This window comes from Homo sapiens, chromosome X (assembly GCF_000001405.40).
Source record: "Homo sapiens chromosome X, GRCh38.p14 Primary Assembly".
Lineage (NCBI taxonomy): Eukaryota > Metazoa > Chordata > Mammalia > Primates > Hominidae > Homo > Homo sapiens.
The window spans coordinates 128,234,392-128,811,107 of record NC_000023.11 but is presented as its reverse complement, the minus strand read 5'-3'; the positions used below and the strand labels follow the sequence as shown (position 1 = coordinate 128,811,107).

Here is a 576,716-nt window from a genome sequence, read left to right as displayed (position 1 = left end):
CAACATGGAATCAACTTGAATGCCCATCAAGAATAGACTACATAAAGAAAATGTGGTACATATACACCATGAAATATTACACAGCTATAAAAACAACAAGATTGTGTCCTTTGCAGCAACATGGATGGAGCTGGAGCCATTATACTTAGTAAACTAACACAGAAACAGAAAACCAAATACTTCATGTTCTCACTTGTAAGTGGGAGCTAAATTATGAGAACACATGGACACAAAGAGGAGAACTACAAACACTGGGGCCTACCAGAGGGTGGAGGGTGGGAGAAAGGTGAGGATTGAAAAACTGTCGGGTGCTAGTTGTACCTATCAGGTGCTACACATTACCTGGGTGATGAAATAATCTGTACACCAAACCTCTGTGACACGCAATTTACCTGTATAACAAACCTGCACATGTATCCTTGAACCTAAAATAAAAGTTAAAAAACAGAAACAAAAACAAAACAAAACACAACCCAGCTTGAGTTCTCAGCTTCTTTTTAGGCCGTGGTTTGTTCACAGTGAACATCTCACCAACTCAACCAGGGTAAAATATCATGTAAGCACAGGAAACACACACAAATTCACATTAAAGCAGCATGAGCAAAAATGCATATGAAACCCTATGCAAGAAATTATGTTGCTGAACTCAGATGCTATCTCAGTGGTACACCCATCAAATGCACTTTTTAGGAGGAAAATCAAACTGAAAGGTATGACTGAAATGTAGGCAAAACTGTAGATATGTCACTGCCTCTTCTTTATTTTGGCATTTCCTGGAGTCGGTACTTACAACCAAAGAAGAACTAACTGCTTTGGCCTTCTCTTCTTTGTCCCTTAATCTTTGGGTGTAAGCCCCTCCTTACCCTACCCCATACTAGAACCTTATAGCATGTTTTATTTTTTGAGCCTCCTATTGTTAGGAGTAGAGTAGATACCGGGCTCATTGCACTTACCCAAGGCTTTTACAGATTTCTAGGCCTTGCTCCAGATCATACATTGTACTTGAAACAGCATGAGTCATGTGAATGCAAGAGGATAGTCTCATCAGGACTGAAGATCTCTGCATTTTAGTAGTGCTCTGATTGCCCCAGAGGCCATGATGGTTTCTGTTTGCATCCCCAGGGACACTTCTATCAAGAAAACTTCCAGCAATGCTTCTCTATTATTTGAAGGCTGCTAATTAAAAATAAAAATACCTAAGGTTTTATAAGGCATATGAAACAGTTTGCTTTGCAATCTTATGATAGAAATGTCTTGGTGCACAGCTTCTCTTTTTGCATTCCCCACTACCTAATACAATCCTAATACAATCCTCCCCTTTAGCTGAAGGATACATTATGATATGGCGCAACTAGAAATGTGTCCATCTGGACCATTCTTTTTTCACTCAGAGGTAGACTTACCACCCCATAGGGTCCCTCTGCCATTTTACTGGATAACCAACTTGCTCCCTTATCCAAATAGGAAAGGAACTGGATGTCATTCTTTAGAATCTGGGATTGAGAAATTTACCTACTCCAAAATGTTCCCTTGACTATAGACATTTGCTTTTTAATTCCACAATGAGTTTTTCCATGTATAAAGGGATTTCAGGCCTCAGCAAGAAGATATGGAGATTTTGAAGGGATCAAGGGTCCCGTAAAATCTCAATAGGCTTATCAGTGCTGTGAAACAAAAGGCAAATCTTAGACCTTTTGAGGTTACAGGGGAGACCAGAAAAATAGCCTGGGATTGATCCTGATCTATCTGCCCCATGCAACTCCACTTCATTTCATTCCCTGGAGCACTACTATTCTATGAAAGATAAGCCCATTGTTGGTGCTGCTGAGGTTATTAGAGGTCTGGTCTTGATAGAAGACAAGAGTAGGAGGAATATTCTATTCTCCCTGATTTTCTCCAAGATCAGAAGCTCAATATGTCCCAATAGAAGACTGTCAGAGCATCTCTTCCCGACTGCTCCCTGCCAGAGCACTAAACTTAACCCACTTCTTAACATTTGTACATATTTTCTGGCACCAGTTTTATTTCTCATTTATTGCTTTTTAAAATTTCTGACTGTGAGAGATGCACATTATACCTCTTTTTGCTATTCTACCTTTGGTGTGTATTGTTGACAAGAAAGGCCTTTTCTCTTTGGTAATCCTTATTTTATTCCATGCATATGTCCCGAATGCTTGATGGCAGATTACTAGCCTCAGTAGGCTTCCTATTAGATTGTTAGCTTTTGCTAAACCCATTTTCCAGGGGAAGAGGGTTTTCCTAAAAGCTTAAGGAGTTCTTTTTAAATATTGTTTTTGTATAACTTACTCCGCATCAGTTACTATACTAGTGCTTTACTTTATATCACTTAATCTTCACAGTAACCCTATGAGATTAGTTTGGTTACTAACATCCTGTTGTTACTTTAAAGGAATTCAGAAGAGCAAAGGATTATGCTCAAGGTCATGCAGAAAAGTTGATTCCTGACACTAGTATGACTGGACATATGTAGAAGAAGATGTAAGAAATACTTGGACTTAATTATTGAAATAATGATTTAAAACAGATGTATCTATGGCCCAGAGAAAATTTAATTAATGGTAACAGGATGTGTTGTATGCAGTGAGGTGAGGCTAGGACTTTGAGCAGTGTTTTGCCCAGTAGCCAGGGATGGGTTGCACCTCTCATCTGCTCCCTCTGGTTGGGAGCTTTTTCAATTTTCTCTCAGCTGATGTTTTCAAGTTTCTGCCTGCCTCAGTATTTTATGTAATCCTGACAGTGCAAAAACTCAGTGTGCATGTGGTAAGCCCATTCTCATGCCCACTGACCTCAGCTGCTCCTACTTTCTCCAGGTGTACTCAATCTGCAGACCTCATGATTCCTGTCTAGTTGATGGCATAAACTGGAAAGCACTACCTAGCCATATTAATGTGCTGCTTGAAAGTCAGAGGAAGAAGGGAGAGCTGAGTACCCCACTAGCACTCACCTTCCCTAATTCCATCTTACCTTGTGACCCTTATCTCCTGCCTCCCTAGCCCATATGTTAGCTCTATTCTCTTGGGAGCTGAAACCTGTCACTCAACTCCTAGGTTTTGTGAAATCTTTTCTTCAAACTGTCTGGAACCATAATTCCTTATACTACATCTTTAATTGTGGGTATTGCCATTACCTGGAGATTTCTGATGTTGTACCCTATTCTGTGGACTTGACTTCCCATCGTTTCCAAGATGGCAACTCCTGCCCAAATCGAGCTGAAGTTTGAAAGTTTATTAGACTAGTGAGCATCCCCCTACTCTACAACCACCATTTATAAGCCAAACCACATAGCCAAGTGTCAGGTTCCAGCCTAAGCTGAGGTCCGAGGGGAGTGGGTGGGCAAGTGGTGGGTAACTGGAAAAACACTCTATGAATCATAGGCAGTTTTGACATGGCTTTATTCTCTCTCTGGGTGGAAGCAAGCCATGTGTACAGTGTCAGCAGGGTAGTTATACTTTTTGCAGACAATAGTGGCTCCGAGCCAACCATGAGCTCACGTGAGTGGTTACCTATGCGTCTCATGTGGCATGGTTACATAATGTGTGAGGTTGTGCACCTGCACTCCAAACCTGCTGAGTCATGCTGCACTGGAAGGCTGCCTTGGCCTACTCCTGACTAAAGCACAGCCTTCTCCCTTACACCAAGTCATTTCCCTTGTCCTCAAACTTCCCCTGTCCCAGTCTTCTCTGCTTTCTTCCTAAGATCCTGGCATGCCTGATGGTCAAGATTCCTGACATGGACACTTTTGGTTGAACTCAAACACTTACTTCTTTTTCACTGTGCTCTAAACAACCTATGCAAAGGGCAAGACTTCCCTGCGTCAATAATAATGGAGACTGTGAAGCAAAACAATTCATCTCATAAAGCTCAACTGTCATGTTTCTACTGCAAGCGCAGCAAAGGGTAGAAAAATAACTCAGTTTTCTCTGCTTCTTCTGACTTTCAAGCAGCACATTAATATGGCTAGTTAGTGCTTTCCAGTATATGCCATCAACATTGTAAATTCAGTAGCTTAAGTCTCACAGTGGTTTTGGTATAAGCCTTTAATCTTAGTAATGATTCCTTGATCAGCTGTGTCCCTTCCAATTCAGAGGTCATTAGAGGTCCCTGCTGAGAACTCCCCAGCTGTTTCAGTTCAGTTCATGTATATTTATTTACATGGTTTTTGAACCACATTTGGGTATGCAGGAGCACAGCTCCTTTTAGAGGCTGGTGTTCCAGATCGTTTCCTGAAAGTGCAGCAGAGCTGGGAGAAAAATCAAACCCAAGGCACAGTGCATCTGTGATGCTTGAGATGCTCCTGGCATCCTGCTTTTAACTACTTCAGGGTTAATGACAGGCCTGCCAGAGCCTCTTTGTTGCTTTCAAAAAGGTCAATTGGAAACAAAAAGCCATTTTCCAGGTAGGATATCATTGTATTGGCAAAGACAAGACATTTAGACAAGGAAGTCAAAATGATCTGCTGAAAAGTGAAAACTTCAGTCAAAATGTTCATTTGGCTGTACTGAGACTATAACAAAATGTGCTAGCTTAAAATATCAGGACAAAGGGTTTGCATGTGTAGATTTCATGGTGATCAGTTTTACATCATAGCTGATCGATGCAGCAAAATATAACCCATTTTGGAAAAACTTGTAAAAGACTTGTGGCAGCAAAAGGCACCTAAGTGGATTTTAAAGATTAATGTGCTTCTCTTAGGAATGTGAAAGCATATATAGCAATGAACTTCCAGAGGAAAAAAATGACATTAGATATTACCTGAATCAATCTCCTAAATTTACAGATGACAGAACTAAGAGAACTAGAGAAACAAAGCTGTTTGCCAAAATTCACACAGCAAGTTAGTACAGAGTAAAGACTAAACTCCAGGCAGTGATTATAGCATTTCATTTAGATATCCCTCCCCCATTTTACAACTATAGATAAAGTGACAGCAAATTTCACCTTGCTACACCAAACTAGAGAGGTAGTGGAATATATGAAAGAGCAAACCTTTGAAGTCAAACAGGCTTCTGTGGGATGGTAGCCCTGTCCTACTGCTAAGTAGCCACATGAGCTTTGTCAAATTACTTAATCTCTGGGAGACCCAGTTTCTGCGCTTGTGAAATGTGGATAAAGACACCTAACTCAAAAAAAAAAAAAAAAACTCCTGGGATTAAATGTGATAACACAGGTAACCTGCCCAAAGTGATGCATAGGCAGTGATCAGCAAAATGACAGCTGCAGTTGTTGACATTGTTGTTATTTCTAAAAGAGTCCTCCAAAATATCAGGGTCTCTTGTGCTGGAAGCCTTTGTTTTCACAGCATTAACTATTGGACTGGGAATCAGAAGCAGACACAAATCTTCAAGCCTCTATTAGTTGAGGCTAGAGCCCAAATGAGGATAAAGTTGCTCTGTAATTGTATTGTGCTGCAAGGAGGAAATATAATTTGATTTACAAAAATACAGTTGAGGGAACTGTTCTTGAACCTACCTGCATAAAGCAAGGCACATAGGCACAGCAGTAATAGCACATACAGGCACTTCTGCTAAAAAAAAAAAAAAAAAAAAAAAAAAAAGCATTTCCTAGTAAAGTGAAAAGAATGTACACAGTCTTAGCCTCCAGCTGGGTAGCAAATTTCAGAATACTTCCTGAACAAAGGCTAGTAAGCATGAGGTGTGTCATGTTTGATCATTAGGTAGTTCAGCTGGAAAAAAGATAACATGCACCAAGACAGCAAGGGCTGTCAGATATTCCGTGCAGTGCTTGCAGAAATGGGGTTCTTTTATTTGCCTTCTCAGATTCTCACCTGAACTTCCTTCAGTTATCCACAGAATGACCTCAGGGACGCCCAGCTGGATTTTATCTCATCTCTTTCCATTAGCTCCCCCATCCTGCCACCAGCTTTTCTTTGCTTTAGTGATCAATAGTGAGATCTCTTTCTGTGAAAAATAAAGCCCTCAGCATTGCCATTCTTCTAGTGGCTGTGGTGGGATGGTGGCATCAGCCCCAGGCCAGGAAGCCAGAGTTGTGGTTATCGATTTGATTACAGCTCTGGGAAGAAAGAGGGTAGGAAAGCTTCTGTACAGCTGTTAGATTAGGAACTAGTGCCATGACTAACCTTGATCCGGAGTAGAAACCTGAATAATTGATAGAGTATACAGGAATTGAGATACTTGTGAAGAATTAAAAAAAGGTCAGATTCATGTGTCATATCCAGTGACTCCTCTGATGCTAACTAAGCAGTTCATTAAGGTTTGACTTAAGTATGCCATGATTATTTTTCTTTGGAAATAAAAGTGAAACTAGACAGCCAGACAGTTTCAAACGTCTTTTTTTTTTTTTGAGACGGAGTCTCACACTGTCACCCAGGCTGGAATGCAGTGGCGTGATCTCGGCTCACTGCAAGCTCCGCCTCCCGGGTTCACGCCATTCTCCTGCCTCAGCCTTGCGGGTAGCTGGGACTACTGGCGCCTGCCACCACACCCGGTTAATTTTTTTTTTTTTTTTTTTTTTTGTATTTTTAGTAGAGACGGGGTTTCACCGTGTTGGCAAGGATAGTTCACCGTATTGGCCAGGATGGTCTCAATCTCCTGACCTCGTGATCTGCCCACCTCGGCCTCCCAAAGTGCTGGGATTACAGGCGTGAACCACCGTGCCGGCTTCAAATGTCTTCTTTTCTTTTCTTTTTTTTTTTTTTTTGACGGAGTCTTGCTCTGTCGCCCAGGCTGGAGTGCAGTGGCGATCTCGGCTCACTGCAAGCTCCGCCTCCCGGTTTCACGCCATTCTCCTGCCTCAGCCTCCCAAGTAGCTGGGACTACAGGCGCCAGCCACCACGCCCGGCTAATTTGTTCTAGTTTTTAGTAGAGACGGAGTTTCGCCGTGTTAGCCAGGATGATCTCCATCTCCTGACCTCGTGATCCGCCCGCCTCGGCCTCCCAAAGTGCTGAGATTACAGGCATGAGCCACCGCGCCCGGCCAAATGTCTTAAGACCACTAGTCTAGCCAGTGGAGAACATGGCCAGAGAGTCCACTGTTGATTGGCTGGAGCACTAGGGCGCTAGAGACAGAGGAGCTGTGCTCCCTTGAGTTGCACATGGTTCTGTTGGGAAGGTTAAAATTGGGACAAGTCTGTTCCCCATCCAACTCCAATAGGATATTCAGGAGGACATTACTATAGCAGCGTCTCAACAAAGGGGCAAGTCCAGAGAGCACCGTCCAAATCTCATGTCCAAGGGCCAAGAAAATTCAAGTGGGAACAATCTTTGAGGGTTTCAGGGAACTAGTTAATTTGGGTCTGAGTTTTCAGACAAGGAAAAAATTCCTATCTGGGCCTCTAGCTCATCATCTATACATGAGGTGGATAAGATGATCCCCAAGGTTTTGACTAATTCTAACGTTGTATCCATCCTATTATAGTAGCTATCACTTACCGAGTGATTATTATGTGCTAGACAGTACATTAAGCACTTTGCATACCCAATCTCATTGAATCCTTAAACAACTCAATGAAGAAGCTAGTATTACCTTCCATTCCCACTTAAAAATGAGGAAACTTCAGCTCAGAGAAGAAATTTACCTTCACAGCTGGTAGATGGCAAAGCTGTGACTTGAACTCATTCCTCCCTGAGGCAGACCCAGTTCCTGGCTTCATAGAGTTCTCAGTCTAGTGTATCTGATTTGCAAAACCATTAGATCATCTCTTCGTTTCTGGCCTGATAGTCCTTACTAAATGCCAACAGTACTGTTACAGATATGAGACTTCCTAAGCTCTGTCCTCATCCAGATTCCCTTATCTCTAAGAGGGCTGGCATTCACTAACCCATTAACAGCTATTACATGAGATTCTGGGTTACTTGATAAAAAATTATCAGGTCACAGAGAGCAGAGTCCTGATAGAATGGGACTGGGAGCACACATACTTTGATTAGAAGATGTAGGGGTGGGGGGTGGGTCAGGCTTTGTTGGAGATCTCTAATAGAATTCCTTGAGCAGTGGGACAAAGGTTAAATCTGAGACATCAGGAAGGTATATAAGCCAACTTATGGTAATTGCTATAAGAAACAATTCCAACTTCTCACTGGCATAACACATCAAAAGTATGTCTTTTTTATGTCATTCTCCAGTGCAGAACTGTAGGAGAGCTCTGCTCCACTCAGTCATCAGGGTTTCAACCACCTCCATCTAGTGACTTTTGCATCTTCTGGGGCCTCAGTATCTTCCATTACATCCTTCTGGCAACTTAAGAAACACAGAAGACGTATCCACTCTTAAGCTGTTTAACCCAGGGGGTGACCCAAGTCACTTTTCCTCATTGCAGAGAATTAGTTACATGGTCCATCTAGATGCAAGGGCCTTGCAAAGAATAGTCCAGTGATGTATTCAGGAAGAAAAAAAGAACATAGATTTTGGTGGGCACATAGCATTGCCTTTGCCAGCAGAGAAAACAGAAGGTAGGGAGAAGGCATAATGAAGAAGGTGGCAAAAAGCTTCACATAGTGACTATTAATTCCCTTTTGTTCTCAGATCAAGGTCTGGGAGAACATAAGCAATAGTAGGATGGCAGTGTCATCCGAATTCAGGTGTCACCATTCACATTGTAGCCTTTACAAATGGCATCTTCTGGAACACAAGCGTATGTCTTTGTCTTTAAAAAATGATTTGGGGTTGCTTGTGATTTTGGGGGAATATGGATGCTCAACATACAATTTTGGGGCTTCTTCAGAGACTAAATCAGAAAGCAGAATACAAAGAGGCAGACAGCACTAGTAGTACAGTGACAGGATTTGATTAAGACCAGTGAGACAGATGGTGGTATGTTTTTTTAGAAGCAAACCAGGAAACAACAGATTTGCAAACAAATTTTAACTGCCATAATTCTTCTAATGCCCCACATGAGCAACACAAGTCACTGTGAAAAAATGTTTCTTTAAGGCAGCTGTACCTCAAATGTTCTCCTTCCTACCTCTTTAGAAAGAAGAGAGACCCATGGCAATGTTAATAAAATAATCTCACCCCTAATATTATTGAAACTCTGACCTTTTCTCTGGTCTCTGAGCAACCGGAATTGGTGACATCTATAAGAGAAGAGCATGAGGACAGCACAGGAAAATGTGTAAATAAGTTTGTTTTACTTTCTGGGGAGAATGAGGATGGTTTCTGGCCTGGATCCTCATTCTGAAATGTAAGAATGAGCAAATTGAAGCATATGTGCATATTAGAGAAATATTTTCTCCCTTGGAATGGCTTTAATTCCAGTGGAATATTTGAAATGTCTGCTCACTTTAGAACAAGAAAAGAAACAGCTCACAAGTCATTTGCTGCTTCTTTCTTGTTAGCCTGTACTCTGGTGAACCATCTAAAGCCTACCATCACAGTCTCATTTTCGCCCATGGGGATTATGGACATCCAGTTTTCGTGGAATACATTTCAGTGATTTTACTGGCTACAGTAGTGAGGAAGATTTTTTTATATATATATTTAGGTTTGGAACTTGAATGATCAACTCATACCCACCTCCTGTTTACCCAGCAGAATCTTTAGGGAATAGAGCAGAGAGTGAGAAAGCTGTTGGTGGGAGCAGGTGAAGGTCAGGGTACTTGTGAAAGATCCCCAAGGACAGATTTTACTTATCACAAACTCTGGTCATATATTATCATTTTATTTTCCATTGTAACAGCTTCCCAAATATTCTCACTGCCTTTAAACTCTCCTTTTCAATCCATTCTGCAAAATAATGCCAGATTACCTTTTTAAAAGAACAGTATGACTCCTGTCATTCCTCTGCTCTAAATTATTAAATCATCCAAAATTTCTAAAATAATAAAACCAAATTTGCTAGCTATATATTTAAGTTTCTCCATGTTTGGGTCTCTAATTACCTTTTTAGTTTACTTATCTGCCCCCCCGCCCCCACCAAATAACCAACTGAAGTCTTGTCAGAATATTCTCTGGAATATCTTACCTTCAGGCCTTCGCTCTCACTGCTCTCTTCTGAATGCTCTTCTTTCTTTCACCTCTCCCTAATCATTGTGAAATCTACTCATTCTTCAAGTCTCAGCCCAACTTGTATTTGATCTTTGAGGTTTCCTTGACTCTCCAAGTGAAAAGGAATTACTTCTATGTGTGCCTATAGCATATTGCTGGCACCAATATTTGACATTTATGTTATTCTGCCTCAAGTGTTAGTTTGTTATTTACAAGTCTGTCACTAGTCTGTAAGGAACCCTCAAAGACAAGGGCTGTGTCTTTTTCATCTGTAAATCTTCCACAGGACACCACACAGTGACTGGCCGAGATGAGGTACGTGATGAATGCTTGGTGACTTGAACTGATAGATTCCTCAGTTTTCCCTTGTGATACAAGTGGTGATGGCTTGCCTATTGTGGCCACCAACTATATTTCTGCCAGTGAGGTCACAGGCAGAGGGTCAAGATATTTCCTTCCTGTATGGAGCAATCAGGCTGAAAAACCCAAGTTGTTGAACACTTATTAACGTTTCTCTGTGAAGACATCAGGCACCATTTATTAGAAAGTTATTACAAGAACAGCTTAGTGTGTTGAAAAGGGAGGTTTGCAGAAAACTTGAGTCAAAGTATATGTCCATCACTGCTGGGAGAAAGGCCCAGAATAGGCAATAGGAGCCTGCAGATCTAGCCAATGAGGTTTTTATGATGTAAATTCACCTTGTCACCTGCCAAGTTTCGTTTTGTTTCTATCTTCATTATTACCTATCTCAGGATCGAACATATATTCCATGCTTTCTAACTGTCCTGTAGGTGGTGCTGTTACTTCTGTCTAGTTGGGGGGACAGACTATGCACCTAGAAAGATAGATACCATAACATATAGCATAATCTTTAAGATAAAAAGACTCTGGAACCAGACTGGCTGGCTTTGAATCATCCCTGCACCATGTCCTAGCTGGGTGATCCTGGAAATGTTGTTTTACCTCTCTGGGATTCAAAATGCTCATATGCAAAAGGGAATAACAACAATAGTAGTTATCTTAAAGGGTTATCATAAGGGTTAAATGAGTTACTACACATAGAGTGCTTAGTTAGTGCTTACAAATGGTATTATCACATAAAAAATATAAAATAAGATAGTGTGGCCTAGTGTAATGAACAAAAGCTGGGGAGTCAGAAGACTTGGGTTGTATCCTGACTGCTACTCATTCACCTTGGCCAACACATATAGCCTCTCAGATTCTTGCTTTCCTAACTATAAAATGAAGTGTGGAACTAAATAATATATGGTGTTCCTTCCAGCTCTAAAATGCTAGTGTTCAATATTGAATACAAGCTTCTTCCCCAGTAAGAGATGGTTTATTAAAAAAAGAGAGAGAGAGAGAAAGAGAAAAGAATGTAATTCATATCTGCCAAGAGAGATTTTTCTTCTCCTTTTATCATTGGTTTCTGATAATCAGAAAATAATCAAATGTGTTCATTTTTATGCTTCATCCCTTGACTTTTGATCTGTCTTCCAATTGCCATTTCACCACTGTTAAAGAAAATGAAAGCCCTCAAAAACAAGAATTCTTAAAAGCCACTGGTTGCAAAACAGCAGAGGTGACTGTCTAGTGCAGAGATTCAGCTCAGTGCAACTTTACTTGGAGATCATTTCATGTAATTAAAAATGCAGTCTATCCAAAGAGGAATCTTCTTTTTGGAGGGGAAGGTTTTATTAACTAACTTGTTAATTGATGTGAAGCTTTAAAATCACTTTCTTTTTAAGACCTGTAAAACAAGATTGAAGTGAGCTTGAATGCAGTTACCATTTACAAGAATTTAATAACATCCGGTTATTAGCCCTGATGAAAGAGACATGCACATCTCAATGATTCCCAGGTTATATTTTCAATTTAGTTAAAACTCTGACAACTCTCTCTCCTTCTACAATCCCCACCCACCACAGCAAAAATAAAGTGAAAGGAGGTATATATTTCCCCAGTTTTTACCTCTCCTTGGCTTTTAAAACTTGATTGCTTCACTTGTGAATCCCTCCTAAGGACCCATAAAGGCTGATCAACAGTCACTGCAGCTTGGCATATGTCCAACTTCTCTGTTTAAGGTGTTAGGACAATTCAGAGTGACAAGACTCGAAGTTAAGGAAGTAACTTTTCATTGAAAGCATATTTCACCTTAAAGGTAATGTGGTGGGAAGCTATTAGGATGCTGTTTTTATAGGTAAAAATGGTCAGATATTGACAATTTTATATGAGTTTACCTAATAACAGTTAGGCCTGGGTCCAGATGCACACCACTGGCTACTTGGCAGGGAAATGTTCATTCATGGCACTGGTCACTATTCTTTGGTACAATGGACAGGGTCTTGAATGGCAGGTTCAGTGAACTGTTTTTTTTTTTTTTTCATTTCAACTTGTATTTTAGGTTTAAGTGGTACATGTGCAGGTTTGTTACATGGGTGAATCATGTGTCATGAGGGTTTGGTTTACAGATAATTTTGTCACCTATGTAATCAGCATAATACTCAACAGGTAGTTTTTCAATCTTCACCCTCTTCCTACCCTCCACCCTCAGGTGGGCCCTGATGTCTATTGTTCCCTTTTTGTGTCCATGTGTACTCCAAGTTTGGTTCTCATTTATAAGTGAGAACATGCAATATTTGGTTTTCTGTTCCTGCATTAGTTAGCATAGGATGATGGCCTCCAGCGCCATCCATGTTGCTGCAAGGGCCATGATTTCTTTCTTTTTTATGGCTGTGAATTGTGTAACACATTTTCTTTATGTAGTATGCCATGGATGGAGATCTAGGTTGATTGTATGTCTTTACTATTGTGAATAGCACTGTGATGAACATATGCGTACACGTGTCTTTATGGTAGAATGATTTGTATACCTTTGGGTATATACCCAGTAATGAGATTGCTGGGTTGAATGGTAGTTCTATTTTCAGTTCTTTGGGAAATCCTCAAACTGCTTTCCACAGTGTCTGGACTCATTTACATTCCCACTAACAGTATATAAGTGTTCCTTTTTCTCCACAGTCTCACCAATATTTATTGTTTCTTGACTTTTTAATTTAATAATAATAATTCTGACTGGTGTGATATGGTATTGCATTGCAGTTTTGATTTGCATTTCCCTAACGATTAGTGATATTGAGCATCTTTCCATATGTTTGTTGGCCACATGGAGGTCTTATTTTGAGAAGTGTCTGTTTATGTCCATTGCCCATTTCTTAATGGGGCTGTTGGTTTTTTTGCTTGTTGATTTTTCTAAGTTCCTTGTGGACCCTAAATATTACACCTTTGTGGATCCATAGCTTGCAAATATTTTCTCTCATTCTGTAGGTTGTCTCTTTACTCAGTTGATAGTTTCTTTTGCTTTGTAGAAGCTCTTTAGTTTAATTAGGTCTCATTTGTCAATTTTGGTTTTTGGTTTTTTTTTTTTTTTGGAATTGTTTTTTGGCATGTTTGTCATGAAATCTTTGTCAGGTCTTATGTTCACAATGGTATTTCCTAGGTTTTCTTTCAAGGTTTTATAGTTTTAGGTTTTACATTTAAGTATTCCATCTTGAATTGATTGTTGTACATGGTGTAAGGAAGGAGTCCATTTTCAGTCATCTCCATATGACTAGCCAGTTATCCCAGAACCATTTATTGAATAGAGAGTCATTTTCCCATTGCTTGTTATTGTCAGCCATGTCAGAGATCAGATAGTTCTGGGCGTATAGCTTTATTTTGGGGTTTGCTAACTTGTTCCATTGGTTTATGTGTCTATTTTTGCACCAGTACTGTGCTGTTTGGGTTACTGTAGCTTTGTAGCATAGTTTGAAGTCAGGTGATGGGATGCCTCTAGCCTTGTTCTTTTTGCTTAGGATTGCCTTGGCTATTTGGACCCATTTTTGGTTCCATATTAATTTTAAAATAGTTATTTCTTGTTCTGAGAAGAATGTCAGTAGTAGTTTAATAGGAACAGCATCAAATCTGTAAATTACTTTGGGCAGTATGGCCATTTTAACAATATTAATTCTTTTTATTCATGAAAATGGTCTGTTTTTCCATTTGTGTTATCTCTGATTTCTTTGAGCAGCATTTTATAATTCTCGTTGTAGAGATATTTCACTTTCCTGGTTAGCTGTATTCCTAGGTATTTTATTCTTTTTGTGGCTATTGTGAATGGAATTGTGTTCTTGATTTGGTTCCAAGCTTGGACGTTGTTGGTGTATAGGAATGCTACTAATTTTTGTACATTGACTTTTGTATCCTGAAACTTTGCTGAAGTGGTTACCAAATCAAGGAGTTTTAGACAGAGACTCTGGGGTTTTCTAAGTAAAGATTCATGTCATCTGCAAACAGGGATAGTTTGACTTCCTCTCTTCCTATTTGAATACCCTTTATTATTTTTTATTTCTTATTTTATTTTTTTAAATTTTACTTTAAGTTCTGGGATACAAGTACAGAATGTGTAGGTTTGTTACATAGGTATACTTGCACCGTGGTGGTTTCCTGCACCTATGAACCTGTCATCTAGGTTTTAAGCACTGCATGTATTAGCTCTTTGTTCTAATGCTCTCCCTCCCCTTACACCTCACGCCCTGTCTGGCCCCAGTGTGTGTTGTTCCCCTTGCTCTGTCCATGTGTTCTCATTGTTCAACTCCCACTTATGAGTGAGAACATGTGGTTTTTGGTTTTCTGTTCTTGTGTTAGTTTGCTGAGGATAATTGCTTCCAGCTTCATCCATGTTCCTGCAAAGGACATGATCTCATTCCTTTTTATGGCTGCATCGTATTCCATGGTTTATATGTACCACATTTTCTTTATCCAGTCTATCATTGATGGGCATTTGGGTTGGTACCATGTCTTTGCTATTGTAAGTAGTGCTGCAGTAAACATTTGTGTGCATGTGTCTTCAAAGTAGAATGATTTATATTCCTTTGGGTATATACCCAGTAATGGGGTTGCTGGGTAAAATGGTATTTCTGGTTCTAGATCCTTGAGGAATCACCACCCTGTCTTCCACAATGGTTGAACTATTTACATTCCTGCCAACAGTGTAAGAGCATTTCTATTTCTCCACAGCCTCCTAAGCATCTATTGTTTCTTGACTTTTTAATAATTGCCATTCTGATGGGCATGACATGGTTTCTCATTGTGGTTTTGATATGCATTTCTCTAATGATCAGTGATGTTGAGCTTTTTTTCGTGTGTGCTGGCTGCATAAATGTCTTCTTTTGAGAAGTATCTGTTCATATCCTTTGCCCATTTTTTGATTGTTTTTTCCTTGTAAATTTGTTTAAGTTCATTGTAGATTCTGGACATTAGACCTTTGTCAGATGGATAGATTGCAAAAATTTTCTCCCATTCTGTAGGTTGCCTGTTTACTCTGATGAAAGTTTCTTTTGCTGTGCAGAAACTCTTTAGTATAATTAGATCCCATTTGTCAATTTTGGCTTTTGTTGCAATTGCTTTTGGCATTTTCATCATGAAGTCCTTGCTCATGCCTGTGTCCTGAATGGTATTGCCTAGGTTTTCTTCTAGGGTGTTTGTGGGTTTGGGTTTTACATTTAAGTCTTTAATCTATCTTGAGTTAATTTTTCTATAATGTGTAAGGAAGAGATCCAGTTTCAGTTTTCTGCACATGGCTAGCCAGTTTTCCCAGCACCCTTTATTAAATAGGAAATCCTTTCCCCATTGCTTGTTTTTGTCTGATTTGTCGAAGAGCCGATGGTTGTAGATGTGTGGTGTTATTTCTGAGGTCTCTGTTCTGTTCCCTTGGTCTATATGTCTGTTTTGGTACCAGTACCATGCTGTTTTGGTTATTGTAGCCTTGAGGTATAGTCTGAAGTCAGGTAGTGTGATACCTCTAGCTTTGTTCTATCTGCTTAGGATTGTCTTGGCCATACAGGCTCTTTTCTGGCTCCAATTTAAAGTATTTTTTTCTAATTCTGTGAAGAAAGTCAATGGTAGTTTGATGGGAATAGCACTGAATCTATAAATTACTTTCAGCAGTATGGCCATTTTCACGATATTGATTCTTCCTATGCATGAGGATGGAATGCTTTTCCATTTGTTTGTGTCCTCTTTTATTTCCATGAGCAGTGGTTTCTAGTTCTCCTTGAAGAGGTCCTTCATATCCCTTGTTAGCTGTATTCCTAGGTATTTTATTCTCTTTGTAACAATTGTGAATGGGAGTTGATTCATAATTTGGCTCTCTGTTTGTCTATTGTTGGTGTATAGGAATGCTTGTAAGTTTTGCACATTGATTTTGTATCCTGAGACCTTGCTGAAGTTGCTTATCAACTTAAGGAGCTTTTGGCCTGAGATGATGGGGTTTTCTAAATATGGAGTCATGTTGTCTGAAAACAGAGACAATTTGACTTTCTCCCCTTCTATTTGAATACGCCTTATTTCTTTCCCTTGCCTGATTGCCCTGGCCAGAACTTCCAATAATATGTTGAATAGGAGTGGTGAGAGAGGGCATCCTTGTCTTGTGCCAGTTTTCAAAGGGAATGCTTCCAGCTTTTGCCCATTCAGTATTATATTGGCCATGGGTTTGTCATAAATAGCTCTTATATGTCCCATCAATACCTGTATTATTGAGAGCTTTTAAAATGAAGGGATGTTGAATTTTATCAAAGGCCTTTTCTGCATCTATTGAGATGATCATGCGGTATTGGTCACTGGTTCTGTTTATGTGATGGATTACGTTTTTTGATTTGTATATGTTGACCAGCCTTGCATCCCAGGGATGAAGCCAACTTGATTGTAGTGGATAAGCTTTTTGATGTGATGCTGGATTTGGTTTGCCAGTATTTTATTGAGGATTTTTGCATTGATGTTCATCAGGGATATTGGTCTGAAGTTTTCTTCTTTTTTTTTTTTTTAATTGTGTCCCTTTTTTTTTAAATTTGGTATCAGGATGATGCTGACCTCTTAAAATGAGTTAGGGAGGAGTCCTTCCTTTTTAGTTGTTTGGAACAGTTTCAGAGGAGTACTGGCTCCTCTTTATATCTCTGGTAGAATTCAGCCATGAATCCATCTTGTCTGGGGCTTTTTTTTTTTTTTTTTTTTTTTGCTTGGTAGGTTTTAATTACTGCCTCAATTTCAGAACTTGTTATTGATCTATTCAGGGATTTGACTTCTTCCTGGTATAGTCTTGGGAGGGTGTATGTGTCCAGAAATTTATTCATTTCGTCTAGATTTTCTAGTTTATTTGCATATAGGTGTTTATAATATTCTCTTGGTAGTTTGTATTTCTGTGGGGTTAGTGGTGACATCCCCTTTATCATTTTTTATTGTGTCTATTTGATTCTTCTCTCTTTTATTCTTTGTTATTCTAGCTAGTGGTCTATTTTGTTAATTATTCAAAAAACCAACTCCTGGATTCTTGTTTGTTTGTTTTTTTTTGAGACGGAGCTCACCTCTTTTGCCCAGGCTGGAGTGCAGTGGTGCTATCTCAGCTCACTGCAAGCTCTGCCTTCAGGTTTCATGCCATTCTCCTGCCTCAGCCTCCCGAGTAGCTGGGACTACATGTGCCTGCCACCGCGCCTGGCTAATTTTTTGTATTTTTAGTAGAGATGGGGTTTCACCGTGTTAGCCAGGATGGTCTCGATCTCCTGACATCGTGATCCGCCCACGTCGGCCTCCCAAAGTGGGATTCTTGATTCTTTGAAGGTGTTTTGTGTCTCTATCTCCTTCAGTTCTGCTCTGATCTTAATTATTTCTTGCCTTCTGCTAGGCTTTGGATTTGTTTTCTCTTGCTTCTGTACCTCTTTTAATTTGATGTTAGGGTGTCGAGTTGAGATCTTTGTAGCTTTCTGATGTGGGCATTCAGTGCTATAAATTTCCCTCTTAACACTGCTTTCGCTGTGTCCCAGAGATTCTGGTACACTGTCTCTTTGTTCTCATTGGTTTCAAAACACTTCTTGATTTCTGCCTTGATTTCATTATGTACCCAGGAGTCATTCAGGAGCACGTTGTTAAATTTCCATGTAGTTGTGTGGTTTTAAGTGAGTTTCTTAATCCTGAGATCTAATTTGATTGCACTGTGGTCTGAGAGGCTGTTTGGTATGATTTCACATATTTTGCATTTGTTGAGGAGTGTTTTACTTCCAATTATGTGGTTGATTTTAGAATAAGTGCCTTGTGGCACTGAGAAGCATATATATTCTGTTGATTTGGATTAGAGAGTTCTGTGGATGTCTATTAGTTCCACTTACTCCAGAGCTGAGTTCAATCCTGAATATCCTTATTAATTTTCTGTCTCATTGATCTGTCTAATATTGACAAAGGAGTGTTAATGTCTCCCACTCTTATTGTGTGGGAGTCGAAGTCTCTTTGTAGTCTCTAAGAACTTGTTTTATGGATCCGGGTGCTCCTATATTGAGTGCATGTATATTTAGGACAGTTAGCTCTTCTTGTTGAATTGATCCCTTTACCATTATGTAATGCCCTTCTTTGTCTTTTTGATCTTTGTTGATTTAAAGTCTGTTTTGTCAGAGACTACGATTGCAACACCTCTTTTTTTGTTGTCCATTTTCTTGGTAAATTTTCCTCCATACCTTTATTTTGAGCCTATGTGTGTCTTTGCATATGAGATAGGTCTCCTGATTATAGCACACTGATGGGTCTTTATCCAGATTGCCAGTCTGTGTCTTCTAATTGGGACATTTAACCCATTTACATTTAAGGTTAACATTGTTATGTGTGAATTTGATCCTGTCATCATGATGCTATCTGGTTATTTTGCACTTTAGTTGATGCAGTTTCTTCATAGTGTCATTGGCCTTTTTTTTTCTTTCCTTTTTTATTATACTTTAAGTTCTGGGATACATGTGCAGAATGTGCAGGTTTGTTACATAGGTATACATGTGCCATGGTGGTTCGCTGCACCCATCAACCTGTCATCTACATGAGGTATTTCTCCTAATGCTATCCCTCCCCTAGCCCCCTATCCCCCGACAGGCCCCAGTGTGTGATGTTCCCCTCCCTGTGTCCATGTGTTCTCATTGTTGAACTCCCACTTATGAGTGAGAACATGCGGTGTTTGGTTTTCTGTTCTTGTGTTAGTTTGCTGAGAATGATGGTTTCCAGCTTCATCCATGTCCCTGCAAAGGACATGAACTTATTTTTTTATGGCTTCATAGTATTCCATGGTGTATATGTGTCACATTTTTTTATCCAGTCTGTCATTGAGCGGCATTTGGGTTGGTTCCAAGTCTTTGCTATTGTGAACAGGGCCACAATAAACATACATGTGCATGTGTCTTTATAGTAGAATGATTTGTAATCCTTTGGGTATGTACCCAGTAATGGGATTGCTGGGTCAAATGGTATTTCTAGTTCTAGATCCTTGAGGAATCGCCGCACTGTCTTCTACAATGGTTGAACTAATTTACACTTCCACCAACAGTGTAAAAGCGTTCCTATTTCTCCACATCCTCTCCAGCATCTGTTGTTTCCTGACTTTTTAATGATCACCACTCTAACTGATGTGACATGCTATCTCATTGTGGTTTTGATTTGCATTTCTCTAATGACCAGTGATGACGAGCATTTTTTCATATGTTTGTTGGCTGCATAAATGTCTTCTTTTCAGAAGTGTCTGTTCATATCCTTTGCCCACTTTTTGATGGGGTCAGAACAGAGGCCTCAGAAATAACAACACACATCTACAGCCATCTGATCTTTGACAAACCTGACAAAAACAAGCAATGGGGGAAGGATTCCCTATTTAATAAATGGTCTTGGGAAAACTGGCTAGCCATATGCAAAAAGCTGAAACTGGATCCCTTCCTTACACCTTATACAACAATTAACTCAAGATGGATTAAACACTTAAACATAAGACCTAAAACCATAAAAACCCTAGTAGAAAACCTAGGCAATACTATTCAGGACATATGCATGGGCCAAGTCTTCATGACTAAAACACCAAAAGCAATGCAACAAAAGTGAAAATAGACAAATGGGATCTATTTAAACTAAAGAGCTTCTGCACAGAAAAAGAAACTATCATCAGAGTGAACAGGCAACCTACAGGATGGGAGAAAATTTTTGCAATCTATTCATCTGACAAAGGGCCAATATCCAGAATCTACAAATAACTTAAACAAATTTACAAGTATCATTGGTCTTTATATTTTGGCGTGTTTCTGCTGTGGCTGGTACCAGTTTTTCCTTTTTATATTTAGTGCTTCCTTCAAGAGCTCTTGTAAGGGAGGCCTGGTGGTGACAAAATCCCTGAACATTTGCCTGTCTGGAAAGGATTTTATTTCTCCTTCACTTATGAAGCTTTAGTTTGGCTGGATATGAAATTGTGGGTTGAAAACTCTTTTGTTTAATCATATTGAATATTGCCCCCCACTCTCTTCTGGCTTTTAGGTTTTCTGCTGAGAGATCCACTGTTAGTCTGATGGGCTTCCCTTTGTAGGTGTCTTGGTTTTTCTTTCTGGCTGCCCCTAACATTTTTTCCTTCATTTCAACCTCGGAGAATCTGATGATTATGTGTCTTTGGGTTGATCTTTTCATGGAGCATCTTAGTGGTATCCTCTGTATTTCCTGAATTTGAATGTTGACCTGTCTTGCTAAGTTGGGGAAGTTCTCTGCGATAATATCCTGAAATGTGTTTTCTGACTTGGTTCCATTCTCCCTGTCTCAGGGACTCCAAACAATTATAGGTTCAGTCTTTTTGCATAGTCCCATATTTCTCGGAGGTTTGTTCATTCCTTTTCATTCTTTTTTCTCTAATCTTCTCTGCATGCCTTATTTCAGCAAGATGGTCTTCAAACTCTGATATCCTTTCTTCTGCTTCATCAATTTGGCTATTGATACTTGTGTATGCTTCATGAAGTTCTTGTGTTGTGTTTTTCAGCTCCAAGTAGCTCCTCTAACCTTTTATCAAGGTTCTTAGCTTCTTTGCATTTGGTTAGAACATGCTCCTTTAGCTCAGCGCAGTTTGTTATTACCCACCTTCTGAAGTCTACTTCTGTCAATTCATCCATCTCATCCTCCATCCAGTTCTGCATCCTTGCTGGAGAAGCATTACGATCATTTGGAGGAGAAGAGGCACTCTGGCCTTTTGGGTTTTCAAGCGTTTTTGTTGTTGTTGTTGTTGTTCATTCTTTCTCAGATTCATGAGTTTGTCTAGTATCAATCTTTGAGGCTGCTGACCCTTGGATGGGGTTTTTATGGTGGTCAGTAATGGTATTTAATTTTCATGTTTAGCATTCCCTTAAGGACCTCCTATAAGACAGTTCTGGTGGTAATAAATTCTCTTAGTATTTGCTTGTCTGAAAAGGATTTTGTTTCTCCTTCACTTATGAAGCTTAGTTTGGCTAGATATAAAATTATTGGATGGAACTTCTCTTCTTTCAGGATTCTGAATATAGGCCCCCCAGTTTTCTGGCTTGTAGGGTTTCCGCTGAAAGGTCTACTGTTAGCCTGATGGGATTCCCTTTGTAGGTGACCTGTCACTTCTCTCTAGCTGCCTTTAATTTTTTTCTTTCACATTGATCTTGAAGAATCTGATGACTATGTATCTTGGGGATGGTCATCTTGTATTGTATCATGAAGGGGTTCTCTGAATTTCCTGGGTTTGAATGTTGACCTCTTTATTGTGGTTGGGGAAACTTATGTGGAAAATATCCTCAAATGTGTTTTCCAAGTTGCTTGCTTTCTCTCCCTCTCTTTCAGGGACACAAATTAGTTGTAGATTTGGTTACTTTACCTAATCTCATATTTCTTGGAGGTTTTATTCATTCTTCTTTAATCATTTTTCTTTATTTTTGTCTGACTCAGTTAATTTGAAGAACCTGTCTTCAAGCTTTGAAATTCTTTCCTCAGCTTGGTCTATTCTGCTGTTAATACTTCTGATTGTGTTTGTTATAAAATTCGTGAAGTGAGTGTTTCAACTCTATCAGTTCAGATTGGCTCTTTCTTTTTTTTTTTTTTCTTTTTTTTTTTTTTGGAGCTCCTGCCCACCCAGATTTTTTTTTAATAAAACATCTATTAAACCAGAATTATAGTTGGGAAATACTGCCATATACATAAATATTCTTGGAAAAGCCCAGTCGTTTTTTTAGTTGCTGCTTTGAGCCTTCCACTAAAGATACATTATACTCATAATAATAATTCTCCTATTTGCCCATGATAATGAATAAAATTCTTGTTTAGACAACCACCTTTAGGCCATCTTTTTTGTTCTTTTTATCCCCCTTCAACTTTTAAATTTAGGGGAACATATGCAGGATGCGTAGGTTTGTTACATAGGTAAACGTGTGCCATGGTGGTTTGCTGCACAGATCACCCCATCACATAGGTATTAAGCCCAGGGTCCATTAGCTATTCTTCCTGATGCTCTCCCTCCCCCAATACCCTCCTTGACAAGCCCCAATGTGTGTTTTTCCCCCACATTTATCCATGTGTTCCCATCATTCAGTTCCTACTTTATTTTATTTATTTATTTATTTTAAATTTATTATTCTTATACTTTAAGTTTTAGGGTACATGTGCACAATGTGCAGGTTAGTTACATATGCATACATGTGCCGTGCTGGTGCGCTGCACCCACTAACTCGTCATCTAGCATTAGGTATATCTCCCAATGCTATCCCTCCCCCCTCCCCACACCCCACAACAGTCTCCAGAGTGTGATGTTCCCCTCCCTGTGTCCATGTGTTCTCATTGTTCAATTCCCACCTATGAGTGAGAATATGCGGTGTTTGGTTTTTTGTTCTTGCAATAGTTTACTGAGAATGATGATTTCCAATTTCATCCATGTCCCTACAAAGGACATGAACTCATCATTTTTTATGGCTGCATAGTATTCCATGGTGTCTATGTGCCACATTTTCTTAATCCAGTCTATCATTGTTGGACATTTGGGTTGGTTCCAAGTCTTTGCTATTGTGAATAATACCGCAATAAACATACGTGTGCATGTGTCTTTATAGCAGCATGATTTATAGTCCTTTGGGTATATACCCAGTAATGGGATGGCTGGGTCAAATGGTATTTCTAGTTCTAGATCCCTGAGGAATCGTCACACTGACTTCCACAATGGTTGAACTAGTTTACAGTCCCACCAACAGTGTAAAAGTGTTCCTATTTCTCCACATCCTCTCCAGCACCTGTTGTTTCCTGACTTTTTAATGATTGCCATTCTAACTGGTGTGAGATGGTATCTCATTGTGGTTTTGATTTGCATTTCTCTGATGGCCAGTGATGATGAGCATTTTTTCATGTGTTTTTTGGCTGCATAAAGGTCTTCTTTTGAGAAGTGTCTGTTCATGTCCTTCGCCCACTTTTTGATTGGGTTGTTTGTTTTTTTCTTGTAAATTTGTTGGAGTTCATTGTAGATTCTGGATATTAGCCCTTTGTCAGATGAATAGGTTGTGAAAATTTTCTCCCATTTTGTAGGTTGCCTGTTCACTCTGATGGTAGTTTCTTTTGCTGTGCAGAAGCTCTTTAGTTTAATTAGATCCCATTTGTCAATTTTGGCTTTGGTTGCCATTGCTTTTGGTGTTTTAGACATGAAGTCCTTGCCCATGCCTATGTCCTGAATGGTAATGCCTAGGTTTTCTTCTAGGGTTTTTATGGTTTTAGGTCTAACATTTAAGTCTTTAATCCATCTTGAATTGATTTTTGTATAAGGTGTAAGGAAGGGATCCAGTTTCAGCTTTCTACATATGGCTAGCCAGTTTTCCCAGCACCATTTATTAAATAGGGAATCCTTTCCCCATTGCTTGTTTTTCTCAGGTTTGTCAAAGATCAGATAGTTGTAGATATGCGGCGTTATTTCTGAGGGCTCTGTTCTGTTCCATTGATCTATATCTCTGTTTTGGTATCAGTACCATGCTGTTTTGGTTGCTGTAGTCTTGTAGTATAGTTTGAAGTCAGGTAGTGTGATGCCTCCAGCTTTTTCTTTTGGCTTAGGATTGACTTGGTGATGCGGGCTCTTTTTTGGTTCCATATGAACTTTAAAGTAGTTTTTTCCAAATCTGTGAAGAAAGGCATTGGTAGCTTGATGGGGATGGCATTGAATCTGTAAATTACCTTGGGCAGTATGGCCATTTTCACGATATTGATTCTTCCTACCCATGAGCGTGGAGTGTTCTTCCATTTGTTTGTATCCTCTTTTATTTCCTTGGGCAGTGGTTTGTAGTTCTCCTTGAAGAGGTCCTTCACATCCCTTGTAGGTTGGATTCCTAGGTATTTTATTCTCTTTGAAGCAATTGTGAATGGGAGTTCACTCATGATTTGGCTGTTTGTCTGTGGTTGGTGTATAAGAATGCGTGTGATTTTTGTACATTGATTTTGTATGCTGAGACTTTGCTGAAGTTGCTTATCAGCTTAAGGAGATTTTGGGCTGAGACAATGGGGTTTTCTAGATATACAATCATGTCATCTGCAAACAGGGACAATTTGACTTCCTCTTTTCCTAATTGAATACCCTTTATTTCCTTCTCCTGCCTAATTGCCCTGGCCAGAACTTCCAACACTATGTTGAATAGGAGTGGTGAGAGAGGGCATCCCTGTCTTGTGCCAGTTTTCAAAGGGAATGCTTCCAGTTTTTGCCCATTCAGTATGATATTGGCTGTGGGTTTGTCATAGATAGCTCGTATTATTTTGAAATACGTCCCATCAATACCTAATTTATTGAGAGTTTTTAGCATGAAGTGTTGTTGAATTTTGTCAAAGGCCTTTTCTGCATCTATTGAGATAATCATGTGGTTTTTGTCTTTGGTTCTGTTTATATGCTGGATTACATTTATTGATTTGCATATATTGAACCAGCCTTGCATCCCAGGGATGAAGCCCACTTGATCATGGTGGATAAGCTTTTTGATGTGCTGCTGGATTCAGTTTGCCAGTATTTTATTGAGGATTTTTGCATCAATGTTCATCAAGGATATTGGTCTAAAATTCTCTTTTTTGGTTGTGTCTCTGCCCGGCTTTGGTATCACGATGATGCTGGCCTCATAAAATGAGTTAGGGAGGATTCCCTCTTTTTCTATTGATTGGAATAGTTTCAGAAGGAATGGTACCAGTTCCTCCTTGTACCTCTGGTAGAATTCGGCTGTGAATCCATCTGGTCCTGGACTCTTTTTGGTTGGTAAGCTATTGATTATTGCCACAATTTCAGATCCTGTTATTGGTCTATTCAGAGATTCAACTTCTTCCTGGTTTAGTCTTGGGAGAGTGTATGTGTCGAGGAATTTATCCATTTCTTCTAGATTTTCTAGTTTATTTGCATAGAGGTGTTTGTAGTATTCCCTGATGGTAGTTTGTATTTCTGTGGGATCGGTGGTGATATCCCCTGTATCATTTTTTATTGTGTCTATTTGATTCTTCTCTCTTTTTTTCTTTATTAGTCTTGCTAGCGGTCTATCAATTTTGTTGATCCTTTCAAAAAACCAGCTCCTGGATTCATTAATTTTTTGGAGGGTTTTTTGTGTCTCTATTTCCTTCAGTTCTGCTCTGCTTTTAGTTATTTCTTGCCTTCTGCTAGCTTTTGAATGTGTTTGCTCTTGCTTTTCTAGTTCTTTTAATTGTGATGTTAGGGTGTCAATTTTGGATCTTTCCTGCTTTCTCCTGTGGGCATTTAGTACTATAAATTTCCCTCTACACATTGCTTTGAATGCATCCCAGAGATTCTGGTATGTTGTGTCTTTGTTCTCGTTGGTTTCAAAGAAGATCTTTATTTCTGCCTTCATTTTGTTATGTACTCAGTAGTCATTCAGGAGCAGGTTGTTCAGTTTCCATGCAGTTGAGCGGTTTTGAGTGAGATTCTTAATCCTGAGTTCTAGTTTGATTGCACTGTGGTCTGAGAGATAGTTTGTTATAATTTCTGTTCTTTTACATTTGCTGAGGAGAGCTTTACTTCCAAGTATGTGGTCAATTTTGGAATAGGTGTGGTGTGGTGCTGAAAAAAATGTATATTCTGTTGATTTGGGGTGGAGAGTTCTGTAGATGTCTATTAGGTCCGCTTGGTGCAGAGCTGAGTTCAATTCCTGGGTATCCTTGTTGACTTTCTGTCTCATTGATCTGTCTAATGTTGACAGTGGGCTGTTAAAGTCTCCCATTATTATTGTGTGGGAGTCTAAGTCTCTTTGTAGGTCACTCAGGACTTACCTCATGAATCTGGGTGCTCCTGTATTGGGTGCATATATATTTAGGATAATTAGCTCTTCTTGTTGAATTGATCCCTTTACCATTATGTAATGGCCTTCTTTGTCTCTTTTGATCTTTGGTGGTTTAAAATCTGGTTTATCAGAGACTAGGATTGCAACCCCTACCTTTTTTTGTTTTCCATTTGCTTGGTAGATCTTCCTCCATCCTTTTATTTTGAGCCTATTTGTGTCTCTGCACATGAGATGGGTTTCCTGAATACAGCACACTGATGGGTCTTGACTCTTTATCCAATTTGCCAGTCTGTGTCTTTTAATTGGAGCATTTAGTCCATTTACATTTAAAGTTAATATTGTTATGTGTGAATTTGATCCTGTTATTATGACGTTAGCTGGTTATTTTGCTCGTTAGTTGATGCAGTTTCTTCCTAGTCTCGATGGTCTTTACATTTTGGCATGATTTTGCAGCAGCTGGTACTGGTTGTTCCTTTCCATGTTTAGCACTTCCTTCAGGAGCTCTTTTAGGGCAGGCCTGGTGGTGACAAAATCTCTCAGCATTTGCTTGTCTGTAAAGTATTTTATTTCTCCTTCACTTATGAAGCTTAGTTTGGCTGGATATGAAATTCTGGGTTGAAAATTCTTTTCTTTAAGAATGTTGAATATTGGCCCCCACTCTCTTCTGGCTTGTAGAGTTTCTGCCGAGAGATCCGCTGTTAGTCTGACTGGCTTCCCTTTGTGGGTAACCCGACCTTTCTCTCTGGCTGCCCTTAACATTTTTTCCTTCATTTCAACTTTGGTGAATCTGACAATTATGTGTCTTGGAGTTGCTCTTCTCGAGGAGTATCTTTGTGGTGTTCTCTGTATTTCCTGAATCTGAATGTTGGCCTGCCTTGCTAGACTGGGGAAGTTCTCCTGGATAATATCCTGCAGAGTGTTTTCCAACTTGGTTCCATTCTCCCCGTCACTTTCAGGTACACCAATCAGACGCAGATTTGGTTTTTTCACATAGTCCCATATTTCTTGGAGGCTTTGCTCGTTTCTTTTTATTCTTTTTTCTCTAAACTTCCCTTCTCGCTTCATTTCATTCACTTCATCTTCCATCACTGTTACCCTTTCTTCCAGTTGATCGCATCGGCTCCTGAGGCTTCTGCATTCTTCACGTAGTTCTCGAGCCTTGGCTTTCAGCTCCATCAGCTCCTTTAAGCACTTCTCTGTATTGGTTATTCTAGTTATACATTCTTCTAAACTTTTTTCAAAGTTTTCAACTTCTTTGCCTTTGAATTTCCTCCCGTAGCTCAGAGTAATTTGATCATCTGAAGCCTTCTTCTCACAGCTCGTCAAAGTCATTCTCCGTCCAGCTTTGTTCCGTTGCTGGTGAGGAACTGTGTTCCTTTGGAGGAGGAGAGGTGCTCTGCTTTTTAGAGTTTCCAGTTTTTCTGCTCTGTTTTTTCCCCATCTTTGTGGTTTTGTCTGGTCTTTGATGATGGTGATGTACAGATGTGTTTTTGGTGTGGATGTCCTTTCTGTTTGTTAGTTTTCCTTCTAACAGACAGGACCCTCAGCTGCAGGTCTGTTGGAGTACCCGGCCGTGTGAGGTGTCAGTCTGCCCCTGCTGCGAGGTGCCTCCCAGTTAGGCTGCTTGGGGGTCAGGGTTCAGTGTCCCACTTGAGGAGGCAGTCTGCCGGTCCTCAGATCTGCAGCTGTGTGCTGGGAGAACCACTGCTCTCTTCAAAGCTGTCAAACAGCGACATTTAAGTCTGCAGAGGTTACTGCTGTCTTTTTGTTTGTCTGTGCCCTGCCCCCAGAGGTGGAGCCTACAGAGGCAGGCAGGCAGGCCTCCTTGAGCTGTGGTGGGCTCCACCCAGTTCGAGCTTCCTGGCTGCTTTGTTTACCTAAGCAAGCCTGGGCAATGGCAGGCGCCCCTCCCCCAGCCTGGCTGCCGCCTTGCAGTTTGATCTCAGACTGCTGTGCTAGCAATCAGCGAGACTCCGTGGGCGTAGGACCCTCCGAGCCAGGTGCGGGTTACAATCTCTTGGTGCGCCGTTTTTTAAGCCCGTCGGAAAAGCGCAGTATTCAGGTGGGAGTGACCCGATTTTCCAGGTGCTGTCTGTCACCCCTTTCTTTGACTAGGAAAGGGAACTCCCTGACCCCTTGCGCTTCCCGAGTGAGGCAATGCCTCGCCCTGCTTCGGCTCGCGCACGGTGCGCGCAGCCACTGACCTGCGCCCACTGTCTGACTCTCCCTAGTGAGATGAACCTGGTACCTCAGATGGAAATGCAGAAATCACCCGTCTTCTGCGTCGCTCACGCTGGGAGCTGTAGACTGGAGCTGTTCCTATTCGGCCATCTTGGCTCCTCCCCTTGGCTCTTTCTTAAAAATGGCTATTTCATCTTTCATCTCTTGAATCATTTTACCGAATTCATTAGATTCCTTGGAATGGACTTCAACTTTCTCCTGAATCTTGATGGTCTTCATTGCCATGTAGATTCTGAATTCTATGTCTGTGATTTCAGCCATTTCATTCTGGTTAAGAAGCATTGCTGGGAGTCAATGTGGTCATTTGGAGATAAGGAGACACTTTAGCTTTTAGGGTTGCCAGTGTTCTTGCACTGGTTATTTCTCATCTGTGCTGGCTAATGTTCCTTTAATTCTGGTGTAATTTGAGTATAATCAGTTGGCTTCATTTGTGGATGTTTTCAGAGGGGCGATGCTTTGTACATGATCTTTATTTGTGGCTGAATTTTTCTCCTTGTCTTCACAGGAGGGTATATTAGCAAAGTATTTTTGGTGTTGAAGCTTGGGCCGCAACCCAGTAGATGGCGCGGAAGGATAATGGCTTGTAGTTGGGCTCTTAGCCACATGGCTCCTCAGCGTTTTCTTGTGTTTCCACTCATGTTCTCTCTCTTTGCCCTGAGAATGTGAGCTCCTCTCATACTCAAGTGCTGGCCACAGATCTCAGCCTGGCACTCCTAGGCTGCACACTGAAGCCCTGGGGCTAACTCAGGCTTATTGTTCCCTTCAAGCTTGGGGAAAGCCAGGGCAAGGACCTTGGCAGTGACCATGGCAGAGGGCTTCTTACTTGTCCCTTGAGACCCCCACCCTATAGAAATGAGGAGCCACTGCCAATCAGAAAAATTATCTTGGTGTAGGGTGGCTGCATTATGGGCCCAAGCCAGGGGCCCTGCCTGGTGATTAGCAGTGGGGGCAGGGAGCTCACAGGGAAGACAGTTTGGTCTCTTCTCCATAGGGTGTCTGTGGCATGCTGGAGATGTGAGTAAAGTTCTGAGGCTTTTTGTTTCTTCCCCCACCAGGTGGCAGCAATGGCTGATACCACTGCATTGACAGTGGCAGATGGGCTGTCATTTGCCTCTGTGAACTCCAAACCAGAGAGACACAAAGCCACTGCCAATGGGTATGTTCAGCCTGTAATGGGGCAGTTGCATTGTGGGCCCAAGTCAGCGGGCCTGCTTGGTGAAGATCAGGGGATTGGGGTCTCACAGAGAAGAGAGACTAGGCTCCTCTCCATTTGGCAGTTGTGGCATGCTGGGGGTGCCAGCAAAGTAATCAGGGTCTTTATTCTTTCTCCATCCTGAGGGCAGCAAGGGTGATACCACTGCAGTGGCAATGGCAGAGAGCCTGTGTTGTTTCTGGAATTTCATCCCCAGAGAAACACAGAGCTGCCACTGACTGAAGTACTCAGGTGAGGGGAAAGTGTCTTTGCTGGTGGCCCAGATCAGGAGGCCCTGCCCAGTAAGGAGTAGCAGGGGCAGGGATCCATGTGGAAAACAGTCTGGCTGCTTTTCCACAAGGCAGCTGCGATATACTGGAGGCCTGTGATAGTTCTTGGGCTCTTCTCTCCCTCCCCAGCCTGAGGGCAGTAGGGGCGGGGGCTGAGGCAGTGGCAAAAGCTGCAGGCCTTTTGGTTACCTCTGGGAGCTCTGTCCCAGAGAAATGCAGAGCTACTACTAGCTTGAGTGTTCACGCGGGTGTGGGGTGTCTGTGCCGGGGTTCCAGGCCAGTGGGCTTTGCCTGGTGAGGAGTAACAGAGGTGAGGAAGTGAGGTTTGTGGTTCATCTGCTCCTCAGCGCCATGGGGACATGTGAGAGAACCTGGCTTTCCTTGTTGGCTGAGCTATGGCAGCTGGTGCTGCGGTGCTCAGGGATCCATGACCCTTAGGGCTACACGTAGGCCTGAGAGGTGACTCTGCCCACACTACATACACCTCTCCATGTCAGCTTGGAGGCCCCAGGGGGAGGGGACTGGGGGCTCTCCTGTGCCCAGGATTGAAACAAGCCATGGCAAAAGTGTAGGTCTCCTGGGGTTCTCACTGACTCAACTCACCATTTCCCCGCTGCGGGGAGCCTCTCTTGCCTCTGTGACAATCCCAGGTGGGCAACTGTCTTGCCTCACTCTTCTCTGCTCTCTGTGGGTCACATTGCTTACTTGGTGAATCCCAACATGTCCTCCTGGGAAAATCTCATTGAAGAACTTGTGTTTACTGGCCACCCTATCTCCTGTCCGTGAAAGTGGCATGCACTAGTTGCTTCTAGTCAGCCATCTTGGCACCTTCAGCAGTGAAATCTTTTCTAGTGTTTGTGCATTACAGTATCCTCTATAATATAACCTGTCTCCCTTTCACCATTTTGTTCTTTATGTTTTATTTTTTTCTTTCACTTTCGCTTTTGTTTCTCTTCTTTTTCTCTATTCTGCTGCTCTCCTTTTGTGCTGCTTCTCACACTCTTGCTCTTGCTTTCTCAAGCTAAATAGTTAAGAATGGAAATTGGAATCCTGCATTCACCACTCACATTTATATGACCCTGGACAGCACAATCTCTTTCTGCTGCAGATTTTTCATCTGTGAACTTGGACAGTCATACAAACTTCATCCGGTTGTTGAAAAGATTAAATGAGATAATGCAAGGGCAGAGCAAGATAGCAGAATAGAAGCCTACACCATTTGTACTCCCTGAAGGGGAGAGAAAAGCGCCATCACAATATCTAAAAATCAGGTGAGCAATCACAGTATCTGCTTTTAACTTCATATCGCCAAAAGTGGCATTGAGAAAGGTTAGAGAAACAGTCTTGAATCACTAATGACACCCCTCCCTCATCCCCCAGCAGCAGCCTTGCAGTGAAAAGTATCTGTGCACTTAGGGGAGGGAGAGCACAGTGACTGGGGGACATTATATTGAATTCAGTGCTACCTTGTCACAGTGGAGAGCAAAGTCACCCTGGGCTCAGCCAGCATCCAAACATGGAGGGAGTATTTGGACCATCCTATCTAGTGGGGAATTACCTATCCCATAAAGTTTCTCAGCAATCCTCACCATCACGGGCCAAAGTACTCTGGGGTGGTAGGTAAACTTGAAAGGCAGTCTAGGACACAAAGAGTGCAATTCCTGGACAGCTCCTAGTGCAGGACAGGGCTCAGAAGGAGAGGACTAGGGTGGCTCATGACCTAAGGAGACACCAACCAAGATAGCTAAAGATGTGCTTGTCCTACCACTCCCCCAGCCCCAGGCAACGCAGCTCATAGCAATAACAGTATCTCCTTCCTTCTGCTTAAGGAGAGGAGAACAAAGAGTATAGAGGACTTCACCTTGTATCATGAAAAACACAGCTCAGCCACAGTAGGATTAGGCACCAGGCAGAATCATGAGGCCCCCAGTCTAGGCCCTAGCTCCTGGATGACATTTCTAGATACACTCTGGTCCAAAATGGATCTCATTACCTTGAATCAAAGAAGCCAGTCCTGGCAGGATCAATCACCTACTGACGAAAGAGCCCTTGGGCCCTGAGTAACCAGCAGCAATACCCAGGTAGTATACTGTGACCCTTGGGCTCTGAGATTTGCTTACTTCAGATGTGATCCAGCACATTCTCAGCTGTGATGGTGATGGTGAAAGACTCTGTCTGTTTGAAAAAAGCAGAGGAAAAGTAAATTGGACTTTGCTTTGTACCTTAGGTACCAACGTGCCCACAGTAGGGTGGAGCAACAAGCAGGCACTTGGGGTCCCCAAAACTAGGCCTAGGCTCTCAGGCAGCATTTCTAGACCTGCCTTGAGCCACAGGGGAGCCCACTGTCCTGAAGAGTGATTCCCAGGCCTGGCAGCATTCACCACAAACTGACTGAGAAGCCCTTAGTTCTTAAGTGAACACCAACAGTGGCCTGGCAGAACACTCCTGGTGGGGTGGTGGTGATGTCCACAGGGAGGGGCTCCTTTGCCTTTGGAAAGAAGAGGAAAGAGTGGGAAGAACTTTATATTGTGATTTGAATGCCAGCATATCCACAGTAGAATAGAATATCAGGCAAATTTCTAAGGTCTTTGATTCCAATCTCTGGCTCCCAGAAAGCATCTCAGGACCCACCTGGGGCCCGGGGGAGCTCTCCACCCTGAAGAGAAGAACACAAACCTTGCTGGATTTGCTATCAGTAGATTGTAGAGCCCTAGAGCCTTGAGTAATAATAGTTGTTAGCCAGTAGTGGTTACAGCAGGCCTTGGACAAGACGCAGTGATGTGCTGGCTTCAGGTCTGACCCAGCTCTAGGAGTGGCCAGAGGGGTTCATGCATAATCAAACCCCCAGTTCCAGGCAACTCAGCACAAATAAACTGTTGATTTGGGAGAAAATAAGGGTAAAGAACAAGAGTCTCTGCCTTGTAATCTAGAGAATTCTTCCAGATCTTAACCAACACCACCAAGATGGTACCTCTATGAATCTGCAAAAACCACAACAATATTGGGCTTGGGGACCAAGTCCATTCAAATTCCTAGAACACCTTCCAAGAAGGATGGGCATAAACAAGCCCAAACTGCAAAGACTACAATAAATACCTAACTATTCAATACCCAGACACCAACAAACATGCACAAGTATCAAGATCATCCAAGAAAACATGACCTCACCAAATGAACTAAATAAGGCATTGGGGACCAATCATGGAGAAACAGAGACATGTGACCTTTCAAACAGATGATTCAAAATTGCTATTTTGAGGAAATTCAAAGAAATTAAAGATATCACAAAGAAGGAATTAAGAATTCTTTCAGAGAATTGTAACCCAGAAGTTGAAATAACTAAAGAGTAGAGCAGAAATTCTGGAGTTGGAAAATGCAATTGACATACTGAAGAATGCATCAGAGTCACTTAATAGCAGAATTTGTCTATCACTAGAAATAGTGAGCTTGAAGACAGGCTGAAATTACACAATCGGAGGAGACAAAATAAAAAAAGAATAAAAAACAATGAATCATGCCTGCAAGCTCTAGAAAAAAAAAGGCTCAAAAGGGCAAATCTAAGAGTTATTGGCCTTAAAGAAGAGGTAGAGAAAGAGATAAGGGTAAAAAGTTTATCCAAAGAGATAATATCAGAGAACTTCCCAAACCTAGAGAAAGATATCAATATTCAAGTACAGGAATGTTTAGAACACCAAGCAGATTTAACCCAAGGAAGACTACCACAAGGCACCTAATAATCAAACTCCCAAAGGTCAAGGGTAATGAAAGGATCCTAAAAGCACCAAGAGAAAAGAAACAAATAACATACAATGGAGCTCCAATACATCTGGCAGCAGACTTTTCAGTGGAAGCCTTACAGGCCAGGAGAGAGTGGCATGATATATTTAAGGTGCTGAAGGAAAAAATCTTTTACCCCAGAATAGTACATCCAGCAAAAATATCCTGCAGGCATAAAGGACAAATAAAGACCTTCCCAGAGAAACAAAAGCTGAGGGATTTTATCAACATCAGACTTGTTCTAAACAAATGCTAAAGGGAGTTCTTCAATTTGAAAGAAGAGGATGTTAATGAGCAAGAAAAAAATCATCTGAAGGTACAAAACTCACTGGTAATAATAAGTACACAAAAAAAACCCAGAATATTGTAACACTGTAATTTTGGTGTGTAAACTATGCTTAAGTAGAAAGACTAAATGCTGAACTGATAAAAAATAATAACTACAAGAACAGTTCACGACACAGATAGTACTATAAGACATAAAGAGAAACAAAAAAAAATTTAAAAATGAGTGGATGGAGATGGAGTTAAAGTTCAGAGTTGTTATTAGTTTTCTTTGTGTGTATGTGTTTGTTTGTTTGTGTCTACAATCAATGTTAAGTTGTCATCTGTTTAGAATAATGGCTTATAAGATAGTATTTGCAAGCTTCACGGTAACTTCAAATCAAAAACCATGCAATAGATACATAAAAAAAACAAAAAGCAAGAAATTACATCATACCCCCAGAGAAAATCAACTTCACTAAAATGAAGACAGGAAGGAAGAAAAAAATGGAAGAGAAGACCACAAAACAACCAGAAAACAAATAACAAAATGGCAGGAGTAAGTTGCTACTTATCGATAATAACATTTGATATAAATAGACTAAACTCCCCCATCAAAGACATAGAGTGGCTGAATGGATGAAGAAACAGGGCCCCATGATCTCCTGCCTGCAAGAAACACACTTCACCTATAAACATATGCATAGACTGAAAATAAAGGACTGGAATAAAGTATTCCATGACAATGGAAACCAAAAAAGAGCAGAAGTAGCTCTACTTATATCAGACACAATAGATTTCAAGAGAAAAACTGTTAGAAGAGACAAAGAAGGCCATTTATATATAATATAAATATATTTATATTTATATGTAATGACAAAGGGGTCAATCCAGCAACATGATATAATGATTGTAAATATATAATCACCCAACACTGGAGCACACATATATATAAAGCAAATATTATTAGAGCTAAAGAGGAGATATAGACCTCCATACAATAATAGCTGGAGACTTCAGCACCCTACTTTCAGCATTGGATATATCTCCCAGATAAAAACACAACAAAGAAACATCAAACATAATCTGCACTATAGAACAAATGAACCTAATAGATATTTACAGAACATTTCATCCAAAGACTGTGCAATACACATTCTTCTCAGCATGCGGATCATTATCAATGATATACCATATGTTAGGTCACAAAACAAGTCTTAAAATATTTAAAAAAATTGAAAGCGTATTAAGCATCTTCTTTGACCATAATGGAATAAAACTAGAAATCAGCATCAGGAAGAATTTTGGAAATTATACAAATACATAAAAATTAAACAATATGCTTCTGAATGATAAGTGAGTCAAAAAAATCAGAAGAAAATTGTCAAACTTTTTAGAAGAAATTATAATGGAAACACAACATACCAAAACCTCTGTGATTCAGTGAAATCAGTACTAAGAGGGAAATTTTTCGCTATAAGTGCCTACATGCAAAAAGAAGAAAAACTTCAAATAGATAACATAGTGATACATGTTAAAGAACTAGAAAAGCAAGAGGAAACCAAACTCAAAGTTAGCAGAAAAAAATAAATAGTCGCAATCAGAACAGCAATAAATGAATTTGAAATGGTGAAAACAACACAAAAGATCAATGAAACAAAAAGTTGGTTTTTTGAAAAGACAAAATTGACAAAACTTTAGCCAGACTAATGAAAATAAAAGTGAGAAGACACAAATAAATAAAATCAGAGATGAAAAAGGAGATATTACAACTGATACAACAGAAATTCAAAGGATCATTAGTGGCTACTATGAGCAACTATATGCCAATAAAATGGACAATCTAGAAGAAATGGACAAATTCCTAGACATGTACAACCTACCAAGCTTGAACAAGGAAGAAATCCAAAACCTAAACAGACCAATAATAGGTAATGAGATCGAAGCCATAATAAAATGTCTTTCAGCAAAGAAAAGCCTGGGAGCCCATGGCTTCACTGCTGGATTCTATGAGATATTTAAAGAAGAATACCAATCCTATCCAAACTATTCCAAAAGATAGTGAAAGAGAGAATATTTCTAAACTCATTTTATGAGGCCAATATCATCCTGATACCAAAACCAGACAAAAACGCAGAAGGAAAGAAAGAAAAGAAAAGCCACAGACCAATATCTCTCATGAATATTGATTCAAAAATCCTCAACAGAATACTAGCAAACTGATTTGAACAACACATTAAAAAGATAATTCATCATGATGAAGCGGAAATTACCCCAAGGATGCGAGGATGTTTCAACATACCCAAAACAATCAATGTGCTACATCATATCAACAGAATGAAGGACAAAAACCATATGATCGTTTCAAATGATGTTGAAAAAGCATTGATAAAATTTAACATCTCTTCATGAAAAATATCTTTAAAAACTGGTCATAGAAGGAACATCCCTCAACAAATTAACATACATGACAGAACCATAGCTAGTATCATACTAAATAGGGAAATGCTGAAAGCCTTTTTTTCTAAGATGTGGAACAAGACAAGGATGCTCACTTTCATCACTGTTATTCAACATTGTACTGGAAGTTCTAGCTAGAGCAATCAGACAAGAGAAAGAAACAAAGGACATCCAAATTGGAAAGGAAGAAGTCAAACTATCTTTGTTTGCTGATGATATAATTTTTTATTTGGAGAAACCTAAAGACTCCACCAAAAAACTATTAAAACTGATCAATTCAGTTCAGTTTCAGGATACAAAATCAACGTAAAAATTAGTAGCATTTCTATATGACAACAGTGTACAATATGAAAAAGGAATAAAGTAATCTCATTTACAATAGCCACAAATAAAATTAAATACCTAGGAATTACCTTAACCAAGGAAGTAAAAGATCTCTACAATGAATACTATGAAACACTTATGAAATAAATTGAAGAGGACACCAAAACATGGAAAGATATTGCATGTTTATGGATTGGTAGAATCAATATTGTTAAAATGTCCATATGACCCAAAGCAATCTACAGATTCAATGCAATCCCTATCAAAATACCAAAGACATTCTTTATAGAAATAGAAAAAATTATCCTAAAATTTATATGGAACCGCAAAAGACCCAGAATAGCCAAAGCTATCCTGAGCAAAAAGAACAAAACTGGAGGAATCATATTCCCTGACTTCAAATTATACTTACAGAGAACCACAAAAGACCCAGAATAGCCAAAGCTATCCTGAGCAAAAAGAACAAAACTGGAGGAATCATATTCCCTGACTTCAAATTATACTTACAGAGTTATAGTAACCAAAACAGCATGGTAATGTCATAAAAACAGACACATCGACCAATAAAACAAAATAGAGAACCTAGAAGAAAATCCACACACCTTTAGTGAACTCATTTTTGACAAAGGTGCCAAGAACACATACACTGGGGAAAGGACAGTCTCTTCAATAAATGGTGCTGGGAAAACTGGATACCCCATATGCAGAAGAATAAAACTAGACCCCTATACAAAAATCAAATCAAAATGGATTAAATACCTAAATCTAAGACCTCAAACTATGAAACTACTACAAGAAAACATTGGGGAAAATCTCCAGGACATTTGTCTGGGCAAACATTTGATCAATACCCCACAAGCTCAGGAAACCAAAGCAAAAATGGACAAATGGGATCACATCAAGTTAAAAACCTCCTGCACAGCAAAGGATATAATCCACAAAGTGAAGAGACAACCCACAGAATGGGAGAAAATATTTTCAAACTATTCATCTGACAGAATGTATAAGGAGTTCAAACAACTCTATAGGAAAAAAATCTAATAATTTGATCAAAAAACTGGGCAAAAGATTTGAATAGACATTTCTCAAAAGAAGGTAAACAAATGGCATACAGGCATACGAATAAGTACTCAACATCATTGATCATCAGACAGCTGCAATCCAGAACTGCAATTAGATATCATCCCACCCTAGTTAAAATGGCTTTTATCCAAAAGACAGGCAGTAAAAAATGCTGGCGAGGATATGCAGAGAGAACCCTCATAAACTGTTGGTGGGAATGTAAATTAGTACAACCACTATGGAGAACAGTTTGGAGGTTCCTCAAACAAATAAAAATAGAGCAAATCCAGCAATCCCACTGCTGGGTACATACCCTAAAAAAGAGAAATCAGTATATCGAAGAGATATTTCTCTCCCATGATTGCTGCAGCACTGTTCACAATAGCCAAGATTGGAAAGCAACCTAAGTTTCCATCAACAGATGAATGAGTAAAGAAAAATGTGATACTTAGATGCAATGGAGTACCATTCAGCCCTAAAAAGGAATAGGATTCTTTTATTTGCAACAACATGGTTGGAATTGGAGGCCATTATATTAAGTGAAATAAGCCACGTGCAGAAAGAAAAATTGCATGTTCTCACTTATGTGTGGGATGTAAAAATCCAAACAATTGAACGCATGGAGATAGAGAGCAGAAGGACGGTTACTAGAAGTTGGGAAGGGTAGTGGGTGGGGGGTGGGTTGAGAGAAGGTGGGGATGTTTAATGGGTTCAAAAAATAGAATGAATAATACCTAGTACTTGACAGCATAACAGGTGACTCTAGTAAAAATAATTTAACTGTACATTTTAAAATAATGAAAATATTATAACTAAATGGTTTGTAACACTGAGGATAAATGCATGAGGAGATGGATAACCCATTTTCTATGTTGTAATTATTATACATTGCATGCCTATACCAAAATATGCCATGCACCTCATATACACCTACTATGTACCCACAAAAATTAAAAATAAAAAATTTAAAAACAAATTTTAAAATTGAGATAATGTGCATAAAATATTTAGTGCTGTACCTGTTACATAATAAACAATTATGTTTAACATTCACATTCTTTTCTCTTTTTCTTCTTTCTTTCATATTTTGTTTCTCTTTTATGTGTTGTTATTTTTCCCTGCCTCTTATTCTCATCAGTATTAAACTCCACTCTTCAGCACTCTTAGTTTGTCTCAGCAACTGGATAGCTCTGTGCAGGTACTTGACAACTTGGGCTCTGCTGACACATCCTTTAATCTCTTTCCCTTAGCCTTTCCTCCGTCTGGAAGTCATAGTGATTTTTTACTAAATTGCAAATATTGCCATATAATTGTCTGCTCACAACCCTACCTATAGTATATAATCCTACATCCTCATCATAGAATACAAGGCTTTCCATAATATTGCCCCTAGCATCATATTCAAACTTCATCTCTGCCACTGAAATAGCTCATAAAATAGGATTACATACACATAGGTGTGCTTTTTCCTCAAACACACCACATTCTGGTTCCTCTGAACCATGGTGCGTCTTCTTCCACTTTACCTGGTGAACCATCAAAATCCAGCCATAAATTCTTTCCCAACTCTGTTTTCCATATTTGATTCTTCTTTCCTTTTTGCTCCCACAGAAGTTTATGCAAATCACTATGGCAATGCCTATCACAATGTTAGTATGGATATACCCAAGTAGATTCTGAGCCCCTAAGATCAAAGATATGTTTTGCTTCTCTTCATTATTTCTGGGTCCTATAACTGAGCCTGTAACTCAACAAATAAACATATTGTATTTCTAAAATTAGTTTTCACCAGTCTGGATAAGATTTATATTTAGGATTTATGTCTACATAGCTGATATGATTTAAGTCAACTTTGATGTCTTTGCTCAATTGCAGACAACCCCAGAGAAAAGTTGCATAATGGCCCTTTCTGTGTATCTTTGAAAATGGGCAAATAATCCTAAAATATATAGGAACAAATTGTGTAAAGATCAGGAGATGGACAAGGGTCACACTTCAAGTCCCCTCTCAGCCGTAGGGTTCTATTTTAACAAGCCATAGGCCTAGTATATCTTGGGAAGTACTTGACAATTATGATAAATTATTATTTTTATTACCTTTCTATCTAAAGGTTTCAGATAACAGAGTAAAGATCAATAATCTTCTTTTGTGTTTCTCCTGGGGGAGAGGGGATAGGTGAAGGATAGTATTTTGTTTTCCAGTTTTGCTGACATATTGGCCTCCTTCCCACTTCTGAAGATCTGCCCTTTTTACTCTTTGGTTTTACAACTGGACTGTTTCCTGTCTGGCTTGCAAGCCATTTGCAATGGAAATTAGATATAATCTCTTCCATATAGGAATTTAGGAAAGAATTCTAAGAAAAAGTTAGTTGAAAACCTTTGGATCAACAAATTTCAAAGCTTGTAGACACAAAAATCTCTAGATGCTGAAGAAAGAGTGGAATCTAGGTGTAGGGTTGGTGGCTTTCACTGGTGTAAGCAGAAGGTGATAAATTGGAATGGGTTTCTTTAAGAAATGATGAAGAAAATAGATGTGAGCAGGAAGAAAGACTTAACCATGTATCAGAGAGAGATTACACAATGTTCCTGGAAGCCGGAACACTGAAGCAGATAGCTAAAGGTGATGGGAGACAAAATGAGGGGAAAGTAAATTGACTTGTTTATTTGCTAACCAAGGAACAACAAAAGGGAAGAAAGGAGAAATAAGGAAATGAACATGTAGGGGTGAAAAAGGCAAGTTGTCTGACTCAGACTCTCTCCAAGAATCTTAACATAAACAAGAACCTGGTCATCCTTAAGGATGCATTCATCCCGAGAACAAGTCAATACAGCTGACTAATTTCAAATGAGAGCCCATCTTATCTGGGCAACTGCTCCAAACAGACCAAGAAAATGTATGCTGAAATGAGAAACATGAGAATCATAAGATCCAGTACAGAGTCTTGGCAGCCCTATCAACAAGCAGCTGTGTGGCCTTGGACAAGTCACTTCCTCTCTCTATTTTTTTATTCTGTTCTCTGAAATGAAGACAATTAAATTCTGCCCTCAATACCTCATAATTGGCTGTGAAAATCAAATGAGCTGGCACTGAAAACTTTGATTATGGGGGCTTCTGTCAGGTTTTTATCTTTTTTTTTTTTCCAGAAAGATACTAGAGGACTGTTGCATATAGACCCAGTAGTCATGTCTTCAATTCTTTTATTTTCATAGTCTTGCCCAGGTCTAGAACTTGTTGGGCAGGCTGGCAGCAACATTACCAATAGATTGTATAATAATTTTTAAAGCTTTAGAAATGATAAATCCATGCACTTCCTGTGGCATTGATTATAAAAGTAAAATAAAAGCTCAGCGATCAGGATTGTGTTCTGTGTGTACATTCTGCATGGTTCCAGGGGAAATAAAACAGACATAAACCAACTCAGTAGCCTTAAAGCTGTGCTAATCCCAAGAGCCAAGGTCTTTACGAGCAGAGAGAACAGATTGAGCTTCTAGAAGTAAGGAGAGATGTGGGATGTTTACATTTTGCTGAACGAAGAAAAGAATGGGCCAACTGTCCTTTGTATTAAAAAAATGACATACTTTGGACCCAATAGCTGTCTTCTTTTAGTTTTTCTTCAGTAGTCAGGGTGGATTTGTACTGAGCCATCCTCATAATCTTACTTAAGCCAAAGTCTCCCTTAGTGTGGTGACTCACTGAACTGAGGTTAGGACTTAGTCAGTGGCCTGAGCTAGAGCAGCAGCTATAGCTGCTTAAACAGTTTTTCTCTGTATATGTCAACCTTCTACATTAGCTTTGTTAATATTGGTTTCTAACCAAACAAACTGTCTGTCCCAGCTCAAATGACACAGTGTTGTTTGCAAATTTTTATTCGTAGATACCTAAACATATATTAAGAGGCATATTGGTACAATTATTCAATGCACATGGCCACACCCATGTGTGTCTGTGTGTGTGTGTGTGTGTGTGTGTGTGTGTGTGTATGTGTGTATGGTTTATGTGTTCATTGGTACAATGCTTAGTGCCACTCATGATGTTAGTAGAATCGTTAGCTATGGAAGGGAATTAGCTAAGTATATCCATTCTATCATGTGGCTTTTCCATCCATCTACAAGGGCCTCTGAGTCTTCTAACAGATCATCTGGCCTCTGCTGGCAATTATGGGAAGAAAGAATGGAGGATACATGGGAGGATTTTGTGGTTCAGGGCTAGAAGTAGTTCATGTTAATTCTACCCACATTTCAATGTCCAGACTATCACACTGCAAGTAAGTGTCTTAGAAATATAGTGGAGCTTGTTTTATTAAAGGAAAGGAAACAGATTTTGGTGAACACATTGCAGTCTCTGCCATGCCAGTTTGTCTGAAAATGGAGTTTGGAATTTTTTTTGTTTCATTTTTATTTTATATGATTTCTAAAAGGAGAAATAGCAAGATATTGAAATAATGTTTCCTCGATGTACATATTAAAAGCCTATAGAATAATGGATAACAGAATGAACTTTGATGTCAGAAAGACTTAGATTCAAGTTCCAGTCCTTGTACCTCTAGCTGTGTGACTTTAAGCCAGTTGTGTAATGGGGGCCTCAAAATGTTGTTGTGAAGAGTCAATGAAAACGTTAGTGTAAACTTCTTTATCTTGGAGCTGGCAGTATTATGATTAGTAATAATAGTAGCAGCATATTGGCAAGCAAAACATAGATTGGTCCGTGAGGAGTCAGAGGCATGAGAAGTAGATACAGTTAAGACCCATGTGGGCTGAGATATGCAAGGGCACGTTCAGATTAGCAATTACAGAGGATAATGGCTTTCAGTAAACCTTTAGGATATTGGCCAGTATAGTAGGTTTTCTTTTAGCCTTGGGGGTGGTGTAGTTATCTCATGCAATCTTGTTTAGGCCTTACTGTTGAGCTTTAAGTTCTAGAAAATCTCTAGAATTGCTGCTGTTTGATGCTGGGCCCTGTCTCTACCTATGCCACTCCATGAGATCTCTCTGGGCAGTAATATTTTCAATTCAACGTTTTTTTCCTACCTGATCAATACGTATCAAGTCACATACTATTAACTATCATACCATCATACCGTATCCCTTCCCTTCTCAACCTCTGTCCATGGAGTCATATCTCCAAGAAACCTGTCTTAATTAGTTCCATGCTTATTCTTCTTTCTCATTGGCTCATAAAATATTGTTCAGTTGACTTTGTAATTATATATTTTTCAGCTCTTTGAGAGGGTCAGTAAACTTTTGTCTTGCATTTATGTGTTTGGACAATAATTAGATGGTCAGATTCTGAGAAGTATGGACAAAAAAGCTTTCCATATTTTCTTCATGTCCCCTCTAAAGTACCTAAAATTGACTTTTCACACAGCAGTCATTCAGGGAAAGTTGAATGATTAACTGCCATTTCGTTATATCCCTAGTGTACTGCCAGATTCTTCAAGTAAAGCTGCAAAAACAGTCCTTGTACTTTCTGCTGCCTCTCTAGAGAAGGGAGAACTGATAACAGCTGAGAGTTTGCTGGAGAATTTCTCAGGCCCCTAGAAAATAGTGCCTGTTTTGAACACATGGCTGAATAGTGCTTTGGAAGATGGACAGATTTTTGGGGGGTACCAGAGGGCTTTGCAAATGAGCAACATTGTATATGTGTGACGTCACTGTCTGGGCCAGGATCCACAAGGGGTCATAGGAAATATTGAGAATTGGCTTCCATAGCAGTAAACCAATTCTGTTCTGCTTGAGTTGTTCTAAGAAATAGAGCAATAGGACTTGGCATTCGTGTAAGTGGAAGGATTTGAAAGCCACGAGGCAGTAAGTGATTGAGGTTAAAGCCATTAGAGGAATGGTGTTTAACACATTGTTAATTGGGTAATGGGGAAGAAGGTAACTGGGCAGTCCAGAGAGACACAATGCTTTGAACAGAAGGAAGGAATTTGGCCTGCACTAAGTTGTGTGGTAAAAAGCTGTATATTTCTCTTTTGTGCAATGCATCATCTCTCACTAAATAGATTGACAAGTAGTCATCTTGGATCTATTCAGGCCAGCAGAGCAGTAGAGAGGTTCTTGGAGAAGTGTCACTGTAGATAAAAGAGAAACCCTATGTATTGTCCTTTGCAAACTAAGTTGCCATTCTTTACCACTGTAACTGCCATTCAGCAGACATTTACTGAGGAAATGCTGATTCTATACTATGCTCTGTTTGAGGTGATGAGAATTCAGCAGTGAAAAAAGGCAGTGGCTTCTGACCCCTAAAAAGAAGACACATAAATGGCTGACCACCACATATCACAGTATGAGATGTTTCTCTTGAAGGGAGGAGAGTTTGTGGCACTAAGAGGTACTGTCTCCCTTATGATCATCAGTAAACTTTGTACTTTGTAAAATCACATTATTTTTATCTCTAAAAGTGACAAAAGCTAAAAATGTGGATAATATAAAAATATAGCAAAGGGAATTATTTATAATCCCACAAGAAATAATTAATTTTTTATTATTTCATTCATTTTCATTTGTATTACATAGATGTACGTAAACATTAGTTGACGCACTGTATATATTTCAATCCTGTATTTTTATAGTAAATTAAATAATTTTTATATTATTAAAACACCACAAATATTTTAATGGCTGAGTAGCATTCCATTGTGGATACATCATATTTTACTCAACCATTCTCCAATTAACAAAGATTTCAAACAGTAAACATTTTTGAAATGTTTAGGATAGACAAACAATTGAGTTTGCATCTATTAATTAGTTTATTTAAAAGACTTATTGACTGCAAGAAAAACAGAGGGAGAAAGGGAGGAAGGCAGAAATGAAAAGAAAGGGGGAGGGAGAGAGGAAGGAAAGGAAATAGAGAGAGAAAAAGAGAGAGACACTAGATCTGGTTATATCTGATTCTGTTATGTAATGCTGAGAATAATATCCCCAAGATTCCCTTTGGTGATCACTTGTCTATCAGTTTCTCGGCATAACTATATTGTGACCTCAACATTAGGACCTCATGGATATTAATGGTCGATATAAGGGCATGGACTTTCCCCTTTGGTCTTCATAGTATTTGAGAGTTTGCCTTTGGTGGGATTTGGAAGAACATGGAATCAAAGTTTGGCATTGAGAAACCCTGGAAATTTTAATAAGAAGGCAGGGGAAGCTAAAAGAAGATATTTTTCCTTTTCTTGGCTAGGAGACTAGGGTACTGCAGAGTTTGAGGCAACACAGTTCTTAAAACCACACTCAGGTGCAATGTTTAAGGACTCACAGAACTTACCGAAAGCTGTTATATCCATGGTTATGAATTATTACAGCAAAGGGATACAGATTAAAATCATTCAAGAGAAGATATGCATAAGGCAGAGTCAAGAAAAGTTGCAAATATAGAGCTTCTAGTTGTCCTTTCTTAAGGAGTTATGGGCAGCATTATTTTTATCAGTATCAGTGTGTGACAATATGCAGTGTATTACCAACTGGAAAAGCTCATCTGAGCCTTGGTGTCCAGAGTTTTTATTACAGCTCCATGGTTGACTACCTATATGACTGATCCTTAGTTTCCATACTCTCTAGTGGTAGAGCTGTTACCATGTGGCTGGCCTATAGTCTCCATTTCTTTAAAGTGGAGTGAACTTTGCATGGCCCAAAGCCCTTGTCATAAATTGTATTGTCTTACTGTCTCGAGTCAAGGCCGCCTAGTAAACAAATACACTTTGTATCAGGCATGACATGCCAAAGCCTTAGCTATTACTTCCCAGAAGCCAAGATCAAAGGCCAGCCCTTTTTCTGGGCAAAGTAAATTCTTTACTATACAGATACCCTGTTCAGTGGAGACCTTCCCTTGATGATTCTCTTCTAGCATGTGGCATGCTGTGAAAGAAACCACTGAGGAAGCTGATACTATGATTTATGTTTTAGAAGGGAGGTAGTGACTTAAGCCCATAGAACACTGTTCGGTGTTCTATGACACTTTGCTTGGCCTACTCTTCTTTTTCTGCTGGGCTGTCCAGGTCTAAGTACGAATAGAATAGGTAGTTATGTGCTGTGACATGAGATATAAGAAAAAAATTTCCTAACATCAAACCTATTTTCTTACACCTTGGGGGGCCACAGAACACCCGAACCAAATAATCCCTTAAAGATCATCTAGTTTGGGGGTTGGCACATTACGGCCTGGGGGCCAAACCTGGCTCTCTGCCTGTTTTTGTAAATAAAGTTTTATTGGAACAGAGTCATGCTTATTCATTTATATATTGTCTATGGCTGCTTTCATGTTACAATGGAGAGTTCAGTAGTTGTGACAGAGAATATACCTGCAAAAACACTATCTGGCCCTTTACAGAAATATGTTTGCTGACCATTAGACTAGTTCAATTATATTATTACACAGATAGAGAAATTGAAGCCCAAATTAGAGAAATTCTATTAAGCTAGGCAAATATCTATTGAATCCCTACTCTGTGCTGGGCACTATTAAAGACACTTGATGTACATTAGTGAACAAAACAGATTACAAAATGTTATACTAATTATACTAACAATTATACTGACATTATACTAATGTTAGCAATTGATAGTGCCACAGAAAGAGACAAACAAAAGGATAGTGGATTAAAGGAAAGTAAGGAGTGTGGAATAAGTAGAGGAGTTGAATTTAAATAGGCTGATAAGAGTAGGTTTCACTGAGAAGTCAAGCTTTGAGAAAAGACTTGAAGAAAGTGAGGGTGAACCTTGGAGACAACTGGGGGTAGACCTTGCTAGGCAGAAGAAAATGTTTATGTGAAGGCCTGAGGCAGATACATTCCAAGAACGGCAAGAAGGCCAGTTTGTTTGGAGTAAAGTGAGTGACAAGAAGGGCAGTAGTAGATGAAGGAAGAAAGGTAATGGGGGTACCAGATGTCATAGGACTTGTAAAGTCATTGGGAAGGCTATGAATGAAATGGGGAGCCACTGTAGATTTTGAGCAGAGGAGTGACATGATCTGACAGATTTTTTAAAGGATATTTATAGCTCTACTATTTTTTATTTTTTTGAGACAGAGTCTCTCTCTGTCGCCCAGGCTGGAGTGCAGTGGTGAGATCTAGGCTCACTGCAAGCTCCGCCGCCCAGGTTCATGCCATTCTCCTGCCTCAGCCTCCTGAGTAGCTGGGACTACAGGCGCCCACCACCACGCCCAGGTAATTTTTTTGTATTTTTATTAGAGACGGAGTTTCACCGTGTTAGCCAGGATGGTCTTGATCTCCCGACTTCATGATCCACCTGCCTCAGCCTCCCAAAGTGCTGGGATTACAGGCATGAGCCACCTCATCTGGCCAGCTCTACTATTAAAAATAGACTGTTAGGGGGATGAGGGTGAAAGCAGGGGACCAGTTAGGAAGCTATGCTAGTAATCTAGCCTAACAATGATGTTGACTTTGACCATCTTGGTAGCAGTGGAAGAGGTGAGAAGTGATCAAATTCCAGATTTACTTTGAAGGTGCAACTAACAGGATTTGTTAAAGATTTGGATATTGGGTATAAGAGAAAGTGGGGAATCCAGGCTTTTAGCCTGAGTAACTGAAAAGATGGAGTTGTCAAAGTCATACAGGAAGTTGGTGGAAGAGCAAGGTCTTGAAACCAGGCTCCCCTAATTCCCAATCTAGTGTTCTTTCACTAATATGACTGGGCTTCCTGGGGATGCTGATATGACTCTTAGACAATGGAAGCTGGCCTAAAGCATGTGCAGCAGTAGCAGTATACAAATGATAAACGCCGTCTCAGAGCTATGGCTTTTACAGAGTATCACTATTTTCAGGTTTATTTCCAGGTTTATCTCTCTGAGTGCAGGGAAGGAAAAATTTCCTTAATATTTAGCTCAAGCTCATTAAAAAGTCTCCCCTTGACCAGCTTTGATAAAGAGAAGAAAACAAACATAATGGCCCTGCTTGAATCTCACAAGATAATAAATATTCCTAGTGAACATAATTGTTTTTAACCTTTATGCCAGGTACAATAAATGTCAAAGGGAAAGATAACCCAGCACTCTCCTGAAATGGCTTAAATAATAGGCCCCAGTTTGCTTTAATGGGAATTTACCCAGTAGACACACTCATATAACAAATGAGAAATCCCTAATGAGAGTTGTATTATTTCTATTGGCTTTTATGCCATCCTTAATTGATTGCCATCATGCACAGCTAATTAAGAGTGTGATAATCTGAATGAGGTATTTTCAGCCAGCGCAATGGTGCCTGCTTTAAAACAATGACTTCCGGAAGCCCATGTCAAGGTGGCTGGCAGGTTACTCTATAGCTGGGGACTACCCCATTAGAAAGCACTAGTGTGCGCTAACTCATCTAGTCTGGCACCATCCTGGGGAATGATTGCTCTAACTGGGTGGGAGCATTGAGAGCATCCCTCAATGATGCCAAAACCCCCCCTAAGGAATGGCCTTCTTGGCCTGAGCACTCCCATTTAACTTCCTGCACCTAAGGGCCCATTCCTATATCTCTATGCCTCCATATCAGGGATTCTTATCCTGAATTTCTTTCACAGACCTCTTTTCAGGATGTTGGGGAGGTGCACTGAAAAGAGGACAAATTTGCATTATTATTCTCAGCTCAGGGACAAACTGGCTATATGACCTAGAATATATCACTTCTGCTCTGTAATCTTCTAGTTTCTCCACTAGAAAGTGAAGGATTGAGAGAGGTAAATTTCAAGGTTGCTTTTAGTTTTGCCTTTTGGTTATTTTGTGACCCCAGCATTGTCAAAAGTCAATGGTGTTATTGAGGAAGGTTTGCTAAATGCAGACTTTCCATGGTCTCTTCTGTGAGTTTGGGATAAGAAAATTTGTCTAGCCACCTTCAAGCACTCCTTTTTGCAAGAATCTAAATGAATGTAAAAATATCTTAAAATTTTCGAGTGCAGACCTATGGTCAGTGTCATTTTTCTGTAATAAAATTCATTAAGCCCGTTCAGCAAACACAGAATTTATTCCTTCCCGCTTGTGGGTGTTTGTGAAGAATGCCCCACGGAGTTTCTCAGGGACCTTAAAGTTTTGTGCCTCTGAGATTATACATGTTTTATTGAGGTGCTAAGTTGGCTTCTTTGGAAATGAATTTGCAACATGGAAATGCAAATTAAGACCACAAGGAGATATCATTTTGCAAAAATCAAATGGGGAAGAAAGTAAAAATCTGTTAATACCAAGTGTTAGTGAGGATATAATATAATGGGAATACTTATCTACTGCTGTTGGGAGTGTGGATTGGTATAATCTATATACCGAGTAAAGATAAACATGTGCATGTACTTGAATGTTCATGGCAGGATTGTTTTTAAGGGGAAAAACTACAAATAACATGAATTTATACATATAAAATATGTATAAGTATATTGGGGAATATCGTGCAATGAATGAAAATGAAGAAACCATAACTATAAACATCAACATAGGTAAATTTAAAAATAAAAACATGACATTTACCCAAAAATATCATGTCATAGATAAATACAAATAATATGATTTCAGTTTTACAAAGTTTTAAAAAAGTAGATAAAACCAAACAATACATTGCTTAGTGATATGGGTATAGGTGGAACAGCTACTTTCAAAAAGCTAGAGAATTGGCCGGGCTCAGTGGCTCATGCCTGTAATCCCAGCACTTTGGGAAGCTGAGGTGAGAGGATCACCTGAGGTCAGGAGTTTGAGACCAGCCTGGCTAACATGGCAGAACTGCGTCTCTACTTAAAAAAAACAAATACAAAAATTAGCCAGACATGGTGGCGGGCACCTGTAATCCCAGCTACTTGGGAGTCTGAGGCAGGAGAATCCTTGAATCTGGGAGATAGAGGTTGCAATGAGCTAAAATCATGCCACTGCTCTCCAGCCTAGGCGACAGAATGAAACTCCATCTCAATAATAATAATAATAATAATAATAATAATAATAATAATAAAATAATAAAAGCTAGAGAATGGTTAATAAAATTTTAAGGATAGTGAATATCTTTGATGAAAGAATAGGGAGGCAATTCAGAAGGTAGGGACATAAAGGGTGCTTCAAATATTGTCAGTGTACTCTTTCGTTTTGGAAATTTAAAAACTCACATTAAAGAAATATATGCCTATCAAAAACACTCAAACAATATATAATAATATAAGATAAAAATGTCAACTTTCCCTTTTCCTCTGGTCTACAATTTTACTTGAGAAGAAAAGAACACTGTCACAATAACTTGGGGTAAATCCTTCTATAACAGTTGTTCTAAAAGTTTTGTTCCTTGGGCCAGTACCATGGACATCACCTGGGAACTTGTTAGAAAAGCAAATTATGTGGCCCTGCCCCAGACCTACTGATTTAGAAACTCTGGAGATGAGGCTGTGCAATCTGTGTTTTCACAAGCCCTCTGGGTGGTTATCAACCCTAGCCAAATAACAATGGAATCACCAGTGGAACTCTGAAAAAATACGAGAGCACAGGTCCTACCTCCAGAGATAAAGCTCCTCCAGCAATTATAATATGTAGCCAAGCTGAGTGAGAGACACTGGTCTAGGCTTTCTAATATATAGATACATAATATATACATGTAATATATATTATTAGTGAAAAGCACAAGATGTAGAAGATATAGACTTTTGTCTCAGATATATATGAAAGAATCTTCTGTATCTTGCAAATTTCACTTATATTGACAAGCATACATCTATTTTATTTTTAGAGCAGTGGTTCTCAATCAGGGGTAATTTGGCACTACAGGAGACATTTGGCAATATTTGAAGCCTTTTTGGTTGTCATAACTGGGAAAGATGGTACTAGCAATTATTGGATAGAGGTCAGGGATACTGTTACATATCCTGCAATGTACAGGACAGTTTCTTTAACAATGAATTATCTGGCCCCAAACGACAATAGCACTGAGGTTAAGAAACCCTAATGAAGGACACAGAGTGTTACATTCTAAGACAGTATTACATCTTATCAAATCTATTCAATGTGCTTTGATAATTTCAGTTAATATCCATGAGTTATGAAGGGCTTGAAAACATGGTTTACATGGGTATGTCTTATCTCTCTACATTTTTTTCTAAAACTCAGTTAAGTAAGGGGTATGATTTTTGCTTCTTTTGTGTTCCTACTGCAATCAACACATTCCTGTACATGTAAAAGATATTGAAGAAAAGCCTGTTGAACTGAATCATCCCCAATCCCTACAATATAGTGGGATTCTGTCGTATTTGTTTCTGGTTTCTGGTAAACCCCAGAAATGAGGGCTGGTTGAAATTATTTCTGTCAATAACAAATGGAATTAACCGTAGAGTCTCGGATGTATTGCAGAGTGAATGATTAAAAACCATTGGCAAATAGTAAGCTGTCAGCTGTGACCTTTCAGCACTTGGTATTTTGACTGACAGTCCCCTCTTTACAGTTTAGTGAAGATGTAAACAGAGAGATATGAAACCCATTGATGGGCCAGGCAGTCAAATACCAAATATGAAAAGGTCAGCATCAAACTCTGCTTGCGGATATGACTCAGGTTAGCTTAGACTGGGTGGGCCTGTGACATTGTGGTATTGAGCTGTTGACTTAAAGGGAAGATGACAAATGGTTTCTTAGCAAATAGAATGGGAAAATCTTTAGTCTGAATCCTATTGGAGTACTGAAACCCAACTTTGGCTGAAACTTGTGTCTGGCTAAGGCTATCAATATTTCAAGTGGATAATGCCTTGGGGCTGGCTGCTTTGAAGGTTTTGTCTAGGTTGTTGTTCCCCTTTTCTTCTATCTTCTTCCAAGAAGATTTTTAGTATTTTGCTGCTACTTAACCTCTCTCTCTTTTTCTCTCTCTTTCTCTCTCCCCTCTGTCTCTCTCTCATTCTCCCTTCATCCCTCCCTCCCTTCCTTCCTCCCTTCCTTCCTTCCTTCCTTCCTTCCTTCCTTCCTTCCTTCCTTCCTTCCTTCCTTCTCTCTCTCTCTCTCTCTCAATAGGGATCTCCGTACCATGCTATTATATGTAGACCCACTCTGACAGGTATGTAATGATATCACATTGTGGTTTTAATTTGCATTTCCTTAGTGGCTAAGAACACTGAATATATTTTCATTTTCTTATTGGCCTGCTGTATCTCCTCTTCAGTGAAATGTCTCCTCATGGCTTTTGCCCATTTTCTAATTTGATTTTTTTTGTTTTTACTGTTCAGTTTTGGGATTTCTTCACATGTCTCTATATATTTGCTCTTTATTTGATATGTGGTTTGCAAATATCTTTTCCCAATCTGTAGCTTAACCTTTCATCCCGTTAACAGAGTCTGACACATAGCAAAAGTTTTGGTTCTTGATACACACCTATCAGAATGACTAGAATAAAAACAACCAAGTGTTAGTGAGGATGTGGAGAAATAAAATCATTCATACATTGCAGTGGGAATGTAAAATGACACATCCACTCAAAAACAGTTTGGCATTTTCTTATAAAACTAAAAATGAAACGGACATATTCCTCAGCAGTTGCATTCTTGGCATTTATCTCAGAGAAATTAAAATTATGCTCATGCAAAATCCTGTACACAAATGTTCATAGCATGTTTATTTGTAATAGCCAAAAACTAGAAACAACCCACATATCCTTCAGTGGGTGAATTCTTAAACAAATTGTTCTATATCCACACCATGTAATATTACTTAGAAATTAAAAAACAACAACAAACTATTGATATATCCAATAACTAAACTAATATATCAGTCTTTGGGGAGGTATGCTAAGTGAAAAAAGCCAATACCAAAAGAATACATACTGCATGATTCTATTCATATCACTTTCCTTTCTTGCTTGTCCTTCCTTCCTTCCTTCCTTCCTTCCTTTTTTGGTAAAGGGATTTGTATTTATTACCCCAGCTAGTGAAATTCTGTCAGTACAAAGAGTGTCTTTTCATATCAGTGTAGGAGGAAATTCATTACCCATTAATTTCTTTTTTAAAAAATTTTACTTTAAGTTCTGGGATACATGTGTAGAACGTGCAGGTTTGTTACATAGGTATACATGTGCCATGGTGGTTTGCTGCACCTATCAACTCATCATCTAGGTTTTAAGCCCCGCATGCATTAAGTATTTGTCCTAATGCTCTCCCTCCCCTTGCCCCCAACCCACTGACAGGCCCTGGTATGTGTTGTTCCTCTCCCCGTGTCCATGTGTTCTCATTGTTCAACTCCCACTTATGACTGAGAACATGTGGTGTTTGGTTTTCTGTTCCAGTGTTAGTTTGCTGAGGATGATGGTTTCCAGCTTCATCCACATCACTGCAAAGGACATGAACTCATTCTTTTTTACGGCTGCATAGTATTCCATGGTGTATATGTGCCACATTTTCTTTATTCAGTCTATCATTGATGGGCATTTGGGTTGGTTCCAAGTCTTTGCTATTGTAAATAGTGCTGCAACAAACATACATGTGCATGTGTCTTTATAGTAGAATGATTTATAATCCTTTGTGTATGTACCCGGTAATGGGATTGCTGAGTCAAATGGTATTTCTAGTTCTAGATCCTTAAGGAATGGCCACACTGTCTTCCACAATGGTTGAACTAATTTACACTCCCACCAACAGTGTAAAAGCATTCCTATTTCTCCACAGTCTCGCCAGCATCTGTTGTTATATACATCTGTTGTGTGTATATATATATATATATATATATAACAGATTATATATATAACAGATTATATATATATATAACAGATCATATATACATATATATATAACAGATTAGATAGATAGATAAATAGATATTCCTTGGAGAGATAATCTTTGGAGAGAAAGGAAATCAGTATATCAAAGTCATATGTGCACTCCCATGTTTATTTCAGCAGTATTCACAATAGCCAAAATTTGTAGGCAACCTGAGTGTCCATCAGCATATGACTGGCTAAAGAAAATGTGGTTCATATACACAATGGAGTAGTATTAAGCCATAAAAAAGAATGAGATCCTGTCATTTGCAACCAGGTGGTTAGAACTGGAAGTCATTATGTTAAATGAAATAAGCCAGGCACAGAAAGACACACTTCACATGTTCTCACTTATTTGTGGGAGTCAAAAATTAAAACAATTGAACTCATGGAGAAGGAGAATAGAATGATGGTTACCAGAGGCTGGGAAGGGTAGTGGGGGTGCAGCAGGGAAAGTGGGGATGATTAATGGGTACATAAAATAGAAAGAATATATAAGACCTATTTGATGGCACAAAAGGATGACGACAGTCAATAATAATTTAATTATACATTTAAAAATAACTAAAAGAGTATAATTGGATTGTTTGTAACACAAAGAAGAAATGCTTGAAGGGATGGATACCTCATTTACCCTGATGTGTTTATTACAAATTGTATGTCTGTAAAAAACAAAATAAAAGAAAATAACTAAAAGAGTATAATGGACTTGTTTGTAACACAAAGAAAAAATAAATGCCTTAGGTGATGGACATCCCATTTACCCTAATGTGATTATTATGAACTGTCTGTCTGTATTAAAATATCTCATGCAACTCACATATATATATATATATATATATACATACACTATATATATACCTTATATATATACACACACCTATATATATATACACACACACACCGATATATAGGTGTGTATATATACATGGACTCACCAATATATAGAGATATACATACAGAAACCATATATATATATACCTACTAAATACATACAAAAATTAAAAAATAATAACAAATAAAATGAGATTGAAAAAACAATATATGGCAGCTAGGCATGTGGCTCACGCCTGTAATTCCAGCACTTTGGGAGGCCAAGGTGGGCAGATCACCTGAGGTCAGGAGTTCGAGACCAGCCTGGCCAACATGGTGAAACCCCGTCTCTACTAAAAATACAAAAATTAGCCAGGTGTGGTGGCGGGCGCCTATAGTCCCAGCTACTCAGGAGACTGAGGCAGGGGAATGGTGTGAACACGGGAGGCAGAGGTTTCAGTAAACCAAGTCGTGCCACTGCACTCCAGCCTGGGCGACAGAGCGAGACTCCATCTCAAACACAAACAAACAAACAAAAAAAATTAGCCGGGCGTGGTGGCAAGTATCTGTAATCCCAGCTACTCGGGAGGCTGAGGCAGGAGAATCGCTTGAACCCGGGAGGTGGAGGTTGCAGTGAGCCGAGATCATGCCATTGCACTCCAGCCTGGGGGACAAGAGCGAGACTTTGTCTCAAAAAAAAAAAAAAAAAAAAAAAAAGCATCTCTGTTATTTCTTTTGATTGCTCGTGGATCTATAATTACCTCAAAATAAAAAATATAATTAAAAAATACAAATAAATTAATAAAATTAGATCCTTCATCTTTTTCAGACCTAGCTCTCTGCTTTCTCCTTCACATATTTCTTATTTTTAATTTTTGTGTCTACTATTTCTTCTCTTCTTCCTATATCCTTAAGATGCTCTTGCTCCATGAAATACTTAAATTCTTTCCTTTCTCCGGCCTTGAGGTGTAGTAAGTCTCTCACAACAGGAGGTATTTAAGCATTTATTTTTTCTTTCATCAAACATTGAGTGCCTAATATTTGTCAGGCCCTGTGTAAGTCTGCACAGTGTAGTGTCTGGTTTCTGCTGTCTGAATATATTGAGTATAATCTGATTATATTGAGTATAACCAGAGAAATGCAACTGCTTTATTAAACACTGTTAATTCAGTGGGGTTACAAACGTGAATTACTTTTACTTGTTCCTAACCATTACCTTCAAATATGTGCTATTCAATTCCCATTCTTGTTCTCTTATTACATCTTAGATATATCCCACATCTTTCTGATTATGTTCCATCTGTTAAAGTACAGTCCACTTATTAGGATGGCTAAAGGAAAAAACTTGATAATTGCAGGTGTTGGTGAGGATGTGAAATAACTGAAATGCACCTACATTGGTAGTATGAGGGTACATTAGGACAACTATTTTGGAAAACCTTTTGCAGTTTTTACCAATTTGAACATATGTATATCCTATGACCCAGCAATTCTACTCCTAGGTATATCCACAACAGAAATGTGAACATGTTTATCAAAATAAACGTACTAGAATGTTTGCAGCAGCACTATGGATAATAAGCAAAGGCTGGAAACTTCCCAAATATACATCAACAGTACGACGGATAAATACATTGCAGTATATTCACAAAATAAAATACTATACAGTGGAGATGAACTAACTACATGAAAAAACATGGATACTTTCACAAGGTTTTGTAATATGAATTATTATAGTATCTTTTAAAAATATTCTGGGAGCACAGCATGGACAATAGATTTGAGGTAAATAAGTAATCATGGGTAATTTCCTGGAAAAAGTTACACTTGACTATTTAAAGAGGAGATAACTATAAAAATAGTTAAGTATGTAGAACATTGGAAGAACTGACAGAGGGGATTGCCTAGTGGTATAAAACAGCATAAAACATTTAGGAAACATCATGAGGTAGGTGTTGGAAATATCCATGTTTCAAGCTAGAGGGAGCAAGCCTCAGAGAGATTAAGCATCTTTCCCTAAGTCACACATGTAGTAAATTCTGGAGATAGAATTTGGGTCCAGCTCTGCTTATCTTCAAAATTGATATTTTTAACTTCTAAGTTATACTACTTTTTTTTGAAAGAATTGGTAATAGACATAAGCATGAAGTTTATATTAATGTATATAAGGTGACAATCATTTACTTGTAGAAGAGGAAGATCAGGTGAATCAGGACAATCACTTTCAGAAAGAGGAGATTACATTTGAGTTAGTTGGGCATTCAGGTAGAGACAATGGCCAGGCAAAAAAAAAAAAAAAAAAAAAAAAAAAAAAAAAAAGCAAAGACATGGATATTTAAGGGCATAAATCCCTGTTTTGTGAAACCTTATTGTATCACCAATAATTTCCAAGATATATATACAATGTTTAACAACTTCTCCCAGTTTGAGCAGCCTCACAAAAGTAAACAGCTGTTGCAATTTCCACAAATTGGGAAAATCAATAATGGACCCTTCTCTTGGCTTTTTTTTCACACACACTTATTGACAGTCTTTCACAAATTGAATTGTTGGCAACATTCTAGCTTAAACATACATTAAGTGGCACTGTTCTCAAAGGCAGCATGCTGTTTTGTTGCCCTTTGAATATATGCAAACATGCTGCCTCATTCTTTGAATTCCCAATTGAAGTTCAGTAGCCCTTTTAACTCCTGGTGAAACCCAAGTTTAGCTTTGTTCCCAGCATCATTTATGGAATGCTTTTCCACTGAGCAATATTACATAGTTACCACAGTATGGGTAACTTGTCTCTGTATCATATCACTATTATTTTGATTCTTAGCTGAAATCTTACCTTCCATTTTAAAATATGGAATGGTTAGAAAATCACGAGGATTAACTACAAAATGTATAATCTGTAATAGAAACACTTTCTTTTTCCAAAATAGGCACATAGGGCATGTTGCTTGGTTGCTATCAGTGCTTTTCCCTTCGTAGTATTATATTACAGCTGTGGGGTAGAGTCTTGGTAGTGTTCCTTCTGTTGTTTTCTGGTTTTAACTTTCACCCCACACTGAGAGAGGTAAACAAAATAGAACTAGTATCATCTTTTTCTTTCTGTAGAGATAAATTACGCCTAATATTGTTAGTCAATATTTTAACTGTCAATGATATTTCAGTTTTTAGTGTGCTTGTTTTGTTTTACTATCAGGATAGGAATGTAAAGCATTCTTGGCATACCAGTTATTCCATAAAGGTGAATCTTCCAGGCAATTGAAATTTACCCGAGAGATTTTGTTGACAGCAGGTGAAATTCTGGCTAATGACAATTGAGGACTAGTATCTCTATAGATACCAGCTGAGCTTATCTTTTTTCCCCAACCTAATTGCATGTTTATTGAAGCAATAAACACCATGAGGGCTCTGCTTTTTAGTCAGGGATGTTAATGTATTACTAAATGACTGATAAATTGTAACTCTGCTGCTTCGTTTGTTCCCAAGTCTAAGATTTAACACTGTTTTAGAAACAGAAAACTGTACATCATCATGATGTTCTGACTTTGTATTTCTGACTGGAGTTTAGCTGTATATACACATTATAAAAAGTAGTCCAGTGGACTGATAAAGCTAAAGTTCTTTATAAAGTACATAATATAAACATTTTTTCTTTTCATATGGGATGCAATTTTATTATGTGTAACATCAGCTGGATTCATATCAATTACATATGCCATCTTGAAGAGTTACACCCTTTAGAAAGTTATATTAACTAGTTTTGATTATTAGATTAGCAAATATATTACCCCTAGCAAACAACACAGGAACACAAAACCAAATACTGCATGTTTTCACTTATAAGTGAGAGCTAAATGGTAAGATCTTATGAACACACAAAAGGAAACAACAGACACTGGGGTCTACTTGAGGAGGGAGGGCGGGAGGAGGGAGATGAACAGTAAAGATAACTATTGAGTACTGGGCTTAATACCTGGGTGATTAAATAATATGTACAACAACCCCCTATGAAATGTGTTTATGTATGTAACAAACCTTCATATGTATCCCCAAACCTAAAATAAAAGTTTTAAAAAAATTGGCAAATAATATCCTAAAGTTAGTATATTAAAGGCAATAGTCTCCATATTGGGTGTTCCTCTCCCACTCTTTCCTACTGACAATCTATTTTTCACATGGCAGCTTGAGTAATGCATTTTAAAAATACAAAACTGATCTTATACCCCTTCTTATAACATCTTAATGGTTTCCCATTGTAACTTACATAATAAACCTATGTACCTGTGGCATAAATGACTGCATGATCTGACTTATAACCAGCTCTCTGTTCTCCTCTAGTCCCACTCTTCCCTTTGCTCACCACATCCATTCACATTGGCCATCTTTTTTTTTATTTGGTTCTCTGTAATTCTCCAAGTTTCTTCTTACCTCTGGAAGAGGTTATCTTTATGGTTGCTGTTTTTTATGGTTGCCTTTTTCTCTGCCAGGAACAACCTTTGTTCTTCCTCCAAAATTTTAAAATGGCTGGTTCTTCCTTACCATTTTGATGTCAGCCAAATGTTATCTTTTTAGAGAAGTTTTTTCTGATACCCCACCCTCAGCGTAGAGTAGCCCCCAGTCACTCCCCACCAATTACTGCATTTTACCTCCTTCACAGCATAGCATTATCTGTCTCCTGTTACTAGAATGTAACCTTTATGAAGGCAGGGTCTTTGTCCTATCACACTATCCCCAGAATGTAACACAATGTCTGGCACTTATATTGTGGTCATTAAATATTTGTTGAATAACATGAATTAATAAAGAGTAAGAGCTGGAAGGACTTGTGACATCAGAGGTTATCAAGTTCAACTTTCATTTAGAGGTGAAGAAACTGGAGACAGAGGTGACATGTTTTAGCCAACAGAGTACAGTAATTTAATGGTGGAAATGGGACAAGAACCAGGTCTTGCTACCACTAGTTTGGGGATTTTTATGCTAAGAAGTTAGAATTTACTAAGCTATTATAAGAAATCCTCTATGGAGAGAGCTATGCTTAACCCAAATTCATGCCATGTTAATAACAGAATTTTAGTCTTCTTGCACCTGCATGAAAAAGTTTCTCCAGATACTTTTAAATCATAATCCCACCTGTATCAAACAATTAAGTCAATCCTATAGCTCTACTTGTCTTTGGTGTTATATCACATTGGTTATTAACATAAACATTGGAACCAGACATATATGGCTTTGAATACTAGCTTTGTTACTTAAAACCTATGTGGTCTTACTTTTGTGTTTTGTTGATTTTTCTTTTAGTAAATTGTAGGCTGTGTATCCAGTATACCTGTTAAACAGCTACGTTGAGATATATTATAATTCACATTCCATAAATCTAGCTATTTAAAATGTAAATTCAATAGCTTTTAGTAATTCACAGAGCTGTGCAACTACATCATAACATCATAATCTAGTTTAAGAACACTTTCATCAACTAAAAAAGATACTCCATACAAATTAACAGTTACTCTTCATTTTATTCCACTCTTCTCCCTAGCCTTTGGCAACCACTAATCTATTTTCTGTCGGCATACATTTGCTATTCTGAACATTTCACATAAATGGAATTATAAATTATGTGGTCCTTTGTGGTTGGCTTCTTTAACTTAGAATAATGTTCTTGAAGTGCATCCTTGTGGTAGCATGTAACAGTACTTCATTTCTTTTAATTCCTTTTAATTGCTGATTAATATTCCATTGTATATATATACCACAATTTGGCTATCCATTAATCAGCTGATAAACATTTGGGTTGTTTTCACTTTTTAGCTGTTATGAATAATGCTGCTATGAACATTCACATACAAGTTTTTGTGTAGATATATGCTTTTAATTCTCTTCGGTGTATACCTAGGAGTGGAATTGCTGGGTCATATGGTAAATGCATGTTTAATTTCTGAGGAACTTGGATACATTTTTCAAAGCAGTTCCTAATTTTTCATTCCCAATAACAGTGTATGAAATTTCCAATGTCTTCACACCAACACTTGTTATTATCTGTCCTTTTTAATAATGGTATGTTATTGTGATTTTGTTTTGCATTTCTCTAATGGCTAATGATGTTGAACATCTTTTCATGTGTGTATTGGTCACTTCCATTTCTTCTTACAAGAAATGTCTATTCAGATTATCTGCCCATTTTATTTTTTTGGTCTTTTTATTGAGTTTTAAGCATTCTTTATAGATTCTAGGTACAAATCCCTTGTCAGACACATGATTTGCAAATATTTTGTGCAATTCTGTGAGTTATCTTTTTATGTTCTTAATGACATGCTTTGAAACACGAATGACTTAATTTTTATGAAGTTCATTTATTCGCCCTCTGGTCATTTGTGCTTCTGGTGTCATATCTAAGAAGACTTTTACTAATGCGAATTCAGGAAGATTTACTCCTTTATTTTTTTTCAAAGGGTTTTATAGTTTTAGCTCTTACATTTAGGCCTCTCATGCATTTTGAGTTACTGTTTTCTTATGGTGTGAAATAAGATTTCAAATTCAATTTTTTTTTTTGCATGTGTATATTCAGTTGTACCAGCACCATTTGTTGAAGGAACTATTATTTTCTTCATTGAATTATCCTGCCCTTCTTGTCAAAAACAAATTGACCATAAATGTAGGAGTTTATTTCTGGACTCTCAATAATACAACATGGAAACTCTGGGAATTAGATTTCCCCTCATCCCAAGGTTTATTATTGTTGATGATTGTTGCTTATTTAGTTACTTTTCTGAGCTAAAAGTCTGTTTTCTTTGTTCTGAGTGGCTGCTGAAGTCTCTGCTCAGTTAGCTTACTGGTCAGCTAATGATTAGACACAGATTTCCTTATATGCCTGGAACCAATAAGACTCCCAGTCTTTGCTGAGTGGCCTTGTATGCTTGCTGGGGTGCATCTTTAATATATAAACAGCCAGGCAGTTTATAACTCTGACTAGTGTCCACTTTTTGCTTATGTAGAGCCTCATGGTCAGCAAGAGATGATGACTTAGGACCTTCTCAGGCCTTTCCTGAGCACGTGTGCAATCTGGAGCATGTACACAGGCTTACACATGATCATGGCCTCATAGATTTCTGGAACTATGTAGGAGCTTTTCAAAGTCTCCATGGATATCTAATTCCCTAGCTTTTACTTTTAAACTTTTTGGCTAGGCTACCATTCACCCAACTGTTAACCACTGCACCAGGAAGCTTCAGTGTTAAACAATGCTAATAAAGTTTTTAACAAATCTCCTTCATGAAAAGGCATTTACTGAGTGATCACTAAGTCGGGTCAACTAAAGATAAGAGTTGCAAGTGAGATATTCCAGGAAATCACTGAACTGGTCAAATAATGATTTTTCCCTGGGAATGGGGCTTTGAAGGAGGTCCAGCCCCATTCTGTCCCCTCTAGTGACTGTTAGGCTGCTGGTTCTCATTATGATTGCATACAATTGGGTTTCAAGGGTGCTGTGAAGCTGGGAAAAGAGGATGGAAATAAGTCAACTTAAAATGCCACAGTCATTATACGAAAAAGATGCTTGCACGCGCATATTTATAGCAGCACAATTTGCAATTGCAAAAATGTGGAACCACCCAAATGCCCATCAATCAATAAGTGGATAAAGAAACTGTGATATATATATATATCCACAACAAGTGGATAAAGAAACTGTGATATATATATATGAATATATATTATATATATGAATATATATAACATGTGAATATATATTATATATATGAATATATATAACATATGTGAATATGTATTATATATGAATATATATAACATGTGAATATGTATTATATATATGAATATATATAACATATGTGAATATGTATTATATATATGAATATATATAACATATGTGAATATGTATTATATATATGAATATATATAACATATGTGAATATGTATTATATATATGAATATATATAACATATGTGAATATGTATTATATATATGAATATATATAACATATGTGAATATGTATTATATATATGAATATATATAACATATGTGAATATGTATTATATATATGAATATATATAACATATGTGAATATGTATTATATATATGAATATATATAACATATGTGAATATGTATTATATATATGAATATATATAACATATGTGAATATGTATTATATATGAATATATATAACATATGTGAATATGTATTATATATGAATATATATAACATATGTGAATATGTATTATATATGAATATATATAACATATGTGAATATGTATTATATATGAATATATATAACATATGTGAATATGTATTATATATGAATATATATAGCATATGTGAATATGTATTATATATGAATATATATAGCATATGTGAATATGTATTATATATATATGATAGAACACCATTCAGCCATAAAAAGGAATGAATTAATGGCATTTGCAGCGACCTGGATGAGATTAGAGACTATTACTTTAGGTGAAATAACTCAGGAATGGAAAACCAAACATTGTATGTTCTCACTCATAATGGGGAGCTAAGCTATGAAGATGCAAAGGCATAAGAATGACACAATGTACTTTGGGGACTCGGGGAAAGGGTGGGAAAGCGTTGAGGGATAAAAGACTACAAATAAGGTGCAACGTATTCTGCTTGGGTGATGGGTGCGCCAAAATCTCACAAATCACCACTAAAGAACTTACTCATGTAACCAAACACCACCTGTTCCCCAAAAACCTGTGGAAATTCTAAAAAAAAGTCACAAAGCTTGCTGCTGTTACCAATATTTAACTATTTTTCTTAAGTAAATGCTCAGCAGATGGTTACTGTCATTATTAATTTACAGACTTCTGAAAGAAAGTCTATTCTTACAATTTTTGCCAATGCTCTCATTACTTTTGTGGAAGAAAAGATGTTTAAAGTTATTTATTTTGCAATTCCTGCTGATGTCATCTGTTTGTTTTGTCATTCCGCTTATCTGGTCCAGTCTATATATAGTTTCTAGTTTATGTAGCATGGTTACTGCTCAAAATATTTTTTAAAATACATGACTGAAAACTGATTGCAAGTGAAAGTTGCATGTGGAAGAGGGTCAGGACATAAGATATGATAAGTAAATGTACAATCATGAAAGCACAAGACTCACAGAATAAATCTGCCTAAAATTTTTTTCTCAAAAATAGACGTGAAGGACATCAAGGCAAATGAGTAAAAGATAAGGAAGAAAACATATTGAAAAAAAAAGTAGCTACCTCCAAAACAGCTCACATCATCTAAATATACAGTTTCTCAGAACTGTAAAAAGGCCAGAGATCAGTCAAGGCAGAAGTTAGAACATTACAGGATGAAATGCAAAAGATGATCAAAGAGGATGGTAAAATTATTGAAGTATTAAATGAATTTCTTAATGGATTTACATGGAAGTATACTAGGCAAATGCCAGCTTTCATTTGCTATTTACATATCATCATATTGGACTTCAAAGTCAGCATTTCAGGGGGGCTTAAGCAAGCCATGGAAATCCAAAACCAACAATCTCCCCAACCAGATGGTGTTAATCTTAGGTATCTGGCTCTGACCAGAGTCACCTTTTTCAGTGACCATGGGCAATACTGGGAGGAAAAAGCCTGCCAGCCTAAGCTGCTGCTGAGACAGTTTGAGTTAATGTGGTACTCCTCTCTATGCCTTGTCTTGAGACTGTCTTCTGGAAAGAGCTGCCCAATTTGATGGAGTTTCAAAACAATGGATACAAATCACTCTTCATTGAAGTAGAGCCATTTGTGTGATAGATTTAGAACCTTGTCAGAGGGTGAAGCAATGATTCCCAGTATTTTTGAAATGGATGTCCTAACATAATTCATAATTTAAAAATTAAAAAAATTATAACCAGATTCAATCTCCTCCTAAAGTAACATACATGATGTTTCCCTTCTATTTGTTTCTTTCCATTTCCATTTAAATCTCTTTTTATTGTGAAGTAGAACTCACACAGAGAAAGGCACAAAACATGAATGTACAACTCAATAAATTATCAAACACCCAGGTAACCATTACCCAAGTCAAACATAGAACATTGACAACACCCCGGAAGCCCTCCTTCAATTTTCCTTTTAAGGAGTCCATTGAGATTAATTTTTTTAGTGATTTTGTGACAATTCTAGAAATAAAAAAATTGTTGAGAAAGGGGGATGTTTCTAAACAAGATTTAGAAAATAGTATATTATAGAAGTAGGTTTCAGGGACTTAACTTGGAAACTTAAATCTGGTGGCAGAGGAAAATTTCGTATATTATTGAATGCTGAACTTTCTCCTTCTCCCTCACCCCCCAATACAATGACAAAGGCTCAGTTGTACACTGTAAAAACCTCAGTAGAAATGTGACAGACCAACAGAAAGTAACACTTTCTTAGCTCAGAGACATAAGCTAATTAGATTTTACTGATATATGCTGAAGTACAAGACATGTGCTTGGCCTTCACAAACTCACATCAAATATCTCTAACAATGCTATGTCTGTCCGGTCCTCACAAGTGATCTCAGTTTCAAACAATTGACCAATCATAATCATAATTAATGCTTATGGCATTTGCTATGTGCCAGGCACTGTTTGAAGCATTTTGCACATATTAACTATTGTATTATTTAATCATCATAACCCTTTAAGAAAAGTGGGGAAACTAAATCACAAAGTAACTCTGGTAGGAGGTGGCAAAGCTGGAAATCAAACTCAGACCTGCTGGTAGTAGAACCCAACTACTAAGCTCTTCTGCCTCTACTTAAGGAATTTAAAATGGTTGTTCCTTGGTTGGACTTTTTTGTCATTATCCATAGGATGTATACATGTTAATAGCTTAATTATGAGGAATAATTCTGTTATCATCATTGTGACTATTAATTGTTCTTTGATATACACGTCAATACAGAGAAGATTGTATCTGAGATTACTGTTGTGACATGAAAGATGCATGAAAATGAAACATTCTTGACAAACTCAGAAACATTTTTTATGGGCATACATAGTTTGAAGATAAATGTATATTTTGAAAAGAAAAGTGTATTGATGAACTCGTATAGGTATTACTTATTATTAGCATTATAGACAACTCATACTCGATATAGTACAAATATAGTTTTGTGCCACTCCCATAATTCATGCTAAAGGGCCAGTAGTTTTGCCACCATTGGTTTTGCACAATAAGTAAAAAATGGCAGCCCAGAGAAAAAGACAAGGACTGTCTTAGTATTACTATGAAGATAGTCTTGATTTTGGAGACTCCATAAAAGGATCTCAGGTACCACCAGTTGTCCATGGACCACACTTTGAAAACTGCTGAAAATAAAAATTAACAATTACACTTTTCTAAAATCTCAGCTCTCACCTATGTCCCAGATCATGATTGATCTGTTGCCACCTGACTCCCTTACTTACAAATTTACAAATTTGGTTCACTAGGATGCCTGTGCCCACATCCAGATACCATTCGCATTTCCCAAAACAAAACAAAACATAACAACAACAACAACAACAACAAAACAGAGCCGTCAAAGTCCCCAAGATATGCTGATATGCTCTTTCTGATTCAAGGTTAAGTTTATCCCATGATTTCTTACAACGTGAATTCCTTCTTATGACCTCTGATGACCTCTGTATTCCTGACTCAGCCTGGTGGGGCTTGTAGTTATCTGCTTATAAAACTATTTTCTTCACTTAAAGTTTGCCAAGCAAATTAGGTGAATGGTCAGGGATTGCTAGGGGGAAGAAATAAGAATGAAGTTTAATAAAATAGAAGATAATAAGGATACCTTCTGGATCACTTATAAGGAAGAAAATTCTCCAGTCAGGCTGCTGTCCCATTCTTATATAAAGGTGAATGGAATCATTCCTAAATACTTGACAATCAATAGTAATCTCCAATGACTTTCAGATACTGGGAGTATTTAGTCATTCTTAGTGGCTCATACAAATAATGGAAGAAAACAAATGAAAGAGAGAGGCTGGTCTTTCCTCCTTCCTCTGGCAAGATTTGTGGTAGATAGCTTACTATGACACAAAAATTCAAAGCTGACATTTCTGTTCCATTTCTTATGGCTCCTTGCTCTGGCTATACAAGTTCCTTAGGAGAAGTTTCCTGTTAAGTAATACTAAGGTACTAGATTTTGTAGGGAATCCAACTCAGTTAATTCTGACAGGAAAGAGAGCATGCTAGAATTTTAAGTTACAGCAAGCAAAGGGTCTAGGTGGAAAGGAAATCTGTATCTGGAAAGATGAGAGAAGATCTTTAGCCATCATCCATGAGCATTTACATTTATTTTTAAAAACATGTTGTCTTCTTCTTCCTCCTTATAAAAAATGGCAATGATTTGAAAACTGACAAAATTTGAATTTTGGATTACAGGAACTCCCAACTCCTCCAAACATGTTCAAATTACAGCAAAGGCATTTACAGTGCTTTTACCTGATTCTTATTTACTATAGTGACAAAACATTTTTATTTAAACAAATATTAATTAAGTACTTGCTAGGTGCAAAAATCTACTGGGACTGTGGGAAGTTGAAGAAATAATTAATATGTGCTGTCTTGGTTCATTTTGTGTTGCTGTAACAGAATCCTACAGACTGAGTAATTTATAAACAACAGAAGTTTATTTGGCTCATGGTTTGGAGACTAGGAAGTCCGAGGTCAAGGGGCTGCAGCTGGTGAGGGCCTTCATGCTCATTATCCCAAGGCAAAAGGCAGAAGGGCAAGAGAATGTGAGAGAGCCAAACTTGCTTTTATAACAAAGCCACACTTTTGATAACTAATCCACTCCTGTAATAAGGACATTAGTTGATTTATGAGGGCAGAACCTTCATGACCTAATCTCCATTTATGAGGCCCAGCCTCCCAACACTGCTGCATTGGAAGTCAAGTTTACAACATATAAACTTTTGGGGACACATTCAAATTATAACATATGCTCTCTCTCCAAAAAAAAGAAAAAAAATCTTTAACTGGGGTGAGTGGTAGAAAATAGAGAGACAGACATTAATTATTATTATTATTTTTTTTTTGAGACGGAGTCTCGCTCTTTCGCCCAGGCTGGAGTTCAGTGGCGCTATCTTGGCTCACTGCAAGCTCCGCCTCCTGGGTTCACACCATTCTCCTGCCTCAGCCTCCCAAGTAGCTGGGACTACAGGTGCCCGCCACCGTGCCCGGCTAATTTTTTGTATTTTTAGTAGAGACGGGTTTCACCGTGTTAGCCAGGATGGTCTCGATCTCCTGACCTCGTGATCCACCCACCTTGGCCTCCCAAAGTGCTGGGATTACAGGCGTGAGCCACCGCGCCCGGCCATTAATTATTTATAATATAAATGAGTTAATTATTTATAATATAAGTGAGTGAATGAAGGAGGTAGGATATAGACCCACCATTGTACCAGTCTACCCCAGGGTTTTAACTATAATGTTGGTGGCAGATAGGAACCTGTACCAGGTGCATAATATTATCCTAATGAGTCCTCACTAGGCATTCAGACACAAGGGCTGGTGGTTGGTGGAGAGCCTACTTTTCAAGCACTGCCTCAGGTTGAGGGTGGCCATTGTCAATGACTAGCATTTAGACTCTGGATGTAGGCATGGTCAATTTATGGAGATCATTTTTATTCTTCCTCCAGCTGCCATCCCCACCAATGCACTGCTCTTGGAAGTCTTGAGTCCCATCTGGGATGGAGCTACTTATCTTTTCTTGGGCAACACCACTGAAACATCATTGCAAAAGGACTGGTTGACATTTGCTAGTTTTTAAGGAAAGGTCCCCAAATCTCATAGTAATCAAGCTGTGATCATTAATACCAAGCAATTTGCTCAAAAATTTATTTTTGACTTTTTTCCAGTTGGGTAATTAATATCATAAAGTGAGATAGGGATCAAAGAGTCTGGAGTGTCTCTTCCCTGTAGGAGATAAGAGGCAAGGTCAAAAAATCAAACAGAAATTCATCTTCTATCCACTCAGCTTTGATTTGGAAAGGAGGTAGTTAAGTTACAACATGAAGAAAGTGGCAGTTATAAAGCTTGCCTTCTATTGCACGCTTTTGCAGCAGCAATTACTTCAGCTACAAATCTCATTTTCAGAACTCTTTGAAAGTGCTATCTGGGCGATGGCAGAATACACTGGAAATCAATGGAGGGTGATTTCATTCCCAAATTGAAGTTACCATTTAATCGTCAGGGAAAAAATACACAAGCATACCCCAACCTCCTTCCTACTCATTAATAGATTCCTCAGTAGCAATTATGAGGCTCAACTTTCACAAATTCAATACTACTCAAAAAATATGAATTATAAACACTCTTTACCAATTGAAATGCAATAGCATCCCAGCTTTCAGAAGGAAAATAGACAGGAACTGTTGGGAATGTTCCTAATCATGATGCTAATAAGTAACGGCCCAGTATGCATAGGCTGCAAAACAGCCCACCACCTGCCTTTCTGCAACTACCATTATGTGATATTTAATTTCTTGATTTACATATAGCATCCTAGCAGCCACCAAGCATGTTAGTGCTAATGGATCTAAAAATGATTGCACTGGGAAATCTGTTCCGAAAGGCCTCATGCTCCAGGGAGGGATACTTTCTCCTTGGAGGACATGTCAATAGCCAAATAGATATGTGGGGATTGGAGTTACTTTCTTTTCCCTGAGATTTTATTGCCCTTCCTGATCCTGTATATTCAGAGGGCCTATAATCCAGGTTTAATCTAAATAGATGGCAGTGCTGCCAACAGATCCTAATTCCACATGAATATTCAATAGCACAACAGAGGAGCCTGGAGATGTTGCCTACTGGAGATGACCTTCAACCTAGCAAAACTGGACACTGACAATAGCCCTAAATTTCATGTTATTTACTATTCATTGATTTAAGACAGAAAGGGCACTGTCAAAACGTTCATGCAACCCAGGATTAGTGAGGCTTTAAGCCGTTCTCTGCCACTCTCATTTTACTGTTAATTAGATTAGTTATCAGCCCAGTTAGGCCTTGTGATAAAGGTTGGTTCCTTTTTCATGTAGAAAAAGACAGATTTAGAACCAAGCATAGGGCCCAAGAGCTGGAGAAAAGCCAGATTTAAAAAAAAAAAAAAGCTAGAGAGATCCTCTCTTCTTAATTCTGGCCTGGGTTCTCCAAAATCAGCTATCAGATGCTATCAGGGACTTTTCCAGATAGGCCCTGTATGATGCGGTAGACTAGGAGAAGGTATAGGAAATCCACTGTAAAGCTGAAAGGCCCATTAGTTTCATAATGTTGTCAGGGAAGACTTTAGTGAAGGAAGACAATGCTAAGTAATTAAAGATTCTTTCCATTTTGTTCCTGAACTCATTTCCCCAACTCCATATTCCCTTCATCTCAACCATAATGTACCTTGATCCATGATACTAAATTCTGATCCTCCTCTTTAACCATTGGCTCCCTACCCCTTACCTTCCACTGAATGTTCTATTTTTGGTCCCATCATCACCTCCAAACTCTTAATTAGTTCCAATTTTCTAGCCCATTGCCTCCCACTATGGTTTGCCTCCATACTCACTGGGCTCTATGGGCGGCCATTTTGATTATATGCTCACTAATACCCTGGGATTCTTTAGCCCCTTGAAAACTCTGTCAAATTTTTTGCTTTGCCATTGCAAGCCCTGCATAACTTCTTCTAACAAATCCGTTTGCTTACCAGGTGCTAAGTGTTTCTAAGGAAAACTATAAAATTATGATTATTTGATTCCTTATAGCCATGATAGCTAATTTCAGCTGGGCCTTCTAGGATGTTCATTTACATGTCTTTTCATCACTTGTTGGCTTTCTTTGCCATTCATTCATTCTTTTGACAAACTTTTGTTTGCCAATTATTACAATTATTATACAATGAGTACAATTATTATACAATTAGTACAATTATTATACATGCCAACTATGGCCAAAGCACTGAGGATAAAATGGTGATGAAGATTGACAAGGTCTCTTCCCTCATGGACTGTATCACTTAGCGAAGGAAGGTGGAAAACAAACGTGTTTTTAAAAAGGCAGTTTCATATTGAGATAAGTTCCAAGCAAAAGAGTGCATGCAAATGTTCTGAGATAAGAATAATCTCAAGGGGTTCAAGGGATAGAATGAAGGTCAGTGTAGGTGAGCCAGAAAGGGAGAGAAAGAGTGATAAGATGTAAGGTCACAGAAATAGGCAAGGGATCATGAAAAAGCTGTAGGGTATTATTCCACTACTAATGGAAAGCATTTTGAAAGTTTTAAGCAGGGTACTCACAATATCTAATTTATGCTTTGAAATGATCACTGTAGCTGCTGTGCAATGGATATAAGAGACAAAAATGGAAACAAAGAAACCAGTCAGTAAACTGATGAAAGATCCAGATGAGGGATGATCATGACTTGGATTAGGTTTGTAGCAGTAGAGATGGTGAAAAGTGCTTGAGTTCCAGTGAGAAAGCTGAAGGCTAAATAATGAAGTGCTGTGCCCAGGGCCTAATGAAATGACAACGGTTACTTTAGAAGTCATATTTGAATTGTCATTTTGCTTCACCTGAAGGAGAGAAAGTATGTTTTATCTTCTGCCCACCCCTCTACCCCACTTCGACTTTAGCTCTGGTGTAATTGTTTAATAAAAAAGCCATCAGTATCTCTTTTCTCCTTAAGTACCCTCTGCCTGTCCCTTTCTTGGGCTTGTTCTTACTAAAGCCCTGCATACGTTTTTCTTCTTCTTCCCATCATTCAAACTCCCTATGTCTTGCCTCCTCTGTCCAGAGAGGTGACTCCAAGGTGAGAATGTCAGTGACCTTGCAAAATTGTAAGGGCAGGCTGTAGAGCAGGGTTAGGGGCTAAGAGTATCTCTGGAATCCCTCACAATAACCATGTGGGAACCACTTTGCTACTAAACATAGGAATAATCTCAGTGGCTACTACTGAGCTAGGTTTCTGAGAATGTCTTTTTAAACTATCCTTTTATGGTCAGACATATAAATGCCAGACTTCTTGAAAAAGGTTTTCAAAGTAACTAGCAGACCCCATCATGTTACTTCATATTTGCAGAGCACTGGAAATGTTTGGAAGGAAATAGAAAACTGATCCTGATATGTGCATTTACTCTGGACTTATGCCATCTCTTATTTAACAAGCTGAAAGCAGTGCCAATGTTAATGTTTTATTACCTTACTAATCTCAACATCACAGCGGTGAGGCCAAATCAGTAGTCAGATTTGTCATTTTCTAGATCAAGCAATCATCACAGATATTTTCCAAAGCATGTACTACTTTGAGCAGCCATGGCCTAAGTTTTGGCCTAAATGTAATTCATGATTCCTGTATCAGGGACATAAACTGAATGTAGAAGAAACAATTCAGACAAGAGCAGCAATTAATCACATGACAACCTGGATAATATATACTCTAATTTTGGCATGAATTCTAACACGGAAGCATTAATTTTTATATAATGTTCACCTGTAGACTTTTAGACCTGGGAAGGAACTTCGAGTCTTATCTACTCATTTCATAAATATCTAATATCTGATACCCAGAGAGATAAAGTAAACTGGCCACAGTCACAGAATAGTCAGTGGCAGAGTCAGGACAGGGACCCAGGTGGTCTCTGACTTTTAGCCCAGTGTTGTTTATGTTATAAAAAACTTCCCCATCAGTCACATTCTCATTGTGCTTCTGTGTTGCTGCATTTTATTGACCATTTGACTATGAAGCTATTAATGCAAGAGGAACACCTGCAGTTTCTTTTTTTTTTTTTTTGCATTTATCCAACAAATGTTTATTGGACGCACAATGCCAGACACTGTCCCAGATGTTGATAATATGGCAAAAACAACAAAATAAAAATTATATTCTACTGTGAAGAGACAAATATAATAAATTTAAAAATACATAATGTGGCAGGTGATGATAAAGGCTATGAAGAAAAAATAAAGTCAGATAAGAAGAGAGGGGAGTGCCGAGGAGTTAAAATGCTATTTTTTTATATTATTATTATTATACTTTAAGTTTTAGGGTACATGTGCACAATGTGCAGGTTAGTTACATATGTATACATGTACCATGCTGGTGTGCTGCACCCATTAACTCGTCATTTAGCATTAGGTATATCTCCTAATGCTATCCCTCCCCCACTCCACCCACCCCACAACAGTCCCCAGAGTGTGATGTTCCCCTTCCTGTGTCCATGTGTTCTCATTGTTCAATTATCATCTATAAGTGAGAACATGCAGTGTTTGGTTTTTTGTCCTTGTGATAGTTTACTGAGAATGATGATTTCCAATTTCATCCATGTCCCTACAAAAGACATGAACTCATCATTTTTTATGGCTGCATAGTATTCCATGGTGTCTATGTGCCACATTTTCTTAATCCAGTCTATCATTGTTGGACATTTGGGTTGGTTCCAAGTCTTTGCTATTGTGAATAGTGCCGCAATAAACATACGTGTGCATGTGTCTTTATAGCAGCATGATTTATAGTCCTTTGGGTGTATACCCAGTAATGGGATGGCTGGGTCAAATGGTATTTCTAGTTTTAGATCCCTGAGGAATCGCCACACTGACTTCTACAATGGTTGAACTAGTTTACAGTCCCACCAACAGTGTAAAAGTATTCCTATTTCTCCACGTCCTCTCCAGCACCTGTTGTTTCCTGACTTTTTAATGATTGCCATTCTAACTGTTATGAGATGGTATCTCATTGTGGTTTTGATTTGCATTTCTCTGATGGCCAGTGATGATGAGCATTTTTTCATGTGTCTTTTGGCTGCATAAAGGTCTTCTTTTGAGAAGTGTCTGTTCATATCCTTTGCCCACTTTTTGATGGGGTTGTTTTTTTCTTGTAAATTTGTTTGAGTTCATTGTAGATTCTGGATATTAGCCCTTTGTCAGATGAGTAGGTTGCGAAAATTTTCTCCCATTTTGTAGGTTCCCTGTTCACTCTGATGGTAGTTTCTTTTGCTGTGCAGAAGCTCTTTAGTTTAATTCGATCCCATTTGTCAATTTTGTCTTTTGTTGCCATTGCTTTTGGTGTTTTAGATATGAAGTCCTTGCCCATGCCTATGTCCTGAATGGTAATGCCTAGGTTTTTTTCTAAGGTTTTTATGGTTTTAGGTCTAATGTTTAAGTCTTTAATCCATCTTGAATTAATTTTTGTATAAGGTGTAAGGAAGGGATCCAGTTTCAGCTTTCTACATATGGCTAGCCAGTTTTCCCAGCACCATTTATTAAATAGGGAATCCTTTCCCCATTGCTTGTTTTTCTCAGGTTTGTCAAAGATCAGATAGTTGTAGATATGCGGCGTTATTTCTGAGGGCTCTGTTCTGTTCCATTGATCTATATCTCTGTTTTGGTACCAGTACCATGCTGTTTTGGTTACTATAGCCTTGTAGTATAGTTTGAAGTCAGGTAGCATGATGCCTCCAGCTTTGTTCTTTTGGCTTAGGGTTGACTTGGCGATGAGGGCTCTTTTTTGGTTCCATATGAACTTTAAAGTAGTTTTTTCCAATTCTGTGAAGAAAGTCATTGGTAGCTTGATGGGGATGGCATTGAATCTGTAAATTACCTTGGGCAGTATGGCCATTTTCGCGATATTGATTCTTCCTACCCATGAGCATGGAATGTTCTTCCATTTGTTTGTATCCTCTTTTATTTCATTGAGCAGTGGTTTCTAGTTCTCCTTGAAGAGGTCCTTCACATCCCTTGTAAGTTGGATTCCTAAGTATTTTATTCTCTTTGAAGCAATTGTGAATGGGAGTTCATTCATGATTTGGCTCTCTGTTTGTCTGTTATTGGTGTATAAGAATGCTTGTGATTTTTGTACATTGATTTTGTATCCTGAGACTTTGCTGAAGTTGCTTATCAGCTTAAGGAGATTTTAGGCTGAAATAATGGGGTTTTCTAGATATACAATCATGTCGTCTGCAAAGAGGGACAATTTGACTTCCTCTTTTCCTAATTGAATACCCTTTATTTCCTTCTCCTTCCTGATTGCCCTGGCCAGAATTTCCAACACTATGTTGAATAGGAGTGGTGAGAGAGGGCATCCCTGTCTTGTGCCAGTTTTCAAAAGGAATGCTTCCAGGTTTTGCCCATTCAGTATGATATTGGCTGTGGGTTTGTCATAGATAGCTCTTATTATTTTGACATACGTCCCATCAATACCTAATTTATTCAGAGTTTTTAGCATGAAGGGTTGTTGAATTTTGTCAAAGGCCTTTTCTGCATCTATTGAGATAATCATGTGGTTTTTGTCGTTGGTTCTGTTTATATGCTGGATTACATTTATTGATTTGTGTATATTGAACCAGCCTTGCATCCCAGGGATGAAGCCCAATTGATCATGGTGGATAAGCTTTTTGATGTGCTGATGGATTCAGTTTGCCAGTATTTTATTGAGGATTTTTGCATCAATGTTCACCATGGATATTGGTCTAAAATTCTCTTTTTTGGTTGTGTCTCTGTCAGGCTTTGGAATCAGGATGATGCTGGCCTCATAAAATGAGTTAGGGAGGATTCCCTCTTTTTCTATTGATTGGAATAGTTTCAAAAGGAATGGTACCAGTTCCTCCTTGTACCTCTGGTAGAATTTGGCTGTGAATCCATCTGGTCCTGGACTCTTTTTGGTTGGTAAGCTATTGATTATTGCCACAATTTCAGATCCTGTTATTGGTCTATTCAGAGATTCAACTTCTTCCTGGTTTAATCTTGGGAGAGTGTATGTGTCGAGGAATTTATCCATTTCTTCTAGATTTTCTAGTTTATTTGCGTAGAGGTGTTTGTAGTATTCTCTGATGGTAGTTTGTATTTCTGTGGGATCGGTGGTGATATCCCCTGTATCATTTTTTATTGTGTCTATTTGATTCTTCTCTCTTTTTTTCTTTATTAGTCTTGCTAGTGGTCTATCAATTTTGTTGATCCTTTCAAAAAACCAGCTCCTGGATTCATTAATTTTTTGAAGGGTTTTTTGTGTCTCTATTTCCTTCAGTTCTGGTCTGATTTTAGTTATTTCTTGCCTTCTGTTAGCTTTTGAATGTGTTCACTCTTGCTTTTCTAGATCTTTTAATTGTGATGTTAGGGTGTCAATTTTGGATCTTTCCTGCTTTCTCTTGTGGACATTTAGTGCTATAAATTTCCCTCTACACACTGCTTTGAATGTGTCCCAGAGATTCTGGTATGTTGTGTCTTTGTTCTCGTTGGTTTCAAAGAACATCTTTATTTCTGCCTTCATTTCATTATGTACCCAGTAGTCATTCAGGAGCAGGTTGTTCAGTTTCCATGTAGTTGAGCAGTTTTGAGTGAGATTCTTAATCCTGAGTTCTAGTTTGATTGCACTGTGGTCTGAGAGATAGTTTGTTATAATTTCTGTTCTTTTACATTTGCTGAGGAGAGCTTTACTTCCAACTATGTGGTCAATTTTGGAATAAGTGTGGTGTGGTGCTGAAAAAAATGTACATTCTGTTGATTTGGGGTGGAGAGTTCTGTAGATGTCTATTAGGTCTGCTTGGTGCAGAGCTGAGTTCAATTCCTGGGTATCCTTGTTAACTTTCTGTCTCGTTGATCTGTCTAATGTTGACAGTGGGGTGTTAAAGTCTCCCATTATTATTGTGTGGGAGTCTAAGTCTCTTTGTAGGTCACTAAGGACTTGCTTTATGAATCTGGGTGCTCCTGTATTGGGTGCATATATATTTAAGATAGTTAGCTCTTCTTGTTGAATTGATCCCTTTACCATTATGTAATGGCCTTCTTTGTCTCTTTTGATCTTTGTTGGTTTAAAGTCTGTTTTATCTGAGACTAGGATTGCAACCCCTGCTTTTTTTTGTTTTCCATTTGCTTGGTAGATCTTCCTCCATCCTTTTATTTTGAGCCTATGTGTGTCTCTGCACATGAGATGGGTTTCCTGAATACAGCACACTGATGTATCTTGACTCTTTATCCAATTTGCCAGTCTGTGTCTTTTAATTGGAGCATTTAGTCCATTTACATTTAAAGTTAATATTGTTATGTGTGAATCTGATCCTGTCATTATGATGTTAGCTGGTTATTTTGCTCGTTAGTTGATGCAGTTTCTTCCTAGTCTCGATGGTCTTTACATTTTGGCATGATTTTGCAGCAGCTGGTATCGGTTGTTCCTTTCCATGTTTATGGCTTCCTTCAGGAGCTCTTTTAGGGCAGGCCTGGTGGTGACAAAATCTCTCAGCATTTGCTTGTCTGTAAAGTATTTTATTTCTCCTTCACTTATGAAGCTTAGTTTGGCTGGATATGAAATTCTGGGTTGAAAATTCTTTTCTTTAAGAATGTTGAATATTGGCCCCCACTCTCTTCTGGCTTGTAGAGTTTCTGCCGAGAGATCTGCTGTTAGTCTGACTGGCTTCCCTTTGTGGGTAACCCGACCTTTCTCTCTGGCTGCCCTTAACATTTTTTCCTTCATTTCAACTTTGGTGAATCTGACAATTATGTGTCTTGGAGTTGCTCTTCTCGAGGAGTATCTTTGTGGTGTTCTCTGTATTTCCTGAATCTGAATGTTGGCCTGCCTTGCTAGATTGGGGAAGTTCTCCTGGATAATATCCTGCAGAGTGTTTTCCGACTTGGTTCCATTCTCCCCGTCACTTTCAGGTACACCAATGAGACGCAGATTTGGTCTTTTCACATAGTCCCATATTTCTTGGAGGCTTTGCTCATTTCTTTTCATTCTTTTTTCTCTAAACTTCCCTTCTTGCTTCATTTCATTCAGTTCATCTTCCATCACTGATACCCTTTCTTCCAGTTGATTGCATCGGCTCCTGAGGCTTTTGCATTCTTCATGTAGTTCTCGAGCCTTGGCTTTCAGCTCCATCAGCTCCTTTAAGCACTTCTCTGTATTGGTTATTCTAGTTATACATTCGTCTAAATTTTTTTCAAAGTTTTCAACTTCTTTGCCTTTGGTTTGAATTTCCTCCTGTAGCTCGGAGTAGTTTGATCATCTGAAGCCTTCTTCTCTCAACTCGTGAAAGTCATTCTCCGTCCAGCTTTGTTCCGTTGCTGGTGAGGTACTGTGTTCCTTTGGAGGAGGAGAGGCGCTCTGCCTTTTAGAGTTTCCAGTTTTTCTGCTCTGTTTTTTCCCCATCTTTGTGGTTTTATCTACTCTTGGTCTTTGATGATGGTGATGAACAGATGGGCTTTTGTTGTGGATGTCCTTTCTGTTTGTTAGTTTTCCTTCTAACAGACAGGACCCTCAGCTGCAGGTCTGTTGGAGTTTGCTAGAGGTCCACTCCAGACGCTGTTTGCCTGGGTATCAGCAGCGGTGTCTGCAGAACCGCGGATTTTCGTGAACTGGGAATGCTGCTGTCTGATCGTTCCTCTGGAAGTTTTGTCTCAGGGGAGTACCCTGCTGTGTGAGGTGTCAGTCTGCCCCTACTGGGGGGTGCCTCCCAGTTAGGCTGCTCGGGGGTCAGGGGTCAGGGACCCACTTGAGGAGGCAGTCTGCCCGTTCTGAGATCTCCAGCTGCGTGCTGGGAGAACCACTGCTCTCTTCAAAGCTGTCAGACAGGGACGTTTAAGTCTGCAGAGGTTACTGCTGTCTTTTTGTTTGTCTGTGCCCTGCCCCCAGAGGTGGAGCCTACAGAGGCAGGCAGGCCTCCTTGAGCTGTGGTGGGCTCCACCCAGTTCGAGCTTCCTGGCTGCTTTGTTTACCTAAGCGAGACTGGGCAATGGCGGGCCCCCCTCCCCCAGCCTCGCAGCCACCTTGCAGTTTGATCTCAGACTACTGTGCTAGCAATCAGCCAGACTCCGTGGGCATAGGACCCTCTGAGCCATGTGCGGGATATAATCTCCTGGTGCGCCATTTCCTAAGCCCATTGGAAAAGCGCAGTATTCGGGTGGGAGTGACCCAATTATCCAGGTGCCCTCTGTCACCCCTTTCCTTGACCAGGAAAGGGAACTCCCTGACCCCTTGCGCTTCCTGAGTGAGGCAATGCCTCGCCCTGCTTCGGCTCGTGCAGGGTGCACTGCACCCACTGTCCTGCACCCAGTGTCTGGCACCCCCTAGTGAGATGAACCCGGTACCTTAGATGGAAATGCAGAAATCACCTGTCTTCTGTGTTGCTCACGCTGGGAGCTGTAGACCGGGGCTGTTCCTATTCTGCCATCTTGGCTCCTCCCCAACATCTGTAGTTTCTTTAGCCATTTAAGCACCTCAGGAATGGTTTATTATGGATATTCTAAATCTAGGGGCCAACGTTGTGTGAAACAGTTCTGTGAGCTAAATATTCAGCTGCTCTTAGCATCTATTAGTAAACTCCAGGCTCTGCTCTATGCTCACATAATTAATCAATAAGGAATTGACAGTCAGCAACATTTGTGGGTAAGACTTGGAGCTGGATTGGAGAAAACTTTGTCTTGGTTTGCCAGGAAAGCTCTGTCTAATGGGGAAGATATACATGTTACTCATGACGTGAGTCTTACTGTAATAGCAATATAATACTTGATCTTGAAAAGTTTCTAGCTTGATTTAAGAAAAAGGAAAACCAGAAAACATAAGCATATATTAGAAAAACACACACAGAGACACATATATCACAGTTACATACACATATATCAAATTGTCACATATATACAGCAAAGAACTGCAATGAGTAAATCCATGAATTGGGGCTTTATATTGCTATTTTTAAAAGTATTTCATGAACGCATAAACCCTGGTTAAATGAGGAAGCTAGATGCACTTGAGTTTCTCTTACATAATGCAGTCTGTACTGAACTTCAAATATTATTATTATCTGATGTGGACTTTGATAATTTTGATGATGACAGATTACTTCACTTACAACAAATGTTCAGTTCACAGTAGTGGTGCAAAGTGAATCTTATTCTTGAATTTCCTCCGTATGGTATTATTATTTATTATTTAACATTGGCACAAGGAGAAGACTAGGGGCAAGAGGTAAAGAAACTGGTCTTTATTGAGTCCCTACTGTATACCATACACTTTGTAGAAATTATCCTTTGAACGATCTTGTGAGATGTGTATTATCTCAATATTAACAATGAGATAACTGAGGCTGATACAGGATTGGAAATCAGATTTGACTCAGAACCCCATGCTTCTAACATATCACAGTATGTAGCCACATTGAAATATTTAGGTTCTGACCATTGAGAGTGGGGTGTGACCACTGGAGCTTTCCAAACACATTGGGCAAAAAAAAAGGCTCAATTATTTTAAAAACTATTTTGATATATGACAAGTATTACAAACAATGAGTAAAGTTTGAGGAGAGCAATATATTTAAGCTAAGTCAGGATTTGCTTTGAATGAACTTTTCCTACCTAGGTCTTTGGTTATTTCTGATTAAAGAGTTAAATTTTTGCAGTGAAATTTTTGCTTCATTAGTATTCATCAGAGAGCGGGTTTTTGTTGTTGTTGTTTGTTTGTTTGTTTTTGCTGGATTTAAACCTCATTGGTTGAGTACATGTAATTACTGGACCTTTACTCAAACCAAAAGTTTGGATTAAGGTAAGAGTAAAGGAGGGGGGCACATAAAGTATATATGAACTGTGAACTAGGAGAGAATTTCTGATTAGTTTCAAGAAATTAGAGTTCCAGACAAAGAGTTAAAATTTAAGTGTGTGGGGCAGGGGTATATTTTAGCTTTTATGAAAAGCAGCTATAGAGTGTTGACATATTCATCACAAATTCTCTTTTGGTAATGCAGTCTCTAGAGTAGTAATGTGAGAGACATCAAATCTCCATGAACATTTGCATTATAGCATTTTAAATCTTTTCCTAATAGACGTCTTTTCAGTAAATCCTCACTTATCTGCCTTATTGTAGTAAACTAAAGTACAAAATTACCCTTTCAGAAAGTTCTGATGTTAAGGGAGTGATGAGACTAATCAAAGAGCAATGTTACTCTACTCCCCTCCTTACAAGTGTCTAGTGGGGACATTGGCTTCTGATAGGACTTCTTTTTAACCATATTTTTCTTGGTAAGTAAATAATATTACCAGTTGAAATTCAAATATGTTACATTAATAGTAACTTAACTAAGCTATATTCTAGTAAAGTCCCAATTACATTAAAGTTAATTAACTTGGACTCTTAGTTATATTGAATTATGGCTTGTTGTTGTTGCCTGTCTCTTCCTGAAGAAAAAATAAGTAAAAATGATGTCATATCAGGTATTTAGTAAAACAAAAATATCTCCATAGGACCCCCTCAATTCAATACAATTGCAACTATATCTCTTGGAATTATTTTCATAAGGTCCTGGGCAGTAAATAATTAAGAACAGTGTTCCTTTAAGAGCCTGAGGCAACAAGAAATTATTCAGTTTTATCATTTAGATTCTAGTTTCTAAAGCAGAGATGTATACTGAAATATTATGGAAAGATTTTTTAACTAAAATAAAAGATGAAATTATAAAGGATTTTCACATGTATGACAGAATCTTAGAAGGCTAGAACAATGGACTGAAACTAACAAGATAATATAATAAGTACAGTAATAAGTATAAAAATAATATAATATGTATAATAAGGACTAATGAAAAGTTCTGTACTCAACTCCTCCCTACCCCCACATCAAAAAGCCCAGGTGAGGAAGCCAAGGTTTAAATTATTGCTTCTGAAAAAGCACAAGGGTTTTAGTTGACTATAATGGCAAAACTAGTCAACACTATGTTGCAACCAAAAAAGTAATGTAATCTCAGGGTAAATTGTATATTTTCTAGAAGGTTATAGTCCCACTATTCTCTGTGCTGATCAGTCACTTACATAACACGGTGGTGTTTTCTTTGAGGGGGAGGGAGCATTGGAGAATATTGACAAATGGCTGTGATAAGTAAAGATGACCAGAAGTTTTTAGTTTCTATAAGCAATGTTTAAAGGAACTGAAGGTATGAAAGCTCAGTTGAGGGTAGAGGGCTTAACAGCTGTTATATAACTTACAACCTGTTGACATGTAGAAGACAACAGATTTATTTTGTATAGCTTTGGGGGCTCTTACTATAATCGATAGACTTTAAAAGATAGAAACATGTATGTGTTCTATGAGCTGATTCCTGCACTTTGTAGGGAGTTGTATTAGATGACCTTGATCCCTTTAAGTTACAACAATCAACCTTCTGAAATGTATCCAGCTGATTGTTAATCCTTTCGTCATCTTCAGGCTCACTATACAAAATTCATTTGGCTGGAAGAGAACAAAAATCACACCAAGTTAGCTTGATCTGTATTCCTTCACACAAAATATAGACATTTCTGCATTTTTCAGGTAACTGTGTTGCTTTGTCTTCATCTGTTTGATTGTTCTCTATATTTTCGTCTGCCGCTCTTTCCTTCTCCCATGATTTTTAAATCATTTTTTGAAGATGCTATTATTCAAACTCAGCAAGTCTTAAATTACAATACGGTTATATAGTATTAAGACCATCTCCAGTGTTGTGGGCTATGAAAATATGTTTTTTTGAACTGTGGATTTTAAAATGTCTACTCCCCTTTCTTCTTGACTGAAAACTAAAGTTTAAAGTCTTGGAAGGAGGAATGGTAATTTTTAGGTAGATTTTTAAGAAATTTAAAAATAGAACAATTCTGAGTCCTGAGAAAGGAATGGCTTATGAAAAAAGACCATTATTTGGCAGTTTTTAAAGGCACTTGTAGCAGCAACAGTAGCAGCAAATAGAGTCCTTCCCTTGGGTAAACATAGTAACCATGGCAAGAGGTTGCTTGACAGAAGGGCATTAGGCCATCCCATAATTCCTGTTAGCTCTGCCCTGCCCATTCCAAAAGCACTTCAGGCTAATAGTGTCTCAGCTTAATTGGTGGAAGAAATGTGTAGTCTACCACTATAAAAATAGATCAACCTTACTAAGCACATGAAAAAGATGTTCACTGTCACTAGTCGTCAGTTAAATGCAAATAAAAACCATAGTGAGATACCACTACACACCCACCAGAATGGCTAAAATTAAATAAACTGACAAGACCAAGTATTTTTGAGTATGTCAAGCAAGTGAGATCCTTGTACTTTGTTGGCAAAAATATAAAATATTGCAACTACTTTGGAAAACTGTTAGGTGTTTCCTTCTGATTAAACATACACCTACCCTGTGGCCCAGCATTTGACTCCTACTAAATCTTCCCAGGAGAAATGAAAACATATGTGCACAAAAAATACTTGTGCAAGAATGTTTAAAGCCACTTTATTTATAATACCCCCAAGATGGAAACAACTCAAATATCCCTCAACAGGAGAATGAAAAAGTTATGCTATGTTCTCAGCAAAAAGAATGAATTTCTGATACATGCTACAGCAAACATCAATTTTATACATACATTTTTGAGTAAAAGAAATCAGACACAAAATAGTGCATACTGTATAACTTCATTTAAATACATCTCAATAATAGACAAAACAATCAAAATGGTGGTTGTCTGGGCCAAGGGTTGTGATGAGGGGTTGACTAAGGAGGAATACCAGGGGGACTTTCTTCTGAGATGACAGAAATATTATATATCTCAATTTGGGTGTTGGTTACAGGGATGTGCACATTTGTCAAAAGTCATTACATTGTACCCTTAATCATGTGCATTTCTCTATGGATAAATTTTACCTCGATAAAAACAAAATTTAAAAAAATAGACCAATCATTAACAAATAAAACCTTTAATGTATAATCAAAGCAACAACAATGTGCTCAGCTTTATATGGAGATGCAGCTTCAAGATAGTTTTCCTAGGTAAGTTCTCAACCGGATCACCTAACCTCCTTCACCACACGGAAACACTGGAGTTTCCACTGGCTTGATTCCAATGGAAATTAGCGGGAGAACATGCTCTTCAGAGGCCAAGAGATCCCTGCATAGTCTGGCCTTACTTGGCTATTGAAATATGCACCTATCTAAAAGAGATTCTAAGGAATAGAAGAAAGTCTCAAATGAAAATGTAATGGGTAGGGAGAGATCAAAGCCTTCCATGTGGATTTTCATGGAAGCCATTAGTTAGTAAGAAAAGATTATGGCTTTGGAACCAGACAGGTCCTCATTATAATTCATGCCTCTTCAGGTACTTAGTCCTTCATCTGTGAAATGGAGCTCATACAAGCTCCAATAAGGAATTGAAGTGAGGATTATCGATAATAGATATAAATCATCCAGTTCTGTGGGAAACAACCAGTTCAGTGACTTGTATGTGAGTAAACTGGAGCTAATACTATAACATTCCATCACATTCGGCTATTGCCAGCAGAACAGCCCCTACACTTACATATTTCTGTCCCTGCTCATACTATCAATCCTCATGCAGTGAAAACTCTCCTTTTCCGTTCAGTATTCCAATATATACATATCCTTCAGGCTTTGATTCCTTTGAACTTAACAGAGAATTACTCTTCCCTGTTAAGCCTAGCAGATTCCCTGCAAAGACCTCTCCCTCTCTCTGCTTAGGGCTAAAGATATCTGCCTTGTCTTATAGATAGAAAGTAGTGCAAATTAGATATACTTTGAAATTGAACAGACTTTGATTCAAATCCTGGTTCTTCCACTTAATAACTGTGATTTTTGGAAGGTAATAGGCTCACTGAGATTCAGTTTTCTCATCTATAAAGCGAAGAGAATAATAGTACCTACCTCACAAGAATAAATTATATAATATATGTATAAAGGGCTTAGTATGGTGTCTGGCTCATGGTAGATATCCACTAGATGGCACTTGGTATTATTAGGATCAAAGATATTAATCTGGTCTACCTGTAGGTAGACCCATTTGTTTGCCTTGTTCTCCTTTTAAAGGGAGTATCCATCTTCCTGTTTTACTTTATTTTTTGTTGCCTTGTGCCCAGTTTGAACTAATCACTCCATATACACTCACACTATGCTACACCTGAGCCCTTGACTTGTCCCAGCTTAGATATCATAGCTGATCTGTTCCTTCTTGTTTAAATTCACAGCTGGTAGAATGATATATGCTTTTTCCTCTTGGTCAACCTATAGTCTCTTGACCTTGCCTCCTGGCCCTCAGGCTGTAACCTTGTATCTATGTGCCATAAACCTAACATGAACCATCTGAAGCTTGGCTCAGTGCCCTGATTTCTCTTGGCCTGCCTTGTCCTAGTTTCACCCTCAATTCAACAGCAACATTTAAATATTATTTACTTTCCCTATGTCTTATATTTCTGACTATGTCCTATTAGGAAGTAAAGGTCATGCTCTTATGTATTTGTTGTTCTTCTTAGTGGCAAGTAGATAGATGTTCACTCAAAATCCATTTTCTGATCATACAGAAAAGACACTGCCAATATACTGCACTGTACAATATAATAGTCACTGCCATATCTGGCTACTAAAATTAAAATTAATTAAAATTAAATAATGTTATAGATTTGGTTGCTCAGTTACCCTACCCATATTTTAAGAGCTCAGTAGCCACAAGTGGCTGAGTGGCTGCTACATAGGATAGCTCAAATATGGGGTCTAGACTAGGATATTATAAGATCTCTTTAATTATAGCAGCTGAAGTTTGCTGAGGAGAGGATGGAATGGCAGATAAATTTTATCTTTGGCCTTATAGTCCAAAGGGTACAAGTACAAAAAGTGGTTAAGGGCATGAACTTGAAAGCCAGGTAACCTGGGTTAAAATCACACCTCTGACATTTACTAGCTACATGACTTAGGGTAAGTTGCTTTTTTGTGTGTGCCTGTTTCTCTATAAGTAAAGTTTGGGTGATAGGAGTGCTTGACTTATAGGTAAATCTCATTAGAGGATTAGATGAGATTGCATATATGATTTAAAGCAGTGCCTGGTACATAGTACGTCCTATATATCTGTTTGTTGTCACTGTTATGAAATAGAGAGATAGTGTTTTAGAAACTGGATTTTAGGGCAATTGTCCACCAGCAATGCAGTTTTTATAAATTATGAGTAGCAGAAACAGTGGTTTAAGAGATACTGATTTGATGATAATTCGAATACCTGTGATATGTTAGAGAAAAGAACCAAAAATCAGATTGCATGTCTTACACTTGGGACTGTGTCTAGTTTTCCTGCAGAGAGGAAAAAAAATGGTATGTTTTATTTCCATGCTGAGTTTCAAATCCTGGGGAGATGTCCTAAGTGAGTGTGGAGCAAAATAAGAGAGTCAGGAATGGTCAGAGGGGAGTATTAGGCTGGAAAATTAGATTGAAAAGTAATCTCTGTAAAGACAGCAGTTGCAGCAGGTGGGGAAGACTCATTGAAGGATATGTTGAAGAAACAAGCTGAGTTGTAGTAAAGGGGATGAACTTGAGAAAGTGTTAGGTAATGAGGAGCTTAAAGAAACACATGAAAAGTACCTACAAAGAGGCATTTGAATCCCTTGCTTTTCTCCCTCTCAGATTCATTGGTAGAACACAACTCATAAAGACAAGGGGCCCAACTCATGTTGTAATGAAGGTTAAAAATTTTGAGCCTCAAAATCTTTCTCTTGCTGACCTAACTCTGGATTTGGATTCTTTACCATAGAATAATTTATTTGGATTAAAGTATTGAGTAAGTGTACTACAAAAATGTTTAAGTAACTCAAGCCCAATTTAGTCTAGTTTTTTTTTTTTTTTTTTTTTTTTTTTTTTTTTTTTTTTTTTTAGCTGGGCTGGACGACCTCCTGGGCAGACATGTTGCCCTTGGTTCCCTTCCTCACCTCAAGCCTATCTATTCCACCATTCCCTACCCCAACAAAAACACATCTGACTAATTTAGTCATTTTCTTGTAGCTGTAAGTGGTGATGGGCCAGACTGATAAAAATACAGATGAACTGTGCTCAGGAAGAAAATCAAATAATATATCTGGATACCCTGGTGTGGCCACAAGTAGTATAGAGTCACTTACTGTAAAATTACTTTCATTGAATATTTGAAAATACTCAGTTACAGCAAACAGTCTCTGTAAAGATATGGAGAAAAGCAAGAGAGCAGTATGTATTTAGTGAAATGTAATTAAATTGTTATGATTCAGGCATAGAAAGTGGCAAGAAGGTTAGATATTGTCAAAAGTGATAAAATGACACTACAGGGGAAGCCAAGGGCTGAAACATGAAAAGCAAAGCATGTTGTACCACATTTAGAACAGAGTTGGAAACACAATAAATGTTGGGTAAATAAATGAGAATTGGGTGGCTGTGATAAGGACTTTGGATTTCATATTGTTGGTAGCAAACGATTAGTGGTGAGTCGGAGAGAAAGATAACATTTTAAGAGATAACTAGGAGGGAATGTTGATAAGATTTGCTTGTGTTGAAGGGATGATAATAATGGAGGAATTAAGAATGACTCCCACATTTCTGACATAAACAATTGTATAGACAGTGGTGCCATTCACTGGGAGCACTGGAGGAGGAGTATATTTGAGGTGATGGTAGATGATAAGTCTAGTTTTGGAAATGTTGACTATGAGTTACCTGTGCATCATCTAAGTGGAAATTTTCAGTAGAAAGGCAGATAATGAATCTAGAGCTCAGGAAACATAATGGGGCAGAAGATATCAACTTGGAAAATGACTAGCAAAAGGCAGAAGAGTAGATATTTCCCAGGATGATTTTAAGAAAAAGCACCAAAGAATAAACCTAGAATATATCAATATTTAAGTGACAGATGAGATAAAATGAGCCAGTGAAGGAGAATGAAGAGAAACGATATTACAAATGTGATGAGATCCAAGAAAAACATGATGTTACAAACATTACTAGAAGAATTACAAACACTTGGTAGTCAGTGGAAATATAAATAGTCAATGGCACACAGAAATCAAAGATTTTGCATTTAGAGGTAATTGCTGAGTTTAGTGAGATAATTTCAATAGCAAGAATATTTCAGTAGCTAGATTATACTGAGTCAAGATAGGAAAAGTAGAGCCAATGAATGTAGATTACTCATTGAAGATGCTAATCTATAAAGAGGTGAAGAAAGGGGATAATAGCTAGAGGGAGATAGAAAATTGAGAGTGTGGTACCTTTTTTGTTTTTTGACTTAAAAAAATATATATGTATAAGACTTGAACATGTTTGGCCGAGGGAAGGAGTCTGTTGCTTGGGAGAAGTTTAGAAAATGAGGTTGTGACATCCCTTTCTTTATAGAAAGGACATAGAAATGAAATTTTAACTGAGGTCACAAAAGCTACAGCACTATTGGAGTAAGCTGTACCTGAAAATCTCATCTGGTGCATGAGTGATCATTAATTACCTCATGTATTGAGCATTAATGAGAAGGCGGTGGTAATCATTAATTAGGAGATGTTTGCAAGATGAGAAAAAAGTGTTCACTCGAAAAATTCAATGGATGACATTAAAGGACAGTGACTCCTAACAGAATTAAAGAGGGAGGATTAATGACATGAAAATTTGCATTAAAAGATGTCACGAAATGGCAGCCAGGCAGGTAGAAGAGATCAGAAAACTCCCATTTTGAAGTGGCCACTAAATCTGTGTCTAAACAAGCAAAGGGAAATGGAGAGTTGACGTAATTGTTTTAACATCTCAAGGTCTCCAACCCCATTATGGATAAAGATAAATGTGTAAGAACAGTTAGGACTTCCCAAAGGTATACGAGGCTCAAGGTTCATTTCTGGAGTTTGTGAAGCCTAGGAAGAATCACAGCACTATCTACCTATCATATATTACTGATCTCCCTCTCCCAATTTATACAAAAGGAACCAGATTGAAAACAGCATTAAAGAAAACTTAAAAGGAAAACAAAATCAAATCTTTATAAAAGGCCATTCCTGTGGGTGTAGCTCCAGGGAGTTGGAGCAGTCCCTTCACTTTACTTGGATGATGAGTTTTTGTTGTTGTTGTTGTTGATGAGACAGAGTCTCGCTCTGTCATCCAGGCTGGAGTGCAGTGGCGTGATCTCGGCTCATTGCAACCTCCGCCTCCCAGGTTCAAGCGATTCTTCTACCTCAGCCTCCCAAGTAGCTGGGACCACAGGCGCCCGCCACCACGCCCCGCTAATTTTTTGTATTTTTTTAGTAGAGATGGGGTTTCACCATTTTAGCCAGGATGGTCTTGATCTCCTGACCTCGTGATCTGCCCGCCTCGGCCTCCCAAAGTGCTGGGATTACAGACATGAGCCAACGCGCCCAGCCGGATGATGAGCTTTAAAAGCCTATTTTATGTCTGTGAGCTTCTGACTTGGTTTTCTTTATTTTAGCATAAGGTGGAATCTATCTTCTCCCCTAAGCTATATCATTAAGATATATCTCCCCTAAGGTGTACCCCTTTTTCCTTGAAGCGTGCCTTGCCTGATATTTTGGATATTGAGGGAACATAATTAAAGATCATATACTGCCCATTTAGAATCAGACAGGTGAATCTTCAAGGCTTGCTGCTTTAGGTAGCTTTTTCAGCAGTTCCTTCTAGAACTGGAGGAGGTCAATTCATATTTTTAGTTTATTCATTTGTTCAGTAAATATTTATTAAGATGTAGCTATGTTCCAGTTCCAGGCACTATGTTAGGTAGAAGGGATACAGTAGTGAACAAGACTGGCAAAAACCTTTAGGAGGCCATATACTATTGGAAATTTTGGCTTCAGAGGTTTCTTATGTCTTCACCCCTTAGCCCAGCATCTGATGTTGCCACACCCTATGTTGGACAAAGAACCTGACCACTTTGCCCTGCCCTGTGACTTTCCTTCAGACTGACCCACTCAGCCTGTTTGGTCACTGGCTTGCCTCATCCTGGCATTTAAGCCTCCTGGGTCCCAGACATGGGCCTTGAGACATGGGCCACTTTGCTACTGCTGCTTTGCAGACCTGCAGGAGGCACTAGTACAAGAAAGTTATTTTGCATCAACCTTGGTTGTGCAGACTGCATTGCCAAATTTGGGAAAGAAAACAAAGAATTAGGAAATTCAAGAAAATACAGGCCGACGTGCTAGCTGTTGGCTCCATTGCCCTTGGTAAAATTTGAGACACTGGACAAGTGAATGCAGTCTATCCCTTGCAACTTCATTTGCACAATAAAGGAGTTGAACTAGATAAGTGGTTCTCATTATATTCAATTATGAAGAACCCTTATTATTATCAAAGAGTTTTACAGCTATGATAATGTATGCTTAATGTATCTGTGAGTTGAATACCTACTTAAAAATACTAAGACTATAAAATTAATATATTTAATAATTACATCATCTGCATGGTTTGAAAAGCATAATACTTCGTTCATTCATTCAGTTATTTATTTACCCATTTTTTACTAGCATCTAAGATGTGGCAGGAGCCTTGCTAAGTGGTAGGGATATAAAGATGAATGAGCCGGGCCGGGCGTGGTGGCTCACGCCTGTAATCCCAGCACTTTGGGAGGCTAAGGCGGGCGGATCACCTGAGGTCGGGAGTTCAAGACCAGCCTGACCAACATGGAGAAACCCCGTCTCTACTAAAAATACAAAATTAGCCGGGTGTGGTGGCACATGCCTGTAATCCCAACTACTCGGGAGGCTGAGGCAGGAGAATCGCTCGAATCCGGGAGGCAGAGATTGAGTGAGCCGAGATTGCGCCATTGCACTCCAGCATGGGCAACAAGAGCAAAACTCTGTCTCAAAAAAAAAAAAACAAAGATGAATGAGCCAATGTCTCTGTTTAAGACTCATGGTCTGCAGAGGAGACAAGAAAGTTATCAGATCATTGTAGGGTGATAGGTATTATGGCCGGGGAAGTGCAAGGTGCTCTGGCAGCTAAGAGGAGAAACACTTAATGCAGCCTGGGGTTATCAGAGAGGGCTTTCCGTTGGAGGTCATTTCTTAGCTAAGGCCCAAAGCATTAGGAAGGGTTAGCCAGGAAAGAGTGGGATAAAGGCATTTCAGGCTGAGGAGACAGCAAGTTATGTTATTTATCGTGACTACAAATGACCCTGGTGCATACAGATTCCTGTGACAGCAACCTACCTAAGGGTTTTTAACACATAATATGGGAAATGCTAGGCTAAATATATATTAAGATTCCCCCTAATTCTTATAATTGATGATTAATCTATGGCCATTTGGAAAATGTAAAAAAAAATTCCAAAAAAAACCAAGGGAACACAACCAATAATTCCAGACAATGACATTTCCTTTGCTTGATTAAATTATGGGGACTTTGAGACCTCCATCTGCCTAGGTCCTCTCAAAAGTGTCCCCACTTATGTTGTTGTGGGTATGGTGAAAAGTGAATGCTTATATACTACTGGTGGGAATGTAAATTAGTATGGAAATATGTTAAGAAACTGAAAATAGAGGCCGGGTGCTGTAGCTCACACCTGTAATCCCAGCATTCTGGGAGGCCGAGGCGGGTGGATCACCTGAGGTCAGGAGTTCAAGACCAGCCTGGCCAACATGGCAAAACCCCGTCTCTACTAAAAATACAAAAATTAGCTGGGCGTGGTGGCGGGCACCTGTAATCCCGGCTACTTGGGAGGCTGATGCAGGAGAATCGCTTGAACCCAGGAGGTGGAGGTTGCAGTGAGTCGAGATCATGCCACTGCACTCCAGCCTGGGTGACAGAGTGAGACTCTGTCTCAGAAACAAAAAAAGACCACTAAAAATAGATCCATCATTTGATCTAGCAATCCCACTACTGGTTATCTACCCAAAGGAAAAGAAGTCATTATATCTAAAAGACACCTGCACGTGCATGTTTACTGCAGCACAATTGCAAAAATATGGAATCAACATAAATGCCTATCAGCTAATGAGTGGATAAAGAAAATGTGGCATATATATACCATGGACTACTACTCAGCCATAAAAAGAACAAAATAATGTTTTTTGCAGCAACTTGGATATAGTTGGAGGCCATTATTCTAAGTGAAGTAACTCAGGAATGAAAAATTAAATACCGTATGTTCTCACTTATATGTATTAGCTAAGCTATGGGTACACAAAGGTACACAGAGTGGTATAATGGACTATGGAGACTCAGAAGGAGGATGGTAGGAGGGGGAACAAGGGATAAAAACCTAAATAGTGGGTGCAATGTACACTACTCTAGTGACAGGTGCACCAAAATCTCAGACTTTACTGCTGTATAATTTATCCATGTAACCAAAAACCTCTTGTACCCCAAAAGCTATTGAAATAACAAAATTAAAACAGAACAAAAAATGTGTCCCCACTTCATGAGAATTTTCAAAGTTGCTCTAAAGTTGTCATTGTAGGATTTTTCCGCTCATATCCACCTTTGCTACCACTACTCCAACCATGGAGTGAAGACTCTGAGAGATGACTCTGTGCTTTACGGCTGATAAAAGGCTGAAACCTTTGAGCAGGCCTGGCTGTATAATTTGTGGGACACATCGCAAAAATAAAATATGAGCCCATTTTTAAAAACTTATTATGAATTTCAAGGTGGAGATCACAGAATATTAAAGCATTCATTGTTCCTTGTAAATTCTGGATATTAGACCTTTGTCAGATGGGTAGCTTGCAAATATTTTCTCCCATTCTGTAGGTTGCCTGTTCATTCTGATGATAGTTTCTTTTGCTGTGCAGAAGCTCTTTAGTTTAATTGTATCCCATTTGTCAACTTTGGCTTTTGTTGCAATTGTTTTTGGCGTTTTTGTCATGAAGTCTTTGCCCATGCCTATGTCCTGAATGGTATTGCCTTGATTTTCTTCTAGGGTTTTTATGTAAATGTAAATTATTTCAACCATTGTAGAAGACTTTATGGTGATTCCTCAAGGATCTAGAACCAGAAATACCATTTAACCCAGCAATCCCATTACTGGGTATATAACCAAAGGAATATAAATCATTCTACTATAAAGACACATACACACGTATGTTTACCGCAGCACTGTTTACAATAGCAAAGACATAGAACAAACCCAAATGTCCATCAATGATAGACTGGATAAAGAAACTGTGGTACATATACACCATGGAATACTATGCATCCATAAGAAGGAATGAGATCATGTCCTTTGCAGGGGCGCGGATGAAGCTGGAAGCCATCATCCTCAGCAAACTTAACACAGGAACAGAAAACCAAACACCGCATGTTCTCACTCATAAGTGAGAGCTGAACAATGAGAACACATGGACACAGAGAAGGGAACATCACACACCAGGGCCTGTTGGGGGGTGGAGGGGTGAGGGGAGGGAACTTAGAGGATGGGTCAATAGGTGCGGCAAACCACCATGGCACTCGTATACCTATGTAACAAACCTGCACGTTCTGCACATGTATTTTATTTTATTTTTTAGAATAAATTTTAAAAAGAGAGAAAAAAACCATTCCTAGGGACCCTATTAAGGGTGGAACCCTGTGCAGCTGCACATGTTGCATACCCATGAAGCCAACCCTTCCTTTCAGAACACTTTACTGACAGTTTGGGGATCATGGAAGGGAAATACAACATTGAGGATATTTTGTCATCACCACTAGTAGTATATGTGGCTACTCTTAGAGCTCATAGGGACAAATCCATAATGAGGATTTCATAAAATGCATTTCTCTGCCTACCTCTTGGCTTGCTTCTGTGTGGCCTGGAGCTAGCTAACTGCTACTCTCTGCCCCACCCAACAAATTTTGTGAGTATATTTACACAATAGGTTCCAGATCAAGCTCCGGCTCCTTTCATGCCCTGAGAGAGGAAAAGTTTTTCCTTGCTCCTGTAAATTAAAAATAAACTCCTAACTAAGCCTTCCTTCAGACTAAAAGAACCCCCTCTTGGCCAAGAGGATTACATAAAAACCTAAAAATCAAATTCCCAACCACGATGGGGTGGGAAGTTGGACATAACCCCTTCCTTTTGTGGTTTAGATACAACTGACCAGCATTAATGTTAACATAGAGACCATATGACTGACAGAACAGACTCTTTGTGGCCATAAGATCATAAATTATAAACAGGACTTAGAGTCATGCCAGGCAAAAGTTAAGTTACACACCCCTATAATTAAAGAATAAACTATGTCCTAACTGCCACAAGGTTTTTCTTTTTCTCTAGCAGCTAAACAAGCAATGGCCTCAAGATAAGCAATGTTAAACCAATTACAATTCATCCAGCTCACAGACACTGACTAACTGAACTCTTGTTCCACCAGCCGTAACCACACACACAGCTTTAATTGGATTAATTGGACAACAGATTGATTTCAGTGACTTTATCTTGATAAGAAGACCACTGACCATGGACTGGTTCTGGCTGGTTTACAGAAGCTGTGCACTTGAGTGCCTTTGTATCCTGAAAAGACTTTTTGATGTATAGGGCCTAATTAAAATACATTTAAATGTTAAGTCTCCGCTCCAAGGTGAACATAGGTCATATGTTACATGCATGTTTGTTCAATATGCATGCGTCAGGACTACCTTCATGATTTTTTTGTTAGCTCATCCAGTAATCTGTTGAATACATATACTTAGCCAACCTCTTCAGCATAAAGCTCCTACTCTAACCCCTCTTCCTTTGAAATGTCTGTCTTCGGTCTTTGCCGGAGGCACACTTCCCAGCCTGTGGGATGGCCACCTTGCAGGCTGTAATCCTTTACAAGAAATAAAATCTTCTTTTCTAAATTTATAAATTGCATTTTTTTAAGTTAACACTCCCAAATGAGGACCAATTCCCATGTTCTTATTTTTACACCCAGGCCCTGTCATTTTTAAGGATTATTGCTAATGAGAATGTCAACCCTTCTGAGACAACAACTTCCACACCCTCTACATTGTAGCCTTATTGAATTGTACTCTTTAGCCCTAAAGATAGTAACATCGGAAGGTGATTTATTCAGCAGCAGTGTATTTTTCAAAGTTTCAGTCATTTGGTTTCAAATTAAAAAGTACAATGTAAAGAACACTACCATGCTAGTCAAATTTAAACCATGTAAACCTATTGTGGTTTGCCTTTGTAAGAAAGTTATACAGCAGATGTAGATCATACCTTTGTATCTTTCTGTAGTTCTCTAGGTCTCAGCTAAAACTATCCGGTGAGAAATTGCTAAAACCTCCCACAACTCCAAGTGAATAAGCGACAGTCCCAGCACAGTGTAGTCTAAATTCATAGAAAGCCATCACTCCACCACTCCAAAGCAATAAAGTCTGCAGATAGAGCCCTGACTCAATCATATACAGCAATTTACATTACCAAAGAGAACAGTTATTTTTGAGACTAAAACATCTACATTCAGAGTACTATATAGTTTCCTCGAAGAATAATAGATTTTTTTAAATTTATGTAACAAGGGCCATTCAAGGCACTTTCTCCAAAACTGAAGAACAGGTTGCCCCAAAGGTGATTCAAGTTCTTACCACTTGAAAGAAAGAAAATGGCTTGCAGCATTTACATGACAGTTTTTCCCTCTTGTGTCCATCAAGGTTTCTAAAATCATAAAGCCAATTTACAGTCAGGATAAGGGGTATCTTATTTCAAGAAGAAAAAGAAATAAATGTTACTCATAATTCTGACATTACTAAAAACTTTTGGAGTGTGTTTATCTAACCTTGTGTCTTTTAAAAATATATATTTTTAATTGCATATGAAAATCACAAATACATTATAGCCATGAATCTTTAATAAAGAATAGAAAAATAAAAGTCCCTTTTGACCCCAGCTGTCTCACTTCCACTCCTTTATCCTAGAGATAGAGATGGCCATTGAAAAGAGGATGGTTTGTATCCTCACTGATCTTATTTTATACATTTACCTGCATAGGTGAATATATGCACACATATAACTAGGAAAACACCTAGAATATGAATCCTAGGTCAGAGAATATATATGTGTGTGTGTGCATATATATATATATATCTCCAATGATCTCTGAACTTTTTATTATTTTTTTATTTTACTTTAAGTTTTGGGATACTTGTGTTAAACGTGCAGGTTTGTTACATAGGTATACATCTGCCATGGTGGTTTGCTGCACCCATCAACCCATCATCTAGGTTTTAAGCCCCTCACGCATTAGGTATTTGTCCTAATGCTCTCCCTCCCCTTTCCCCCCACCCCCCGACAGGCCCCAGTGTGTGATGTTCCCCTCCCTGTGTCCATGTGTTCTCATTGCTCAACTCCCACTTAGGAGTGAGAACATGCGGTATTTAGTATTCTGATCCTGTGTTAGTTTGCTGATGGTGTCCTGCTCCCCAAAGGATACCCTGCTTCTGCTGGCTCAATGTCTCAGAACTTTGGTTTCATTGGTTTCGGACACCACTTTGTGGTCCACTATCCTGCGGGTGGTGGTCTTTTGGATGGTTTGCATGAAGTTGCTGCTGTACAGGGCATCACCAAGATTGAAGTCCTTCCTTCTTCCCCCAGGTAGTGGTAGGTGGTGATCTCAGCCTCCAGCTTGACCTTGATGTTCAGCAGGGCCTCGTACTCCTGGGCCTGGTGCTGCCCCTCTGCCCGTGTCTGTGCTAGCTCAGACTCCAGGTGCAGCAGGACCCCACTGAGTTGCTTCATCTGCATGGTGTAGTGGGCCTCTGCTTCCCTCAGGCTGTTCTCCAAGCTGGCCTTCAGATTTCTCATCGAGTCCAGGTTAATCTCCAAGGACTGGACTGTATGTCTCAGCTCTGTGAGTATCATCTCAGCAACTCCGATCTCAGCAGCCTGCTTGGTGACCACTGTGGTGCTCTCCTCAATCTGCTGGGACCAGTACATGTCCAGCTCTTCTGGGTTCTTCTGAGCCAGCTTGTCGTATTGGGCCCAGGTGTCTGTCTGATCTTGCAGAGGTCCTGAGATTTGGGGGCATTTAACTCCATGGTCAACCCAGAACTGGTAATCTGGGCTTTTAGGCCTTTTACTTCCTCTTCATGGTTCTTCGTGAAGAGCAGCTCCTCCTTGAGAGCCTCGATCTCTGTCTCCAGCTGCAGCCAAGTGACACTGGTATCATCAGTGAGCTTGCGGAGCCCATGGATGTCGCTCTCCACAGACTGGTGCATGGCCAGCTCTATGTCATACTTGACTCTAAAGTCATCAACAGCAAGATGGGCATTGTCAATCTGCAGAATGACGTGGGTATTGTCCACAGAATTTGCAAAGATTTGGGCTTTCAGGTCCTCCAGGGTCTTGAAGTAATGTCCCCAGTCTGTGACCTAGGATCCCTTCTCCAGGTGATCCCGGATTTTGCTCTCCTGCTTCTGATTCTCTGACTCCAGGCCCCTCACTCTGTCCAGGTAGGAGGCCAGGTGGTTGTTCAGGTCTTGCATGGTCTCCTTCTCGTTGTGGATGCCCCCCATTCCTACCAGACCCTTAGCCATCCCCGTGGCCAGGCAACTAGACTGCAAGCCGCCCCGGAAGCTGGTGGAGTGGGACACGGAGATCTGGGAACCCGAGGCCCCAGCACCTGCATAGACACTGGCTGTGCTGCTGACTGGCAGGGCGCCGCAGCTGGGCAGCTGGACTGAGCCCAGGGACAGGTAAATGATGGAGTAGGTGGTGGAGTGAGTGGTGAAGCTCACCCTGTCCGGGGAGGAGAGTGAGAGGAGAGGACTCAGGTTTTGCTGACCCAGAGGATATATTTCTAATGGTTATAAACACTGCCAAATTTTCTTCAAAAACACCATGACCAGTTTGTTCAATGTTGTTTAGAAGTGCCCATTGCTCTGCATCATTACCAGTATTGGACATTATTATTTTACATTTTCCAATCTGTTTTCTACTCTCCCCATTAATACTATAATAGGTTTTGTATAACATAACTAGTTTTGATGTCTGGTAGAGCATGTCTTCCTTTTGTATGCTTTCTCACTTGCAGGATGAGACTAATAGCGGTATCTTCACAGGGCTGTTATAAAATTTAGAAAGGTAAACAGGAGTCAGATCATGTGCTGTCTGACAGGGTTTGGTAAGGAGTTTGGATTTTATTCTGAGTGAGACAGGAATTCAAGGAAGGGTTTTAAACATGAGAATGGTGTGATTTGCTATATGATTTAAAAGATGGCTCTGACTAGGAATTTTGGTGCTGATAAAGTTCAAAAGAGGCCCCAAGTACTGGTTTGATGCCCCTTCTCTCAGAGTCTTTATACAGTGAAATCTCTGCTGGGGTTATCACAAAGAAAAATGGTAGGGAGTAAAGTTGGGTGATTTAACAAATAAAAATACAGGATGCCCAGTTAAATTTCAATTTCATATAAATAGTGATTTTTTAAGTATAAATTCTCCCAAATAATACATGTGGCGCACTTTAACTAAAAAACAATTGTTCACCAGAAATTCAAATTTGACTGGGCACTCTGTGTTTTACCTGGCAAGTGGTTATTACATATACTATCATGGTTCCTTTTTTCTTCTTCATTTTAAACACAGATTCCATCATCTCTTTCTATTCTGAATTATTATGGGCTTTTCTCTCTTTCTCAGCGTACTCCTTGAAGGCAAGGCTCATATCTAATTCATTCACTGCATTGCCGAACACAATGCCTGCATGTAGTAGTTACTCAGTAAATATTTGTTGAGTAAAAATTAAGATCTTTAGAAATAAGAGGCAAGGATGACTTCAATAGCCAGTGTTTCAGTTTCCCTTCTGTATTTCAGTGTCACAGTAATCTGCAGAGAATCTACTGAGAGATGATTTTAATTAGGGCATTTGGCAATCTGTAGAACTTGGGATATTAAGAGGAACTGGTCCCCATTGATTAAACTTCCAGCAGGAGGATGACACCTATTAGCTTAAGAGCTCTATTAGTGAGGCTTCTCAGGCTGTGTGGGCTATTCCCTTCTCTGCAGCAGCACCATTTACTCCCTGCTTGCCTCATTCTACTCTGCTTTTGTTTCCAGAGGGAGACAAAATCAAGTCTTTTGAGTATTGGACATCCAGCCTCTCAGTTCTTCACAGTTATTCGTCCAAACAGTTTCACCCAGAAGGGTAAAAGGAAACTTGCTGGAATCCGATTTTGTGGGTGTGTGTGTGAGGTGTTAAATTATTTTCCAGTAGATTTTTTTCTTTTTTTTTTTTAAATAATCTCTGGGTCTTTGCCCTATTTTTTAAAAAAAATCTTTTATTTTTACTTCACATGTAATAATTGTACATATTTATGGGATACAGAGTAATGTTTCCACTTGTGCACACAATGTATCATTCATGGCAACATAGATTAACCTGGAGGACATTATGTAAAGTGAAATAACTCAAGTACAGAAAGATACACAGCACATGTTCTCGCTCATCTGTGGGAGCTAAGAAACAATTTTGAGCTCATGGAAATAGAAAGTACAATTGTGAATATTAGAGAATGGGAATGGTAGAGAGGAGATGAGGATGACGAGAGGTTGCTTATCAATGGTTTTATTGTTCAAGTGGAGTAAAAAAAGTCGATTCTAATAACAGTGGCTGAACTATATTGGGAGGGAGCAAAATGAAAGTGATTTTTTTTCCCCAGGAAAAGCAGTTAATGCTAAATTTCTTGCCTTTAAACCTGATGTCAGGGAGGAATGTGGCTGGAATATGGGGTTTTTATCTGCCATTCTCATGCATCGTAACATGTATGGCACATGACACCTGAGGGGGTAATGTTGACGGGGAAAGAAAGTCAAAGGTTCAGGTCAAGTAAGAAGGGGTAAGGATTTATGGGTCAATTGTGTGTGTGTGTGTGCATGTGCATGTGTGTGCATGTGTGTGTGTGTGTGTGTGTGTACCAGCATCAGCACTAGCCAGAGTTTCATCTTCATATCCTTAGTTCCTCCATGAATTTTGGAACGTGCCCTTTAAAATTGGCTGTCTCTCTTTGGGATGAGCAGCTTGTACTTAATTTGAGACTGCCAGTAGCTAAATGTATCATCAAAACTGGGGTGCCTGATGTTTGAGCTGATGTCTTGACACGCACGTGCAGAAGGCATTCTATCTTTATTTTATGGAAATCACCAATCACTCTGGTTATTTTGGTCCTTATGTATTTTTAGATTTCTACATTGGTATCACCTTGGTCTTCCTGGTTTAGTTTTCCTCTATTTTTATCTCTTGGATTGTTGGTAGCACCTTAAAAGAGAGGATGATCCTTATTTGAAGTAGTACTGACTAAATACTGTGGAGTTTACTTTCAGTTTGGGTCCTGAATTTTCACAGCTAGTGATGCAGATAGAGACTTCTCTTTATGGTTTGTGGGTAACTGCTAAAAGACCCTGAATTGCCCACTTAGACCACCCCCGCTCTCTAATATGAGCTTTGACATTTCACCTGAATCAATAAATTTCAAATAACACTGTAACTAGGCAAGGTGCTATCCCAAGTGTGAATCTCAGGTGTGATTGTTCTGGATTCTATGGATTAGGTGTCCCCTTCTGGATCGCCTGTAAAAAGGGAGCAAATAGAGAAGAATAAAGTAAATCTTTCAGGAATACTAGGAGAAATTTACCGCTGCACCATCACAGCAAGAAAATCTTATATACCTCCCCAAGTAAACAATAAATCAATCAGATAAAACTCAGTAAGGATACAGAAGATTTGAATAACAAAATTAATAAGCTTAATTTAGTGGACATATATAATTAGAATACTGTTCCCAACTAACAGAGAATAGAGATTCTTTTCAAGCATACAGCAAATGGATCATGTCTTATTCCATAAAACAAATTTTAACAAATATCTAAGAGTCAGTATCATACAGATTATATTCTCTAACCAAAATACATTTAGATAAGAAATAAGTAACAAAAATGTAAATTCCCTTATATTTTGAAATTTAAAGCACATTGCTATTTAACTCATGAGTCAAAGAAGAAATTATACAAATGAAAGTGCATCTAGCACTTAATGAAAAATTAGTGCATGTCTATGTATAGTGGGGGATTATAGATAAAGTGATAAAAATAAGTATATAGTAAAAATGCTTATAATACAAATTCTTAAAAGGCTGAAAACTAATAAGTTAAATATCCAAATTAATAATTTTTAAAAAACATTATAACAAAAGCAAATATAGGATATGTAGAGAACAAATAAATGTACGAGTGAAAATACAAATATTTAGGCCTCATCCCAGGCCATTACATCAGAACTTCTATGTATATGCCTTAACACATGGCTATTTTTATACTTTAAGCTCTAGGTTACATGTGTACAACGTGTAGGTTTGTTACATATGCATACATGTGCCATGTTGGTGTGCTGCACCCATTAACTCGTCATTTATATTAGGTATATCTCCTAATGCTATCCCTCCCCCCTTTCCCCACCCCATGACAGGCCCCGGTGTGCGATGTTCCCTATCCTGTGTCCAAGTGTTCTCATTGTCCAATTCCCACCTATGAGTGAGAACATGCAGTGTTTGGTTTTCTGTCCTTGCAATAGTTTGCTCCGAATGATGGTTTCCAGCTTCATCCATGTCCCTACAAAGGACATGAACTCATCATTTTTTATGGCTGCATAGTATTCCATGGTGTATATGTGCCACATTTTCTTGACATTTGGGTTGGTTCCAAGTCTTTGCTATTGTGAATAGTGCCACAATAAATATACGTGTGCTTGTGTTTTTATAGCAGCATGATTTATAATCCTTTGGGTATATACCCAGTAATTTAAAAAGCTTCCTAAGTTGATTCTAGTGTATAGGAATGGTTGAGAACAACTGAATAAAGAGAATAAACTGAGACTATGGTATTTTTAAAAGGACTAACGTGGTAATTTCAAAAGGACTAAAAATATTGACAGATTTTTGCCAATATTGATTAAAAACAAAGACAGAAGGTACAGAATGCAGTAAAAATACAGAAAAACTAGAGAAAACCACAGATTCAGTATATATTGAAATGAAATTGAATAATATTGTGAATGACCTCATGACAATGAATTTGAAATGTGGATGAAAAGCAGAATTTTCTATAAAAATAAAACTTATCAAAAAGGCTCAGGTAGTAATAGAAAGTCTGAATTATTAAAGTCTTCCTCAAAAGAAAACACACATACCCACATAACTTAAAATTGTAAACTATGAAATATCTAAGCACCATATAATTGCAATCTCTCACAGAAAATAGAAGAATAAGGAATATCCCAAACTCATTTATGAGGCTATTCATAACCTCATCAGGAAAAGAGATAAGGATAATATAAGGAAGAGGCACTACAGATTGTATCACTCATTAACATAGATATAAAAATAAAAAACAAAACATCAGTAAATTTAATTAAGCAATGTATAAAAAGAATAATACATCATAAGAACCTTAAGTTTTTTTCTAGGAATTCAATGATAGTTTTTTTAATGCAATTTACCACTATCAGTTTTAAGAATTAAAGCCACATGATCAAAGAATTAGACTAAATTTAATTTCCATTTATAATAAAAGCTCAATATAAATAACTCTTAGCAAACCAGGAATATAAAGATACTTTCTCCACCTGATAATGAGTATCTGCAAAATACCTTTAGCAAAACTTGTAATTAATCATGAACCATTAGAAGCATTTTTTTTCTTTTTTTTTGAGACAGAGTCTCGCTCTGTCACCCAGGCTGGAGTGCATTGGCGCTATCTCGGCTCACTGCAAGCTCCGCCTCCGGAGTTCACGCCATTCTCCTGCCTCAGCCTCCCGAGTAGCTGGGACTACAGGCGCCAGCCACCACGCCTGGCTAATTTTTTGTATTTTTAATAGAGAGGGGGTTTCTCCGTGTTAGCCAGGATGGTCTCGATCTCCTGACCTCGTGATCCACCCGCCTCGGTCTCCCAAAGTCCTGGGATTACAGGCGTGAGCCACCGCGCCCGGCCTAGAAGCATTCTTTTAAAATCAGAATAAAAGATAAATGATGCCCATGATCACCACTTTTAATCAATTATACAGGTGATCCTACCCAGTGCAATAAAGCATATAAATAAAGTTATATGGATTAGAAAGATTAAAAGAAGAATGTCATTATTGGCAGGTAAAATGATTATCTATTTAATTCTTTGAAAAAGAAGAATATATTTATCAGAATTAACAAGAAGTTAGCCAGGTTGTTGAACACGAGATCAATGTACAAAAATCGAGACACCTGCACTTCCAGACACCAACAACAAACAATTAGGAAATGTGATTAATTAAAATAAATCTACAATTTAAAATGGTGACTTTTATTTAAAATTTTGTATTGAATCTAATTAAAAATGTGTAATATATTTACAACAAATTTAGGATTTGCTTTAGTCATTAAATTGAGCGATTTATCTTCTTGTTGATGGAAAGGAAATCTCAGTTTTGTACACATTTCACTTCTTTCCAAAGTGATCAATCCCAATAAAAACCCAGGAAAAAAATCACAAGATGTTTTTATGGAACCTAAAATGCTGAGTATACATTTATATGGAATAATATATTATGGGAAATGATATGGAAAAAGTTATATGAATATTCAAGACACATTTGAACAAGAAGGAAAAGAAAGTGGAGATTATACTCCTACCCAGGCATCAAGATTTGTATTATAAAAAGTGTATTAATTAGACCTTTTGGTAGCAGTACAGGGTAATCACATAGACCAATAGAACAGAACTGAGGATCCAGAAATATACCCGGATTCATATGATCTTGATCTATGGCAAAGCTGCATTATACTCACATTGGTGAGTAAAAGTGGGAGGGTACTCACATAATGGTGCTAGAACATTTGAATCTTTACATGGAAAAAAATAAATTATATCCTTTACATAATTCACACACAAAAAAACCTAGTTATATTAAAGACTTAAATGGGTAAAGAAAACTTTAAAACTCCCAGAAGAATATATAGATTTTGTTTACTTTGGCATAGGGAAGGATTTTTTTAAACATGACACAAAAAACACAAATCATAAAGAAGATTGATACATTTGGTGACATTAAAATAAGAACTTTGGATCACTGAATTAATGTTAGCTAGCTGAGTAGGAGTTTCCAGTGCTAATTTCTTCATAATAACATCAATTAGAACAACCAACCACATAGGAAAATCTTCACAAGCACTAAAGAATCCAGATGAAATATTACAAGCACCTGGATAAAGCATAGAAATAAGAAAAAATGCATTAAAAATAATTGGGAGAACATTTTTACGTTAACCACATCATCCTCTTCCCAAGCCTGGGCAACGCAGAGAGAGATACCCTTTTTGTGGGTGAAACAGAGCACAGTGAGTACCGAACTTCTCCAAAGATCCCAGCACCAGGCCCATTTCAATGAACCCCACTGCCAGGCCCCCCTGCTGCAGACCCAGCCTGCAGGGCTACCTTAGCACCAGGCTGGACTTGGAAAAGGAAGAAAGAAACAAATGTACTACAAAATAGAAAACAATTAGCAAAATAACAGTAATAAGTCCTTTCCTATTAATAATTAAATGTAAACAGATTAAATTCTTCAATCACAAAACATAAAGTGTTTGAATAGTTAAATAAACATGATGCAAGTATATATAACCTAAGAGAGACTCACTTTAAAGACATAGGCTGAACGAAAAAGGTATTCCATGCAAATGGTAACCAAGTAAGAAATACACTTTAAGTTAAAATCTGTCATAAGAGTAAAAGAAGGTCATTATATAATGATAAAGGGTTCAATTCATCAACAAGATATAACATTTGTAAATATATATACACCCAATATTAGAGCACCTAAATATATAAAGCAAATATTAACACATGTAAGGGAGAAATAGACATCAATACAATAATGGTAGGAAACTTCAATACTACACTTTCAAAAATGGATAGAACATCAAGACAGAAAATCAATATGGAAACAGTGTACTTGAACAGCATTATAGACCAAATAGACCTAACACACATATATAGAGTATTCAATTTAACACAGCAAAATACACATTCTTTTCAAGCACATACAGGACACTATCCAGGATAGATCATGTTTCAGGCCACAAAACAAGTCTTTACAAATTTATGAAGATTGAAATCATACCAAGTATCTTTTCAGACCACAATGGTGTGAAATTAGAAATCAATAGCAGAAGGAAATTGGAAAATTCACAAATAAGTGAAAAGTAAACAACACACTCTTGAACAACCTATGGGTCAAAGAAGAAGTCAAAAGAGAAATTTAAAAATACTTTGAGAGAAACAAAACAGAAACACAGCATACCATAATTTATGGGACGCAGCAAAAACAGTTCTAAGAGATAAGTCCATAGTGATAAATGGTTCTATTAAGAGAAAAAAGAGAAAGGTTTCAAACAAACAATCTAATTTTACACATTAAGGAACCATACAAAAGCAAATTAAGCCCAAAGTAAGCAGAGGAAAGGGATAAAGATCAGAGCAGAAATAAATGAAAGAGAAAAATAAACAATAGAAAAATATCAATAAGATTGAGTTGGCTTTTTTGAGAACACAAGCAAAATGGCCAAACCTTTAGCTAGACAAACTAAGAAAAAAAGAAAAGACTCAAATAAATAAAATCATAAAAGAAAGAGAAGACATTACAATTGATACTGCAGAATAATACACACACACACACACACACACACACACAATGGAGTATTTTTCAGTCTTACAAAATAAAAATAAAATTCTGTGTTTTAAAACAACATGGATGAACCTGGAGGATGTTATGCTAAGTGAAATAAGCCAGACACAAAAAGACAAATACTGCATGATCTCACTTATATGTGAAATCTTAAAAAGTTCAACTAATAGAAGCAGAGAGTAGAATGGTGGTGACTAAAGATTAGCGGGTGGGAGAAATGGGGAGGTGTTAGTCAAAGGGTACAAAGTTTCAGTTTTGCAGGATGAATAAGTACTGGGGACTTAATAAATATTGATGTAACTGTAGTTAACAATACTGTATTGTATATTTGAAATCTGTTAAGAGAGTAGATCTTTTTTAAAAAAAGTTTTATTGACACATAATGAGTACACATTTATGGGGTACATGTGATATTTTGGTACATACATATAATGTGTAATGATCTAATTAGACTATTTAAAATATCCATTGCCTTGAACATTTATAATTTCTTTGTGTTGGGAATATTTCAAATCTTCTCTTCTAGCTACTTTGAAATATACAATAAATTGTTAACTATAGTCAGCCTACTGTTCTATGAAAACAGTATGGAGGTTTCTCAAAAAAACGAAACATAGAACTACCATATGATCCAGCAATCACACTACTGGGCATTTATCCAAAGGAAAGGAAATTGTTATATCAAAGGGAAACCTGCACCCCTATGTTTATTGCAGCTCTATTCACAATAGCCAAGCTAGGGAATCAACCCAAGTGCCCATCAATGGATGAATGGACAAAGAAAATGTGGTATATATACACAATGGAATACCATTTAGTCATACAAAATAATGAAATCCTCTCATTTTCAGCAACATGGATGGAACTGGAAGTCATTATATTAAATCAAGTAAGCCAGGCACAGAAAGATGAATACAACATGTTCTCATGTTCTCACTTATGTGTAGGAGTTATAAAATTTGATCTCATGGAGGTAGACAGTAGAATGGTAGTTAGCTGAGGCTGGGGAGGGTTGGGGGAATGAAGAGAGATGGTTAATGGGTACAAACATACAGTTAGATAGAAGAAATAAGTTCTAGTGTCTTCAAGTGCTTTTAGATAGTTATTTTATTTTTTTCCCCAGAGTTTATAATTGCTAGCTATGGGAGGTTTGGTTCAATGTGACTTACTTTGCCATTACTGGAAGTAAAACAGGTACTATGTCTTTAATTATGAAAAGAATGAGCCACTGACTTTCTTGCCTGAAGAAGTTGAATGCAATTTAATTGTGAAAGTGAGGGCTGTCTACTTCAGTCAACATAGATAATACAAATAGGGATGAATTCTTTAGTTACCATAGGCAAAACATGTTTCATATGTAGATCTATACATTTAGAAAAGTGAAACATTAAATAAATCATGTTCTTACCAGAATGCCTTGATTCGAAATATGTGAGCTCTTATAACAAATTATTGGAATTGACTTTCCTCCACAGCATACAGTGTCTTAAACCATAGCATGTTCCCTTCAGCTACAGTCTCAGCTGAAATAACTTTGCATGTGTGTGTATACACACATATGTTTGTGTGAGGTATGCACATATAATATATAGAGATACATTTTCAAAGGAAAAGGTAATCTTATAACATCTCTTTGCAACATGCCTTTTTCATATAACAGCATATTTTCCAAGGAATAGAACACATTTCTAACATGTAATTTTTTTTATTATACTTTAAGTTCTGGGATACATGTGCAGAACGTGCAGGTTTGTTATATAATTATACACGTGCCATGGTGGTTTGCTGCACCCATCAACCTGTCATCTACATTAGGTATTTCTCCTAATGCTATCCCTCCCCTAGCCTCCCACCCCCCAACAGGCCCCGTTGTGTGATGTTCCCCTCCCTGTGTCCATGTGTTCTCATTGTTCGACTCCCACTTATGAGTGAGAACATGTGGTGTTTGGTTTTCTGTTCCTGTGTCAGTTTGCTGAGAATGATGATTTCCAGCTTCATCCTTGACCCTGCAAAGGACATGAACTCATTCTTTTTTATGGCTGCATAGTATTCCACAGTGTATATGTGCCACATTTTCTTTATCTAGTCTATCATTGATGGGCGTTTAGGTTGGTTCCAAGTCTTTGCTATTGTGAATAGGGCTGCAATAAACATACATGTGCAGGTGTCTTTATAGCAGAATGATTTATAATCCTGTGGGTATATACCCAGTAATGGGATTGCTGGGTCAAATGGTATTTCTTGTTCTAGATCCTTGAGGAATCGCCACACTGTCTTCCACAATGGCTAAACTAATTTACACTCCCACCAAGAGTGTAAATGTGTTCCTATTTCTTCACACATTCTCCAGCATCTGTTCTTTCCTGACTTTTTAATGATCGCCATTCTAACTGGCGTGAGATGGTATCTCACTGTGGTTTTGATTTGCATTTCTCTAATGACCAGTGATGATTAGCTTTTTTTCAAACATTTGTTGGCCACATAAATGTCTTCTTTTGAGAAGTTCATAACCTTTGCCCACTTTTTGATGGGGATGTTTGATTTTTTCTTGTAAATTTGTTTAAGTTCCTTGTAGATTCTTGATATTAGCCCTTTGTCAGATGGATAGATTGCAGAGTAGATCTTAAATGTTCTCACCACTTGCAAAAAAAAGTGTTACTTTGTGAGGTGATAGATATGTTAATTAGCTTGTTTGTGGTAATTATTTCACAATGTATATGCATATTAAAACATTTTATGAAGTATGTTGTATACTTACTTTAAACATATACAGTTTTTGTTTGTCCATTATACGTCAATAAAACTGGGGAAAAATCACTGTTGATCATCAAAAGACATCTTCATGAAAATAAAATAATAAGCCCTAAACCGGAGAATATATTTGCAACACACTACACTGACAAAATATGAGACGCCAGAAATATAAATAATTGTCCCGAATTAAGAAAGAAAAGGACAAACATTTCAATAGAAAAATGGGCTAAAGAGTTAGGGAGACACATCACAGGATAGGAAAAACAAAAGTCAAATAAAGATATGAAGAAACCACAATAAGATACCAGTTCACAATGAGATACAACCCTCTGAAATGCCTAAAATGAAAAAGTCTGACACCATAAAATGTTGGCAAGACTTTGGAGCTACTGTAACTCATACATTGCTGGTAAGAGTGTGAAGTATAAAATGACTTTAGAAACTTTTTTGGCAGATTTTACTCCCTCAGCCAGCAGTTACACTACTAGGTACTTATGCAAGAGAAATAAAAACATTTGTCCACACCAAGCTCTGTATAAGAATGGTCCTAGCAGTTGTCTTAGCCCTTTTGGGCTTTTATAAAAAATTACCACAGACTGGTTGGCTTAAACATAAAATATTAATTTCTTATAATTCTGGAGTCTGGAAATCAGAGATCACAGTGCCAGCATGATCAGATTCTGATGAGGACTCTTCTCTGTTGCACACTTCTGACTTCTTACTGTATCCTCACATAGCCAAAAGGAAGCTAAACAGCTTCCTTGGGCATGTTTTTATGAGGACACTAATGCCAATCATGAAGGCTCCACCCTCATGACCCAACTACCTCCTCCAAATCTCACCTCCTAATATTACCACATGGAGGGTTAAAATTCCAACATATGAATTTTGAGGGGACACAAATATTCAGTCCATAACAGCAGATTAATTAATAAAAACATCAAACTAGAAATAGTCCAGATATCCATTAATAGGAGAATAGACAAACTGTCTTCATACAATGGAATACTACTCATCACTAAAAAGTAAAGTATCAATGATATATACAAGACACAGATAAATCTCAAAAATATAGTGAGTAAAAAAATGGCAGACATGAGAGCGTATATACTGTACGATATGAGAGCATATATACTGTACGATTTTATTCACACTAAGTTCTACAATAGGCGAAACTAATCTATTGTAACTAATCTATTGTAATAGATCAGTGGTTACTTCTGGCACTGGGTGCAGGGACTGGGGAGAGGATTCAAAAGGGACAAAAGGAAACTTTCAGAGGCAATAGACTGTTTTATATCTGGATAGGGATCTGGGTCACACAGCTGTAAGCATTTGTCAAAAATGAAAGTACTTTACACTTAAGGGTCTGTGCATTTTACTGCATGTAAATTATTCCCCAATTTTAAAGTCTTATAAATGCTGAAAGTGATTATGTTGCAGAAATAAAAAAAAATCAAAAAGTTACTTGAGGCTTAGGATAAAAATTTCAGTGAAAGCATCATGCACAGATTTTTAAAAAACTGGATCTTAAACAACTTAGAAGAAAATATAATGTGACTCAAAAAATGGCTTGGTTTTGGTAAAAAAAAATATGCCAATGACGTGAAGAGTTGAAATAAAATTATTTCATGAAAAAATGAATAAAAGCTCAGTCTCATTAGTCATCAGAAAAATAAAAACTATGTCCTCAATTAGACATCATTTTAAATCTACAGATTGGCAAACATATTTAAGTCTGATAATGTCACTGTTGGTGAAGTTGTATAGCTATGAGTATCTTTTATATACTCATAAATATAGAAGTGTATATTGCTATGGTTTTATTTGATAATAATTTGGTATTCATTAGTGATGTTGAAGATATGTGTACCCTGTCATCCAATAATTCTACCATATATATTCTAGAAATACTGCCACATATATTCTAGAAATACTGCCACATATATTCTAGAAATACATGTTTAGTAGTTTTTCACCTCTCCCAGAATAAAAGCCCAAATTCTAACAATTACCTAAAAGGTTCTACAGAATCTATTCTGCCCACCTTCTCATTACCTGTCTGACTTCATGTCCTTTAACTCTCTTCTTTGCTTACTCGGCTCCAACCTCAGGACCTTCCCTGCTGTTTTCTTAACACTCCAGAAATGCTTCTATCTTAGGACTTGTGCATTTGTTGCTAATCTCTGAAACACTCTTCACCAAGAGGAGAATTACTTGCTCCCTCATCTACTTCAGGATTTTACTCAAATATCACTTTCTCAGTAAGCCTTACCCTGACCACTCTCTTTTAAAATTATACCCTGCCAATACTGCCTAACCCCTTTTCCCGCTCTAAATTTATCCATAGCACTTAGCACCATCTAATATGCTGTTTTCCCCCACTGCAATATAAACTCCTTGAAGCCAGACATTTTTGTCTGCTGCTTTACTACTGAAATCCATGGGCCCAGACTAGTTTCTGGTCCATTGTAAGAGCTCAATGACTCTCTACTGAATGAATGCTTGTATAACGGTATTGCTTTTTTAATAATCTTTATTTTTAGAGCAGTTTTAGGTTCACAGAAAAACTGAACAGAAAGTACAGAGTTCCCATACACTCTGTCTCCACACATGCATAGCCTCTCCCACCACTAACATCCCTCACCAGAATGGTACACTTGTTACCATCGACAAGCCTGCATTGACACATCATTATCACCCAAAGTCCATAGTTTACATTAGGATTTGCCCTTGATATTGTACATTCTATGGGTTTCAATACTGTATAATGACATGTATCCTTCATTGTAGTATTATACAGAATTGTTTCACTGCCTTATAATTCCTCAATGCTCTATTTATCCTTCCCTCCTCCAACAACATTGTTTTATTAGCAAACATCTGGGAACAACCCAAATGTCCATTGACAGGAGAATGGTAAATAAAACATGGTGTATTCACACAGTAAAATACTATACAGTTGTAAAAAAAAAAAAAAGGATCAACTATGACAATACATATCAGCATGAATGAATCTTACAAATATAAGTAAAAAAAGTCACATAAGAATGCATATGTGATTACATTTACATAAATTAAAACCTGTAAAACTTGAAATGTATTTTTAGGGCTGCATATGAATTTAGTAAAATTTTAAAGGAATGAAATGATGATCGACAAATTTTAGGATACTGGCTACCTCAGTGCGGGGGTGGGGGGTCAGAGAGGTCAAAAACCTTCTGTTATTGTGATCCCTGGAACTAACTGGGTTCCTGTTCCTTTAGGTTCTGGCTTTTTAACTGTTCCTTCCATTCCATAATACACTATTTCAAGAAATTCTATTTCTTGCTTTAAATTAATCCTCACATTTGACATATATATTCTGCCTTTACATTTGCTACACAACCGGTATGGTGCAGTATTATCTGCTTCTGTATGTAAGATCTCAGAAAGAAAGGAAATACTCACTAAGGCATAAATCCTTTAATTTGTCTTTTAGTGGCCATTATGAATGGTAAAATTATTTGAAGTGAGATGGTTTTATCATATTTTCCCTTTATTTTTGGTCAATGAAACCATCCTACACCACTGCTTGAGTCCCCGGGGCAGTGCTAATAATTCAGGCTAGTCTTTCAGTTAATTTAGTCTAATTTTGCAGGTGCTGTTAGAAAAAACCAGCTGGCTTGGATAAAATTGCCCTGTAGATGCTAGCTAGCCGTGATGTTATCAGCTTTTTGAGGGTTTTCAGAATAACAGATGAGATAATAGTAGGTTTTTAAAATCCCAGTTTAGATCTAATTTTGCTGTATTTGACTCCAGTGATTTTGCAGAAGCTGTTATGACTCAGCTGTCTCTTAAAAACTCCCCTCCCTTCTTCTCTTCCTCCATTTTCTCAGCAAATGAAATCTCTTTCCCTCCTTCTTTCTCTCCCCTTCTTTCTCTCTCACACAGAAGAAGAGAAAAGCCAAAACATCATCATATATATAGGGAACATATCTCAAGCCATCTTTGGTGCAAGAGAAGAGCTCAACTTCCAGCCAATTGATGGCAGATTGTAGAAACACATGGCGGGCCTTTGTATTAACCCAGGGGACATTATGCTAGGTGAAATAAGCCAGACACAGAAAGATGAATGGTATGTGATCTCACTTATATGTGGAATCTAAAAAAGGTAAATTTATGAAAGCATAGAGTAGATTGGTGGTTACTAGGGGTAAAGGGGGCCAGGGTGGAGGTAGGGAATGGGAAGATGTTGGTCAAAAGATACAAGTTTCAGTTAGTAGAATGAATAACTTCTAGAAAACTAAAGTATGACATGAGGTCTATAGTTAATAATACTGTATTGTATAGTTGAAATTGCTAAGAGACCAAATCTTAAGTGTCCTTGCCACAAAAAGAAAGATAGCTATGTAAAGGGATAGATATGTTAATCATCTTGATTATCATAATCAACTCTAACTACCTCATTTCACAGATAAGGAAACTAAGATATAAACAGATTTAGAGTTTACCCAAGGTCATATAGCTAGATAATAGCTATAATCTCATGATCTTGGGTCTGCACATGCTGTTCCTATTTTCCAAAAATACTCTTTTTGGGTATCTTTTCTTGGCTCCCTCAGATGTATACTTCTGGAGCAGAGGTGGTCAAACTATGGCCCATGAACCAAATTCAGATAGCAGGCTGTTTTTGTAAATAAAGTTTTATTGGAACACAGCCATGGCCATTCATTTCTTATTGTCTATGGCTGTTTTTGCACTACAGTAGCAAAGTTGAGTAATTGTGACAGAGACCATATGGTCTGCAAAGCATAAACTATTTACTACTTGGCTGTTTACAGAAAAAGTTTGCCAACCACTGACCTGGAGCCTAGAGTCTGTTCTAACTTAGCCAAACTGAGACAGTCTATGCCTTCTCTTACCTCTAACCACTAACTGCATGGAATCAGAAGAAACAAAAAAGTGAGGAAAGTGAGGGTGATGACATGTTTTGTGACTTCCTGCCAGCACAGTGAATCCTTGAAATGGCCCTTTTCCAATTAGCCCTTTCCTTGCTTGCCAACTTCCAAGTCACTCCAGGCTGCTAACACCTCCCCCTACCTACCATTTGCCAGGCCATCTGCATACAATCAGTCTCCTTAGTAATAATTCTAGCAAGATTTCTGTTCACTCTTAGCCTAGCTTCTGATTTTTTAAAGCCTCCTCGTCCTTTTTTTTTTTTTATCACAAGACATTTAAAAAACACAGATATTCAAAATGTCACAATATTTATTTTAATGGAGAAGAGAAGGTGATTCTTCACAGAAAGCCAGCCTCCAGATAACGAACTGCCTCATTTGCCTTGTGTCCTGTGGGATATTTTGCACTAAGTGCAGAGGTAGGCCTGATGACACTGATCAGTATCCCAAAGCCTCTGAAAGCTCAAGGGAATATTCCTGTACGTTTTGCAAGCAGTTGTTTAGTCCTGGTCCCTGACTAGGGAAGGACTTTGGGAGAGGAGTGGGTAAGGATTTAAAGGGCTACATTTAAGTGATAAATGTGTTTTATTCAGGGCCTGTGGCATTCTTTTAGGGATATATAATAAACCTTAACAATACTTTTCAATATTGTTAGCTAATATTAATTGAGCACTTACTGTCTGCCAAATTATTTGCTACATATTTACCATGGAGAATAGGGATTATTTTCCTCCACATTTTGTAGGTGATAAAATTGAGACTCAGAAAAATCAGGTGACTTCCCCAAGGTCACACAAGTAATAAGTGATGGAGTCAGAATTTATACCTAGATTTGTCCGATTCCATTGTCTTTTAACTACTTCAGTAGCTGCCTTTTTAATGGGAAATATTTCAAAACTTTTAAGACTAACATGCAAAAGCAAAAAACAATCTTTCTCTGAGGCCAGATGAGTAGCTCCAGGAGGAGTAGTGTGTGTGTGTGTAAAGTCTATGCCAAAATCTTTAACTGGCTGGTCTTCTACACATAAGATATTCAGATTATAGGCAGAGGTGGGTTGCATTTACAATAGCTGTGATAAATCAATTCAATCACCATATTCAGACCATCTATTATGCGCCAGGAACTGTGTCCTAGTCATCTAGAGATGTTAAAAATACCGTTGTTTTTCTTAAGGAGTTTACAGATTGTCTTAGAAGAACAGCTATTGATAATTAACAAATATTTGTTGAATAAAGGAATGAAGCGTTGTGACTATTATACTGTCTGAGAAAGACATTTACCTAGCCTCCTAAATCTCCTAGTCCAGTTGGTGAGGAAACCTAGAATGTGCGAATTCACAAAGATCTGAGATAGCCTGATGTGTTAAGGGATTTATAGGTAGTTCCATACTTCGAGGGTGAAAGAGGTGACAAAGAATGTACCTGGACACATTGAGAAAACAGAGAGTGATTTTTTTCATATAACCAGAATTAATAAATTTCTGCAGGGCCCTGAAGTGTGATATGTGGGAGGCATGAGAAATAGAAGAAATTGCTGTGGAACCCTACTCTCAAGGTGATAGTCTGCTTCTGGAGAGAAAAACAACTAAGGCATATAAATAATAATATGCATGTGTGGCCCAAACTGAAAGTTTGAGTCCTGAAGATGTATGAGTAAGGGTGTGATCAGTAGAAAAGGTAATTTTGCAATTGCACATTGAAAGGAAAAGGCTGTTCCAATTAGAAAATGCCCAGTGGTTTCCAACGTGTAAGCCATAGACATCTTGGGAAGAGGAAAAGCATTGCATTATTGCAAGGGACCAAGGATGTATTTGAGGACCAAGCACTGTCTGTGGACTGAATAAGTAACATATATGGTTACTTTATGTGCTACCATTGATTAAATAAATTCATGTCGCTTCTGTGATTAATAAAGTACAAGTTGATGGGAAAGTATTATTCAGTTCAATCGCTATTTATTAGCATAGATTTTCTCAATTAAATGGTATTCAGCAGAGAATAGTTTCACAAATGTGTTGTTAAAGGTCTTTAGATTTCTAAAACATTGGAAACCACAGGTTTTAGGGAAGCAGAAGAGTAATGTTTTCTCCATGTTACTGCTCTGTGTGGCTCTGGCTGGGTACTGGCCTGATAATGAGATATGGCAAAGAGACAATTGTTGGAATACTGTTTATTATAGCAGCATAGATGACATGTCACAGTAAATATCTCAGAGGAAAGAGCTTTCATGACCAAGTTAATCATAAGCAAACATGAAAGGGAGAATAGCATGATTTTTTTTTCTTATAAAAGGTAATATTTTCTCTTCAAGTTGAAGAAAGTGATTCAGAACTCTTTCAAGAACTAAAGAGAAGGTGAAACTCCATGCAGAGAAGAATGAGATGGTAATTTGGAGAGGCAATGATAGGCTGATACCAAGCCTTAGATGTTTTCAAGGGTAAGTTATTTTTTTTCCAAGATTTCCTCCAATTTCCACTCCCAAAGGGAAATCCTCAGAGGGAAAAATAATGGAGAACCCTAAGCTCCCTTCTTCTCCAAATTGCAAATTGGGTGATAAAGGGAATTAGGATAAGCCATGCTTTCTCAGGACTTTGGACTTTCTAAGTTACGCTTTGGGTGAGGAGAAAAGTTCATTTGTAAAATGGGCTTTCCTTACTTGAATAGAAATTTACCCATACCTTACTCTTTCCCTTCTGTTCCTAGTCTCCTACTTACCTCATTTTATGTCATAACACTTATTTTTTTTTGTTGTTTTTATTCCTATCTTTTCTCCCCTTCTACTTTTGTTTCCTCCTTCATCTTCCTCTTCCTTTTCTCCACTTTTTTTCTAGGAGTGTTAAGAAAGTCTTTCTTTTTCTCTGTCTCTTCCTTTGTCTCTGTCTCTCTGTGTAAGGGCTAACGACTTGGAAGAAGACTTAGGAAGAAGAGAGGGATCTTTTCAGTTATTTTTCATTTCAACCTCAGACAGAAAGCTATCACAGTCCCCTCGTGTGCCAAATAGAAGCATTTTGGACCTAAGTCTTAAGTTGCAGTTTTTGAAATTTAGATAATGTTATATCCGAAGCCTAGCCCATATTCTGTTGGAAGTTCATTGCCCTCCCATTTTATTTCCTGGAAATTAAAAGGGACTCACATTTTATTATTTCTTTCAGTTCTGATGTTTTGCGTCTAATGAGTTTTCATTCTTACTGGCCTCTTTCTCCTTCCCTTGTTCTTTTCTTTCCTTTGTTCCACGCCAGCCCAGAATTGGGGGCTTAGCCACATTTCATTGATTTTCACAACACATACACACCCATATGAGCTTTTTGTGTTTGGGGAATTGAAGGAGGCTTATTTCACAGCATCACAAATGTCCTTTTACCTCTCTCCCTTACCACAAACTCTTATTAAATTTTTATGCAGGAAAGTTAAACTTGCTCTATTTTAAGCTTTTTCTTTCTAATGCAGGTTCTCCTGATCTCACCTTTTATGCCCAATCGACTATCAAGTTATTTTGTAACAAATATTATTGCTTCTTCTCTGAGAAATTCTGTCCAGTTATTAAAATAACATTTTCTCCCTGATATAATAATAGTTAAAAGGATACCTTTTACCTAGGAGTTCTGCAAAGCCCCCCCGAAGAGCCACTAAGGGACTGGGGAGGAGAGGGAGGCTCAGGCAGCAGGGCTCCACACATCCACAGCCCTGCTTCAACCAGACTAGCTTCACTTTGATCTGTCTTACATATTTGATTTCATGACCATTTGGGGTAAAAAGAAAAGCTTCCATTCCTAAAATAAAATGTGAAAACCACTGCTTTAATAGATGAAACTTGTTAGCCCTAAAAGATAGCATGAACTGGATGTATATAAATATGTTTCAAAAGAAGAAAAAGAACATCAAGGGTGTCATATCTACAATATTCATTGGAAAATGATTCAAAGAAAATTAAAATGTTTAGGGGTTATGGCAATTCCCCAAGGTTGACAAAAAGGAAGATAATCAGATCCTATGATGGCTAAATTCTTGTTAATTTAGACTCCAGGGCATGATGGCATTTCTGGGAAGAGAAGCCCTTTCTGTTTGTGGCTGACTTTGGAGTACTGGTATATAGTGTTTGCATGGGACAGGAAGCCTTGCCAAGCGGGCAATTAAAGATAGAGCTATACTTCAGAAACTCAGCTCTTAGTTTCCTATATTTATTTTCCCCTGGATGTGAATGATGAACAGTTTGGCTTTTGAGTATAGGATGATTTTAGTATTTGATGCCATGCTACATTTTTCCCATGCTTCATATACTCCCCTGATCTTGACTGTGCCTGACAATGTGAGAAAGGACTCCAGCTGCCTCTCAGATGGGTGGGTTTGATATATACTGCTGTCATTTAAGAAAAATAAAATTTTATGAATTATGCATTTCTTCTTCTGATTAACTGTTGTGATTAATTTTAAAACAACTGGTGAATTTCATAGGACTTACCAGAAATCTGTGGCATTTTGACTTGTTCTTCACATTGAGGTCATTTGTGCACATCTTACATCATTTATGAACTGTTTTTCCCTTTAAAGTAGGAGTTCTAATGGTATATTACTAAGGGTGTGATCAATAAGGAAGGTAATTTTGCAACTCCATATTGAAAGGAAAAGGCTGTTCCGGTTAACACAAAGGTCCTGTTTGATTCATGTTTGTGTCCTCCACAGTACTGGCAGGTACTAAATGTGCAGAAATAATGTATTTAATTTAATTGGTGGCAAATTGGACCTTAGCCCATTATGGCATTTCATGTTTTAAGAAAGGTATCTTGTTGAAAATAAGTTCAGACTGGTAGGAAATAAAGAGGAAGGGAATTGACAATTTTATAAATTAACAATATGCTACACGTGGTCCTCAGAATCCTGTCCAAATCATCTCATTTATTGTGCTTATATACCAATGTCTTAGGTTTCATGATAGGCATTTGTGTCTTAGGTATTTGGCAAAGAAGACATAGTGTTGGATTCCTGTTCATTCTAACATGTAGACTCTATGATTCAAAAAGTTTCATTTTGTCTTTGCTGCTATGATGTTATCAGGGTTTCTTTATGGGCTGTGGCCAGAGGGATACAACTTCAACTCCGTCCTCAGTAGTGAGTTTATATACCATATTTTCTGACTATTTTCACTGGATTTGAGATCTCATTTGCTATAGGTATGTTGTTATTATAGGTCATAGAGTGTTAAAGAGACAACAAACATACAAATAACCTTGGTTCTATAGGTGTGAAATAGCCTTGAAAGATAGCCTCTTTCAGACTCACATCTTTCCCTTCATGCATCTCTAACAAGTCTCCACTTCCTAGTTCCTCTGTGATCATATCCCAGATCAGATTAGAGATTTCTCTAAGTTTACCTTGCCATTGAAGGGACTGGTGACTCTATCCTGCAGGTAATTCCTTCTCCAGCTTATGAAAAACAATATCTGAAGCTTAGGGCTCTTGAGCTTCATAGCTCTATCTCTTTACGGTTCTCAGCGTTGTACACATCTTCTTTTGGTGGTAGCCTCCTCCTTTTTACTTTGTTTTCCTTCTATACAGAAGCCCAAGCCCCTTTTATCTTTTGTCTTGCTAGCTACTGGCAGCCCTTCAATCCAATCAGTCTAGTTAAACATGCAGCACTACTTGTTTACTTCTCTAAATTGCTCCATATAAATCATAGAATTGTGAGAAGGCCACATATTGAAAGAAGGCTAGCAAAGAGGACCTAGACAATGGGGAGAACATTTCTCCCCAGCAGGTGAATTCAGATATGAAAATCTGGATTTATGCAACAATAAATCAAGGGAATTGTTTTCACTTTACAGAAGGATTCACCATAGGGTTCCTTTAAATAGCTGGTTCCCTTAGTGTATGTTACAATGGTATTGTATTATTAAAAAAATCAAATCTAAGTGGAAGTTTTTAGAAAATAGGCGATTATTATGATGCCTGGTAAATGTTATAGATTTTTCTTTTCCTAGAAAATAAATTTTAAAAATAGATCCAGAGTTAATATATATGGCATGGTAATATAATAATCCTGAGGGGAGTTAGGATGTTCAGTTTGATCAGTATTCCTCCCCATAAGCCACTTGCAGCAGAAACACCTGTGATGCTTTTAAAATGTAGACTCTTGATGAGAAAGGCCTAAGAATTTGTATTTTAACAAAGTCTTCCAGGTAATTTTAATTTACACTAAAGTTTTCAAGAACTACTGGACTAGATATTTTTCTGTTTGAATCTTTCTTGCCTGTCTTTCCTGGGCTTTAAGGTCATGTATTATAGCTTGTGACCTAAACTGTTTTAATTGTTTTATCAGTGAGGAAATAGAGATACTAACATTGAGATACTAAAGAAGGGAATATTAGGAGCAGGGATGGTGATGGTGATAAACTTATGTTAGTGTGTATTTATGTGCGTAGGCAAATGTCTAAAAACATATAAGGAAAAAGCTGGAGAATAATCTTATGTACATGGTTTTTACTTCTGTTATATCTGATTATATGTGGTAGGTGCATAGATATGCAATGGGAATGGCTGTTCCAAGTTTTGGCTTCTTGTGCTTTTTGACAATGTGGTTCCTAAATAGTCTGGTATTGAAGGATACCCCATTTTTCATATCCCTACGTTTTTCCTTATTATCTCTCTCTGCCCGCCCCACAGACACACCTAGTTCTTTTTCATGTCAATAAAATATTAGTCACCCTTTGAATTGTTAAGCTTTGTGCAAGTGAGCTTACAACAGAGATATGGGCATGGTAGTGAGAGGGCTGAGTCAACCAAGAAGCCATTAAAAGTTCCAATGTAATATGAAGTGGCATTCATGACCCAGACTTAAACATGACAGTGAACGACCACAGAGTGACACACCTGTTATAATTATTACACAAGTCAATAAAGAACATTACAAGGCCGGGCACAGTGGCTCACGCCTGTAATCCCAGCACTTTGGGATGCTGAGGCGGGTGGATCACCTGAAGTCAGGAGTTCGAGACCAGCCTGGCCAACATGGTGAAGCCCCGTCTCTACTAAAAATACAAAAATTAGCCGGGCTTGGTGGCAGGCACCTGTAGTCTCATCTACTCGGGAGGCTGAAGCAGGAGAATCCCTTGAACCCAGGGGGCGGAGGTTGCAGTGAGCCAAGATCGTGCCACAGCACTCCAGCCTGGATGATAGTGCGAGACTCTGTCTCAAAAAAAATAAATAAACAAAGAAAGAACATTATAAGTCCCCCAAGCCCCACTTTACTTCCTGTATTCATTATCCCTATCGGCTTCCCCAGAGGTAACCACTATCCTGATATCTAACAACATAGATTAGACTTGCATATTTTGAATTTTATAAAATTTGTGTCATCTAGTCTGTACACTCTTTTATATGGATTATTTCATTCAACGTAATGTTGATAATATTCTTAATTTGTATATGTACCCTTTGTCAGTTATATATGGCAAAAGCCATTTTGTGGCTTGTATTTTCACTTTCTTTGTAGTATCTCTTTTTAAACAGAAGTTATTTAAATTTGGTAAACTCCCATTCATCATATTTTTTTTCAGGTTAGAACTGGCTAGCCATATGTAGAAAGCTGAAACTGGATCCCTTCCTTACACCTTATACAAAAATTAATTCCAGATGGATTAAATACTTAAACGTTAGACCTAAAACCATAAAAACCCTAGAAGAAAACCTAGGCATTACCATTCAGGACATAGGCATGGGCAAGGACTTCATGTCTAAAACACCAAAAGCAATGGCAACAAAAGCCAAAATTGACAAATGGGATCTAATTAAACTATAGAGCTTCTGCACAGCAAAAGAAACTACCATCAGAGTGAACAGGCAACCTACAAAATGGGAGAAAATTTTCACAACCTACTCATCTGACAAAGGGCTAGTATCCAGAATCTACAATGAACTCCAGCAAATTTACAAGAAAAAAACAAACAACCCAATCAAAAAGTGGGCGAAGGACATGAACAGACACTTCTCAAAAGAAGACATTTATGCAGCCAAAAAAACACATGAAAAAATGCTCACCATCACTGGCCATCAGAGAAATGCAAATCAAAAGCACAATGACATACCATCTCACACCAGTTAGAATGGCAATCATTAAAAAGTCAGGAAACAACAGGTGCTGGAGAGGATGTGGAGAAATAGGAACACTTTTACACTGTTGGTGGGACTGTAAACTAGTTCAACCAATGTGGAAGTCAGTGTGGCGATTCCTCAGGGATCTAGAACTAGAAATACCATTTGACCCAGCCATCCCCTTATTGGGTATATACCCAAAGGACTATAAATCATGCTGTTATAAAGACACATGCACACGTATGTTTATTGCAGCACTATACACAATAGCAAAGACTTGGAACCAACCCAAATGTCCAACAATGATAGACTGGATTAAGAAAATGTGGCACATATACACCATGGAATACTATGCAGCCATAAAAAATGATGAGTTCATGTCCTTTGTAGGGACATGGATGAAATTGGAAATCATCATTCTCAGTAAACTATCGCAAGGACAAAAAACCAAACACCCCATGTTCTCACTCATAGGTGGGAATTGAACAATGAGAACACATGGACACAGGAAGGGGAACATCACACTCTGGGGACTGTTGTGGGATGGGGGGAGGGGGGAGGGATAGCTGTAGGAGATATACCTAATACTAAATGATGAGTTAATGGGTTCAGCACAGCAGCATGGCACATGTATACATATGTAACTAACCTGCACATTGTGCACATGTACCCTAAAACTTAAAGTATAATAATAATTAAAATAAAAAGAATTATTCAAGATCTCAAAAATATTGTTCTATATTATTAATACAGCTTTGCAGTTTTATCTTTCACATATTGATCTATAATCCATCCTGAAATTATTTTTGTGCATGGTGTAAGTATCATGTTTCACTATTTCCCAATGTATATACAAGTAATCCAGAACTTCATTCCATGGCATTCCAGACCTATTTGTCATTAATCAAGTATCCACATATGTATTGTTCTGTATCTAGACTTCATATTATGTTTTATTGATCTCTTTATCTATATCTGTCCCAATAACACACTGTCTTAAGTAATGTGGCTTCATAATAAGTAGTGATTATCTGGTAGTATAAGTGCTCCAATACTGTTCTCTGTTTTCAAGATTGCCTTGACCATTCTTGATGTTTTATGTTTTCAATTAAATGTTGGATTTATGTTACTAATATCCACCAAAATATTATAATTTTAACTGGAATTATGATAAATCTGTAGCCAGATCAATTTGGGAAAATCAACATTTTAAAAATATTGACTCTCCTAATCCATGACTTAATTTCTCCATTTCAGTCTTATTTAATTTCTACCAATAATGCTTTAGAGTTTTTTAAAATAGAACACCTTTCATTAGGTTTATTCCTAGGTATTTAGTCTTTTTCTTTTCTCTTTCTTTGTGCTTTTATACATATTAGCTTTAAAAGTCTGTATTTTTATTATTTGTGGATAGTATGTAGAAATACAATCAATCTGTGTATATTGACATATGTAATCACCTTGCTAAATTCATTATAATTTACTTTTAATTATTTTATATTTACTAAATATATAATTATTTCATGTGAAGATATTGAGAGGTTTTTTTCTTCCTTTTAGTCCTTCAACTTTTGTTGTTTTTTTCCTTGATCTCTTGCTCCAGTGAGTTTCTTGAGTATAATGCTGAATCTGAGCAGTGATGAGGGGCATTCTTGACTTGTTCCTGATCTCAGGAAGAGAGCTTTCATCATTTCACCTTAAAGTATACATATGTAACAAACCTGCACGTTGTGCACCTGTACCCTAGAACTTAAAGTGTAATAAAAAATAAAAAATAAATAATAAATAAAGTATTATGTTTGCTATAAACTCTATGTAGATGTATTCTGTTAAAATAACAATGTTCCTTTTTACTATTAGTTGGCAAAGTGTTTTTAAAATTATAAATGGATGCTAAATTTTATAAAATGCTTTATCTGCCTCATTTGAGATTATTTTTTTTTCTTGATTCTGTTTATATATTGAAATACAATGATTTGGTTTTGTTTTTTATGGATTCTTCATTTGACATATGACTAGATTCAGTTGGGTAAGATTTTGTTGAGGAATTTTGGAATTTTATGTCTATATTCATGGGTGATTGGATTATGGATTTCTTTTCCTGTAATGTAATTATCAAGTTTTGTTATCAAGGTCATGCTTGCCACCAGAAAAAAAAAAAAACTATTGGAAATTATATCTTCTCTTATTCTCTGGAAGAATTTGTGTGAGATTGGAATTATTGCTCTCTTAAATGTTTGTGTAATTAATCAGCAAAGCCATCTGGACCTGAAAGGTTTTAAAGACTCTATGTTTTTAATGGGTAGAGAAGAATTCAGATATTATTTTTCTTCTTGGGTCAGTTTTTATAATTTTTTTAAGGAATTTTTCATTTCATCTAAATTTTCTAACTTAATGGCAAAAAGTTGTTCATGATATTTTATTTCTTTGCAAATGTCTGAAATATTTGTGATCACATTCTCTTTTCCACTCCCGGTAGTCTCTCTTTTTTTCTGGTTCTGTTTTGTAATGAGGCTTATCGATTTTATTAGTCTTAAAAAAACAACTCTTGGCCTTGGTAAGGATGTTTTCTGTTTTTGCTTTTATCTTTGCCATTTTGTCCTTCAGGTTTCTTCTGGTTTTCATGTTTCTTTTAATGTATTGTGATATATGCCAAAATAATAGATTTTTGGGCCTCTCTTCTAATATGTGCACTGAAAAGTACTTGTCTTTCTAAGCATGGCTTTAGTTGCATTCCACTTTTTGCCTCTACATGCTTTGGACAGGTCTGTATATTACCTACCTTAATGTCTTCTGTGTTGTCTAATTTGCTTTTAAACTCAGGGATTTAGTCCTTAATTTGATAAATTATATTTTTTACTTCTAGAATTTTAATTTTATTTTAGAATTTCCAGCTATTTACCATAATTCTCCATCTTTTTGTTTAAACCCATAAACATATTAGTCATAATTACTTTGATTCTCAGCCTGATATCTTCAATATCTGGATCCCCTATAAATCTCTTTCAATTTTCTTTTCTTAGCTTTTGGGTAGTTCTTATCCTTTAGAGTTAATGGTTATGTTTCGATTAAATATCACACTTCATGTATGAATAATTATAAAGATAGTCAAAATTCTGAATACTGTTATTCTTCCTCTAGAGATAATTTGTTTTTTGTTTCTGCCATGCAGTTAGGCTAGGGGCAGATTACTTTAAAGGGATTCAAAGCTGGGCTTTAGCCATTTGAGGTTTCAGCTGTTTCTGCTTCACCCTCATTGTTAGGGTATAGCCATTTGAAGATACCAATTGAAAAATCTGCTGCATATCTACAACTATCTGATCTTTGACAAACCTGACAAAAACAAGCAATGGGGAAAGCATTCCCTATTTAATAAATGGTGCTGGGAAAACTGGCTAGCCATATGTAGAAAGCTGAAACTGGATCCCTTCCTTACACCTTATACAAAAATCAATTCAAGATGGATTAAAGACTTAAACGTTAGACCTAAAACCGTAAAAATCCTAGAAGAAAACCTAGGCATTACCATTCAGGACATAGGCATGGGCAAGGACTTCATGTCTAAAACACCAAAAGCAATGGCAACAAAAGCCAAAATTGACAAATGGGATCTAATTAAACTAAAGAGCTTCTGCACAGCAAAAGAAACTACCATCAGAGTGAACAGGCAACCTACAAAATGGGAGAAAATTTTCACAACCTACTCATCTGACATATCCAGAATCTACAATGAACTCCAGCAAATTTACAAGAAAAAAACAAACAACCCAATCAAAAAGTAGGCGAAGGACATGAACAGACACTTCTCAAAAGAAGACATTTATGCAGCCAAAAAACACATGAAAAAATGCTCACCATCACTGGCCATCAGAGAAATGCAAATCAAAACCACAATGAGATACCATCTCACACCAGTTAGAATGGCAATCATTAAAAAGTCAGGAAACAACAGGTGCTGGAGAGGATGTGGAGGAATAGGAACACGTTTACACTGTTGGTGGGACTGTAAACTAGTTCAACCAATGTGGAAGTCAGTGTGGCGATTCCTCAGGGATCTAGAACTAGAAATACCATTTGACCCAGCCATCCCATTACTGGGTATATACCCAAAGGACTATAAATCATGCTGTTATAAAGACACATGCACACGTATGTTTATTGCGGCAGTATTCACAATAGCAAAGACTTGGAACCAACCCAAATGTCCAACAATGATAGACTGGATTAAGAAAATGTGGCACATATACACCATGGAATACTATGCAGCCATAAAAAATGATGAGTTCACATCCTTTGTAGGGACATGGATGAAATTGGAAATCATCATTCTCAGTAAACTATCACAAGAACAAAAAACCAAACACCGCATATTCTCACTCATAGGTGGGAATTGAACAATGAGAACACATGGACACAGGAAGGGGAACATCACACTCTGGAGACAGTTGTGGGGTGGGGGGAGGGGGGAGAGATAGCATTGGGAGATATACCTAATGCTAGATGACGAGTTAGTGGGTGCAGAGCACCAGCATGGCACATGTATACATATGTAACTAACCTGCACATTGTGCACATGTACCCTAAAATTTAAAGTATAATAATAATAATAAAAAAAGAAAATCTGCAACATTTAACAGAAAACCTTGGCAGAATCTAAATTTCAATTTATATTCATTCCAGCCCTGTGAGACTCTAGTGCACTTTTCTTAGCTTCTGAGCGACAAACTGCTGCATTTTCTTTCACAATTAACAATTGTCTTGAGGGAAAGAGGAACCCCAAATGCTAGGCTCACCTCTTCTGCCTTCTGCCTTCTTTCCAATCTTGGCCCTGAATATTCTCCCTTGGTATTGTTTCGGTGTCTTTACATAGCTTTTGCTTTGTTTGTTTTTGTCCCCTTTTTCTAATTGCTCTCAATGAACAACATAGTGAAATAACATAATCAACCATTAATGAAAGTGAGTCAAATTCTTGGACCACACCCCATGATAATCCAATTCAGTAGGTTTGACATTAAGCCTAACAATCTACATTAAAAAAAAAAAAGAGATACAAAGTGTGTATGACCTAGGTGTCCACAGAATGTTCAGGCAGAGAACCTTAGAGAAACCTGTCTTAGACATGCATATAGCATGGACTGTCAAGGAAAATACACTATGGCCCTTAAGATTTATTCTAGCCCAGAGTCTCTGGGAATTCAGTAAGCAAGCCTCGTAAGTCTGTGATTCCACTGTCATAAAATAAATCTGAGTAAGGTCAGACTTCAGGTCAGCAATTTTCCTCCAGCTCCATGGCAGCTGTTCTATCAGTGTATTTAACAGTCCTCTGAACCCCAGTATTAACATCTTGCCGTACCCTGCTCCATACTCATCGCAATAGGAAAGGTCACATTTGTCTGGATAAGAGGAAGCAGGAGAGGAAGGTTTTTGTAAAGAAGATTACATTTGAGGTGAGCCTTGAAGCACATGCGGAATTTCTAAACAGGTTTGGAGAAATTGTATCCCAGAAAGAGGCAAAAGTAGGAGCAAAAACATGAAAAACATAGGACAGTGGTTCTCAAACTTTATTGTGAATCAGAATCACTTGGATAACTTTTGAAAGATGCAAGTAACAAGCTTCTACCCTCAGAGATTTTCACTTAGTAGGTCTGGGTTGAGGTCCAAGAATATGCTGCTTTTATAGGCTCATACAGTGATTCTGAAGCAGGTAGTCTATGGACCACACTGGGTGAAAGACTGGTTGAGATGAAAAAGAAAAAAAAAACGAACGAACAATGATTCTCTACGAAATAATAAGAAACGAGTTCAAATGCTAAGTTATTTGGTTCATTGATACATAAATTTCAAGGACATAACATATGAAAAAAATGGTTTGCAGGGAGGAAGTCATTTATGATATTGGGGAGAGTAAATAAAGTAGAAACAAAATGAAAAAAAATTGATTTTAAGGAAACAAGGTGTTCTTTGCCCACAAAAAGATTAAGCTATCAAAGCTACGATATACACATTTCAGAAGCTTTCCTCCACTTTTCGAAGAAAGTAAGAATTGTGGACCAATGTGATATGATTCACCTTACTCTAGAAGCCTCTATATGACCTACCCCCTGCCTATGTCTCCTATCATATTATTTCTGCTTTATTATTCCAAAAATTTAAGTCAGATTATGTCACCCTTTTGTTGAAAACCCTCCAAAGGCTTCCCATTAGAATTAAGTCCAAATGCTCTATTATATTATCTGGCCCCAGTCCCCGCTCTAATCTCATCTCCTATCACTCCGCTCCCAGTTTCCTATAATTCAGCCACATGACTTTTCTTTCTGTTCATTTAAAATACCAAATTAATTCCCCTTACATGGCCTTTGACCTTGCTGCGTTCCTTGTCTGGAATGGTTTCCATCATAATTCAGACTTCTGTCTGGCAGATTCCATTCTCATCATTCAAATCTCAAGTCGAATGTCATGACCTCAAATAAATCATCTCTTACCATACTAAATAAATATTCAATCACTCTCATGCCTGTTACCCCTTATCCCATCACTCTGCTAAATAAATTCCCTTCATATTGCTCACATAATCTAAAATTATATTTTCTTGGTTATTTTTTTCCTATAGGATGTAAACTCCCTAAGTGCAGGAACCTTATCTTATTTTTATTGCTAAAGTTCCAAGGTCTAAGAAAGAATTAACACATAGTGTCAATATATATTTGCTGAAAAACAACCAAATAAATTTAATAGGCATTACCAAAGGTCTCTTTTAGTCTAATCTCTTCATATCTCTCTGTCTATCAAAATTCTCTGAATTTTTTTTTCTCTCAGAGAAACATTTTCCTAGGTTAAAGCATTACCATGTTCTTAGAGGTTTTAAAAATGGAATATATCCCTGGGAAGTGCAATGCCTTAAGCTTTGACCAGGCTTGTATATCCCAGGTCAGATATTGAGGAAGTAGAATTTTGTTTTGGGAGAAAGATAGGAGGGAGCTGTGTGGGTGGGGCTGAGGGGGGTGTGGGGTGGCATTTTGGGGAAAGGATCATTTCTAGAGAAGATGGGCCTAGCTGGGGTGCCACAAGAGCCAATCCCTACATTGGGTACACTGAGAGAGTAGAAGGAACCCTCTAAAGATAAATTGTGTGGACCTCCAACTTGGCCAAGTGTCAAATCCGGAATGAAGAAACTCTGTCTTTCAATTTGTGAACAGTTTTCATTTCACTTCCAGGTTTACCACCTGCCCTCTCTTCAGAAAACTGTCTTTTGAAATTCGTGGGACTTATTTATCATTTTCTTACATGCCACAACCAGTTGTGTCTGTTTTTGCATTGTCCTATTGATATACCTATTGATATAACATAATTTACCATGACACATGCAACTATAGTATCTTAGTGATTCTCAAATGGGAGATGACAGAGGGTTGGATTCTGGAGAAGTGTGATGGCACGTGCCTTTGCTGACAGAATCTTAATGACCAGATGTGGTTTCATGCCCTAATTTGTGGGATGAAGCATTAGTGGATGGATTTAGGCTTTTAGTGGGGATAGTAAGGTTAGAAACACAGACTGAGAACATGCTGTTATCTAAAATCAGTCACCATTGGGAACTGTGAGCCAAGCCCTCAAGATGTTATGAAAATACTACTAAAAGTAGCTAATATTTACATGGCACTTACTCTGTGCCAGGCACCATTTGTAAGTATTTCACATATGTTAGCTCACTTAATCTTCACAATCCTGTGAGGCAGGCACGGCTATTATAAAATTACAGAGGAAACTGAGGTACAGAGGAGATAAACAAATTACCCAAAGGCACAAAGGAGTGGTAGGGAACATATTGAAACTCAAGTGTGGCTGCCAAACCTGAGCTCTTAATAATCACTATCCTATCCTACACTCTATTGGTAATCCTGAAGATAACTGAGTAACAGTAATAGGTGGTAATGATAATAACTACAATAACTACCAGTGTTTTGTGCTAAGTATTAAATACTTTACATGATCTTATTTAACCCTCACAGTACTTCTGTGAAATAAGTGCCATTAGAATCCTTGTGTTGTAGATGGGAAATGTGAGGCTCAGAGTGTACATTCTCTTGCCTAAGATCTTGTAGCTAGGAAGTAGGACAGCCAGGACTTGAACCCAGGTTTCTCTGAACCTGGTTCCTAAAAAAAGTCAAATGGTTATGCCATAGGGTCATGCTAAAGTTAGCCCGTAAGGCCAACATGCAAAGAATTCCTTTGTCTTACAATGAGGCTCCCTGATAAGTGGGAAAGATCAGTAACTCACTCTCCCTTTGCTGTGTTATAAAGGTGGAGCCTCAGAGTATACACGTTGGACATTGCATTCCACAATCCTGCCAATAAGTCAAAAGTGGCCGTCAGCCTAACACTTGGGCCCTGTAGAAGAAACTTCTGTCCAAAGGTAACTGAGGCAAGACTTCTTTTTCCTTTATACAACCCCAGTTTGTTATTTGCTGTTTTTCATATACAAAGATAATGCAACCCGCCCACTGCCCCTAAATGTTACTTTGAATTGTTTCTCTTTCTGTAGGGATAAAGCAAACAGATGCCTTCTATTTTATGGGGTCCCTGTTGTGATTTTAAAAACAGCTGGTCAAGATTAGGTGCTCAGGCTGTGGTCAGGGTTAAGTATCCCTGCCTTGTCCAAGGTGAAGGTCTGTGGCAGTGATGAGGATAAGAGCAAAACTCATTGACTCACTGGGGGACTATACCTTTATCTTAATTGTCCTGCCCTTTAGCCAGTTCCTGGCGAGGCAGCAGAAACTTCAATTTTCTAGTCTTAGTGTCATTTGCAATGCAATTCAAATTGCTCAATATGGTCTTTCCTGCTCCCACCTGCTGCCATATATGTGAGTTCCTTGCCACTTCTACCCCTCAGTGAAGTGTGCAGTGAAATGAATCTGTTTTATTTCCCTCACACACAGCAGTCAGCGACTCCCTGTTGGTGCAGTGAGACAAGGCAAGTGTAGGGCATCCCAGACACTTGACTATTAGTATCTATCTTATATAAATCCTCTGACCACTGCTCTGGGTCCTCACCCAAGTGACCTGGTAACATTTACAAAGGAGTGGTAGGGCACATTTTGAAACTCAAGTGTGGCTGCCAAACCTGAGCTCTTAATAGTCACTATCCTATCCTACACTCTATTGGTAATCCTGAAGATAACTGAGTAACAGTAATAGGTGGTAATGATAATAACTACAATAACTACCAGTATTTTGTGCTAAGTATTAAATACTTTACATGATCAAAGTTATATCATTATCAAAGTTAGAGACCAACCCCCTTTTCCACCCCCAACAGAACTATTGCCCAATCTATCACGAGGGGATCTTAGCTGAGCTCAGTTGGAAACTGCTCTTTGCATGCCCCCAGCTGCTATTTCCAATGTCTTTCCTTTGACATTAGGAAAGCTGTACTTCGCTGTCAGTGGACCCCTTAACCCACTGAGGATGGGCTGAGATCAGCATGCTGTCTTGGTTTTATGAAGCAGCAGCAGCGTATTCTTTTAGTCACTATAACATTAAGGCCAGGGCTTTCAGAGAGAAAAAAAAGTTTTTCAGGCGTTAAAAATGGCATCAAATCTCCTTCATGATAGCCTCTGCCATAGCAGTACATAGTACCTCAGGTCCGGAGTACTGATGGCAGAAGGAAAAGTGTTGTGAAGAAGGCGATCCCAGGAAGACAAGTGAGGGGGATGACGAGTTTGCCCTCATAGGAAATGTTTCATTGTCTACTTCTACTATTTATAAAGAAACAACATTCTCTTCACTTCGAGTGTTTGTCCTGCTTTATATTCTGCACCCTGCACCCTGTGTGGTGTTTTCTGTCTAGGCCAGTGAGTTTCAAGAAATGGAGAAGTTTGTTGCTGTGTGTGTGTTTGGGGGATGGACGGGAAGGGGTGTGGTGTGAGGACAAGACTATATCAAAATAGGGCAAGGGGTATGTATACTTTAGAAAAAAATTCCATATTATGATGAAAGTAAAGATTGATAAGCTTTTCTTGCCTGATGGAAATCAGTATTACACACACTAGCTTCCTTATATCAGTGAGTCTCAAATGGTCAGGTGGCAAGACCCCCTGAGAGGATTTATCACAACAAAGGGAAAAGTTATGCTTTGTGTTTATCAGAAGGAGCCAAGAGTTAAAAGCAGACAGAAAATATCAGCTTTATGTCTCATGCATTTTCCGTCTCACTAGTGGTGCTTTGAATTTACCCATGTTCTGCACAGGAGAATGAAGGAAGAGTGCCTTGTCTGACAGCACCTTGCCTTTTTTAACAAGCTGAGCTCAGGGTTTATTTATTCATAAGGTGTTTGCTTTTTCCCCTTGCCTTTTTGCTCTCTCCCTTTTTTGAGCTTTAATTCTGCCTTGTTTAATATTCTTGTCGTTGATTCTGTTACCCTGCATTTGGTGACTTCAGATTACCTCTTTCAGTGTCTTGTCTCCGTGCGTGCCTGCTTGTCTCTGTATTTTTTTATTTATTTTTGAGACAGGGTCTTGCTCTGTTGCCCAAGCTGGAGTGCAGTGGTGCAATCTTGGCTCACTGCAACCTCGACCTCCTGGTCTCAAGTGATCCTCCCACCTCAGCCTCCTGAGTACCTGGGACCACAATTTTGTGCCACTACACTCAGCTAATTTTTGTATTTTTTGTAGAGATAGGGTTTTTCCATGTTGCCCAGGCTGGTATTGAACTCTTGGGCTGAAGCCATCTGCCTGCCTTGGCCTCCCAAAGTTCTCAGATTACAAGCATGTGCCACTATTCTGGCCTCTGCGTTTCTCTTTATTGGGGTCTGTCTCTTTCCTTGGTGTGTTAACCTCATCTGTCTCTCATTTCTTCAAATCATTGTCTTTCTCTGGGTCTTTTATTTATGTCTCTATCACTCTTCTATACACAACCTCATGTAAAAATCTCCTCTCCGACCCTCCAAGCTTCTTAGTTACTTCAGATACTTTATGGGGTAAGAGAGGGAACTGTGATGTTTCACTTGTCTGTGGTACCTACTCACTCCTTTGCCTTCCCCAAACATAAGATCTCTTAATCCAAGGTTTGGCAAACTGAGACCTGCATGCCAAATCCGGCCCTGTTTTTGTAAATATAATTTTGTAAAATATTTACTATCTGGCCCTTTACAGAAATCTTTGCTGCTTCCCTTCTTAACCAATGCTTTAGTGGGCATCAGAATTGCATGGGTGTAGGGTAAATGCAGCTGATAGCAATAACTTCAGCATACCCTGAGAATGACACTATACGGCAGACTCACCTGAGAGTGTGTTCTGAGCTAGGGAACCTGGGAGTAGCCAACCCAGAGAAGCATTCCCTGTCTATGAGGAACATCTAAATCTATGGCCTATCCAGTGGAAAACTGGCTGTACAGGGGATCAAAGCCCTGAATTTTGGGTTGAATGAAGCTTGCCAGGTGGAGGTTGTTAGGGAGAAGGTACTAAGTAAAAATGCTATATAAACTACATGTTTTCTTTTCAAGCGGTTGCAGTTCTGCCCAGCCTGCCATCACCGGGCCGTGTGGTTATCCTGCCCAGACCTCCACAACTGGTCTCTTTTCCCTGTATGTAAGCCCCCACTAAAACCCTAGGTCTCATTTGCTGGATCTGGGTCTCTTCTTTGGCCTCTTGAACCTGGTGCCATCCACATTGGAGTTGATAGGGGTTTGCCACAGCAGTGGGGAGAGTATTGAAATGCAGCCTTCTAGAACCCATCACCAAAGATACCCATTCAGTTTCTCTAGAGTGTGAACACTAATCTGCATTTTCAACAAGCAGGTTCTTGTGATGAGGCAAATTAGGAAAATGCTGAAAATGCGCCCATTGCACAGATCAGGAATTTAAATCCAGAGATTCCTAGCTGACCATATGTGCATACAAACATAGAAAATGACCCTATTTTAAACAAGACTATAACTTTCTATTTGCCTTTTTGTCCAAAACTAGGAAAGAGTATGTTGTGCCTGTGTAAGCCTCTCTTTTGTCTGAGAGCTGCTGCTGTGACTTAGGACCTTGCTATTCAATGTTTGGTCCACAGACTAGCTACCAACCACATAGGCATCATTAGGGAGCCCATTAGAAATGTAGAAGCTCAGGCTCCACTCTGCACCTAGTGAATCAGAATCTGCACTTTTACAAAATCCACAGGTGATTCACATGTACATTGATGTTTGAGAAACACTGGTCTTGGGGAAAGAACACTGGTTCTGCCCCTAAGTATACCCACCTGGGAGGTACTGTGTAGTGCTGAGATGAGTATGTGTTTTGAAATGAAATGGTGCTGTGTTAAAACCCCTGAAGTGCTCCTTATTAGCTATGTGACTTTGACCATGGCACTTCCCCTCTCAGTATTGTTTTCACATCTGTAATGGAGAAAGAATAACACCTGCCTGCCAGTGATGATAGGAATTTCTGTGGGATAATTCATGTAAAATGTCTGGCAGATATTAGTTGTACAATAAACACTCATGCTCCTTCCTTGCCTCGGTTTCCTCAAGTGTAAAATGAGGGGAAGGATAACAACACCCACACAGCCTCTACCACAAAGTTATCATGAGGAATGTCTACATGAAAATGATCTGCAAACCACTATCCTTATACAAATGTAAGGTGACATCACTACTAGTTCTGAAAGTGTATAAAGTCCCCAACAGTTATTCATGAGAACCAGAAAATACCAGAGTAATCCTCCTGACAGGCTCTACAAAACATGTTTTGATTTGTTGAGAGTGTGGAATACAGACAGTCAATACCAGTGACATTCGTGAACCAGCATGTTTGAAAAAGTGTGTGTGTGAAAGTCAACTTTGTTATAACCCTCTCACTTGCTAGTTATTCCAGTTACTACCTGGCATTAGCTAGATTTTTGCCTGATGTTAGTTAGCTTTTGCATTTTGGCCAAAGTCGATCTGGATACAGAATACAGAGAAAATGATGCCACTTTCCAAGAGGCTCAGTCTTACCATCAGAGATAGAAGAATAAAGAGGCAGCACCTGGGAAGAAGAGAAGGCGATAGAAATAAAAGCCTCCAGCAGCTGGCAATAATAATAAAAACACTACCTGAGGTATTTATATATACTTAGCATCAGTACACAATTCCCAGCCCACCTTCCTCTATCACCAAGGCAACGTGGACGGGACAGAGGTAAGTCTGCTTCTCTTTTTTCTTACGGACACGATCTCCTCATATGCTATGGCTTGTGGCATATAGGTATAGAGATGATTTATTGTGTAGAGAACTCACTGTGTGCCAAGCATTGTGTTATATTCTTTACATTAACCTCATTTAATCCTCAGAATAATCCTGTAGAAGACAAAATTATTGTCATTCGCAACGTACAGATCTGAAAACTGAGGCTCAGAGGAATTGCATTCCCTTCCTAAGGTCTGACAGTTTCCCCATGGTAGTGCCTGGATTCAGATCCAGGTCTTTTTTATTTCATCTCACGTGCTCATTGGTTTTGCCTCACTGACCCCTGCGTTCCTAGGTTTATTGACTCCATTTTCTTCATATTTCAGAGTTCCAGGGGTCTGTGGAAAGGGCTTATTTTCCCAGAATCTATCCTCAGTCAGAGTATCTTCTTTTCTATGGAATGTACTGCAACTTCTTTTCTGGGTAGCTAGTATACCAATTTAGCCTTGTATGTGAGGCAAAGACCTGAGTTTGATGAAATCCACCCGGCCCACTTGCACTGCGTGTGTAATAAATAGGTAAGGGACAGAAAACAAAGGATTTGAGGGAGGGTCAGAAAATGTGCAGGACTTAGTGTAATTGCCAAAAATAACTGCTTTTAGGAGCGAGCATAATGGGGAGGTGTACCACCAGTGCACTTCTTATTCTTTGCCTGTGGTCCCATCCAAAGATACTAGAGAGTTTTGTGGTTATAGACTATGAATCATATCCTCTCCCTGCCTCCAACTCTCTCCTGAGGCTCCCCCATGTAAAAATCTCATGCTACTGTCCATCTACCCGTGAATCTGTCCATTATTGATTGTCCACTATGTGTGCAGACAATCACACATTGTACACTGAAGTTCGTCTTTCTGATTGTTGCTTTTACTAATGCACTGAAGGTGGTGATATTAGGATAGGGAACTAATCTCTACAAAAGTAGGGCTTTTTATATATTTAATGATATATTTAGTGTAATATATGCAACTTTTGCCAACTTCTTTGGTTTTTTTTTTTTTTTTTTTTTTTTTTGCCAAGTTTTGACCACCATTGCCTAGGCTACTTATTATTATTCTTCAGCAGGGTAAATAATGTCTGCCTTTTCAGATAGTTTAATTTCCATTTTTTTTCCTGAATTTTCTGAATTAAAACTCTTTTTCCATTTACTTCTCAAAGAGTGGTCATGAAACCACTGCATCAGGATCACCTACAATTATTGTTAAAATGCAGATTCCTATGTTCCATCTCAAACTTATGGAACTGAAATCTCCTAAACATTGAGCCTCGCAATCTGCAGATTTATCACACTGATGTTAAAGAACCCTTGCTCTAATTGTTTTTTTCCTCCATTTCAGACACCTGAGTCCTCTTTGATCTTTCTGCTTCCTATTTCCAGAGCAGCTTAGTGTCTCCAGGAAATGCTTGAGAGGATCTTTTATGTACCCAGGAGTTAACTGCTAGTCATTTAAGAGTAATATTCTGAAGCCATCAAGGTAATTAAAGCAACTGTATTTCACCCATGCCCTGAGGGGTGCAAGGTACTTAAGAGGAAAATGTGTGGATGTTGCCTCCAGCATGCACAGGACGGCCTTATAAGTAGATCTGAATGCCAGCCTATAACCCATTCACTAACAGAAACTCTCTCATTTCAGCCTCAAGTGCATAGGCTTGTCAGTGGGATGGTTTTCTACATCCTAGTTCATCAGCTCCATTGAACTGTGGAGACACTTTTACTTCCAAAATAACCTTACAAACACCTGGCCCTGAAGGCACAGTTTGGAAAGGGAAATTGATTTCAATTTTCAAGTGTAATGGCTAAAGGTTGTCAATGTACTGTAAGGGTGCAGGATGATGTCATTTTGGGACACACCCTGGCTTCCAGGGCCATGTGCAAAGCATGCTTAATTGGATGCTGCAAATAATATTCTACTACAGGAGAGGTTCCAAATTGTAGAGGTGTCCTGAAGACATTTAATGCAGTTTTGTATACTGAAAAATTATCACTCACTTTCATTTGAAGCAACTGGGCTTGAAAATGTCTAGTCATGGTTGAGGGGCAAGATGGCCGAACAGGAACAGCTCTGGTCTGCAGCTCCCAGTGAGACCAATGCAGAAGGCAGGTGATTTCTGCATTTCCAACTAAGGTACCCGGTTCATCTCACTGGGACTGGTTAGACAGTGGGTGCAGCCCACGGAGGGTGAGCAGAAGCAGGGAGGGGTGTCACCTCACCTAGGAAGTACAAGGGGGTGGGGAATTCCCTCCCCTAGCCAAGGGAAGCAGTGAAGGACCATGCCATGAGGGACCATGCAGTGAGGGACAGTGCTATCTGGCCCAGATTCTACACTTTTCCCCTGGTCTTCGCAACCCACAGACCAGGAGGTTCCCTCAGGTGCCTATACCACAAGGCCCCTGGGTTTGAAGCACAAAACTGGGTGGCCATTTGGTCAGACACGAGCTAGCTGCAGGAGTTTTTTTTTTTTTTTTTCCCCGTACCCCAGTGGCACCTGGAATGCCAGCAAGACACAACCATTCACTTCCCTGGAAAGGGGGCTAAAGCCAGGGAGTCAAGTGAAGTGGTCTTGCTCAGCAGATCCCACCCCCCATGGAGCCCAGCAAGCTAAGATCCACTGGCTTGAAATTGTCACTGCTAGCAGAGCAGTCTGAGGTCAACCTGGAATGCTCGAGCTTGGTGGGGGGAGGGGCGTCTGCCATTACTGAGGCTTGAGTAGGCAGTTTTCCCCTCACAGTGTAAACAGAGCCACTGGGAAGTTCGAACTGGGCAGAGCCCACAACAGCTCAGCAAAGCTGCTGTAGCCAGACTGCCTCTCTAGATTCCTCCTCTCTGGGCAGGGCATCTCTGAAAGAAAGGCAGCAGCCCCAGTCAGGGGCTTATAGATAAAACTCCAGTCTCCCTGGGACAGGGCACCTGGGGGAAGGGGTGGCTGTGGGCACAGCCCACATTGAAGTCAGCAGACTTCAATGTTCCTGCCTGCTGGCTCTGAGGAGACCAGCGAATCTCCCATCACAGCGCTCAAGCTCTGCCAAGGGACAGACTGCCTCCTCAAGTGGGTCGCTGACCCCTGTGCCTCCCGACTGGGAGACACCTCCCAGCAGGGGTCAACAGATACCTCATACAGGAGAGCTCCAGCTGGCATCTGGCGGGTGCCCCTCTGGGATGAAGCTTCCAGGGGCAGGAACAGGCAGCAATCTTTTCAGTTCTGCAGCCTCTGCTGGAGCTACCCAGGAAAACAGGGTCTGTAGTGGACCTCCAGCAAAGTCCAGCAGACCTGCAGCAGAGGGACTTGACTGTTAGAAGGAAAACTAACAAACAGAAAGGAATAGCATCAACATCAACAAAAAGGACGTTCACACAAAAGCCCCATCTGAAGGTCATCAACATCAAAGACCAAAAGTAGATACATCCACGAAGGTGAGGAAAACCCAGCACAAAAAGGCTGAAAAATCCAAAAACAAGAATGCCTTTTCTCTTCCAAAGAATCACAACTCCTCACTAGCAAGGGAACAAAACTGGAGAGAGATTGAGTTTGATGATTTGACACAAGTAGGCTTCAGATGGTGGGTAATAATAAACTCCCTCAAGCTACAGGAGCATGTTCTAACCCAATGCAAAAAAGCTAAGAACCTTGAAAAAAGGTTAGAGGAATTGCTAACTAGAATAACCAGTTTAGAGAAGAACATAAATGACCTGATGAAGCTGAAAAACACAGCACGAGAACTGAGTGAAGCATACACAAGTATCAATAGCCAAATTGATCAAGCAGAAGAAAAAATATCAGAGATTGAAGATAAACTTAATGAAATACAACATGCAGACAAGATTAGAGTAAAAAGAATGAAAAGAAACAAAGCCTCTAAGAAATATGGGACTATGTGAAAATATCAAACCTATGTTTGATTGGTATACATGAAAGTGACTTGGAGAATGGAACCAAGTTAGAAAACACTCTTCAGGATATTATCCAGGAGAACTTCCCCAACCTAGCAAAACAGGCCAACATTCAAACTCAGGAAATACAGAGAACATCACAAAGACACTCCTCGAGAAGAGCAACTCAAGGACACATAATCGACAGATCCACCAAGGTTGAAATGAAGGAAGAAATGTTAAAGGCAGTGAGAGAGAAAGGTTGGGTTACCCACAAAGGGAAGCCCATCAGACTAACAGCAGACCTTTGCAGAAACCCTACAAGCCAGAAGAGAGTGGGTGCCAATATTCAACATTCTTAAAGAAAAGAATTTTCAACCCAGAATTTCATATCCAGCCAAACTAAGCTTCATAATCAAAGGAGAAATAAAATCTTTTACAGACAAGCAAATGCTGAGAGATTTTGTCACCACCAGGCCTGCCTTACAAGAGCTCCTGAAGGAAGCACTAAATATGGAAAGGAAAAACCAGTACCAGGCACTGCAACAACATACCAAATTGTAAAGACCACCGACACTATGAATAAACTGCATCAACTAATGGGCAAAATAACCAGCTAGCATCATAATGACAGGATCAAATTCACACGTAACAATATTACCCTTAAATGTAAACGGGGCTAAATGCCCCAATTAAAAGACACAGACTGGCAAATCAGATAAAGAGTCAAGACCCATCGGTGTGCAGTATTCAGGAGACCCATCTCACATGCAAAGACACACATAGGCTCAAAATAAAGGGATGGCGGAAGATTTACCAAGCAAATGGAAAGCAAAAAAAAGCAGGGGTTACAATCCTAGTCTCTGATAAAACGGACTTTAAACCAACAAAGATCAAAAAAGATAAAGAAGGGCATTACATAATGGTAAAGGGATCAATACAACAAGAAGAGCTAACTACCCTAAATATATATGCACCCAATACAGGAGCACCCAGATTCATAAAGCAAGTCCTTAGTGACCTACAAAGAGACTTAGACTCCCACACAATAGTAGTGGGAGACTTTAACACCCCACTGTCAATACTAGATCAATCAGACAGAAAATTAACAAGTATATCCAGGACTTGAACTCAGCTCTGGGCCAAGTGGACAAAAGAGACATCTACATAACTCCCCACCCCAAATCAACAGAATATACATTCTTCTCAGCACCACATTGCACTTATTTTAAAATTGACCACATAATTGGAAGTAAAACACTCCTCAGCAAATGAATGCAAAAGAACAGAAATCACAACAGTCTGTCACACCACAGTGCAATCAAATTAGAACTCAGGATCAAGAAACTCACTCAAAACTGCACAACTACATGGAAACTGAACAACCTGCTCCTGAATGACTACTGGGTAAATAACAAAATTAAAGCAGAAATAAATAAGTTCTTTGCAACCAAAGAGAACAAAGACACAACATGCCAGAATCTCTGGGACACAGCTAAAGCAGTGTTTACAGGGAAATTTATAGCACTAAATGCCCACAGGAGAAAGCAGGAAAGATCTAAAATTGACACCCTAACATCACAATTAAAAGAACTAGAGAAGCAAGAGCAAACAAATTTGAAAACGAGCAGAAGGCAAGAAATAACTAAGATCAGAACATAACTGAAGGAGACAGAGACACAAAAAAAAACCTTCAAAAAATCAATGAATCCAGGAGCTGGTTTTTTGAAAAGATCAACAAAATAGATCTCTAGCCAGACTAATAAGAAAAGAGAGAAGAATCAAATAGACACAATAAAAAATGATAAAGGGGATATCAGCATTTGATCCCACAGAAATACAAACTACCATCAGAGAATACTATAAACACCTCTATGCAAATAAACTAGAAAATCTAGAAGAAATTGATAAATTCCTGGACACATACACCCTCTCAAGACTAAACCAAGGAGCAGTCGAATCCCTGAATAGACCAATGACAAGTTCTGCAGTTGAGGCAGTAATTAATAGTCTATCAACAAAAAAAAAGCCCAGGACCAGATGGATTCACAGCTGAATTCTACCTGAGGTACAAAGAGGAGCTGGTACCATTCTTTCTGAAACTATTCCAACAATAGAAATAGAGGGACTCCTCCCTAACTCATGTTATGAGGCCAGCATCATCCTGATATGAAAAACCTGACAGAGACACAACAAAAAAAGAAAATTACAGGCCAATATCCCTAATGAACATCGATGCGAAAATCCTCAATCAAATACTGGCAAACCCAATCCAGCAGCACATCAAAAAGCTTATCCACCACGATCAAGTTGGCTTCATCCCTGGGATGCAAGGCTGGTTCAAAATACACAAATCAATAAACATAATCCATCACATAAACAGAACCAATGACAAAAACCACATGATTATCTCAATAGATGCAGAAAAGGCCTTCTGTAAAATTCAACACCCTTCATGCTAAAAACTCTCAGTAAACTAGGTATTGATGGAACATATCTCAAAATAATAAGAGCTACTTATGACAAACCCACAGCCAATATCATACTGAATGGGCAAAATCTGGAAGCATTCCCTTTGAAAACTGGCACAAAACAAGGATGCCCTCTGTCACCACTCCTCTTCAACATAATATTGGAAGTTCTGACCAGGGCAATAAGGCAAGAGAAAGAAAAAAGGATATTCAAATAGGAAGAGAGGAAGTAAAACTGTCTCTGTTTGCAGATGACATGATTGCATGTTTAGAAAACCCCAGAGTCTCAGCCCAAAAACTCCTTAAGCTGATAAGCAACTTCAGCAAAGTATCAGGATACAAAATCAATGTGCAAAAATCACAAGCATTTTTATATACCTATAATAGGGAGCCAAATCATGAGTGAACTCCCATTCACAATTGCTACCAAGAGAATAAAATATCTAGGAATAAAACTTACAAGAAATGTGAAGGACCTCTTTAAGAAAAATTACAAATCACTTCTCAGGGAAATAAGAGAGGACATAAACAAATGGAAAAAACATTCCATGCTCATGAATAGGAAGAATTAATATAGTGAAAATGGCCGTACTGCCCAAAGTAATTTATAGATTCAATGCTATCCCCATCAAGCTACCACTGACTTTCTTCACACAATTAGAAAAAACTACTTTAAATTTCATATGGAACCAAAAAAGAGCCCATATAGCCAAGACAATCCTAAGCAAAAAGAACAAAGCTGGAGGCATCATGCTATCTGACTTCAAACTATACTAAAAGGCTGCAGTAACCAAAACAGCATGGTACTGGTACCAAAACGGATATATAGACCAATGGAACAGAACAGAGGCCTCAGAAATAATGCTACACATCTACAACCATCTGATCTTCAACAAACCTGACAAAAACAAGCAATGGGGAAAGGATTCCCTATTTAATAAATGGTGTTGGGAAAACTGGCTAGCCATATGCAGAAAACTGAAACTGGACCCCTTCCTTACACAAAAATTAACTCAAGATGGATTGAAAACATAAACATAAGACCTAAAACCACAAAAACCCTAGAAGAAAACCTAGGCAATACTATTCAGGACATAGGCATGGGGAAAGATTTCATGACTAAAACACCAAAAGCAATGGCAACAAAAGCCAAAATTGACAAATGGGATCTAATTAAACTAAAGAGCTTCTGCACAGCAAAAGAAACTATCAACAGAGTGTACAGGCAACCCACAGAATAGGAGAAAATTTTTGCAATCTATCCATCTGACAAAGGGCTAATATCTAGAATCTACAAAGAACTTACACAGATTTACAAGAAAAAACCAACCCCATCAAAAAGTGGGTGAGGGATATGAACGGACACTTTTCAAAAGAAGATATTTATGCGGCCAACAAACATATGTAAAAAAGCTCGTCATCACTGGTCATTAGAGAAATTCAAATCAAAACCACAATGAGATACCCTCTCATGCCAGTTAGAATGGCAATCACTAAAAAGTCAGGAAACAACAGATGCTGGAGAGGATGTGGAGAAATAGGAACACTTTTACACTGTTGGTGGAGTGTAAATTAGTTTAGCCATTGTGGAAGACAGTGTGGCGATTCCTCAAGGATCTGGAACTAGAAATATTATTTGACCCAGCAATCCCATTACTGGGTATATGCCTAAAGGATTATAAATCATTCTACTATAAAGACACATGCACGAGTATGATTTTTGCAGCACTATTCACAATATCAAAGACTTGGAACCAACCCAAATGCTCATCAGTGATAGTCTGGATAAAGAAAATGTGGCACATATACACCGTGGAATACTATGCAGCCATCAAAAAGATGAGTTCATGTCCTTTGCAGGGACATGGATGAAGCTGGAAACCATCATTCTCAGTAAACTAACACAGGAACAGAAAACCAAACACTGCATGTTCTCACTCATAAGTGGGAGTTCAACAATGAGAACACATGGACACAGGGAGGGGAACATCACACACCGCGGTCTGTGGGAGCATGAGGGGGGCAAGGGGAGGGATAGCATTAGGAGAAATACCTAATGTAGATGATGGGTTGATGGGTGCAGCAAAGCAACATGGCACATGTATGCCTATGTAACAAGCCTGCACATTCTGCACATGTATCCCAGAACTTAATGTATAATATATATAAAAAAGGAAAATGTCTAGTAGTGGATACACAGACGGAAATCCAAACATTAATTAAGTTAGAACAACCCCAAAACAGTTGATTCAACAAATCCTTTTATCTCAGGTAACCGTATTATGCATAGTTCAAACTCTGATAATTTGGGGAGTGAAAGGGGGCACTATTAATCAAGTCAAGACAGTAGACATAAACTGGTATGTAAGCAAACCTTATTTCCATGCCATTTAATCTTAACAAGCACACTCTGCCATATAGTCTCCTTTGCTATTGCAGGGAACGATACCAGTAAGTATTTTGGGATGCAGAAACACATAGATTTGAGGAGAAGATGACTAGAAAGTCAGCTTTCCCACCCTTCTTTCTGAAGTATGAGACAGCTTTTTCTGTGTTTTCAATCAAATGTGAATATTTGGAATATATATGATGCCAGGCAACTGGATGATACATGTACCATGGCAACAGTCAGTGGTTCTTTAGCTGATAACAGCCAAGTATTAGGTTATACATACATACATATATATATAAAAATATATATTTTTATATAATATATAATATATATATATTTTTATATATTATAATATATTATATATTATAAATATATAATATATTATATAATATATAAAAATATATTAGTATATATTAATATATTATTTATATTAATATATTAGTATATATTAACATATTATTTATATTAATATATTAGTATATATTAACATATTATTTATATTAATATATTAGTATATATTAACATATTATTTATATTAATATATTAGTATATATTAACATATTATTTATATTAATATATTAGTATATATTATTTATATTAATATATTAGTATATATTATTTATATTAATATATTAGTATATATTATTTATATTAATATATTAGTATATATTATTTATATTAATATATTAGTATATATTATTTATATTAATATATTAGTATATATTAATATATTATATGAAAATATATATAATATAATATATATCATATATAATATATATGATATATAATATATATTATAATATACATTATATATTATATTATATATTATATAATATATGATTTATATGCAACGTATAACATACATCGATATATGATTTATATGCAACGTATAACATACATCGATATATGATTTATATGCAACGTATAACATACATCGATATATGATTTATATGCAACGTATAACATACATCGATATATGATTTATATGCAACGTATAACATACATCGATATATGATTTATATGCAACGTATAACATACATCGATATATGATTTATATGCAACGTATAACATACATCGATATATGATTTATATGCAACGTATAACATACATCGATATATGATTTATATGCAACGTATAACATACATCGATATATGATTTATATGCAACGTATAACATACATCGATATATGATTTATATGCAACGTATAACATACATCGATATATGATTTATATGCAACGTATAACATACATCGATATATGATTTATATGCAACGTATAACATACATCGATATATGATTTATATGCAATGTATAACATACATCGATATATGATTAATTATATATAATAAATATGTATATATTACTCTGAGACAATCTGCTAAGCAATAAGCTTAGAATGCATATGGGACACTTTAGCATGAAGTTTGGCTTCAGGATTTGGAAGATTTAAAGCCAAATTAATCTCAGGGAGACTCCTTAAGCGTCAATTATTTTCCTATTTTGTTTCACACACATTCACACGTGCTCTCCCAAGCACAACAGCTCACACCTACATGGATATAGACATGCAAATACACAAAACCTGTTTAACATCTAGTGGCCAAACTTAGCCTGATGGGGATATCAGGACCTAGTGACAAGAGTGTGTGCCCAGTGTCAGATCTATAGCACAGAGGAATATCCTCCTGTGCCTCTCTGCTGCAGTCTACCAGCTGCTTGGGATAAAAATCTGTATTCCTGGAGGAATGAGGGAGGCATCTAATATGAACCATCTTACTAATTCAACCTTTTCCTTATTCTCCATTGCCTTTTCAACTTTCTTCCCTACAGATCTGATCTTAACTTTCACCAAGCTGACTTAATAGTTCTCCAGCAAATGAGTACCTCTCACAAAGGATGTAGCTGAAGTGGTTATTGTATGCAAATTGAGGGTTAGGGACCCCTCATAGAGCCACAATGCCACACTGTAAAAATCTTCTATAGCTCCTATGCTTTGACGTACATGGGTCCCTTGAGGATCCTTCAGCCTCTGTGTCACCAAGCTACGTGAAGGTTGCCCAAGATTTAGCTGCCTTTTGTAGAGAATCATTTTCAGAAGTTGATAGTGAACTTTCAAGAGTTGATGTGCAAAGGTATTTAAAATTGATTTCCTGTCTGCACTATTGGTCTCCAGGGCTTAGGCTGCTCTGAAGACATGAACTAAGATTTTGCAGATGTTTTGTAACTCCTAATTACCCCTTTCTTTCCCATGGCCCTCTCAAGGTTGCTAGGTGACCAGGTTATTGCTTTGTCTTTTCTTTACAATCCAAAGGCCAGTCAGCATTATTTCTTACTCTCCTGGTAGGCTCTGGAAAACTCAAAAGTTATGTCACAGGACCATAATATATTGGAGACTGAATACATTAAAGAGATCAGCTTATCTACCCCCTCATTCTGTAGGTGAGATACCCTGCAGTTGGCACACTTCTCCTCATAGGCTCAAGTTTGGTGATGGAACTGAAGCCAAATAATAAATAGTATAGGAAAATGGTTCAAGCTAAATTAATCTCAGGAATATCTTATCTCCTTTAACTCCTTTTTTCTATTAATCACTGTAGTACTTCTCTTTATTTTTGCCATCTCTCCCACAACCAGCCACAGGCCCCATATTCAGTGCCACACTCCTATTGGGATTTTGATCAGAGAGTGGCTTCCTCTTGCTTGCTTCTATTTTCCACAGCCACAATTGGGAGTGTCATAGCCCTTCTCTTTCCCAAAATTAGATCAAACAAAGAGTCCTACTTGTATTTCTCTACAAATTCATACTAGTATCTGCAGAAGTAGAAAGCATAGGCTCTCTCTGAGTCACAAGGGGCCTAAAAGGTTAGACTCTACCAAGGATAGAGAAACACTAGTTTCTATGCATCTCAAATTCACACTGACATGAAAAGACTACTACTCAGTTCTTTATTTTTCCCAACAAGAAATCACCCTCCCTCAGTACTCAGAGTACTTTCTTTGAGTTCTGTTTAGCAGAAATCTCATTATACCTTATATCACTATACCTGTCTTTCTCCTCCATTGGATTGTTGGGTCCTTGAAGGGAGGCCAATTACCTAGTCATCTCTAGGTCTCTAAACCTCCCAATATTGTCTGATACACAGAGGTATCCAAAAGCATTTGTGGAAATTAAATGTAAGACATTATTCAAATGGCCTGTCTATTGCAGACCAGCATAATGCTAGATACAGCAATGACTTCAAAAACAGCATGTCCTTGATTTTGAATTCATTCTTCAATTAAAAAATATATCGAATGCCTGCAATGTTCCAGGCATTAAGGAAGTAGCAGGGTTTTTTTTAAAATCATTTTGATGTGGAGCCATATAACGCATGTAATATAGATGCTACATCGTATTCTGGACCTAGAAAATTTTATTTTGTTGTTGGTTTACCCCCTAGTTTATACTTGCATAGCAATGTCAACTCAAATGATCAAAACTCCAAGTGCAAACCTGTGATTCTTCCCTCTAAGTCTGCCATTTTCTAGAGCCTCCAGCATTCCTTTATAGCCCAGCTCTGATATCTCCCCATATCTTCCACCACACAAGAATAGTAGAGGACTCATCTACCTATCTTGGGTGGAAAACATGGAATGAAAAAGGCTTTCTGGAAAGAGATATCAGTAAGAACAAAGACATAATAGTGTATGGAAAAGGTTCACCAAATTTATTTTGAATTGATATTAATGGTATGAAAACAAATTCCTGAAATCCCTCTACATCTCCAGAGATTTTGATTATGGAAGGGGAAGAGGAAGATTAAAAAAAAAATCATCACAAATCTCTTCTACTCCCCGGGCCAACTTTTAGTTTACCATCTCAGTGCCTTTTTCCATACTTTCCTGATAATAGGCTGTCCATTTCCTTTCCCTCTCCCTAACAAGGGCCAGACGCATTGATGGAAGCGCAGTGCAATTCTCATCTTTTTCCAAAAGCTCTTTATGACTGAAGCTGGAAGAGTGTGCCCTTCTCTTGTTCTGAACTCTGATCTAAAGCACTGACTAGCCCTACCAGGCATCTGGAGATGAGTCTTCTCAGCAACTAATGTTAGACAGTGAGAACTATAGGTTGAGGAAAATCCTATCTTCTTTAAGTTTTGCACACCACATTGCACAGTGTCCTACATATAGTACACACTCAGTAAATGTTTGTTAAATTGATTTGGCTAAGATAGCAGACTGACTTTAACCAATACATTACTGTTGGTTGCAATGGGGAGTTTTGGGTCCTGAGTAGATGTGCAATTATAATGAAAATTCAACATGGTAAAAAGGGAATGAATAAAAGCAGACTCTCTTACAGACTTTCTGGCTTGAATCAGGGCCTGAAGTTTACGATGGATTTAAAACCTTTTTAAGAAAGGCTTTTTGGCAAGGAGAAATCACCCATCTCTGTAATATCAATTTTCCCATTTTTCCCTATTTGAGTTGTTAAAGCCAAAAAGCCATGCCAAATATGTAGGGGTGTGTGTGTTTGTATGTGTGTGTGCACATATGCTTGCCTTTCCATATTGAAAGCACTGCTAAAGAAAGTGCACTCTTTATCTTGCACTGTTAATTTCCTGCACTTTTAACAAAATTCACACCCAGAAGCTCAAATCTTGCATTTTAATATTTTGTTTGATATGAACTTTGAGGGTGAGAGAAGTTGCTTTGTCCTTTCTGAAATTTTATATTTATTCTTCTTTTTTGGGAGGTGTGGATGTTTATTCAAGGAAAAGAAAGGATCATGGAAAAGAAAGGATTCTGGATCAGAGTTTCCAGTTGCTGTGGGAAATACATAGTGTTGCTTTTAATTTTTCACTTATGGCCAGAAACTAGAACACATTTTATATCATTCTGTTTCTGAATCACGATCTCCTTTGAAGCTTAAGAGTTGTTTTTAGAACTAAGGGCATGTTTTATTCACCAATGTCAGAGTTTCTAGACATCTTTGTTTTGGTTCAGGTAAGTGTCTGTGTTCATAAAGAAACCCTTTACCTAACCCTGATGGTATGGGACAAGTGAAACATGTTTCTGCCTTTTTGTAATGCAGAATATGAATTTGGACTCAGAGAAGAGACTTTCCAGCCTCTCAAAAATCCCTACAGAAACAAAATTGCATTGCATGTTGATGTTTTCTATATCCATTAAACTTATGTGATAGGATTTATCCTAAAGACCTCATAATTCTTATTTCACACAAGACTGAAATTGTGAGTTACGTTCTATTTTACAGCGTATGCCCAAAGCCAAAATGATTCAGTTTCCCATTTCAGTGAATCTATAGATGATATTGAACTTGTGTGATGACAGCAGTATTGAACTTGGCACTTTTGGGGGAGAAACATTAGAACAACATCCATACCTTTGTATCTGCCTCAAGCCAAATTCACCCTTAGTCTGGGTTGTCTCCTCAGTAGCAGATTTTGACATTATGATTTGAGTACAGATGGTTTATTTAGGCAGTGATATTAGGATACACATATAGAAGAATAGGAACTTGAGACAGGAAAGGGAAGGAGGTCAATACAGAAGCCATCTAGAGGACTGAGAGAAAACCTCAGGTGAAGAATTGCAGAGGCTTGTAGTAATACACCATTTGTGGGTACCAGATGCATTCTGAGAGGATTTGGGTGGGGAGCTGACCATTTCTGTTAAAAAGTTTTATACCAACTGGTTTGGGAATCAATAGTTAAATGTGTCCAACATTTTAAAAGCAACCTAAGCACCAAATTGTGCTTGCTATTTAGAGAAGATTTTTAGTTCAGGTCTGCTGTCTAGAAACTGTGAGAGAGCATATGGAGCCTCTATTTCCCCATCCGCAAAATGGTGGTGATCATGTTTACCTCATGGGCACTTGCCAAGATTAAATCAGACAGTATTACTGTGCTACTATTTATGCCTTACATATTGAAGATATAAGTGTTATGAAGATAGACTAGAGATCTGTGTCGACCAGGAAGGTTGAGAAATTTTATTAGACAAAGCAAGATTTGACTTGAGCCTGGGAGAATGAGTAAAATCTACATGGCTTAACAGTTATACCTGTCCTCCAGGATGCAGCAGGACTTGGAAACATATTTGATGGCTAGGAAAACACCATATGTACAAAGACTCAGTACTTAGTTATCTCTCAAGGTGAAACAGAGCAAAATATTCGGGGGTATTTTTATTGACCAATGATTTTTTTTTTTTACTGTCATTAAAGTAATTATTGTGGTAGTATTTACTGCTCTTCTTCAGTATCTGGTTTCCCTCTTTTGAGCACATGGAAAGAGGGTGCTTTCATTCTCCTTGACATTAGGCATCACCATGTACCTTTCTTTCTTTTTTTAAAATATATATATATATATATATATATATATATTTATTTATTATACTTTAAGTTCTAGGGTACATGTGCACAACGTGCAAGTCTGTTACATATGTATACATGTGCCATGTTGGTGTGCTGCACCCATTAACTCATCATTTCTGGATGAAGCTGGAAAGCATCATTCTCAGCAAACTATCGTGTACCTTTCTTTAGGCAATGAAATGTAAGCAGATGTGATATGTGTCACTTCAGCATAATTGTATTTAGTTGCTGGCACTTGACTCTCCAACTCTGTTTTCCACTGCTAACAAGATTGTGGAATCAAGTGTTAATATAGAAGTCCAATAATAAGCCATCACATGACAACAGATGCCCTAGAGAGTCACCTGGATCTATTGTGCATTTTGCATGAATGCAATATAAATAAACCATTGTTGTTAGAAGCAACTAAGAGTTGGTGGTTATTTGTTATTGCAGCATTGCCTAGATTATCCTATCATAAACACCAAAGAAATACTGTTTCTGCCCCGACAGAAATCACTTTCAGCCAGAGAACCTGAGTTATTTCTTTCAGCTTTACTGGTTTACACATTTAATCTCTTAATGGCATAAATTGCAAATGGCCAACAAAAGTCATCTTCCTTAATACACTAATTGTATCCTGCATTTAAATAAATACTTTGCTGAGCTGTGTGCATCTGATTCTGAAGTGAGGTAAAAGGATACATTTCTCTGAATTCATTCCTACTATACCTGGCACATAGTAGGCATTCAAGAAATATCTGCTCAACTCAGAAACTATGAAAAAGTCCCAGATTTAAGGAATCTGGCTATACCAGATTAGGTTAATCCTTAGAAGAATTATGTCAACAATAAAATTTGTAACACTGCAGTAATGACATCAGCAAGATTGTGGAAGTCCTAATCCTTGTCCTCCTACAGAAACATCAATAGAATAATGATATTTGGGCCAAAATAACTTAATGAAGACTCTTAAGTCCAGTTAATATGTTGTAGCACCTCAGATGAACACAAAACTGATTAAAAAAAAAACACTTTGAAATGGGAAAGAACAATAATTTCACTTTGTCTATGTCAGTCCCTCCCCTAAGCTGGCATACAACACAGCATTGAAAGAGATCCATTTCATCCATTTCTCCCTTGGGATAAGGAATGAGTGAAGCATGCACCTGACATTTCCACACTTTCATAGCACTGTCTGAAAGATCTACTGTCTCACCTCACTCAGACTGCTGAGGCAACCAGCATAGTAAAAATGCCCGCAGGCAGCCAAGAATAAAGAAAAAAGTCAGGGGTTTTCAGAAGCTTACACAGTATTTCAGGACTGAGAAAAAGTGTACAACTCTAAGAGTTCTCCTTCGCAAGGAAGGAAGAAAACTGGAACTTCATCCAACCTCCTGGCATTGCAGTCCACTCCTCTACGGCAAAGGGACAGATGACTTTCAGCAGCCAGCATGGCACTGCAGAATTGAACAAAAGTACACAATCCTGAGACTTTTTTTTTCAGGGAGAAGGGAGAGAAGTATAACTTGCACCCCGACTATCAGCATTCCAGTAACTCCACTAGGGAAAAGGAGCAGATAGCTCTCAACAGCCTGCGAGGCCTTGTGAGATTGAGAAAAGGCACACAACCCTGAGACTTCTCCTTCAGGAGGAAGGGAGAGAAGTGGAGCTTGCTTTCAGCATCCTGACATTTCAGTGCACTGCCCTAGAGAAATGGGGTGAAAGGTATATCGTGGCCTGCATGGCTGTGTGTGATTGAGAGGAATTTAAAAAATAATAATAAAATAAATAATAAAGCCAAACCTGAGACCTTTACCCCGAGAGGGAAGCAGAGAAATAAAGTGGGCACAACCACAAAAAATGTTTGAGAGGCTCCCAGAATCTTTTGCAGGGCTGATTATTGAAGGTATTTCCATGCTGAAACCAATCCATAAAGACTTCTTTTATGCACTTCTTCAAATGCTCAGACACCATTGCAAAGGTACAAGGAACATGAAGAATCAAAGAACTATCCTACCATAAAAGGAACAAAAGAAATATCCAGTAACTTACCCCAAATAAATGGACACCTATAAATTTCTTGACAAAGAATGCAAAATAATCATCTTAAGTGAGCTAAAAAAAAAAAAAAAAAGACAACTGGGCCAGGCGCGGTGGCTCATGCCTGTAATCCAAGCACTTTGGGAGGCCGAGGCAGGGGAATCACCAGGTCAGGAGATTGAGACCATCCTGGCTAACATGGTGAAACCCCATCTCTACTAAAAATGCAAAAAAATTAGCCAGGCGTGGTGGCACGTGCCTGTAGTCCCAGCTACTCAGGAGGCTGAAGCAGGAGAATGGCGTGAACCTGGGAGGTGGAGCTTGCAGTGAGCCGACATTGCACCACTGCACTCCAGCCTGGGCGAAAGAGTGAGACTCTATCTCAAAAAGGAAAAAAAAAAAAGACAGCTGGACAAAATCGATAAAATGATACACAAATAACATGAAAATATCAAGAAAGAGATAAAAATCATAAAAAGAACCAAAGAGAAATTTTGGATATGAAGAATATGATAAATTGAATAATTCAATAGAACTTCAACAGCAGTCTTGATCAAGCAGAAGAATCAGAAAATTTGAAAACAAGTCATTTGAAATTATCTAGCCAGAGAAGCAAAAAGAAAAAAGAGAATAAAAAAGAGTGAAAAACACCTGTGGGACTAATAGGACCCAATCAAGTGAACCAGCATACACACCAAAGGAATCTCAGAAGGAGAAGAGATAAAGGTTTATAAAGGTTATTTAAAGAAATAGTGGCTGATAACTTCTCAAACCTGGAAGAAAAATGGACATCCAGGTTCATGAAACACAAAGGCCCAAATAAGAAGAATCTAAAGAAGTCCTCACTGAGACATAGTGTAATCAAAATTTCAAAGTCAATTACAAAGAGGTTTGAAAATTGGGCTGGGCACAGTGGCTCACGCCTGTAATCCCAGCACTTTGGGAGGCTGAGGTGGGTGGATCACGAGGTCAGGAGTTCAAGACCAGCCTGTCCAAGATGGTGAAACCCTGTCTCTACTAAAAATACAAAAAAATTAGCTGGGTGTGGTGGCAGGTGCCTGTAATCCCAGCTACTCAGGAGGCTGAGGCAGGAGAATCACTTGAATCTGGGTGGCAGAGGTTGCAGTGAGCCAAGATCACACCATTGCACCCCAGCCTAGGCAACAGAGTGAGACTCTGTCTCAAGAAAACAAAAACCAAACAAAAACAAAAAACCAACAACAAAAAAACAGCAAGAGAAGAAAATGACTCACTATGTACAAGAGAGCTACAGTAAGACTATCAGCAAATTTGTCAGCAGAAACTTGGGAGGCCAGAGGGATAGAAATAATATATTCAAAGTGTTGGGGAAAAAAAAAGAAAAAAAAAAACCTACTAACCTAGAAAACTACACCAATCAAAACTGTCTTCCAAAAATGAAAGAGAAATAAAGACTTTCCCAGACAAACAAAATCTGAGGGAGGCCATCACCACCAGATCTGATTGAGAAGAAATGCTGATGTGAATTCTTCAAGTTGAAACAAAAAGGATGGTAAATAGCAAAATGAGAGCATGTGAAAGTATAAAGCTCACTAGTAAAAGTAAATATATAAACAAGCATAGAGTACTGTAATACTGTAATATTGGTATATAAATAAATGACTTTAATATGACCTATGTTTTCACTGTTTTTCATGTATTTATCACTCCTGTCTCATGAAAGATGACAAAGACCTCTCTTCTTTTTTGACCAAATTGAGTTAGGCTCCTCTGAACCGTCATTCTAACTAGTCCCCTGACATTGGCCAGTTTGGTCTAGTTGAAGCAAGAATGCTAATTAGTAAGTTTAGTGAAAATCCCCCACCATTGCTATTTGATTATATTCCTCATCACCAACTCCTGGTATCTGACCACCTTTGCTTGCCTTCAGCAAAAATCCTGTGAAGTCTGTTTAACAGGATACTTACCTCTAATGTTTCATTTTAGTAATTTTCCATTTGTCCCTCCCCCCAACTCCCGCTGCTCCTTAGCAACAAACTCCTTCATTTTTATTCGGAGTTGAGCTGGATCTCTCTCGTAACTGCAGTTAGCCCCTTTAGAATAAAGTCTGCCTTTTCATCCATTTTAACAAGTGTTTGAATAATTTTTTCTTTAACAGGTGTTAGAACAGGACATACCACCCACTTCCCAATTCCCATGCACCCTGCAGCTACAGTCCCTGAATCACAAGAAACACAACTGAATGACAAGGCTTGAGTATCTCACAAGGCTAGGGAGAGATGGGTGGGAGGGTGTGAGAGCTAAGGATCACCTTGCAGGTAGGCAAGTCTTGAATAGGGTGTTCTCTGCAGCCCACATAACCTACCTCCCTCACAAATGTGGAAGGATTCTGCACCCTTACTCTGGACTGCGTGGAGCTTGTTTTGCTTTTATCTTTCCTTCTCTCTCCATTACTTTGTGGGTTAACTTAGCATCCCCCTCAGGCTAATAGCTGGACTCTCTACTATACCCCCACATTGTCCTCTCCTTCTCTGGTCCTGCTGCTCCTACCCATTCTCTGAATTGTGGATCACCGTGCATCCACATGGGACTCAGAAGCTCAAGGTTTCGGGGCTGGGGGAGGAGCAAAGAAGTGAGAATTTGAATTCACCCCAGCTTACTCTGGACACCGAGGCATCCATGCCTCCCTACTCTGACAACAGACCTGATACCTGAGTTGATTCCCCATGGCCTGTTTCCCCATTTACAAGAGAAAGGGATCCCCCAAGGCCCTTCTAGTATAAGCCTGACAGAGAGCTGTCACTGCCAGTCACAGCCAGAAACTACTGGTTGCAGCTGGTCTCTGCTGGTGTTGGCCAGTTGTGGCCAGTCTCAAATGATTGCAGTTGGTCATGGCTGGTCACTGCCAGTTATGTCCAGTTGCAGCTAGTCTCTACCAGTATTGGCCAGTCTCAGCTGATTACCATCATCTCGGCCTGTTACAACTAGTCATGGCTGGTCTTGGACAATTGTGGCTGACTGTGGCCAGTCTTTGCCTATTACAACCTGTTTCAGCTGTTCTTCACCAGTCATTGCTGGTCTTGGCCTGTTACAACCAATCATGCCTGGTGTGTGTTGGTCTTGGCTGGTTGCAGCTGGTGTCAGCTGGTCTGCACTGGGCACCACTAGTTTTGGCCTATTACAACTGGTCACAGCTGGTCTCTGCTGATCTCAGCCCATTGCAGCCAGTCTTGACTGGTCTCCACTGCTTTTGGCCAATCTTGGCCAGTCTCTGCTGTTCACACTGGCCTTGGCCTGTCACGACAGATCTTTGTTGATTACAGCCACTCACAGTCTATCTCTGCCAATCACTGCCTATTATGGCCGGTCTCTGCCAGTCACAGCCAGTCTTGGTCTGTTATGGCCAGTAATTGCTGGTCTCCACCAGTCACAGCTGGTCACAGTCAGTCTCAGCTCATCATGGCCAATATCCACTGTCTGAGTCAGTTGCCAGTCATGGCTGATCACAGCCAGTCATCCCTGGTTTCAGCCAGTCTTGGCTGGTCACCATACTCTTGGCCATACATTACTGGATATAACTGGTCAACATAGGTCATGACAAATCATCACCAGTCACACTGCTGGGTTCCTTCCAATGATGGAACCTTAAAAGGATGGAACTTCTAACGTTCCAAGGACTAAATGCAGCTGACATGCCCTTTAGTCTATAGTTAAGTGTTTCCAGCAAACAAACACTATCATTTAGACAGTACAGGTGTACAGCATATAATTGAACAGAACACCACAGTATATATTTACCTCCCTCTCAAATGCTTTAACATTTATCATTTATAATTTAAAACAACTTTCAGCAATCTGTACATCTCTAAATATAAGTGAAATGTTTATTTTGACTATTTGAGGCAATTTATTACAGAAAGGCCCCATAGAAATTTTGATCTGAATCATTTATAGGTGGCTGATGCCAAAAAGCCTTTGTAATTCTAAATATAGCACACCAGCTTCATCCAAACACACATAGCCATTCAATTGCTAGTTTAATAAGTGTGGGGAAACTAAAGGCCATTCTAGGTACTTTTCTTTTTAGCCTAGCATGAGGGAATTCTGGAACAACCAGAATTTGGTGTCTGGTAGCAAAACTAGTGAGGAAGACTAAATCAAAAAGTTATCAATTCAAATGTTCAGCTTTTAGTTTTTTAAAGGAATAAACTACGTGACTCTGGTCAAGAGCTTTGCCTTCCTTGGTCCTCTGCTTCTGGGAGGGCTTAGGTGAAGTTAAGGACATCAAAGATAGGCCATTTTTCTCCTGGGCAGCGGCTGGCCAAATATTGGAATAAATCAACCCAGTAATAGTAGTTCTGTTATCACAAACCTAGCCTTAGGCATGGTCATTTGCAGAGCTCTGTCACCTCAAAGTGTGCAAAGTCCCTTTTCCTTTGATAAAGATGGGCCAGGGTAGCTGTTTTAGAGAGGCTTGCTTCACAATTTTTCTCCACTAATATTTCCTGCAGCTGACCATAAGTAGGGACTAAATTCCTCTAAGAGACATGAATTTTATTCTTAGCAATCAGTGTTGTTGCCAAAGTCTAGAGTCCAACTCTGGGGTCCAATGAAGCCTAGATTCTGAGCCCTCAATCACATTTAAGTTTCTGGCCTCAGTTGCCCATTGATTGTAGGCATTTTTTTTTTCCACACTGACTTCTGTGCAAATGAAAAGTCCCCAGGAAATAAAAGGAAAAGTCCTCAGTGGTTGATTATGGAAAGCCACACAACAGCATCAGGAAGTACACAATTTTCTCTTTTTAGTCTACATGCAAATTATACCTAGGTCTTGGAATGTGGTACTTAACTCCCATTTTGTACGTTAATGTGACAGTATCCTTAAGGGTCTCACGACCTGACTTCCAGCTGTGTAGGTCAACATACAATTTGCCAGTGGCTTCCAGATGTGGTTCTTAGGGTACAACACTGGTTTACTCACCGACATTGATACATCTCTGGAAACATTTTCTCGTGTTTATGTAACCCTTTCCCAGACCTTTATCACTCATTTGGGAAGAACAGCTACAGAGTCTCTCTGTGATTTCTCATTATTCAGCCAGGTACATTAAAGCTTGCAACTCAGAGTCAATAGCAGTGTATAGAGTGACAAAAAAAAAATGTAACAGAAACACTCAAATCTCTAACACTGAGCATGTAGTATAATTGCCACCTAGCTCTTGCCATGCTGAATGTCCTTTGGTCCCCAGATGTAGCAAAATCCATGTGTCACCTATTTGAAAAGAAGCACTAGTGCTAACAACTCCACTTGAGTTCCTAGTTTTCCTGAATACTTTTCAAAGGAAAAAGCCACATTCAGGGACAGTGTTGGGACAGTCACATTATGGGAAGAAAGCAGCAAGCCATTTTGCTTCTGGCAGCACACCGTCTTCTTCAACATTTCTAATATATCTGATCTGAGAGAGCTGGTTAAGCTGCCCCATTAAAACAAAGCAATAGCACAGGAAGTTTCTGTCATGCATTCAAAATTGTGTGGGTTTCCATATTTCTGAGCAGATGAGGTGGACCTGGCATAAAATGAGGTTTTGTGATGGCTGGGGGCCTCCCATTCTCCCTGGCATGGTTACCTCAGCCACAGACTCAACTGAAAAGCTGCTTGGGGCTGGTACCGGGGACAGAACTAATTATGATGAATGTTACTTACCCAGCTCTCAATTACAACCTGGATATGTCACCTGGCAAACTCTATTTTATTTCTGGAAAAAGTTGAAACATGAGACAGAAACTTTCTTTAGCTTTTTGGGAAAAATTCCTCATTCATTTCAACTTGACCTGTTACTTCCAATGTTCCACAAACAAGGAATTTAGATTGTAAAAGCCAGCTGGTAATTGAACCTATACACACTCTGACATGGGCTCACAACTTGGAGAGGTGAGATACACAAGGAGGAGAGAAGTTCCCCACTTTCTGAATTTGAGAAATGCCTCCAGCTCATCATTCTCAGCCGTCCTGAGAACTATAAAAGCTAACAAGCAAGTTGCTAACTCCAGACACCCAGCCCTTTTTGAACGGGGGTAATATAGGGTGATATGATCAATTTGCGTCACTTTGCCCAATATTTTCTTCTACCCCAAGAATGGGGTGATATTTTTAACACAACCCGCTTGGCTATTATGATAAACACATTTACATGAAGGAGTTAATGGCTGATAATAACAGTTCATTCCTATTCTCAGGTATTTTTCTACCTTTTTGTTGGGACTTCCATGCCTTAACATAGAAAAGTAAGAAATTTGGAAATTTCTAGTCAGTGCAGTAAGGTCTGGGAATGGCAGTATTCTGGAACAAAGGATTTTTCACTGTCTTCTCTAGCTACTCAAGAGTCAATTATTTAAGACGTTCTCTAGTTACCACGCCTCCTGTGTCACACCACATTCTTTAACCCCCCACTCACCACCCCCTCCGCAAAGCACCGTCAAGTATAAAATGAATGAAAGATTAACCCAGAGTTTAACTCTGCAGGTTGCACTAACCAAAGCCTTCAAATTCAGATTTAAGAAAGAGTTAAACATTTTTATAGCCTGGTGCTTCCTACTCCCAGTTCCTTCCTTGATATTTAAACAGAGACTTGACATTTCTAATTAGGAAGTTTTACATCCAGGCAAGCGGAATTTACCCCCAGCTGGGAAAACACGGCTTAGTAAGAGTTTGACATCAGCCCTCATTGATCTGAAGATTATCTCCCATTTGAGACTGAAGAGCTTCTGGGAGACTGAGGAGGGGAAACAAATGTGGGAAAGTGTGTGGAAATGCATTCTTTGACTTTGGGGTTAGGTGGATAAAGGCTGGCAAGCAGAGACTTGGGGACTGAAATCATTTTCTTTCTTCCCTTTACTGCAGCCTTCCTCTCCCAGCTTTCCTTGTCAATATTTCAGAATCTGAACTTGCTAAAGGAGGGCAAAGAACTTGTTGATCAGATTTTTGCATTGTTTTAACTTCACCAACAAAATGGCTTATTGCTTTGTGGTTTTCAGAGACTTGGTAAGGGATGTTTGATGTTTGAATTAGATTGGGAAAACATTCAGGAAAGCGAATGACCTTGTCTTAGTCCATTTGGGCCACTGTAACAAAATGTCTGAGACTGGGTATCTTACAAAGAACAGAAATTTATTTTTCACAGTTCTGGAGGCTGGGATGCTCATGAGCAAGGTGCTGGCCGGTTTGGTTTCTGGTAAGGGCTTGCTCTCTGCTTCCAAGTTGGTGCCTTGAGAACTGTGTCCTCATATGTTGGATGAGATGGAAGGACAAAAGGGCCTAGCTAGTCCCCTCAAGCCCTTTTATAATCCCGGCTGGGCACGGTAGCTCACGCCTGTAATCCCAGCACTTTGGAAGGCCGAGGCGGGCGGATCACGAGGTCAGGAGATCGAGACCATCCTGGCCAACATGGTGAAACCCCGTCTCTACTAAAAAATAAAATAAAATACAAAAAATTAGCCGGGTGTGGTGGTGGGTGCCTGTAGTCCCAGCTACTCGGGAGGCTGAGGCAGGAGAATGGCTTCAACCCGGGAGGCGGAGCTTATGGTGAGCGGAGATTACCCCATTGTACTCCAGCCTGGGTGGCAGAGCGAGACTCCGTCTCAAAAAAAAAAAAAAAATTGCTAACCTCATTGATGAGGGTAGAGCCTTCATCACTTAATTACCTCCTAGAGGCCCCACTTCTTAATACTTTTATGTTGGTGATTAAATTTTAACATGTGGGTTTTGGGGAATACATTAAGAACATAGCAGATGTAGATTTCCCTTCCAGGACCTAATGTGTTAGCAGTTCTACTAAAATGATTGCCATAAGAAAGCCTATCTCCAAATTGGGAACTATATATAGGCTCTATTCTTTATATTTTACTTTGTTTCTTCCTTTGGTACCTTTTACATACCAGGATTTCTGATTACACTATGTCTTTCCTCTGTGGCTTAGAGACTTCATGCCATGCTGTTTATGTCCATAGTGAGTTCCTTTGGCTTGGCTCACTCCCTTTACCCGTTGCCTGGTATAAAGGTGTAGCTTCTCTGCAGTGGAATGTCCTCTTTACTGAAGAGAGACCTGGTCCTCAAACTCTCTAGCCTAAGCAATCATGGCAATTCAGAAGTACTGTCAATTCTTCTCATGTCAGAACTGTCTGGAGGCCACTCTAGTCTCCCTTGGGACCACCCTGCTATTTTCATGACCCTGCTATTACTGTGGATGGTGACATAGACAGTTAAATTTGTGTTGAGCTCTACTGTACATTTGTTCTTCAATGGGCTATACATCTTTAACTGCTAGAAGTTATAAGGCTTCTCAACTCTCATACCTTAACATTGTCTTGAGACTTGTCAGGGACACCACTCAGGGCTCTGCTGAGCTCTCCCAAGAGAGTTTGACTGAATTGAGACAGGATTTATGAGGGACAGATCTCACTTTGCCTGGGATGAGTTCTTATATGGCCTTAGAAGTTATAGTATTCCTTTGGTTACCTCCTTCTCGGGAATTATCTCAACTTTGATGTAAGAGGTATAACAAGATTACCATTCACAAGTCTCATAAATCCTGAGATACTTGCATAAATTGACTTAATGTCCTACAATTCTAGAAAAATATATAAAACTGATCATGATGAGGACCCAGGATTAAAATGATAAACAGATTAATGGAACAGAGCCTTGCTACAGTAGTGTGCCTTATAAGTAAATTATACTTTCACAGAGATAATATTCTTGCCTTTAAGTTATAGCTAAAAAACTGGCTAAGATAGTGGGGATTTTTGTACAGAAGAGAATAACACTGAGGGAATAAGCTGAGGAAATATTTATAGGTTTTTAAGACCTTAGAAGTTTCTTGAACTTTAAATATGTAGTTAACTGCATTCCCTATACATAGGATTGCTTTAGACCTAAAGAAAAAAAAATGCCTGAGGATAAAACAAATGAGAGAAGTGGTAGAAGAAGATTGAGTGCACCAAGACAGGAACCCAGCAGTTCTTTCTTAGGGTTGTCATGGTCAAGTAGGTATCAGTTAGCACAAACTGCAGGTCAGAATCAGGTGAAAAAGTCAGTGTTGGAATAGGTATGGTAAGTGAAGAGTTGGGCAAGTTGTGAGCTGGAAGTGACCTAGACAAGTACACGGTAATAGAACCATCAGAGATCTAAATAAAGTGGTAGGCTCATACCCTGGGCAGATTGGATAGTAGGTAATCTCCAGGAGTTGGAAAAACAGAGGAAAGCAGATGGTGAAACGTTAGCCAAGCAGTTAGGAGTCAGAAATAAGAGGCAGCCAAACAGTGAGTCAGGTAGAGGAAGACTCAGTTCAAAGCACCAGTGCCATGAGATGGAGAATTGAGTCAGCCTAAGAACTTTCATATGTTTTCTATGAAGACTGAGCCCATTTTCTAAGTCTAGGTGTTGAGGTAGAAATAATCAAAAGCTGCTGACAGGAGTGGAGAGTGAGAAGCTGGAGTGACAGGCAGTTCCTGATAGAGCTGAAAATGGCAGAGAATGTGCTGAGGCAGTGGCAAGTGGAGTTAAAGTAGGATCCATAAAAAGCAGCAGGGTATTGAGAAGTTTGATTTGCAGAGGGCACTTCAGGAATATGGCTATATTGTAAAATATGATGTACATGTGGAAACAGCATTTTGGGTCATGTTTTGAAGGAATTTAGATCACCTTATAATGATAACTATATCTTAACAATTTCCCTTAGTGGCAAACAGCATAAATTGCAATTTGGAAGATCCAAGGGATGTGGATTCAAGTTGGGACTAAGTTATCAGTCTAAGATATGCATGTGTTTGCCCATTTGGGGTGGCAGCCAAACTTGGTACACCACTTTTTTTCTCTCTCTCTGTTGAAGTGAAGATAAGCCAAGCTGGAGGGGAGAGGTGGCAAAATTGTGCAGTCTGCCAAGTTTTCTTGGAATCTTCATCCTTCCCTTTCCGTTCCCTTTGCCACTTGAAGTGTACTTATCTTTCAAGTTCTTAATGCCCTGCTGCTTTTTACCTGCCTCCCTTAATTAACAGAAAATAATTTGATCACTTTACATTCACTACAGTTCTGTGATGGGGATTTTTCTGCCAGGTGTTGTTTGCACTTCATTTCAAATCAATGGCTGCAGAGCATCTACTGCATACAAGGCACTGACTGAGCTAGATGTGGCAGATATAAAGGCTAATGGCTCATAGTCCCATTCTCAAAAAATTACAACTTAATATTTAAATGAAACATATGAAAGACAAACTCTAGGATAACTCAGAAACAAAACTGTAAAAAATGCCATAAATAAAATCCAGACAAAATATAATAGAAGTATCATATATGAGAAGTGGACTGTTCTTAGAAGATTTCTTAGAAGTAGGTTGTTCTTACATTGAGACTTGAAAGTTGATTACTCAGCAAATGGGGATGTTGGAGAAGGGCATTCTGGGGAGAAAAAAAGCAAAGGAAAGATACACTAAAATCAAAGTGCAGGACATGTTTCAAGAACAGTGAGAGTTTCATGTGGCTAGAACGTAGAGTATGTGAAAAGTGTACTATGAGGGATGATACTAAGAAACTTGGATGATTAGGAATAATGGTTTAAATTTTATTCCTTTTGGAACAGAAATCCATTGATAATTTTTGAAGAGAGGAGCTTTAATTTAAGAAGGCACATCTAAGAATGTTGGGTTGAAGTAAGAGAAGCTGAAGGATGAGAAACAGTTAAGAAATTACCGTAATTATTTAGGTCATATGTGATGATGCTCTAAACCATTCTAATAGCAGAGAAAGAGAATGGCTGCAACAGGTAAAAGATAGGGAGAAGAAAATCTACAGAATTTTATCAACTTGTTAGAGGTGATAGAAGGGAGGAGGCCTTAAAGATGATATGATGTGAATTCTGGTCAACTGGGACAATGTTAGCTCATAAATCAAAGTCAAAATCACTGGAGCAATTTGTTAGATGAGACAGGTGATGAAATCAGGCTGCAACATATTGAGCTCAATTGTTATTTGAATATTCAGCTAGATGTAAGCAACAGGCAGCTGGAAATGCATGCAGTGTGATCCTCAGGAGGAAAGTCAGTGAAGAACATGGATTTGGGAGATACTGTCATAGGTGTGACCAATTACTCTATGGGATTAGTGGCATTGTGGGGAGTGGATGTCTTGTATGAAAAGACTGAGCACATTTCCTTGTGAAACTCTTATTTATATTCAGGAAATATGAGGAGGGAGAAGAGCTCATAAAAGATATCAAGCAAGAGTAATCAAAAAGATTTAATAATCAGATAAGTGCATACTCACTAGTCCATATGTTCCTTGAGGTTAGAAGCTTTTCTGTATTCATTATTTTATCTCAGCATAGTAATTGCCCAAGAAGTATTTGTGAAATAAGTGGATGAATGTCACAGAAGCCAATAGGGAAGACTTTACTTGCCACAGGGATAAATGCTGTAAAATGTGGTCTGAAGTTTAATAGAATTACACCTGGGAATGGCGCTGGAAGTGATGATAAAGAAGACATTCATTGTTCATATAATAACTTATTTTCCTCTGGGTAGATAGCCAGTAGTGGGATTGCTGAATCAAATGGTAGTTCCACTTTTAGTTCTTTAAGAAATCTCCATACTGCTTTCCATAGTGGTTGTACTAGTATACATTCCCGCCAGCAGTGCAAGTGTTCCCTTTTCACCACATCCATGCATGTTTATAGAAGCACAATTCACAATTGCAAAAATATGGAGCCAGCGTAAATGCCCATCAACCAACGAGTGCATAAAGAAAATGTGGGATATATGTACCATGGAATACTACTCAGCCATAAAAAGAAACCTATAATGGCATTCGCAGCAATATGAATGGAGTTGAGACCATTCTTCTAAGTAAAGTAACTCAGGAATGGAAAACCAAACATTTTATATTCTCATTTATAAGTGGGAGCTAAGCTATGAGGACACAAAGGCGTAAGAATGATATAATGGACTTTGGGTACTCGAGGGGAAAGATGAGAGGGGGTGAGTACAGTGTACATTGCTCAGATGATGGGTGCACCAAAATCTCAGAAATCACCAAGAAAGAACTTTTCCATGAGCATGGGATGTGTTTCCATTTGTGTCGTCTATGATTTCTTCCAGCAGTGTTTTGTAGTTTTCCTTGCAGAGGTCTTTGACATCCTTGGATAGGTATATTCCTAAGTATTTTATCTTTTTTACAGCTATTGCAAAAGTGGTTGAGTTCTTGATTTGATTCTCATCTTGGTCACTGTTGGTGTATAGCAGTGCTACTGATTTGTGTACATTAATTTTGTATCCTGAAACTTTACTGAATTCACTTATCAGTTCTAGGAGCTTTTTGGATGAGTCTTTAGTGTTTTCTAGATATACAGTCATATCATCAGCAAACAGCAACAGGTTGACTTCCTCTTTACCAATTTGGATGCCCTTTATTTCCTTCTCTTTTCTGATTGCTCTGGCTAGGACTTCCAGTACTATGTTGAATAGGAGCAATGGGCATGGCATTCTTATTGTGTTCCAGTTCTCAGGGGGAATGCTTTCAAATTTTCCCCGTTCAGTATAATGTTGGCTGTGAGTCTGTCATAGATGGCTTTTATTATCTTGAGGTATGTCCCTTCTATGCAGATTTTGCTGAGGTTTTCAATCATAAAGGGATGCTGGAGTTTGTCCAATGCCTTTTCTGTGTTTATTGAGATGATCATGTGATTTTTGTTTTTAATTCTGTTTATGTGGTGTATCATATTTATTTACTTGCATATGTTAAACCATCCCTGCCTCCCTGGTATGATACCTACTTGATCATAGTGGATTATCTTTTTGATATGCTGTTTGTTTTGGTTAGCTAGTAATTTGTTTAGGAATTTTATATCTATGCTCATCAGTGATATTGGTCTATAGTTCTCTTTTTTTTGTTATGTCCTCTCCTAGTTTTGGTATTTGGATGATACTGGCTTCATAGAATTATTTAGGGAAGATTACCTCATTCTCTATCTTTTGGAATAGTGTCAACTGGATTGGTATAAGTTCTTTGAATGTCTGATAGGATTCAGCTGTGAATCCACCTGGCCCTGGACTTTTTTTTTTTTGGCAATTTTTAAAATTACCATTTCAATCTTGCTACTTGTCACTGGTCTGTTCATAGTTCCTATTTCTTCCTGGTTTAATACAGGAAAGTTGTATATTTCCAGGAATTTATCCATCTCCTCTAGATTTTCTAGTTTGTACACATAAAGATGTTCATAGTAGCCTGGAATGATCTTTTCTATGTATGTGGTATCAGTTGTAATATCTCCTATTTAATTTCTAATGAGCTTATTTGGATCTTCTCTCTTCTTGGTTAACCTTGCTAATGGTCCATATATTTTGTTTATCTTTTCAAGGAACCAGCTTTTTGTTTCATTTATCTTTTGTATTTTTTTGTTTCAATTCCATTTAGTTCTTCTCTGATCTTTGTTATTTCCTGTTTCTCTAGTTCCTTGAGGTGTGACCTTATGTTGTCTATTTGTGCTCTGTCAGACTTTTTGATGTAGGCATTCAGTACTATGAACTTTCCTCTTAGCACCACTCTTGCTGTATTCCAGAGGTTTTGATATGTTCTATCACTATTATTGTTCAGTTCAAATAATGTTTTAATTTCCATTTTGATTCCATTGTTGACCCAATGATCATACAGGAGCAGGTTATTTAATTTCCATGTATTTGTATGGTTTTCAATATTGTAAAAATGACCATACTGCCAAAAGCAATCTACAGATTCAATGGGATTCCTATCAAAATACCATCATCATTCTTTGCAGAACTAGAGAAAAAAAATCCTGAAATTCATATGGAACCAAAAAGGAGCCCCATAGCCAAAGCAAGACCAAGCAAAAAGAGCAAATCTGGAGGCTCCACATTACCTGACTTCAAACAGTACTCTAAGGCTATAGTCACCAAAACAGCATGGTACTGAATATAAATAGGCACATAGACCAATGGAACAGAATAGAGAACCCAGAAATAAACCCAAATACTTACAGCCAACTGATATTAGACACAGCAAACAAAAGCATAACTTGGGGAAAGGATACCCTAGTCAACAAATTGAGTGCTAGGATAAGCCATATGTAAAATAATGAAACTGGATCCTCATCTCTCATCTTATATAAAAATCAACTCAAGATGGATCAAAGACTTAAATCTAAGACGTAAAACCATAAAAATTCTAGAGGATAACATAGGAAAAGCCCTTCTAGACATTGGCTTAGGCAAAGACTTCATGACCAAGAGCCCAAAAGCAAATGCAACAAAAACAAATAGATGGGACTTAATTAAAGTAAAAAGCTTCTGCACAGCAGAAGAAATAATCAGGAGAGTACACAGACAACCCAAAGAGTGGGAGAAAAATCTTCACAATCTATGTGTCCAACAAAATACTAATATCTAGAATCTGCTGGGAACTCAAACAAATAAGCAAGAAAGAAACAAACAGTCCCGTCAAAAAGTGGGCCAAGGACATGAAAAGACATTTCTCAAAACAAGATATGCAAATGGCCAACAAGCATATGGAAAAACGCTCAACATCACTGATTATCAGGGAAATGCAAATCAAAACAACAATGCAATACCACCTTATTCCTGCACGAATAGCCATAATAAAAAAAATCAAAAATATAATAGATGTTGGCATGGATGTGGTAAAAAAGGGAGCACTTTCACACTGCTGGTGGGAATGTAAACTATTACAACCACTGTGGAAAACAGTGTGAAGTTTCCTTAAAGAACTAAAAGTAAATCTACCATTTGATCCAGAAATGCCACTACTGGATATCTACCCAGAGGAAAAAATATATATATACCATGGAATACTACTCAGCCATAAAAAGGAACAAAATAATGGCATTTACAGCAACCTGCATGGAATTGGAGACCATTATTCTAAGTAAAGTCACTCAGGAATGGAAAACCAAACATCATATGTTCTCACTCATAAGTGAGAGCTAAGCTATGAGGACGCAAAAGCATGAGAATGATACAGTGGACTTCAAGAACTTGGGGGAAGGGTGGGGGGGGGTGATGGATAAAAGACTACACATTGGGTACAGTGTACACTGCTTGGGTGAGGGGTGCACCAAAATCTCAGAAATCATCACTATAGAACTTATCCATGTAACAAAACACCACCTGTTCCCCCAAAACTTATTGAAATATTAATAAAAATGTAAAACTTTTCCATGCAACTAAACACCACCTGTTTCCCCAACAATATTCAAATAAAAATTAAGAAGAGGTCATTTGTTGATAATCTAATCTAGTCTGAGCAATATCTATGGGGAAGTGAGGATAGAAACCAGACTACACTAATTTGAGTAGGGAATTGGAATTGGACGTGAGAAAGCAGAGCTGAATATAAACTACTCCTTCAACACCTATTTGGAGTGAAGAGAACAATGTTTTTTGTTTGTTTGTTTGTTTGTTTTTCCTTTTGGGACGGAGTCTCGCTCTGTCGCCAGGCTGGAATGCAGTGACACGGTCTTGGCTCACTGCAACCTCCGCCTCCCGGGTTCAAGCAATTCTCCTGCCTCAGCCTCCAGAGTAGCTGGGATTATAGGTGTGTGTCACCATGCCTGGCTAATTTTTTGTATTTTTAGTAGAGATGGGGTTTCATAATGCTGGTCAGTCTGGTGTCGAACTCGTGACCTCGTGATCTGCCCACCTCGGCCTCCCAAAGTGTTGGGATTACAGGCGTGAGCCACCATGCGCGGCTGAGAACAATTTTTTATATAGAATTTTTTTCCACAGAATAGATTTTTCACAAGAAGATTTGTACATATAATATATATCAATTGATTGTCTACCATTTCCTACACGCTTTGCTGGATGCTAAAATTTTAGTTAATTAAAAGAAGATTTGAACAGGTTTGCAGGCCAAAGAAAGGGAAGTGATGTAAAGAAAAAAAACTGAAAATATAAGAGGCAGAAGGGCTGCAGTGACAAAGTAAAATATTGATGACAACCAGAAGGCTGAAGGGGCAGAAGAAATTCAGAGATTAGTCTTAGAAGAAGTGGACAATTCTTTCTCTGAAACAAGAAGAATGCAAGGAAAGAAAAGTAAAAATATAAAAAAACTTTTGAAGTGGAATCACTCAGAGTTGAAAGAGTTTATATGAAATGGCTTTTTCCTCCTCAGAGACGGGGATAGAAAAGGTTATCTGCTACAGTTTAAGGCTTGGAGGCTTTGAGAAACATGAATTATCTTTGGTATGTGACCTTGAGAACGTCCCCAAGTGGTCTAAACTGGTAAAAGTAAAAGCATTGTCAATCAACTTGTAAGGCCCAGTTGAATAAAATTGCACCTGGAAATGGCACTGGAAGAGATGATAAAGAGGTCATTCATTGGTAATCTGGTTAGAGCAGTATCTGCAAAAAGGCTGAACAATAAGGATTCATGTAAAAAATTGAGCATAGTATTCACATAACTTTCCCCTGCAATGCTTAGCTTCCCAGGAGTAAGAAAAAAGTAAATGTGCTTTTGAATTATCTTAGTAAACAATTTAATTTTGGATATTGGTAGAAACAACATACTTGAAAAATGAAGGAGTGAGGAAATCAAGGGTACTGGTGGTAGAGAACATGATTGAATATACTTTTCCAGATTGTTGAGCATCTTCTAGGCCAAACTCACTGCAATAGATGCTTTTTTTCATCTTCTAATAATTTAAATATCATGATATACCAGGAAGATGAGGTTGTTATTATGGCATCCAGTTTACAGGTAATGAAGCCTTGGCTCAGAAAAGTTTCTGGAAGTTTCACAGCTAGTTTGAAGGGGAGCTGAGATTGAAACCCTTGTCTGACTATCTCTTACTTTAAGTCTTTAGGAGCAGAATGAGGCATATTGTCTTCCTTACTGTTAAAGGGATATTAGGTGAGAGTAGGGTGAGGGAATGAGGGTATTTGGGGGCTGGAGAGACTTCTCATTTGTCCCTTTTTGATATCCCTGGTGGTAGCTTCTTTATGCTTAGGAGCTCGGATCAAAGAAGGAATAAAACAGTTCCTACAGTTTTCTTTCTTTCACTTGTTAGAGTGTTATGTTTTAGAGTGCTTCAAATTCAAAGTCAGAAAGCCTGAGTTTGAATCTTGCTACCTACTGCTTGTGAAACCTTGAGTGACTTATATAACCTGTCAGGGCCTTAGTATCCTTTTCTGTGAAGTGGAGATGATATGTACCTTACAGGGTTATCCAAGATGATATCTATCAATCTCCTAGCAGAGTGTTACACATATATAAGCTCACTGAATGCCATTATACAAATCTGTCATCATTACTGTTCTTTTCCCTAACTGTATTAACACTGATCTTACCCTTTATATTGCTCTGTTTCAGGATGCTTCCATGTTGAGGACCATTCCTCCCAGAATTAGGTTCATACCCTTTTACAAACCCCAGACCAGGAAAGCAATTCAAAAATCTTATGGTCCAGAGCATCAGGTACATCAGGACATCCTGCATCTAGGTTATTTGACTGAGGTCTTCCAGGTTTGGGGATAGGGTATGAGGGAAGCCAGGCACTTTGGCTGTTAGTTTCTGTTAGTAGGTGAAGCACGGGGAAATTTGGTTCTGGAACAAGGCAGGGAAGTACAGTTGGGTGCAGGGTAACTTCAAATGCCAGGGACTAAAATCTGAGATCTGTTTCCACTTGTTTGTATAGTGAGAATGACAATGAAATGGGGTCAATATAAGATGTCCACAATAATGCTAAAGAACTAAAATTGCAAAGGGAAAATGATAAAGTCATTGCGAGTACTCTCTGCTTTTGAGCCTTTTGCTGATCTGCTATTCCCTCATTTCCCAGCCTTTTCTTTGCTTCATACTTTATAATCCAGCAGAGATAAGTTGTTTGCCTTTTCTTTGCACACAGTCCACAAAGTTTTTGCTGCTACTACATCTTTGCTCACGAGGTCTGTTTGTACTGACTGCAGTCCCATCCTTTTCTTAGTGCACTTCTAACTCCTTTAAGAATCAAGTCATGTATCACTTCTTCCAAAGAGATTGACCTGCTTTCTACTCCCTATCCTCAAGACCAAATTGGGCTCTCAAAACATATTGCACATATTTGTACCACTGTACTTGTAAATCATTTGATCAGTTTGGCTTCTTTCTTCATACTTCAAGCTCCTGGAGGACCAGGATGGTGTCTTATTTATCTTTGTACTCATAATACTCAGCATGATGTTTAGCACAGAGTTAATACTCAGTAAATATGATTTAAAAACATGAGTTTGCATGTTGCAAACTCATGTTGTAGTAATTATTATGTAGGCCATTGGATGTACATTGGATAACAGCCTTGCTGAAAGTTTCACTGGATTGCAGCAATGATATCTCTATCAGTTTGCTCAGTCTTCATAGTTTGTTGCTGATGTAGCATGGCTGTCTGCTTACAACTTAAACAAATTACTGGGAACACTGCTGTAAGCACACATTTTTCTTTAATAGCCCTTTGTTCTTTAGCCTCTGGAGATTTCTGAATTATTGTATGCTATCTAGTTTGAAACAAAATCTCAAAGAATGCAGCCTCCTGCAAAACGGTATAAATAAATATATAATATTTCAGTAGCCATATTTCATTGTATAAACAAAAGCCGATTTACTTGGCCTCCTATCATTAATAATTCCCCATTAACTGGTCCCTTTCCACAGTAACTATACAAAGAGAACTGATGTTCATAACATGAGCCCTGGGACCCTGTGGCTTTATGAAGTGACTGCTGAATCATCAAAAGAAAGTTCAAGCTCTATTCAGTCTTCTTTCAGTATAGAATATATTTTCTCTTGTTCGTTTTTGAAAGTTGTCTCATGTAGAATAGTAATTATCAAGGAGAATCTTAGATTAACCCTGTCCCTTGACCATGCCAGAAAACAGATTTCTTTAAACAGGTCTGATGACAGTAATAGGATTATTGTGTAAAATTTAAATAGCATGCCATGTATGATTTCAGTCCTTAAAGTTAGAAACCTAGATACTGTTTCTTTTCTTTCAGAGGGAATTATTTTAAGGATAATTAAATGATACTTGAATCACACCTCTGCCTCTCTGAGAAAGGTGCCAGATAAGTGCAATGCCACCAAGTGATCAGGTGCCACTTTCTCCTTCTAGTCAACATTGAAAAACTCTTACAGCTTTCATCTATGTGTTACAGATATTTTTTCTTTTATAGTTCAAGTTGATCATCTCTTACTTCAATTGGATATAAAATTTTGAAAAGTGTCTTACAATGTATATTAAGCTCTGTGAATGACATAATATGCTGTTTCTTGATATGAAATAGATACTTCTTACTTAAATGAGCATAACTCCAGATAATAGGTTAAGGCCACTTTTGGGGAGATTAGTTATTTTTTCTAGGCAATATGCTTTTGCATGGTAACTATAACATTAAATGTTATAATGTGTTTCTGGACTCAAGTGTCCATTTCTTGTTCAACCAGCTGAGCCCAGGAGATAGTAAAAATTGAGATGTAGCTCTTCACCTCTGGGAGAGAAGATTTTAGAGAATAGGGTACGGTCTAGGCTGACACCCCACATGGTATCTACTAGAGTGTTCATAGTAGAGGCAGAATAAGTTAAAAAAATCCTTGTTTTTGAGAAATTGAAATCAGGACAAGAGATTGCAACTGGTCTCTTTGCACACTCAAACTGGGGGTCATATGTGGCTGGGAGTGTGGTGGCTTTGTTTTGGCTATGTGCACATGGTATGTGAAAAGCTGGGAGGGAGGGAGAGAGTGAGGCAGAGAAAAAAAGAGAGAAGCAGAGAAACAGAGAGATTAAGAGACAAGATATCAAGCAAAAGAGATAGAAAATAGAAGTGGCTGTCTTTGCTTTGACCAGCATTGCAGTTCGTAATTCCAGATCCTCAGAATATGTTTCCCAACCTAGGATCTGTGACATAATACCATGTTCTTCCAATGCATTCCACCACCACTTTTTTTTTTTTTTTGGTCTCAGCTAGCTTAATTAACTTCTTGCTCCCTGCTCCATACTCCCAGAAGAACTCTAAATAAGATAGCCACTTGATTTTCATCTTGGTTTGTATGGAAAAAACAAAAGATAAAATGAATATTGGAACACTTGGATGGGTATTTTATACTGAAAATTTGCTTAGTGTTTACAAGGTTAGGATGATATAAGTAACTGAACTTAATGCATGACCATTTTGTAAAAACTATTAAAAACAAAATATATGTGCAGTTTACTTTTGTACCTTAATGTTATTGAGAATTATGTTGATTTTTCTACATTTCATGGGATCAGTGCATCTTCAGTCTAACTGTTGTAGGGTAGTACATTTTAGATATGTATGTGTGTATATGTACACACATATGTGTATGTGTCTGTAAACACACACTTACACAATCACTCATGCAATTTTCCCCATTTACATCATCCTTAGGGAAGATATTTAAAGGTCATGTTGCCTTTATGATTTTAGCATACTGTTGCTAGAGACTGCTGATCTTTAATTAAAAGGTCAGATCTCTCATCTTCCTCCAGTGACTTATGATTATTTTCATTACCAATGAGCTGAATTTGTATTATTTAATAAAGCTGGAATGAAATAATTATTTAATCTCTAGAGCTGTGGAAAGATTTATTAATTGTGAAGGCTAAATCCAACGTAGATATTCTCTTTTGTTCTTATAGGCCCTCCATTAACTAGTATTGTTAGAAATATCCAAGAAATATTTTGATCCATACCTTTGCTCTCTACCCCTTGGTCCTCTTGAAAGCCATATTATCTTAAACGTCTTGGTCCCAAGAACTAAGGCTGAGGCTACATTTGGCTTTGGTGCCCAACTCATTCTCTAGGGGTAGCATTTTACTTCCCAGGCCCATCTCAAGAATCTAATGCCTTCAAGCTCCTTCTAGCTAATGCTGGTGTTGTCTTTTCTAAGCTCTCTCTTCTTCTCAGTTCCCAATATTTACCACTTGCACTCCATAGACCCAGGCAAAATGGTAGTGGCTGAAGTCTCATCCCATTAGAGCTCTGTTTTGTCTGCTGTGCTTCGGTGATACATCGAGACTCATGATAGTGTGCAAAACTGTAGATGATTGGAAAGGTTCTCTATTCTGGTAAAATTGAAATTGAAGTTGGAATTGGAAATTCTGCCTCATTGTTATATAATAATTTAACCTATATAAGTAAATAATAATGAAAGCTGGGAGGTTTGGGGTATGAAAAGGGCCAAGGTGGGTTTATATGGAATTTCCCACTTCATATGATAGGAAACTATCTCCCCTTTTGAATCCTAGTGTGGACTCTGGGAGACAAAGATAGACATAGTAGTAAAGGAATAAGAATAGAGATGGAATGGCTGGAAATATTCTCTTGCTCTCCTCTGATACTCTAGTGAGGTCTTTGTTCTGTGTTTTAATTTAATTTGCTCATTCATTAATTTATTTTTTCATTCACTAAATCATTACTGAGCATCTACCTTATACTTCTAGGCATAGTGCTAGCTGCTTTGCTTATATTGATGTATTGATGACTAAAATACACACTTGTCCCTCAAGGAGTATGAAGCTAGGAAAGGAGAGAGAAAAAATAAATAAACATTATGATATCATGTCATGTTATCCTTTCTTTTGATAGGAAAAACATAGAAGAGGAATATCAAATTTAGGCCTGGATATTCAGGAAAGGCTTCTGAACAAACTCTCTTCTAAGAGATGTTCTCAGATTGAGTAGGAGTGAGCCAGGTTGAGGGACAGAGAGAGAGTGAGAGTGAGAGAGTGTGTGTGTGTGTGTGTGTGTGTGTGTCAGAGAGAAAGGTGTTTCAAACAACAGGAAGACAATGTACAGAGGCCTTGAGCTCTTTTAGGGAACAGAAATTAATTTGGTATGGCTAAAGCATAGACTACAAGGGTAGGCACAGGCAATAAAATAAGCTGAAAAGGAAATTAGGGCCCAGAATATGGAAGGATTTGTATGCCATGCTAATGGGTCTGAATATTATCCTGAAGATAATGGGGATCCTTTGAAGGACTTTAAAGTAAGAAAGTGACATGATCATTTTATTTTAGAAAAGGCACTTTGGGTGCTGGGTATGGAAGAGATTTGGCTGGGGCAAGGGAAGAGGCTGGAAAATAAGATGGATTTTAATTGTCCAACTGATGGCAGTGGCAGTGAGGATGCAGATAAATGGACTGATTTATGATATATCAGAGCTAAGGTATAGATTTTGAAACTGTCTCCATCCAATATCTACAAAAATAAGTGGCACAGAGTAGATATTCAACAAATAATTAATGAGTGAATGAGTCAAGGTATTCACTAAAGCTTGTGTAGGAATAAGTATATAGAGAGAAGGATACAGGACCTAGGACTGAGCCTAGGGCTTTACACATGTTTACAGATAGAAAAAGCTGATTAAAAAGCTGAGAAAGAAATGACAAAGAAGTAGGATGAGAACTATGGAGAAGAACAAAGCAATTGGGGTTGAGGAAGTAGAGGCAGCAAGTATAGCTTTCCCTTTCAAGATGTTTGATGGTTTGAGTATATAAGAAATAGGACCCAAGGAATATAATGTCAGAAAGAAGGGTTATTTTTAATGAGTGAAGACATGAACATTTTCATATTCATATTCAAAAATCAAGAAGAAATAAGAGGCAAGGGAAGAAAGGATTATATGGCAGAAACATATTAGATAAAAAGGGGCCACAAGTACTGTGGTGGCAGAATAATGACCCCCTCAGATGTCCACACCCTAGTCCCTGGAACCTGTGAATATGTTACTTTATCTGGTTCTATGGTCTGAATGTTTGTGTTCCCACCAAATTCATATGCTGAAATTCTGTCTACCAAGGTGATGGTATTAAAAGGTAGGAGCTTCTGGGAGGTGATTAAATCATGAGACCAGAGCCTTCATTAATAGCATTAGTGCCCTTAAAATACAGGCCCAAGGGAAGCTCATTCACCCCTTTCGCCATGTGAGGACACAGCAAGAAGGCACCACCTGTGGACAAAAAATCAGGCCCTCAACCAACACCAAGTTTATTGGTACCTCCATCTTGAACTATCCAGCCTCCGTAACTGTGAGAAATCAATTTCTGTTGTTTATAAGCTATCCAGTTTATACTATTTTGTTATAGCAGCTCAAATGGAGTAAGAAACCTGGAAGAAAAGATTTTGCAGATGTGATTAAATTAAGGACCATGACATAAGATTAGCCTGGACTACCTGGGTGACCCCAGTATGTTCACAAGGAGATGTAAAAGAGTGAGAGGTGAAGATGTGATGAGAAAAGCAGTGTCAAAGTCAGAGAGATATTTGAAGATGCTATTCCACTGGCTTTGAAAATGGAGGAAGGGGGCCATGAGCCAAGGCATGCATATAGCTTCTAGGAACTGGAAAAGACAAGGAAACAGATTTTTCCCTGAAGCCTTTAGAATGGAGTACAGCCCTGCTGACACCTTGATTTCAAACCAGTGAGCCCTGTGTTGGACTTCCCCAGAACAATAAGATAATAACTTAGTACTGCTTAAGCCACTAAGTCATAGTAAATAGTTGCAGTAATGATAGGAAATAAATACAGGCACCAATGGAGTTGTGTGCCTTGAAAAGGAGGACTGTATCTTCTTGTGAATCTAAAGGAAACATAGAAAGTGAATAGTGCAACAGGGAAATTTAAATGTGCAGTGAGAGTTTGTGTGTGTTCAGATTCAGACAGGCTCTTTGGGAAATATAGGAGGGTGTACCTATAGCCTCAATAACCTCAGCCCACTGAATACATCAGAACTAGTTAACACAGACCCAAATGTCAAAAGCCCATCATTGGTTGTGATTATTTTAGTGTAGCTAGACTCTACTCTAACTAAACATATTATACAATGATTGAAACATCCCAAATAGGCATTCATACTGCTCAGAAGGATTTTTTAACATGTCAATTTCCCGCTATATTTTAAACACCACAAGGGTAGGGCATACATATGTCTTTTTTCACTGTTAATTTCCCATGCCTTGAACAGTGCCTGGCATATCACAGGCACCCAATGAGTATTTGCTAAATAAACAAGTAAAAAGAATTGCTCCACCATAAGGAGTCTCCTAAGAATTAAGGAATATTTAAAACATATTATTTACAAACAGTTTTCATGAAGACAGATTTTGTGTAATGAAAGACATACCTGCAATTGGATTTATCATTCATTCAACATATCTAGCATTTTTTGGCTTTTACACTCTGTTCTAGGGAAGGAGACATAGTAGTCAACAAAACCAAGCCCCTTCTTTCATGCAATGGTGTAATATTTTTAGGGGAGACAGAAAAGAAAAATGTACACTATGAATTCACAAGCAGTTTTGTACTTCTTTCAATGAAATGGCATAGTTTATCCCATATTAACAGGATTTGAGCGTTGTGTGATATTCCTAGTAAATGAGTTTGTAGTGAGCCATCCATGTTCTTATCTAGTCCCCCTGATATGGTTTGGCTCTGTATTCCCACCAAAACCTCATCTTCTAGCTCCCATAATTTCCACATGTTGTGAGAGGGGCCATGTGGGAGATGATTGAATCATGTGGGTGGGTCTTTCTCGTGCTGTTCTCGTAATAGTGAATGGGTCTCATGAGATCTGATGGTTTTAAAAATGGGAGTTTCCCTGCACGAGCTCTTTTGTTGCCTGCTGCCATCCACATAATAAGTGAGTTGCTCCTCCTTGTCTTCCACCATGATTGTGAGGCCTTCTCAGCTATGTGGAACTGTAAGTCTAATAAACCTCTTTCTTTTATAAATTACCCAGTCTCAGGTATGTCTTTATCAGCAGTGTGAAAATGGACTAATACAGTAACTTGGTACCAGTAGAGGGACTAATACACCCTCTTTCTATTAGATTCTGCCTGGGGGTGGTTTGTTGATAGAATAAAGGAGGAAAACCAGCATTTGTTGAATGAATTCTATGTTCCAAGCACTGTACTGGGCCGGCGTACCTTCCTTCCTTCCTTCCTTCTTTCCTTCCTTCCTTTTTCCCACTTCCCTTCCCTTTTCTTCCCTTCCCTTCCTCATTATCTATCTACCTAAAATGTATGCAGCATTTACAATTTAATGATAGTTACATGCATTATTTTCTATCATTATCCTTATTTTACACATAAAGAAACAGGCTCAGAGATGCATAGGAAGTGCTCAAGACCACACAGCTAGTAAATGGTGGAGACAGGAATTGAGAGCTTGCTTAGCTCCAGACCTCATTACACAAAAACTGTTATGCCACTGTGTCTGGCCCAGTTGACATTGAATACATGACCAAAACGTCTTTTTCTCTACATTTTAATAAGCTATGGTAAAAGACTCCTGAGCTGTCAATTTGAATTGGAATGCTAACAGGCCACTATCTAACATAATACTGCTATGGACAAAGGCCTAGTCTCCCTAAGCCTAATGTTTTGAGGAAGTTACTGATGTTGGAAACAGGAAGCACTGGGCTGTTGAAGCACAGTCTGCCAATGTGCTAACTAGTGTGTGAATCTGGAGGCTGTTTTACCAGGTTCCCTCAGAGTGCTATACCTTTCTGTGGACTCCCTTCCTCTGCCACAAACTTTACCTTTGCTTTTACTCACTGGCTTTCTGCATTTCACAATCTCATTAATTGCCTGGCCCAGGTCCCTGATGCAGTGCTGTGATTGGAGAAGCACTACAAGCTGTACCTGGTTATGAAGACGGGCTGGGACTAGAGTGTGGGAGACAATAAACTGCTTTTAATTAGCTGCAGCTGATTTCCCGTAACTGGGATGCAGTTCTGGAGTGCTGCAGCTCAGATTATTTGAATAACAGGCAGCATTGACTGAGAGCTCCCATACCCTGATGGGAGTCTGTCTAGTTTGAGCTGAAGAAGCTGATGTGATTAAGTGTGGGGTTTTTGATTAGGTGGACTTTGACAAAGCTTATTTGATTGTGTCAGGCTGGAGTTTCTTGAGGAATTGCTTGTGTCTCAAAATTGAACCACAACTTGACATGTCTGGGAACTTGGGATTTCCAGGCTGTGAGGCTGAAGGAATTAATTTTAATTGGCTAAAAGTAAAGACTGAGGAATTCAGAATATCACACAAGCCCCTATTATCTCATTCAACCATTTGTTTTCCTATCATGGACCCTGATTTAAATGACATCCACAGGCTCTGGAGATCATTTTATAATCTTTGCACTGGGCCTGAGAGTTACAAATGTACCCCGCCAGATATGTTTCTTGGCCTCACACTGCAGGACTTATACCTGGGCCATGTTTCACTCAAGCAACCATAATAGAGCCTCTAGGCAGGTCATCTGCAACAAGGCAATGGAGGGAGTAGGGGAGGTTAGGAGTAGGCATGATGTATACCTCATGTGTAACTAATTATTTATTTTACTAAACACTGTAACATTATGTGCTTTCTGGATAGAGGAAATCTATGGGACCTGCCATAAAGATGGAGATCAGTTGTTCCTTAATCACTGTAAGGCTGTATCTTACTGGCAACTCAAAAGAATTCCTGGGCCACATCCTCCATGAAACTAAGGAGAGACTCTTAACATTGTGAGGGTTGTAGCTTATGTATGTACTTACTTCTTGTGTTTGGGGGTTGCTGACCATTTAGCTTTATATAAGAATGTGGTGAATGTTACATCAAAACATATATCAAAACATGACATTGAATACCTTGAATATATACAATTTATATTTGTCAATAAAAATTTACTGTACTCCAATAAAGCTGGGGAAAAATTTTGCCTGAACAATTCAGCTTGGACAATCCAGCTCAGTGGATTTTCCAGCAGGCCTCTGACAGGGCCCTTGGAATAGTTTGTAAAAGAGTGGTGCTCTCCGAGTTAAGAGAAATTGATCTCATGTTGTAGGCACCTCTGTGTTGAGCAATGAGTTATTAATGCCCACTTCAAAGCTCCTAAACAGACTCAGCTTTCCATAGAGCTAACTCCACAGTAGTTTCCATCACCAGTAGTGTCTTGCTAATGACATAGAACCTTGAACATGATTTTTAAAAAGAGCATGAATATCTATTGAATGAGAACTGTTTCTGAAGGCGGACCGATGTGATATCCAATCTTAATTCCCTGGGTGATTCTGTAGCAATTGTGTGCCAGATCTATGTGCTTGCCTCTCCTCTGCTACAAGTTTATAAAAGGCAAACATTTTAAGTAACACAAAAGCTGCAACGACCCATCCAGCCTAGGATTCTACCAGTAACGGTGTCAGCAAAGGATAGATTCTGAGGACACACGGCTACTTGTGTGATGTCCTCTTAGTGCCTCCTGAAAGTTGGGAGAAACAGACAGGCAGACACACACACTATTCCATGCTTCCCTTGCCAAAGCATCTTCCTTATAAATAAAAATTAAGAAAGATTAATTAGTTTGCTGCTGTAGAGCATGTGGAAGATGGCTGTTCCCATGATGCATGTAGAGAGGGTGCTATAGGCCTACGATTCATTGCTCTGTCAGCAGTGTGAGATACACTGTATGAAAATGCCATATAAATGCAAATACAAATACAAACATCACATTTCCCTGTTGGCTAGTGATAAGGTGCTCATCCAGATGAGACATTAAGATTTAAATGCAGAAAAGTAATAGCTGGGAAGCGAAAAAATGCCACAATTACTCCTCAAACAAAGTTTCCTTTTTAAGAAAGCCATTAAAGTGCTTCCTGTAACCCTTCCCCCTCCAATGACAGTTATTTACACAGCCTAAATGGGTAGGCTATAGTAAAAAATGATGCATTTGTGATTAATTCAATTAGGAAGAGGACAAATTTTGATGTCCAAAGGAAGGTGTCTTCCCTGGAGTTGAGTAGCTCCTGACCAAGTTGCCTCTGATATGGACTTTAGTTATTGATTTAATAATGATTTTGGATCCTGACTTTATATAATCCCTTACATTCCTCAAGTGCTTTAGATGGAAGGGAAAAAGCAACAGAGTAGCCCTGTGAAGGCTTAGCCAACTGCCTGGCACTTCCTTCCTAAGAAAGAGGAGTGTGCAGAGAGCCATTTTCTCAGTTGTGCTTCCTGATTGTGTTTCAGCCTGATGGCTTACTATTGATATAAGAAATCCCTTAAAATGAATGTGAAAAGAGAATGAATAATGGAACCATTGAATTTTAAAGCTGAAATGGGCCTCAGAAGATTTTCACATTGTTCCAGAACTGAAAATTTAGCCAGACTATGAGCAGTGAAGCTTTTCAATCCAATCAGTATTCTTGTATAAGAACATAAAAATTCTCACTTGGGTTTCAACCAGTCTAAAATTACAAAAACTGGGACCCAAAACCAAAGGATATTTTGCAGGTAGACCTGCTTGTCCTTCCTGACATCATCCACAAGGTTTAAGGACCTCCTAAACAACCTGTTTCCCTTTATAACCCATCTGAGAGCTGACGCTCTGAATTACTGAAACTCTTCTTGAACCAGTTTGCATTATCCACCTGCCTCCTAGATTGGAAAACTGTCTATTCTAACTCCAGTTTATTGGTCCCTAGGCTATCTTCCTCAAGTTTCAAGTTTGGAATGTGGTAAGGAAGCTCAGATTTAAACTTCTGGGAATATTTGTATCTTTTCCTTCTGACTAATGAGCAGGAATGAATAGCAATAATATCCATTCAGACTATCTCAGGGTGTCACTTCTCTCTGCTTAACACTTAGGATAAATAGCTTCTCGTTGTCTATTGTATCTAAGTAGTATGGGCCAACTTGACATAGGGGATCTGCCATTAACTTAATCATTGATCATCTATATCAGAAGTAAGCACACTATCTATGGCACATGGTCTGGTTGCCTTGTTTGGTACAGTTATATTGAACACAGTGTGCTCATTTGTTTATATTTACCATCTATAGCTGCTTTCACACTATAAGAGCGTAATTGAGTGGTTGGAATGGAGATTGTGGCTCACAGAGCCAAAAATATTTACTATCTGGCCCTTTACAGAAAAAGGTTGATGACATCTGGTCTATAACACTGGTTTTTTGAGCTATGTAATGCAACCGCAGAAGAAGCATTTTCAGAATACAGATTGCTAGGCCCTATCTTGGTCCTATTAAATAAGAACACTTGGGGGTGGTCCTTGGGCTTGGTGTTATGAAAAAAAAGGTACGGGATGGATGATACTAATATACCTTCATTAGGAAGCACTGTTCTCTAGGGACATTTTGACTTAGAACCATAGCTTATGGGTACAATTTGAGTCACATTAAAAATAGCAACACATTTAACTAATTCTTCCCTAATTGCTGACCTAGGATCTACATATCCCCTCCAAAGTCACATCTAAGTTATTGTTGGGAGTTCTCAGGGGTTTTTAATGTTTATTCTTGAATTAGTTTGCCATTGCTAATTACTACTTGCCACCCATTATCAATAAATATGCAGTATGTATCCTCTTGCCCATCAAGTACCATCTCTTCCACTGGACATCTACCAGGTATGGCCTTATCTGCCAGGCACCACTGTCTTCTGCAAAAACTGATAAACCAGAGCCCTCAAAATGTCAAATCTACACTGCTTTTCATTGGCAAGTAGGAACAGATTCTTCCTGTCCCCTTTGTATTCCCCTGTATTAGAGGTATATTCCCCTGTATTAGAGGTATATCCACATATTGATGCTTATGCCCAGGATCTTACAGCGATCTTACCAAAACATTTTAGTTTTTACATGTTCTCTGTAAGCCTCAAATGTGAATTCAATATGGACTGGGGAAGGACACAAATCCTTTGTACTTAGATTCATCCATTCTTTGTTTTCAATTTAAGTTTGTTGTGTCTGGTTACTCCTTAGCTTAGGAAAAATTATCTCCTAGACGGTTTCTCAGACCCTCAAGTAAGTAGGTCTACTCCACCAGTTCCCCAGGCATGACAAAGTGAATGTCAGAATCCCATTTTAGGTTCATACTATAAAACTATTTGCTCCCCTGGCCTCTAGCTCTTACCTCACAACCCTCGGAAGACTTCTTGGCAAACATTTCAAATTTATAATCAGCGCTAAGTTGAAAGACATAGAATGTTTAAGTGTATATTTCTTCCCATCAGGATATGGGTCACAAAGTCCTGAGGGAAAGAATTACTTCGGTAGATATTCTCTTTTCTTTAAATGGACAAATACAACAAAATAAACTATATGTTGAGAGATATTGCTAAAGTTGAAAGTGTCTAGAGAGGGCTAATAAGGACATTTAACAGTTTTTTTTTTTTAAAAAAAAACATTTTAATTGAGGGAATGTGAATATTTAACCTCAAGAAAAGGAGACAAAAGGAAGATATAATAGATGTCTTCAAATATTTAAAAGGATGCTGATAGAAAGATGTAACTTACTTTTATATCTGAGTTGGACAGAACTAGAACTAATGAATGAAAACCAGAATGAAATAGAGTTCAATTTAATCTAAAAAAAATGACTGTATGACATTACAACAGATGATTGTAAGAATCAGTAAGTTCACCTTTACTGTACATATCCTAGTTAAAAACCAGGATGGCCAACTTTCCAGGATATAGTACATGTGATTCCTGTACTAGATGAAAGATTTACCATCTTCAGTAGGTTTCAAACTGAGCTTTGAGAGGCCCTAAGGTGTTCCACACAAAAGCATCAGAAGCAGCTAGCTAGATAAGGAGTGGGGAAGGTAGGTCAAAAAGATAAAAGTAAGTTTACAATAAATCTGAGAAGGCAAAATAATACTGTAATGTCATTCTTGACCACCATCGCATCTTTAGTCCTCAGGACACCACCTGGCACATACTAGGTGCTTGATAATTAGTGAACAATTGAGCAAAGGAATGAATGAGGGGAAATATATCATTACCAATAACAATAAGAGCAAAGTAATAGAATACAAGAAAGATAAAGGAATGCAAGCATTGTGTGTGTGTGTGTGTGTGTGTGTGTGTGTGTGTGTGTGTGTGTGTGGTGTGAGGGTGGGGTTATAGGGGGCAGGGGCGGAAGAGCAGTGAATCTATCACTGAAGATTCCTGGGGTAGGGAAAAGTGACTTTTGAGGTGAGTTTGAGTTTTGAAGGGGGTGAAAAATATAGGATGGCAGAAGGTGAAGTAAGAGAAGGCAGAATAATAATCTAAGTTTCCTAAGGGCAGGTACCTTATCTGTTTTGTTTACACCCACATGTTCAGTACATGGCACAGTTTATTGCATGCAGTAGTGCAACATAATTTGTTAAATCAATACATGTATGCATATGTGGTAAAGGAAATGAATAATGTACAGAGCATAATAGGTTGATCTTATAATTTCAACGTCGGAAGGTACAAATAGTTCGAACTTGTTTCCTTCAAACTTACATCTTCAAATAATATTCTAGAATTTCCTTCTTCTGGATAAACATCTCTAGTGTCTCCAGCCATTCTTTATGTCATATTTTGTTTATGCCACTTGCTAGCTGTGTGTCCTTGGTTAGGTTCCAAACCACTGCAAGTTTCTGTTTTCTTACCTGTGAAATATAGATTGTAAAAATGATACCTTATACAGCTGTTATGAGGATTCAACGAGATAATCTGTGTAAAGTGTTGGCATGTGATAAATGATCTTTTCTCTCTTAAAAGTCCAACATAGTACAGTAGAATCGTCAAGACATTGGTCCAAATTTTGGCACCACCTCTTATTTACTGTTTGAACTTAGACATGTTACTGAATACCTCTGAGCCTCAGAGAGTAGCCATGCTCTTTTTGTGAGTACTAAGTGAGCTTATACATGTAAAGCATTAAGCATATTACATGATAAGTGCTTAATAAGTAGTAATTATTACCATTATGATTATCTGGCAAGATCTCAATTGCTTCTGTCCTGATCCCCCTCTTCCGAACACTTTCCCAGTTGGTGCACATCCTTATAAAGGAGTGGTGGCCAGAAGTCAATACAATACCTCAAGTATAGTTTGACCAGAGGATAATGAACCAGCTTTATTATCTTCCTTAAATACCATACATTTAATACCATATTTTAGATTGCATTAGCTTTTCTTGGTAGCCCATGATCAATGCTGACTCATATTGAGCTTAATGGGAGGAGTGTCATACAGGGTGATAAGTCATACCTTCTTTTGTTTTTGTACATGTGGTTATTTATTTATTTATTTATTTATTTATTTATTTAGAGTCAGAGTCTCACTCTGTCACCCAGGCTGGAGTGCAGTGGCACAGTGGCTCAATCTCAGCTCACTGCAACCTCCACCTCCCGGGTTCAAGCAATTCCCCTGCCTCAGCCTCCTGAGTAGCTGGGATTACAGGCACCCGCCACCACGCCCAGCTAATTTTTTAGTAGAGACGGGGTTTCACTGTATTAGCCAGGATGGTCTCGATCTCCTGACCTTGTGATCTGCCTGCTTTGGTCTCCCAAAGTGCTGGGATTACAGGTGTGAGCCACCGCACCCGGCCACGTGGTTTCTTAGATATTCATTCAAGATTTCTTTGGGAGATGGGTCTCCTCTATTTAATTCCTAGCTATGGACAAGCCAGTTAACTCTAGAAAATTCAGCTTACTAGTTGTAGAATGGGTGCAGTAAGTTACCCACAGCAAGTTGTCTAGAGGGTTGATACATTTAAAGAATCCTTAGAGATTTCCTATAGGATGTGAGGTAAGTCTCCTACATGAAGTAGTAATGTTTCTTCCAGAATAGTTAGTTGTGTTTCATTGCTTTCTCTAAATATACATTGGAACAATTCTGATGTTTCCAAAGGGCATTATTTATTCAACATGCCATTAGGCTTGCCCTGGCTGGTTGTACTGATAACACTTGATCTTGCACCCTGAAAAATGCATTAGTAAGAGGTCAATGAAACTCATGACAATGGCAATAAAAAGTTGAGCTTCCAATTGAAAATATTTTAATAAAATAGTGGGCAATAGTAAATTATTTCCATCCTCATGTGTGCCTGTATAAGTAGTGAAGTGTGAACAATAATAAACATATCATAGAGTTTAACAACATGGATTCTGAAGTCAGACCACTTGGATTTAAATTCCAGCTCTACCATATATTAGCTGTATCACCTTAGGTGGATTACTTCTTTGTGCTTCAGTTTACTTATCCATAAATTGGTATAAAAACAGTACCTACCTCATAGAGTTATTATAAGGATTAAATGAGTTTAATCACTTAGAATGATGCCTGGCTGGCAGTAAGTGCTATGTGTTAGCTATAATTCTTATTCTAGTATTACTATAATTCTAGCTATAATTCCAATACTACTCTCCTGCTGTGTTTTACGGATACATTAATGAATATGAGGTCCCTAATTCACATTCCAACCCATTTAGAAAACCTGTTGGCTCTATCTTTAAAATATATCCAGAATTTACCTACTTCTCTTTAGTTCCACTTCTACTATACTGGTGCAAATGACTATTGTCCCTTTTCTTGATTATTGAAATAGCCTTCAAATAATTCCTACATTCACCTTTTCTCCTGCTCCAACTGTTCTTAAAACAACAACCAGAGAGTCTGCTTGTCAAACCTTGGTTGGATCATGACTTTCCAGTGTTGAACACACACTAATGACTTTCATTTCAGAGTAAACCCTGAAGTCCTTACATGGCCTAAAATGATCTTCATGATCAAGCCCCCATAACCTCTTTTACCTCCCCTCCTTAGTGTCTCTCTTAATCTTTCCACTCCAGTTATATTGGTATTCTTGCTTTTTCGCAAATACATCAGGCACACTTGTCAGGGCCTTTGCATATGCTGTTTTCTCAGCCTGGAAACTCTTCCTCCCGATATCCACATGGTTCACTCTCTCATCTCCTTCAGGTCTTTGCTCAAATCTCATTTTTTCAGTGAAGCCTTTCCTGACCTTATTTTTAAAACTGCACCCCCTCCAAATCAGCATCCCACTCTCCTGCCCCTGTGAATTTTTTCTATGTAGCATTGAATATCATCAGCTAAAACAAGTGATTTAATTTATTTGAATATAGCTGCCTCCATCCTTCCTCATTAGAATATAAGTTCTTTGAGGTCAGGTACTTTGTTTTGTCCAGTGATACAGTAGATCAGAGCTTGGCCATGTAGGTACTCAGTAAATGCTTATTGAATGAATGGTGTTTAAGCTATTTTCTGGATGTTGCCTGAAAGCATGTCATAGTACTTAGAACTATTAGATACTTAACATCTTAGACCTCAATATTTTCAGTAATGATACTTACTTTTTTCTATTTTCAGAAGAAAACGTTTTATCAGTCATAGTTAATGGAAGACGATCTGAATATCTCATCAAAATCTAGAGCGTGAATTAAAGGAAGAGTAGCTTGGATGCCCTAGTGGCAGTATATCAGGTTAGAGGAGTTAGAAATCCTAAAATAATAGAATTCTTAAATTGAAAAAAGCCTGGAATATTTTAGAGAACACATTTAGTTATTTAAGACATGGGCAAATTAAGATGCAAAAGTTCCTATGTTTTGTTAGCAGCACATTGAACTTCAGATTCTTATGTAGACATCAAGTTCCATGCCATTTTTACTGTATGCGATCTTTATCTAAGTAGGGGCCAGTGTACCATCTGGTTAAGTACATTCAACATACAGAAATAAAACAACTTGAGACCAGCCTGAAAACTAAATGTAGTGAAGGCAAAATAACTTTATAAAATCTGGATCCTTAAAGGAGAGGAAGAATTCTGGTCAGAATGGGTATGGGTTAATATGGAATGCTTCTTTAAAACAATGCATTTTGATGGATTTTTGAAAGAGGTAAAAGGCTTGAACTAAAAGAGAAAATAGTTTATATTTTGGATAAGGAAAAGAAATAGACTTCTCAAGATCTTAGAGCAGGAATTAATGAGTTATATTTTATGTTTTTTTTTCCCCCGTAGGAGTCAAGGTTACTGCAAAAATAACCTTGGCTACAGCAAAATGACCAGTTCTTTGCAAAATGAGGCTTATTTCACTAAAAACAAGTTATTCTCCTTAGACTCACCAGGCTCATAGTTGAATGCCAAATAATCAATGCAAGATTTGCTATTTGTTAAGCAATCTGCAAATGGCTATGTGAAAGCAAGGTTAGTGGTTTGCGGGTGCTGAGAGAGGTCAGGAATTGGCTGGGTTGTTTTGTATTTGTGGTGGTATAGTCTGTGCAAGTAGATGCTAAAAGGGGAAAGGGCTTAGGATATTAGGAAGTGAGGGCTAATTTCTGGAAGAAACAGAAAAAGAAGCAATAAAGACATTTGAGCATCATTCTCTACCTCATTCACATTTTGCTTTCTACCTGGTCATGATAGAGATGCAATTAATATTTTTGTCTTTAAATCCATATGCCAGACAACTCGTTACTTATTAGATGTGTGACATTGAGTGAGGTGCTTAACATCTCTGAGCCTGTGTCCTTATCTCTAAAACAGGTGATAACTCTAGCCACCTCTTAAATTGACTGTGGTGACTAAATTAGATGGTGCATGTAAAGCATCTAATATACTGCCTGGTACATAGTAGTCAGTCAGCCATGTGTATCCTTTGGTTTATATTACAAGGCTTCATATTTGTATTATACTTTGCCAAATGTAATGCACAATAATATAAATTCTTATGTGCTCCTTGCGTATACCTGGTGAGGTAAATGCCATTTTTATGATGATTGTTATTGTCAGTAATTTTATTTTTAAAAAGGGCTATGTGCTTGTAATTATAACTACTTAAAAGCAATTTCTGCCTGGGTGCAGTGGCTAATGCCTGTAGTCCCAATGCTTTGGGAAGCTGAGGTGGGTGGATCATTTGAGGCCAGGAGTTTGAGACCAGAGACCAGACTGGCCAACATGGTGAAACCCTATCCCTACTAAAAATACAAAAATTAGCTGTGCGTGGTGGCATGCACCTGTAATACCAGCTACTCTGGAGGCTGAGGCAGAATAATTGCTTGAACCCTGGAGGTGGGGGTTGCAGTGAGCTGAGATCATGCCACTGCACTCCAGCCTGGGTGACAGAGTGACAATCTGTCCCAAAAAAAAAAAAAAAAAAGAAAAAAGAAAAGAAAAGAAAAAAGAAAAACAAAAGCAATTGCTAGCCTGTATATAAATGTTGTTTTATTTTCTGTTGCGTTTTCTATGTAAAATCATTCTCTTTACTACACTGCTTCAAAATCTGGGGCCAGTGCCTACATCTTTCTAAATGATTATTTCTTCAACCACTTATTCCTTCATTGGAGCAAACAGATGTGGGGCGTTTGTTAAGAGGAGCTCTTTAAAGGGCACTATTAGGTTTCTGCTTTTAGAGATGGGCTTTTCTGACCTTTTAGAAGGTAAGATCTTTTATCTGGAAGGAAGATAATGTCTGTTTATGTTGACGAGTGTCTATTTGGATGTTATAGAGAGTTGCTGATGTTGACATACCATGTGCTGAGTTTAGGCTGGCTTATAACTTATATCAGGGTTCTGGAGGCCACAGTTGTAAAATAGCTAAAGACGTATGTTCCTTGGGCAATATCCATCAGGAGATTAGCTTGCCCACTATGTGTAATTGATGTCAGTGACAGCCATATGGAGCAGCCACTGCCATGATACCAGCTGCAGTGGGGGAGTTGTGGCCAGGGCTGTGTGCTCCATGGAGCCAGCAGGAGCCAGGAGCAGGCAGGAGCCCTGCCCTCCTAGGCACAGCTGCAGCCACCCAAGTTGTGGCTGTGGACCCAGGACTCCCTATGTTTTGGGGGCTGGGAGCAGGCAGGAGCCCTGTCCTCCCAGGCACAGCTGCAGCCACCCAAGCCATGGCTACAGACCTGGGCATCTCTGCACTCTTGGGGGCCTGGGAAGGCCCACCCTGCCTCTGCAGGCTCAGAGGTGTCTGCTCCTGCTGCCTGGCCACTCCCAGCTCCTGGTGCCCACTCCAATTTCAGAGCCAGGTTGGGGCCAAGCCATGCTGTTGCAGCCTGGCCAGCTGTGTGTAAACTCAGGGCAGTGCTGACACACCAGGCCCTTGCTGCCTTGGTGTCCTCCAGACTTCGGGCATGGAGGAGCATGGGAGGGAGGCTGAGTGGAGGTTGAGGGCAGTTCAGCACTGGCCTGCAGGTGCCTTTTGGCATAAACAGCCTGGGTGCCATGAATGATGGCAGGAGGCAGACAGGCTTCTTGGCGGAAGGGGGTGGGACCTGGTGAAGCCCCACCTTTAAGCCAGGGAGGGCCTAAATCCTGAGGGATGGGTTGCCAGTTCCCTGGACTGGAGTGTGAACTTTTGGTGTTTTTTCCAGGCCTTCCTAGGCCCACATATGGATCAATTAACACGCACTTCCTCCACTCTGAGACCCATAGAAACTCCAGACTCAGCCAGACTCAAGCAGACCACTGGGTGGCCAGCTGCAGAGAGGAGCTATCCACTCCAGGGTCTCCTCTCTGCTGAGAGCTGAACAGACAATGGGATGGCCAGCTGTGGAGAGGAGCTACCTACTCCAGGGTCTTCTTTCTGCTGAGAGCTGAACACTTGTCAGAACACCCTGCCTGCGGAGAGGAGCTACCCAATGTGGGCCTCCTCTGAGCTGTTCTGTTGCTCAATAAAGCTCCTTCTCATCTTGCTTACTCTCCACTTGTCCACGTACCTCATTCGTTCTGGACGCAGGACAAGAACTCGGGTCCCACCGAATTCTGGGGCTAAAAGAGTTGTAACACAAGCAGGGCTGAAACACATCCTTTGCTCATCACATTGTGGGCAACAAGAAGGAGAGAAGAAAGAAGGGGAGAAGAGCTGCAGCCTTTTGGTGGAGGGCCAGACCTAGGAGCATCCTGAGCCAGAACTGTGACATCCTCTTTGGATCTCTGTGTTTCATGGCATCTCCAAGCTTCCGAGGACCACTGTGTTTCCTGGTGCCAGCTGTAGAAGCTGCTTGCAGTATGCCTGGTCCAGCTGCAGCCTTGCAGGGAGCTGGCCCACTGCCAGTGCCTGGATCTGCCCACCCTGCCGCAGAAGGCATTCCTGGCTGTGTGTGGTGGCTGTTCCTCATACTCACTCACACAACCCTCTCTGCTCTGCACCTGGCTCACCCTTGGCAGGCATGGGATCCAGGCCAGTAGTGTGGCTGAGTGCAGCCTGCCAGGTCAAGTGGGTGGAGTGAGCCCAGAGGGCCCAAGCAAAACTCAGGTAAAGGTGCCACTGGCCACAGAGGTTTGCAGCTGGTGAAGCAACACCCCAAGAATCCCATGACACAAACAAGGTTCTAGGCAAAAGAAACAGATGGGAGAGTGAACAGCAAGGTGAAGAAATTGAATCAGTCAGTCTCTGAACACTATTGGAGCTCAATTTCTCAGATACTTAACTCCCAGCAATACTCCTGCATTTTTTGAATTACAGTCTAAATAAAGGATACAGAATATTTTTAAAAAAGAAAATGTGCTTGAGGGAAAGACAGAAACAAAGAGAAAAGAAGCACACTTGTACAACCCCCTCCCCACAAAAAAAGACAGTCAAATTAAGAGAGACAGATTGAGGAAAACATAAACAGAGAGAGATGAACAACAGAGAAATGCCTTATTCTCTTTATTAATGTAGAAGTATGCTCTGGCTGGAGTTCAGAGTGAGACCAACAATCTTCTATGGGGACTGCTTATATAACGAGGAGCATAACATCTACTGGAAAATGTCATTGTTCTGCTCAGAGACACTGGAGCCACTTGGGACATGTTGGGAAATCTATCACCTAGCAAGTACATAATGGGAGGTGGGAATGGGAATGTCTAAGTAGCTATAGAATGTGCAATGCCTCTGGAGTCACCAACATAATAAGATTTCAGTGATCAAGGCTCCCATTCTGTGTCTAGGAGGACGGAGGCCAGACAAAGCCTACTAGGTAAAATCACACCCACACCTGGAAAGAAATAATTTTTTTCTACTCAAAATAGATAGAATGGTGGGGAGATAATAAAATGATGATGTTCAAAGTGTTAGAGGTAGGCATGTAGGTCAAAATGGGAGAAGGGGAGTGATACAGAAAACATGGATAGAAATGATCTAAAATATGATAGGTATAACTGAGTTTATATCCTAGCAATAATTTAGAAAATATAGTAGGCAACCTAAGATGGAGAGTAAGAAAATAAAAGAGAATGTCAATATTAATATCTTGATGAGTGATTACTCATTCAACAGATGATTGATCTATTAGATTGTGAACTGAGGAATATGTTAATTATCTTGAAAGCAACTACTTTCAGTCATGAATACTGGGCCTAATAATCCCATCCAGGCTTCAGATGGGAAACTTCAGGGTAATAACTTCTGACAGGAGTCCTCTGAGTAGAAGACAGATGTCTTGTTTTTGTTTTTTTTTGTTTTTTCTTTTTTTGAGATGGGGTCTTGCTCTGTCGCCCAGGCTGGAGTGCAGTGGCATGATCTCAGCTCACTACAAGCTCCGCCTCCCAGGTTCATGCCATTCTCCTGCCTCAGCCTCCCAGGTAGCTGGGACTACAGACACACACCACCACGTCCGGCTAATTTTTTGTATTTTTAGTAGAGATGGGGTTTCACCGTGTTAGCCAGGATGGTCTCGATCTCCTGACCTTGTGATCTGCCCGCCTCGTCCTCCCAAAGTGCTGGGATTACAGGCATGAGCCACCATGCCCGGCCGACAGATTTCTTTTATAATAAGAACAGTATTTGTAATTTTTAACAATTTTAGAGTTAAAACTATATAAGTAAATTATGATCATCACACACAGAAAAATATATGAAATAGACATATAAAATAAAAAGTAATTAAGACCACCCCTACTCTCGTTGTTCAGAACTGAACACTGTTCATATTTTGGTATCTGTTCATTCAGCCTTTTTTCTCTATCCCTAGATGATACTCATATATATTTAAAAATATAAATAATAGCATACTATATACACCTCTCTGTTATCATTTCCCCACAATATATTATATATGCTTTTCCATATCAATTCATACAGTTTTAGGAAGTATCTACATTATAATTTGTTATGAATACACAGTATTCTATTGTATGGATGAACCACATTTTATTTAACTAGAATTTGAACTCAGGCCTAACACCAAAGATTATGTCTTTCCCCAAAAAGGATGAAACAAGATATAACTAAAAGTGTACAAATTACTTGTAAAATGGGAAGGGTCTGACTATAATGAAAGCAAACTAAGGTTCCTTGTATTGTTCTTAGGGATAACATAAAGATAATGATTCATTTTATTTTAAGTCAAGTATGCATGTTAAAATATCAATGCTGACTTCTAAAACAAAACAAACACAAAAACAACTTTTTTATCCATTCTCCATGTAGTAGCTTGAAAGATAACTTGGTTACGAATATACATTGTTTTAGAGAACCCATACAGTGCAGTGAAAAGAGCACTGGAATAGGAATTTGAAGAACAATATACCTCCTTTAACTGAACTGGTTACTAACTGTATGACCCAGTAGACATATTCACTCAACAGAGATAGATCTGAAGAAAAGGAGAGGTAAAGGTTTTGGTTTACTTTGTTTTCTACCTTGTTAGAGGTAAGAACAATTTATATTTTGTCATTTTATTCTATTTGTATTTGAGTATCTCTTATAAGTGAGTACCAGAGCAATTGCTCAGCTGGCCTTTCTCTTAATCTGATTCTGTCTGCTCCCTTACATGTGCCTCAGAGTACAGACTCTATGGCTGATGAAAGATTTCTTTAGCTATGCCACCCAGCAAACTCATTGCTTTGGAATAGCTTCCTTGTCAACATTTTTCTGGTTCTGCCTTCGGAGGGCAGTGTGGCAGGGGGAAAGTGGTGGTGGGAGATGTGGGGGTAGAAAACCATGCATACTGACAGAGGTGGTTTTCATGATGGCAGTAATCTCCGTAAGCATAGAAATTGTGTCTATTCATATCACCAATGATCCTCCTGCAAAACCCATTCGAATGAACTCCAAAATTACACAGATATAAAGAGAAGAGCCAAATCTTTGTTCTGTCCTTAATAAGCTCTTGCTGTGCTCCCTTTTCCATGCTGTTCTGCTCAGTGCCACTGCCCTTTATCATATCCTGTCTCCCTTCTCACTTTCTGTGTATGCCTAGATCACAGCTTCAGGCCCAAAGCCCACTTAACGTTTTTCTGCTATCAAAGTACACTGTACCCACAGCATTGTATCCAAAGAATAATTGGTATGTCCAGAGAGTATGCAAGCCTACAGCCTATTCTCCTATTAGTCTTTGATATTGGTACTAAACCAGGATGGCTAGTTAATGAGCCAATTATTTTAGGACAGGCCAGTAGATCTGGACACATAGCTCTATAGCTTTGAGGTTTTATTTTACTTAAGGCCTCTTTTCTTCAGGGCTTGCCTTTCACCTGGGGAAGCTCTTCATGAGAGTCAGAGGCCAGCACTGCAGGTACCTAACTTCAAGCAATGTGATATGTGAATATTTTGAGTCCTCAAAAGATAAAACAGGAAACTTTAAAGAGGGATTTACTTCTCTCTCTCTTTCTTTCTTCATATATGTGTGTGCGTGTCTGTGTGTATATATGTATACATACACTATAATTTTACATTATAGTTTGCTTTAATATGATATAAAAGCCTTGACAATGTACATATGCTTTGCCTGTTGGATTCTACTTTGAGGAATTTATGCTAATGAAATAATCATGGCTATGTGGACAAAATTCAGTTGAAAGAATATTCATTTAAGCATTGTTTATAACTGAAAAATCTCAAAAATTATAAATATCCAATAATAGGGGCCTCATGTAAAGTAATATGAAACCATTAAAAATAATGTTAAAATGGGAAAGATATTCAAACGTAGGGTTAAGCGAAAATATAGGCTACAAGCATCGTATAGTGTGAACGTATGTGTGTGTGTGTGTGTGTGTGTGTGTGTGTGTCTAGTGACTGGATCGATATATGCCAAAATATTTGAAGTTATTTTCTTTGGGCATTGAAACTACTGGAAAATTTAATTTTTCCAAATTTTTAAGAAGTTAAAAACTATACCATCTATCTTTGTATAAGCCCCTAAAACTTACAATTATTAACATTATTTTACTTTATTTCAAATCCTTTTCGTAAATAACAGAAATAAAACATTGCTGATAATATCAGTATCACTATTTTTCTTCCACCTCTCTTATCCTGAAGCATACAAAATAATAAATTTCTTATATTTCTTTCCAATCACTATGTAGTATTTATTTTCTTTTTGTCTTTATTTTCTCATTTGTTACAATAAAATAATATTTCTTTGGTTATGAGGAAAAGTTATTAAATTTTCTCCCCTGATGCATTTACATTTTGATTTAATTTGCAAGTACATTGAGTATAAATGATCTCTTCTCAGCATGAAATTACATGAAGTAAAGTATAAGCTGTAGAGTTTGATCTCAGTATAGCTAGGTATATCTCATTACTTGACACTGTCACCTGTAAACTGTGGACTTTCGGAGAAATTATTCATCCTCTTTGTCCTTAATGTGAAATGGGGATAGCAATACTTTCCACAAAGTAGGGTAATTGTGTAGGGTAAATGAGATAATAAATGTAAAGCACCTAGATTATGTCTAAAACATAGAAGTTTTTCTATACAAGGTAGCTGTTATTATTATCACCATTTTTACAAATCTGAAAATAGTGAAATGGATTATATAGGATGGTAAAGCATGGCTTCACCTTGAGAGGTTGAATCTAGCTTCCCTCTCCTTGAATCTATTAGTGAGTGCTTAAAGAAGAGCAAGGAAAATGTTATTGGAAGCTAGAGGAAAGGAGATGTTTTGTATGTAGTGGCAGAAAGTTTAACATAATTGTCACCTTGTAGCAATAAGAAAAAAAGAAAACGTACCTGAAGTGATGGGCCTGGCTAAATAGATTTCTATGAAGAATGTTGAAGGCATCAATGGTTTCTTTTAGTTATATATTGTACAGGGTGGATAGAGATGAACTAAAGAAAGATGATGTGGTTTGGATGTGCGTCCCCTCCAAATCTCATGTTGAAATGTGATTTCCAACATTGGAGGTGGGGCCTGGTGTGAGGTAATTAGATCATGGTGGCGGATCCCTCATTAATGGCTTAGCACCATTCCCTTGATGATAAGTGAGATCTCACTCAGTTCACGTGAGATATGGTTGTTTAAGAGTCTGGGACCTCCCCCTCCCCTTGCTCCCACTCTTGCCATGTGATATGCTGGCTCCCCTTCCCCTTCCACCATGATTGTAAGTTTCCTGAGGCCTCCCCAGCCATGCAGCACTATGAGTCAATTAAACCTCTTTTGTTTATGAATTACCAGTCTCAGGTACTTTCTTTACAGCAGTGTGAAAACAGACTAATACACCCTGGAATGGCAAACTTCTATGATCTGGAAATAGGCTGAGAAGGATGACTCAGAGGACATGATCAAGAGATCATGGAGTGGAGCCAAGATCCAGGGAGTAAAACTGAGTCCTAATAAAGAAAGTGTCTGGAAATTTTGAATTTCAAAATTGTCCTGGACCCCCGACTGCTATGTGTTTCCTGCCTTCCTCTTTAAATTTGAGTTCCTATTATTTTGTTATGTCTGTCCACAGTTGTATGTTGAGTGGAAGATAATTTGTCTCTTACATCACAAACTTTTCGATTGAAAGGTCTCATACCGTAGGAATTGTATCCATGGAGCCTTATCTTCACTTGAACCTGATAAAGATAACAAAGTCCTGTCTGAAAAGTAAAGAATATTGTTATTAAGCCCCCTTATTAAGACAATAACAGGCTCAGATTTCAGATCCTGAGCCTGATGCCCCAATTAGATAAAACTCTTGGTCAGTATTGAGATGGATTGAGTGTATTTGGCATATGTAAGGAATATAGTTTCTGTCCACTGACTGCACTGTGGTTGCTTTACAAAATGGTTTCAGATTCTTAGATATTTGGCCAGGCACGGTGGCTCACGCCTGTAATCCCAGCACTTTGGGAGGCCAAGGTGGGTTGATCATGAGGCCAGGAGATCGAGACCATCCTGGCTAACACGGTGAAACCCCGTCTCTACTAAAAATACAAAAAATTAGCCGGGCATGGTGGCGGGTGCCTGTAGTCCCAGCTATTCCGGAGGCTGCGGCAGGAGAATAGCGTGAACCCGGGAGGCGGAGCTTGCAGTGAGTGGAGATGGCACCACTGCACTCCAGCCTGTGTGACAAAGCAAGAGTCTGTCTCAAAAAAAAAAAAAAAGAAAAAAAACTGGTTTCAGATTCTTTGATATTCCTCTCATGGAGAGTCAAGGTCTGTGTCTCCTGTTGAGTCCAGTGGGCTTATGACTTCAACCAATTGCATCTGATTAAGGTGACTCTATATGACCTCTGAGGCTAAATCTTAAGGGGCAATGCAGCTTCCTCATGCTTATCTTGGGAAATTCACTCTAGAGTAAGGCAGCTGGCATGTAAGACGTTCCACCACCCTTAGGCCACAATGTTGGAGATGCCTTGTCAGTTCCAGCTAAGCATGCCCTCCACACTCTGCCCAAATGCGAGATATGTGAGTGAAGTCATCTTTGTTCCTCTAAAAAACCTCATCCTCTGGCTGAATACCACTGAGTTACCTCAGTTGGTGCTGCATGGAATAAAGAATCATCCAGTCAACTGAAATCCTGATGTACAGAATTAATGAGATATAATAAAATATATGTTTTATGCTGTTAAGTTTTGAGATAGTGGGTTATGGAGCAATACCAACTGAAACATATAGTTTTACTGTAACCCACTATAAGGAAAATGTTTCATATATGAGAGAAACAAAAAAGTGATACCTAGGCATATTCTCAATATTTACCCTTAAAATGACTCTTGCTATGACCAACAGACAATTGACATCCTTTGATGCCTATTGTATGGAAGCCAGAGGTCTTTACAGGAATCATCTTTGCCCAAGGCACACCTTTGGGCTATGATAGGGGATGCCATAAAATATTTCTAGCTCCAAGATATCTTCCAACAAGTCTGCCTTATTGTCTTGAAACTCCTTTTATCTGAATCATTGCTTTGGCACAAAACATCCTCCATATAGGGGGCCTGGAGCAGTGAAGAAACTAATGCAAATGGGATGGGGATCTATTATTAGTCGTTGGCCACTCAGAACAGATATCTGTGTAAGATACTTTTCCATAGCCTTTGGAAAGCAGAAAGGTACTAGAGAAGAGGGCCTAAATAGAAAGGTTCATGAATGAGAGATAAATCCCAAGTGTTAGGGACAAGTAATTGAGAAAGTCAGCCCAAGGTGGTGATCTCAGGGATAATTCTTAGCAGTTGAAAATAGCCAAGTAATACTGGTTGTCTAAGAGTGGGTTTGCAAAAAGCAAGATTAACTTACTCATTATTATGTCTCAAGGACCAGCCCTACATATTTTGTGGTAACTCCTCTTTACAAGTAGTTGCTTTAGAAAATTTTGGATGTTATTGTCTTAATAACAGTACATCTTCACATTTGTATAGTGTCCCACAGTTTATAAAGCACATATGCACGCTGGAAAGGAACTAAAGATTACATTTCCTTTTTATTTTCACATGAGGAAACAGATCTTCAGAAAGGTGAAATGACTTATCCAAAATCACAGACTATGTTAAGTTGGAAAGATTATTCTCAAACTCCATGACCCTTGACTATTTCCGCCACACATTTTTTGAGATTCAAAATTGTTTCTACTTTGTACATGTCAACGTGCATTCATACAGAATGCCTACCAAGAACAATAAATACTCTGTGTATAGGCACTGCTAGTGCATTTTGTTTCCTTGGTAATTCAAACTGAAACGTTAATTGTCTTAGTACATTTTCTGTTGCCTATAACAGAATACCAGAGACTGGGTAATTTATAAAGAATAAATATTTATTTCTTACAGTTATGGAGGCAGAGAAGTCCAAAGTTGAGAAGCTGCATCTGCTGAAAGCATTCTTGCTGGTGGGGATTCCCTGCAGAAGCCAGATATGGTGCAGGGCATCACATGGCAAAGCTTAGAGTGCTAGTTTAGGTCTCTCTTCCTCTTCCTGTAAAGCTGCCAGTCCCACTTTCATTTTAAACCATTAATTAATTAACCCATTAATCCATTAATCCATGAGTGGATTAATCCATTCATAAGGGCAGAGCCTCATGACCTCACCTCTTAAAGTCCCCATCTCTAAATACTGCCATACTGGGGATTAAATTTCAACATGACTTTTGAAGGGGCAAACACTCAAACCATAGCACTCATTATATGTCATTATAACAAACTCCAGATGATTGTCCAGATTGAATTTAGAGCCTGGAATGCAGAAATTTTGAAGCATTATATGGAGGCTTTTTAATTATAGCAGAAATTCACTTTCATTTTTGATGGAATGATATTTGTCATAGGAAACAAGATTTGTAGTGCAGGTCAAATGGAATTAATTAAAACAAGGTGATTGTGAAAAACACTTCTATTGTTTTTAGACTGCCATAGTATATGAATACAGATAACATTCAAAGAAGGATTCATTGCAAAATAAATTTCCCCCAGGTTGAAACCACTGGGTGACTCACCAGGACACAGTTTGGGGCACAGTGAGTGGGAAACAGTATGGCAGGATGGTGAAACATATGTTGCCCCATGAGGCAAGAATCCTTGTTTATAAGTCTCTTTCATTTGACTGGCTGTTCAGCTTAAGCCGGTGATTTTTTGTTTCAGTTGCCTCATCAGCAAAGTGGGGATTTATTTTAGCTGGACCAGATACTCTCCTGAGGTTCCCTTCCCAATTTATGGTCTAAGATTGTAATCTTTCCTCTTTGGTTTCCTTTTTCCCTCCACAGACCTTTCATTCATGAATTTATCTATGCCCTTTTGTAACTGATTTATATTTTGGCCTTCAGGGTAATGAGTTCCACTGAAGTTCTAATTCCTTTTTCTTAAAACTCACTCTTTCAAGCACCACAGGGCTGTGGAGTGAGACTACTATTCCAGGAATTGGTCCAATCTGCCCAGTTCCTTGGTGACACTAAGTGCCAGGCTGACTTGAGCACCAGAATTGCAAAAACAAAAAAACAAAAAAACAAAAAAAAAAGCTGCAAGTAAAAGAAAAAATAAATCTAAACCCTGTCTTCATTTCTTTCCTAAATCACCTGCATTTACAATACATGAAGCATTTTCTTTGTGAATTTAAAACTGACTCCTCCAATCTTTAGCTTAATAAAAATTAATTTATTTTCTTTGTCATCAAATAACTTGCATTTCTCAAGGCTGGATATTCATTATGATTCTTAATTACGTTATAAATTTCTATGATCATCACAAAAGAAATAACAATTGTATTATATAATACAAAAGAGTGGACCTAAATCATAGTGGTGGAAGATAATATAGAGTAAAATATACTCATAGTCCAAGAAAATAGAACTTGCTCACAGAAAATATTAATTATGGGAACAATCGCCTGAGCAACATCACTTATTGCAGGTTCAGGAAATAACTCTGAATCTCATGCCAGTATAGTTTTACAAACCAAATGATATTTGTTTTGAGTCAGAAGATATGTGATTTTTAAATTGAATTATCTTTTTATATTTAATTTTATTTCAAATTTTAATAAGTCAGGACCATGGATAACTCTATATTAAGGGATCTTCAAATATATTTCTATAGCTAACATAAAGTCACCTGAAGTCCTAGGTGGAGTTTTCAAATTAGAATTTCAATGCGTGCTCTATCTTGTGTGAAGAAAAAGCCAACCAACCAGTGCTTGTTCTTTTATTTATTCAGCAAATATTTTTAAACCACTTTCTTTGGGGTAAACAGTGTACTAAGCACTAGAGATATCATGGTAAACAAGCCAGGTATGATTTCAGTAGTATACTTGCTTCTAAGTCTATTTTCTTTCAGCCTTTGGATACTGGTTTAAATCTCTTGTGGGATTTTAAGTTTGGTAGGAAGACAGTCATGGGTCAAATAAATACACATGCTTTTAGAATTACTACAGACAAGTTCGAGATGAGTTTTAAGCCCAGGCCACATGTCAGCTTTGTGTACTTAGATAAGCTACCTTCTTAGAACCTCAGGGTTTTTTTTGTTTCATTCCTAATAAAGAAATAACAAATACTGCCTCACAGACTAGTTGTGATAAAATAAGATATTTGATAGAAAAATGTTTTTTAAAATGCAAAGTATTCCATATATATTAGCTGCTGCTGCTTCTGTTCTTTACATGCACCTATATATTTGAGATGCTGGTAGGAATACTTAGGCCATTACATTCAGAGCCTTCTTACTTGTCCCTTTATTCCTATGCCTCATCATTTATCCTCAACTTCCTTAATTCTTCATTTTTTTTTGTAGTCACTGTACTCTCCTTCCTACCGCTCCTCAAAGGCTTCTTGAGTAGGTTAAAACTAAGAGTTTCAGAGTATTAGTAGCCTTACTACTTGTTAGCATGTCCCATAGGTTGCTACCTCATATATTTCTCATCTCTTGTCATAATTGACTTATTCTCTTAGCTCAGTAGGTAATGAAGATTTTTCAAGGATGTGGCATTGCCATTCTTTCCAGTAGTATAGTTGGTCCCAAGTCTACTTTCTTTCAGCCTTTGGATACTGGTTAAAGTTCTTTTAATATAAACTTACAGAACATTTAGATTATGTTCTTGGAAAGCAGTAACTTACATTGAAGACTGCTTATTCGAATGCAAGTGAATCTGAAATAGGACCAAGCTTATGTGAAGGCACAATGAAAAGACTACTATGAGAGTTAGGGTCAATCTCAAAATCTCACTCTCATTTTCCTTGCCAATAAGTGTGTAATTCCCCACTATTAGTCACTAAGTAGAGCCAAGGCATTGAAACTAAGTTCACAGAAATTGCTTTTTAAAGAAAGAGGATTTGCAATAGGGCTTCAAAGTTAAACAGAATTGCCTGTTTTAATGAGAAATGAGGTAACGAAGTTTTTGAAAGGCAGAGTAATTTAATGAAAATGGAAGTCTAGGACATGTTAGATAGTCGATGTAACACACGATGTTCTTGACTAGGGGTTTGTGCCAGAGAAGCATGGTGAAATGGTAAAGAACTTGATTGAAAGTTAGGAAAAGGCCGGGCGCGGTGGCTCACGCCTGTAATCCCAGCACTTTGGGAGGCCGAGGCGGGCGGATCACGAGGTCAGGAGATCGAGACCATCCCGGCTAAAACGGTGAAACCCCGTCTCTACTAAAAATACAAAAAATTAGCCGGGCGTAGTGGCGGGCGCCTGTAGTCCCAGCTACTCGGGAGGCTGAGGCAGGAGAATGGCGTGAACCCGGGAGGCGGAGCTTGCAGTGAGCCGAGATTGCGCCACTGCAGTCCGCAGTCCGACCTGGGCGACAGAGCGAGACTCCGTCTCAAAAAAAAAAAAAAAAAAGAAAAGTAGATGAGAGGGAAGAGTCAAAGCTGTCTTAAAAGTGTCCGATCTGATTAGGCAAATGATATTGACAACAACAGAAATGGGGGAATAGAGAGAAAACTAAGTGAAGAGGATGAATTGTCAGTGAAATGGAAGAACAATGAAGATGATACAATACTCTGTTGGGACATGAACATTTTTAGAAGAGAGTGGACAACCATGCTGAGATTATTGTAAACTGAGACAAGCTTAAACAAAAGGATGCAGTATTTAGACGGTGAAGTCATTAAAAACATATAAACACATGTAGACATATATGTACCAGGTATTTTCTTCTCCATTATGTCCAATATTATCTCTGGATGAATGGAGGACTCAAGACATCATGATCCACATAGGAACTCTTTGGTATACCTTTTATTGTGTACATACACTAGCTGGGAAACAGTGATACACTGAAGATCAGAATCGTTGAGACAAAGTACAAATGAAAGGACCTCCTGTAAGCGCCCCCCCACCCACCCTCCACCCTCCACCCTCCACCATCCATCTTATGTTCTAAATACTTTTGAGTTCAAAATACTCTTTCACGGTCAGTGAGAAATTCTGCTTTCTACTTCTTTTGATTTGTCTGTAAACACAGAAATCCAAGAGCTTCTTGGTAATTATCTGCCTTTTGTTTTTTCTTTTCCCCCTGTCATGTTTAATTTCAAAATGATTTTTCTGAAAATGAGGTTGGATAAAGCTGAGATGTGTTGTGCCTCATCTGTCACAACATATTGGAAGGAACTCACAATTGTGTACAGATTGTATAACACCTTTTGATGAATCTTATTTCCTTCCCTTAGATGGTGCTAATAGGGTATGAAAGAAAAACATGATTATATACGATGATTATTATGGTATTATATAAAGGCCTGGAGCCGCTTGAATGATTTAGAGCTAAAAATAAATATCTTATCTTAGTCCGTATTACTCTCATAGAGGTGTGACAACTTATTTCTTTTATCAGCTAGAGTCAGTCCTAAGACATTTACCATTTTTTCTCCTTCCCTTCTTTATACTAAAGACTTCTCAAATCTCTCTAAAACAATTGTAGTGCAAGTCAATAAAGAGAAGCCTTATCTAGTACAAGTATTAGAAAAGATTAGTTTCCCTCTCAGATAAAAATTGTCTTGCCATCTATTTGTGTGGCTTGAGTGTCAATAACACATTTGTGAAAAGGGTAGCATACCCTGTTTTGGAAAACCATTATTAAGGCCTTTTTGTTTTTATTTATTTATTTATTTATTGAGATGGAGTCTCGCTCTGTCACCCAGGGTGGAGTGCAGTGGCACAATTTTGGCTCACTGCAACCTCCGCCTCCCGAGTTCAAGCGATTCTCCTGCTTCAGCCTCCCCAGCACCTGGGATTACAGGTGCCCACCACCATGCCTGGCTGATTTTTGTATTTTTTTTTTTTTTTTTTTTAGTAGACACGGGATTTCACCATGTTGGCCAGGCTGGTATCAAACTCCTGACCTCAAGTGATCTGCCTGCTTCAGCCTCCCAAATTGCTGGGATTACATGCGTGAGCCACCGTGCATGGCCTGTTAAGGCCTTTTTGTGTCAGGTATATTGTGTAACTGCCACCAACCCAATACTCCTATAGAGTTTTTTTCTTGGAAAAACAGAAACTGACCCTTCCGGTCCTAAAGCTTGAAACTTCCTTTTTTTTTTTTTTTTTTTTTTAGAGACCGAGTCTCACTCTGTCGCTAGGCTGGAGTACAGTGACACGATCTTGGCTCACTGCAACCTCCACCTCCCAGCGATTCTCCTGCACGTGCCACCATGCCCAGCTAATTTTTGTATTTTTAGTGGAGACGGGGTTTCACCATGTTGGCCAGGATAATCTTGATCTCTTGACCTCGTGATCTGCCTGCCTCGCAATCCGCCTGCCTTGGCCTCCCAAAGTGCTGGGATTACAGGCATGAGCCACTGCGCCCTGCTGAAACTTAAATTTGTTTTATCTGAGTTCCTTCCTCAAGAAAGGACCCCCAGGCCTCTCAAAAAGTATCAAGAAACTGAAACTCACCAGGCCACCACATCTAGACAATGAGATTCCAGGCCCCTCATTCATCATGATTGCTCTCTTGCCCCTCCCAAGTTCCTGTTTTCCCACACGTAGTTACATTTGTTCCCTGCCATATAAACTTCTAATTTCAGTTGGTCAGAGAGATGGATTTGAGACTGATCTTTCATCTCCTAGGCTGCAGCAACCAATTAAAGACTTCTCTGGCAATACTTGTCTCAGCGATTGGCTGGCTGTGTGACCAGCAGGACCTAGACCAAATACCTGGCATTTTGGTAACATAACTAGTCTGTTACTCTGGGAACCGGAACTTTGACTAATTATCAAGTGTCGTTGATCTGTCCCAGATCACTTTCAATAAAAAATGTCACAGGGTCTCTTTAAACATATAACTTCATGGAGACAACAAAAATATTAACTTGGAATTACTGAAGAAACACTATAGAATGACAGTTTTCTAAATTGTTAAGCATATATGCATACACATACTGCAAATTTTTAGTGCTCTGATACTAATATTTAATTTTCCTGCAGAAAGTGGTGTGTGTGTGCACGCGTGTGTTTTAAAAGCTTTAACCACTTGAGGAAAAGAACATTTCTATGGTCCTATCTGATCCACATTTCTTTAATTTGGGTTTAATTTGGGTTTAATTTGAGTTGTCCAAGTTCTTCTGAACCTTGTTAAAGTGGCCTGAGCTGTTCTTGCCCTGTGCTGCTCTGCCCTAGGGGTATTCTATACTAGGTCCCATTATTTCAGCCCCTCTGATTAAATACTTGCTCAAAAATCATTTTCAGTTTGGAATATTATCAGTTTTATTCCTAAAGAATTATGGATTCTCTCGGAAACATCTGCTGTGCGTTACTTATTACGTTGGGAATATTTTCCATGTTTCTTCGGCCCTTTAGCTTTCTAATTCTCTTTCTTGTGAATGTATTTTCTACCTAGCAGCCTCTGTCCACACTGTGTAGAAACAGTGTTTTAAATACCACATATCCTGGTGGAGAAATTAACTTCCAGATTGAATCTAAGTTGTAATGTCTGAAGCTTGCATGCTATAGCATTTCCTATTTAACACTATTAAACATTCCCCTCTGGCTACACCAGTTCAGGATTTTATTTTTATCCTCTGATGTGAACTAAGCTTGATTGTAGTGCCACACAAAACTAGACATGACTTTGCCTTCCTGAGCTATAACTCCAGATTGACAGACAGACTTGGAGCTGGAGGAAAGGATGAGATACTGTGTCCGGAATTGGTGGGTTCTTGGTCTCACTGACTTCAAGAATGAAGCCGCGTACCCTCTCGGTGAGTGTTAAAATTCTTAAAGGCGGCGTGTCAGGAGTTTGTTCCTTCTGATGTTCGGATGTGTTCGGAGTTTCTTCCTTCTGGTGGGTTCGTGGTCTTGCTGGCTTCAGGAGTGAAGCTGCAGACCTTTGCGGTGAGTGTTACAGCTCTTAAGGCGGCGCGTCTAGAGTTGTTCATTCCTCCCGGTGGGTTCCTGGTCTCACCGGCTTCAGCAGTGAAGCTGAAGACCTTCGCAGTGAATGTCACAGCTCATAAAGGCAGTATGGACCCAAACAGTGAGCAGCAGCAAGATTTATTGCAAACAGTGAAAGAACAAAGCTTCCACAGTGTGTAATGGGACCCGAGCAAGCAGTTGCCACTGCTTACTCAGGCAGCCTTTTAGTCTCTTATCTGGCCCCACCCACATCCTGCTGATTCGTCCATTTTACAGAGAGCCGATTGGTCTGTTTTACAGAGAGCTGATTGGTCCGTTTTGATAGGGTGCTGATTGGTGCGTTTACAATCCCTGAGCTAGACATAAAGATTCTCCAAGTCCCCACCAGATTAGCTAGATACAGAGTGCCAATTGGTGCATGCACAAACCCCGAGCTAGACACAGGGTGCTGATTGGTGTGTTTACAATCCCTTAGCTAGACATAAAGGTTCTCCAAGTCCCCACTAGACTCAAGAGCCCAGCTGGCTTCACCCAGTGGATCCCGCACCACGGCCACAGGTGGAGCTGCCCGCCAGTCCCGTGCGGTGCGCACGCACTCCTCAGCCCTTGGGTGGTAGGTGGGGCCCAGCGCCTGGAGCAGGGGGCAGCGCTTGTCAGGGAGGCTCAGGCCGCACAGGAGCCCACGCGGGAGGGGGAGGGGAGGGGGGATAGGTAGGGGAGGCTCAGGCATGGCAGGCTGCAGGTCCCGAGCCCTGCCCTGCAGGAGGCAGCTAAGGCCCGGCGAGAAATCGAGCGTAGCGCGGTGGGCCGGCACCGCTGGGAGACCGGGCGCACCCTCCGCAGCTGCTGGCCCCGGGTGCTAAGCCCCTCACTGTCCAGGGCTGGCGGGCCCGCCGGCCGCTCCGAGTGCGGGGCCCGCCAAGCCCACGCCCACCCGGAACTCTCGCTGGCCCGCAAGCGCCGCGGGAAGCCCCGGTTCCCTCCCGCGCCTCTCCCTCCACACCTCCCCGCAGGCTGAGGGAGCCGGCTCCGGCCTCGGCCGTCCCAGGAAGGGGCTCCCACAGTGCAGCGGCGGGCTGAAGGGCCCCTCAAGCGCGGCCAGAGTGGGCACGGAGGCCTAGGAGGCGCCAAGAGCGAGCCAGGGCTGCCAGCATGCTGTCACCTCTCAATAAGAGAGGCGACACTCTTATTAATAGACCTCTCAATAAGAGAGCTGTCACTTCTTATAAGAAGTAAGAAGTTTTCTCCTTAGATATGCTTCTTAAATATCTGGACTTCAGTTATTACATTTTTTGCATATTTCCTTGGACTGATTTAGTGGTCATGCTAGTTACTGCTTAGGCAAAGGATCAGTACTATGTTTGAGAGTGTTTATGTCACTAGAAAAAGATATTTTCATGGAACATTTCCTTAAAACATCAAACTAGAGTCCAATTAATTGTATTCTTCAATTAATTGGGGTTTTTAAGTGATGCTTTACTTTGAGGGGAAAAATGTAGATAATCAGAAACAATTCCACATCAAGCATCTATTGAATGACTTATTTATTCATTCATTTATTCAACACTAGGTACTGAGTATAGTGACAAGGGACATAGTTATTGCATTCAAATAGAAACATAAATGGATACATGAATGATTTCAATTAAATATTATGTGTACACATAAGCACAGGATGTTTTAGAATTCATAGGATAGACAATTAGGGAGATAACAAGGAAGGGTTCCTGAGGAGGTGACATATGATGTTAATTTCAAAGGACGACTAGAAGTAGGCCAAGTGAAATGGTAGTAAAAGGGAAAATAACTGTAAGTAAAAGAACTACTTTGCACTCCAGGCAAAAGAAGAAACATAAGGGAAGAAGGCATATAGTAAGAACTGTAAATAGTTCAGAGTATGGCTGCAACACACAGTAAAACATGGAATGTGGCAGAAAAACTGAACTGGTTGGCAGAAGCCAGATCATTAAGGAACTTGTATATCAGGTTAAAACATTTAGATTGAATGTTGAAGGCAATAGAGAATCATTGAAGAATTTTCAGATGCAAAGGGTTATGGCTGTGTTTGCAGTTTAGAGAGCTACCTCTGGTGCAGGGTGGAGGCTGGATTGGAGAAGTTAAGACAGGAGGCAAAAACAATTAGTAAGCAATTAGTGGTAAGTTGTATTAGACCAGATAAGCAATGAGGAGGTAATAGTGGGAATTGAAAGGAGAAGGTATATTTTAAATAGTGAAAAAGATTTATGAAGTTGAATGGACAAGACACAGTGAATTTTTAGAGTTCGGAGTTGAGGGAGAGGGAGGTATCTAGGATGATAAGAGAACTAGCAGGACAGGACATGAGGAAAAAGATAAATTAATTTTTGTACATGATGAAAATACTTGGAGCTGAAGACCACATTTCCTCAGGACTTGGGCTTTGACCAATGACATTTAGAATGACTCTAAGATTTTGCACCAGCCACACTTAGCAAAGAAACATTCAAGTATGTTCACTAGACCAGATTGATTAAAGAAGCTTCCAGATAAAGCTTCACTTGCACAGCAATTTAATTAGCCTGAACCTACCATTCCCTGAGTAGCTCCCTTATTGAGGCTTTGTTGTACTTAAAAGATAAATCTATCCAGGAGTCAGATATTCGATGATATTACTGTTGCTTTGGCCTTCATTATTTTAAAAATGCATCACGTTTCCCTCATCACTGCCAAGGTGACAAGAAGCAATCCTCCACTTTACAATTGATCAAATTCTCTTTAGTTTGATTTTCACATTCTCTGTTACCCCCGGAGTGGATCTGTTATTTTTATCATGACCCTTCACTCATATTCATTATTGATTTTTTTTCTGAAGGATGCCAAAGCAATTACTGCCTACCTCTTACTTCCTCCATGAAGGTATCTCAAATGGCTTCTTAAGGCCCTACAAAATCAAGGCTTGTTTACCCCAATCACACATCTCACTGCTTTTTCTCAGCTTTTCAAGATAAAAGTTTAATGTGTCTCCTGATTAAAGTGCTTCTGTGATTGTTGCCCTGCACCAAGTTCTATACTTCCCTGTTTTTTCCTGAGAGCTTCTTTTCACAATCCAGGAAGCAACTTGGTGGGGGACAGCCTGGGGTAAACAAAATGATGAGGGAGGGAGGCGTTCATATTGGTGGAATTTTCTAGTTACTTTTCCAAAAACTATTAGAAAGTTATTTATTTCTGTTCTTTTTACTGAAAATCTTGTTTAGATTATATGAATATACATTATTGTCAAAGCATGTCTGCACTAGTGAATCAAATTGAATTGCCCTTTGATGTTTCTTTTGATGAATGGTGTTTTCAAAACTTGGTGCCATTATTCGGAGCTTTATTGATCATTGTCAGTTGAAGATTATAGAATATGTTAGCAGGATCAGACAAAGGTAGGTTTGACTCTTGATTCCATCACTTACTAACTGTGTGACCTTAGCTAAGTCACTTAATTTTTTGGAGGTCTCCGTTTCCTTATCGATGAACGTATACAATTATACACATTCTGCTTTTCTCTTGAGCTTGATGTGGTTTTCAAATCAGGAATGTATTTTATCAATTTCCAAACATTATACACATATATTTGGTAGTTTGGGCACATATTTAGAAGGTATAAAGGAAAAAAATGTGAAAGGTTTTGCTGCTATTCTCTGAAAGACATAATAAATAATGTTTGGTGACCTGGCAGGATTTAGGTATTAAATTAAAGATATTTACAGAAAGTTAGCTTATATTAAAAGAGAAATATGAGAGCTAACAGTAATTTGGTGCTTACTGTATGCCAAACACCATTTTATGTGTTTTATTTTATTTGATAGTCACAACATTAAGTATTATCATTAGATAAATTTTACAGATGACAAGACTTGCTTTAGAACAACCAGATAGTGAGCAGAAGAGGGATAGATTTTAAATTTGGGCTTAATGAAAACCTCATGATTTTAACCACAATGTGATTGGGCCTCATAATCTTGATCTAAGCTTGTTTAATTTTGATGTTTTAGTTTATCTTACAGCTATCTGCAGATGAACAATCATAGTTAACTGGGCTTTACTGTGTGTAGGAAAAGGGGTAAAAAGATCTGGTGGGGGTGCTGGTTCTTAAATCTTAGGAATCACCTTGTTCCCTAGTTTCTGTGTTAACTATAGGAGAAGATTTAACAAAGTAAAAAACAGATACTCAGAGAGAAAACTCTTGAAACAACTTTCGCTCACTTGACTTTAAAATCTTAGAAGTCAGAGAACATATGCATGGTAAAGAGGCTAGCACATAGTTGGTATCCTGTGAGTGTTTGTTGAATTGGACTGAGTTCTTCTCTTTTATTTCTCAGCAGAGTTTTATTTACCCTCAACCCCTGTTGACTGTGGCTAACAGTATAATTAAGCATCTCTGCAGACAGCAGCATAAAATGAGAGTCAAATGTAATGTTTATGTCTACCAAGCAATTCTTGAAAGTTTCTGTACACAAGAGGAATTATATCTGATCCATTGTGAAGCATGATCAAGATATATAATTTACTTTGAAAAAAATCTGTGGTTGATAGATGTTTAGGAAATATAAAGTGGATCAAATTGAAATGAAATTTAGATTAAATTATCTTAGACAGAATGATTTAGAGTAAAACAAGTGGAAGGAATCTTAACAATTCACGTAGGCATCCCCTATAACCTTACCTTTGAATAGCACTGTGCCTAAACTTTAGAAAAATCTCTGATGAGTTACATGATCATTAAGACTAGTTGGGAAGAAATTATATTAGTCTTATTATTAAAGCATTTCCATGTGTACCTACCTTTATTAGTAATGATTTGCAAATGTAATCAAGAATAGAATAACCTAACAGAGCAGTTCTCAATTTTTTTTAATCCCTTTATGCTCTTAAAAATTATAAAGAATCCCAAAGAGTTTTTTCTTACATGGGTTATATCCATCAATATTTACTATATTCGAAATTAAAATGAGAAATTAAAATACGCATTTATTAACTTATTTTAAAATAACAACAAATCCATTATATAATTACCTAAATAACATAATTTTAGGAAAACTAATCTTATTTTCCAAAACAAAAGTATGTCATGAAAAGGATGGGATTGTTTTAGATTTTTTCCAATCTCTTTATCATCTGGCATAACAGAAGGCAGCTATATTATCACATATATTTTTCTGCATTCAATCTGTTGCAATATGTTGTTTCATTTGAAGTACAGGAAGAAAATCCAGTCTCACTCAGATATGTAGTTGGAAAGGGAAGAGATATTTTAATAGCCTTTTCAGATAATAGTGGATATTCTTCTCTGATACTACACTAAAATTCAACAAGTAGTGGTTGTTTAAAGGTTTGTTGCAATATTGCATTGGAAACAAAACCACATTAACTAACTTTTCATACTAATTTTCATTCTTTTCATACTTATTTTCATTAACAAGCATTGGTCTATCTTGCACTCTGAATGGATTTTTAAATAATAACTTATTTGGAAAATTCTAATTCACTGAGTTATACAGATTTTTGAAATGTTGCCTTTTTAAAATCCAATACAAAAATCATACTCAATATCAATGCTGATCTTATCAGAAAAATATTTAATGGTAGAAAACTGTCATGCTTATGATCGCAGATACCAATTTTCCAAAATTTGAATTTTCTCTTGAAAGCTTGAGTTTTACCAGTGTCAGCAAATACGGTCAGTTGTTTTCCTTTAAGTGACAAGCTCACTTCATTAATTTCTCAAGAACATGTCAAGAAATATCTAAGTCTGAATAACCATAGTTTATTAGTTGTTCTTTTAAGTGAAAATAGTGTTCCATGAGAAAAACATCTTTCAGCTTGAACTCTAACAGTAACACAGTGCTTTTTCTTAAAACAACCATCATACTTGAGAATGTGTCAGAAGTGCTTTATGCAGATTTTGCGTTTGTCACACAGAAAATTAACGAAACACATCCTCATGGGTTAAGACATAAAATTAATAATTTTAATGCTTCACCAAGGACATTTTAAAGTTAAACTGGCCTTGTTGTTATTCATTTACTACAAATTAATGGTGGTAAAGAATACAACGACAATAGTAATATGTGTTGCCCCAGCTTTGATTAATGCTAGGCCATTGGCAGTATTATGCTTTATTGCTTTTGCACCATCAAAGCAAATATCAGCACAGCGATAAAAGCAAATAGCAATTATTATTAGAATGATTTTAACTCATGGAACTCCCTGAACCAGTTAACCCCTGGGCTCTGCAGACCATACTTTCAGAATTCCTTACCTAGAGAATGTCTTAAAAGTGCAGATTTTGGGGGGTGAGGGTGGGCAAACTTCCAAGAATTCCAATTCAAGAGTTCAGAAAAGGAATCTAGTAATGTGTATTTTACTAGCACCCCAGGATATTTTGAGAAAGTTGGCCTATGTAACACATTTTGATTAATACAGCACAATAGAAGAGATGCTTTCATTTTGGCTGTGGTTATGTGAAACTGAAATTTATACCTGCTTAAAACAACCAATTATTTAATAAAGTTAGTAACCCTCACTTCTTGTTAAGTATATTTTGTTCGTTCTCTCCAAATTGATAGCCCTTTCTTTGTGTACAATCATTTTCCATCTCTCATCTTCCTTATCTACTTCCTTGTCATTTTCTCTATTTAAACCTGTTTAGACTGTATTTCTCTTTGCTAGGTTGTGAAAGTCAAAATTGGACAGTCATGCCATCCTCTGGTCATGCTTACAGGAAGTCCCTGCTATGTTTTCACATCATAAAATAATCAGGCTGCTCATCCCCTAAGTTCTCCCTTCTCCCTGTTAGCTTTCTAGCCCTGTATCTGCCTCCAGAATTCTGATCATGGCTGCCGTGCCTGGTGTCAAGCCAAAGAATATAAATGAGTCTTGTCCAGGACTTTATAGTTGAATACCCTGGGTTCCTTTCCTTAGGGATGGTACACTGGGGTATGTCTGATAAAGAGGAAAAGAGTAAGCGTGAGTAAGAGAGAAAGCTTGGGCATGAGTACGAGCATTCCTCATGTAATTGGCCTGCTTCTTTTCCCTTTTCTAACAATGAAACCTTGAAAACTAGGACTCAGCCACTCCTTTGATCTGTCTTCATTTTTCCCTTTTCAGCTACCCTATAGTTGGCTGCCTGGCTTCAGAGCTTTTTTTGAACTTGGAAGACTTCAAGCCCCAACTGAGGAATCCTTGATGCTCTGTTGTTTTGTCTTGCTAAAATGTACAAGAAACTTGCACAGCTCTGTCCTTCAGGCTTAAAATCATCCCAGGTGAGAACAAACTGCCTTGGTCTTATTTGCATTTCTGGTTGACCTGTTTACTTTACCCTTTGGGCATTTTCTTCTATTTGAAGGGCTCAGGTTTTATCACCTCCAATACAATTATGCATACCTATTGGTTTCTATGACAGCTGGGTAGTTTTAAGCAAAATTTACTACTCTAAATGTTCACATGGGCAGTATGACACATCAGTGAAACAGACTTTCAGTTGTGGAGTTGGTTTGGTTTAAATCTTGCCTAGGGGTCATAATTTGTGTGATGGTGTTATTAGCATAATTTAGCGAAAAGACTGTTGTGTGTGTGTGTGATAAAAATTGTTACAAGAGCTGCCTTTATCATAGTTGAACAATTTAAAGGGGTATAATTGTAATGTTCAAAATATGTTAAGTCATGAGTGTGAGATCCTGAGATATAATCTGACTTATAAATGTAAATATCCCTGCCATATTCACTGACCCCATTTCATGCATAGATATGTATATATGTACACAGCTGTTTAAACTTTAAAGATCAAACACTAGTGCATGCAAGAAATCCACAGCAAATACTCCTGATTACACTTCTATTTCTAAAACTAATTATATGTCTGTGCAACTAATACCTTTAGAATTTATCAGGTGTCAGCAAATACACATATTTGTCAAGCTTGACCTCTTTGATATGAAATTTAAATCTATTTGTGGCAAAGCAAGCAGTTTTTATAGTAATTATTCCAATCAAGACAGGATCTTTCTTACTTAAACCAACAACAATAATAAAAACCACTTTGGGGACAGAAGCATAAGCTAAAGCATAACTCATGAATTTGCAAATATTTTTTCCATGTAACAGACATTAAACTGAGTTCTATTTTTGTCTGTGACTTCTGCTGACTTTTATGTGACAGAATAATTTATTGTGATATTCATTTCTATATTATTCTCACTGGAGTGGACATATCTTTTTCCTTCTCCATCTAGAAAAAGTAGCTAAAACATTTTGTATCTCTGCTATGGCAGAGGCAGAAGTGGAAGACTTAAATTTTGATTCACCAAAGCAGTAGTTTCCAGAAATCCAGAAGGTGACCCCATCCAGGCCTTTTGATTTTTAAAAACATAGTCTTTTGGAAGGATTATTCACAAAGAGGAGAGTTCTAAGATATGGAAGAGGTGGAATAAGGCAACCTGGAGATTGGAGTATTTGGGGAAGGCTTTCCTGAGTCTTTTTTTTTAAGGTTTCCTGGAGAACAGAAAAATGGAAACTCACTTACAAGGCTCCAGATGGGGAATTACTAAGGAATGCCTGTAGGAGCTTGACCATATGTATCATGGACTTGAGAGAATAATGGTAAGGCTCCTTGTGAATGAATCTTGGGCCAGTTAGGCAAACCATTTTAAGAGGCATTCTGAATCCCATTAGAGTGGAATGACTAAATGAACTTGAAGGATCTGCTTGATAGAATAATAATACTGTCTAAAAAACCCTTAAAATACAATAACCATCATATAATAAGGACTTGCATCACTCCTCAATTTTGAGTACCACTTAAGCCTGTGATTCTGGTATAATCCTCTGGAGGGTAGGGGAGATGTCTCTAAAATGACTAGCATCCTGGTGGGTACAGAGTTTGGGCAGATTTCACAATCTGGAAATGTAATAGAGTAAGATATTAAATCCAAATGTTGTGGAATAAAAATCACACACACACACACACACACACACACACACACACACACACACACACACTTCATCTATAAAAACTATAATCAATGAGTGGTGGCATAATTCTTATTAGTCTTTTGATTTCCCCAATTTATGGTAGCTTGCTTATTATTATTATTATTATTTTTGAGACAGAGTCTCGCTCTCTAGCCCAGGCTGGAGTGCAGTGGCATGATCTTGGCTCACTGCAAGCTCCACCTTCCGGGTTCATGCCATTCTCCTGCCTCAGCCTCCCAAATAGCTGGGACTACAGGCGCCCACCAACACGTCTGGCTAATTTTTTGTAGTTTTAGTAGAGACGGGGTTTCACCATGCTAGCCAGGATGGTCTCGATCTCCTGACTTCGTGTTGCGCCTGCCTTGGCCTCCCAAAATGTTGGGATTACAGGCGTGAGCCACAACGCCCGGCCTGGTAGCTTGCTTATTATTAAAGTAAAACACTAATGATCATTATGTGCAATCCTGCTACTGAAAAAAAGTACTTCTGGCCTATTTGTAATACTGTGATGGCATTTTCATTCGTTTTTATTTTCTGAGCATCTATTGAATGATACAGGTAAGCAAATTAAAGTCCTTGCAAAAGATCGGTGGGTGTTGAGGACTGACTAGGCAGCTGGCATGACTACGTAGAAGAAGGAAGAGCAGGGTGGTGTGGCAGCCACCTGAAAGCCACACAGGACAGGGGAGCCCCCACTCCCAGTCAAGGTGGCCAGTGAGTGAGCATGCTACCCAGCCTGGGGAACTGTGCTTTTCCACGGAACTATGCAACCCATAGATCGCAAGATCCCACTTGTGAGCCCACACCACTAGGGCCTTGGGTCCCAACCGCAGAGCCACGCTGATTCTCAACAGATTCTCAACAGCCACTCTGCTGGAATATGCCTAAGCCTGCTGAGCTACCAGGCGGAGAGGTGGCCATCACCACTGCTGCCACTGACTGTTGTCTAAGCCATCTGAGCTCCCTGGGGGAGGGGCAGCAACCAACACTGCAGCTTCTAGCTACCTAAGAAACGAAGCTCCTGGCGGGGAAGGCAAGGGGAAGGGAAGGTCGGCAGCCATTACTATAGCCCCAGGTCCTGCTTTTTGCCTGCTGGAGCCAGGGCCAGACTGCTTGGTCACAAGAGGTATTCCCCACAGTGCAGCACACAGGCTGTGGCCAGATAGCCTCTTCAGGCCTGACCCTGACCCATCCCTCCCTCCTAACTTGGCAGGGCCTCCCTGCAGAAACTCCAACAACTCCAGACAGGGGCTCAGGGAAAGAACTCTGATCTTCCTGGGCCTGAGCCCCTAGGGGGAGGGGTGGCCATAGTCTCCGCGGACAAGCAGACATAGTCTTTCCTCCTGCTAGCTCTGAGGAATCTGGGCATCCCAGATGAGTGGGTTACCCCACAGCACAGCACACCCCCTCCACCAAAGGACAGCTAAAGTACTTCATTAAATGGGTCCTGGTTCCCATGCCCCCTAACTGGGTGAGACACCCCAACAGGGGTCACCAGACACCCTGTACAGGAGCATTCCTACTGGCTTTAGGTGGGAGCCCCTCAAGGTCAGAGATCCCAGAGAGCAGGCACCCAACTTTGCTCTTCTCCAGCCTCCTTAAGTGACATCTCCAGCTGCGGGAGTGAACCAGATGAGTAGGGCCCCAGCAAACTGCAGCAGCCCTACAGAACAGGGACCAGACTATTGAGAGAAAAACAAACAGAAAGTAACAACAGCATCAACAACAAAAAAATCCCTACAAAAACCTCATCCAAGGGTCAGCAGCCTCAAAGACTGAAACTAGACAAACTCATGAAGATGAAAAAATCAATGAAAAAAATGCTGAAAACCCAAAAGGCCAGAGTGCCTTTTCTCTTCCAAATGATCACAACATCTCTCAAGCAAGGACACAGAACTGGACGGAGGATGAGATGGATGAATTGACAGAAGTAGGCTTCAGAATGTGGGTAATAACAAACTTGGCTGAGATAAAGGAGCACGTTCTAACCCAATGCAAAGAAGCTAAGAACCGTGATAAAAAGTTACAGGAGCTACTGTCTAGAAAAACCAGTTTAGAGAGGAACATAAATGACCTGATGGAGCTGAAAAACACAGCACGATAACTTTATGAAGCATACACAAATATCAATAGCTGAATCAATCAAGCAGAAGAAAGAATATCAGAGATTGAAGACTATCTTGCTGAAATAAGGCAGGCAGACAAGATTAGAGAAGAAAGAATGAAAAGAAATGAAACAAACCTCCAAGAACCATAGGACTATGTAAAAAGACCAAACCTGCGACTGATTATAGTACCTGAAAGAGACAGGGAGAATGGAACCAGGTTGGATAACACACCTAGGATATCATCCAGGAGAAATTCCCCAACCTAGCAAGACAGGGCAGCATGCAAATTCAGGAAATACAGAGAACCACGTAAGATACTCCGCGAGAAGATAAACCCAAGACACATAATTATCAGATTCTCCAAGGTCGAAATGCAGAAAAAAATGTTAAGGGCAGCCAGAGAGAAAGGCCAGGGGACCTACAAAGGGAAGCCCATCAGACTAACAGTGGATCTCTCAGCAGAAACCCTACAAGCCAGAAGAGAGTGGGGGCCAATATTCAACATTCTTAAAAGAATTTTCAACTCAGAATTTCATATATGGTCAAACGAAGCTTCATAAGTGAAGGATAAATAAAATCCTTTTCGGACAAGCAAATGCTGAGGGAATTTGTCACCACCAGGCCTGCCTTGAAAGAGCTCCTGAAGGAAACATTAAATATGGAAAGGAAAAACCAGTACCAGCCACTGCAAAAACATACCAAAATGCAAAGACCAATGACACTATGAAGAAACTGCACCAACTAGTGTGCCAAATAAGCAGCTAGCATCAAGATGACAGGATCAAATTAACACATAACAATGTTAACCTTAAATGCAAGTGGGCTAAATTCCCCAATTAGAGACACAGACTGACAAATTGGATAGAGTCAAGACCCACCTGTGTAGTGTATTCAAGAGACCCATCTCACGTGCAAGGACACACACAGTTTCAAAATAAAGGGATGGAAGAAAATTTACCAAGCAAATAGCAGAAAAAAGCAGGGGTTGCAATCTTAGTCTCTGACAAAACAGACTTTAAACCAACAAAAATCCAAAAAGACAAAGAAGGGCATTACATAATAGCAAAGGAATCAATTCAACAAAAAAAGCTAACTATCCTAAATATATATATGTACCCAATACAGGAACACCCAGATTCATAAAACAAATTATTAGAGACCTACAAAGAGACTTAGAATCCCACACAATAATAGTGGGAGACATTAACACCCCACTGTCAATATTAGATCAATGAGACAGAAAATTAACAAGGATATTCAGGACTTGAACTCAGGTCTGGATCAAGTGGACCTAATAGATATCTACAGAACTCTTCACCCCCAAACAACAGACTATATATTCTCATAACCACATGGCACTTACTCTAAAATTGACCACATAATTGATAGTAAAATACTCCTCAGCAAAGGCAAAAGATCTGAAATCATAAAAGTCTCTCAGACCACAGTGGAATCAAATTAGAACTCAGGGTTAAGAAACTCACTCAAAACCATACAATTACATGGAAATTGAACAACCTGCTCCTGAATGACTCCTGGGTAAATAATGAAAATAAGACAGAAATCAAGAAATTCTTTGAAACCAATGAGAACAAAGAGACAACATACCAGAATCTCGGGGATGCAGCTAAAGCAGTGTTAAGAGAGAAATTTATAGCACTGAATGCCCACATCAGAAAGCTAGGAATATCTCAAATCAACACCCTAACATCACAACTAAAAGAACTAGAGAAGCAAGAGGAAGCAAATCCAAAAGCTGACAGAAGACAGGAAATAACTAAGATCAGAGTGGAACTGAAGGAGATAGAGACAAAAAAAAAACAAATAAATAATAAAACCTTTAAAAAAATCAATGAAATGGTTTTTTGAATATATTAATAAAATAGCAAGATAGACTAATAAAGAAGTAAAGAGAGGCCGGGCGCGGTGGCTCACGCCTGTAATCCCAGCACTTTGGGAGGCTGAGGTGGGCAGATCACGCGGTCAGGAGATCAAGACCATCCTGGCTAACACGGTGAAACCCTGTCTCCACTAAAAATACAAAAAATTAGCCGGGCGTGGTGGCGGGCGCCTGTAGTTCCCAGCTACTGGAGAGGCTGAGGCAGGAGAATGGCGAGAACCCGGGAGGCAGAGCTTGCAGTGAGCCGAGATTGTGCCACTGAACTCCAGCCTGGGAGACAGCGAAACTCTGTCTCAAAAAAAGGAAGTAAAGAGAGGAGAATCAAATAGACACAATAAAAAATGATAAAGGGGATATCACCACTGACCCCACAGGAATACAAACTATCATCAGAGAATACTATAAGCACCTCTACACAAATAAACTAGAAAATCTAGAAGAAATGTATAAATTTCTGGAAACATACACCCTCCCAAGACTAGACCAGAAAGAAGTCGAACACTTGAATAGAACAATAACAAGTTCTGAAGTTGAGGCAGTACTGAATAGACTACTAGCCCAAAAAAGCCCAGGACTAGACAGATTCACAGCCAAATTCTACGAAAGGTACAAAAAAGAGCTGCTGCCATTCCTTCTGAAACTGTTCCAAACAACTAAAAAGGAGGGACTCCTCCCTAACTCATTTTATGAGGCCAGCATCATCCTAATACCAAAACCTGGCAAATATGACATAAAAATAGAAAACTTTAGGCCAATATCCCTGATGGACATCAATGCAGAAATCCTCAATAAAATACTGGCAAACCAAATGCAGCAGCACATCAAAAAGCTTGTCCACCACTAACAAGTTGGCTTCATCCCTGGGATGCAAGGCTTGTTCAACATATGCAAATCAATAAACGTAATCCATCACATAAACAGAACCAATGACAAACACCACGTGATCATCTCAATAGATGCAGAAAAGGCCTTTGATAAAAATTCAACATCCTTTCCTGTTAAAAACTCCTATAAACTAGGTATTGATGGAACATATCTCAAAATAATAAGAGCTATTTATTACAAACCCACAACCAATATCATACTGAATGGGCATAAGCTGGAAGCATTCCCTTTGAAAACTGTCACAAGACAACGATGTTCTCTCTCACCGCTCCTATTCAACATAGTATTGGAAGTTCTGGCCAGGGCAATCAGCAAGAGAGAGAAATAAAGGATATTCAAATAGGAAGACAGGAAGTCAAATTGTCTGTTTGCAGACAACATGATTCTATATTTAGGAAACTTCATCGTCTCAGCCCAAAAGCTCCTTAAGCTGATAAGCAACTTCAGCAAAGTCTCAGGATACAAAATCAATGTACAAAAATCACAAGCGGGCTGGGTGCGGTGGCTCACGCCTGTAATCCCAGCACGTTGGGAGGCCGAAGTGGGTGGATCACTAGGTCAGAAGTTCGAGACCAGCCTGGCCAACATGGTGAAACCCTGTCTCTTCTAAAGATACAAAAAATTAGCTGGGTGTGGTGGTGGGCACCTGTAATCCCAGCTACTTGGGAGACTGAGGCAAGAGAATTGCTTGAACCCAGGAGTCATAGGTTGCAGTGAGCTGAGATTGTGCCATTGCACTCCAGCCTGGGCAACAGGGCGAGACTCTGTCTCACAAAAAAAAAAAAAAAAAAAATCACAAGCATTCATATACACCAACAAGAGACAAGCAGAGAGCCAAATCATGAATCAACTCCCATTCACAATTGCTAGAAAAAGAACAAAATACTTAGGAATACAGCTAACAAGGGACATGGAGGACCTCTTCAAGGAGAAACTACAAACCACTGCTCAAGGAAATAAGAGAGGACACAAACAAATGGAAAAACAGTCCATCCTCATGGATAGGAAGAGTCAATATTGTGAAAATGGCTATACTCCCCAAAGTAATTTAAAGATTCAATGCTATTCCCATCAAACTACCATTGACATTCTTCACTGAATTAGAAAAAATCAGTTTAAATTTTATATGGAATCAAAGAAGACCCCGTTTAGTCAAGACAATCCTAACCAAAAAGAACAAAGCTGGAGGCATCATGCTACCTGACTTCAAACTATGCTACAATGCTATAGTAACCAAAACAGCATGGTAGTGGTGCCAAAACAGATATATAGACCAATGGAACAGAACAGAGACCTCAGAGATAACACCACACATCTACAACCATCGGATCTTCCACAAACCTGACAAAAACAAGCAATGGGGGAAAGGCTCTCCTATTCAATAAATGGTGCTGGGAAAACTGGCTAGCCATATGCAGAAAACTGAAACTGGAACCCTTCCTTACATCTTATACAAAAATTAACTCAAGATGGATTAAAGACGTAAATGTAAAACCCCAAACCATAAAAACCCTAGAAGAAAACCTAATCAGTACTATCCAGGACATAGGCATGGGCAAAAATTTTATGATGAAATTGCCAAAAGCAATTGCAACAAAAGGTAAAATTGACAATGGGATCTAATTAAACGAAGAGCTTCTGCACAGCAAAAGAAACTATCATCAGGGTGAACAGGCAACCTGCAGAATGGGAAAAAATTTTTGCAATCGAATTTACATGGAACTTAAATGAATGTACAAGAAAAAATCAAAGAACCCTATCAAAAAAGTGGGCAAAAGAAATGAACAGACACCTCTCAAAAGAAGACATTTATGTGGCCAACAAACATACGAAAAAAGTTCATCATCACTGAGCATTAGAGAAATGCAAATAGAAACCACAATGAGATATGATCTTACACCAGTCAGAATGGCAATTATTAAAAAGTCAAAAAACAACTGATGCTGGCAAGGCTGTGGAGAAATAGAAACATTTTTACACTGTTGATGGGAATGTAAATTAGTTCAACCATTGTAGAAGACAGTGTGGCTATTCCTCAGACATCTAGAACCAGAAATACCATTTGATTCAGCAATCCCATTACTAGGTATATACCCAAAGGAATATACATCATTCTATTATAAAGATACATGCACACGTATGTTTATTGCAGCACTATTCACATAGCAAAGACATGGAACCAACCTAAATACCCACCAATGATAGGCTAGATAAAGAAAATGTGGTGCATATACACCATGAAATATTATGTAGTCATTAAAAGGAATAAGATCATGTCCTTTGCAGGAACTTGGATGAAGCTGGAAGCCATCATCCTCAGCAAACTTACACAGGAACAGAAACACCGCATGTTTTCACTCGTAAGTGGGTGCTGAATAATGATGAACACATGGACACAGGGAGGAGAACAATACACGCCAGGGCCTGTCGGGGGAGTTGAGGGGAGGGGGAGCTTCAGGACCAATAGCTAATGCACACGGGGCTTAATACCTAGATGACAGGTTGATAGGTGCAGCAAACCACCATGGCACATGATTACCTATATAACAAACCTGCATGTTCTGCAAATGTATCCCGGAACTTAAAATAAAAGAGAAAAGAAAAGAAAAAAGATTGGTGTTAAGGAGGATAGTTATCTTGTACATTAAATATTTATTATGATTTAGATTTTGTGGAGAATAGAATTACAGAAATCTGAGACTAAAAAGCAAATGGGGCTGTAATTTATATCCCATACTGTTGTCCAAAGGTGTACTTGTTCTGATATTTCCTGAGATAATAAGGTGACTTTTATATTCTATCCTTTTCGTCTATGGCTTATGGGATTGGTCACTACATACTGTAAAATTTGTGGTGTGTGTAGATAGAAAACTGGCCACCTGGAAAACCTATTTGAACTTAGTAGAAAATCGCTCAGTTCATAACATGGATATAGGAAGCTCTAAGGAAAAGATTCCCCATCTAGTGTAGTTTATTTTGTAGACTGTTACTTGCCTTTCACATAATAAACCCAAAGCTGAATACTTTGAGTGTCTACATTTCCATGATTAGGCCATGTAGTAAGTGGTAAATTATATATTTTCTATACACATGCATCTCCAATTCAGGTAAAAAATAACAGGAGATAGAGGTCATACCTCTTTCCACCTCTTTGCCCATGTTCAAATTATCAGACATTGATTCAGGAAAGGCAAAACAACAAAACCAATAATGGGTGATTTAATTCCTAGTAGAGGACTAATAGTAGAAAAATAGAATTAAATAATGAAAGATCTTGAATTCTGACTCAGGAGTTTATATTTAGTCTTTTTAGGCACTGGGGAGACACCAGAGTTTATTGAGATGAGGTGTGACAAAATGGAAATGGTACTGTAGGGAATAATCCGGAAGCAGTGTGTAGGATATATTGGAACGTGAAAGATATGGTAGTATAGGAAGACTAATTGGAAGTTACTACTAAAATCCAGTTTAAAAATTATTATTTGTCTGGATAATTTTTTTTTTTTGAGACAGAGTCTCTCTCTGTTGCCCAGACTGGAGTGCAGTGGCGCAGTCTCAGCTCACTGCAAGCTCTGCCTCCTGGGTTCACACCATTCTCCTGCCTCAGCCTCCTCAGTAGCTGGGACTATAGGCGCTCGCCACCACACCTGGCTAATTTTTTTGTATTTTCAGTAGAGACGGGGTTTCACCGTGTTAGCCAGGATGGTCTTGATCTCCTGACCTCGTGATCCGCCCGCCTCGGCCTCCCAAAGTGCTGGGATTACAGGCGTGAGCCACCGCACCCGGCCTGCCTTGTCTGGATAATTTATAACTTGTAATACTGAATTAAAATACATACCACTGTTTGCTGCTCAATTATTTGTCCCTCTCAATTATAAGTTTTAAATATGTTTTACTTTTATACAATTACCTGAATGCGTGACTTCCCATGTCAAAACACTCACAATAACAGATGATAAACAAAGAACATGCTATAATTATTCATTTAAAAAAGCATTTGAACTAAAGTGTGTTTCATTAATAAAGAAAAATTCCCTTGCAATCAAACATAAATTTAAAAAATTATCTAATACAATAAATTAGATTTGAGTGAGAGGTAGACTACATTAATTCCATGTAACAATAAATGGAGTTGATAGAATGTCACCCTCAGATATTAGAAGTGAAATTTTTAATTTTGATTTTAGATTTAGCCTGAACCAGGGATGCTTGGAATTTGATGTCAGGAGGTCAGTATTCTAAGCCCAGTTCCATTACTAGCGTACTATGAAGTTACACGGTAAGCACAGAAATAACGTGATTTCCAAAGGCATTAATTTTGGCATTTAGAAAAAAATATTAAGGAGTAAATTGTTATATCCAAGATAACAGAACTAATAACTCTTGTTTAGCTTTGGCATGTTTGTTTGGGTCACTTTCATCTCCAATTCACACCTAGAATGGGTCGGATAAATACTTACTGAATGAATAAATAAAAATGAAACAATAGCATAATTGTAAGCTTCATGAGAGCAGGGACCATATCTAGTTTATTCACTCCTGTATCCTCAGCACTAAGCATAGTGTTCTGTACCTTGTAGAAGACTTAATCAATCATAAATCCCTTTGAAGAAAATCAGCAAATTAGTACCTTTAAAAAAATTAAATTCAAGATTATATCTCACTTGTGGGATATCTTTTTAATGAGATTGACTTTTTCAAGTCGATTATTTCTTTTTCATCAGTAACCAAACTGAAATCGCTAAGACAGATTGGTCATTGCAGGGTATTCAGGAGCAATAGGCTGCTATATAGATCGGTGACTTGTGACATTAGAAGACATATAAGAGCTCCTGAAAGTTAATAGGCTACCTAACTGTTCTAGTTTTCATCTGTAATATTGTTCTAAAAGCCCTATTGGGAGTTATGGATTTGGGCTTGAGGACTCAGCGATTTTTGGATTTAGAGCTGTACAACTCTAGTTATTTTCAAGACTACTTGTGGGAATAAGGGATTGTCTTAGTCATTTCAGACTGCTGTAACAAACTACCACAGACTTAAACAAAGAACATTTATTTATCATACTTCTAGAGGCTGGGGAGTCCGTGACCAAGGCCCTAGCATAATTGGTATTTGGTTCAGTTCCTGGTTCACAGGTGGCCATCTTCTTGCTGTGATGGGGGTGAGAACTCTCTGATCTCTCTAATGTCTCTCTCACTCTCTCTCTTTGTTTGTGGTTTTGTTTGTTTGTTTGTTTTTTGTTTTTTGTTTTGAGACAGAGTCTGGCTCTATCACCCAGGCTGGAATGCAATGGTGCTATCTTGGCTCACTGCAACCTTCGTCCCTGGGGCTGAAGTGATCCTTCCACTTCAGCCTCCCGACTAGATAGGACCATGGGCATACACCACCATGCCTGGCTAATTTTTGTTTTCTTTTTTGTAGAGACAGAGTGTCACCATGTTGCCCAGGCTGGTCTCAAACTCCTGGGCTCAAGTAATCTGCCCACTTCAGTTTCCCAAAGTGCTGGGGTTACAGGTGTGAGGCACCTCGCTCGGCCTGAGGTCTCTTTTATAAGAACACTAATCCAATTCATGAGAGCTCTGCCCTTAAGATCTAATTACCCCCCAAAGTCCCCACCTCCTAATAGCATCACATTAGGAGTTAGGATTTCAACATATGAATTTGGAAGGGACACAAACATTCAGTCTATAGCAGGAATGGAGTGACTACTGTCTCTAAGAGATAAATATCTTGGAGCTTAGGTGTGTTTTGGGGATCCTCTGTTTTCAAACCAGGGTATACCACATCGAAAATGTGTGCTAGGCAAAGCACCCACAACAATTCATACTAAGACACGCAAATATTTCAGGAATTTTATAGTAATGATCATGACGAATTGTCACAGTAGGTATAGAAGTAGGAGGAAGGGGGCTGGGCACAGTGGCTCACGCCTGTAATCCCAGCACTTTAGGAGGCCGAGGTGGACGGATCAGGAGGTCAGGAGATCGAGACCATCCTGGCCAACATGGTGAAACCCCATCTCTACTAAAAATACAAAAATTAGTTGGGCATGATGGCGTGGGCCTGTAGTCCCAGCTATTCAGGAAGCTGAGGCAGAAGAACCACTTGAACCCAGGGGGCAGAGGCTGCAGTGAGCCGAGATCGCACCACTGCACTCCTGCACTCCAGCCTGGGTGACAGAGCGAGACTCTGTCTTAAAAAAAAAAAAGGAGGAGGAAGGGGAAGAAGAGGAGGAGGAGTAACAGCAGCTGGCATTTTTAAAATGCCCATAATGTGCCAAATACTGTTACATGTTTTGCATTTAATCCTTACAATCACCATCTGACATGGTAGTTATTATTACAATCACTCTGCCATGGACGAATAAACTAAAGCAAAAAGATATTTAGTAATGTGCCTAAGATTTTAGACAGAAAATGAAGGAGTTGTGCTGTCAATCTGGGCAGTCTAGATTCAAACTTAATTCTGTTCTAAACTGCCTCCTAATTGGATACTTTTTGGACACAATTTTCTTGAAATATAAAAACCACAATTTTATATAGAAAGTCAGCTTGCCAAAGTTTATGCTTTCCAGATTCTCTACCTCAGGAAACTAAAATTCTACCTAAAGTCTTTCTTCCATGCATTTCAGAAATAGCTATATAATCACTTATTTTACCACCATTGCTTCCTTGAGGTCATAATTGGAATCACTGCTTCTGTTGAGATTCAGTGTCTTCCCTTTTCTTCAGCCCAGATTACCTTGCTCAATCCTAAATTCTGGAAACTTGGATCAAGCTTCTGCCTGGTAAAAAGGGAGCACTATGTATTTTGCTATAGATATTGTTAAGAAAGTAGTCTTGGAGCTGAGGAAATTTTCAGTCTACTTGTCCTTTTTGTTTAATCATTGTGAGTTTCACTTTAAACCATTGAAATAAAACTGCAAACAACTCTAGTTGCTGTGTGTTTGTCTTTAGCGATTTTATATAAATTTATTATTAATAGTTTATTAAAAAGAAATATTGTTCCCTACAAATATTCTGTAGTCAAAAAATAATGTGCTGTTTTTAAAAGGAGTAATTTGGTCATGGTTGGAATGAAATTATTTTCCAATTAAGCATGTAATCAATTTTACAATGAAAATCAATGAAAAATAAGGTTCTCTATCTAGAATTGTGCCTTGTGGGCAACTTACAGGACATAAATCTACTCCAAAGAGGGAGAAACTTTTACATTTGCTACATTTCCACCACTGTGGCAAATCCTAGTGCCCTCAAACCTTTGCTTAATTTTACCTTTTGTGGGCAGTACTTTTTTGTGGATGTGATCTTTAGTCAGTGATATTGAGGCCAGATAAGAAGTAGAGTTAGGTAGGCAGAGAACTTTGATGTGATCATGAATTCTTCTCAAAGAAATTCTGGGGTGGTGTTCCTCTCTGAAACTGGTAATACTTGTTTGTGAACCAAATTTGAAATGATCCAGGCTCTGCTGCACTTTTAGGAAAATAAGAAAGAACATAGAAAACTGACCATTGTCTACTCCTTCAAATTGGGAGAAAGAATCCTGGTACCTTATTTATCATGCTTGATTTTTTTTTTCAGCTCGGAAATAGCAGGCACAACAAGCTTTTTCATAGAAGTCTTCTGGTTGGCCAAAGACAAATTCACAGATTTCTATCAGAAATGAGCTTTGGAACAATCACTTCTGAAAGTTCCCTCAAGAGACTAGACTAGGGGTCAGCAAACATTTTCTGTAAAAGGCGAGATAATAAGGATTAGGCTTTCTGGGCCATCATCTAGTTTTAAATGTAATTCTAAATATTTTTTACTCTCATACAATTACTTGAATGCATGACTTCCCAAGTGTCAAAACACTCACAATAACTGTTGAGAAACAAAGGAAAACATGCTATAATAACATAATTATTCATTTTTAAAAGAGCATGTGAACTAAAGTGTGCCTCATTAATAATGGAATAGAGAAAAATTCCCTTGAAGTCAAACCTAAATTTAAGAAAAAAAAAATCAATTTATCTAATAGAATGAATTAGATTTGAATGACAGGTAGACTATCTACATTAATTCCAGATACTTATTTCTGCCATTATAGCATGAATGCAGTGATAATACATACATGAATGTGTGGTTCTATTATAATGAAAATTTATGGACAATAAAATTTGAATTTCATATAATAGTTTATGTCATTAAATACTATTCTTATTTTGATTGTTCAACCATTTGATAATATGAAAACAATTTCTAGCTTGCACACCAAAGATAAAGAAGTGGCAGGCCAAATTTGGTCCATGGGTCACAGTTTGCAAAACCCTGGAATAGACCAAATGAATTTTTACTATAATCTTTTCATTAATTATCTTTCATGCCTCATTCCACTTTCTATTAAATGAAATCAAAACTGCCTAGTCTTGTCTGAACATAAATATGAAAACTATTGGATGACCCATAGGTGTGTTCCAATGGATCTAATGACTCTCTTATGTCAAGAGATGACATCGAGAGTACCATTATTATAACAGAAGGAGGTCAAATGAAGGGCATGGATCAAAGAATCAGAGACTGGAATGTACAGGGCATCTTCTCCAGGATTTATGTCCATATAGGTCCAGCAATTGGAATTTATGGATCAGGGCATAATTATGGCTATTCTTTTGGGAAAAAAATGTACTCTATTGCTAAAATTGTAGGACCATAGATCATGAATAATTAGAATTCCATATATGTTAGTTGAAGACTTGGATCTTTATTAAATTATCTTGTTAGGAGATATGATCAGGCCATTTTTGTGTGGGTACAAAGGAAAACAATTAAGATCTAGTTCTTTTTTCTATGGTTAAAACTATCTTCTAAAATCAACTTATTCATTTAATCACTTTTAAAATTTTTTTTTTTTTTTTTTTTTGAGACAGAGTCTTGCACTGTTGCCCAGGCTGGAGTGCAGTAGTGCGATCTTGGCTCACTGCAAGCTCCATCTCCTGGGTTCACGCCATTCTCCTGCCTCAGCCTCCCTAGTAGCTGGGACTACAGGCGCCCGCCACTACGCCTGGCTAATTTTTTGTGCTTTTAGTAGAGATGGGGTTTCACTGTGTTAGCCAGGATGGTCTCGATCTCCTGACCTCATGATCCGCCCGCCTCGGCCTCCCAGAGTGCTGGGATTACAGGCCTGAGCCACCACGCCCAGCCCACTTTTTAATTTAATAAATATTTATTGTGTGCCACACACTGTTCTAACCCATTTGATACAGATTTCATTGAATTGCTTGCATCAATTATCACTTTTCCAATGAATAAAATAAAATTCATAAAAGTTAAATGACTTGGCCAAGGTCACATAGATGATATATGGTAGAACTACAATTCAAATTACTAGTTTGTTGCCTGAAGATTTTGAGATATCCCAGAAGTACTGTGCTAAGTCCAGTACAGGGCAGTATCCTGTACAAGAAGATATATAGGAGGTTTGGAGATCAGGCTGATCTTAAGTGAAGAAAGAATTGGATTAAAGGCTAAAAAAGCTCAGTTTATTGTCAAGTGGAAGTTCCATCCCATTTTAAGCTTTCCTCCTTCCTCCTCCTCCTCCTCCTCCTTTTTCTCTCTGTCTCTCTCTCTCTCTCTGTATGTAGAGGTATAAATTTTGTTTGGCTGGTAAAACATTTCTGATATTTAATCTTAACCTCTCTTACTTGATCCCTCTCCTCCATCTTCTTCAATTCCAAATCTGTCACTCTTAGGAAGACTTGAAGATGTCCCTTTTGGGAATGCAGATACTTGAAACAGTTCACTTCCCTTGAAGATTGTCAATGTGAGCTCTAAGTGTTCGAATTGTTCCAAAAATGTAGTTACAGTTAATTTTCTGATACGTAGCACACCTTATGAGCCCCTGACAAGTAGGTAGTAGTCCTTGGGCAAAGAGATGCCATGTTCCATGTTCCACTGTATAATATCAAGGTTAGAATGAGTCTGTCTTTACTCTATCTAGAAGAGTCAGTGTTTTTATTTGATTCTTCTATTGCCCCATATAGAAGTTGCACCATCCGATTTGCTGACAAACTATGCAGGGTCCTTCGGCATGAATCTGCATATTCCCAGGATGGTGAGATGTGGAAAGCAGGCACGTAAGTTAAGAGAAATAAATCCATAATTTGATATTTGATTTGTGAGGCAGTTTAGCATAGTGCTTAGGATCAGAGAACTGTGGAACTTGATTGCCTTGGTTCAAATTGTAGCTCTGCTATAAGCTAATTGACCTTGGTAAATTTACTTAACCTGTCTATGCCTTAGTTTCCACTCCAATAAAATTGGAATAAATAATAGTTTCTACCTCATACGAGTTTAATGAAGATTGAGCTAACATTTGTAATGTACTTAGACTAGTACTAAGCTTAGAATAAGACCTACATGAGGATTATCTATTATTCTTTCTATTACTACATAAGTTATGTCATTGGCATGATCTAAAGGAAACTCTCAGGCTTCCCCTGCTCAGAAAGTATTGTAGATATTGTAGATATACTTTGGCCTAGAAGCCAGGATGCCCCTGTTTGAGTCCTGGCTGTGCCATTGTAACATGTATGGCTTTAGGGAAAGAAGCTCTGACATGATGGTCAGAAGAATGAATTAGTATCAAGATGAAGAAGCATCAGGCATCGTCTTGGTCTATAATGCCAAAATATATTGGCATTATAGACATCTGTCTTCAAACCTTAGCTCTAATACATTTTAGTGAAGTGACATTTTGGGCAACTAGCTTATCCTCTCATACCTACAGAACATTATAAATAGTGCCTGCCTCACAGGATCATTGCCAGAATTAGAAGAATTAACGCCTATGAAACAATGAGAACAAATGGTTTCTCACACTTAACAAGGGCTTAATAAATGCTATTACTATCATCATCATCACCATCATCATCATCATATTTGGGAATTCATGTTAAAGATGAGGATACTAAAGCCCAGGAGAAGTGACTTTCCCAAAGTCACAGAACTAATTAATGACTTGAATACGGATCTCCTGACACCTAAGTCACTAGTCTTTCTGTCACAGTGTTGCAGTCTTGTTTTCTATGGTATTATCTGGAGTTCTTGTCTCACAACCAAGAAAATTGGGGATCATGGACACAAAGGGTGAGGCTGGACCAAATGTTTAATAAGCAAAAGAAGAAAGCTCTCCACCAAGGAGAGGGGACCTGAGAAGGTTGCCAGCTATGAGGCTGAGTCTGGCATTTTTATGGACTGGAAGGGGGGGAATGTGCTGACTAGCTTGTAGGCTGTCTTGGAGAAAGCACCATTAAGAGAGAGGTATGATATTGTAAAAAAAAAAAAAAAAAAAGCATTTAGGGATAGAGGTGAAGGCTTGGCCCAGGAACTTGGCCCTGGACCAATCGGGCTGATGTGAAAGCTTGGCCCGGGACCTTGGGCAGAGACCAATCGGGGCTGAAATGATGATTCACCCCGAATGAAGACTTCATTCGCCCGAGTGAATGAAGACTTGGCCTGCAGCCAATCACAGAAAGGTAGGCATATGTAAAATAGGTGAAAAGTAAGAACCAGAAGAGGAATAGAATTTGTTCATCTTGTTTCACAGAGTAGGTGTTTCCATTCAGGGATGTGGGCTCTTTCTTATCTGGGGCCTGCAGTTTGATTTTCAGGCTGTCCTCTGTTTGAAGGAGTTTTACCAAGGACCCACCCTAACCGCCTATTTGAGTGATTTCTTCCTTCCCGGGCTTTCAAATGCAAACTGCCTCCTTATTTCCTGGGTAAATACAGCTTGGTAATTTTTGTAAAATATACAGAATATTCAAGAGGAGCAGAACTCTTTTAAAGGATGATTCTTGCTAATAGGAAATGCAGTCTCATTTTCCTTTCTTTCATGCCTGTGGATGGGTGTGCTCCTCTGCCACTGCTAGTCCATGGACCTATGCATAAGTTGTTAATTACTGTTGGTGACTGTGCTCAATAATCTACATGGAGTTTGATGCTATCTCAGTCTTCAGAGCTCCTGCAAGATTTTCATCCAATGGCTACATCCTTCTCCAAGTACTTCATGCTCCACCAATCTCCCTCAGACCAAATTACAAACTAGATAGTCGAAGTTTCTTGATGAAGTATAGAGTAGCTCTTAGAACAATAGTATAGTTTGGAGGAACAGAGATTGGAACTCTAATCTAGTAGTTCCTTGTGCCAAACGGGGAAGTTCTATCTAGGTTTGGGCTTTTGAAGAGGAAAATGTTCCTGTTTTACCTTCCTCTCTACTCATTACTCACCTATCCTTTCATTCCACACAGCCCCCTCTTCCAAGTTGCCTAGATTTTTGTCCTGTCCCCCCGCCCTCACAAAATCCAACCTTCTTCACAGGAGAACAAATATTTTGTCTCTCAGGTCCTTACTGTGTTTTGCAAACTTAGATTTTCAGGCTTTGGCCAAATAATTGAGAGTCTGCTCTGCTTTACAGGGTCCTGTGGTGAATGTGAGGGGACTGCTTCTAGTTCAGTCAAGTCTCTCTGACTTCAGTTCAGACTTCCTAGCTGGAGCTTATTTTCTTACTAGATGCTTTAATAATTAGAGACAATTTAATCCAATATGATGCCTAGAAATGTTATTTCTCCTAGTAGTAGGCCTTTGCCCTGGCTTCTTATTTTCTTATTTAATTTTTTTTTTTGAGGCTGAGTCTCACTCTGTTGCACAGACTGGAGTGCAGTGGCATGATCTCGGCTCACTGCAACCTCTGCCTCCCAGGTTCAAACGATTCTCCTGCCTCAGCCTCCTGAGTAGCTGGTACTACAGGCATGCGCCACCACACCTGGCTAATTTTTTCTTTGTATTTTTAGTAGAGATAGGATTTCACTATGTTGGCCAGGCTGGTCTCAAACTCCTGACCTCAGGAGATCCACCCATCTCGGCCTCCCAAAGTGCTGAGATTACAGGCATGAGCCACCACGCCCAGCTGCCTTGGCTTCCTAAGTAAAAGTAAATGAGCCTGAGCGTTCACCACTTTTCTAAGTCTACCTTGCACTACAAGAACCACTGTCTCAAGTATTTCTGAAGATGAAGGCCATTTAACTGGACAACTCTGTAAGCTAAAATTGCCTCTCCCAGTAAAATGTTTAGGTAGATATCTCTGGAGTATTTGGACACTGACATCAAGAATGTGGCGCTCCTCTTAAATCATCCAGACCTGTGTGCCATGAAGTATTTGAGGTAAATTCTACAAAAGCTTATTGAAGAAGGAGTATAGATTTAATCTGGATAATTCATCATTTTATAGCTAGTTGGATTAATCAGACCAGTTCTACACTAGCAAAATGAAAGTGATGAACCAAGTTAATTATCTAGACCATCCAAATCAATAAATTTCAATCATTTCTATTTCCTGCACATTTCAGGTGAAACCATATTTTGGCTTGAATTATTTGGATAAATTCTTCAGTTTAACATTTATCTCTGACAATGGAGCCCTTGAGGCTTTGAATCTAGTAAGCATTACATCTGTCACAGGCATAATGGAAAAAATGCTTATATGCCTTGGTGCCACATTGCTTTTACAAGCTTCCTTGTAGTGCCATGTTGAAACCTCTTAATGTTGAAATGTAGCACCATTTCCTTAGAAAAGAAGAATGAGACTTATAATAAAGATGATGGTTGCACATAAAAATACGAGCGGAGAGAAAACCACTCTTTTCTTTGGGTGAGAATAAGGGGCAGTGATTTTACTGGCCTTAATAGCTCTCAACAGGGATAAATTGATTTGCTTCTTTCTTTATTTTGTAAGTTGCAGTGAATAGATTAAGATATATGTACAAAACAAGCAGAGCCCATTGCAGAGAACACGAATAAATAGAAGTGTGCTTTGAGTGCTGTGCCCCTTTCCCTTGTTTTGCTTTCCCCAATGCCTTTCTGAACATCTAAGAGTACTTCACTTAGCTGTACTGTGCCTCCTGTCACACCTGCCCAGGGTATCATCACCCTAAGGCCTGATTCTTCTTGAATATATTTGAGATAAGGTTGTTGATAACCCATAATCACTCAATGTAATAGTCTTTCCAAAAACTACATTTACACTGTCCACTCATGGGAGTGAGTCAAGTGGGTTTTTCAGTCACTGTGGTAGAGCTGGTGGGAAGGAAACTTGCAGTCAGGAATATCTTTCTAGAATTCATCAACTCATCCCATAGTGGTAGCTGCCTAATCTACTTAGGCATAATGATGAATCCATAGGCTAAGCTCAGCATATAGCAAAACACAGAGAAAGAACACGAAGCATCTAGTTAGATATCTGGGTATATATCTTCCTATACTGTTTCTTGGTGTTTGGACCTGTATTTGTAAAACCACATTTAAACCTTAACCAGAAGACCTTTTCAGATAGAGTCAAGGAATTCGTGCTTCTAAAATTTGAATCACCTGGAGTATCTTGTTAAAATGTAAATGTAGACTCTGTTAGTCTGGGATAGGGCCTGAGATTCTATATTTCTAACAAGCTCCTAGGTTATGCAGATACCACTGGTTTGTGGAACACACTGTATTGGAAAAGTCTTCTGTAGAAGGTGTGCTCAAACTGGAATCCATGGATCCAAAGATTCTGTGACGGTGCCTTAAGGGTTGACTCAATGGGGTGAATGTGTAGCCAAGAACATGAAACTCTGAGCAGTTCTTCCCTCATTCTTTTTTTTAAAAAAATATGCTCTACTTCTATATTCTTTTTTTTTTTTTTTTTTGAGACAGAGTCTCGCTCTGTCGCCCAGGCTGGAGTGTAGTGGCGCAATCTCGGCTCATTGCAAGCTCCGCCTCCCGGGTTCATGCCATTCTCCTGCCTTAGCCTCGCGAGTAGCTGGGATTACTGGTGCCCGCCAGCATGCCCAGCTAATTTTTTTGTATTTTTAGTAGAGACAGGGTTTCACCGTGTTAGCCAGGATGGTCTTAATCTCCTGACCTCGTGATCCGCCCGCCTTGGCCTCCCAAAGTGCTGGGATTACAGGCATGAGCCACCGTGCCCAGCGCATACTTCTATATTCTTAATATAGTGGGGTCCTGTATAAGTTCTTTTAGAGGAAAAAATAGGTTTTGGTTACTAAAAACACAAAAACGCGAATAAAAATCCAGTATTACTCAAGATGAAGATCATTCAATTGGGCCAATTTTAAAAATAAAATTGCCTTTGGCAATGAAACATTCAGGTAGATACTTTGACATATTTAGATACTAATATGAGTATTCCTTGATTAACTTCCAAATTTCCTAGTGTAGTGGGTCTATCTACATGAAGAAGGAGGTTCTAAAAATGGGAAATATGATTTGGCTATAGTTTACTAATAGCCACTTTGCTGTTATAAGGCTAAATAGATAAAATTAGGTGTCAGGAGATCTACCTTTCAGTTATGGCTCTGATATTAATATATGGCTGACCTTCGGTGAGTTCTCACCTCTATATGTGTGTCTTCTTGTTAGTAAAAGAAGGGAATGATCAATACCCTAAATACTCCACAAGTTTATTTGAAGATGGAAATAACGTAGTGGGTAGAGTGATACAGGGCCAACGCAGAAGCAGAGAGAACTATTAGGAGACTACTGCAATAATACAGAGGAGAGATGATGATGGCTTGGCTACTATGGTAAAGATGGAGGTGGTGATAGGTCATATTCTGATTCAAGGAAAAACTAAAAAGATCTGTTGATGAATTAGATGTGGGATGTAAGAGAAGGAGAGAATATGTAATTCATCAGGGTACTTTAGACTTAGGAAATTTTTTAAAGCCTTACTAGGAAATAAAGCATTGAAAATGAAAAGTTTTTGTCACATAGATGTAAAAAGCTGGATTTATTTCCAGGGAAGCAAGAAATGTTCACTGTGCAGCAAAGCCACAGAGATACCCATTGACTCATTTGATGTTTTACCAGACACACATTGCTTTCTATTTATCTTCTGTTCCTTTTCCTGATTTGAGGTTTGTTTTCTAGAATAATAATATAACTTTTAATGAGGGAACCATTACGCCTTATGAAAAATTGATAGATCATTAATCCAGAATGAGGATTCACTTCTTGGATGTTTTTGAAAAAAGAACTGAAATGAACTATACTATTTTTTTTGGAGGGGGGCGGAATGCAGTTATGTCTATCTTCTCTCAGCTCTATGTGAGCACTCTGCATTCAGTTACCTAGTAAATGCCTTTTCAAGGCTGTTGAATTCTTGATGATAAAACTCAGTGAAGGCTAATTCTCCTCTCAGATGTACTTCACTTTACACAACTGTCGTGTTGCTGAAGCCTGGGTTATGGGGAAAAGATTGTATTTATCTTGATTTCCTTATAAATCAATTCATATTTTAACCATTTTTCTGTGTTTCCAAAAACCATTTACTGAGTTCCTAGTGTATGTTAAGCACTTTACCAAAAGCCCAATATTCCTACAGTGTTTGCCTGTAGAAATATATAGTCTAGTCTAGCATATGGCACAATATATCAGCACAAATAATATGGTGTTAAATTATTTAATAAAGATACGTATAAGATGTTATGGAAACACAGAGGAGGGACATCTAACCCTGACTGGAGGTTCAGATATGGGTTCCTGGAGACAGTAATTTATGAGCTGAGTTTTAAAGGAGCAGTAGGAGTTAACATTAGCCAGGTGAAGAAGGAGTAGAGGGAGATCATTCTTCTAGGCAGACAGGGCAGCATGTGCAGTGAAGCCCTGGCTGAAAGGCAGATCTCTTGACAACTGGGTGTAAGAACATGGCATGTTCAGAGAACAGCCAGTAGTTGAGTATGGCTGGGATTGAGTGTCTGTGAGGTATGCAGTAATATGAGACTTGAGAGGAAAGCAGAAGTTATATAGTGAATGTTGTTTTTTGCTCAGCTAAGAAGTTTGGGTTTTATAAGCAATGATAGCGGTATTTATTGAGACTTGGTATTGCTAGGTAGTATTATGTACACTTTATATGCATTATATAATTTAATCCTCACAACCACACAACACAATATTATTATCACTATCTTCAGACAGAGAAACTGAAACACAGAAAGATTACATAGTTGCCAAAGATTACTAAGTGACAGATCTGGGATTCAAATACAATCAGTTTATTTTAGAGCTCTTGCTCTTAACCAATAAGCTCGATAGGCTCCATTAATCCTGAAATATAAAGAACCCACAGATGAAAGATGGCCACAGATTGAGACTCCTCCTATTGAGAGATTCAGTCTATGCCTTCTCAGGAACCTCAACCAGCACTGCAACTGGTTTAACCAAAAGAATATGGGAAAAAGGGATGTTGTACCAGTTTCTTTTTTTAAATTATTATTATTATACTTTAAGTTTTAGGGTACATGTGCACAATGTGCAGGTTTGTTACATATGTATACATGTGCCATGTTGGTGTGCTGCACACATTAACTCGTCATTTACATTAGGTATATCTCCTAATGTTATCCCTGCCCCCTCCCCCCACCCCACAACAGTCCCCCGAGTGTGATGTTCCCCTTCCTGTGTCCATGTGTTCTCATTGTTCAATTCCCACCTATGAGTGAGAACATGTGGTGTTTGGTTTTTTGTCTTTGCGATAGTTTGCTGAGAATGGTGGTTTCCAGTTTCATCCATGTCCCTACAAAGGACATGAACTCTTCATTTTTTATGGCTGCATAGTATTCCATGGTGTATATGTGCCACATTTTCTTAATCCAGTCTATCGTTGTTGGACATTTGGGTTGGTTCCAAGTCTTTGCTATTGTGAATAGTGCCGCAATAAACATACGTGTGCATGTGTCTTTATAGCAGCGTGATTTATAATCCTTTGGGTATATACCCAGTAATGGGATAGCTGGGTCAAATGGTATTTCTAGTTCTAGATCCCTGAGGAATTGCCACACTGACTTCCACAATGGCTGAACTGGTTTACAGTCCCACCAACAGTGTAAAAGTGTTCCTATTTCTCCACATCCTCTCCAGCACCTGTTGTTTCCTGACTTTTTAATGATTGCCATTCTAACTGGTGTGAGATGGTATCTCATTGTGGTTTTGATTTGCATTTCTCTGATGGCCAGTGATGATGAGCATTTTTTCATGTGTTTTTTGGCTGCATAAATGTCTTCTTTTGAGAAGTGTCTGTTCATGTCCTTCACTCACTTTTTGATGGGGTGTTTGTTTTTTTCTTGTAAATTTGTTTGAGTACATTGTAGATTCTGTGTATTAGCCCTTTGTCAGATGAGTAGGTTGTGAAAATTTTCTCCCATTTTGTAGGTTGCCTGTTCACTCTGATGGTAGTTTCTTTTGCTGTGCAGAAGCTCTTTAGTTTAATTAGATCCCATTTGTCAATTTTGGCTTTTGTTGCCATAGCTTTTGGTGTTTTAGACATGAAGTCCTTGCCCATGCCTGTGTCCTGAATGGTAATGCCTAGGTTTTCTTCTAGGGTTTTTAAGGTTTTAGGTCTAACGTTTAAGTCTTTAATCCATCTTGAATTAATTTTTGTATAAGGTGTAAGGAAGGGATCCAGTTTTGGCTTTCTACATATGGCTAGCCAGTTTTCCCAGCACCATTTATTAAATAGGGAATGCTTTCCCCATTGCTTGTTTTTGTCAGGTTTGTCAAAGATCAGATGGTTGTAGATATGCGGCATTATTTCTGAGCCTAGACCACAAGACACTGGCAGTTTTCACTTCTGTGTCTTGAAAGACTCTCTCTGGAAACCCTGGGCCACCGTGTACATGGTACATCTACTTTGAGGTTTCCATGTTGGAGACTCCAGTTGTAGAAGCTTCAGTTGATAGTTTCAACCGAGTTCAACCTTCCAGTCATTCATGACGAGGTACCGTCTGTACAAGTAAAGCCATTTTGGACCATCCAGAGCAATCTATCCATCTGGTAAACACCATTAAATGACCTTAGTTGGCACCATGTGGAGGAGAGAAGTCATCCAGCCTAACCCTGCCTGAGTTCCTTACCCACAATATCATAAGATGTAATATAACGGTTGTTGTTTTAAGCCAGAAAATGTTGGCACAATTTGTTGTGAAGCAATACGTAATTACAGCCACACCAATGAAAGATACCTGTTAAATTTATAAGTAAATGAAAACAGGCCAGATACCTGTTAAATTTCCAAGTGGTGTTTATCCAAACTAAAATACCTGGAAAAGGGTAGGTATGTAATAAATGAATGAATGAATGAACCCAATATGTATATTAACAATTTATAATTTATAACTTATGATTTTGTGTGTGTATATGAAACCAGGTACCCAGTAGAGGTTGTTATGCTGGAGAAAAACTAGTACTGGATAGTCTGAGAAGATTCATATCTCCACAATCCCTTGGGGCCTGCCCTTTTCTTACTGGTCACATTTGTAGGTAATTTTACAAGAAGGAACTATTTTTTGAGCTAGTTTAGTGACCAGCATCTCACTCTTTACAGGTAAATTCCTGCTTCCCTTCCATACTTGGCATGTGTTTTGGGTGGATTATTTCCTGTGTACTTTCTTCCAGCTTTTTGATAGAGCAGAGGGAATCAGGAGTTAAGAAAAGTGAAGCATTTCCCTATGTACACAAGTTATTTTCAACCAAATATCAGTTTTAGCAGGTGAAGTAAACTATGAAAGGCAACATCTGAGTACCTGGTGAATGTTCAAATCCCCAAATGCTCATTGCAACTTGGAATATGAGGCATGAGGGCATATCTGGTTGGATATAATCTCTTTTTCCCGTGAAAAATCTCCAAATACAGATTTACATCCACTGTTAGAATACGCATTTTAAAAGACCCCAAATACATATTAATAAACCATAAAATGTACTTTAAAATGTCAAGAGTCTGGTTTTAAAATGTACAACATTTAATTTGGAGAGGAATCCTGGAACTCCTAAATTGTAGGAGGAACACAAAAGTGTCGGTGATACACTTCGTGTCTGCTTGTTTTGAAATCTCTCACGTCTTCTTGTAGGTATAAGATAGCTTTTACTTCTGAAAAAGACCCCATCCCTTCCTGCTAAAATGACAACTTTCTTTCTTTTGTCCTTCCTTCTCTTTTTATTCTTCATAGATTCTTTCCTTTCCTTTTTTCCTTCCTTCCTTCCCTTTCTTTCTTCTTTTTTTCTCTTCTGATCTGTCTCAGAAGAATGAAGATTTATATTCTTTATTAATCATTCACTTTTCACTAGCTCAAAGGTGTATTTTGCTGGGAGAGGTTTCATCCTTTCCTGCCACTGAGATAAAGAAAGTAATGTCACTCTACTTCCTGGGGTGAAAGTAAAGAGATTCATCTAAAGTGTCAAGTAGGAGTGGGTAGAAATGGACACAGCCTCCACTTTTGCTTATCTTGCCAGCCCCAGGTAGTGAAGCAGATCCCCATGCCCTCTGATACAGAAAAGGAAGAGAATCTGTGAAGGTAGAGAAAGAGACACTTTTTGAGGAAGGATTAGAAAACAGCAATATTAACTATCATAGCCTAGCAGAAGCTGTGCTGTCAAAGCTGCTATTTTGGGTCCCTGACCCTAAACTGGTTCAGTGGGAACATTTGTGGATAATGGAATACAAAGTGTTCTGAGACTAAGTAAGTAGCTTTGGAGTAAGTGTGACCTTGGTCAAGTCACTTTACTCTTCTAAGCCCCAGTTTCTTCTTCAATAAAATGGTGATATTTTCTTTGTGATTTACACAGATGTTCATGTTTTATGAATGACAGTAACCAATTTGTCTGAATTCAATCTCTTCCTCCCTGTTCAAGTTGTTTTATTCATACATATCCAGACTGCAAGGACACGGGATGAGAGATGTTCTCCCTTTTTTATTACTCACCAAACATTGCTGATGGTTTCTCTTGAATATTTGTAATCTTTCAAGTAGATAAAACAGTTTAGTAATCCATTCTTTCCCAAATCTTGTTAACATTCTTCTGACTCCTTTAATATCCTCTTGAATGGAGCTTACTTGTTTATAACTCCGTATAACCTCTCTAACCCTCAATTTTCATGTAAAATAGAGATAAAGTATGTCGTGTATAGGTTTAGGGGGAAGAATTAAGAGATGAAAGAATCTAGAACAGAGCCTGGTACATAGCACGTACTCAGTGAACTTTAGTTTCTATTTCCTTTCTTTGGTAGTTCCTTTTGAAGTAAAAATGTATCATTCTTTATGTATGAAGATATGCTCTTTCTGTCATTGTGAAAATGAATCACTCTGGGTCTAGGACACTTTGAACTTAGCATTATGTAAAGCTGAGACATCTGGTCAGGATCTGAGTAGAGCTTGAGAATAAGATTTAAAACTGTGAGTATCTGGCCCATAGAAGACCAAACCTATGACCTTGGCTTTTTATTCACCTTTTTATTACCATGTAGGAAAAGTCAGTAAGTCAGTGCTTTAAAGTGAGCACATGCATGATAGGTACGTTAGAATTAACCCTATTTGTTTATGATGGCAGTCAAGCACTTGCCCATTTCTCCTTCTTGAAGGTTAGTGTCAGATTCTTTCAAGTCTGGCTGGAAATAAAGGTGCAGCATCTTTAATCAGGCTTGAAATCTTGAGATAGCTGCTAAGGTCAAAGAAGAGGAAGAGAGGAGTGTCCAGGCCTGACTGACTTTCTAAAAATTTGTTCAGCTTCTTATAGGACCTTTTGATTCAAAAATGAGTGATTCCAGTAGAAAAGAGTAGAGGTTACCAATGTGTTGGCAAGCTAAAATGCTGGCCAAGCTGATGACTTTTGAAAGTTTGTCATGAAATATCAGCCACTCAGTGCTGGGTAAGCTTATGTCTTGCTCTGAGGTTAACAGTTTTTTGGAAAGGTGTTGGAAGAACACCAGAAAAGGACATAATACCTAACTCCTGAAATTCTAGGCTTTTTCTGAAATGCAATGGAAATAGAGTTGGTTTTCTGTGATGGGAAGGAACCAAAAAAATTCCTGGCATGCTATCCAAATAGTCGAGGTTGATGACCTCTCTTTTCTTGCCCCTCTGTCCCTTCCTTATGCTGTGCTGGAACAGAGAGGAAAGAAAGAAAGATGTTTTCTTTTAAAGGGCTCATTTGAATAGTTCACACTACTTCAGTGAGAAGGTGAAAATCATCACCTGAGGCTATTTTCTGAGCTCGCTGGGGGTTCCAGATGAATTTAGCAACTCAGTCTAATATGTTCTAGGAATATATCAAGGTCTGAACTTGTGGCATTCTGTTGATACAAGCATCTTTTACTTCAGTAAGTGGGCTCATTTTTCTTCATCCTTTTCCTAACCCATGCACTCTAGCACTTAATTATCAGTGGTCTACTGTTCACATTAGGCAATGCTTACATTTCCCTTCTTCATTCATTCATTTATTCGACATCCATTTATTAAATGCCTATTTTGCCACAATCTATTATCTGGGCATTGGGGATACAGATATGTGTAAGATTTGGTTCCCGTCCTCAAGCTCACAGTCGAATATTTCAATTATTCTATAAGGTATTCTAGGACTGAAACTATGACTTCTATTTTTTAATACCTACATAAAACTAAAGACACAAGGCATGGTAAGTTAAGATTTATCGAGTTAAATTTGATTGAATTTAATCTGAAAAATATAGTTTTACGGTTGGCTCATTAATAGGCAAACAACGCATGAGAAAATGCAAGTATTCCAAGATTGGTTCAAGTTTTAGTGCTTGATGAAGCATCCCAAACAACTTCAAATACAGATGGATGTGGGATGAATTTTTCTATTGGTAGAAAGTATCAACTATGTCTATACCAAATGTCTCCTGGGCAACTTTTACCCCATCATCAGTGGCTCAATTTTCTTATGTTTAAATGTATTTATACGTATTTGTGTACACAACACACTTTCTTTGTGTGTAAAGGCTCAGAGAGGCATAACTAGTGTTCCCTATTGCATTTTGTTCTGATCTGAACTGTGCTGTCTCCACAGAAGAGTGGGCAGTCATATAGGTATTCTCATTTCCCACCCTTTACTTGCCTAGTGATAAATGAAATGGTTTTTTGTTATGGGATTTGTGGCAATTCATCATTTGCAAACTCTCCACAGCATAGTGTAACTTTCCAGAGCCATAATTATTCAGCAAACCAACTGGTCAAGGCAAGAGTTCATAACTGGTAAAACCGATAGTTCATTCTTTTGACTTTTGCCAAATTGAAGATTCTAAGGAAAACAGAGCAATGTGGGGATTCGGAAGTAGTGTATTTTTAGCCAAGATGAAATGGGTCACATAAAATCTACCTACTACCTAAATAAGTGAGTCCATTCCTAACAATTGGAGTCTTTCATGAATTTTCCTACAACATTCTGACTTGCCTTTTTCCCTCTTTCTAAGCTCTCTGGCTGAGGTGATAAACCAATGAGTGAAGCAGCAGTTTAATTCCAACCATTAGGAAAGGACTGAGCCCATATCTAATACAAGCAGGACTGCCGCACTAATGTGTGTGATGTTATTCTTTCTTTCTTCAGGTATCTGACCATATGGGCTATTTACCCTCAATTTTCCTGTAAAATAGAAACAAAGTATGTTGTGTATAGGTTTTGGGGAAGATTAAGATAAGAGATGAAAGCATCTAGAACAGAGGCTGGTACATAGTATTTTGAGTCATCTTGGCAAGTTTTCAAATGCTTGATTTGAGTTGATGGGCTTGAACTGTAGCAATTTGTTATATTGACACTTCTCTTTGCACACCTAAAAAGAGATAGCTTTTTGCAGATACACTGTCTTCCTCTTCTCTGAGGAATGGCTTTTCTCTTGGTATTTTTCAAATGAGATGAGAAGAATAGAAAAATTTAGGCCTGAACTGAAGGTCAAAATTGATTGATTGGCTGAAAACTAGCCTTGGATGTACATATTTGGTGGTAGATCTCTTTGAAAATTTCATTTCTCTCTCTCTCACACACACACACACACACACACACACACACACACACTAGGAGACACAAATTTCTAGGGCAATGTTTTTTTTAAATGGAATGTAAAATTTTATTTTGTACTTTTGTAATAGAGACACTTCAAAGCATGTATTTGTAGATCTCTTTTCCAAAATCATCTTGTTTGGTTAGCGTAGTAGAGTACCTTAACACTGAGTTGGAAATTATTGCTTTGATACCCAGGCAATATTGTAAGAAACTTATAGTTATGATTATGAAAAAATTATATGTGTGTACAGGTACATATATATGTATGTATGTGTTTATAAAATTTTGTGTGTATATGATTATATACACACATGTACATATACATGTATTTACATGTATGTGCATATATATGTGTGTATAGTATAAAAAGGCATGTACAATATATATCACTAAACCTATTCAATTCAGTCTATGTAAGTAACAGTAATTGACTGCAAAATTTCCTGTGTGACTAAGAATTAGACAATAATGTTGATAATTGTATCCTGAAGCAGCTAATTCAAATTGCCTTTGGGAGGAAAAAAGCAAGCAAACAAAACTGAATGAGGTCATTTAATCTGATATAACCTTGTAGTTATTTTGGATCTCAAGTGGGAAAAATAAGGTATAATTCAGCATTGGCAAAACCTATGTTTGCTGAAATCAATGTGAAAATGATTATATTCGTTTAACAGCCTGATGTAATTTTGTGATGTGACTCTCTTGTTGGAGTGCTTCAGTGTCTGCAGGTCAGTCAACTCAAGGGGAAGCTCATCCTTGTCACCAAAAAAGATGATGATGACAATCCAATATGGATCATCTGAATAGGAAACCTCAACCTTCAGGCAACCAAAAGTGAAAGTGAACTGGGCTTAAATTGATTAGGCTGTCATGACTTCGTGATGATAGATGGAAGTCTACTAAGTATACCATGAGGCAAAAAATAATAATGGTTATTTGTACTGCCAAGTGTAGAGGATATTTCTGGGCAACTGGGTGCCCTCCCAATCTTGAAGATACTTTATCCTCATCTTTTAAACCCCTCTTCTTTTTCCCTGCCTAAAAGATATTTTTTTGTGAACTTCACTGATTATTCTGAAAATGTGCAGTCTCACAAAGAGCTTGTGGTTGAAATGATTATTTGTTTGTTTTAACAGTATATACCTTCTCACAGAGAGGAAGTAGCTACTGAATACATTGAAGAAAATTAGAAATTCATGATATCCAAACCATGCCTTCTAGTATGGTAATGTGTGCATCAGACATCTCTCATCACTCCATTTGTACAATAGTGCTCATGTACATTTATTTTACATGACATTGTGTATTTTATTTATAGTCTTATACTAGTTGTTTTTCTTGTTCATATTTGTTCTCCTTATTTAGATTTTAAAGTCCTTGAATTCAATGAATACATTTTCTACTTCTCCTGAATGTCTTAATAGGATTAAATCAGAAAAGGGAAGGAAGAAGAGGGAAATGGAAGAGAGGGAGAAACTTACTGCTGAATCACAATGTGTCAGGCAAAGCAAGGGGTAGGGACGCAGTGTGTGGAGAAATGGTATTAAAATGTACATTTACTGGAAGCTGTGAAGTTTAGTATGTCTGATTCAGTTTTTATCCGGGCAGAGTTCAACTAAATTGATTTTTTTTTCTGGCAATGATGGCCAGTTACGGACTCAAGGCTCCTGATACCTGTTAGGAAGTATAAAATAGGGCAGAGAACAAATCATCTTTGTATTAGGGTTAAAGTTCAAATCTGCCTACTGATGCTGATTTTGTTGACTTCTACAGTCTTCTCAACTCTGAATCTTGTCTGGTTACTGAGCCATTTAATGTCCTGCCTGCCATTTTGCACCTTAGCAAACTTACCTGGACATAGGCCTTTTCTTACCTGCTTAGACTTATGGATCTCCCACTTACTTAATGGAAATTATAGTGCTAGTACCTCCTGACCAGCCACGTTTTTGTCGCCCATACCTCAAGTAGCAGAAGCTGAAAAGGTCAATTGCATATGTTGAGTTAATCCATCCAAAGGAATATTAAATACTGGTTTGGGAATTAGCAATGTAGATCTGGTGGGGGGGGTATCATGATTACAATAATATTTACATCAAGAGTGATATGACTATTGAAAGAGTAGCTCTATACATAGTTCTTTGCACATCATAATAAATGCATAATGTTATTTTATTGTTGGTCTTTTTTTCTTAAAAATCAGAAGATTAGAAACACTCTAAAATACTCTGATATACACACATACATGTCACACACACACACTACTTTGAAGATCCCTTTCCTTTCTCATATTTGCATAACTAAAGTCTGCTGTAATGGTCAGAGCTGAAAGGTCAGTGTCCTGATTCTTAAACATCAGACCATTTGAGAAATTGCCTCTTATATATCATTTAGGCTGTATGGCTGTTGGCTAATGCTGTAGTTAGTTTCCACAAAGGTGGTGTCAAAGCCATAATGACTGAGTGCAAGGTAGCTCATTGTTTTCTCTTTTCATCAATTATTCAGTGAAATCTCAGTCTTGGTAATATGTAACAAATGAATGAAGTGCTCTTGAAATGGATGAGCTACAACAGGATGAACCTTGTAGATCAGAACTGATGTTCCAAGAAGTCATTTTTGATATCCGGTGGTCATTTTTTATATTGAAAATTGAGCAAAGAAGGAGCACAATGGCTGGACAAAATAGAGCTTCCCATCTGTAACTTATGACTATTGTCACTTAAATGGTCTATATATTATGCCAACCTGTTACAGACCCATGGCATGTAATGCAAAGAAGATGTCATGCAAATAATTTACAGCCTATTGTATAGGTGATAAAGTGTTCATGCTCTTTCCAACTTGCAAATTAAAATAGAAGCTTTCAGAGCCAAAGTTTCCATTCATTTACCCACCAATACAGGCCAACATTTTTCAGTTAGTTGGGTAAATTTCATATGTACCCAAAATATGGATAAAATCTTGATCTGTTTGATTAATTTTGGAAAACTCTTTTAACATTGCGACTATATTTGTTAATCTTACTAACATTTTATACCAATCTCAGATATTCAAAAAAGGATTTCAGTTGATATGGTTTTAGCATAATATTAAGGTGGAAATCCTCTCAGACTACTATCTATATTAAACAAGCAAAATGAGAAGTGCCTAACTGCTCTTCTTCTTGTTGAATTCAGGATGTATCTCTGATGGAAATACCCAGGAATGGTTTAAAGAGAAGTAGAATGGTCATTCTCCTATATTTTGAAACATCAGACAGCTAGGCTGTCCCTCTGTCCTAACCTCCATCAGTGATCAATAGTTCTACTGTACACAAATTTTTCAAAGCACTTCTTCAACTTTTTATGCTTTTAATGTGCACCATATGTCCATTCCCTGTTATATAAACTAAAAAGGCAGCTATATATTATGGAGACTGAACAAATACCTTTATGTACAGGGAGGAACTGTAATCAGCTCCTTATGGTATACCCTTTGGATTCTATTTGTGCAGTCTAAGGGATGTGGGCATCTGCCAGTTAGCTGTGATTTTGATCAGTGTGGGCAGCTGAACCAGATCGTTCATCTAAATCCAGGTTACCTTTTGCAGCTAGCAAATAAAGGAGGATTGGGAATGATTCTTGAAGCATATAGCATAGGGCACAGTTCATCCTAAGGATAGAAGTTGCAAAAGAGTTGACAAAAAAAAGATAGAGGCAGAGTGTTCATTTGCGCATTGGGATACATATTCAGGCACTTGGACAATACCACCAGAGATACAAGCACAATTAGGTTGTCAAGGTCAGATAATGCAACAATAAGGACAACCTTTAGAGTTAGAGTGGAAAGTGAGATATGTTGGAAATAATTCTCTTAAGAATATAACCTCAAGATTCATTTAGAAGTCCTAGCCTGGGCTTTGCACCCTAGCGTCTGTTCACCATATTCACACAAATAACAAGGTGTTATTTGAGAAACCAACTAAAATACGACCATCATTGGATAGAACCTATGTTCAACTATATTCCTTCTAAATTTCTGCATTGAAGTGATTTCATATACTACATCTCACTTTATATGTAAAAAAATGTGTTTTCCTACAATGAGATAGTATAATCCTAACAGTCAATATCAATCTAAGTATTTATTTATGAAAATGCATTTTTTAGGCCAGGTGTGGTGGCTCACGCTTGTAATCCCAGCACTTTGGGGGGCCGAAGCAGGTGGATCACCTGTGGTCGGGAGTTCGAGACCAGCCTGACCAACATGGAGAAACCCCATCTCTACTAAAAATACAAAATTAGCTGTGTGTAATCCCAGCTAGTTGGGAGGCTGATGCAGGAGAATCACTTGAACCCGGGAGGCGGAGGTTGTGGTGAGCCAAGATCGCACCATTGCACTCCAGCCTGGGCAACAAGAGTGAAACACCGTCTCAAAAAAAAAAAAAAAAAAAAGTGCATTTTTAGGAGTAAAATTCCCCTTTGGAGTCAACTCTACCTTTTGGCAATAATGATTATCTCTTCCCTGACAACATACAATGATCTTCTGAGTATACATGTTCCAGTGAGATGCAGCAGGTTCTATATTCTTATTTGATTTGGGGCTCAATCATGAAAATACAGAGGTAAATATATAAAGAATAGGTTCTTCTCACATACGGAATTTAGGGTTCTATGAAGGGACTTCTCTTCAAGCTGGGACCTGGGTAGAGAATCAACTGGAATGGGTAATGATATATTTAGACAGGGTCATCCTTTATACTCATTATTTTACCTCCCAGGATGCCACGTTTTTCTGAAAGATCTGTATAATTTGGAAGACTTCTTCTTTAGCATGTACCCTCCTCCTTATTCTGGAAAAAGAGTGACCAAAATGTACTTGCCCTAGCAAGGTTTTGTATCTAATATAGCTTATTTCATATGTGGTGCTGGGCCCAACTCCAGCACGACTTATACTATAAACAGTATTAATAATGATTGCACTATTCATTCGAGTGCCACAGAGTGGAAAACAGTCTCAGATTCAGGAACCATAACTGCACTGGTACCACCTACACCTCCAAAATGTCGTATGAATGTAAGTTTATCACAACTTTTCCAGAGATCCACTTTCTTTATCCTAAAATGGGGAGTGGGAATATTGGTCCAGATTAGTGATTTTCTAGGTGATGTGTTTGTGTGTGTGTGTGTGTGTGTGTGTGTGTAACTTTCTTTTTAAAAATTTTATTTCAATAGGTTTTAGGGAATAGGTGGTTTTTGGTTATAGGGATAAGTTATTCTGTTCTGTGGTGATTTCTGAGATTTTCATGCACCCGTCACCCGAGCAGTGTACACTGTACCCAATATGTGCTATTTTATCCCTCACCCGCCTCCCACCCTTTCCCCCAAGTCCCCGAAGTCCATTATATCATTCTTATGCCTTTGTATCCTCATAGCAAGAGCAGATTACTTAACTTTCATGTATTTGTATAGTTTTGAGGGTTCCTTTTGGGAGCTAATTTCCAATTTTATTCCACTGTGGTCTCAGAAGATATGATTTTGATTTTCTTAAATTTATTGAGACTTGTTTTGTGGCCTATGATATAGTCTATCGTGGAGAATGTTTCATGTGCTAATGAAAAGAATGTATATTCTGCAGTTGTTGGGTAGAATGTTCTGTAAATATCTGTTAAGTCCATCTGCTCTAGGGTATAGTTCAAGTCCATTGTTTCTTTGTTGACTTTCTGTCTTGATGACCTGTCTAGTGCTGTTAGTGGAGTATTGAAGTCCCCCATTATTATTGTGCTGCTTCTATCTCATTTCTTAGCTCTAGTAGTAATTGTGTTATGAATTTGGGATCTCCAGTGTTATGTGCATATATATTTAGGATTGTATCTTCCGGTTAAACTAATTTTTTTTTTTTTTGAGACGGAGTCTCGCTCTGTCACCCAGGCTGGAGTGCAGTGGCATGATCTTGGCTTACTGCAGCCTCTGCCCCCTGGGTTCAAACGATTTTAATGCCTCAGTCTTCAGAGTAGCTGAGATTACAGGCACCTGCCACCACACCTGGCTAATTTTTTTTTTTTTTTGTATTTTTAGTAGAGATATGGTTTCGCCATGTTGGCCAGGCTGGTCTTGAACTCCTGACCTCAGGTGATCTGCCTACCTTAGCCTCTCGATCTCTCGATTACACAGACTAATCCTTTATTCATGTCCTTTTTTGTCAATTTGTCATTCATGTCCTTTTTGTCATTTTCACTGTTGTTGCTTTAAAGTCTGTTTTATCTAAGAATAGCTACTCCTGCTTGCTTTTGGTTTCCATTTGCATGAAATATCTTTTTTTCACCCCCTTTACGTTAAGTTTATGTGAGTTTTTATGGGCTAGGTGAGTCTCTTGAAGACAGAAGTTACGTGCTTGGTAGATTTTTATTCACTCCACCATTCTGTATCTTTTAAGTGGAGTGTTTAGGCAATTTACATTCAATGTTAGTATTGAGATGTGAGGTACCGTTCTATTCATCATGTTAGTTGTTGCCTAAATACCTTGTTATTTTCATTGCATTAATGTTTATGGGCCCTGTGAGATTCATACATTAAGGAGGTTCTACTTTGGTGTATTTTGAGGTTTTGTTTCAATATTTAGAACTTCTTTTAGCATTTTTAGTGCTGGTTTGGTAGTGGCAAATTTTATCAGCATTTGTTTGGCTGAAGAAGACTTTATCTCTTCATTATGAAGCTTAGTTTTGCTAGATACAAGACTTTTGGCTACAATTATTTTGTTTAAGGAGGCTAAGCATAGGATCCCAATCCCTTCTGGCTTGTAAGGTTTCTGCTGAGAAATCTGCTGTTGATCTGATAGGTTTCCTTTATAGGTTACTTGATGCTGTTGCTTCACAGCCCTTAAGATCGTTTCCTTCATTTTGACTTTAGATAACCTGATGACTTTGTGATGATATTTTTGTGATAAATTTCCCAGGAGTTATTTGAGCTTCTTGTATTTGAATGTCTAGATCTCTAGCAAGGCCAGGGAAATTTTCCTCAATCATTCCCTCAAATAAATTTTCCAAACTTTTAGATTTCTCTTCTTCCTCAGGAATACCAATTATTCTTAGTTTTGGCCATTTAAAATAATCCTGTACTTCTTGGAGACTTTATTCATTTTTTAAATTCTTTTTTGTTGGACTTTGTCAGATTGGGTTAATTCAAAAGCCTTGCCTTTGAGCTCTGAGATTTTTTCTTCTGCTTGTTCTAATCTATGGTTGAAACTTTCCACTGCATTTTGTATTTGTATAAGTGTCCCTTTCATTTCCAGAAGTTGTAATTGTTTTTCTTTATTATATCTATTTCTCTAGAAAATTTTTCATCCTCATCTGGTATTGTTTTTTTAAATTTCTTTAAGTTAGTTCTCACCTTCTCTAGTATCTTCTTGAGTAGCTTAATAATCAACCGTCTGAATTTCTTTATCCAGCAACTCAGAGATTTCTTCTTGGTTTGAACCTATTTCTGGGGAGCTAGTGTGATCTTTTGGGGGTATTATGGATCCCTGTTTTGTCATATTACCAGAATTACTCTTCTAGTTCCTTCTCATTTGGGTAAACTATTTTTTTTTCAAATTGTTCTTGAATATATTTTTGATTGGACTGTGTGTTTTTTAAAATTTCTTATTTTTTTCCCTGTTAAGGGTTGGGCTTTAATGTTTATTTTAGCCTAATTTGATTCTTGGTGCTTCTAGGGGTGAAGTTTCTATGAGATCCTTACTTATAGAGTTTCTGTGTGCTGGCTTTCCCCGATGCTAGTTGCAGTAGTTATATTCTTCCTGTATGGGTGTGTTTACTGTCTTCCATGGAGCTGGAATGGCAGGGATCTCTTGAAACTTATTTTGTGATTTTGTGGTGTACACTTTATTTGTTTATTTAATTTCTCCCCAGTATTTTCTTTAATTAGTTGGTGTTTCAGACTTCAGGCCAATAGAGGAAGTATCCCTGGGTAAGCACTGGTTGTAGCTAAGGCAGGTGGGTAGATATAATATCCGACCATGGGTCAAGGTCACAGCCTTGACAAGGGTGGCCCGGGGGAGCTCTCAATTAGATGTGCTGAGTGTGAGCTACCTCAGCTGCCCTGCCACGACAGCAGGAAATGTATTCACCACAAAGCCTCACTCCTGTCCTAGTGTTTTGGCTGTTCAGACAGACACCTCTTTTCATCTATAGAAATGTTGAAATGTTGATGTTCCAAGTATGGAGGAATTGTGACTCTGTAACTTGTGCAAGCCTGATTCTGGGGGGTAACTGCTCCTGTGGGGCTGCGCTCATCTGGATTGTTCCAGGAAGGCTGTCTATAGGTGCCTCCACACTGCATTCCTGTGGAGGAAGCTCCAGCTGTGTCTGCAGTGGAGTGCCGGGAAGACAAGGACTCCTTATCCAAGGCCTGTCATGATCACAGAGGCAGCCAGCCTGTTAGGGTAGAGGTACAGACTTTCCGTACTGCAGTCAGCACTGCAGTTGTGTCTCTGCTGTGAGAAACTTCCCAGAGTAGAAAGATCTGGAAGTGAAGTCCTGCTGTTCAGATTCTTTTGTCCCACGTGGTGATCCCTTGATGTGGTGCTCTCCCTTTTCCCCTAGGAATGGGGCTTCCTAAGGGCCAGACTGCAGTGATTGTTACTGCTCTTCTGAGTCTAGCCACCAAGTGGGGCTACCAGGCTCTGGGCTGGTGCTGGGGAATATCTGCAAAGAGTCCAGTGATGTGACTGGTCTTTGGGTCTCCTAGCCATGGATACCAGCACTTGCTCTGATGGAGGTGGCAGGGGAGTGATGTAGACTCTGTGAGATTCCTTGGTCATGGATAGGCTTAGTGTGCTGGCTTTCTGGAATGCTGGTTTTGCTAGCAATGAAGTTGTCACGTGAACAGACTCAGGAACTCTGGTTAGCCAGGGTGTTGCAGGCTGTGGTGTTAGGTGTTGTTTTCTTCTACCTGGGAACAGTATTATTCTGCCAAGAGTTGCTCTAATGGCCTGAGTTGGTTGGCCTCTAGCCAGGAGGTGGTGCTTGCAAGACAGCAAAAGCTGCCGTGGTAGTAGTGTGATTTGAGCTTGCACTAAATTGTCCAGGGGAAGTAGTCTGGTTTCTCAAATGATGGGCAGGGCAATAAAGCTCCCAAGGGTTTATGTCTTTTGTGTTCAGCTACCAGAGTAGAGAAATACTATCAGGTCGGGGCAGGGTTAGGCGGGTCTGAGCTCAGATTCTCCCTGCGAGGGGCTTGCCTTGGTCTTTGTTGGGGGTGAAGGGTGGTTCTCAGACCAATAGGGTAATGTTCCAGAGGGGAGTATGGCTGCCTCTGCTGTGCAGGAAAGTTTGCAGAGAGTAGGAGATAGCTGGTAGCAAAAGGCCTCGCCCAGCTCCCACACATTTGGCGAGGCTGGTCTCGCTCTCACAGTGCCCCACTAATAGTGCTGAGTTTAATTCCAGGCAACCTGTACACAGAACTTGGACTTATCCCAGGCCGTAAGCTTCCCCACAAGAAAGCAAGAACCACGTTCAGGCCACACCCCTCCCCATTTGCCAGCAATGCTAGGTCCCCAGCTCCTGTGCTCCTATCTGCTGCAGTTCCCATTTGCACCCAGATTCTGTTCAAGGGAGTTCGTGCCCACTCAAAATTATCGCAAAATTCAGTTGGGAGCTTCTTTCACCCTGCAGCCCTTCCCGAAGTTGATTGGCTACCTTCCCCATGGGGACCCTGTAAGATATAGTCAGGGATGGCTTTTCTGGGTTCAAGCTGGAGACTGGGAATGCCTATAAGGCTCTTCTCGCTGCTGCTTCTACTTTTATATTTTGCACCACTCCCTTAATCTGTTCTAGTTCTAGGTAAGTTTAAAGTCTTCTATGATCTGGATTTTTAGATTCCCCAGTGGGGATGTGTATTCGAAGACAGACTCTCCCCTTCTCCCACTCTGGAAACTCAGTTTTTCAGCCGTCCCATGGAGTTTGCTGTGGTGTGCCACTTCTTTCAAAGAATCTGTGAATTATTTAGGTTTTCCTGGTAAGTTCCTGCAATGGTTCTTGGAACAGAATTTCACAGTGTGAATCTCTACACACTGTTTTGTTCTTCAAGTGGGAGAGGCAAGCTAGCACTACCTCCTATCTGCCCTATTGAAAAACAGATACATGTGTGTGTTTATGTATGTATTTTCTCAGCATAATTTTTATTCCAATAAAATCTTATATAAACTTCCACATTTAGAACAGAATAAAATAGAACTATTCTGAAACTACTTCCATTTCATCAAACTTGTTTCAATCACATGCCAGCCATTACATTCACTGGAACACAGATTAAAAATCACTAGTCAGGATTTAAGGCCCGTCATCACTCTGATCTTCCATGATTCCTTGACTTTGCAATGTTGAGTCAACAGGTCCAAATGACCCAATTACGGTGAACCTTATCTTTATTCACCACTATAGGAGAAATCATGGACTTATTTACCAGTGGCTAACACAGGGAAGATTCATCCAAAGTATTTATTGCCTACCACAATAAACACTCAGTGTTAGATGTGGTGAATTAATTGTTGCAGTCCTATTTTTTTTTAAAAAGATCAAATATCTGTGTTTAATCAGCCATGCACTATGCTAAAAATGAATTTGTCCCATTAAGAAGGGACATCAAGAAATAAAGCCTATCAGGGAGGAAGACAGCTGGAAAAGTTACTGAATTACTGGTGTATGTGTATAATATGTGGTTGTGGAGATGTTTGAAGTTTTTACTGCAGTGAGTTTGCAGTGACTGCATTACTTATAAGTGGCAGCACTATGCGTGAGTTATGCCAGTCTTCCCAAGTAAGTGGCAATAAAAACTTTATAGCATATCACACCGTACCCACATATTTTATTTAAACCACTTATTTTCTTTGGATTGTGTCTCTTTTAAATACATCTCTATTTTTTCCTTCTCACTTATGTTACTCAACATAGAAATATGGCCTCTTTGGAGAGGGTGGGGCCAAGAGCATTTGAAAAGGACAAGGAGGAATCAGTTTATGTTTCAGTTAGAAATGAACGCGTTGGAAAGAAAAAAGAAATGTATGCATTGGTATGGAAAGCCTATAGCATATTTGCTGGTGGTTGTGGTCAAATATGGATTCAGAAGGATAAATTATAGATCATAATTTACAGGAACAAATGGGAAAGACATTTGGAATGCTGGAATGGGAATAAAACCATTAAGTATTGTTGACTGTTTCCACTACCTCTGCCATGGGTTTTTGCCATGTTGGGCAGGCTGGTCTCGAATTCCTGACCTCAGGTGATCCACCCCCCTCAGCCTCCCAAAGTGCTGGGGTTACGGGCATGAGCCACCGCGGCCGGCCCAATCCTTATCTTTAAAAGAGGAATGCATATTTTAGCCTCCATTGCTGGGTAGGGAATTTTTTTTTATCTAATATTTGCTTCAATCTTTACTAAGCACCTTCTAAATCTATTAACTTAAAAAATTTTGAGGTTAGTAACTCAGGAGACATGGAAGAATAGAACATTTGAGTCTGGATGGCAGTAAAATGTACTAGAATGAAGAGGTATGATACTTAGCCACCAGACACTTCCATTTGTGTAGTCTAGATGCTTGAGGAGACATTGTTTTCCATGATGGAATAAACCTTAGTTAGTATCTGACAGTGTCATGAAAGGTAGTGAGCAACACTCCAAGAAGGCAATTGGTATCAAAGGAGGTAACTGTATAAGAAAAACAAATGAAAAAACAACAACAGCAACAACAAAAAAATTGAGATGAATAGCAGGTAGTTTCTATCCTATGGTCATTAATTTATTTATTTTCAATTACATATTTTTGAATACTACTACATATACAGAAATATTTGTGCTCAGTAGAGCCTCTGTCCCAAATTCTCTGGACGTTTACTTTATACAAGATTGGACCTTTAATATTTCTAGCTTTATCTGAATTTCCAATTTTAACATATCACCTACTCTGATTTTAAAGGTTTGTGCTACTTTCTAGCTAATCTAAATCCTTTGAACTTTGTTCATCTATTTGATTAGCCAAAAACATTATTGAATGATGTATTACTAGGCACTGAGACTGTAGTGATCAGAAAGGCAGACATAGCCTCAACTATCCTAGAGCCTACAATGATTTCTTTCCTATTCCCCATACCTAGGTATGAAACCCTGTTATGGTTACTTTCTCATGTAAAAGTGCTGTCCATAAATTTTAATGATGTGTTTATATTTACTGAGAATGCATTTTCTTCAATTTTCTCAGGATTTACTTGCTTTGTTTGGCATAAGCTAACTCAATGAGGAAAGAAGAGTTCGATGATTAATTTTGCATGTCAACTGGAGTGGACCACAAGATGCCCAGATATTTGGTCAAACATTTGCTATGAGTGTTTCTGAGAGAGTGTTTTGGGATGAGAGTAACATTTAAATGTATAGACCAATAAAGCAGGTGACCTTCCATAATATGGGTCGGTCTTATCTAGTCAGTTGAAGGCCAGAATAGAACAAAAAGGCTGAACCCCAAGTAAGACAGAATTCTTCTTGCCCAAGAGCCTTCAAACTGGGATATCACCTCTTTTTTCATGCCTTTAAATTTGAAATGAGCCATTGGCTCTTCCTGGGTCTTGAGTCTGCCAACCTTCAGACTGGAACTATATTATCAGTTTTTCTGGTTCTCAGTCTTTTGGAATTGGACTGAAGCTAAACCATCAGCTCCTCTGGGGTCTCCAGCTTGCTGACTCACCCTGAAGATCTTGAGATTTTACTCACTTTGTTTCTTACCAAATTAGATATTTTCCCTAACTAATTAAATTAGATTGCTCACGTGAGCTAAGTGTGCCTCCCATCACATGTAACATTTATACCATAAATTAGGCTTCCAAATAAATCATTTTGAGGCATTAAAATGTGGATAATTTCAGTACCAAAGCAATTCAGTGTGAAAGGTTCTTGTTGGCCTAAATGCCTTTCCCATAAATCATCATATGAGTAGAGCTGTCCCTGTTGACCACTGATACCACCAGCCAATCTGTTAGACATTGAACATACCTTTAATATATAGCAAATAATAATAATATCGTGCATGTATATTTGTGTTGAAGGCAATGTGTAATTAAGAGCAGGGAATTTCAGCATTAGTAAGGTCGTTCTTTCGTTTTTATTTCTGTTTTGGTCTGGATAGAAACCAACTCATTTTTCTTTTATTTGACATTTTATTTTAAGTTCAAGGGTATAAGCGCAGGTTTGTTCCATAGGTAAATTTGTGTCATGGAGGTTTGTTGCACAGATCATTTCATCACACAGGTATTCGGCCTACTACCCATTTGTTATTTCTCCTGATCCTCTCCTTCCTTCCACCCTCCACCCTCTGAAAGGCCCCACTGTCTCTGGTTCCCCTCCTTGTGTCCATGTGTTCACATCACTTAGCTCCAACTTATAAGGGAGAACATGTGGTATTTGGTTTTCTGTTTATGTGTTAGTTTGCTAAGGATGATGGCCTCCAGCTCCATCCATGTGCCTGCAAAGTGCATACTCTTTGGTATGGTTTGGCTATGTCCCCACCCAAATCTCAACTTGAATTGTAGTTCCCATAATGTCCATGTGTCATGGGAGGAACCCAGTGGGATGTAATTGAATTATGGGGACTGTTACCCCATGCTGTTCTTGTGATAGTGAGTGAGCTCTCACAAGATCTGATGGTTTTATAAGGGACTTCCCCCCAACCTTGTTCAGCACTTCTCTCTTCTGCCTCCATGTGAAGAAGGATGCATTTCCTTTCCCTTCAGCCATGATGGTAAGTTTCCTGCGGCCTCCCCAGCCATGCTGAATGATGAGTCAATTAAACCTCTTTCCTTTATAAATTACCCAGTTTCAGGCAGTTCTTTATAGCAGTGTAAGAATGGACTAATACAATCTTGCTCTTTTTTATGGCTCCATAGTTCCAGTACCACATTTCTTTATCCAGTCAATAATTGATGGGCATTTAGACTGATTCTATGTCTTCACTATTTTTAATAGTGCTACAATGAGCATACACATGTATGTTTCTTGGTAATATTAAATAGAATGACTTATATTCCTTTGGGTATATACCCGGTGATGGGATTGCTGGGTTGAATGGTAGTTCTGTCTTTAAGTCTTTGAATTGCCACACTGTCTTCCACAATGGCTGAACTAATTTACACTCCCACTAACAGTGTATAAGTGTTCTTTTCCTCCACAATCTCGCCAGCATCAGTTATATTTGACATTTTAATAAAAGCCTTTTCTGCCTGGTGTGAGATGGTATTTCATTGTGGTTTTGATTTTCATTTCTCTAATGATTGGTAGTTTTTATATTTTTTGACCACATGTATGTCTTCTTTTGAAAAGTGTCTGTTCATGTCCTTTGTCCACTTTTATATGGGGTTGTTTGTTTTCTTGTAAATTTTGTTTACGTTCCCTATAGATGTTGGATTTTAGACCTTTGTCACATGCATAGTTTGCAAAAATTTCTCCCATTCTGTAGATTGTTTGTTTACTCTGTTGACAGTTTCTTTTGTTGTGCAGAAGCTCCTTAGTTTAATTGGATCCCATTTGTCAAGTTTTGCTTTTGTTATAATTGCTTTTGGCATCTTTGTTATGAAATCTTTGCCCATGCCTATGTCCTGAATGTTATTGCCTAGGTTGCCTTCTAGGCTTTTTAGTTTTGGGTTTTACATTTAAGCCTCGAATCCATCTTGATTTAATTTTTGTATATGGTGTATGGAAGGGCTCCAGGTTTAATCTTTTACATATGGCTAGCCAGTTGTCACAGCACCATTTATTGAATAGTGAATCCTTTCCCCTTTGCTTGTTTTTGTCAGGTTTGTTGAAGATCAGATGGTTGTAGATGTGCAGTCTTATTTCAGAGTTCTCTATTCTGTTCTGTTCGTCTACATGTCTGATTTTGTATCAGTACCATGCTGTTTTGGTTACTGTAGCTCTGTAGTATAGTTTGAAGTTGGCTAGCATGATGCCTCCAGCCTCCAGCTTTTTTTTTTTTTTTTTTTCTTTGCTTAGAATTGTCTTGGCTATTTGGGCTCTTTTTTGGTTCCATATGAATTTTAAAATAGTTTTCTCTAGTTTGTGAAGAATGTCAATGGTAATTTAATAGGAATAACATTGAATCTATAAATTGCTTTGGGCAGTGTGGCCATTTTAATGATATTGATTCTTCTTATCCATGGGTATGGAATGTTTTTTCACTTGTTTGTGTCATGTCTGATTTCTTTGAGCAGTGGTTTATAGTTCTCCTTTTAGAGATCTGTCACCTCTCTAGTAAGCTGTATTTCTGCATATTTTATTATTTTATGGCAATTGTGAATGGAACGTCATTCCTTATTTGGCTCTGGGGTTGACTGTTATTGGTATATAGGAATACTAATGATTTTTTGCACATTGATTTTATATCTTGAGACTTGGCTGAAGTTGTTTATCAGCTTAAGAAGCTATTGGGCTGAGACTATGGGGTTTCTGTATAAAGTATCGTGTCATCTGCAAACAGGGATAGTCTGACTTCCTCTTTTCCTATTTGGATGCCCCTTATTTCTTGCTCTTGCCTGATTGCCCTGGCCAGAAATTCTAATACTGTGTTGAATAGAGGTGCTGAGAGAAGGCATCCTTGTTTTGTGCCCATTTTCAAGGGGAATGGTTCCAGATTTTGTCCATTCAGTATGATGGAGAACAACACATTTTTCATGCTGCCATCTAACCAGGAAACAGCAGGATTATCAGGTAATAAAATCCATAAAAGATTACTTCTACAAACAGTGTCTATTAGGATATATTTAGCCAAGTTCATGAAAACATGACTGATACCTAATGTGAATATTTAAAATATGCTGAGCCTGTGATATCCCCTTTTTATCTCCTCTATCCCCACTTTTCTGCTGCCAAAAGAAGTAATTTTCCCTGGGTCATGATGACTTATTTAAAAATGATCGTACTAAGAAGATGTTAAACTGGCCACAAAAGTGATAACATTAGCTCTTCCAGGCTATTGCACATCTCATTTATACTTTTAATGATTCGTATGTTTTCCAAACCTTTATACAATTAATACTACTTAATAGGTATGGAAATATTCTTAGGACATTCATCCAAGGAGATAACATATTTTTTAATGGCTGCAATATAAAGCTTTAAGCAAATGAGTTTCTCAGATGATACTGTTCTGTGTGTCAAAGTAGATATTTTCAAATTGTGCACATTAAAATTTTGACTGCAGATATCCCCTTTAATGTATGCTTTCCTGGCTGCAGGGGTGGGGTGGGGTAGAAAAAATCATTACTAATTGATATGCCTTAATGACCTGAGAGCTTTCAGAGTTGGGTGAACCTAAGAGAAATGGTAAGAGGTATATATTTGATTCTAATTATGCATGGCACATGCTGAAAGTAGACCCATTGTGACAGTTATATCATTGTCAAATTGCTAGACCTCACATTTTCTACTAATTTGACACTATTACCAAACACTGCCTCACTGAATTCATGAAAAGTGAAATAATGGATGAGGGCAGGAAAAAAGTAGAACTTTGTGATCTGTACTTGCTGTGGAGATTACTATATTAAAAGGAAAAGGGTAAGAACATTCCAAATTTGCTCTTCTAGCTATTTTGAAATATACAATATATTATTGTTAACTAGAGTCACCCTACTGTGCAATGGAACACTCAAACTTATTTCTCATATCTAACTGTAACTTTGTACCCATTGATCAACCTCTCCTCATCTCCCTTCCCCATTACCCTCCCCAGCCCATGGTAATTGCTATTCTTCTCTGTATTTCTATAAGGCCAACGTTTTTAGATTCCACATATGAGTAAAATCGTGTAGTATTTGTCTTTCTGTGTCTGGCTTATTTCACTTAACATAATGACCTCCAGGCTCATCCGTGTTGCTGTACCCCATAAATATGTGCAATTGCTATGTTCAGCCCACATAAAAAGAAAAGTGGGCTGAAAAGAAACCAAACTTGTTTTGGTAAATTACTTTAACGGACTTTGCTTTTTTTTTCCTTATGGCTTTCTCATCATAAATTTGAAAACCAGGGCAGCAGAGACCTAAACATTTATTTGGATTATTTATTGACAAGCTTCAAGTCAAGAATTGGGTCTGTTGAGCACTTCCTGGGTAATTAGGTTCCTTTGATAACTAGTGGTGGAATTTGGGTTAATATTTGCTTTTCCAAAACTGAAAACCAACAGTAGCACTTGTCTGGATGCATTTTCTCTAAGCTTACAGGCTTTTATGTTGGTTAATTTATTTTAACATAGCAAACTTTGTTAACCTTCCCTCACTTTTTTGGGAAGTAGGGAAAATTAAATATGATTTGGGAGAAAATGAAAAGCTAGATATTAAGTTTACCTATCTTATGAAAGCCATTTGATTGCTTCCTAAACGTATCATGTATTGGGCAGAGGGGTTCTGCTCCTGGACTTTCTCCTGGTATAATTTTGTTTCTGGAAGAAATACATGGGGTTATTTCAGGTTCATCATCTGAGTCAGCTAAAGGTACAGAGTCAAATTAGAGCTTGAAGAAGAAAGTGTATCACTCTCAGATCTGTTTCTCATGATCAACAAGTATGAGAACTCAAAGGGACCCAATTAACATCCTAATCCAACCTTCAAGCAGTGGACAAGTTATGTTGGATCTGTAATTGGTCATAATTAAGATTCTGAAGGACATCTAGGATCAGCATTAGTTTAATAATGAGTAATCATTGGCCTTCAAAAGAAAAAGCTTTCAGTATTTTAAGACTTAGAACTCTATTAATAAACATCAGATTCTCTACTGTTTATCAACTTAATAAACACATATTGAACCATATGAAAGACACTTTTTCTACGTATGTGTATTATATACAAATATACACATATGTGTATTATATACATATATACACATATATGTGTATTATATACATATATACACATATATGTGTATTATATACATATATACACATATGTGTATGTATATATACACATATATGTGTATATATACATATATGTGTATGTATACATACACATATGTGTATGTGTATACATATATACACACATACACATACACATATGTATATATACACACATACATATATGTATATATACACATGCACCTACATATATGTTTGCATTTTATGTGTGCATATATATACACATACACACGTGCATATATATAAAAGATATGGTTTGTCTTCTCGAAGAGGGTTACAACATAGTATGGGGAATAAAATATATACACATAAATCTACAAATAAAACAGAATATGGTGAATGCCACAGTAATGTAAGTATGATAGTCATATACTGTCTAAACTGTATGATACTGTCTAAACTGGAATGCTTTTGAGAGTGAAAGGAGGACTATTAATAAATAAAACAGGTAATAGCATCACTGACCCAAGACAATGAGGATGTACATGAATTTTATATATGAATGATATTTTCAAAATGCTGAATTCACAGATGGTCAAGAGCTCTTCAAGCTAGAATGATTAGGGAATTCTTTATGGAAGGGATAGCATTTGAGCCATACTGTGAAAGATGAATACAATCTTAATAGGTAGCTGGAGGAGGAGTCATTGTAAAAGGTGAGATTATAATGAACAAAATCCTGGAGGTAGGAACAGGAGAGGTCTGCTTGAGGAGCAGCAAGAAGTACACCTTAAATTAAGATAAAACAAGGAGTATTTAGAAGATGAAACTGGAGCAGTTGGTTAGGAACAGCACACGTGGGGCTCCATAGCTTTGAATTTTATGCTAAGGAATTTAGATTTTATTTCAGTAGGCATTATGGCTCATTGAAAATGCAGTTGTATTATTTGAGAGGACAGTGATCATCATTGCCTTAATTATTTAGGATTAGATGTATTTTCAAATTATATTTAGCAGAAACCAAAGTGTGAGATAGGCCAATGAGTGGTGTAGTTGTAATATTCAGAGCAAAGTTCATCACCAGAATGTGGAGAGGCTGGATAGACTCTGCTGTGGAACTGCACTGCATGTTTGTAGGGACGAATGTACAAAAGTGTATGTCATTATCTATTGATGTTATTGTTTCTGTTTTCTTGTTGGCTAGCTGAACAAGGATCTTTTCATTGTGTATCTTATTTGGCTTTTACAGATTTATGTCCTGTATTTTGTTGAATCAAGGTTTTCCTTTTCTTTTTCTCAAAATTGACTTTTGTTTGGTATAGGCAAACGTGGCCTTATCTTTTCAATAAGTCCACATTTATTTCCTATAATAGGCTTTATTTTACCATATTTTATAAAGGTATTTCTGATTATTCTTCATCTTCCTTTTTATGCTTAATATATTTAGTCAGTTTTCAAAAAGGAATACACAATAATCAAAATAGAAGACTCACAGGAAATGTAGCTTTCTGTCTTAACAACATGCAATTATTTTTGAATATTTGCACTGAAAACACTTGGATGAGAAGTTCATGAAGTCTATATATATATATACACACACATATATATACACACACATATGTGTATATATATGCACATATAAATGTATGTGTATATATATGCACATAAATGTATGTGTGTATATATTATATATATATTTTATATATATACTATATAGTATATATATATTTTATATATACTATATAGTATATATTTTATATATATACTATATAGTATATATATTTTATATATATACTATATAGTATATATTTTATATATATAATATAGTATATATTTTATATATATACTATATAGTATATATTTTATATATATACTATATAGTATATATATTGTATATATATACTATATAGTATATATATTGTATATATATACTATATATACTATATAGTATATATATTGTATTAGTATATATATTGTATATATATACAATATATATACTATATAGTATATATACTATATAGTATATATATTTTATATATATATACTATATAGTATATATATTTTATATATATATACTATATATATTTTATATATATAGTATATATATTTTATATATATACTATATATATACTGTATATATACTATATATAGTATATATACTATATATAGTATATATAGTATATATATATATTTTATAGGCTGAGTCTCACTCTTGTCACCCAGGCTGGAGTGCATTGGTGTGATCTCAGCTCACTGCAACCTCCGTCTCCTGGGTCCAAGGGATTCTCCTGCCTCAGCCTCTCTAGTAACTGGGACTACAGGTGCCCGCCACCATGCCCAACTAATTTTTGTATTTTTAGTAGAGATGGGGTTTCACCATGTTGGCCAGGCTGGTCTTGAACCCCTGACCTCAAGTGATCTGCCCGCCTCGGCCTCCCAAAGTGCTGGGATTACAGGCGTGAGTCACCGTACCTGGCCAATGTCTTTATACTAAAGCTTGTTTGAATTCTCCCATTCAACCTTATGCTGCTGATGTGTGAGGCTGTAATATTGGGGTTACTTTCCAGTCCAGGCTAACCAGAATCATAGTTGTTTCAACTTGACACCTATTATACTGTGGTAAACTAGAAGATTGTAAAACATAAAAGAAGAAAGGAACTAGATTAGATTCTGCTTAATTTGACACTTATATATGAATTTCAGAAGCTTTTATTTTGTTACCCCATAATTTGAACTCTGACTGTAGTACACAATGGCTCCTAGCATGTTTCACTGGATCATGTCAACAGACTTTATTCAAATTCTACCAGAAAAAGGCAGAGAAGATGGCAAAATAGGAGGCTCAATTATTCCTCTTCCCCACAAGCACACCAATTTAATGACTATCTACACACTCAAAACAACTTCATTAGAACCAAAACTCAGGTGAGCCCTCATAGTACCTGGTTTTAAATTTATATCACTGAAAGAGGCACTAAAGAGATAGAAAAAATAGTCCTGAATCCCTAAAGCCACCTCCTTCCCCTGAGACTGCTCCCTTCCTAGCAGCGGCAGCATGGTGTAGAGAGCAAACCTGGGTGCTGGGGGAGGGAGAACACCACAATTGTGAAGCATTGAACTTAGTGATTTCCTGTTAGGGCAGAAAGGAAAACTGGACCAAACTCAGCTAACACCCACCAATGCAGGACGCATTTAAACCAGCCCTAGCCATCCAAAATTGAGTTACCACAAACCTGGACTCCATGGGCTATAGTGCTCTGGGCCTCTAAGAAAACTTGAAAGGCAGTCTAGGCCATAAGCACTGCCATTCTTAAGTGAGTCCTAGTGCTGATTTAGGCCTACAGACAGTGGACTGGGTTGGGACACATGATATACTGAGACACCCGCTGGGGCAACCAAGGGGATACTGGCATCTCCCCTCCTCTAACCCCAGACTGCACAGCTCACAGCTCCAAAAACTGTCTCCTCAAACCCCTTCCTTCTGCTTGAGTAGAGAAGAGGGAAGACTGGGGAGGACATTCTCTTGCATGTTGGATACCAGCTCAGCCACAACAAGATACGACACCAATCAGAGTCATGAAGCCCCCGTGCTAGGCCCTAGCTCCTAGATGACAATTCTAGACATACCCTTGGACAGAAGGGAACCTACTACCTTAAAGGGAAAGACCCAGTCCTGGCAGGATTCATCACCTGCTAACTGAAGAACCCTTGGGCCCTGAATAATCAGCAGTGATACCCAGGTACTGTGTCGAGGGCCTTGGTTGAGACTCTGAGATTTGCCAACTTGAGGTGAAACTCAGCATATCCCCACTTGTGGTAGCTAAGGGCAAGACTTCTTCAGCTTGAGAAAAGCAGAGGGAAAAGTAAAGGGAACTTTGTCTTGTACCTTAGGTACCAGCTGTGCCACAGAGGGGTAGTGCACCAAGCAGGCTCTTGGGGTCTCCGATTCCAGAACATGGCTTCTGGATGACATTTCTGGACCTGCCCTGGGCCAGAGGGGAGTGCACCGCCCTGAAGGGTGAGTCCCAGGACAGGCAGCATTCATCACAAACTGACTATAGAGCCTTTGGGCCTTAAGGGAATATTGAAGGTCATCTGGCAGTAATCCTCCTGGGTCTGTGAAGTACTGGCTACAGGGTGGGGCTCCTCTGCCTTTGGAAAGAAGAACTGCATCTTGTAGTTTGAGTGCCAGTTCAGCCCCAGTACAATTGAATACCAGGTAGACTTCTAAGGTTTTGAATCTAGTTCCTGTCTCCTGAACAGCACCTCTGGGCTCGCCTAGGGCATGGGGGAACTTGCTGCCCCAAAAAGGAAGGACACAAGCCTGGATGGCTTTGTCACTTGCTGATTGTAGAGCCCCAGAACCTTGAGCAAACAAAACAGGCAGTAACCAGAGTGTGGCTACAGCAGGCCTTGGGTGAGACCCAGTGCTGTCCTGGCTTCAGGTCTGACTCAGCACCGTCATAGTGGTGGTGGCCAAAGGGGTGCTTCGGTCACATCACCCCCAGCTTTAGGAGCCTCAGCACAGAGATAGAGAGACTCCATTTGTTTCAGAGAAAGTAAAGGAAGAGAACAAGAATCCCTGCCTGGTAATCTAGAGAATTCTTCTGGATCTTTTCCAAGGCCATGAAGGCAGTACCTTTATGAATCTGCAAGAACTAAAGTGTTCCTGGGCTTGAAGTGCCCCCTAAAACAGATACAGCTTAGATTAAAACACCCAAGTCCTTTCGAATAACCACAAAGCCTTCCTAAGAAGGACGAGTGCAAACAACCCCACACAGTGAAGACTACAATATATATGTAACTGTCCAATGCCCAGACAAAAAAGAACGTCTAAAAAAGTATTAAGACAATCCAGAAAAACATAACCTCACCAAATGAACTAAATAAGGCACCAGAGACCAATCCTAGAGAAACAGAGATATGTGACCTTTTAGACAGAGAATTCAAATAGCAGCTTTGAGAAGACTCAAAGTAATTCAAGATAACACAGAAGGGATTCAGAATAATATCAGATAAACTTAACAAAGATATTGAAATAATTAAAAAGAATCAAGCAGAAATTCTGGAGCCAAAAATTGCATTTGGCATACTGAGGAATGCATCAGTGTTTTAGTACCAGAATTGGTCAAGCAGAAGGAGGAATTCGTGAGCTTGAAGACAGGCTATTTGAAAATACACATTCAGAGGAGACAAAAGAAAAAGGAAAAAGAAAACAATGAAACATGCCTACTAGATCTAGAAAATAGCCTCAGAAGGGCAAATCTAAGAGTTATTTGCCTTAAGGATGAGGTAGAGAAAGAGATAAGGGTAGAAAGTTTATTGAAAAAGATAATAACAGATAAATTCCCAGATCTAGTGGAAGAGATCAATGTCCAAGAGGAAGAAGATTATAAAATACCCAGCAGATTTAATCCAAAGAAGACTACCTCAGTGCATTTAACAATCAAACTCCCAGAGGTCAAGGATAAAGAAAAGATCCTAAAAGCAGCAAGATAAAAGGAAAAAAAAATACAATGGAACTCCAATATGTCTGGCAACACATTTTTCAGTGGAAACCTTACAGGCCAGGAGGGAATGGTGTGACATATTTAAAGTACTGAAGGAAAAGGCTTTTACCCTAAAATAGTATATCTGGTAAAAATGTCCTTCAAATGTAAAGGAGAAATAAAGACTTTATCAGACAAACAAAAGCTGAGGGATTTTATCAATACCAGATCTGTCCTACAAGAAATGCAAAAAAGGAGTACTTCAATCAGAAAGTAAAGCATGTTAATGATCAATTAAAAATCATCTGAAGTTACAAAACTCAGTAGTAATAGTAAGTACTCAGAAAAAGCCAGAATGCTATAACACTGGAATTGTGATGTGTAAACTACTCTTGTCCTAAGTAGAAAGAATAAATGATGAAGCAATGAAAAATAATAATACAACAACTTTTTAAGACATGGACAGTACAGTAAGACATAAATAGAAACAACAAAAAGTTAAAAAGCAGGGGGACAAAGTTCAGACATAGAGTGTTTATTTTTCTCTTTGCTTGTTTATGTGTTTATGCAAACCGTTAAGTTGTCATAAGTTTAAGATAATGGATTATGAGAGAGTATTTGCAAGCCTCATGGTAATGTTTAACCAAATGCATACATTGGATACACACACACAAAAAAATTAAAAAAACAAGAAACTAAGTCATATCACCAGAGAAAACCATCTTCACTAAAGGAAGACAGGAAGGAAGAAAAAATGAGGAGAAGACCAAAAAACAACCAGAAAGGAAATAAAATCTGAAGGGTAAATCCTTATCTATCAATAAAACCACTGAATGTAAATGGACTAAACTCTCCAAACAAAAGACATGGAGTGGCTGAATGGATTAAAAAAATAAGACCTGTTGATTAGTTACCGGCAAGAAAAAACACATCACCTATTAAAAACACACATAGATTGAAAATAAAGGGATGGAAAAAAGATATTCCATGCGAATCGAAATCATAAAAGAGCAGGAGTAGCCATACTTACATCAGAAAAGATAGATTTTAAGACATAAACTATAAGAAGCGACAAAGAAGGTCACTATATACTGATAAAGGAGTTAATTCAGCCAGAGGATATAACAATTTTAAATATATAGACACCCAACATTGGAACACTCAGATATATAAGGCAAATATTATTATAGCTAAGGAAAGAGATAGACCCCAATAAGATAATAGCTGGAGAATTCAACACCCCCTTTCAGCATTGTATAGATCTTTCACATAGAAAATTAACAGTCATCAGATTAAGTCTGATAGACCTTAATCATTGACCAAAGGGAATGCAATAGATATTTACAGAATATTTAATCAAAGACTGCAGAATACACATTATTCCCCTCAGCACATGGATCATTCTGAAGAATAGACCACATGTTAGGTAACAAAACAAGTTTAAAACATTCAAAAAATTGAAATAACATCAAGCATTGCCTCTCACCACAATGGAATAAAACTGGAAATTAATAACAGAAGGAATTTTGGAAACTACACAAATATATGGAAATTAAACATTATGCTTTTGAATGATGAGTGGGTCAATGAAGAAATTAAGAAGGAAATTGAAAAATTTCTTGAAACAAATAACAATGGAAACACAACTATCAAAACCTATGGGATATAGCAAAAGCAGTACTAAGAGGGAAGTTTATAGTTACAAGTGCCTACATCAAAAAAGAGGAAAAACTTCAAATAAAGAATCTAATGATGCATCTTAACTAGAAAAGCAAGATCAAACCAAAGCCCAAATGAATAGAAGTGAAATATTAAAGATCAGGACAGAAATAAATAAAATGGAAATGGAGAAAACAATACAAATGTCAGTGAAACAAAATTATTTTGAAAAGTTAAACCCAATTGACAAACCTTTAGCCAGACTCACTGAGAAGAAAGAATATACAAGTAAACAATTTGAGAAATGAAAAAGGAGACATTAAAACAGATACTGCAGAAAATCAAAGGATCATTAGTGGCTACTATGAGCAACTATACTCTAGCAAAATGAGTGATCTAGAAGAAATGGACAAATTCCTAGACACATACAACCTACCCAGATTGAACTAGGACAAAATCTAAGATCTAAACAGACTAATAACAAATGAGATCAGAACCTTAATAAAGGTTTTCCCAGTAAAGAAGACCCAGAGACTGGCTGACTTCATTGCTGAATTCTACAAAACATTTAAATAAGAAACGATACCAATCCTACTAAACTATTCAAAAAAATAGAGGAGGAAAGAATACCTCCATATTCATTCTATGAGGCTGGTATTACCCTGATAGCAAAACCAGAGAAAGATACATCAAAAAAGAAAACTACAGGCTAGTATCTCTGGTGAATATTGATTCAAAAATCCTCAGCAAAGTAAACTGGGGCGGGGCCAAGATGCCTGACTAGAAAGGGTGGTGTTCGGAGGCTCCCATTGAAAAAAAAAAATAATGTTTGAATCCTTCACCAGCAACCAAGGTTTCCAGGTTCTCTCATCAGGACTGACTAGGAGGCTGGCGTGACCCATGAAGAGAAGGAAGAACAGTATGGTGAGGCGGCCCACTTGAGAGCCACATGGAGCAGGGGAGCCCCCTTCCCCTAGCCAAGGGAGGTGGTGAGTAGGCTACCCAGTCGGGGAAACTGTGCTTTTTCCATAGAACTGTGCAACCCATGGATCGCAGGATTCCATTGGTGAGCCCATGCCACCGGGGCCTAGCGTCCCAACCCAGGAATGTACACATTCTCAACAGTCTCTCAGCTGGTATCTGCTTAAGCTTAGGGAACTCCCAGGGGAAGGGGTGACCAGCACCACAGCTGCAGCTGCCTGTTGTCTAAGCCATTTGAACTCCTTGGCTGGGGGGGCAACAGCCAGCAGTGGGACTCACAACTGCCTAACATGCTAAGTGCCCTGGGCAAAGGAAGGGTGGCATCCACCTCTAGAGCTCCAGGCTGCACTTTTCCCCTGCTGCAGCCAGGGAGGCTGGACGGCTTGGTTCCAAAACTTGTCCCCCAAGCCCAACACACTTGCTGTGGCAGTCTGTGGCCAGAATGCCTTTTCAGGCCTGACCTTGGCCCATCCTTCCTCATTGGGCAGGGTTTCCCTGCAGGAGCTCCAATAACTCTAGCCAGAGGCTCAGGGACAGAACCTGTATCTCCCGGGGCCGGAGCCGCTAGGGGGAGGGTTGACTCAGTCTCTGTGGGCCAGCAGACTTAGCCTTTCCTTTGGTAGTTCTGAGGAATCCGGGCAGCCCAGAAAAGTGGGTTTCCCCCCAGCAAGGCACATCCCCTGCACCAAGGGACAAAGTGCTTCTTTAAACAGGTCCTGTTCCCCATGCCATCCAACTGGATGAGACCTTCCAACAGGAGTTGTCAAACACCCTATACAGGGAACGATCCTACTGGCATCAGGGTGGTGCCCCTCAAGGTCAGAAGTCCCAGAAGAAGGAACAGGCACCTATCTTTTGCTGTTCTCCAGCCTCCTTGACTGACATCTCCAGGTGTGGGAGTGAATCAGATGAATATGGCCTGAAGTGAACCCCCAGCAAACTGCAGCAGCCCTACAGAAGAGAGACCTTACCATTGAAAGGAAAACAAATAAGTAGAAAGCATCAACAACATCAACAACAGCGACAACAACAAAGCCCCCACAAAAACCACATCCAAGCATCAGCAGCCTCAAAGACCGAAACTAGACAAACTGATGAATATGAGAAAGAATCAATGAAGAAATGCTGAATACCCAAAAAGCCAGAGTGCCTCTTCTCCTCCAAATGATTGCAATGTCTCTCCATCGATGGCACAGAACTGGATGGAGGATCAGATGGACGAATTGACAGAAGTAGGTTTCAGGGCTGGGCGCAGTGGCTCACGCCTGTAATCCCAGCACTTTGGGAGGCCAAGACAGGCAGATCACGAGGTCAAGAGATCGAGACCATCCTGGCCAACATGGTGAAACCCTGTCTCTAGTAAAAATACAAAAATTAGCTAGGTGTGGTGCCACGTGACTGTAGTCCCAGCTACTCGGGAGGCTGAGGCAGGAGAATTGCTTGAGCCCGAGAGGCAGAGGTTGCAGTGAGCTGAGATCACGCCACGGCACTCCAGCTTCAGCCTGGCGACACAGCGACACTCCAAAAACAAACAAAAAAAAAGAAGTAGGCTTCAGAAGATGGGTAATAAAAATCTACGCTGAGGTAAAAAAGCATGTTCTAACCCAATGCACAGTAGCTAAGAATCTTGATAAAGGTTAGAGGAATTGCAAACTAGAATAACCAGTTTAAAGAGGAACATAAAATGACTTGATGGAGCTGAAAAACACAGCACGAGAACTTCCTGAAGCATACACAAGTATCAACAGCCAAATTGACCATGTGGAAGAAAGGATATCGAAGCTTGAAGACCACCTTGCTGAAATGAAGTATGCAGACAAGACTAGAGAAAAAAAGAATGAAAAGGAATAAACAAAGCCTCCAATAAAATTTGGACTTTATAAAAAGACCAAATCTATGATTGGTTGGAGTACCAGAAAAAGATGGGGAAAATGGAAACAAGCTGGAAAACACACTTCATATTATCCAGAAATTCCCTAACCTAGCAAGACAGGCCAACATGCAAATTCAGGAAATACAGAAAATAACATTAAGATACTCCATGAGAAGATCAACCCCAAGACACATAATCATCAGATTCTCCAATGTCAAAATAAAGGAAAAACTGTTAAGGGTGGCCAGATAGAAAGGCCAGGTCACCTATCAAGGGAAGCCCATCAGACTAACAGCAAAACTCACAGCAGAAACTCTACAAGCTAGAAGAGATTGGGGGCCAATATTCAACATTCCTAAAGAAAATAACTTTCAAATCAGAATTTCATGTCCAGCCAAACTAAGCTTCACACATGAAGGAGAAATAAAATCCTTTCCAGATGAGCAAATGCTGAGGGATTTTGTTACCACAAGGCCTGGCCTGCAAGAGCTGCAGAAGGAAGCACTAAATATGGAAAGGAAAAACCAGTACCAGCCACTGCAAAAACACACTAAAATACAAAGACCAATGACACTATGAAGAAACTACATCAACTAGTATGCACAATAACCAAATAGCAGCATGATGACAGGATCAAATTCACACATAACAGTACTAACCTTAAATGTAAATGGGCTAAATGCCCCAAATTAAAAGACACAGACTGGCAAATTGGATAAAGAGTCAAGACGCATCAGTGTGCTGTATTCAAGAGACCCATCTCAGATGAAAAGACACACATAAGCTCAAAATAAAGGGATGGAGGAAGATTTACCAAGCCAATGGAAAGCAAAAAAATAAATAAAAATAAAAATAAAAATAAAAAAAAGCAGGAGTTGCAATTCTAGTCTCTGAGAAAACAGAGTTTAAACCAACAAAGATCAAAAAAGACAAAGAAGTGCATTACATAATGGTAAAGGAACAATTCAACAAGAAGAGCTAACTATCCTAAATATATATGCACTTAATACAAGAGTACCCAGATTCATAAAACAAGTTCATAGAGACCTACAAGGAGACTTAGACTTCCACAAAACAGTAGTGGGAGACTTTTACACCCCACTGTCAGTATGAGACAGATCAACGAGACAGAAAGTTAAGGATATTCAGGACTTGAATTCAGTTCTGGATCAAGTGGACATGGTAGACATTTATGGAACTCTCTACCCCAAATCAACAGAATATATATTCTCAGTGCCACATGGCACTTATCCTAAAATTGACCACATAATTGGAAGTAAATGCAGCAAATGCAAAAGAACTGAAATCATAAAAACAGTCTCTCAGACCACTGTGCAATCAAATTAGAACTCAAGATTAAGAAACTCAAGCAAAACCACACAATTACATGGAAACTGAACAACCTGCTCCCAAAAGGCTCCAGCATAAATAATGAATTAAGGCAGAAATCAAGAAGTTCTTTGAAACCAATGAGAACAAAGAGACAACATACCATAATCTCTGGGACACAGCTGAAACAGTGTTTAGAGGGAAATTTATAGCACTAAATGCCCACAGGAGAAAGCAGGAAAGATCGAAAACCAACACCCTAACATCACAATTAAAAGAACTAGAGAAGCAAGAGAAAAAAAAATTCAAAAGCCAGCAGAAGACAAGAAATAACCAAGATCAGAGCAGAACTGAAGGAGATAGAGACACAAGAAACCCTCCAAAAAAGCAATGAATCCAGGAGCTGGCTTTTGAAGAAATTAACAAAATAGATTGCTAGTTAGACTAATAAAAAAGAAAAGAGAAGAGACTCAAATAGACACAATAAAAAATGATAAAGGGAATATCACCACTGACCCCACAGAAATACAAATTACCATCAGAGAATACTATAAACACATCTATGCAAATAAACTAGAAAATCTAGAAGACATGGATAAATTCCTGGACACATACACCCTCCCGCGACCAAACCAGGAAGAAGTCGAATCCCTGAATACACCAATAAAAAGTTCTGAAATTGAGTCAGTAATTAATAGCCTACCAACAAAAAAAAAGCCCAGGACCAGACAGATTCAAGGCCGAATTCTACCAGAGATACAAAGAGGAGCTGGTGCCATTCCTTCTGAAATTCTTCCCAACAGTTGAAAAGGAGGGACTCCTCCCTAATTCATTTTATGAGGCTAGCATCGTCCTGACACCAAAACATGGCTGAGATATAACAGAAAAAGAGAACTTCAGGCCAATATTCCTGATGAACATTGATGCAAAAATCCTCAATATAATACTGGCAAACCAAATCCAGCAGCATATCAGAAAGCTTATCTACCACTAACAAGTCAGCTTCATCCCTGGGATGCAAGGCTGGTTTAACTTAACCAAATTAATAAACGTAATCCATGACATAAATAGAACCAATGACAAGTACCACATGATCATCTCAATAGATGCAGAAAAGGCCTTTGATAAAATTCAACATCCCTTCCTGTTAGAAACTCTCAATAAATTAGGTACTAATGGAACATATCTCAAAATAATAAGAGCTATTTATGACAAACTCACAGCCAATATCATACCAAATGGGCATAAGCTGGAAGCATTCCCTTTGAAAACCGACACGAGACCTCTCTCACTACTCCTATTCAACATAGTATTGGAAGTTCTGGCCAGGGTAATAAGGCCAGAGAGAGAAATAAAGGGTATTCAAATACAAAGAGAGGAAGTCAAATTGTCTTTGTTTGCAGGCAACATGATTTTATATTTAGAAAACCCCATCATCTCAGCCCAAAAAGTCTTTAAACTGATGAGTAACTTCAGCAAAGTATGAGGATGCAAAATCAATGTGCAAAAATCACAAGCATTCCTGTACATCAACAATATACAAGCAGAGAGCAAAATCATGAATGAACTCCCATGCACTATCGCTACAAAGAGAATAAAATACCTTGTAATGCAGCTAACAAGGGAATGTGAAGGACCTCTTCAAGGAGAACTACAAATCATTGCTCAAGGAAATAAAAGAGGACACAAACAAATGGGAAAACATTCCATCCTCATGGATAGGAAGAATCAATATTGTGAAAATGGCCATACTGCCCAAAGTAATTTATAGATTCAATGCTGTTCCCATCGAACTACCATTGACATTCTTCACAGAATTAGAAAATATAGTTTAAATTTCACATGAAATCAAAGAAAACCCCGTATAGCCAAGACAATCCTAAGCAAAAAGAACAAAGCTGAAGACATCATGCTACCTGACTTCAAATTATACTACCAGGCTACAGTAACCAAAACAGCATGGTACTGGTACCAAAACAGATATATAGACCAATGGAGCAGAATAGAGACCTCAGAAATAACACCACACATCTACAACCAGCTGATCTTTGACAAACCTCACAAAAACAAGCAATGGGAAGGGTTCTCCTATTCAATAAATGGTGCTTTGAAAACTGGCTAGCCATATGCAGAAAACTGAAACTGGAACCCTGCCTTACACCTTGTACAAAAATTAACTCAAGATGCATTAAAGACTTAAATGCAAAACCCCAAACTATAAAAACTGTAAAATAAAACCTAGTCAACACCATTCAGGACACAGGCATGAGCAAAGGCTTCATGACGAAAATGGCAAAGGAATTGCAACAAAAGCTAAAATTGACAAATGAGATCTAATTAAACTAAAGAGCTTCTGCACAGCAAAAGAAACTATCATCAGAGTGAACAGGCAACCTACAGAATCGGAGAAAACTTTTGCAATCCACCCATCTGACAAAGGTCTAATATCCAGAATTTACAAGGAATTTAAACAAATGTACAAGAAAAAAGAAACAACTCCATCAAAAAGTGGGCAAAAGTATACGAAATGACACTTCTCAAAAGAAGACATTTATATTACCAATAAACATGAAAAAAAGCTCAACATCACTGATCATTAGATAAATGCAAATCAAAACCACAATGAGATACCATCTCACGCCAGTCAGAATGGCGATTATTGAAAAGTCAAGAAACAATAGATGCTGGCAAGGCTGTGGAGAAATAGGAATGCTTTTACACTGTTGGTGGGAATGGGAATGTAAATTAGTTCAACCATTGTGGAAGACAGTATGGTGATTCCTCAAGTATCTAGAACCAGAAATGCCATTTGACCCATCAATCCCATTACTGGGTGTATACCCAAAGGAATAGAAATCATTCTTCTATAAAGACACATGCACTTGTATGTTTATTGCAGCACTATTTACAGTCACATAGTCATGGAACCAACCCTAATGCCCATCAGTGATAGACTGGATAAAGATAACATGGTACATATACACCATAGAATACTATGCAGCCATAAAATAAATTCAGTAATGTCCTTTGCAGCCATATGGATGAAGCTGGAAATCATCATCATCAGCAAACTAACACAGGGACAGAAAACGATAAGTGGGAATTGAACAATATATACACATGCACACGGGTGGGAACAGCACACACCGGGGCATATTGAGGATTTGGGGGTGAGTGGGGGGAACCTAGAGCACGGGTCAATAGGTGCAGCAAACCACCATGGCAGATGTATACCTATGTAACAAACTAGCATGTTCTGAACATATATTCCGGAAATTAAAATTAAAAAATTCCCACCCCTTTTCAGCTCTCTTCTCAAAACTTCCTTGTCCAAACATGTTTCCTCTTCCTTCTCTTCCTTCTCTGGCATAATGGCTCCATTTTGGGAAAACCCTGTGTCCAGTGGAGGAGACCTGCCTTGGCTTATTAATGTGGTCAAAAGAAGAACTTAACAGCATAATTAAAGAATTATCGGATCCTCTCCAGAGCCCTAATGGATTTGCTAAAGAACTCAAATTAAACATTTTATCTTGTGACCCTAGATGCTCTGCTTTATATCAATTGGTTCACAAGTTAGTGTTAGAAAGCCAAAGATTGTATAGCAAAGGCAAACTGGTTGAATCCTTTCGAAGACTTCCATAAATTTTCTGAAGCAGATCATGAAGGAACCCGTGATATTGCCAAAGATGTACAAAATGCTATCCTCTTTGTTTTCTAAAGAGTAGTTTATTGAAATAAGGTATAACAATGCTAACAAAATCTTGCTGAGCCTATATTGTCATACTATGAAAGATTTTTAAAAATGTTTAAATGATATTCAGGCCTGTCAGCAGACAGTTGTGCCAATCAGCAACATGACATTATAACTCAAACTATATAAATGCCTTACATGAAGAATTGGCAATTATTATAAAGAAACAACACCCCAGTTGGGCTACCTCTCAAACTTATGATCTAATTAATTTTGGTAATCAAATGTCTTGTACCCTAAGCAAGGAGGTAAAGGAAAGGAAAATTGAGATTATGAGTTTACAACTAATAATGATTGTCCACACAATTTGTAATTCCTAGATAACCTAATAAGTTTGAAAACAGGCCCAATTCTCCACTTTGCAATTACTGCAAAAATCTTGGACATTTTTAAAAGATTTTAGAAAATTAAAATGGGTAGAATAGCAGCAGGTCAGAGAAAAAGAAAAATAGGGGTGCTGCAAAAAAATCAAAGGGACATTTTTTTTCCTTCTCACTAATGCCCTAAGGGAAATTGAAGTTAAATGGAGAACTAATACAAGTTCTTATACATACTACAGCTGCATTATCAGTGAGAAATTTCACCTTATTACAAGGTCCTACTCTTTTGAGTCAAAAAAATATACAAATGATGAGTGAAACACATACCCTTATATCAGTGTATAAATCTCAGTCTATTGTTTTTCAGTTAGATCCCCCACATGGATCACATATTTTCGTCGAGTTCCTCAGCCTCCATCCATTTGATAAGGGAGATTTTTTAGAATCATACAATACTTCTATCTCTTTCTTTGGAAAGGGGAATTGTACTTAGAATTAAAATAAAATTGAGTTCAAAAATTTTTCAAAATCTGATTCTTTTAATTCACATATTGCAATTCATATTGTCATGCAGGAAACTAAATTGTTAAATAATGAATAATTACAAGAGCTATTAAATATAGTACCTGATCAATTGTGGTCAAAATCCTCCACTAACAATAATTTTGGAGAAAATATCTCAAAATAATAATTTAACTACTAATTAAAATATCTCAATAAATTTGAGATAATTTTCAGAAAATTATCTCATTTGTTCCAATGAAAATTCAAATATATCAATCGAAAGCTTTTCTAAAATTTAAATAATATCAGAGGCCTTGAGAAGTATATGACCTATAGTTTTGAATTATGTAAAAGAGGCTTCATTATTCCTGTACAAGCCCATGTAACATTCCAGTTCTCTTCATGAGAAAACCAAACCCAAAAGATGGAGCTTGGTACAGGATCTGAGAGCAATGAATAACATAGTCATTCCTCAACATCCAGTGACCAAACCCCCATATGTTGTTGACTGCCATCTCAACTGAAAGTGAATTATTACTGTAATAGACCTACATAGTGCATTCTTTAGCTTTCTTGTGGGTAAATATAGTCAATTTCTCTTCATCTTCATTTGGGAAGACAGATAATATGTGGACAGTATACTGAGAGCCTAAATTATTTTTAACAAATACTAAATTCAGACCTTTCAGATATCAAGTTCCTTAAGAAATCCGCCCCGATACAGCATGTAGATAACTTACTTCTTTGCTCAGAGGATAAGCAAACCTGTATAGATGCTGGAATTTATTTATTGCAACAATTAGGTTCAAATGGAAACAAGGTCTCAAAAGAAAGACTTTAGTTCCGCCAGAAATAAATAAGATATTTAGGTCACCTGAGATCAAAGAAGGACCTTTTTATCAACCTGGGTAAAATAAAAGGAATATTGTCCTTCCCTACTCCTAAAGCTAAGAAATAACTGAGAGGGTTTTTAAGGTTAGCAGGATACTGTAGAAATTGGATTCCGAACTTCTCTTTAAAAATTCAACTTTTATATAATCTTTGAAAACAAAATAAGTGAGACATTCTGGAATGGACAAGGAAAAATCAGTTGACATTAGAAACAATTAAAAAGAGTCTTAAAGATGCCTCAGTGTTAGGACATCCAAATTATAATCTTTCATCTTGTTTATGAAAATCGGGGAAACACTTTTGGCATTCTGACTTAAAAACATGGAGATCAAATAGACCTGTAGGATACTATAGTCAATGACTGGACCCTGTTGCTAAAGGATTGCCGCTTTGTGTGAGAGCAAAAATTGCTACCACCATGTTAATAAAAGTTGTAACTTTTACAATAAATCTAGAAGCACTTCTAAACTCGCACCACACTCAATATTATTCAGTTAGTAGATTGGCTTCTTATGAAGTTCTTCTCTTTGCTCCCCATATTACCATCTCCATATGTAATAATCTATATCCTGCTATACTTCTTCCTCTGCCTTCAGATAAAATGATACATGATTGCATAATCTTAACTAACCAGCTTCTCTGTCCTAGAATAGACCTGCAAGAAACCTCCCTTACTAATACTGATGTTATATACTTTACAGATGGATCTTACTTAAAGAATGAATCTGGAATTTATCATGCAGATTGTGCTATAGCATCTTTGACTGAAGAGATGGAAAGTGCTGATTTTTTCAGCAGCAACCTCAGCTCAGTAAGCAGAGTTAATTGCATGAATTAAAGCCTTTCAATTGGCAAAATAATAAGTACTAATATTTATACAGATAGAAGATACGCTTTTGTAGTATCTCATGTCTTTAGGATGCTATAGAAACAGGATATTTAACCTCTTCCGGTCAGTCCATAAAAAAATGGGTAGCTTGTCTTAGGTTATTAGAAGTAAAAATATTGCCAAGGTCGTTAACCATTATCAATATTCCAGCCTATTCAAAGCCAGACACTCCAGAAAGCAAGGGAAACCAATGAGCACATAATATAGCAAAAAGGGCCACCCTAAATGCACCTGTACAAGAAAATCAACCCATTTTAGCTTTTAAGAAAGCACTTGATTATGATATAAAATTAGCTCAATCTAAAGCTCTGAAAACAGAACAAGAAAATTGGGAAATAAAAGTGGGACCACACTTCTCAAAGACTGGGCTGTGGTATGGAACAAATGATCTACCCATACTTCCAACTAAATTACAGTCATCTTTCTTAATTTATGCCCAAGGTATAACTCTCTGGAGCCCAGATAAGATAGTTGATTGGGAAATACAATATTATTGGAAACCTTTAGATAGTTCTCAAGGTATTTTCCTTTACTAGAAGTCCCTTTTAAGGTATGGCAACTAGATTTTATTCAGCTACAACCACCACAAGGATACAAGTATATTTTAGTGATGGTTTGTATGTTTTCTCATTGAGCAGAAGCATTTCCATTCAGAAGAGCAACAACCTTAGCAGTAAGTAAAATTCTCATAGAGAAAATTATTCTGACTTGAGGAGTTCCTCTAGAACTTCTGAGCAACAGAGGTAATCATTTTACTGAACAAATAATACAGTCAGTATGCAAAATCTGACCCATTCTCCAACATTTCAATTGTGCCTATCGTTCCCAGACATCTGAGTTATTGGAATGTACGAACAGAATAATCAAAACTCAATTGGCAAAATTAACTGAGGTTTTTAAAAATGCCTTGGCCAAAAGTTCTTCCATTGGTCTTGCTTAACCTAAGATCGTCCCCTTTTGGTAAGCACCAACTGTCTCTGTTTGAAATTATAATGAGCAGACCTATGAAATTGTCTTCAGGAAATCTGGAATCTATGATATTAAAATTAAATATGTTTTATTATTGCAGTGGCTTTATAAAGCAGCTAACTAAAAACTAATTTAGTAAAAGACTGTTTCTACGGTGGGCTCCCGGGAGACAAAAACTCAGACCATGGACTTTAGGAGATATTGTCTATTGGAAATGACATTTTTAAAAAGACTCTCTCCAGCCAAGGTGACAGGGACCTTATTTAGGTGCTCTTAAGCAACCCGTGTGTCACCAAGCTAAAAGGAATTGATTCCTGCATACATATCACTCATTTAAAGAAATCTACCTTGCCAATTTGACTTCATCTCAAACTAGTGATCTAAAATTGAAATCCTCAAGAATCAACAAGGGTGAGAAGAAGATGACATCTGAAGTAGTCAGCTTTCCCAAGTCACCAGACCAGGCCTGTATCTAAATGAATGCTTCATATTAATAATGGGTAATAAATGGGAAGGTATTATAAGTTCTCATTAAATTTCTTTCTTTTCATACCTAGCTCTTATGTTTTGTTGATACTACTACCAGCTTTTCCCCATGAAACAAACCTGTTCTTACAATAGGCTCAGGATTATGCCAACAGGTTACATAAAAATACTTGTTGGGTATGCAACTTCATGCCCTTTTCCAGTGGCTTTAGCCTCCATAGTGGGCATCTCCTCTCCAAGAACAAGATTGTATAACATATCAGAAACATATCTATGCTTTTCAAGAAAAGTCAAGTGCTTAACACTGGTATGACTAAGGATGATATACATCTTTGACTTATTAATAATATTTTGCAAAGCAAAGAGTGTGGGAAGAGCTTTTCAGTAAAAGAAACAAATTCATTAACCTTCACTCTGGCATTGCCACAATTGAGAGATAAGATAACTCAATTCGGTGCTTGTATAATACAAATATGGTATGGTTTTATCTGGCTTACTCCCTCTTTTGGTCAGCTTAGTCAGCAGGCCCCTTTATGTTGAAAACAGAAGAATCACACAAAAGATACATGGCCCAATAACACTAAAGATATGTAGCAGATATCCAAAGAACTATGTATCCACACCATTATGTTACAATGTACTAATTGGCATGCCACTGAATGGGAACAGTGACCAGGTGTTTGTTGGCTATCTCCAAATGGAACAGCTTGGTTGTGCTGCACGAATCTATTGCTGTGGTTACCTCAGCATGGTTAGGATGGTGTTCTTTAGGTTGTGCCCAGGCACAAGGTCAAAAATCTTCCAAAGCCTGAAAATCTTCTTTATGTACAGTCTTATTGGGTTTCTTCTGTATTTTGTTAGTATGATAATTTAGCTTCCATCTTTTTGCCACAACTGGGTATTGAGGATGTTGTTTGTCATGTAAAAGTCCTAATCAATTATACGAAACAGCCCTAAATGACAGCTGCGTGAGTTTCTTGTATTAACCTCTTTTAATTTTGGTATTTATTTGTTTTTATTGCCATCCAAGGAAGTTCAACATTTTTATTATTTCCAAATCTCAAAATGCAGTAGTGTCCTACTAATCGTTCTATTCAGACCCCATTTTCTTCCATTACTTGGTCTTTGACTATTATTAATTGCTATATTCATTAGTGCAGCAGTTCTCAAAGTATGTTCTATGGACTTCTCGGGTGCCAGTGACCAATTTCAGGAGGATAACAAGATAAAAATTATTAAGAAAATAATTTATTAGGTATATTAAGAAAATATTAAGCATCATAATACTACTTATACACAGTACTTATAATAATACCTTTAATAAGAGTATTATAATGTTAAAATACAATGCTGTCTTAAAGAAAATAATTCTGACCTGGTTACTGTTAATAATACTAAGTATTGGTCTTTTATCACAGTATCAGCATTTATGCAAATGGTACAGGAGGCAGTAGTGGTTAAATTGGCAGAGACTTGGCATGAATCATGATGGTGGTACCTGACTTTACAAGCTTCTGTTCTTCAATGATATGCATTCATGGGAAAATCAGGAGTTTTATTTAGGATAATAATTAAATTAAATATTTTCCCCCGAAGGACATGTCTTTTTAGTATTGTGTGTGATAAAATGGGAGACACTTTTTAGTTTCATATTTAATTTTTGATTCAAGGGTACATGTGCAGCTTTGTTACAAAGGTACATGGTGTGATGCTGAGGTTTGGGGTATGATTAAACTCATCACCCAGGTAGTAAGGATAGTACCTGATAGGTAGTTTTTCAACTCTTACCCCTTCCTTCCCCCGCTTTTCTTGTACTCTCCAGTGTCTGTTCTCATCTTTATGTCCATGTGTACCCGATGTTTAGCTCCCACTTATAAGTGAGAACATGTGGTCTTTTATTTTCTTTTTCTGTGTTAGTTCACTTAGGATAATGGCCTCCAACAACATCTATGTTGCTGCAAAAAACATGATTTTATTCTTCTTATAGCTGTGTACTATTTCATGGTGTATATATGCCACATTTTCTTTATCCAACCCACCATTGATGGGCACTTAGCTTGATTCCATGCCTTTGCTATTGTGAGTAGTGCTGCAATGAATATATGCACACATGAGTCTTTTTGATAGAAAAGTTTATTTCCTTTGGGTATATATCCAGTAATGGGATTGCTGGGTTGAAGGGTAGTTCTGTTTTAAGTTCTTTGAGAAATCTCCAAACTGCTTTCCACAGTGGATGAACTAATTTATATTCCCAATAACAGTGTATAAGCATGCCCTATTTTCCGTAGACCTGCAAACATCTGTTTCTTTTTCTTTTTTTTTGTTTTTGTTTTTGTTTTGTTTTTTCTGCTTGTTGATGATAGCCATTCTGACTGGTGTAACATGGTGGTATCTTATTAGGGTATTGATTTGCATTTCTCTGATAATTAGTGACGATGAGCATTTTCTTCATGTTTGTTAACTGCTTGTATGTTCTCTTTTGAGAAGTGTCTGTTCATGTCCTTTGCCCACTTTTTAATGGGGTTATTTGTTTATTGCTTGTTGATTTAAGGTCCTTATAGATTCTGGATATTAGATCTTTATTGGATGCATAGTTTGTGAATATTTTCTCCCATCTATAAGTGATCTGTTTACCCTGATGATGGTTTCTTTTGCTGTGCAGAAGCTCTTTAGTTTAATTAGATCCCACTTGTCAATTTTTATTTTTATTGCAATTGCTTTTGAGGACTTAGCCATAAATTTATTGCCAAGGTCAGTGTGGAGAAGCATATTTATTAAGTTTTCTTCTAGGATTTTTCTAGTTTAAGGTCTTACATTTACGTATTTAATCCACCTTGAGTTAATTTTTGTATATGGTGATAGGTAGAGGTCCAGTTTCATTGTTCTGCCTATAGCTAGCCAGTTATCTCAGCTCCATTTATTGAAAAGAAAGTCCTTTCCCCATTGCTTGTTATTATCGACTTTGATGAAAAGCAGATGGTTGTAGGTGTGCTGCTTTATTTCTGGTTTCTATAATGTGTTTCACTGGTCTATGTGTCTTTTTTTTTCTACCAAATACCATGCTGTTTTGGTTACTATAGCTTTGTAGTACACTTTAAAGTCAGGTAATATGATGACTCTAGCTTTTTTTCTAAATGTAAGATTGCTTTGGCTATTTGGGCTCTTTTATAGTTCCATACAAATTTTAGGGTTTTTTTTTCTAATTCTGTGAAAAATGACTTTGGTATTTTGATTTGAATTGCATTGAATGTATAGATTGCTTTAGGCAGTATGGCCTTCTTAATGATCTGGACCTTCCAATCCATTAGCATGAAAATGAAATCCATTAGCATGAAACAAGACCTTTGTGTCTTTTCTGATTTCTTTCAGCAATATTTTGTAGTTATCCTTATAAAGATCATTTACCTCCTTGGTTAGCTGTATTCCTAAGGTTTCCTTGGTTATCATAAATGGGATTGCATTCCATTCTTGATCTGGCTCTTGACTTAAATGTTAATGATGTATAGAAATAATACTGATTTTTATACATTAATTTTGTATCCTGAAACTTTACTGAAGTTATCAATTCTAGGAAGCATTTCGTGAACTCTTTAGGTTTTTCTAGCTATACAGTCATATAGTCAGAAAAGAGATAGTTTGACTTCTTTTCATATGTGTATCCTTTTTATTTCTTTCTCTTTCCTAATTTCTCTGGTTAGGACTTCTGGTATTATCTTGAATAGGAGTGGGGAGAGTGGACAGACATCCTTGTGTCTTGTTGCAGTTCTCAAGGGGAAAGTTTTTAGCTTTTGCCTATTCAGTATGATGTTGGCTGTGAGTTTGTCATAGATGGCTCTTGTTATTTTGAGGTATGCTTTGTGATGCCTAGTTTGTTGAAGGTTTTTATTATGATGGGATATTGGATTTTATAAAAGCTTTTTCTGCATCTGTTGAGATGATCTTTTTTTGTTTTTAATTCTGTTTATGTGGTGAATCACATTTATTGATTTGCATATATTGAACCAACTTTGCATCCCAGGAATAAAACCTACTTGATTTTCATGAATTTACTTTTTGATATGCTGCTGGACTTAGTTTGCGAGCATTTTGTTGAGGATTTTTGTATCTATGTTCTTCAAGGATATTGGTGTGTGTGTGTGTGTGTGTGTGTGTGTGTGTGTGTGTGTGTGTGTGTGTTTGTGTGTGTTTTCATGTGTCTGCCAGATTTTGGTGTCATGATAATGCTGGCTTTGTAGAATGAGTTGTGGTAGAATCCTCCCTTCTTCATTTTTGGAATAATTTCAGTAGGATTGGTACCAACTCTTTTTTTAGGTCTAGTAGGATTCACATGTGAATCCATCTGGTCCAGGCCTTTTTTCTTACTGGTAGGTTTTTTATTACCGATTCAATTTTGTAACTCGTTGTTCTGTTCAGGGCTTAATTTCTTCCTGGTTCAATCTTGGGTGGTCATATGATTTCAGGAATTTATACATTTCCTGTGGATTTTCTAGGTTGTGTGTGTAGAAATATTTGTAGTAGTCTCTAAGGATATTTTCTATTTCTGTGGAATCAATTGTGTTGTCATCTTTTGTCATTTCTGATTATGCTTACTTGGATCTTCTTTCTTTTTTTCTTTGCTAATCTAGCTAGTGGTCTGTTGATATTGCTTCTTTCAAAGAAACAACTTTTTTGTTGTTGATCCTTTGCTTTTTGCAGGGATCTCAATTTTGTTAATTTCTCATCTGATTTTAGTAATTTCTTTTCCTCTGCTAGCTCTGCGGTTAGTTTATAGTTTTCTAGCTCTTCTAGGTACAATTTAGAATGTTTATTGAGACCTTTCTAATTTCTCAATGTAGGCATTTAGTGCTCTAAACTTTTCTCTTACCACTGCTTTTGCTGCATCCCACAGATTTTAATATGTTGCACCACTGTTTTCATTAATTTCAAATAATGTTTTGAATTCAGCCTTAATGTTGCTGTCTATCCAAAGACATTCAGAAACAAGTTGTTTAGTTTCCATGTATTTTTGTGATTTTGAGATATCTTCTTGGTATTGATTTCTATTTTTACTCTACTGTTCTCTGCAAGTATGCTTGATATAATTTCTGTTTTAAAAAGATTATTGAGACTTGCTCTATGGATGAACATGTGGCCAGTTTTAGAATACAAGATGAGAAGGAAGTGTATTCTGTGGTTCATGGGTAAAGTATTCTGTAGATGAGTACTAGGTCCAATTGGTCAAGTATGAAATTAAGTCCAGAATTTATTTGTGAGTTTTCTGCCCTGATAATCTTTCTAACACTGCCAGTGGAGTACTGAAGTCCCCCACTATTGTGTGGCTGTCTTGTTGTCGGTCTAGATATTCTTGTTTTCTGAATCTAGTTGCTCCACTATTGGTTGTGTGTACGTGTGTGTGTGTGTGTGTGTGTGTGTGTGTGTGTATGTTTATTTATTTATATTATATATTTTATTATATATAAATAAATATATAGTATATATTATATAATATAGTCTATATTATTAATATAGACTATATTATATAATACAGACTCTCTATATATAATATAGAGTCTATATTATATAATATACTCTATATTATATAATATAGTCTATATTATATAATATAGAGTATATTATATAATATAGAGTATATTATATAATATAGTCTATATTATATAATATAGTCTATATTATATATATTTATATATAATATATTATCTGTGGGATCTAAGATAATATATATAAAATATATATTTTATATATAAGATAATATATATATTTTATATATAATATATATTTTATATATATTTTATATATATTTTATATATACTATATTATATATTATATATTTTATATATTATATAGAATTATATATAATATAAATGTATATATGTATATATATTTATGTAATATATATTTAAGCCTTCTTGTTGAATCAAATCCTTTATCAGTGTGTAATGACTTTCTTTGTCCTTTTTAACAGTTGTTAGTTTAACATCTGCTTTACCTTATATAAGAATAGGGATCCCTGCTCTTTTTGTTTTTCATTTGCATGATAGATCTTTCTCCATCCATTTGTTTTGAGTCTGTGGCTATCATTACTTGTGAGATGGGTGTCTTGAAGACAGTAGAAGCTTAGGTCTTATCTTTTTTATCCAAATTGTCACTGTGCTTTTTAAGTGGGACATTCAGAAGAGCTTATTTTAAAGATTAATATTGATATATGACATTTTGTTCCTTTCATTGTGTTGTTAGCTGGTTGCTTTGTAGTCTCGATTGTGTAGTTGCCTTATGGGGACCGTGGGCTATGTACATAAGTGTGTTTTTGTGGTAGCAGGTATCATTCTTTTGTTTCCAAGTTTAGAACTCCTTTAAGAAACTCTTGAAAGACTGGTCTAGTGATAACAAATTTCCTTAGTCTTTGCTTGTCTAGAAAATATTTTATTTCTCATTTGCTTATGAAGCTTAGTTTGGCTGGACATGAAATTATTGGTTGGAATTTCTTTTCCTTAAGGATGCTAAAAATATGACCCCAATCTCTTTTGCCTTGTAAGGTTTCTGCAGAGAAGTCTTCTGTGAGCGTGCCATGGTTTCCTTCGTAAGTGATATGACCCTTTTCTCTAGCTGGGTTTAAAATTTTCTTTTGCATTCACTTTGGAAAGTCTGATGATTGTGTGTATTAGTGTTAGGGATGGTCATTTTCTATAGTATCTCACAGGGATTTTCTGAGTTTCTTAAATGTATGTGTCAACCTATAGTAATATTGGGGAATTCTTGTGGACTATATCCTCAAATATATTTTCCAAAATGTTTACTTTCTCCTTCTCTCTCAGGAATGCTGATGTGTTATAGGTTTGCTCTCTTATTTCCTGGAGGCTTTGTTTATGTTTCAAACTCTTTTTTGTTGTTATTGTCTGACTGGATTTATTCAAAGGACAAATCTTTGAGCTCTGAAATTATTTTCTTAGCTTGTTCTAATCTGTTTTTTCTTAATTTTTGCATTTTTGTGGGTATATAGGTGTATATATTTATGCTGTATAGGAGATGTTTTGATACATGCATGCAATGTGAAATAATGACATCATGGAGAATAGGGTATCCATCCCTCAAGCATTTATCCTTTGTGGTATAAACATTCCAATTATACTCTTAAAGTTATTTCTGAATGTACAATGAAATGATTATTGACTACAGTTACCCTGTTGTGCTATCAAATAGTAGGTTTTATTCATTCTTTCTAACATTGTTTTGGTACATATTACCTATATTCACCTCCCCCCATCCCCTCAATACTCTTCCCAGCCTCTGGTAACCATCCTTCTACTCTCTATCTCCATGAGCTCAATTGTTTTGATTCTTAGATCCCACAGATAAGTGAGAACATGTGATGTTTGTCTTTCTGCATCTGGCTTATTTCACTTAACATCATGATCCCCAGTTCCATCCATGTTTTTGCAATTGACAGAATCTCATTCTTTCTTTTATGGCTGAATAGTATTCCATTGTATATATATACATCACATTTTCTTTATCCATTAATCTTTCGGTGGACACTTAGGTTGTCTAAAAATCTTGGCTATAATAAACAGTGCTGCAAAACATGACAGTGCAGATATCCCTTTGATATACTGATTTCTTTTCTTTTGGGACTACACCTAGGAGTAAGATAGCTGGATCATATGGTAGCACTACTTTTAATTTATTAAGGAATCTCCAAACTGTTCTCCATAGTGGTTGTACTAATTTACATTCCAAAAAAACATGATGTATGAGGGTTCTCTTTTCTCCACAGCCTCAAACAGCATTTGTTATTGCCTGTCTTTTGGATATAAGCCATTTTAGCTGGGATGAGATGATATCTCATTGTAGTCTTGTTTTGCCTCTCTCTGATCATAATGATGTTGAGAAGCTGTTCACATGCCTGCTTGCCATTTGTATGTCTTCTTTTGAGAAATGTCTATTCAAATCTTTTGCCCATTTTTTTGACCAGATTATTAGTTTCTTTCAATAGAGTTGTTTGAGCTCCTTATATATAATGGTTATTAATCTTTTGGCAGATGAGTAGTTTGCAAATATTTTCTCTCATTCTGTGGGTTGTGTCATCACTTGTTGATTGTATCTTTGAAGTGCAGAAGCTTCTTAACTTGATGTGATCGCATTTGTCCATTTTTGTCTTGGTTGACTGTGACTGTGGCATATTGCTCAAGAAATTTTTGCCCAGGCACATGTCCTGGAGATTTTTTTTTCTAATGTTTTCCTATGGTAGCTTCATAGTTTGAGGTCTTACATTTAAGTCTTTAATCCATTTTTATTTGATTTTTGTATATGGCAAGAGATATGTGTCTATATTCATTCTTCTGCATATGGATATCCTGTTTTGCCAGCACCATTTATTGAAGAGAATATCTTTTCCCCTGTGTATGTTCTTGGCACCTTAGTTAAAAATGAGTTCATTGTAGGTATGCAGATTTGTTTCTGGGTTCTCTATTCTGTCCCATTCATCTATGTGTCTGTTTTTATGCCAGTACCATGTTACATTGGTTACTATAGCTCTGTAGAATAAAAGTCAGATAAAATTAGTTTGGATGTTTTTCCTACTCTTCTATATTTTGGTATAGTTTGAATAGGATTGGTGTTAGTTCCTCTTTAAATGTTTAGTAGAATTCAGCCGTGAAGCCATCAGGTCCTGGGCTTTTCTTTACTGGGAGACTTTTTATTATGGTTTCTATCTTGTTACTTGTTAGTGTTCTGTTCAGGTTGTGGATTTCTTCCTGCTTCAATATTGATAGATTTTATGTGTCTCAGAATTTTTCTATTTCTTTGAGATTTTTTTCTAATTTATTGGCATATAGTTGCTTATAGTAGCCACTAATGATTCTTTGAATTTCTGCCGTATCAATTGTAATGTCTCCTTTTTCATTTCTGATTTAATTTATTCAAATCTTCTCTCTTTTGTTCCTAGTTAGTCTGGGTAAACATTTGTCAATTTTGTTTCACTTTTCAAAAATAGCTTTTTGTTTCATTGATATTTTATATTGTTTTTCATTTCATTTGCCCTTATTTTGGATTTGATCTTTATTATTCCTTTTCCTCTACAGATTTTGGATTTTGTTTGTTCTTGCTTTGTCAGGTTGTTTATTTGAAGTTCTTTTTTTAATGTTGACACTTATAGCTATAAACTTCCCTCTTAGTACGTTTTTGGTGTATCTCATAGGTTTTGTATGTTGTGTTTCCATTATCATTCATTTCAAGACATTTTTAAATTTCCTTTGTAATTTCCTCTTTGACCCACTGGTCATTCAGGAGCATATTGTTTAACTTCCATGTGTTTGTATAGTTTCCAACATTTCTTTGGATATTGATTTCTAGTTTTATTCCATTGTGGTCAGAGAAGATGCTTGATATTATTTCAATTTTTGGAATGTTTTAAGATGTGTTTTGTGATCTAGCATATGGTCTATCTTGAGAATAATCCATATGCTTAGGAAAAGGATGTGTATTCTGCATTTGTTCATTGAAATATCCTGTAAATACTTATTAGAACCATTTGATCTATAGTGCAGAATAAATCCAATGACTCTTTTGATTTTATGTTTGGCAGATCTGTCTGATGCTGAGAGTAGAGTATTGAAATCTCTAGCTATTATTGTATTGGAGTCTATCTCTCTTTTTAATATTTGCTTTATGTATCTGGGTACTCCAGTGTTCGGTACATATATTTAAGATTATTATATCCTCTTGTTGAATTGACCCCTTTATTATTATATAGTGACCTTCTTTGTCTCTTCATATAGTTTTGTCTTGAAATCTATTTTTTCTGATATAAATATAGTGACTCCTACACTTTTTTGGTTTCCAATGGCATAGAGTGTCTTTTTCCATTCCTTTATTTTCAGTCTATGTGTGTATTCATAGGTAAAGTGTGTTTCTTGTAGGCAACATATCAATGAGTCTTGTTCTATTATTTATTCAGCCACTCTATGTCTTTTGATTGGAGAGTTTATCCCATTCACATTCAATGATACTGTAGATATGTAAAGACTTACCCCTGCCATTTTTTATTTGTTTTCTGATTGTCGTGTGGTTCGCTCGTTCTTTCTTTCTTTCTTTCTCTCTCTCTCTCTTTCTTTCTTTCTTTTTCTTTCACTGTCTTTCTTTTAGTGAAGGTGATTTTCTCTGGTGATATGATTTTGTTTCTTGCTTTATATATTTTTGTGTATCAGTTGTATACTTTTTGGTTTGAGGTTACCATGAGGCTTGCAAATAGTATCTTATATTACTTTAAGCTGATGACAGTTTAACAGTTTGCATAAACAAACAAGTAAACAGAAAACTAATAAAAACTCTATGCCTTATCCATATTCCCTACATTTTACCTTTTTGTTGTTTCTATTTAAATCTTATTGCACTGTCTATGTCTTGAAAAGTTGTTGTGGTTTTTTTTTTTTGAATGCTTCATTTATTCTTTCTACACAGGATAAGTGTAATTTATACACCACAGTTACAGTGTTATAATTTTCTGTTTTTTTGTGTACTTACTATTACAAGTGAATTTTGTACCTTCAGGAGATGACTTATTGCTCATTAATGTCCTTTTTGTTTGGATTGAAGTATTCTCTTTAGCAATTCTTGCAAAACAGGTCTGGTGTTGATAAAAATCCTTCAGCTTTTGTGCTGGATATACTATTCTAGGGTAATTTTTTTTTTCCTTCAGCATTTTAAATATGTTATGCCCCTCTTTCTTGGCCTGTAAGGTTTCCATTGAAAAGTCTGTTGTCGATGTATTGAAGCTCCATTGTATGTTATTTATTTCTTTTCTTTTGCTGCTATTAGGATCCCTTTTTTATCCTTGATCTTTTGGAGTTTGATTATTATATGCTTCAAGGTAGTCTTCTTTGGGTTGAATCTTCTAGGTGTTTTATAACTTTCTTTTACTTGGATATTGTTGTCTTTGTCTAGGTTTAGGAAGTTCTGTTTTATTATCCTTTTGAATAATACTGCTGCCCCATCCTCTACATGCTGTTTCAGGCCAATAATTCAGATTTTTCATTTTGGGTATTGTCTAGCTTCTGTAAGCATTCTTCATTTTTTAAATTCTTTTTTCTTTCATCCCCACTGACTGTATTTTCAAATAGCCTCTTTTCAAGTTCACTACTTATTTCTGCTTGATGAATTCTGCTATTAAAAGACTGATGCATTTTTCAGTATGTCAATTGCATTTTTCATCTCCAGAAATTTCCCACTTGATTCTTTTTAATCAGTTTAGTCTCCTCATTAAATTTATCTGATAGAATTCTGAATTTCTTCTCTATGTTATCTTGAATTTCTTCGAGTTTTCTCAACACAACTATTTTCAATTCTCTGTCTGAAAGGTCACATATCAATGTTTATCCAGTAATTTTTTCTGGTGCCTTATTTAGTTCAGTTGGTGAGGTCATGTTTTCCTCGTCTTCTTTGATACATGTAAATGTTCTTGTGTTTGGGCATTGAAGAGTTATGTATTTATTATAGTGTTTGCAGCCTGGGCTTGTTTGTATTCATCCTTTTTGAGAAGGCTTTCTAGTTCTAAAGGAATTGGGTGTTGTGATCTAAGACATGTCTGCTTTAGGAAGCACCCCAATCCCACTAATGCTGTGGTTCTTGCAGACTCATTGGAGGCATCATTTTGATTATCTTGTACAAGATCCACGATAATTCTCTGAATTTCCAACCAGGCAGAGATTCTTGTTCCCTTCCCTTACATTTCCCCAAGCAAACGGAATCTCTCTCTTCCTCCCTCTCTCTCTATTCTGAGCCACCTGGATCTGAGAGTGGAGTGACACAAGCACTCCTGTGGCCACCAGCACCATGACTGCACTGGGTCAAACCTGAAGCCAGCACATTACTGGGTCTTGCCCAAGGACTGATGCAACCACTTCCCTGGCTATCTCCTATGTTTGTTCAAAGCTCCGATACCTCTACAATCAGCAGATGATAAAGACAGTCAGGCCTATGTCCTTCCCTTCAGGACGGGAAATTCTCCCAAGCTCTGGGCATGTTCAGAAGTGCTGTATGGGAGCCTAGGACTAAAGTCAAAAACCTTAGCTGTTCACCTGGTATTCTATAGTACTCCATCTGAGCTGTCACTTGAACTACAAGATGCAGTCTTTCCCTCTACTCCTTCCCCTTTTCAAGGCAGAGGGGCCTCACCTTGTGGCCACTGCCACCACAGGCCCATGGGGATTACTGACAGACTACCGCCAATGCTCCCTTAAGGCCCAAGGGCTCTTCAGTCAGCTTCTGCTGAATGTTCCCTGTACTGGGACTCATCCTTCAGGGCAGTAGACTCCCCTCTGGCCCAGGGCAGGTCTAGAAGTGTCATCCCAGAGCCACATCCTTGAATTGGTGACCCCAAGTGTTCACTTGGTGCTCTACCATTCTGAGGCCAAGCTGGTACCTAAGGTGGAAGACAAAATCCCCTTTACTTTTTCCTCTGCCTTTGTCAATCAAACGGATTCTCGCCCCTTAGCCACCACAGCTGGCAATGTGCTAAGTCTCACCTGAAGCCAGTAAGTCTCAGGGTCTTACTGAAGGCTCCTGACCTAGTACCTGGGTATTGCTGCTGATTATTAAGAGCCCAAGGGATCTTTAGTTAGCAGGTGATGCATTCTACCAGGATTGGTTCTTTCCCTTTAAAGCACCAGGTTCCCTGTTTGGCCCAGGGTGTGTCTAGAAATGTCATCTTTGAGCTGAAGCCTGAAAAGGGGGCGTCAAAACTCTGACAAGTGCCCTATCCTGCTGTGGCTGAGCTGGTATCCAAGATGCAAGAAGAAGTCCTCCTCAGTCTTCTCTCTTCTCTCCTCAAACAGAAAGAAGGGGTCTCTTTTGGAGCTGTAAGTTGTGCAGGCTGGGGATAAGGGAGGGGTGATGCCAGCACTTCCTTAGCCACCCCAGTTTGTGGCTCAGTAGGTTATGTACCTCCCGACCCCAGTCCACTGTCTCTTGGCCTAATTCAGCACTAGGACTCTCCTAGGATTTGTGGTCTTGGCCTGGACTACCTTTCAAGTTTACTTAGAAGCCCAGAATACTTTATCTCATGGTGGCGATGCTTGCCTGAAAGTGGAGTTTGGACTGTTGGGATTAGCAATTTCGCTTTGCCCAGAGCTTGTATAAATGCTCCCTTCACTGGCAAGCATCAGCTGGTTTTGTCTATTATTTTCTTTCTGTTCTACCAGGGCAGCACTGAGTTGAGCGCCTCACAATTACTGCACTCTTTCTTCTCCAGCACACAGAAATGCTCTCCACACCATGCCATTGCTGCTGGGGTGTAGGGGAGGGGTGGCGTTGGCAATTCAAGACTATTTTTTTCTACTTTTTCAGCAATATGTAGTTAAAACCAGGTACTGTGAGTACTCACCTGGTTTTTGTTTTTTATTAAGGTTTTTTATTTGTGTGTGTGTGTATGTGTGTGTGTGTGTGTGTGTGTGTGTGTGTGTAGAAGATGTTAAATTGGTGTCCTTGCAGGGAGGACAATCAGTGGATCCTTTTATTCTGCCATCTTGCTCCACCTCTTCCTCCCTAATCTTTTATTAAGACTTCTAACTGTATTTTTAAATTCCTGTAGTAAATTGTTTAATTCCAGAAGCTCTGTTTGGCTCTTTCTTAAAATGACTATGTCATCTTTCAATACTTGGATCATTTTACTGGCTTCCCTGTATCGGGTTTCAACTTTCTCTTGCATCTCATTGAGTTTCCTTTCAGATTCTGCATTCTATATCTGTTATTTTAGACATTTCAATTTTGTTAGGATCCATGGCTGGGGTCCTAGTGCAATTCTTTGAAGGTATAAAACAGTCTGACTTTTGGAATTGACAGAGTTCTTTTGCTGATTCTTTTCCATCTAAGAGAGCTGGTATTTCTTTATCTTTTAGAAATTGCTGTTGTTTGAAGGGAGATTTTTGTGTTTTTATTCTTTGTTTCCCTTAAGGATTTGACTGTGGTGCATGTTGTGTACAGTTTCTTGGCTTCATTTCTTGGTGGTTTCAGAGAGTAAAGGCTCTGTACGGGTTCCCTAGCTGTGGCTAGTTTTCTGCTTCGGTTTCAGAGGTGATGTGTGCTGAAGGATTTTATTTTGGTATGGTGGTGTAATTCAGGCTGTGATCCAGTAGATGGTGCTTAAGGGTAGGGTCTGGCAGATAGGCTCTTACTCAGCAGTGCATCTCTTTTGTACTTCAGTGTTTTGGCAACAGTACTCTGGGGAGATGGAGATGGGGAGCAGGTGAGCGATGACTCCCTCATCAAGTATTTTACTGGGTCTTGGGGGATCCCCCTCCAATCACTCCAACACCATGCCCATGTTTCCTTAGCCCCAGTGGAGGTTCTGGCAAGCTGCACACCCTCCTCTCCTTTGGAGGCAGCCTGAGCTGAAGGTTAGGTCACTAGGAGGCCTACAATTTCCCAGGGGTCTGCTGGTCCTCTGAGCTTGGCAGAGTCAGAGCAGGTTGTGGAGTATGTTGCTGGGTGGTCTGTTGAGGCAGTGGGTTAAGGGCAAAGGATTCCCTGGCAGGGCAGTGGTGTTGTGGATTTGCAGTTTGTGTGGTACCTGGGGCCTGGGGATTTTTGCCCATCAAATGACTGTAGGAACCATCCAGCTTGTACTCTCCCAATGTGGTCTTCCTCTGATGTCTATCCCAGGATCAGGTCCAGCCAGCTAGTTTTGTCCCAAGCCTTCTGCACCCAGATCACTGGGCTGTTAGGTATTCAGTGCTCCGTCAGGCAGAGGCTATGGTTGGTAAACAGGCTACACCATTCCTGGACCAGTCTTGCAGGGGGAGGAATGCCTAGTTCCCATGCCAGAACTCGAATCTGTGACTCACTCTTCTCAGTGTTCTGGGAATGGGGGCTCCTCTCTCACTGGAGGTCAGGGCACAGATCTCAGCTCAATACCCCTGAGAAGTGTGCTCAGACCCGGGGTGGGGTTGGTTGGGATCAGGCCTGTGGCTTTGTCCTCTGGCCCCTCAGGGTTGAGCACCAGCTGTACTTCGGGGACCATTCTTTTCCTAGGTCACCAGTAGAACACAAAATTGGGGCAATAGAGGTTATGCTATGTGTATGCTTTTGCAGGAGCAGCCAGGTAACCATGGCAGGGGCTGGAAAACAAGGGAGAATGCAGATCAGATGTGCTCTGGTCCTGCAGGAAAGGCAGTCTTGCTCTCTCTCAGCCAGGCATTCAGCAGAGGCTGTGATCATTCAGAACAAGTTGGAGAGCCTTGGGGGATGAGCACCTATGATCACGATTTGCTACAGCTGTCCCGTGTGTTAAACCTACTGGGCCTCTGCGTATTCTCTGGGCTGTTCCCCCTGCCAATTCAAATGTGTATAGGGGTCATGAAATCTCTTATAGCTAGGAAATCAGAGGTCTACAGCGGGAGAGTGGTGCCCTGTAGTTTCTTCACTTATCCTTTCCTTCGGACCTGCTCAGGACTAGGAGCTGGTCCTGGCACTCAATGACTCCATGCAAGCTTCCCAGCTTCCTCTGTCTTCAGTATCCATGTTTGCTTCGCCTCTGTATTGACTTTCATTGTTTTTTCTCAAAAGATATGTTTAAAGTGTGATGGTTTACTCAATATTATGGTTTATCTCAGTGGGAGAGGCATTTCCTGACTGTGTCTAGTCAGCTGTCTTATCGCTCCAATTAAATCACTTTTATGAGAAAGTCTGTGTTACAGAAATGTGTTAGTATAGACATACTCACTGCAGCCTAAGGAGAAACCTGCCCTACCATAAACACTGATTGCTGTGTCTGTATCCCAGATGAATTGGATAACATCACTAAGTTAATGGCTAATATAAAAACACAAATAACTAATCTTTCAGATCAACATCTTTTCTAAATGATTGGCTAAGCAGCTGGTTTGGATCTTGAGAAACTTGGTAGTAAATGCCAATTCTAGGAATTAAATCTTTTTTTGCATTTTGTCCTGTTTTTGTCTTTACTGCTGCTGCAGTATTTGTTTCCAGTGGAGTCAATACATGACCAGAAAGACTAAACTAATGTTCACTCAAAAACTGCATTAGTTGAAGATGGAACTAAGTAGTCTGACTCAGGTCACAAAATCACTTCCCTCATGTTATTTTAATTGGCCTATTCCCCATCAGTTTATAATGTGACAAATTTTCCCTACCATGGGACATGAAACTTTAAGAATGAGCCTTCCTAGGAATGCAGGACTAATCTGAGCAAAAAAAAGAAGCCAAACCATTTGTATGTATCTGCGAAGCTTTCTTTAAAAGATCTTGATGAAAAGGGGAGAATGCGAACTTAATGGTTCAACTTACAAAATTTAAATGTAAAGTTGTTGGAACTTTAAATTATCCTGAGCCTCGAAGAAATGTAACTATGCAACCTGAGTCACATGCATGCAACTGCAACCTCTTCTGCCTCTGATTTTTTTTTTTTTTGGGGGAAAAATTACAACCAAACAGTGCCAAAGATAGGACACCCTCAGATCACTACCACTTTTCACAAAGTAATACAGTATCCAATCTTGGAATGTAGCAATCTGTAACCAATCAAATTGCAAGGGCATATGCACCTTGAGGGGCCTGGCCCTAAAAGGGAAACTGAAACCCGGCGGGAACTTTTCTGTCTCGGCCTACATAAGTGAAATCATTACTTCTCCACTTTGGAAATGCTGACCCAATCCATTTGGAGTCCTGAGTGGCCATCCTCAAGCTTTGTGCTTGAATAAATTTTATACTTACTCATATTTTCTGAATCTCATTATTCAAGGTTGACATTCATAATAGAAGCTACTCTTATAGAACATGATATCAATAAGAAAATAGCAGAACACACTAATAAGCAATTTCTAACATGAAGTAATGGAGGTATCCTGAAGAGTGGGTGAAGAATTGTGTCAAAGAATCTCAAAGCAGCTGATATTCATAGATTCCCCTAGCCAAGCAGGTATCAGGAAACTTTGGCAGCAGGGACTTAGGATGAAGTGCAGGAATATGAAGAATTTCATGTTATAAGAACTCATGAATAAAAGGCAATTCCCAGACTGAGGTTGCTAAAATTATTAAGATAGAGACAAAGTCACTAAGAGCAAGGCAAGAATGAGGCATGATTGGGGTTTGTGTGGTCAAATGTCCCTAGCAATAGGGAATGGATAATGAGAAAAAATACTTGAAAGGATTGCTTTGCATATAGTTCAATTTAATAACAGTTTTTCAGTTGCTTAGTTGAATAAGAGCTATTTTACATGCTAGGGAGTAAATTATGGATCAGTTCACTCAATGGATAAAACAAGTCAGAAATTTAAACATTATTTATTAAAAGAAACAAATTCTGTGACATTTGACACCAGAGAGAACTATCAGTGAAGAAGGGAGTCCTGGGTTGGCTTCAATGTCAGCCTGCTCCAGACTTTTATGTTCTCCTTATTTTGCACCATTTTTTGTGCTTCCTGAATATATAAATATTGCATTAAAATAGTCTGTTAGGATTTTAAGGGCTGTCTTTGGTTAGATTCCTCAGAAAATATAACCTGAGGCAAATTCTTTATTAGCAAATGCAATTTCAGGGAGATGGAGTGAAAGAAAATGTGAGTGAGGCATTTTAATATTACAACAATGCAATATTAAAATGTTCACTACTTGATATTGAAAGCACTACTTGATATATCAAGTTCACTACTTGAAAGTTGATACTGATTGCTTGAGTTCATGGGACTATTTTCTGAGAGGCTGTATTAAAAAAACTACCATATATGATTGTATAAATAACTACTTGACAGTGGGTCCAGGAAAGCAAAGGGAAATAATTTATTCTCCAGAAACCACCTCCCTTTGTTCAAAGTTAAGCCCATGGGGCTTTCATTATCCACTGAGTTGCGCATAAATGGGCTCCAAGAGTGTCCTTGCTTTGCCCATAAAGAGTAGATCAGAGATTATGCAGAATGGCTTTTTCTGTTGGTAGCTGGGGCTGTAACAAATGGCCAAAGCTCCTGGAAACAAGAACTATTTGATACATTAGTGCAGACCAATTATATTTTGTGTTTTCACTTAAACTTTTCTGAATTATTTCCCTGTGGCCTGAAATTCAGATACCTAATAAAAATGTCTGTAGCACTGGGTAAGATATTTTTGTGCAGTTACAAATGATACAAGGCAAGAAGATGAAGAGCTGATAGATATTGGTAGCCACCCCAAAGTTTTTCTAAAGCTTGCATTATCATTATTTTCTCTTCTCTTTTTCCTACTATTTTCCGTTAGTGATTAGCCATATAGCAGCTTCCCTCATTCTTTCATTCTCAAGACTTTGAATGGACATTTGCAATCACGTCTTGATAAATTTAATTCTATTTTTTCTATTGATTTTCATTTTATTTCTACAATTATTTATCCTCATATTGAGTTGGTCTTCAGAGAACAGTGGCGCTACGTTTTAGCTCTCACCCTCTCTGCAATGGAGTTAATGTTCTGTAAACCAACACTTAAATGCACAATTTAAAAATGCTCCTATGAATTATTTTGTGAAGGGAAAAATCACCTCTGTAAGGCCAATTGTAACTTTGTTATCTATTTTCAGGATTTGGGTCTTTACATTCAAAATTAAATTCTCTTAATACAAAATGAGATAGTGGAAGGGAACTCAAATAAAAGGCAAAATGTTAAAACTCATTCTTTTCTTCTTTCCTTTCATAAACTGAAGCTCTTCTGGAGGGAACCTTCCAGCTAAAAATTTTTTTGATTATCTCTTTTACCACTGCTTTTTTATTAGATATGTGGATTTTCTGGTTTCAGAAGGTAAATGCTATTGGTGAATTGTTTTTATATCCTTGATGCTCTAAGAATAAGTTGTGAGCTCAGAGTTTAACAGTTGTGTGTTGATCTCTTGATTACCCGGCTGGTTTCTTAATTTGTGTTATCTCAAGCCCTCGTCAGTTTTTTAGGGTTGCCATGGGTTTAAAATTGTGCAGTAAGTATTGAGCTTTGGCAGGACTGCAGGTATTGGAAGTGCCACATTTTTTAGGACAATTATTTCATGAAGTGTCAAAAATTTTGATAGTGATTTTATGTTTTACTTTGCAGTTTATCTGTTTTTTAAATTTAACACCCAGATTTCTGGCTATTTCCTTTTTACTGGGCTGTCATCTACATTTTGTCTTTTTCCACTGCTTTGTTTCCCTTTATTTTCTCCTTATTCTTTTCCCTCACCCCAACCCCAAGCTTTATTGAAGTATGATTGAAAGATGAAAATTGTATATATTTAAGATATACAATGTGATGAATTGATACACTTATACATTGTGAGGTGTTTGCCAAAATCAAGGTAATTAGCATATCCATTACCTTACACAGTTACCTTTCCTTTGTGTGGCAAGAACACTTAAGATCTAAACTCAGCAAATTTCAAGTCTACAATACATTATTATTAACTCTAGTTACTATGTTGTACGTTATATATCCAGAACTTATGCATCTTAAAACTCAAACTTTGTTCCCTTTGACCAAATCTCCTGTTTTCCTCGTACTCCAACCCCTGGTAACTGCAGTTTTACTCTGTGTTTTTATGAGTTCAAGTATTTTAGATTCAAAATGTAAGTGATATCATACAGTGTTTGTCTTTCTGTGTCTTGCTTATTTCACGTAGCATAATACCCCCCAGGTTCATCCATGTTGTTGCAAATGTTAGGATATTCTAATTTTTTAGGCTGAAATATATTCCATCATATATATGTGTATATATAATATATATACACATATATAAAATATATATATACTATATATGGAATATACGTTGATAGATGAATGGATAAAGAATATGTTTTTATATATATAATATGAATATATAAAAAATTTTCTGTATTCCTTCATCCATCAACAGACATTTGAGTTGTTTCCATATTGGTTATTGTGAATTAGTGCTGCAATGAATGTGGTAGTGTAGATATATTTTCAAGATTGGATTAGGATTTCATGAGAGGATTTCCTTTCCTTTGGATGTATACCCAGAAGTGGTATTCGTGGATCATATGGTAGTCTTACATTTAACTTTTTGAGGAACCTCCATAGTGGCTGTACAAATTCGTATTCATGCCAACTCTGTACAAAGATTCCTTTTTCTTCACATCCTCATCAACACTTGTTATCTTTTGATTCTTTTGATAATAGCCATTCTAGGAAATATGAGGTGACATCTCATTCTGGTTTTGAATTGTATTTTCCAGATAATTAGAATTGTATTTTCATGATAATTAGAGAAGTTAAGCATCTTTTCATATATCCATTGGCCATTTTTATGTCTTCTTCTAAAAAGTGTGTATTTCATCCCTTTTCTCATTTTTTAATTGGGTTGTTTGATTTTTTATATTGATTTGTATGAGTTTTTAATATATTTTAAAGACTAATCTCCTATTGGATATATGATTTGCAACTATTTTCTCCCATTCTGTAGGTTGCTTTTTTGTTAATTTTTTTTTGTTAATTTTTATTTTGTTACTATGCAGAAACCTTAAATTTGTTTTAGGCCCATTTGTTCACTTCTGTTTTTGTTGCTTTTAGTTTTGGTGTCACATCTAAAATATCATTAAAAAGAACCAATGTCAAAGGGTTTATTCCCTGTTTTCTTCTAAGTGCTTAATGATTTCAGGTCCTGCATTTTAAATCTTCAATCCATTTTGAATTATATTTATATATGGTGTAAGAAAAGTATCCAATTTTATTGTTTTGCATGTGGTTATCTAGTTTTTGAAGAGACAATTCTTTCTCCATTGAATATTCTTGGCACCTTTGTCAAAGGTTAATTTACCTTATATGCATGGGTTTACTTCTGGGCTCTCAAATCTGTTCCATTCATCTGTATGTCTGTCTTTTGCCTATTTCATATCTTTTTGATTGCTGTAGCTTTGTAATACAATCTGAAATAAGAAATATGATGCCTCCAGGTTTGTTCTTTCTGTACATAGCTTTAGCTATTCTGAGTCTTTTGTGGTTACATTCGAATTTTAGGATAGTTTTTACTATTTATGTAAAAACTGCCATTAGAGTTTTGATAGGGATTGCATTGAATCTGTAGATTGCTTTAGGTAGTATTGATATTTTAAAGATATGGGTTATTCTAATTCAAGAACATGGGATATATTCCTATTTATTTGTTTCTTCTTCAATTTCATTCATCAGTGTTTTCTAGATTTCAGAGTACATTTTATTTCCAAGTATTTTATTAGTTTTGATGCTATTGTAAATATAACTGTTTTCTTAAATTTTTGGATAATTCATTGTTAGTATCTAGAAATGCAGTGTGTTTTTATATGTTGATTTTTATCCTGCAACTTTACTGAATTTATTTTTACTTCTAATAGTTTTTTCTGGAAGTTTTTGATTTTTTATATAATGTTACTTTTAAACAGACACAATATTACATCTTTCTTTTCAATTAGAGTGCCTTTTATTTCTTTTTCTTACCCAATTGTTTTAGCTAAGATTTTCAATACTGTGTTGAACAGAAGTAGTGTGAGTGGGCATTCTTGACTTCTTTCTGATCTTAAAGGAAAAGCTTACAGATTTTCACCATTAAATATAATGGTGGCTGTGGGCTTGTCCTATGTGGTCTTTATTATGTTGGGGCACATTTCTTCCATATTTAATTGTTGAGAGTTTTTCTTTCTTTCTTTTTCTTTTTCTTTCTCTCTCTTTTTTTTTTTTTTTTGATGGAGTCTTGCACTGTGGCCCAGGCTGGAGTGCAGCGGCACAATGTCAGTTCACTGCAAGCTCCGCCTCCCAGGTTCACGCCATTCTCCTGCCTCAGCCTCCTGAGTAGCTGGGACTACAGGCGCCTGCCACCACACTCAGCTAATATTTTGTATTTTTAGTAGAGACGGGGTTTCACTGTGTTAGCCAAGATGGTCTCGATCTCCTGATCTCGTAATCTGCCCTCCTCGGCCTCTGAAAGTGCTGGGATTACAGGCGTGAGTCACTGTACCCTGCTGAGTTTTTCTTTCTTATGAGAGGATTTTGAATTTTGTAAAATGCTTTTCTCTGTATATGTTAAGAGGAGTATATAATATTTTGTCCTTCATTCTGTTAATGTGGTGTATCATATTTATTGATTTGCACAGGTTGAACTATCTTTGCATTCCACACATAAATCCCATTTAAACAAGTTGTACAATTCTTTTAATATGCTCTTGAACTCAGTATGATAATTCTCTGTTGAATTTTTTTTTTGAGATGGAATTTCGCTCTTGTTGCCCAGGCTGGAGTGCAATGGCACGATCTTGGCTCACTGCAACCTCCGCCTCCCAGGTTCAAGCAATTCTCCTGCCTCAGCCTCCCCAGTAGCTGGGACTACAGGCGCCTGCCACCATGCCTGGCTAATTTTTTTTTTTTGTATTTTTAATAGACAGGGTTTTACCATATTGGCCAGGCTGGTCTTGAACCCCTGACCTCAGATGATGTTCCCACCTCACCCTCCCAAAGTGCTGGGGTTACAGGTGTGAGACACTACGCCTGGCTGAAGATTTTTAATCTATGTTAATTATTGGCCAGTATTTCCTTTTACTTTTTGTATCCTTGTTGTTGATTTTTCATCTGGATGATCTATCTGTTGTTGAAAGTGAAGAATTTAAACCATTACATTCTACCCCAGCACCCCCCATATTCATGTCTTTCTCACAATGCAAAATACAGTCGTGTATTACTTAATAGCAGGAATATGTCCTGAGAAAGGAGTTATTAGGTGATTTCCTCATTGTACAAAATTATAGAATGTACTTACACAAATCTAGGTAGCATAGCTTACCACACACCTAGGATATATGATGTAGCCTAGTACTCCTAGGCTACAGACCTGTATATCATTTTATTGTACTGAATAGTGTAGGCAACTGAAACACAATGGCGTGTATTTGTGTCTCTAAACATATCTAAACATAGAAAAGCTCCAATAGAAATATCATATAAATGATACAAAATAGTACTCCCATTTAGGATATTTACCATGAATGGAGCTTGCAAGACTGGGTGTTGCTCTGTGTGAGTCAGTGATTGAGGGATGAGTGAATGTGAAGGCCTAGAACATTGCTGTATGCTATGCTAGACTTTATAAACACTGTACACTTAGACTGTACTACATTTATAAAATAATTTCTTCAATTAATCTTAGCTTACTGTAATTTTTTTACTTTACAAACTTTAATTTTTTAACTTTATGACTTTTTCATAACACTTAGCTTAAAACACTAACTTATTGTACATTGGTACAAAAATATTTTTTATATCCTTACTCTATAAGTTTTTTTATATGTTTAAATTATTTTACTTTTTACTGTTTTTTTTTTTGTTAAAAAAAACCCACAAACACACATATGAGCCTAAGTCCACATAGGGTCAGGATCATCAATATCACTGTCTTCCACCTTCTCATCTTGTCTTATTGGAAAGTCCTCAGAGGCAGTAGCATACACAGAGCTCTCATCTTCTGTGATAACAATGCCTTTTTCTGGAATACCTCCTGAAGGAGCTACCTGAGGCTCTTTTACAATAAACTTTTTTTCATAAGTAGAAGAAATACGCTCTAAAATAAAAATAAAAATAATACATAAACCAGTAACATGGTTATTTATTATCATTATCAATTATATGTACTGTGCATAATTGTATATGCTGCACTTCTGGATGACTGGCAGCACAGTAGATTTGTCCATACTGGCATCACCACAAACACATAAGCAACACATTGTGCTATAATCTTATGATGGCTATGACATCACTAGGCAATAAGAATTTTTCAGCTCATTATAATCATATGGGACCACCATCATATATGCTGTCTGTCCTTGAACACAGCATTATTATTTGGTGAGTGATTATACATTCATTTTATCTCAATAATCCCAAAAGTTTAACTAGTTCTAACATCATCTCAAAAGTCCAAAGTTAAGAGAATCATCTGAATTAGATATGGGTGAGACTCAAGGCGCAATTTATCTTGAGACAAATTCCTCTCCAGCTGTGAGCCTTTAAAATTAACAAGTGACATTTTTTCCAAGTACAGTGGTGGGACAGCACAGGATAGACATTCCCATTTCAAAAGGGATGAATATGCAAGAAGAAAGGGGTAACTGGTCCCAAATAAATCCACAACCCAACAGGGAAAACAACATTATGTCTTAAAGCTCTAGAATAATTTTCTTTGACTCCATGTCCCATGTCCTGCACACAGTGGAGTGTGGTTTTGGCCCTCAAGGCTTCAGGCAGCTCTACCTCCATGGTTTTGCTGGGCTCCGTTCACCTGGAAGCTCTCACAGGCTGGAGTCTCATGCCTGTACCTCTCCCGAGCTCATTTTGCACAATGGTAAATCTGCAGTTCTGGGGTCTTGGCCCAACTCCCATGGCTCCACTAGGCATTGCCCTAGTGAGAACTCTGTAGCAGCGCTGACCCCACATTTCTGGTGGACATTGGTCTATTAGAGGTTATCTGTGGTGGCTCCACCCATGCAATAAGTCACTGCCTGGGTCCCCAGGCCATCCATGCCATCCTTTGAAATCTATGTGGAGGAAATTATGTCCCCATAGCTCTTGCATTTAGCACACCTGCAGAGTAGCACCACACAGATGCCACCAAAATTTGCAGCTTGTACCTTCTAGAGCGATGGATTGAGCCACAGCTGGGCCCATTTGAGCCATGGTTAGGGCAACTGAGGAACACTGTGCCCAATGCAGGGAGCAGAGACCCAAGATGGCTCTGGGCAGTCAACCCATAGAGGGGGCCCTGGGCCCACCCCGCAAAACCATTCTCCCCTCTTAGAGCTCTGGGCCTGTAATGGGAGGCGCAGCCTTGAAGATCTCTGAAATGCTGTCATCTTCATTCTCTCATTGTCCTGATGATGCCTTCTATCCATACTGATGTTCTTAGCAAAGGTCATGTGACCATATCCTTGGTTTGCTCTCCGAAACAAGCTTTTTTAAATTCTTTATGTGGCCAGGCTGATATTTTTAAAAATATTTTTGTTCTGTTTCCCTTTCTATCTTTAAATTATTTATTTATTATCTCATTTTACTGTAAGCAGCCATAGAACCATGCGGCACCTTAAACACTTTGCTGCTTAGATATTTCTTCTGCCAAATATTCTAGTTCACTATTTCTAAATTTCAACTTCCATAAAGCCTGAGGGCATAGATATAATTAGCCAAATTCTTTGCCACTTCATAACGAGGATGACATTTAGTCCAGTTTCCAATAAGATATATCTCTTTTCTGCCTGAGCCCTCATCAGAATGGCCTTTTATTGTCCATATTTCCACCAACATTTTGATCATGACCACTTAAGCAATTTCTAAGAAGTTTTAGTCTTTCCCAACAGCTCTCGTCTTCTAAATCCTCACCAGAATTGCCCTTAATACTCTATTTATAGCAATCTAGGCTTTTCCTAACCTGCTCATCTAAGTTCTTTCAGCCTCTACCCATTACTCAATTCCAAAGCCACTTCCACATTTTCATATATTTGTAATATCAATAGCTCCAATTTGTGTTACCGATTTTCTGTCTTAGTTTGTCTTATGTTGCTATAACAAAGTACCTCTGATTAGATAATTTATAATAAACAGAAGTATATTTGGCTCACAGTTCTAGAGACTGGAAGTCCAAGACCATGGCTCTGGTATCTAACAATGGCCTTCATGCTACCCCATCCCATGGTGAAAAGCAGAAGAGAAAGAGAGGGTTGGAGCAAGAGAGAAAGAGCAGACTAAACTCACATTTATAATAAGCCCACTCTTTTGATAAGCCACTCCCATTAATAATCTATTCATGAGAGTAGAGCCCTCATAACCTAATAATCTCTTATTAGGCCCCACCTCCCAATACTCTTGCATTATGCATTAGGTTTCCAACACTTATACTTTGGGATATACATTCAAACCATAACAGATGTCCATAATGAGACTATTATTATTATTATTTTGCACATGGATGCCAAATTGTTTCAACACCATTTGTTAAAACACTATCCTCTCTCTACAATAAAGCACTCAAAATCAGTAATCATCAGGGAAATAAAAATTAATACTGTAATGAGAAATCACCTCACACCTGTTACAATGACTGTGTTCAAAAAGAGAAAGAAAAGTCTTGGCAACGATGTGGAGAAAAGAAAACTCTTATACACTGTTGGTAGGAATGTAAATTAGTACAACCATTATGAAAAACAATGTGGAGCCTTCTCAAAATATTAAAAATAGAACTACTATATGATTCAACAATCTTATTTCTTGGTATATATCCAATGGAAATAAAAGCAGTATCTCTTAAAAATATATATATATCTGCATCCTCGTGTTTATTGCAGCGTTGTTCACAATAGCCAAGATATGGAAATAAGCTATGTGCTCATAAGTAGATGAATGGATAAAGAAAATGTAGTATATGTACACAAAGGAATACTATTTAGCCTTAATAAAAAAAAATTCTGTCATTTGTGACTGGATGAACCTGGAGAACATTATGTTAAATGAAATGAACTGGCGGGGAGTGGTGGCCCTCTCAAAAAAGAAAATGCAGAACAAAAGAGAAATGAACCAGGCGTGGAAAGACAAATGTTATGTGATCTTACAATATATATAAGAAAACTAAAATGTTGAATTCATAGAAGCAAGGTACAATGGTGGTTAACAGGGGCTGTGGAAGGAGGGATTGGAGAGACACAGGTCAAAGATAAAATCTTTTATTTAGTCAAGAAGAATAAGTTCAAGATCTATTGTACAACATGGTGGCTATAGTCAATAACAATGTATTATATACTGAAAGTTGTGAGAGGGTAGATTTTAAATGTTCACACCACACACTCACACAACATGAATATGTGAGCTAATGTTTGTGGTAATAAGCCTAATTTAGCCATTTCACAATGTGTGTGCATGTGTGTGTGTATCTGTATCAGACATCATGTTGTACACTCTGAGTATATAAAATTTGTATTTGTTAAATAAAATACATAAATAATTTAAAAAGACTATTCCTTCTTCATTGCATTGCTTCTGCACTTTTATAAAAAATCAATTGACCATATTTGTGTGAGTCTATTTCTGTACTCTTTTTAGTTCCACTGATCAGTATGTTTATTCTTTGCCACTACCACTCTGTCTTAATTACTGTAGTTTATTTTTGAAAATCTTAAGATCAGGTAAAGTGAATCATCTAACTTTATTCTTTTTTGAACAAAATTTCTTGCTCTTTAGCCTTTCCAAATAAATTTCAGAGTAAACTTATCGACATCTCCAGAAATTCTGTGAGGATTTTGATTTAAACTGCATTAAATCTACAGATCAATTTGGGGAAAATTGACAACTTCATTCTATGGGTCATGATATTTTACTTACTGACATATCTGTTTATTTTTTTACTGAGATACTGGACATTGTGAATGTTACATTGTTGGTTGTCTGAATTTTGTCATCTTCCTTGAAAGGTGTTGAATTTTAATGTAGCCAAAACAAGTTACTTGCAGATTGATTTGATCCACCATTTTTAATGTTTTCTAAGGTGCAGGACAGGTGCCCAGATAACCTTGACTAATCCAGCTCTTCCCCTGTTTCTCAGTTGCAGTTCTTAAAATAACTGTAGAATGTACTGGGAATACAACATTCTGAGACAAGGAGAAACTGTTCAGAAAAGCCTGGGCTCTGTTGCCATCCCTTCTAGGACAGAATGTCCTGAAACACTTTAGCCTAGTGATCCAAGTCACCCCTCCCCTGAGATATAAAACCCAGAGAAGAATGATTTCACCTGGGGCATGCACAGATGAGACTACACCTGCCCTGAACAGCTTTTCTGAGCTTTGGCAGACTGGTTCACCTTGAACTTTAAGCTCTTATTGTCCCTCGCTGCCTATTGGTGAATAACAAAATTGCTTTGCTTAACTTGTTGAGTGAGTGTTTTTTGTTACCACACTTGTGCAAGTAGATTGATAACCAGTGCATGGGGATCCCACTTCACACTAAGGGAGTTCTAGGTCAGCCTTTATTCTAGGAATAGTTCAACTATACTACCTCCACAGAACATCCCTGGGATCACATACTCCTGCATCCTTAGTATCTTTTGACCCTGGTCTCTATCTCTCCAACTTAGCAAGGCCATCAGCTCTGCTTAGATTCTCCATTATCCCCTCATTGTGGAAATTGTCTCCAGGTTGAAAGCTGGACCTCCTGTGGGGCTTATCATGTTTGTTTACCTTCTCACAGGAATCCCAGGCCTATGCTGTTAGTTGAGATATATGAAAACAGCTGTTTCACATATTTTTTCCAGTTTTCTAATTGTTTATATTGGGAAGTTGCCTGATCCTTGTTACTACAGCATAATCAGAAGTGAAAGTCAGTTCATAGTTTGCTGCTTACTATTGTCTTTGTATCTCAATTGATTGGCACAGTTATCAGGAACTCTCTTGCTAAGGATTCCTCAAGATTAACTGCAGAGATACTCTTATTAGATTTAAAATGTAAAAATATTATTTGCAAATCATAACCATAGGCTACATACTCCTTTGGAGTAATCTAGCACACTTAGGCCGTTCTTTTAACTACCTTATTCTTATGCCATAATCATATACCCTGACAAATCTCTCCACATCTTAAATGCCCTCATTCTTTTCTTCAAATCTTTCCACTTTATCCAGAAATTCTTTCATAACTGGATCTCAAACTTGAATGTTTCCATTGGCCTGAAAGTTAATTCAAAAGTGAACTATTTAAGCTTAATTTATGCATATAATTCATGTAGATTATGATGGTAACCCTGCCTCACTTATTATGAAGATCTGAAATGTCCATGTTAAAACATAAGATATTCAAATTTATTAAAAAGTACCATAAAGACACACATGCACAACATATATGTTTATCACAGCACTATTAATGATAACAGAGACATGGATTCAACTTAAATGTCCATCAACAGTAGACTGGATGAAGAAAATGTGATACATATACATCATGGAATACTACACAGCCATAACAAGAACAAGATCATGTCCTTTGCAGCAACATAGATGGACCTGGAGGTCATTATACTAAGTGAAGTAATGCAGTAACAGAAAACCAAATGCCAAATGTTCTAACTTGTAAGTGGGAGCTAAACATTGAGTAAATATGGAAACAAAGAAGGGAACAACAGTTACCATGGATTACTTGAGGGTTGAGCATGGCAGAAGGGTGTGGATTGAAAAACTACCTATTGGGTACTATGCTTATCACCTGGGTGACAAAATTATCTGTACACCAACCCATGTGACACATAATTTACCCATGTAACAAACCTGCACATGTACCCCTGAACTTAAAAGTTAAACAAATTCATTAAAAAGAAATAGCTGAACACTGTAAATATAGACAGCCAGAAATTGATAAACTATTTCAGTTTAAAATATATGAAAGAGACATGACAGCTAAATGCAATCCATGATTTTAGATTGGATATTTGATCATAAAAATTTTCCATAAAAGAAAATATTGGCAATAATTAAATACCTGGTTTACTTTAAATAATAATAGTGTGTGGAGTTAAATTGTCTAAATTTAAAAATTTTGCATCATTTTGTTAAAGAATGAAAGGATGTCTTTGTTCCTAGGTGATGTATACTATAGTATTTTGGGTTAAATATTCATTGTCTCTCTCTTGATCTGTAATGAGAGGAGAGAGACAGAGAGAGTGAGAGAGAGGGAATGAATGTATGTGAGCACATGCAGGCTAATGATATTAAATGTTAACCTTTGGTGAAATTTGGTGAAGGGTACAGGGGATCAATCTTTTTGTCATTAGAACTTACATAGATTAGAAGACTTCAAAAAATGAAAAAGATAAAAAGCAATGAGATCAATAAAACTAAACAAATAGACAACACTCTTCTTACTAAACAAAACAGATCCTTAGGCCAGATTTGCCCATTAACCACCAGGAAATCTGATTAATTATTTGAGCATTCTTTATATTTTTGAAGTTTCATGGCATCTAATATCTCTACTACACAATACTGATTACATTTAACCTTCTCTTGTTTTCTGTGTGCCTGTCTTGTTTTGTTCAAGTTTGATACAATACTTCAGGACAGATACTAGTGTCTTTCTTCTTTATATATTCTGTTAGCAGTTAGGAAATTTTTGAGCACAGATGTTTAGTGAATAATTCTTGAATTTGGTAAGGTTACATGAATTTGGCGGGGTTGACCAAAGGAGAATCTCTTCCATTGTGGACTAGAATTCCTAACATTTTTACTCAAATTTTAGTACTTAAGCAACCAAGACAGTCATTTTTTTTTCCTTTTTTAAATAATTCTGAGATTTTAAGAATGGGAGTTTGGTCAAAAGGATGAAATAAAGAATTCCAGAGCATATAAAAAGGTCACTATTATTTTTTGATATACAAAGTAGGTCATTATGTCTGTACTTTAATTCCAAGACCCAGTTAGAAATTCAAAAGTGGAGTCTTACTGAGCTACTCTAACTGAAAGAACCTGAACAAAGCACTGACATGTTAGTGAAGCTTAAAAAAGGTTTGAATAGAACACTTTTTTAACCTTCAAAGACCTAAGTAACATTTAACTAGTACTTTGTTTCTATGGAATATCTATTGAGATATTAGATGGAGGGGTACTCAGAAGAATTTCCTTGTATTAGACCAGTTCAGAGACAATAATCAATCTTAATAAATCAGAGTAGCCACATCTGAGCTCCACTGATCAGTCACCAGTAGGTTACATCTATTTCAACATCAAAGCCACTGTGCAGGAAACTCAGTCAAGTGCAGTGTTAACATGTCCTGTACTAATGAAAAAAGTTAGCCTGAAACAAGTTTGTGACTTTAGTTTGATTAGATTTAGTTGATTAGATCTAGATAGGTCTAGAACCAAATTTTGTATTTATTCATTCAACCAAAAGTCACAACTTCCCGTGGTGAGTAGCTAGCTCTGCTAGCTGCTTTTTGTACAAAGATGAACAATTGCCTTATCAAAGAATAGTCAGTCATTTCCTCAAAATTTATCTTAAATTGATTTGTAGTAAGAAAATAATATAGATACCTATATAGCCTAAGAGTCAGGTGTCTGTGTAGTATCTTCTTAAGATAAACTGTATTTCTTAATGAATATAGAACTCAACAAAAGGAAGTTAAGAGCTCTAACTAGAAATTAGGATATTATGATATTTGGCTGCTTTAAGAATGTTTCTTTTCATTTTTTAAAATTTAGTAATATATTTTATTTAACTCAATATACCCAAAATATCATCATTCCAACATATGCAATAATTATTAAAAATCTTGGTGAGATATTTTACTTTTTTTCTTCTTCTTTTGCATTAATTTATCTAGAATTTTTCTACTCAAAGTATGGCCCATGAAGAGTTCTTTTTATACTCAGGATGTAGAAAACTAGAGAGGGATTTTCCCTCAATTAAAAAAATAAAGATAGATAAGTTACTGATAACTTTATTAGAATATATCAGATAATGGAAGTTGAAGAACAACCAAATAGCCTGAAATCTAAGGAAATACAGGATTCTCCAAGGAGAAGTGAGATGTAAGTACTGACTCACCTGTGACAGAACACTAGAACAAGAAGTGAAAAGCTATACATGTAAGTAAAAAATGCAAGTAAAATGTTTAAGGGCTTGATAATGGCTAATGTGAAAGTATAGAACCTTTGGGATTACTAAATACAAGAGAAATTGTTATAAACTTGTAAGCTCTTTCCATGAGTGAGTAATGGGTATTCATGAGAAATGGAGTAGAGTAGGTGGCTGAAAAACACTTCTTTTTGTGGGAGAAAAAAATGCTTATATAAAATACTCAACACATCTAAAAGAAGACAGAAAAATTTTAAAAAGAAAACAGAACAGAATATGTCATAACGTGATTATGTAAATAATTATAGTAAATAGAAATGGTCTAAACACACAAATTAAATGGCAGAGATGGTCAGATTAGATTGTGTACAAGAAATCAATTATAGATATAAAGACAGAGGTTAAAAGTAAAAGAATGGAAACTAATATGTACATGGACACATTCATATTTCATAGGGATTTTAGGCAGAAAACCCACAAAAATATAGAGAACTTGAGCAACATTAACAACTAACATGTACTAATTAACATTTAGACAAATAGACAAAACAAGAGTTTAATATATACCTTTCAACTGCACATGAATCATTCACCAAGATAGATAATATTCTGGGCTATAAAACACACTTAAACAAATGTAAGATAACTGGAATCACAGAAAATATATGATTTGGACACAAAGAGATTAAAGTAGAAATAAATAATAGCTGGATATTTTGAAAATTCCAAATTATGTACAAATCCAACAAAACATAAAAAATAGATTTAATAACTCATAAGAGAAATTATAAATTTTTAATGCAATGAAAACGAAATATTAATATATCCAAATGTGTGGGATGCTGCTAAATCACTTCTTAGAGGAAAAATATAGCATTAACTGATTACATAAGAAAAGAAAATTTTCAAATCAATGAGCTAAGCTTGTACCTTAGAAAATTATTAAAAGAACAAATTAAACCCCGAACAAGAAGAAAAGTAGCAAACATTTCGTGAAAAAGATGCCAAAAGCAATTGCAACAAAAGCAAAAATTGACAAATGGGATCTAAGTAAACTGAAGAGGTTTTGCATAGCAAAAGAAACCATCAACAGAGCCAACAGACAACCTGCAGAATGGAGAAAAATGTGTGCGAACTGTGCAAACGTCTAATATCCAGAATCTATAAGGAACTTAAATTTACAAACAAAAACAACCCCATTAAAAAGTGGGCAAAGGACATGAAAACATTTTTCAAAAGAAGACATACATGCAGCCAACAAACATGAAAAAAATGCTCAATATTACCAATTATTAGAGAAATGCATATTCAAAACCACAATTAGATACCATCTCACATCAGGCAGAATGGCTACTATTTAAAAAGTCAAAAAATAACATGCTGGTGAGGTTGTGAAGAAAAGGGAAGGCTTATACACTGCTGGTGAGAGTGTAAATTAGTTCAACGTTTGTGGAAAGCATTCGGCAATTTCTCAAAGAACGGGAAACTCCCATTTGACCTAGCAATCCCATTAGTGGGTATATAATCAAAGGAATATAAATTGTTCTACCATAAAGGCACATGCACATGTATGTTCAGTGCAGCATTTTTCACAATAGCAAAGTCATGGGATCAACCTAAATGCTCATCAATGGTAGACTGTATAAAGAAAATGTGGTATATATACACCATAAAATACTATGCAGCCATAAAAAAGAACAAGATCCTGTCCTTTGCAGGAACATGGATGGAGCTGGAGGCCATTATCCCTAGCAAACTAATGCAGAAACAGAAAACCAAATTCTGCATGTTCTCGCTCATAAGTGGGAGCTAATTAATGAGAACAAATGGAAACAGAGCAGAACAACAGACACTGGAGCCTACTTGAGGGAGGAGGGGGAAGGAGGAAAAAGAGCAGAAAAAAATATCTATTAGGTACTATGCTTATTACCTGGGTGATGAAATAATCTGAACACCAAACCCTCATAACACCGGTTTACCTATGTAACAAACCTGCACATGTACCTCTGAACCTAAAATAAAAGTCAAAAAAGTAAAATAAGAGAAAAATGCCCAGGTCAAAAAATACATAAATAAAACAAGTGAAGTAATACAACAAAGTGCAGAAATCAACTAAGTTTAAAACAGGAAAACGGTAGAAAAAAATCAGTGAAACTAAAAGCTCGTTCTTTTCATACATCAGTTTACTAAACTTTTAGTCAGACTAATCCAGGCAGAAGGAGAGAATGCAAAAATGGTATCAAGAATGAAAGTGAAGTAACTTCAGATTCTATGGACATTGTAAGATATTAAAGGGGTATTATGATTAATTTTGCATACATAAAAATATCAACTTAGATGAACAAATCTTTTGAAAGAAACTAATAATTCTCTCTTATGAAGAAATAGATAATCAGGATAATTCTATACCTATCTAAAGATAAGATTCTAAATTAGAAACCTTCCAGCAAAGAAAACTCCAGCCCAGATAGCTTCACTGGTGATTTCTACCAAACGTTAAATTGAGATATAATGTCAATTATTTACAAAATATTTCAGAAATTAATATGAAACACTATCCAACTTATTTTATGCAGTCAGCATTATGTTGACACCAAAACAAAGGAACAGTATTATGATAAAAGTAGAGAACAACAGCCTTCACAAGCATAGATATAAAAATTCTCAAAAACATCAAATCTAATTCAGCACTATAGAGTAATACATTATGACCAAGTGCAGTGGAGATTATCTTGAGAATAGTTTGTTCAACCTCTTAAAATTTATCAACACTCACAGATAAAAAGAAAAACAAAGTATAATTTCCTCTTAACAAATGCAAAAACAAATTTGGAAGAATTTGACATTATTTATGATAAAAATCTCAGCCAATTGATGGGAACATCCCCTAAATGATAAAAGCCATCAATAAAATACCCTACACCTAATATTATCATTAGTGATTAAATTCTGAGTGTTTTATCCTTAAGTAAGACCTGGGGCAATGAGATCTACTGTCACTATTCCTATGCAACATTATGCTGGAAGTCGTAGACATACAAAGACAGGAAAATACCCCATAACATCATGCAGATTAAAAATAAATAAATAAAACTGTTTTGATTCATAAATGACATATGTGTCTACAGAAAATCTTCTAAATTTACCAAAAATATATTCTACCTAGAAAATGAGTTTTGTAAGTTTATCTAACAAGACCAATATACAGAAACATATCGTTTCAACTATCATATCAATTGTTTATTGATAATCCAATTTTATATTGAAAAATTGAAATATAAAAAAACTGTGTAATTTAAAATAGTACCCTGCTCCTCCTCAAAAACCCATGTAATAGTTATAAATTTAACAAAATAATAAAATAAATAAATTTAACAAAATAAAGCCTCTGTGGTAAAAACTAAATAAAAGAAATAAAAATAATATTTAAATAAATTGAGTTGTATGCTGTCTCCTTGATTTGGAAAACTGTATTTTGTAAATATGTCATTTCTTCTCAAATTGATGTATAGATGCAGTGTCATCCCAGTTAAATTCCCAGATAGTTTTTTTGTAGATAATCACAAGGAAATTCTAAAATTTATGTGGAAAAACAAAGAAACTAGCCGAAAAAATTTTGAAAAAAAGGAACGAATTCAGAAGACTTATGTTATTTGATTTCAAAACTTAATATAAATGTACAGTAATCAAGGTATTGTAGTGTAGAAGAAAATGTTCTGATACATTAACACATCTGCACCTCATACCACGTACAAAAAGCTGTTTAAAATAAATCATAGACTTAAAAGCAAAAACAATGAAATATACAGAAGAAAACAGAAGAAATTGTAATTTCAGCTTAGAAGACAACTTCTTTAATGAATAGAACTATGATCCCTAAATTTTTTTTGAGAAATTAGACTTCATCAACATTAAAATCTCATGCTTTTTGTGAATATACTGTTAAAAAATTAAAAACATGCCATAGACTAGGACAAAATATTTGCAAAACACATGTCTGATAGAGGAGGAGTTGTATCCATAAACCACAAAATACTCTAAGACTTAATGCTAATCAAACAATTCATTTTAAAAAATGGCAAAGGATTAGAACGGACACTTAACTAAAGAACATATAGGGATAATAATAAGCACATTGAAAGTTTCTCCACATTATTAGTCTTTAAGGAAATATAAAATTAAACTACAATGAAACTAACAGAATATGGCCAAAATGAACAAACCAACCAACAAACCCTCATCACAGCAACTTTTGGGGAGAATGCATAGCAACTAGAACGCTCATACATTGCTGGTGGTGATGTAAAATGGTAAAATCACTTTGGACAATAGTTAAGCTGTTTCTTATAAATTTAAGTATACACTTACATTATGAAAAGATAATTCACATGAAACAAACATATGAATGTTTACAGTGGCTTTATTCATAACCGTCAAAGTTATGAAGCAACTTAAATCTTCATCAACCAGTGAGAGGATTAACAAATTAGTCCATTCATACAATGGAATACTACTCAACCATGAATAAAAAAACTTCTGATACATGAAACAACATGATTGAATGTCAGATGCATTAAAAACATCCAAATGCAAAAGTTACATACTGTATCTATGACTCAACTTACAAGCATTCTGAAAAAGTAAGAAATATTGAGATGAAAAAGAAATCAGTGGTTGCCTGGGCCTGGGGTCTGGAGAGGGTTGACTAGGAAGGGACATGGGAAAAATTTGGGGATAATAGAAGTAAGTGTTTTTTAGCTTGATTGTTGTGATAATGTTTGACCTTATGCATTTGTCAAGATTTACAGAACTGTATAATAAAAAGTATAAATTTTGCTGTTTGTAAATAAACCTAGTAAAAGAAATATGTGGTGTGTGGAGAAGTAACATTAGTATTACCTGGGGACTCATTAGAAATGCAGAATCTTTGGGCCACATTCCCAGACCTAATGAATTAGAATTTGCATTTAGCAAGATCCCCAAGTGATCCAAATGGATAGTCATGTTTGAGAAACATTGACTGAGAACCAATGTATTTTGCCCCTTGGACAATCTTTCATCAACAGAGTAAGGTAAAATGCAAGAGTAAGGGGCTAAGGAGTATTTGGGGTTGATGTGGTGGACTTGTTGAGAAAGGATTTATATCAGTATAGTCACTAAAGGAGATTTTGGGGAACTAAAGGAGCCCAGACTGATTTATCTATTCTTAGAAGTGTCTTTATGAGGCCCTAATAACACTTCAAAGCTATTTAGAATCTGGTGAGAACTACCTTGTCAAGATTAAACTACCCTAACACCTATTTTCAGTGTTTTGGTGAGAGTTGGATAAAAACTGTCCTGTGTTGTGGGTAGTCTATGAACAGAGGGAGGGAGCACTTTGACTTAAACTTCTAGCAATTGCATCTCTTCGGCTGGCCTCTTACGGAATCTACTAGTTGATTCAAGTTTGATTAAGGTTACGTATTAACAACTAACCATGTATATTCTGACTTCCCTTTTTAAGGAAAATAAAATAATCAGGTAATTAGCCAGATTATGTGAGGACAGAGACTGTGCTATAAATCTGTTCTATACTGAAGATGGAATACAGTGGAGGTAGGTTACATAGAGCTATAACACAGTGAATTAGTCAGTGTTCTCTAGAGGAACAGAACTAATTAGATACATGTATATATGAACAGGAATTTATTAAGGAGAATTGATTTACACGATCAAAGCAAGGTGAAGTCCCACAATAATCTGTCTGCAAGTTGAGAGGCCAGGAAACCAGTAGCAACTCAGTCTGAGTCCCAAAACCTCAAAAGTAGGGAAGCTGACAGTGCAGCCTTCAGTCTGTGGCCGAAGGCCTGAGAGCCCTTGCAAACTACTGGTATAAGTCCAAGAGTCCAAAAGCCGAAGAATCTGGAGTCTGATGTTTGGGGTTAGGAAGTATCCAGCATGGGAGAAAGATGAAGGCCGGAAGACTCAGCAAGTCAGCTTCTTCCACCTTCAGCCTGCTTTTTCTAGCCACGCTGGCAGCCAGTTGAATGGTGCCCACCCATATTGTGGGTGGATCTTCCTGAGGGTGGGTCTTTCTCTGGCAGTCCACTGACTCACTTGTTAAACTCTTCTGGCAACACCCAGAAACACCCAGATACACCCACAGACACCTAGATATACCCAGAAACAATACTTTGCATGCTTCAATCCAATCAAGTTGATACTTAATATTAACAATCACACACAAGTTTATTGTTTTCAAGGAGCTTTATTTGGCTTGGCTGTATTTAACTCATAAAAAGTATAAAATGATCCTAGATAGTATGCAATAAAGAACTCTCCAGGTATTACAGAATCTAATAAATAATTTAGATATAAACTGTGTTCCTTAGGTTGAAGTGGTCAGAGAAGGCTCCGTACAGGAAAAGGTGTGCATTGTTGTGTACTCAGCAAAATATCTTATCAACAGAGCAACAGTAACAAGAAACTTTAGTTGAGTTTGGTGTAGTTATAAAATTAACAAATTGGTGTATATCTAATAATATGAGAGACATGAGTAATTAGAGAAATGAATACAACATTACAGATGGTTATGTCGAGTATTCTTCCAGGTCGAGAATCTTCAATTCCTATTACTGTCATGAAGTTGTTGTCTCTTTCTTCTTCAGTTGGATATTTGCCAAGGAAATTAAGCAAGAAATAAGGAATAAAAACATACTTTTTGTTCAACAATCAAATCTGGAAAAAAGCATACTGAAGTTTTTTTTATGTGCCTTCAACTCAGAAACAGATGCTTCCTTTTGGTTGCCTCTGATAGTGATCTCTCTATTTTGGGGACGATCTCCTTCCATGGTCAATTGAGGGAAATTGGCAGTGGACCTGCTAGCAGTGATCTGGCTCCAGAAACCCTCCTTTCTCTCTCTACCCATGTAATAGTTTTTCAGGCAAATAGGTCTCCCCTACAAGATTGTAAACTCCTCCCTGAATACTCTTAGGTATTTCCCTCCACAAGACCTGTACAATATCTGACTCAGAATTGTTGCTCCATAAATAGGAAAGGAAAATCAAATCCATCTAAGCTTCATATTATCCTTTCAGGCATCTGTGATCTTTAGCACAAAATGACTATTGATAGAATAATCAGGTAAAAGAGTATGTAAACTGGTTTATGTGCTAGCACTCTTAAATAAAAGGCAACTTTATCTGCTTACAATACACTAATCTCTAGAAAGGCCCTTATTAAATGAATATAATTGTAGAAATATGCTGGCATGTGAGAGCAAATAATGTGAGTTTTCTGTGAAGACATAAGTCATCTACTTTAGATGAATGAACAGTCCTACTTATAGACTGCCTCTCAACCCAGAATAATCTCTGGAGCTTTAAAAAAATACAAGTGATGCATAAATAACTGAAAACTTTATAGATTCATTTCTTGGTAACTATATTATATATTTTACACGTAGTATGCACCAATGTATACAGATATATTTGTCAGTTTTGTGGGTTAGAGCTTGCTAAAGATGGTTTTGTGACGGTAGTGCAAAGATCATTCTGTGTACTATATAATAAACGACCAGATCCTAACAATATCTAACAATATTTACTGCTGCTCTAAACAGATAGGGTGAAAAATGTACATCTGTACGAGGCACAAGCACAAGGTGGCTAAGCATGTCTGAGGTAGTCACAAATCACATTGGTGTCACCATTCAGCAAAGTTTCAGGAAAAGCTAGCAGTGAACCAGGCATCCCTCAGCCATTGGTCTGGCACATTTTCCATAAGCTACTAAAGACGATACCTGGCCCTTTACACCTGATGAAGGCTCCAATGGAGACAGATGAGGCAAAATAATATAATTTCTGTAGCTCAGTTTTCAGAATCATATTGAGATGAATCAATTTTGCATATTCATATTCACTGAAGAGGCTGCATTTCACTTACATGAAAAAGTGAGCCACCACAATTTACTAAGAGACAATGAAAATTAATATGACACTTGCAAAAGAGTTATGAAAATTAATGTTTTTTGTGCCATCTCTTGCACATATGCCTTTGGTCTGTTTTTTGTTTTTGTTTTTTTTTTTTACAATGACAGGATTCCCATATGAAACACGTTGATGGAATGAGGTTTTTCTCCACAATTACAGGTTGCCTACTTTCACTTCACTTTCCAAAAGGATACATTTCTATTTCACTTCCATAACAATTCTGGAGGTCGCCTGATAAACAGCTAACATGGTGGTAGACTGGACATAGTGTTCAAATTTGACCTACCTAGAGACCAATGGCCACCCAGTTCCCCAGTTATCATATCTTGCAAATCATTCTTCCTGTGAGAATATTTGCAAAATCTCATGTTTTATACCACCACTTTCTTGAAGGCTTAGGGAAATCAAGGAATACAACCTGGATGATATTCTTACATTGACAGACTGAGAAAAACTGCTATAGGACTGGCATTTTCCCTGTGGCATAAGTAATGAATATTGAGCATATGTAAAATTATGAAAATAATTGCTTTCAATCCTTTATGAACTGGTTTTGCTATATGATCATATGTAATATAGTTAATAATTAATTTTGGAAAGTGCTTTTTAAAATTAATTCATATTTATCCTTGTATATAACCCTTCATGTAATTAGGCTCAGCTTGGGGATACCTCTTTGCATATTTAAAATACTTCAAGAAAATGAAAATGTTGATTTGCAACCAGAGTGGAAAACCCCTCAGAAACAGTTATTTGTGTTTGCCCTTATTCTCTTCTCCAGTCAAGACCAATAATATTGGACTTTGCCATGCTCTGCAACTCTCATCTCCAAAAAAGTACATGCACACCCATATGTGTGCATATGCACACCTTGAAATTGAGCATTGTGGGCTGCCAGAGACTAAATCATACCTCCTTCTAACAGTTCTCTGAAGATCTTTATAACATCATTCTGGTAATATTTACTTAATTATACATCATAATTATATAACTGCAGATTGTAATTATATAATTACATGTGTTTACATTCAGTAGACAATTAAATATAATCACCTTTAGCACAAAAAGTTACCTGATGGAGACCAGGAACCTAACATAGTAAGTGAAATGAATTAAATGCTATTTTGATCCTTTCCTTATGGTAGTTTTCATGAGGTGGGACTAGCAAAACAGCTTGCATCAAAATGGAGAAAGAGCTTTGGAAAAACATTGTAATTTAAGAAAATGAAATGGAAAAAAGTGAGACAAACCTTTCTTGATTAAATTTTCTAAGATTACACTATTGAATTATTGATATTAATTTTTAAAAAATATATAACTTTATTGATTATTTAAATATTTGTTGGTGTAGTAGCTAATGGTAATGTCATCACACATGGACAGCATTTTAGTAGCTAATGGTAATGTCATCACACATGGACAGCATTTTAGTAGCAAATAGAGGCATACACTGCTCCATCTATTCTGCCCATTCATTCACTCACTCCATCATTTAGCTAACATATGTTTATTGAGTACCAACCGTGTCCTGGACACGAGTTCAACACCGGTCTGTGTCCTTATTCTTCAGAGAGTGGTCTTGCTCTTGGCCCCCAGTGCTTTGACCTTTCTCCACAGTATGTAATACATATTCCCCACACTCATCAAAACAACTCTTCCATTTAATATCTCACACTTCCATGCCTGGATTGTCAGGTAGGTGATAATGAGTGGTCAAGGTCACAGAAAGAAAAATTTAATGCAATCTATGCTGAAGTATTAAGGTGCGAAGGGGTAATTTTAGTCATGGTACTGATAGGTACTGAGGCAGTAGTGCTTCTCTCTGGAGCTCCTCAGTATGTTTCAAGTGCTGCCGCTGCTCAGGCTTGAAGCTGCAAGCTAAGTTCAAGCAGAACACTCTCCTTATTCCTATGTCTACTACTCCCATTGGACTTTGAGCTCCTTGAGGAAATAGAGACCCTCTGCATAATACCCAGTGCATAGCAAAGGAAGTTTTGTAGGATGTCTTCTGTGTATGCTTGTTGACTCTCATAATGAAGAGGAATTGTCATAGGCAGGGCCATCCCTGCCTATATTTCCTCAGTAACAACCCAAAGTGAGGCATGTTTCACCTGATTACTTTTCATTTTAGAAAATTACTGATTTTCTAAAATCTTTGCATCAGATATTTGTAGCTCAAACCCTATTTTGATTACCAGTAACAGCTGTCATCATTATTCTGTAGGTGCTTGATTTATATACCTGCTAAATTTTCATTTTGCAACGAACACTAGCTTTCTCACATGTAGTAATCTGTAAGCAAATACCCAATTCCTTAAAAAATCCACTGTTTAAAGAAATTTGATCGTAAAACATTGTCTAGATATAGAATCACAGGGTCATAGAATTTTATAGTTGGAAAGAACCTTTGCCTTTGAGGTCATCTGATCCAATCTTCTAGCTTCCATTGAGTATAGAAATATACACTATTTTTTTTTTTTTAGACAGAGTTTCACCCTTGTTGCCCAGGCTGGAGTGCAATGGTGTGATCTCGGCTCACTGCAACCTCTGCCTCCCGGGTTCAAGCGATTCTCCTATCTCAGCCTCCCGAGTAGCTGGGATTACAGGCATGTGTCACCACACCCAGCTAATTTTGTATTTTTAGTAGAGATGGGGTTTCTCCATGTTGGCCAGGCTCATCTTGAACTCCCGACCTCAGGTGATCTGCCTGCCTTGGCCTCCCAAAGTGCTGGGATTATAAGCGTGAGCAACTGAGAAGTATACACTATTATATTTTTGTTAGGTATTTGGTCAGCTTAAACATTTACAGAGTGAAGGAGCTCAATATTATTCGAGGCAACCCATTCCATTCTGTTGATGGACCTTCTTACATTGAACTAAATTTGTCTCCTTTTAACCATCCTCCAGGGCACGCGCAAATTAAGTTTATATTTTCTCCCACATGATAGCTCTTCAAAGGGTAACTGCCATAATTTCTCAACTTCTGCCTCCATTTTTTTTTATTTGCTTTTGCCACTTAGACATTGTCAGGTTTACTGATATTTTTTAAATGTCATGGTTTTGAAGATACTTAGTCCTGTCCTTTGAATTTTCTCCTAATTGTCAGTATCCATCTAAAAATGTGAAGCCTACATCCAAATACCTTATTCTGGGTTGGCTTGATCACGCCAGAGAGTCGGGGGTCGATTAGGCTCCCTACTCCTCCATTAGAGCAGATTTTTTCTTCCCAAGTGCAGAACTATTTGTTATAATATTATATCATTTGATCTACTATTTCCATCTGTTGAGATGTTTTTGAATCACGATTTTGTCACGTTAACTATCTGTTCCTGCTTTTGTTAATCTGTAAATGTGTTCAATCAGTGAACTTTCTGGGACTCCTCCAAGTTACTGATAGAGTAGATAAGACCTGTGACAAAAACCTGTTCATCTAGGTTGTCACTGATTTATTCTTTGGGGTGCCCTCTCTGGCAATGGTGATCCAACTTTATAAATCTCTACTTTATAAGTATCTATTTAGCTGAATCCAGTTATCATCATTCTATGTAGTTGCCAGAGTTATCGCATCCCTTTTTGTAATATATATGAACTCTAATTTTAAGCTGCCAGTTATGTAACAGTATAGAAAAAAGAAATGAATATGAATTTTTAGTGAACTGATATTGGCTGTTTTCATAAATGCCTAAAAGCCATCTGCTTAATTATCAATTCTTGAATCTTGTTGGAAATCACCATTTATCTCTGGGTTTTAATTCTAGAATACAATTTTTTTTTGGTTTTGAAAATCAAGCTACTTATCCACCTCTAGTCTTCTGCTACCTTTATCATTTCTAGTCATTTCTCAACAAATAAAGTAGTCTAGCACTTGTAAATACATATTCTTCCTTCTTAACACAATTGAATTCAGTGGAATCTTATTTATATTAACCTGGTGCTGCTGTCTTAAAGTCTCCACATCTTGCTTGGAGTTTAATCCCCTCCCAGAAATACTTCTTGAACCTTTCCAATAGGGAGATATTCATGTGGGATTCACTTCCATGTTCACCTAGAGGATGTGTTTATTTAATATACTCACTGTGGGTTAAATCTGTGTTAAAATTGCCTCAGCAACTTTACTGTTCTCCATCTTCCTCACACTTACAATATACTAATTATTTATAAATCTTCCTAATTCTTATGTACCCTTCATACCACACCTCTCATTATAGATGGGGCAACAGAAACTTTTCAGTACCCCCTTAGTTGCTGTCAGGGCTTTTCCTTCTCCCACTTCATACTACAAGTAGACCAGACCTCTCATACCAATTTTGAAACTCTAGGGACCTCCTTGTATTGTCCCACTTGGACTAGGCAGGGTTCCATAGTTTGTATATTCCCTTAGGCTAATTCTTTCAGGGCAACAAATAGCAACTTGAGGTTCTGCTCTCTGCCATGTGAAAGGTAAATTAGTTTCTACAATTAAGTTAGCCAGCTAGGATATTACCAATCTCAGGTAACATAATGCCTTAACCCTGATGAAATGTGCATGACATGAAAAATAAAAGTATAATATGTTGGTTTGGATGTGGTTAAATTCATGCATCAAGGCTGACTGAACTGGGAGAGGGGAAGCAAAGATATTTAGAACAAATGGGTTTTCCAGTGACAATCCAGTGGAATGGAACACTGTATATAGATACTTACCTGCTCTGCCATGACACTTTTTAGGTAGCAGTGAGGTTGATGCATTTTCCAAAGACTTATACCATGCTTGTAACAAATTGGAGGATGGAGACAATATGACAGAAAGTGTTTCTGACTCAATAGGTTGAATTTCAAACACCAGTCTCCTCTAGGCTCTTAACTGCAGGCTATGGTCTGTTTCCTGGGTTACAATATTGTGCTGTAATCTTCTAATCTTGTATCTCTCTTCTCCAGAGCTGGTGAATAGTCTTGTGTCACCTTCTCACGCTTCAGCTAGACATAAAGGATGAGAAAATACTATTCTCTGTCCTGATAGGGTGAGGAAGAGTTAATCAGAGGAGAATGACTTTTTCTTTTTCCTGGCTCCAGCTTAAGTGTGTCTGCATTTCTCTTTTTGGAATCACCTTTTCTCATTTCTGAACTTTCAGAGTGAGAAAAAACAGGTGGATACTGCTTCCTTTATGGTAAGTTGCATGGCTAAATTAACAGTAAGCCTGAGAAATCTGGGGTTTTAGTACAATATCTGTGGCATATAGTTGACCACAGATATTGCCCATTTAATCAAATCACCTCCTACTTGGTAATTATTAAGAAAAATCTCAAATAAAAATATAGCCGTGTGGTCCAGTACATTCCCTGCCTGCAAAACACACGTGTCATATACATATGCACATGCACAAACGCACATGCAACTTACACTCCATGAACACACATACAGGTGCTAACTTCCTAAATTTCTATTTTGCCAATTTTGCCATCACAGAATCTGAAGTTGGAGTCAGAGGAAGAAAGCAAAGCTTCATAGTTGACTCAGTTTAATAATGGCCACAGTTTCTGTGGCCTACTCATTTTGTCTTCTATTTTTCTGTACTTCAGCATGGCCCCATTGATATCTCTGATATACTCAGACAATGTACATGGTGACTTAATATGTACTGGAAATTCAGAATTAAGAGAGTTTCATTGGTGACATTGGGAAGTAAGTAGAAGACATGTGGGAAAGAGCATTTGCAATAGATTCTTTTTATTTAAAGCCTGATACCCGGAGCTTCAAAGGAGACAGAATATTTCATAATAGAAGACATTGGATTTGAATCTGATTTCCTGCCTCTTTCTCACTTAACCTCTCTGAGTCTGTTTTATCTGTAAATTATGGAATTATTGTGAATATCAAAAACATTGATACAAAAGAACCTATTCTATTTTTGGCTACAAAATCACTATGAATATACAATTATTTTTGAGAAAGGGAGGAGAGATGTTAGAGGAAGAATCCAACCAATATTTACTAAAATCCTACATAATCAGGTGTAAACAAGGGTCAGAGTAACATGGATTACATAATTTTTGAAGTTCTTATTCATTAACTGTACTATAATCTCACATATGACATTTAATGAACTGAAGAAAGGATAGACATATGCAAAATGATTCTCTGTTAACTACAGAAGCTTGAGAGGCACCATAGTGTTATGACTGTGAATTTAAGATTTTCAACATAAGTCATTATGAGAAGGATTCCTCCCATGTCCTGCTCCCAGACAAGTTTGGTACCTTGATTATTACGACTGTGATTCAACCAAGTTTTCTAGACTGAAATCCCCTTAAAAATTGAACTCTGTAACAATAATTTCCATAGTTTTTAGTCTTAGTTCTATGTTACTCACTTAATTTTCACCAGCAATACTTTTTCCACAGTGTCTACATTCCTGATATATTTAATCTTATTCATCTTTATTTAATGATATTTTATTCTCAAGTACTTTTTTAAAAGAAAAACAAATAGTTGCTGGAATCTCTAAGCTCATGCCTGCTTAAGCCTCTCTGTAGCCTTTATTCTGCTCGGCAATTTGGCTAGGTTTCAAATACTTAGCTCACTCTTTATTCCACACAGAACTTAGTAGATATTACTTTACCATCTTCTGGCATTGAATATTGCTGTGGAGAATTCTGATATCAACCAAACCTTTCCTCATGTACGTAATCTGTTTAATGCCTAAATGCAAAAATATTCCCTTTTTAACATTGAAATTCTATGACTCAACCAGACTATGCCTTGATTTGAGTCTCCTGTATCAATTTTTCTATTAATTTTCATAAAACATGGTATGCTATCTTATTCTGCCATGTCAGTTCTTTATTCAGAGGGATTGTCTTGTAAAAGGATGTGTGTGTGTGTGTGCGCGCGTGTATTTTAGTCTTCCTGATTAGATTGTCTTTGCCTAATGCACACACATGTATACATACCCATAATCTTACCTCTGATTGCTTTATTATTTTTCTTTTTCCTGGATTCCCTGTGATTATCTCAGGTACTTACTCTTTTTCATTAATTAGATTTTAATTCATATCTTGTCTGTATTATGAATATCAATGTTTATTAGTTCTGTAATGGTGTTGTTTTTGAACTTTGGTTTGCTTTTTTATTTCAATAATTTTCCTTGTCATTACAATCTTGTGTTTTATTTTCTTGTCTCTAAAATCTTATTTTACTGAAATTATATTTTTATTAAATTCTTCCATTGCATAAAGTACTTATGGGAATTTTTTTTTTATTGGGATACGTCTTTTTTTACACTGGATTATTTAAACTTCTTTGCATGTCTTAAGTTGGGAACTCCAGAAGCCACTGATCACAGGATACCTGAGTAAATATTTTATTAAAGAGGGAAGTATTTCCAGGGAAATCCCAGAGGAATTAAGATGGGGAAGGGGAAAAGCCATGCAAAAATGTGTCTTAGCCAAAGCCCCAGAGGGTTGCTTCAGACTGAATCTGAATGATGATTCTGAAATGAACATTACACCTAAGCGTTGCCTCATATCAAGTCAAGGAAAAAGCTTTTCGTACTCTTTCCACACATCAGTTGTTGGTTAAAACACAAATTGACTGGGGTGTGAGGAAGGACAGAAATACAGGCATACCTCATTTTATTGAACTATATTTTATTGCACTTTGCAGACACTATTTTTACAAATTAAAAGTTTGCCTAGACCAATTCCAGGAAAATTTTCTCTAGGTTTTATTGTAGTATTTTTATAGTTTCAGGTCAAATTTAAGTATTTAATCAATCTTGAGTTGATTTTTGTATGTGGTGAGAGATAGGGTTTGAGTTTCATTCCTCTGCATATGGTAATCCAAATTTTTCAGCACCGTTTACTGAAAAGGGTATCCTTTTCCCGGTGTATGTTTTTGTTGACTCTGTCAAAGATCAGTTGGCTGTAGATATGTGAATTTATTTCTTGGATATCTATTGTATTCCATTAATTTATGTGTCTATTTTGATACCAGTACCATGCTGTTTTGGCTGCTGTAGCCTTGTAGTATAATTTGAGTTCAGGGATTGTGATGCCTCCAGCTTTGCTCTTTTCACTTATGATTACTTTGATTATGTGGGCTTTTTTTTGTTTCATCTGAATTTTAGGATTTTTTTTTTAATTCTGTGAAAAATGATGGTATTTTGATAGGGATTGCCTTGAATCTGTATATTGCTTTGAGCAGTATGACCATTTTCATGATATTATTTCCTCTGATCAATGAGCATGGGGTGTTTTTCCATTTGTTTGTGTCATCTAAAATCTCTTTCATCAGTGTCTTGTAGTTATCCTGTTAGAGATCTTGTAATTCCTTGGTGAAATATGTTCCTAGGTATTTTATTTTTTATAGTTATTGAAAATGAGATTGCTTTCTTGATTTGCTTCTCAACTTGATTATTATTGGTGTATAGAAATGCTACTGATTTTCATATATAGATTTTGTATTCTTAAACTTTACTGAATTCATTATGAAATCTAAGAGATGTTTTTGGAAGTGTCTTTAAGGTTTTCTAGATGTAAGATCATATCGTCAGCAAATAGCAATGGAAAACACTACTGGACATTGGTCTAAACAAAGAATTTATGACCAAGACCTCAAAAGCACAAGCAACAGAAACAAAAATAGACAAATGGGACTTAATTAAATGGAAAGGCTTCTACACAGCAAAATAAATAATCAGAAGAGTGAACAGACAACCTGCAGATTGGGTGAAAATATTTGCAAAGTGTGCATCCAATAGAAGACTAATATCCAGAGTCTACAAGGAACTCAAACAACTCAAAAACAGGAACCCCCAAGGAACCTGATCAAAAATTGGGTCATTATCCTCAGCAAATTAACATAGGAACAGAAAACCAAATACCGCATGTTCTCACTTATAAGTGGGAGCTAAATGATGAGAACACATGAACACATAGAGGGGTACAACACACACTAGGACCTTTTGGAGGGAGGAGGGTGGAATGAGAGAGAGGATCAGGAAAAATAACTAATGGGTACCAGGCTTAATACTTGGATGTTGAAATAATCTGTACAACAAAACCCCATGACACAAGTTTAGCTATGTAAACCTGCACATGTACCGCTGAACTTAAAATAAAAGTTAAAAAAAGTGGGCAAAGGACATGAATAGAAAGTTTTCAAAGGAAGTCATACAAATGTCCAAAAAGAATGTGAAAAAATGCTCAATACCACTAATTATCAGAGAAACACAAGTAAAACCACAGTGAGATATCATTTTATACCTGTCAGAATGGCTTTTATCAAAAAGTCAAAAAAATAACAAATGTTGGTGAGGACGTGGAGAAAAGGGAGCACATATACACTCTTGCTAAGAATAAATTAGTACAACCTCTACGGAAAACAGTATGGAAATTTCTCAAAGAACTAAAAATAGAACTACCATTTGATCCAGCAGTCCTACTACTGGGTATCTACTCAAGGGAAAGTAAATCATATTGGAAAACATACCTGCACTTGCATAGTTTTTGCAACACTATTCACAATAGCAAACATAAGGAATCCATCTAAGTGACCATCAACAGATGACTGGATAAAGAAAATGTGGCATATATACACAACAGAATACTACTCATAAAAAGAATGAAATCATGTCTTTTACAGCAATATAGATGAAACTGGAGGCCATTATCTTAAGTGAAATAACTCGAAAACAGAAAGTCAAATACCATATATTGTCACTTATAAGTGAGAGCTAAATGTTATGTACACATTGACATAGAGTGTGGAATAGTAGACATTGGAGACTCAAAAATTTGGGAGGGAGGGAGTGGTGAGGGGTAAGAAATTACTTAATGGGTACAATGTACATTATTTAGGTGATGGTTACATTAAAAGCTCAGACTTCACGACTTTGTAATACATGCATATAACAAAACTTGCCCTTGTGTCCCTTAAATTTATACCAACAAATAAATGAAGATTTTTTAAATGTCTGTGGCAATCCTTCATCTAACAAACCTACAAACACCATTTTCCAACAGCATATACTCACTTCATATCTCTGTGTCACATTTTGATAATTCTCATAATATTTTAAACTTTATTATTATTATATCTGTTAATATTATAGTAGTCTTATATCAGTGATCTTTCGTCTTACTATTTTAATTGTTTTGGGGTGCCATGAGCCATCCCATATAATGCAGCAAATTTAATCAATAAATGTTATGTGTGTTCTGACTGCCCCACCGATTGTATCTCTGAAAGTTTTGAAGTAAAAATGCTATTCCATTGAATACATGAATGATAAGTCAGTGAAACAGCCTTATTACCTATATGGAGAAAGTTTTTGTGGTCTAGGTGGAAGATCAAATCAGTCACAATATTTCCTTAAGCCAAAACCTACTTCAGAACAATACCTTAACTTTCTTCAATTCTATGAAGGCTGAAAGAGGTGAGAAAGCTGCAGAAGAAAAGTTGTAAGCTAGCAGAAGTTGATTCATGAAGTTTAAGGAAAGAAGCTTTCTTTGTAACATAAAAGTGCAATGTGAAGCATCAAGTACTGATGTGTAATCTGCAGCAAGTTATCCAGAAGATGTAGTTAAGAAAATTGATAAGATGGCTGCCCTATACAACATATTTGTATGCATACTAAACAGCCTTCTATTGGAAGATGCCAACTAAGACTTTCATAGCTAGAGAGTATAAGTCAATGCCTAGCTTCAAAGCTTCAAAGCTTCAAAGCTTCCAAGGACAGGCTGACTATTGGTAGGGGCTAATGTAACTGGTGACTTTAAGTTGAAGCCAATGCTCATTTACCATTCCAAAAATCTATGGGTCCTTAAGAATTATGCTAAATCCCTTTGCCTATGTTCTACAAGTAAAACAAAGCCTGGATGGCAGCACATCTGTTTATAACGTGGTTTACTGGATATTTTAAGCTCACTGCTGAGACTTACTGCCCAGAAGAAAAGATTCCTTTTAAAATATTAGTGCTCATTGAGAATGCTCCTAGTCACTCAAGAACTCGAATGAAGATGTACAAAGAGATTAATGTTTTCATGCCCACTAATACAATACCCATTCTGCAGTCCATGGACTAATGAGTAATTTTGACTTCCAAATTTTATTATTCTGGTTGTTGGAAGCAAATTCACATCAAAACCAAGGACACACAAAAACGTGTAAAAAAGGACTTGAGGGAATCTGGGAGGAGCACTAACGCTGTCTGCTACACTTGTTGTATTACTTTCATTTGTCATTTTAAAAGGAGGTTTTGTCATTTTTATGCTATTTCTTTTGATATTGCTCATAATGAGCTTGGTAAACTCTGTCCATATGTTTCATTTACTCCTATACAAGGCAAATGGACAGTGTTTCATTCCTTTCCTATTGTATTTAAAACTTTCTTCTTTGTCTTCCAAGTATATATTGTTCTTATCCCCAAGTATATTTTGAGAAGTGCAGCATAGAAGATTTAGGTAGATAAAGGATGAAGAACTCCACTACTGCTGGGATATAAAAGTGTGGATGGCTTAGATTCTGCTGTTTGTTTTATGATGTTATAGTATATCCTATGTCTGTACCCAGTTCACCAACTTGGGGAATATATCATATTCCTCTGTCAGGATATACTTGGGCTTTAGATCAATCCTAGGCTTCATCATGAAACCCTGGAAAATTACAAGGATTTCCTGTCTGTGTTGAGTTCTTGATTACATGTGCTGCATTCTTAACGATGGTAGGTATGGTCTCCTACTCTTGCGGATTTTACATTGACTGTTATCTAGGATTCGCCAACCCACATTTCTTCAGATTGGAGTTTATTCATGAAAATAGTCTGGATTTTGTTTATCTGCCATCTTACTGAGAATGGATTTTTTTGCAAGCCCCACAGAGTCATGCTATAATGCTTTCTTTTTATTATTATACTTTAAGTTCTGGGATACATGTGCAGAACATGCAGGTTTGTTACATAGGTATACACGTGCCATGGTGGTTTGCTGCACCCATCAACCCATCATCTACATTAGGTATTTCTCCTAATGCTATCCCTCCCCTAACCCCTTACCACCCAACAGGCCCCAGTGTGTGATGTTCCCCTCCTTGTGTCCACATGTTCTCATAGTTCAACTCCCACTTATGAGTGAGAACATGCAGTGTTTGGTTTTCTGTTCCTGTGTAAATTTGCTGAAAATGATGGTTTCCAGCTTCATCCATGTCCCTGCAAAGGACATGAATGCATCCTTTTTTATGGCTGTATAGTATTCCACAGTGTGTATGTGCCACATTTTCTTTATCCCATATATCATTGATGGGCATTTGGGTTGGTTCCAAGTCTTTCCCATTGTGAGGAGTGCTGCAATAAACATACGTGTGCATGTGTCTTTATAGTAGAATGATTTATAATCCTTTGGGTATAAACCCAATAATGGGATTGCTGGGTCAAATGCTATTTCTGGTTCTTTGAGGAATCGCCACATTGTCTTACACAATGGTTGAACTAATTTACACTCCCACCAACAGTGTAAAAGCTTCCTATTTCTTTACATCCTCTCCGGCATCTGTTGTTTCCTGACATTTTAATGATTGCCATTCTAACTGGCGTGAGATGGTATCTCATTGTGGTTTTGATTTGCATTTCTCTAATGACCAGTGATGATGAGCTTTTTTTCATGTGTTTTTTGGCTGCATAAATGTCTTTTTTGAGAAGTGTCTGTTCATATCCTTCATCCACTTTTTTATGGGGTTGTTTGTTTTTTTTCTTGTAAATTTCTTTAAGTTCCTTTTAGATTCTGGATATTAGCCCTTTGTTAAATGGATAGATTGCAAAAATTTTCTCCCATTCTGTAGGATGCCTGTTCACTCTGATGACAATTTCTTTTGCTGTGCAGAAGCTGTTTAGTTTAATAAGTTCCCATTTGTCAATTTTGGCTTTTGTTGCCATTGCTTTTGGTGTTTTAGACATGAAGTATTTGCCCATGCCTATGTCCTGAATGGTATTGCCTAGGTTTTCTTCTAGGGTTATTATGGTTTTAGGTCTTACATTTAAGTCTTTAATCCATCTTGAATTAATTTTTGTATAAGGTGTAAGGAAGGGGTCCAATTTCAGTTTTCTGCATATGGCTAGCCAGTTTTCCCAATACCATTTACTATATAGGGAATCCTTTCCCCATTGCTTGTTTTTCTCAGGTTTGTCACAGATCAGATGATTGTAGATGTGTGGCATTATTTCTGAGGCCTCTGTTCTGTTCTATTGGTCTATATCTCTGTTTTGGTACCAGTACCATGCTGTTCTGGTTACTGTAGCTTTGTAGTATAGTTTGAAGTCAGGTAGCATGATGCCTCCAGCAATCAGGCAAGAGAAAGAAATAAGGGGTATTCAAATAGGAAGAGAAGAAGTCAAATTTTCTCTGTTTTTAGATGACATGATTGTATATTTAGAAAACCCCATTGTCTCAGCCCAAAATCTCCTTAAGCTGATAAGCAACTTCAGCAAAATCTCAGGATACAAAATCAATGTGCAAAAATCACAAGCATTCCTATACACCAATAATAGACAAACAGCCAAATCATGAGTGAAATCCCATTCACAATTACTACAAAGAGAATAAAATACCTAGGAATACTACTTACAAGGGATGTGAAGGACCTCTTCAGGAAGAACTACCAACCACTGCTCAAGGAAATCAGGGAGGACACAAACAAATGGAAAAAAATTCCATGCTCATGGATAGGAAGAATCAATATCGTGAAAATGGCCATACTGCCCAAAATAATTTATAGATTCAATGCTATCCCCATCAAGCTACCATTGACTTTCTTCACAGAATTAGAAAAAAAAAGACACTTTAAATTTCATATGGAACCAAAAAAGAGCCCGTATAGCCAAGACAATCCTAAGCTATAATGTTTTCTTTAGTTCAATGGCTACCACGTTTCAAAATTTATAGCGTTTGTTTTGTTGTCTCTGTATTGATGCTGCTATGAAATTTCTTTTGTTAATTTATTTGTTTAACTAGGAAAAGAAATCCTGTGATATAGTTTTGGTCTGCCACTATAAGTGGGATATTTGCTGTTATTTCAATCAGACGTTTCCCTGTCAGTTTTGATAAAGTACAATATAATCCCTCTCCTCAATTGTTCTTTAAGTATTTTCATCTTTACCTGGATCTTAGAGATGTTAAAAATCACACCATCATTTTTATTTACTTTACTAATGTTTTAAAACTTGCCTGTAGTACTCGAAGTTGTGAAAATCTTATTTAAGCAATAAACGATTTCCTTAAGTGTCTAGTCTCTAATCGGAGGAAGTAATTTTCAAACAACTCTTAAACAGAAGAAAAACATAAATTTCAATCATAGATTTTCAGTGGTTTTAGCTCAAGAAAGCAAAGGAGACCAACAATCAGATATTTATATTCTCTGTGAACCTTTAGCAGTGGTTAAGTCAAAATATCAGTCACAGCTGTGATTTGGTTAAAATATCACTAAAATTGAATGAATGTTGCAATCAAGGTGTGCTTACTTTCATCACTCCAGATAAAATTCATGCAGCTTTCTATGATATATTGATTTTTATGGTAATTAGGAGAGGGAATGATGTACTAGGAGAGGACCAGGAAACATTTTTAATGTGCAAAAGAGGACAGCCTACATAAACATCTGTAAATGTTGTCTATTTGAATAGGATGTGAAGTTCTACATTACCTACTCCTTTGATGCTGGCAGGCATCATGTGGTCATTAAAGTTTCCCAAGACGATGTAGCCGGGATGGTGCCTGTCTTCCCTATGATACTCCTCAGAAGTCACAGCTAGTTTAAAGGGAAGGCTCATAATTATAAGAATTTGGAGAGGGACTTCTTCCTTTGGACTGTTCTGAAAGGAAGGCAGCTCACTAAAGTTTGGGGCTGCTTGAGATCTTGAAAAGATGAGTAAAAAACTAGTTCTTACCTAGATCATTTGATTGCTGTATTTGTTAAATAATTTTGCAAAGAAATTATCCCTTTTTACACCTACTTAGCCAGCTTTTGATTCTAAGGACAGGGGAAATACGAAAATTGTGGGCTAGGATAAACTGAATCACCAAAACAGAAACCAGACACAGAAGCAATAAATACTTTTGCTGTAGTGTTTTTCAGGCAAAATATCTAAAAATACTTGGTTGAATATATCTTTCTCATTCAGGTCAGATTCTATTTATATCATTAATAGCTGAACAGCTTTGGGAAACGTGTTGGTAATTTCTTTTTGTTTCCAATGGACAGATGTGAATTATTCCTTTCCATCAGCTTGTCCGTTCTCAGAAAACTAGATTTGTCATTCTGTTGCTGGGATCATAGAATCACCCAGTCATCAGCTGCTGACTGCCTATCTGCTTTGACAGGGAAGGAAATTGAGGATGTTAGTAGAGATTATTTAGGATCACTCAGTGAATGTACTGAAAAAACAAAACAAAACACAAGAAGTGCTTTGGCAGATTTGAATTTAGAGGAAGATAAGAAGACCAAGTACCAAAAGCACCAAAGCTTCGTTATCAAGTACCTTTGTATGAAAAGGATTGCACTGCATCATTTCTTCTGTATATCCATGAGCATACACATTCTTTTCTTTTTCATCAGTCATGGCATAAACTATGAAATGATCAAATGATCAAATTGGCATTTATAGCTTTCCAAACTATATTACTGTATTCCTAAGTACCAGCATGCATGTGTATATGCGTGTGCACACACATAGAAGTATATATGTGTGCAGATATGTGTTTGTATTTTAGGCTGAGCCATGTGAAATGCCTTCTTGTAGATCAAAAATGGTCAAATATTATTAATTTCATATGGTTTAATTGAAAGTATTGTAGGTGATTACAGTGTTCTGAGTTTTGATCATTGATGGATCATCCTAAAAGTCATTACCTTTAGCGATTTTTTTTATTTTGCTGAAGCAACAATTTAAATCGCATGTTCTATGATGAAAATATATGTGAGTCCTTAACTAATGAATTCCATAGTCATTATGTACAGTATTAATTAGCTTTTTAAAAAAATCATTATTTAAAGTGAAAAAACTCATACTATTATTGCTAGAGGTATATGGCAAAAAGACAGATGAAAGTGAAGAAAGTGATAGTTCTTGATTGGACAATAGGTTTTTGGTAAATTAAAAAATAAAGCATCACATTATGTGTTAGCTCAATGTATGATGTGAATAATTCACCCCTTATGCTCGATGTGGAACTAAGAAAATTTCACTCCTGAAATTGTTTCCACCAGTGCAAAAATGTTCAAGAAAGAGAGAAAAATTATTGTATGCTAAAAAACTGTGGCATAGTGGATACCTAGCTTTGCTTTCTAGCATCTATTATCTCTTTCATATAACAATACCATGAAATTCCTTTAGAAATTATCCTTTCCATGCCCTCTCATATTTTTAACCATTCAATTTATATAAAATTGATTCTACATTCAGTTTATGGTGAGTACAGATTGGCCTAAACCAATCCGGGTATGGCACTCACCTAATAATTGGGACATAGTTAGGCACATGATATAATCCAGTATAATCATCATGAACCTTAGGAGTTTTACTGGGAAGCTGGGTGAAGCCTCTCTTTTCCACTGGGTTTATTACTCTGAAAATTCAACTTGGGATTATTATTGCAGCCATTTTTGACACCAGGAGGAGAGCTAGCCTGAAGACAAAGTTTGAGGGTAGAGGAGAACATGAGAAATTTGCATGAAAACAGAGCTGGAAACCTGATAAATTATCTTAAATTTCTGGGTCAAACTTAGTCCAAAGTAAGCCCTACTTTGGGTATCTTTGTCCTATAAACCCATTGATACCTTATTGTGTCAAGACAGTTTAGATTTTGAGTCAGGGTTTTTTTTTTTCTCACCAGAAATCAAAAGTATCCTAACCAACAGAGGTGATTAATATGAGGTTTGAGAATATGCACAGGAAACATGTAATTCTTAATGGAAATGTGACTTGAGAGAAAGCCAGGAAACTGTTCAAACCTGTCTATAATGCAACTGTTAAAGGAATCACTAAAGTATTTGCTTGCGCAGATCTTCACCATGGGTAAATTTTGGATGAATAATTAAAATGTGTGTTAAGCACCTTTTTTCCTGAGTATAAAGGTACATACCCATATTTTAAAAAGTAAAATAGACAAATTTAAGGCAGAAAACAGCAGTCACCTATAACTTTACCATTCAGAGGAAAACAGTATCATTATTTTAGCATATTTGCTTCTATTTGTCTTTCTATCCATTTTTGTATAGTTGAGATCACACTGTATATATATAACTTTTGTCCAGCTCTTTTTCATTCAACACCAAATAATAAGCATTTTCCCACATCATTTACAACTCTTCATGAAGAATATGTTTTTCTTGCTGAGGAAATTACACTTTGTATCACATTCAATGTGATACAAATACACATGAAACAATGAATTATACAGTACAAAATTGTATAATAAAATCAATATGAGAATATGATTATATTATAAATAATGTGATTGTGTTATTTAAATTTTCAGCTTAAAATGGAGTTTTAGAAAATCAGGAAATTTATGTTAGCAAAGGTGAAATGTATAGAAGGATAGAGTATGACTTAGGGACAGGGAGAGAATCAGGTAATCTAGACCAAGAGAATTGTAGTTCACATATATTCTGATGTAAATGTGAGAATCATCTTCTACATGAAGAAACCAAGGCTAGAATGAAGGTTTATTAAAGCTAATCAGAAATAAGAGTGGATATATAAGATGGTTTGATTTTGGAGGATCTTGTAAATCAGACAAAAGATTTCCTTTTCTGTAGAACTATGAGGTGCATATAAACACCTGAATAAATCTAGGGCTTCTTAGTTTACGGTGTGTAAAGAGCACTATGTTGTCTGATGTGACATGCTGTTTTAACAAGAATTGTAGAGAAGTAAGGTACCAAATGACATGAATGAGATTGTTTCAACAGGACGCACTACAAACCTTGGTATCACTTTAGCCTGAGAATTTAAAACAAGCACTCCAGCTGACTTATGACAATTTCTTAAAATTATATTGTGCCTCTATATCCTTACATTAGTTATTTCCCTCACTGTAAGACAATGATGTAGATATCATTGTTGTTGTTATTGTTATTTTATGAAAAAGAAACTAAGACTCAGAGCGGTTTCAGGGAAAGTAATCTAGCTCAAAGTAGCTTAAGCTAGCTTAATGTAAATATAAATATGAATAGGTATATGAACATAGTTTGAGCCAGGTTACTGATACTTGCAATCAAATAATATCGTGATATAGTTGAGGTTCCAACACAGGTCATTTCCCAATCAGTCCAATATCCTTTCTACTATACTTTACTGCATTGCTAGTGTTAATGCTTGGTCCCTAAACTCTTTGATTATGGTAGTGAAGACATCAGTGTTTTCATATTGTTACTGCTCTGTTTCTGAATCCTTAATATTTATTCATACCATGGGCAGTAGTCAAATAGTCCAAATATTTATTTTGAGGAATCATACAGCATAGTACAGTTGAGCCTTTGTACAGTACTATGAGTCTGATGAGCCTTTGAATACCTGAGACTTTTTTGTTCCTTTACACATGAAAGATAATTTGGATTAGTATATAGTTCTTAGTCCACAATATTTTCCTTGAAAATTCTGTCAAAATTGGTCTATCTGTTGCCTTTTGGAACATAGTATGTGTCTAAGATATTTGAAACTGGCTTAATGTTGTGGCTTCATAGATAACCTATTTTATTTTCTCTGTGAATGGTTGTAGAAATTTCTCTTCATCTTCCTAATACAACTTTTTGGTCAAGATGTGTCTAAGTGCAAGTCACTTTTCATTGCCTTTTTCACAAGTTCAGAAAAGGTTTCTTTAATCATGTCTTTGGTTATTGCTTCTGGTATCTTCCTCAGTAAACTCCATGATTTTTAGGTTGGAGTTCTGTTCTCTGTATCTTGTTTTCATGCTTGCCTATGACATGTTACTTGTGGGAACTAACCAAGTGTTTTCTGGGAGTTTATGTCTCTGGATATAGGCAGAAAAAAAATATTAATATTGGGACGGTGGAAAGAAAAAGCCCTCTGATTGCTTCCAAAAGATATATTTATGTACTAGGTGGTCATCTGTGCATTTACTGAATCATGGGACAGCCTAATAAAAAGGTGAAGGATATTTTGCTACCTAATTTCAAGTGGAATATTTGTTTCTAGTGGAATGGCACACATGAGCTTGTATTTGCATTTCTTTTACTGTTCATGAATCCCAGATTACTACATGAGCTGATCTTCCTCACCACCTTTGGTTCGGGTTTGAAGGTTTATGTAAGTTATCAGTTAATACTACAAAATTATACAGTATAAATATTATTTTAGTGGCCAAATATATTTTCTAGCTTTATAACCAATTATTTCCCTGTTGTCATGGAATCATAAAATGTCTAAAGTTTTATTTTGTAACTGTTTATAAAATATATAATGCAGCTGTTAATAAATTTCTTATATGTGGAAGTCTCTGGACATATACTTTGGGAATATCAAGGCTCTACTACATATGTGTTTATATGAATCTATGTATTTTACATATTTATGTGCAACTGTAAACATTTATTGAATTATTGCTGCATACTATGAATTTTATAAGCTCTTTACATATATTAAGTTACTTAATCCTCATTAAAACTCCAAGATAAAGGTACTACAATTATACCCATTTTACAAGGAAGGAAAACAAGGCACAAGGATGTTAAGTGAATTGCCTAAGGTTACACAACAAGGAAGTATTGTAGCCTGGATTGAAACCGAGACCATATGGCTACAGAGTCCTTGTGCTAACCCACTATGCAATTCTGTCTCCTGTATGTTTCCCATAAGTATATATGTGTATTATATGCATTTATATGTGTGTGTGTGTGTATGCCTGTGTGTATGTAAAGTGAATCTTAAATGAACATCAAAGCACCAAAAAGCAGCCTCTCTTTCAGGATCACATCACATTTAATTGGCTAGACCCAAATCTCCATTTTTCAGTAATCTCTGATCTAGGCTACTAGATTTCACTTTTGTGTCATTGCTGCTTGTATTTCCACTGGTTACAAGAATGGAGACATGTTTGTATCGTGAAATAAGACTGAGTTAGAATTTCTTATGGTCTTTGGGTTGTTTTGTCCTTTTATATGTACTATCTCTAAATTCTGGACCTACTTCAGATTTATATTCATTATGAAAATAATTATATGCTTGATTGTAGAATAAACAATGCATGGCTTTTTTTTTTCTCATGCATAGATGCCGTTTCTTCATCTGACTCAGTGAGTCAACCTGGACTCTGGCCTATCCTTTAATCACATGCGCCTGAGTAACAATACTAACCTAGGAGAAATCCGTTATGGGTTGAATTGTGTCCCCCTGAGAGATGCTTAAGTTCTAATGCTCAGTAACTGTGAATGTGACCTTATTTGGAAACACAATCTTTGCAGGTGAGGAAGTTGAGATGAGGTCATTAGGGTGTATACTAATCCAATGTGATTGTGTTCTTATGAAAAAGGGAAATTTGGACATGGAGACAAACAGACACATATGAAGATCTTAGCCATGTGCCTATGAAGCAGAGATTGGGGTGATGCATCTGCAAACCAAGGAGCATCAAAGATTGCCAGCATAACACTAAGAGCCAGGAGATAGGCATTAAGCAGATTTTCACTTTCAGTCCATAGAAGGAATCAATACAGTTAACAGTTTTATCTTGGACTTCTAGCCTTCAGAACTATAAGGCAACAAATTTGTTGTTAAGCCATCCAGAGTGCCATACTTTGTTACTTCAGCCCTAGCAAACTAACTCAAATACCTAAACTTCTCACATTTATGACTGACCCAGACACTACATACAAAGGAAAACAGTAGCACAAGATCATTGCAACACCTATGACTACAACTCTATCCTCTGGGATACATCATAAGTTGTGATTGTCAAATTTGAGTGGTTCCATATGTTCCTTATTTGCTGAAATACGTAGATATAAAGATGTATTTATGATAAGCCTTACTCAGGATGGTTGCCCTCTTTCACTTTGTATAAAGAAAGAGTAATTGAGAAATAATTAAAACATGACAGCTCTAAAATCTGTGGTAATTTTTCTAGGAACGTCCCACTGGACAATAATACCAAGGTACCTCCTTGTAGGTTCAGGGAGCAAGAGTGATTGGGATGATTATATGAGTAGAAGTTGTTCTCAAATGTGTTCCTGTCTGTCAAACTGCTTCAAATTTGTCCATTTTATTTTCTTTTCATTTCCTTTATTCCATTTTCTCACCTAATAAGTAAAAATAAAGCCCTCATTGATTCACTAAGAGTGCCTAATGAAGCCACACCAAAGATCTGAACTCTTTGCTTGAACTGCCCTTACTAGAAAGTGAGGCCAGAGGTCACTTTAGGTTAGTGAATGATATCTTTTTTGAATGATTCTGTGATAGTTTCTCTGTTTTCCAGTCCATGGCCTGGATCTTAGATTTGGCATGAGTTTGAACATTGATTCTACTTCTCCAGGAACCCTGGCTTTGGTCCTTGACTACGCTCTTTGTAATGATCATACTGAATGTCACCCATTGTATTAGTCAGTGTTCTCTAGAGGGACAGAACTAATAGGATAGATGTATATATGACAGGGAGTTTATTAGGAGAATTGACTCACACGATCACAAGGGGAAGTCCCACAGTAGGCTGTCTGCAAGCTGAGGAGCCAGGAAGCCAGTCTGAGTCCTGAAACCTCAAAAATAGGGAAGCCAGTAGTGCAGCCTTCAGTCTGTGTCCAAAGGCCCAAGATCCCCTACAAATCACTGGTGTAAGTCCAAGAGTATATAAGCTGAAGAACTTGGAGTCTGATGTTTGGGGATAGGAAGCATCCAGCATGGGAGAAAGATAGAGGCCAGAAGACTCAGCCAATCTAGTCCTTCCATGTTCCTCTGCCTGCTTTTATCCTAGCCATGCTGGCAGCTGATTAGATGGTACCCACCCAGATTGAGGATGAGTCTCTTTCTCCCAGTCCACTGACTCAAATATTAATCTCCTTTGGCAACACCCTCACAGACATACCCAGGAACAGTACTTTGCATCCCTACTCAGTATTAATCACCAGATCCATGTCCTCCACACTGTCTTCAGTGTGATTTTTCTAAATCTTACAGTTATTTTCCTATATTAAAACCTCCCATAGAAGCCCACCAGCTGAATGGTAAAGTCCAAGCACTTTCAAATATTAGTATTCAAAGCTCTTCACAATATGATTTTTGCCTGTCTTTCCAGTTGCACATCTTGCCTAAGATTCTAAAACATTTTCCTCCCTGGAGGGGCAAATAGTGGGCAACATCCAAGCTTCCCCAGAGTAACTGCTCAATATGTATTTACTGGATTAAATAAAATAGTAAAGGATATTGGGCTGTGACATGAGACAGGGAGAGTGCTGGGCTAAAGGCATTGCCTGGAGTCCAAGTAGGACATCACAGCAGGACAGTAGAAGCACCTTGAATGCTCTGGTATGGTGACAGGGTACTTACATGTTGGATGCAATAAACCAGTAGAGAAACTTTTCTTGCTTTGCAGCTCTACTAAGAACACTGCTCTAGTAACTGTGAAGTATGTGTTTGAGAAGGAGACTGACTAGGGCATATTGTTTTGGAAGACGTATCATTTGAATTCTGCCATGTAAGTAAATAAATGGACATTTGGCTAATCTATGCAGAGCTCCCTTTGCATATCCGGACCTGAAACATGACAGTGTCCTGCTAAGGCCTTAGACAATAGGATTTGTGCATCTGTAAAGTCAGAATCAAAGACTGATCCATAATTGGTTATTTTGAGTGAACTAAAACCCAGTAATTCATTTTCCTTATAGATCAGGCATTCTGAGGAGAGGAACTGATCCATTACTGATATCTACCGTCTATTCTCCATTCAGCCTGCTGAGGCAAGGGTCAGTCTGACACCTCACTATAGGAAAGCTGGGGGAGGATCATCATCCCTAGGAATGAGAAGTTGGCCAGGGTAGTTTGCATTGTATTTTTGGCAGCTGAAATTACACTTTAACTAAATGGCTTCTGTCAAAGCCTTTTGTGGTAATGGTGTTTGCGGTAAATGTGTGGAATGAGGACTTAGGAAGCTTCATGAAAGCTGAACAGATACAGAAAGCTTGTCTTTAGAGAACATAGAAACCGAGATTTAGATATGTGTTTTGTCTCTTTTGTAAATGAATCCCATCAGGCTAAAACAGGTTCTGGTGGGATAAAAAGGGCGTTGTCCGAGGTCAGGAGATTGAGACCATCCTGGCTAACACAGTGAAACCCCGTCTCTACTAAAAATACAAAAAAATTAGCCGGGGGTGATGGCGGGCGCCTGTAGTCCCAGCTACTCTGGAGGCTGAGGCAGGAGAATGGCGTGAACCTGGGAGGCAGAGCTTGCAGTGAGCCGAGATCTCGCCACTGCACTCCAGCCTGGGCGACAAAGCGAGACTCTGTCTCAAAAAAACAAAAAAAGGTGGTGTCCTCTTATGCTTAAATGTTTAGGAAGGTATTTAGTACAGCTAATGCAAGAATAGAGTCTTCACGTCTTTCCATTCTAGGTAGTCATCCTCTGTTAAGCTTTCTTGGCTGTAAAGTTTTTGTTCTTGTTTTTTGAATCAGTCCACTCAGTCTTTGTGAACTTACATTGCACTACAACTTTGGACATTTTGTTCTTTTGCCTGGTTGTTGTTAATGTGTTGGGTGAGCATGAATCTGTGATGGTATAAGAAAGGTATATGTGACAAAAGGCTTCTGTCAAAGCCTTTTGTGATAATGGTATATCATTATTTTCCCCATTTTCAGAGGAGAGTTTAAGTAACTTCTCTACTTTTGCATCACTAGAAACTTCAACACCATTATGCAAATTCTTGTCTGCCTGACTCAAAAACCCACATTGTTAGCCACTGTGCTATACCACCTTACTATACTGTACTCCTCCACTTTAGAATATAGGACAGATCAGGCGTGCAAACATACATACACTTACACATATTCACATAAAAGAATGAGTGAGAGGCCAAGTGTGAATGTGATGGGCTGTGGTTATCTGTGAGTAGGTGATCCTTAACCTATTTTCCAAGAATTGATCTGTGATCTAGGCTTGCTTAGGTCTGATGTCAAGGCAGTCTCAACACTTAATAGTAGCTGGGTTGGAATGCTGAGAAGCAGTATGGAAAATGAAGAGATTCAACCAAGGACACAAGAACAGTACTGCAGGAGACACTGCATCTGTGCAAGAGAAAAAGATATAAGAAATGGGCAGTGGCATGAGAAAAGTCAAAGGAAAAGGAGGAAAGGGCTGATGGAGAAAACCCCAGCACAATTTCTTCCTGATTCCTTGCAGAGATTGGCTCTGTGTACTCCTTTACTACTGTACCTCCCAGGCTTGAGCTCTAATTAATTCTACTAGAACATAAATAGGAATTTGAAATTTTCTTAATCAGCTAATGATGAGATACAGATAGTATATGCACCATGAAAATGTTTGTGTCTTATCCATGAGACTAAAATTATATAAAGGAGAAAAGACTGACTTTCTAATTTAACATTGACCCATGACTTTGGGTGATAAATTGTCCAACAGTTAGTCAAAGTGAGGGCCCATCCTTAGCAACAAGGATATACATTACAGACTAACCTCCACCCCAACTTCACATTGTAAGAATAGACCTTGTATTAAACTATTCATTTTTCCAGAGTGAGAGCGAATCCCAGCAGTATACATGGGAAGAAAGAGGGCCTGGGGTGCTGGGACGTGATGCGAAGGGAAAGAAATCTTATGGTCCGTTTAAGCTATGTGTTAAGGCAGGAATTTAGTGAAGTTGAATTGTACTGAGTTGAAGGAACTCCTGGTGTGAAAAGCAATGACCTGGGTAAGATTAAGTGTTATGTCTTTGATCTGGATACTATGCAGGAGGGGTTAGGGGCATAGTGGGTAGACTTGGAAGGAATTCTTATATAGCAGATTATAATGAGAAAGAAACCAAAATCTGTTCTGTTTAAGAATCTTTATGAAAAGGCTGTTTCTGTCTGAAACAGTGGCTAAGCTTCATACAGTGGCTGCACTCCAGCCAGTAAAAAGGCTGGAGTGCAGTCACTGTGTGTAGCTTAGCAATGAAGTCCTCACTTCATATGGCTTCAGGTCTTCTATGTCCTATATTATTTAGCAACCTTCTCAATAAAGCACAGAACATTTTCTGAGATCATTTGTCTCACTTGGAAGGGCCAACTGGACTGAGTTGGTAAGAGGGTGAAGTAAGGCAGGAAGAAGCATTCAAAAGGGAAATAGCAGAGAATCTTACTAAATGCTCCCTGATCCCAAACAGGGCAGTTCCAGAAATATGGCAAAAAAAAAGGCCGAGAATTATTCTTGAAAATGAATGACATCTAAATGAAGATTCTTTTTGGGCAACCCAAAATGAGGGATCAGAAAGTATTCGCACAAGATGGAAGGCTTATTTATTGTCCTCCACACATCCTCTTGTGAATACTATTACCTCTCAACTGCTTCCACGTGTCTTGTTCATTCTGTGGATTAGCTACAGCTAATTTAGAATGTCCCAATTCCAGCATTCTGAGTCTTGTAACCCCATGACTCTCATTAGCAAATAAACTCATGTTATTATTAAGCCAAGTAAAATCCCATGAGGTAAAGCAGCAGCAAACAAAAAATATATGTAAAAATATCATACGTCTCAAAGCAAAATATGAATGAATTAATATTATTGGCTATTTCAGAATTTTTGTGACTCTCCTACAACACCAAGAAAAAATCAAGGATTATTTGGCATGCAGAATGAGCCTCATCAAATAAAGAGGAAATCATTAAAATGCATTGCAAATAGCTGAGACTTTAACTAATATGATCTTTAATGCAAACGCAGTATCCTGTCCCATTAGCTTCTGAAGAGCATTGAAGGATTCCCAATTTATTACAGCGGCATACTAGTAAGCTACTTTCTCTCTTGGAAACACAGTGAAATAAGACTTTCCAGGTACCTTTTGGAAAAAAATAGTTTTGACCTTGTGGTCCTGTGGGCAACCTGAGAAACGTGTCTGGAAAAGCACAGTCTTATGTTACACTCAAGGTGCAAAAGTGATTGTACAACAGTCAGCCTCTGGGTGCCACTTACTTGAGGCAGAAATGTGGAAGTTGATATGATTTTTATTTTTTCCTGTGGAAGCAGGGTGGATACCTGCAGCTTTTCTTTCTCAGCCATTAGTGAAGCGTGCTATTGTATGACGTCAAGATCAGTTGGGGATCCCCAACATCTAAAATAATATATTTCCGGGAAATTTCAGAGGCAACATAGAGTCTGTTCCCAATCTAGGCTAGAGTTAAATCCAGGGATCACAGGCATCACCTGTAAATGTGAGATGGGATTCACATCCTCCAGCTTTTTCTTAGTTTTAGAACTGAGCTTGGGTAAGATCAAATCAACCTATGATAATGTCTTTTCTGGGCTCTGTGCTGCTTTATCCACTGTTTTCTGGGTACTCACAAGATCTCAGAGACAGAAAGAATGATGAACACCAACATTTTTGCTTGTGCTTGATAGTTTTAATTTATTTTGCATTTTTTTCTTATTTAGAGTTGATCAAGGACCACCCATATTCCAGGCATCATGCTTGCAAATATATTACATAGTATAATCATCCTGTCAATCCTGTGTGGTAGGTCTGAGTATTCTCACTTTACAGATAAATTAACTGATACCAAAAAATTGGAATAATTTTTCTAAGGTCCCAAGGCTTGTAAATTATGGAATCTATATTTCCATTTATATCTAATTCCAAAATGTGTGCCCATTCCATCACATGCCATACCAATATCTGCAGTGGGTTAGAATGAATAAAAAGAGGACAAAGTGACATAGCATAATACATATATGTTGTTTTCCTCTCCGTCTTAACCTATTCACCTCATTTGCGTTGCCTTTCTTTGCCTCGATTTGTCCAGAGCTTGGTTCACTAATCTCTCTACCTATAGTAAAAGCTTTGACCCAAAAACAGCATAAGAAGAGCTAAATCCAGTAATAGCCAATTATTTTAATCCCACTGGTAGATTGGCAGTAAATACTTTGACAACTTTTTGAGAAGGCTTATGTAGTGGTATCCAGGACCAGTTGTTATGATCAATTATTCATGGTTGTAATAGGCATGGGAAGAAAGAGTACATGAGCTATATATTTGCTATCTCTAACTTAAAAAATTCCAGCTTCATTGCTGGTGAGTGCAGAAGGGTATGTGTATGTCAGTAATGTATACTTACAGCCTTTGACAGGCTTTTTCCTGGTTTTGACCAATAAATTATTATGTAGTTCCTGAGTTTATGCTCACTGTTTTTTTCTACCCTTTCAATGCCATCATTGCACCTCTAACACACACCTTTGTTCTGATAAGGAAATTCCTTTTTTGACTTCCAAAGGCTGAATTCTCCTCCATTTTTGCACTGATCCATAGGTCCAGCATTGGACCATGTTCTTCTTTTTCCCTAGTTCTTCCTCAAGGGCTAACGTCTTCATTTGTTTTCCTAGTTTCCATTTTTTCAGTACTGTGCCTGATGCCCTGCACCCAGATAACCACTGATCACATGCATACATATCGTATACATAATGATTTACCTAGCCTGTTCATACCACCTTCTCAGAGAGTTTCCTCATACCTGGAGACTTAACAAGTTGTAAATCGGCCATGTGATATAGACCATAGCTGATTTGAAAGGAAAATGCACCTGATTAAGGGTCAGTGAATCCATTAGGTAGATAGAAAGTAACTTTTTCTTGAAAATTTGAAAGAAGAGATAGTAACTGTGATCACAAGAGAGTATGGGGCCCACACAAGTCGTAAGAAGTTGTGACAGAGTCATCTGAGACATGTGGGAGCTGAGTTAAGAGAAAGCAAAATGTGTGAGTTAAATTCTTGCTGCTATAACAAATTACCTTAGACTGGGTAATTGACAAACAACAGAAATGTATTGCTCAAAGTTCTGGAGGCTGGGAAGTAAAAAATCAGGGCACTGGCACATTTGATGTCTGGTGAAGACCTGTTCCTCATAGATGGCACCTTCTTGATGTATCCTCACATGGCAGCAGAGAGAAAAAAGGCCCTCAAGCCTCTTTTATAAGGGCACTAATCCCATTCATGAGGGTAGAGCCCTTATGACCTAATCATTTCCCAAAGGTTCCATCTCTTAATACCATAGCATTAGTGATTAGGTTTCAATATATGAATTTTAGGGAGAGATCAACATTCAGATAATACCACAGATATTATGAGAAAATAAACCATGAACACTGACTCTGCTGCACTACTCCCACTGACACAGTCACGCACGTGTGGACCCCCACTGTATTGTCGCCCTGTCATACCGTCACCATGCGCATGCATGGATCCCGCTGTGGTGCCTTCCTGCCAGCACTGGTATGCATGTTCACAGATCCCACCGCACCACCACCACCACCCTGTCACTGGCAGTGCACCACATGTGAGTGTGCACCCTGCTGTCACCACCCTAAAAAATCACTTTTGCTGGCATTCCCCATCAAAGTGTTGTTGCCAGCAGTTGGGGAACACCTTGGCCCCTCCAATGAAGCAGGTGCTTAATGTAGAGGGGCCAGAGAACAAAGCTGTGAACATGGCTCAGCCTGCCAGGATTAGAACATGCAGCCCAGGAGTGCTGAGCTGAGCTTTGGCCACGTGAAATTGTTCATAAATGAATCCAGTCGATTAAACCCAATTTTTTACCACAGTCGTAACCTCAAGGACATCAAAGAATGTTAAAGGAAAAGGCTCTACCAAGAGGCCAGAGACTTCAAAGATTAAAGAAATATGAACCTGCACAGATGAGACAGAACCAGTACAAAGATGATTGTCTTAGTCTGTTCTCATGCTGCTAATAAAGACGTGCTGGAGACTGAGTCATACACAGAAAATATGAGTCAGGCATTGCACCAATTTCCAGATGAAGAAACAGAGGCATTAGGAGTCGGGCCCGTTTAGAAGTTCTGCATTCTCAAACAGTCTTCTAAGTCTGGCTTTAGCAAGTGTAGGGATAGTGACCTGCAGAGATAATGATTAACTAAGTAGTCTACGGAGGAAGTTTGGCAAAGCCAACTATCCTTAATTTTCAGTGTGTCTGTGTATTGGGTGAGGGTGAGGGGAATGATATTCTAACTTAGACTCTGGACATAAAGAAGGGATCAACAGACACCAGCATGTACTTGAGGGTGGAGGGTGGAAAGACAGTGAGGATTTAAAAAACTACCTAGTGGGTTTTATGCTTATTACCTGTGAGATGAAATAATCTGTACACCAAACCTCTGTGACACACTATTTTACCTATGTACAAATCTTGCAGATGTACTCCCTAGACCTAAAATACAAGTTGGAAAGAAAAATAATAATAATGAAGTAAATTCTATAATGCTGATTTCAAAATTGCACTATTTTATCCTTTTATTTGCTTAGCACAAAATGAATTTGTATGTATTTTCAATTGTTTATTTACATATACTTTGTTTTCTCACTCAGCTATAAACTCCATGAAGGCAGATAATATGTGTGTATAGTTTACAACCACATACCTACAATCTATCACAATGCCTGAGAAAAAATAATTATTACATTAATATTGGTTGGATTAATGCATAAATGCATAAATGAATAAATGAGCAATGAAAAATAGGTCAGGATATGATTTATTCAAAATTTATCAAACTTTTTTTGGACTTGGGGAGGTGGAAGAGGGGTATTGTGAAACAGATGTTTTGTGATGTCTTCAGTTTTACTTCAAGTATTGATTTTAAAATTATTAATAAAAATGCATGAGTCACAGCACACAACAAATAGAGTAAGTCAGTCACTAGAGAATAGAATGAAGCATAATCTTTCAACGTAACTCTTTTTTTTTTTTTTTCCTTCTGAGACGGAGTCTCCCTCTGTCGCCCAGGCTGGAGTGCAGTGGCGCCATCTCGGCTCACTGCAAGCTCCGCCTCCCAGGTTCACGCCATTCTCCTGCCTCAGCCTCCCGAGTAGCTGGGACTACAGGCGCCCGCCACCACGCCTGGCTAATTTTTTGTATTTTTAATAGAGACGGGGTTTCACCGTGTTAGCCAGGATGGTCTCGATCTCCTGACCTCGTGATCCGCCCGCCTCGGTCTCCCAAAGTGCTGGGATTACAGGCGTGAGCCACCGCGCCCGGCCTCAACGTAACTCTTATTTTGATTTATACTTAAGCTAGATTTCATGACTTCCTGCTTCTGATCATTAAATGAGATATGACTAAAACACTGAACGTGGAAATTGCCCATCTAGAGTCTGCATCTCTAGGCTTTACCACCTGCTGGGAATTTCACTCTTCTCAGAACGCCACATAGTTCTATTTTCCTATATCCTAATCGAAAACTATTTTACCTTGGAGACAACATGCCTTGACCAACAGTCTAAATTTCTACTGTCATCTCAGACTCTTCCATATCTGCCTTGCCTTAGTGGGTATGTACAGTGCCAGATTCTACAACAAACATTTTATAGTTCCTGATGGATCTTGGTGCGTGAAACTTTCTGTGACAAAGGGATGTCAACTTATACTCTTTAAATAACTAAGATTTATAATCATGTTACTTTTTGGTCCTTATAATCTTGGGACCTTCATAAGTATAGAACAAACCCTGCAAAACAGCAAAATCCTGTAGTTAGACATATAATCAAAAACAGTAACCCTCCTAGGATCTCTTTACTACTCTATAAAGTGGGGATTTTACGTATCTCCTAGGTCTCTTGAGTCAATGTGTTATCATAATACTTGGCCTATTCAATAAGTTTTAAGTGATTCTATCTATCTATCATCTATCTCTTTATATATCTATTATCTAGCTATCGTTCTATCATTAACACTAAACTATTAATCAATCAAAGACTGGAGTGAAGACTTGTTGCCATATTTAATAGACATCTCCAAGGAATTCATTTTTTCCATTTAGTGAGAATGAAAAACTTGAAAGCACTGATAAATGAACTTGCAAGTTCCTTTAACCAAATGGAGAAAAATTTATTGAAAACCAAAACCTGTTCCCTCTCTCTCCCCTCTGTCTGTGTCCTGATGAACCCTATTGGTAAATATGAAGTTGTTAAGTATAAAGCAAAGAATATACTCATTTGACCGCTAGAGAGAGGTTTACCTAGTGAATAATCATAGTGAATATAAAAGAAGATAAACTTCTCTTTCAATTTCTGATTAATATTCTCCTTGCTTAACAAACACCCAAATGCTTAGGAGACTGTAAAGTTATCTGCTTTTGCAGTTTGATCTTACCTTCGGATTATCAGGTGATAAATTTGTTATAAAAAATGATAAAAATTGTAATTATTCCCACCTACACAAATACATAAAACCAATTTCCCTGTTCAGGCTCCTGAAAAATAAACATGCCAACACAGAAAGGCTATTTATCATGGCTGTCATAATTAGGTCCAATTGGGGAAGTCAGTTCCATTTAACGAATGACAAACTTCAAGTTCCCACCTACCAGCACCATTTTGCAGGACACGTCTAATAACTTTCAGTCATTTATCACTATTCCCAAATGCCAGGATTATTAGAGGCAAATCAGGTGTTCCTCATTCCAGCCCACTAAACTAAAATTATAGCTATCATTTTACCAATATTAAGATACTGTTTGGTTTCTGATACAATAACATTTCTAAGGAGTTTTATTTCAGGTTTTAGTCTGTTCTTAAGCTTAGGGGTATGGTACATAAAAATTAAGGCAGCTTTTTTTCTGACTTTTCACTTTCCAAGTAGGTAGTCAGCTGCTAGACATTAGGAGACAAGGTGATCAAAGAAACTCCAGGTATCTCCCATTCAATTTCTTTCAGGCACAGTGAAAGGCAGAGAGCAACGCGTGGCTGATACAATTGTCTGCCAAACCTCTGGCTAACAGGCTTTGTGCACTGCCTGGGCTTATAGACCAAAGATAGAACTGAAAGTTCTGCTTTAAAGTTATAAAGATCATACTAAATATATCACTAATTCAATTAACCAGAAGGACCAAGGTTTGAGTGTATCATGGGAAAGGGTTTCCATTGATTAAGGGATGCTATTTAATGAGATAGTCTCATAAACAGAAATCCCATGAGTTTTACCTCTCAGGGTTGAAAATCTTATTAAAAGGATGTCTGCGTTCTTGCTAAGTGTAATTTAGTGACCTCTATGGGTTAGACGAGAAAAGGCAGGGAAAGAACGGTGCACTTGGCATCAGCCAATCTGCTACAAATCAGCTGGATGTACTTAGGCAAGTCACTAACTTATTGTGGACTGCGATTTCTTCTTTTGTAGAGATAAATATTACTGCCCTTATAAGAAACCAGAAAGACAACACACGTGAAGTATTACGAGTTGCAAATGGCAGAAGATGAAAACAAAGCTCAGAAATGATAAATGACTTTCAGAAAAATTGAGTGACAGCTTGGTTCATACAACTAGTACATATCAGAGTCAGACTATAAAACCAGTCATAGTTAGCTCCCACACCAGCACTCATTTCCATATGATACACTTATCACCTATTTTCCAAAGATGGGAGTTCAATCAAATGATTCTAATAGTTCAATTGAGTAAAAGCATGCTATCTCCTCTGCATTGCCACAGCCGCATGTGCAACTTTGTATGACTATATTTAGTTAATTGTGTTTATTAATATATTTTTAATGTCAGTCTCCTCAAGTGCAGGGACAATACCTTATGGATCTTCCTATCCCTCAAACCTAGTTCAGTGCTCTGAAACATAGTAAGCACTCAGTTAATACCCATTGTAAGAAAAGAGGGAGGAAGAAAGGGAGGCAGAAATAGGCTATTCAGCCAACACTTTGGGCTCCTGCCTTGCACTTACTTCTTTTGTACAACACCTAGAAATAATTCTGACTCTTTGAACTTTCTGGTGATTTGAGTTCTAGATAAATAGGAGTTTATAACGATGCCTAACTAATCTTCTCCAATGCTTTAGTGATAAAGCAATCAGCCCAGCCAGCTCTTAGGCCGTGTATCAGCTAATCAATAGGAAGGTTCAGGCTACAGCGAGATTTTTTAACAGCTGCCAAGCCTGACTAATCAGTGATTGTTCAAAAATTACAAGGAAAAGAAAACCTTTCCCTTCTCCTGGGGATTTGCTATGAGAAAAGACCTTAGGTAGAAATTGGAAGATTTAATTCTCAGATTATCTAATTAGTATTTGGAAGACTATATAAAATGAAGAAATAGGGAGGAGGAAGGGGGAAGTGAGGGACTTAATTATGCTCATCATTTCACCTTTAGGAACAATTGTAAAAATAACTCTTGGCTTACTAGATTCCCTCGGAGGACTGCAAGAGGTGAAGAGTAGACAAGGGAGAGATGCTGCAGAAATTAGAGTAAGGGAGAAGGAAGGAGTAGGCTCCACAGTGGTATGTGGAACTTACTCCTTCTGTACCATTAAAAAATGTTTCCCAACAGCTTTCTCCTCTTTAAAATATCCTCTCGCAGTATTAGTAAATTTGAACCACTGTGAGTACACCCCCATCCCCATCTCTCAAGTACACACAGACTTATAAGTCTTAATGCTTTCTATACCACCTACCATTTTTACACTCCCAGAGCTCAGTCCTATTGATAGTGTTATATTAAAGTGCCTGTGACTGTTTCCATCATAAATAGTATTTACCTTAAATTTACTACTTCAACTGTTTCAAATACCTTATGGCCCAAGCTTGGCATCAAACATCACATGGTAGATGATTTTTAAAATTTTGCTGCTTTGTTTGAACCCCCAAATAATCAAAATCTGTTAAAGTATTGTTAATTTAGAGGTGAAAATGTATGTTCTTACTTCTGATTCAGAGGGTAATTTTAATGCCTTCATTTAAAGATAGCTGTATTAAAAATAATATTAGGAATTTTTGTGGGGGGTGGGTGGTAGAGAAGAGTCCTCAGCAATGCCTAGCCACAATTGGTCATGCAGTGGGGAAGGGAGAAAGTTGGTAAGGGAAAAATGCAATAAGGAAATTTGAGTCGACATTTTAATATTTTATTCTGGATAAAACTTTTGAGAGAGATTTTCTCTTCTTATGATTCATGGAAGGTTATATGTGAGCTCCACACCATTGCAAGATGACTAATGCGATGTTCATCTCTGTGGGATAGACTCAGATGGCATTGGAGTGATGCAAGTTGAAAATGCTTTCAGGATTCCATCTGTTTTGCTAGAAGTAGGTGTTTCTGCTCCAAAGGCATGTTTTACACACTGGTAAAAAAAAAGTGTGATTATGTTCAATTTACAGTGCATAGATAATAGATAATATATTTAATTAGTTTGGGGAAATAGTCTTATGCTCACTCTCTTAAGAGTGGGTAAATAAGAGGAGACTATTATTTTAATAACTTCCATTTTGTACCCATGTGTTATGGGACTTGCTTATGTTATTTTATTTAATCTTCACATACACAAAAAATATGAGTCAGGTATTGTACCAATTTCCAAATGAAGAAACAGAGGCATCAGGATTCGGGCCCATTTAGAAGTTCAGCATTCTCAAACTGTCTTCTAAGTCTGGCTATAGCAAGTGTAGGGATAGTGACCTGCTGAGATAGTGATTAAATAAGTAGTCTACAGAGGAAGTTTGGCAAAGTCAACTATCCTTAATTTTCAGTGTGTCTATTTATTGGGTGAGGGTGTGGGGAATGATATACTAACTTAGACTCTCCTCTGAGTAATGAAGCTTAGGGTATTCACCACCTATGGAGGATTAATTCACATTCATTCATTCACACCGTATCATATTTTTCCCAGTCCATGGGAGTTTCTTCAGCACGGGGAAAAAAAAGAAAGAAAAAACACACTGAAACAGGTCTTTTTTGCATGTTTTTCACAGCAGATGCCAGTATAGCTGATTGCTTTGAAAGAAATTTGTTGTTATTTCTCCTTACCATTAAGACTCGCCTCACTCACTCTTGCCCCTGATCCTGAAGCCTGTCAGTGGTCTCATGGGCTTTGCTGTTCAATCAAGAGAAAAATTTCTGGTCTTAGAATGTGTTAAAATATGCCTGGTATCCCGGAGACAGGTAATAACTCAGTATATTGGCAACAGCAGCCCAACCCAGAATAATGCATCTGACAGTCACTCAAGGACGAGAAAATAGCATTACTGTTTTGTCTCAAGTTTGATTCCACAAGCCAGAGTGCTAAAAATGAGCATTCTTTGGTACTGGCTGTCGAAGGAATAAACATTCCTTTTGTCCTTTTCTAGTACTTTATAGCTTTTGTCTAGTGTTCAGGATGAGATTGCCCTTTTTCTCTGGCAGTGCCATGCTGGACAAGTTGAAACAGGATCCTCTATCACTAAAAGGATAGCCCATACCACAGAAGCCAGAACAACATCCCTGTGCAGCCAGCCTCCCTTGAAATTCTTAAGACAATGCTGTTGCATTAGCATCCTGCCGCTTGTTAAAGAAAAAATTATTCTGGTGCTTGTTAAAACAGTAAGGGAGACATTATTTAGGACTATTACAATAGGTCTAGTACAATTGCAATTTAAGACTATTGCAATAGGAGAGAGAGAGTGGGCTTAACACCTCTGAATACTGCAAAGATAACTAGAGATTTATAGCCAATGAGCAGAGTGAGGAAATCAGTGTATGGAAAATTACTAAGAGGAAACATCAAGGATGGGAGATTTTCTCCAAACTAACTTTGCAGGATTCTTGCAAAAACTGGTTAATGTAGGGCTGACAAGTACAGGACAGCGTGGGTGAAGGAGAGGCAACGTTAGTGTGTAGTTAAGAAAGGGGCTCAAAGAAGCCTTGCTAAAATTTGGTCAAGGAGAGAGTCTTTGTCACCCCGTACCGCTCTTGTAAATGCTATGTGGTGACATTAAGAACTTTACAGACACAGATACCCCCTGTGAAAAGATATCCTGATGTCCTTTCCACAGCTCTAAAGTTGCTGTTAAGAAATTGGCTCCATCGCTAACACAACGTGTTGATAAGACAAAGCTGATTTGATTGTTACCCACAGGAAGGGAGACTACCGCCTCTGCAAAGCTGCAGCAGTGTCTCAGATGAGAGGAAGAAAGGATCAGAATTTATTGAGAATTAAAGGTGTGGTTTAAGATGTGTCTTTCAATATAGGAACTTGATTAGGAATGGCAAACATCATAATACAACAGCCCAAGATAGGTGAAAATAGCAAGGTGAGGATTTGGGGATCAGGGATTGAAAGAATCTTATAGTGAAATTTTCTGTTAATGTTTTCCATTGAAGAGTTGATGTATCTTTCAGGAAGGTCCTATAATGAACAATCAAACTATTTGTTTGGGTAAGACATTCTCAAAAGAATAAAAAAGTGCTAATGAATACAGTGGAAATACAGTGGAATATCAAACCCATTTCATTTTAGACAGTGTTCTAGTCTTAGCAGAATGTAAGTGTGGCTGGTTTTGGTTCTCGTTGCCGTTAGAAAACAGGAAGATCAAAGTGGGGCTTTTTCCCCTTTATCCTCAAGGACTAGACCAGTCCAAATAAAGTCCCATGCTGCTTTTTGTTATCTGCTATTAATAAAACCCAGAGCCTATGGTGACAATATAGCAGTAGGATATATTTTAAAAGCACTGAATTTTAGGGAGTGAGAAATACTGAGTTCTAATATTAGCTCTGATCCTAACATGCTGTATGACTTTGAGCAACATGGAATACCTTACTGAGCATTGCTTTCAATACATGAAAAATTCTCTGAGTTGGATTTCAAAATTGCTAAGACCCATCCTAATACCGATATTCTGTGCCTCTGTCCCTTCTTTTTAAGCCAAAAATGAGGAGGATCCTAGAGCTGAATGAATGATAAAAATGTTAATTTTCCATTATTTTTTGTTTTCAAATGGCTTAATGACAACACAAGTCTCTCTACTACTAAAGCCAGTCATCTTTGCCAGTTGGAATTTCTAAGAGCAAAATACAGGAAGAGGGTCCCTTCTCTAAAACTTTGACAGTTGAAAAGCCACAAAATCAGACAATATAAAAGGAATGAGATATACACATACCAAATGATATGGTTTGGCTCTGTGTCCCAACTCAAATTTCATGTCAAATTATAATTCCCAGTTTTGGGGGAGGGACCTGGTGGGAGGTGACTGGATCATGGGGGCGGATTTGTCCCTTGTTTTTCTTGTGATAGTGAATGAATTCTCATGTGATCTGGTTGTTAAAAAGTGTTTAGCACTTCTCCCTTTGCTCTCTCTCTCTCATGCTGGCCATGTGAAGATGTGTTTGCTTCCCCTTCACTTTCTGCCATGATTATCAGTTTCCTGAGGTTTCTCCAGCCATGCTTCCTGTACAGCCTGTGGAACTGTGAGTCAATTAAACCTCCTTTCTTTGTAAACTACCCAGTCTCAAGTAGTCCTTTACAGCAACGTGAGAACAGACTAATACAGAAAATCGGTTCCTGCAGTGGGGCATTTTTATAAAGTTACCTGAAAACGTATAAGTGACTTTGGAAATGGGTAATGATCAGAGTGGAAACAGTTTGGAGGGATCTGAAAAAGACAGGAAGATAAAGGAAAGTCTGGAACTTCCTAGAGACTTGTTGAATAGTTGTGACTAAAATGCTGCTAGTAATATGGACAGTGAAGTCCAGGCTAAGGTGGTCTCACATGGAGATGAAGAACTTATTGGGAACGGGAGTAAAGGTCACTCTTGCTATGCTTTAGCATAGAGACTGCTCTAGAGATCTGTGAAATTTTAAACTTGAGAAAGATGATTTGGAGTATTTGGTGGAAGAAATTTCTAAGCAGCAGAGCATTCAAGATGTAGCCTGGCTGCTTCTGACAATCATGTGTTTGCAAAGAGGTGGTCTGAAATTGGAACTTATATTTAAAAGGAAAGCAGAGCATAAAAGTTTGGAAAATTTGCAGCCCAACAATGCGGTAGAAAAGAAAAACCCATTTTCTGGGGGAGGAATTCAAGCCACCTGCTGCAGAAATTTGCATAAGTTAAGTAGAGCCAAATTTTAATATTCAAGACAATGGGGAAAATGCCTCTAGAGCATTTCAGAAGCCTTTGTGGCAGCCTCTTGCATCATAGGCCTGGAGGCCTAGGAGGAAAAAAATGGATTCCTGGACCAGGCCCAGGGTCCTGATGCTCTGTGCAGCCTCAGGACGTAACACTCCACATCCCAGCTGCCCCAGCTGCAAGTGTGGCTAGAAGGAGTCAAGGTACAGCTCAGGGCATTGCTTCAGAAGGTGCAGGCCCCAAGACTTGGCAGCTTTCACATAGTGTTGGACCTGCGGGTGTGCAGAAGGCAAGAGTTGAGGCTTGGGAGCCTCCACCTAGATTTCAGAGGATGTATAGAAATGCCTAGGTGTCCAGGCAGAAGTTTGCTGCAGGGCAGAGCCCTCATGAAGAACCTCTATTAAGGCAGTGCAGAGGAGAAATGTGGGTTTGGAGCCCACACACAGAGTCCCACTGGGGCACTGCCTAGTGGAGCTGTGAGAAGAAGGCCACTGTCCTCTAGACCCCAGAATGGTAGATCCAACAACAATCTGCACTGTGCACCTAGAAAAGATGTAGGCACTCAATGCCAGCCTGTGAAAGCAGTTGCAGGGCTGTACCCAGCAAGGCCACAGGGACAGAGCTTCCCATGGCCTTGAAAGCCCACCCCTTGCATCAGCATGGCATGGATGTCAGACGTGAAGTAAAATGAGATTATTTTTGAACTCTAAGATTTAATGACTACCCTATGCTAGAATTAGTTGAGACTTTTGGGGACTGTTGGGAAGGCATGATTGTGTTTGAAACGTGAGAGGGAACTGTGAATTGTGAGTGATCAGGGGTGGAATGATAGGGTTTGGCTCTGTGTTCCCTCCCAAATCTCATGTTGAATTGTAATTCCCAATGTTGGGGAGGAACCTAGTGGGAGGTGACTGAATCATGGGGGCAAATTTTCCCCTTGCTGTTCTTGAGATAGTGAGTGAGTTGTCACAATATCTGGTTGTTTAAAAGTGTGTAGAACTTCCCCCTTTGCTCTCTTTCTCCTGCTGGTCATGTGAATATGTGCTTGCTTCCTCTTCCACCATGATTGTAAGTTTTCTGAGGCCTCCCCAGCCATGCTTCCTGTACAGCATGCAGAACTGTGAGTGAATTAAAACTCTTCTTTATGAACTACCAAGTGTCAGGTAGTTCATTACAGCAATGTGAGAATGGACTAATACATCAATACATCTTTTATATGTGCCAGCTTGAATGCCTAGTTAAGCCCATTGGCTTGAAGAAGGTGCCAAGTAAAGAGAAAAGCTATGCTGCAGAAAAATTGTTAATCATCCATAAAAAACATCCCTGTTATATTGTTACTTGAAAAAAATCAGATCACAAAACAATATGCAGCTTATAGTTATAGTTTTGAATAAATATATTCATGTATACAAATACATGTGGAATAAAAGACCAGGTAATACTCTGTAATATTAAATATTGATATGATTTATTGATTTTAATTATCTCTTTTAGCTTTTCTATGCTTTCCAGGTTTTCAACAATGAACATGAATTAGATTTTTATTCACATATAACCAATATATGCTATGGAAAAGAAAGTGAAGAAAGGATGAGAAAGAATGGGCTGAACCTTTCTTCAGCATTTCCATTTGATGTAATGGAATTCACCAGTCTGCCATTATACTTGAAATTTCTATTAAATTCTCTTGAAGGAGGTTATGGCACCATCTCCAGGAGGCCACTGCTTAAAGACAATGAGGTTATTTGGGGTAGAATAACCCAAGAACTCATGAGCACCACTCATTCACAAAGACAATAGTCTTGAAGGGACAGAGAATACAGAGAGATGCAGTACATTAGTGGTAGTGATGAAGGTGGGTTAACTTATTGCCAAAGGAGGGTGTAGTAGATAGTAAGTAAGCACCATGTTTACAGATCGTTGTTAAAGTTTTCCAACATTGCAGCTTCACAAGGCAAGCTGGATTTATACCTTATGTTCATATTTCACTGTGATGTTTGCCTCTATGAGTCTTAAAACCAATGAAATTTTCTTCCATGAAATTTCCATTGTATAATGACATTTCATTTTTATAACCACGTTTCATTAATTTCTCAGTCAGTCAAATAGAGAGGGAGAAATAATTCCCCTCAGAAAGTCACAATAGATAAGATATGGAATTGTGATGGTAGTTAGCTTCTTTGCTTGTACATTGTGTAGGATTAGGGGAGGTCATGGGGTTGGGAAAAGCCAGACGCATAAGACAAGTAGAATTTTCTTTTCTCCAGACCTAGCCCAAGGCTGCCATCTGCCATTTCATTGCTTGTGGAGGTATTTAAATGATTTTCTATTTTTCCATTATAGTCAAGATAATGTGACAGTGATGATATATAAAGCATTAGTATTTCTAGGTATTTCCAGTTATGTTATTTTAAATACATTGTTTCTCTTTTGTTGTGTTAAATAATTTCATTTTGCTAGAGTGTAATACTCTATGCAGATGAAATAAATATAAATTACCTTCAGTCTTAACTTATTAAATAATTAATCACAAACCTCAATCAACAGCCTTAGTGGAGAGGAACAGTAATCCGGAAAAAAAACCAGATCACCTTTTTTGACTTTGGAACACATTGTATGCAAAATTTTTCTCTACTCCAATCTATTTATCTTTCTAAAAATACCCAACTGTGTAGATAATGAATTACATTCATATCATATGATTAAATAAATCTCTTGGTGAAAGATTGCTGGCTAGAGGTGCCTGGCAGTCATCTTCTCTACAATGAAAGGACCAAAAACAGCAATTAAATAACCACATGCAGAATAAAGTTTCTAAGAGAGAACATTGAAATTCAGCAGTAAAGTGACAGGGACCATCTGAGTCAAGGAAAGAGAGGTAAGCAAAGCAGGAAGCAGCTACCTAAGCCAGGATCAGCTTGTAGCCAGGAGGAGCTCCCTATTGTGGGGAAAAGGTAAGTGAGAGATCCCCAGTGTTGCACATTCCCATCATGAGTGCCTGCAGCCCTAGCTATAGGAGAGCCTCTTCACCCTTGCAAATCCTGATACTAGTATAGGGAACTGCCTAGGGTCCACTCAATGACAATTTTCCAAAGAGTGAGTCTGTACTGTGTCACACACCTCCACTGAAGACCCATACAATTGTACTATGGTGACATTTGAGGGCCCATACCCCACCAGACTGTATTTTTTCTTGATTCTTAACAGTTCCTGCACCTTCACATGCCAAGAACTCCATTCACATCCTTCCACATTTATCCAAAAAGCTCTAGCATCATGACAGCAGCTGGAACTAACGGTGCAGCTGGTTTGCCAGCAATCTAGCACACACAAAGACCCTCTCCCCAGGGACTGGACAGTGCAGTGCACCAGGGAGGCTGGGTCCAGGACAAAGGGAGCTGAAATATGTGCTCCCTGGACCCTAAGAGCCACCTGCCTGAGATTGCTGCCATGAGAGCAACACCATCCCTTTTAGTGGCAGGACTGCCACATAGCTACACACATTTTCAGGGTACCTGGGGACAGGCTAACCCACATACCATTCCAAGACCTGCTGCTATTGGCATCAGCATGTGCCATTATGGGGTGTGGGGATCAACTCACCCCACCTACCACTGCTGACACCTGTGCACAACATCAAGAAGTGTGATGACAGGCTCACCTTGACCACCACCATCAGCACCCACATAACCATCCAGGGGCCTGAGGACAGGTCTTCCCAACTCATGCTGGCAGTGCCTAAACATGTAATCCAGGAGCTTGGGTATTGACCCACACTGTCTACAACTGTGCGTGTTTGTACACATCATCCAGAGGCCTAAGGAGAGACTGACTTTGCCCACACCTACTACTGCTGGTGCCCATATGTGCCATCCAAGGGCCTGAGGATTGACTCACCCCACCTGCCACCACCAGGGTCCACATATGCCTTCCAGATACCTGAGGATGAGCATGATGCTCCTGCCATTTTCACCTGCACATACCTCCTAGAAGTCTATAGACTGGCTGGCTCAGCCCACTGCTACCACAGCTGATGTCCACATCTGCCACTTGGGGGTCCAAAGGTTCACCTACCACAGCCACTGCCACCACCAACACCATGTACACTACCTAGGGGCCCAAGGACTTCCCCCACCTGCCCTTCCCACTGCTGCCATTGCCAGGATTAGAGAAAGCTATCTGGATGCCCAAAACCAGCTTGTCCAGACCACCAGTGTCCATATATAGTACCCAGGGGCCCGAGAACTGCTATGCCCAACCCACCACCACCACCACCACCACCACCACCACTACTGGTGCCTCAAGACAAACTGACTTGGTTACCCTATCCCAACAAAGCCTTGCCACAGCCTCAACTAACAATGACAGCATAGGCCAATGAGAAACTCAGACATCACTGACACTGATTATAGCTGAAGAAATAATATAGATACAGTTTGGCTGTGTCCCCAGCCAAATCTCTTCTTAAATTATAGTTCCAATAATCCCCACATGTCATGGGAGGGACCCAATAGGAGGTAATTTTATTATGAGGACAATTACCTCATGCTGTTCTCATGATAGTGATTGAGTTCTCATGAGATCTCATGGTTTTATAAGAGTTTTCCCCCTTTTGGTCGGCACTTCTCCTTGCTGCTGCCATGTGAAGAAGGACATGTTTCTTTCCCCTTCTGCCATGATTGTAGTCTCCTGAGACCTCCCCAGCCATGCTGAACTGTGAGTCAATTAAGCTTCTTTCCTTTATAAATTACCCAGTCTTGGATATGTCTTTATTGGCAGCATGAGAACAGATAAAAAAAGTAAATTGGTACTGGCAGGGTAGGGTGCTTCTATAAGGATAGCAGGAAATGTGGAAGTGCATTTGGAAATGGGTTACAGGCAGAGGTTGGAATAGTCTGGAGGGCATAGAAGAAGACAGGAAAATGTGGGAAAGTTTGGGACTTCCTAAATACTTGGAGACCTCAGAAAACAGGAAGATGTGGGAAAGTTTAGAACTTCCCAGAGACGGCCGGGCGCGGTGGCTCACGCCTGTAATCCCAGCACTTTGGGAGGCCGAGGCGGGTGGATCATGAGGTCAGGAGATCGAGACCATCCTGGCTAACAAGGTGAAACCCCATATCTACTAAAAATACAAAAAATTAGCCGGGTGCGGTGGCGGGCGCCTGTAGTCCCAGCTACTCAGGAGGCTGAGGCAGGAGAATGGCGTGAACCCGGGAAGCGGAGCTTGCAGTGAGCCGAGATTGCGCCACTGCAGTCCGCAGTCCGGCCTGGGCGACAGAGCGAGACTCCGTCTCAAAAAAAAAAAAAAAAAGAACTTCCCAGAGACTTGTTGAATGGCTTTGACCAAAATGTTCATACTGATATGGACAATGAAGTCCAGGCTGAGGTGGTCTCAGATAAAGTTAAGGAACTGGATGAGAAGTGGAGTAAAGGTCAATATTGCTATCTGTGTTTTAGTAAAGAGGCTGGTAGCATTTTGCCTTTGCCCTAGAGATCTGTGGAACTTTGAATTTGAGAGAGATGATTTAGGGTATCTTGTGGAAAAAATTTCTAAGCAGCAAAGCATTCAATATGTGACCTGGATTATTTTGAAAGCATTCAGTTTTGTGCATTACAAGGAGATGTTTTGAAATGGGAACTTATGTTTAAAAGGAAAGCAGAGTATAATAGCTAGGAAAATTTGCACCCTATTATGTGATAGAAAAGAAAAAACAATTTTCTGGGGAGAAATTCAAGCCTGTGGCAGAAATTTACATAAGTAACAAGGAGCCAAATGTTATTCACCAAGACAATGGGGAAAATATCTCCAGGGCATGTCCGAGACCTTCATGGAAGCCTCTCCTATCACAGGCCTGGTGGCCTAGGAGGGAAAAATGGTTTCCTGGACCAAACCCAGGGCCACCTTGCTCTATGCAGCCTTGGGACAGGTTGTCCTACATCCTAGCTGCTTCAGCTCCAGCTGTGGTTAAAAGGAGCCAATGTACAGCTAAGGCCATTGCTTCAGAGAGTGCAAGCCCCAAGCCTTGGTGGCTTCCACGTGGTGTTGAGCCTCTGGGTGCATAGAAGTCAGGAATTTAGGTCTGTGAACCTCTACCTAGATTTCAGACAATGTGTGGAAATGCCTGGAAGTCCAGGCAGAATTTTGCAGCTGGGGTAGAGCCCTCGTGGAGAACCTCTGCTGTGGAAGGGAAATGTGGGTTTGGAGCCCCCACCCAGAGGCCCCACTGGTGCACTGCCTGGTACAGCCATGAGAAGAAGGCCACCATCCTCCAGACCCCATCCACTGGAAGCTTGTGCTGTGCACCTGGAAAGGCTGCAGGCACTCTATGCCAGCCCGTGAAACTAGCCAGTAGGGGAGGCTGTACCCTGCAAAGCCACAGATGTGGAGCTACCCAAGGCTGTGGTAGCCCACCTCTTGCATCAGCATGCCCTGGATGTATGACATGGAGTAAAAGTGGAGCATTTCAAAATTTTAAGGATTAATGACTGCCCTATTGGATTTCAGAATGGGATGGGGCCTGCAGTGCCTTCATTTTGGCCAATTTCTCCCATTTGGAATGGGTGTATTTACTCAATGCCTGTATTTCCATTGTATCTAAGAAGTAACTAACTTGCTTTAGATTTTACAGGATCATAGGTGGAAGGGACTTGCCTGGTCTCAGATGAGACTTTGGACTTGGAATTTTGAGTTAATGCTGGAATGAATTAAGACTTTGGGGGACTGTTGGAAATGCATAATTGTGTTTTAAAATGTGAGGACATGAGATTTGGGAGGGGCCAGGGATGGAATGATATGGTTTGGCTGTGTCCCAACCCAAATAACCTCTTGAATTGTAGTTTCAATAATCCCCATGTGTCATGAGGGGGAACCAGTGCAAGGTAATTTAATTATGGGGAAGGTTACTCTCATGCTGTTCTCATGATAGTGAGTTCCCATGAGATCTGATGGTTTGATAAGGAGGTTTTCCTTCTTTTGCTCAGCATGTCTTGCTGCCACCATGTAAAGAAGGACATATTTGCTCCCCCTTCTGCCATGGTTGTAAGCTTTCTGAGGCCTCCCCAGCCATGATGAACTGTGAGTCAGTTACACCTCTTTTCTTTATAAATTACCCAGTTTTGTGTATGTCTTTATTGGCAGCATGAGAGCAGGCCAATACACATATGGAAACTACAATACTGTGCCCACACAGAATCAAAGCCAAAGCACCCATACCAAACTAACACTGTAGATACATGTATAGAAAAATGTCTTTTTCTATGAAAGTCAATCCATACAACCAAAGAAGCAACCATTGCATTAGATGTGAAAATATCAAATTGAAAACATGAGAAACATTTACAAAGCAGAAAAATTTGACACCTCCAAAGGAATACAATAATTATCCAGCAACAGATTTTAATGAAAAGAAAAATCTTGAAATACCTGAAAAGGAATTCAAAATGAAGATATTACAAACTCAGTGAGATACAAGAGAAGAAGGAAAAATGGTACACATGAATCAGGAAAACAAATTCCTGTTCTGAATTAGAAATTCAACAAAAATAGACAACATAAGAAAGAACCAAAAGAAATTCTGAAATAGAAAACATTCAATGAATAAAATAAAAATTGCAATTAAGAGTTTTATCAGTAGATTAAAGCAGAAGAATTGATTTCTGAATTTGAAGGCAAATCTTTGAAATATTCAGATAAAAAAGAAAAAATAACAAAGAACAAAGCCTATTTAACATAGGAGACACCATAAAGCAACCAAATATTTGAATTTTGGGTGTTCCAGAAAGAGAAGAGATGCACAATGTCATAGCAAACCTTTTAATAAAATAGCAGAAAACTTCCCAAGTCTTGTAAGAGATATAGACATCCAGATACAGGAAGCTCAAACATACCCCTATATATTCAATGCACAAGGGTCTTCCTTGAGGTATATTATTGTCTAACTATCAAAAGTCAAAGACAAAAAGAATTCTATAAATAGCAAAAGTGTCAAGTCACATTTAAGAGATCCTCATCAGACTAACAATATATTTCTTAGCGGAAACTTTACCAGCTGAAATCACAACAAACCCCCTGTCAGACCACAGTACAATCAAATTAGAACTCAGGATTAAGAATCTCACTCAAAACCACACAACTAAATGGAAACTGAACAACCTGCTTCTGAATGACTACTGGGTGAATAATGAAATGAAGGCAGAAATAAAGATGTTCTTTGAAACCAATGAGAACAAAGACACAACGTACAAGAATCTCTGGGACACATTTAAAGCAGTGTATAGAGGGAAATTTATAGCACTAAATGCCTACAAGAGAAAGCAGGAAAGATCTAAAATCGACACGCTAACATCACAAGTAAAAGAACTAGAGAAACAAGAGCAAACAAATTCGAAAGCTAGCAGAAGACAAGAAATAACTAAGATCAGAGCAGAACTGAAGGAGATAGAGACACAAAATCCCTTCAAAAAATCAACGAATCCAGGAGCTGGTTTTTTGAAAAGATCAACAAAATAGACCACTAGCAAGACTAATATAGAAGAAAAGAGAGAAGAATCAAATAGACAAAATAAAAAGTGATAAAGGGGATATCATCACTGATCCCACAGAAATACAAATTACCATCAGATAATACTATAAATACATCTACGCAAATAAACTAGAAAATCTAGAAGAAATGGATAAATTCCTGGACACTTACACCTTCCCAAGACTAAATCAGGAAGAAGTTGAATCTCTGAATAGACCAATAACAGGCTCTGAAATTGAGGCAATAATTAATAGCCTATGAACCAAAAAAAGTCCAGGACCAGACAGATTCACAGCTGAATTCTACCAGAGATACAAAGAGGAGCTGGTACCATTCTTTCTGAAATGATTCCGATCAATAGAAAAAGAGGGAATCTTCCCTAATTCATTTTATGAGGCCAGCATCATCCTGATACCAAAGCCTGGCAGAGATACAACAACAAAAAAAGAATTTTAAGCCAATATCCCTGGTGAACATCGATGCGAAAATCCTCAGTAAAATACTGGCAAACCAAATTCATCAGCACATCAAAAAGCTTATCCACCATGATCAAGTTGGCTTCATCCCTGGGATGCAAGGCTGGCTCAACATACACAAATCAATAAACGTAATCCATCACATAAACAGAACCAACGACAAAAACCACATGATTATCTCAATATATGCAGAAGAGGCCTTCGACAAAATTCAACAGCCTTTCATGCTAAAAACTCTTAATAAACTAGGTATCAATGGAACGTATCTCAACATGATAAAAGCTATTTATGACAAACCCACAGTCAATATCATACTGAATGGGCAAAAACTGGAAGCATTCCCTTTGAAAACTGGCACAAGACAAGCATGCCCTCTCTCACCACTCCTATTCAACATAGCATTGGAAGTTCTGGCCAGGGCAATCAGGCAAGATAAAGAAATAAAGCATATTTAAATAGGAAGAGAGGGAGTCATATTGTCTCTGTTTGCAGAAGACATGATCGTATATTTAGAAAACCTCATCTTCTCAGCCTCAGATCTCCTTAAGCTGATAAGCAACTTCAGCAAAGTCTGGGGATACAAAATCAATGTGCAAAAATCACAAGCATTCCTATACACTAGTAACAGACAAACAGAGAGCCAAATCATGAGTGAACTCCCATTCACAATTGCTACTAAGAGAAGAAAATAGCTAGGAATACAACTTACAAGGTATGTGAAGACCTAGTCAAGGAGAACTACAAACCACTGCTCAAGGAAATAAGAGAGGACACAAACAAATGGAAAAACAGTCCTTTCTCATGGATAGGAAAAATCAATATCGTTAAAATGGCCTTACTCCCCAAAGGAATTCGTAGATTCAATGCTATCCCCATCAAGGTACCATTGACTTTCTTCACAGAATTGGAAAAAACTACTTTCAACTTCATATAGAACCAAAAAAGAGCACGCATAGCCAAGACAATCCTGGGCAAGAAGAACAAAGCTGGAGGCATCATGCTACCTGACTTCAAACTTTACTACAAGGCTACAGTAACCAAAACAGCATGGTACTGGTACCAAAACAGATATATAGACCAATGGAACAGAACAGAGGCCTCAGAAATAACACCATACATCTACCACCATCTGATCTTTGACAAACCTGACAAAAACAAGCAATGGGGAAAGCATTCCCTATTTAATAAATGGTGCTGGGAAAACTGGCTAGCCATATGCAGAAAACTGAAATTGGACCCCTTCCTTACACCTTATACAAAAATCAACTCAAAATGGATCAAAGACTTAAATGTAAGACCTAGGACCATAAAAATCCTAGAAGAAAACCTGGGCAGTACCATTCAGGACATAGGCATGGGCAAAGACTTCACGTCTAAAACACCAAAAGCAATGGCAACAAAAGCCAAAATTGACAAATGGGATCAAATTAAACTAAAGAGCTTCTGCATAGCAAAAGAAACTATCATCAGAGTGAACAGGCAACCTACAGAATGGGAGAACATTTTTGCAATCTATCCATCTGACAAAGCGCTAATATCCAGAATCTACAAAGAACTTAAACGAATTTACATGAAAAAAAGCAAACAACCCCACCAAAAAATAGGCAAAGATATGAAGAGACACTTCTCAAAAGAAGACATTTATGCAGCCAACAGACATATGAAAAGATGCTCATCATCACTGGTCATTAGAGAAATGCAAATCAAAACCACAATGAGATACCATCTCATGCCAGTTAGAATGGCGAACATTGAAAAGTCAGGAAACGACAGATGCTGGAGAGGTTGTGGAAAAATAGGAACGCTTTTACACTGTTGGTGGGTGTGTAAATTGGTTCAACCATTGTAGAAGACAGTGTGGTGACTCCTCAAGGATCTAGAACCAGAAATACCATTTGACCCAGCAATCCCATTACTGGACATATACCCAAGGGATTATAAATCATTCTACGATAAAGACACATGCACACGTATGTTTATTGCGGCACTATTCACTATAGCAAAGACTTGGAACCAACCCAAATGTCCATCAGTGATAGACTGGATAAAGAAACTGTGGCACATATACACCATGGAATACTATGCAGCCATAAGAAAGGATGAGTTCATATCCTTTGCAGGGACATGGATGAAGCTGGAAAATATCATTCTCAGCAAACTATCACAAGATCAGAAAACCAAACACCACATGTTCTCACTCATAAGTGGGAGTTGAACAATGAGAACACATGGACACAGGGCGGGAACTATCACACACTGGGGCCTGTGGGGGTTGGGGGACTAGGGGACGGATAACATTAGGAGAAATACCTAATGTAGTTGACGGGTCGATGGGTGCGGCAAATCACCATGGCATGTGTATACCTATGTAACAAAACTGCACATTCTGCACATGTAACCCAGAACTTAATGTATAATAATAATAATAATAATAATAATAATAAAAAGAAAACAGGCTTAAGAGTGAGATTGAGATTTTAACCTTGCCTTTGCCACTTATTAGCTGGTACATGTGGGCAAGTTTAACTACTCTGTGCCTGTTTCCTTATTTATGAGCAAGAGTGATGATAATTCTAGTATCTACTTCTTGGGAATATTTGAGGATAAAAGGCTTAATGGAAGAAAAATGCTTGGCATTGTGAATGATTCTTATGCACTCAATCAAAAGTAGTTATTGCATCAAACACTGGAATGGAAGTACTAATTAGGATTACCCAGAAACTGAGGAATCAAAAAAATGTAGCAGGGGTTAGGTAAGTAATTTGGATAAATACATTCCATGTATCTATTGAAGCCTGATTCTGCCTTAAATCCAAAACAACATAGTCAAATAAGAACATGGACTACTAAAGATACTGTGTTTTCGCTGTCAGATTCCTATCTGCAGTGTCATAAAGACAACTGGAACAAGATTTGGGCAAGAACTTTTTTCCATAGGTAACTAAATGCTCTTCCTCAGCATTAATTTTAATGGCTAGAGGCTAGTCCATCATGTGGATACCTATGTATCTGTTTAATCAAAACATTGGAAGTGTTTACTTGTTATAATGTTTCATTGCTGCAGAAGCTGATAAATGTATATCAATTTCCATTCTCCTTTTACTTAACAATTGAACTCCTAAGGTTAGCTGGACCCATGGATGTCCATCCTAAAACTATGTTTACAACATGCCGTTGCAATTTTGGCCATGTGATTATTGTAGTCAGTGAATTCTGAGCAGAAGTGGCATGTTCCACTTCTTAGTTCTGTCCCTAAAAATAAATGAATGCTATGTGCTACCCTGGGATTTTCTACCTTCCTCTTGACTGGAAGTTAATGAGAACTGGAGCAGTGGCCTTAGATCCAAGGATGAATACTACACGTTGAGATTAGAAGGGCTGTTTACATTAGAAAGACACAATTGTATCTATTTTTCATGCCATATGTTAAGGGGTCTCTTTTATATATAACCTATAACTTAAATCACTATATGAGCAATGCTATGATAATCACTTCTGTATTTGTAAATTTCTGATTATTTCTTTAAGATAAATTCCCTGAAGTAGAAATTCTTATGCATATAGCATACACATTTTGAGGCATTTGTTACATATTTCCAAGTAAGCCATTAGCAATGTATAAGAGTGCTAATTTTCCCATGTCTGCACTGCCTCTAGGTATTGTTACTTTTGTTTTTATCTTTGTCAGTTAATGAGATACAATATATTATTTTAATTTGCATTTACTTTACTACTTGTGCAGTTAAATATTTTTCTTAAGTTTATTATTTGCATATTTTAAAATTCATTTTCACAAACCTGTTTCTAATGTAAGCATATTTACCTTTTACTTTATTTCTATTTTGTAAATACTCCCCCAATTTGTCATTTACCTTCAATGTTTCTTTAGAATTTGTTACTGTTATTATCAAATAAAGTTCTACCAGTGATTGTCTTTATAGTTTGACCCACTGTGGTCATGCTTTCAAAGCCCAATATTAATAATTATTCACAATACTTTTCTAGTGTGATTTTTATTTTTAATGTTTAAATCTTTAGTTCCTGTGAAGGTGTCTTTAATATATTACCTCATTTTGTTTTTAGCATCATTACTACAGATGGGTAGCAGAGTTTTCTCATACCTTTTATACCAGTTCTACTCAACTATGAGCAGTATCTCTCCTTTAAGATCAATTTGTAATTGTGTACTTGTGTTTTTGTGTGTCACAATAACTGAGGGGTGGTAGTGACATTTAGAATCTTATAATCAGGAATGTTATATTATGAAGTATGTGTTGTAATATCACACAAAGAAAATATATCTGGCCAAAAGTATTTAAAGTGTACCAATTAGAAATAAAATATATTCTCATTTTGCTGATTATTATTGTCACCTTTATCATATAATACATTTCAAAAGGTAGGTATACAGATATAGATATAGATTCTTAAACTCTCTATTTCGTTCCATCCACTCGGCCACTTTGACATTGATCTGCTTGGCAACCTCTGACTTGATCTCTCTTGTGTCACATGAGAAGAGAGCCAGGAAGCCATGCGTGTGGGAGTTGATGATGTTGATCTTGTGCAAGGGACACAGTATGCACCTTGCATTTCTGGAGCTTCCCATATGGGGGCTGCCTGAATTTGGTCTGGGAGTCCATGGGGTTGTAGTCACCAGACCATGTAAAGGAGTGGCCCAACTTGGAGATCTTTCCCATTGCTTTGTCAATAGTGATCATGTCACCAGCGTGGATCTTGTCTTTGGTCAGGGACTCAATCATCTTCATGCCCAGGTCATAGATGGTCTCCATCTTCTTGGTTTTGTTGGTCAGTTTGCCCACCTTGGAGCCCATTCCTGTCACTGGTCTATAAATCTGGGTCTCAACCACTTCCCCTTCGATGATCTCCATCTCCTCCTTGAAGTGAATGCCAAAAGATGGCCAGAAAGCCTGTGTCAGTGCCTGGGTCTTGCTCATCTCCAGGGAGATCTCACTGCCGGTGATGGCTATGAACAAGGTGTCAGGTCCCAGGGCCTATGCCATGCCTAGGGCGATGGCTGTCTTCCCTCTGCCCAGCTGACCAGCAATGAGGACTGCCCACTTGACAATCTTCCCTTTATGGATCATCTCCAGCCCCACACGAGCTGCCTGCTGTGCAGCAAAGCTGACCCACCATGCCCTGGGAAGCCTGTTGAGCCTCCAAAGCATCATCCAGCCCCAGTCCTCAGATGTGGGAGTGAACACCTCTATGCTCAGTTCTCCTCACATCATAGATCTCTGGAACATTGGTCACGGTCATCACAGTTGCCATGATAAGTCACCAACCACCAATGTCTTTCCTCACAATGATTTATTTTGTATCACACACTGATCCTTCTCAAAATTATTATTTTGACTATTATCTTTTTCTTTCTTATAAAAAATCATACTTTGAGAACCATTGTCTGCTATTTTGATCAACCAGAATTATTCTTTTTCTAAGTTGAAAAGTAGTAAACTTTATCATCCTTAAATATCTAAAAATATATTTCTGCTGCTCTCATAGGTGAATAATAGCTTGGCTGGGTATGCAATTATCTTGTCATTTTCTTTCTCCCTCAAACTCCATAGCCATTGTTCAGTTGTTTCTCAGCCTTTGAAGTTAAGGAAGAGATGGAAAATAAAAGTGGTATTTACTTACTTTTGGAGTAACCTGTTATGATTTTCTTATGTTCTTGTTGGTTTGTTGGAATAGATAGTTATAGAAATTTTCCTTTTTGATATTAAAAGGTAATGTATAGGTCATATTTCTTTTCATTAATTTCATCAATTTATATAATATATAGATATTAAGGATATATATGAAAATATTTGGTTAGTTATCAAAAGATAGATAGCTATGTGATTTAGTTATTAAAATATAGTACATGAAATAGCTTTAGGCCTTTGAATGAGTAAAACCTGGTTTTGAGTCCCAACTCTGTTGTTTACTAGCTATAGGATATTGGGGGAATTCAACAAAGTCACTATGTTTCCATTTCCTCATCAGTAAAGTAATAATAATAATACCAACTTGGCAGGGTTGTCGAGAGGAGTAAATGCATTATAACATAGCATGTTTACAACAGCTCTTGGCATGAAAGAACCCCTCAATATAATTAGGTATATTAAATCCTTTCCTACTATCACATTTTAAAATCTGGTGAATATGTTACTCATCTCCAGAAAGTCTTCCCTGATTTTATTTTGTCCCCCTTTTGTCACTCTTTGCCATTAATTTTTCAGTTTTATACATATACTATTAAATGTAATTTAAAATACACAATTATGCATTGCAGATTTTTTAAAGGTTTTCTCCTATTTTTGTTTGTTTTGGGTTTATTTGCTTTTGAGTCAATCAATTTCATAGATCATTTAACATCCAGAGGAACGTTTCCTAAGGGAAGTAAATTGATAAACTTATGGCAGACACTGTGTTGCTGCTTTGTTCAATTTTATTCTCTCTTACTATTGGAACTCTCTCAAAGATGTTTACCTAAATTAATTCTCTGGTGATGGTATGAATGAATACCCTTTGGCAGATACATCTATGAACTCCTTGAAACAAACAGTTCCCCTCGGATAAACAAGTATTTACATGCCATGGTTGATTCACGAGATGGTGGCTAGTTTCCAGTATTGAGTGACAGCAGTTTTGTTTGAGCCAGAAGAGTGGTCACAAACTGTCAACCCACTGACCACGTTTCATTTGGCTAATGTATTTTTTTCTATTTAAATGCCTTTTAACACTGCATATACTCTCTATTTTTCCACAGTCCCAACTATTCTCTGTTGGTTTTACTCCAGGGTCACGTCACTCATTTTTACTACTTTCCCTGTATTTACTTATGTTTGTGTTTCCTAAGCCAGCTTAATGTTTACGCAACTGAACCTCAGTGTAAAGATCAGGATTGAAGAGGGGGCATAAAAACATGTCTAAAACTGCTAACTGGGGCATTATTTAATCAATCCATTCAGCAAATATTCATTGAGTATCTTCGTGCCAGAAGCTGAGATAAGTTCTCATAATAGAGTAGTAAACAAAGTATACATAGTCATAGCCCCCTCTTGGAGTTTACAGTGTAGTGGAAGAAACAAAATTAGCTTAATCACATAAATGAAAAATTTTAATGGTGGCTTACTATTCTAGAAGAAGGTAGAGAATGAAGAGAAAAGGAGGAGGGAGGGAGAGAGAGAAATAGAGAACGGAGAGACATAGAGGGGAAACAGAAAGAATGAATGAGGAGATGGCAGAGGAATAGATGGGTGAAGAGGAAAGGAGAAGTACAGGGAGGAGCAATGTCAAAGTGGAACCGTCAATAGAAGACCAAAATAGAACTAACAACACCCTCTGAATTTATGGAAACACTGAACAGTCATAGAACATCTTCATGATTTGAGTTCACATAGTAAAGGTAGTATTATAATTCTCTACTTACCAGGCACATCAATTACTTTTAACAGCCTTGCTGAGCATTTTTTTCCAACGACCACTTTTCTGTTTCCACTTTGTGTGTGTGTGTGTGTGTGTTTCAAAACAGAACATTTTTGCTGAAAATAAACTGGCTTCTTAATATGGTCACCACATAAGCTTGTGAAAGGACAAGGAGACCTGAAGCAATTGTAGATACTACAACATACGTATTAAAACTTGAAAGCACACAGAAGTGTTACTTTGCCAGCTCATTTTCATTAGGACGCGTGCAGGATCAGAATGAAGATTTACAGTCTATATGGCTTGCCTGGGATGTATTTACCAAAAATAATAGGGCCATTCTCTGTGTTCCTGGTCCCCAATCTAGACTCTGTAACAAAAACGAATGTATTTCTGTTTGCTATGTTGATGACTGAAAATATGTCGTGACCATTGTGAACATAAAAAATAACGGGAAAAAGATGCTATTCTTTTTCACCCTAAAAAGACTAATGTAAAATTGCTTATTTGACAATTTTTCAGAATTTTTTCATATATATATATATGTGTGTATAGCCAATCCAACTCCCTCCATTGCAGTCTCTGAAAGTGCATTTGTCTTTTATTTTCTAAAATCTTCCTGTGATAGTATCTATCTACCTACCTATTCAAGCCTTTGTACATAATTATTTACCTGAAGACTGGTTAATTATACTTGTCTAAGCGCCAAGAAAAGCTTGAATCATAGCTAAAACCTGAAACTCTTTAATTTTTAAAAATGTGTTCAAGAAGTAGAGATTAAATCTCTACTGTTTTACTTACTAGCTGAGTGATTTAGACCAAATTACCTACATCTCTGAGCCTCCGTTTTCTGATCTATTAAATTGAGACAAAAAAGTACCTACCCCATAGATCTGCATGAAGACTAAATAAGATGATGCATGAAATGTGCTTAGTAAACAGCATGACCTGTACTAAATGCTCTAAAAGTCACATTACTAATCAAAGATCCACCTCAATAAATTAACCCATCCATATCTACTTCTGTAGAAAACACTGCCCATTGTGTACATAATCTCCATCACATCACCCAAACAGAATATGCCTGACCATGTGAACAACCAATAAGTACTGATGTGTTTGTGTAGTTCTTATGGATTGAATACTGGAATTAGTAAACCTTTTAAAAGTACTGTGCAATGTTTACCTATGTAACAAAACTGCACGTCCTGCACATGTATCTTGGAAGTTAAAATTAATTTTTTAAAAAAGTACCGTGCAAAGATTCCAATGGCTTCTAACTCTAGTGGCTGGAAGCAATTGGCAGCACAGGGCATGAGAGGCTTCAGGGTGTGAAACAATAAAAGATTCCCAGATGAGCATTCAAAGAAGAAATAAAAGTACTTCTAATATTTTTGTTAAAATATTTTTAAAATTCATTAAAAATGTAATTTAAGCTATTATGTTTTTTTCCTGTGGTGTTTATCTTTTTCTTTTTTTATTTTATTATTATTATACTTTAAGTTTTAGGGTACATGTGCACAATGTGCAGGTTAGTTACATATGCATACATGTGCCATGCTGGTGTGCTGCACCCATTAACTCGTCATTAAGCATTAGGTGTATCTCCTAAAGCTATCCCTCCCCCCTCCCCCGACCCCACAAAGCTATTATGATTTTTAAATTTGCTGATCAGCTGATTACTTTAAAAATGAATTGGCTTTTGTTTATAACCAGAGATAGCTCACTAACTGATTAATCTGACAGTCCAGGTTACTCTCTCTGCTAAGTTCTCAACTAAGCTGGCTCAGTTTAAGATTTCTCCGCCATGAATTTATTGAAGCAGCTTATAAAATTGCTTTCTCATTTCCTGTTTGGCCAAAGCTGTATGTCAGGTCTTGCAGCTGCCAGCCCTGTTAGGCTCAGCTATCTAACAGGTCTAGACTACAGACCAATGCTTAGTTCTGAAGGTGATCTGGCTGGTATTCAGTCCAAAAGTATTCTGATCAGAATTGATGCCTACTATGAGGAGTCCACATTCCTGATAGGAATTTGTCTAAACTCCCACAGCTCCTGGTGACCGCTCATAGGCCTTTGCATATGGATACAAATTTAGCTTATACTCAAAAGAGATAGAATTTGCCCTTGGCCTATATTTATTTTCAGCATAATGGAATCTTAATGTAAACTTTCATTAGTCAGATATTTGATAGCATAGCATCTAAATGAATCAGTAACTGTAAACATCTAGAGCTTAAGAATTATAATAGCTGATATCAATTGGGTGTCCATTATGTGCCAGGCACTTTATAAGGTCTACTTGAATGTTCACAGCAGCCCTTTGGAGTGGAACTATTATTGTATTCCAATTTTGCAGAACGAAGAAATGATGAATTGGCGTGAATTTCTCAAGATCTGCCCTAGTAATTAGTGTAGGCGAAATATTAAACTCAAGTCTTTATGGCTGTGGAACATCAGATCTTAAGAACAATATTACTGTGCCCAGAATAGCAGTTTTTGTTTTACCTGTGACTCTGAAACACTGAAAGATACTAAGTGCTTTTTTCTAGTTTTTTCTGGCTTAGCAGTGTATATCTTATCCCATGTATAATGTTATGTAATATATTATATTTATTACAATATGATAAGGGCCATGTATCAGCTTGAACAGAGAGATTTCAGAGCACTGGGTGGTGGTGACACCTCCAGTAGAACCGATAATGTGATAATACCAGTAATAATGCTAAGCAAAGAATAGGATAAGGGAGTTCCATTCAGGGAAAATATCATGAACAAACAGTCAGAAAGGTATATCCAAAGAGAAGACACGTCTCAGAAAAAGGACATATAATTTGTTGTGGCCAGAGCCGAGTATATATAAAAAATGGAAAGACTAGGGGAAAGATCACAAATTGTGAAGAAGTTTGGATGCTTTATTAACAATGGTGTGTGTGTGTGTGTGTATGTGTGTGTGTGTGTGTGTTAGGAGGTGGTGGTGGCTAGAGTCAAGAGATGAGAAAAAATTATGAATGATGGCATTATATATATATAAACTATCTCTGGTTTACTGCATACTCTGTGGCCTTGGACAAATTATTTAGCATGTTTAAGCCTCAGTTTTCTAAAAATAAATGAGGAAAATAATTCCTACCTCACTCTGTTGTTAAAAAGATTAAGATTAGATTAAATAAACGAGATGCAACCATAATATATAGAATATAGCCGGTGTACAGAAGTGGTTAAATATGCTTTCCAACCTTTCCTGAAGTGATTATTCACTTGATTTGAATATCTTGTTACTCACTTACCTTGGATGAGTAGCAATTTACTGTATTTGCACATGCAAACCTGTGAATCAAATTATCCTAAGTTGAGTGATGTCTGACTTCTTTCTCTACTCATATGTAGAGGACTCATATGTGTACTACTGTGACAGAGCATGATGAGAATATATTATCTTAATATAACTCAGAAGCCAAGGTATGGAACTTGTGGACAATTGCCAAGAAAATCGTGTCTATGAATACAGATGCATTTTGTCATTCATTTATTTGGCATTCATTCATTCATTCATCCAATGAGCATTTACCAAATACATACTATGTTCCAGGTACCATGCTGAGTCATAGCAATTCAGAGATGTCTAAGATGTGCCTCCTTTCCTCACAGAGTCCTCCCATAGTCTAATTGCACATAACCCGTAATTCATTTCAGTGATTTATAAATCAGAACATTCTCATGCAGTATATTTTTCATCTCAGCAAACACACATACCCAAACATATACGCAACATCCATACATTTTAAGACCTTTGTCAAAGCCCATACAGAATATCTAAAGGTCCTGTGGGTCCATTATAAGTTGTCGTTCAAATTTATTCTTTAAACTAGTCCCTGAACCTCTCAATAATCTCTTTTGAGAATGCTTTTACCATTTTGTCTCTTACAGGGAGGTCACTCTAATTCCTTTTAATGTGTGCTGAAGAAAGGGCAGCACAGCTGAAGCCTGATTTAAAATCTGATCTTCTCCCTAATGTCACAAGGACATCCTGAGACAATGGCTGAGGAGCTATGCACCAGTACCCAGCTGGATCCCTGATACTTACATTGGCAGATGCATTATCAACAGAGACATCGATTTAGAGTGAATTAAGTAAGCAATTTCCATTTTCAAGCCTACAATTCCATTTTAGCACCAGGAGATATTAACCGGTATTGTTATAGGTAAAATCTGATTGTGTTAAGGAGGGTGCCTGGACAATCAGAGGGAGTCAGAATAGGAAATTAGAGTTTCGAGTTTTGTTCCCTTGTCTAGTATGCTGGGTCACCTTGAGAAACTTCCATCATGACTGGGTCTCAGTTTCTAAAAATCAAATTTTACTTGCTGTGTTCCCGAAAGAGAATTTTTGGATAACTGACTTGCTATGTATAACTCTCTCAAGGTAAGTATATGCAAGGAATTGCTGTAGGTGCAGGATTTTGCAAATTGCTGAAATGAAACACTAGGTTGGCTTTGAAATATACTACTTCTCATCTGTGCAGCCAGCAAAGTAAAGAGCAAAGTGAACTACTTAAATGCTCTCATTTCCAGCAGATTGATTGGGCATGGCAGAGGAGGAAGGGAGAGAGGAAATCTTATGTACGAAGACATTGTAAGGCATACAAAAATATTAATATTCTGTAATAACTCCTCTGGGTATAATTCTTCTACCTCAAATATTTGAAATACATATTGCTGAGATTTGGTATTGACAAATATTTTAAACAATTTGTTTGTGAGCAGAATTTTATCGACCCAAGTTGTGAATACAGTTTTCTTCCTAGAATGTTCTCTCTCATTTTCATACTTATACTAATAACATAATTACATAGCATTTTACAGTTCACATATAAGTCAATTTATTTGAGCTAGTATTATTTTCCTTATTTCACAGATGAAAAATTAAAGCCCAGGGATAATGCTACTTTCTATGATTCCCTAGCTAGGACTAAAATTCTGGCATTCCACAATCACTGCCAGTGATTTCTCCACCACAGCATGCTGTGTATACTAAACTGTGGCACAGGTAAAGAAAGCTATGGAACCTGAGAGATTCAAAAGATTAATTTTCTCCAAAGGCCTCAAGGAAAAATGTCATTACTGAGGTGAGATACTAGAATTATGATATTTATTTATATTAAAGAACACTTACAACACATGACACTTTGTGTTATTTTTAAACTCATGGTGATACCCAAAGTTTCTGAAAATAAATAGCTTCTAACATTTTATTGCAGTGTTTTCTAGACTCTGTGGGAGGAGTTTCATAAAAACAAGGGCAAACACCCTTGGGAAAGGTTGCATATGATATCCTTTTCTTGGAGATTCATAGAGCACATAGTAAATAAAAGGCTCTGAAAATTCCTGTAAAAAGAAAATTTGTTCAAGCTTGTTAAACTCAGGTTTTCTTTATTTTAAATTCTAACACCTGTTAAACTTCTCCTGGCATGCTAATATTTATGTGAAACACAATTTGCACAATGGAAAGCAATCTTCCCATTTCTCCTACTAAACACATCACTCCTTTTTTTCTTCCATAGTTATACTATAATTGAAAACTAAAAGAATCCAAGAAAAATTGATGGTGAATATGGCCATAGTCAATATTATTGGAGTGGAAACTTACAGACGCCAAGACCTGTTTTACCTTCTCTTAAAAAGAGTCTTGCACATCACAGTTGCTCAGTTATTCTAATGACATTTTCATCTTATCGACGTGTAAATCTTCTCTGAACATTTTTGTTCATGAGAAGAATAAATATTCCTAAAACTTTTAAGATAAATACATATCTATTCAGGGATATTAGACATTCGTATTTATAAGAGCTGAAGGCTGGAAAAGTTAGTCTTTTATTTCCTGTAATTCCATTAGCAGAGGCAATTTGTATGTCTTCTGTCCATTATTCTTATTCACCTTAATAGCTTAATCAAATTCCAGTTGTGGGGTAATGACTTCTTTGTTGCTGTTTGAATATAACTCCTTTTTGGTCCATTGGATTAGATTGAATGTTACTTATGCTGATGTGCCTACCAGAATAAAGCTACGTATCTATGTGGTTTATGGCAAGGTCTCCCTTGAAATATGAAGTCATCCTTGATGCCTAACCCCTAGAAAAGGGGGTGCCTATTTAACACCAGAAACAGAAAATTAGGGAGAGAATCCTAAGTGTGTTATATACTGAGAATCTCTCTTCTTTCAATTAATCAAGCTGTCAGAGGTATTCCTAGGTAGTGCATTTGAGATTTTGTCCTTTACATGAAGGAATTCTGAAACATAGGAAATAAAAAAAAAATCTAGGCAAATTGTTGAAGGTGTACAAGATTTTTGTGGCTCAAATACTGATATTATAAGACAATGAATAGAATTGATAGAATTGGTACTAAAGCCCTCAAACACTGAAAACAAGCTAGACATAGTAGGATTCAAGAGTTGAATGGTTACTTCTTTTTTTTTTTTTTTTTTTTTTTTTTTTGACAGAGTCTCGCTCTGTCGCCCAAGCTGGAGTGCAGTGGTGCGATCTCCGCTCACTGCAACCTCCTTCTCCCGGGTTCAGAATGGTTACCTCTTATCTCTCACAGCTTCCCAAGCCTTCTTTGTTACATATGTATTGACCATATTTCAGATTCCTGAATGGATTATTCTCTGTCATCTTTGACACTTTTTACATTCTATTCTTTCTTTCTTGAACATTCTCCCTAGACCCTACTCTTACACTAACTTGGTTAATTTCTACTTAGGCTTCAGTTCTTAAAGTGTTATTTTTTCTGTGAAGGGGTTCTTGGTCTTTGCCCACTCCTCATATAGATCAGGAATTGAATGTCCTTTCTGTGTGATCTCAGGGCACTCTGCAATTTTTCCCCATCAAAACACCCACAAAACTGTATAGTAAATGTCTGTTGAGTCTTTGTCTCTTACTGAACTTTGATCTCTCTTAAAGTAAGGGCTATGTCTTTCTTGTTCATCATTTTCTTTTTAATAGTACTTACCAGATAGTATATCCTTGATAAACATTTGCATTTGCTGAATAGATAAATGATTGCACATGACATTTTGTTATTTTAGTATATGTTTTATGATATTTTTTGCACAATTCTCTTGGAAATCCTAAGCAAAAGCCAGTCTGACAATGGGGGAAAGATAAGAAGATATCATTGTGTCACAAACTAAAAGGTCAACAACACCTCTAATTTGCTTTTGATGTAATCTGTACAAATTAGATCTTCTCTTTGTAAGTCTCTTTCGCTCTAGATTGTTAGAGTTGTTCAACTTTAATTCCAAAAATTAAAAAGAAAACAAAGGGAAATTACAAAAACAACCTATTTGCTGATCTCTTCAATAAATAAAAAGAAAGCATTTGAAAATTGCCAACAGTTTGGAGCAGTGTGAATGGAGATATCTACAATGTGATTTATTCACATTAGGTATTTTTCAGATGCATGCAGTTAACAGCCTTAACTATTGCCACCCAATATGACGGTGCCATTTATTTACAATGTAGGGCATGCTGTTTGCAAAGAAACCCCATTGTTACATTTTACTTTGCTGTCAGCTGCCCAAGTCTATCTCTGGCTGTTTTTTATGCTACTGTGGCCCTTGAACAGAAATGATGATGCAAAGGAGGAATCAACCAAGCTAAGCAATTGAGCAGTTGACAAGGTGCCGGGAAAGAATAGGAACAGAAGAAACTGATTTATATTTGGTTATCTGCTTGAAGCAAGGAGGTGTCCTCTGCTTTGTTTTTATTCACAATACTATTAGCTTTTCTAGATTTCCTAGCTTGACCAAAATTCCAGTGTTTTCCTGTGTACAAAATGATATCGAAAACCACAGTATCTTTATGGTTTGTAATGTGCTTCTGCCAAAATCTTAATACCAATATTTTGGTAAAGGAAATGGTATAGTTCTTTGAGATATGACATTTCAATAATTGAGTAGTTTGGTTGTGAAAAGAAGGAAAGAAAACAGCTTCAGAGTGTTGACTGGTGACATTTTTCTGGAATGGTGAGACTATACTAATATTTTACCCCTGAACTTCATTTCTTGGCCTCAAATAAGATGAAGTAGCCTAAGGTCAGATTGTTTGTTGCGTGAATTGTGGAAAAATTAATCAGTCCTCAATCAGTCAGTCATTAAGCAAGCATTGTGGAGCTATTATATCATGCCTGTCCCTCTGCTAGATGTTACAGAAGGTAAAACAAAATAGAACTCTATTCACAGACCTTAAAAAAACCTTATAATCTTCTTGGGGAAAAAACAAGTCTCAAAGTCAAAATCATGAGATAATTTTTCCAATTGTGAGTGCTAGGAATGTGCTACAAAATATATTGTTGTGTAAATTGGGGAAAAGTAGAGATCACTGAGGGCTGAGGCTAGTAGGTATTTAGGAAAACATTCGAGGCCGAGGCGGGCAGATCACGAGTTCAGGAATTCGAGGCCAGCCTGGCCAATATGGTGAAACCCTGTTTCTACTAAAAATACAAAAATTAGCCAAGTGTGGTGGTGCGTGCCTGTAGTTCCAGCTACTCAGGAGGCTGAAGCAGGAGAATCACTTGAACCCAGGAGGTGGAGGTTGCAGTGAGTAGGGATCGCACCACTGCACTCCAGCCTGGCAACGTAGTGAGACTCCATCTCAAAAAACTCAAAAAAAAAAAAAAAAAAAAAAAAAAGACAACATTCTCCAGGAGTTGAATGTACTAGTCAGGTCCTGAGGGTTTGTACTATGCTTTCGCTTGCTAGAGGCTGAATGGTCATTTTTCATTTTGTTTAAGTAATGCATATTCAGTTAAATATTTTAAGTTACTAGAAGGAAAGATGGTGAACAGAGAAGAGGGGAAGATAAAGAATATTTCCTGAGATGAAGAAGACCAGCTTGATAATGGGGCTGGCCTGCCATTTTTGTTTGTTTTAATGTGAATTATGACAATAACCTACATTAAAGTATAGGTTTATTTACTCACACTCTCCTTTTTGTGTACCTTACTGCAGGAATACTGTATAGATTTAGATTGTAGTTTAGAATACTAGAAAATGCATATAGCACTTGCTGTATGTCAGGAATTGTTGCAACCACTTTACAACTATTTATTTATTTCATCCTCATAACTCTATAAAGCTTTACAGGTGAGAAAAATAAAGCACAGAGAGGTAAAGTAATTTGTCCAAACTCACATAACTAATAAGTGGCAAAGCCAAGATTTGAACCTGAGCAACTTGATTCCAGCTTTTAAACAATATGCATTGTGGCTTGCATTGCACTTGGTTATTTGCAGGGCCTTAACTGACTTCTAGGTGTATCTATATACGGTTAAACTTGTGTGCTTGGTGAGTCTTTCCTTGGCCTCTATTTTTTTTTTTTTGTCATATATTATGTAGGTTCTGAGGAAATCTGGTGGGAATGTTGGTCATGAGATCAGGGAGAAAGTTATATATATATGAAAAACAGAACTTTTTTGGTATTTCTTAAATTATTATATAAATTGTTGAATCTACAGCTGTCTTCTTTGATTAGGCTCTTATGCAACAATGGGTTGAGAACTACAAGCCAATAAGACATTGCTTGTACACCCTGATCAGAACAGGGCAGCATTCTATGGCAGATCACTGTCCAGGGTAGTTCTCCTACAGTGAGCAGACATTCTGAGGGTGTACAAATACCGTTCTTCCAGACTCCATCTTCTCATTTGTTTGCTCATTCTGTGTCATGGAGTCTTTTCAGCAAGGCTTATATTTATAAGTAACAATAGTTTCTTACATTTTGCCCTCCCCAAATGCAAACCAACTACTACAAGAGTACTTAGTGAATAATGGTGGATAGTAAAGCCATCCCTGCTAGATCTTAAGTTGGCTCACTTTCGATTCATTTTGTTTTTGAACATCTATGCCCCAAATGTCAACATTTCTGTCAAGTTCCTTCTTAAATTGTTTTCCGAATTCTCATCTGGAAGGAAGAGTTAAGCACATCTGCTAGAGGCATTTTCATCAAGCATACTACATAAGGTCTTTGCTCTTTCACCTTCCCCACTGGCTCAGACTAATGCCCACCCTCATGCATTCCACACTGCTAACCCTGCTAAGAAATACCATTGCAGTCGCCATGCCCCTCAACCTGAGAACAGGTCTCAAGGTATATTGCAAATGGAAAATAATTCACCTTCACTAAAATGCTGGGGTTCTGCTTCAAAATATTTGTCGATTTTGCTATTGTTTGGGCAGGCAGAGGAAGGGAATTCCACTATTCCTGTCACAGTGATTGACAGAAATGAAGCATGGAAGAGAGCAACTGTGTTTATGAGCACGGGAGGTGAAAACTAGACAAGACCTGGATCATATATTTTTAACAACTTAATAAATTTCTTTCACCCATTCCCCAAATCTTCACTTTCCAGCCAGAAAAGAATGACATCAAGTTTCAGCTAGAAATGAATTTTTGTTTTTGAACGTTGGAAAGTTATAAGACTATAAAACATATTTTTAATGAAATTGAGATATCCTCCAGAGTCTCACTCAAATCTAGTCCTTGGGGCTATGCCATTCTCATAGGACAGATAACCTCCCAGTAAGATCTTTGTGCTACTTCAGCAACCAAATTCTTCTAGATGGGTCTGAAACAGTCCCTTTTATGCTGAGTTCTGTATTGTTCTCTCATTGTATTAGAGCAAAGTCTGACTTACTTCACTGTCCCAAATCCTTGACATTCAGAGTGGAATCATTAAAGAATTGGTCATGGTAAATGTGTTTTGTGGAGGAGATTTGACAAGTTTAGAGCCCACCAATAGGCAAATTGTGCCAGGATATACTAGTGATGGCTCGTGTCTCATTTTTGAGGAATCCTGAGGAAAGAGAAAATTTTTCCTTGAAAGTTAAAATCCATTTTTTCCTTTTAATTATATATTCATCCACCTTAAAGATATTCTGCTACCCCTTATTGAAGCAGTATAGTATAGCTGGTAGAGCAAAAATTTTTAAGCAAAACATACAGATTGGAAACACGGCTGTGCAGACAAGTAGATGTGGGTGAAGTCTTGGAAATAAATTAACAGCTTGGACTCTATTTTCTTCTCTGTAAATAGCAAATAACTTTACTGATTCTGTGGGGTAGTTCAGAATAAATGAGATATAAATATATAAATGAAATATAAATCTATGTCACTATAACAAATACTTAGGTCTCTACAATGTATATTTTTTGGGGTGGTGTTTCTGTTTATCCTTAAAGGTAAACGGGATAAATATTTTCCTCCCTGTTTTCTCCTGTTCTGTACTTTTCATTGGGGCAAACTTATTTTGAAAGATGATCTTGAGCATATGCTAAATGAATTCAATTGAAGAATAGTCACAAAAGACTCTTTTCCCAAACAGGTTGGCTAATTGTTAGTCATAAAATTAATAGCTCTCCAAAAGAGAGTGGGGCATCCTGATTACCATGTAGGGCTGCAAGGGACAGTGGGTGATGTAAGTGTGATCATCTATGTGATGCAATTTGAGAATAGCTGGCAAAAAGCCCACCTTACCTCAAGAATTTTCATCGTAATAGCCACTGCCACCTGCCCCCTTTGCCTAACATGAATCTGTTTATACGGTGTGATGGTTAATACTGAGTGTCAACTTGATTGGATTGAAGGATAGAAAATATTAGTCCTGGGTGCGTTTGTGAGAGTGTTGCCAAAGGAGTTTAACATTTGAGTCAGTGGGCTGGGGAAGGCAGACCCACCCTTAATCTAGTGGGCACAATCTAATCAGCTGTCAGTGAATATAAAGCAGGTAGAAAAATGTGAAAGGTGAGACTGGCCTAGCCTTACAGCCTACATCTTTCTCTCATGCTGGATGCTTCCTGCCTTCGAACATCAGACTCCAAATTCTTCAGTTTTGGAACTTGGACTGGCTCTCCTTGCTCTTCAGCTTGCAAACAGCCTATTGTGGGACCTTGTGATCATGTAAGTGAATAATTAATAAACTCCCCTTGATATATATATATCAAACTGTGCCAGGATATACTAGTGATGGCTCTTGTCTTGTTTCTGAAGAATCTTGAGGAAAGAGAAAAGTAAGTTTTATGTGTATATATATATATATATATATATATATATATGCATCTCAGTTGACAACACAATTTACATAATATGTACCCAGAAGTTGTTCTTCACTCTACTTCATCCCTCACATATTTGCTGTTTTAATTTAGTTTTTCCATGTATTTATTTGACATATTTTACTCAACACCTTTATGTATGAGACACTCTTCTAAGTACTGGGGATAGAAAAGAGAACAAAACAAACGAAGACTCTGTTCCTGTGGCCCCTACGTTGTAGTGGGGGTGAATCAGACTGTAAAAAGTTAAACAAGTACAGATTTTGACAAGAGCTATGATAAAAATAATAGAATGACAAGACAGATTGGCTGGAAGTCCCTAGTTTATATTGGATGGTCAAAGGCTTTTTTGGTAAGGTGATATTTAAACTAAGGTCTAAATGGTAAGAATAATTCAGCCATGCAGAGAAATAGGAGTAGAGGTAGAGGAAACAGGGAGACCCTCTGATATGAGAAACAGGCATGTTTAAGGAATCAAAGAAATCACTTTGGCTGGATTGTACCAAACAAGAAGAAAAGGAAGAACAATGAGGCCACGTATAGCCATGTAGGCCAAGATGAGCAGTCTGAATTTGATTGGACAACAATAAAACCATTGGAAAGTTTGAAGTCAGAGAATAATGTCCAGTTTATATTTTTAATCAATTACTATATTTTTGTGGCTAATGGATTTTAGGTGAACAAGAAAGAAAACTGGAAATCTTGTTAGGAGACAACTAGAGAATTCTAGGTGAAAGATGATCATAATCTAAATTACTGGAATAGGCTTTAACAGTGGAGGCAGGGTTAAGTCTAAATTCAGAGGCAGGGTTAAGTGTATATTTAGGAGATAGTGCTGCTAGGAATCTTACTGAATTGAATATAGGAGGTGGAGGAAAGAGAAATCAAGGATTATTTCTAAGTTTGTAGTATGAGCAACAGGTGAAAGACTTGTATTTTGCTATGATGAGGAAGCTGGAGGAAATATTTTTGTTTCTTCCCTGTTATGTTTAAGAAGCCTATTACCATTCAAGTAGAGATGAAAAGGAGGCAGTTGGATACACAAGTCTAAATTTCCAGGGACAAATCAGGGCTGGAGATAGAGATAGTAGGCAGAACCATGTATCTAAGATTAGATCACCTACCAGCCACTAGAAATAGTGATTATCTGAAGGCAGAGACCTGGGGTGCACCCAAAATTTATTTCCACACTTGCATATATTTATTTCTCCTTCTCTTCCTCTCCCTTGCCTCTCTTCCTATCTCATTTTTCTTCTTTACCACCACTTATTCCATCACTGGGTTTAAAATTTCTGTGATAATTGAGACAGAAGTTATCAATAACCTGTTTGTTAGAGATCACAGTGAAGCAAAGAGATTGACTGTCATATTTCTCTCAGGCATTTTAGTCAGGTTCAGTCTATTTCAAGTGGGTGTAGTGAACAGCTACAGGTGTGAATACAAAACACGTTTGTTTTCGAGAAATCTGGTAAGTAATAATGGGGTAACACCCCAAGTAGCAATGAACACATACAGCAACCATATCTTTCTGTCCAAATATAACATGCTACCAGAAGTCAGTGATCCTTGAGGAAATATCTAATTCCAGGCAAAGTGCAAGGTCAGCTTGGAGCAAATAACTTATGGGAGAAAGTAAGGAAGTGCTTAAAAACTGAGGAAACATAACAAAAGAATGTAGAGGCCAACATAATAAGGCCCTCAGGGGCCAAAGTTAGGAAAATTTACAAAACTGATTTATAACACATTGAATTAAAAAAACCTCTGACTTCATAAGAGTATTCACATTCACAGAAAAAAAGGTAGCATGGGAGGAGAAGGGGATATATCTTCTTTATAGAAGAATATCAAATTATGTTAAAGAAGAAAAGATAAAATTAGAAAATCTTGATTTGCAATCACCAATTTAATGACTGGTTATGGAAAGGATTATCAATAATGCTAAAACTCTATGGTAAAATGTTTTGAGGAGTAGGATACTACATTGTTTCAAAGATTACTCTCAATGAAAAAAAATTCCTTCACATTAGGGAAAATGGCTGAAGCCACTTTTAACTAAATGAACAAAGAAAATCGTCAATATGGAACAAACTGACATTATGTAGTTCCTAATAAGATGCTGAGAGGAGAAGAGTACATTACCTATGTAATATTCTTGCAAAAATGTTCAACCTGAATCCACTCAGGGAGAAACAATAAGACAAACGTATATTGTAGAATAGTCTACAAAACAAATAACCTGCAATCCTCAAAACTGTCAGCATCATCAAAGACTCACACACAAACACACACACACACGTTTGGAAAAATGTTCTTATTAAAGGTAATGGAAGAAATATGACAAGTAAAAAACACATGTACTTCTGAATAAGATCCCGAATTATAGAAAGACATTATTGGAAATTTTGAATATGGACAGTGTAGTAGATATTATTGTATGCTCCAATGATATTCTGCCCCCTGATGTCTGCACTTTTGTGTAATATCGTCCCATGAGCATGGGTGTGGGCTGTGACTTGCTTCTACCAATGGGATATGGCAAAGGTGATTCAATAGTCACTCCTTGATTATATTACATTGTAATTACCTGATATTTTATCATTATTTGATTATTACAATTATCCAACACTTAAGATAGGGAAGCTAAGGAATCAGAGATTATAAGTAATTTGCCTGAGATTACATAGTAAATTAGTGAAAACCAGGATTGAAACACAGGTAACTCTGACTCCAGCACCTGTTTTTGTAACCACTTTATCTCCTGTATGGAGTAGGCATGCACAGCATATTGAAGGAAAAACAAATGTTAAAGGGCTATTACAGTAATTTAGAAGGAGTAGATTATGACAGTGTTTCTCAAAGTGTGGTCCCCAGGCTGGCAGCATCAGCATCACCTGGAATTGTGTTAATCATACAAATTCTTGGGCTGCATCCCAGTCCTACTGAATCAGAAGCTCTGAGAGTGGGGCCCAGCAATGTTTGTTTTAACAATATTCCCAGGAGATCCTGATGCTCACTGAAATTTTAGGACCATCAGGCTAAAGCAATAGCAGAAGATGAGAGGCAAGGGAAAAAAGTTAACATGATTTGGAGAGGTTATGGGGAATGTTAGAATTGAATTGTTACCCATGTTTGAAGCATGAGCAATGGGAAGAATAGTGGTGACATAGAAGAAAAGAGAAAGATTTGCCCTTTGCTTCTCCAGTAATTTGATGTTAGGCAACTTTTGATACATGCATTCAGAATACACAAAAACAACTTAGAAGTGAGTGATAGGTTATTTTCATTACTGCTTCCCCAACTATCGTAATAGTTAAAGCAAAGCGTCAACATGTTTGTATTCTGCACTGAGGTAAGCAGGAGGGGGTGGCAGCATTGGGAAGCATGTAGTACAATAAAGCATAAAAGAAAAAAAAACTGATGCAAGGCTCCTGTGAAAATGGAAGGACTGTAGAAGTTCATTTTAAATACATGCACATGTGTTTTCTATGATAGCATGAGTCCAGAAGATGACTATATTAATAAAAGCAGTATTATAGCAAATGGAAGTAATAAAACACTGCAGCATTTACTGGTCTACATCAGAAGCCCTACTGCTCTTAGATGCTTGCCTTTCAACCTTATTGGAAATTAAAAACTAAGCTCCTTGTGAGGAAAATCTGTTCCACCTGAAATAATGTCAAAAAAATTCATCTCAATCCAATAGATTGCATTAGTATTTGCCATGGTTGAGAGAAACACTAGGAGTGTATGATAAATCCATCTTAAGTAAACTAAGTTTCTGAGCAATTGCTTCTGATCAACTAGACTAATAAGACCAACATATTTGGATAGCACATGGTAGTTTTCAAATTATTTTAGCATCTATTATCTTAATTGAACTAAAAAGTTGGTGAGTCAGGCAAGGAAGGTATTGCTGTTTCCATTTTATGGTGAAGGGGATGAAGATTCATAGGCGTCTCCTATGATAAAGGCCTTGTTTTAGTTGTCATTCTCATTTAGTTGTCATTCTAGTACAAATTTGCCCTGTATAACATAGTTATTCTAGGACAAATTTGCCCTATATAACAGTCACAAGATGGGTTATGCTTAAGGGAACTACTCATTCTCTTAGGCAAATATACTCTGGTGGGTTTATCCCACAGTTTGTCAGCTGAGACTATGTATGTTTGGATATTTTCTTCATTGAGATAACAGAACTCTTTTATTTCTTTTTTATTTTATTTTTAAAATTTCAATTGTTTAGGGGTTTCAAGTGTTGTTTGGTTGCATGGAAAAGTTCTTTAATGGTGATTTCTGAGACTTTGGTGCAACCATCATCCAAGCAGTGTACACTGTGCCCAATGTGTAGCCTTTTATTCCTCATCCTCCTCCCATCCTTCCCCCCAAGTACCCAAAGTTCATTGTATCATTCTTATGCCTTTGCATCCTCATAGGTTAGCTTCCGCTTATAATTGATAACATACTGTATTAGTCAGGGTTCTCTAGAGGGACAGAATTAATTATATATATACATATATATTCCTATTATATATATAAATGTATATGTGTGTATATATATAGGGGATTTTATTAAGTGTTGACTTACACCATCAAGAGGTCACACAGTAGGCTGACTGCAAGCTGAGGAGCAAGGAGAGCTAGTGTGAGTCCCAAAACTGAAGAACTTGGAGTCCAATGTTCGAGGGCAGGAAGCATCCAGCATGGGAGAAAGATATAGTCTGGGAGGCTAGGCCTGTCTCTAGCTTCACGTTTTTCTGCCCGCTTTATATTCACTGGCAACTGATTAGATGGTGCCAACCCAATTAAGGGTGGGTCTGCCTTTTCCAGCCCACTGACTCAAATGTTAATCTCCTTTGGCAACACCCTCACAGACACACTCAGGATCAATATTGCATCCTTATATCCAATCAAGTTGATATTGAGTATTAACCATCACAAGTCCACCCCTTGTCAACTTGAACCCATAAACATCTCCTGAGATCGTACATAATCTTCAAATAAAGACAATAATAAGGTTATAATTATGCCTAACATAATACAACTATCCTTCGTACAACCGGAAACACACTGATCCCCAACCCAAATACTGCTACATAAAGTTAACAATATTTAAATGCTGATATGAAGTCAATAAATCTTATGTCACATGATAAAAGAAAAGGAAATAAAATGAAGATATTGTCTTACTACAAGTGTATACATGCACAAACATGTTTTTAACAAAAGGAGGAAATACTCATGACAATTACAGTCCTTGTTTCTGCAGCTGGTCACTCAGTTGTAGCTGGTATTGAAGATTACCTTCTTCTCCTCTCCATTCTGTATTCCCTTTGCCTTCAGCAAGCACCTCAGCAGGTCGTGGTTTTCTTCGTAGTGGAGTGACCCAAACCTTCATTCCTGAAGGGTCTGGGTCATTTGTAGTCCTGCCTGGATTGGGCTGTTGTAGTTTCCCATTGACCTTAATCACAGAGCATGGTACTAATAAGAGACGCCCTAATGGGTCTCCTGTATTCCATGCATACTCTTCCTTACCTGTGTTGTGGAGTAGTAGAGTGATTTCATCTTGATAGTCTGGGTCAATCACCCCAGCCAACACTGTAACTCTCATCTTAGCCTGCTGAGTTAAAGGTAGGAGGAGCCCAAAGTGTGCAGGTGGCAATCTTAACTTCCAGTTTAATGGAATTGTTGTTGTGTCTCCTCATGGCAGCGTTCCTCCCTCTGGAAATAAGACCTCTAGGCCAGCAGAACATAATGTTGCGGGAACAGGAAGCAAAAATTTTGCTAGTGGATCACTAGGGGTGACGGTGAGTGGTGCCACTTCCACTTCCACCTCTTGATTCCTGGACCCGTGAATGATGGCTATGGGAGAAACAGTACCATATAGTGGATGCTGATTTAGAGCATACACGGCCTTCTGGAGAACTTTGCCACAGCCCTGCAAATTATTATCACCTTGTTGGTGTTGTAATTGTGACTTCAACTGTTCTATCAATTCCACTGTTCTATCAATCCAGCTGCTTCAGAATGATGGGGAACATGGTAAGACCAGTGAATTCCATGAGCATGAGCCCACTGCCACACTTCTTTATCCATAAAGTGAGTGCCTTGATGAGAGGCAATGCTGCGTGGAAAGCATGATGGTGAATAAGGCATTCCGTGAGTCCACAGATGGTAGTCTTGGCAGAAGCATTGCATGTAGGATAGGCAAACCCATATCTGGAGTGTCTATTCCAGTGAGGACAAACGTCTGCCCTTTCCATGATGGAAGAGGTCCAATATAATCAACCTGCCACCAGGTAGCTGGCTGATCACCCCAAAGAATGGTGCCACATCCAGGGCTCAGTGTTGGTCTCTGCTACTGGCAAATTGGGCATTCAACAGTGGCCATAGCTAGGTCAGCCTTGGTGAGTGAAAGTCCATGTTGCTGAGCCCATGCATAACCTCCATCCCTGCCACCATGGCTACTTTGTTCATAGGCCCATTGGATGATGATAGGGGTGGCTGGGGAAAGAGGCTGAGTGGTGTCCCCAGAACGGGTCATCCTATCCACTTGATTATTAAAATCCTCATCTGCTGAGGTCACCTGTTGGTGAGCACTCACATGGGATACAAATACCTTCACAGTTTTTGACCACTCAGAGAGGTCCATCCACATACCTCTTCCCCATATTTATTTGTCACTAATTTTCTAATCAGGCTTTTTCCAAGTCCCTGACCATCCAGCCAAACGATTGGCTACAGCCCATGAATCAGTATATAATCGCACATCTGGTCATTTCTCCTCCCATGCAAAGTGCACAACTAGGTGCATTGCTTGAAGTTCTGCCCACTGGGAAGATTTCCCTTCACCAATGTCCTTCAGGGATGTCCTGGAAAGGGGCTGTAGTGCTGCAGCTGTCCACTTTTGGGTGGTGCCTACATATCGTGCAGAACCATCTGTGAACCAGGCCCTAGTCTTCTCTTCTTCTGTCAACTGATCATAGGGAACTCCCCATGAGGCCATTGGTGCAGACTGGGGGAGAGAAGGCAGGGTGGCAGGAGTGCAGATCATGGGCATTTGAGCCACTTCCTCATGTAACTTACTTGTGCTTTCAGGACCTGCTCAAGGCCTATCACATATATACCACTTCCATTTGACGATGGAATGCTGCTGTGCATGCCCCATGTTATGACTAGATGGGTCAAAAAGCACCCAGTTCATGACAGGCAGTTCAGGTCGCATGGTGACTTGACCCATAGACACACGTTCATTTTCCACCAAAGCCCAGTAACAGGCTAAGAGCTGCCTCTCAAAAGAAGAGTAGTTATCTGCAGAAGATGACTGGGCCTTGCTCCAAAATCCTAGAGGCCTCTGCTGTGATTCACCAATGGGGGCCTGCCAAGGGCTCTAAATGGCATCCCTACCTGCCACTGACACCTCAAGCACCATTGGATCTGCTAGGTCATATGGCCCAAGTAGGAGAGTAGCTTGCACAGCACTCTGGACCTGTTGCAGAGCCTTCTGTTGTAGACACCATCCAAAACTGGCAGCCTTTCAGAACACTCAATAAATGGCCCAGAGTAAGACACTCAAACAAGGAATGTGTTGCCTCTAAAATCCAAATAGGCCCACTAGATGTGCCTCTTTCTTGGTCGTAGGAGGGGCCAAATGCAGCAACTTATCCTTCATCTTAGAAGGAATATCTCGACAGGCCCCACACCACTGGACTCCTAGAAATTTTACCGAGGTAGAAGGTCCTGAATTTTAGTTAAATTTATTTCTCATCCTCTGGCACACAAATGTCTCACCAAAAAGTCCAGTGTGTTTGCTGCATCTTGCTCACTGGATCCAATCAGCATAATGTCATCAGTGTAATGGACCAGTGCGATATCTTGTGAAAGCAAAAAGCAATCAAGGTCTCTCCAAATGAGATTATGACACAAATTCGGAGAATTGATATACCCCGGAGGTTAGACAGCAAAGGTAGACTGACTTGTCTGACTATTCAGCTGGCCTTGCCAGCTGAAGGTAAATTGCTTCTGGTGGGCCTTATGGACAGGAATGGAGAAAAAGGCATTTGCCAAGTCAGCAGGTATCAGGAGATGTGTTAATTTGCTTAAGCAATGAAACCACATCTGGTATGGCAGCTGCAATTGCAGTCACCACTTGGTTAAGCAATAATCCACTGTCATTCTCCAGGATCTATCTGTCTTCTGCACAGGCCAAATGGGAGAGTTGAACAGGGATGGGGTGTGAATCACACCCCTGCATCTTTCAAGTCCCTGATGGTGGCACTAATCTCTGCAATCCCTCCAGGTATGCGATATTCCTTTTGATTTACTAGTTTTCTAGATAGAGGCAGCTCTCATGGCTTCCATTTGGCCTTTCCCACTATAATAACCCTCACCCTACCAGTCAGGGAGCCAATGTGGGGGTTTTGCCAGCTGCTGTATATGTCTATGCCAATTATGCATTCTGGCACTGGAGAAATGACCACAGGATGAGTCCAGGGACCCACTGTAAGTTGGACCTGAGCTAAAACTCCATTAATTACATGACTTCCATAAGCCCTTATTTAACTGGAGGACCACAGTGACGTTTTGGGTCCCCTGGAATCAATGTCAGCTCAGAGCCACTGTCCATTAGTCCCCAAAATTTCTTTCCACACTTGCATATATTTATTTACCTTCTTGCATATTATCGCTTGCATATTATCATTTCCCTTCCCCCAATGCACAGTTACCCTCGCAAAAGGCTGGAGGTCTCCTCAGGGAAGGATGGGAGAAAGATTCACTGCATAAATTGTCAGTAATGTAGTGGGGTCCTTCCTCAAGGGGACCTGGGCTCCCCTTCATTCAGGAGGTTCTGTGTCTGTAAACTGGCTCATGTCTGGAAATGGATTGGAGGGCCATGAATCTCTGTTTCTGTAATTCATATTAGTCATGTGTCCATTCGGCCTAGAAGTTTCCTGTTTGTATAAATTAAGTAGGAATGCGGTAGGCTTCCTATCAATTTCATTTCTAGGAACACCATGATTGATTAGCCAATGCCAGAGCTCTACATGAGTCTGACTATCCTGATTGCTGTTTTGCTTCTGCTGTCCATTATGGTAGCTATGCCCACCTTGCCTTTGATGGTTGAGTGGCACCACTTGGCCCCTGCCACCTCGGGATCCAATTATTCCCATTGTATTTAAATTTTGTAGTTGAGTGACTGCAGTTCTCACCATTATGTCTGACATACAGAGAAGAGCAATTACATGGCTCTTCAAAGATGCAGGTGCTGCTCTCACAAATCCATTTTGCAAGGCATTCGTCAAGGGTATAGCTTCTGGACCCTCCCAGCTGGGATGAGTAGATCTAAAGTGACTAATCTACTCCACAATGCCAATCTCCCTCAGCCTTTGGATCCCTTCCTCTACATTAACCCAAGGGAGATCAGGCATTTCCAGCTCACTCGCAGTGGGCCATCTTTTAATCCATATTTCAGCTAACCAAGCAAATAAACTGTCAGAACCTTTTTTAACTCCCTGAGCTGCAACATTAAAAGCAGAGTCCCTACTTAGTGGGCCCAAATCAATAAATTCACCCTTATCCAATTCTATGTTCCCTCCACCATTATCCCATACCCTTAATATCCATTCCCATGCCTGTTCTCCAGATTGCTGTTTATATATATTAGAGAACTCAAACAGTTCTTTTCTAGTGTATTGCACTTCCTCATGGATCACATTCTCAACCTCACCTCTAGGGGCTCACTGGGACTTTAGTTATAGGTCTAGAAGCAAACAGAGGTGTTCGGGGTGGCTCCTGAGGAGAATCAACATTATCTTGTCTGGCAACTGCCTCAGGGGAGGCCATCACTGTTGCCTCAGGCAGTGTAGGGTTTATCTCCTCAGACCAATGTGGAAAGGCTGATGGCAGCATGGTTCAGGGAGGGGATGTCGCCACTACTGTGGATGGGGAAGCTGTTCCTTCTGGCAAAAAACGTTTATCAGAGTTTACAAACTCAGTGTCCCCAGCTTCATCAGGTCTTCCCACATGTCCCCATTCCAAGTTGCAGGATCTCATTTTTTCCAGTCATTGCCCTCACTTTAACAGTAGACACCTGGCAAGACTGTGCATGCACCTTTCATTGCAGGTTAGCCATTCACATGTAAGAGCTTGTTTCTGTTTTTCCACAATTTCAGCTCTTTCTCTACAGGAAATAAGACTCTTATTCTAGGCAATCTTAGCAGATTTGAGGCTCAGTATCTGCTTCTGAAGCTGGGAGACAGAGTTCCTGAGTTCATCATCTTCTTTCATTGCTTTTTTCACTGAACTTAGGAGCAACCAACCAGCTTCATTATGTTCCTTGGTTCTCCACATATGGTCAAAGGTATTATGTATAGAGTCACTAAACTCCTTGCCTCTCACAAGCAGTGAATCAGGAGTGTCAAATGCATTTATTTTGCATAACTCTCTAAACAGTCTCCTCCATGTACTATCAGTGTTCTCCCTATTATTAGAAGTAGAGTCCTTAGCATTTTTTGGGTCCAATCATAGTAAGCAGCCAACTCTAGAAATTCCCAAACTAGCGAAAGAACTCCATCCTTAATATTCTGTTCCTTAGTCTGTGTTTTCTTAGAGGGACAGAACTAATAAGATGTGTATGTATGTATAGTTGTACTAGTGGTATATATATATATATATATATACACACACACACACATCTTTGTATATAGATATAGATATAGATATAGGAGAGTTTGTTAGGTATTAACTTACACAATCACAAGGTCCCACAATGAGCTGTCTGCAAGCTGAAGAGCAAGGAGAGCTAGTCCAAGTCCCAAAACTTAAGAACTTGGAGTCCAATGTTCAAAGGCAGGAAACATCCAGGATGGGAGAAAGATGTAGGCTGGGAGGCTAGGCCTATCTCTCACTTCGTGTTTTTCTGTCTGCTTTATATTCACTGGCGGCTGATTAAATGGTGCACACTTGATTAAGGGTGGGTCTGCCTTCTCCAGCCCACTGACTCAAATGTTAATCTCCTTTGGCAACACCCTCACAGACACACCCAGGATCAATATCGCATCCTTCAATCCAATCAAGTTGACACTCAGTATTAACCATCACACATACAATGCTTGGTTTTCCATTCCTGAGTTACTTCACTTAGAATAATGGTCTCCACCTTCATCCAGGTTGCTGCAAATGCTATTCTTTCATTCCTTTTTATGGCTGAGTAGTATTCCACAATGTGTTTATATATATACAAATGTGTTATATATATCATATCTTCTTTATCCATTAATTGGTTGTTGGGCATTTAGGCTGGTTCTGTGTTTTTGCAATTGTGAATTGTGCTGCTATAAACATGCATGTCCAAATGTCTTTTTCATATAAGAGCTTCTTTTCCTCTGGGTAGTTACCCAGTAGTGGATTGCTGGATCAAATTATAGTTCTACTTTTAGCTTTTTAAGGAATCTCCACACTGTTTTCCATAGTGGCTGTACTAGTTTACATTCTCATCAGCAGTGTAAAAGTGTTCCCTTTTCAACACATCCATGCCAACATTGGTCATTTTTTGATTTTTTAAATTATGGCCATTCTTGCAGGAGTACAGTGGTATGAACAGACCAATAACAAGTAGCAAGATTGAAACAGTAATTTAAAAATTGCCAACCAAGAAACGTCCAGGACCAGATGGATTGACAGCTAAATTCTATCATACATTCAAAGAAGAATTGATACCAATCCTACTGAAACTATTCCAAAATATAGAGAAATAGGGAATCCTCCCTAAATAATTCTATGAAGCTAGTATCACCCTAATACCCAAACCAGGAAAGAACATAACAGAAAAAGAAAACTACAGACTAATATCTCTGATGAACATAGATGCAAAAAAATCATCAACAAAATACTAGCTAACAAAATTCAACAGCATATCAAAAACATAATGCACCATCATCAAGTGGGTTTCATACTGGGGATTCAGGGATGGTTTAACATAAGCAAGTCAATAATGTGATACATTACATAAACAGAATTAAAAACACAAATTATATGATCATTTCAATAAATGCAGGAAAAGCATTTGACAAACACCAGTGTCCCTTTATGATTAACAACCTCAGCAAAATGGGCATAGAAGGGACATACCTCAAAGTAATAAAAGTCATCTATGACAAACACAGCCAACATTATACTGAATGGCAAAAAGATGAAAGCATTCCCCCTGAGAACTGGAGCAAGATAAGGATGCCACTTTCACCACTTCTATTCAACATAGTACTGGACATCCAAATCCATAACAAGAAAGTCAAACTGTCACTGTTTGCTGATAATATGAATGTATACATTGAAAACATAAAGATTCATCCAAACAGCTCCTAGATCTGATAAATAAATTCAGTAAAGTTTCGGGATACAAAATAAATGTACACAAATCAGTAGCACTGCTATACACCAACAGCAACCAACCTGCAAAACAAATCAATAACTCAACCCCTTTTATAACAGCTGCAAAAAATAAATAATTAGTAATATACCTAGCCAAGGAGGTGAAAAACATCTACAAGGAAAACTTTAAAACACTCCTGAAAGAAATCATAGATGACACAAACAAATGGAAACACATCCCATGCTTAAGGATGGATAGAATCAATATTGTGAAAATGACCATACTGTCAAGAAGAATCTACAGATTCAAGGCAATTCCCATCAAAATACCACCATCATTCTTCACAGAACTAGAAAAAAAATCTTAAAATTCATATGGAACCAAAAAAGATCCCACATAGCCAAAGCAAGACTAAGCAAAAAGAACAAATCTGGAGGCATCACATTACCTAATTTCAAACTATACTACAAGGCTATAGTTACCAAAACAGTATGGTACTGATATAAACATAGGCACGTAGACCAATGGAACAGAATAGAGAACCAATAAAGCCAAATATTTACAGCCAACTGACCTTTTGTTTGCTTTGACAAAGCAAACAAAAACATAAACTGGGGAAAGAACACCCTATTCAACAAATGGTGCTGGGATAATTGGCAAGCCTCATATAGAAGAATGAAGCTGGATCCTCATCCCTTACCTTATACAAAAATCAACTTAAGATAGATCAAAGACTTAAATCTAAGACCTGAAACCATAAAAATTCTAGGAGATAACATCTGGAAAACTCTTCTAGTCACTGACTTTGGCAAAGAGTTCATGACCAGAAATCCAAAAGCAAATGCAACAAAAACAAAGATAAATAGATGGGACCTAATTAAACTAAAATGCTTCTGCACAGCAAAAGGAATAATCAGCAGAGTAAACAAACAGTTTACAGAGCAAAAGAAAATATTCACAAACTATGCATCCAACAAAGCACTAATATCCAGAATCTACAAGGAACTCAAATCATCAAGAATAAACAAACAATCCCATCAAAAGGTGGGCAAAGGACAAAATAGACAATTCTCAAAAGAAGAGATACAAATGGTCAACAACGATGAAAAAAAAGGCTCAACATCACTCATTATCTGAGACTAGATATGTTTGAATTGCAACAAAACACAAAGTTTGTATTCAAGCTGCATTACCTTTATTTGGCTTTTTTCTTCTATTTAAAATTAAATTGTGAATATTATTCCATGCCATTAAAGTATTCTTCTATAATTCTTTTCCATTTTGCATTATTGTTAATGTTTACATGAATATGCTTATGCACAAATATTTGTACATATCTCTCATTTTCTTAGGACAAAATTTTAGCAGTGGAATTACTGTGCCCAAGGGTTATAATCATTTCCAATGCCTTTGGTACAGATTGCCACAATATTCCCCAAAAGACTTATCTGTTTACATTTCATTCAAGGCTGATTGAGAGCACAACTTTCCCTGAACCTTTGCAAATAATGCTAGTTTGATAGGTGAACCCAGTGTCTTATTTTTCTAATTTGCAATTTTGAAGACTAGTAGATCAACCAATTGATAATTATATGTAGATTGACCATGTGTCTTTCCTCTTCTGTGAATTGTCTATTCTTCTCTTTAGTTCAGGAATCTGTAACACATGGCTGTAAAGTGCCAGAGCGTCAACAGTTTAGGCTTCGTAGCCATATGTGATATGGTCTCTGTCATACCTACAGTGCAAAAGCAGCCATAGACAATGTATATGGATAGACATGGCTGTGTTCCAATGAGACTTTACTTACAAAAACAGGTGATGTGCCAGTTTTGGTCCATGGGCTGTAGTTTGCTAGCCCCGATTTAGTTAATTATGCTGCTGGAGATAATTATCACTTTCTTTTTGGTTTTGAAAAGTTCTGTATATATTAAAAATATTAAACCTTTGTCATCTGTTAGAAATGCCTCCTAATTTGTTCTAAAATTTTATATATTCAAAGCTGTTATTATGTTCCTTTTCATTTCTGTATGTGCTTTTATACTTAGTCAGGTTTTTCCCCACTATAAAAACAGGTAACTATTTACTCTGTTTTTTTCTAGTTTCCTTATGGTTTAATTGCTATGACTCCTTCTTAAATCATCTAGAAATAATTTTGGTGAGAGGCTTGGAATAGAGGACTTACCATATTTTCCAACGAGTGATCAACCAATTGTGTTGACATCATTTATTGAATAAACCTTCTTTGCTCAGTAGAGCTTCTTTTGAAGCTAAATCTCTAAAAATGTGAATGCATCTCCACTACTCTTAGAGGTGTTGCCCTTGAGTCTAGCACCTGCAAGTAATGGCTCTAGAAGTGTGTTCACTCTAGGAGCCTCTCCAGCTTCCTTTGTACTTACATCAGTCCAGTTTGACATGTATTAAAAATTCTGCTTTAACTACAGTTGTTGCCATTGTTGTGGCTGCTGCTGTCTTTATAGTTTTTCATATATCTCTGTGTCTTTATATTTGTATGTGGTCTTGCACTGCTCAGTGGGAGACATGCTTTTCTATAAAGCCAGAAAAATTGTGACTCCTCTTTCTGTTGCTTTGGTGTACTATTCTCATTTGTGATCAACTTAGTTTCCTCATGGTGTGCTAACAAATTGGCTATACTACATTATGTCCTTTTCTTTTTATTAATGCCTGATTTAGCCTTTCTTTTTGATTACCGTACTGTAAGGATAACTTTGGGCTTCCTGGACTCCTAAGGAACAGTACTGACTGGGGTTATTGACCTTTGTTTTTCTAATTCCACTAATCATAATGACATACTCCCAATATAGTATTATGCTGCACTTGACCAATTAATCTCTGTGGTCTTCACCGACAATATAAATTATAGTAGACACTTCTGGTCTCCCTAGACCCTCTCATCCTAATTGTCACTCTCTGTTCTCTGCACCCAGCCTGCTAGAAGTATGCTGAGGGGTTGCATGTCTTTTCCTTATTGTTTGAGAAAAGAAAGAATGGCTTTCATGTAAAAGACCACTAGGAAGATTAACCCCACAATGTGGGGAAATAATAATTTCTTCTGAATTCCTGTCCTGTTTTCAATTTAAAAATTACTCCATATCCTTACACCTTTAGGACAAGGCACAAAGAGATTGTGATTAAAATATACAACCTATGGCCTATATTTATATTTCTGCTTTCCTAGCAAAGTCATTTTCAAATATTTTATTTCCTTCCCATCTCTCTATGTGTATATTTTGTGTGGTGGAGGCAGGGCAATATATAAAAATTAATACAAAGAATCTAGTTATATGTTTATCAAAATTCTGGCTTGGCAAAGACATTATAAGGTATAAGGCCTATTTTTAGTAGACACTATGTAAACTTATACTAGAAAATAGGCAGATGCATTGTATTAAACTTTGCAGTTAAAAATACAACATTCGTGTTCTGCAGTGATATTTTAGAATAAAGGTGAACTACTGGAGACTTCAAAAAAGCAGTTAACTCTATACGAGTATAATGTTTTGCATACTGCTCCAAGTATCTTGTAAATATTTACTTATAATCCTGGCGGTGCCCTTGTAAGATCCATTAAGTAAGATGATCTTGTTATGAACTACAAAAAGAAAACCTAAGATATGGAGGTAAAATGATTTGTCCTAGGATTTGTAGCCTGTAAATAAATAAGTACAATCCTCCACGTCAAATCAATATCTTCAGGCATAACCTTACATACCTTTAGGTGTCTTTGGGTGTGGCAAATTCTTTCCTGTTATCACCTATATAGAATAGTGTATACATTACTTATCTTAGATACAGACAGGGTCACTGCAGCATTATAAAATCATTCAGCTCCCACCAAAAGGCATCCCTCAAAACTTCAGTACCTCCCACCTGGGTGTGATGAGTGAGTGACCATAGAGAAAATAACAAAACAAGGAAACAAAGGAAGGGAAAAAGGGGAGTGTTAATCTCCAACTAGTTCACGTCTCTAACCTTAGACAGGATGAGGGCTTAGGTGAAGAAAATGTATCCACTGCATCTAGGAAGCATTCCTTCCTCTTCCTTGGCTCTGATCACAGCATTCCTTCACTTTCTTTCCATTCTTATGAAGATAGATTATGCTGCATGAACTTGCCTTATTTAGAAATACTATAAATTGACCAAAACACAAGATTACCTTTATTCCAAGTTCTACTGAAAGCTCCTTAACTCTGGAAATAATACAATCGTTGTCTCCTCTATCTCCTCTGGTACCTACTTCAGGGCTACAGGACCGTATATAGTGGGGGCGTAATATTGCATCATTCTAAGGAACATACACTTAACTCAGGATAGTATAGTGAAAGAATCAGTTGGGAGTTGAATTTCTTTAATCAAATCACTATCACTCTGGACACTGGTTTCTTTCTATTTTTAAAAAAGGAAAACTAAATTATTTTATCTCTAAGCTTTAAAATTCCATAAACCCAAAGTATTTCTTATTTTTTCCTTTATAGTTTCAGTATTGGAGACTTGTTATGTACGTGGATTTTGGAGTCAGATAGACTTAGGTTAGAGGAGCAATTCTATCACCCTATAGTTATATAATCTTGGACAAGTCATTTGGTTTCCCCAAACCTCTATTTTCTTTATTTGTAAAATGGGCATAATAATACCTTTCTCACAAAATTATAATATAATACATGCAAATCACTTTCCACAGTTGATACTATGTGAAAATAACTAAATAAATTTTAACTGTTACTATAAGCTGTATTTACGGATAGCCCTTGGCAAAATTATGATAAATAAAGTTCGAGATTGACATTCCCCCTTTCCCCTCCCTTTGTTTCCCTATTTTGTTATTTTCTCTATGGTCACTCCCTTTTCACTCACCACACCCAGATGGGAGATACTGAAGTTTTGAGGGATGCCTTTTGGTGAGAGCTCAATGATTTTATAATACTGCAGTGACCCTGTCTGTATCTAAGATAAATAATGTATATACAATTCTAATATTTTTAGATCTTTGAGTCTATAATTTTCCATTTCCCAGTGAAGAAAATTTCACTGGTTATGAATACTGAATGCTTGATTCCAGGAACCATGCTTCAAGAGAGTTTTCCTGCAGGCAATGTGCATTAGTTATTAGGGACTGGCACTCATTTATAAAGCTGATCACAGGCCTGTTTTCTATCACTTACAGAATGTTCATAATAATTCACGAGTTCATGCAGGCTATGTCTCCTCATAATGCTATACAAGTTTAGAAAAAGAAATCTTTATCTTTATTACATGACAGCTCACGTGCTCACATCCATCACTTTTTTGAGTGTAGCTTATTTGCAGCCCAGTGGGAGTTATATAATCTGACACCAACATTTCAACAGAAAAATCACAGGAAATTATGAGAGAAGCGTACTACTGTTCACCTTTCCACAAATTCTCTTGTGTTAATAGAAGTGAGATCTCAAATTAGGGCAAATTCTCCTACCCATTCCAAATACCATAATTATGCTGACCTATTTAAATCATTAATAGTCTCTCTTTCTCTCTCTCTCTTTTTTTTCTCTCTCTCTCTCACACACACACATACACACACACTAAATGGGCTGTAATAAGTATATAACCAACATTATAAATACACCCTTAAGTTAAGCCTATGGGGTCCGTTTGGACTGGTGGCATTTGAACTAGTTGCATGGCCCACAGAGACTTTGATGTTTTAGGTATGGTCTGAATATTGAGATGTTTAAGAGCTTTTTCTGTGATTCTACTGTACAATAAAGTTGAAGAATCACTGCTCTGTATGCCTCCCTTTAGCAAATGGACATTGAATAGCTACTTATGTCAGAAGCTTAACAATATGCAAGATGGGAGGGCCTGGACTATGTGCCTGGCAGTGGACTTTCCCTGGAAAGAAAATGGTAGATATAAACTGATTGACAATTAATTTTGGTAGCCTCCCAGACAAGATCTTGGCTAGGAATTACTTTGGACCACACCGTATATTCTGGAAAACACTCCCTGTATCCTCTGCCAACTCTCAGCTCCTCCCCTACACCCATACATCCACACACAAATAAATGCTATTTTAAGCCTGGATAAATTATTTGTAGATCAGTTTTATTGATGGGGAAACTACCTGATGTTTTAAATTAACATCAGGTAGTCTTGAATGGAAATAAAGTCACCAAAGCACAAGATGGACTACTGTGCTTAGTCCCAGAACAAGTTAAGGAAATGTATGGGTTAATTTTATTCAGATGAGCAACAGCTGGCAAAGGCATTGGTGTCTTCATCTGGCTGCCTCCCGGAGTCAGAACTCAGCCACCAGTGACTGTAGCAGAATTGGGCCCATAGGGAAGTCTGGCTGAGAACATGATGAACACAGAACAGAGAGCTATGTTGTGCATTTCAAGCAATCAAGGCTGGGTGCGGTGGTTCATGCCTGTAATCCCAGCACTCTGAGAGGCCAAAGCAGGAGGATCTCTGGAAACCAGGAATTCAAGACCAGCCTGGGCAACATAGTAAGACCCTGTCTCTATAAAATAAAAGCAATCAAAATAGATAAATCATAGACAAATGGAATATTTAACCATTAAATTAGAGCTGTGCTATGTCCCTGCCACAGGCAATAATTTCTGCCAAAGAGGTTAGGTAGCTATAGAATATCTCCACCTTCTTTTAACAGTCCATTATGTGTGAATCTGTTTTCCTCTGAATTTACCTAAATTCACCTTGAACTAGTTTTTATTTTCAGCTAATCTCTTCTTTTGTGAATAATAATTTAATACTTCTAATATTTTGATTTGTCTTGAAACTACTTACTGAAATTATCAAATACCAGAGTTAAAAGAGAGCCTAGTTAGAGGTCATGGAAACCAGTGATTCTCAAACTTTAATGTTGACCTGGGCCTTTGTTAAATGCTTCTCAAAGTGTGGTCCATAGATTAACAGTATCAGCATCACTTGTGAACTTGCTTGAGCTGTAAAATCAAAGGCCCATTTCCAGAACTATTGAATAAGAATCTGCATTTTAAACAAGATCCCCAGGTGATTCTCATGCACATAAAAAGCTGGGAAACATAGAGTTACATAAACTGTTTTCAAGATTCAATGTGAAGTGAGGAATCTCCCTAGGCCTTATATTTCAGAGTCTGGTAAACAACTGTGCATTCACTGTCTCCAAGCTTTTTCCATTTAGCTTACTTTGCCAAACTATTACTGAGTATCTACAATGATTGAAGCACTGGAGATATAGTACAGAAGTAAATAAAGCATTCTTTTCCCTTGAACCTTTGTCTTTCTCCTCCATGTTTAAGATTACTAGAGTCCCCCTTTTTTGAACCTCTTCCGATGCTATAATATAATATGGAGCAACAAAGACCCAATCTACACCTGTTTTTAAATGGCAGCAAGATAAATCCTAAGCTAAATTACAGGAATATTTTCCTAACTGGGTCTCCCTAATTCTAAACTTGTTCCTTCCAATCATTTATTCATACAGCAGACTCGTGATCTTTTGACATTTCTTATCATTCCTTCCTTGCTTTCTACAATCTAGTCAATCTAGTCATACTGGCCTTCTTTCAGTTTTTTGAAAGCAGCAAGCTCTATTATGCTGCAGTGACTTTACCTACTCTCTCCCTTTACTGTGGACTGTTCTTCTTATCATCTGGTTAAATTTCATTATTTCTTCAGGACTCATCTTAAGTGGAAATTTTTTAGAAAAGTTTTCCCTTGATCACTTTCTCTCAATCTTTTTTTTTTTTTTCCGCTTAGGCTGGAGTACAGTGGCGCGATCTTGGCTCACTTCAAACTCCGCCTCCCGGGTTCTAGTGATTCTCCTACCTCAGCCTCCTGAGTAGCTGGGATTACAGGCGCCTGCCACCAGCCTGGCTAATTTTTGTATTTTTAGTAGAGACGGGATTTCACCCTGTTGGCTAGGCTAGTCTTGAACTCCTGGCCTTTGGTGATCCTCCCGCCTTGGCCTCTCAAAGTGCTGGGATTACAGGCATGAGCCACCGTGCCCAGCGTTTTACTCTCAATCTTGACAACAAGCTCTTCTTATTACCATCTCTCATCCCACTTATTTATATTTTCTTTGTAACACTTATGAAATTATTGCTATAACTTATAATTACATGTTAATTTTTGTGATCCTTTATTAATTATCTTCCCTACCGTAATGTATGTTCCATGAAGATAGGAAATTTGTCCAGTTCTTCACCATGGATTCTTTTTAGTAGTTTTTGGCACATAGTGCATGCTCAATAAATATTTGTTGAATGCAATGTATGTCTTTTCTCACCAGCCTGTCTAATATTACTTCCCCAGTGACTCTTTAGTATATCGTCCTGTTTTATTTTCTTTATAACAGTTATTGATAGCTGAGGCTGTCTTGCTGATTAATACATTTATCTATATGTCATTATCTGTCTCCTCCAATTAGAATATAAATTTCATGACAATGCAGACTCTGAAGCAGACTTCCTGGGTGTGAATCTCAGATTCACCACTTACTGCATATGTACCTGTGAGAAAGTCTCTTAAGCCAGCATTCATGCCTCATTAGTAAATTAGTGGTAGTAAATGTCTCTAAATTATAGGGCTGTTGTGAAGAGTAATTGAGAGACTATGTATAAAACAACACCTAGCAGAGTGACTGCACATAGTAAGCATTATTTGAGTGCTAACTGTTACGATGGTGGTCACTATCATTATTATTCATCTGTTTCCTCAGCAAATAGATCAGCAACAGACGTATAGTAGGTACTCCATAAATATATTTTAAATATGTTAAGAAACATTTTATGCCTTATTATCCATTAAAGTGATATTTTATTTGGCTGCCGAGAACCAGTGCCCACTTGCAGATTTTCTAAAAGTTATCTGTTTATCTGCCATGATGTACTACATATAAAATTTCCCATTATGATTATGGGTAGAAGTTTGTTTTTGCTTCTATACTTCTCATTTTTGGGGGAAAAGGGTGACATCTTAAAATTGATTCCTGTTCCTTAATCAGTGTGACTCTGGATATTCTACTTTTAGAACAACTATTAAATTCTTCAGTACGTATCCTACCCCCAACCCCACTTGGCCCATGAAAAATATAAAGTTTAAATTGATTTTAGTTTTACTTGCGATGATAATTTCTGCCTGAGCAAGGAATATCTTCTAAGGATAGAACTGGATGCTAATTTAAATTCTTTTTTTTTTTTTTTTCCTACTAACGTTGAAACATTGAGAAAAGTTTGGGCAGGGAGATTCAAGCACTTAATTCAACTTTCTCTCCACATATATGAAATAGAGAAGCACAGTGATTTATCATACTCTGTATTTTATTATACTGTCATTTTTAGTATATTTAAGTTTGGTTAATACAATCTTGACAGCAGGGTGGAATGTAATTTACATTTTAATATTTTCAGCTGCAGCAATGGCAATGTATTATTTCTGCATACAGAAAGATACCAGTTATCTGACTGATGTGGAGGGGACACAATATATCCTCAGGTTACTTTTTGAAAACAGAAGTGAAAAATCACCTTACCACGTCACTGATGTCATGACATAATAGACACTTTGAATTATTCACTAAATGCCTTAATGCCAAAGGTCCCATCAAGTTTGGAATTATATACTTTAGACATTTAAAATGAATCTTAAAAAGAATTATTTAATGTTCAGAATTGGTCTTTCAACATTAGAACTCTATTATAAGAAAATCACTCAACAATACTTGAGTAGGCTAAATCATGTCTCTCCAAGTGTAACATCCTGAATGAGAATAGGGTATGAGGCTGATATTTATACTCTCTCCTGATGCCAGCCTTATAAAAGGGTCCTACTGTATTGATTGCACTATGAAGGTGAAAATTATAGTAGCATCAATTCGAGTTAAGTGAAAATTAGAGAATCAGAGACTATCTGATCGTATGTGTAAGCAAACACATACGAGGCATAGTCCAGGGTTTAGCGCAGTAATTAGTCTACTTCCAGGCCTACCAATCACACTTCTAGTTGTCCAAACCCGATAGAAGGATTGTATTCCTACGTTCATGCCTGGTATAATGAAAAGAAGCCCTCCTTTCCATGATTCTGCAGAAATAAGCAGTATTTTAATCAATTTGGAATAATTACTGTGTATCAATAAACCAGATTCTTTTTGGTCTTGTTTAACATTGTCTCCACAATTGTGCCTGGTGCATAATAGGTACACAATATATACTTATTGAATTAATAAACAAATGTCCATTATTTTAAAAATTAAAACCTCAGATCCCATTTTTGGGTATTATGTGGAACTCTAAGTCTCTCCTGAGAGCTTGGGATATCTTCAGAATAATGTTTGAAAACCACTGATGCTAGTAACTGTGATGAAACAAAGAGCAACTGGATAGTTCTAGTCCTCAATTACTCTTAATCCTCCACCACCCTCTTGCCTTCATTCTCCAACTTTGTTATTCTCTATCTCCAGGAGAAATTAGAGGAAATATGAATGCAGAAGACGAGATGGGGCAAATGGTAGAAAAAAGTGTGAAAGCTACAGTGAATTGAATTTCACAGTCTCTGTAAAAGTGAAATGAGATGAAACCTCAAGAATAGAAAAACAGTGTCATTCTCTTCAATTTTCTGGTATATCTCACTCTATGAATAAATCTTACTGATAGAATATTTTCTGGAATAGAGCAAATTAGTTTAGTATAAGTAAGTAGATTATCTGTTTGAAGAGAGGAAATTATGCTGAAGAACCAACCCTAGAATATGACAACCACAGCTTCCCATCTACCAGAAATAGCATTTTACATAACTAAGAAAAGATAATTGGCATGCATTTTTGAATTCATTTTATGAATGTGAATATGGGTCTAATATCTAAATTGTTAGAATAGCCAGAGGCTAGTGTCTGACAGCATTAGACTACAGAGCTTCCTCTACAATCTGAATTGAAGCATGTAGCTCAACTTAGAAAACAATCTGACATGACAGTTTCCCACAGTGTATTTTAAACCCAGATAACTAGATGCACTATTTAGTAATGGGGCAGTTTTAACAGGAGATATCCCATAAGGCCAGCCTGAAGCAAACTTAAGAATGAAAGTATTTTTTTTCTGTGTGTGTTAGCGAGTTCTTTCAATCCCAGATACACCACTATCCTGAGCCCACAGTCCCTGGCTTGCAACTGTATTTCCAACTACTATCTCCTTTCAGGAGATAATCATTCAGGATATTCTAAAATGCTATCCTCAACATGTGCCACCTGTGCAAAATAGTGGTGTGTTTATGCTAACTATCGAAAAGTACATTTATAAATTTGAAGAAAAAGATATGTGTGGTATGTAGGGAGGAAGCAGAGCAAGATGCAGAATAGAATGCTCCACTGATCATCCCTGCTGCAAGGACACCAAGATAACAATTATCTACACAGAAAAAAAAACACATTCTTAAGAACTAAAAATAAGGTAAGCACTCACAGTACCTGGTTTTAATTTTATATCACTGAAATAGGCACTGAAGAGAGCAAAAACAGTTCTGATGCCACCCCCTGCCCTCCAGCAGTGGCGGCATGGTGCGTAGAGCATCCGTGGGTGCTCGGGGAGTGAGAACACAGCAATTGGGAGGCATTAAACTCAGTGCTGTCCTGTTAGAGTAGAAAGGAAAACTGGAACAAACTCAGTGGATGTTCTCCCACTGAGGGAACATTTAAACCAGCCCTAGCCTGAGGGGAATTACCAATCCCAGAGGTCCGAACTTGAGTGGCTGCAAACCTTGCCACTGAGGGTTACAGCGCTCTGTCTCCAAGTAAACTTGAAAGACGATCTAGGCCATAAGGACTGCAACTCTGAGGCAAGTCCTAGGGCTAAACTGGACCCAGAGACTGTGGAATAAGGGGGTGGGGCATGTGACATACTGAGACACCAGCTGGGGCAGCAAAGGGAGCACTGGCAGCACACCTCCCCTAACCCCCGTCTGTACAGCTAAAAGCTCCCAAAGAGAACTTTTCCTTTCGCCTGAGGAGAGGAGAGGGAAGACTGGGGACAACTTCGTCTTCACACAATTGAACTCATGGACATAGAGAGTAGCATGATAATTACCAGAACCTGGGAAGGGTAGTGGGTAACTGGGTGGGAGGTGGGGATTGTTACTGGGTACAAAAATAATGGAATTAATGAGATCTATTATTTGATAGCACAACATGGCGACCATAGTCAATCATAACTTAATTGTATATTTTAGAATAATTTAGAGTGTAATTAGATTGTTTGTAACTCAAAGGATAAATGCTTGAGGGGATGGATACTCCATTCTCCATGATGTGCTTATGTCAGATTGCATACCTGTATCAAAACATCTCATGTACCATATAAATATATACACCTACTATGTAGCCACAAAATTAATAATAAAAGCTAAAAAAAACAAGTAGAATAAAACAAAAAAAAACCCAAATAAAAGATATGTCTGATTCTATTTCCTGCAACCAGAGAAGAGAAAGATTTAACAGTGTTGAGAACTCTCAAAGGTATAATTATGAATAGAAAGAAATTATTCAAATGAAGAAGAAAAGGATAAATATCAACAAACACATATATGAATGGCATGAGGTATAAGAAGAGTGTGAGAAAGACTAAGATGCAGAGTGAATGTGGGTTTACACTAAGAACTAAGATTAATAAAAGGGCTTTAAATAGTATACTTCAAATAAGAGGAAAAGCAAGGAAGGCTTGATACTTGAAGCTGACAGAGAAAGATTAGAAATGACTTATTTGCTCCTACTGTATTTCATCTTCTCTCTTTCTGAGAGTGGGCCTCATACCAGAATGAGAAATAGGTACAGGGTAACAGAAAATTAACTTTTTTCCAGCTTTATTGAGGTAAAATTGACAAATAAAATCTGTATATAATTAAAGTGCACAATATTTTGATGTCTTCATATATGTATACATTGTAAAATTATTACCAAAATCAAGCTAATTAATATATTCATCAACTCACGTATGTAACATTTATGTGGTGAGAATATTTGATATATTCTCGTAGCAAATTCAAGTATACAATACAGTGTTATTAACTATAGTAATTATGTTGTCTGTCCATTACAACTCCAGAATTTACTTATCCTGCCTAAATGAAACTTTGTACCCCTTGACCAAAATCTTCCCATTCCTTCAATCCCCACACCCTCACAACGATCATTTGACTCTGCTTCTATGAGACTGATTTATAAAGATTCTGTACATTTTGAGATCATGGAGTATTTGTCATTCAGTGCCTGGCTTACTTCACTTAGCACAATGTCCTCCAGTTTCTTCCATATTGTAGCAAATGACAGGATTTCCTTCTTTCTAAAGGATGGATAACATTCCATGGTGCGTGTGTTATCTATGATTGTTTCCCTTGCTTTGCAGAAGCTTCTCAGATTGATACTTTTGCTTTTGTCACCTGTACTTTTGGGGTCATACTCAAAAAAATCATTGCCCATACCAATGTTAAGAGGTGATTTCCCTGTTTTTTCTTCTAATAGTTTTAGAGTTTCAGGTCTTACATTCAAGTCTTTCATCCACTTGATTTGATATTTGCAAATGGTGGGGTGTAAAGGTTTAATTTAATTATTTTTAATGTAAAGGTCCAGTTTTCCTAGTATCATTTATTGAAGAGATTAGCATTTCCCCATTGTGTATTTTTGGCTCTCAGTCAAATATCACTTTACTGTAAGTAAGTAGGTTTATTTCTGGGCTCTCCATTCTCTTCCATTGGTCTATATGTCTGTTTTCTTTATAGTAGTACCACACTGTTTTAATTAGATATCTATGTAGTGTGTTTTAAAATCATTTAAGGTGACACCTTTTGCTTTGTTCTTCTTGACCAAGATTGCTTTGGCTATTCACTTGGTTATTCAGGACCTTTTGTGGGTTCCATATGAAGTCTTGGATTTTTAAAATTTCTGTTAAAAATTGCCATTAGAATTTTGATAGGGATTGCATTGAGTCTGTGAGTTGATTTGAGTAATATGGAGATATTAAGGATATAAATTCTTCTAATCCATGAACATGGAATATCTTTCCATTTGTTTGTGTCTTCTTCAATTTCTGTTATCTGTGTTTTACAGTTTTCAGTGTATAGGTCTTTTACCTCCTTGGTTTAATTTATTTTAAGCATTGTGTTCTTTCTGATCTATTACAAATTCAATTATCTTCTTAATTTCTTTCTTGAACAGTGCATTCTTACTGTACAGAAACACAACTGATTTTTATGTTGATTTTTATGCTACAAATTTATTGAACTCATTAATTAGTTATAATTGTTTTTTGGTGGCATCTTGAGGGTTTTCTATATATAGCACCATGTTATCTGCAAACAGAGACAATTTTAATTTTCCTTCTGATTTGAGTGACTTTAACTTCTTTTTCTATCCTAATTACTTTGGTTAGGACTTTCAGGACTATGGTTGAATAGAAGTGGCAAGCGTGCACACCCTTGTCTTGCTCCTGATCTTGGAGGAAAGCTTTCAATTTTTCACCTTGAGTATGATGTAGCTGTGGGGCTGGCTTGTTATATGCGGCCCTCATTGTGTTAAGGTACATTAATTTTACAGTTTATTTGTTAAGAGTTTTTATGATGAAACGATGTTGAATTTTGTCAGATGATTTTTTTCTGCATCTATTGAAATGATCATGTGATTTTTATGTTTTATTCTGTTAATGTGGTATATTATTTTTAATTATTTGCACATATTGAAACATCCTTTCCTTCCATGGATAAATCCTACTTGGTCATCGTGTCTGATCTTTTCACTGTGCTGTTGAATTTGGTTTGCAAGTGCTTTTTTTGTTTTGTTTTGTTTTGTTTTGAGGATTTTGGCATCTATGTTCATTAGGGATATTGGTCTCTACTTTTATTTGCTTGCTTTTATCCTACTCTGGCTTTCATATCAGAGTAATGTTAACCTTGTAAAATAACTAGGTAAGATTTTCCTCCTCTTCAAATTTTGAAAGACTTTGAGAAGAACTGATATTTGTTCTTCTTTAAATGTTTGATAGAATTCACCAGTGACGCTTTTAGGTCATGAGCATTTCTCTGTTGGGAGGCTTTTTAAAAAAATCACTAATTCATTCTTCTTAATCATTATTTGTCTGTTCAGATTTCTTATTTCTTCATAATTCAGTCTTGATAATTTGTACATTTTTAGGAATTCATCAATTTCTTATAGGCTTTCCAATTTGTTGACATATAATTGTTCATAGTTGTGTCATAGTCATTTTCATCTATGAAACATCAGCTGTAATGTCTCATCTTTAATTTATGATTTCATTTATTTGAATTTTCTCTCTTTTTTCTTAGTATAGCAAAAGGTTTATTTTTTATCTTTTCAGAAAACCAACTGTATGTTTCATTAACTTTTTATATTGTTCTTTGGTTTATATTTAATTTATTTCTATTCCAATTTTTATTATTTTCTCCTTTCTGCTAATTTGAGGCTTAGTGTTTTCTTCTAGTTCCTTGAGGTATAAAGTTAGATTGTTTATTTGATATCTTCTTTCTTAATGTAGGAATTTATTGTTATAAAGTTCCCCCTTAGAACTGCTTTTTATCCATCCCATATATTTTGATAGATTGTTTTTCCACTTTTCTTCATGCTAAGATTTTTTTAAATTTCCCCTTTGTTTTCCTCTGACCTATTGGTTGTTTAGTAGTGTGTTGTTTAATTTCCAGGCTCAAAATTAATATCTATAAAAATGTAGTTCAAGGCATTGCATATTATAAAGAAAAAAATGGGTGCTGTGATAGAAATAGTAGAAATATAGTAGAAAATATAGTAGAAATAGTAGAAAATATAGCCATCAGGAATATATATATATATATACCTAAAATGTAGCTTCAAAATTAAAGAAGTGATGGAACTGCTGGGCCAAATTGATAAATTTATAACCATAGTTAGAGATTTTAACATACTCCTCTCAAAAGCTGATATATCAGGCAGAGAAATGGCAAACAAACAGAGGACATCCAAAAATATTTGTAAACTCATATTTATGTCAAAAATTTGTATGCTTCTTTCATGCTTAGACATCACTTATAGAAATTGACCATGTGAGAAATTATGAATAAAATTTATTTACATCTAATAATACCATATAAAATTATGTTCTCTCATTTAGATCATTTAGACACCAATAACAAAATGATGCCTAAAAACTCCCATATATCTTTAAAGTACATAATATGTCACTAAATGGCCTTTGAAGTCAATAGCAAAGTATGTTGGAGAAACTGAAAGAAAATCACTGCAGCTAGAGCCCATGGAGAGAGGTACAAAAATGAGGCTGGAGAGGTAGGAAAGGGTGACAGCATACAGGGCCTTGTATACCTTGGTACTGTGTTTTAATACAAAGAGGCTTGAATTTCATTCTCTTGCTACTAAATGATGTAATAATTCCAGATTAGCCCAGTTTTCCTTCTTTATTTGCTGTTTCACAATTCTTTCTTGTTTTTCTCTTCCCTCTTCTGCATGTTCCATTTTCTTCCCATCCCATCCTCTTCTTGACTTCTTTCTCTTTTTATTTCTTTCTTTCCTATCTTCTCTACTCAGTATCTTCCATCCTTTGTTCTTGATTTCTTAGTCCTTCTTATCTCTGATCATTCCTCCTCCATAGTTTAGTATGATAGATGTGTGAGGGAGCTCTTTTTGTGGGTAAGTGGACATCATTGGGTCTGAGGGTTGGAAGCATTTTAGTTTCCCACCCACTGCTTTAAACCTTGTATTGGGCATTATTGCTTCTCCCAGCAGAGTTAGATATCTAGCTTCACTTTTTACCTCTCATTAGAAGTCTGGAGATAGCTCATCTATAGCTTGTATTTCTCAAATGACCAAACTATCTTGGTTACTCTTTTTTCTCTCCATTTATATAAGCTGTGTTTCTTCCACAAGCATAACTAATGAGATGCATATAAGCAACTCAGCTATAATTGTCTGTATAGCAACTGAGGGCATTAAATATTTTTTTCCTTTAGTATGATTGTATTAAACCAGGGAAACGAAAGTAAAAACTCTGGTTTGTACTTCTGTACAAATGCAATTTTGTCTTGCTCCCAAGAATTTAGCTAGCAAATAAATTTCTCATTTTCTTGGCTGTTCCTGCTTCTGAAAAATTGCTATTAGGGATAAAGAGAAAATGAGAGAGAAGAGAAGAGAAAAGAGGAGAGGAGAAGGAAGGAGAGGAGAGGAGGAGAGGGGAGGGGGGCAAGAGGAGGGGAGGGAAGTGGGGCAAGAGGAGGGGAGGGGAGGGGAAAAAAACCTAAAACCTCGTAACATGGTTCTTTGACATATTTCTCAAGGACAAAATTTTTTTTGGGCCCTGAGCCATAGTTAGAAACAGCATCGTTTCATTGGGTTACACTGGTTTAACTCAGGCAAGCATGATTTTTTCCAACTTCACTCAACTATTCAAAGTTGTTATTGTAGCCTTTTAACCTTTTTGCCTACATGTCTAGTGTCTCATTCACTGGAATTCTACGAGTCATCTTTCTTTGCTTTGTGTTGTCTAATCATTAGTTCTCCTAGAGCTTGAATTGAGAAACAATTCGTTACTTAAGTGTTTTTTTTAAGGCAGTGTCTTGTACCTTATCATATCTTATTGTCTTTAAAGTCTGACTTCCTCCCTAGAAAGCAAAACACAGTGAGCCAAGCAGATGTTTTCTTATAAAGAATTCATAGCAGACCTATTTATACCAAATTAGCATATCTCATTAACTGTCTCAAGGACACAGACTGAATTGTTTTTGAAAAAGTGTCTGAAACAACCTCATCTTTTGGAGAAAAAAAATGAATTCTCAAGTAACTGCTTCCATAACTAACTCCTTTCTCAATGGAGCATGAACAAACACAAAATCTGACTTGTCACTGCCCATTTGAACACTTTGCTTGGTCTGAATTCTTGCAATGATTAGTAATATCAGGAGTGAGCCTCGGCCCAGGTGGGAAGAATGATAAGAATAAGGGGGAATGCCATCTTATTTTGTGTCTAGCTCTAACACTTAGTAAATACCTACTACCAGTACTTACCGTGCTAAGTGCTTTATATACATTTTCTCATATATTTATCACAAAAAGCTATAAGATATGTACATTATTACCCCTCCTAAATTTTTCATATAAGGACTCTGATGCACAAAATGATTTTAAAAAACACCGTCCAAGTGTCATCGCTATAAGCAGCAGAGACAGAATGAAAAATCAGTCCTGTGTGACTCCAAGCCCTTACTTTTCCAATAAATTGTGCTGCATGATTGATCCAGCGACTCACATATTCCTTGGCACATATAGGCACTGAAAAAAATATGAAAGCAACGATTACAACTGAGACTGGGTTTCTCATTAGCTAGGTAAAAATTCTGAGCCAGCACATCTCTATTATTTCACATCTGAGTTCATGTCATGTCTCTTACATCTTCCTAAGAGTGCGAAATGGCAGGTGTTATTATCTTAAATTTAAAGGAATCAAACTACATTTTGATTTGTGATATTTAATGAAAATTTCTTGACACTCTTGAGAATACACGGAGGAGTCTTGGGGATTTTCCATCTTCCTAAAATAATGTTGTTGTTGTTTTGACATTTCTCTTGTTTAGTGCCTCCCTACAGCTAAACAGATATAATCTAAACTTCTTGTTCTTGCATTTAAGGCGATCCATAATACGTATCATGTCTTCTGCTCAGGTACTTTGGAGTTCCTGTAGTACCACTTTTGCCTCTCATTCATACATATACACACAACAAACACTCAGAGACACTCCATATTCCTCTTCGTCTTCTTTAGTGCCATTAACCATGTTTGAAATTACCTTCTCTTTCATATTGATTTTTACTTGTAGGTATCAATTTTTTATCACTATATTTGGAATGCAGTATAAACCACATTTATTTATGATTTTAAATCAAATTCAATCCAGCTTGAGCACACAGTTATCAAGTTTGATGAAACGTTCAAAGTCAAACATTTGAAAGTTTATACAGGAGTACTTTCTTGCTCCTTATTGTTGTGTTAAAGTTTCAGGGGCTTTTGGTGTCCCACTAAGAGTCATTCTTGCCTGTTGCTTTTTCTTATAGTTACCTGATGCTGATTTGACTGTGATTCTCCATTATCTATCCTATGGCTTGACTCCTTAAAGCATTTCTTAATTTTTTAGTTTTATATTTTGCCCATCATGGTCCCTTGAAGCTTGATTCTCTCCTGGAAATTTTACTCTGTTCTGCCAAACTTGGTCACAAGGAACCAGCAAGACTCCCAAGCTATAGATGTTTAGGGCCTACATTCAAAGCACTATGTTCTACATGGATCAAATTTTCTCTACTTCTGGTACAGTCCTTGTACCAGTCTCCAAGGATATAGGTATTTGTGGGAAATAAGTTCATTTCCCTTAAATATTTGAAACACCAAAAGCCTATTTTCTCTGTGGTAAATTTTAAAATCGGCCACAAATTATTTTCTTCCCTCTACACATGCACCCTTTGCAAGGTAACTCTGATGTTATGCTCATCAAGAGGTCATTTTCTCTGCTGCTTTAATCTAGGTTTGGTCATGTGACCCGTGTTGGCTAATATGAATTAGCAAATGTGACATAAGCAAGAGGCTTGAAAAGTGCTTTCACTATGGAGCTCACTTTTTTTTTTTCCTGCTCATGCCATCCCAAGAAGCATGCAAAGAAGCCCAGGTAAGCCTTCTGGAGAATAAAGAGCCTACATGGAGGGAACTAGGATTCATAGCCGAAAGACCGTCCATTTCCATATGAGAGTGAACTCAGCCTTTACCTCAGCCTTCACCTGATGAGGAACTTCAAACACATGAGCAAAGCCAATCAGCATTAGCTGAGCCAGCCCAACACGAAAGAAGTGCCCAGCAGAAACAGGAGCTAAATAATTTTTTTCATTTTAAGTGTCTGTTTGAGTTTGCTAGGGCTTCCATAACAAAGTGTCACAGGGTGGGTAGCCTAAACAGCAAAAATTTATTTTCTCACAGTTCAGGAGGCTGGAAGTCAGAGATCAAGCTGTTGGCAGGGTTAGTGTCTTCTGAAGTGTCTCTCCTTGGCTTGTAGATGCCCCTACTTTCCCTGTGTCTTTGCATGGTCTTCCCTCTGTGTCTGTATCCTAATCTTAAGGACACCAGTCATCTTGGATTAAGACCCACCTTAAAGACCTTATTTTACCTTAATCACCTCTTTAAAGGCCTTATCTCTAAATATAGTCATATTATGGGGTACTAGAAGTTAGAGTTTCAACATATGAATTGGAGGAGAACACAATTAAATTCACAACAGTCACTAAATTATCATTCTTTCTATGAGGCTTCCTCCCCCAAACAAAGTTATCTTTAGAATGGCAACCCCTTCTCACTTCCTCTAATATATAAAATGTTATTTGTTCCCACTCTGGAGGTTAAGGAGACCCTAGATCTCTAATACCCTCCTCTCTTTGTATGGTGGGAAAATAACACCAAGAAGTTTGCTCATTAAACTATAGAATTAATACATTGTCATGCAACATAACAAACGTTTAATATCCTCTGCCATGAGAATTTTCTTAAAGACCATAACTCTAAAATGTAATCTTTCACTTCTCTGAATTTCTATATCGTTGACCCATCTTTACCATACTGCCGGGTAGTTGAATATATGCTATCCTGCATTATAATCTTGGTGTATAGGTGTGTCATTTCATTGAGAAGGCCATAAACTCTATGAGGTTAGAGATCTGGAAGATAGTTTATACTTTCGTATATACATATATATGAAAGTATATATATTATATTTATATACTATTATATATATTTTTATATACTATATTATATATATATTTATATAATATATATTCATATATATGCATTTTTCTTTTTTTCTTAAAATTTTCTATTTTTTTCTTTATAATTTCAGCATTTATTTTTAGATGTCGGGGATACATGTGCAGGTTTATTACATGGGTATATTGCATGATGCTGAGGTTTGGAATATGATTGAACCCATCACCCTGGAAGTGAGCATAGTAACCCATAGTTAGTTTTTCAACCCCTTCTCCCTCTAGCATTCCCCTGTGTCTCTTGTTGCCATCTTTATGTCCATGCGAATCCATTGTTTAGCTGCCACATACAAGTAATAACATGCGGTATTTGGTTTTAGGTTCCTGTGATAATTTGCTTAGGATAATGGCCTCCAGTTGCATCCATGTTACTGCAAAGGATATTATTTCATTCCTTTTTATGGCTGTGTAGTATTCCATGGTGTATATGTACTGTATTTTCTTTACCTAATCCACCATTGATGAACACTTAGATTGATTGCACGTCATTGCTATTGTGAATAATGCTGCAGTGAACATGTGAGTACATGTGTTTTTTTGGTAGAACAATTCATTTTCTTTTGGATATATGCCTAGTATTAGGATTGCTGGGCCAATTGGTATTTCCATTTCAAGTTCTTTGAGAAATCTCCAAGGTGCTTTCCACAGTAGCTGAACTAATTTACATTCCCTCCAACAGTGTAAAAGCGTTCACTTGTCTCTGCAGCTTTGCCAGAATCTATGTTTTTTTTGACTTTTTAATAATAGCCATCCTGACTGGTATGCAATGGAAACTTATTGTGATTTAGATTTTTTAAATTTTATTTTACTTTAAGTTCTGGGATACCTGTGCAGAACGTGCAGGTTTGTTACACGAGTATACATGTGCCATGGTGGTTTGCTGCACCTATCAACCCGTCATCTAGGTTTTAAGCCCCACATGCATTAGGTATTTGTCCTAATGCTCTCCCTCCCCTAGCCCCCACACCCTGACAAGCCCCAGTGTGTGACGTTCCCCTCCCTGTGTCCATGTGTTCTCATTGTTCAACTCCCACTTATGAGTGAGAGCATGCGGTGTTTGGTTTTCTGTTCCTGTGTTAGTTTGCTGACAATGATGGTTTCCAGCTTCATCCATGTCCCTGCAAAGGACATGAACTCATCCTTTTTTATGACTGCATAGTGTTCCATGGTATATATGTACCACATTTTGTTTATCCAGTCTATCATTGATGGTCATTCGGGTTGGTTCCAAGTCTTTGCTATTGTGAACAGTGCCGCAATAAACATACGTGTGCATGTGTCTTTATAGTAGAATGATTTATAATCCTTTGTGTATATACCCAGTAATGGTATTGCTGGGTCAAATGGTATTTCTGGTTCTAGATCCTTGAGGAATCACCACACTGTCTTCCGCAATGGTTGAACTAATTTACACTTCCACCAACAGTGTAAAAGCGTTCCTATTTCTCCACATCCTCTCCAGCCTCTGTTGTTTCCTGACTTTTTAATGATCACCATTCTAACTGGCATGAGATGGTATCTCATTGTGGTTTTGATTTGCATTTCTCTAATGACCAGTGATGATGAGCTTTTTTTCATATATCTGTTGGCTGCATAAATGTCTTCTTTTGAGAAGTGTCTGTTCATATTCTTCACCCACTTTTTGATGGTGTTGTTTTTTTCTTGTAAATTTGTTTAAGTTCTTTTTAGATTCTGGATATTAGCCCTTTATCAGATGGATAGATTGCAAACATTTTCTCCCATTCTATAGGTTGCGTGTTCACTCTGATGATACTTTCTTTGGCTGTGCAGAAGCTCTTTAGTTTAATTAGAGACCATTTGTCATTTTGGTTTTTGTTCCCATTGCTTTTTGTGTTTTAGTCATGAAGTCTTTGCCTATGCCTATGTCCTGAATTGTAATGCCTAGGTTTTCTCCTAGAGTTTTTATGGCTTTAGGTCTTATGTTTAAGTCTTTAATCCATCTTGAGTTAATTTTTGTATAAGGTGTAAGGAAGGGGTCCAGTTTCAGTTTTCTGCATTTGGCTAGCCTGTTTTCCCAACACCATTTATTAAATAGGGAATCCTTTCCCCATTGCTTGTTTTTGTCAGGTTTGTCGAAGATCAGATGGTTGTAGATGTGCGGCATTATTTCTAAGGCCTCTGTTCTGTTCCATTGGTCTATATATCTGTTTTGATACCAGTACCATGCTGTTTTGGTTACTGTAGCCTTGTAGTATAGTTTGAAGTCAGGTAGCATGATGCCTCCAGCTTTATTCTTTTTGCTTAGGATCGTCTTGGCTATATGGGCTCTTTTTTGGTTCCATATGAAATTTAAACTAGTTTTTTTTTTCTAATTCTGTGAAGAAAGTCAATGGTAGCTTGATGGGGATAGCATTGAATCTATAAATTACTTTGGGCAGGTATGGCCATTTTCACGATATTGATTCTTCCTATCCATGAGCGTGGAATATTTTTCCATTTGTTTGTGTCCTCTCTTATCTCGTTGAGCAGTGGTTTGTAGTTCTCCCTGAAGAGGTCCTTCACATCCCTTGTGAGTTGTATTCCTAGGTATTTTAATCTCTTTGTAGCAATTGTGAATGGGAGTTCACTCATGCAGTGAGTGACTTTCTACCCTTATGCTTAATGGTGTCCCTGATTATAGGCACTCAAGTCATAACCACTTTGCTGAGTCTGACCTCCATACCTACCAGGATCTAGGCATGGCTGTCTTCTTTTCTTCCGGCAATCTCTGTCCATGACTTTCTTCAAGAGCTAATTCAGAAATTATCTTCTGAGATAAATAGTAATAATAATTAGCACATACACTGTAGTAGGAGCTGTCCAAAATATTTTTATATATATTAATTCATTTAATTCTTTCAGTAATATTATTATTATTCTCTTTTTTTTAAAGAGAAAGTTACTAGTCACAGGGAGATTTAAAAATTGTCCATATGGCCAGGTGTGGTGCCTCACGCCTGTAATCCCAGCACTTTGGGAGGCCGAGGTGGGTGGATCACGAGGTCAGGAGATCAAGACCATCCTGGATAACATGGTGAAACCCCATCTCTACTAAAAATACAAAAAATTAGCTGGGTGTGGTGGCGGGCGCCTGTAGTCCCAGCTACTGGGGAGGCTGAGGCAGGAGAATGGCGTGAACCCAGGAGGCAGAGCTTGCAGTGAGCCGTGATCACACCACTGCACTCCAGCCTGGGAGACAGCAAGACTCCGTCTCAAAAAAATAATAATAATTGTCCATATCACATAGCTAGTAAGTGGAAGAAGGAAGCTATTAACCCAGGGAGTCTGTTTCTAGACCTCAAGTTTTTAACCTTCATACCATGAGGCTATGATGAATTTATTCTGCACTGCATTTATACTAACACATGCATTGTAAATATTTTTAGGGGAAATAATTTTTTAAATTCATTTTATTTTTCCATAAGTTATTGGGGTACAGGTGGTTTTTGGTTACATGAGTAAGTTCTTTAGTGGGGATCTGTGAGATTTTGGTGCACCCATCACCCACGCTGTATGCACTGCACCATATTTGTAGTCTTTTATCCCTCGCCCCCCTCCCAATCTTCCCCCCAAGACCCCAAAGTCCATGGTATCATTCTTATGCCTTTGTGTCCTCATAGCTCAGTTCCCACATATCAGTGAGAACATATGATGTTTAGTTACTTAGATTCTAAGTGAGTTACTTCACTTAGAATAATTGTCTCCAATCTCATCCAGGCCACTGCAAATGCTGTTAATTCATTCCTTTTTATGGCTGTGTAGTATTCCATCATATATATATATACACACACACACACATAGCACAGTTTATTGTAGTATTCCATCATATGTATATACACATATATATCACATCATATATATATATATATATATATATATATATACACACAGACACCCATATATATCACAGTTTCTTTATCCATTCATTGATTGATGTGCATTGGGTTGGTTCCATGACTTTGCAATTGTGAATTGTGCCACTATAAACATGTGTGAGCAATTATCTATTTCAAGTAATTTCTTTTCCTCTGGGTAGATACCCAGCAGTGGTATTGCTGGATAAAATGGTAATTCTACTTTTAGTTCTTTAAGGAATCTCCACACTGTGTTCCATAGCAGCTGTACTAGTTTACATTTCCACCACAAGTGTAGAAGTGTTCCCTGTTCACCGCGTCCACACCAACATTCTACTGTTTTTTGATGTTTTGATTATGGCCATTCTTGCAGGAATAATGTGATATCGCATTGTGGTTTTGATTTGCATCTCCCTGATCATTAGTGATGTTGAGCATTTTTTCATATATTTGTTGGCCATTTGTATATCTTCATTTGAGAATGTCTATTTATGTCCTTAGCCCACTTTTTGATTGGATTGTTTGGTTTTTTCTTACTGATTTCTTTGAGTTCATTGTAGATTCTGGATATTAGTGCTTTGTCAGATGTATAGATTGTGAAGACTTTCTCGCATTCTGTGGGTTGTCTGTTTACTCTGCTGACTCTTCCTTTACCATGCAAAAACTCCTTAGTTTAATTAGGTCCCAGCTATTTATCTTTGTTTTTATTGCATTTGCTTTTGGTTTCTTGGTAATGAAATCCTTGCCTGAGCCAATGTCTAGAAGGGATTTTTCCAATGTTATCTTCTAGAATTTTTATGGTTTCAGGTCTTAGGTTTAAGTCCTTAATCCATCTTAAGTTGATTTTTATATAAGGTGAGAGAAGAGGATCCAGTTTTATTTTCCTACATGTGGCTAGCCAATTATCCCAGTACCATTTGTTGAAAAGGATGTACTTTCCCCACTTTATGGTTTTGTTGGCTTTGTCAAAGTTCTGCTGGCTCTATCTGGATTTATTTCTGGGTTCTCTATTTTGTTCCATTGATCTATGTGCCTATTTTTATACCAGTACCAGGCTGTTTTGGTGACTTTGGACTTATAGTATAGTTTGAAATCAGGTAGTGTGATGCCTCCAGATTTGTTCTTTTTCCTTAGTCATTCTTGGCTATGCAGGCTCTTTTTTGGTTCCATCTGAATTTTAAAATTGTTTTTTTTCTAATTCTGTGAAGAATGATGGTGGTATTTTGATAGAGATTGAATTGAAATTGTAGACTGCTTTTGACACTATGGTAATTTTTACAATATTGATTCTACCTATCCATGAGGATGGTATATGTTTCCATTTGTGTTGTCTATGATTTCTTTCAGCAGTGTTATGTACTTTTCCTTGTAGAGGTCTTTTGCCTTTTTGGTTAGGTATATTCCTAAATATTTTATTATTTTTTTTTTGCAGCTATTGTAAAAGGAGTTGAGTTCTTGATTTGATTCTCTGCTTCGTCACTGTTGGTGTATAGCGAGCTACTTTTTTGTGTACACTAATCTTGTATCCGGAAACTTTGCTGAATTGTTTTATTGGTTCTAGGAGTTTTCTGGAGGAACCCTTAGGATTTTCAAGGTACACGATCATATCATCAGCAAACAGTGACAGTTTGACTTCTTCTTTACCAATTTGGATGCCCTTTATTTCTTTCTCCTGTCTGATTGTTCTGGCCAAGACTTCCAGTACTACATTGAAGAGGAGTGGTGAGAATGGGCATCCTTGTCTTGTTCCAGTTCACAGAGAGAATGCTTTCAACTTTTCCCCATTCAGTGGTGGTGGGTTTGTCGTAGATGCCTTTTATTACATTAAGGTATGTCCCTTGTATGCTGATTTTGCTGAGAGTTTCAATCATAAAGTGATGCTGTATTTTGTTGAATGCTTTTTCTGCATCTATTGGGATGATCATATGATTTTTGTTTTTAATTATGTTTACATGGTGTATCACATTTATTGACTTGCATATGTTATACCATCCCTGCATCCCTGGTATGAAACTTACTTTATTATGGTGGACTTTTTTTTTTTTGATATGTTGCTGGATTCGAATAGCTAGCATTTTGTTAAGGATTTTAGCATCAATGTTCATCAAGGATATCAGTCTGCCGTTTTCTTTTTTGGTTATGTCCTTTCCTGGTTTTGGTATTAGGCTGATGCTGGCTTCATAGAATGAGTTAGGGAGGTTCCTTCTTTCTCTATCTTGTAGAATAGTGTCAAAAGGATTGGTACTAATTCTTCTTTGAATGTCTGGTAGAATTCTGCTGTGAGTCCGTCTGGTCCTGGACATGTTTTTTGTTTGTAATTTTTAAATTACCATTTCAATCTCACTGCTTGTTATTGGTGTGTTCAGAGTATCTAATTCTTCCTGATTTAAGCAAAAAGGGTTGTCTTTTTTCAGGAATTTATTCATCTCTTCTAGGTTTTCTAGTTTATTTGTGTAAAGGTGTTCTTAGTAGCCTTGAATGATCTTTTGTATTTCAGTGGTATCAATTGTAATATCTCCTGTTTCTTTTCTTAGTGAGGTTATTTGGATTTTCTCTCTTCTTTTCTTGGTTAATCTCACTAATAGTCTATCAATTTTATTTATCTTTTCAAATAACCAATTTTTGTTTCGTTTATCTTTTGTATTTTTTTTTTGTTTCAATTTCATTTAGTTCTGCTCTGATCTTGGTAATTTCCTTTCTTCTGCTGGGTTTGCATTTGGTCTGTTCTTGTTTCTCTAGTTCCTTGAGGTGTGACCTTAGAATGCCAGTTTGTGCTCTTTCAGTCTTTTTGATGTAGGCATTTAGGGCTATGAACTTTCCTTTAAGCACCACCTTTGCTATATCCCAGAGATTTTGATAGGTTGTGTCATTATTGTCATTCTGTTTGGAGAATTTTTTGATTTCCGTTTTGATTTTCTTTTTGACCCAATGCTCATTCAAGAGCAGTTTATTTTAATTTCGATGTATTTGCATAGTTTTGAAGGTTCGTTTTCGAGTTTATTTCCAGTTTTATTCCACTGTGGTCTAAGAGAATGCTTGATATAATTCCAATTTTCTTAAATTTATTGAGGCTAGTTTTATGGCCTATCATATGGTCTATCTTGGAAAAAAAGTTCTATGCACTGTTGAATAGAATGTGTACTCTGCAGTTGTTGGATAAAGTGTTCTGTATATATCTGTTAAGTCCATTTGTTGCAAAGTATAGTTTAAATGCATTGTTTCTTTGTTGACTTTCCGGCTTGATGACCTGTCCAGTGCTGTCAGTGGAGTATTGAAGTCCCCCACTCTTATTGTGTTCTTGTCTATCTCATTTCTTAGGTCTATTAGCAATTGATTTATAAATTTGGAAGCTCCAGTGTTGGGTGCATATATGTTTAAGATTGTGATATTTTCCTGTTGGACAAGGCCTTTTACCATTATATAATGTCTCTCTGTCTCTTTTAACTGCTGTTACTTTAAAGTTTGTTTGGTTTGATATAACTACTCCTGCTGGCTTTTGGTGTCCATTTGCATGAAATGCCTTTTTTCACTCCTTTACTTTAAGTTTATTGGAGTCCTTATGCATTAGGTGAGTCTCCTGAAGGCAGCAGATAGTTGTTTGGTGAGATCTTATTCATTCTGTGGTTCTGTATCTTTTAAGTGGAGCATTTAGGCCATTTACATTCAATGATAGTATTGAAATGTGAGATACCATTGCATTCATTGTGCTCTTTGCTGCCTGTGTACTTTGTGTTTTTTTTTGTTTTTGATTTTAACTTGTATTTAACTTGTTTTAACTTGTATTTTTATTTTATATGTCCTGTGTGATTTATGCTTTAAAGAGTTTCTGTTTTGATATGTTTTGAGGATTTGTTTCAAGATTTAGTGCTCCTTTCAGCAGTTCTTGTAGTGGTGGCTTGATAATGGCGAATTCTCTCAGCATTTGTGCATCTGAAAAGGACTGTATCTTTCCTTCATATAAGATACTTAGTTTCACTGGATACAAAATTCTTGGCTGATAATCGTTTTGTTTGAGGAGGCTGAAAATAGGGCCCCAATCCCTTCTAGTTTGTAGTGTTTCTGCTGAGAAATCTGCTGTCAATCTCATAGGTTTTCCTGTATAGATTACCTGTTGCTTCTGTCTCACAGCTCTTAAGATTCTCTCCTTCGTCTTAACTTTGGATAACCTGATGATAATATGCCTAGGTGAATATCTTTTTGTGATGAATTTTCCAGATATTCTTTGTATTTCACGTATTTGGATGTCTAGGTCTCTAGCAAGGCTGGGGAAATTTTCCTCTATTACTTCCCCAAATTTGTTTTACAAGCTTTTAGAATTCTCTTCTTCCTCAGGAACACCAATTATTCTTAGCTTTGGTCATTAACATAATCCCAGACATAATTCTTGGAGGCTTTGTTCATATTTTTCTTGTCCTTTTTTCTTTGTCTTTGTTCCTTGTATTTGAGCTCTGAATTTCTTTCCTCTGCTTGTTCAATTCTAGTGCTGAGACTTTCCAGAGCATTTCGTATTTCTAAAAGTGTGTCCAGTGTTTCCTGAATTTTTGATTGATATTTCTTTAAGCTATTTCCTTGAATATTTCTCCCTTCACTTCTTGTATGATTTTTTTTTTTTTTTTTTTTTTGGGATTTCCTTGCATTGGGCTTCTGCTTTCTCTGGTCCCTCCCTGATTAGCTTAACAACTAACCTCCTGAATTCTTTTTCAGGTAAATCAGGGATTTCTTCTTGGTTTAGATCCATTGCTGGTGAACTTTTGTGATCTTTTGGGGGTGTTGAAGAGCCTTGTTTTGTCATATTACCAGGATTGGTTTTCTGGTTCCTTCTCATTTGTGTAGGCTCTGTCAGAGGGAAGGTCTAGGGCTGAAGGCTGTTGTTCAGATTCTTTTGTCCCACAAGGTGTTCCCTTGATGTAGTACTCTCCCCCTTTTCCTACAGATGTGGCTTCCTTTGACCTGAACTGCAGTGATTTTTGTCTCTCTTCTGGGCCTAGCCACCCAGTGAGCCTACCTGGCTCCAGGCTGGTACTGGGGGTTGTCTGCACAGAGTCATGTGATATGAACTATGTATTGGTCTCTCAGCTGTGGATACCAGCACCTGTTCTGGTGGAGGTGGTGGTGGGGGTGCAATGGACTCTGTGAGGGTTCTTAGCTTGGTGATTTAATGCTCTATTTTTGTGCTGGTTGGCCTTCTGCCAGGTGTGGCAATTTCCAGAAAGCTTCAACTGTAGTTGTAGGGAGAGGGATCACTGGTGAGTGGGACCCTAGAACTCCCAAGATTATATGCCCTTTATCTTCCATTACCAGGGTGGATAGGGAAGGATCATCAGGTTGTGGCAGGGCTAGGCGTGTCTGAGCTCAGACTCTCCTTGGGCGGGTCTTGCTGTGGCTGCTGTGGGAGATGGGAGTGAGATTCCCAGGTCACTGGAGTTGTGTACCTAGGAGGATTATGACTGCCTCTGCTGAGTCATGCAGGTTGTCAGGGAAATGGGGGAAAGCTTGCAGTCACAGGCCTCACCCAGCTCCCATGAAAACCGAAGGGCCAGCCTCACTACCACATGCCCCGGCAACAGCCCTGAGTCTGTTTCCAGGTGGAGGGCAAGACAGGCTTGAAAACTTGCCCCAGGCTACCTGCCTCCCAAATGTGAAAGAAAAGGGCTTGGTTCTTCCCTTGCCTGTGGAATCTGCACACTGGATTTGTGCCCTCCCCTGAGTTCTGGCCATTAGGCTTCTTGCCTTGTTCAAATCGTCACAAAGTTTAGCTAAAGATTTCCTTCTCCCTGTGGAGTTTTAACCCCTGCTCCTCTGGCCACCCTCCCGATGGATCCCTGTGAGGAATGGCCTGCTAGGGGATGCAGTGAGCTCCCAGGGCCTTTCTGCTGATTCCTTTACCCCTGTATTTTGCTCATCTCTCTAAATTGACTCAGCTTCAGGTAAATTTGGAAACTTCTCCCACAAACAGACCTTCAGCTTCTCCACTGGGGATGTGTGTTTGGGAGATGAGGTTCTCCCTCTTCCACTTCCGTAGTTGGGGCACTCACAGTATTTGGGGTATCTCCCAAGTCCTGCAGAAGCAGTCCACTTCCTTCAGAGGGTCTGTGGGTCCTCTCAGGATTGCTGGTTTGTTCTTGCCATTGATCTGGAGCCAAAATTCAGAATGCAAGCCTCCACATGCTGCTCTGTTCGGAGCTACAATCTAGTCCTGCCTCCCGTCTGCCATGATTTTTCTTTATTTCTTAAATTTATTTTAATTCACAGATAATAATTGTGTATATTTATGGGTTGCAATATAATATTTTGATCTATGTGTAGAAAGGGTCAATCAAACGAATATATGTTATCACCTCACCAACTTATATTTTTGTGGTGAGAACATTAAAAATCTATTATTTTGGTAATTTTGAAATATGCAATATATTATTATTAACTGTAATCACCATTCAGTACAGCAGATTACTAAAACATATTCCTCCAGTTTAACTGAAACTTTATGCCCTTTGATTATGCTCATCCCTTACTGTCCCCCTAGTCTCCGGTAAATACCTTTCTACTCTGTTTCTGTGAGATTGACTTTTTTACATTCTACATATAAGTTGGATCATACAATGTTTGCCTTTCTCTGCTTGGATTATTTCACTTAGCATAAGGTCTTTCAGTTCCACCTGTGTTGTCACAAATGACAGAATTTCCTTCTTTTTAAAGATGGTATAGTTATCCATTATATGTACAACATGTTTTCTTTATCCATTTCTCCATTGGTAGACACTTAGGCTGCTTCCATATCTTGGATATTTTTTTTTTTTTTTTTTTTGAGACGGAGTCTCGCTCTGTCGCCCAGGCCGGACTGCGGACTGCAGTGGCGCAATCTCGGCTCACTGCAAGCTCCGCTTCCCGGGTTCACGCCATTCTCCTGCCTCAGCCTCCCGAGTAGCTGGGACTACAGGCGCCCGCCACCGCGCCCGGCTAATTTTTTGTATTTTTAGTAGAGACGGGGTTTCACCTTGTTAGCCAGGATGGCCTCGATCTCCTGACCTCATGATCCACCCGCCTCGGCCTCCCAAAGTGCTGGGATTACAGGCGTGAGCCACCGCGCCCGGCCTGGATATTTTAAATATGCTGCAATGAGCATGGGAGTGCAGACCTTTTAGACATACTGATTTCAATTTTTTGGATATTTACCGAGAAGTGGGATTATTGGATCATATGGTAAAATTGCAGGATCATATTCTATAACTATATTTTTAGTTTTTTGAGAAACCTCCACATTATTTTCCAAAATTACTGTACTAATTTATAATCCCACCAACAGTGTAAAAGGGTTTTATTTTCTCCACATCCTCACCAACACTAGTTATCATTTGTCTTACTGATAATAGCCATTCTAACAGATATGAGGTGATTTCTCATTGCAGTTTTAATTTGCACTTCCTTAATTATTAGAAATGTTAAACATTTTCTTCATATATTAGTTGGCCATTTGTATCTCTTCTTTTGAGAAAGATCTGTCCAGATCTTTGCTTATTTTCTAATTCGGTTTTTTGTTTTCCTGCTGTTGACTTGTTTGAGTATCTTATATATTTTAGATATTAGCCCCTTATCAGATACATGGTTTACAAATATTTTCTCCCAATCTATGAGTGATCTCTTCACTCTGTTATTTCTTTTCTTTGCAGAAGGTTTTTAGTTTGCTAAAGTGTCATTTGTCTATTTTTGCTTTCATTGCTTGTGCTTTTGAAATCCTATTAAAAAATTATTACCCAGACCAAGGTCATGGAGCTTTTCCACTATGTTTTCTTCTAGTAGCTTTACAGTTTCAGGTCTTACATTTAAGTCTTTGGCCATTTTGAGCTGATTTTTCTATATGGTGTGAGATAGAGGTCCAATTTTATTCTGCATGTGAATGTCTAAATTTTTCAGTACCAGTTATTGAAGAGATTGTCTTTTCCCCAATGTGTTTTTGGTACATTTGTTGAAAATCCAATGACTATATAAATACTTGGAATTATTTCTATCCCTGGTCTTCTATCCTGTTCTCTTGGTCAATGTGTCTTTTGTTATGCTAACACCATGCTGTTTTGATTACTATAGCCTTTTAGCATAATTTGAGTTCAGGTAATTTGACGCCTCCAGCTTTGTTGTTTGCCCAAGATTGCTTTGGTTATTTGGGGTCTTTTCTGGTTCCATGCACATTTTGGGATATTTTTTCTATTTCTGTGGAAAATGACATTGTAATTTTGATAGAGATTGCATTGAATCTATAGATCACCTTGGGTAGTATGCACATTTTAATAATATATATTCTTCCTTCCTATGAACATGTTATGTCTTTCCATTTATTTGTCTTCATTTTCATTCTCCAATGTCTTATAGCTTCCAGTGTACAGACCTTTCACCTTCTTGGTTAAGTTTACTCTGAAGTATTTTATTATTTGATACTATTAAAAATGAGATTTTTTCTTAATTTATTTTTCAGATAGTTTGTTGTTACTTCATAGAAATGCTACTGATTTTTGTATCTCAATTTTGTAACTTTTAATGGTATTGAATTTGTTAATTGGTTATAACAGTTTTTTTGATAAAGTTTTCAGGATTTTCTGTAAATAAGATCATGACATCAACAAACAGATAATTTCACTTCTTCCTTTCCTAGATAAATACCTTTTATTTATTTTTCTTGCCTAATTGGTCTGGTTAAAACTTCAAGTACTATGTTGAATAGAGTGCCTAGAGTTGGGATCCTTGTCTTATTCCTGATCTTAGAGGAAAATCTTTCAACTTTGAACCTTTGAGAATAATATTAGCTTGAGCTTGCCATTATGTGAACTTGATCATGTTGAGGCACATTTCTTATGTTTCTATTTTGTTAAGAGTTGTTTTTTTTATCATCAACAGGTGTTGAATGTTATCAAATGCTCTTTCAGCATCTATTGATATAATCATATTTTTTGTCCTTCATTTTGTTAAAGTGGTATATCACATTTATTAATTTAAGTATGTTAAATTATCCTTACATCCAATGGATAAGTCCCACTTGAATATGGCAAATGATCTTTTTAATGTGCTGTTAAATTCAGTTTGCTAGTATTTTGATGAGGAATTTTGCATTGATGTTCTTCAGATGTATCAGCCTGTAGTTTTCTTATGGTGTCCTACTATGACTGTAGTATCAGGGTAATGCTGGCCTTATAAAATGAGTTGGAAAGTTTTCTCTTCCTCTTTAATTTCCTGGAAGAGTTTGAGAATAATTGGTGTTAGTTCTTTTCAAAAATGCTTTGCAGGATTCAGCAGTTAATCCTTCAGTTCCTGGGCTTTTCTTTGATGGGTGACTTTTTATTACCTTTAAAATCTTCTTACTCATTATTGGTTCCAATTTTCAATTTCTTCCTAATTTAATCTCAGTAGGTTGCATGTTTCCAGGAATTCATTCATTTTGTCTAGGTTATTGAATTTTTTGATGTATAGTTGTTCATATTAGTATCTTATGATCCTTTGTATTTCTGTGGCATGAGTTGCAATGTCTCCTCTTTCATTCCTGATTTTGTTTGAGTCTTTTCTTTTGTCTTTTTTGGTCTAGTTAAAGTTTTTTCAATTTTGTTCATCTTTTCCAGAAAACTACTTTTATTTTATAGATGTGTTCTGTTGTTTCTTTCTAATATCAATTTCATTTATTTCTGCTATGATCTGTATTATTTTCTTCTTTTTGATAAGTTTGAGACTAATTTGTTCTTCTTCTAGTTCCCTGAGGTGTAATAATAGTCTGTTTATTATAAATCTTCCCTTTTGATGTAGTTTTATTTCCATAAACTTTTCTCTCATAACAACTTTTGCTGCATCCCATTGTTTTGGTATGTTGTCATTCCATTTTCATTTGTCTCAAGATAACTTTTAAAGTTTGCTTTGACCAATCGGTGTTAAGGAGCATGTTGTTTAATTTATACGTATTTGTGAGTTTTCCAAAATTTCTCTAGTTATTGATTTCTAGTTTTATGGCATTGTGGTCAGAAAGGATACTTAATATGATTTCTATGTTCTTAAATTTGTTAAGACTTGTTTTGAGGCCTAACATGTAATCTATCCCAGATAATGTTCTGTGTGCACTTGAGAAAAATTTGTAGGCTGTTGTTTTGGGATGGAATATTTGGTAAACATCTGTTAGGTTCATTTGGTCTAGAGTGTAGTTCAAGTCCATGGTTTTCTTATCGATTTTCTGTCTAGATCTGTCCAATGTTGAAAGTTGGACAATTAATTCTCCTATGATCATTGTATTATAGTCTATCTTGCCCTTAGGTCTATTAAATATATATATGTATATATATGCTCCAGTGTTGGGTAAATATATATTTATAATTGTTATAATTCCCTAATTAATTGACTTTTTATGATGATATAATTACCTTTTTTGTCTTTTTAAAATTTTTGACTTAAAGTCTATTTTGTTTGATGTAAGTATAGCTATTTTTACTATTTTGTTGCTTCAGTTTACATGGAATATCTTTTTTAATCCATTCATTTTTAGTCTATTTGTGTCCTAATAGGTGAAATTAATCTCCTACAGGCAGCATATTCTTGGGTCTTTTTTTTGTTTAAATCCATCCACCCACTTGATGTCTTTTGATTGGAGAATTTAATTCATTTACACTAAAAGTAATTATTGAGAAGAAAGAACTTGCTATTGCCATTTTGTTAATTATTTTCTGTTTAATTTATAGATCCTTTGTTTCTCTCTTCCTCTCTTACTATCTTCCTTTGCAGTTTGATGATTTTTCTGTAGTGGTATGCTTTGAATATTTTCTTTTAATATTTTGTATATCTACTAAGGATTTGTGCCTGTGGTTACCATTAGGCTTACATAAAATATCTTATACTAATAACAGTCTATTTTAAGGCAAAAATGACTTAACTTTGATTACTTGCACAGAATGTACACTTCTAATTTAACCCCACAATTTGTTTTTATGATGTTTTGTAATTTTTATATTTTATGTCCCTTAGAAATTTTTTGCAGCCATTGTTTTAATAATTTTGCTTTTAACCTTTACACTAGAGATAAAACTGATTTTCATACCTCCACTGTAGTATAAGAGTATTCTGAGCTTGACTGTATAATTTCATTAGTGAGTTTTATATTTCAGTGTTGCCACTTGGTAAACTTTTAATCACTTTGAAGAACTCCTTTTAGCATTTTTTGTAACGCAAGCCTAGTGATGAATAAATTCCCTCAGCTTTTGGTTGAGAATGTTTTTATCTCCCCTTTATTTTATTATTTTATATATATATATATTTTTTATTACACTTTAAGTTCATGTGCACAACGTGCAGATTTGTTACATATGTATACATGTGCCATGTTGGTGTGCTGCACCCATTAACTCGTCATTTACATTAGGTGTATCTCCTAATGCTATTCCTCCCCCCTCCCCCCACCCCACAAGAGGCCCCAGTGTGTGATGTTCCCCTTCCTGTGTCCAGGTGTTCTCATTGTTCAATTCCCACCTATGAGTGACAACATGCAGTGTTTGGTCTTTTGTTCTTGCGATAGTTTGTTGAGAATGATGGTTTCCAGTTTCATCCATGTCCCTACAAAGGACATGACCTCATCATTTTTATGGCTGCATAGTATTCCATGGTGTATATGTGCCACATTTTCTTAATCCAGTCTATCATTGTTGGACATTTGGGTTGGTTCCAAGTCTTTTCTATTGTGAGTAGTGCCACAATAAACATACGTGTGCATGCGTCTTTATGGCAGCATGATTTATATTCCTTTGGGTGTATACCCAGTAATGGAATGGCTGGGTCAAATGGTATTTCTAGTTCTAGATCCCTGAGGAATCGCCACTCTGTCTTCCACAATGGTTGAACTAGTTTACACTTCCACCAACAGTGTAAAAGTGTTCCTATTTCTCCACATCCTCTCCAGAATCTGTTGTTTCCTGACTTTTAATGATCACCATTCTAACTGGTGTGAGATGGTGTCTCACTGTGGTTTTGATTTTCATTTCTCTGATGGCCAGTGATGATGAGCATTTTTTCATGTGTCTGTTGGCTGCATAAATGTCTTCTTTTGAGAAGTGTCTGTTCATATCCTTTGCCCACTTGTTGATGGGGTTGTTTTTTTTTTCTTGTAAATTTGTTTGAGTTCTTTGTAGATTCTGGATATTAGCCCTTTGTCAGATGAGTAGATTGCAAAAATTTTCTCCCATTCTGTAGGTTGCCTGTTCACTCTGATGGTAGTTTTTTTTTGTTTGTTTTTTTTGTTTTTTTTTTTTTTTTGCTGTGCAGAAGCTCTTTAGTTTAATTAGATCCCATTTGTCAATTTTGGCTTTTGTTGCCATTGCTTTTGGTGTTTTAGACATGAAGTCTTTGCCCATGCCTATGTCCTGAATGGTATTGCCTAGGTTTTCTTCTAGGGTTTTTATGGTTTTAGGTCTAACATTTAAGTCTTTAATCCATCTTGAATTAATTTTTGTATAAGGTATAAGGAAGGGATCCAGTTTCAGCTTTCTACATATGGCTAGCCAGTTTTCCCAGCACCATTTATTAAATAGGGAATCCTTTCCCCATTTCTTGTTTTTTTCAGGTTTGTCAAAGATCAGATAGTTGTAGATGTGTGGTTATTATTTCTGAGGGCTCTGTTCTGTTCCATTGGTCTATATCTCTGTTTTGGTACCAGTACCATGCTGTTTTGGTTACTGTAGCCTTCTAGTGTAGTTTGAAGTCAGGTAGCGTGATGCCTTCAGCTTTGTTCTTTTGGCTTAGGATTGTCTTGGCAATGTGGGCTCTTTTTTGGTTCCATATGAACTTTAAAGTAGTTTTTTCCAATTCTGTGAAGAAAGTCATTGGTAGCTTGATGGGGATGGCATTGAATCTATAAATTACCTTGGGCAGTATCTCCCCTTTATTTTTAAAGGACAAGATTGCTGAGTATAGTGTTCTTGGCTGCTAGGTGGTTGCTTTTATTTTTTTTTTTTCTTTCAGCAGCTGAATATATTACCCACTGCCATCTAGCCTGTAGGGGTTCTGTTAAAAAAAATCTATTGATAGTTTTATGAGGGCCTCCTTGTATGTAACAGGTTGCTTTTCTTTTGCAGCTTTCAGTATTCTCTCTGTCTTTAACTTTTGACAATTTGATTATAATGTGTTTTGCTGTTGGTCTCTGAATTCATTCTATTAGGTGTTTGTTATACTTCCTGGATCTGGAGTTCTAATTCCTCTCCCAAATTTGGGAAGTGTTCTGCCATTATTTCTTTGAATGTGTTTTTTGTTCTTTTCTCTCTCTCTCTTTTCCTTCTATTACTCTGATAATGTGTACATTATTTCACTTAGTGTGTCCCATAAGTCCCTTAGTCTGTCTTTATTCTTTTTTTCTTGTCTTTTTCCTCCTCAGATTAGATTGTTTTTAATAACTTTTATTTTAGATTCAAAGGTATCTGTGCATGTTTGTTATATAAGTAAACCTGTGTCATGGTGAGTTTGTTTTATAGATTATTTCATCACTCAGGTACTAAGCCTAGTAACCAATAGTTATTTTTTCTGCTCCTCTCACTCATCCTATGATTTTCCCCCTCTATGTATCCACATGTTTTCATCATTTAGCTCCCACTTATAAGTGAGAACGTGTGGTATTTGGATTTCTGTTCCTGTGTTAGTTCGGTGAAGATAATGGCCTCTAGCTCCATCCATGTTCCTGCAAAGGCCATGATCTCAGTTTTTTTTATAGCTGCATAGTATTCTGTGGTGTATATGTACCACATTTTCTTTATCTATTCTACCATCGATAGAAATTTAGCTTGATTCAATGTCTTTGTTATTGTGAATAGTGCTGCTATGAACATAATGCATGCATGTGCCTTTATAATAGAATGAGCTATATTCTTTTGGGTATATACCCTGTAATGGGATTTCTGTATCAAATGGTATTTCTGTTTTTGGGTATTTGAGAAATAGCCATACTGTTTTCCACAGTGGTTGAACTAATTTACATTTTCACCAATAGTGCATAAGCATTCCTTTTTTTCTCTGCAAGGCAGCCAGCATCTGTTATTTTTATTAATATATATATATATATATATATATATATTTTACTTTTTGGTAATAGCCATTCTGCCTGGTGTGAGAAGGTATCTCATTGTGGTTTAGATTTGCATGTCTCTAATGATCAGTGATGTTGAGCTTTTATCATATGCTTGTTGGCTCCATGTATGTCTTCCTGTGAAAAGTATTTGTTCATTTCCTTTGTCCACTTTTTAATGGGGTTGTTTGTTTTTTCCTGGTAAATTTCTTTAAGTTCCTTATAGATCCCGGATATTGGAGCTTTGTTGGATGCATACTTTGCAAAAAATTTCTCCCATTCTGTAAGTTGTCTGTTTACTCTGTTGATAATTCCTCTTACTGTGCAAAGCTCTTAAGTTTAATTAGATTCCAGTTGTCAATTTTTGCTTTTGTTGCAATTGTTTTTGGTATCTTTGTCATGCAATCTTTTCTCATTCCTGTATCTGGAATGGCATTGTCTAGATTATCTTCTAGGGGTTTTATAATTTTGGGTTTTACATTTATGACTACAGGTTATAATTCCATGTTAGGTTAATAACATATCTCCATTGTATTAGACTTGGTTTCTGATTATTTATATTTTTCTTTTAGTTAGGACTTTTTTTGATTTTTAAAAAAATTTATTTCCCCTCTATGTTGGTTTATGTGCATCAGATAAGAGCATCACCTTTTCTAGTCCTGCTAGAATTGTCTCCAGTAGAAAATCTTCCTTCCTAACTAGTCTGGCCAGACATTCTATGCACCTCCAAACTATGTGCTTGCCCAACCTACTATTTTTGTTCTGAGTGGCTCCCAATAAATTAGAGTGTCAAGTAGTGCTATTGCTTTGAGAGAGGTGGGATCAAACCAGTCCTTTTGTATGCAACTAGAGAGTTTGGAGTGTTAGATGTATGATCCAGTTTCTTCTTTACTTACAGAGCAGCTGAGAGCCAGAATTCATCTTTTACCCATTCCTATACTGAGGCCAGTGTCTGAAGCACATGCTTTTACTCTTGGTCCGACTACTCACTTTGAACATGGGGAAATAACTACTGAATGTTTGTACTTTTAAAAGCCAACGTTTTGTCCTCTGTGGTCTAAAAGATCTGAGAGTGCAGAGCTCTGTGAACTTCCAGGGCTAGGTGATGTAGGGGTCATTCCCTTGGGTGAAGGCTATAAAAGTTGGGATGCTTGATGTATACAGAAACGACTTCCAGAAAGAGTCTGTATGTTTGGATTTATTGCTGGAGCAAGATGGGGAAGAAGGCATATTGGGATGTCCACTTTCCCTTTCAGGAACAGAGATGTCCCTGAGCCGTCTTCCAGCGAGAGATTACAGGAGATTATCTCTAGAGCATGCTGAGAAAAATAGCTTGAGTTGTGCCCTCTCCTCTGTAATTCCTGGCAGAGGCCTCTAACTTCTTTCCATTGAGAGATTTAAGGCTATAATTATCACTGGAGCAAGCTGGAGAAGGAGGCATGGGCAGTGCCAACTCTCCTGTTAAAGCAAGCAGAAATCGCAGACCTTCTTGCAAGGGAAGGCTTCTGGTCTGGAGTTATCACTGAAGCAAGCTGAAAAAGAGGGGAAAGGAAGTATCCACATTTTTTTAGGCACAAGGAGATCACTTCATCTCCCTCCAATAAGAGATTGTAGGAATTTATCTAAGGAGCTAGCCAGGGGAGAAGCTACAGAGTCCCTTTACTCCTGTTCTTGCCAGCAGAGGCCTGAAATCTGTTTCCACAGAGAGACTGTAGGACTGGAATTATCACTGGAGTAAGCTGAGGAGGAAGGGACATGGGGGTGTCCATTTATTTTTTTCAGAGTAACAGAAGTTTCACATCCTCCTTGCAAGGAAATCATTCTGGTCTGGATCTATCTCTGAAGAAAGCCAGGAAAGAAGGTATAGGGAGTGCCCCCCTTTTTTTTTCAGATATGGGGATCCCTCCACCTCTTTCCAATGAGAGTTTGCAGAAATATATTTCAGGAGCAAGCCAGGGAGGCAGGTATAGGGAGTGCCATCCCACCTGTTCTTGCTGGATGAGGCCTCCAATCTCTTTCCAAGGAGATTATAGGGTAGGAATTATTGCTGAGACAAGTTGAGAAAGAAGGCATGGGGTGTGCCTTCCTACCCTTTTAGGCTCTAAGGGTTTATTAATTATTTGCTATGTAGTCTCTTACATACTGGCTTGTTAGAGACCAAATAGACAGGGAGATGCTGGAAAAGCATGAGTTTTGTTTTCAGTTATAGGAAGATAAGGATGCAGCAGCAGAGTTTCATGCTTCAAGATTTCTTTGCAGTGATATCAGTTGTTCATAAAAATCTAGAAAATATTAGCAATTAAAGAAATAAACAAGGATTTTACATGGCTAAATATACCAAGGAAACAAGGGATTCATGAATTCAAAGGGTGTGAATATATGCAAATAAAAAGTCATCACACTATCTGGAGATGGTTAATTATACTCTTTTTGTAGCTGAAATAATCTCAAAACAGAAAACTGTTGCCTACATTGGATTCTAATTTAATATTCAATTCTGTTTTAGTTTAGTGAAAGAGAAAGAAAAATCATTAACAGACTAATATATCTTCTACAGGTAAATAGCAACTTATGGAAGCCACTTTGCTTACAGGATGAAGACAATATCAGAGAGCTCAAAACAGAGGTGTCAAAACACCTCTGAGGTAGGGAGAGACGTATTAGGTACTTGGATATTTGCACTTCACACAAATATGTAAAGATTGTAAGAGTTAAAGTGATCCATCAAAATCTCCTAAAATGCCTGTAAAAAAAAGTCTGCACAACTTTGTGTATGTTCTATTGTATGATAGTTCTCATGCACAGTAAAGTTTGACAGTTCCTTAGCTAAACTAAGGGAAGGGACAAAAATATCACTATGTGCAGATGCCAAAAAATTTCAGCCATACTGCCTGAAAGATAAGTATCAAATCCCTAGGGGGAAAATGGAGGGTTGGAGAATACTAAAGTGTTCATGGTGGTCTGCACAGTTTACTCCACACTTGTTATATTAGGTATTTATAACTTTAATATATGATATTCAATTTGGTAAGAGGATTACACAAATTATTATGAATGCACTTTGGGGTCATTGTGGTGTTAGGTTATTAAAGTTTGCTTCTAATTTAAGTGCACAAATATAATGTGGCTCTATTATTATTTTTCTCATGTTACAGATAATGATATTGAGACTCCAAGACGTTAGATCACTTGCCTTTACCTAAAATCATCTGGCTTTGAAATGACGAAAGTGGGTTCCAGCCTGATTCCAAAGCACATCCTGTTTCCACTATAATGGTCTTTCTTAGGAAGACATATACTGAAATGATTAAGAGCTCTGACTCTGTATCTAGATTGTTTGGGTTTAAAGTCTGGTCTATCGACTAACTGACTGTGAAAAAATTGTTTTAATTTTTTGTGCTTCAGTTCCCTCACTTGTAAAATGTGGATGGAGTAGATAATAATACCAGTACACTCATTTTATAATGTTGTGAAATGGAAATTAAAAAGTACACATAAGACACTTCCAAAATGTATGGTATCTGCTCAACATCTTCCATTATTAACTATCTAGTTGACATCCATCAGCCCATTTTCAGTAGAATGAGGGGAAAAGAGAAGTAAGTTAAAACTCTATGCTAATTGTACATTATGAACTCTTGTTTTATTGTATTGTTCATTCTAACCCTTGGAAACAATGACAGGAAAACAGAGCTTTGATTATAGTGCTCTACTGCCTAATAAAGATCAAACTTGCTATGTTCTCAGTTAAAGAGACCTGATAGAAACATCTACTTCTGCAACAGCCTCCCCAAATATGTGAATGCAGATGCACTTGTTTTATAAATAGAACACCTAAATGTACCAAGCGAGGAGGCAGATGGAGACTGTACATAATTGTACTAACATTTATGTTGTCAATATACTCTCCTAAGTCATTATTACAAGATTATTAGGGTATCTTTCCTCCTCTTTGGAAAGCTACTATTCCCATCAACAGTGACATGGATTATATATTTGCATCAAGAGGTACATAAACGTCAAACTGTCAGAATGAGTATGCCTGGGCTGTAGTTCGATAAACAAATGTATTACAATGAACCTGGAGTAAGCCCCCTCTTACCACCTCTAGTAAAATGATCAAAACAGTTGTAAATTTTAAACAGTGCAGATCATTAAATTATGCATCACCAAGCCTAATTTCTCCCCTGGGGTTGTGGAGGTAGAGTTGGTACCTAGAGAGCCTGAGCCTTGTGGAAATTGGTTAGTGTTAAAATTCGGAAGGGAAGATTTTGGATTTCCTCAAGAAAGTGTGTATGGGTGGGAGAATGACAACAAGGGTGTTAAATATCAGTTTCTGTTAAAAGGGAGAGTTATATTTAGTTCAGAGCAGTTTTACTTAACCAGGATTGGGTATCAGAATTACTTCAGGAGCTGTTACAAAACACAAATCGCCTAAATTTTTTCCAAGACTTACTAAGATGTCCAGGGAAAAATATTTTAGTTTAAAAAGTGTATAAGCTCTTCAGATGATTCTTTTCTGCACCACAGATTAACAACCACTGTCTTATGCACTTCATAAGCAATACCAAAGGAGCTTTTTAAAAATGTAAAAATCAAGTTTCTTGCCTATTCTACACTTCTGATTTAATAGATCTTGCAGCAGGCCCAGCAATCTGTACAGCTAGGTGCCAATTTGACTACTAGTGTTTAGAAACCAATGGATTCCAGAATGGTGGAAATGAGGCCTTGGGAATCCCTGGAAGAGCCTGGTATTCTTTATACCTAAGTCCTTAGGCATTCAATGAGTATCTGTCCTGTATATAACAATGAGCCAGACATTTTTGCACTTGGAAGTGGGGGTGGAAAGTAAGTATAAAATATAGACTTTATATAACAATTTTTCTATGTTCTTGAGGAGGCGTATTTTTACACACAGGAACAAAAGAAAAGTATATTTCAGGCCATAGCCCTAACTCAGCTAGCCTTTTTCATATAGCTAGGCTTTGGTAATGAGAAATGAGTGGGTTGTGGTTGCATGTGATAATTGTGGATCAAGGGATAGTAGTTCAATTCAAACCTTTCACGACTCCATTAGGTAGCTCCTTCCCCTGATCCCCAATATTAGTACTTCTCCATGGACCACATCAGTTTACAGTTGGCACACTGGTCAGTGCACACCATCAAATCTCTGTCATCAGAGTATTTACTTTGAGAAGTATAGGTTGACTTTTCAAGTCAGGTTTCCTCATTTTTTTCCTTCTTTTTGCTGTCATTCCTTTCACTCAAGTACTGCCTCTTACCTCCCCCTAAAAGAGGTGTAAATTGCTCTCCCTAGGATACTTGAATAAATTTATGAATTCAAGAAAGGAGCAGCACCTTTTTGCTTCAGAAGTGAAATTGCACTTTGTAGGAGGGAATGAGCACTCTAGTTTTCTCACTTGTTTTGCCCAAATGTAATGTCTATGCCCTTTTCGACCATGGCCTGAAACTAAGGCAGACACTGCCTTTTAGCCTTTTGGAGTAATTTTGTCTTGTCACATTAGTTGCCACTCTGCATTTGCCATCTTTTATCAGTGTTCATGACCATCCATTTTATGGCTATAAAGATGACCATTACTGTCACAAACCAATATGTTATTGTGAAATCAAATGATTGGTCTTTTATTTTGAATTACAAGTCTACAGTGACAAGCCATCTTGTTAGCTTTTTCTCTGTTGTAAAGCTTGAGTCAGTTTTCATAGCTCTTCACTTTATTCATTCTCCTTCCCTGAATTCTATCTTGACTTACAGACGGAGATACATTTCACTTTATACTGATAGCCTAAAAAGGAAAATGTATTTTCTGGCAATCATATGCTTGCTTTGTCTTTTTTAGACACTTTGGCATAAATATTATTATTAGATTATCACAACACTTTTCAGGTATAGGCCAAATAAAAGGCAGTTATTCCCAGCTTATAGATAAGGAAATTAAAGCAAAGTGTTTAAGTGATATCCTCCTGATCATTCAGTTCAATAAAAAGAAAACAATTATAGATGAGAATGTAGGTCATCTCACTTCTACAACAGGTTCTTTCTTACAGTTTTAAGAAGATGAACCTAGCAATTCTATATTGTACTATGAAAATTAAAAATAAAAAAAAGTTAAGGTGACAGAGACTGTTGCCTGCCTATACTACATCCATTCTTCCCATCTTCTTTAGTAACAGAACTCTTTCGTTGATTGGTGTCATCATATTCCCATCTATAAGATTATAGTTTCTATTGTGTAAGAGATGTTTCATAAAAAATCTGCTTCTTTTGTCCCTAGGCACATAGCTGTACTACATTTTACAGCCTGTTTTTACAAGCTGTGGTCATGTTGACTAAATTATAGCCTAGCGAATATAAATAGAAGGTAGGCCTGTCAGTTCTGGGCCAAGGCTTTTAACAAAATGATATCTTCATTCATATTCTTTTTTAGCTTTCATTTTTATTGATATATAATACATATACATATATTGAAGGTACATGTGATATTTTGACATATTCATATAATGTATAATAATCAAATCAAGGTATTTGGGATATCTATCACCTAAAACATTTCTCTTTTCTCTATGCTGGGTTGTCCCCACTCTTTATCCATTTCCACCTGGTGGATGTAATATTGGTGATGAGGCTTTAAGGAATGACAGAGTCATAATGTGGAAGGAATCTAAATTCTGGAATCACCATGTAGAAGAGAACTGCCACTAACCAGCAACATTTGCCTAAGACTGTTGGGTGGTGAGAATAAACTTCTATTGTTTTTGAGTTATATGCATTGGGTCTATTTATTACAATATCTTTACCTATATTCTATTATATTTAAACTTTGTTGTGGATTGGTGTGGCCGTATGATACAGTTGTGAACCATGATATGTACGTATAATTTATTGGAAGAAGTTTCTACAAAATCTCTTGAAACAGAGATAAACTAGATAGGAAAAGTACCCCATTCCCTAATATTTTAAAAAGTATTTCCTACCTTTTTGAATGTTGATGCAATTTCTAGACCATGGCAGTCATATTAGAACATGAAGTGCTGTCAGTGATAAAGCCATGTATAAACATTGATGGAACATAAATATACAAAAATTCCAGGTGATTGATTGCCTCATTGTGCAACCATACCAACTTTTGATTGCCTATCAGATATTTTTATGCAAAAGAATAAACCCTTTGTATTTAAACCAATGTTATGTTGGATTGTATGTAAAGGTAGCTAAACATAATCTATATGAAAATACAGGCCACATATTTTCTGTAATATAATTAATTTAGCTGCCTCTGTAGGTACAAATCTAAGACTCTCCACCAAATATCCACTCTTGGCTTGCTAGAAAACCTAAAATTTTATACCACAAAACTCATTTCTCTGGTATAAGTTTGTGGTCTGTAAGTGTGGTTCCATGGTATCACCCATGAGCTTGTTAGAAATGCAGATTCAGTAGCTTCAACCTGATTCACTGAATCAGAATCACTGGAGACGGAGCCAAGGAAACTGGACAAGCTCTCTAGGTGATTCTTATGTATTGTAAAATGTGTTTTCCCAAAGGTGCCTGTTGGCAGTCAATTGTTATTTGAGTTATTTAATCATTAATAAATTAACATGAATTTAGTTATTCTCAACACAGGCTGCACATGAAAATCAGCTGAGGAACTTTAAAAAAATACCTCTGCCTGGGCCAAGGTTATTGGGTAAGCTTGTAGCAGAGTTATAGGTAAAGTGTTCTGGCTGGAGTCACTGGTGATCTAGGAGGCAGAAAGTAGAAATGAAACTCAAAGTGGGGTAAAAGTACCTGCTTGAGCTAGTTTGTAGGGCTTTTTTATGAAACAAGTCGTTGTTAAAGTCCTTTGTAAATTGTTGTTTTATTTTCCTAATATATTTGTGTTCTCAACTTCTCCCAGAGGCTAGAAAAACTACTGTTGCTACTCCTACTGTTACTACTAGTATAAAATGTTCAATAATATGATATTATTATTACTATAGTGAGATAATAATTATATTAGTGTGATATTATCTTGGTAGTGATAATAATATCATATTAATGAACATTTTATACTTTAAGATTGGAAGATTTACTGACAATCTAGGGATTATTTGACCCTCTGGTTTTATCCAAATTAGAATGGGCACACTGTAGGAAGCAGTGACTATTGTTTTATTATACCCTTGAGCTCTCTGATATTGTCTTCATCCTGTAAGCAAAGTGGCTTCCTTAAGTTGCTATTTACCTGTAGAAGATATATTAGTTTGTTAATGATTTTTCTTTCTCTTTCACTAAACTAAAACAGTATTGAATATTAAATTAGAATCCAATGTAGGCAACAGTTTTCTGTTTTGAGATTATTTCAGCTATAAGAAGAGTATAATTAACCATCTCCAGATAGTGTGATGACTTTTTATTTGCATGTATTCACACTCTTTGAATTCATGAATCCCTTGTTTCCTTGGTATTTTTAGCCATGTGAAATCCTTGTTTATTTCTTTAATTGCTAATATTTTCTGGATTTTTATAAACAACTGATATCACTGGAAGGAAATCTTGAAGCATGAAACTCTGATGCTGCATCCTTATCTTCCTATAACTGAAAACAATGAAAGAGGGAAGAGACAAAAAGCGGGAATAATGTATATGGATTTTTAGAAACAATAAGCTAAAATCCACCTGATAAACGAGAGAAATGTGTGTCAGTCATTCGTAATTCTGAAAGTATGCTTCAGTTTATAAAACCTTGTTTCTTTTTCCAGGTACATCCCAAGTACATTAAAGTGTTTACATTCTTTTACTGGACAGATAATTCTTTTACAGGAAAGAGAATGACAAAATGCACAGGAATGAATAAATGGAGGTGAGAAGAGTGACGTTATCATGTAGTCAATGAAGAAATACTATGTTAAAAACTCTTCTGTTTTCTTATGTTTGAAAATGCTTTAAGTGTTTCAAAGAAATAGAAGAGTTCAGGCCCCTTCAAGATAATCTCAGGCAAGATGTAGCTTGAAAATTATAGAAAGGACAAGAGTCACAAAATGCACTTTAGCTTAACCTTTCAGAATTGATTAGCTATTCATTAGACAAGAAGGAGAGAGGAGAATTGAGATTTGGAAGTCAGATGGAGAATAGAAGTTAACCAAGCTGGTAATTTAGTTGCCCAGGTAACCATAGCTTTTCTTACATAAAGGTAGTTGTCAGGGACTGTGATTGTTAAATAGAAGGGAGAGAGAAGAGGATTAACCTAATCTTTCTGTGTGTGTGTATGTATATATATATATATATATATATACACATACACACACACACATACATACATATGCAACATAATATATATAAGCAATAAACATATATATGTATACAAATATATGTTTATATATATACATATATGTATACAAATATATGTTTATATATATACATATATGTATACAAATATATGTTTATATATATACATATATGTATACAAATATATGTTTATATATATACATATATGTATACATATATAATATACATATATTTTCCCCTAAGTCATAAGCAATAAACACATATATGTATACATAAGCAATAAACACATATATGTATACATATGTATATATGTATACATATATATGTTTATTGCTTATGACTTAGGGGAAAATACTCAAGGAATAGAGGCATGGAGAAAACAGCGAGTTGAGGCTTTGTGCTTATTTGGTGGAACTACTTAGTGAGAGAGAAACTGTGACTAACAAGAGGAAAGATCATGTCAACAATGGCTCAATTGGAGCCAAGCTGCACCGACTGAGGCCAAGGTTTGTACTAGGGAAAAACTAGAGACAAAAGAGAAGAGCAATGTCAATGCTGGGTGTAGCTACATCAAAGGGGAAGAGGTGTGTCTAAGTGACAGATTTTCTTCCTCTTGCTGTCCTATGATTGTAAAGAATTATGCAATCAATGAGATCAGCCAAAGAATGCCTCTGACCTTGGAAAGTGACTCAATGTCGGGCCATAGCTTTAATTTTGTTAAGTAGAGAGCTGTTAGTTATGCCAGTGAGGAGTGGTTTAGCTGTGAATACCCACATTAAAGTGTTTTAAATGAAATAGAATTAATTTATTTTCTGTTTAAAGAAATCTGAAGACAGTAATTCAAGGATGTCTCAGCTCCACCACCATAAAGACTTGGTCTCCTTCTATGTCTCTTGTTCTGCTGTATTACTGTGAGCTTCTCACCACATGATCCAACATGGCTGTTCAAATCAATGGGATAAGAAGGGTAAACCTGCTTTCTTTAAGGACATTTTTCAGATATTGCACATGACAGTTGGTTTTATATTTCTATAGCCAAAACACGATCATATAGCCACATCTAACTTAAAGGGAGACTGAAAATTATAGTCTTTATTACAGAGAACCACATTTCTACCTCAGTAGTTAAATAGCTAATGAACAAGAATAGAATAGAAATTAGGCAAACTAGGAGTCTCTGTTGCCTACAACATTAATGCACAGGATTGACAGATTAAAAAATGTATTGCAAATTATAAAATATACCTAAGAGTATTCTTTATTGTTTCTTTGGTAAATTCAACTCAACAATAGCATATTTAGCACTTTAAATGAATAAAGGAAATTTTAATCCAGATGAGAGTAAACATGCAAAACAAAACAAAAACAACCTACTAGGGGAGGGATGGAGAAAGATGGCCAAATAGAAGCCTTTAACAATCATCCCTCATGCAGGAACACCAAATTTAACAACTGTTTACACAAAAAGCACCTTAAGAAGAACCAAAAATCAGGTGAGCACTGACTATCTAGTTTAACTTCACTTTGCTAAAAGTGGCACTGAAGAGAGTAGGAGAAACAGTCTTGCAACACTGATGCTATCCCTCCCCCACCCCCAGATAGTGGCCACATGGCACAGAGAATCTATCCATGCATGGGAGAGGGAAAGCACAGCAGTTGTGAGCCATTTCATTGAATTTAGTGCTAGTCCCTCACAGCAGAAAGGAAACTGGGGCTGAATCTAGGTGACACCCACCGAAGGACTATTTAGACCAGCACTAACCAGAGGAGAATCACCCATCCCTCACCACCACAAGCTAAAGTGCTCTGGGGCTCTAACTAAACTTGAAAGGCATTATAGGCCACAAGGACTGCAGCTCCTAGGCAAGTCCTTGTGCTGCGCTGGGCTTGGAGCCAGTGGACTTGGGGACATGCAACCTATTGAGACACCAGCTGGGGTGGCTAAGGGAGTACTTGTGCCATTTCTCTCCCAATCATAGGCAGCATAGCTCACAACTACATGGAGACCCCTTCCTTCCACTTGAGTAGAGGAGAGGAAAGTGGACTTAGTCTTTCATGTTAGATATCAGCTCAGCCACAGTAGGATAAGGCATCTGTCAGAGTCAGGAGGCTCCCATTCCAGGTCCTAGCTTGCAGATGACATTTCTAGACACACCATGGGTCAGAAGAGAACTCGCTGCTTCGAAGGAAAGGATCCAGTCCTGGCAGGATCCATCACTTGCTGACTAAAGAGCCCTTGGGCCCTGAATAACTAGCAGCAATCCCCAGTGATATGAATTGGCTCTGTGTCCCCACTCAAATCTAATCTGTAATTGTAATCCCCACATGTCAAGGGAGGGACCTGGTGGAAGGTGTTTGGATCATGGGGGCAGTTTTTCCCATGCTGTTCTTGTGATAGTGAGTGAGTTGTCACAAGAGCCGATGGTTTAAAAGTGTGACATTTTCCCTTCACACTCTCGCTCTCTCTTCTGCCACTATGTAAGATGTGCCTTTCTTCCCCTTCACCTTCCACCAGGATTGTAAGTTTCCTGAGGCTTCTCAAGCCATGTGGAACTGTTAGTCAATTAAATCTTTTTTTCCCCATAAATTACCCAGTTTCAGGTAGTTCTTTAAAGCAGTATGAAAATGGACTAATACAGAAAATTGGTACTGGGGTAGTGGGGTACTTTATAAAGGTAACTAAAAATGTGGAAGCGACATCGGAATTGGGACATGGGCAGAGGTTGGAACGCTTTGGAGGGCTCAGAGGAAGACAGGAAGATGAGGGGATGTTTGGAACCTCTTAGAGACTTGTTGAGTGGTTGTGACCAAAATGCTGATAGTGATATGGACAATGACGTGCAGGCTGAGGTGGTCTCTGATGGAGATAAGGAACTGATTGGGAACTGGAGTAAAGGTCACTCTTGCTATGCTTTAGCAAAGAGATGGTGGCATTTTGCCCCTGCTCTAGATATCTGTGGAACTTTGAAGAGCAATATAGGGTACAAAAATAGTTATAAAAAGTGAACAAGACCTACTATTTGATAGCACAGCAGGGTGACTATAGTCAATAATGACTTAACTGTACATTTTAAAATAACTTAATGTATGTAATTGGATTGTTTGCAACTCAGTGTATAAATGCTTGAGGGGATGGATACCACATTATTTATGATGTTCACCTGCTATTTACCCACAAAAATTAAAAAATAAAAAAGATTAGCAACATTTCTATATGCCAACAGTGAACAACCTGAGAAGGAAATCAGGGAAGTAATCCCTTTTGCAATAGCTACAAATGAAATAGAATATCCAGAAAGTAAATTAACGAAAGAAGTGTAAGATCTCTACAGTGACAATCATAAAGCATCAATGCAAGAAATTGAAAAGGACACAAGCAAAAATGAAAAGATATTCCATGTTCATGGATTGGGAGAATCAATATTATTAAAATATCCATACTACCCAAAGTAATCTACAGAGGCAATCTCTATCAAAATACCAATTCCATTCTTCACAGTAATAGAAACAATAATCCTAGAATTTATATAAAACCACAAAAGTCCCAGAATAGCCAAAGCTATCCTAAGTAAAAAGAACAAAACTGGAGTTACTGCATTGCCTCACTTTAAATTATACCACAAAGCTATAGTAATGAAAACAGCTTGGTACTGGTGTAAAAACAGACACATACACCAATGGAACAAAAGAGAGAACCCAGAAATAAATTCATGCAGCTACAGTAAACTCATTTTTGACAAAGATGCCAAGAACATAAACTGGGGAAAGGACAATCTCTTCAATAAATGGTGCTGGGAAGACTGGCTATCCATATGCAGAAGAATGAAACTAGACCTCTCTCTCTTACCATATACAAAAATCAAGTCAAAATGGATTAAAGGCTTAAGTCTAAGACCCAATACTATAAAACTACTAAAAGAAATCATTGTGGGAAACTCCAAGACATCGGAGTGGGCAAATATTTCTTCAGTAATACCATATAAGCACAGGCTTCAAAGCAAATGTAGACAAATGAGAGTGCATCATTTTAAAAAGCTTCTGCACAGCAAAGGAGATAATCAACAAAGTTAAGAGACCACCTGCAGAATGGGAGACCATATTTAAAAACTACCAATCTGACAAAGAGTTAATAACCAGAATATATAAGAAGCTCAAACAACTCTATTGCAAAAAATCTATTAATAATAATACAATTAAAAAATGGGCAAAATATCTGAATAGACATTTCTGAAAAGAAGACATACAAATGGTAAACAGGTATGTGAAAAAATGCTCAACATTATTGATCCTCAGAGAAACACAAATCAAAATTACAATGGGATACCATCTCATCCCCAGTTAAAATGGCTTTTATCCAAATGACAGGCAATAACAAATGCTGATGGGGATGTGGAGAAAGGGGAACCGTTGAACATTTTTGGTGGGAATGTAAATTAATACAACCGCTACAGAGAAGAGTTTGGAGCTTCCTCAAAAAACTAAAAATAGATCTACAGGCTACTATATGATCAAGCAATCCTACTCGTAGCTATATTCCCAAAAGAAAGGAAATCATTGTATCAAGAGATGTCTGCACTCTCATGTTTCTTACAGCACTATTCACTATAGCCAAGATTTGGAAGCAACCTAAGTGTCCATCAACATATGAACAGATAAATATATCATAGTACATATACACAATAGAATACTCTGCAGCCATAAAAAGAATGAGAACATCTTATTTGCAATAACATGGATGGAACTAGACATCATTATGTTAAATGAAGGAAGCTGGGCACATAAAGACAAACATTGCATGTTATCACTTGTGGAATCTAAAAATAAAAACAATTGAACTCATGGAGGTAGAGAGTAGAAGGATGGTTTCCAGAGGCTCAGAAGGGGATGGTGGGGTGGAAGTGGGGATGTTTAATAGGTAAAAAAAATTGTTAGAATAAGACCTATTATTTTTTAGCACTTCAGAGTGACTATAGACAAAAATAATTTACTCGTACATTTAAAAATAACTAGAAGAGTATAATTGGATTGTTTGTAACACAAAGGATAAATACTTGAGGAGATGGATACTCCATTTGCCCTTATATGATTATTATACATTGCATGCCTGTATCAAAATTCTCATGTAATGCATAAATATATACACCTACTATACACCCACAAAAATTAAAAATTAAGAAAAAGCTACAAGGCAGAATCTAACATTGTTAGAAAGGCCTAAGCAATGTTCTATGCATCCCAGAAGAAGGAGAGATTAATTCTATCCAGAGCATCACAGAAGGAATCATCTAAGACTAGGGTGAAGAAACTATAGTTTTCAAGGGCCAAATCTTGCCCACTACTTTGTTTTATAAATAAGTTTTACTTGAATCACAGTCATGCTCATGTATTTATGTATTGTCTATGTTAGCTTTCATGCTATGACAGCAGAGTTGAGTAGTTATAACAGAGACTGTATGGCCACAATGCCCACAATTTTCTGTATGAACATTTTCACAAAAATGATATTTGAGACTGGCCTAGAATGATTCTAACAAAGAGAAGGGCAGTATTAGCAGGAGATGGTATGAACAAAAGCAGTGATATGAGAAAGTCCTGGGTGTATTCATTCATGGAAATTGAATTACAGTAAAGTTCATAATATACAATGAGTGATGTCCCTAAAAAACCTAATTTTGTACAATGGAGAGTTACATTTTTGAGTGGTTAATGGAAGAACCAAAACTGGCCTATTCAGCTAGTCTGTTAGGTGTCTGGTTGAATAATTCAAATTTGCCCAGATTGTGGTTTGACAACACTTAGTAACTGGCAATATTCTTTCAGGACTGAAACAGTAATTACAAGAATATCCCAACACTTGGCTCATGTTTCACCAGCCAGATCTATGGAGATAGGATGAGGCTGGCAGCATGGGATGTGGCCTACACCTCTCTGCTTCCCAAATTTGGATTGCTTGCTTATTCTCAAACTTGACTCACCCCTTCGCTCCTCTACATCTTGCTGCTTACCACTCTGGACCAAGATAAGAGCTTTAACATCACTGCATTTGCCATTGAGCCGGCACAGAAGATGTCAGCCAGTTGACAATTGGTTAGATCCAAATTGACTTTACTACAGGGCATGTTACTACAGGGTTTCACATAAGTTCAGTTTGGTTGGAGCATAAGGTATTTGTGAGAATATCTGGTAAAGTAAGACTGAAAACACATTGTGAAAGGCATTTGGTGACATGATGAGGAGTTTGGACTTCATTCTGAAGGTAATGAAGGAACAATTAGATGAGATCTTTTACATTCTTTTTTAACTAGGCAGTAACATGCTGTCTTACAGACAAAAATAATAAATGTTGTGGCTGTCTTAAATAAATAGCTTTGCTAAACAACAAAAGGCATATTCAAGTATAAATGTTTGAGTTAGATGATCACTCTTGGGAAGAGAACTGCCCTGTACCTGAAAATGACAAGAATACCAAATTATGTCTTGTACTTTCAAGCCTATTTCAATGACAAGAAGCACCTAGGGGTTATAGACACATTTGTCAGAGCTGATAAAATAATGAAAGAGGAAGATCACCAGTCCACTAGACTGTGAGCTACCTGAAGGCAGGTGTTGTCTTCCATGCCTGAATCTTCAGCACCTAGCAGCATATCCAGTATGTCCTGTTAATATACAAAAACATATAGGAAGTATAGACAACTGGCTTTATTTCAATTGATACTGTTTTGTTTTTCCCAACAGAAAGCAAGAGTACATAAATGCATTTGATTGATATAGGTGCTGTTTTTCTAGATCCTAATTACTGAACCTAGACATCATCCATCATATATTTGCATTGTGTAACTGTTACCCCTTGGTGACAAAGTAATCTCTTGAGTGCGTGTGTGTGTGCGTGTTTTAATTGACAAGATCCCATTCCTATATTCACTTCCTGCTCTCTGCTATGGGACCTTAATTGTTTTAACTGTTTTTTAGTTAGTACTACACCAGGTGTACTAAATACACTTGACAAGCTATTCCCTCTGAATGAGTATGGGAGAAATTTGTGAAATTCAGCTTTTTTGCCTTACCTGTATATTTAAAGACTGCAAGCCCACTCTCTTAGCAGTTGAAAGAGGCCTTTGGCCGATTGTCTGTTAAAGTGTGTTATTTTTATCACATAAATTTCAGGAAGTAAATAGTCCTCCTTCTTCCAGCCTTCTAATGTCTCTCCAGGGCAAGATGAAAATATTTTTTAGACTGTGCATTTTAATATAACCCTGAAAGGCAAAGCAAGGTACTTACACTGGCTTTAAATCTCTAATTCTGTAACTACTTTAGTAGCAAACTTGAATCTTTGCAGAATTGCAAAAGGATGGCATTTGACTTCATGACTCTTGAATTACCCTGTGTAACAATTTTCTCCAACTTATTATAGTTCCCAGTGCCCTATTGTGACACTGAGCTCTAGGGAACAAGGAAGTGTTTTGGCCTCTGGAGAACCTGGACATTAACTCATGCAGCAATCACCTTGTGGCCCTGGAATAAACACCCAGAAAATTTCAGGAACGGTGTTCTTGGCATCACTGAACTGTTAAGCCAATGTCAGTCACTGTGCTACCAATAACCTATTTTCAGACTTTTTGTTTTATAAAGAGATATAAGCCCCTCTTTGTTTAAGCAGCTAAACTCTGTGTTTCTGTTACTTGCAGATGACAGCAGTGCCAAATGACACAAACTTGGTGCTAGGAAAGTAGTACAAAAAGGTATTCTAGATGCTTTCATAGAAGGCTCTAAAACATAAGAAAAGAACAAGGGAGGGATTAGCTCATTTTTGCCTATGGGCTTCTGTTCTCGCCTTGGTGAAAATGGCAGTCATATGACCTAAGAGCTGAAGCATAATAAGAAAGCACAGGTCATGGCATATTAGGAATAAGGGTCAAATTCCAATTCTTCCACACTGGCATGTAGCCTTACATGAGTGTCAAGATACTTTTGGAGGTTTGAAATAGTTAATAGCCCTGCTGGTGGCTTGGGATGCATGTCACATTCAGCATTTTCAAGGCAAAATGCCCATATTCTGGTTCTGGAATCCTAATTATATCCCACATTGCATTTTGCCTCTTCTCCCCTTCAGGCCCATTTGCAAGCTCCTCGTCTGAGATTCATTTTTCATTTTAATATCTGCTGTCAATCACAGAAGGGAAACATTAAATTATTTCTTGGAAGCAAATGTTATAGGTTTTTCTGGTTAAGGAGAGTTAATTTACAAAAGTTTTAATGAAATCCAGATTTTATTTGAACTTTCCATTCAGTAAGCAAATGTCTTCAAACAGACTGCAACTTGAGATTGAAAGACATATCCACCTTCCACAAATCAAGCACACTTAAAAATAAGCAAGTGGAAAATGAAGCCTGATTACTGATTTCGCCCTGTCAGTAATTGTCATTAATCTTTTGCTACTTATATATGCTTTGTTCATATGATTCCCACATTCTTTGCTGCTATAAATATTTCATAAGATATTCAAAGCCAGTTCACAACAAAATAATAACAAATGTCAGTTGACACATTAAAAAGATGCGTAGAGAGTTTAAACATAAATTCTACAGCAAAGCTTGATTAACATCTTAGGTCACTCTAAAGAAATAACATGTACAGTGAAATATGAGGCTGCAATTAGCATGGACACGCTAAGTAGCAGCCCATTCTCAATGGAAAAGAGAGCAGAGGCTCTAGTTCTTTTCAGGCTTTCTGCATATTCTCCACTCTATTAAGAACCACATGGTTTTTATTGCAAATATTATTTTAAAAAAGACCAAGCTTCATGCACTACAGAGATATAATTATTCTTCTTTGGGTAACCCGTTGTGTTCATAGTCACAGTCACAATCCATGATGAAATGCAACGGATGGTCCTTGGTAATATTTTCAAGTTGCAAAGTCAGTTGAACTATTTTTTTTCTTCTGCTTTCCTTTTCTGTCCTTTGACCCACCCTCTCTAAGAATACTCATAGAGTCCCTTTGGATGTGTCCACTTCAAAATCTCTTTTTTATTTTACGTATCCTCAGTTTAACCATATCCATCAGAACTCCATTTTCCTGGGTCTTGTCTCTGAATGACTGGGTGAAAATTTCCTGAGAAATTAATGGATGTCTAAATGTCAATGACTAACAGCAGTTTTATATGTTTACTTTCCTACTTGGCATGTGTGCATTTTGGCTTGGGCTTTCAGAGCCATAACTTAAAGTAATGATTACTGTGAAAATTCCTAATTCCATGTAGTATGAGGGACAAGGGGGAAACGTTTTTACTCGGGGAGGTTTTTCCTGACATTCTTCATGTCATATCCTCTAGATAATGCTTAATTAACCTACACATAGGACTGAACCAACACAGCAACAATATTCTTGAAGCACTCAAGAAGGTAAAATGTTCAAAGGAAAGTCTTGAGAGCTTACCTTTCTTGACACGATTTAATAGTACTTGTTGCCATGGTCATTTTCATGATTTTCTTGCTTTACCTACAAAAGAGAGGTTGGTAATATGATTTTTTTTCCTGTGGGATACTACCATGTGCCAACTATTTACATTCTGATAGTCCTCATTTATTTAAATAACAAATTGCTTAGTTGTGTTGCAATTAATGGCTAAATAAATGGGAATCTAGCTTCTTTAATGTTTCATTCTTCCTCTTGAAATTCCCCAGGATTTATTCATTTATTCAGAAAAGCATTTTTGAAACATCTTCTAGTATGTGTTGGAAATTATGTGAAATCTAGACACAAAAAGATGACTAAGACATGATTGCTGGTTTTGAGGAGTTCAGTAGAATGAGAGAGAATGTCAGGTAATAAATGCATGATGAAACAGAGTGTAGTAACAACTCTGATAGGAGGTATATAAGGCATTCTATGGAATCTCAGAGGCAGTAAGCTGAGCTTCTGGCAGCTGGCCTTCTGAGAAGAGGGAAGTGTAAAGTACTTTGAAAGGGCAAGTGATTAGAGGCACGGAGGTATGGAAGAAAGAAAACAATCGGGTTTTGAAATGAGATAGACTTATGTAATTTCTTTGACTATTTAGTCTACTCATCTGTACAATGGAGGTAATACATTTTACATGAAAGTTTTTAAAATGAGGATTACAAGTAATTATCAAAGGAGTTATTAATTTAGAAGTATAATTCTTTTCAAAACATGCCTCAAAAGCAAGTTCTGAAGTTTTGTTTAGAGGAATCTTTCAAGGAATTACAGAAAGCTGTAGCCCCAGCTTTCTCCTCCCATTTTCTCATAAGATTATAATTATACTGAGGAACCAAAAATCTTACACTCTGAGTCTAGGGAAGGTAGGAGGAATGGAATGGCAGAGACAGAAGTGAGTGAAAAATATCTGAGATGAATAGAAGAGTGAGTATTAACCTGTTTAACAGTAGGGCAAGTGAAAATACGTTAAACTTCATCTTCTTTCATCAGAAAAAAGCATGTTTTAAATTCTTACTCATTGAAGACCCAACTATTATGTATAGTATTTGTGATCATTGTACTTTCATTTAGGAATGCTGTATAAGTACTCTCAGTGAGTATGTATTATTGTAGGAAAAGATTATCAACTAGAAAGCTATTTATATTAGAAACAACACACACACACACACACACACACACACACAGATATACACATATACATGTATGTATGACCCTTTACTCAGTTTTCTCAGGGGATTGGTTCCAGGACTGCCTACGCATAACAAAAATCTGTGTATTCTCAAGTTCTGCAGAAGCTATGAATACAAAAAGTTAGCTCTCCATATACATTTGCATTAATATGCATTTGCATTCTGCAAATACTGTATTTGCAATCTGTGTTTGATTATGGCTGCTGAACCCGCTGACATAGAGAGCTGACTGTAGTTATTGAAAACAATTCACATATAAGTGGGCCCCCACAGTTCAATCACATGTGTTCAAGGATCAGCTTATCGTCTGTCTATGCTACTAGTTTGGTACCAGAAAAATAGGTTAGCAAAAAAAAAAATACTATGTTTATCTTAGGGACTGAGACAATTTTTAAAGATAAATTTTCAGAAATAGTAAGAACCATGTGCTCAGGATATCAGCAGAGTTCTGCGGGGAGGTGTGGGGCAAATCAAAGTAAGGGCGTTGTTCTTAGCAGAAGGTTTGACAGTTGGGAAATGATTTAGGTTCTGTCTATGTGTATACCTAGTGGAGTAGGTAAAATGTTCCAACAAATCACTTAGGTAGAATGCCTTCTAGAATTGCTTTGCCTTGAAGTTCTACCTGCCTACATATCTAGCCAGCTGCTTGGACCTTACTGCCCTTTGTAGATAATGCATTTTCTCTCCAGCAGTATGTGAGTTGGTAGAGAGTTGATTAAGTAGCCTTCGACCTCTCCCTGTGCTTCTCTGGGTCAAATAGATAGGAAAGAGAGAGGGGCAAGAAAACACTTGCTTAATATTTTAGTCCATTTTGTACTGCTCTGACAAAGCTCTACCAACTGACTAATTTATAATGAACAGAAATTTATTTCACACATACCTGGCAGCTAGAAAGTTCAAATTTAAGTCCCTGCCATCTAGTAAAGAAGGCTTTCATGTTGTGTACACACATACTGGAAAGAGGAAGGGAGAGATAGAGATAAATGCAGAGATAGAGATAGAGACAGATATATATATATATATATATATATATATATATATATATATATATAGAGAGAGAGAGAGAGAGAGAGAGAGAGAGAGAGAGAGAGAGAGAGAGAATCATACTTGCCCTTTTATAACAAACCCACTCCTATGATAATGGCATATAATCATGAGGGAGTAGCCCTCCTGGCCTAATCACCTCTAAATGGTCTCATCTTTTTAATACGGTAGCAATGGCAATCCAATTTCAACATGAGTTTGGGAAGGGGCAAATATTTAAATTTTATTTCGGAAGGCCACCCATAACCCTCGAAAACTTATGTCCTTCTCACATACAAAACATATTTATTCCATCTCAGTAGCCCCCAAAATCTTAACTCATTTGAGCAGCAACTCATAAGTCCAAAGTCCAGTCTCATCTAAATCAGACATGGGCGAGACTCAAGACATGATTCACCTTGAGGCAAATTCCCTCCAGCCATGAGCCTGTGAAATAAAAACAAGTTATCTACTTGCAAAATACAATGGTGGGATGGGCATAGAATAGACATTCCCATGCTAAAAGGGAGAAATAGGCAAGAAAAACCGAGTGACTGTTCCCAAGTAAATCCCAAATCCAACAGGGAAAGCAAACTAAATCCTAAAGCTTAAGAATAATCGTCATTGACTCCACATCCCACCATCCAGACACACAAGTGCAGGTTGGACCCTCAAAGCTCCAGGCAGCTCTGCCTGCATGGCTTTGCAAGACACAGCCCATGCAGCAACTCTAACAAGTTGGAGTCTTTTGCCTACAGCTATCCCAGGCTGGTGTTGCATGCTGGTAGCTCTACAGTTCTGGAATTTCAAGGGTGGTCGCACCCACATGGCTCCACTAGGCCTAGTGGGGACTCCTAGTCTTAGCTCTGCCTCCACAGTCTAACTGGACATTGCCCTCGTAGGGACTCCATGGTGATTCCTACCCTGCCACAAGTTTCTGTCAGGGCTCCCAGGCAGTTTGCAAAATCCGTTGAAGGTTAGATACAGGAAGCCATGCTCTCAACGCTCTTGCATTCCGCATGCCTACAGAATTATCACCATATGGACACTGTCAACATTTATAGCTTCTATTTTCCAGATTTGTGCGTCAAATGGCACCTGGGCCCACTTGGGCCATGCCTGGGGTGACTGAGGAACACTGGACCAGAATGTGTGGTGCAGAAACTGCAGGCACCCCTAGGCAGCAAGCTTCAAGGTTCTGAGTGTGCCCGAGGCCTCTCTTTTGACATATTTACTTCCCCTTGGCCTTGGCACTCTCGGTTTGTAATGGCAGGGGTGGCACTGGTAATCTCCAAAATACCCTTCAGATTATTCTACCATTGTCCTGATAAATAGCCTCTGGCTTCATTCTCTTCATAATAACCTTTCTATCAAACAGTTGCTTAGCCAAACACTTAGCTTCCTTTTTTGAAAATGTTCTTTTATTGTCTACCACACATCCAGGCTGAGAACCTTTAAATCCCCAAGTTCGATTTCTCTTTTAATTATAAGTTGTCTTTAAATCATTTCTTTCTCCTCACCTCTTACTATGTGCAGTTACAAGAAGCCACATAGCAAGCACATTGAAGGCTTTGCTGCTTACATATTTCCTCTGCCAGATACCCTAGTTTATCATTTTGTCTGCCACTTTATAACAAGGGTAACCTTTACTCCAGTTTCGAATACCTTGCTATTCATTCCTGAGACCTCATTAAAATTGCCTTTGCCATACAAATTTCTACAGCATTCTTATCACAACCATTTAAGTAATTCCTAAGGAGTTTCAGACTTTCCCTACAGATCTACTCTTTTTCTAGTGCTCACCTTAATCACTCTCAACACTTTCTTCATGGCAATACAAGTTTTTCCAGCATTCACTTCAAAACTGTTCTAGCCTCTATTACCCAGTTCCAAAGCCACTTACACATTTTTAGGTGTTTGTTATAGCAATACCGCATTTCTCTGGTGCCAATTTTAAGTCTTAGTCTCTTCTGTGTCACTGTAACAGAATATCACAGACTGGGTAATCTATAATGAACAGATTTTTTTTTCTCAGATTTCTGGGGGCCGGTTAGTCTAAGATCAAGGTGGTGGCAGCATCTGGTGAGAACATTTGGATGCACCTTCATATAGTATAAGGCAGAAGAGTGAGGGCAAGAGAGGGAGAGAGAGAGAGAGAGAGAGACGTGAGCCAAATGCACCCCTTTATAATCAATCCACTTTCTTAAAAATGACATTAATTCATTCATGAAGGTGGAGCCCTCCTGGCCAAACAACTTATTTTTTTTTATTATTGTACTTTAAGTTCTAGGGTACATGTTCAGACCATGCAGTTTTGTTAAATAGATATACACGTGCCATGGTGGTTTGCAGCACCCATCAACCCATCACCTACATTAGGTATTTCTCCTAATGCTATGCCTCCCCTAGCCTCCATCCTCTGACAGGCCCTGTTGTGTGATGTTCCCCTCCCTGTGTCCATGTGTTGTCATATTTCAACTCCCACTTATGAGTGAGAACATGCGGTGTTTGGTTTTCTGTCCTTGTGTTAGTTTGCTGAGAATGATGGTTTCCAGCTTCATCCATGTCCCTGTAAAGGACATGAACTCATCTTTTTTTATGGCTGCATAGTATTCCATGGTGTATATGTGCCACTTTTTTTTTAACCAGTCTATCATTGATGAACATTGGGGTTTTGTTTCCAAGTCTTTGCTATTGTGAATAGTGCCGCAATAAACATGTGTTCATGTGTCTTTATAGTAAAATGGTTTATAATCCTTTGGGTATATACCCAGTAATGGTATTTCTGGGTCAAATGGTATTTCCAGTTCTAGATCCTTGAGGAATTGCCACACTGTCTTCCACAATGGTTGAACTAATTTACACTCCCACCAACAGTGTAAAAGCGTTCCTATTTCTCCACATCCTCTCCAGCATCTGTTGTTTCCTGACTTTTTAATGATCACCATTCTAACTGGCGTGAGATGATATCTCATTGTGGTTTTGATTTGCATTTCTCTAATGACCAGTGATGATGAGCTTTTTTCATATGTTTGTTGGGGGCATAAATGTCTTCTTTTGAGAAATGTTGAGAAATGTCTGTTCATATCCTTTGATGGGGTTGTTTGTTTTTTTTCTTGTTAATTTGTTTAAGTTCTTTTTAGATTCTGGATATTAGCCCTTTGTCAGATGGATAGATTGCAAAAATTTTCTCCCATTCTGTAGGTTGCCTGTTCCCTCTGATGATAGTTTATTTGGCTGTGCAGAAACTCTTTAGTTTAATTAGATCCCACTTGTCAATTTTGGCTTTTGTTGCCATTGCTTTTTGTGTTTTAGTCATGAAGTCTTTGCCCATGCCTATGCCCTGAATGGTAATGCCTAAGTTTTCTTCTAGGATTTTTACGGTTTTAGGTCTTACATATGAATCTTTAATCCATCTTGAGTTAATTTTTGTATAAGGTGTAGGAAGGGATCCAATTTCAGTTTTCTGCATATGGCTAGCCAGTTTTCCCAATACCATTTATTAAATAGAAATCCTTTCCCCATTGCTTGTTTGTGTCAGGTTTGTCAAAGATCAGATGATTGTAGATGTGTGGCATTATTTCTGAGGCCTCTGTTCTGTTCCATTGGTCTATGTATCTGTTTTGGTACCAGTACCATGCTGTTTTGGTTACTGTAGCCTTGTAGTAAAGTTTGAAGTCAGGTAGCGTGATGCCTCCCACTTTGTTCTTTTTGGTTAGGATTATCTCGGCTATGTGGGCTCTTTTGGTTCCATATGAAGTTTAAAGTAGTTTTTTCCAAATCTGTGAAGAAAGTCAGTGGTAGCTTTATGGAGATAGCATTGAATCTATAAATTCCTTTGGGTAGTATGGCCGTTTTCATGATACTGGTTCTTCCTATCCCTTAGTATGGAATATTTTTCTATTTGTTTGTGTCCTCTCTTATTTCCTTGAGCAGAATACAGGATCTGGTTTTTTGAAAAGATCAACAAAATAGACCGCCAGCCAGACTAATAAAGGAGAAAGGAGAGAAGAATCAAATAGATGCAATAAAAAATGATAAAGGGGATATCACCAGTGATTGTACAGAAATACAAACTACTATCAGAGAATACTATAAACACCTCTACGCAAATACACTAGAAAATCTAGAAGAAATAATTGATAAATCCCTGGACACATACACCCTCCAAAGTCTAAACCAGGAAGAAGTTGAATCCCTGAATAGACCAATAACAAATTCTGAAATTGAGGCAGTAATTAATAGGCTACCAACCAAAAAAAGTCCAGGACCAGACAGATTCACAGCCGAATTCTACCAGAGGTACAAAGAGGAGCTGGTACCATTCCTTCTGAAACTCTTCCAAACGATAGAAAAAGAGGGAATCCTCCGTAATTCATTTTATGAGGCCATCATCATCCTGATACCAAAACCTGGTAGAGACACAACAACGCTAAAAGAAATTTCAGACCAATATCCATGACGAACATTGCTGCGAAAATCCTCAATAAAATACTGGCAAACCATATCCAGCAGCATATCAAAAGGCTTATCCACCACGATCAAGTTGGCTTTATCCCTGGGATGCAAGGCTACTTAAACCTATGCAAATCAATAAATGTAATCCATCACATAAACAGAACCAATGACAAAAACCACATAATTATCTCAATAGATACAGAAAAGGCCTTCGACAAAATTCAACCCCTCTTCAAGCTAAAAACTCTCAATAAATTAGGTATTGATGGAACGTATCTCAAAATAATAAGAGCTATTTATGACAAACCCACAGCCAATATCATACTGAATGGGCAAAACCTGGAAGCACTCCCTTTAAAAATCGGCACAAGACAAGGATGCTTCTCTCTCCCTGGTCAGAACTTCCAATATTCAACATAGTGTTGGAAGTTCTGGCCAGGGCAATCAGGCAAGAGAAAGAAATAAAGGGTATTCAAATAGGAAAAAAGGAAGTCAAATTGTCTCTGTTTGCAGATGACATGATTGCATATTTAGAAAACCCCATCATCTCATCCCCAAATCTCCTTAAGCTGGTAAGCAACTTCAGCAAAGTCTCAGGATACAAAATCAATGTGCAAAAATCACAAGCATTCTTATACACCAATAACAGACAAATAGAGAGCAAATAATGAGTGAACTCCCATTCACAATTGCTACCAAGAGAATAAAATACCTAGTAATACAACTTGCAAGGGATGTGAAGGACCTCTTCAAGGAGAACTACAAACAACTGCTTAAGAGTCTCACTTCTTAATACTGATACAATGGCAATAAAATTTTGACATGACCTACAGGGTAATTGAGGAAGAATCATGATGCTTCCAAGGGCTTTTGGGCATTGTCAGTTAAACAACACATTGTGGTTGAATTTGTAGTTTTTAACTCATTGATAGTATAGAGACCTCCAAAATGCCAATCATAATAAAACAGCAACAACACCCAGAATCCAAACACTTTTGCAGAATCAACATGTACCCATCTCTGACACTGAAATAAAGACTCAAATTCACCCTCCTGAAAGTGGAATGAGGGAGCTCTATTTGAAGAAATACTTGAATTCTTATCTTTCCAGAGCCACTGAAAAGTTCCTGACAACATAGCTCAAAATACAGTTTCAGAGCAGTGATTTCACACTGGAATCAAGGGTTTGAAAGGATCTTAAGGTTTACTACCCCAAACCCTGCTCAAGTTGAGTCTTGAGATCAACCTTTTTTCCCTTTATCAAAGGGGGTACTAATCTAGTTTTTAACACAGTCTGCCATTTCTATGTCAGCTGAATATCATGATGTTCATAATTCATTATTTATGTCAGAACAGACAGTGTGATATTATGTATATTTTGTTCAGGTTAAACTTCAATTTTAGGAGCAGCTGGTTGTTTAGATTAAACAGGTTATTAATGATCATTGATATTATGGCAGGGATAATCTACATTTCAGAGACTGGTAACCAGCTTCTTTCAGAAAGACCAGACTTCAGAGCCAGGTTTTTCAAGTACTTCTGTTATTCTATTTCTATTAACATCTGAGGCTTTTGATGATTAGCATACAAAATGTCAGAAAATAGGCTTTTATTGGTGAAATTTGTTCCTTGTTAATTAGTATGCTGTATTGTTAGAAAGGGGCTCTTTCTAGAGAAATGAAAGGCATTGAAGATACAAATATGAGTATCAGCTAAAGCATTTTAGAGTCTCTCTCCCAACTTGATGAAAAGGTTTTAGTATGTAGTGAGGCATTACTGTCAAGTTGATCTCAGTTTGAACAGCCGTTTTTCGTGGACTTGGAAGATTTCTAGTGTACTTAGAAGATTTCTAGTTGCCTGAGGTCAACTATAAAGACAATAATGTTATGCTTCTAGAGTAGTATTGTGTCTTCCTTTAGTTTCCTTTCATGCAATGTAGTGGTAGAAGCAACTAATAGGGCAAAGAGCTAAGCCTTTATTAAGCTTAGAGAACAGATTTGTGATTGATTTAGTGCCTGTTTGATAGGGAGTGTTTAATTCATGTATATGTGGCAGAATTTGGTCTGAGACTTACTTTCATTATAACCTGACAGTGAAATTGAAGAAAAGTGGATAAACCTGGCTCACCTCAAGCTTCCTTAATGACAATTCTTATCTACTAAACAGAACCTAAGAGTTGTGCATGATCAAATTGGTTTAGGTCACTTTGCAACAGAATTTCCCTATAACTGCACTGATTAATAACTGTGAAGTGAAAGTTTCACACAGAAAGGAGAGATGAGCCTGAGGAAGGTGTTTTATTTCTGACTCAGTCTCCTTGTTGGCATTTGTTGAGTTAATGCCTTTAGGGCTGGCCTATCAGAGGAAGATCAAAGTTTGGGTTCTTATGGGAAATGAACAATATTTTCTGCCTTTCCCTGTGTATCCTTAATTAACGCCTTTGGGGAAGAGGATTGTAAGGATTAGATAGAGGAGGTTTTTGTTGTTGTTTTTTATTCAAAAATATGCTATATATCACAGATTTATGCTTTTTTGTTCTTTTTATGATTTACAACAGGAAGACCACAAATAAAAAGTTAGAAAAACAGTGATATATTTTTAGTTTCTAGGAGAAAAGTGTGTGTAGTAGAGGGAGACTGAACAAAAGAAAAAAGGTCTGAGGTATGAGAAATATCCTCTACATAGACCTATTGCAGGACCATTTTATGGGCTTCTGAAATATTGGCAAATGGCTTCTCAGAAAAGCTAATAGTCTCATTTGACTCCATCCCCTTGGAATTATTTGAGTCAGTTTAAAAAAAACAATTCTAAGTAATAAGAAAGGGACAATGGGACTTCTAGACCAAGTTAGTCTGGAGCCTACCCAGACCAAACTTCAGAGAGAAAATGAAGGGATGTAGAGGCAGGTTTCCAGATAATGTTAACAAAAACCTTATAGATCCTAGAGATCCTGGTCAATTCAATAAAAAGCAATTTAAAAATATGTAAATCCTGTAGGCTTGTTCATTTCTGTCTCTGAATAATGACAAATTATCCCCTGAAAGTTGAGATTTAGACTAAACCTCTCTATGAATATTGCCTGGTTAGCACTGACCTATTGCTGCCTCCACTCTTTATTCCCTACAACCACCATCTTCACTTCTTTGTTTTCGAAACTCCTAAGCCCTTGTATTTGCATTTCCTTTCAGCGGCATTAGTTTCCATTTGTTAAAATTCCTCGAGCTTTTCAAATATTGTTGATTTTTCTTTCCAGATTAGTCTATAAACTACCAGCTTTAAGTACTCTGTTGTTTCTGTTTTATTATCAAAGGCTCTAGAACAAGGGTCTAATTTTATTGCTTTGGAATAAAATATCAGAATGTTAGTTAATATTACTTATGTAGCCTGTTATAGATTATTTTAATTAGGAACAGAATGGAGATTGAAAACTAGTCAGTGATTGAGAATTGTAATTCTTCAATCTCCAAGAGTCTTTTGTGTTAACCTACCCCGGTGCAGGTTAAAATTAGGTGAATGAGGATAGAGGAGAGAGAGAGAGAAAAGAACACAGTACTGCCTTGCTTAGCATTGGTGAGAGAAGGAGACTCTTGTGTAGAACATTTCTGGACAACTATTGGAAAGATAGGAAGATAGTGAAGACTATGCTTTTTATATAAGGGAAGTCTATGGAACTCTTCCATTTCGGAGTTGATAATTGAAGGCGTTATCAATTGTCCCATTTGGAATTAATAATTCAAAGGCATTATCAATTGTTCCATTTGAAAATCTCCAACTTTAATGAGGATCCTATCATTCCCATTTACCCTTAAAGGCCTCCCAACCCATGTTCTGTGTAGTCTGGTAATCTAGTTCTCCAGAATTTACAGTGTGGCTCTTATTTGATAGTTCGAATAACTTTTCAGTGAGCATTATTTCCATACACCTTTCACCTTATGCTTCAGCTTCGTAATACTGATAAATTTAATGTGTTTTCCTTCCATATTGGCTATTTACAGAGATAGACTTATGTCTTTACTTCAATAAATTCACCTTTTCTAATTTTCACACATGATCATCCTCATTCATAGACAATATTTTAATAACATTCGTAAATCCAAGTTGGGGACATTATATGGTGCCATGGGTGGAGGGTATTCTGTTTTATTTTTGATGACAGAAGAGCTACTTGCCCCTACCATAATGTGAACTGATTGATTATAGGAGACTCCTATAGGCTTTAAAGTAAGCCGACTTTGAGCTGTAGTAATCGAGCATTGCTTCCTATGATAGAGCAAGGAAAATGGCAATTGGCTTCATAAGCAAGTCCTTGTCATCTCATTAAAAGACTTAAACTGTTTGTTGGTTAAATTGTTAGGTCACAAATTAGAATCTTGATCTCGTGGTATGGACAAAATATTCAGTCATCTGGAAATAGACTTTATAGTCAAGCCACTTTATTAAGAACATTTCTGACACTACTAGCCTGATTCCTAAAAAGGAGAGAAAATACCACACAAAGGAAATTTCTATTTTCTACTTGCGGAGCGTGGATGTTGCATGCAAAACAACTGAATATTTGAGCGTGTCATTTATAGGACATGTAAATATATGTAGTTTTAATGCCATTAGTATTATACATACTTATTGCACAACTGTTTTGTGCTTACTTTAACTACATGTTTCTCCCTGGTTTATTATTACATTTATAATTTATACATAGATAACAGCCTGTGTTTGCAGAATATCAATTTGTTTGCTTTTCATACTACTTTGTGGCACAATGTCTTATGAGATAAACAGTTAAAATTTCTTAATTTGGATTCTAGCATTTGCAACCATTTAAACTAATATTGTGTGGTAACATACTTTCTCTTTATATTTGGAGAAATAAAAGGGTTTCTGAGCAAACGAATATAGAACCAAAGATTAGAATGGCACTGTTTACCTTGCTTAGTAAAACAAGTTTCTTTGAAAAAATTTTAAATAGTTATTTGAAATCAAAACTTGGAGTGCTTCTTATTACGAATTTTTACCTGTACTTTGAAACAGGTTTCCTAGGAACCAACTGTACAATACTCCTTTAGGCTCATTTATATTAGCATGCCTACTTGAGATAACGTAACTGCATTTCTTTACAAATATTTTGTCAACTCAAACTGACTGATATGGTTTGGCTGTGTCCCCTCCCAAATCTCATCTTGAATTGTAGTTTCCATAATCCCCTTGTCCTGGGAGGAACCAGTGGGAGGTAACTGAATCATGGGAGCGGTTACCCCCATGCTGCTGTTCTCATGATAGTGAGTGAGTTCTCACGACATCTATGGTTTTATAAGGGGCTTTTTCTCCTTTTGCTCTGCACTTTTTGCTGCTACCATGTGAAGAAGGACATGTTTGCTTCCCTGTCCACCGTGATTATAAATTTCCTGAGGCCTCTCCAGCCATGCTGAACTCTGAGTCAATTAAACCTCTTTCCTTTGTAAATTACCCAGTCTTGGTTATGTCTTTATTACCAGCATGAGAGCGGACTAATACATTGACCATTCAAATTTATTTCACTATGGTAAGCTACATTAGAAAAAATACTTGATGAGGACTCAGGTAACCTAGATTCTACTCATAGGTGTGACCATTGCCAACTATATGACTTAAACAAGTCACATAATTTCATTAGTCCTTGGTTTTCTAATTTGAAACATGAGAAATGTGTCTTCTTACTCCAAAATGTAATGATTCTTTGCAGTTTCCTAAATTAGTCAGGATTTATGTGTATATCATATTTCAGAAATAGCAAATCTATTAATATATTAGATGTGAAAATCACGGATTTCTTAACAAAACCCTTCTCAGAGAACTTGCTTCACCCATAATTCCTAATTAAAAGTTATCAATATGATTCCAAACTCTGGCCTTTGGCTGATTGGATTAGAGATGAATACCTGGACAAAGGTGGACCTATTAAATAATGAGTGCTTTCTCATTTTTTCTTATTTGGAATGAAGTACTGAGTGAGTAGGACAATTAAGCAAAGGGCATTTGAAGAAAAAGACCAAATGAAATTTTGACTGGCAAATTTCCAGTCAAATTTGGAATCTGACAGCTCCAAGTCTAAGCCATAGTAAGACTGAAAGTATGGAGTATCAGAGATCCATGAGTGAAAACATAGGTCTGTAATGAGAAATTGGGGAATAAAGTATATACACAGATAGAAACAAAGACAAGGTAACTTATGACCCACAAGAGACAGGAAAAATGTTTTCAGTTCCTGACTTCAGTTTCAGTCCCAGCATAGCCAGTTAGTAATTAGAGCTCAGTCCTTGGATGTCTGTAAGATTGTCTGTTATATCCATACAATAAACCTGTCTTCACTTATTCTATCATTGGAATTCTGATATGTCATTAAGAAGGTTATATAATTAATCACCAACTCATTTTTATTTAAAGTTATACATCAGTATTGTATTAGGCGCTATGGAGGAAGCAAATTTGGAAATAAAGCTCAAGACATGGTCTTTTTGATTAAAATCTTAAAAATTGTTTTGGGGTGAAAAACCTAACACACTTAAAAAAGAGTGAATGCTATTTGCCAGTATTTAGTTTATTTTAAATATCTTAAATAAAAATATGTAGCACATATAAACTATAGTAATACTATGTATATGTTTCAGTCATTATAACTGATATGTGCTTATAATTGTTATACTGTGAATAAAAATAATTTATACAAATATATATACATGATATTTGTTGTAAATTCGTCTGTGTTGCTTGGAGGATGCATAAATATTCACTGAGATCAGTGCTTGGTGAAAATATCATGCATTGTTCCTTCAATACTAACACTTCTATTTCATGTAGAAATCAAGAAGTTAGGCCAGGTGCAGTGGCTCATGCCTGTAATCCCAGCACTTTGGGAGGTTGAGGCAGGCGGATCACGAGGTCGGGAGATCGAGACCATCCTGGCCAACATGGTGAAACCCCGTTTCTACTAAAAATACAAAAATTAACTGGGCATGTTGGCATGTACCTGTAATTCCAGCTATTCAGGAGGCTGAGGCAGGAGAATCGCTTGAACCAGAGAGTCTGAGGCTGCAGTGAGCTGAGATTGCACCACTGCACTCCAGCCTGGTGACAGAGCAAGACTCCATCTCAAAAAAAAAAAAAAAAAAAAAAAGAAAAAAGAAAAAAAGAAATCAAGAAGTTAAAGTGTTTCTCATGATTCACGCAGAATATGATATGAATAGGGAAACTTGAATTGACCCTTATATTTCTATGACAAGTTTTTTCATTTATTATCTTTTCTCAACTAATTATGTGAAGTCTGTATTGTTTGTTCTTTGTGGCCACGGAAGTCTCTATACAGTTTGCTTAGTGGTCAGATAATGATTAGACAGAGGTTTCCTTAAATGCCTGGTACCAATATGTCTGCCATTCTTTGCCAACGGGGTGTGTGTGTGTGTGTGTGTGTGTGTGTGTGTGTGTGTGTGTATGTTGGGGCATGCTTTTTATACTCAGCCGGTCAGTTTACAATTCTGCCTTACCCTTCATTTCCTGTTAGTTCAGAGACTAAAGGTAAGCCTGAAGTGAGAGTTTAGGTCTTTCTTGGGCATGTGCACAACTTTACACATGTAAACAGCCCTGGTCATGTGTGCGGCCTTCTAGATTCCCAGGAATATGTCAGAGATTTTCAAACCCCATGCACATCTCATTCTCCAGCTTCTCCTTTGAAGTTTTTGGTTAGCCTAGTGTATGCACCATCTCTTATCCACTGCCTCAGCTGAGATGTTCAACAACTGTGTCTGATGATTTTTTTCCAACAGAAATCCCCAGAAAAAAATTATGTTTGCACTGAGCAAGCTTCAAATCTGGTCACATAAGGAAAGTCTCATAAATGGTGTCCTCCAAATAACCCCCAAAAGTAATTACGCTTTTCTGGTAATTTGTCTTTTAAGGAGCTCCTAACCCATTCTATCGTCTCTACATGTTGCCAAATTTCTGGTTTTCACCATAATGAGAGATTTTTTTCTTAGAGCTAGTATGGATTTTGGTAGGAGGTTATAGGATAAGGCAATTTAAAGAATAGCAAATTAAGCTTGCTGTTCTTATTGAGATTCAGCTATTTTTCTTGAATAAACACTACCTAAATTGCTACAAGGATCTGGTTAATTTACAGAGTTCTGAAATTACTGGTTATGCCACCTTTTTTTTTTTTTGCAAGTGTTCTCATTGCTTTTGCAAAGGAGAGAATTTTCAGAGCTCCATACTCCACCATTTTCACTGACATTACCTCCCCTCCTTTGTCTTTCCTTCTATTTTCTCTCACTACAGAGAGCCTTTCTCTGCTTCAGCTTGCATGTAAACAATCTTATCAACCCCACATTGATAAGTTTATTGTACCTCGGTTCAAGTGACAAGTCTGAGTGAAATGAAACCTCACAACTCCCATTTCAAATTCTAGAGAGAGAGGTAATCTGATTGGTGCAATTTTTGTGCAATATTCAACCTTGTCCAATTACATATGGTCAGGATGACAGTGTCATGTAACATTAACATGGAATAGAGGAGCATTGCTCTTAGAATAAGAACGTATTTGGGCTTGTTAGGAACATGAAATGGTATCTATTACATGATAATATCCCTAGATGTAGCAAAGAATAGAGTCAATATACTGTAAAATTATGAGTAAATGAAGCACGAAGGAAAATATTAGGAAATTTTAGTTACCACAAACTTGTATGAAAAAAACAGAAACTATAAAAGGGGAAATTCTCTTTTATTATTACTATCCAGAGGTGACTTATTAACATGTTGATATACACTCAGCCATCTCTATCTATGGGTTCAGCATCCATGGATTCAACCAACCAAGGATTGAAAATATTAGAAAAATAAACAAAAAAACTATACAACAATAAAATAATACAAATTAAAAACAATATAGTATAACAACTATTAACATAGCATTTACATTGTTTTAAGTATTATAATTAACCTAGAGATGATTTAAAGTGTACAGGCTAATGTGTGTAGGTTATACACAAATACTGTATCATTTATTTAAGGAACGTGAGCATCCATGAATTTTGATTTCCATGGGGGTCCTGGCACCAATTCCCCTCTAAAATAGAGGGACAACTGTATATCTTTCTAGCCATATACAAATATGTTCTGAGAAATTTCCCATATCATTAAATATCCTTCTAAAATTTGAAAATTTAAGGATTCACAGTATTCTCTCTCTAATTCCAAGGTTCTCTAGGCCTCAATAGTCATGGGTAGTAATGGTTTCACCTTAACCATTATAAATCAAATTTTATGAGTTATTTTCTTTACATGCATAATGTAGGACTTCAAATATCCACAACGTATTTTCAATTTTTACAGGAATTGTGTTAGTCATGATTATTAACATTATTCTACATAAATCATTGTGTATATATTTATACATTTAGAGTTAATTCACAGAAATTTTTTTTACTACTTGGTCAAAGAGTATGAATATGTTTGATACTATTGTAACTTGCCTAATTGCCCCTTAGACTTTATTTTTAACAGCTTTCTTGTAATGGGATTTTCTAAAATCTGATATAAGAAGCTTCTCCATGTCTCTAAAATCTTTCTTGGACCAACTTAAGTAAGCTATCTTTCTGAATGTTGTACGATGTTTCTTGAAGAATCTACATTTATTGCGACAAATTGTATAGGCCATTCCCCCGCAACCCTGTGAGGTGAAAAAATCATCTATTGGGTACAATGTTCACTCTTTGGGTAATGGGTACACTGGAAGCCCAATTCCCACCAGTATGCATTATATCCATGTAACAAACATGCACACATACCCCCTCAATCTAAAATAAAATAAAAATATTTACAAATAATTATATTTCAATTGTTAGATAATAATTTGCCACATCAATTTACTGTATAATACCAACATTTTTGTTTTATTTTTAATAATGATTTTATATTCTGTCTAAAGAAATTTTGCATCCATGAATGAAGATACTCTTTGTGGTATTATAGCTACTGAAGGAATGTTATTGAAGTCCCCGAACGTGTAGAGATGGCTATTTACTACCTCTCAATGGGTATCTTCTCTGGGTGTAAGCTCCTGTTTTAATCTTCAATTTTCAAGACAATGTTCATTCAATTTATGCTGCTGCACATTCAGAAAGTCAATTTATCAAGAATCTCTGATCTTGGACAATAATTATGGTATGCTCCCTAGAGTTACATGTCTTTCATTTGACTGCTTGTTTAAACTGGAAAGACTGTGTTTTTTCTTTCTTAGATCTTCTTGTTTTATTTTATAAGTGTAAAACTGCAAGAGATTAAAGAGCCAGTATGCATAGTAACATCAATAAGTGCAAATTTTGAAGCGAAGATGTACAGGTTTTGTTTCAAAGACTGAACTTTACCAGATTAAATTGAAATACAGTTTGTTTCAATATGGCTGAGAAGAAATAAACAGTCTGAAGCTGGGTAGTTCATTGGTGGGAACATTATGCCAAATACTACTAATTTTAGCAATAGTTTTCATTCAATTTCTTCAAGATCTAATTACTTAAGTGTAAATAGAAATCATTCTAGTCTCCAGAGTTTCAAAGAAATATCATACTCCCTATCCTTAAGATGTCCCCTTTTTTCCAATCTGCAGATTCAAACAGATGAGTCTAACAGGTGACCCTTTATATAAATTGAAACATCAGCTATGTTAATACAGTTATTAGATTAAGTAGTATACATACTTAATTTACTTGCATTTCCCCAAATCTTTCCAGCCTCTGAACAGAAGGAGCAATGATATTCAAATTTCATTCACTCTTGCTTTCCTTTATGTCAGTTTCTAACGTGGACTTCTTTGAGTGAGGAAATACACGTTTAGGTGTTATTGTTGTTTCAGTGGACTTCCTAATCTCCTGTTGTGTCCTAGCGCCATTCAGCTGGGTACTTACATAGTAGCACAGCTGAGGCACTGAAAGTGCCACAATATGCTATTAAAAAAACTATCCTTCTTTTTACGTTACCTTCTACTTTGTAACAGAATAATTTGAAAACTAACATCACATAATCCTCAGTGGAGAAGATATGTTCTCTTTCTCCAGAATCAACTGGAGGCAGTGACTTGGATACACTCCATATCTCCTCAAGTGGACCATTAAAAGTTTTAGACTGGGTCAGGGAAAGGAGTTTACAAGTTCATTTTGGCGAGATCAGAGGCAGGCAGAGAGTTAGGATGCTCCTGCAATGGCCCAGGTTAGGGATTATGGTGCCTGAACTGGGATGTCAATAGTGAACATGGAGAAAAGTAGATGGATTTGAGACACGTTAAAGAGTTGGAAGCAAAAGAACTGGTGTGTGTGTGTGTGTGTGTGTGTGTGTGTGTGTGTGTGTGTTTGTCTGGTGTGCCTTGTACCAAGTGATGTGCTTGCCACTGACAACATGCAGGCTAGCCAAACATGGCTTCACTTTAGTTCCTTTCTAGACACAGGAGTTGATTCAATGCCTGCCCTGACATCTCCATAATAGTGTCCATTTATCCCTGAGCATTTCTCAGAGAACTGTGTTTCACACCATTCCCCACCCCACCACTCACTTGTTCTCTATTTCTTTTCTTTTAGGCTAGACAAAGGCAGAAAAATGTCCCATTTGTGGCCAAAATAGTGGCAGTAATATAGCCACTCTTCTTTTTTGCTTTGAGTGAAAGCTCAAGGAAGGCTTCGTTTTTCTCATGGAATCTGAAAGTCTGAAAATGAGATAGGAGCTGTTATTGTATTCTGAGACCCACTACTTTCCCAGCTCAAAAAGGCCTTATATGCAGTCAGTAATGATATATTATAGATAGAGGTCAGTCAGAGATAAGGCCATCCCTCTACTTATGTCATTTCTTTGCTCACACATATGAGCATATGTTGTTAGATGCAGCCAGGCCACTTATTGAATGCTTTACTGTTTAGAAATTTCTTTCACCAGATACCCTAAATCATCACTCTTAAGTTCAAGTTCCTCAGATCTCTAGGAAAGGGACACAATGCTGCCAGTTTCTTTGGTAACACAGTACAAAAGTGACCATTGCTCCAGTCCCCAATAAGTTCCTCATCTCCATCTGATACCTCATCAGCCTTTATTTTAGTCCTTTAACCAGTCCCTAGGGAGTTCCAAATTTTCCCTCCTCTTCCTGTCTTCTTCTGAGCCCTCCACAGTGTTCCAACCTCTGTCTCTGTCCTTTACCTAGTTCCAAAGTTGCTTCTACATTTTCAGGTATCTTTATAGCAATACCCCACTCCAATTTTTCAATACAGTACCAATTTTCTGATTAGTCCATTTACACTTTGGTATGAAGAAATAACAGAAACAGGTAATTTATAAAGAAGAGAAGCTGAATTGGCTCATGGTTCTGTAGGCTGTGCAGGAAGCACAGCAGCATCTACTTCTTGGGAGGCCTCAAGGAGCTTTTACTCCTGGCATAAGTAAAAACAGGAGCAGGCATCTTACACGGCAGGAGCAGGACCAAGGGGGGGATGTTACCTACTTATAAGCAACCAGAGCTCATGAGAAGTCACTCAGTGTACAGAACCAAGGGGTAATAGTGCTAAACCATTTATGAGAAATCCACTCCCATGATCTCATCACTTCCCACCAGGCCCCACCTCCCACACTGGGGATTACAACTCAACATGAGATTTGGGTGGGGCACAGATCCAAACCATATCACTGACTTCACCAATTTAGACTAACAAAGTAAGCAATGAATGTAGAGGTTTTGTTTTAATTTATACTGAAGATCTAACAAATGTCAGTTACTATGCTAGACTCCAGAGATGGAATAGTGGCAGAAATTAATGTGATACAGTCTTTGCCCTTAAGGAAGTTACAGACAGCTGTGACTAAATAATTACGTTATAATGTCATAAGTCCTATTTCACAGATATTATTAGTGCCATGGGATCACAAAGGAGCAAATAACTAACTCTGTCTGCATTAACAAACTAAGTAACGATGAGGGTTTAAATAGAACAGGTGCTATTTTTCTGAGACCCAAAACAGAAACAGTAATTTAAAAAATTAACCAGTCTTTAAACTCATAAATGCTTTGTGTGTGTGTACATACAAAAGTCATGTGTGTTTGTATGTATACACACACATAACTGTGTGTGTTGAGTATTTCAGGAAATACATGCTGTATTGCATATTTTGGAGAGATAGTACCTGTTTTATTTAAGAAAATATTTTTAGTGCTTTTGTATTATTCATTTTTATTTATTTAACATAAAAGTGTGTATCACATTTCACCCTATTCATTAAAAACAGTTCAAAATGTTTTTTATTTGGCAAAACATCCTAACTACATTTCCTAAGTGTTGTTTTATAGATGTGTTCTTTTTAACACACGTTAAAGTAAAACCACTGTGTTTAAGTTGTTCTTTTATAGACTTACATCCCTTCACTCATTTGAGCTTGAGGAGGCAGAATCCATCTAGATATATGAGTAGCAAATGCAGCCAAGCTAATATATCTTAGTCAGTTCTAGGCTTTGAAGAAAACCAATTTTAACCTTGGAAATTAATTGGAAATGTGGGAAACTCTGACAACAGGAAACCGGTAACCAAGGCCACTTAAATTGGGTTATAAATGGAATTTCAAATGGAAAATGCTTTAAGATTTGATGGAACTAAGCACTCTAGTGACTCTAGTTTCCTAGGAAGAAGTGTTAAACTTCCTGACTATGGAAGAACAGCATATCCTAAGGGAGATTATAATTAAAGCATAACAGATTTTATTTTTCTTTTTCAGAGGAATTACAAAGATCAAGATGAATTCAGTGAAGCTTCCCATAGGACTGTTCAAAGATCTCCAGGTAAAGAAAACTTTGTTTTGGAAACTGGGGGAAAGAGGAAATGGAATTAAATAAGAGTCCATTGCAGAAGTTAAGAATTTTAGAAAAGAGATAAAGGGAGCAGGAAAGTGAAATGAATTCATGCTCACAAAAGCAGTCAGAGATTAAAAAGGGGCACTGGTGATGGGAAACCTTTATGATTATATGACAGAGAGATCAGAAACAGAATGGATTAGCTAATAAATTGAAGAAACTCCAATTAAAAATGACTATTAAGTATGTGCATTTTCAAGTATATATTTAACAATAATAATTCATTTCTTTTCTAAGAGTTATTTGAGCAAGTTGGAACTAATGGATACTAGGCAGAAAAGCGAACAACCAGGAGCTAGTAATTAAATGAGAAAAAAAATTACATTAGGGAGTAGGAAACATCTGGGTTGGATTCTCATGTCCTTTGTGTGAGTTCTGTTTTTAATCACAATATAAAAAGTTCAGTTCTGTTTCTAGGCAGCTAAGCAAAGTAGGAGAGTAGCAGTGAAAATCAGATATAAGCATCTTTAGAAGTATAGTAAATTCAGTATGGTTATGTCACAAGATGGAGATTTTACAACTATTTGAGAATTTAGTAGTTATGCATAAGATAATATAAAACAATCATTGAAAAATGTGTTTGAAGGCATAATTAGTAGCTGGTCTCCAATAGGCTGTTAATAAATACTTCTGATGGATCAGATACTATTACCTCCCAAATTACAGTACTTCAGGGAGAGCTAGTTGCATTAGACATACATATATCTCTGGTGTATTTTGAAATAGCCCAAGGCATGGCAATAGAAAAGATAAAGTTGGGTATTTTAAGTCTTCCTGATCCTTGTTCTTAGAATATTTACAACCAAGCTCATCATCCAAACTTTCCTAAACCTCTTCCATATCAAAATTTTATATATTCATGCCTAATCCTCTCAGATACTTACTCTCTGCTAGCCAACTAATCAATTAAAAAAAACTGCTGTGATCTAGTGATGCTATATACTTCTGGGTTACCTTTCTGAAGAGTTAAGAATTTGAAAGAGGGTCTTCTGGATATTTACGACCTCAAATTAAGACAAAAATTTTATTCTGACAATAAGAATTCTAGAGAAATATGGCAGGGCATCAGGACAGATTATTTGGACAGGCGAAGCTTTCAAGCATCTTTTTAATCATATTACACAAACTCATTTTTGTCTTTCAAACTAAAATTCATTGAGTATTTCATTATACTGTCTGCTATAATCTGTCTTATGGTGTTTCACATGACTTAACTAGCTTAATTCTCTTAAAATAACTGATTTACTGATGGAGAAATGGAAACTCTATGATTAACCTGCCTTGTGTTACACAGCCGGTAGATTGCAGAGTGGAGACTCAGACTCATCTCTGTCTGGTTCCAGAGCTTTAGTTCTTAACCACTCTTCATAGTGCTTTTATATTGCATTAACTTTTCGTGGAATGTTATAAGGAATGGGATAGGGCCAAAATATCTGAAAAATCTTTTATCCTAAATGTTGTCTATGTGTAGAAATATCAGTTAAGGAACTCCTGGATTTTCTGCATTCCCTCTTATTGTGCCTCCTACTCAGAAAAAGAAGAGTTAATTATCCAATTGGTAAATTTAAGACAAAGAATTGGGCATACAGAACTCAATACGTTCACCCTTTCTCTTTAAGCTCAGTCTTTCTTCAGGGACCATCCATTTTGCTAAGCTGCTTTGTGCCTTAAGTCTTTGAAGGCCAGGCTCTTCTAAAACAGAGAGAGGCCAGCAGCTTGCCATACACTGTCTATGACTGAGGTTCAGCATTAAGAATTCCACCTTTGACACACATGTAATCCAAATTCTTAAATAATTTCGTCAATAATAATGTTGTCATTTAGTTCTTCAGCTACCTTATCCTTCTTCAATCCCCAGTTGCTTCAGAACTCAGTAGTGCAAAAGGGGTGTCAATTACTGATCACTTCATACCACTAGAGTTAATTATGGTTAAGATTTAGAAATCATGTTTTTTAGTAGCAGAGAATATAGCAACCAGAATTTATTGACAGAGAGACAAACATTTGGACAGTAGAATATATCTAGATTATGTTACTTTTTCTCTCCACTAATGTATCTGGTATTGTTTTATATGTAATACAAATTCTTCTCTTGTAAATTTTTTGTTTACTTGTTTTAAAGTATTATTTGATGAGTTATTTCAAGTGTGATTGGAGGGACAGTGTTAATTTAGCATCTTCATTTGTTATGAAATAACAACAAATATATGACTAGATTATTTTAGCAGAAATCCTTTGCTTAAAACATTTTAAAGGTTTAGGTCAACTATAGAAGAATGGGTTTATGGGGCCTAGTAGTATCAAAATGGTGAATTTCCTGTAGTACTCAATCTGGCACTTGCAGCCATATTATCTTCTTTTGTTTTCTAATTATTTCATATGTCTCAGTATTATCTTCCAAATGAGATTAGAAATTTATCTATACCAAGGACAACACATAATGATTGATTTTTATCTTTTAATCCCAATTCTTGCCACTTTCAAGAATGACCAAAGTTCTGAGAATGACCAAAGTTCTGAGTGAAATAAAATTTATTAACTTGAAAGGGAAAAAAATGTAATCAGGTTAGTTATCCACAAGTCACCATGTTTTCTACCTTGAATTACTTAATTTTAAACCAGTTGTTTTAATGTTGGAAAGATATGCTATATGTACCTTTTCATAATTGGGCTCTTTGGAGTAGAGTGTAGGTAGCATCTTTTATCAGTATTTATTCACACAACTTCTAATTAGAGTAACAAAAATAGATTAATATTTTTATGATATTGCCAAAACTTTGGTAGGACTGAGTAAGTTGGTAAAGATGTCATGGGATGAGAGGACACTGCTTTGATATGGAAAAGATTTACTCTTTGTCACTGTCAAATTCAGCACATAAATCATCTCCCATTATCCCTGGAGAAGTAGTGCCATTCATGTCAAATTATGTCTTACGGTTTTCAGTACCTTTCCAAGATGGATGATGAATAGAGGTGAGCTATGTGACTGATGTCAGCTAGTAGGTTTTGGTTTATATCAGATGTCCAACTTATATAAGAAAGAGCATGCCATCTTCTTCTGGAGAATCTCAATGTTGCCTCAACAGTTACACTTTATATATGTCCACTTACTCTTTAATATTACATGCTGAATAACAAGTATGTGAAGATCACACTTTTTTGAACTTGCGCTTTTTTTTAAAATGTCAATTTTTGCATAGTATAATGCAAGTGCTAGTTGCCTTGTCTGGACCTCTAAGTCTTATTTTCTTACTTTAAGAGGTGAATTTAAAAATCCCAATGGAAGCGAATTAAGCTTTGGAAAAGCAGAAAACTCTGAATCATCAGAGTTAGATGACTTTGGCTCTGTGAGTGACTATGATAGTATTTCCCAGCTGATAGCAGACCTTTTTCAGGAGTTCAAATGCCAATTATTTTTGTGACTTCTTCCAAGTCTGTTAAACACTTTGTATTTCAATTGCTTCATTTAAATATACACAATGATGTTTGAAATTTACTATGTTGCACAGAACCAACACCTTCCGTGAACTTCTAGTAAATATATTTTAATAGTGTTATTAAGGATAATAAAAGTTATGAAAGGAATTGGAGGGTTGTCATTTAGTACTGATGATTAACAATTAACATCAAAAGTCTAATTTGTATGTATCATTAGACAGAGTCAAAAATTATTACGTTAATATGAAATGGCATTATTTGTCAATAAATAAGGAAAAGTTCTCTTAATTAAAAACAGCATTATCTATGAAAGAAACTGAGCCCTTATTCTGTACTTTTAAAATAAAAGTGTTGCAAAACAAAATTTTGAAAATGAAAATTATGTACAATTCCCTGAGATATATTTTTACTCTGATTTCTTCTTGTGAGTCTTGTAAAATATTGTTTACATTTAAAATCCACTTTGAAGTGAAAATGATTAAATAGGGTCCTATCTCAGAGTCCTTACTGTCTTAAGCTATATGCAGTAAATGGGAGGTTTTCAGTTTTGCAGCATCAATAAAACAGTTTGTTTTTAAATAAATTCAATATAATGGGACATTTCAGGTCTCCAGAAGACCATAGGAGGGAAAGAAAAGTGAGAGGAAGAGAGGTAAATACTCTCTACAGATCAGAAGTTTCAACCATGGAAACAAAAGAATGATACCTGCTACCACACAAAGACACATAAGTGCATAGCCACAGACCATATAAAGCAACTACACATCAAGACTACAAGGCAACTAGCTACCAAGACCACTACAGGAACAAAACCTTACCTATCAATAATAACCTTGAACATAAGCAACCTAAACACTCCACTCGAAAGACACAGAGTGGCAAATCAAAAAATCAAGACCCAACCTTCTGCTGTGTTCAAAAGACTCATCTCATAAGTAATGAGACCCTTAGGCTCAAAGTAAAGGGATACAGAAAGATCTACAATACAAATGGAAAATGAAAAAGAACAGCAATCACTATTCCTATGTAAAATAAAACAGACTGAACCACCAACAGGAAAAAAAAGATGAAGAATGGCATTATATAATGGTAAAAAGCTCAATTGAACAGGAAGATTTCACTATCATAAATAAATATGCACCAAACATTGGAGCACCCAGATTTATAAAACAATTACTACTAGATCCAAAAAAAGACTGACACTCACACATTAAAAGAGGGGAACTTCAACATGGCACCATCAGCATTTGATAGATCATCAAGGAAGAGAACTCACAAAGAAATTCTGAGCATAAACTTGACAGCTGACAAATTGGAGTTAATAGAAATCTACAGAACACTCTACCCCAAAACCATAGAATATACAAAATTATCATATACATGTAGAAGATACCCTAACACATTCAAAAATATTAAAATCATATGAAGCATACTCTCAGACTATGGTGGAATAAAAACAGAAACTCATATCAAGGTGAACTTTCAAAACCATAAAAATACATGGAAACAATACAATTTGCTCCTGAATGACTTTTGGGTTAACAATGAAATTGAGGCAGAAATTTTCAAAACTATTTGAAATAAATGAAACGAGTGACACAATGTACCAAAGTCTCTGAGATATGAAAAAAACAGTGTTAAGAGGAAAGTTTATACTGCTAAACACCTACATCAAAAAGATGGAAATATCTCAGATAATAAACTAATGTTACCCCTAAAGGAACTAGAAAAAAACAAGAACAAACTAAACTCTAACCTAGCAGAATAAAAGAAATAACTTAAATCACGTCAGAAATAAACAAAATTGAGACTTACGAAACCATACAAAGCATCAACAAAATGAAAAAAAGTGGTTCTTTGAAAGAATAAATGCTACCAATAAACTGTTTGCTTGATTACCAAAGAAAAAAAATGGGAGTAGATCCAATAAAGGACAAGTAGAAATGATAACGGTGACATTACAACCAATCCCACATAGATACAAAAGACTTTCAGAGATACTGTCAACATCTCTATGCACACAAGCTAGAAAATCTGGAAAAGAAAAATGAATACATTCCATTCCATACACAACCTGTCAAAATTGACCCAGGAGGAAATAATAACTTTGAACAGATTAATATCAAGCTACAAAATTGAATCAGTAATAAAATATCTACCTGCCAAAAAAAAGGCCTGGACTAGATTAATTCACACACAAATTCTACCAGATGTACATATAATGGCTGGTACCAATTTTAATGAAACTATTCCAAAAAATTGAGGAAGAGGGACCCCTCCAGATTATGGTATCATCCTGATATCATAAGCAGGTATGGTATTATTTTGATAGTATAATCTGGCAAAGACATGACAAAAACAAAACTACACGCCAATATTTCTGATGAACATGGATGCAAAAATCCTCAGCAATATATGAGCAAACTGAATCCAGTAGCCCATAAAAGACATAATACAACACAATCAAGTAGACTTATTCCTGGGATGCAAGGATGGTTGAATACATGCAAATCTATAAATATGATTCACCACATAATCAAAATTAAAAAGCAAAAACCATACGATCATCTCAATAGATGTAGAAAAAGCATTCTATAAAATCCAACATCTCTTCATGATAAAAACCATAAAAAAAGTAGGCACTGAAGGAACATACTTTGAAATAATAAGTGAAATTTGTGAAAAACCCACAGCCAATATCATACCGAACGAAGAAAACGTAGAATAATTCCTTTTAAGAACTGGAACAAGAAAAGGATGTCCATGCTCATCACTCCTATTTAATATAGTATTGGAAGTCCTAGCCAGAACAATCTGGCAAGAGAAACAATTAAAAATCATCTCAAGAGGAAAAGAGGAAACCAATTATTTCTTTTCACTGAAAATAAGATTCTATACTTAGAAAATTTTAAACATTCTGCCAAAACACTCCTAGGTCTGATAAATGACTTCAGTAAAGTTTCAAGATATGAAATCAATGTACAAAAGTCAGTAACATTTCTATACATCAATAGAATTCAAGCTGACAACCAAATCAAGAATGCAATCCCATCTATAATAGCGACAAAAAGAAGAAAATATCCAGGAGTACATCTATTCAAAAAGGTGAAATATGTCTACAGTGAGAACTACAAAATATTGATGAAAGAAATAGTTGATGAGACAAGAAAATAGAAAACTATTCTGTGCTCATGGTTTGGAAGAATCAATATCGTTAATATGTCCACATTGTTCAATGCAATCTACAGATTCAAAGCAATTCCTATCAAATTATTAATGTAATTTTCCATAGAAATTGACAAAGCTCTTCTAAAAATCATATGGAACCAAAAGGAATCTGAATAGCTAATGAAATCCTAAGCAAAAAGAGCAAAACTGGAGGAATCACATTACTGAACTATACTATACTATAAGGCTATATTAAGTAAAACAGCATGTTACAGGTAAGAAAAAATGGACACATAATTGGTCGGGTGTAGTGGCTCACACTGTAATCCCAGCACTTTGGCGACGAGCTGGGCAGATCACAAGGTCAGGAGATCAAGACCATCCTGGCTAACACGGTGAAGCCCCGTCTCTACCAAAAATACAAAAAAATTGGCCGGGCGTGGTGGCGGGCGCCTGTAGTGCCTGTAGTCCCAGCTACTCTGGAGACTGACGCAGGAGAATGGTGTGAACCCGGGAGGTAGAGCTTGCAGTGAGCCAAGATTGCACCACTGCACTCCAGCCTGGATGACAGAGTGAGACTCCGAGGTCAGGAGATCAAGACCATCCTGGCTAAAATGGTGAAACCCAGTCTCTACTAAAAATACAAAAACAAAAATTAGCCAGGTGTGTTGGCGGGCGCCTTTAGTTCCAGCTACTCGGGAGGCTGAGGTGGGAGAATGGCATGAACCTGGGAGGCAGAACTTGCAGTGAGCCGAGATTGCACCACTGCACTCCAGCCTGGGCAACAAAGCGAGACCCCATCTCAAAAAAAAAAAAAAAAAAAAGAAAGAAAAAGAAAAAAGAAAAATAAAAAAAGTGGACACATAATTAATGCAACAGGATTGAGAACCTGTAAATAGAGCCACACACCTAATGCTGGGAAAACTGGCTAGCCACATGCAGAAGAATAAAACTGGACCTGTACCTCTCACCATATACAAAAATTAACTCAAGATGGATTAACGATTTAAATATAAGCCCTCAAACTATAAAAACCCTAGAAGAAAACGTAGGAAATACTCTTGAACGCAGGCTTAGGCAAAGAATTTATGACTAAGTCCTCAAAGGCAAATGAAGCAAAAACAAAAATTCACAATTGGAACCTAATTAAAATAAGGAGCTTCTGCATAGCAAAAGAAATGGTCAAAAGAGTGAACAGACAACCTACAGAATGGGAGAAAATATTTGAAACTATACATCCAACAAAGGACTAATATCCAGAATCTACAAGGAGCTTAAACAAATTAACAACAACAAAAAACAAGTAACCCCATTAAAAAGTGGGCAACTTTGGGAGGCGGAGGCGGGTGGATCACAAAGTCAGGAGATCGAGACCATCCTGGTCAACATGGTGAAATCACGTTTCTACTAAAAATACAAAACAATTAGCTGGGCGTGGTGGTGCATGCCTGTAGTCCCAGCTACTTGGGAAGCTGAGGCATGGGAATCACTTGAACCCGGTGGGGGTGGGGGCGGGGTGGAAGTTGCAGTGAGCTGAGATCGCGACACTGCACTCCAGCCTGGCGACAGAGTGAGACTCCGTCTCAAAAAAAAAGGTGGGGGGAGGGGGCAAAGGACATGAATGGAAACTTCTCAAAAGAAGGAATACAATCTGCCAACAAATATACTTTAAAGATGCTCAAAATCACTAATTATTAGAGAAACTGAACTCAAAACCACAATGTGATACCATCTCATACCAGTCAGAATGGCTATTATTAAAAAGTCAAAAAAAATTACAGACGTTGGCAAGGTTGCAGAGAATAGAGAACACCAATCCACTGTTGGTGGAATTGTAAATTTGTTGAGCCTCTGTGGAAAGCAGTTTGGAGATTACTCAAAGAACTATGAAGACAACTACGATTCACCCCAGTAACCCCATTACTGGATATATTTGCAAAGGAAAATAAATTGTTCTTCTAAAAAGACACCTGCACTTGTATGTTTCTTACAGCACTATTCCCAATAGCAAAGACATGGAATCAACCTAGGCGCCCTCCCATCATCGATTAGATAAAGGAAATGTGTTATATATACACTATAGAATACTATACAGCCACAAAAAGAACACAATTTTGTCCTTTGCAGCAACATGGATGCAGCTGAATGTTATTATCCATAGTGGATTAACATATTCTTACTTGTGAGAGCTAAACATTGGGTACACATGGACATAAAGATGGGAAAAATAGACACTGGGGACTCCAAAGTGGGGAAGGGAAGGAGAGGGGAAAGGTTAAGAAACTATCTTGGGTACTATGTTTCACTATTTGGATCAAGGGTTCAATCAAAGCCCAAATCTCAGCATCATGCTATATATCCATGGGACAAACCTGCTCATGAGCCCCCTGTATCTAAAATAATTTCTAAAAATAATTTTAAAAATAAAAATAAAATGTTTAAATGGTTACAAAGTCAACAGTTTCATTCTGTTGTGAATTACTATTTTCTATCACGTGGGACCAGCCACACTGAAGTGTGATTAGATCATTGAAGACAAAGTGTATCCTAAAACATATGGAGATGTAGAAAAGAGAGGAAAGAGAGTGAAGAAGCAAACATTTCTTTACCATACTCTCTATGCTAGCTGCTTCATAGATGTCATCACAGCAGAGACAGAGGACTGAGATCATGAGGACTTCATGATCTCCAGAGAGGCAGAAACAAGTGCTATGCCATTTATCGCCATTATCCTTCTCCCAAATGCCAATGCCATTTATTAGGCTTCCAATAGAAAACAACACACTTGTTTTGCTGTCTGATATGACTCAACTCCTCCTATCCCCCAACAATCTACTTTTGAAAGTTACTGTATCAACCCTTTATTTCTGCACTCAACCTTAGCAATCTCACAGTGTTAAGTACATGCTGATTTCAAAATTCCTGTCTATATTACTAAGCAATAGAGTGAAAATTTACATTCAAGCAAACGATGCCTCCAGCAAGTCATTTCATCAAAATAGACTTTAAAATATATCTTAGTCATGATTGGTGAAAAGAGACAAATCAGGTGGTTCCTGGGATGTTGAATGTCTGCTTTCACTAGGGCGTCCTTCTACGGAAGGTATTTTTGAAGGTTTTTTTTTTTTTAATTTCAACTACTTTTTAGCCTCATGTGCTTAAGATGAAACACCATAGAAATGAAATATGCATACCTTGAGCTAAGAGAACTGGAAGAATTATAATGATAATTAAATCAGCCTGGGTGGAGGTGGAGAGAATGATTAAGAAGTAAAAAAGTTTTCTGGAGGAGCTGAGGTAATATCCAAGTGTTAATGGCTGAATAATTGAGTTTGTGGGAAGAACTTTCAGACACAGAGGTAGCATTAAGCAAAGTAGCAAAGTCAAGCACCATCATAGTGAATACAAGTAAGTAAAGGGGAATAGGAAATGTTGGAGCATAAAGTATAAGTGAGGAAATGAGACTGAAAAGGTAGGCAATTATTTGATTTCTTGTTTGGGCCAAAGATTTTATCCCTGACACATCATAAGAAAGAAACTTTGGTATTATTAATCCTGTTGTAAGAATGGATTTGCAGTGATTATTAATTAATCCTGTTGTAAGAATGGATTTACTGTACTTCGTTACTAACAAGTTTTGTGACAATAGCACCTCTGGGGTAGACAAGCTGTGCAAAATTTAGAGCATCAGAGTCAGTCAGATTGCTATGCTTGGAGTTCAGATTACCACAGTTCAAATCAATTGAAAAAAATAAAATTAAGCCTAAAAGAATGTAAAGATGGTTTATGTGCTATTTGAAATTAATGTCTTGTACATCTCCAGCTGAATCAAAGATGCAAAGGGAGGAATATATGTATATTCATAGCATGACTTCAAAAAACTTCGTTAAAGTTAGTGTTTTCCCTAGGAGGAAAATATAATAAGTCAAACTTTTGATTTGCGAGTAAATTGTAAATCTGATGTTAATAAGTATCTGTCAAGGGAATTTGGTATTCTGAGATTTGAAATTATGCAATGGATAGAACTAATTTTTAACAGCAAGGTAACTTGTAAATATCTGTAGGATGTATTTTCAGCACAAAAGTACTTGCTTTGTTGCCTACATTAAAAGGAAATGCAAAATAAAAGTGAAATTTCTTTGTTGTCTCATACTTTTTTACAACTGTTTCTAATCACAGTAAATAATAATACTTGGAGAAAGTTTTCTCACGTTTATATTTTATTTTAAAATTCTATTATGTATCCAAAAAAGTTAGCAAACTGTCAGGTGAGTTGATTGTCCCTTCACAAACTGCAATATGCTTGAATATCCAGGTTTTTAATTATTTTTTTCTTGTAGGCATCTATATTTCTGCCTATATTCCTAAACAATAGAGTGAAAATTTAAATTCCAACAAACCATATATTTGGCATATTGTTTAGTTGAAACTACCTTAAAATATTTGAGTCATGCCTAACAAACAGAGGAGAATCATGTAGAGTTTATGGCTGGGCCTTATAATTTGTCCATACTTCTTAGGTTTAATAAATCAAAGGGGGTCCTTGGGCCACTTACTGTGGAAACCTTCTCATTGAGATGGTTCATTGGCCAAATCTCCAAGTTCTAGTGGTGGCTTCATTTGCACATAAAGATGTATTTAAATTCCTGCATTCTCTTTCTTCTCGAACTGCAATTTTACATCTTATTTATTCTCTTTCAATAAAATATTTTCTCTTATAATATTAGATAGAAACAGTTGAAGAATTATTTGTCCTGGACAACAGATCTTTGTAGAGCTCCTGTTATCACATGTTGCCTACACACAGGAATGCCCTATATAAATAAGTTAGTTATGACTGAAAACATATTTCATTATCCTATTGGATTCAGCCAAAAAGGTAGGGTGGGCTGTGTGATAGAATAAACAATAAAATTCAATTAAAATGTTAGGCTGAACATTTTACATCATATAGACAAAAAGATGTAATGATGTCATTGGATTTTCAGCTTTTTAATGGGTTCTTTTGGTATCTTTTAAAGGCAGCCAAATTTAAAGTCTGTACTCTTATCAAGGTCTAGTGTATGACTCATCTCCAACATATTACTAAGAATGTATTCTGATGATTCTCAGACTTAGACTTCTTCCTGCACACACACACACACACACACACACACACACACACACACACACTAGCTCCCCAGCACACATTTTGTAACACATGGACTTGATTTTTTCCTCTAATGGAACATCTTGCCAAATGTTTTGCAAATGAGGTCCTGGAGGACAGTGGATTATTCTTTTACATATTTGAGTACACTTGTGTGTTTAGTAGAGTTGTGCACAAAATAAGTGCTACTCATTGAATGAATTAATGAAATGACACAAAACACCTGGGCTACTTGAGTAAAATAGTATTCTTTGCTGCAGTAAATTCATGGAAAAGTGCTTGCTTCTGATTGTGTTCTAAGTATGATCTTCATATTATTTTCCAGAAATTCAGTGTAGTTTCAGGAAAAGTATACCAAGGTAATGTGGATGGCGGTGATTATCTTTTTGTGTGTATAGGAATTAATCTCAGGGGACATTTCTTAAATACTCATCAGCAGTGATTCATCCCCTTCTCTCTCTGAGCCATGGTGAAGTATCTCTTGAGTGGAGTAATTGTTTTGTTTACGCATTCACTGCTGCAAATGCAAGGAGTCTCCAGGTGATATGCCTAATTGCCTCTTTTTCCACCAAACTGCTGCACACTTTTCAATGGTTTTATCTTTAAAGGGAGCATCTCAATCTGTTTCTCTAATTGAGAACAAATACCATCTTCTAATTAAGAGATTTGTCAATGCAAGCAATGGGTTCCTGGTGTGTACTTTGGGGCAGGCAGAAGTTGAATCTAAGTATGTATTACTTTTTATCCCTCCAATGTTGAGTCAATCAATTGTGTGGGTTAATTTTTCCTTTTTTTTTTTTCTTTTAGGCCTGCCATTCATGCATTCATGTGAGAGAGACACTTTGGGCCTAAGAAATGAAGGCCAATTCATGTGGAGTCAGTCCTCTTATAACCACAGTAGGATAGAACTTGTTTCTGAGACCTTCAGAAGGACTAAGCCCTAGGCAAACAGCCCCAGTGAAGTCAGCTCTAAGGACATATTGAGGTAAGAACTAGGGAAAATTCATGTTTTATTTCCCTATTGCTTTTAAAATCCAATTTAAAATGTATTACCTATCAAGAGAGAATTCTCTATAATTTCGTGAAAATGATTTATATGGCTCCGGATATGTATTTTTTTGTCCCCCTTTTCCCCTCCCATTTACTCCTTCAGCCACAGGTAAATACTTTTTGCCATGACCTCTCTCTCTGTGAAATCAAACTAATATGCTAACTTTTGTTTGCTTTTCTTGTGCAACACTGCTGATGAGAAACATTTTGTCCTCCTTCGTCTATTTCTGTTATATTATTTTAAGACCTGTCATTATAATAAAAAATATCTTAATGCTGATAATGACATTGATGATGGTTATGATGACTTCAAGCTCTGCCCTAGACAATTAACTCCATAAAGGCAGGAACTGTATCTATCTTCTTTAGCATTTCATAAGGCAAACCCAACAGTGTCCCTGACTTGCAGCAAGTACTCAAGAAAAATATTTGTTAAATGAATGAAAATGCTAGCAGAGACCATTGGCTGAAAGTTTGCTAATATAATCTTTATATTTTATAATCTTTGTATTTTATATTTTTACAACCATCTTTGGAAACAGGTATTTATTATGCCGATTTTGCAAATGAGAACACTATCTTCAATGGAAGGATAACCACATCTACATTTGAAGTGTAGTTAGAGGGATGCTCCTCAAGCTTTAATATATATTTGAATCACCTGAGGAATCTTAATAAAATGCAAATTCCTATTCAGTAGTTCTGAGTTGAGGCCCAAGTTTCTGCATTTCTTACAAGCTCCCAGGTGATGCCCACACGGCTGTTCTGAGTGAGCCAGCACTCTGAGTAGCAACATTCCCTTAGAATTACCTGCAGATGAGTATGTAAAATTCAAATTATTGGTCTACACAGATATACTAAATCATAATCATAGTTCGGGAAATGAGAATCAGCTACCTACAGTACAAGCAATCTGGTAATTATTATGAAAATTAAATGAGTAAAGTGTGTGTTAAGTGCTTTATAAACCAAAAGTAGTATGTAAATATTAGAATAACATTTTTATTTTATAATTGTTACTATTATTATTGTTTGATGGTGACACAAATTTGATTTCTGTACCACTCCAAGCATGTATATTGGTTGTGAAGGCTGTTTTTACCAATATGTATCTACAATAAAATGTTCTAAATTAAATCGTTGGAATATAATTTTGGCAATTTTAAAAAAATACTGTAAATAAAAATGTGCATGTGCTGCATTTTACAATGGAAATAAAATATGTTTTTTCAGTATAATATCTACTAATCTCTAATGACCTAAAATTGTACTCACTACTGATTTGTTATAAAATTGAGGACAGGAATAGTTCCATATACATGCCTGTTTCTATGAAATAAAGTCCTACAAATGCATTTAATGCTAAATAATAGCAAAATAGCTACACATAGGGTATTAGAGCTTTGGGGTTCATTTAAATGAATACATGGATTTGAATGAAAGTCATGTTTGCTGTTTACTTGGGAAATAAATGAACAGGTGGCTCTCATGTCTTCCATACATCCATATATGTCTTAGCACTGAGCTAATTATTCTAAAATATACATCTTTATGGTTGAATTCCAGGTGATTTCTAAATTTGACATTTACGTGTTTAATTATTTATCATCACCTTAAGATTAAAGTTTTTTTCCACTTTGTTCAGTAAAGAACATTGCTGATATAGATGTACAAGAATCACTTGTTTTGAATTATTTTTAACTTTATAGAATTCCATTTTTGGAAAATCTGACATAGTGCTAAAATTTAGCTTTGGTCCCTTTCTGTCATCTTTTTCTCTTCCTCCAGTCTCAGGAAATTGTTGCCTGAAAATAATTGCATATAAATTTGACATCATTTAAAATAAAAGTCTTCAAAGGCATTTAAACCTATAAAATGAAAAAAAAAGATCACATTTGGATTATGGCAAGGGTACTAAAACTACTTTATCTCCCATATCAATCTCAATCCATTTGTAGTGATAACCTAGAGTACTGAGCTAAGACAGATTGTGACTAATTAGCAACGACTACTAAGTACATGAAACAAAAGAGTCCATGCCAGGTATTCTGTAGCTCGGAATTAGGACAAAATATCTTCAAAATTTGGAAAAGCACAGGCTTTGGAGTCAGAGGTACATTGATTTAAACCCCAGTCCTTGCTCATCTTATCTGAACTTTTTGAGTTTCAGTTTCTACATATGTGAAATGAGAATACAGTATCTCTCTTATAGTGTTATAGTGAGTATTAAATGAGAAAGCACAGGGAGAGTAACATAATTCCTGAACTCTTCTACACAGTGCCTCTGGGAAGGGTAGTTATTAGATTAGAATTAGCAAATGTGTAATTAAACATAGTTGCCACCTCATCCTTAGAAGGGCATCAGGCATTTGCATATCATCACCTAGAAAATCCTTGAAATACATGTATTTTAATTGAGGGCAGTAGACAAAGGCCCAAAGTTTTTATCTGGAAAGATAGGGAAGTGTGAGATGGTGTAAGATACCAGGGAGCAGGTAAATAACTTGAAATCACTATTTTTTTTTTCGAAAGACAAAAAAAAAAAAAAAAGAAGAAGAAGAATAGTGCTATAGTAAATGATGTGTTCCTTCCCAACTTTTCAAGTGGTCATGCAGGAAGTAATTGGGGGTGTTATTTAACCTCTCTCTGCCTTGTTTAAACTGGAGATTATAGTATATCCATTTCTAAAAGTTGTGAGAATTAAGTGAATCAAATGAATTAATATGAGAAAGTTACTTAAAATAGTACCTGATGCAGAGTAAGCACTATGTAAGTATTTGCTAAATGCATTTTAAAAGATACCAGCTTCAGTCAATACACTAAATAAATACTAACTACAAGAATGCTAGGCATGATGTGTTCTTTCTTTCTTTTTTCTTTTTCTTCCTTTCTTTCTTCTTTTCTTTTCTCTTTCCCTGCCTCCCTCCCTCCCTCTCTCCCTTCCTTCCTTCCTTCTTTCCTCTACATACTTTTTCTCTATTAGCATCATAATGAGACTTTTGTTTTTGTGAAACAAGTAGCACAACATTTTTCTGACTGTAAAATAAACCTTTTTCTCCCAATGTTTGGAAACAGTATACAAGATCCAAAAAGTTTGAACTTCCATTAAAGAATGTTTTTTTTTCATGGTTAATCAACAAATTGGGCACTAATGCATTGGTAAAGTTTTATTATAGCATATATTTCAACTATAGCACTCTTCTGCATTAGTTGTGCACTGGTGAACTGGTTTATCTTTCCTAGTAGCTTTAAACTTTTTAAGGAAGGGATTATATTTCCTTATTTTCTATTCCCAGAAGCTCCTAGTATTCAGTAGCTATTCATTATATTTGTTCAATTCAGTATACATGGTCCTTGCTTTTGAGAGACTAATTATAAATTAAAGATGGAATAATTTAAAAAAACAATGTTGATTAATTTAACCACAGGATATCTTAATGACCAATTCAATATGATTTAACAATGTAATCAAACCAAGGCTGGTGGTCTGATACATTTTGAGGGAAGTTCTCTAGATTAAAGTATCCTCATTGGTTGACAATATGCCAGTTTTTCTCAAGCTATTTGTTCTCCATAGCTATTAGGCCTACTGTGCCTTATGTAAACTTCTACAGCTCTGATGAATTTCATAGGATTGAGATGAATGACTTCATCTAAATAACAATAAAGCAAACTTTATATTGTATAAATTTTGTTACTGTTACTTAACTGACTCTACTGTGCCTTCTTCAAATCTGATCTCTCAAATCACTCAAAATCCAGGTCTCAACTTCATAAAGTAGGATATATAAGGCGAAGTAAGTTTGTTTCTAATCTCCAAGTAAATTGCATTCCAAAAATGTTCTCATCTTTGGGCCTATTTTTGTGAGTTCTTAAGGACTATCGCGGCTGCCTGAGCATTAGTTAGATCTATGGGCTACATGTTTGTTAGATGCCCTATATACTTTTTTTAAGTTGATAAATAATAATTATACATATCTATGGGGTGCATGTGATATTTTGATACATGTACATAATATATAATGAGCAAATCAGGTTAATTGGGATATCTATCACCTATCACATTATTTGTGTTGGGAATATTCTATATCTTCTATCTATTTTGAAATATACAATGAATTATTCTTAATATAATCACCCTACTGTGCTACTGAACACTAGAACTTACGCTAAGTGTTCTGTTGTACCGATTTACCAACCACTCTTCCAAGACACTTTTTGAAGTGGTAACCTACTGTCTCTTTTCTTCTTCTTTTTTTTTAAAGGTAGCAGTGCTCTGCAATTTTGATTAATGTAGTCATGGTCATCTCATGTTTCCCTGCTCTACAAACCTGGACATTAGCCAAGTTCAAACTGAGCCTTGCTTTGCTTTGGGAAAACATAGAGCAAAGCAAAGCTCAGTTGGAGCTTGACTATGAATTCATTAAGACTAATGTCTTTCCTGGTTCTTCAAATTCTATAAGGTACAGTTAAGAGTGTCTGACCTGAATAGGTATGTATACATATAAAGTCTACTTCATGTTCAGCCCAGCTCCAAAAAGTAATAAAAAGTGGTCCCATTTATAGAATTTTTATTTTAGAAAATGAAATTGCTACTGTGTATAGCTATCCTTATGCACACATATAGTGTATTCTTGATATGATATGGTTGTAACATCCCAATTTCAATATCTGAGAGAGTCCTCCAACTTAAAATGTTCTATTTCTCTACATCTTAGCAGTTTCTAATAACTCAGTGACTTAATATTGGCCCTCTGTGAATGCTAAAGCCACTAAACTGAATATTTTAGTCCAAAATTATTTTTCTAATTTATAGTAATAATGAAAATTACGAAGTTTACAGGGGTAAACATTTGTGGGGGTAGATCTTACAATATTCTGAACATGGTTTATTTAATGGTCCTTTCCTGGATTTTGAATATTGTGTATAGTCTGGAGTTTGATAATAGTAAGTATTTTATCTATCTATATTTTCGTATTTTGGTTGACATTTCCAGGACAAAACATTGTTATAGCCAAGAACCATATTATGTAATAAGCCATCTTCTCCTTCTAGCAGTATGGAAAATATACTCCTCAACACAAATTAATATAGAAGTAAAAATAAACATAAACACTGAAGTTACAATACCATAGTAGCAATATACTTACTCTGACCTGGCATCTCTTATTGGTAGAATGTATGTATAAATCAATTTTATTTGGAAAGACTTGGCCAGTTTGTTCAGCGAAATATTAGCATTAGCATTGTCACTCCTGCCAATCAGTTCTAGTCCCTGTATGTAATCCAGTATCTAGTGTAAAAGCCTAAAAAAAAGAAGGCAAAAAATTAGTTTGTCTACATTAGCATAATTTAAATGTTCATATTTTCTTAGTTTAGTTTTATTTGAAGCAATCAGTGAATTTATCTTGCGACTATTCTTTAAACATAGATCCTTAATTTTTCATCTTAAACCATTTTAGAGATATGCTATAGACATAGCCTAAAATTTATGTTTCAAAAATCTTGTGTTTTGAAAATATACAAAAACATAACATTCATCTATTGTCTTCTTAGTAATATTAAAATCTAAAATATATAGATAAAATTACAGGAAACTCATTTTTAAAGAGAAAAAGTTATAATAAATAAGTATTTCTTTATTTTTAGGTGTCCATTTCAGTTCATTCAGTACAGTTGGGTCTGATACCCTCAGACTTCACCACTGGCATCCCTTATATTCAAGCATCCTTTATTAGCAATGTATTATTATGGTTAAGGCTTTAGAATTAAGCCTGTTTTAAAATCAATTTATGGTTACGACTTCAAATATATGCCTTTTCAGAATTTATTTGCATATCAGCTAAAATGCCACAATGCGAGAAAATTTACCTATCTAAAAATAAGTAAGATAATACTATGAATTTAATGAGATTATATATGCAAAGTACACAGTACTTAGCACATAATAAGCTCTCAATAAATATTAGTTAATAGTAGTGGTATTAGAACTAGAAATACATGCATGGTGAATTTTGATTACAGTCTATGTTCTTTTATTATGTGCTTATCATATTTATTATTTACTTATTAATCACAAAATTGGTTATATATTTTGGATTTGATTTAATACTTTGAATTTGACTACTCTAACGAGTTGCCAATAGTTAACTTATTTAAGCAGAGTCAGTAATTATGAATGGGTAAACTTTCTAGAAGTTAATGTAGAACACATTGAGAGTTACAAAAGTGGTTGTCCTTTAGGGGAAAAGGGAGCTGAGATAGATGGATATGGTTTCTTTTTTTAAATTATTGTTTTATTTCCATAGGTTATTGGGGAATAGGTTGCGTTTGCTTACATGAGTAAGTTCTCTAGTGGCAATTTCTGAGATTTTGGTGTACCCATCACACGAGCAGTATATACTGCACCCAATTTGTAGTCTTTTATCCCATACCCCCTTGCCACCCTTTCCCCCTGAGTCTCCAAAGTTCACTGTGTCATTCTTATGCTTTCGCATCCTCATAGCTTAGCTTCCACTTATGAGTGAGAACATATGTTTGGTTTTCCATTCCTGAGTTACTTCACTCAGAATAATAGTCTCCATTCTCATTCAGGTTGGTGAAAATGCCATTAATTAATTCCTTTTTATGGCTCAGTAGTATTCCATCATTATATATCTATATCCATCTATATATATATATCTCTCACAATTTCATTTTCCACTCGCTGATTGATGGGCATTTGGATTGATTTCACATTTTTGCTATTGTGAATTGTACTGCTCTAAACATGCATGTTCAAGTATCTTTTTTGTATAATGACTTCTTCCTCTGGGTCGATAGCTGGTAGTGGGATTGGTGGATCAAATGCTAGTTCTACTTATAGTTCTTCAAGGAATCTCCACACTGTTTTCCATAGTGGTTGTACTAGTTTACATTCCCACCAGCAGTGTAGAAGTATTCCCTACTCACTACATCCATGGTAACATCTATTATTTTTTGAAATTTTTGAGTATGGCCATTCTTGCAGGAGTAAGGTGGTATTGCATTGTGGTTTTGATTTGCATTTCCCTGATCATTAGTGATGTTGAGCACTTTTTCATATGTTTGTTGGACATTTGTATATCTTCTTTTGAGAATTGTCTATTCATGTCCTTAGCCTATTTTTTGATGGGATTGGTTTTTTCTTGCTAATTTATTTGAGTTTGTGGTAGATTCTGGTTATTAGTCCTTTGTCGGATATATAGATTGTGAAGATTTTCTCCCACTCTGTGGGTTGTCGGTTTACTCTTCTGACTGTTCATTTTGTCTTGCAAAAGCTCTTTAGTTTAATTAAATCCCAGCTATTTACGTTTATTTTCATTGCATTTGCTTTAGGGTTCCTGATCATGAAATCCTTGCCTAAGCCAATGTCTAGAGGGGTTTTTCCAAAGTTATCTTCTAGAATTTTTATAGTTTCAGGTCTGAAATTTAAGTCCTTGATGCATCTTGAGTTGATTTTTGTTTAAGGTGAAAGATGAGGATCCAGTTTCATTCTCCTACATGTGACTTGCCAATTATCCCAGCACCATTTGTTGAATAGGGTGTCCTTTCTCCACTTTATGTTTTTGTTTGCTTTGTTAAAAATCAATTGGCTGTAAGTATTTGGGTTTATTTCTGGGTTCTCTATTCTGTTCCATTGGTCTATGTGCCCATTTTTATACGAGTACCATGTTGTTTTGATGACTATGGACTTATAATATAGTTTGAAGTCAGGTAATGTGATGCCTCCAGATTTGTTCTTTTTGCTTAGACTTGCTTTGGGTATGTCGGCTCTTTTTTTATTCCATATGAATTTTAGGATTGTTTTTTCTAATTCTGTGAAGAATAAAACACTAGGACTATACCTAACCAAAGAGGTGAAAGACGTCTATAAGGGAAACTACAAAACGCTGCTGAAAGAAATCATAGATGACACAAACAAATGGAAACACATCCCACGGTCAAGGATGTGTAGAATCAATATTGTGAAAATGACCATACCGCTAAAAGCAATATACAAATTCAGTGCAAGTCCCATCAAAATACCACCATCTTTCTTTTTTTAATAGAATTTTCATCTGGGAAAGCTTTCACTTATGTCATGCTTCTTTTTTTATTTATATAAATTTATGTGGTACAAGTGTAATTTTGTTACATGCATAAATTGTGTTGCAGTGAAGTCAGCCCTTTTAATGTATCCATCACCAAAATAACGTACATTGTGCCCATTAAGTAATTGCTCAGCATCCCCCACCCTAGTCCCATCTTCCCATCCTTCTGAATCTCCATTGTCTGTCATTCCACACTCTATGTTTGTATATACACAGTATATACCTTCCACTTATAAGTGAGAGCATGTAGTTTTGGGCTTAACATAATAACAAATATTTCAGGAAGCATCTTAAGGTTAAGCTAAATATGCCACTTTTTCTGTCCCCTTCAAGTTGGCATATCATTTTCAAGATGGCACTCATATTCATCTTGGTTTATACATAAAAAACTTCAAACATTTTTCAGATTATGTGGTTATCCAAATAAAGTGCCAGATGTGCATGTCAGTCAATCTTGTAAGATTTACAAAATGTACCTGAGTTGTAATAGTTGAAGAATTAAGTGGGAATATCAGGCATGACATTTTGTTGCTAATATAGACACACAAACATTTCATTTAAAAGGATCAAAACAAAGAAAAAACAATATCAAATATAAATCCTTAAGTTTATCAGTCATACAAATCTAATAGAAGTTGTAAAGTGAAAACATTTTTATTTTCCTGGAACTTAAAATCTTGACTTGTCCTATTCAGAAAAATTAAATATTCTTACCTGAACATGTCAGTTACTATGTCTTTTCTGTTTAGTCCATTTCAAAAAGAAAAAAAAATCTTAAGCTCATGTAAGTTTTGAGTAGATTGAATTATTTTCTATTCGATTAGTCACTACTATTCATGCAGAAATAGAACTTTATATCTCTCACCAAATTTTCAAGAGAGTCATTGTTGATTTAAGAAAAAATATATAATTGTTAATTAAAACAGCATTGTCTTCTTGTCAAAAAATCGGGTAAAAATGTTGAAAAATTATTATTAAACTAAACTAAACTTTTAAAATGTTCTCAAGTGGAGGTAATAAAATATACAAATTTCCTACAGTGTGGCAGTGCAAACGTGTGAGTGTGTGTGTATGTGGAAATATAAATACAAATTACATGTGGCACCATTACAAATGGAACAAGTCTTTCTCTCAAATAACTAATTTTTTAAACTTATCCTACAGTGGTTCATAGGTAAGTTCCAAGTTTGAAAACTAGCATGATGTTTTAACTTTTTGAACGAGAATTTTCATTATTTTTATGTACAAAAAAACAGTGTACATTTCACTCACTTTAGTGGCAAGTTATTTTAGACTTTGCCTTTTCCAGATTGGCAATTTGAGTCACAGATTTTAGGTCCAGAACTTGCCTCTCTAGAGATGGCAGATCTCATTATATCTGCCATTGTGCCCACCAGCTTAGCCAGAGCTCCTTATGTCTTCCGAGTTAACCGGTGTGAAGGCAGTGGTGGTGTAAGTCTTCCTCTGGATTAGTTGTCCCCATCTGGCCTTCTCCTTGATAATCCAGTAAGAAATCTCCACCTAACATCACATAGCAGGCAGAAACATAACCAGTTCTATGAGATCCATGTTATGTACAGTAACCACCAGCTGAGCCTTCTTGTTCTTCACCAAGGAAGTGACAGTGTTAACACCTGCTGGAAGGACTGGACGTCTCTTAGTGGAGACATCCCCATTGCTGGCAGCTTTCTTCTCTACCTGGATCCAACAGTATGTGCTGCTTCCCTTGCTTTGCCTCTTGTCTGTACTTGTGGGCAAGCTTAAGCAGATAAGTAGCTGTTTGGTGGTCCAACGCCTGTGTGGACTGGTTAATTTTGTGAAGCACTTTCAACTGCTTATAGGAGACAGGCTTTTGCTGTGGCAGCTGGATGTAGCAGGGCCGTTTGACAAGGTGGATGAGCTCCCTTTTGGGCTAGATGTCCTGTCCAGTACCCAAATTATTGGGCCTTTTCTCAAACAGGAGATTTACCACCTTTTTGCCCTCCTGTTTCCTCACAACAGCAGGGGCCTAGGCCCACCTTCTTTTTCTTGGCCTTTCTTTTCAGCATCTTGGGTGGCCTACTGGAGGAGAGAGGCTTTTTTCCTGTTTTTATAAAGATGTTTTATCTTGACATTTTGTTTTTTTTATTTCAATAACTTATTCAAGAATTCATTCAACACATATTTATCAAGTAAACACTGTGTTGCTAAGTGCTGTCTTAGCACTATATTATGAGGTAAACCAAACAAGCAAGGGCTTTGCCTTCACAAACTTTCAAATCTAAAAAGGATACATCGGTATTGGTTAGGTCATACAATTTACATATAACTGCAATTCCAAAAATGTTCAGTATTATCAAACTCCTACCTAAATTTAGTCATTGTATACATGGTTTGATTTTGAGTTACACAAAATATTTGTTTTATTATTTTAAAAATATGAACTCCTGCTCTGCTAGGTAGATTAAATTCTTTTCAATATGATGTCCAATCAAATTCTTAAAAACACGAAGCACTAAAATGACAAAAAGGACAATAAAATCTGCCACATTAAACTCACACTTTGATGTGCAGATTTTCTGTAGTAACAGTAACAAATGTCAAGACAAAAATCAGACAAAATTAAAGAATAAATAGAGCTTTGTTTGAGGTGCCAAATAGTTTTTAGAGTTCAATCTACTTTGAAAAATATATGATATGCTTGCATATTCCAAGTTGCATTTTGTAGGCATTTACCAGATTCTTACAGAAGATGTGTTCGTGTCTCCTCAAAACCTTTATTTAGCTGTCTAAATAGTTATTGACCTTCAACTGAATCTTATTTCCCCAGAGAAGTCATATAAATGCCAAGGGTTAACTTTACTTTTATCATGTACCTTCCCCCTTTTATGTATAAATTTGTGTGTCATACCTAATAGGTCTATGCTTTAAAAATTTCATCTATCAAAATGTTTATTGAATGTACATTCTGTATAAAATCCCCAAATAAATTCTCTGAAGAAAGAGCTAAAAACAGACTTAAAATACTGTATAGTATTAGTTACCTAATTCTAATTAAATTTCATGATGGTATAATAAAATGGATTTGACATCCTAGTAATGTGTTCTTATTACATGGATTTTAATACACCAGATGACAAATCAGATTTTTAAAAGTAAAAAGAATGTTTTAAAAATACATAGATGGTACTTTATAGGTTCCTTTTTGCAACTGGATATTGCCATAGAAAATATGGTCAATGATATGGTTAGACTGCGTGTCCACACCCAAATCTCATCTTGAATTCTAATCCTCAGGTGTTTAGGGGGAGACCTGATGGGAAGTGATGGGATTTTGGGGACGGTTTCCCCTATGCTGTTCTTGTGATAGCGAGTGAATTCTCACAAGATCTGATGGTTTTATCAATGGTAATTTTTCCTGCACTGGCTCTTCTCTTTCCTGCCACCATGTGAAGAAGGTTCTTGCTTCCCCTTTGCCTTCCACCATGATTATAAGTTTCCTGAGGCCTCCACAGCCATGTGGAACAGCAAGTCAATTAAACCTCTTTCCTTTATAAATTACCCAGTCTTGGCTATTTCTTTATAGCAGCATGAGAACAGACTAATACAGTAAATTGGTACTGCAGAGAGTGGGGTACTGCTATAAAGATACCTGAAAATGTGGAAGTGACTTTGGAACTGGGTAAGAAGCAGATGTTGAAACAGTTTGGAGGGCTCAGAAGACAGGAAGATGTGGGAAAGTTTAGAACTTGCTAGAGACTTGTTAAATGGTTTTGACTAAAATGCCAATAATGATGTGGACAATGAAGTCTGGGCTGAGGTGGTCTCAGATGAAAATGAAGAACTTATTCAAACTGGAGCAAAGGCACTCTTGCTATGCTTTAGCAAAGACTTTGGGGACATTTTGCCCCTGACCTAGAGATCTGTGGAACTTTGAACTTGAGAGAGTTAATCTAAAATTGAATTTATGTTAAAAGAGAAGCAAAGCCCAAAGTTTGGAAAATTTGCAGCCTGACAATGCAATAGAAAAAGAAAAACCCATTTTCTGGGGAGAAATTCAAGCCCACTGCAGAAATGTGCATAAATAACGAGGAGCCAAATGTTAATCACCAAGACAATGAGGAAAATGCCTCCACAGCATGTCAGAGATCTTGGCAGCAGCCCCTCCCATCACAGGCCCAGAGGCCTAGGAGGGAAAAATGGTTTTCTGGGCTTGGTCCAGGGTCCCCCAGCTCTGTGCAGCCTTTGGACTTGGTGCCCTGTGTCCCATCTGCTCCAGCTCTAGTCATGGCTAAAAGGGGCCAACGTAGAGCTCGGGCTGTTGCTTCACAGAGTGAAAGCCCCAAGCCTTGGCAGTTTCCATGTGGTTTGGTGTTGGGCTTGCATGTGCACAGAAGTCCAGAATTGAGGCTTGGGAACCTCCACCTAGATTTCAGAGGATGTATGGAAATGTCTGGATGTTCAGGCAGAAGTCTGCTGCAGGGGTGAAGTCCTCAAGGGGAACCTCTGCTAGGGCAGTGCAAAGGGGAAATGTGGGGTTGAATCCCCCACACAGAGTCCCCACTGGGTCACTGCCTGGAGGAGCCATGAGAAAAGGGCCACCATCCTCCAGACCCCCCAGAATGGTAGATCCACCAACAGCTTGTACTGTGTGCCTGGAAAAGCTGCACTCAAGGCCAGCTATGAAAGCAGCTGATGTGGGGGCTGTACCTTGCAAAGTCACAGGGGTAGAGCCACCCAAGGCCATGGGAGCCCACCCTTTGCATCAGCATTCCCTGGATGTGAGACATGGAGTCAAGGGAAATTATTTTGGAGCTTTAAGATTTAATGATTTCCCTGCTGGATTTTGGACTTGCATGGGGTGGGGCCTGTAGCCCCTTTGTTTTGGCCAATTTCTCCCTTTGGGAATAGGATCATTTACCCCATGCCTGTACCCCTATTGTATCTTGGAAGTAACTAACTTGTGTTTGATTTTACTGGCTCATAGGTAGAAGGGACTTGTCTCAGATGAGACTTTTGACTTGGACTTTTGGGTTAATGCTGAAATGAGTTAAGACTTTGGGATACTGTTGGGAAGGCATGATTGATTTTTAAGTATGAGGACATGGGATTTGGGAGGGGCCAGGGGCAGAATTATATGGTTATGCTTTGTGTTCCCACCCAAATCTCATTTTGAATTGTAATCCCCAGGTGTTTAGGGGGAGACCTGATGGGAAGTGATTGGATTATGGGGCAGTTTCCCCCATGCTGTTCTCATGATAGTGAGTGAATTCTCAGGAGATCTGAGGGTTTTATAAGTGATTGTTTTTCCTGCACTGGCACTTCTCTCTTCTGCTGCCATGTGAAGAAGGTCCTTGCTGGAGAAGGGTCACCTTCTACCATGATTGAAAGTTTCCTGAGGCCTCCCCAGCTATGTGGATCTTCAAGTCAATTAAACCTCTTTCCATTATAAATTACCCATTCTTGGGTATAACTTTATAGCAGTCTGTGAACAAACTAATACAGTCACTTCTCTGGAAGTTTTTGAAATCTGCTTGTCAAACAACTACCTTACTTATAAAAAAGAAAGATGAACTTTGGAGATAATAGAACATTTGGCTAATTATTTTTGTAAAAAACAGTGAAAACCTGAAACTACAGTGTTTTATTTCCAGAATACAATACAGATGTTCATGTATGGAGGACAAGATTTTATGTCATAGTCATCCATATAACCAGGTGATGTAAGCGAGTATATAAGTCACTCTGAGTAACAGAATTGATTGAACTGAAATTACAGAAAAAGGCACAACCCAGTCTGAAACTGTGAGCAGTCTCTGTCTAGCATAGCATTTATTTGACTCACTGTGGGCCCAGTATATTCAGCAGAGAGATAAGCATATAGGGGCAATATTTGGGTTTCTGTTTTGCTTTGTTTTGTTTCATACAGTTTCAAGATTAACCTAATACTTGATGATGACCAAGGCACTCAGTGCTTTGCATGTAATGATTTTTTTTGTAGATTTTTAAAATCATGGACTTTTAGAGTCTTAATGCTGATAGTTCACTGTGAACTTCCTGTAATTATTCACTAGTAAAAAATATTCTCCAATAATTCATCATGAGTTATCCCAGGATACCTCAGGCAATGGATAGTTCATATGGAAGAAATAGCATGCTGATTTGTAATTATAATTGAAGAAAATTGCTTGAGAGGATTCTGACAGCACAGAAAATAGGCCAATTAGTTACCCAACTCTCATCCTCCTGTGATTCATGATTGTCTCCATTTACTTTTGCTGTCATTTATGAAGTGAGGTTAAGAATAGATTAGCTTCTTTTAGCCACATCTTACAATTAGCTTACTCTTTTGCTGCTGCTGCTTCTTTTTTTAACAGTATGATTGGGTTTAAAAACCAGTGGTCCTCAAAACTGTATTTAACAGTTATTCATCATCAAGCACTTGCTAATGTTTAAAACCACTTGATTCAGTGTCATAGCCTAACAATCATGCTCAAATAGGGTTTTTGCCCACCAAAAAAAATCATCAAGTGCTACTTTGTAGCATATAAAATCAAAGCCAAGAAGATAAAATAAGCTTTGGCCAAGTAAATACATATTAAGGTTTTAAAAATCAATTTTATAAAGAAGCAAGTTCTTTATTTAAGACTAGAACAAAATAAAAGAGCAATATGAAAGAAAACAACTACCTGTAATATAAAATCTAGCAAATAAACATTTCCTCCTATGCTTCTTCCTTTTAAATATGTCAAAATCTTACTCATGCTTCTTCTGAAAGGAAAAATGAAGATCGTGAGAATAAGAATATTTTAGTTGATGCAGACATTGGAAGGTCATCATATTTACTCATGTTTGTATATAAATTGGTTAATAAATTTTTTGTAACTGAGTTTGAAGGATTTGCTTGTGTGTGTGGTGGTGGTGGTGGTGGTGTCTTTCCAACCATAAAGGCTTCTTAAGGATCAGAATAAGGCTTTTGCTTATCTAATGTTCCACCTAAAGAACCTACTTTGTCCCTGAGCTCACAGTAGGAATAAAGTGTTTATGTGCAGACACAGGAATCAACAAATGAAGTCTATTTACCTGTGCTGAGAAGTTGTCCTGTTATATCCAGAAGCCACAATGTTATGTTTGTCACTTTAATTGATTTACATAATATTTGAAGCAATCTAGTGTGGATTATTTAGTTAAGCCCTCAAAAGACTTCAGTATGGAGCTATAATACTCTCTAGCTTTTATTTTTCATGCCAAAACTTTCTCTTAACATCTATCTATCTATCTACCTATTTATCTAACTACCTAATATATCTATCTAATCTATCCATCAATCTATCCCTCTATGTATCACACATCTCATATATTTATCTAAATTTAAGTTAAATTATTTTGAATATTTTGACATATATGAGAAATGGGATCAGTTATAAAACCTGATAAAAGAATTTCTGATTTATACATCAATTACACATTTAATTGGGATAATTATTTGGCAATTCCTTGAGTTTTCTGTGCCAGTAATTCTAAAGTAGGAGGGAAGATTTTTAATTTATAAGGGTTTATTTGGTTGAGTATAGCAGTTCATGTATATTCAGGCCAGGTGCGGAAGCATGTGATATAACTAAACTGAATTATCATATAATGCCTAGATATCTTTCTTGGAAATCTCCGAAACCAAAGTTTTTTGTTATACAAGGAACCGGTTTTTTTAATAGTTCAAAATACTTGTGTGAAATCTCATCCATGTTTCTGGGTATTAGATAAAGTATTTGATTTTAACTAAACTTATGTGAGTCACTTCTAAAATGTCGATTTATGTTCTATTTATTTAAGCTAGAATAAAAGAAAAACTTATGACAACACATTCTTGCTTCTCAAGATTTTAAGTCTTGTACGACATGGAACATAATACTGTGGACAGAAACCACTTAGAGAAAAACATTTTAAATACCATCTGCAAAGTCTTCTTTGAATTTTAAAATTCTACAGGAAGACAGCATAAAATGTGTACAGAAGCACCAGTTAAAAAGAAAAATGAATTATGTATCTTTATTAAATTCACTTTTCATCTCCCTCAATTATAAAAACACATTATGGAGCAGATTACTCAACAAGCCAAGAAAACAAAATGGAAATGCAATTAAATTGCAAACAACCTCCAAACATCATCTTGTATCTTCTGATGAACTGTTTCAAAGAAAATCATTAACAATATGCCTTAGATATATCCTTTATTTTATTTCATATTTTGTTTTTTAAATAATGGCTTGCTCTGAAGAAGATTACAATTTATAAAATGGTCAGGAAATATGCTTAATTTATTTTAGAGTGAATATATTTATATTTGTTTCCTTATTGTCACATATCAATATCTAATTGTGACATGGTTATTCTAAAGTTAAGTACATGAGCTATAGCAAAATAATAATTTGGGAGGATTGATCAACAAAATTACATGGAAAAATAAATTTTGTTAGCCTCAGGAATTTATAATGTTGTTGAGGAGTCAATATTACCAGTTACAATCAATCAGAGAAAAATTTTGTAAATTGAACTTGTGTACTTATTTGTGTTTTGCATATAAGTGAAAAAGTGAAGGATAGAGGAATGAGCATTGCCTGGATTTGTCAGAAAAATGATTTGGGTAAGATTAAACTGGAAGGAAAAATTTAGTTAATCACTCATCTTCAATTATGATAAGTTGAAATGTTGATTGGGGAGTTTATGGTTATATGAACCAAATGGAGTCATTGGTCCCCTCAAAGTAATTTTAAAAAGCTGAAAAAGAAAAGATTTAATATGATGATTCTTAGTTCACAGATGATTGTTAGTTATTGTGACACAAAGAATTGAAAGTGAAACGGGATTAAATTAATTACTTAACACATTTTAAATCAAACATAATTATTTAAATTTAACTTTTACAGAAAGAAGTATATTCAAATGGATTTGGAAATTTATTTGGTGTTATACTGCAGGAATAGTCTATTAATTGATATTCTGACTTTCTATTAGGAATAAAGTAAAATGTGAAGGTAAATTGTAGAGAGACCTATTCTCAGGATGATTTTATCCATATACCATATCACTTGATTGGTGAAAATTCATTGGGTGTTTAATTGTATGAAACTGGAGTTTAATTGACCATTTATTTATTTATTTATTCATGTAGGGCAGTGGCATAGGTAATCCATAAGGCATGTTTAGTTTTTGAAGTAAATTTTAATGGAACTTCTGGTGGTGAAAACCTGATGCATCCATTTATGTTTCCCATCAAACTTTTGCTTAATGGGACTTGCTTTATCATATGGTTTATCATACAAATGAGGAAACTTTCAAAGGAGAATGAAGACAGTAACATTAACTAAAATTATGTAAATAAGAATATTTATATATTGCCCTACTAGTTGGTTTTATGTTATTGGTGGATTTATATAGTTTTTCCATTCAAAAATTATATCAAAAATGAAATTATTTCTAAAAACTGTAAGTAAATTAAATAAAGAAAATATTCTATACGAATTATCTAAATATTAAAACTTTCATAAGCATAGAAATAATTGTTGGTATATAGTCTTATACTTCAGTCAGTTTCTTAGCATGGTCTTTCTTTAACGCCATGCCAATGGTGTTTTCCTGGAAGATATATTTTATATGATCTTATTTTATTTTTAGTTAGGAAATGTCTTTCAATCTTCTTCAAAGAGGCAATATAAGATTGGTAAATTTGATTTTTTTTAACACTGGACTTATCTATAGATCATAATATGTGTACTTGAGAAAATACTTCTATAGCTATGTGATAACTGATAAACTCAGAAAATTTTTTTTTTAAATGGAGGATATTTTCAATGGTGTTTTTGTTTTTCTTTTATTATTTTGAAATGTATAAATATTTTGGCTCAAATATTTTCACAGGCACTTTCTCAAAAAATCAGTCATACCTTTTCTCAATCTCATTGTATTTCACTTCATTAGAGAGATGCCATACCTGCAAATGTTTTCAAGATAAGCCTTTCTCTACTGTGGTACTCTACTTACTCAAATTGAAGTTCAACTTTATTTTGGTGCTATAACAATTGAAAACCTTAATTTAAGATTCTTAAATGATTTTTAACAAAGTGAAAACAATATTTAATGAACTAATTGACAATAAGAAATTCTATAGAACTGTGTAACACTTAGAATGATTTAAAAAGCTGTTATTTTGACTGAGCGCAGTGGCTCACGCCTGTAATCCCAGCACTCTGGGATGCCAAGGCGGGTGGATCCCTGAGGTCAGGAGTTTGAGACCACCCTGGCTAACATGGTGAAACCCTGTCTCTACTAAAAATACAAAAATTAGCCAGGTATGGTGGTGCATGCCTGTAATTTCAGCTACTCAGAAGACTGAAGCCTGGGCAACAGAACAAGACTCCATAGAAAAAAAAAAAAAAAAGCTGTATTTTGAAAACTCAAACTTTCCTCAAATGTATTTACTTTTTACTTTTGATTCAAGGGGTATATGTGCAAGTTCATTACGTTAATATATTGTGTGATTCTGAGGTCTGGAATTCTATTGAAGCCACCACCCAAATAGTGAACATAGTACACAATAGGTAGTTTTTCAACATTGGCACCCCTCTCTCCGTCCCTTCTTTTGAAGTTTTCCAGTGTCTATTGTTATCATCTTTATGTTCATGTGTACCAGTCTTTAGCTCTTACTTACAGGTGAGAACATATGTTATTTAGTTTTCTAAATACTAGCTTAATCACCTCCAGTATAGTGGCCTCCAGCTGCATCCATGTTGCTGCAAAGGACATAATTTTATTCCTTTTTATGGCTGTGTAGTATTACATTGTGTTTATATACCAGATTTTCTTTATCTAGTCCACTGCTGATGGGCACCTAGGTCAATTCGATGTCTTTGCTATTGTGAATAGTGTGGTGTATTAGTCTGTTTTCCTGCTGCTATGAAGAACTGCCTGAGACTGAGTGATTCATAAAGGAAAGAGGTTTAATTGACTCACAGTTCAGCATGGCTGAGGAGGCCTCAGGAAACTTACAATCATGGCAGAAGGTGAAGGAAAAGCAAGGCACCTTCTTCACCAGGCAGCAGGAAGGAGAAGTGCCAAGTGAATTGGGAAGAGCCTCTTATAAAACCATCAGATCTCATGAGAACTCATTATCATGAGAACAGCATGAGGGAAACCACCCCATGATTTAATTACCTCCACCTCGTCTCTACCTTGACACATGGGGATCATAGGGATTACAATTCAAGATGAGATTTGGGTGGGGACACAAGACCTAACTATATCATGCTGTAAGAAATATACAAGTGCAGGTGATAGCTTTTTGAAAGAACAATTTATCTTCCCTTGGATATGTATACAGTAATGGGATTGCAGAGGCAAATGTTAATTATATTTTTTATTCTTTGAAAAATCTCCAAACTCCTTTCCATAGGGGCTGAACTAATATACAATCCCACAAACAGTGTATTAGCATGCCCTATTCTCTGCAACCTCACCAACATCTGTAATTTTTGACTTTTTAAAAATAGCCATTCTGACTGATGTGAGGTGGTATCACATCGTGGTTTTGATTTGCATTTCTCTAATAATTAGTGATGTTGAGCATTTTAAAATTTGTTTGTTGGCCACTTGCATGTCTTCTTTTGAGAGGTGTCTGTTCATGTCCTTTTCCCACGTTTTAAAGGGGCTATTGGATTTAGGATATCAGTCCTTTCAGATTTATAGTTTACAAATATTTTATCCCATTCTGTTGGTTATCTTTTTACTCTGTTGATCATTTCTTTTGCTGTGAAGAGAATCTTTAGATTAATTAGGTCCTAGTTGTCAATATTTGTTTTTGTTGCATTTGCTTTTGAGGTCTTAGTGATAAATTATTTGCCTAAATCAATATTCCAGAAGAGTATTTCCTAGGCTCTGTTCTAGGATTTTTCTAGTTTCAGTTATTACTTTTAATTTTTAAATCTATCTTGAGATAATTTTTGTATATGCTTAGAGGTAGGGGTCCAGTTTCATTCCTGTACATATGGCTAGCTAGTTTTCCCAGCACTGTTTAAAGAATAGGATATCCTTTCTCCATTGTTTTTTTTTTTTTTTTTTTTTTTGTTGACTTCATTGAAATCAATTGGTTGTAGATGTGTGGCTTGAATTCTAGGTTCTTTATACTGTTGCATTAGTGAATGTGTCTATTTGTTTACCAGTACCATGCTATTTTGATTACTGCAGCTTTACAATATAGTCTGAAGTTGGGTAATGTGACACCTCTGGCTTTGTTCTCTTTGCCTAGGATTGCTTAGATATTCAGGCTCTTTTATTGGTTCCAGATGAATTTTAAAATGATTTCTTCTAACTATGTGAAAAATGGCATTGGTAATTTGATAGGAATTGCATTGTATTTGTAGATTGCTTTAGGTAGTACTGTCATTTTAATGAACTTAATTCTTCCTATGCATGAGTGAGGAATTTTTTTTATTTGTTCGTGTCACCTGTGACTTCCTTCAAGAATGTTCTGTAGTTCTACTCATAGAGATCTTTCCCTTCCTTGGTTAAATGTATTCATAAATATTTTCTTTTTGGGACTATTGTAAATGGAATTGCATTCTTAATTCATTTATCAGCTTATATCAGTGGCATATAGAAGTGCCTCTGATTTTTCTGTGTTGATTTTGTATCTTGAAACTTTATTGAAGTCATTTTATCACGTTTAAGAATGTTTTGGCAGAATATTTAGGGCTTTTTAGGTATATAATCTTGTCATCAAAGAGATAATATTTGACTTCCTATTTTTCTATTTGAATGCTTTTTATTTTTTTCTTTTGCTAGATTGCTCTGCCTACAACTTCCAGTACTATACTGAATAGGATTGATGATAGTGGGTATCCTTCTCTTGTTTTGGTTATCCAGGGAATACTTCCAGCTTTTGCCAATTCATTATGATGTTGGCTTTGGATTTTTCAGAAGTGGCTCTTAATAATTTGAGGTATGTTCCTTGGATGCCTAGTTTATTGAGGGTTTTTATCATGAAGGGATATTGCATTTCATTGGAAGCTTTTTCTGTGTGTATTGAGATGATCATGTGTTTTTGTTTTTAATTCTGTTTAGGTGTTGAGTCACATTTATTGATTTGCATATGTTGAACCAATCTTTCATCTCAGGAATAAGGCCTATTTAATCAAAGTGAATTTACCTTTTGATGTGCTACTGAATTTGGTTTGCTTGTGATTTGTTGAGGATATTTGCATCTATATTTATCAGGGTTATTGGCCATTAGTTTGATACTTTTGTTATGTCTTTACCAGATTTTTGTATCAAGATAATATTGGTTTCATATAATGACTTAGGGAAGAATTTATACTCGATTTTTTGGAAATTCTTCAGTAGAATTGGTACCAGCTCTTCGTTGTACATTTGGTAGAATTCAGCAGTGAATCCATCTGTTTTCAGGGATGTTTTTGGTTGGTTAGTATTTAATTACTGATTCAATTTTGCAACTCATTATTATTCTGTTCAGGGTTTCTACTTCTTCCTGGTTCAATCTTAAGATATTTTTTCAGGAATGTATACATTTCATCTAGGAACTCTGTGCATAGAAGTGTTCATAGTAGTCTCCAGATTTTTTTTTTTTTTTTTTTGTATTTCTTTGGAATTGGTTGGGATGCTACCTTCGTCATTTCTGATTGTGCTTATTTGGGTCTTCTCTCTTTTTTTCTTTGTTTATCTAGCCTAGTGGTCTATTCATCTTATTTATCCTTTCAAAGAACAATCTTATCATTATGTAGATCTTTTATGAAATTTTATTAGTCTCAAGTTTGTTTATTTCTGCTCAGATTTTAATTATTTATCTTCTGCTAAGTTTGGGTTTAGTTTGTTTTTGTTTTTCTAGTTCTTCTAGGTGTGATGTAAAGTTGTTAACTTGAGATCTTTCTATCTTCTTGATGTAGGCGTTTAACACTATGAACTCTCCCCTTAACGTTGCTTTTGCTGCATCCCAGCGGCTTTGGTATATTGTGTCACTCTTTTTATTTCTTTCAAATATTTTTTTTTAATTTCTGCATTACTTTTGTTGTTTACTCAAAGGTCATTCTGTAGCAAATTGTTTAGTTTCCATGTATTTTTTGGTTTTGAGAGCTCACCTAGGTATTAATTTTCATTATTATTCCACTATTTTGAGAAGATGCTTGGTTTGATTTTGATATTCTTAAATTTATTGAGACTTGCTGTATGACCCAGCATGTGGTCAACATTAGATTATGATCCATGTGCAGATGAGAAGAATGTATATTCTGTGGTTAAGTGGATTATTCTGTAGATGTATTAGTTTCAATGGGTCAGGTGGTAAATTTAAGTCCAGAACTTCTTTTTTAGTATTTTGCCTCAATAATCTGTCTAATGCCTTCATTGTGGTGTTGAAGTCCCCCACTGTTTGTGTGTGGCTAAGTATTTTCTTAGGTTTAGCAGTAATTGTTTTATAAATCTGGGTGCTCCAATGTTTGTCTCATTTATATTTAAATAGTTAAATCTTCTTTTTGAATTGAACCCTGTATCATTTTGTCTTGCCTTTGTCCTTTTTAACTGTTGTTGTTTTAAGGACTGTTTTATCTGATATAAGAATAGCAATCTTTGCTCTTTTTTGTTTTCCATTTGTGTGATAAATCTTTCTTCATCCCTTTACTTTGAGCCTATGGATGCCATTACATGTTTGATTGATTCCTTGAAGACAGCAGAAGGTTGGGTATTGTTTCTTTAATCTAATTTGACACCCAAAGTCTTTAAAGTGGAAAATTTAGGCCATTTATATTCAAGGTTAATATTCATATGTGAGATTTTGTTACTCTTGTAGTGCTGTTAGCTAGCTGCTTTGTCTGTAGACTATGCATTTTCTTGTGCTTTTATGGTAGCAAGTATCATTCTTTTGTTTCCATGTTTAGAATTTCCTTAAGTATCTCTTGTAGATCTGGTCTGGTGGTGACAAGTTCTTTTAGTGATTGCTTGCCTGGGGAAAAAAAAAACTTTATATCTCCTCTATTTATAAAGTTTAGCTGGAAGAGATATAAAATTCTTCACTTTCATTTTTTTTAAGAATGCCAAAAATAGGCCCTGAATTTCTTCTGCATTGTAAGTTTTCCTCTGAGAAGTCTGTTGTTAGTGTGATGGGATACCGTTTATAGGTAATATGGTTCTATTCTCTAACTGACTTAAAGATTTTCTTCTTTTCCATTTTTTTAAACAGTCTTATGACTATGTGCCTCGTGGATGGCTGTCTTTTATAGTGTCTCTCAGGAGTTCTCTTGATTTCTTATATCTTCCTATTGACCACTCTAGCAAAGTTGGAGAAATTATCCCAGATTATATTTTTAAATACATTTTTCAAGCTGCTTAAATTCTTCTCCTCTCTTCCAGGAATGCCAATAATTCATAGGTTTGATCCCTTTACATAATCTCATATTTCTCAAAGCCTTTGTTTTCTTAAAATTCTTTTTTCCTTATTTTTGTCTGACCGGGTTGGTTTGAAATACCAGTCTTTGAGCTCTGAAATTCTTTCTTCTGCTTGATATACTCCATTTTTAAGGCTTACCACTGTGCTTTGAAATTTCTGTAGTGAATTTTTTATCTCCAGAAGTTCTGTTTAGTTATTTGTTAGTAGAGATCTGTTATTTTTCAAATCTTTGATCATTTTCCTGACTTCTTTGTATTGGATTTCAACCTTCTCTTGCATCTTATTGAATTTCATTGCCATCCATATTCTGAATTCTATATTTGTCATTTCAGACACCTCAATCTAGTAATGATCCATTGCTGGAGAGCAAGTGCAATCCTTTGGAGGTAATGTAATACTCTGCCTTTTTCCATTGCTAGAGTTCTTCTGCTGATTCCTGGTCTTCTGAGGGAGCTGAGACTTCTTTTTTGAACTTGCTATCATTTATGTGGGGCTTTCAATTTTTTTTCCTCTGGCCACTTACATTCTGATGGGTGGTTTCAGCCAAAGTGTTTCATCAGGATAATGGCAGTGGAATCTGTGCTTGTCATGTGTGCCAGCAACTGCAACAGTCCAGTGGGCTACACATGCTAGAGCCAGGTACCTGTGTGGGTGGCATTGTCAGCATCCATGTGCACGTTTATGCCAGTGGCATGAGTGGCACAGAATGGGGGGGGGGGGGTTGCTGGTCTTTGTGTGTGCTGCCACCAATGGCAGGAATGCACAGGTTGTGTGTGCAGCCATGTTGGTGGGGTAGGAGTGGTGAGGTCCATCTGTGCACGTGCACTTGCACAGCAGTGGGGAGGGTGCTCCATCCCACAGGCAAGGCTCCCCTGCTTTGTCCAGGTCGGACAGTAACCCTAAGGCTAAATTCTCCTAAAGATGCATGGTGAGCCTTGGGGGATGGGCATCTCTGGCTGTGCTCCACTCCAGCCATTCTTATGCCAAATCTTCTTGGCTCTGCACAGGCTGGAGTCCTGCCTTTGCACCTCTCTGAGCAGCTCTCTCTCTGTCAGGTCCAGTGTTTCTGGAGGTTATGGAATCTCCTGCTGCTACAATTCTGGAGGTCTATGTCACTTCTTACCTGTTCAACTCATCCCTTCCTCAGGAGTTGTTGAGGGACCAGGAACAAGTTCTGGCACTTGGTCACCCCAAGAAAGGTTCCCAGCTTTGTCCCCCTTCACCCCAGCTTCTGCTTTCTCCCACCATGCACTCTCAATGGCTTCCCTCTGAAGATCTGCTCAGAGTTTCCCAGATATCCAGATGTCCCAGTCTCTTGGTGGGAAATATTCCTCCTCACTGTAAATTAATATTTTCTACTGTACCAGTTTATATACTTTGTGTTAGTATTGTTGTTTACTATTTTTAGTTATTTCCTTAATTGTTGTTCAATAAATTATAATATCTACCTTTAGTTATCATTACCTTATCTTAATTATAGTAAAATATAAAAATATTCCCTAATAGAGTTTGATAACATTCCCTCATGTATGTAATTGTTTTTATACATACTATGCCAATATTTTACAACTCTAATAATGCACTTTATAATTATCTTTTATGTGGTTATCTTTTACATATTTTAAAATCAGAATAAAGGAAAATATTTACACATTTTCAAAAGTTATCTATATTTTTATAATACTTTTACTGGCACTATTTCTTTGTGTGGATCAAGGTACCATCTAGTGTGACTGCCTGTCCCTCATTTAGTGTTTCTAGTAAGGCAGTTTTGCTGGCAAAATATGCTCAGTCTTTTATTTTTAATATGGCAAAGTCCTTATTGTACTTTCTCTTCTTAAATTTTTAAATATTTTTATTAATACTTAATACTTTTACATATCTGTCAGGTATTTGTTATATTCTGATATACACATACAATGTATATTAATCATATGAGGGTAATTAGGATATCTGTGACCTCAAACATTGACTAATTCTTTGTTTTGAAACTATTTCAAATCTTTTTTTCTAGCTCTTTTGAAATTCATAATAAAGTATTATCTATAGTTATCTTATAGTTTTATTAAACACTAGAGTTCATTCCTTCTATCTAACTGTATTGTTGTACCCATTAACCAACCTCCCTTCACCCCTCTTCCTCCCAACACTTCCAAGACTGATAGCCATCATTTTACTCTCTACCTTCATAAGATCACCCTTTTTAGGTCCCACATATGAGTGAGAACATGCAATGTTCGTTTATCTGTGCCTGACTCATTTCACTTTACATAATGTCTTCAAATTCCATCCATGTTGCTGCAATTATAGACCACATTTCCTTCATCCACTTGAATGTTGATGAACACTAAGATTATTTCCATATCTAGGCTATTGTGAATAGTGCAATAAACACTGAAGTGCTGATATTTCTTTGATATATTAATTTCCTTTCTTTTGGATATATACTCAGTACTGGGAATGCTGGGACATGTAGTAGTTTTATTTTTAGTTTTCTTGAGGAACATCCATACTATTTTCCATAGTGGCTCTACTAATTTATATCATCACAAAATATTTGTTATATTTGTCTTTGTAATAAGAGCCATTTTAACTGAGGTGAGCTGATATCTCATTGTGGTTTTGATTTGCATTTCCATGATCATTAGTAATGTTGAGTATTTCTAAAAATACACTTGTTGGCCATTAGTATCTTCTTTCTGAAATGTGTATTCAGATAATTTGCCAATTTTTAAATTAGATTATTTTTATTTTGCTATTGAGTAGTTTCAGTTCCTTATATATTTTGGTCATTAATCTCATTTCAGATGGATTGTGAATATTTTCTCTTATTCTGTAGGTTATCACTTAACTTTTTTGATTTTTTTTCCTGTGCACAAGATTTTTACCTTGATGTAATCCTATTTCTGTATTTTGCTTTTGTTGCCTGTGCTTTCAAGGTCTTACACAGAAACTCTTTGTCCAGACCAATATCATGAAGCATTTCCTCAATGTTTTCTTCTGGTAGTTTCATAGATCCAGGACTTACCTTAAAATATTTCATTTATTTTGATTTGATTTTTGTATATAGTGAAAAATGGAGGTCTAGTTTTACCCTTTTGCATATGAATATCTAGTTTTTCCCTTTTGCATATGAATATCTAGTTTTTCCAGCACCATTTATTGAAGAAATTGTCATTTTCTCAATATATGTTCTTGGCACCTTTGTTGAAAATCAGTTGGCTATAGGGAGTGAGTTTATTTCTGCATTCCCTTATTCTGTTCCACTAATATATGTGGGGATTTTTTAATGTCAGTAACATGGTGTTTTGGTTATTATATAGCTTTCTGTATAGTTTGAAGTCAGGTAGTGTGATGCCTCAGCTTTGCTTTTTTTTACTCAGGTTTGCTTTAGCTATTCAGCATCTTTTGTGACTTCATGTGAATTTTATGATTCTTTGTGAATAATTTCATTGATATTTTGCTAGGGATTGCATTGAATCTGAAGGTCACTTTGGAAAATATGGATATTTGAACAATATTCCTTCATCTAATCAATGAGAATAGGATATTTTTCTATTTTTGGAGTCCTTTTCAATTTCTGTAACAAGTGTTTTAATAGGCTTCATATTAGAGTCTTCGGTTAACTTTATTCCTGTGTCTTTTACTTTTTGGAGCTATTGTAAATTGGATTGCTTTTTTGGTTTCTTTTTTTTTTTTTTTTTTTTTTTTTTTCAGATTTTCACTGTTGGTATACAAAACTGCTACTGTTTTTGCATGTTGATTTTGTATCCTGCCACTTTACTGAATTTGTTCATTAGTTCTAACAGTTTTTAGTGCAGAATTTAGGCTATTTTAAATATAAATCCTGTCATATGCAAACAAGAATAATTTGACTTTTCTTTCCCAGTTTCTATGCCCTTAATTTTTTTCTCTTTCCTAATTTATCTGGCTAGAATTTCCATTACAATGTTGAATAAAAGTGGTAAAAGTGGGCACCCTTGTCTTGTTCTAAGTATTAGAGATAGGCCTTTGAAATCTTCCCCATTCAGTATGGTATTAGCTATGGGTTTGTTATATATGGCCTTTATTGTTTTTGCAGTATATTCCCTCTATACACATTTAGCTGAGAGTTTTTTTTTTTTATCAGAAATGGATGTTGAATTGTATTGAATGTTTTCTCAGCCTCTGTGGAAATGATCACATGGTTTTTGTTTCGATGCCTTTCTTTCCTTCTTCCTTCCTTTCTCTCCTTCTTTCCTTCTTTCTTTCTTTCTTTCTTTCATTTCTTTTCTTTCTTTTCTTTCTTTCTTTCTTTCTTTCTTTTGATATGGAGTATTGCTCTGTCACCCAGGCTGCAGTGTCATGGCACGATCTTGGCTCATTGCAACCTCTGCCGCCCAAGTTTAAGCAATTCTCTCACCCTCCTGAGCAGCTGGGATTACAGGCATGTGCCACCATGCCCAGCTAAGTTTTTGGATTTTTAGTGGAGACAGGATTTCTCTGTGTTGGCCAGGCTCGTCTCAAACTCCTGACCTCAGGTGATCTGCTGTCAAGAAATACATGAGACTGGGTAATTTATAAAGAAAAGAGTTTTAATTGAGTCACACTTCCACATGGCTGGGGAGGCCTCAGGAAACGTACAATCGTGGTGGAATGCATTTCTTCACAGGGTGGCAGGAGAATGTGTGCCAGCAGGGGAAATGCCAGACACTTATAAAACCATCAGATCTCATGAGAACTCACTCACTGTCATAAAAATGGCATGGGAGAAACCACCCCCATGATTCAATTACCTCTTATGGAGTCCCTCCCATGACATGTGGGGATTATGGGGATTACAGTTCAAGGTGAGATTTGCTTGAGGACGTGGAGCCAAGCCATATAATTCTGCCCCTAGTCACTTCTAAATCTCTTGTCCTCACAGTTCAAAACACAATTAAGCCCCTCCAATAGCCCTCCAAAGTCCTAACTCATTCCAGCATTAACTCAAAAGTCCAAGTCCAAAGTCTCATCTGAGACAAGGCAAGCCCCTTTTGCCTATGAGCTTGTAAAATCAAAAGCAAGTTAGTTACTTCCTAGATACAATGGAGGTACAGGCATTGGATAAATACACCCATTCCAAATGGGAGAAATTCGCCAAAACAAAGGCTCTACAGGCCCCATGCAATTCTGAAATCCAACAGGGCAGTCACTAAACATTAAAGTTCCAAAATAATCTCCTTTGACACCATGTCTCACATCCAGGGCATGCTGATGCAAGAGGTGGGCTCCCATGGCCTTGTGCAGCTCCAGTCCTGTGGCTTTGCAGGGTACAGCCCTTCTCCCAGCTGCTTTCACGGGCTGGCATTGAGTGTCTGTGGCTTTTCCAGGTGCACAGTGCAAACTCTCAGTAGATCTACCATTCCGGAGTCTGGAGAATGGTGGCCCTCTTCTCATAACTCCAATAGGCAGTGCCCCAGTGGGGACTCTGTGTGGGGGCTCTAACCCCACATTTTCCTTCTGCACTGCCCAAGCAGAGGTCCTCCATGAGGGCTCTGCCCCTGCGGAAACTTCTGCCTGGACATTCAGGAGTTTCCATACATCCCCTGAAATCTAGGTGGAGGTTCCCAAACCTCAATTTGTGACTTCTGTGCACCCACAGGCTCAACACCACATGGAAGCTGCCAGGGGTTGTGGCTTGCACCCTCTAAAACAATGGCCTGAACTGTACCTTGACTCCCTTTAGTCATGGCTCTAGCTGAAGCAACTGGGTTGTAGGGCACCATGTCCTGAGACTGCACAGAGCAGAGAAGGGGGGCGAGGTGCTTGGGACATGCCACACAATCTTTTCCTCCTAGGCCTCTGGGCCTGAGATAGGAGGGGCTGCTATAAAGTCTCTCACATGGCCTCAGGACATTTTCCCCATTGTCTTTGTGATTAACATTTGGCTCCTTGTTACTTATGCAAATTTCTGTAGCAGGCTTTAACTTCTCCCCATAAAATGGGTTTTGCTTTTCTTTTGCATCATCAGGCTGCAAATTTTCCAAACTTTTATGCTCTACTTTTCTTTTCAACATAGGTTCCAATTTCAAACCATCTCCTTGTGAATGCATAAATCTGAATGCTTTCAGGATAATCCAGGTCACATATTTAATCCTTTGCTGCTTAGAAATTTCTTCCACCAGATACCCTAAATCATCTATGTCAAGTTCAAAGTTCCACAGATGTCTAGGGCAGGGGCAAAATGCCACCAGTCTCTTTGCTAAAATATTGTAAGATTGACCTTTACTCCACTTCCCAACCAGTTTTTCATCTCCATCTGAGACCACCTCAGCCTTCATTTCATTGTCCGTATCACTATCAGCATTTTGGTCAAAGACATTCAACAAGTCACTAGGAAGTTCCAAACTTTCCCATCTTGCTGTCTTCTGAGCCCTCCAAGTCACTAGGAAATTCCAAACTTTCCCATAATTTTGTCTTATTTATTCTGAGCCCTCCAAACTGCCCACATCCAAAGTTGCTTCCACATTTTTGGGTATTCTTACAGCAGTGCCCCACTATTTCAGTACCAATTTACTGTATTAGTCTGTTCTCACACTGCTATGGAAATGCCTGAGACTGTGTAATTTGTATATATAAAAAAAGGTTTAATTGATTCACAGTTCCACATGACTGGGGAGGCCTGAGGAAACATAATCATGGTGGAAGGCACCTCTTCATAGGGCAGCATGAGAGAGAATGAGTGCCAGAAGGAGACATACCAGACATTTATAAAACCATCAGATCTCATGAAAACTCAGTCACTATCATGAGAACAACATGGGAGAAACCACTCCCATGATTCACTTACGTCCCACAGGGTCTCTCCCACAACACGTGGGGGATTATGCAGATTACAATTCAAGGTGATATTTGGGTGGGGACAGAGAATCAAATCATATGTGGCTATATACACTATATAAAAATTTTATCACAAAACTGATTAGAATAAAAAATAGAAAATAATCCTACGTAAGAATAGTAAACCAAATAAATTAGTACTATGTAATCATTATGAATCATAATACATAGGTGTGCTTGGCATGAAACATTGTTTATGCTATATTGTTACTTAAAAATTGGCTACAAAATTATACGTATTTAATCATGCTATGAAAATCATACACATAAAGGAAAGTAAAACCAAAATGTTAATAGTGACTATGTCTGATAGGTGGAAATGTGTGATTTTAAAATAATATTTACTTTGATTTATCTGTGTTCTTTGATTTTTCTACCAGTATAATGTTGTGGAAAGAGAACATGTTTTATGTAGGAAGCAAGCTGCATAGATTTAAACCTCAGCTTCATCACTTACTAGCTATTAGATTTTGGTAAGTCAGTAACAACACTGTACATCAGTTTCTCCACATATAACATGAAAATTGTAACAGTACCTACCTCATAGGGTTCTTGTGAAGACTGAATTGCTTAATTCATATAAAATATTTAAAATATCACTAAGCAAATATGTGCTAAGCACGTTTTAACTATGATATTGAAAATATTATTCAGTATTTTAATATTATTATGTATAAATATTACATAGTACATATATAATAAAGAAATAATACAGGATGAAGAGAAAAGAGACATCAAGAAAAACTGTGAAGAAAAAAGCTAGATGCTGAGACTAGTGAGCTGGTAAACAAAATTTTTACTTTTATTATTTGTAGGTTCATAGTACCCGCATACAGTACATAGCAGGTGTATATATTTATGGGGTACATGAGATGTTTTGATGCAAGTATGGAATACAAAATAAACACATCATGGGGAATGGGGTATCCATCTCCTCAAGCATTTATCCTTTGAGTTACAAACAATTTAATTACACTCTTTATTTTTTAATTTGCAATTAAGTTATTATTGACGATAGTCACTCCGTTGTGCGATCAAATTGTTGGTCTTTTCCATTTTTTCTAACTATTTTTTGTTCTCATTCACCATCCCCACCCCTCTCCCCCTAACTCCCTACTACCCTTCCTGGATAATAGTAACCATCCTTCTGCGATCTATATCTATGAGTTCAGTTGTTTTGATTTTTATTTCCTACAAATAAGTGAGAACATTGTATTTCTGTGCCTGGCTCATTTTACTTAACATAATGACCTCCAGTTCCATCCATGTTGTTGCAAATGAGGGTTCTCATTCCTTTTTATGGCTGAATAGTACTCCACTGTGTATATGTACCACAGTTTCTTTATCCATTTATCTGTTGATGGAATCTTAGGTTTCTTCCCAACCTTGGCTATTGTGAACACTGCTGCAACAAACATGAGAGCGCAGATATCTCTTTATATACTGATTTCCCTTCTTTTGGGTATATACTCAGCAGTGGGATTGCTGGATCATATGGTAGCTCAATTTGTAATTTTTTGAAGAACCTCCAAACTGTTCTCCATAGTGGTTGTATTAGCAGTGTTCCCTTTTCTCCACACCCCTACTAGTATTTGTTATTGTCTGTCTTTTGGATATAAGCCATTTTAATTGGAGTGAGATAATATCTCATTGTAGTTTTGATTTGCATTTCTATAATGATGTTAAGCACTTTTTCATATGCCTATTTGCCATTTGTATGTCTTCTTTTGAGAAATGTGTATGCAAATCTTTTGCCCATTTTTTTGATCTGATTATTAGATTTTTTTTCTATAGAGTTCTTTGAGCTGCTTGTATATTATGTTTTTTTAATCCCTTGTCAGACAGGTAGTTTGCAGATATTTTCTCCCATTCTTTGTCTTCTATGTTCACTTTGTTTATTATGCCCTTTGCTGTGCAGAAGCTTTTAAACTTGATGTGATCCCATGTGTGCATTTTTGCTTTGGTGGCCTGTGCTTGTGGGGTATTGCTCAATATATGTTTGCCCAGAAAAGTGTCCTGGAGATTTTCCCCAATTATTTCTTGTAGTAGTTTTATAGTTCCAGGTCTTAGATTTAAGTCTTTAATCAATTTTGATTTAATTTTTGTATATGGAGAGATAGGGATCTAGTTTAATTCTTCAGCATGTGGATATCCAGTTTTCTCAGCATCATATATTGAGAAGACAGTCTTTTCCTCATTGTATGTTCTTGATACCTTCATCACAAATGAGTTCACTGCAGGTGTGTGTATTTTTTTCGGCATCTTCTATTCTGTTTCATTGTTCCATGTGTCTGTACCATGCTGCTTTGGTTACTATAGCTCTGTAGTATAATTTGAATTCAGACAATGTGATTCCATCAGTTTTGTCTTTTTTCTTAGGATAGATTTGACTATTCTGGGTCTTTTGTGGTTCCATACAAATTTTAGGATTTTTTTTTCTATTTCTGTTAAGAATGTCATTGATATTTCTATAGGGATTGCATTGAATCTGTGAATTGCTTTGGGTACTATGGACATTTTAACAATATTGATTCTTCCAATGCATATTTTTTTCATTTTTGGGGTGTCCTCTTCAATTTCTTTCATTAGTGCTTTATAGTCTTTATTATAGAGATCTTTCACTTCTTTAGTTAATTTTTAGCTATTTAATTTTCTGTGTAGCTATAGTAAATGGGATTCCTTTTTTGTTTCTTTTTCATATTGTTCACTGTTGGCATCTAGGAATATTACTGATTTTTGATTATAGTATGTTAATTTTGTATCCTGCAACTTTACTGAATGTACCAGTTCCATTCGTTTTCTAGTGAAATCTTTAAGTTTTTCCAGGAAAAGATCATACCATCTGCAAGCAAGAATAATTTGACTTCTTCCTTTCCAATTCAGATGCCCTATATTTTCTTCTCGTCTGATTGCTCCAGCTAGAACTTCCAGTGCTATGTTGAATAACAGTGTTGACAATGTACATCCTTATTGTGTCTCAGATCTTAGGGGAAAGGCTTTCAGTATTTTTACATTCAATATGATACTAGCTGTGGATCTGTCATATCCGGCTTTTTTTATGTTGAAGTGTGTTTCTTCTACACCCAGTTATTTGAGAGATTTTATCATGAAGTGATATGTTTTTTCCACATCAATTCAAATGATCATATGTTTTTTATCCTTATTCTGTTAATATGATGTATTAAATTGATTTAATAGTATATGTTGGAACTACTTGGTGTTCTATAACATTTTTGTACTTGGATATTGATATCTTTCTCTAGGTTTGGGAAGTTATCTGTTATTGCCACCTTGAATAAACTTCTACCCTTATGTCTTTCTCTACCTCCTCTTTATGGCCAGTAACTCTTAGATATGACCTTTGGAAGCTATTTTCTTGATCCTGTAGGCATGCTTCTTTGTTTTTTATTCTTTTTCCTTTTGTCTCTTCTGTGTATTTATAAATAGCCTGCCTTTAAGCTCACTAATTATTTCTTCTGCTTGAGCAATTCTGCTATTAAAGGACTCTGATGCATTCTTCTATATGCAATTTGAATTTTTCAGCTAGAGAATTTCTGCCTGATCTTTTTAATTATTTCAGTTTCTTTGTTAAATTTATCTGATAGAATTTAGAACCCCTTCTTTGTGTTATCTTGAATTTTTTGAGTTTCCTCGAAACAGCTATTTTGAAATCTCTGTCTGCAAGGCTACATAGCTGCTTCTGTAGGATTGATCCCTGGTGACTTATTTAGTTCATTTGGTGAAGTCATGTTTCCCTGGATGGTGCTGATGTTGGTAGATGTTCTTTAGTGTCTGGGCATTGAAAAATTAGGTATTTATTGTAGTCTTCACTGTTGGGGTTGTTGAATAGCCATCATTCTTGGGAAGCCATTCCAGATATTTTAAGGGACTTGAGTCTTGTGATCTAAGCTATATCTGCTTTAGTGGGCACCCTAAATCCAGCAATGCTGTGGTTCTTGCAGACTTGTAGAGATACTGCATTGATGATCTTGGACAAGATCTGGGGGAATTTTCTGGGTTACCAGGCGGAGATTTTTTTTCTCTTTTTTTACATTCTTCCAAACATACAGAGTCTCTCTCTGTGTCCTGAGGCATGTAAATCTGGGGGTTGAGTGACACAGGAACCCCAGTAGCCACCACCAATATGACCGAACTGAGTCAGACCTGAAGCCAACACAGCACTGGTTCTTGCTCTAGGGCTGCTGTAAAAACTCCATGGCTACTATCCACGTTTGCTCAAGGCTCTGGTGCTCTATAATCAGCAGGGGCAAAGCCAAACAGGCCTGTGTCTTTCCTTTCTGGTTGGCGAGGTCCCCCAGGTTCCAGGTGGGTCCAGTGGTGCCATCTGGGAGTCAGGGACTAGAGTCAAAAACCTTAGAAATCTACCTGGCATTCTATTGTACCATGACTGAGCTGGCACTCAGTCCACAAGTTGTAGTCCTTCCCACTCTGCCCTTCCCTTTTTGAAGGCAGAGGAGCCTTACCCCATAGCCACTGCCACCTCAGGCCACGAGGAATTCTGCCAGGCCACCACTGATGTTCTTTTAAGGCCCACGGTCTAGTAAGTCAGCTTGTTGTGAATGTTGCCTGGCTGGGACTCACTCTTCAGGGCAGTGGGATCCCCTCTGGCCCAGCACAGGTCCAGAAATGCCATCCAAGAGTGAAGTCTTGAAATCAGTGACCTCAAGAGCCTGCTTGCTGCTCTACTCCCCTGTGGCCATGTTTTACCTGAAGCCAGGAAGTCTCAAAGGCACAACCAAGGCTCTTGATGTAGTAACTGGGTATTGCTGCTGGTTATTCAGGGCCTAAAGGCTCTACAGTTAGCAGGTGATTAATGCTGCCAGGACTGGGTACTTCCCTTCAAGGCAGTGGGGACCCTCTATTCCAAGATATGTCTAGAATTGTCTTCTGGGAGCTAGGGCCTGGAATGGGGGCCTCATGCCTCTGATCAGTGCCTGATCCTCTCATAGCTGGGCTGGTATCCTAGATGCAAGACAAAGTCCTCCCCACTCCTTCCTCTCCTCTCCTGAAGCAGAAGGAAGGAGTCTCTTTTGGAGACATGAGTTGTGCAGGCTGCGGTTAGGGAAGCCACTCCCTTGGCTTCCCCAGCTAGTGTCTCAGTATGTCACATGCCCCCCACCAGTTCACTGTCTCTGAGCCTAGTTCAGCACTATGACTCACCTAAGATTTACAGTCCTTATGGCTTAGAGTGCCTTTCAAGTTTACTTGGAGACAGAGAGCAATGTAGCCCTTGGTGGTGAGGTTTGCAGGCACTCAGGTTTGGACTGCTAGGATCAATGATTCCTGTCTGGGTAATGCTGGTTTCAGTGCTCCATCCATGGACAGGTGTTAGCTGAGTTTGGTTTGGTTTTCCTTTCTGCTCTGATTTTTGGTTCTTATTAAGGTGTTTTTTTCTGGGTAGATAGTTGTTAACTTGGTGTCTTTGTGGGGTTAACAATCGGTGAAGCCATTTATTCTGCCATCTTGCTCTTCCTCCTGTCTCTGGTAAACAAAATTAAATGGTCCTAACCCTGAAGTGACTTTCCAGTCAGGGGAGGGGGAAGATAGTGTTGGTGTGGCACATTAATCCAAATATTGTATAGAATAAAATCATAAGATTAAAAAGGTATGAAAATAGTGAAGGAAATATTGAAGAAAATTTAATTTACTAGTATTCAAATATTGGTATTAAACTGTGTTTTTCATCATTTCTTAACAGTATGTTTAGTATTACTTTTAGCTATGTGTGTGGGCAAGAGAATACATCAGTTGGAAGGTCACTCATATCCTGTTCAAGAGAACTGACCAATTTTAGTGACCCAAGGAAGTAGACCCAATAAATGGGAGATCCTCAAAGTATAACACACACATTAAATTGATTGGAAAACAATCTCCTAGGTCTTAGAGTAGAATAAAAGATGAGCTATAATTAGCTCTTTGGATGTATAGTATGGATGAATTTATGCCATAGTCAGGTATTTAATGATAGGATTTATAGGATTATGCCTACATCACAGAACTACCAGCCTTTCCAAGGCACTATGAGGGTTTCTAAACGAAATTTCTGAAGTATGTAACAGAGAATAAATATCTACCTATATCTGAACTTGTGATATAAATACAGTTTAAAACATACTTTTTTTTACATTCTAGTGTTATTATAGTTGGAATGAAAATAGAATTTTATGTTCTCAAATATAAATATCAAAGAGGAAGAAGTCTTACTTCAGTATTTAATAGCAAAACAAAATAAACTAAGAAACCCGCAAGCTTTGTTTCTTAGCTTACATTTACCTTTCATTTTTGATTGACAATAAACTATAAATTATTACTTCAGAACTATTTATGTAAATTGATAAATATAGAAAATATTTATTTGTGTTAGTTTCTCACTTGTATTTAAGGCAACAAAATAAACAAAACACCACTACACCTATTATTTATGTCAGAGGCCTAGAGAAAGTTTATTGTCAAGACTAACACAAAGCAAGGAACCCTTCTCACCAAACCAAATTGTATTCAACAAGAAAACATATGACTTTTCTTTTCCATACCTGAATGCCTTTGCTTCATTTTGACTATCTAATAACAGAAAATGACAGACACAGACACTTTACAAGTACCCATACAGGTAGCTGGTATTCCGAGGATATTTCATCTTTTCTCTGTTATCAATTCAAATCATTCATTCTCAATATCAATCAGTGTTTGCAACAACTGTAATTCTTTCCAACAGTCACAGGTGAGATTTGGACTAAAATAGTTCTGTTAAATAAATTATTCTTCAGAGATTCGTAACATAAGCACAGATAAAACACGCTTTTCAAATGTGTGTCTGTCTACTCAGAAGTGTTGAATTAACTGCATTATAGAAGAAGGCATTTAGTTTTCACAGGCCTTTTGACATTCTCTTTGAGCATTGGAACAGCATATTAGGGACTGTGCTTTCCTTTCATCTGTAGTTCATGTTTTAGGTGTCTTCCTTAAAAGGTCAGAACATCCTTAGTTACTGCTGCCTATTGAGTAACTGGGGACACAGCTAACCTTAAAGGATGAATTAATTAGTCATTTTGGCAATTAGTCTCCTTTCCCCATTTTGATTATATTCAGTAGTCATTTGAGGATCTAGAGTTTTGAACCAAAATGAAGAAATATCAAAATGAATTATGGAATCAAAGCAAGAGTTGGAAGACTTGGATTTAAATTTCTCTTCTAGGTTATGCTTTATTTTTGAAAACCTCAATTAAGTTGGCTCACAAATGAAATAAGTATGATTTCTCCAGACTTATTCAAGAGGGCATGCTCAGACTCTTGGATTTAGCTCTTTTTACATCTGGTAGAAGTGGCTGTGAATCCATCTGGTTCTGGGCTTTTATCAGTTGGTAGGCTATTTATTACTCATTCGATTTCAGAGCTCATTATATTATTGGTCTGCTGAGGGATTCAATTTCTGTCTGGTTCAGTCTTAGGAGGGTGTATGTGTCCATGAATTTATCCATTTCTTCCAGATTTTCTAGTTTCTGTGCAGAGGTGTTCATAGCAGTGTGTGATGATTATTTGTACTTCTGTGGAGTGAGTGGTAATGTCCCCTTTGTCATTTCTAATTGTGTTTATTTGGATCTTCTCTTTTTTCTTCTTTATTATTCTAACTAGTGGTCTATCTATTTTATTTTATTTTTTTGTAAGAAACAGTGCCTGAATTCATTGATTTTTCATATGGTTTTCTGTGTCTCTCTCTCCTTTAGTTCAGCTCTGATTTTGGTTATTTCTTGTCTTCTGATAGCTTTGTTTGCTCTTGGTTCCCTAGTAATTATAGTTGTGATGTTAAGGTGCTAATTTGAGATTTTTCTAACTTTTATAAGTGCGTGTTTATTGCTATAATTTTTCCTCTTCTCACTGCCTTAGCTGTATCCCAGATATTCTGGTATGTTGTATCTTTGTTTTCATTGGTGTCAAAGAACTTTTTGATTTCTGCCTTAATTTCATTAACCATTCAATTCTATTCTTATCAAACTACCAATGACATTCTATACAGAACTAAAAAAAGAGAAAACTATTATAAAATTCATACAGAAACAAAAATAGCCAAAGCAATTCTAAGCAAAAAGAGCAAAGCTGGAGGATTCACATTGCCTGACTTCAAACTGTGCTACGATGCTACAGTAACCAAAACAGCATGATACTGGTACAAAAAACAAACACACAGACCAATGGAATAGAATGGAGAGTCCAGAAATAAAGTCACACACCTACAACTCTCTGATAGTTGACAATGTTAACAAAAACAAGCAATGGGGAAAGAACTCTCTATTCAATAAATGGTGCTGTGATATCTGGCTCGCTGTATGCAGAAGGTTGAAACTGGACCCTTTCCTTATACCATAAACAAAAATCAATTCCAGATGGAATAAAGATCTAGGTGTAAAACCTCAAACTATAAAAGCCCTGGAAGATAACCTAGGAAATACCATTTTGAACATAGAAACTAGCAAAAATTTCAGGATGAAAACACTAATACAGTTGCAACAAAAGCAAGACAAATGGGACCCAATTAAAGAGCTTCTGCACAACAAAATAAACTATAAACAATGTCAATAGGAAACCTATGGAATGAGCAAAAATATTTGCAACTATACATCTGACAAAGGCCTAATATCCAGAATCTACAAGGAACTTAAACAACTGTACAAGCAAAAGACAACCCCATTAAAAAGTGGGTAAAGGATATGAACAAAAAGAAGTGTTCAAAAGAAGACATACATGCAGCCAATTGACATATGAATAAATGCTCAATGTTACTAATAATTAGAGAAATGCAAATCAAAACAACAATTAGATACCATCTCACACCCATCAGAATGGCTATTATTGAAAACAAAAAATAATGAATGTTTGAGAGGTTGTGGAACAAAGGGAGTGCTTATACACTGCTGGTGGGAGTGTAAATTAGTTCAATCATTGTGGAAAGTAGTGTGGTGATTTCTCAAAGAACTAAAAACAGAACTACTGTTTGATCCAGCAATCCCACTACTGGCTATATACCCAAAGGAATATAAATCATTCTTCCAAAGACACATGCAAGCATATGTTCGTTGCAGCATTATTCACCATAGCAAAGACATGGAATCAATCTAAATGCCCATCAACGGTCAACTGGTAAATAAAATGTGGTACATATATACTGTATAATACCTTGCAGTCATAAAAAAAGAATGAAATTAAGTCCTTTGCAGGAACAGGGATGGAACTAGAGGCCATTATCCTTAGCAACTAACGCAGGAGCAGAAAACCAAGTACCACATTTTCTCACTTATAAGTTGGAGCTAAATAGTGAGAACACAGGGAGACAAGAGAACAGCAGACATTGGGACCTACTTCAGGGATGGGGTTAAGAAAAAAAAAACAGAGAGAAAAAAAATGTTGAATACCTGAGTGATTAATCTTTACACTAAACCCCCAAGTCACAAGGTCACAAGTTTGCCTATATAACAAACTTGCACATGTACCACAGAACCTAAATGAAAAGTTAAAAATATTTTTTTAGGCTGGGCGCGGTAGCTCAGTCCTGTAATCCCAGCACTTTGGGAGACCGAGGCGGGTGGATCACGAGGTCAGGCATCTAGACCATCCTGGCTAACACAGTGAAACCCTCTCTCTACTAAAAATACAAAAAAAAAAAAAAAAAAAAATTAGCCGGGCATGGTGGCGGGCGCCTGTAGTCCCAGCTACTCGGGAGGCTGAGGCAGGAGAATGGCGTGAACCCGGGAGGCAGAGCTTGCAGTGAGCTGAGATCGCGCCACTGCACTCCAGATTGGGCGACAGAGCGAGACTCCGTCTCAAAAATAAATAAAAAAATAAATAAATAAATAATTTTAAAAAATGAATACCTTTTAAAATAACCTGTAAAAGTATCAGGACCTTGCTCATAATTTCTAAAGTTTTCCCCTTACTCTTTCCTTTAGCAGGAGCTCAACCTTAAGATGAAAGTTTAAGAAATTGGTATTCAGAAGGGTTAAACGAAAAATCGGTTTAAAAGGAGTCAAATCATAGTAAAAGGAAGTCGGATTTTAAAAATTTTGTTAGTAATGATGAAGTCTGGATGTACCCAAGTGAGAGCACAGTTCAGTTAAAAGAGAGTGTGAAGTGGAGAAAGGGAATTAGATCTCTGTCCGGTCTGAGGCCTTGTTGTTGAATCCTGAAGTGTGCTGGGCTTAGCAAAGTACTGTCTTTATTGAAAAACCACTAGTAAATGCATAGTTCATTCAAATTTTAGTGAATTATTATTCGCACCTTACAATAAAAGTTAAAGAGAAGAACAAAATCAACTTTTGATTTGAAGGACCTTAATGGTATTTTATTAACAAACTGTAAATAGTAACAGCATAAGCTGGATGGGAAGCTGCTTTCACAGGCCATAAATGCTTAATGTTTATTACCAATAAAAGTCAAAGGAGCATTTAGTAAAGCAGTTTACCAAACAAACATTAAATACTTTAATGTATGAGCTTCAGTGGACAGAATCAGCTATTTAATTAGCAATGAGTAATCTGTTAAGCTTTGATTCACCACAAATGATCTGCAGTTTAATACAGGACAATAGTGTTTGAAAGCAAGTGATGGGTATAAAGGCCATGTTTAGGGAAATAGAATGATACTCTTGAAAGCAAGGGATGAAGATAAAGACCAGTTTTAGAGTAATTGAGTCTCATACAAAACTAAAGGTAGAGGAATACTTGTCTTATGTTGCATGGTGCCATAGAAAGAACGTGTCTCTCCACTTCTGAGCTGTATAATTTGGGAACAGTTTTGTTTATTACATAAGCTTTAGTTTCTTCATCTGAAAAATGAGTCCTATCTCATAAGATATCTGTGCAGATTAATAATAGCATTGCATTGTTCTGGGACATAATAAGTGTCCATATGTAATTTTACTTTACTCGATTATTTTGTCTTCTTCATTGCTTTTGCTAATACACTTCCTCCTCTTCCTCTTTCTCCTCCTCCTCCTTTGCCTCCTCCTCCTCCTGCTACTATCACTACTGATGGTGCTATTTAATCAGAACACATGAGTTAAGCTGTAAAATTCCTTTGGGTTTCACAGAAAATAAAATCACAAATTACCTTTAGTGATAGATATTTATTGCAAATGTGCAGAATAAATAACCTAATTTTCCAGTTGTCAACACAAATCTCAGAATTTCTAACACTGTGATAAAAACTGGTCTTTATATAAAAGAGGAAAATTCATAATAACTCGAAACAGCAACTTGAGCTGAGTAATATACCTTACCTTTATTGATCTAGCATTCTTACTTCCCCAAAACTATTTTGATTGAGATGGTTTATTACTACTCACTGTGAGAGAGTTATGCCAAGCCACTTCAAAAGTGATTGTCCTTGTGTCCAGTTCATATATGGGTGACTTCTGCTTGTGCATTATTCCCCAGGCCAATGAGATGTGTTCAGATTTGCAAAACTGGCTTTTCTTACATAGTACATCACATGAACCAGAGCAGCTTATGTAGGAAAGATCCTGTTGGGCCTGCTTTTCTTAAAATAGAGACGTGTACTTAATGGGCAGCTGAGAAGTTTTATTGAGATGTCTTTGCCACATTTATTATGAAGGCATAGTATATTCCAGATAAGGTATAAAAATTTATATCTATATAAAAATTATATTTCAACAACCCTGTGAGATAGTTGACTTATTATCTCCTTTTTTTTTTTGACACAGGTTTTTGCTATGTCACCCAGGCTGAAGTGCGGTGGCTCAATCATGGCTCACTGCAACCTTGAATTCCGAGGCTTAGGTGGTTCTCCCATCTCAGCCTCCCAAGTAGCTGGGACTACAAGTGTGCACCACTATACTCAGCTCCTTTTTAAACTTTTTTTTTGTAAAGATGGGGTCTCACTATGTTGCCAGGGCTGGTTTCAAACTCCTGGCCTTACGTGATCCTCCCTCCTTGGCCTCCCAAAGTGCTGGGATTACAATCATGAGTCACCATGCCCAGCCTCCTTTTTTTATAGATTAAAAAAAATTGAGGCCCTCAAAAAGATTTAACAAATAGTCTAAAACAAAACATCTAGTCAATGACATTAGCAGGATTGAAAACCAAGCTTGGCTGTTGTTCTCTCTATCCCTCAGTTCTCACGTAAAAGCAACAGTTCTGCCATTAACTCAGTGACCTTTTGTAAGTCACTCTCTTATATGTAGGCCTTTGTTTTCTTATGTGAAAATAAAATGTGGAATATCATCACCAATTTTCTATTAAAAATTGCACAGAAAGCCATCTTCTCACTTAAAATCTTATGTAAACATGTATATGTAAAATAAACCAGAAAAAATAGCAGAACTGCTTTTGTTGAAGGAAGCCTCTAAGCTTCTGGGAAAGTTTTGTTTTTTTCTATTCTTGACTGCCCACCTCCATATCCATATGTCTAAATTTCACTCATTCTCAAAGCCATGCTCAAATGCTACCTCTCCACTTAATCTTTCTGGATCTGGCGAGCCATAAGCAATCTCATATTCTTGTGAAAATTCGTAACATTAAACTTGTAGCTGATTATGGTTATGTTCTTTTCTGCCTTATAGATATTTTTACAAATTTCCTAAATTCCGTGGTAGACTGGACATTCCTGGAGGGCAGGAGCTCCCTCAATTAATTTATGCATCCTCTACACCATCTGGCACAGTGTCTGACATACTAGAGTCAAGGATAAAAACTAGGTTGCATCTTGTATGCCAACAACAATCAATGGGTAATTGTACTATGGTAACAAAGATTCTGGCATTGTGCAAGTTTTCATAACAAATAGTAATAATGTGAACTATTGGTTAAGTGTCTATGTTATCATCAAAGAATCACTTCCAACTATCTTTAACAAAAAGAAATTTATCAGCTCATATAAATGAATGGCTCTATGCTCTGAGTCTATATATAGTTTTAGGCACTGTAATAATATCAGGGCTCCTCTTCATGTTCTTTGAAATTATCTTGTATCTGTCCTACACTGTGTCAGCCTTATTTTCAGTTGTTTCCTTTATTCTATCAGAAATGACTGTGATAGTGCCAGATGTTACCTCTTTATAACACTGTACCCAACATGTTGATGAGACCAAGAAGCCTCCAGCAATACCTCCTTGTATCCTATTCTTACACACTGGCTTAGATGTACGTGCTTGAATTGAACACTGTGTCAAAGTGATGGGATAAATAAGTTAGGTACCAATTCATAATACATATAAGCTATATAAACGGGGGAAATATTACTTTTGAGAATAGAGCCACAGAAAGAGATGTGAATAGGCTGGACTTATCAGGGAAAAGGAGACAAAAGTCTTGCAATCTTTCAGTTTAAAATTCTGACAGACAACCCTCGAACAATAATTTCTCAAGTGGAGCAAAAGTAAAATTAGAGAATGATGAAAATGTGTTGGTTCATTTTTATTAACTATATTTTTAATTATACTTACAGAACATTGATAATAGTACAAAGGGTCCTTACAGCCATCATTCTGTGACTTAACACTTTTAAAGGGCAACAATAAGTTATGTTGTTCATTTAGATCTTTTCAGATTTTTCTAGTGATTGGAGGGGGGTTATATTTTTTTGGCAAGAACTCCACACCAATGATATTGTTACTTTTCCAATACGGGCTATCTTGCACCCACTAATTTTAGCATCCATGGGTGGATCTTGTCTATTTGATTCTCTATTTACTTCTTTTCTTTACAGTCACTAATTTAAAGTATGTTGTGTGAAAGAGCTCTCTCTTCCCCTACATGCACTTATTCATGTATTATTTAATCACTTATTTACGTTAGTATTGACTCATGGATATTTATTTTATTAGGTTAAAATCTAATATGACAATTATTTTGTTACTTAAATTGCTCCAGCTTTGGCCATTTGCTCTTTCTGGTTGACTCTTTTGTGTTGTTTGGTTTTGGTGGGTGCTATTTTTCTTTTTCAGTTTTTTAATTAGTATTTTTATTTTGGGAAAACAACAGATTGACATGCAATTGTAAGAAATAATGCAGAGAAATCCCATACACCCTTGACCCAGTTAACCCCAATGGGTAACATTTTGCAAAATTGTACAATATTACACCCAGGATATTGAAACACAATCATCTACTGATCTTATTTAGATTTCCAGATTTAGTTTTCTTCATTTCTGTGATTGGGTGTGCATATGGTATGTATGTGTATTTAATTCCATGTGATTTATCAAATATGTAGGCTCATGTATTGAGTCAAGATACAGACAGTTACATAACCACAAGTATCCCTAGTATTGCCCTTTTATAACTTCTCTCCCCCAAATATTCTCTCTCTGTAACCCCTGTTAACCACTACTTCGTTCTTCATTTCTATAATTTGATCATTTCAAGTGTGTTATATAAATGATATCAAAGAGTTTGTAACCTTTTCAGATTGGCTTATTTCACTCAGTATAATTTCCTGGATACTCGTCCAAGCTGATGCATGTATCAATAGTTTGTTCCATTTTATTGCTGAGTAGTATTACCTACTGTATTAGTCAGGTTCATAGTGAGCCTATATCAATAAATTTGGCCTGATTCAACTTTATGTTTCTTCCACCATTATCCCACACCATTAGTATTCATTTTCAAACATATTATTTTAATTTCTGTCTATATAAATTAGAAAATTCAAGTAGATTTGTGAACACACCTTTTCATGGGTCACACTTTATACTCCACCTTCAGGGGACTGCTGGAACCTGAGTTGAGTTATAGGTCTGGAAGCAAAGATGTGTGGTGGAAGTAGGTTCTTAGGAGAATCAACAGAGTATTGAACAACTGCCTCCTGGTGACCATTACAGTGTCCTTAAGCAATGCAAGGTTAATCCTCTCAGAGTGAGGTGGAGAGGCCACTTTCACAGGGGTGAGGAGGCCTCTTTCACTGGCAGAGAAAACTCATCACAGTTGATGGACTAAATGTTCCCAATTTTATCTGGGTTTTTCCACATGTCCCCCTTTTGATTTTTATGATGATTCACAATAAGTGCCTTCACTTTGACAGTAGGAACACTATGATACTGGGAATTTAACTTAAGTTGTAATTTCATCAGTCATAGGATGAGATACTGCTTTGGGTTTTTAACAATCAGTGCTGTGACAACGGGAAATAAGGATCATCTTTAGGGCACATATAGAAGCTTTCAAGTTAATTATGTGGTGCTTGATCTGGACATTCAAATCCACGAGTATATTCTTTTCTTTCTCCACTTTGTCAAGTGACGTTAAGAACATCCAGCCAATCTCACTATATGTATTATTTTGATAAAAATGTTTACAATTATATACACAGTCACCTAGCTCCTTGCTGCTTGTAAGTACTTGATTACGAGTAGCCAATGGTGATATTTTGCATATCCCCATTGCTAGATCATGCCATAACTGTCAGTGCCCCCTTTACTATTGGAAATAGAATCACTAGCCTCTTTGAATCTAATCAAATTAAAATGCCAATTCTAGAAATCCCAGGACCAAAATAATGGGATATGCGATTATGGTGGCTGGCATGTCTCAAGATATGCAATCAGCTGGAGACCTAGGAAACTTGATGGTGTAGTTCCAGTCTGAACTGGAATGCCTGAGAACCAACAGAGTTGACAGTTCTTTTCCAGTGTGAAAGCTAATAGGCCCAAGACCCAGGATGAACCAGTGTTTCAGTTTGAATCCAAAAGCAGTCAAGCAAGAGGAATTTTCTCTTACTAGTTGGTGGGTAAGTCTATTGTTTTATTCAGGCTTTTAACAGATTGAATGGTGCCCTTCAACTGATTGAATAGGACTCATCCGCAGTACAGAGTACAATTTGCTACACTGAGTGTCTTGATTCACGTATTATCTCATTCAGAAACACTGTTACAGACACACCTAGAATAATGTCTGACCAAATTTCTAGGCACAATATGGCCCAGACAAGTTGACATAAAAAATTAACCTTCACACATGGTATTGGCATACCACAGTTTATTTAACTGTTCACCTCTTGAAAGACATCTAGGCTGATTCCAATTTTTGACTATTAGAAGTAAAACTCCTAAAAAATTGTATACATTAAAAAAAAATAAAGACAAATTTTCATTGCTCTGGGAAATAAAGTGCAATTGCTGGGTTATAGGTCAATTGCACGTTTCATTCGAATAAGAAACTTTAAAACTATTTTCCATAGTCTTATTTTACATTCCCAACAGCAACATATGAGCAATCCAGTTTTTCTGTACCTTCACCAACCTTTGGTGTTGTCATTATTTTTATTATAGCCATTCTGATAAATTTGTCATTGTATTTAATTTAGGTTTTAATTTGTATTTCCTGGTAGCTAATGATGTTGAACATTTTTTTCATGTTCTTATTTGCCATCTGTAAATCTTTGTTTAAATTTCTGTTTATGTATTTTGTCCATTCTCTAATTAGATTGTTTTCTTATCATTGAGTTTAGAAACTTTTTTATATATTCTGGATACAATCATTTTATTGCATATGTAATTTTAATAATTTCTCTCAGTGTCCAGCTTTTCTTTCATCTTCTGTACAGCTTCATCCACAGAGCAAAGTTTTTCATCTCGATGAGGTTGTAATGATCTTTTTTGTTGTTGTTGTTTCCTTGTATAGATCATCCTTTGGTATCAAACCTAAGAATTATTCACCTAGTTCTAGATCCTGAAGATTTTTTTTCTGTTTTTCACTAAATATTTTCTGGTTTTATATTTTATACTTATGTTCATGATCCATCTTAGGTCAATTTTTGTATAAGATGTTGAGGCTTAGGCTTAATTTATTTCTTTTCATTTTTTTGCTCATGGATGTCCAGCACCATTTGGTGAAGAGGTGATCCTTTATCCATTTAATCATTTTTTTAAATTTTTGTCAGAAATCAGTTGAGCATATTTTCCTGGGTATACTTCTAATTTTTTTATTTTGTTTTATTTATCTATGTGTTCATCCCTCTACAATACCCCATTGCCTTGATTACTGTAGCTACATACTAAGCCTTAGTGTCTGGTAAAGTGATTCCTCTCACTTAATTCTTTTTTGTCAGGATTATTTTAGCTATTCTAGAGCCTGAGCCTTTCCATATAAATTTTAGAATAGCTTTTCTAGCCGGGCGCGCTGGCTCACTCCTGTAATCCCAGCACTTTGGGAGGTCGAGGCAGGTGGATCACCTGAGGTCAGGAGTTTGAGACCAGTGTGGCCAACATGGTGAAACCCTATCTCTACTAAAAATACACAAATTAGCCGGGTGTGGTGTCACACGCCTGTAATCCCAGCTACTTGGAAGGCCGAGGCAGGAGAATCTCTTGTACATGGGAAGAGAGTTCATATTTTCTTGGACCATTAAAAAACACTCCTATCTCTCTCTCTCTCTCTCTCTCTCTCTCTCTATATATATATATATATATATATATATATATCCCTAGATAGAGAAAATATGTACTCTATTCTTGTAGGGTGGAGTGTACTATATGTGTCAATTTAGATCCTGTTGTGTGAAGGTGTTATTCATATATTCTATATCCTTGTGTGGTCAGTTCAAAGATTTCAGGGTCAAATAAGAAAGATACAGGATTAAGGCTGGGCGAGGTGGCTCACGCCTGTGATCCCAGCACTTTGGGAGGCTGAGGCAGGTGGATCATGAGGTCAGGAGTTCGAGACCAGCCTGGCCAACATAGTGAAACCCCATCTCTACTAAAAATACAAAAAATTAGCTGGGAATGGTGGCAGTGCCTGTAATCCCAGCTACTCGGGAGGCTGAGGCAGGAGAATGGCTTGAACCCGGGAGGCGGAGGTTGCAGTGAGCCAAAATCGCGCCATTGCACTCCAACCTGGGTGACAGAGTGAGACTCCATCTCAAAAAAAAAAAAAAAGAAAAAGAAAAAAAGAAAAAGAAAGAAAAAAAGATACAGGATTGTGAGCAACAGTAACACATAATAAGCTTTATTGGACAGTGCTTGGACAGTGTTCAGCAAGAGATTCTCCAAGACAGTTGTGTGAGGCCACCACATAGAAGAGGAATAGGTCAAAGGACTTCCTAGAGAAGAATAGGAAATTGAATAGGAGGCTTGTTTGTTTAGGTGATGTTACTCAGCAGCAAAATGAAAAGTCTCTTGGCAAGAGAGCTCCAAAGGGCAGCAATAATTTGGGGTCTGTCATAGCTACAGGGTTCATCTTATCTATGCTTAGTATGCTTAGCAAGTGTTGGGTGTAATTCAGGGTATGCAAAGTGGATAGGCTCTAAATGGCTAAAATATGTTTATTTTGGATTTATATATACATACAATTGCATAATTTTATAAGTACCAGTGCAGTTTTGTTACATAGATATATATTGTATAAAAGTGAAGTCTAGGCTTTTAGTATATGAATCACCTGAATAATGTACATTGTACCCATTAGGTAATTTCTCATCCCTCTCCCCTCTCCCACCTTCCTACCCTTCGGAATATCCATTGTCTATTATTCTACTTATGTCCATGTGTACATATTATTTAGCTTCCATGTATAAATGAGAACATGCAGTGTTTGACTTTTTGTTTCTGAGTTGTTTCATTTAAGATAATGGCCTCCAATCCTATCCAATTTGCTGCAAAAGACATGATTTCACTCTGTTTTATAGATGATAGTATCCTAATGTATATTTAACAAAATTTTTTTATCCATTTATTAATTGATGGACACTTAGGTTGATTCCAGATCTTTGTTAATGTGACTAGTGCTGTGATAAACATGGAAGTGCAGGTATCTTTTTGATAGAATGGTTTATTTTCTTTTCAGTAGATAGCCAGTAGTGGGATTGCTGGATCAAATGGTACTTATATTTTTAGTACTTTGAGACATCTCCATACTGTTTTCCATAGAGGTTGTACTAATTTACACTCTCACCAACAGTGTATAAGCATTCTTTTCTCTCCACATCTTCATTAACATCTGTTGTTGTTTGACTTTTTAATAGTAGCCATTCTGACTGGTGTAACATGATATCTCATTGTGGTTTTAATATGCATTTATCTGCTGCTTATTGATGTTGAACATTTTTTCCTATGCTTGTTGGCCATTTGTATGAATGGCGGAAAATAATTGCAAACTATACACCTGACAAGGGACAGATATCCAGAAGTTACAAATAACTCAAACAACTCAACAACAATATAAAAATAAATAACCCCATTAAAAAGTGGGCAAAGGGTGTGAATAGACACTTTACAAAAGAACACATATAAATGGTCAACGAACATATTTGGAATGTATTTTAAAGCAATTGCATGTGTAAGGATTTGAGTTTGGCATTGGTAGTTTTTAAACTAATGGTCCTAGCCTGCTGTAAAGAAGTAAGCAGCAAGCCATTTTGGACTGATATGAAGAGGCCATTTCTGGTCATTTTATATAACACTTTGCAGATCTGACTTATAGTTCTTTTCATTTCTTTGAGGAGGTTTTGAAGTCTCTAATTATAATTGTGGATTTGGTTATTTCTCCTTTCAACTCTATCAGCTTTTGTTTCACATATTTTGAGGTTCTGTTTTGTGGTGCATATACATTATGATATTTATATTTTTCTGGTGGATTTTTTTATCATTATGTGATTTTTTCCTTTGTCTCTCATCAATTTCTTTGCTCTGGAGTTTATTTATTTTATATTAATATGGTCACTCCTGCTTTTTTAAAATAAAGTTTGCATGGTATATGTTTATCCACCCTTTTAATTATTTCAATGTTGATTTTATTGAATTTGATGCCAGTATCTTAAAAGCAGCATTGCGTTATTTAGTGTTATTTTTCTTACTTTTATTAGCTCTGGTAGTAATTTTCTTTTAAATGGTATATTTAGACTCTACATATAAGATAATTTGATATGTTAGAGCTTAAGTTTGTCATTTTATTATTTGTATTGTTTGTTTTCAGTGTTTCTCAATTCTATTTCTGTTTTCTAAATTCCTGTAGGCTCTTCAAACTCTTTTTAGAATTCAGTTTTGATTTATTTATAATGTTTTGAGGGTATATCTTTGTATTTTTTAAGAGGTTGCTCTGGGTATTACGATATGCATAGTTGACTTATCTCAGTCTACTGGTATCTATCCATATTTTAGCACTTCAAGTGGATTTTGAAAGTCTTATTTCTATTTAGTTAATTTTAGATTCCCCACTGTTAAGTATTATTGTTTTGAGTGCCAGATTGTGTTATAATTTGTATTTTAATCATCAAATATGATTAAGAAAACTCATGAATTTAAGTTATTTATTCATATTTCTTCTCTTTCTGTTCTTTATTTTTATGCTTCAATATTCCTTAATTTATCATTTCCTTTCATTTTGAAGAAATTCATTTAATACTCTTTAACAGTGGGTCTACTGGGGACAAATTATTTTAATTTTCCTTCATCATAATGTCTTCATTTCCTTTGCTTTCCAGAATAATTTTGATCAGTTGACAGTTCTTTACTTTCAGCACTTGAAAAATATGTTGCTTCCTTCTTATGCCAGGGCTTCAGGTGAGAAATATGTTGTCATTTGAATTGGTGTTCCCCTATAATATGTCAGTGCTCTCTGACTATTTGCAAGATTTTTTGTCTTTAATTTTCAGAAATTTAATTGTAATGAGTCTTGACATTTAATTATTTGAATTCACTTATGTGGTCTTTATTTAGCTCCTTGAATATGTAGATTTATGCCTTTCACCATATTTGGAAAGGTTTCTTCCATTATTTTTTCAAATACTCTTTAAACATTTTTCTCTTTCCCATCTTTGTCTGGAATTCTAATGATATAATTATTGGATGCTTTGTAATTGCCCCTGAAGTCCCAGAGAATCTGTTCATTTATTTTTTTTCAGCCTAGTTTCTCTCTGTTGCTTAAGTTAGGTGAAATATATTACTTATTTCCAAATTCATTTATATTATTCTCTATAATTTATAGTCTATTACTGAACCCACATATAGAGTGTTTTATTCATCTTGTGTTTTTCAGTTATAACATTTCCATTCTGTTATTTTTTATTACTACTAATTCTTTCACAAAATTTTCAAATTTTTTCATTGCCTCACGATAATTTGAAATTGCGTTGTGTAGTTCTCTTTGAATTTTAGATTCAGGGGGTATATGTAATTGCTTAAAAATGGGTATTACATGCATAGTGAGAATTTGAAATATATGGGGATATTGCAAATATTGAATATTTTACCCAATAGATAATTTTCAACCTTCACTCATTTCCCCTTTCCTTTTAGGGTTCCCAGTGCCCATTATCTCCATCTTTGTGTCCATATATACCCACTGTTTAGCTCCCACTATAAGTGAGAACCTGTGATATTTGATTTTCTGCTTCTAAGTTAGTTCACTTAGGATAATGGCCTCCAGATGTATCCATATTGCTGCGAAGGACATGGTTTCATTGTTTATGAATAGCACTGTGATAAACATACAAGTGCAGGTGTCTTTTTAATATAATGATTTCTTTTCCTTTGGGTAGATTCCCAGTAGTGGGACTGCTGAGTCAAGCTGTAGTTCTAGTTTTGTTTATTTGAGATATCTCCATACTGTTTTCCATAGAAGTTGAACTAATTTACATTCCCAGCAACAGTGTATAAGTGTTCTCTTCTCTACATCCATGCCAACGTCTGTTTTTTGACTTTTTAGTAATAGCAATTCTGACTGGTGTAAAGTATCACAGCATGGTTTTAATTTACATTCCTTTAATGACTAGTGATGTCAGGCATTTTTTCATGTGTCTGTAGGCCCCTTGTATTTATTCTTTTGAGAAATGTCTATTCCTGTCCTTTGCTCAGGTTTTAATGGCATTGCTTTTTTTTTTATTCTTTTCTTCTTGAATTGTTTGAGTTTCTTCTAGATTCTGGATGTCAGTCCTTTGCTGGAGGCATACGTTGCAAATATTTTCTCCCATTCTGTAGGTTGTTTATTCTGTTGATTATTTATTTCGCTGTGCAGAAATGTGAAGCATTGTTGTGATGGTTGCTTTAAAATACTTGTCAGATAATTCTGACATCTGTATGTTCTCAGTGTTAGGATCGTTTATTTTTTGCACTGAAGTTCTGACTTTCTTGGTTCTTGTTATGACAAATAATTTAAAAATTATGTTCTTGAGTTTTTGACTATTATGTTAGAAGGATCTGGGTCTTATTTAAATATTTAAATTTAGGAAGGAAGTTTAGGTTTAGCACAGAGGTTACAGCCTAACTTTGTGGGATGCAGTTCCCATGGAAATAGAATTTTCAGAGCCTTTGTAGTGATATTTTTTTCTGTTTTGTTTACCTGGTTCTGTTGTCTCTCTGCTGGTGTATCCTGAGAGTACAGAATGAGCTTCCTCATGTCCGGCCACCTGGTGCCTCTTTATGAGGAAAGGTGGTTTCCAGCCTATGGAGACAAAACATTTTTCTAGAGCTAAGTACTTGTTGTGACAAATCCCACTTTTTAGAGTTGTATGGCTACTTTATATCTCTAGGTGGATAAAGGGATTATTTTCCCATGGATAAATAGTGCTTCCAGGCCTTAAACTTACTTTGGTGTGGTCTCACTAACAATGCCATCCAGTCACCTGATTATGTGGTTTTTCTAGGTGGGATAAAGGATTCTCCAGCCTGGGGGGATGAAAAGTACTTTCTGGCTCAGACACTTTGGGCCAGTCTTTAGCTGATGACAGGACTTCACAGACCTGTAGAACAAAGAGTGCTTCCAGGTCTGAGTACTTTTAATCGTGGGATCTCCCTTTCCTGAATCACCTAAATCCCTGGTATCTCTAAAGAGGGGAGTAGAGTCTCAGGATTGGTGAAGATAATGAGGTTCCCCAGGCAGGTTGTTGATTATGGCAAGACCCCCACAGAGGGTGCTACCAGCACCACCTCCCTGGCCAGAGTCTCTAGATGGAAGAAAGTGGTATCTCACATTTCGCAGAAAAGGAGAATGGTTTTCTTGGCCACTTATGTTCTAGGTGATTTCTCTTGAGTTTGCCAAGTGTTGTTGGTGAGGCTTCTATTAGATCCTGGGGAGAAATAAACCTACCTGACTAAGTTGTGTTCTGTTGCTATGTTGGGTATCAAAATTCTCTGGGCTTGGGCCACCTTCTGCTCTTGGGTTGGTGGTCCTAATACATTATTTATAGAGTCTTTACTTTTCTCTACTTATCTCTACTTTTCAGTGTTGTCCTTTGCTCTCCTCTTATAGTTTTTACAGGATTTATAGTTGTACTTTGTGAAAGAGTGGGAGAAATAAGTCTATTCCATGTGGCCAGACGAGAAGTATCTCTTGTGTTCTTTTGACAGGCCACATTATTTTTTGAGCATTTCTTTACTTTCTTGGAAGTACCAGGTATTTTAGAACCATCTTGTATTTCCTCTGCCCCAGAACTGGATCAACCACAACTTGTCCTAAAGGCTCTGATTTCCTTTATTGCATAATGGTATTTAGGGACCAAGATCTGGGTGCTAAGTATACTCATTGTTATTGGGATGTAATTACTTCTAACCTGTCTCAGGAGACAGGGCTAGAAATATACATATACATACATACACACATATATGCATATATATGTATATTTATACACATATAGTAACCCATATAAATACAAATATGTCTATATTTTTACCCTATTTATCTGTGTATAGGTATATATGTGCATATATCTCTATGTGTGTGTATTTGTGTTTAGCCATGAGTTTACCCCTATAATTTTGATTCTAACTTACTGCCATGAAGTTCATTTAAGAACCCCCTGTTGGTTTATAGATTTTTGTTTATACTGGGAAGCACAGATTTTATTATCTACAATTTATTTGTGTTTTGCTGTTACTTATACCAATTATTTTCTACCTGAATTCTTTTAGTGTGATTTTCTTACTCATTTATAATGTTAGATCCACCTATTAATGTTTAAATTTCATTTGAGCCCCTTCCCACACTCCTGGCTGGTTCTAGTTATTTTTGTATGTTTAGCATGTAAAGTGTATGCCAAACTTTAATATAATTCTAAGATTATGACTTTTAAAAATGTCATTGCCTCCTAACCCCTGCTACCCAGTTCCAGTTCCTCCCTTCTTACCACCTCTAATTCACTTGCCACCTATAGATAACCAACCTACTAAGTTTCTAGTATACCTTTTGTCCAAATGAGCAGATACATGCCCATTTATAATAACTCCTTGTTTCTTACACAAAGAGTAAAATACTTATACTCTTTTGAATTTGTTTTTTCACTTAATACTATATCTTAGAAATCACTCCATATCAATTTAGAGAGTTTTACTCATAGTTAGGAAACATTTTACTATATAAAAATTAAAGAATTATGTTTTCTTCTAATACCTGTTTTTTTCTAAAAATGTTTTAAAATGTTTTTACATACAGATTTCTACATTTCAGTTTCATTATTGTGTATATTGTTACATGTGGACTCACTCGTCTCTGCACCATTTATTTAAATAAATCTTTACCCCAGTAATTTCAGATGTGCTGGCTCATTTTGAAGGACTGGTACCTTTTGACTTGAGAACAAATGAACAATATTATGGCAAAATGATGCAAAGCACACATACATATGTCATACTGTAGACTAAACTACCACAGGAGTTAGTAGGGAGTCAGGGTTATCTCAGGAATTATAGTGTGATTAAGTCTACAAATTGGAGATTATGGGATAGACATACAAGGACTTGGTTTCAGGAAGTGACATAGGAAAGAGAAATAGGAAAATTGATCTGGCACTGGTTTCATTAACAGCAATATTTGAAAGCTTCCATAAAATTAAAGAATAAAGAGTTTCAATGGAATTTTTTATGCTGTGTGAGCAACATCATTGTAAGCTTTTTGAGGTAGAAGGCACAGAAAAGAGAACAAGATGTAGTATTGTTTTATAAACTCAGAGTTTGGGATGTTATTTCATGGACTTCCATTTTATGGAAGTTTATGATCATAACAATAATGTAGCTAATGTTCTGTAATTCAATTACTGCGCTGTTGTGAGCATTAACAATCTTGCAGCAAATATGAAGAGCAGTGGGACAAATGGGCAATATACATATTTCAGTTTGTTACAGCCTATTGCATAATTACCTAAGTTGCCATTTGTACAAAAAAGCGAGGTTGGCATTGAAATTCAACAATTAATTCTGTGACAAATTCATCCCCTTAAAGATGGTAGGAGGCATTAAAAGAAATTTATGAAAAAATGAAGAAACATCTCAACAGCCAACACCATAATTTAAAAATATTAGTGTTTGTAAAGTTTTAGGGTAAAATGATGCATATTTCTTCACTGTAGTCACAACTATGTTGCAATGTGCATATTAACTCTGTATTTAAGTGATTCTTTCTTGTTGCCTATTTGTACTCTACTCTGGCATGTCGTTATCATGCTAGACCTGGAGGATACCCTTTCTCCTTAATTAATTTAACTTTTAAATCAATAAAGTTTATGATCATTTTAAGTGAGTTTGTTAAGGAGGTATTAGCTGTTTAAGGCATCTGTTTATTTCCACTAAGATTAAAAATTTGTTGAATTAAAATATTTAAACATATTTTAGAAATCATTTTATATTAGTAGTATTATTCTGAGATATATAGTAAATATCCAAAACATTGAAACTTGAATATATTAACTACAGAACCTACACATTTTGTATTTTAATTATGTTCCTTTGAATGTACTTTTAGATAGGTATGTTTCATTCCAGAAAACAAATATATATATATATATATACATACATCTTAATATATATCTATAGTTTCTTTCTACATTGAACCATTATAATCCCTTATATTTTGTATGCTATTTTTTTAGCTTAACTACTAAGTGTGGGTGTGAGTGTGTGTTTGTGTTTGTGTTTATTGGAGGGAGAGAGAGAAAGAGAGAGAGAGAGAAATACGTTGAATTACTCCAGGAATATAATTATGGCTTTACCCTAAAAAGTGTACAGTGAGGGGTGGCAGAATATGCCATGCCAATATATAAAACTTGGTATAAGGTTTATTCTGAGCTGAAGATACTTGAAAAATAGCAGATGCAAGGTCTTTCTGCTCTCCCATTTACTTCCTGAAAACAGGAGATAAAAATTCCCATATGAAAGATGCCCTCCCTGTATTAGGAAAAATGAAGCATTCATCAATGGGGACTCATAGCCTAGACAATTCTGTACAAACAGGACTTGTTAAAATAATTATTATCTTCCTTTGGCCTCAGCACATAATTTAATTGCCTTTTCGGAATTGTCTCTCTTTGTTCAACCTAATATAAAGGCATTTGGTGCCACTTCTTTGCATTTTTATTTACTTATGACGACTTTTGTATTAAATTGGTTTGCTTTCTCCTGCTAATCTGTCTTATGTTAATTTCTTAGGCCCAGCTGGGGGAACCTATGAGAGTAGATGTAAAAGTTTGCCTCCCCTACAACAGTTTAGAAACTTACATGAAAGATGGTTTGCTCTTATAGTCCAGAAGCAAAAGTGGTCCCAACTGGGTCATAGTTAAACCTAGGTGTAGTTGAAAATGGGCTACTGGTTACAAAACATCACTTAAATGACTGTCTTCTGTTATTATGAATTGTAGAGTTATATTTATACTTCTTGATAACATTCAGAATACCTAGCACAATGCTGGATACACAGCAGATACTCATTAGATTCTTATTGATTATGTGATAAATCTGCATTAGAGTTCTTATGAGGTTGTTATAAGGAAACCAGAAATAGATAAAAGCACTTTGTAAAAGATGTAAGTGCAACTCAATAAAATGTATCATTACAGTAATAATACTCCCAGTAAATTGTTACAGAAAGCAAAAGGTCATTCTTTGTCTTTTCTCTTTATGTAATGAGATGCCTTAATTTATATACATATATATATATATGTATATAAAGCCATTGATGATTTGAAATAACTGATGTCTCACATGACAACATTTGGAGCCATGACCATAATGGCTCCATTAATGGTCTTTTCTGACCTTTTCTATTTGTTAAAGTTAACCATAAGTTAATGTAACATTGCCTACATTGTCTTTGGAAGGGTAACATAATATAATGCTTTAATGATGTTTTAATGGAATCTTATGACACTTCAGGGAAAGCTACATAACTTCATATGTAACCATGGTTCATTACTCATTGAGACATGTACCTTCTCAGTCATTCTGGAGTCCCTAGTCCTGTGGAAATCATGATAATGGAAAGATTAATGTACCACACTGTTTATAAATATATGTGCATGATTTTAACATTTAAATCAATATTCGGATTTAAAAATTAAGGAGAGATATATGCAGAACCTGAGGAAAAATATGCTGAGGTAATGAAATTAAAGTTTGGTTTATTAGGTTGAAATTCAAAAATAGATGCTGCATTATGCTAAAATTCTAATTGAACTATAGAAAGCAGTGTAATTAAATACTTGCTCTATGTTGCTTATTTTTGTAGGATGAAAAACATATTAAATACTTTATATTTACCACTAATGTGACTGTTCTATATCTATATGATTGTGATTCTAATCTGAGAGTCTTCTTGAAATGCCTGGTCAACAGTGCTCATTACTTAATAAAAATCTATAAATGTTAATTATATTGATCAATAATGCTTTCCATTTTATACTTAAAAAGCATTTTGTATTTTAAATATCCTAACTCCTAACCTAAGAGTTAATCATGGTGTGCATACAGGATTGTAACTAAAGGGATAAAGAAGATGATATAAAGCTAACCCCTATTACTGAAGATTTAATATGGAATTTTAAAACATTTATTTAACAAATGTTTCATAAGAACCACAAATGTTTTGACCTTGTGTTTGCAGCTGAATATACAGAAATAGAAGTTATTTTACATTATTTTAGAGTGCACAGTTTTTCAGGGCAGATAGAGATCTAAATACTAAAAACGGTATGCAATGGAGTAGGGGAAAAGCTCTTCAGAAGATGCTGGAACCATCAAGGTTCTACATCTGTAAAAATAGATTGGATTTCATGATAGGGCATCTTTAAAATATATTGAACACTAAAATGTTTAAAAGACACTTTTTTCTGAGAAAGGTTTGCTTTGCTCTTTCAGACTTTGTTACACCTTTCTAAACACTGTGGAGTACCTTTATGTCTCTGCTTTCTGGCAAGACCATATCTAAATGTTGAATTTACTAAATTTAAATTTACATAGAAGTGTTTTCATTGACTCCACTGTATTCTCCTGCTGCCCTCAATCCTCTACCATGAAAATCCATAAAATAGCATTTGTCAAGGCAAAATGATGCATAATAGATGTATTACTGTATTTTCACGCTGCTGATAAAGACAATTCAAGACTGGACAATTTACAAAAGAAAGAGTCTAATTGGACTTATTCCATGTGGCTGGGGAAGCCTCATAATCATGGCAGAAGGCAAGGAGGGGCAAGTCACATCTTATGTGAATGGCAGCAGGCAAAGAGAGAGCTTGTGCAGGCAAACTCCCATTTTCAAAGCCATCAGATGTCATGAGACATTCACTATCATGAGAAGAGCACAGGAAAGACCTGCCTCCATGATTCAATTATCTCCCACCAGGTCCCTCTCACAACACGTGGGAATTATGTGAGCTACAAGATGAGATTTGGGTGGGGACACAGAGCCAAACCATATCAGTAGACAACAGGAGTCAGCTCTTATATGATTTTTCTCTCAGAAGCCGAGAGAGAAAATCACTCATGAAATGCGGTGCTTGAAAAAAGGGAAGGCAGACTTGAAGGCTAGGCAAAACAGTAAGGTCAAGTTGTTTAATCACTTCTCAGTGTTCCATCTGCTATTCTACTACTCCTCAGGGGTTATTCAGGCCCCCTCCCTTCCCTACACATCAAGCTTGAGGATTTGCCCCCACCCAGGACTGGCAAATTGGCTTTACTCAACATGCCCCAAGTCAGGAAACTAAAATACCTCTTGGTCTAGGTAGATACTTTCACTGGATAGGTGGAGGCCTTTCCCACAAAGTCTAAGAAGGCCACCACGGTCATTTCTTCCTTTCTGTCAGACATAATTCCTCGGTTTGGCCTTCCCACCTCTATACAGTCCGATAACGGACCGGCCTTTATTAGTCAAATCACCCAAGCAGTTTCTCAGGCTCTTAGTATTCAGTGAACTAATGGTCTTTTAAAAACATACCTCATCAACTCAGTCACCAACTTAAAAAGGACTGGACAGTACTTTTACCACTTGCCCTTCTCATAATTAAGGCCTGTCCTCGGAATGCTACAAGGTACAGCCCATTTAAGCTCCTGTATAGACGCTCCTTGTTATTAGGCCCCAGCCTCATTCCAGACACCAGACCAACTTGGACTGTGCCCCAAAAAACTTGTCATCCCTACTATCTGCTGTCTAGTCATACTCCTATTCACTATTCTCAACTACTTATAAATGCCCTGCTCTTGTTTGCACTGCCGGTTTTCACTGTTTCTCCAAGCCATCACAGCTGATATCTCCTGGTGCTATCCCCAAACCGCCACTCTTAACTCCCTCTTAAAGTAAATAAATAATCTTTGCTGGCAGAGCTATGCTGAACCTCCTTAGGCACTCTCTAGTTAGATGTCCTAGGTCCTCCCAATTCTTAGTCCTTTAATACCTGTTTTTCTCCTTGTCTTATTCTGTTTAGTTTTTCAATTCACACAAAACCATATCCAGGCCACACCAATAATTCTATATGACAAATGTTCTTCTAACAACCCCACAATATCAGCCCTTACCACAAAATCTTCCTTCAGCTTAATCTCTCCCACTCTAGGTTCCCACACTGCCCCTAATCCCGCTTGAAGCAGCCCTGAGAAACATCGCCCATTATCTCTCCACACCAACCCCAAAAATTTTCACCGCCCCAAAACTTCAACACTATTTTGTTTTATTTTTCTTATTAATATAAGAAGACAGGAATGTCAGGCGTCTAAGCCAAAGCTAAGCCATCATATTCCCTGTGACCTGCACATACACATCCAGATGGCCTGTTCCTGCCTTAACTGATGACGTTACCTTGTGAAATTCCTTTTCCTGGCTCATCCTGGCTCAAAAGCTCCCCCAATGAGCACCTTGTGACCCCCACCCCTGCTGGCCAGAGAATAATCCCCTTTGACTGTAATTTTCCTTTACCTACCCAAATCCCATAAAAGGGCCCCAGCCCTATCTCCCTTCACTGAGTCTCTTTTCGGACTCAGCCCACCTGCACCCAGGTAAAATAAACAGCCTTGTTGCTCACAGAAAAAAAAAAAAGAAAAAGAAAGAAAGAAAAAGAAAAAAGGGGAGGCAAACATTCCAATTCCCAGTTGAATGTCTCCACAGCCTGTAGATTTGATGAACCATACAGCATTATCAAAAGAGGAAATAGCATTAGAGAGATGGCATGAGGGACAGTCATGAGGAAAAATGTGAAGGGACACAGCCTCAAGTTACCCATTTTTGAAAGGTTTGGAGGATGAAACCTAAACTTGTTACTATCTCTGAAACAGGAATCACACAGGATAAGATGAGTTTGGGGCCTGTAGGCTTGGAGGAAATATTACAGTATGGAGCAAAGGTGCATATATCAGAGAAACACTGAACAACGTTGCCAAATTTAACTAGATTTCACAAGAGAACAATTCTCATTGTGAGATGCCAGTTTCCAGCCTGTATCAAACTTTTGACAACAAGCTACAGTGACATTTTTGTTGAGTAAGCCTATGATGGCTACCTTGTTAGAGCAGGTACCTCAGAGGACTGCATTATTAAAAAAAAAATCCCTATTCTCTACTCCAGTACTGAAAAGCAATATCAGGAAATGAGAGGGGATTTGGAAAAGATAAGATCTCTCCATTCCCTCCTGGCATTATCCATTATCTTGGGGTAAGTGGGAGGGTGGCAGTGTGCAAAAAGTAGAAGGACTTGGAAATAAAGAGTGGATTAGATATTAGTATCAATAACACAAGACTAAAGAACCAAAATGAGAACTACTTTCTTATCTAAAAATGAGTGAAAAAATATAAAATTTAACTGAGATGTGAAGGAACATCAGTACCTAGAAAGAAAGCAGGAATTGAACTGAAAACAGCTTATCATACTTCTTGGAAAAAAAATAAAACTATCTTATAGGTGTGCCCCAAATTTATACCCAAAATTAGTATAAATTTGGGGTATACCTATGAGATAGTATGCTAATGAGTTGAGATCTCTCACTAAACTGATTACAGATATTAATCAGACAACTTACTGCCTAATGAAAGATATTGCAAATTTGGTTTAAAAAGATGACTAGTCACATGATTCATTTCAAATACATTGGATTTAATTGTTCCTAGTCTCTCTCAGTTGACAGGCTAGGAAATATTTGAATGAATACTAACGTGTAAACACGCACACATACACACACATACATCTATGCATAAATATATATATACACACACATATATGTATATAAAGATAAATATACATGCGTATCTATATTAAGCTAAACATAATGTATTAGTTCATTCTCCTGCTTCTATAAGGACATACCTAAGACTGGGTAATTTATAAAGGAAAAAGGTTTAATTGATTCACAGTTTCGCATGGCTGGAGAGGCCTCAGGAAACTTACAATCATGGCAGAAAGGGAAACAAACATACCATTCTTCACATGGCAGCAGGAGAGAGATTTGCCAAGCAAAGGAGGAAAAGCTCCTTGTAAAACCATCAGATCTCATGAGAACTCACTCACTATCACAAGAACAGCATGGGGGTAACTGCTCCCATGATTCAATTACCTCTCACCGGGTCCCTCCCTCAACATGTGGGGCTTATGGGAAGTACAATTCAAGATGAGATTTGGGTGGGGACACAGCCAAACTGTATCACATGAGTTCATGCTAATGTCTGATTCTTATTCACTATCACATAACTTATTCTAGCTTTCTATCCTTAGTTATATGTAACCTCCCATGTCATGATGTGGAAAGCTGGCTCCCACAATCCATTTACATATTTTTTCAATCCCAATATATGCGTACAGTGGTTTTAGAATTGTTAATCTTTAATATTAACTAGAGTATGGTGCTTATATACATTTACATTTATCTTTAGCTTATAATCGCCACTCATTTCCAAAGTCACTTAGGTTAACATCATTCTGACTACCACCAGCTATTCTTAGGTTTTTGAGAGCATTATATTTTTATTTTTTCATGAATGATGTTGAATTTTGTCAAATGAATTTTCTGTATCTATTTATGCAATCATATATTTTCCTTTTTATTGTAACCTACACTGATTGATTTTTAAATGTTCCATCAGGCTTGCATTCTTGATATAAACTCTACAGGAGTTTATAAACTTTTAGATAAATTTGCTGATATTCATTCACTATTTCTGCTTCTGAATTCACAAGGGGGTATTGGTTGTAGTTTTCAGTTATTGTTATGTCTTTATTTATTTTATTGTTTGGGCAATGCTAGCCTTAAAAAATGAGTTGGAAAGTATTTCTTCCTTTTCAATGTTATGGAAGACTTTATAGGAAATGATACTTTTTTATAATTTCAACTTCTATTGTAGATTAAAGGGTACATATGTAGGTTTGTTATACGGGTATATTGAGTGATGCTGAGGTTTGGGGTACAAATAATTCCATCACCCAGATAGTGAGCATAATATCCAATAGGTGGTTTTTCAGTTTATGCCTTCCTACTCCTCCCTCATCTAGTAGTCCCCAATGTCTATTGTTTCCATCTCTATGTTTATGTATATTAGATGTTTAGCTCCTGTTTACAAGTGAGAACACGCAGTATTTGGTTTCTGTTTTTATGTTAATTCACTTAGAATAATGGTCTTCAGCTCCATCCATGTTGCTGCAAAGGACATGATTTTGTTCTTTATTACAGCTGTGTAGCATTCCATGTTGTATATGTACCCCATTCTCTTTTTCCAATCCACTGTTGATGGTCACCTAGGTTGATTCCTTGTCTTTGCTATTGTGAATAGTGCTGCTGCAATGAATGTGTGAGTGCATGTGCCTTTTGGTAAAATGATTGGATTTCTTTTGGATATATACCCAATAATGGGATTGCCGGGTCAAATGATAGTTCTAAGTTTTTTGACAAATTTCCAAACTGCTTTCTACAAATACTAATTAGTCTTCATTCACACCAACAGTGTATAAGTGTTCCCTTTTCTCTGCAGCCTCACTAACATCTGTTGTATTTTTTTTAACTTTTTAATAATCGCTATTCTGACTGGTGTGAGATGGCATCTCATTGTGGTTTTGATTTGCATTTCTCTGATGATTAGTGATGTTGAGCATTTTTTCATATGTTAGTTGATTGCTTTTATTTCTTCTTTTGAGAAGTGTCTGTTCATGTCCTTTGCCCATTTTTATTTTTATTTTTATTTATTTATTTTATTATTATTACACTTTAAGTTTTAGGGTACATGTGCACAATGTGCAGGTTTGTTACATATGTATAAATGTGCCATGTTGGTGTGCTGCACCCATTAACTCGTCATTTAGCATTAGGTATGTCTCCAAATGCTATCCCTCCCCCCTCCCCCCACCCCATAACAGGCCCTGGTGTGTGATGTTCCCCTTCCTGTGTCCATGTGTTCTCATTGTTCAATTCCCACCTATGAGTGAGAACATGCGGTGTTTGGTTTTTTGTCCTTGCGATAGTTTGCTGAGAATGATGGTTTCCAGTTTCATCCATGTCCCTACAAAGGACATGAACTCATCATTTTTCATGGCTGCATAGTATTCCATGGTGTATATGTGCCACATTTTCTTAATCCAGTGTATCATTGTTGGACATTTGGGTTGGTTCGTTTTGGGGATACAGGTGAGTTTTCTATGTATAGAATCATATCATCAGCAAAGAGAGATAGTTTGACTTATCTTCTTATTTGAACGCCTTTTATTTCCTTTCTCTTGCCTAATGTCTCTGGTGAAGACTTCCATTAAAATGTTGAATGGGACTGGTAAGAATGAGCATCCTTGTTTTGCTCCAGTTCATAAGGGGAATGTTTCCAGCTTTAGCCAGTTCAGTAGGATGTTGGCTATGAGTTTGTCATAGATAGTTCTTATTATTTAGAGTTATAGTCCTTCAGTGCCTAGGCTGTTGAGGGTTTATATCATGAAAAGATTTTGGATTTTACCAAAGGCTTTTTCTGTGTCTATTGAGATGATCATATGATCTTTATTTTTGATTCTGTTTATGTGGTGAATCACATTTATTAATTTGTGTATGTTTAACCAGACTTACATCCCAGGAATAAAGTCTATTTGATCTCAGTGAATTAACTTTTTAATGTCCTGCTGGATTTGGTTTGCTAGTATTTTGTTGTAGATTTTTGTATCTATTTTCGTCAAGGATATTGGCCTGAAGTTTTTTTCTTTTTTGGTTTTGTCTCTGCCAGGTTTCAGTACCAGGATGATACTGGCTTTGTAGAATGAGTTAGGGAGAAGCCCCTTCTCCTGATTTTTTTAAACTAGTTTCAGTAAGAATGTTATCAGTTATTCCTTAGACATCTGGTAGAATTCAGCTGTGAATCCATCTGTCCCAGGGCCCTTGGTAGTTTGTAGGGTTTTTATTTGTATTACTGATTTGCTTTCAAGCATAATTTTTATTGGTCTGTTCACGTTTTCACTTTCCTCCTGTTTGAATCTTGGGAGGTGGTATGTTTCCAGGAATTTATCCATTTCCTCTAGATTTTCTAATTTGTGTGTGTAAAGGTGTTCCTAAAACTCTCTAAAGCTCTTTTTGTATTTTTGAGGGATTTATTGTAATGTCATCTTTGTAATTTCTGATTGTGCTTCTTTTTTTTTTTTTTTTTTGCTTTGTTAATCTAGCTAGCAGTCTATCAATCTTTCTTTCAAGGAACTAACTCTTGGTTTTATGGATCTTTTGTATGGACTTTTGGATCTCAATTTCATTCATTGTCTCTCTGATTTTATATATTTCTTTTCTTATGCTAAGTTTGGGGTTGGTATTTTGTTTCTAGTTCCTCTGGGTGCAATGTCAGATCATTAATTTGAAATTTTCTAACTTCTTGATGAAGATGTTTAGTGCTATAAACTTCCCTTTTAACACTACTTTTGCTGCATCCCAAAGATTTTGGTAAGTTGTGTCTCTATTTTCATTAACTTTAAATAATTTTTAAAATGTTGCCTTTATTTCATTGTTCACTGAAGAGTTACTCAGAAGCAAGTTGTTTAATTTCCATGTTTCTGTGTAGTTTTGAGAGATAATCTTGGTATTAATTCCTATTTTTATTGCATTGTGGTTTCAGAGTGTGCCTGGTATGATTTAATTTTTTTTGAATACATTGAGACTTGTTTTATGTCCAAGCAAGCAGTTGATCTTAGAATATGTTCTGTGTGCAGTTGAGAAGAACTCATATTCTGCGGTTGTTGGCTAGAGTATTTTGTAGGTGCCTATTAGGTCCAATTGTTCAAGTGTCAATTTTAAATTCAGAATTTCTTTGTTAGTTTTCTGCCTTGATAATCTGTCTAGCCCTGTCAGTGGACTGTTGAAGTCCTCCACTATTATTGTGTCACTGTTTAAGTCTTTTCATAGGTCAAGAAGTACTTGCTTTATGAATTTGGGTGCTCCAATGTTCAGTGCATATATATTTACAATAGTTATGTCTTCTTGTTGAACTGAAAGCTTTATCACTATGTACTACCCTTCTTTTTTCATCCTGATTGTTAATTGATATAATTTGTTTGTGTCCTCACCCAAATCTCATCTTGAATTGTAGTTGTCATAATCCCTACATGTTGTGAGAGGGACCAGGTGGGAGGTAATTAAATCATGGGGGTGGAATTTCCCCATACTGTTCTTGTGGTAGTGAATAAGTCTCATGAGATGTGATGGTTTTATATATGGAAGTTCCCCTGCATAAGCTCTCTTGCCTACCACCATGTAGGATGTTCCATTGCTTCTCTTTCACCTTCTGCCATGATTGTAAGCCTCCCCAGCCATGTAGAACTGTGAGTCTATTAAATCTTTTTCCTATATAAATTACCCAGTCTCAAGTGTGTCTTTATTAGCAGACTAATACAGCAAATTTGTACTAGTGGGGCACTGATATAAAGATACCCAAAAATGTGGAAGCAACTTTGGAACTGGATAACAGGCAGATGTTGGAACAGGTTGGAGGGCTGTGAAGAGCACAGGAAGATATGGGAAAGTTTGGAACTTCCTAGAGACTTGTTGAATACTTTTGACCAAAATGCTGATAGTGATATTGACAATGAAGTCCAGATCCAGGTGGTCTCAGATGGAGATGAAGAACTTGTTGAGAACTGGAATAAAGGTGACTTTTGCTGTGTTTTAGCAAAGAGACTGGCAGCATTTTGCCCCTGCACAAGAGAGTTGTGGAACTTCAAACTTGAGAGATTATTTAGGGCATCTGGCAGAAGGAATTTCTAAGCAGCAAAGCATTCAAGAGGTGACTTGGGTGCTGTTAAAGGCATTCAGTTTTATTCATTCACAAAGATATGGTTTGGAATTGGAACTTAACGTTTAACAGGAAACCAGAGAATAAAAGTTCGAAAAATTTGCAGCCTGGTGATGCTATAGAAAAGTAAAACCCATTTTCTGAGGAGAAATTCAAGCCAGCTGCATAAATTTGCATAAGTAATGAGGAGCCAAATGTTAATTGCCAAGACAATGGGGAAAATATCTCCAGGGCATGTGAGAGGTCTTCATGGCCTCCCGTCCCATCACAGGCCCAGAGATCTAGGAGGAAAAAATTGTTTTGTGGGTTGGGCCCAAGGCCTAGCTGCTTTATGTAGTCTTGGAACTTGGCACCCTGTATCCCAGCTGTGACTAAAAGGAGCCAATGTAGAGTTAAGGCTGTTTCTTCAGAGGGTGCAAGCCCCAAGTCTTGGTGGCTTCCACATGGTGTTGGGAGTGCAGGTGCACAGAAGTCAAGAATTGAGGTTTGGAAACCTCTGCCAAGATTTCAGAGGATGTATGGAAATGCCTGGATGTCCAGGAAGAAGTTTGCTGCAGGGTTGGAGCACTCATGGAGAACCCCTGCTAGGGCAGTACAGAAGGGAAATGTGGGGTGGGAGCCCCTACACAGACTCCCCACTATGGCATTGGCTCATGGAACTGTGAGAAGAAGGCCACCATCTTCCAGACCTCAGAATGGTAGATCCACCAACAGCATACACTGTGTGCCTGGAAAAGCTGCAGATACTCAACAGCAGCCCATAAAAGCAACTGGGAAGGGAGATGTACCCACAATGCCAAAGGAGGAGAGCTGCCCAAGGCCATCGAACCCACCTCTTGCATCAGCATGACCTGGATGTGAGACATGGAGTCAAAGGAGATGATTTCAGAGCTTTAATATTTGACTGCCCCATTGTATTTCAGACTTGCATGGGGCTTGTAGCTCCTTCCTTTTGGCCAATTTCTCCCATTTGGAATGGATGTATTTACCCAGTGCCTGTACCCCCATTGTATTTAGGAAGTAACTAACTTGCTTTTGATTTTACAGGCTCAAAGGTCGAATGGGCTTGCCTTGTCTCAGACAAGACTTTGGGCTCTGGACTTTTGAGTTAATGCTTAAATGAGTTAAGACTTTGGGGGACTGTTGGAAGAGTATGATTGATTTTGAAATGTGAGAACATGAAATTTGGGAGGAGCCAGGGGTGGAATAATATGGTTTGGCTGTGTCCCCACCCAAATCTCACCTAGAATTTTAATAACCCCCATGTGTCAAGGGTGGGGCCAGGTGGAGATAAGTGAATCATGGGGTTGGTTGCCCCCATACTGTTCTCATTGTAGTAAGTCTCATGGGATCTTTTGGTTTTATAAATGAGAATTCCCCTGCACAAGCCTTCTTGCCTGCCACCATGTAAGATATGACTTTGCTTCTCCTTTGCCTTCCAACCTGAGTGTGAAATCTCCCCAGCCATGTGGAATTGTGAGTCTGTTAAACCCCTTTCCTTTATAAATTACCCAGTCTCAGGTATGTCTTTATTAGAAGCATGACAACAGACTCACACACTCTCAAAATCATATTCCACTGTTATTTTTACTCAAATTTTGTTAGCATGGTGGTAGATGGTGGGGACATTGTCTGATGTTGTAATTACACCTTAGTGCTTAGAAGATTTTATGGACCTGTGTCTTAAATGTGTGGTATTTACAGGGGTTTCTACTCTTCTCCAGAGTTGGACCTTCTTCTCCCATCCTATTACCTTTCTTGAGTTACAGTAGGTAAACACTAGAGGCTTCAAGATATGGTTTTGAGGGTCTTCTCCTAAAGATTAAGGCTTTTATTACCTAGAGGATATAAAGAAAATGAGTTACTGGTGTCTTCTTTCTCCTAGCTGTCTGTTCTTTCTCCTAGCTATGATGAGATTTCACTGGAGTCCTTATACTACGTGTCTTGATAGTCTTTTCTATACAGACTAAGCCTTTTGCTCCATAAAGGAAATATGGTAAGAAGTCTGTGCATATTTAGGTTTTGTCCCTCAGCTGGCACCAACAAAGGAAGCTTTGTTTGGATTCTTCCTGCTATTTAAGAGTCTAGTGGTCTCATTGGAAGACAATCCAGCAAGAAGATGTGATTATTCTTATAAATGTTACCCCCAGATGTTTCATATTCATTCGCCTACATTTGGCCTCTAGTATTCATCAAAATATCTAGTTCAAGTTTTCTACCAGTTTATATTGTATCCAGAAGTTTCCACTCAATGTGACCAAATAATCTTATGTCTCACTGAAGTCAACTTTCTCTCCAGATTTTAGGATGTCCATTTATCCCGAAACCTAAGTTCTCTGGGGAGGTTCATACAAGTCTATGAATTTCTAAATGATTTCATAGCAGATTTAGCTATGACACAGATATCAGAACTATTAGATAGGTAATTGAAATTAATACTATTAATACATTTAAGAAATCTTTAATGGAAAGGGTAAATAAGCAAGATCAGGTAGGTAATATATTAATCCAGGTCAGCATCTGGATTCTAAGAGTTAATGAGTTTGAAGTATGTCCAATTTTTGTTCTTATTGTAAGATCAGGAGCAATGTCCTTTCAGTTCTCTGTGTCTAACAGGAAATAAGAGATGTTAAACTGTGAAGATGATGGTAGAATAGAAATGTTGCAAACGTAGTGCCAGCAGCTAAACACCTACTTAAGCATAAGGTAATGCTAGTGGAATTCAAAATTATTAGTGCAATGATGGGAACCATATTTATAACAAAACACACACCCAGTTCAAATCATAGATATATTTAATCAGCTGTCAATAAGAAAGATCTAGAAGAATAAGAAACTTCCAATTACCAACTATAAATACCATTTATTTATGTCTCTACCATATTCAACACAATGTCTGGCTCTCAACCAAATATTACTGGTCACAGAAAAAAGCAAACAACCAAAAATCTCACTGCCAGAAAACCAAGTGATTAACAAAATCAGATTTAGTTATAAATTAGATGTTGGAACTAATATACAGGGAAAGAGCTACGATTGATATGATAAAGCCTCTAATAAAAAGGCAGCTATGCGTGAAGAGATGGAAGACTTCAACAAAGAAATAGAGGCTAAAAATAGGAAAAAAATGGAAGTGCTAGAAATACAATACAGAGCAACAGAGATAAATTGTGGCTTTGTTGGGTTCATCAGCAAATAAGACACAACCAAGAAAAATTAGGCAAACCTGAAATTAAATGAAGAGAAACAATTTAAATTGTCTAATATCTATGCAGTTATAACTCCAAAAGAGAAGAGGAAGAAAACAGGACAGAAAAATTATTTGAAGAGATATTGGTCAAGAATTTTCCAAAAGTGGTAAAATATATCAAACAATGCATCCAAGATTGTGAGAGAATACAAAACCATGAAAGTACCACAATATATAAACCTTAACACATCTCATTCACACTTTTGTCAAGCAAAGATAAATATCAAAGACAGAGAAAAATACACATTATATACACAAGAAGAGAGAGAAAAAGTAGCACAGAGTTTTTCTCCAAAACTATGCAAGGCAGATGATGCTTGATTAATATCTTTGAAGTTCAGAATGAAAAAAACAATGTTGAACTAATATTCTGTATCCAGTGAAAATGTCTCTTAGAAGCTAAGAACTTCTGTTTTCCCGTTAGACACAGAGAACTGAAAGGACATTGCTCCTGATCTTACAATAAGAACAAAAATTTGCATACTTCAAACTCATTAACTCTTAGAATCCAGATGCTAACCTGGATTAATGTATTACCTACCTGATCTTGCTTATTTATCTTTTCCATTAGAGATTTCTTAAATGTATTAATAGTATTAATTTCAATTACCTATCTAATAGTTCTGATATCTGTGTCATAGCTAAATCTGCTGTGAAATCATTTAGAAATTCATAGATTTGTAGGAACCTAATTCTCACAGAGAGTTTCTCTTCATACTCTTGTATATACTTAGTGGTAGACATCTGTTACTGGTAACTCGACTTTTGCTAACCTGTTTGGATGGTGGTGTGGGGTTATTGTTCTCTGTTTCCTGAATCAGGCCGAGTCTTAAGCAGGCCCTGTGTTCCAGGGTCTTGAGGATGGGGATGCTTTAGTGTTCCTGCTCCTCCTCCATCCACAGTAGATTTCTAATTGTCAGGGTCAGAAAGTTCTCTCACCTGCCTCAAAGGTTGTAGGGTTTGTTTTTGTTGTTGTTCTCTTTTCATTCTGCTATGGATCTTCACCAGTTCTTTAGTAGCGAAAAGGTTTGCTAACATTCTCCAAGTATTGTAATGCTTTTGTTCCACAGAAAAGAGAGATTGGTATCTGCTGCCCTCTCCCAGGCCTGCACAACCAATATACCTCTGATTTTTCTCATTTTCAGATTATAATGTGCATTGTGAACTCTTCTTGTGTCTGACTTCTAGATATTGTTCATTTTCTTAATAGTTTTAACCTATTCCTTAGCAAATTATTAAATATTTTAGCTGAAATCTTCTTAGCCCTTCTATGGTGGCCTTGTGTTCCTCTGATACTCTTCTCCAGATAGCCTGTGTTCCCATCTACATGATCTTTGAAAATGTTTGTCTCTTCTAATACCTTTGCTAGTTTGGTATTAATCAGTTTGGGACGCTATGACAGAATACCATAGACTGACAGGCTTAAACAACAAATACTTATTTCTCACAGTTCCAGAGGCTGGGAATTTTAAGATCAAATTATATGCACATCTGGTTTGTGATGAGGATACTCTTCCTGGATTGTGGATTGTTGTCTTACTATTGTATCCCCACCTGGTGGAGAGAAAAGACATCTTTCTCATGTCTTCTGTTATAAGAGCACCAATATCATTCCTGAGGGCTCTACACTCATGACCTAATTACCTCCCAAAGGCCTCATCTCCAAATACCATCATATTGGGGGTTAACATTTCAACACCTGACTTTTGGGGGAGCAAAAAGATTTAATCCATAACATGTGCTGTGAGAAAAGCTTCTAATGGTTTCAAAAGTTATTATGATTTGGTAGATTATTATTAGTTACCACGTTTTCAGGCTTTTGCATCCCAAGTAGAATGATGGGATCTATAGTGTATATTTTTAGTGAAAATTGTATTGAGATGATTGTAAAGTCAGTTACACTTGCAGGAGATAATACATACATCCCTTGTTCCTTTCTTCAAATTTTCTCTAATGGTAATATTTTGCCAAATTATAGTATAGTATCACAAAAAAAGTAATGTTTTTATTAATACAATCCGCTGACTTTATCAGCTTTCTTGTTTTGCATGTTCCAATCTGTGTTTGTGAGTATGTGTGTGTGAGGGGATTATCTTCTTTTTTTTTTTTTGAAAGTGCACATTTGTATATCTACCAACACAGTGAAGATACCAAACAGTTCAAACATCACAATGATCTTTTGTGATGCCCACCTATAATCACAACCACTGTTTCCTCCCCACCCCATTCCTAACCCTTGGCAACTTCTTATTTTTCCTTCATTTAAAAAATTTTATAAATTCAAAAATGTAACATAAATGGAATTGCACAGTATATGACATTTGGGATTGACTTATTTCACTCAGCATGATTTCCTCAAAATTAATCCATGTTGTATGTATAAATCCTCTGTTCCTTTTTTATTACAGAGTAGTATTACATGATGTGGATTTATCAGAGTTTGTTTAACCATTCATCTGTTGAAAGACACTTGGACTGATTTCAGTTTTTGGATATTAGGAATATAAATCCTATAAACATTTCTGTACAGGCTTTTTTGTAAACATATGTTTTCATTTTTCTGGGATAGGTGCCAGAAGTTCAATTGCTGTGTTGTACAGCAATTACATATTTTGTTTTATAAAAAGCTGCAAAACTATTTTGCAGAGTATACTATACCATATCACTTTCCCAGCAATTTACCTTCTCTACATCCTCACCAGCATTTATACTGTCATTAAAAAAAAATTAGGCATTGTAAATTTGTAGTGATATCTCATTGTAGTTTTAATTTGGATTCCATGTTTATTAATGATGTACAGCAATTTCTCATGTACTTATTTGACAGCTGCTTGTCCTCTTCAGTAAAATGTCTATCTGTTCATGTCTTTTGGTAATTTTGTAATTACATTGTTATATATATTATTATAGTATTGATATCATTTTGATGTGTGTCCCTGCTGAAATCTCATAATGAAATGTAATCCTCGGTTTTGGAGGTGCAGCCTGATGGGAGGTGATTAGATCATGGGAGTGGATTTCTCATGAATGGTTTAGCAGCATCCCCCTTGGTACTGTCCTCACGATAGTGAGTGAGTTATCACAAGATAACTCCCCCCTTGTTCTCATGCTCCTACTCTGGCCATGTGACCTGCCCTCTCTCCCCTTTGGCTTCTGTCATGACTGAAATTTTCCTGAGGCCTCTCCAGAACCCAGGCAGATGCCAGCATCATGCTTCCTATACAGCCTGCAGAACCATGAGCCAATTAAACCTCTTTTCTCTATAAATTCCCCAGTCTCAGGTGTTTCCTTATAGCAATGTGAGAATGAACTAATACAAGTATATACACTATATACTATTGTAAAAAATCATTTGAGCATATTTCTGTATTCTTATTTCTGGGTTCTCCATTCTGTTGCACTTACCTATGTGTTTGTGTCTAAACTAAAACCAAACTGTCTTGATTACTGCAGATATATATCAAAACAGATTCATGCTGAGTGATTCTTCCCATGTTAGTCTTTATTGTAATAATTGTTGCATCTATTCTAGGGCTTGTGACTATTTATTAAAATTTTAGGAAAAGTTTGTTTATGTCTACAAAATCTTAGCTAAGTTTTTTTTTTATAGGAAGTGCTTTTAACCTATAGAAAAATTTGAGGCAAATTGTCATCTATGTTGAGTCTTTCAATCCATGAACACAGTGTGTCTGTCCATTTATTTAGAATCTGACTTTTTTATCCTCATTATTACAAAAATTGAGAGTAAAGAGTTAGTACAAAATTTGTTAAGTGTTTACCTAAGTATCTCATATCTCATGTTCTTTGGAATAGTTGCAAATGGTATTCCAATTTCAGAGTTTTCATGTGTATTATTCATGTATAGAAATATGATGAACTTTTATGTGTTTGTGTCATATTCTGGGACATTTCTGAAATCACCTTTTATCTTTAGTGGTTTTTAAATAAATATTTTGGTATTTTCTATGGGGCAATCATGTCATTTGCAAATGGTGATAGTTTTATTTCATCCCTTCTAATCTGTATACCTTGTTTTTCTTGAATTATTGCAGTGGGTAAAATTCTCAGCAGTATGTGGAATAAGAGTGGTGAAAACAGACATCATTGCCTCATTCATGATCTTAAGAGGAAAGCATCCAGTCTTTCATATTTGCATATGTCTTTAATTGTAGGGTTTTTTTGTAGATTCTCTTTATCACACTGAAGTAATTCCTTTTATCCTAACCTTATGAGGTTTAAAATCATGAATGTGTGTTAGATTTTGTTAAATGTTTTGGTACATTTATTGAAATGCTTATATTATTTTTCTCATCTAGCCCATTGATATAGTAGATTACAATTATTGCTTTTTAAATTTTAAAATAGCCTTGCATACCTGGAATAAATCTTTCTAGCCATGGTGTAACATTGCTGAATTTAGTGGATTCATATCATGTTGAAGATTTTCATGTGTAAGCTCATGAGAGATATTGGTCTGTAGTTTTCTTTTTTTATACTCTTTTTGTCTAATGTCAGTTATGGGGTAATACCGGCTTCATAAAATTAGTTGAGAAGTATTCACTATTCATCTATTTCCTGGAAAATGTGTGTAAACTTAGTAATAATTCTTTGTTTTAGTAAAATTCTGTAGTCAAACAATTTTGCTCTAAAAATATCTTTGTCAGAAACTTTTAAATGAGAAAGTTTTTAAATTGGTTATAGTGTGATTAAAATTATCTATTAATCTTGGTTGAGTTTTGTTAGTTGGTGATTTTTAAGGAATTAGTTTATTCTAAGTTGTTAAAAACATGAGTGTAAATTTGTTTAAAGTAGTCCCTTATTATCATTTTTGTGGTTGCAGACTTTGTAGTAATACTCCCCTTTTCAGTACTGATTCTGGTCCTTAAATGTGTACATTATTTATCTAAATTTCCCCATCAGCACTACTTTATCTTCCTCCCTCATATTTAGATATAATTTATTTTCCTTTTTATTAAGTTCTGTTTTTGTAAATTGGACTTCCTCTTAGAATTATGGTATTTTAAAGTATGCTGTTTATTTTCCAAGTACTTTGATATTTTTCTATTGTTTTTTTATTATGGATTTCTAGTTTGATTACCTAATGATCAGTTAACATCCTCTGTATAGTTTCAATATTTTAAAATTTGTTGATGTTGATTTCACAGCCCAGATTATGGTCAGTCTTGGTCAGTGTCCCATGAATGCTTGAAAAACTATGCATTCTAGTGTTGTCCTTAGGAATTCCCTCTATATAACAATTAGATCCTGTTGGTTGATGGTTTCAATTAGATTTTCTATAGCAGCTGATTTTCTGCCTAATAGTTCTATCAGTTGCTGAGAGAGGATTTTGTAGTCCACAACTATAAATTGTGGATTTGTCTATTTCTTCCTTCGTGTATCATATATTTTGAGGCTTTATGGGTTGATTTGTACACATTTAGGATTATTATATTTTTCTGATGGGTTAATTCTTTTATCATTATTTAATGTTCCTCTTTGTCCCTGGTAATATTCTCTGTTCTGATGTTTGCTCTATCTGATATTAACATGGCCATTCATGTTTGTTTCATTAATTTCTGCATACTATCTTTTTCCATCTTTTCACTTTCTTCATTTTTTAATTTTTATATTTTTAGGTGTTGCTCTGTTTTCCAGAGAATTTATTTATTGTATTAATATATTGATTTGGATTGGATTTATTCTTGTCATTGTCTTGAGTATCACATAGTATTTTAATTTGTGTTTCAATCATCAAAATTATTTTAAAAATTCATGAGGAAATGGAAAGTCTATTTGATGTACCCGTATTTTAGCTCCTTCCCTTGTATCTTCCTTCCTGATGCTCCAAGATTTCATCATTTCCTTTAGTTTTAAAGAACTTCCTTTAGCCATTATTTAAGCGTAGGCCTGATAGCTACAAATTCTTTCAGTTTTTCTTAGTTTGATTCTATTTTCCCTTATTCTCAAAGTTTAGTTTAACCAGATGTAGTATTTACAGTTGACTTTTTTTTTCTTTCAGCATTTGGTAATTATTGTCCCACTTCCTCTGGCCTCCATAATTACAGATGATGAATCTGCTATCATTCAAATTGATGGGCTCATATCAGTAATATCTCATTGCTTCCTGGCTGCTTTTAAAGTTTTTTTCATTGTCTTTACTTTTCAAAAGTTTAATTATGTTTGTTTGGTGTAAATTGATTTGGGTTTATTCTGTTTGAAATTTGCTTTTCTCTTGGATCAATAGATCCAAGAGAAAATCATTCTCCATATGTGGGAAGTTTTCTTTTGTTGTTTCTTCAAATAGTTTTTAAACTTTATTCTCTCTCCTCTCCATCTTGAACTCTGATGACATAAGTATTGAATCTTTTGTTATTGTCCCATAAGTCTAAGGCTCTGTTTATTTTTTCCCCTAGTAAGTATCCTCTCTTTTTCAGGTAGGATCAATAATTTTTTTTTTAATTTTCAAGTTCAATTATTCTGTCTAATTACATTCTCACTGTAATGAGAATGAGACCACCCAGCACATTTTTATTTCAGTTATTGTGCTTTTCAGTATTTCCTGGTGAGGAAGAGAGTCTTGGACCATGGGGTAAAAAAGGTTTCTCAGACCTTCTGTTGCTCAGTCTCCTTTGCTGGCTCTACCTGCTTTGAATTATTTGAGTGAAAATCCAAATTCCCAGGACCAGTAAGAAAGGAGAGTACCTCCCTTGGCTGTTTATTTCTGACAAGGTTCTTAATTGTCGCCCCTTGCTGGTGCTTTCTGCTGGTGCTTTTGCTTCCTGATGTTAGAGGCACTCCTGTTAAATCTAGGAAAAGAATGAACACACCTCAGCTGCTTTTTGTTGCTAAAGTGTGGATAGAGAAACACTACGTCTGAACTGTCTTCCTTTGTTGAGTGAAGAGATGCATTACACCCTGCAGCTGTACTGTTCTTCCAGTCATGAGATTCTAAATAATATTTTTATTTAACGTTTTGCAGAATTTTCTTTTGGCTGTCTCTTATGCTATTTCTAGAGTTTTCTGTTGTGTTTAGCATAAAGGAGCAGGTAAAAATAGATACATGGCCATTTTATCTAGACTGGAAGTGCCTATAGTGTTTTTGATTGGGAAGACATTTTTTTTACTTTGTGTGTTTATTTTCCTTTCTGATCTGCACTTTAAATATCTTGTTTAAAAAATACATTTCTTACTTGATGTCATACAGGATTATTCTTTTATATTTATTTCTAAATATTTTATAGTTTTATTATTTGCCTTTATCTCCTTAATCCATCTGAAATTACATTTCATGAATGATACTAGGTATGGATCGATTTTACTTTTTACACAATATGCTTTAACAAACAAACCTGAAATTATCAGTGGCTTTTTACAATAAAATATATATTGTTCATATAACAGTCCAATATTGGTGATCTCATTTAATCAGATTTGTTTTATATTGCATCACTACAATCTTTAACATGTGTCTTCCAATTTGATGTGTTTTTCTGCATCAAGTATTTGATATGAAAAAACATTGAGGCAAGGAAAATTTTGTTCGCCAGGATTAGACATGGCACAACTCACTTTCATTTCTTTTTCATTGGCTATAACCTCAGTAACATCATTACATCAAATGTAAGAAGATCCTGAGAAATGTAGTCTACTGTGTATCGAATGAAAAGGATAAATGATTTTCTTGATAAGCTGTGTCTGTCACCTATATAGTCTATTTTCAAAAAAATTATCTGTAATGTTGTCTTTGTCACATTAAGTTTCTAAATATTCATAGGTCCGTTTTGACTCTCCATGTATTGATAATAAATTTGTATATCTCTTAAACAATATTACAATGTCTCAATTGGTGTAATGTTGTAAAAAGTATTGAAAGCAAGTCCTGTTTCTTTGTCTCTTTTCTTTGTATATCTCTTGACTATTATTGAACTCTTGTTCTTAATATAGACATTAGAATTTACTTAATTTTTCCATGAAAAATTGAAAGGGAACTCATGTCGAGAGTTTAGTTGGAAAAATATTATTTCTGCAGATCAATTTTGAGATAAATGGTGTCTTTCTATTCTTCCATGAATATGGTACATTTCTCTATTGATTTAGATTATCTACAGTGTCTTAAAAATATAACTTTAGAACCTATTTATATTAGTCTGCTTCAGCTACCATAATAAAATACTATAGACTGGGTGGCTTAAACTACAGAAATTTATTTTATTTTCTCACAGTTCTGGAGGCTGGGCATTTGAGAGTAGAATGCCAGCATAGTTGGTTCCGGTGAGAACTCTCATCTTGGTTTGCCAATGACTGCCTTCTTGCTTTGTCTTCATAAGGTACAGAGTGAGAGAGAGAGAGAGAGAGAGAGAGAGAGAGAGAGAGAGACAGCGATCCTCTACTTACAAGACCAATAAGATTATTATGAGGTCCCCACTCTCACGTTGTAATCTAATCCTAATTGTCTCCTACAGTAACATCTCCAAATACTGTTACATTGGAAGTTAGGGCATCAACATATACAGTTTTGAGAGACTCACACTTTCATTCTGTAACAGTACTTAATATTTTAATGCTGTTATAATGTACCTTTGTAAAATTGCATTTATAACTATTTGTTGATATGGAAATGCAGTTGGTTTTTGGATTTTGACATGTATCTGAAACACTTTCTAAACAACTTTCAAAGCTGAAAACTTTTACTGTATATTGTAAGTTTTTTATAGATATTATGTTATTATCTGGGAAAAATGATAATTTTTCCTTTTCTTTTTTGATTCATTTGCATATTTGTATTTTTTCTAGACTGTTTCCATTGATCATGATTTTCAATGTAATGTTAAAGAGAAGTTATAACACAAGACTTTTCATTTTTATTGATTAAAAATGATTATAATTTTTTTGCATATATTAATTATCATATTCAAAAAATTCTCTAGTTAGTTTTCTTTTCATTTAATTGGAGATTATTCTGTGTTTTCCTATACATGGTGATATTTTGTGCAAAATCAGAATTGATTGTTCCTTATATGTCTACTATATTTATCATTAAATTTTCTGAATGTGGTTCCTTCTTTACTAAAAGATTTTAAACTAATGATTAAAAAGGCTTAAACTTTTTAATATTATGAGATATAGTTTATATGAAATAGAGTACACAAAATATATATGTACATTTTAAGAATAATCACAAACACACGTAACCCACCCCTAGATTAATGAATGGAATTGTGTTTATTCATTTATTTATTTTAAATTGACAGATAAAATGTTATGTATTTATGGTGTATAACATTATGTTTTAAAGTATATATACATTGTGGAAAGTTTAAATCTAGCTAATTTATAAATATGATTCCTCAATAAGTAGAACTTTGGTAACAGTACAGATGTATTTGAACTTCTTAAACTTCAGCAGATAAAACAAAACAGTTTCTCAATAATTTTACCAATTTGCATTTGCACAGCTAAAAATGAAATTTTCTGTTGTTCTTTATTTTTATCAACCCTTAATAATGTCAGGCTTTAAAATGTGGTCAGAGTTTTAGTCACACTTTTGACTTACATATTTATATTTTCAATCCAATATTTTTAAACATTGAGAGATATAGCGTGATGTACATACCAATTTCATTTTTTTCTTGAATATGGGTACCTAATCATTCATGTACCATTTAATGACAAATACATCCTTTCACCATTGATCTGCAATGCTGCCTCTTAATTTATTCTGTGTATGTGTGTGTTTGGATTCCCAATTCTGTGCTTTTGATGAAATTACTTAGCTATAATACTTCATTGTCTTGGTAACTATAGCTTTAGAATTACTACTGATAAATTATGATGTTATTAAAATTGTATTATTTAGAAATGTTTTTAACTGCTTATTGCTGATATATTAACATGCAGTTTCTCTGTATATTGATTTTCCATCCAGCACATTTTAAAGCTCTCATTATTTACACAGTTATTATGTATCTTGTTGTGTATTTTCTCTATGAAAAAATTATTTTCATTTACATATAGATTTTTTTCTTCCTTTCTAATACAGATACTCTTTTCTTCTTACCTTGTCTTGGTGCACTGGCAGTGCTTTGAAACTTATATAGAATGTTGAATACGCTCAGCCATAGCAGACATCCTTCCCTTGTTTATTAACACTAAAGTTAACACTATTAATGACACACTTTTATGTATGATTGTTGTGTATTTTACATAGCTACCCTTTATCATGTGAACAATGTTTTCTTATTGTTTTAGCTTATCAAAGGCATTTTTCAAATTGCCAGATAAGATTATATATTTTAACTATTTATCTTTCTAAACATTTTATATTAATTGAATTTCTAACATTAAACCAAAGTTATATTCGTGATTGCAACTCAGCTTTGTTTTTTTGTATGTATTGCTGAGTTTATTTTGTTTATATTTTAGCTTTGGATAGTTTGTCCACCAGTCTGTCAATATGTGAGATTTGCCTGAAATTTTTCTATCTTGTAATGTCTTTGATGATTCTTAGTAGTAATGTTATGCTAGTTTATAAGCAAGTTGGAGTATAGTCCCTATACCTCTAATCTCCAGGAAAATTTTTTTAAGGCTGTAATTATCTGCTTCCTGTATTATTGGTAGAATTCACCGGTGAAGACAACTAAGCCTGAAGTCTAGTTTGACTATTGCTCTGCCCTTTAAGGAATTGTTCAGGCTTCATATTTCTTCCTGAGTCTGTGTAATACACTATAAGACATATTGTAGCTATAAAATTAATGATAGCCAAAAAGCCGACACAAGTGTCTCACAAGACTGACACTGTGTGCAACTTAGCAATGTAATGCAACCTAGTCCAGAGACTTCAGGAGATAAGACCACCTCAGCACAAATACAACTTTCCTAAACCTTAAAACAAAGCTTACCCTTACAAGAATAGCTTAATTCCTTTTATGAAAGAAACTCCTGGTAACTGACCTGGACTAAATAATAGGTAGAAGAAAAAGGAAAGAATTCCCCCAATTCTGAGGATGATCTCCAAACAGTGACCCTCCAGTCAGTCTGTCATTTGGCCCTCTGATTGCACCTGGCCTGTGACAACAGCCCATCTCCACCATCCATCTTATAAGAGCATTGCCAGAATAAACTCCTTGAGCATCAGATGATGTCTGAGACTCATCTTCGATACAAATTGGATCAAACAGGAGAAGTACACTCTGAGGAAGTCTGTTGTGATTATTTATTATATTTAGACATTACCCTCACGATAAAAATTCAAATATATACTTATTAAGTTGTTCATAATACCCTCATATTATGTTTTCAAACATTTTTAATTATAAATCATTTCAAACCTACACAATCTTGTAGAACAGTATGATGAATCCCATAGTGCTATCAACCACATTGTCAGATTATTAAGATTTTGCCAAGTCATTAACTAATTATTATTATTATTATTTTGCTCTTCTTTCTTGAAGACATTTTTTTCTTTTTTTTAATTTAAAATATTTAATTTTTGTGACTATGTAGTAGGTATATACAATTAGGGGGTAAATGAGATGTTGTGATACAGGCATGCAATGTGTAATAAGCACATCACGGAGAATAGGGTATCCATCCCCTCAAGCATTTATCCTTTGTGTTACAAGCCATCCAATTATTCTACTTTAATTACCTTAAAAGGTACAATTAAATTATTTTGACTATAGTCACCCTGTTGTGCTATCAAATACTAGGTATTATTCATTTTTTTCAAACTACCTTTTGTACCCATTAACAATCTTCACTCCCCCCCATTCCTGATACAATTTCAATCCTACATATTTTGCTAAATGTTTCTAGAAATGTAAAATCGTATTTACATAACCTTTATGTCCATTGTAATGCCTAACAATTTGACAATTATTTCTTGTTTTATCTGATGCCCAGACCGTATTCAAATTTCCAAAATATTCTTGAAGTAGTATTTTTGCATTTTATTTATTTGGATCAAAATTCAAATTAGCTTTATACAGCATACATAATTGTGTCTTTTATCTCTTGGTCAGTCTAGAGCAGCATCCACTTAATTTTGTTTTTATGCAATTAGCTAGTGGAAGGAACATTAGTCATTCTGTAGAATGTCCAACCTTTTGAGTAAGTCTGTTTACTTCTTTAATATGGTGTTTGACTTGTATCTCTATCTATGTTTTCTATAAATTATATGTAAGTGCTAAAGCTTCATTAGATTCAGGTAGTGTTTGACATTATCTTATTTGGTATGACAACATCTTCCAGGTTCATATTGAATATTACTTGTTCCAAACTGGAATAAGTCATTTTTCTAAGGACCCCTAATTCTTGTATCTTTCAATGAGAAAATATATTTTAACATTATGATTATATGTCTGTCTATGTATGTATACATATATGTATATACAAATTATTTATTGTGTGTAATATTATAGTTATATAGATTTAAAGTTGAAAATTAAAAATAGAGTTATCAAGTAAGATATATATATCTAGTTATACAGAGTAACACTTGGCATGTTTGAGTTAGAGAGTCCAAGTAGCAGTTACAGTGTTAAGAGTTATATAGTTAGAGTGGGGTTAGAGTTACAGATTTAAATTTATAGTTAAAATAATAGAGTAATGATTAAAGTTATAGAGTTATATTTTTATGTTGTAGAAATGTTATATAGTGTTATAGTAATTGAGTAATAGTTATAGCTGACATTATGAATAAATATGGAGCTATAGTGTTATATAGTTACAGCTATTTTTGTGATTAGTACAGACAACACATGTTTCCTATATTTACTTTTATATTTACTTGACATTTGATAACTGTACATATTTATAGCATACAGAGTGTTATTTCAATACATATAATATATGGTAATTAAATCAGGGCAATTGCATGTACGTCACCTCAAACATTTATCTTTTCTTTGCATTACGGATGTTGAAATTCTGTCTTCTCACTTTTATAATATATAAAATAAATTATTTTTAACCATATTTAGCCTACAGTGCTAAATAACACTAGAACTTATTCCTCCTACCTAGCTTTAATTTTATATCTGTTGACCAATCTTTTCCTATTTTCCATAGGTTAAATAACATATAAATCACACTGTATAACACTATAACTATAGGTATAACACTAACTCTATATTACTATCAGTATAAGGCTAATAATAAATGTATCACCACAATTATGACCTTGGCACTACACATATAACTAATGTACTATAAACATAACTATTTCACTATAACTCTATCACCATACTATAGCTATAGTACTATATGAATAAAATAACACTAGCTCCATAATAACTTGATAAGAATAACTATAACTAAGAATATCACTAGAACTATGACTTATAACTGGAACGATAACATTATAACTATCACTTTGATTCTATAACTACAGCTCTGTAACTATAGTGATACTGCTATTATAATACTATAATGAATGCACTATAACTATACCAATACCTCTATCACTATAGCATAACACTATCACTAATATACTATCACTATTACTATATATTTTTAATTTTTATTTTTTACAAATTTTGACTCCAAAAGTATAACACTACAAATACAAATAAACTTTATAATTATAATAATCGTAAAAATATAACATTATGACTATGATTCCTCCACTATAACACTATAATACAATATGTATGACTATTAATGTAACACCATAATTATAACTATAACACTACATAATTTTAACTGTAACAGTAACACTGTATCACTAGTATCATAGCCACACTGGTATAACTATAATCATTTCACTATAACTTTTATTATAGAATTATCACTGCTGCTATAAAATATACCTAAATCTCCATAAATATAACTCTGACTATAACATTATCAGTATAACACTATTATTATTATTATTTTCAAAATGATGTATAACTTGAACACTAAAACAGTTTTAATGTTATGATTAGAGACTTATAGTCTTATACTTGTAGTGCTAAAGTTACAGTATAGTGCTATAGTTAAAGTTAGCACCATAACTATCACTATAACTACAACGTGATTACTATAAAAATAGCACCATACCTATAACTACAGAAATAACCCTGTAACCGTAACACTAACATTATAACTATACTTCTAACACTGTAAAACTAACTATAGAACTGAAATTGTAACAGTGTCACCATAATAAATATAGCATTATAACCATAATAATAGCACTTTATAACTATAACATGAAAACTATAATGATAGTGCTATACCTATAAAGATAGCACAACTACAGTTTACTACCCTAAATATAACTATGGCACTATACCTGTAACTCTTTAACTATAACATTATAATGACATCATTTTATAACTATATCTAAAGTTTTATAACATTGTAACTATAACCCTGTACTACAATATTAAAGCGTAACACTAATAGTATAATTATAGCTATGTAACTATAATAATATTATAATATTTTAACTATAACAAAACCACAATCACTACAACCTATCTACTATCCACAATTGCTTTAACTATATAGCAATAATTATATCTATTGCAGTATCAGTATACCATTATAATTATACTTATAACTAAAACAATGTAAATAAAACAACTCTATAAACATAATTAAACTTTATATTCAAAAGAAAGAATAAAAGCATAACCCTATAACTACAATATTAAACTAATACTAACAGTATAACTATCACAATATAACTATAACTACAACACTGTAACTAAAATCAAACCACTATCATTACAACTTTCATCAGACTATCATCATAACCATAAGACTGTAATTATTATTATAACTGCACAACTATACCATTATAATGATAATTTTAACATAACAACATCACCATTATATTAATAACATCATTGCTTTATCTATAGCGTTATAGCTATAGTACTAGCACTATGCCCTTAGCCATAGGATGATAACTGTGATAACTATAACATAGACCTCTAACTATAACACTGTAACTATAACTGTAAACCTCTAACAATAACTACTATTCTGAAACTAAATCTATAAACTTTTAACAATAACCATGGCCCCATATTTACTTTATGACTGTAAAGAAAATTCCATAGCTATATCACAAACGTTGTAACACTATAACAATTTAACTCTAAATATTGCAGTATAAATATACTAAAACTGTAACTGTAATACTACTTCTGTAACAGGCCCATCATAACTTCGATGCTAATGTTATAATGCTAACACTGTACCTGTAACCTTGATGCAATAATTATAACACTACCATCTTAACTACAATTATCACTGTAAGTATAACACTATCGTAACTATAGTACTCTATTGAAACTATAATAGTAACACTGTAACTATAAAACTAACACTGTAACTATAACTATAGCACTATACTATAACTTTAGCACTATAATAGTGCCAAAATTATTACTATATCTATACAAATAAAATTGTAATTATCAAAATACTTAAAAGGGTGTAATGGCAAATATAAAAGTAAAATAACTCTACAGTTATAACACTAAAACTATATACTGAAATACTATAATTAAAGTATAACATGACTACAAAAATATAACAGTATAATTATTACTCTAACACTGTAACTATAGCAGTCTTAGCCATAATACTATAAGTCTACAATTGCAACCATATTTCTAACAATATTAGTAAAGCTCAATAGCTATAATTTTTTTGATAATAGCCATTCTAACTGAGGTGAGATGATAGCTTGTTGTGGTTTTGATTTGCATTTCCTTGATGTTGAGCATCTTTTCATATATATTTGTTGGCCATTTATATGTCTTCTACTGAGATATGTCTATTTAAATCTTTTGCCCCCTTTTTAATCATATTATTTGTTTGTTTTTTTTTTTTTACTGTTGAGTTATTAGCATTCTTTGCACATTTTGGGTATTAGTCTTTTGTCAGTTGAATGGCTTGCAAATATTTTCTCCCATTCTACAAATTTTCTCTTTACTTTGCTGTGCAGAAAATTTTCAGTTTAATATAGTTTCTTTTGTCTGGAAAGGGAAATTCCTATACACTGTTGGTGTGAATGTAAATTAGTACAGGCTAATGGAATGTATTATGGGAATGTCTCAAAAAACTAAAAATAGAACTACTATACTATTCAGCACTCACAATACTGGACGTTTATCCAAAGGTAAGACAATCAGTATATCAAAGGAATACCTGCACTTCCATGTTTATTTAAGCACTGTCCATGATAGCTATCATATGGAATCAGCCCAAATGTTCATCGATGAATGGATAAAGAAAAAACAGTATATATATACAACGAAATACTATTCAGTTATAAAAAGGAATAATATCCTGTCATTCATGGCAATATGGATAAGCTTGGAGGGCACTATGCTAAGCAAAATAAGTTGGGTACAGAAAGACAAATACCCCAAATTCTCATTCATATGTGAGAGCTAAAAAATAATTTGAGCTCATGGAAGAAGAGCATAGAATTTGTGCATTAAAGGCAAAGAACACTTTCATATTTATATTTTGGCTACAGTTGTAGGTTCAGAGCAATATTTATAGTTATAAATAACATATTTGTAACTATAGTTATAGTTACATGGTTAGTGGCATATTATATTATACAATTTTCCCTATATTTATACAATTATGATTAAAGTGTTAGAGTTTGGCATTACAGTTATATGGCTAACATTATAATTATAGTGTTAGACCTATATTTATAGTGGTAGACTTACAGTTAAAGTGTTATAGTAGTAGTGCTAGCATTATGATGGGGTTTTTTTGTTTTTTTTGTGTGTTGTTTCTTTTTGAGACAGAGTCTTGCTCTGTCGCCCAGGCTGGGGTCAGTGGCACAATCTCAGCTCACTGCAACCTCCACCTCCCGGGTTCAAGCAGTCCTCCTGCCTCAGCCTCCCAAGTAGCTGAGACTACAGGTGCGTGACACCATGCCTGGCTAATTTTTGTATTTTTAGTAGAGATGGGGTTTCACCACATTGACCAGGCTGGTCTCGAACTCCTGACCTCGTGATCCCCCCGCCTCAGCCTCCCAAAGTGCTGGGATTACAGGCGTGAGCCACCGGGCCTAGCCTAGCATTATGGTTTTAGAACTACAGTTGCAGTTAAAGTGTTACTATTATTATACTATAATTGATGGAGTTATACTATTAGTGTTACAGTTATAATGTATATTGTAGTAGTAATAGATACAAATATAGTGTTATAGTATTATAGCTATAGAGTGTTATTATTACAGTAACAGTGTGATTGAGTGTTATAATTTTATAGTGATCCTGTTACTAATAGTGCTATCATTATAAGGTTATTGCTAGTTTAAATTATGCTTATTGTTGTAGAATCATAGGTCTAGTTATACTAGCTCTAGGCATTGAATCTCAATTTTAGTTACAAGTGTAGTTATAGTTTTATAGTTTTTATTATATAGTTATGGTCATTTTTATGAGTTATATTATTGTGCTATACTTTGTTATAGAGCATAGTAATTATATTATAGTTATAGTGTTACAGTTACATGCTACTATTATAGTTATATTTATGGTATTTGTAATGTAGTTTGTGTTACGGTATTGCAGTTATAGTGATCGTGGTTTAATTTTTTCTGTAGTTTTATGGTTATACAGTTGTATTACAGTTAGAGTCATTTTTTTAGATTCATAGTTCTAGTTATATATTTGTATTATAATTATAGATGTTTTATTATAATTATAAAATGTATTGTCAGTTATAGTGTTCTACTTATAGTTGTAGATTTATTGTTCTTCTAGGTATAGTATGGTTATCAGTATGTTTTTATAGTTATAGTGTTATAGCTTTATACTTTTTTGATGATAATCTAATTTTCTTTCATTATAGGTTACTTGATTTTTACCTAGGAGCATAATTACTTTTTTCCTTTCCTTAGTGTAGGGTAGTTTGAGTAGAACATGACATAGTGTTGGCAATTCCATACTTGTATTTTCTCAAGTGTTTGGTGTGCTCTTTCAATATGTAATTTTGACTCTAATTTCTTTAATTTAAATTAAAATTTTAGCATTTATTCTGCTATCTCACTTTGGATTTCCTCTTCAGGGGTCTTATTATACAGATGTTGGATATTCTATACCAATTTCACTATTTGTCATTTTCCCTTGAATCATTTTAATTTTTTTATTTCTTCTTTTAAATAGTGTAAATATTCCTCTTTTTGCCTTTACTTTCCCTTAAAGTGTTGAAAATATTCATTCTTTGGATTCTTCTTGCTTAGACTTCATTTATGAAATTGATTTTGTATTTATTTATAATTGTTTTCTATCTTTATCACCTCATAATTCAGGTTTTATAATCCTGAGTTATGCTTTTTTCATATTTTGTATTATCGCTTTAATGATTTTTTAGATAATGTTTAAATTGATGTTTACAGTAACTATTCAGTGGGCATGCCTTTTCATTATATGCTTTTCATTATTTCTAAGGATCTTATTCTGCTGCTTGTTCTCTGTTTCTGATAACAAGCTCTTTTGGGAACTTGACCTTGATAGTTTGGTAGTTCATTTATTTGTAAAATTTAATTTCTTTAAATTTTAAAGACATAGTTCCAGATGATTTTTCTTTTTAACTTCAGAGAAGTTAAAAAGGCTTTTAAAAATACTTTTCTTCAGTATTTTTATAGCATTTAAATATGCTGCCATTTCCCAATTTTATTCCATGTCCCTTCTTTTATCTAGACCCTCTCTTCAATTTATCTTTTTATCTGTAGCCTACTCAATTTTTATTTTACTCCCATTGACTTTTCCCTCAGTGTGGGGCCTTGTCTATAAAGGATAATCTGTTTTCTCAGTTTAAAGAGTTCATAGAAACTAGACTTCTACAATCTTTGAGGACCTTACCACAGGCCTTTGGACTCTCTGGATATCAGATTGGACAAAACAGTCACTTTCAACTGCTATTCTCCCATTGGAGCCCTATTATTTCTATAGCACTTCTGTTAGGATTTTTAAGTTT

General features: G+C 37.2%; 2 long non-coding RNA genes and 3 pseudogenes across 2 annotated transcripts, besides 6 other annotated features; 2 read left to right on the top strand and 3 right to left on the bottom strand.

Annotated features, from left to right (window-relative positions):
• Positions 27,671-28,207: an enhancer, noted in NCBI's record as "NANOG-H3K27ac-H3K4me1 hESC enhancer chrX:127916879-127917415 (GRCh37/hg19 assembly coordinates)". NCBI's record gives its function as "activates a minimal SCP1, AML or CMV promoter by ChIP-STARR-seq in naive H9 embryonic stem cells {active_cell/tissue: H9 hESC(naive)}" and the evidence as "EXISTENCE:reporter gene assay evidence [ECO:0000049][PMID:30033119]".
• Positions 28,208-28,745: an enhancer, noted in NCBI's record as "H3K27ac-H3K4me1 hESC enhancer chrX:127916341-127916878 (GRCh37/hg19 assembly coordinates)". NCBI's record gives its function as "activates a minimal SCP1, AML or CMV promoter by ChIP-STARR-seq in primed H9 embryonic stem cells {active_cell/tissue: H9 hESC(primed)}" and the evidence as "EXISTENCE:reporter gene assay evidence [ECO:0000049][PMID:30033119]".
• LOC107985699 (uncharacterized) lies at positions 28,499-44,079 on the top strand. Its single transcript, XR_001755959.1, has 3 exons — positions 28,499-29,505; positions 30,940-31,102; positions 43,916-44,079. It is a non-coding gene; the product is annotated as an uncharacterized LOC107985699 (long non-coding RNA).
• On the bottom strand, positions 95,278-96,652 carry KRT18P44 (keratin 18 pseudogene 44; annotated as a pseudogene).
• On the top strand, positions 113,417-488,911 carry LOC107985698 (uncharacterized). Its single transcript, XR_002958819.2, has 7 exons — positions 113,417-113,943; positions 114,578-114,703; positions 128,653-128,764; positions 210,643-210,797; positions 376,249-376,452; positions 474,736-474,799; positions 487,434-488,911. It is a non-coding gene; the product is annotated as an uncharacterized LOC107985698 (long non-coding RNA).
• Positions 136,013-136,513: an enhancer, noted in NCBI's record as "H3K4me1 hESC enhancer chrX:127808573-127809073 (GRCh37/hg19 assembly coordinates)". NCBI's record gives its function as "activates a minimal SCP1, AML or CMV promoter by ChIP-STARR-seq in naive H9 embryonic stem cells {active_cell/tissue: H9 hESC(naive)}" and the evidence as "EXISTENCE:reporter gene assay evidence [ECO:0000049][PMID:30033119]".
• Positions 156,993-157,631: an enhancer, noted in NCBI's record as "NANOG hESC enhancer chrX:127787455-127788093 (GRCh37/hg19 assembly coordinates)". NCBI's record gives its function as "activates a minimal SCP1, AML or CMV promoter by ChIP-STARR-seq in primed H9 embryonic stem cells {active_cell/tissue: H9 hESC(primed)}" and the evidence as "EXISTENCE:reporter gene assay evidence [ECO:0000049][PMID:30033119]".
• Positions 212,948-213,447: an enhancer, noted in NCBI's record as "H3K4me1 hESC enhancer chrX:127731639-127732138 (GRCh37/hg19 assembly coordinates)". NCBI's record gives its function as "activates a minimal SCP1, AML or CMV promoter by ChIP-STARR-seq in naive H9 embryonic stem cells {active_cell/tissue: H9 hESC(naive)}" and the evidence as "EXISTENCE:reporter gene assay evidence [ECO:0000049][PMID:30033119]".
• Positions 213,448-213,949: an enhancer, noted in NCBI's record as "H3K4me1 hESC enhancer chrX:127731137-127731638 (GRCh37/hg19 assembly coordinates)". NCBI's record gives its function as "activates a minimal SCP1, AML or CMV promoter by ChIP-STARR-seq in naive H9 embryonic stem cells {active_cell/tissue: H9 hESC(naive)}" and the evidence as "EXISTENCE:reporter gene assay evidence [ECO:0000049][PMID:30033119]".
• RUVBL2P1 (RUVBL2 pseudogene 1) lies at positions 369,326-370,179 on the bottom strand (annotated as a pseudogene).
• RPL7AP72 (ribosomal protein L7a pseudogene 72) lies at positions 497,060-497,827 on the bottom strand (annotated as a pseudogene).